This window comes from Rhinatrema bivittatum, chromosome 7, assembly GCF_901001135.1.
Source record: "Rhinatrema bivittatum chromosome 7, aRhiBiv1.1, whole genome shotgun sequence".
Taxonomy (NCBI): Eukaryota; Metazoa; Chordata; class Amphibia; order Gymnophiona; family Rhinatrematidae; genus Rhinatrema; species Rhinatrema bivittatum.
Genome location: NC_042621.1, coordinates 286458477 through 287027954, shown reverse-complemented (window position 1 = coordinate 287027954; position 569478 = coordinate 286458477). Strand labels below are relative to the sequence as shown.

Below are 569478 nucleotides of genomic sequence, written 5' to 3'. Positions count from 1 at the left end.
TTAAGATTCCTCCCGCAGCCGGAGCCATGGGAGGCCTCTTACCTCTGCCTGTGCAGCTGGAGCCACTTTCCTGCCTCTGCTCCACAGCCAGAGGCTGCACCGGGATTCCCCTCCACGACCGGAGGCCGTCATCTTGCCAGCACGACAGGAGCAGTGCCAAGGTTTCCTGCAGCCCGGAGGCTGCCATCTTTGCCGCTCCCGCAGCGGGTCTGGAGCCACTGATGTCATTGCCTTGCGGCCCAGAGGCCGCCATTGATGTCTGCCCTCCACAGCCTGGAGGCCGTGGTCCCCAGACTCACTTGCGGCATGGAGCCGCTTCCGGAGTCCTCTCTGCGGCTGGACGCCGCCATCGCTCCACCTCCCACGTTGGGGCCTGTCCTGCGGCCTATTCAGCTTCCTGCATCAGCGTCTTCACCAGGGCCGCTGTCCATGGTCCTGTGCTTCCCCCTTCCTGCTTCCTAAGGACGGCCCGCGTCTTCTCTCCAGATTTAAAGGGCCAGTAGGGAGTGGTTCCTCTGGTCCCACCTGCAAGCTCCTCCCTGGGCGTCTCCCTGGTTAGCCCTACAAAAGGGCTCCTCGGTCAGTCTAGCTTTGCCTTCGCAAGGAGCAAGTTCATCCTAGGACTTCCTGCCTTCCACTCCTGCTTGGCTTCCTTCTTCATGGGATCCCTCTTCATTTGTTGTTCGTGGTCTCTTGTCTTCATCCTGTTGTCCTGGTGTCTTCATCCAGATGTCTTCATGTCCTGAAGTTCTTCGTCCATGTGCCTGAGGCTCTGTCATTCCATCCCAGTGGTCCATGACCAACCCTGCTGGGGTTTGTAGGGCGCTGGCGGGATTCCTCCACCACACGGGGCCGAAGATCCTCCTCTTCTGTGTCCAGATGTCTTCGGTGTTCCTGACGCCATCATCCTCCATCCTTGATGTCCAGATGTTGCCCTTTCCTAGGGCAGGCCCCGCTCCCCTCATGGTCCACGACCAGCCGGCTGGGTGTGTAGGGTGCGTAGGGGACAGAGTAGTCCGCGACCAGCCCAGCAGGGTTGTGTAGGGCACCTGAGGGACCTTGCTTGCCCCTCCACCTTCCTCCAGTTCCTGGACTTCTGAGGGGCCATTGTCCGTCCTCCTCTCTGAGCTGCTCTTCTTCAAGTGTCCGTGAGTGGCGGAAGACCCAGCACTCTCTTATGAGTTCCAGACTTTTATTCAACTGTTTTTAGTTTGTCTTGTTCTCGGATGTCCTGGTCCAGATCCTTCTCTCCATAGACCGTCCTCAGTCCAACTTCTCTAACCTGTTCTGCCAGGTCTATGAAGCTCAGTCTAAGATGGTGGCTGCACAGAGTTGCCCGGATTTCTCGCCATCCCGAGTTTTAGCCTGCCTGAGTTCCTCATCTTCGTCTCGCCTGTTCTAAGTTCCACGTCTTCATCTCATCGTTCCAAGTTCTGTGTCTGAATCTTCATCTCTTCCTCCTGTGCCAAGATGTCTTCATCCACCCTTGACCTTTGTCTGGCCTGCCGCTTCTTGCCATTACCCAGCGGCAGGTCCAAAAGGGCTTGGAGTGGTCGAAGGACCACTCAGAGACCACCATTGCATTGGTGACCTCACAGAAGAGTGCAGGTCTGGTGGAGGGACAGGGCCTCTAGATTCCCAGATGAGGACCCATCTCTCCACAAGGGCACACACATCTCGTCCCACAATGGGGTGCACCCCCTAGCGCTCCTTTCATCACATTGCAACATATGCGATAGGAAAATTGCATACTTTACCAGCCTGCTCTAAGAGTATAAGTTTTGCAGCTATTCCGTACCTTGTTTTCAATTGCTACAACAACTTGTTTTGTTGTATGGTAAATATTCAGTAATAAAATTGAAATTTTTAAAAAGTTATATCCACTAGCAGATATTTTAAAATGTATTTGCAGCTCCCCCTTTAATAGATTTGCAAACTCCAGCATGTGTGAGTAGAAACAGGGACCCATGGCACTAGTGAGCTCACACAGAATGGCCTCAAAGATTTTTTTCCTCCAGAAGAACCATCTCAATTAAGTACCTATAGTGGGTAGGAAAATTGGTGATTATTTTGCCATAGATTGCACAACACACTTATTTAAAAGTATAGAAGTTTTACTTATAAGTCTGAGAATAAGCAATAAAAGCATATAAGATTAGAGTTTGCATTAAGGAATATACAAAAAATACTTCTCTTCACAGTTCCCAATGTGAATCTGAAATATCTTTGGAAATACGGGAACACAGCACCGGGAAACCAGCAACAACTCATCAGGCATTTCATTAACCACTGGTAATGTCCAAAAGCTTTTCCTTTGAGCTGTTTTTTCTTTGATTTCAAACAGTTAGCTTGAAGTAGGTTGTTTTATGTTGATACTACTGACCTTTGACTTGTTTCAGTTTTTCTCTGGGCTACTCCCATGTGTTCTTGAGGCCCCAACTGTCTGTTCTTATCACATCATCAAGCAGTTAGGTGTGGCCAAGTCAGTACTGTCTTGTTTTCCTCTGATATCTGCACAGTTAGCCTCCTGAGTAACTGCTCTTTAATATATCTGATCTCATAACTTGATTTTTTGTTACAAGCAGGCTAAGAAAAATGGCATATTTATTCTCAGAACTTATAGTACTTATATCAAATAATTACACTAATAATATCGGTGATTCTCTACTTCACCACTTTCTATCGCGGTACAAAATTCTTCACGTAAGCTAACTAGCTGCTTAAAATAATTTCTTACAGTACCTAAAGCCTTCCCTTTGAGCCTTGTTTCTACATGTTTTGAAGCATAATTGCTTTCTTATTTTTATATCTAAAGAATATTAGATTACCTTAGATTTGATTTAATATAAGTCTCTGATTCTTATTGTATTTAATATATTTTTGTTATGTTTGTTTTTGTATTGGTGTTTCATATTTACTATGCCTTATTATCTGATGCATTGAATTGTTGTTTTATAGTTGTCCTGTTTTATAATGGATTATTTTTTAATCTAATGTTGTAATCTGCTTTGAGCATACACCCAATTCATCATCTGTTTATTGTCTGTTTAACATTCTTGTTTACCCATTTATGATACTGTGCCTCTATTTACTTTATCCAAGTTGCAATACCAGGGAGTCCAACTTTCAAGACTATCCATTTTACAGCATTTGAGCGCATAAGTGGATGCACAGAGATTGATGCTATGGGTAAGTTCTTGGAGGAGAAGCCCATTAACTGCATTAATCAAGTTTATTTAGGGAATAGCCACTGCTATTACTGGCATCAGTAGCATGGGATCTTCTTGGTGTTTGGGTACTTGCCAGGTTCTTGTGGTCTGGTTTGGCCTCTGTTGGAAACAGGATACTGGGCTTGATGGACCCTTGGTCTGACCCAGCATGGCAATTTCTTATGTTCTTATCTTCTTACTTATGTCAGGAGGCAAAGGAACTAAGGTGGAATTGGACTTTAATGTTGCCACAAGAGCAAAGCATCCACAGCCTGATCCATCTACTCCAGAGTAGGTCAAGCCCGTGAAGGAGAGGCCGGTGTTGGCTAATTCAGAACTTCAGGGCATTCAGTAGCTAATGGAAGTGCATTTCAACATGAGGCAGGATATTAAACCAGAGCTGGAAAGTCTGGTGGAGCGATTTGGAGCATTGCAGTCTAACATGAGCAAACAAGAAGAGAAACTTGCATTGTTGGAGGGTGTCCTGAAGCAAGTGCGTCATTGTGCTAGAGCTATTTATTTTCCTCAGGCAGCCAAGGAGGACCCTTCCAATTGAAAAAGGAGGGTTAATGTCCACATCCGAAGCATTGCTAAGGGTTCTGAAGGTACTAATATGATAAAATTCTTTGCTGAATTTTATCCACCTCAAGCCTGAGAGACCTTTGGAGGCCCATAGGGTGCAGTCTCGTTCCATTCAGAACTCAAGTTTTCAAGGCCTATTGTAGCGAAAATACTGCAATATACTCAAGCTCTGGAAATTTAGTCGGTTGCCCATCTTAAAGTGCCACTTTTCTATGGAGGGAAAACGGTGTTTTTTGTTTTCGATCTGGCTAAAACCATGGCACAAAAGTGCACACGTTTCATGCGCCTTAGGCTACAGCTTACGGATATGGCATGAAATTTGGATCAGACTATCTAGCTCTCATGAGAGTGACTTTTAGCAGCCACCACACTAAATTATATGATGATCACGAGGCACTAAAGGACTTTATAACTGCAAAACAAGATCATGTCACCAGGATTTGAAGTGTGCCTGACCGTCTCTTTTTCGATTGGAAATTAATTCCTGCTTCATGACTATCGAGCACAGTGACCTGAAGTGGCCAGTGTTCGGTTTGTGGACCTTTCAGCCGGCTTGAGAGCAGTTGGAACTACCAAGGGGAGGTCCCCTCTGAAGGTGCTTGTAGCCAGTAGGCGGTGCAGGACCAGGAGACCAGACTGAACCTTTACTTTTACCATCCCTCGTTCCCCGCAGCTTGAGCCCTTGAGTGCCGGGGCCAGCAGGACCTGAGCAAAGGCTTCTTGGTGGAGGGAGTCCAATAAATAGTCCGAGTCTGGTCTGGCAGAGATCTGGAAGAAAAAGAGTCGAGGCAGGCAGCAGTGTAGCTATTCGATAAACCAGGCCAGGAGTTGGGGCAGGCTGAAGACAAGCAGAAGTCGGGATGAGCAGAGACAGGAGAAACAATATACCCAGCCGGATCAGTACCATGGAGACAATCTGAAGACAAGGGCTGGAAGCAGATCGAGGACCACAGGAGCAGGAACTGGAACGAGCAGGAACTGTAACGGATACACGAACTGGCAACTGGCACTCACAGAAGCTGACCTGTTGCCAAGGCAACGCAGGGAAGCCTGAAGTGGCTTTAAATAAGCCTCTACTGGTGACATCAGATTCCAAGGGGCGGAGCCCCCAGCAGAGTTCAGCGGCATCTCCCTCATGGAGAGAATGCCGCGGCAAGGCCCCAGCGCGGCCTGATCCGGCGTGCCGAAGACAGCGGGGAGCGCCGGCGAGCAGGAGTAAGGGAAGGGAGGCCCGACCGCGGCTGCCCGCAGCCAGGTTTCACAACAGCCAGCTTTTAGCTGGAAAAGTTTGTTTTCTTCTGGACTTGTGATTGTTGGTGTTATTGAGGAATGTTGTATAATATTGAATCTCTCTCTTTGAACTTCCTTTGTTGTTGTGAAAGGGTGTCCTACACCATGTGGGCAAGGGGGATGGATCTGTGGGTTTTCTGCTGTGCTGTTTCCAGGGCCCTCATTATCTTGATTTGAGGTGTGGCTGCAGGTCCTCCTCTTTGTTTTTATGTTGTTTGGGGTCTGCAAAGGTTTCTTTTTCTTGTTTATTTTTAAGCAGGAGGCTTTCTGTACTGTTTGTACATGTTAGAACCCGCAGTCCCCAGCTGCTTCCTCCCAGCTGTTTGACTTTTCAGCATCCCATGCTGTCTTTGTGGCAGAACGTCACCATTGCACGCACACAAATGCGCCTATAGTGGACGCCTTAGGTGCGTGTGCGCCCAAGTATGTGCAAGTATGAGGAGGGAAATGGCAGCTATTTAAACTCATTCAGCCCTGCAATCCTTGCCTTGGCAACAGGTCTCTTGAGTGATCTCAGTGTGTGTTGCTTTTCCCTGCGTTGTCTGCCCATGTTCCTGTTCACTTGTGTTCCTGCTTCCTGCAGTAGTTCTCTATTCTAGTCTGTCTTCTGTGCTTGCTCCTGGCCCTCTCTGTTGTGGTTTGTCCCTGTCCTTGCCCTGTCTCCCCTGGCTTGATTTCCTGGTCAACCCTGGCTTGTTCTTTGACCCTGGACCTGATCTACACCTGTCTGCTGCCTGCCCCAACCTCTGGCCTGTCCACTGGATTTCACTGTCGGCTGCCTGTCCTGATCATTGCCTGCACTACCAATTTCGTTAGCTTCCCTAATTTCTCTTAGCATTTCATTGTCAGTCTTATTTTGGCTAGGTGGACAGTAGTATACTCTTGTTGGTATACTCTTCCCCAACACACATGGGATTTCTACCCATAAAGATTCTTCTATGCATTTAGTCTCTTGTATGATCTTTATCCTGTTGGAGTCTATGCCATCCTGTATGTAAAGTGCCATCCCACCCCACCAAGTTGCTCCTCCCTATCATTGCAATATAATTTGTACCCTGGTATGGCACTATCCCATTGGTTATCCTCCTTCCACCATATCTCTGAGATGCCAATTATTCTTTTTTTTTTATTTTCTATTTTCAAAAATTTTCAAAAAATCACAAGAATACATCTTGTAAAGAAATATCAGTGCAACAAACAGGTAATACGATTAAGGCAATACAGTACAATATACTGCTACAAAGTATACATGCACCAAAAATAAAGGAATGAGGGGAGGGCTCAGTAGTAAGAGCGAATATCAATCAGGAAACAAATTTCAGAAAGAAAACAGGAATGCCGAGTGAGACTCACGACACACTGACCCTTATACAGAACCAACTTAAGGTGCCTTTAGGTGTGTGCATCCAAAAACGCTCTGAGTTGCAGAGGCTCGAAAAAGACATAATTCACGTTTTGGTATTATACAACACTTGCATGGATATCGGAGGATAAATTGTGCTCCTCTTTGGAGTACATCCGAACGCATAGAACATTTTTTCTCCGAGTTTGAGTAATTTTAGTAAAATCTGGATAAATCCATACCTTATGTCCATAAAATAAGGACTGTCTTTTTTGAAAAGAGAGCCTGATGATATTATTCCGGTCCATCAGAAAAGCGAAGGAGACCAGAAGCGCTCTTCTTCTTGTGACCTCAGTTTCTTGAGATATTTCAAAAATCTCTGAAACATCCAACGAAGATAATTGCCTTGATGCATTTTCGCCACTCTCGGCAGCTTGAGGTAGATAGTACGCTTTCGTAATCACTGGCATTGCAGTTTCTGGTATCTTTAACACCTGGGAAACATATGTTTTAAAGAGATCGAGTGGGGAAATCAAATTTATTACTGGAAAATTGAGTATTCTTAGATTATGAGATCTCAAGATATTTTCTATATTTTCCAGTTTTTTATTCTTAATTAACAGACTGAACCAGATTTTGTTATATTTTTTCTGTAGCGGATAAACGCTGCTCTATGGCATCTGCTTTAAAGTTAAAAGAGATCAAATTTGCATTTACTAGTACCTGATTCTTAATATCAAGAGTAACTTCAGATAGTGAAACATTAGAAGACTCTATAGATTTTAAGGCAGTCCATATTCCATCAAGTGTCATTACTGTAGGGCGCTGTAGATTAATTCCAAAATCCGGAGTGTTTGGTTGGGCCCCACCTGCACCCAAAGTTGTGCCTGCACCAGACTCCATACCGTTCGTTGATGGAAAAACTTCCATGGGGCCCACCACTCCAAGGAAGACTCTGCCTGTACCTTCTTCACCTCTCCCGGGCACATCCCCGTCGGCAACTTGAATCCCCAGGATCCTTTCTGTAATCTCTCCCCACAATTCTGCTCCCAAATCTCCCCGATACATCTCAGGGGAGATCTTTGCAGTCAGCGGGTTGACCATATTCTCGTGGTATGGTGGGGTAGGCTTGTTCGGAGCTCCAGGGCTCAACGTGATGTCGGGGTCAAAGGGGACTGTGTTCGCTCTCCTACCAGCCCCCGCTGCGACCAATACTCCCGGCGTGGATGTCGGATTAGTTGTGAGAAAACCCTCAATGCGAGGTTGAGAAGGCTCCAAAGAAGGATAACTTGATGTAGTCCCTCTTAGTCTTGCCTTCCTTTTGGTATGAAGAAACAGATGAAAAATGTAAACGCATCGGGAGCCTTCAGACACCGTTTCTCACTCGGCAGCCCAATTATGTCTATATCATCATTCACTGCTATACATTCTAACTCTCCCTTCTTACTTCTTAGACTTCTGGCATTGGCATACAGACATTTCAAAATGTGTGTTTTGTTTGTATTAACAACCTGCTTTTCAGTTGACAGGAATAATTTGGAATCTTTTACCTCAGATGATTCTTTACTTATAGGCACATGGACTACTTTTGCTTTTATTGCAAACTCTCTGTTAGGATGCCCTATCACTTTCCTTTGCCCTATACTTCATTAGTATCCTTTGAAGATATCTCCCTCTGAACCATGCACTGCTGAGCAACTGTTGGCTTTCCCCTTTGTTCTAGTTTAAAAGCTTCTCTATCTTCTTTTTAAAGGGGCCCGACATTCAGTGACCATATACACAAACCATAAAATCCTAGAGTATTTGTCTCAAGCCCAATGATTGAATCCTCGGCAAGCTCAGTGGCCATTATTTTTCAATCAATTTGACTTCAAATTGAGATACCATCCTGCCAAAAGGAATCTGTGCGCTAATGCCTTGTCATTCTCCTATGAGGCTGAAAGCTGTCCAGACCCACTGTACCATATTATTGACCCTGCAAAAATCCTGATAGCTTCTACCATGATAGTACCACGAGGGAAGATGGTGGTTCCCCCGTCGACTTCAGGAGCAGGTGCTATGCTGGGCCCACGACTCTCGACTGGCCGGACACCAGGAGAGCTCTACTCACCTATCATTGTTGGTCACCTCACTTACTACAGGACGTGAAGTGTTGTGTGGAATCCTGTCCGGTCTGCACCGTGAACAAGAGCTCCTTAGCAAGGCCTTGGGGTTTGCTGTAACTACTACCTTCCCCCAAGGAACCTTGGACATACAGAGGTACAGACTTATATCACCAACCTCCCCCCTCAGGGGTAATACTACCACTGGGTGATAGTTGACAGATTTTCTAAGAGCGCATTTTGTTCCCCTGTCCGGACTACCTTCAGCACCAGAGCTGGCCAAGTTATTTGTACAATATGTCTTCCAGCTGCATGGACTTCCCCACCATATTCTCTCAGACCAAGGAGTCCAGTTTTTTGCATGATTCTGGAAGAGCCCGTGTAAAAAATTCAGGATCATATTGGATTTCTCATCTGCATACCACCCTCAAACTAATAGGCAGACTTTGTGCATGAACCAATCACTTAAGTCCTTCCTGCGATTCTACGTAAACCAGCACCATGACAATTGGGCATCCCTGCTTCCTTGGGCAGAAGCCTGTCACAGCAACCATGTCAGCAAATCCACTGGTTCTTACCCCCCTTCTACCTGGTCTACAGGCATCATCCCCAGATCCCTATGCCTTTGGCTGTCTCAGTAACATGTCAGACCGCCAACTTAAAAGGTCAAGAGCTACATGACCTTTGCCAGTCAATGCACCAAATTTTAAAACAAACCGCCGCACATTCGAAAGAGCCAGCTGACAAGAAACGGCAGCCAGCACCCCAACTTCATTCATGGGACTTGGTCTGCTTGAGCACTCGAAATTTGAGACTCTATGCTATCCTTAAAACGTGCCCTGCAATTTGTGGGGCCCTTCCTGGTGATCCGCCAAATGGGGAATGTAGCCCATAAGCTAAAACTAACCCCCATGCTCCATATCCATTACTTCTTCCATATTTCCCTTCTAAAGCAGACGATCTTGTCCTGGCCCTCAAGACCCCTGTCTCACCCTGCTGACGTCCTCCTGAAAGAGCACAGACAATACAAGGTAGCTGAAATTCTGGATTCTAGGAGAGTGAGAAATAAGCTCCAGTACCTGATAGCGGTCCACAGCTACTTCCTCCCAATCGTCTGACTTACTGGCATCCCACGCTATGTTTGTGGCAGAACACGCCAATACATGCACACAAACATGCCTACAGCATGGACCTGGTGGAGGATTCCTTAGGTGCAAGTGCGCGCCTAAGTACACACAAAATATACAAGTCAAGGTGGGAAATGGCAGGAGTTGCCCTTGGATGATGTCACCCGCCTCTAGCTATTTAAACTCGCTCAACCCTGCAGTCCTTGCCTCGACAGTAGGTGTCCTGAGTGAACTGCTCCTCAATGTGTGTTGCTTCTCCCTGCATTGGCTGCTCATGTTCCGGTTCACTTGTGTTCCTATGCTCCTGGTCCTGTTCGCTTGTGGTTCAGTATTCTGCTCTATCTTCCCTACCTGCTCCTGGCCCTCTCTGTTTTGGTGTGTCCCTGTTTCACCCTTTCTCTCCTAGCTTGACTTTCTGATTGACCTTGGCTTATTCTCTGACCCTCCTAATTGCCTCCTGGACCTGACCCTTTGCTTTGGACCTGACTTACGCCTGTCTGCTGCCTCCCCTGACCTCTGACCTGTCTACTAGATCTTGCTGTCTGCTGCCTGCCCCAACTGTCACCTGGACCTAGACTCACTCTCTTTCTCTCTTGCTATTACCCAAGGGACCCTCCTAAGACCTGCAGGCCATCAGATCCCAAGGGCTCGACCTTCAGGAGAGATGGTTGTTATAAGTGAAGCTTCAGCTAGTCCCACTTAGGATATGTCCACCAAGCTGTCAGTGTGGACTGTACAGGTTTGCTCATCTGGCTGCACCAACCACCCCACAGCCCAAGGGTTCACTTTTCTGACCGTACAGTTCAGTGGGGACCTGTATTTTCTGGGTGATGTGCATTAATGTTTGTGCTTCTGTTTCTTCTTATCTTCCCTTTTCATATTTTTTTTATTTAATACTATGATGTGGTGTTTGAATTCTCTAGGTTCTGAGTCTGTGTTAATGGCCTTAATCATCCTATTAAGCGGAAGAAGATGCTTGGCTGTGTTAAATTGAAAGTTGATGTAATGCTTCAAAACACTCATTTAATTGCTAAGGAAACATTAAAATGGAAAAAGGGATTGGGTGGATGAATGTTTATGAGGCGATTTAAAAAGAAAAATGGAGTGGCTTTCCTCTTCAAAAAGTCTCTTGATGTTCAAATATTGTCTCGGGTATCTGATTTGGAGGATGGATGGGTTTTGACGGCTACTTTGGTGGGGGGCAGCGGCTTTAATTTTTTAAATATCCTTGCCTCGAATGTTGACTCCCCTGTCTTTTTTGAAACTGTGACTAACATTTAGTTGGAACATGGGGATATAGCTATTGCGATGGGAGGAGAATTTAATCAATCTTTGGATTTAATTCTGGACAGGCAATATGTTTATAATCCTAATGCTTCTAGAGCATTGTCTGTTCTTAAAAGTTACACAGGTGGAATTGGGCCTAGTGGACCCATGGCGCTTCTTGCACCCTGCTGGGAAGGAATTTACTTTTTTCTCCTCCCCTCACCAGTCATACCTCAAGGATCGATGTTTTGGGATTTTTTTTTTTATGATTCTAAATTTGTTACGTAGGATAGACAAGGCTGAAGTGTTGCTTATCCTGGTGTCTGATCATTCTGCCATTACCTTTTCAATCTCCTTATTGCAATCTCAGCCACCATCTCCTGTATGGAGGTTTAATTCACCTTTAGTGGATGATCAGGTATTTTAGATAAGACGAATGTTCCCTGAATACTTTTCTAATAATGTTGATTCTGTATTGACATCAACTGTTTGGGATGCTTTAAAGCCATTATGCATGGATAGATTATTAGTTACGTGACGTACTGCAGTAAGGAGCATAATGCTGAGCTTAATCAACTTGAGGAGAAAATTGCCTTTTTGGAGTTAGAATATATTCAGGGAGGTTCGCAAGGGAGTCTTATACAGCTTCATAAATTGAAGTACCAGGGCTGGGAAAACTATTTTTATGAATAAAGCTTTTTAATCTGAAAATAAGTCTGGCAGACTGTTAGCCCAATATTTAGGGAAGCAGAAAAACAGAACCCGGATTCCTGCTATCAGAGTTTGCCTGGTCCTCACTGTTACTTAACACTCTGATATATTACATCATTTTAGGCAATACTACGGTGCTTTATAACCCTCTGACATTACTGATGCGGGTGATGCTAGGGAGGCCTTTTTGGCTCAGTTACAGCATCCAGTTTTGTCAGAGGTGGATGATAAAAGCTTCTTGGAGTCGCCTGTTTCAGAGAAGGAGATTGCTTTTTGCTATCTCCTTCTTACACATAAGGCCTCTGGACCCGACAGGTTTCCAGTGAAATTTTACAAGTCTCTTAGGTCACTGTTGGCTCCAAAATTGTTCAGAGTAGTTAAATCAAAAGCAGATTGTGATAAATTGCAGGAAGACCTTGTGAGACTGGAAAATTGGGCATCGAAATAGCAGATGAAATTTAATGTGGATAAGTGCAAGGTGATGCATATAGGGAAAAATAACCGTTGCTGTAGTTACACGATGTTAGTTTCCATATTAGGTGCTATCACCCAAGAAAGAGATCTAGGTGTCATAGTGGTAACACATTGAAATCATCGGCTCAGTGTGCTGAGGCAGTCAAAAAAGCAAACAGAATGTTAGGAATTATTAGAGAGGGAATGGTGAATAAAACGGAAAATGTCATAATGCCTCTGTATCGCTCCATGGTGAGACCGCACCTTGAATACTGTGTCCAATTCTGGTCGCCGCATCTCAAAAAAGATATAATTGCGATGGAGAAGGTACAGAGAAGGGCGACCAAAATGATAAGGGGAATGGAAAAGCTCCCCTATGAGGAAAGACTGAAGAGGTTAGGGCTTTTCAGCTTGGAGAAGAGACAGCTGAGGGGGGATATGACAGAGGTGTTTAAAATCATGAGAGGTCTTGAACGGGGTAGATGTGAATCGGTTATTTACTCTTTCAGATAATAGAAAGACTAGGGGGCACTCCATGAAGTTAGCATGTGGCACATTTAAAACTAATCGGAGAAAGTTCTTTTTCATTCAACGCACAATTAAACTCCGGAATTTGTTGCCAGAGGATGTGGTTAGTGCAGTTAGTATAGCTGTGTTTAAAAAAAGATTGGATAAGTTTTAATTACGTTGACTTAGAAAATAGCCACTGCTATTATTTGCAAAAGTAACATGTAATAGACTTAGTTTTTGGGTACTTGCCAAGTTCTTATGGTCCGGATTTGCCACTGTTGGAAACAGGATGCTGGGATTGATGGACCCTTGGTCTGACCCAGCTTGGCATGTTCTTATGTTCTTAAACTTAGTGCATTATATCAGTCTTTGTATGAATCTGGGTTAGCTATTAGTAGCTTTTCCAACGCATTGGTTGTGTTATCGGAAAAGCCTAGTAGAGGTCCTCTATGTAAGATCTGTGGACCCTTGCTGCTGTAGGCCATCACTGACATCTAGTGGAGTGAGATAGGAGAGAGACACTGACTAGGAGCTTTACCTATACCAACTCCTTTCCCCTTGGGTTGAGCCCTTGGGTTCCGGGGACCAGCAGGACTTAGGCGAGAGTCTCTGTGGCAGTGACACAGGTGTCAATCCAGGGCAAGGCTAGGGTCAGAGGCAGGTGGCAAACGAGAATGTTCCATGTACAGGCAAGCATCAGAGGCAGGCAGCAAACAAGAATGGTCAGTATCCAGTAAAGGTCAGATCTAAAAGTCAATTCAAGGGGAGACAGGGAGATGAGGCAAGCAGAGCTGAAGAGACAAGGAAAGGCTGGGCTGGAGAGACAAGGACTGGAAACACAGGAACCAGGAACAAAGAAGCAGCAACACACACTACACAGGGTGAGTAGAAGACCTACTGTTAGGGTAGAGTAGTGTTGCAAGACTGAGGCTTATATAGATCTGAGGGCATGATGTCATCAGAGAGCGCCAATCCTGGTTTCCCACCACTGAGCACATATGTGCGCACAGGTGCACGCAGTTATGGGGAAGTAAAGCCTTGGTGGAATGGCAGTTGTAGAGGTTGGAGCCGGCGGTGTTCCCAACGTACTGAGGATGGCCATTGAGGTTGTAGACCTGATGGTGTGGGAAAGGGGCTCCGGCAGCTTCCTGGCATGTGGAGGCTGAGCGGCATCGGTAGGTGAGTGCAGCGATTTGCAAGCTGCCAAGCGTAACACTCTACTGGTACAAAACTAAAGGCTGATTTCGCCTCTTAATATTAATTGTAAAATGTATTCGAAAGTTCTTGCATCTAGACTTAATTTGGTTCTTGGGAGTTTAATTCATCCCAATCAGGCCGGATTTATGAAGGGACAATACATTTTTTATAACTTTAGGCTTTTTCATGATTTAATTTATGTGGCCCATTGTAGGCATAGCCCCACTTTTGTGATGTTTATTGATGTGGCGAAAGCATTTGATCGTATAGAGGGGCTTTATGTTCAAAGTTCTTGTCTGATGTGGTTATGGGAATAATTTCCTTAGATATATTCAGGTTTTGTTTAGCTCCCCCAGGTCCTGTTTATTAGTGAATAATACTCTCTCTGATAGTTTGGATTTATGTAGGATTACTAGGCAGGCTTGCCCTTTCTCCCCTCTACTTTTTAGTCTGTCGTTTGAACCTTTACTATTAGCAATTAGCAATCTCCTGCTATAGTTGGGCTTTCCTTGAATGCAAGGTAGTTGTATGCACAGATATGTTACCTTTTTTGTCTACTCCTGAAGTGTCCATACCTACCCTACTTGTACTGATGAGTTCTTTTAATGAGTCCTGTGTACAGTCTTTGATAAAGGATTTAGACTAAGTGGTCTCCTGGTGGTTTAAAATATTTGGTAATTACTTTTCAATCTGACCTGAAATTTATGTTGGAAACCTTTATGCTTAGGATCACGAAATTGGTGGAAGAAACTGTGGCGAGGTAGTTTCCTCTCTTCCTTTCTTGGTGGGGGAGGCTGCAGTCTCTTAAGATGGTTTTTGGCCTGCAAATTAATAATATTTTGAGTATTGATGCCTGCTTTTCTCCCAAGCTCATTTTCTAAGAAATTGGATATGATGTTGTTGTCTGCTCCTCCTATCGCGTTGAAGTTGAATTTAAGAAAGGAAGATGGAGGGGTCAGGTTTCCCGACTTCTAGAAATATCGTAAATCTTTTCTTATTCGCTATGGTATCTGATGGGCTTCTGAGGAGGAGGATCTGGATTTTGTCTCCCTGGGGAGAGATTTAGCCCTCCCGGTGCCACTAACCTTATTGCCCGGAATAAGTCTTCCTAAGCATTCTTAGTATGGCTGCTACTCATTGGATCCTTTGTGACTTGGATGCTGGATTGAAATATAATTGTAACCTTTAGCTCGAAGGCCCCTATTTGGTATAACCTCTTACTGTTGATTAATAAAACGTTAATTAATTGGCCTTTATGGGTAAGGGATATGGCACTTAGGGCAGATTTTTAAAAGGGGAGGGAGTTGTTTTTGGGTTTTTTTAGTCTCTGCTGCTGCAGAGTAATTTACCTTTATCTCAATATTATAGATATATTCAACTGGAACATTGTATTGATTAGTATACTCTTTGATCGGAACAGTTAATGGTAGTTCCAGAACTTCAAATGTTCTATGTTAAATTGTTTGTTAGATCACGAGGCTTCCTTGGTATACAAGATATTGCATGCTTCGCTGCATAATAGGTGTGTGGTGCTTGGAAGAAGGATTTGTCTTCTTTGCCATTTGAATTGGTCAAGTTTTTGGTTGGATGTGACGTAGATTTCTTTATCTGCTAGTCTCACTCAAACTCTGTTATTTCCTCTCTCAGCGGGTCACCTGGATCCCTTTGAAGTTAGGGCTGGATTAAGGCAAGCGGGGGTCTTGTTGGCGCAGTAGACGAATGGAGGGGTCTCTGGAACATATGCTTTTTAGTTTTGCTAAAGTCTGCAATATTTGGTCTCGAGTGTAGCAGTTCCTCTGTAAGTTCATTCTGTTGGATGTTTCTTTGCCTTTTTAGAACTGTCATTTTGATGTCCCAGGTGTTTAAAGGGCAACTGTCAGCCAATTTTTGTAAGTTATTGGATATTCTGTTGGCTGTTGCTATCAGGTTATTACCAACTGGAAAAGTTGTATTTTTTTTTAAATGGTGGAATACTCTGTGTATGATGTACAAGTTTGAATGTGTTATATGTGGGAAGAATGTTCGCAGGCTTAAGCTCCATGCCATCTGGAATTCTGTTGGGGATTTTTTAGTTATGCAATAACTTGTTTTTGTAATAAGTGGATATTGTATTGCTCTTACATGACTCCTGTTATTTAAGTTTGCTGTAAAAACCTGGGTTGTTCTCTTGCATGATTGCTGTGTTTCTGTTGTGTCAGTTTTCCTTTTGTTTGTTATTATTAATAAAAGATTGAACTGAAAAATAAAATCTCCGGATGTTAACTTAAGCGTAAAGAAAAGCACATTTCTAGTTAGAGAAGCCATAATTTGATATGATCCCTGCATGGGAGTAATGTGTTAAACTATAACACTGTATAGTTTATTTATTACTTGATTAATTGCAAAGCATATAATGGTTTACACCTAAAAGGAAGAATAAGGTACCAAGCTTTCTGGGCCCCTCTGCCGTGTTTCTGTGCCAAGTTAAGAACCAAGGAGAAATTTTGATTTTTGTTAAAACTTGATTTTCTCCTTTTTTGAGGGAGAGGGGGGCACAGCGCTATATGTCAGTTTGGATTTTTTATTTAATAACTCACCTCTCCAATTCTAAGCTGAAAGTGAGTTAACATTTCAGGCACAGTAGGCATTTCCCTACCCTGGAGGACCTGATTTACTAAGTTTTTTTCCCATGGACAGAAAATAGGAGAAAAGCCTTAGTAAATCCGACCCTAACAGGGTAATTTTAAAAGGAACGCGCATGCACCCATAAATGCGCGTATCGGCGTGAGAGCGGAGAGGAGCTGCAATTTTAAATTGTGCTTGCAAGTACACGCATATCATTTCAAGTACCCCTCCAGCGCGTATTTCAGCTAGGGCTTCGGCGTATGCAGGTGGATTTTAAAATATGCTCACACGAAGGGAAAAAGCTTTTCCAAGTAGTCCACCAGTTTGCCCAGTTCACACTGAGGTCTTCAAGATCCTTCTGGTTCTTTATCTTGCAAGCCGTCCTCATGCTGTGCTAAACGCCCTAAAACTTGAGATCCCCAGACTTGCTCCTCATCAGGACCAGAAGTAAAGTTATGCTGATAACAAGCCAACGCGCGTCATGGTCAGATTTTTTTAAAATGCGGACTTGCACACATAAGTATTGGCCCTGTCTCAGAATTGCCCCTTTTCTGCCCCCTTCTTGACGCATGCACGGGTATGTTCTTGCGTTTTTGTGTTTTAAAATCAACCCTTAACCTGAAGCAATGGCAGGTGAAATGACCTGTCCAAGGTCTCAAGGTTACTCGGTGGGGAAAAGCAGGATTTGAACCCTTGTTCTCAGCCAACTAATCTAACAACTTGACTGCTACTCTGCGCAAAGGGGGCAAAGTCAAATCAAGTTAGTCTACCTCTTAGAATGATTGTCTATCGTGTGTCTGAAGTCAAGTCAGGACCACTCAATAGGTCTCCTATGAAACATTACACGTGGAAGCTTCCTGGAAACACACGTTATGAACTTATTTATATGCCTAGTAAATTTGGTTCCAGAGGCCAGCTGAGTCTGAACACTGGATACATGACATTCATCTTCCTTCTGAAACTTATCAGAATAAATATATTTGTTGATACTGGGGCAGACTTTCAAAGGGGTACATGCGTAAGATACGCGCATACCCCCTGAAAACCTGCCCCAAGTTCCCCCTGCGCACGCCAAGCCTATGCTGAATAGGCTCGGCGGCGCGCGCAAGCCCCGGGACGTGCGTAAGTCCCGGGGCTTTCCTGGGGGGGGGGGGGCATGTGGGGGGGGGGGGGGGCGCGTCGTGGTGGCGCATCATCCGGGGGCGGGGTTGCGGGCGTGCCTCAGGCAGGCGTAACTTTTTGAACAAAGGTAGGGGGAGGGTTTAGATAGGGCTGGGGAGGGGTGGGTTAGGAAGGGGAAGGGAGGGGAAGGTGCGGGGAGTGGAAGGAAAGTTCCCTCCGAGGCCGCTCCGAAATCAGAGCGGCCTCGGAGGGAACGGAGGCAGGCTGCGCGGCTCGGCTTGCGCAGGCTGCCGATTTTGCACAGCCTTGCGCGCCCCAACCCCGGATTTTAAAGGATATGCGCGGCTACACGCATATCTACTATAATCCGGCGTACTTTTGTTTGCGCCAGTCGTGCGAACAAAAGTACACGCGGGCGTAGTTTTTTTAAATCTACCCCACTATGTATTATGTATGTACTTATGTGATCCGCCCTGGACAAATTTTAAATTTTGAGGTTGCAGAATATAAATATTTTAAAGTAAATAAATGTTATTTTTTGATAGAAAATGATTCTTTGTAAGCTGTAAAACATTTTATTGGACTAATGTCTAAAGAAGGGTAGTGTGCAATCCCAAATGCTCATGCACTGTGGCATTGTGGATGCTTGGAAATGGCTGCAAGTTGAGAAACCCTGGCTGATTCCACACAAACAGCAGTTTATTTAGAGACAAGGAAAAAGTGCAGCATAAAAGGCTGCTTACCTCAGCAGTTTTTTGTATCAACCAAAACAGTTAGATATAGGTATTGCATAGGCTGGCTTCCTGCCCTCTCCCTGGGGCCTCCCTAACCATTCTGAGTCTTGATTTATCGTGTAATGAGGGGAGCCTTCCTCTACCCAGAATCCCTTGTGGGGTTAGTTTTAAGGAGGACCAGCCCAGGTAGCAATGGCCGGTCTTTTAAGGTATTCTGAGGGAGTTTCCTGTATACTCCCTCACATACCCTCCTCCTCAGCTCACCCTTACTAGGGTGAACTCCTGCCTGCACTAGAGACACTTCTCTAGACAGGAAGCATCCATTGGTGTTTTTCTTCCCCACCCTATGCCAGACCTTGTAGTTGGAGGGCCAGGAACCACCTCATCCCTCTTGCATTGGATTCCTTGTTCCTTTTTATCCAGAGAGGTTAGTAATCTGTCACAAACATGAACTGCCATCCCAGCAGCTAATGTTAGGTTATTTTAGACATGAGAGTGGGAGAGTTTTGGCTTTTCCTGTTTTAATGTTAAGAACACAAGAAATTGCCATGCTGGGTCAGACCAGGAGCCCATCAAGCCCAGCATCCTGTTTCCAACAGAGGCCAATCCAGGCCACAAGAACCTGGCAAGTACCCAAACACCAAGAAGATCCCATGCTACTGATGCAATTAATAGCAGTGGCTATTCCCTAAGGGGCGGATTTTAAAAGGGCTTTTAAACCCGCTCCTGCGTGCGCCAAGCCTATTTTGCATAGGCCCAGTGACGCACGCAAGCCCCGGGACGCGCGTATGTCCTGAGGCTTGAAAAAAGGGGCATGGCAGTCCGGAGGCGTGACCAGAGGCCTCTGCTAGGCCACTGAGCCGGGGGATTGAGTGCTGGCACTTGGCCGGCAGGCGTAACTTCTGCAACAAAGGTAAGGGTTTTATTTATTTTCGGGCTGGGGGGATGGTTAGGTAGGGGCTGGGAGGGGAAGGTGGGGGGGGGGGGGGCCGAAGGAAAGTTCCCTCCGAGGCTGCTTCGATTTTGGAGCGGCCTCAGAGGAACGGGGAAAGCCACTGGGGCTCCCCTAGGGCTTGGCGCTTGCAGGGTGCACTAGTGTGCACCTCCTTGCGCGCACTGACCCCAGATTTTATAACATGCGCGCGGCTGCGTGTACATGTTATAAAATCGGGCATACATTTGTGCACAGATTTAAAAATCCGGCCCTAAGTAAACTTGATTAATAGCAGTTAAGAGATTTCTCCTCCAAGAACAGTTTTTCCTCTGTAATTTATAGTTATATGTTTTAATTATGAATGTATTGTTCCCCGCTGAGATTTGTTGATCAGCGGGTTCTAAATTTTATAAATAAAATAAATAAAAATTTCAAAAAGCCTCTAAGGCCCACTTGACCACCAAGGCCTCCTTCTGGATTGTCGAGTATCATATCTCCCTGGGCTTTAGCTTCTTTTTAATTTATAATTTTATTGTGTTGAAAGAAAACGGAACAAAACACAAAACAGTGCACATATGAAAAACTTAATCTCTCAAGAGTTTCATATCACAGGGAACCCCCACATTCCCCTATAATGCCCCACTCCCCAATCCTCCCCCCCCCCCCCCCCCCAATGAGCTCACCACTCTAACAGACCTAGAAAGGCTCTCAGCTGAACCATCTAAAGAAGGTACAGTACATGAATAAATGTACAATAGCTAAGTAATTAGAATCATAAGCAGTAGTACAGTTTCTAAGAAATAACCGTCTTCTCCCAATCCAAAAAGGGCGTCCAGATTGTCCGAAATGTGGCTGAGGTATTATGTAGTTCCGCAGTGACTGCCGCCATTCTCCAGAAATAATGTACTTTTTGGTGAATAATCCGTAGAGATGAAACATCAGACTGTTTCCAATGGCTAGCAGTTGCCAACCTAGTCGCAATAAAGACCTGTTGACATAATTGAGTCTGTGGTTTGTTCAGTACTCGATGTGGAAGCCCAGTTCGCAACGCTTACCCACAGTCTTTGAACATGGAAGCATGACCACCACATATGCAGGAAGGTCCCAACTTGCCCACACTGACGCCAACATAAATCACTGATGTTCGGATATCTACGATGTAACATATGGGGTGTAATATACCATCGAGTGATCAGCTTATAACATTTCTTCTGTAAGGTGGCAGACACAGAGCACTTCCGTGCAGCTATATACAGCTGGGTCCATTCCTCCACTGAGATAGTGCGCCCCCAAATCCTTCTCTGAAGCCAGGGTATGTGGGAAAGGTTGGGACTCAATACCAAGCAATAAGAGGTATAATTTAGAAACCATATCCCGTTTCTTATCTATGTCTTCACAATAATGTTCCAACAACGTCTTTCCTTTACTCAAGGAAGACAAAACATGAGGCGTATGAATAAAGTGAGATATTTGGTACCCTGCTAAAAAGTCCCCAGATGACAAGTGGTAAGTGTGTTGTAACTGTGGCCATGTCATTATAGAACCCCCCACTGAGAAAATGCTCCAGTTTTGTAAGACCCTTTTTGTGCCACACACGAAAAGACAGGTTAGCATGACCAGCAAGGAAATTGCTCAAATAAGATACATGAGTAGAATAAAAATATATTCGTTCCCCAACCAGGCGTCTTTTCCATTTAAACCATGGTCGTTTCAAGGGAGAGTGACATAGTACTAGTGGGAACCCATGTATTGCTGGGTTGCCATATCATCGCTCTAAGTGGCATACTCCCTATAATCTGCTCTGCAAAGGAGGCCCACTGTTTCGCGGATGCCTTCCTATGAATATCGGGGATAGCTATGAGCTGCACCAGCATATAGCACCACTCTAGATGAGGAACTCCAAGCCCTCCCCGATCCTATGGTAGATACAGCAAGCACCGTGATAGTCTTGGAGGCCGCCTGCGCCAAATGAAATCGAACAACATTTTTTACCATGAGCGTAGGATAGCTGGGCTAAGGTATATTGGCACTGTAATGAATAGATATAAAAATCTGGGTAAAATATTCATTTTCACAATCGCTATGCACCCCAGCCAGGAATGATGTCCCCTGTCCCATGCCTGAATATATTTTTGGATAGCTCTGAGCAACGGGGCATAATTAAGATGAAATAGATCATTAACATCAGATCCAACATGTACCCCAAGGTATTTAAGCGAAACGGGAGCCAGTTTAAAGGGATAATGCTGTCATAAATCGTGAACCATAGCTATGTCAACAGAAACATTAAGTAGCTCAGATTTATCAAGGTTAATTTTAAAACTGGAGACCTCGCTAAAAGCCTGTATCTCAGCGGTGACCCCAAGTAGAGACTCAACCGGGTTGGTAATTGTTAACAAAATATCAGCAAAAAGGGAGATTTTTAGATGTAAGTCACCCAACCGCACCCCTTCAATCCTGTCCGAGGTTCATACTCTATTAGCGAATGGTTCCAGGAAAAGGGCAAATAATAATGGGGATAACGGGCACCCCTATCTGGCCCCGCTTCAGACAGGAAAAGCATCTCCATAACCGCCATTTACCTTTATCCTGGCAGCTGGGTCATGATAAAGAATTTTAATCCATTGAATAAACAAAGGCCCGAAGCTCATCTTACTTAATGTAGCAAAAAGGAACTCCCAATGCACAAGATTGATAGCTAGTAAAAGGAGTGGTATCCTCTTTTTCTTAACCCACCAGAATATGTCTGTAACTTTGCGGATGTTATCTGCAGCCATCCGCTGTGGAATAAATCCGACTTGATCCTTATGAACTAGTTCTGGAAGAACCAAGTTGGAGGGCCAGGAACCACCTCATTACTCTTGCATTGGACCTTCGCTAAGATTTTTAAATCCATGTTAACGAGAGAGATTGGGCGGTATGAACTGCACAGAAATGGGTCCCTCCCTGATTTGGCAAGTTTTGTGATACCAGCCAAGTTGGAATGAATGGGTACTGTGGCTCCATCCCTTAAACTATTAAAAAAATTGTAAGGGGATCTATAAGGTGGGCAATGCATTTTTTATAATAGCTTCCCGTAAAGCTGTCAAGTCCTGGTGACTTGCTTGCTTTCAAATCCTTTATAGCTGCCCGCACTTCTTCATAGCTAATAGGTGCATCGAGAAGCCCTTATTAGTCAACAGATATAGAAGGAGGCATCACAGAATGTAAATACTGATCTCTTGAGGCATTCGTGATCGAGTCATCTCTCTGGTAAAGGCTCATATAAAATTTTGTAAAACAGGCTCTGATGTCCTGGGTAGTAGTTACTAATTGCCCACTAAAATCTTTAATCTTGGCTATGTTGTTCTGGAGAGCACAATGCTTCATTTGTTGAGCCAGTAGTCTACCAGCCTTATTATGACCTTCAAAATACCTTTGCTTCATGCATTCCAGAGCGTGTGCCACCCAGGCAGAGTCCAATAGATTTAATTCCGTACGAGTGGCACGTAATTTCTGCAAGAGGTCAGTATTAAGCGTGAGTGCATGTTGATGCACCAAAAGATTCAGCGTACCAAGTAGTTCAGTCCTATGCCTTTCCCTCCTTTTCTTACCAGCCGACGCCATAACGATGAGTTGACCACGCATAACTATTTTAGAACATTCCCATAGAGAACCTGCCACTGCTACGGACCCTGTATTATACCTAAAATAATCCTGAAGATGATCAGTCACTATCTTGCATTTTGCCTCATCCCCTAACAGGCCGTCACGAAGTTTCCAAAACTTCCAGCCCGAGTCCTGAGGTGCAATCATGAAGGAGGCCCACACAGGGGCATGATCCGTCCACGTAATGTCTCCGATACCCACATCTAGGATTTGACTCTGTAGCCCCTTAGCAACAAGAATAAAACCTATCCTGGAGTAAGTGTTGTGGGGATGTGAGTAAAAGGTATACATCCTGGACAACGGATTATGTGATTGCCATATATCTGTCACCCCCCAGATATGCATGATTGTGGCCAATTCAAACGTAGCTTTCCAGCTACCTGTATTTCTGCGATTAGAGGTATCAATCCTTGGATTACGAACTAAATTGTGATCTCCTCCCCATAATAATTGCCTCTCCACATAGTGGGTTAAAACTTTGTCCAGGGAGTGTAGGAATGTACCCTGCTCTGAGTTAGGCGCATAAACATTTATAATGGTAAATACCTTCTGGTCCATCCGTATTTTCAAAATAATATACCTCCCTAAAGGATCTGCCACATGGGATACATATTCATACATAAATTTCTGTGCAATTAGAATGCCTACGCCCACATATTTAGTGCCACGGGTGCTAGCAGCTAGATAGATGTTAGGATATCCCGGTACCTGCATCACCCCTTCATGGCGCTTGTGCAAGTGAGTCTCCTGAATTAATGCTATGGATACCCACTGCTGCTGTAAGTCTCTCTGCAATAGTTGCCTCTTTTTTATGGAAATTAAGGCCCTTAACATTAAGGGACCACAATTTCAAAGCCATCACATGGCCTCAACACCCTTTTGGAAGCCTATAGGACCTGTACCTGCTATGGATAAGCCTTTGAATAAAATGGAAAAACAACCGTAAACATTATATAACATTCCCCGTGAGCTCATGGGTATTACCCCCACCCTTCCCATCCCCCACAATTATACTGTATCCACTCCCCGGATACCTTCTAACATGGGGGGAGTGCTCTCCAGCAAGTATGTCGCATCCCAGCCTATTGCCTCTGAAATCGCATGCGACTCCTAGAAAAGGAATCAATCTCCATCAAAAAATAATAAAAAAAAAATTGTCACTATGAAGTCACATACTTAGTATCACGCAGTCCTGTGTGAATCATCTTAAAGCTATCCGTCGGACTCTGCCACCCAGGTAGTGTGGCAAATAATTCCCAAAGTATAGAATCACAGCTCAGTCACCTGCTTGTTAGGGGGGTGGTGAGGAGTGAGTTCCTGATGCTCCAAACACATGGTGTTGCCCACAGGTTGTCATCTCGGTATAGAAGCCATTCTATATGGTATTTCCTCTGGGCGTCCTGTGGGCAGTGTAAGTGGTATGTTCGCTTTAGTAAATGCCTCCTTCGCCTCCGCCAGATTTTTAACACTATAGGTAACTCCATCAATGGTAAACAAAAGTCCAAAAGGGAAAGTCCAATGATACCTGACAGCGTGTCCCTGAAGTGCAGTGGTCACAACTCTCAGATCAAATCGTTTGAGGAGGGTAGATGCCACCAGATCAGTGAAAATGCAGATTTTATGGCCTTCCCACAGCCATTCACGCTGCTTCCTAGCTAAATTGTAAAGCTGCTCTTTTTCTCTGAATATTTGCATACATATTAATATGTCTCTAGGTCTCTCCATATTTCAGGTACCCTGTACGCCAGAGCTTTCCAAAGTGTGTGTCGCGACACTTTAGTGTGTTGCCTGCAGTGTGCCGGTGTGTTGCGCAACACACACACCATTTGAGTAAGCTGATGTGTGTGTGTGGGAGTTCTTTGGACTGCAGTGATCCGTGAAGAGGAGGCCCAGAGGTAAGAGAGAGGCTGAGGGCCCGTAGAGTGTCTGTATGAGATGAATTGAGAGATTGTGTGCGTGTATGAATTGAGTTGAGAGATTGTGTGCGTGTATGAGATGAGTTAAGAGATTGTTTGTCTGTGTGTAAGAGTGAGTTGAGAGACTTTGTGTGGGAGTGAGGACCTGAATGTTTGCAGAGACAGCATGTGAGAGCCTGTGTGAGAGAGACAGCATGTGACAGTGAGAGCCTGTGCGTATGAATGATTGTATGAGAGAGAGCATGTGACAGTGAGAGCCTGTGTTTGAGCAAGACAGCATGTGGGAGTGAGAGAGAGCCTGTGTGTATGAGAGTCAGACAGCATGTGCAAGAGAGAGACTGTGTATGAATGATTGTATGAGAGAAAGCATGTGAGAGTGAGAGCCTGTGTGTGTGTGTGTGAGAGAGAGAGAAAGCATGTGAGAATGAGAACCTGACTGTGAGTTTGAGGGAAGAAGATAGATGGAGAGAAAAGAAATAGAAAAAAAGACAATATGAAAGGAATTGGCAAAAACTAAGAAAGGGAAGGTGGAACAAAAAAGCATGTGACCAACCGATTAGAAAACTAAGATCAGACAGCAAAGATTAAAAAAAAAAAAAAAAAAAATTACTTTTTAGTGATTGGCACATGTAATCTTTGGGAGTGTGCAAGAGTAGCACTTTCTCTATGCGGATCTCACAATGTATGAGATCAACATGGAGGAAGTGGAAGCCCACGGGGCCTGCACAGAGGAGGCAGCAGAATGGGCTTCAGTGCCAGGAGCAGCAATCAGCGCCTCCCCAATAGCCACGCGGCAGCAGTGACAGTGGCAGCAGAGGAATGAGAGAGGCTCCGAGGTTGCTGGCAAAAGAAAGAAAGGGGGTCTGCCTTTAGTGTGTGCATGTGTATGAATGGGAGTCTGCCTGGGGGTGTATGTGTGTGAATGCATGGGTGCCTGCCTAAAGGTGTGTCTGTGTATGAGAATGTATGGGTGTCTTCCTGGGGTTTGAATGTGTGAGAATAGGTGCCTGCCTGTGTGTGGTGTATGTGTGTGTGAGAATGAATTGGTGCCTGCCTGGGGTCTGTGTGTGTGAGAATGAATTGGTGCATGCCAGGGGGATGGTGAGGGAGTGGTTTGAAAAAGAATGGGAGCCTGCCTGGGGGTCAGTTTCAGTGTGTGAGAATGACTGGGAGCCTGCCTGGGTGTGTGTATTTGTGTGTATGTGAGGGAGCCAGAGAGAGTAAGAGCATGATTGTGTATGAGAAAATCCAGGGGAGTAAGAGTTTGTGTGGGGGGTGTGTGTGGAGGGGGAGAGAGTGCCTTAGAGCCTGAGAGTGTGTCAGTGTCTGTGAGAGCGAGAAGTTATGGTGGGTATAAGAGCATGAATGTGTATGTATGTGACAGTGTATGTGTGAGAGAGAATGGACATGTGAGTATGTGTGAGAGAGAGGATAACCTCAAAATCCTTGACAATATCAGGGTGACTGGAAATCAAGAGCTCCCACGTATGGACAACAGGGGCTTTTTAAAATCCTTATTAGTTTTAATTATTGGGTGTTATTTGATACATGTGCTGTTTTGAAATATTTTGTTGGTGTTTGGGAAATTGTAAAAAATGTATATGATTTTAATTAATAGAAATTCTATTTCTCAGTAGTTTTAAAATATTCTTTTATTAGTATGGTTTTACTATTATAACTGATGCTTTATGTTTCTTGATTTTATTTGTTTTATGAGGAATGGTGGTTCTGTTTTTCCATTGTTAATACACAGAGTCTGGCTTCTTGGGGTTTCCATTTCAGTTTTTGTCTAATTTGTGCTTCTTTATTTTGTATTCTGTATTTGGTGAGGGTCTGTCTCTGCTCTGTGTGTGTGACCACGATGAGAGATTCTGCTAGCATAGGGATCCTTAGCAATCTGGTTTGTTTTGTTTCCTCAGTAGGTGGTGTATTGGTATTCTAGGACCCAGTGTAATATTTACCCTTGCTTTTTCACAGGCAGGGTTATTGTTGTTTGAGTCCTTGGTGTTATTACTGTTATGTTACGATGGGATTCCAGTATAGATTTTGAGTGTCTTTTTTGCGGGGTTTTGTGTTAGTTCACAATGTGCCTGGCAGTGGAAGGTGTTTGTGTTGCTGTTACTGTGAGGTGACACCAGAATTTGAAAATATCTTTTAGTATGATGAGCTGTAAGGGAAACTTTCAAGCTCCATTGTTTGGGGGAATTTCAGTGGATGCACAGAATTACAGAACTGGAGGGGCAGGATTTATATTGACATTCTGTCCCTTCCTATAAATTCCAGACTTCACTCTCATAGCCATATAGAATTAGTTGAATGAGGCTATCAAATAATTTTATAGTGTGAAACTGGCCAGCTTTTTTTTTAAATTACGCAGAAGACCCTTTGGACTTTTTTATTAACACCAAATATTCAAAAGCTGTGTTCATCCCATCAAGCTCATATATCTCATTAAAGAGGTAAATTGAATAACACAATAACTTTGTTTTATTATTGTTATTCATAAATTATAACAATAACATTAATCTTGGAATATTATGTATTTTTAATATAAATGAAAGGTTTTCACAAGATAGGTTGTGTCGTGAAACATTTTATTATGTATATATTTAAGGAAACATACATAAATTGTCGAAATACATTTCGTTCATTTAACCTTTAACCTCTGGTTTGCTAGTAGACTGAATTACTGTGTCACGAAATTATGTTTGTCTAAAAAGTGTGTCACCAACATGAAAAGTCTGGAAAGCTCTGCTGTACGCGATGTGCCCTCTCAATGCTAAAATTAAGGGAGGCCGCCGCGTCCTTCAGCCCATTAGGTGATGCGGAGGCCATGAGGAAACGGAAGATACAGAGAGCCACCTCCCGACAGTCAAGATATTCTGGCTGATCCAGGACCCCTCGTATGCGCAAGTTGTTCCTAAGGGACCGATTTTCCAGGTCTTTGATTTTTTCTTCAAGCGCCAATTGTTCAGCGCGACTCGCATTATGTGCTTCCCCCGTTTTCTGAAGGAGATCTTCCTGGCGTTCTAGCCGTATGTCAAGTTCATCGACACCTTGTGCCCATGGCAGCCATATCCTCCTTAATTTCAGTGATCAAATGAAGAAGATCCTGTTTATGCTGCTTTAAATTTGACTGGAGCTCTACGAACCATTCCCGGAGCTCTGAACGTGAGGGTAAGTCACTGATAGCCAGCGGTGCCGCATGGTTGAGCTCGGCCTCTTGAGTATTGCCTGAGGCCTGGTCTGTCGGTGGGGCACTTGATTCTCCCTCCGATTTCGAGTACGAAAACTGCTGTAAATCGATATTTTTACACTTCGCCGCCATTGGGAGACCTTTACAGGCTATTTGTGCACAATTGCAGCGCGTGAGAAGGACGAATGCCGACGATAGTAGCAAATATTACAGGTTTGCGCCAGGAGCTCACATTCTAGGCGGCCATACCTGCTGGTGACGTCATCATGCCCGCAGGCATTAGCTTCTGGCTAATATACACTATGGGATGATCTTGGCCATCCTTCTCTTGAGCCAAGACTGCCCCCAAGCCTACCTCCAAGGTGTCGGTTTGCACTATAAAGGGTTTGGTTAAGTCCAGTCTTATCAGGATTAGTGCTTTACATATGACTTCTTTTAGAGCTTGGATCACCTTTCCAGCTTCAGTGGACCACTCTCCAGGGACCTTCTTCCTCAACAGCCACATGAGAGGTTCAGCCTTCTCTGAGTAGTTGGATATAAGTCTTCTGTAATACCCTCTGAGGTCTAAGAAACATTTGGCTGGGCCACACCGCCACTAGGCTCTGTGGACCTCATACTGCTGACGCAGCTAGGACACAGCTGTGCTCCTCTATTGTCAGGTCTTCCTAGGCATATGCAGTGCTACTTAAAGGTTCCAAGGTGCTCTATGACGACGTAATGCGGCTGGAAATTTAAACTCCAGCCACGATATGTGCCAATGCCTCAGCAACAGGTCTTACAGTGCATGTTGCTATCTTCATGCATCTGTGTCTTCTTGCCGTGCCTTGCCTTTTTCTGCTGAGTCTCCTTACCATGCCCTGCCTTGTCTTTTGCCTCTGTGCATCCTTGTCCTGCTCCTACTCTCTCCCATCTATCTTTTGCCTTGCCTGGTCCATCCTGTTTTGTCCTAGTCCGTCTGCCTTGTCCTGACTCCTGGTTCTGACCTCTGCAATGGACCCTGACTACCTTCTTGCCTGCCGCCTGGTACTGACTGCTGCTATGGACTCTGGTTACTCCTTGTATTGTAGCCTGCCCCAACCTTGGCATGGACCCAGACCCTGTGTTCTCACTGCTAGCCCTGACCATTGCTCATATCTGGACTACATCAGACTGCCCCTTAAGGGGCACTCGCCAGGTCCTGCTGGCCCCTGAAATCCAAAGGCTCAACCTGCAAGAAACAGGGCTGGTATAGGTGAAGCTCCAGCTCAGTCCCTGTAGGGCATGTCTATCAGCTGTCGGCATGGGGCTAGTAGGTTTGCCTACTAGGTTGTGTCAATCACACCATAATCCATGGGCTTACACATCCATGACAATTTGTTGAGGCCATGAATGGCTGAACACAGCCCTTCACGTACACATCCCTAATAGAAACTTGAGATCAGCAAACAAAGCCCTACTAACTATTCCCTCAGTAAAAACAGCCAGACTAACGCAAGTAAGGGATAGGGCCCTATCCCTAGCAGGTCCTATAATATGGAACACAATGCCTTTAGAAATCAGAACACAAAGAGACATCAAAGCATTCAAAAAAAGTTTAAAAACATGGCTATTTAAGCAAGCATACCACAAAGGGAATGAAGAGTAGAATCCAGAGAATTGTATGATGCAGTCCAAAGAACTCCCACACACACACATCAGCTTACTCAAATGGTGTGTGTGTATATATTTTATCTTACTTTACCTCTATTAAATTGCAAACAGAGGACCATACTTAAGTGTTAATTTATCTTATAGCCGATATACTTAAAGTTGACATGACTTATCACCACCACTAAGTAATATTTAATGTGAAACTATGTTACAGTATTTTGATGGCACCTGTTAAGTTAATATAATTCAACACATTGAAGTTTGAAATTATGTGCCTTATTGTGAACCGTTGTGACGGCAACTAGCTTAACGACGGTATAGAAAAGATTTTAAATAAAAATAAATAAAACCCTGTGGATTTGTCCCAAACTCAGGCTATCTTCAGGTCCAGCAGCAGCAAGACCAGCTTAACAGCATGATTGGCATCCTTCAAGACCTGGTGGCCCAAATGGAGTCCATGTGGCTTTCCACTCCTGCGTCCACATTGGCATCCCCCTATCACTCCAATGCTCCATGCCGCACCTTCCACCTCTGCCCAAGTATGAAGGCAACCCCAAAGACTGCAGAATGTTCATCAACCAGAACAGAATGTACTTTGAACTTCAGGCAGCCAATTTTCCTTTGGATCATACCAAAATGACCTATATGCTGTCTCTGTTGGGTGGTCCCACCCTAGATTTAGTATCACCCCTCTGGGAGTGAAATGACCCCTGATACAGAACCTAGACAACTTCTTCCACCAGGTTTGATTGATCTTTGAGGTGCTGGGTTGGGTTGCCTTTGCTGCCATGGAGCTGCTCCAGATCCTACAAGGTAATTACACAGTGGGCAATTATGCCATACAGTTTCTCACCTTAGCCTCTGAACTTTGGTGGGGTGAAGACAGCCAGATGGCCATCTTTTGGCATGGCTTGGCGGACAGTATAAAGGATGAGTTGCCAGACCGGGACATACCTCCCACTGAAGGTCTCAATGTCATCCTGGCGTTTCTGCAAAGGATGACATTGAGACCTTCAGTCCGGTTTTCAAGAGGTGATCGCACCGGTGTCAGCTAAGTACTGGCTTTCTTTTCCCACTATATCTAAATGTCAGTGGTTTGTTTCGTTTTATAGATCACACATTAAGAGTTTGGTGACTCCTGAAGAAGCAGCCGGCAGGCTGCGAAACACGGCCGCTGTCGAGTCGGCATTTGATGTACAAGGTTGTACACTGCCTTAATATATGAGTGGAATGGATCAGAATGTGTGAACTGTGAAATTTAAGCTGTCTTACCTTGCTAGAGCTTTCGTATTTCATCGGGATTTTTTGTGAATTTACACAGTCAAAACATTATACTACAGAGTTGTTTGAATACCCACAGGCTGCAAGTGATTGATAAGACCGGACGGCTCAACACTGAGCACGTTGTCAAAAGGCTTGCTGATGCAGTCCTGTTCTCTAAAATAATTCTAAAATAATTTTCGTCCGTTTGCCGAGCACACGGTGTGTACATTTGCACAATTTTTTGGCGATACCTTTTGTATTTTTTTCATTTTTTTCATTTTTTTCTTTACCCACGTAAAAATACATTTTGAAAACTCTTCCCCCACCCCCTGGTTTGCGGGTAAAAGAGAGCGCTGTTTTACAGCATTCACACTTCCACCCACACTGGAAACGGGGTGCAGTTAGGTTAGGCAGAGAAAGTATGCGTGGAGATTTCATTAGCAAATCTCTTTTTGCATCTGCTCCCATGCAGGCATCAAGTAAGTGAATGCAAAAGGCCTAATGGCTCAGAGGCAGTGCACTGCCATGAGGAAGGTCCCCAGTTTGAATCCCAGATTGGGTATTTCCCTCCCTGGATTAGCTAGGGCCGGGGATGCTGCAGTGGCAGTGTTCACAGCCTCTGGGGATGGGGAGGAGAGCAGTGGTGGGCATTGTTTAAGGGTCGACACCAAGTGGCCGGATCTAGGGCCCATGATTACAGGGTTCCTGAGGCCGTCCTGGTGCATGACCTTTGGCCCAGGATCGCCACTACAATGGCCAGGCTAGGTCGGTTGCACTGAGGGCAGGAATGGAGATGGGAATTGAAAATGGGAGAAAAATCCCCAGTAGTTGTGAATGAAGACTCATGGTGCCAAATCCCAGCCCTGGTTCCTATTCAGTTGGAAGTACAAAGGAACAGGAGGAAACGGTTGTGAAAAAGAATAAAAAAACACCCACAGTGTACTTGGGCGGATTTTCATTAGGAAACTCAATGGAGCATTTCCCATTGAAAACTTACTTGCATGCCTACTGGGTTTCAAAATTGCCTTTGCCCTGTGTTCAGGAGAAGAGATCATGTATGCTTTGAAGGAAGGTGCCTGTCCTCACTTACAGAATTGCGTCTCTGAGATCTTGTCCATCACATTGTCCTACTCCTGGTCTGGGATGGGGAGAGAAGGAATGACTGTTTCTTTCAGTTTGGCGAGCGATCACAGTGTTAACGCTTGTACGGTTGGGATAGACAGGTTCTGTGGGTTACTCCGCTCCCATATTCCATAGGATTAATTTTATATAACTCTTCTGATTCTGAGAAATAAAGCCTACAACTGTGGCTTGTGAGATTTATTGCATAATGGGGCACATTTTTAAAAAGTACCCGTGCGCATACTTTTGTTCGCGCAACTGGCGCAAACAAAAGTACGCCGGATTTGAAAAGATAAGCGCGTAGCCACGCGTATCTTTTAAAATCCAGGGTCGGCGCGCAGCCTGCCTCCGTTCCCTCCGAGGCCCCACCGAAATTGGAGCGGCCTCGGAGGGAACTTTTTTTTTTGTCCCCTCCCCCCCACCTTTCCCTCCCTTCCCTATCTAACCCACCCCCCAGCCCTAACTAAATCCTCCTTCCCTACCTTATTTCGTTGAGTTACGCCTGCCAGAGGCAGGCGTAACTTGCGCGCGTCGCTGGCTCCCTGCCCCGGCACAGGCCGCTGTGCTGGAGCACTCGGCCCCGCCCCCGGACCGCCGTCACGCCTCTGGACGCGCCCCCGGACACGCCCTGAACACCGCGCCGCCCCCAACACGCCGCCAAGCAAAGCCTCGGGACTTACACGCGTCCCGTGGCTTTGCGTGCGACGGCGGCCTATGCAAAATAGGCGCGCCGGCGTGCAAGTGCCCTGCGTGCATAAATCTGGCAGGGCTTTTAAAATCTACCCCATTATATTTAGTTTATCTTTTAGTAGACTAAAGGCCTGATTTAAAAAAAAAAAAAGCATTTACAGGCTTAAAATTGGGTTTTACACGTGTAAATGCACTTCACCCGAGTAAGTGGGCTTTTGAAAACTGCTACGATAGCATGATACATTTATGCGTGTAACTCCTTTGAAAACTTCCTCCTAAAATAGCAATTTCCTCCTAAACTGACTCCCGTGCCGGACTCTGAATTACCTTGGATGGTGAAGGAGAGTCACTGATGTAGGCGAGTCACTTCCACGGGAGGTAAAAGAGCGCGACCCGCCAGAAGTGGGAGCAGGAAAGGCCTGAGCACGTACGAGAGCAGCACTGTCTGCACCCTGAAGTTTACAACGATGGGTCGCGGAGACGTGCAGCGTCTCACTTCGCCGGCATCCTGGCCCAAACACAGAAAGCCACAGTGCGGGCATAAAAAGGGGGAAAAATATATATATATCTATATAAACCAGAGATGGGAGATGCATAAGGCCTACTTGGTTCCCTTGCTATTTCCACAATAAAGTTAATGAGGGCTACGGAGGTTTCTTTCATGTTCTTCCATCACTAGAAAATGTCTTCCAATTAAGTGATGTTATCACAGCTCCTGAAAAAAGCTTTTGCTAATTTACATTGTGCGTGTCCGTTCTTTTCATCCACTCAGTGGGGGCCAGTATACATGATTTCGTTGACACTTGTGCAGTCATGAACCTGACATATGGGGCCAGGTGTCCACTGCTTCAATAGGTAGGATACATTTATGGCCAGGAAATCATTCTCCCTTCAGTCATCAGGGGGGAGGGGGGCGTTAGAGTAGAATAGTCCCTCTGTTTAGATAAAAAATGATCAGATTGATAATTGCATGTGTAAGTTCATGTCTCATTATTCCTGGTACTGATGTGTTTCGTTTACATGTGCCAATTCGTGCTTCTTCATACACACTCTGAAGGAGGAGTCCTGAATACTCTGTATGTTTCCATTAAAACCTATTGCAGCTTTCCAGTTGATAGAAGGGGATGGCTGAAGCACCTGCTTCCTTTTTTTTTTTTTTTTTGAGGATAATCTCACTGTAATCCTGTTCAAATTTTGCTTGCCAGTGGAAGTCTGCTACTGCTCTGCTTGCAGGCCAAACCTGTTTTTCAGGAGGTATTTACACTGGCCATCTGCTGGGCGGGCATTTCCTCCTGCACGATGCAGCCATGAATAAGATTGTAAATATTTGGAACTGATTTTATGATATTCATTTATGTGCATATTAATATCAGGGGGGGGGGGAAGAGGAGGGAGAAAGGGATCTTGCAGCTTTATTTTAATATTGCTGTAAATGAAATCTCTGATCGCTGATCAGAGGGAGTGTTATTATGGAAACAGGATTTGTTGTAAAGCTCATGCCTTCTCTATAACATATCTACTTTTTTTTTTTTTTTTTAACAGGGTACTATGATAGCCGAAACATGGAATCTCAACCTATTGCAAGAAAATAGCATTTCCATGATGCCGCTGTGCAGATTTCACCCCAGAAGCCTGGTACTTCCAGTAAAAGCCATTTAGAAACTGAAAGGAGCAGGAGGAAACTATATGAGGACAAAAGAAAATGTAAAAAAAAAAAAAAAAGAGAGAAAAGAAAGCAGATTCCTACTGTCACAAATTTTGCAACGTAAACGGACACTGCAAAATCACAGAAGCCTATGGTTGTTATGACCGTCGATCGCAGACGGCTGCGACCGCGCCTACTCCCATCCTGCACCGTTCTCCTTCCCTCTCCAGGCCTGCTTGTGGCGCAGGCTATTCTCCACCGCCGCGATCCCCAGGTCTCCTCATGGCGGCCTAGACGCCGCTGCCACCCACGTCAATTCTGGGCCTTCCTAGGCGCAGGCACTCGCGCCACTGGACCCTCCTTTGAAGCCTCTTCGGCGGGAACCTCAGGGGAGTCCCTGATTGATGACATCATCGGATCAAGGTACTTAAGCTCCACCTTCGCCCCCAGCTAGCCGACTTGGTAACGATTTCCATACGTCTCTACCAGCTCCTGCCTCCGTGTTCCTGTGGCTACGCTATCAGACTACTTGGACTTTGGACTCAGTCCGGTACCCGCTCCTCGGGGGCCAGTGTGCCCACTTCACTGGGACTTGGTCTCCTGGCCTTCCCCACTCCTCGGGATGGCCCCGCCCTTTCCTGAAGTCCTACCCTGCACGGCTCTCCGCTCCTCGGGGCTGCCCCCTGGAACACCTTTACCTCTCGGGAGTTCTACCTCAGTGCTTCCCCGCTCCTCGGAGTCGTGTCTACGTGCTGTACAAGACCGTCAGCGCTTCCCCGCTCCTCGGAGTCGTGTCTACGTGCTGTACAAGACCGTCAGCGCTTCCCCGCTCCTCAGAGTCGTGTCTACGTGCTGTACAAGACCGTCAGCGCTTCCCCGCTCCTCGGAGTCGTGTCTACGTGCTGTACAAGACCGTCAGCGCTTCCCCGCTCCTCGGAGTCGTGTCTACGTGCTGTACAAGACCGTCAGCGCTTCCCCGCTCCTCGGGGCTATGCCTACGTGCTGTACAAGACCGTCAGCGCTTCCCCGCTCCTCGGAGTCGTGTCTACGTGCTGTACAAGACCGTCAGCGCTTCCCTGCTCCTCGGGGCTATGCCTACGTGCTATACAAGAGACTGTCAGCGCTTCCCCGCTGCTCGCGGTCGTGCTCTCGTGTTATGCAGAGACTGTCAGTGCTTCCCACTCCTCAGGGTTGAGCCCACGTCATCACTAGAGATCTGACTCGGGTTTCCCTGCTCCGCGGGTTGGTCTACGTCATTACATCAGCACCTCCTTCACTGCGCAGCTCCGCCCCTCGGGGTTGCTCTCCAGCGTACCTCCTGCACGGCCAGTCTCGCACCTCCCGCTCCGCGGCCCGCCTAGCACCTTCCCCCTCAGGGGCCTCTGCCCAGGTATTATCACCAGCCTGTCTGTCTACTGTGGGAATCCCTCCTGGCTCCTCGGGACCTCTCCACATCTCACCCAGAGCTCCCTGCTCTGCCTGACCTCGCCTCCCGCTGGTGTGGGCCTGTGGGTTGTTACCTCCCCACAGGTGGTAACAACTCTCACCTCAGGCAAAGGGTCCACATACCCACAAACCTTAACAATGGTCAGTGATCAGAGTGTTCATTTCTATGAAAATCCGGAGGTAATCCTCTAACTAGTCAACAAAACATTCAGCATTTTCTTTTCCCCTACAGTTGGATGCCCCGGACATTTCTGTAGAGGCGCGTAATAAATATTTTTCTAAAAGTGAATTTTCATACCCACGCGCGAGCGTCCACGTGCGCGTGGTTCCCGGCACGCGTGCGCGCGCGCGCGCATGGATGCACAGATTTTATAACGTGTGCGCCAGGAGGAAGGAAGCTTCTGTCTGTGGTGCTGGGTGAAGGATAAGCCAGCAGGGAGGAGGAGAAGGGGAGTGGAGAAAAAGAGGGGGATGCTGTTGAGGAGGAAAGGGGAGAGACATGAAAGGATGTTAGGGGAGAGAGGGGGGGGTGGGGAATGCTGGTGCTCGGTTGAGGGAAGTGTGGTGGTGGTGGGGGGGAGAGATAAGTATACTGTGTTGGATCCGCTGCCACTGCTGAAGGAGGTAGTGCAGGGGGGAGGTGGCAGTTTCTGCTTTTGCATGGGATGCTGGTTACTCTACAGCTGGTCCTGCGTAAGGGTTCACCCCCTTCCCTTCATAACTGTCCCCTCCCCCCCCCCCCCCCCCCCAACCTTCCTCCATGTGGTCCAGGAAAGAAAAATGCTCTGTGAGGCCTCCTGTTAGATGTTGCTGTTTGCATATTTTATTGATGGGATCACATTTGTAAAGCATATTCTAGTCCTGTTTCAATTCAAATTGCTATATAAGTCCCACTTATTGCCTGATTATAATGAAGCAGCACATTAATTGCTCCTCCATGTCATGTGACCCTCCTGAGTTTTATCCACATTCATTGCAAGTACAGTGCAGACAAATCATGAAATTCCTTCCTGTAAAATCCATAAAACTGATCTCTTCCTGAGTTCCCCCAGGTGACTAAACACCAAAGAATCGGTTCCAAAAACTGTCCCTGCTGATTCTTCCTCTTTTTTTTTTTTTTTTTTCATGTATCTGCTGGGGTTTCTGAGCTGGTTTCCTTCCAAGGACTAAAAAGGCCCAGCTTCCAGCCCCAGCTCCCAGAGCTGACCTCATATTGAGCCAGAATCCAATTTCTCGCTCTCCCATGAGTCCTTTCCAATAACTGAGCCATTTTCTTTATCCCAGGGTGAAGGTCAGATGTAATGTGGATCGTCGGTTCGGTCTCTGTGTGATAGTTTTCTCTTCAGGTAAGAGGACCCTGGTTGTGTATTGTGCAGCTGAGGGTGAACCCCACACTCACACCCACATATGATTCTGCTTCTCTTTGTACTGCCTTTCAGCAGTTTCGCCTGGCATCTAATTCTTTCTGCTATGACTCTGCCTCTTCTTAACTCTTCCTGTGTGGCCTGACAATCTGACTAATCAAGATCTTGTCCCATGGACACAGAATGGGGAAAAAAGGCTTAGTGACCCCGGTCTTTGGTAGCTTGCATTAAGGTTTCAGGGGACGATGTAAGAAAACCTCTCTAAAATTGGAGTTAAATTTTAGCGCGAGTTTCAGTTTGCTCACATGGTACTAGAAATCCACAGTGCCACAGTCTGCAATAAGCTAATGTCGTGCAACTGAGACCGGGGTAAAAACAAAAATCACACAAAAAAAAACCCATGAGTAAAATAGAAAATCTGCACAAAAGGGGTAGATTTTCAAAGATTTACGTGCGTGACCGGCCTTACATGCGCTGGGCCAATTTTCAAAGGCCCGATCACGCAGGTGAGGCCCAGAGCCTCGGGGAGGGGGCGGAGCTAGAGGTCCCCGGCCCAGCAGCCATTTGCCGCTGTGCTGGGGGATCAGGTGCCAACGCATGCAACCTGCTCCTGCCCCGAGGCAGGTGCAAAAGGTAAAATAAAGATTGGGGGTGGGGCTAGGTTAGGGCTAGGGGGGGCAGGTAGGTTAGGGAAAGGGATTAGTGTAGGGGATTGGGAAGTTCCCTCCCAGTCTGCTCCGAAATTGGAGCGGACTGGGAGGGAACTGAGGAAGGCCATGGGCATCGGTGCGCAGGATGCACAAGTGTGCACCCCCTTGCGCAGGCCGACACCCGCCTGTTATAAAATCGGGCGTCCATGTATGCGCACCAGGTAGCACGCACACATGGATGCACACGTGCATCTTTGAAAATCTACCCCAAAGTGAGTAATGTAGAAAACCGTGATTAAAAGAAATCCAGTGGTAAACCAGGCCTAAAGCTGGAAAGTGCCACGGTGTTCACTATTGGTTAAAAAATGTGAGCAGAGGTAACCTTGGGTGTGATTGGTGGTATAGTGCTGTCCGTCAGATTTCCTGGACACTCCTCCTTGCAGGCAAATAAAAGGCAATGTCTTCCAGGACCATTTTGACAGTGCCGGGTGGTGTTTAGGTGAGCTCTGGACTAGGTGTTGGAGGTTTTATTAGTTTAGGAGGGGTGGTATTTGTGCTTTTGTTATTGTGGATCTGAATCTTTCATCTTGCTGATTTTACCTTGCTGTTTCCCATCCTTTTAGCTTTTCTTTGTGTTCTTGCCTGAATCTGTTGAGTGAATCGGTTGAGAGACAGTGATTGTCTCTCTTTGGTTTTGTCCACTTTTGCATTTTTAGGTTCCTGAAAGAGTAGAGGGGGGGTTAGAGTAGGGCTAGGGGGGTAAGGTTAGGGGAAGGGGTGGGAAGGTCATGCTAGGGGGAAGGGAACGGGGGAAGGCAGCACGGCTCGGCGCGCGCAAGGTGCACAATTGTGCACCCCCTTGCGTGCGCCAACCCCGGGTTTTATAGCATGGTTTTATTACATTGTTGATTGTAAACCGGTGTGATGTTTTTCTACAAGCATCGGTATAAAAAAGTTCATAAATAAACAAATAAATAAATAAATGTACGCGCGCCTGCGCGTGCATGTTATAAAATCGGGCATACATGTGTGCGCCCCACTTCCAGTATGGATGAGAAGGGAGAACAGATTGCCACACAAATAATTTTCAAGGTTATTGCATTATCGGGCAATTAATAAAATAAATCGTAAATTGTAAAGGACCTTCGTAAAAAGTAGCACTGGGTGAATTATATCGCAAACCCATTGCGCTCTATCATAATCATCGGACCACATCACTTTTTGTTTTTTTAAATATCTTTAACATTTAACATTTAAAATAAAAGTATAAATTCACTTCCCTTCAATTCACATTGCCCAACATTGGCGTCATATTCAAGAATCCATCTTTACAGCAGGGGCCTATTTCAACCGCTGCCATTATTTATTCTGGAGCATTGTTCTCTGCATCCTTATAAAAGAAGGAAACATATATATATGAAATATATATAAAAGAAAAATAAGCACAAGAAGATAAAATTAAAAATATAAAGAATTTATGGTGACTAAAACAGAGAATGTCATAATGCCTCTGTATCGCTCCATGGTGAAACTGCACCTTGAATACTGTGTACATTTCTGGTCACCACATCTCAAAAAGGATGTAGTTGCGATGGAGAAGTACAGAGAAGGGCAAGCAAAATGATAAAGGGAATGGATTGGCGTCCCTATGAGGAAAGGCTAAAGAGGTTAGGGCTGTTCAGCTTGGAGAAGAGACGGCTGAGATGGAATATGATGGAAATCTACAAAACCATGAGAGAACTAAAATGGGTAAATGTGAATCAGTTGTTTACTCTTTTAGATAATAGAATACCTAGGGGGCACTCCGTGAAGATAGCTCGTAGCACATTTAAAGCAAATTAGAGAAAATTCTTTTTCACTCAATATACAATTAAGCTCTGGAATTCTTTGCCAAAGGATGTGGTTAGGGTAGTTAGTGTGGCTGGGTTTAAAAAAGGTTTGGACAAGTTCCTGGAGGAGAAGTCAAGTTGACTTAGGGAACAGCCACTGCTATTACTGGCATTAGTAATAGGGGGATCTACTTGTGTTTGGGTACTTGCCAGGTACTTGTAGCCTGGATTGGCCACTGTTGGAAACAGGATGCTGGGCTTGATGGACTCTCGGTCTGACCCAGTATGGCAACGTTTTTGTTCTTATATATTAAAGGATGACAATCAATGCATAGTCAATCACTGGTCACATGTCATCACACTTTATAATCTCATTGGTTACATTTAAATTCCTGTGCTAAATAATGAAACTCACACAAATTTTCTAACACACATCAAAACATCACAATGACAAATTAAAAAAACTTCAAGTAGGCTTTTCAAAAGAAAACAATCCAATTAATATCTAAATTAAGTCAAGCTTCCTTACAGTCCAAAGGATTTCCACCACACCAGGTTCTATATAGCACCTCCAGAGCAGTCCAGCCAGTGGAAACGGCTTTTCAAAACACCAAATGTTCATTTGATGACCACCGTTGTGCTCCTATGCATCTCATTGTTGCGCTTCTCTGCAGCCATGCATGATGCAAGTAGGGGTATTAGCAGCCATATTTTGTAATCATATCCAGCATTTCCTATGGACAGAAAGAAATATCATTTGAATATAATCCAATATCTCACGTAGATCTGCATGCCTTGCCAAAATGGCATGCACAAGCTAAAAAGTGCATACTATCCTTAATGTAGGTGCCAACATTTTGATTTTTGTCATGGGCACCCAGAGCACAATAATATGCACTTTGGTGCTGAGCATCCCAACTGTGGGCAAAAAAGTGCATACTATTCTGCTGTAGGTGCCTGCCCCGAGAGCTTACACTTTGATTTTACATGTTATGCTTTGGCAAAGAAGTCTCAGAAGCAGATTGTGCCAAGTTAGGATGCACAGCAGCAAAATGCATGCTCATCCATGGTAGGTGTCCATCCCAGAGAGGTTACACTTTGATTTTATTTCCATTTCAAATTTACCCAGCATTCAGCCTTCACCATATTTCCCTTCCGTGAAATTCTGAGCCAGCGCAGACTGTGAGAGGGCATAGGAGTCATGCCTGCATCCAGAAAACTTGGAAACAACACTGAGGATCTCTCCTGTGGGGAGAGTGAGCGGTGGATGAGAGCAACAGGAGAACAATCAATTCCACCCATAAGGTTCAACACGCTGCTTATATTTTTAAAAAGCACCCTTCATCTCCTGCTACTGTGTGTGCTGCTGGGGTAACTGGGGGTAGATTTTAAAAGGTGCGCGCGCACATGGAGGCAACAATTTTATAACATAAGCACGCCTGCGCACGCACGCTATAAAATCCCATGACCGTGCGCACCGCACAGGGGTGTGCCTATTTTTATAAGTTTATGCATGGCGACACAATCGGGAGCGGACTGGGAGGAAACTTCCCACCCCCCTATCCATACTCCCTCCCTCTTTTCCTCTCCTCCCCACCCCCTAAAGCCGTTCTCCTACCTGTTTCATTGCTTACTGCTCCGTTGGAGAAGAAGCAACTTGTGCATGTGCTGGCCAACTGCTGGCGTGCGCTTCCCCGGCACAGCGGGAAATGGCCACTGTACCGCTGCCTCCAGCCCTGCCCCCTTCCCCCGAATCGCCCTGTTCTCTGGGCCCGGCACTTCGGCGTGTAACAGGGGTTACGCACGTGACCAGGCCCCTTTGAAAATGCGCATAACCCCCAGAATTTATGCACTTGGCATTGAAAATCTACCCGTAAATGCATAGAGACCTTCAATTTTAGTTTTTATTTTATTTTTCCTGGGAATTTATCAGTGTCCATTGAAACAAGAACAAAAATTATATTTAACTGGAAAAATGCTGAGTAATTTGTTTCCACTGATTTCTCCTGTTTTGGTTTTTTTAAAATTTTAAAATTTATACATTTTCAATTAACACATCAAGAAAACAATCTTGTGTAGAAAGCAGTTTACAATAATAATTTTAAAAACAATAACTTTTTTCTCCCATACAATACTGCTTAAAGAGTCCTCATCACTAGGGGGAGATTCATTACACAACTTTAGGAATACCATCATTAAACATTAAAGAAAAGACAGGATCTTATACCGGAGTATTTATAATTACATATGAATCCAGCTGTAGGCTCTTAGTACGCTTAACCTTCCAACACTGGAGAAGATGTTATTATCTCAAGGGAGTACATTTTTAGAAACTTCTCTAGCTGTTCAGGTAGGAAGAACATATATGAAATATTTCTATATTTTATGCTACATTTGCAAGGATATTTAAGAATATACATAGCTCCCAACTTTTGAAACTGAAGCTTTAATTTCAAAAACTGCTTCCTTCTAAGTTGAGTACTTCTTGCTAGATCTGGGAATATCCCAACATTTAATCCCAAGAACAGTTCAGCTCTATTAAGGAAATATGATCTTAGAACCCAGTCTCTATCAGATTCGAGAAGAAACGTCACTATTAGTGTAGCGGGCTTCTCTTGCTCCCTTTGGGTAGTTCCTATTAAATTCGTTATATCCAATCCTGGAGTTTCTAATGTTGCTGGCGTCACTGGGGATAACACTTGAAAGTCTTTTTCCCCTTCTTGTTCTTTTCTCTTAAAAAAAAGGTATATAGTACACCCTAGATGTTGGGGGGGGGGGGGGGGGGGGGGAATCGCTGCTTCCGGAATCTTCAGTATCTGTAAAAGATATTGTCTCCACATATCATGTGGAGTCACCATTGGGTATTTACGGAAGTTGATTAAACGTAAATTTCTCCCTTTTATTTAGTTTTCCATACGATTCAACAGTATAGTGTTCTCTTTAATAATTAATAATATTACATTGAAGGTACTCTGACACGGATCACGTGTAACATGTATTATAGAGAAATGCAGGTGAAGTTGCTATATAGGGCCTATATCACCCCGCAAATTGTTCACTATGCCGGGTTGGCGCACACTGCGGTATGCCCAAGATGTCAGCGTACACAGGGGACTTTTGCCCATGCTTTTTGGGTTTATCCGGTGATTCAACAATTTTGGGGGAAAATAGTGGGATATTTGGGGCAGCTGTTGGGAGTCAATTTATCTCTTTCTGCATATATGATTCTATTTGATTGTGTTTCTCGCCCTCCTATTAGAAGTCTGGGTCACCGTTGGTTCCTGCGGAAGGCGTTCGCAGTGGGTAAAAAGGTTATATTGCTGGCCTGGAAGGAGGAAGATGGCCCCTCCTTTTAGGTGTGGAGGTCTCATCTACACCATATGATGCAAATGGACCAAATGGCTTCTAAAACATGTCCCCAACAACATAAGAAGTTTCTTCAGATTTGGCAGGACTACATAAGGCCTTACCTCATCGAGCACAGAGCCTGATTCTTAACTGTTGATTTGACTTGGAAATTGTGTGATCATCTATTCGTGGACTTATAAAGAAATCTCTCAGGACGGGACTGGTAACTTGATGGGATGGGGGGGGGGGGAAGGGGGGGTGGGAGTAAGATGACTGACTGTTGAGAGGATTATTGGTTGGCAGGGGGGATTTAGAAGAGTAACGGATCCCTCTTTCCTATTACCTGGTTATCTATCTTTTGATCTCCAACACTTTCATATCAGTCTCAACCTTTTCATATTTATCCATTTGAGTTCTCAGATCTTCCTCTACCTTTTCCACCCTTGCCATAGTATTATTAATCAAGGAGGCTAAAGGATTTATCTGGTTGAAAAGATTGTCATTAACTGTTTGCACAGCCTCCCAAATCTTTTCTAGAGAAAACACTTCAGGTTTTATTAATTCCTTCTTTTAGGCAAATTTAAAAGTACTTTCCTTTCTGTTGGAGGCTGTTCCGTTCAGCCTACAGCGTCTCCCAGGCTGGTCTCTTCAACTGGGTGTGGTGTCCGTTGAACCTCTCCTCCGCCTTCATCGCCCTCCGATGAATCTCCGGCGGCTTCACTCTCACTCCTCCGGAACAGACCGTTTCCGTTTACCTCTCGCAAGGCCGCGGGATTTCTTGGGGGCATTTGATTAACCGGGGATATGGTTGTCTGGAGCTCCTGTGGGGAGGCGGTTACCTCTTCCACCCACTCTCCCCGCTGCGAGCCATCATCCGGTTTCTCCTCCCGTAAAATGTATGAGTTCATCGGGCCCTGTATTCGACCCTCAGAAACTGCACCCAAATTTTCTCTTTCCTTTGCTCTTTTTTTTCTTGCGGTATGTGGCATTTTCCTTTGAAACTCGCTTTTTCCCTTAGAGCCCAAGTTACACACGTCCGGTCCTGTCGGCCATCTTGGATTCCCCCCCCCCCCGTTTTGTTGTTTTTTTTTTGCAATAAGTTCTGATAAATTCCCGGGAAAAATAAAATAAAAATCTGAAAACCAGACAATCACTGGTCCACTCTACCAGCTGCAGCCGCTGTATTGTGGAATGAGCCAGTGGCAAGAAAATGCAAGGCAGCGAGCCTGGAATGGCACGTCCCTGATTGGTTACAGGATCAATCACTTCCAACTTCTTCATAGAAAGGAAGGATTGCCCTAGAGCTCAGCCTGTACCATCGGACCACATCTGTCTCCGGTAACCCCGCAATGTTGTCCACAGGCAAAAGAGCCACTGCCTGTGTGCCCGACTGCGAACGACTCGAGCCAGGACAGCCTGCTCCTTTCACCGCCCCCCCCCCCCTTTCTCTCTTCTTCATCAAGAAAGCATCTCCTTTCTCTTTCATCCCTCGGTCTTTGGTCGTTTGCTCCTGCCGCTCTGATTCTTGCACTTAGGTGCAAAGTATGCTAAAGAATCAAGAAAAATTGCACGAAAACCATGCAGGCACAAGGAAAGCAGAGCCAGACAGGCAGAAACAAAAAGAATAAAATGACACTAGAAATGCTCGGACCCAGGAATTACATTTCCTGCAGTAGAAAAGTCACGCTAAGCAGTCTCCCCTCTAACACACCTTCCTGCATTGCCTGGTAATAGATGATGTTATGGTTAAGCAGTGTTTGGGTGGATTCTTGGGTACTGTGGCAGATCACCACGCCCATAGGGAAAAGCCCTGTGGGGAGCCACAGTACTGGGTTAGACTCAGGACGCACAAACACAGAGTTAGTTCTTTTATTTTACAGCTTGAAGTATACCACTAGCGATGGCAGTAGTGAGGTAGTCTGGATGTAGCAGTCTCAGGACCCTCGGCAGAGGGGACCCTTCTCACCCCGTTGGTATAGGGAGATTCCGGTGTAGGTTTCCCAGCAAGGCAGAACTGTGGATGAAGTAGACTGAGAGTTAGATTATTCACTAGATGTTTGCTGTAGGTATGCGATTCCACCAGGTTGAAGTAGATGGTACAGGCACCGAGGCAGGGAGAGCAGGCCCTCGAGGAGCGAGTACCTGATCCCTGTAAGGCACCTGAAATAAAGCAGAGGGCCCCCGAGGAGAGGGTACCCAAGTTAGCAATTACCCCCGAAGGGCAGAGAGAGAGCTTCCAGCGGCAGCAAGGAAGCGGCAGAGTAGCTTAGACCAGCCGAGACCAATCCTTGCTAACTCAATGAGCTAGCGAAACAGTACAAGCTAAATACCCGGATGGCATGACGTCAGTAGAGGGGAACGCCCCCGAGGTTCACGCCAATGCTGGAATACAGATGTGGGTGGCGTGCGCGCGTGCACCCTAGTAGGTCCTTGGGAGGAGCATGGCAGGAGGCACCACCATAGCCGTTCCGGGGACACTGGAGAGGGCGGCTTGTAGATGTGGCGGTAACCATTTTTCCAAGGTAAGTGGGAGGAGCCGTGAACAAGGTTAGGCAAACGGGGCCTCCTCCATGCTTCCTACCTGGTCTTGGTTTCTGAGGATGCATTCTGTGAAATTCTTGAAGCATCTCTTTATCCAATATATTAGCCAAAGGTGTCCAAGAATTATCTTCAGGTCCATAACCCTCCCATGACAGGAGGTATTCCCATACTCTGCCTCTTTTTCTTACATCAAGGATAGCATCTACCTTGTATTCAATGTCTTCTTCTGCATCTATTGGTGTAGGTTCAGGTGTCTTGTTAGAGAACTCACTAAGGATCAATGACTTCAATAGTGAGACGTGGAACGCATTATTTTATTTATTTATTTATTTAAAACATTTTATATACCGGCATTCGTTGTGGACATCATGTCGGTTTACAGTCAACAAGTTAAGTTAGGAAAATTACATTTTAACAGGGAGGTTCAAACTGGGAGATGGGGTAACGAAAGGCAGCTAAGAAAGACAGGATCCTCGCGGTGAGGAGATGGAATATAACAAAAACATAGTTCCTCAATATGAGAAAAAAGAGAGTAGACATATTGTGGTCTACTTGGCACGGGTTAATGGCTTTCTATTCTGGGTAAGCTTGGGCGAATAACCATGTTTTCAATTTCTTTTTGAAGTTGTTCATGCAGGGTTCAAGGCGTATGTCAGGCGGTAGTGTGTTCCAGTGGGTGGGGCCTGCAATCGAAAGAGCACGGTCTCGTGTGGAGGAGAGATGGGCTGTTTTCAGGGAGGGCACCAGTAGGGTGCCAGCTTTTACTGTTCTGGTGGGTCGACTGGACTTAGGAGTTGTAAAAGGGAGGTCTAACCAGTTGGAGTTGTGCGTGTGGATTGCTTTGTGGATTATGGTGAGTGTTTTGTAGATAATGCGTGATGTAATGGGGAGCCAGTGTAAGCGTCTGAGGATGGGGGTGATGTGATCATATTTACGGGAGTTTGCAATGAGTCTCGCTGCAGCATGTTGTAGCATTTGTAGGGGTTTAATGGTGGAGTAGGGGAGTCCAATGAGTAGGGCGTTGCAGTAATCCAATTTGGAAGTGATGGTGGCTTGGATAACTGTGCAGAAATCATGGGTGTGTAGGAGAGGTCTCAGTTTTTTGAGCACATTAAGTTTGAAGAAGCAGGCTTTGAGTATAGAGTTTACATAGTTCTTCATGCTTAATTGATGGTCAAGGATGACTCCAAGGTCCCTAACAAAGGGTTGTGTAGAGGGGAGGTTGGGTTTAGTAGTGTAAGGCAGAGAAGAGGAGGTGGATGAATGGGGGGAGATGAGTAGCAGTTCCGTTTTGTTAGTATTGATGGCAAGATGGCCATCAATGGCCATCTTGCCATCAATGGCCATCTTGCCATCAATAATGGCCATAATTGATGGCCATCAATGGCCATCAATTATGAATCTTCAATGTTGGTGGTAGCTTCAGGCTATAAGTGAGATTGCCTAATCATCGGAGAATGGGAAAGGGTCCAACGAAGTGCGGAGCGAAGCAAGCTGAAGGTAGTTTAAGTCTTAAGTGCTTAGTGGATAGCCAGACTTTATCACCAGGCTGGAAATCTGGAGCCTTGCAGTGGTGAGCATCGTATCCTTTCTTAGCTCGTAGTCCTGCTTTGAGAAGCATCTCTTTGGTCTGAGTCCATAGTTGTTGAATATCTTTGGCAGTAGATTGAGCTGCCGGGGACGACACTGACAGTGGAAGTGGCAGTGGTGGCAATGGTAGTCATCCGTAAACCACTTTGAATGGTGTTGATCCAGTGGATGTTGCTGGATGAGAGTTGATGGCGAATTCAGCCCAGGGCAACAGTTCAGCCCAATCATTCTGGCGAGTGTTCATTCTCTCTGTTTGTCCATTAGATTGTGGATAGTATGCTGAGGTGAAGTCGAGAGAAATATCAAACTTCTTGCACAATGCCTTCCAGAACTTAGCTGTGAATTGGGCTCCTCGATCGGAGACTATGTGCTTAGGCATGCTGTGTAGGCGGAAGATGTGCGTGATGAAGGGCTTAGCAAGCTCCATGGTTGTGGGTAAGCCAGGGAAAGCCACGAAGTGATCCATCTTTGAGAACCTATCTACAGTTACCCAAATCGTGTTGTTTCCTCCTGAGAGTGGTAAGTCTACCACGAAGTCCGTAGCAATGTGTGTCCATGGCTCGTCTGGTACTGGCAAGGGTTGGAGTAGACCCCAAGGACGACCGGGTGGCGTCTTCTGTCTGGCACAATTAGCGCAGGAAGCAACATAGGAGAATGTGTCTTCCTTCATGGTGGGCCACCAGTAAAACTTTTGCAGTTTATACAGAGTTCTGCATTGACCAGGATGTCCAGTCAGTTTGGAGTTGTGAGCCCATGCTAGCAGCTTTTTTATGAGGTTCTTGGGTACGATGGTTTTATCCACAGGTACTGAGTGAGTAGCTGCCAAAATAACTCTTTTTGGGTCGATGATATGTTGCGGTTCCTCTGGGATGTCCTCGGAGAGGAATGAGTGAGATAGGGCATCTGCTCTGATGTTCTTATCTCCAGGGTGGTATTTCAGCACAAAGTCGAATCTGTTGAAAAACAGAGACCATCTCACTTGCCTATGGTTTAGGCGCTGTGCGTGGCAGAGGTACTCCAGATTCTTATGATCTGTAAAGACTGTGACCTGATGTTGCGCTCCTTCAAGCCACTCCTCGAATGCCATCTTTATAGCCAGGAGCTCTTTATCTCCTATTCCGTAATTTTTCTCTGCTGATGAAAAACGACGGGAGAAGAATGAGCATGGGTGTAAGGCCTTGGAATCACCGGCCTGGCTTAGCACGGCCCCTACGCAGACTTCTGAAGCATCAACCTCAACGATGAAGGGCTTAGTGGGATCTGGATATTGGAGACACGGCTTGCTCGAAAAGGTATCTTTTAGTTTCTGGAATGCAGTTATTGCCTCCATAGACCAATTAGCAACATTGGCACCTTTCTTCGTCATAGCTGTAAGCGGAACAGTGAGTGAGGAGTAGTTCTTGATGAAAGTTCTGTAATAATTGGTGAAACCTAAGAAACGTCTGAGAGCCTTTAGACCAATGGGTTGTGCCCAATTCTTAATGCTCTCCAGCTTCTGTGGATCCATCTGGAAATCTTGGTTGGAAACAATGTAGCCCAAGAAAGGCACTGATTCCTTGTGAAATACGCACTTGGCGTATAGATGATTCTCACGGAGTCTTTGCAGCACTCTTTTGACATCCTCCAGATGAGTGGTCATGTCTTGGGAGAATATCAAGATGTCATCTAAGTATATAACGACACATTTATAGAGGAGGTCCCGGAAAATGTTGTTCGTTAAATTTTGGAAGACAGCCGGGTTGTTGCACAGGCCAAAGGACATCACTAAATATTCAAAGTGACCGTCCCGGGTTTTGAAGGCCTTCTTCCATTCATCGCCAGAGCGAATGCGAAGTAAGTTGTAGGCTCCCTTAAGATCAAGCTTGGAGAATATCTTGGCTCCCTGTAGTCTGTCAAATAGCTCTGAGATAAGAGGTAAGGGGTAACGATCTTTCAAAGTTATCTCGTTGAGACCCCTGTAATCTATACATGGACGCAACGTTCCGTCCTTCTTCCCCACAAAGAGGAAGCCTGCACTAGCAGGAGACTTGGAGGGTCTTATGAAGCCCTTTTGGAGGTTTTCCTGAATATATTCGGATATGGCTTTATTCTCTGCCATGGAGAGAGGGTACACCCGTCCCTTGGGTGGTTCAGTGTTAGGCTTCAGGTTAATAGTGCAGTCATAGGATCTGTGAGGCAGAAGTACGTTTGCAGCTTCTTTAGAAAAGACATCTTGAAACGATGCATATTGAGGCGGCAACCCCGGCATCACTGGGGTAGTTGGCATGCAGGATATAGGAGCGACCTTCATCAGGCATTTACCATGGCAGTCTGGGCCCCAATGTGAAAGCTCCAAAGTGGCCCAATTGAATTGAGGCATATGCTGCTGCAGCCACGGTAGCCCCAGTACTATAGTGTGCATGGCCTTCTCCAAAATAAAGAAGGAGATAGTTTCAGAATGGAGAGCACCGGTCCGTAGACATACTGGTTTGATGACCTGCGTTACTTCGCCCGGTAAGGGCTCTCCATGAATTGAAGATAGGAGTAGCGGAGACGACATAGTGGTAGTGGGAATCCACAAGTGCTCCACTAATCGTTGTAGAATGAAATTTCCTCCTGCCCCTGAGTCCACTAGGACAAGAGTCTGATACTCTAAGGGTCCGCAGATCAAGGATACAGGAAGAGAGAGTGGAGTGGAGGGAGCAGTAAGACCTAAGAAGAGTCCTCCTGCAGGACTTAGGTCTGCCAGTTTCCCAGACATATAGGGCATGTTTGAACAGCATGGCCAGCTTGTCCACAATACATGCACAACCCCTTCGTGCAAACCTTTGTGTTTCTTTTTAAATTTATTTATTTCCTTTGTTAATTAACCTTTTTTCAAGTTTTGTTTAGCATTCTGCCTTGTTAACAATTGTTTTGTTTTAAATGTTCATTGTATTAGACTAAGGAATCATTTTTCCTGCTTATTCTGTTCAATGTAAACCGGTATGATTTGCATTTTGATGCAAGAATGTCGATATATAAAAATTAAAAATAAATAAATAAATAAACCCCAATTTCTTCCGTGTTCTTCTCTCTTTTGATGTCAGATGGCTGCGGCCTAATTGCACTGGTTCTTCTTCGCCAGCAACTGGACCCGAGGGAACAGGCCTGGGTTTGGACTTAACTCGAGCTTCACCCTAAAAGGGTCTTCTGGGAGTCTTGGTCTCTTGAACCTTGTCATGAAGTTGGCGATCAATCCTTGTTGCCAACTTCACTAGTTCAGCCAAGGTCTCAGGCATTTCACGAGCAGTGAGCTCGTCCTTCAGACGAGAGTTTAGTCCTTCAAAGAAGAGGGTCCTCAGGCATTTAGGGTCCCAGTGTAATTCAGACGCCAGTGTCTTGAATTCAATAGCGAAGTCAGCTAAAGGTTTAGTACCTTGCTTCAGGTGAACCAATGAAGATCCTGCAGCGCTATACTGGGCAGGGTCATCAAAAACTGATTTGAACAGCTCGAGGAATCCTTCAAGGTCATGTAGAATAGGATCCTTGCGCTCCCACAGCAAAGAGGCCCAAGTCAACACTCTTCCGTCCAGATAAGACAAGATAGAGGTGATCTTGGCATAAGCTGTGGGGAAATGGCTAGGTTGTAGGGAAAAGTGCATGCAACACTGGTTAATAAAACCTCTGCATCTCCAAACTTCCCCTGAGAAGCGTGTAGGAGCAGATAGAGGTACAATAGTCTTGACCGTCACTTCTGGCGCTGTAGCTTCTTTACCTGTGGTGGTGGGTAAGTTCTTCTGTGTGTGCAGCAGGTTGAATGGAGCAGTCAAACTCTCCAGCGCATTCTGCTGCTCAGAGATTCGCTGAGCCAGGCCTGGAATGGCCTGCAATGCGGTGAGCTGAGCCAAATCCATGGAGTTAGCAATCTGTTATGGTTAAGAGGTGTTTGGGTGGATTCTTGGGTACTGTGGCAGATGACCACGCCCGTGGGGAGAAGCCCCGTGGGGAGCCACAGTACTGGGCTAGAGTTAGTTCTTTTATTATACAGCTTGAAGTATACCACCAGTGGTGGCAGTAGTGAGGTAGTCTGGATGTAGCAGTCTCAGGACCCTCGGCAGAGGGGACCCTTCTCACCCCGTTGGTATAGGGAGATTCCGGTGTAGGTTTCCCAGCAAGGCAGTACTGTGGATGAGATAGACAGAGTTAGATTACTCACTAGATGGTTGCTGTAGGTATGCGATTCCACCAGGTTGAAGTAGATGGTACAGGCACCGAGGCAGGGAGAGCAGGCCCTCGAGGAGCGAATACCTGATCCGTGTAAGGCACCTGAAATAAAGCAGAGGGCCCCCAAGGAGCGGGTACCCAAGTTAGCAATTACCCCAAAGTGCAGACAGAGAGTTTCCAGCGGCAGCACGGAAGCAGCAGAGTAGCTTAGACCGGCCGAGACCAATCCTTGCTAACTCAACGAGCTAGCAAAACAGTAAAGGCTAAATACCCGGATGGCGTGATGTCAGTAGAGGGGAATGCCCCCGAGGTTCGCGCCAATGCTGGAATAAAGATATAAGAACATAAGAACATGCCATACTGGGTCAGACCAAGGGTCCATCAAGCCCAGCATCCTGTTTCCAACAGTGGCCAATCCAGGCCATAAGAACCTGGCAAGTACCCAAAAACTAAGTCTATTCCATGTTACCGTTGCTAGTAATAGCAGTGGCTATTTTCTAAGTCAACTTAATTAATAGCAGGTAATGGACTTCTCCTTTAAGAACTTATCCAATCCTGTTTTAAACACAGCTATACTAACTGCACTAACCACATCCTCTGGCAACAAATTCCAGAGTTTAATTGTGCATTGAGTAAAAAAGAACTTTCTCTGATTAGTTTTAAATGTGCCACAGGCTAACTTCCTGGAGTGCCCCCTACTCTTTCTATTATCCGAAAGAGTAAATAACCGATTCACATCTACCCTTTCTAGACCTCTCATGATTTTAAACACCTCTATCATATCCCCCCTCAGCCGTCTCTTCTCCAAGCTGAAAAGTCCTAACCTCTTTAGTCTTTCCTCATAGGGGAGCTGTTCCATTCCCCTTATCATTTTGGTAGCCCTTCTCTGTACCTTTTCCATCGCAATTATATCTTTTTTGAGATGTGGCGACCAGAATTGTACACAGTATTCAAGCTGCGGTCTCACCATGGAGCGATACAGAGGCATTATGACATTTTCCGTTTTATTCACCATTCCCTTTCTAATAATTCCTAACTTTCTGTTTGCTTTTTTGACTGCCGCAGCACACTGAACCGACGATTTCAATGTGTTATCCACTATGACGCCTAGATCTCTTTCTTGGGTTGTAGCACCTAATACGGAACCTAACATTGTATAACTATAGCATGGGATATTTTTCCCTATGTGCATCACCTTGCACTTATCCAGATTAAATTTCATCTGCCATTTTGATGCCCAATTTTCCAGTCTCACAAGGTCTTCCTGCAATTTATCACAATCTGCTTGTGATGTAACTACTCTGAACAATTTTGTATCATCTGCAAATTTGATTATCTCACTCGTCGTATTTCTTTCCAGATCATTTATAAATATATTGAAAAGTAAGGGTCCCAATACAGATCCCTGAGGCACTCCACTGCCCACACCCTTCCACTGAGAAAATTGTCCATTTAATCCTACTCTCTGTTTCCTGTCTTTTAGCCAGTTTGCAATCCACGAAAGGACATCGCCACCTATCCCATGACTTTTTACTTTTCCTAGAAGCCTCTCATTAGGAACTTTGTCAAACGCTTTCTGAAAATCCAAGTATACTACATCTACCAGTTCACCTTTATCCACATGTTTATTAACTCCTTCAAAAAAGTGAAGCAGATTTGTGAGGCAAGACTTGCCTTGGGTAAAGCCATGCTGACTTTGTTCCATTAAACCATGTCTTTCTATATGTTCTGTGATTTTGATGTATAGAACACTTTCCACTATTTTTCCTGGCACTGAAGTCAGGCTAACTGGTCTGTAGTTTCCCGGATCGCCCCTGGAGCCCTTTTTAAATATTGGGGTTACATTTGCTATCCTCCAGTCTTCAGGTATAATGGATTATTTAATGATAGGTTACAAATGTTTACTAATAGGTCTGTAATTTCATTTTTTAGTTCTTTCAGAACTCTGGGGTGTATACCATCCGGTCCAGGTGATTTACTACTCTTCAGTTTGTCAATCAAGTCTACCACATCTTCTAGGTTCACCGTGATTTGATTCAGTCCATCTGAATCATTACCCATGAAAACCTTCTCCATTACGGGTACCTCCCCAACATCCTCTTCAGTAAACACTGAAGCAAAGAAATCATTTAATCTTTCCGCGATGGCCTTATCTTCTCTAAGTGCCCCTTTAACCCCTCGATGCGCGCACCCTAGTAGGTCCTTGGGAGGAGCATGGCGGGAGGCAGCACCATAACCGTTCCGGGGACGCCGGAGAGGGTGGCTTGTAGATGCTGTGGTAGCCATTTTCCCAAGGTAAGCGGGAGGAGCCGTGAACAAGGTGAGGCAAACGGGGTGAAGCCATCTAGCACCGACGGACGCAACAGATGATAGGGTCATTTATATGGGATTAGCCTGTTAAATGGGTTTTAACTCCTGTTTTATTGCAGTTTTTCAGTGCTAAAACCCCTATTTACAGACCGGAGTTATGTTGGCGCTGAAAAAGCCATACAGACACAGGAGTTAAAACCGACACTAGGGCAGTGCAGCTTATTGCAAAGGCCCCTCCTCTCCCCTGTTTAAGATAAATAACTGGACCCCTACATTTCCCAGATGTTCTCATATTTCAGCAGAGTTCTCTAACTACAATAAACCATAATTTGCTGGACTGTGACCAGAAAAATATAGTTTTGTTCCTAAAAAATGGCAAGATTGCTAATAAGGGTTAAACAGTAATTATTTTCTCATAAGCTTTTCTTATGAGCCCTTTGAATTAAGGACTTGTATGCAGTAATAATTGTGATTTTTAAATGAGGATTAGCTTCGTAAATAAGTGTTCAACAATTTTGCACAGAATAAGCACATTAGCACCTATTCCCTGCTCATTTGCATGAAAACCATGATGATAATACATGCTTTTACTGTTTCTTTTTAAAAGGACGCGTTTTCTTGAACTTGGAAGCTGTTTTAGAAGTTGTTATTGTGCAGCTGGGTGCTACAAAATAATTATTTCTTAAATCAGATGACAGTGTTATGTTTTAAAAAGTTTAGGACATGTTGCTGAGTGCTCTCCTTAGTCATGCTAGCACCATTTTGAAGAAGCATGCATCAGCTTCCTATTCACTTCTGGATGTGCTATAAGTGCCAGAGGGAAAGAGGAGACTGGGAACAGCCATGATTGACAACTGACAGAGCCTTTCAGATAAGCTCCTTTTACTGGCCCCCCAATAATAACTTCTAAACAGGCTTCCAACTGCTACAAATTCAGAAAGCGGCATTTCAGCATGAAGATTCCCTAACATTTTAGCTTTAAGTCTATGAGAATCTACTCATGGGGTAGATTGTAAAAGATGCGTGCACACGGTTTTCGGCAAGTGCTCACGTGTGCCGGATTTTACAATCTGCGAGCGCATGTGCAGGCAGCGGGTGCAAGCTGGGGGGGGGGTGTTTTAAACTTTTGCAAATTATGCGCAGCGATGCAATCGGGCCTTCCCCAGGAGCAGACTGGGAGGGAACTTCCCTACCCCCCCTACCTAAACTCCCTCCCTCTTCCCCTCTCCTCCCCACCCCCTAAACCCTACCTATCTATCCTTTTTTTTTGTTTTTCAACTTATTTCAGGGCTGGAGCTGAAATAAGTTGGGCGCGAGTCATTGGGACAGCGTACGATGGCGCTGTCCCGGCCCTCCCCGCCCAGACCCTGCCCCTGGCCCACCCCTTTCAAGAGGCCCAGCACTTGTGCGCATACTGGGCTTTATGCGCATGGCTGGGCCTGTTAAAAAATGGGCGCAGCGCGTGCAAGGCCTGGCCACGCGCATAAACCCCGGGTTTTATGCGTGCGGGCCTTTTAAAATTTGGCTGATAGAATCTAAATTTGGCAATATAATGTTTCCTCCAACCAGTGTGGCATGGCAGACCGATGTTCCTTCAGACCTGATCAGGTGCACCACAGAAAAGTCACTACTGCCTGATGCTCAGATCAAGACCAGAACCTCGCACCAACAAGAGACACCAGACAGCTCTTTAAAGATGGCGGAGCTCCTTTCTGAGAACATATGTCATCATGCGAACCTCTTCTTCTGAGCTCCGAAGTGTGAGCTGGACCCTGCTTTGTGCTGCACACACACTACACAAAGTACTCTCTCATCTTCCCCTTCCTGAGCCTCCTCCTCTGAGTTCTTGCAGCCTCTGTCTTATCCCCAGGCTGAGTGAGATGGGGAGAGCGTGCACTGAGCACTGCATGTGACTCGGTCTGAGTGTTGTGAGCAGTACAGTGGAGGAGATCTGGCAGTCAAAATAAGTCACCAAACCAGCTGCCTGCACCACACACCAACTTCTCCCTTTTTCTGCACTTGTATGTATAGGGAGATGGCCCATAGTGAGGGGTTCCTGTGTGTCTCAGCCTCCCCTCTCTCTCACTTGGTTTTAAAATTTGGGACTGATGGAGCTTTCAGTGCTTCTAGGGCTCTTCTTTTGGCCATAAGAGTGCTCTCCATAACCATACTACCTGCCCTGTGGAGGCTGGTGTGCCACACATTTTTGTTAACGTAGGGGGCGCTTCGGGCTTGAAAAGGCTGGGAAACAGTGCGCTAGGGGTTAAGTCTGAGGTTGGGAAAAGGGTGGTGTTTTTCTGAAAAATATTCCGAAACATATTGCCAAAAGCATTATCCCTCTTATCAGGAAACTCTTAAGGACACGTGCAATACCTAACAGATATTATGTTCATTCCCAAACATCCTCCGCTTATTTTCCATCTGAAAAAAAAAAAGGCATTTTTTCCCAAGCCTTTCAAGTCCTCAGATGACAAACATTACTGTTAAAAGAAGAATGACACGCTTAGCCTTTCCTCAGCTGCAGTGGCAGAGTGCACGAATCCTTGCTCTCTGATTTCTTTCCGAAAACTTCAAAGAGAGAGCAACCTTTGTCTGGCTGTTTGAAGTGAGCCTTAGGAAGACTGTCTGCAGACCAGAGTCGGCCACTGTTCCACTGCCTGCGACCTACCAGAAGGGATAACCTTTTGTAAGAACAGGAAGCAGATTTTCCTCCACATTGGGTGAAGCCTGTAAAAACTGGCTGAATGTGCTGAACCCTCGGGTGCATTTCACATTCAAAGGATTCCTATCAGGAAATCTGCTCCCGCAGTTGAAAAATCCCTTTTTTGTAAATTATGTGCAAGAGTCAGCAGGCTGCTATTATTCATCCAAGTTTAGGCGTTCTTTCGGAAAAAGAAGGAAAAGTGTGCCTAATATCCTGGTCATGGCTGGCTATCTGTGACCCTTTGGCTATCACGCTTCGCAGTCTGGCACATGAGCACCACCGACAGAGATGAGCTGCAGCAAGTGGAGTGATGGGGCAGAGGGGTATCCACGGCAGCATGGAGGGGCACTCTGCAGGGAGCGCGTTCAGGCCCGAGGGGTGGAGCTCTTGGCCCACTCCACGCTGCCATGGGATCTTGGAGAGGCAGCAAGAGCCTCGTGGCAAGGAGGAGAAGGCAGTGCAACCTGTGGGTACCATGTCACTGGGGGTCACTTCAGCCAGGCAGGATGATAAGAGCGGCAGGAAGGGGCAATGCAATGTGGTCTGCTGATAAAGACACCACTCGCTGGGGGGAGGGGGGGGGCTTGTGGACAGCCCGGAGAGAACGCCAGAGATTCTCCTTGTATGCCAGTTTGTTTTTCTTCAGAATTAATCTTCACACATTAACTGGTAAAATCCTATTTTATTAGTTACTTTTTAATTTTATGGGTTACTCTCTTCCTGGTTTCCGAACCATGTGGAACCTCCTTCACCGGCGTCCTCTGCTACATAGGGCTGGTTGCAAATTGCTGAAGAAGGGGGAATCTCCTGGGCCTATATTCATAGCCTGCAGGGTTGTCATCCCTGTTTTAAGTTACTGCTACCCGTCAATAGACCATCCAGTGGAGAAGCTATATTAGCCTATAGTAGCAAGAACCACATAGAGGGAGACTGAACAAATTTATCAAGGCAGTGAGCTTTCAGGGAGGAGGAGTCTGCAATAGAGCAAATATTTGCTCAGCTGACAGTAAGGCAGACAATGTCTCCTTGCAGAGAAAGGTGTCATCCTGCAACAATTACTAGGATTCCTTTCAGGAGCTACTTTGCCCTGCTGTCAGCCTGGTCTGGCCCAAGGGGTCTGAGAGCTGAAGCTGGAGTGCTGCGTGTTGCTGCGCGGCCAGCCACCTGGCTGCCTCTATTCACAGACAATAATCAGGCCTATCCTGTAAAGTGCGGCCGCGTTTACCCTGCTCCTAAGCTGTTTTTAACTTCGTTTTCGGCTGCGTTAGCCCTTCCTGCGATCCCGAATCCCCTTTAACCTACTCCTACCGCGTCCTAAATTCCCTGGGCAACCCCTTCCGCCCACGGCATGTATATTGCATGCAAACGAGCGAATTAGCGCGATATTGCATGCAAACGAGCGAATTAGCTATTCACCTGCAATCCCGTAACCCGCGCCCCGACTATCGCTACCTTTCCCTGCCGTTTTGTCGCGCGTTTAACCTGGAAACTTACCGCCTACCCTGACCCAGGCGGTAGAGGCAGGGGTAAGGGTAGGTGGCAAGCTTTCCCCCAGCCCCCGCTCGCCTGCCCCGGCCGCGATCATGGGTGCCGGTCTCCGTGGCAGCCCCAGTCCTCTCCCCTGCTCCCGAAGCCAAAAAAAAAAAGCGTAAAAAACGTTGCAGCCCCCCTCCGATGTCCGGACTGGGGCTGCCACGGAGACTGCAACGGCAAAGCGACATTTCAGTGTCCCCCCTCCTCTCGGAGCAGGGCGCGAAAAACCGCCTTGCTCCGGGAGGAGGGGGGACACTGACAGCGGCGAAGCAACGGCGAAGAAAACGGCAAAGCGACATTTCAGTGTCCCCCCTCCTCTCGGAGCAGGGCGCGAAAAGCCGCCTTGCTCCGAGAGGAGGGGGGACACTGACAGCGGTGAAGCAACGACGAAGAAAGCGGCGAAGCAACGACGAAGACAGCGGCGAAGCGACTTTTCAGTGTCCCCCCTCCTCTCGGAGCAGGGCGCGAAAAGCCGCCTTGCTCCGGGAGGAGGGGGGACACTAGCAACGATGAAGCAACTTACTTTTCTGAAGCCATCATCAGGAACACATGCAATCGTAGCTCCTCCCGATGAAGACAAAGATGGCCGCCTGCACGGGGAAAGCGTGCAATTGGCCACTCAAGACGTGATGTCGTGACGTCACGTCTTCAGCGGCCAATTGTACGCTTTCCCCGTGCAGGCGGCCATCTTGTTGGGAGGAGCTACGGGAGCCAGATCGTGTTCCTGCTGATGGCTGATGGCTGCAAAAAAGATAAGTTTTGCCGGCGTTCAAAAGCGACTTACTTTTGGGATCTTGACAGATCCCAAAAGTAAGTCGCTTTTGAAAAAAAACAAAATTTGCTCCCCTTTTTTTTTTTGCTTCGCCGCTGTCACCTCTTCTCCCCCCTCCCGGAGCAGGGCGCGAAAGCAGCCTTGCTCCGGGAGGAGGGAGAACAGACTGACAGCGGTCAGGTCGGGTCCGGTCGGGTCCGGGTTGGGGGTCCGGGTCGGGGGAAAGCTTCGCCGCTGTCATCTCTCTCCCCTCCTCCCGAAGCAGGCCTTGCTCCGGGAGGGGGGGAGAAGCGCTGTCGGGTCAGATCAGATGGAAAAGTAAGTTGCTTCGCCACTGTCATCTCTCTCTCCACCTCCCGGAGCAAGGCCTGCTTCGGGAGGAGAGGAGAGAGATGACAGCGGCGAAGCAACTTATTTTTGCATCTGATCGGACCAGACTTCCTGGTATCTGTCATTTCAAATGACATTTGAAATGACAGATACCAGCGTGGCGTGAAGCCTTAGGCCCGCGCACCCAGGATCCTGTATAGGCGCTCTATCCAGTATCCTGGGTTGCGCGGGACTAAGGCTTTTCGGACGCGGCTTACATTTACATATAATTAGGCTTCAGGATCGAGCGGTAGGTGAGCTGCACTGTGCGGGCGGTAACCGCGAGTGCCGTAGGCACTAACGCAGCTCTTCCTACCGCTCGGTACTGGATCACCCTGAATGAGAGGGCACGAGCCATCCCAAAAGCGCGTTGCTGTTGGAATGTATCAAAGCTAATGGAAGCTATGAGCAAACCTCCTGCAGATCCTGGGGTAAATTCATAGGCACACTGGTAATTCTTTGTGAATTTATAATCCCACAAAAGATTGCCTTACTTTAGAAATAGTCTCCAAAATTTTTTTATCAGTGTAATTTTCTCCAACACACCTTAGTATTAGAATATAATTTATGTGTATATATATATATTTTTTTTTTTTAAATATATATATAATTCTTTTATTTTAGTTCTTGCTATTTATTTAGACTGCTATTTACATTTAAATGTCCAGTCTTCCAGTCTCGCAGTCTGCCTGTAATTTTTCACAAATGCTTGTGATTTAACAAGTCGGAATAATTTTGTCTGCAAATTAGATAACTTCACTCATTGTTCTTTTTTCCAGATAACTTATATATTATAAAGCACAGGACCCCGTATAAATCCTTGAGGTACTGTTTACCCTTCTCCTCTAAGAAAACTGACCATTTAGTCCCACTCTGCTTCCTATCTTTTAGCCAATTGGCAATCCACAGAACATTGCCTCCTATTCCGTGACTTTTTAACTTTCTCAGGAGTCTTTCAAGGTGCACTTTGTGAAACAGTCTGAAGATCCAAATATATTACATACACTGGCTCACCATTATTCACGTTTATTAACCCCTTTAAAAAACATTTAACAGATTGGTAAGGAAAGATTTTCCTTGTGTAAATCAATGCTGTGTCCCATTAAACCATGTCTGTCTATATGCTCTGATTTTGATCTTTAAAATAGTTTCCATGATTTTTCCCAGTACTGGAGTCAGACTCACAGTCTGGTGTATAGTTTCCTGGATCAACCCTGGAGCCACCCTCCAGTCTTCAGGCATGGTGGATGGTTCCCAACAATAGGTTGCAGATTACCAGTAACCGATCTGCAATTTAATTTTTGAGTTCTTTCAGGACTCTGGGGTGTATACCATCTGGTCCTGGTGATTTGATACTCTTTAATTTGTCAATCTACTTTGTTACATCTTCCAGCTTCACAGTGATTTGTATCCGTTCTTCTGAATCATCATAACTGAAAATAGTTTCTGGCACAGGTATCTCCCCCAAATCCTCTTCTGTAAACAGTACTGAAGCAAAGAACTCATTCAGTCTTTCTGTGATGGCCTTACCTTCCCTAAGTGCCCCTTTAACTGCACAACCAATTACCTCATCAGCTTCCTGCTTTGGATATATTTCAGAAAATGTTTCTTGTGAGTTTTTACCACTAAGGCCAGCTTCTTTTCAAATTCTCTTTTAGCCTGCCTCATAAATGTTTTATGTCTAACTTGCCAATGCTTAGGCTTTTTCCTATTTTCTCCAGTTGGAACCTTTTTTTCAATTTTTGAAAGAAGTTCTTTTGGCTAAGATAGCCCCTTGCACCTCGCGTTTTAACCATGTTGGCAGTTGTCTGGCCTCCCTTCCACTTTTCTTATTGCGTGGAATTAGGGTTTTGAACCGTACGGATGGATTTTCCAGTGATTTGTCAGACCCTGTAAAACCCGGTGAAGGCGGCAAAGAAAGTTTGTTTATTATGGCCTGTGTTCCAGGGGCCAATCAGATTAGGCGTAGCTATGGCGCCTAACGCACCAATCAGCTGCATGCTCTTTCCTTGGGCTGCTGCCGAAGGCTCCCGCCGCTACGGAGGCGTCACGAGCGCGCTCAGCTCGGGGAAAGGTGCGTTCTTCTTAGTGCCTGCTCCAAGCTGGAGCTGCTCGTCCCACCCCTCTCTCTCTCTCTTAACGTCTTTGGCCCGGCCAGCTGCATCCTGCTGCCCTACCTTCACTCCCTCTGAGCCCCTCCAGGCACGGCGGCACCTTCTGCGGTCCCTTGCTTTTCCTCTGGGTGGACGGGGTGGCATGCTGTGCCGGCACCAGCCGCATTCCCTCGCGGCTCATGTTTCAGTCCGGCGGTGGCCCGCCCCGTGTTGTCACCATGGTTGCCCGCTAATCGCTGCAGGCTATGCTTAATGGAATCCATTCATTAGCTGTCACTGTCAAGTCTGAACCTGGCCAGTCGCTTCCCCAGGCTGCTGCCCCCCACCCCCGTTTTCTGTTCTGCTATTTGTTGATGCTACCGGTGCCCCGTCCCGCTGACTGACTGCAGCCTTTTTTTTTTATTTTCTTCTATTGGCTGGTGTTGCTGTAGCTGAGCCAAACAATCCTGGGGGCCTATGCAATACCATGCACTAGCCACTGTGCACGGCTTAACATGCGATTGGACGTGCATCCATAACTCCCAGTCCAATACGGGGATTAGCAAATCCAAAATGCGCTTCCAAATCACCATGTAGCAAATAGCCCTCATGACATGTAAATTCAATGTAGATGAGGCTATTAGCTAATCCCCGCGATCCAATACATTTTCCGCGCGGCCAGTGCGCCCTCGCAACGTGGCAAATTTTACACCAGCCCGGCGCTGGCATAAATGCTCAAGGGTGCATTAAAAAAAATAGTTATGGTCGTGATACTAAGCCGGAGGAAACAAATAAAGCAGTTTTTAGTTAAAAAAAAAAAAAATTGTCAGCGCCCAACATATACACAAGATACATGGTCCAGGCCATGTATCTTGTGCGTGTCTGTGCTGGTAGCGGGAGAAAATGGTCATTCGTAGATTGACCCTCCGTTTTCCCAACCCACTTGACAGCTATATCTCCTGCACGCCTGATGCAGAGACAGCGTTAGGGATGCACATTTGGCCCTAGCGCCTCCTTTTTAGTGCGACCCTTCATTTAAATATTGAATCGCACACCCAGGTGAGGTGGCTGGGCACGCGTTAGGAAAACAGGTACTCAACATTGAGCGCCCGTTTTCTGCGCACTGTTATTGCATCGGCCCCCAGGTCAGTAGTAGTTGTGAGAAAAAGCGAAATCACCCTTAATAAGCTGGAATTACCTGCTATTAAACAAAACCGTGAAGTGTACTGCAGTGAAACCTCAGGCTCTGCCCTTGCCTATACTGGATCCCTTCCCTCTCTCCCTGCCCAGCATACCCTCTATTGCCATTCCCCTGCTCCCTCCTGCCCAGCATCCTTTTCTAATGCCAGACTCCCCCCCCCCCCCCCCCACTTCCCTACCTAGAATTCTCCTGGTCCCCTCAGGCTGTTGCATGGCTGGCCATGGAAATGGGCAGTGTCTCCTGAAATGATGTGACACAGAGAGCATAAGCATGTGTGTGTGTGTGTGTGTGAATGAGAGAGAGAGTGTGTGTGTGTGTGAGGGGGGAGAGTAAGCATGAGCAAGAGAGACAGTGTGTACGTGTGCATATTTGTGAGGGAATAAACATGTATGTATATATTAAAGAGAGAGGAGAAAGTTTATGCATCATCCCCACTATTCCACAACAATTGCAGGGTGATTGGAAATCAAAATCTCCAAGTATGCATGGAGGATTTTTTAAAAACCTTATTCATTTTAAGTATTGTGTATTATTTAATTTGCTTGCTGTTTCAAACATTTTACTGGTGTTTGTGAAATATTTCAAAATGTTTATGAGTTAAATTATTGGATTTATTCTATTCATCAGCTGTTTGAAATATTTATTCTTTTAATAGTAGGATTTGTTATAAATGTTTATATTTCTTGATTTTATTGCTTGATGTTTTATGAGGAATGGTGATGTTTTCATTTTTAATTGTTGCACTGTATACAGAATCTGGCTTGTTGCAGTTTCCAGTTTAATTTTGGTGTACATGTTTCTATTTATGCTTTATGGTTTATTATGTATTTGGTGAGGGTCTGTCTATGTTCTGCATGTACCAAGCTGTGATATTCTGCTATCATGTAATTTCTGAGTAGGGATCTATTGCAGCCTGGCTTATTCTGTTTTCCTAATGGGAATGTATTAGCGTTTTAGAGCTTGGTGTAATATTTGCTGTGTTGCCTTTTCAAAGGAAGTGTTGTTTCTGCTTGAGTGCTGGAAGTTAGTGCTGTTTTTGTATGGGAAGATTACTGTATCATAATTCATGTCTTTCTGAGGGCTAAGCACATGTTAAAATAGGCCTAATGCCTTATGGGTTCCAAGTATCTTTTGTGCAGGGTTTTATGGCTGGCACCACAGCAATGCATGAAAATATTTATATACATATTGTTGTGATATTTTTACCTCAGAAGACTGTACTTTGAATGACCTTTTCATGTAAAATCTGTTATAAATGCATCATTTTTAATTGTGTATGGAGAGGGCTATGTGGTGGAGGGGAGGGCTCACGGCTGTAAGGTTTGCTTGGTATGCCTAATATCCTTGCACATGGTGTTATGGGGCCCATTCACTGCTCGCTACGCTGCTGGCCACCACTGCCGCCCCTTTCTAACTTGAGATTTTGCAGCCTGCCACAGCTGCCTCCTCTTCTATTTCCCATGGCTCCTGTGGCATGGCCAGGCCCACCAGTACTGCAGCCTCTTCTTCCAGTGCCCATGTCACTTGGGGCCTGGGAAAAATTCAAGTAGTAGCTTCTAGGGACAATGCAGTGCTTGGTCAGGTTAAAAGCAAGTTCTAAAAAAAAAACCCAAAACTGCAGGAACTGGAGGGTCCTCAGTGTGGATGCTAGATTAGGTTTAGGGGAAGTGGGAACAAATTTATGCAAGGGGGAACCCTTTTTTCAACGCACCGGCCTCCCCGCCCCTCCAGTGTCCAGTCCAGGTCTGTGCAAAAGTTGGGAACCCTACGTGGAATACATCAGGACTGGGCTTCTAAGATGGTAGTTTTAAACAGTGAATCACACTGTATATAGTCCATATTATGCAGACGAACCCAAAGTATACACCTATCAGACGTAACTGCAGTGTAGTTTAAATCAGTAGTGTTCAGAGAGAAGTAATACTTAAAAAGACTTTAAACGGACCTTCACATCACCCTCTGCGAATATTGGGGCCACTTTTATTGGTTCCCTAATTTTTTCGCATTAGAATCTTTAATCATCAGTCCAATTACTACATTCAATGGCAAGAAAAGTTTTTATGAGAGAATTTTTGAATTTAAAGTAAAATCGAGATACTTCCCCCGTTTGGCCAACGTTATCTCCCTAGCATGTCCTGATGTGACATTTACCCAGACAATACAGGGGTAATTGAAATCTCCCATTATTACTGTACTGCCAAATTTAGTAACTTCCCTGATCACTGTTGGCATTTCATTGCCCGCCTTTTCATTTTGCCAGGTGGACAGTAATATCACACATGGTATTTCCACCCATCACACATGGTATTTCCACCCATAAGGATTTTACTGTGTAAACTTTATTTAAACAAACAACAGACAGCATAATTGAAAACAAAATGAATATCAGTATTACTTAATACAACATCTCTAAACCAAAACACACTTTCTCTGGCATTAAAACAGAAAAAATAGACAATTTCCCTGTCCTACACATACTAAATATACAAGTGCATTATTTATTTTAGATGTGAGAAGCTCCAATAGAGGTTGCCCCATCCCCCTCCCCCTCCCTTCCAAATGCTGCCATTAAGGCCCCCAATACCTTATAATAAAGATGGGATTTCTTAGCAAAACAAATGTCAGTTTTTCAGTGATCGCAATATCTTGTACCTGCTTATACCAATGCAAAAGCACAGGCTGTGTTTTCCAATAAGTAGCAATTATAAATCTAGCAGTGTGAATGAGATGGTTTCCTAATTTACATAAGGAGCTAGAGATCGCCACATCTGTCCAAAGCCCCAAACACACACAACTCTGGAGTGAGACTCACCCGACATCTCATTATATCTATCATTTTGGCTTCTACCCCATTCCAGAATTCCTCCTCTACTGGACAGACACACCACACACGGAAATATGACCCCTCCAACAGTGTCGCGACGCACCCAGGGAAAATACAAAGGATATCTATACGTTCTTCTGAGCAGCTTGTACATCAGCTCCGTCCTACGATTACATATTGATATTGTATGTACTTTTTGCCATATAACCCCCCAATCTCTATCAGTTAAGTGTTCCACTGTTCTATCATTTTGGCATTGGACTCCCTTTCCTCATATATGTCAACAATTGCCCAATACAGAATGGCTATACCCCTCTTTCCCATATCAACTCTTTCTCTACTTTGGAGGGTGTTCGTCTAACCCAGAGCTTTCCAAAGTGTGTGTCGTGACACTTTAATGTGCCAGAGACACACAGCAGGAAGATCGGCAGGGCCGTGGTGGAGCTCACGTCACCACGGCCCGAAGAAAAAGGTCACGTCTAAACGTGCAGGTGCTCCTCCTCCTTCCTGCCCACGCGGCCCCGGAAGAAAAATGTTGCCGGAGCCGCATGGGCAGGAAGGAGGAGGAGCATCAGCCGCGTGCAGAAGAGGAGCAGCGTTGTTGCAGTGGGCTGAGAAGAGGAGGAGGCCCGGTAGCAGGGTCCCCACCGCGGATCGGCCCGAGAAGATCAGGGCCGCCACGGATCGGCCCGAGAGGATCAGGGCCGCTGCAGAGCCCATCCTGCAGCGACCCGTGAAGAGGAGGCCCAGAGGTAAGAGAGAGGCTGAGGGCCCGTAGAGTGCGTGTATGAGATGAGTTGAGAGATTGTGTGTGGGAGTGAGGACCTGAATGTTTGCAGAGGCAGCATGTGAGAGCCTGTGTGTGTGTGAGAGAGACAGCATGTGACAGTGAGAGCCTGTGCTTGAGCAAGACAGCATGTGGGAGTGAGAGAGAGCCTGTGTGTGTGTGAGAGAGAGAGAAAGCATGTGAGAATGAGAACCTGTGTGTTTGAGGGAAGAAGATAGATGGAGAGAAAAGAAATAGAAAAAAAAAGGCAATATGAAAGGAATTTGCAAAAAAATAAGAAAGGGGAACAAAAAAGCCTGTGACCAACCAATTAGAAAACTAAGATCAGACAGCAAAGGTAAAAAAAATAAATTATTTTTTTACTGATTGGCTCATGTAATCTTTGGTAATGTGCAAGAGTAGCACTTTCTCTATGCGGATCTCACATTGTATGAGATCAACATGGAGGAAGTGGAAACCCACGGGGCCTGCACAGAGGAGGCAGCAGAATGGGCTTCAGTGCCAATAGCAGCAATCAGCGCCTCCCCAATAGCCATGCGGCATCAGTGACAGTGGCAGCAGAGGAATGAGAGAGGCTCCGAGGTTGCTGGCAAAAGAAAGAGAGGGGGTCTGCCTTTAGTGTGTGCATGTGTATGAATGGGAGTCTGCCTGGGGTGTATGTGTGTGAATGCATGGGTGCCTGCCTGAGGGTGTGTCTGTGTATGAGAATTTATGGGTGTCTTCCTGGGGTTTGTATGTGTGAGAATAGGTGCCTGCCTGTGTGTGGTTTATGTGTGTGTGAGAATGAATTGGTGCCTGCCTGGGGGTCTGTGTGTGTGAGAATAAATGTGTGCATGCCTGGGGGATAGAGAGGGAGTGGTGTGAAAATGAATGGGAGCCTGCCTGGGGGTCAGTTTCAGTGTGTGAGAATGACTGGGAGCTTGCCTGGGTGTGTGTGTTTGTGTGTATGTGAGGGTGCCAGAGAGAGTGAGAGCATGAGTGTGTATGAGAAAATCCAGGGGAGTAAGAGTTTGTGTGGGGGGGGGGTGTGTGGAGGGGGAGAGAGTGTCTTAGAACCTGAGAGTGTGTCAGTGTCTGTGAGAGCTAGAGGTTATGGTGGGTATAAGAGAATGAATGTGTATGTGACAGTGTATGTGTGAGAGAGAATGGACATGTGAGAATGTGTGAGAGAGAGAGGATAACCTCCTAATCCATGACAATATCAGGGTGACTGGAAATCAAGAGCTCCCATGTATGGACAGCAGGGGCTTTTTAAAATCCTTATTAGTTTTAATTAGTGGGTGTTATTTCATATATGTGTTGTTTTGAAACATTTTATTGGTGTTTGGGAAATTGTAAAAAATGTAAATGAAATTCTATTTATTAGTAGTTTTAAAATATTCTTTTATTAGTATGGTTTTACTATTATAACTGATGCTTTATGTTTCTTGATTTTATTTGTTTTATGAGGAATGGTGGTTCTGTTTTTCCATTGTTAATACACAGAGTCTGGCTTCTTGGGGTTTCCTTGTCAGTTTTTGTCTAATTTGTGCTCCTTTATTCTGTATTTGGTGAGGGTCTGTCTCTGCTCTGAGTGTGTGACCATGATGAGAGATTCTGCTAGCATAGGGATCTATAGCAATCGGGTTTGTTTTGCTTCCTCAGTAGATGGTGTATTGGTATTCTAGGACCCAGTGTAATATTTACCCTTGCTTTTTCACAGGTTGGGTTATTGTTGTTTGAGTCCTTGGTGTTATTACTGTTGTGTTACAATGGGATTGCAGTATAGATTTTGAGTGTCTTTTTTGTGAGGTTTGTGTTAGTTCACAATGTGCCTGGCAGTGGAAGGTGTTTGTGCTGCTGTTACTGTGAGGTGACACCAGAATTTGAAAACATCTTTAGTATGATGAGCTGTAAGGGAAACATTCAAGCTCCATTGTTTGGGGGAATTTCAGTGGATGCACAGAGTTACAGAACTGGAGGTGCAGGATTTATATTGACATTCTGTCCCTTCCTATATATTCCAGACTTCTTCACTCTCATAGCCATATAGAATTAGTTGAATGAGGCTATCAAATAATTATATAGTGTGAAACTGGCCAGCTTTTTAAAATTATGCAGAAGACCCTTTGGACTTTTTTATTAACACCAAATATTCAAAAGCTGTGTTCATCCCATCAAGCTCCTATATCTCATTAAAGAGGTAAATTGAATAACACAATAACTTTGTTTTATTATTGTTACTCATAAATTATAACAATAACATTAATCTTGGAATATTATATATTTTTAATATAAATGAAAGGTTTTCACAAGATAGGTTGTGTCGTGAAACATTTTATTATGTAAATATTTAAGGAAACATACATAAATTGTTGAAATACATTTCGTTCGTTTAACCTTTAACCTCTGGTTTGCTAGTAGACTGAATTACTGTGTCCCGAAATTATGTTTGTCTAAAAAGTGGGTCCCCAACATGAAAAGTTTGGAAAGGCTCTGCCTTAGCCCTAATCTCCACCAGTTATGAAAATCTGCATGGAAAGTATGTATTGAGAGAGATGGGTTTTTCCACAGCACGGCCATCGGTGCATGAACATTCACGACCAATCCAGTCCCTTTACAGACTGCACTCCAAACCCTAAGTGTGTGCGCAATTAAGGGAAGGGAGCATGAAACCCTCTGAACCTGTGCCGAAGTGGCAGGGAAACCCAGCAAGAGTGCTATATTTATTTATTTATTTATTTAAATTCTTTTACTATACCGATACTCAAGACGCAGTCTTATCGTACCGGTTTACAATAGAACAGGGGAAACCAATTAACAACTCTATACAGCCCACCATGCCTGCTTCCAGGGAATACCAGAATTGTGTACTATCCCTGTTGACCCATACTCTGACATTCACAAGACTCGCTGCACGGGAAAGGTTCCAAAAACAATAACAACAACAATGGGGACAGGGGACAACTCTGTTTGGTTCCTCTTTCTATGGAAAAAGTATCTGAGCTTGATTGGTTGGTAACCACGTAGGCCTTTGGATTAAAATAAAACAGTTTTACAGCTTGTCTGAATGGGCCAACCAATCCTATTCTTGTCATAACTTCAAAAACGTAATCCCATTCTACCCTGTCAAACACTTTTTCAGCATCAAAGCTGATCACCAAAAATGGCTCATTAATCTGGCCGCAACATGTCATTGCTGTCATCAGCAGATGGACATTCGTCAGAGCTTATTTGCCCGGCACAAATCCCACTTGCCCACTCATTATCTTAGGCAATAGGACCGCAAGCCTATCAGCTTAAATCTTGGCCAACAATTTCTGATGAAAATTCAGTAGGGATACAGGCTGATAAGAAACCGGTAAGACTTCGTCTTTGTTATGAATAACATCTGGGCCATATTATCCCCCGTAGGGTAAGCCCCTTTTTCTATCAAGGCTTGAAAGACACTCACGAGCAGTTCTGAAATTGTATCCCGCAGTCTTTTATAAAATTCACTGCTGAATCCATCCAGACCAGGGGCTTTTAGTGGTTTAGCTTCGCCAATTTCTATACGTATTTCTTTTTCAGTGATCGGGAGATTTAGCCACTCTAACTGGGCATCTGAGATCTTAGGAAGTTGAATCTTACTTAAAAACTCCCTCCCTTTCTCCATATCACTATGTCCCAATTTATATAAATCTTTGTAGTACTCCATAACGTTTGCTATGGATTTGTTAAAAAAAAAATAATAATAATAAAAAAATAAAGGGAGCATGGTTAGGGTAATTTAGAGAGAGAGAGAGACTCTGTAGAGGCTACTAAAACAGTTAACTATTTATACCACTGTAAGAGGGGGCATTAGTAACTCGGGGTGAGGTTTGTGGGGTGGGGAGGGTTGTGGGGGGCAATTTTACATGCACAGTCATACATACGAACAGCACAGTTACCATCAGTGAAGATTTAATGTGATTTGTGGTGATAAAGGTGAAAGAAGAGTAGATTTGTTCCATGTTCTCTCTACCTAGCTTGATTGCAGCTAGGTAGAGAGTGCATCAAGCTAGATAGAGAGAACATGGTGCATATCTACTCTTCTTTCTCTTTTCATCACTCCAAATCACATTAAATTTTCACTGATGGTAACCGTGCTGTATGTACACATGACTGTGCATGTAAAACTGCCCCTAAACCCCAACTCACCCCAAGTTCATAATTCCCCTTCTTACAGTGGTATAAAGAGTTAAAAAATCAGTGGGACTCCACAGAGGCTCTCTCTCTTTCTCTCTCCTGCCCTCCCCTCTCACAAAATGGGATTTGCGATAAATCCCATTTCGGCCGTAATGCACAGCTATCGCAGGTATAACACTGAGAAGAAAGGTGTAGTTATTTCCAGCACTAAATCACACGATAGCATGTGTTTCATTATCGCATGCAACATTAAACAGCCCTCATTTTCATTTACTCCACCCAAACTCCTCCCACTTGAATACATTTTTCAAATTTGCATACACATTTCGTGATGCAATATTTATCACGTGCATTATGGCGTTATTAAAGGTGTTAGGGCCCTAACACCAGCGATAACGCCCTAATGCGATTTGATGAATGACCCCCTAAGTTAACTAAATATTTCCCAGTTTTATTGCTATATTGATATAATTTATATTTGTAAAAAGCAACACTTTTCTTTGCCCTCTAATGGATTAATGTATTCGGTTGAGATCGTAAGATTAAATAATTCTCTCTATTTTCACATGTTAGCACCTAACAGCCTTTTTTTAGCTCCAGTCTCGATAACTGTTTCTCAGTGTCTCTCCTTTTTGTCACAAAGGAAATAATTTCCCCTCTCAGTACAGCTTTAGCAGTTTGCCAGAATAGAATTGGATTATCCAGATCTGCTTCTTTAAATTTAATGTATTCCTTCCATTTAGCCTTGAGAAAATCATGAAAACTAGGATCTGTTGCTAAAAAATATAGGAATCGTCAATGCCTACTCCTACTGTCTCTATTTCCCCCCACCAATTCCAGCTATAGGGGGGCATGGTCAGATAGTGTAATATTTCCAATGGCAGCATCTTGCACTCCTTCAAAAAGATGTTGAGAAACCAAGATATAGTCAATTCTGGAATGCGAGGAATGTGCTCTAGATAAATGTTATTATTTAGGAGAGTTGTGGGTGGATCCTTGGGCCGGTGGCAGATGACCACGCCCCCGGGGGAAGATCCCGAGATAGACCACTGGTCAGGCTCAGAGTTAGGAGACAGACACACACTAGTTCTTTTATTAGATAGTATAGTGAACCACCAGAGGTGGCAGTAGTGAGCTGGAATGCCCGGATAGACTGAAGCCCCTCAGATACTGGAACAGCGATCCCTGGAGGTTGAGCTGTAGAGAAACTGAAATATGAGTAGGCAGGGTATGCAGAGTTCATGGACAGAACCTGATGGTAACACTCACACAGTCTCATAGAAGCCCAGGAGCTGGAATGAAGTAGGCCCTCGAGGAGCGAGTACCTGGTTCCAGGGAAAGCTCTGAGAGAGCGATGGTAACTCACAGATGTAGTAGGAAGTGATGACTTCCAGGCAGAAGTGAATTCCGAAGAAGTCCGGGAATGAGGACCCTCAAGGAGCAAGTACCGGTTCCAGACTGCATCCTACAAAGTAAGAGAGAGAGCGAGGCCCCCGAGGAGCGGGTACCCCTGGTAAGTCCGAGGAGGCAGAATAGCTTGGAAAGTCGTAGCGAGTCCGTTACCATTCCTTGCTAACTCGACTTGTTAGCAATTTAGAGACCTTTAAATATCTGAAGCGGATGACGTCATCTCAGTGGGACGCCCCTGAGGTTCGCGCCACTTCTGGTACTTGAGGTGGGGCCACGCCGCGCTCCTAGGCATCAGGACAACATGGCGGATTGCAGCGTCGGGCCGGTCCAGGGACGTCGGACGAGGTCGACAGAGAGACACCGCGGCAGTCAGCTTTCCATCAACCCCGGAGGGAGTCGCCAATGCAGTAAGGTGGGCGGAGTGAGTCATTGGGCAGCGACAGTCGCAACAATAAATGCGTACAATCCTTCTCCAGTGGGTGGAGAAGATGCCACATGTCGATCACCTGTATACCTTTCTCCAGAAAACCAATTCCTCTATTTTGACAAGTCTTGTCATTCCCATAAGAACATAAGAACATAAGAAAATGCCATACTGGGTCAGACCAAGGGTCCATCAAGCCCAGCATCCTGTTTCTAACAGTGGCCAATCCAGGCCATAAGAACCTGGCAAGTACCCAAAAACTAAGTCTATTCCATGTAACCATTGCTAATGGCAGTGGCTATTCTCTAAGTGAACTTAATAGCAGGTAATGGACTTCTCCTCCAAGAACTTATCCAATCCTTTTTTAAACACAGCTATACTAACTGCACGAACCACATTCTCTGGCAACAAATTCCAGAGTTTAATTGTGCGTTGAGTAAAAAAGAACTTTCTCCGATTAGTTTTAAATGTGCCCCATGCTAACTTCATGGAGTGTCCCCTAGTCCTTCTACTATCCGAAAGAGTAAATAACCGATTCACATCTACCCGTTCTAGACCTCTCATGATTTTAAACACCTCTATCATATCCCCCCTCAGTCGTCTCTTCTCCAAGCTGAAAAGTCCTAACCTCTTTAGTCTTTCCTCATAGGGGAGTTGTTCCATTCCCCTTATCATTTTGGTAGCCCTTCTCTGTACCTTCTCCATCGCAATTATATCTTTTTTGAGATGCGGCGACCAGAATTGTACACAGTATTCAAGGTGCGGTCTCACCATGGAGCGATACAGAGGCATTATGACATTTTCCGTTTTATTCATCATTCCTTTTCTAATAATTCCCAACATTCTGTTTGCTTTTTTGACTGCTGCAGCACACTGAACCGACGATTTCAATGTGTTATCCACTATGACACCTAGATCTCTTTCTTGGGTTGTAGCACCTAATATGGAACCCAACATCGTGTAATGATGAATTAGATTTATCTACCATGGCATCCTGCATCCAATTAAAATCCCCTCCATTACCAGACTTTTGTCCATGTATGGACAAAGATGTTGATATAGCCCTTCAAAAAAACAACTGTGCTCATAAGTGTTAGGCGCATACAGGTTGCAAAATACCAACCATTTATGATTCAACTCAGCAATCAAAATCACAAAATGCTCCCTGGGATCTCTGACCTCCAGTTTAATTAGAAGTGACGAGTTTTTCCTAATCAATATAGCCACTCCTGCAGATTTAGTATTTGCAGAAGCAAATCTAACCTCTCCTTCCCACCATCGTTTCAACTTCTGATGTTCTAGGGCATTAAAATGTGTTTCCTGGAGAAATGCCACATCCACTCTCTGTTATCCAAGGCAGCCAGAATCTTGAATCTTGAATTGCTTGGTTGACTCCACACACATTCCAAGAAACGATTTTCATCTCACTGATCGACATTTATTACCTCGACATGTTTAAGTCAAACACTAATATCCGCCAAGTAACATCTTGTACGAGAAGGAACCCTCCCAGCATGAGCTCCTACTCAATGATCCAATTCCTTCTGTTAACTACTGACAGAAATACCCAATCCCAGAGAGTGTCATCTGGGCCATAAAAAAGAGCCCCCTGTCCTCCTAATCTCTTCCCCTCCCCATACCCCTCCCCATATCCACCTAAAATAGAGATCACTTTCAATGCTAAGGTCCTTTCTCCCCCCACCACCCGCTCCTTTCCTAGTCAGAATCACCTAGATATCTCATTCTCCTCTTAGAACAGAAACAACATTCATTAACATTAACCACCTATCACACTTCAGGCAATTTTAATTCACATATAATTCAAAGTGACAGTTTCAGACTGTTCTGGAAAAAAAAAAGCACTAGGGTGTAATTATCAATAGCTAAATTGTATTCAATAATCTTCCCATTTACAACTTAATGTATTGATCCATTTGGTTGTCCTCTTCCATTTATTGGCTGAAATAGGAAACAAGAAATTTAACCTTATGTGATTATAGCGCTACTTCCAAGACATCCCCAAATCATGCTCAATTTGCAAATACATTTAGGGCCTTCTATCCTGAGCATAGATTAAGTCGAATAGCTGGATCATTTTATGCATCCTCTTTTTCTGCCTCCAAGGCATCAAGAAATCTTTTTGCTTCCAAAGGAGAATTAAACCATTTTGCACCTTTCTTGCGTGCTACCCTAAGTTTAGCTGGATTCAGCAAGACTTATTGAATTCCCAGCTGAAACAACCTGGAGCAAATTCTTTCCGCTGTGCTGATAATTTTGAGGTGGAATCCTGAAATACCAGGATCTTCTTTCCTTCATAAAATAATTGCTTCTCTGCCTGAAGTGCTTGCTGTATTTCCAACATTTGGGTGAAATTAAAGACCTGAGCTATTACCTCTCTCGGATGGTCAGTGTTCTCCCGTTTAGGGCCCAAACGATACGCTCGTTCGATGCGTAGGTCCCCGTACTTACCAATAATGCTCAGTTCATGGAGCAGCTAGGATTCAAAAAAACCTTGACAATGCTTGCTCTTCCACCGTCTCCAGAATGCCCACCAACCTTAAATTGTTTCAGCGGTCTTCTAGCCACTCCTGCTTTATCAAAGCTGCTTGTATGGTAGTAATATCTGTTTTTGCGCCATGTAGGCTGTCCTGCGCATCTGAAATTTCCTGTTCTGCTTCAGCCATATGCCTCTCAAATCTGGACAATGACGCCGAAACTTCATCGAGTTTATCCGCAATCTTTTTGAACTCCGATTCTAGAGTGCAACCACTACCAATTTTAGTTCACTGACCACCAACATCTTAGCTCCATCCTGATCAATATCCATGTGCACCTTGATCATCTTGGGGGACACCGGCTTTCCCTTCTCTCCCTATCCTTTTTTCCAAGCCTAATTGACATTTCCCAGTGCAGATATCCCGCCAAGGGAATTCAGAGAGTACTCTGGCATACTAACAATTTTGGTTTTGCAAGCAGAAAAACATTGATATCAGTGGATGGTAGGCTGAGGGGCACGAGAGAGCAGTATCCTACATCCTGCTTCTCTCACAGCACCACCAATAATGGAGGAATGTTATAAGGAGTTTGATACAGTGGAATTAAAGATAGCACTGGGATTCATCAATGGAAAATTTGGAGAACATTTATGAAGTCAATATTCAGACATAGCCCGCTAACTTAGCCAGGATGTTCAGTTGTGTGGTCATGCTGCTCATTATACCCAGATAAGTTTAAAGTTAGCTAGATAAGATAACCAGCTAACTTTAGACCTGCTCAATAGCAGGCTTAGCCGGATACCTTACCGAATAAGTTTTAATATCACTACTTATTCGGCTACGTTAGCTGGATAAATTCCTCCTAGTTATGTCCCCGGGATGCCTCTTTTTTTTTTTTTACTGGTTAGATTTTAAATTATCCCTCTATATAATTTTTGAATATCTACTTCTTATAAGTATAAAAATTTGAGGCTGATTAACTTTCCTAAACTGGATTTGATTTCTCCGCAAGAAACGTTCAAGAAACATCTTTTTGAGATACTAAAAATTCCGGCAGAATCCATGTCTCCCACTGCAAGAGCTTTTTTATTTACTTCCTCCTAAGAAGCAGCTTCAAGGTAAGGACCGAGGCGTTTTGCCACCTGTTTTTTTCCAGATAGCCTGGACTTAACAACTTTTCTTGAGAATCCTGGTGAAAGACAAGTAAAGTTAGCAATGCGGATTGCAAACTTGGTACTGGAGCTAGACGAGGAGTGGATTACAAAATTATGTTTCAAACATAGGGACGAGCTTTTCTCTGAAGTGTGGGATATGAATTTTCCCAAACGTGGCACGCGATACTCATAAAATGTTAATTATGTTTTCTTTGAACCAAACCACTTTTCTTGAGTGGAAAGCAAGCCTCCTGGGTTGCTTCTTGATTGCTCCCTCTCTATCTGTCGTCTTCCTTTAGGATTTGCCGGAGTTCTAGAGAATTTCCTCCTAAACTTTCTTCTTAGACAGAATCCATGTCCCCTTCCCCCATTTTGTGTGTTAGGTGAAATTATTTGGAGGTTTGATACCCTTATAATGCATTTGTTATTATGTATACACGCTACCTAACAGGAGAGTTTTTCTTGGAATAAATTTTAAAACCTAATAGATTAAAAAAAAAAAAAAAAAAAAAAAGTCTGAATTCCTCTCTAAATCCAAGCCACGAGGTGCAGGGGGGCCTAGGATTTCTTCTTTAGCAAAACTCAGGAACTCAAGAAAGTAAACCTCCTCCCTCTCTGACTGCTAATTAAAAATCCATACATCCACTAGGGGCCTTGACCTTACAGAGGAACCCGAGAGCAACCACTGCAGCAGCCTCACAAGCGGGTGCAGTGAAACAGACGGCAGGCTTCCCTAGTCCTGCTCTGTCTACCTGATCTCTCTGAACGCTAGGAGGCTCTGTATGGATTTTACTTTCTGGTATTTTTCCCTGGATCCCTTGGTCTTGTCTCGAAGAGGGAACAATCCCCAACCTGTGGTAAGGATTAGGATGAAAGAAGATCTGCTGTCCCTTCTCACACCCAGTGGACGGACAGTGCTGCTTCTATTCTGAGTGACTGAGCATTGTGAAGATTTTTGTCTTTTGTTTGTTTCAGGAGCTTCTCGCCTAAGAGTGGGGGAAAGGAGAGGAGTATTTTCCCTGCTGATCTGGACCTTTTTGCCTGAAAGGTCCCAAGCGTTACCTAGAGAGGAGAACTGCGAGCACAAAGATTTGTTCATCCGGAGACAATCCCTGCCGAGAGGAGAGAAGAGGCTGGAGTATCTGACCCAGGCGTAGAGAAGGGATTTCATTGCATCCACGAGGCCCCTGCCCACCCTGGGATGCTTTGCTCTTCCACGCCCTGGAGACTGAGACAATCTCTGGAGTCCAATACCAAGGGACGCTTCCACAGATAGAGGAGCAGTTTGAGAGTAACTCTGGGGCATGGATGCATGCAGGGGCCGTCCTCAGGGAATGACGAACAGGGGCAACCGCCCTGGACCTAACACTTTGGGGGGAGGGGAGGGAGGGCAGCCTCTGCTCTGCTATGGTTGCTTTGTCCCCAGCACTATACATTCAGTCTTCCAGGGCCTGGGCCCCACACCCACCTAAGGCAGCCCTGCATGCATGTATCCAGATTCAAATGTGTGAGTTGCCAACTAATTACCTTGCAAGGTCCACAGCAAAGTTTCATTTTGGAACACCCAGCCAGAGAGTCCTGTTTGTTTGGCCCCTTGGCCCATCCTCAGCTTACACCTAAGTGAGGTAGCATCCACAGAAACACACCTAGAGGTCTGTTCTCCCTCCCTTTTGCAGAATCCACACCCTGGGGCTGTGGCACTTTGCGAGGACTTAGTCCCAGGACTGAGTGCGACTGCTGTCTAGTTCTCAGGCTGTCTAGGAAAGAGGCTATAAGAAAATACTCTACTAGAGGGAGCAACAGCAGCAAGAAAGGTACCATCATGCTGCAACAGTGACAAACCTCCAAGTGGGCAGCACCACAGACGTGCACAGAGAAGGCACAAAGAAGGTGACCTGTGTGCAGCTGGAAGTGCAAGAGAATTGGGCCGCGGCAAGATAAAAGGACCAAACGGAGAAGCCTGTATAAAAGTCAGTCAGGGAGATCCATGAACTATGGGCTAAGCATCGTGCATAGCTTGACGCCGAGGCAGCCTGGATTGAACACCTGATGGTCTATGGCAGTGGAGCGGCCTTTAAAACTGAGTCAGTATCGGATGTAACGATAATTCCAGGGGCTTAGCCAATGCCCTGCTCTCCAGAGCCCAGAGGCATCTGAGCAGCCCTGGGGATCGATTGGAATGCCCGAGCCCGTTTGTTGTCCACACACCTCAGTCCTGCAGATAAGTAAACTGAAGAGGGAAACTGGGTGACGGGAGTCAGGTAGGGGCTTTTTTGTTTGTTTGTTTGTGTTTTTGTAGGAGGCTTTATCCTTCTATTTTGGCAATGACATTACATATTTGTGAGTCAGTGGGGGCCAGGTGGCAGGGTTTTGACCTCCTCCCACATATTGTACAGGTTCTCAAACTCATTCAGATGGCTCGGAAGCCATCCTCAGCTCATAGCTAAGACTTTACTACCATTAAACATTTATATAAGCCTTACAAGGTGTGTGCAGCACTGTACAGACACACAGAAGAGACCGAGCCTACTTTGTGACATTTACATTCTGGTCAAGACAACGTTGGAGGACAGGGGCCTCTTTAACAGAGTTAGGGTCTCTGTTCTCCGCAGTCTAAAAAAAAAAAAATAACCACACAGTCAGCGGGAGTTGGTCAGAGCTGGGAATACAGGTAGGAACGTTCGTTTCCGAAGACAATTTCACTATTCTCCTAACTGAGATGAGTTGCGTAACTTGATGGACTGTAGTCAAGATGTCTGTCCAGCATCAATTTCTCCTCTTGCCCTGCGTCGCCTTATTAAAACAGATGGCTGGGACATAGTAGAACTGGCGTTTGAATCCCAGCCAAAAAAAGAGGCCACGAGCAATCTGCCAGTACCAAGTGCCAGAAACGACTGTAGCAGAATTTATTTTTTATTTTTACAAAATAAACTTTATTGATAAAAATGTAAAATTTTACAAGGGATCATTAGCTACATTGTAAATACAACAGGCGATTCAGAGGCACTGGAAGCATTCAGGTAACATTAGACACATGGGAAATACAATAAACGGGAAATCAGATACATTGCTGGCATTAAAATGACAACAGTACCTGGCAATCAGAATAAAGGGATGCAACAAATAACTGCTTCACGACCCAAATGGTCCTAGATCCTAGGACCTGGTGCAAGCAGTTACTGTGGTGGGGGCCGCTGACCAGTAGTGATCATAGTGCCATCACATTTCACAAAATCACTGGAGGAAGGACATTAAGTAAAACTACTACAGTAGCATAAGAAGATATGAAAAGCCATACTGGGTCAGACTGAGGGTCCATCAAACCCACCACACTGTCTCTGATAATGGCCCATCCAGGTCACAAGTACTCGGCAGGATCCCAGAGCACAGAGCCAATCCTGCATCCCGATAATCAGGGTAAGCAGTGGCTTTCCCAGTTCTATGTGGCTAATAATGGTTTATGGAGGTTTCCTCCGGGAACTTCTCCAAACTCTTTGTAAACCAAGCTAAGGCTTCCTGCTTTCACCACATCCTCGGGCAACAAATCCCACCGTTTAATAGAACAAAAGAGAAACTATGACAGAATGAGGAAATTAATTAGAATGAAACTAAGAGGAGCTCTTGCTAAGGTTAAAAGTTTGCATAAGTTATGGACATTTTGATGGAGGACCAATAGCAAAAGATCATCCTCCAGACCAGACGACAAGGGGTTAACATTCTCCAGCTGTGACACCCGACCCTGCATGGGAAGAGGTGGGACTGTAAGGGTTACCTGCATAGGATGTAATTCTGTACTCATGAGTTTGAGTTACCATCTTTTCTCTCTGCCTTTTGTGTGTGGGGCAGGCCAGCACAATCCCTACGTACAGTACCGTGTAATTGTGTACAGAATGTTATCTCTCTCTCGGTATCCTTGCGTGCTGCCACAGAAGTGTGCAGGGGTGGATCGCAGGAAAAATTCAGCCCGGGGGATTTTTTTTTCAAAATCGGTCCACGAGGTATTTGACTCCCTCGTGTACTTTTCTATGCAGCACATGCGTCAACAGCTCCCAAAAGCACGGCAAGTCATCTCTGGAACCTGGCAGAATTGAGCCCAAATAGCTTCAAAATAAATATCAGATTTCTCCTAAATAACTAAGAAATAGAGCAGACTCTAGACCAGCAGTAAATAAACAAAGCTATAGACCCATCCCATCCACTCAAATCAGTTAAAATACAAATATGCATATCCTGGACTGGCCAACCAAGCAGCTCTTGAAGTAATGAAACACCCACACTGCCTGCCACACAAACAGATTTATAGATTGCAGAAACTTTGTTGGCACATAAACACTGACACACAATCTTGTTCTTTCTCACAGACGCAACAGATAAACCCAGACATAGAGCGAGAGTGTGTGTGTATGTCAGAGACACCCACACACACACTCTCTTTGACACAAAGCACATGTATAGGTATGTGTCTGTCTCTGTGTGACAGATACACTCTCTCTCTCTAATATACTACTGTAAAACTCTTGCTTGCTGCCAGCCCTTCCTCATTCTGCAGCAGCCTCCTCTCTTTCCAATCCCACTCTGAGATTTGCTGGATCCACAGCTAACTGCTCTCACAGCTCAGTCCAGCCACCTTAGACAGAAGCCTCCCCAACACTGCACAGGCACTTCCTCCTGGCTCACTCTCTCCCTTCCTGTGTCTGTAGCTTGTCACCTCAGTCAGAAGCCTCCCCAACACTGCACAGGCACTTCCTCCTGGCTCACTCTCTCCCTTCCTGTGTCTGTAGCTTGTCACCTCAGTCAGAAGCCTCCCCAACCCTGCACAGGCACTTCCTCCTGGCTCACTCTCTCCCTTCCTGTGTCTGTAGCTTGTCACCTCAGTCAGAAGCCTCCCCAACACTGCACAGGCACTTCCTCCTGGCTCACTCTCTCCCTTCCTGTGTCTGTAGCTTGTCACCTCAGACAGAAGCCTCCCCAACCCTGCACAGGCACTTCCTCCTGGCTCACTCTCTCCCTTCCTGTGTCTGTAGCTTGTCACCTCAGACAGAAGCCTTCCCAACACTGCACAGGCACTTCCTCCTGGCTTACCCCCTTCCTTCCTGTGCCTGTAGTCACCTCAGACAGAAGCCTCCCCAACCCTGCACAGGCACTTCCTCCTGGCTCACTCTCTCCCTTCCTGTGTCTGTAGCTTGTCACCTCAGTCAGAAGCCTCCCCAACCCTGCACAGGCACTTCCTCCTGGCTCACTCTCTCCCTTCCTGTGTCTGTAGCTTGTCACCTCAGTCAGAAGCCTCCCCAACCCTGCACAGGCACTTCCTCCTGGCTCACTCTCTCCCTTCCTGTGCCTGTAGCTTGTCACCTCAGTCAGAAGCCTCCCCAACCCTGCCCAGGCACTTCCTCCTGGCTCACTCTCTCCCTTCCTGTGTCTGTAGCTTGCCTCCACTGCTCCACCACCCTCGCACCACTCCAGCGCATTCCCATTGACTGCATGCTTTTATGGTCCCCCAGGCTCGACTCTGCCTACCTACTCCAGGGGAAAGGGGACCAGAAGTGATCCATACCTTTCCCTGGGCTTATAAAAAGAAAAAACTTAAGCCATGGCCGAGATGAGGGAGAGCCACTAACCCAGCTTCAGATGGGAATCCTGCTTTCTCTTGTGGAGCCAGTGCAGCCAGGGCTGGTGTAAGGATAATTTATAATAACAGACTTTACATGAAAAAGAGCAGTCTTCTAAGGTACAAATATCACATACAACAACATGTATATTATTTACTTGCACTACTATGGTACCAACCAGAAAACTCTTCTGGTTGGTACAAACAACAACAAACAACACAAACAACAACAAAATAAAACATTACTAACATTAAAATAAAATAATTATAACTACATTCCATCATTACCTGCTCCAAACGATTCCCGGAATTATTTTTAGTTAATAAAAACTTATAGCCTTCAAGATTTAACTCCCCACTAACCTGCATATCCCACCCATGGTTTCATGTTGCACTCCTGAAACCTTACAAGTCAAACCCTTTTCTAGGATGTTGACTCCCCCTCCTCCAAAGCATTTACAGTTCAGGGTCATCAAGAGTTTGTTTTCATTCAAATCCTGTATGCAAGGTATATTCAAGGACATATGTGTTAGTTCATAGCTTGGGGAGGCTATGACCCACAGGACAGCAGCTGGGAACCAATGCATGCAAACAATGCATGCAAACAAACTCCTGGCCCACTTCTTGTTACGCTCTGCAGCCGCAGATGGCTGCGACCGCTGCTGCTCACCTCTCTTTTTGCTGCTTTGGCTCCGTTGGGCAAACTCACGGCCTCTGCCAGCCACCACCGGCCTTCCGGCCTCCGTTCCCGGGCATACCCGAGCAGCATGGACGCTGCCAACCGCCATCTTACCCTTGGGGTTCCCTAGGCGTGCGTCCCGACCAGCTTTAACAACGTCATGGCGGGAACCTCGGGGGCGTCCCCATCAGATGACATCACTCTACTCCGATATTTAAGCTCGCCAGCCCAGACAGTTGGCGACTTGGCAACAAGTTCACTTGCAGCATTTACCTACTCTCACTTTCAATGTTGTTCCGGTTCCTGCTTCCGTGGTGTGAGACTATCAGGTACCCGATCCTCAGGGGCCTTCCTCGTCTCTTGGCTATCCGCTCCTCGGAGGGCCTTTCACCTGGACTCCTGCCTGCCTTGCGAGGCTTTCTTCTGAACTTCTACTCATCTTCAGCCGCTGTGAGTACCACACTGTGGATCCCTGCTTGTGTCATCTATGTGGGACCTCTCTCTCAGGTGTACCCCGCTCTGCAGACCATTGCTGTGACTACTTGAGGGACCCTCGACAGTGTACCCCGCTCTGCAGACCACTACCGTGATCTCCCACCGAGGAACCCTCTTGAGTGATCATCCCTATGGACCCAGTGTAACTACGGTGACTGTAACTTCCTCCGGCACCTCCGCTCCTCGGGTAGTGCCGCAGCTATTGCCTGACTCCAGTCTTCCTAGCTGAGTCTGACAACAGTGTCTGCACTGCCGCTCCGTGGCCCGCCTCCTGGGGTCACCCTCTCTTTCTCCATCTATATATCTGCTGTATATCATCCCGCAGCTGAGACTCCACGTCCTGATGATGAGGCTCAGCGGGGCTCCTCCCCCGGGTGGTACCACCTCTTACCTCGGCCAAGTGTTACTAAACCTAACAGTTCTATAAGAATTATCCAGAAAAACCAAGGAGGGGCTAGCTTGATGGAGCTGGGGCGGTATTCTGTTAGGAATAGCAGGCCACGAATCTGTGACCTGCTGTGCTGTGGGAATGGACTCAGTGTTAGCCACAAGTCTGGCTGACTCTTAGTTAATTTGGTGGGTGCAGTCCATGCCGCTGGAAGCTCTCAATTGGACCAGCACTGGGTGTGACCCTAGATTGAGGGCTAAATATATGGAAGCTCTTGCCTGAACAACTTGGCTGGTCCAGGAGGCTCCCAGTGTCTTCTCCTGTAGGAACGCTGATTGGCCTGGATTCCTGAAATATATCAGATTTTCAGTCACACTAAGGCCTCCAGAAGCCTTGGCCTGCCCAGGCCCTTAGATATCCCCCTAGAGTCATCAAGCCCCAGCTGCAGCCTTTACCCTTATACCCAATTCGTGAGGAATGGTCATGGCATCAGATAAAGACACCACCCGGGCGCCTTGAGCCAGTGGACTGCCTTTCATAGACGCAGCCACCATCCCTTACTGCGGTTGGTTGAGCTTTTGATACCTTTTGGACTCCTCCTCTCCCACTGGAGTAGGAGCCCCTGACATGGCCTCACAGGTTGGTAACCTCTGCTTTGCAGCTTCCATCTCAGAGGCAGATGCTGGCATTCTTCTGACATGTGATTGGGAAGTGCATTGAGATCCTAGTTGGATACAAAGAGCAAATGCAAAATTTAGTAACTTATCAGGCAGGTAGCTGCTGCAGTACAAAGTAAGACAATCTTAAAATGGTACCTGAAAAGCTGCACTGAATTTTACAAAAGTCTCTTTCCAATAATTGTAGCCACACAATTACTTATATCAGTGTTCTTGATCTCAGTAGCAGGCTACAGATCTTTACTGGCAGTTGGTCCCTGTTAGAACATAAGAACCAGTCACACTGGGTCAGACCAAGGGTCCATCATGCCCAGTATCCTGTTTCCAATAGTGGCCAATTCAGGTCATACCTGGAAGAACCTCAAATGGAAGTTAGATTCCATGATGCTTTCACCAGGGATAAGCTGTGGCTTTCCCCAAAGTCTGCCTGGTTAATAACAGTTTATGGACTTTTCCTCCAGGAATGTGTTCAAACCCTTTTTAAACTGCCTTTATCACATTCTTTGGCAATGAAAAAAGATGACAGGTGGCTGGTTGATGGCGGCAACATGATTTTCACATCCTCATATATACAGAGAAAGATTTCAAATATTTTTGACTTAGGGTAACCTACACAGAAAAGTGGTAGAAACCTACACAAAAAAGTGGTAGAAAAGTGGTAAAATTGAAATATAAGTTTAATTGAAGCTGGTCACACACATCAAACTTGTGTGTAAATCTACAGCTCTAACACTAAACTTTCAAAATGGAAACGTTGAGAAAATGAAAATAGAAAAAAATCTGAAAGATGCAAAGGTTAAGAAGGTACAACAGGTGTAGACGTTGTTTAAAAATACCATCTTAGAAGCATGGACTAGATGTACTCCACGCATTAAGAAAGGTGGAAGGAAGGCAAAACGATTACCAGCATGGTAAAAAAAAAAAAAAAAAAGAGGTGAAAGAGGCTATTTTATCCAAAAACATTTCCGTCAAAAACTGGAAAAAGGATGCATGTGAAGAAAATAGGAAAAAGTATAAGTATTTTCAAGTTAAATGTAAAACATTGATCAGGCAGGCTAAGAGAGAATCTGAAATGAAGTTGGCCGAAGAGACAAAAACTCATAATAAAAACTTTTTAAAATATTAGAAGCAGGAAACAGTGAGGGAGTTGGTATGACTATTAGATGATTGAGGGGTTAAAGGGGCACTTAGAGAAGATAAGGCCATTGCAGAAAGACGAAATGAATTATTTGCTTCTGTGTTTACAAATGAGGATGTTGGGGAGATACAGGTTCCAGAGACAAATTTTAAGGGTGATGATTTGGAAGAACTGAACTAAATCACGGTGAACCTGGAAGATGTGGTAGGCCAGATTGACAAACCGAAGAGTAGCAAATCACCTGAACCATATGGTATATTCCCCAGACCTATTAGTAAAAATTTGTAACCTATCATTAAAATCATCCATTGTACCTGAAGTTTTCAGTTCTTCCACACCTTGACAGTTAGCTTTTCCATCATCTATTTATTTATTTATTTAAGGCTTTTATATACCAATGTTCCTGTATTAGTACATATCACGTCGGTTTACATAGAACCAAAGTTGGAAATTACATCAAACAAGAGGGTACAGATAACAGGGCTAACCTCGTATGAACTTATAGATAAAGCAGCGAACGACTTAAAATAACATTAAATTATTATAAATATAAGTATAAATATACAAAATATAAATAAACATAAACAATCAACAAACTTGGATTTACAGCAGACTTGAAAATCTTGAATGCATTATAACATACAGCTAGCGGGGAAATAATGAGATTAACTTATAAGATTAAATGGTTACGGCGTCGGACATCTCACATATTGGGTTATGAAATGCGTGAATCTGACCCTGAGGGAGAGACCTTTAAGTGAAGGCTTTTCCTCATCTAGTAATGAGGAAGACAATATGGGGTAGATTTTCAAAGGGATACGTGCGTAACCCCCGAAAACCTACCCCTGCGCGCACCGAGCCTATTTTGCATAGGCTCGGTGGCGCGTGCAAGCCCCGGGACGCGCGTATCTCCCGGGGCTTTAAAAAATGGGTGGTCCAGGGGCGTGGCGACGGTTCGGAGGCAGGGCAGTGGTTCGGGGGCTGTGCAGAGGCGGGCCAGAATCCTCCTGCAAGGTGGCCTGTGCCGGGGGATGGCGAGCCGGCAGGCGTAACTCAACGAAATAAGGTGGGGGGGGGGGGGGTTAGATAGGGGAAGGGAGGGAAAGGTGGGGGGACCAAAAAAAAAAGTTCCCTCCAAGGCCGCTCCGATTTCGGAGCGGCCTTGGAGGGAACGGGGAAAGCCATCGGGCCTCCCCTAGGGCTTGGCGCGCTCAAGGTGCACAAGTGTGCACCCCTTGCGCACACCAACCACGGATTTTGTAACTGGCGCGTGGCAGCGCGTGCATGTTATAAAATCGGGCGTACATTTGTGCGCGCCGGGTAGCGCGCACAAATGTACCCCACGCGTGTAATATTAAAAATCTGCCCCTATATGAACAGCTAGAACGTTCCTCAGCGTGTTCTCTCTGCCTTTGGTCGGTCAGCGAATGCCGCTGGTAAAGCAATCCCATTGTTTCTCCATACATGAACTGTTTGCAGCATGGCAATGAAAAGTCACAACAATGTCATCGGAAAGAGCCGAGCAGACAGAGTCCCCTGAGGGAATACATAGTCTCTGCCCAGTGTTTCCAGAGCCACAGCTGTGGCTTTCATGTTGTGGAGGAGTGGGACTGGAGGTTGTTTTAAACTCTGTTTTACTGGGTGGCAATGTGCTGACGCAGCTTTTCACTCGGGGGGGGGGGGGGGGGAGTGAATGATGGACCCGTGAAGTGCAAAGGAATTTCTTCGCAGTACAAAAGAGAAGGGCGTGTGTGTGTGTGGAATCCAGGGTCATTTGCAAGTTATTTTTCAGTGAAGTGAGTTTCCCATTCCGTTCTCCGTGCCATGCAGGCTGTGCTACTCCTCCAAGTGTTTGGTTGGGAGACCTCCGGAGAACATGGGGTGCTGCAGAAAGCGGGTGCAGAATTCATGCCTGGGGCCTGGGAGATTGGACTGCGCTGCTGGCGGCACCTTCTCAGATGAAACTGTTAACCAAGTCCCGACCTAATTCCGTGGCTGTTAAAGATCCTTTTGTAATAAAGAGACAACGTTAACTCCCATGTCATGGCTGAGTTTCAACCCCGAATAGTACAAGCTGTGCTGCCAATGTTCCCCTGTAGGAACAACCTAATTAGACTCATAAAAGATTGTTCCTTTTTGCTTGATATATGGATTGCTTGTTAAACACTGTACAGCAGCTTGGACAAAATAAAACCCCAACTATACAACTACATTCATAATAATAACATCATTTGCAATGGGAGCAGATGACACAGGACACCCAGTTCCCAAGTATGGTCCAGTTATTAAGATCAGAAACTACTGCATGGCTCCAGCAGAAACACTGTTGAAGCTCTAAACACTACAGATTTGCATTTGTCATTCTTTCTTTTATTTTTTAGACAGAGTAAATATTTCTACTTCTTCTTATTTATTGTTGATGCCAATGGGGGGAATGATATAACGATGCAAGTTCATGCAAAACATTTTCCCTTAGCATGTATCGTGCTTTAGCACTATGAGCTGACATTTTTTTACCCCCTGGAAAACATTCCCTAAATTGTAATCCTCCTGAAACAACTACGTAGACCCCCATTCTCAGAACCCCCCCCAGAGCTTCTCTCCCATTGGTCGCGCCATACTAGGTCAGAAGCAGAACCAGACGGGAAGGATCAGGCCTGCAGAGGTCGCCGGCGTTACTGTGCAGGAGACCCAGGCTCATTCCAATCTCCTGGCTTGTCAAGCAAGGGTGAGATGCATCTTGAGGAATGGACGTTCTTGAACATAGCATGGGATGGAGACATAACCAGATTATCGCATGCCATGGTGCAGGTTTAACTGCTGCTAACGCGAGTGGCAGTAAAAGATGCAGCTTCCCCCTTTCCCAGCCATGCCTTGAATTTGCAGTAAGGCTGTGAGACAGGAAGTGTCGAGAATGTACGATTAGGCAGATAAAATGTCTCTGCCCTTAAAATTGTACTCAGTTTAAATTACTAATGATACATCTGTGTGATGTAAGGGGGTTTCTGATGAAAACATTCTTCAACCTTACCTTACCGTAGCTTGTGATGTATTTTATTGCTTGATTAGTTCCAATGTGTACAAATAACAGAAGGCCAGCTGAATGAAACCAGCAGTCAGGACAGGAGGGGGATTGCCCTTGAGATGAGGGATACTACCAAGAGGTCAGGACTTCAGGGTGGTGTATCTTATTCATAGTAACATACACAGTAACATACGGGCCGATACAGGCCACTCTCCTGTGCGCATGATTCTGTATTGAAATGAGGGCCCGTGGCAAAAAGAGGCGCTAGGGACACTAGCGCGTCCCTAGCGCCTCTTTTTGGACAGGAGAGGCAGCTGTCAGCAGGTTTGACAGCCGACGCTCACTTTTGCTGGCATCGGTTCTCAAACCCGCTGACAGCCACGTGTTCAGAAACCGGACGCTGGCAAAATTGAGCTTATGGTTTTCAACCCGCGATCCGCTGGCCGATTTCAAATTTTTTAAATTTTTTTTTTTTAGAACTTTTTTAACTTTCGGGACCTCAGACTTAATATCGCCATGATATTAAGTCGGAGGGTGCACAGAAAAGCAGTTTTTACTGCTTTTCTGTGCACTTTCCCGGTGCCCGGAGAAATTAGCGCCTACCTTTGGGTAGGCGCTAATTTCTGAAAGTAAAATGTGCGGCTTGGCTGCACATTTTCCTTTCTGAATCGCGTGGGAATACCTAATAGGGCCATCAACATGCATTTGCATGTTGCAGGCACTATTAGTCTCGGGAGGGGGGGGGGGGTGTTTGGACGCACGTACATGTTATAAAATCGAGTGTACAATTGTGCGCGCCGGGTAGCATGCACAAATGTACCCCACGTGTGCTTCTCTTAAAATCTACCCCCATATTGATTAATAGCAGTTAATGTACTTTTCCTCCAAGAACTTATCCAAACCTTTTTTAAACCCAGCTCCACTAACCACATCCTCTGGCAACAAATTCCAGAGCTTAACTGTACATTGAGTGAAATAGAATTTTCTCCAATTAGTTTTAAATGTGCCCCATGCTAACTTCAAACAAGCTTTCCCACTATTAGCAGGATTTGAACCTGCGCAGGGAAACCCCCCCATGGATTGCAAATCCATCCTCTTAACCACTCGGCCATGACTATGTCCATTTGGGGTAGAACTTTGGAAATGAAGTCCTTTTTTGTGGAGGACACCCCAGCCTTGAAGCAAGGGAGCAGGGCGCGAGTTATGTGACACAGATATAGCGTAGGGGAAAGTTCAGAACGAAGGAGAAAAAATCATCTGTGCAAACCTCAAGGTGCGGTTTTTGCAATGTTGGTGTAGGGAAGGACCCTCGAGATGGTCTCCGAGTTAAAAGGAGAGAGCTCAGAAATTGGTGGCCACATCTGTGAAGTGGATCATCAGGTGGAGGCGCGTGAGATGTGGCTCACAGAGGTGAATGCCTCCACTTTTGCAATTAAGTCCTTGCAAAGGGCAATATGGGACAAACTGGAGGCCCTTGAAAATAGGTGCAGAAGAAATAACCTCTGGGATTGAGGGCTCCCAGAGAGCAGCGAACATGAGGCTGTGTTGCTGGTGATGTTGAAAATAAGTGAGGACTTTTAATAGGTTGCACCGAGTCAGATGCTGTTGTGCCTACAACCTTAAACCTTGAAAGGGCCCACAGATCTCTGGGGCCTCAGCGTGGCAATGTTCCCAGAGACGTGGTGGGGTTTGCTTCAGAGACACGAAGATGCGCCGCGAGGGTGGCATCGTTTAAGCTGCGCAGTTTTGGATACTTTCTTCTGCCCTTGGGGTAGAGAGAAGCTGGGCTGGCAGCTCCAGGGTTCTTCTGCCCGCGGGTTGGGGGTGGGATCCCTGCGGGCAAATTCAGTGAAGTTGTGCCTCTGGTGTTGGCCTGAAGGCGGGGTGAGGCTGCCGTGGTAGAAGTATTTTGGGGGCCACTTTTTTGCCGCCTGAGGCCGCCACCTCACCCTGCCTCATGATACAACCGCCCCCCCTGGGGTCTACATCGGTTCTGAGTTTGAGAAGAACAAGTTTTGGATGCGTTTGTTGTCCCCTCTTCGGGGAATGCAGGCGCACACAGTATTTCAGGGCCAGAACTGTCCCTTCCCTTCTCTCTCTCTCTCCCTACAGACTCCGGGGTACCCTGGTTCTTTCCAGCGGAGAGGAGGATGCAGCCCACGGGCAAGTCAGGGGTGGCACGGTCTTTCAGTCAAACTCTCTCTCAATCACCGGTATTCATGTTTGCCTGTTTTAATTGAATTTATATTCCGCCTTTCAGACACTTCAAAGCGGCTTACATTCGGGTATTTCCCTATCCCCCGAGGGCTCACAATCTAACAGGCCGATGGAATATCGTGCGCCCTGGCTAGCGCACAGCTTAACCAGCCATTGTGGATGCAATAAGGGGATTAGCGCCTCCAAAAAGTCTGTCCAAATTCACACGTAGCTAATAGCGCTCATCACAAGTAGATGCCATGTAGATGAGGCTATTAGCTATTACCCCCAATGCAATACATTGCCGTGCGCTCGCCGTGCACTTTTTAACAGGGCAAATTTAACGCCGGCCCCAGAGCTGGCGTTAAGTGGTGCTGTGCGTCCATGGCTCATCTAAAAAAAATTTTTTTTCTGTGGTTCCTCCTACTGAGGTGCTTTACAGGGCTGCCAGGAGCTGATAATGACGCTGCCCCTTCTCTCTTTTTTTAAACTGTAACTCCCTGATGCTGCCTCATCACCACCCCGACCCCCGCTGCTTCCCTGACAGGCCGGCATGAGAAAGAGTCCGTGCACCCGGGGTCTGCTTCCCACCTCTGCCCGCGGCTCTTGCCATCTTGCAGTGTGTCCAACCGCACAGGTTTTTCATGTCCCGAACCACAATCACCGAGAAGGACTCAGTTTGATATAAAAAAATTAACATCTTTTAGGCAGGGAGAAAGAGATGTGGGGAAGAGATGCGAAATATGCATCCAACGTGGGTGCCCGTTTTTTTCAACCCGTGCACAGCCACGGCTCCCCTGGGCGCCCCATGCTTTTTAACACGGCAGCTCATTAAAATCTAGCCTTGCGTGCCCAGAAGAGGTGGATATGTGCGTGTTAAAAACTGGGCCCCCAGTTTGGATGCATGTTTTTAACTTGCCCAGGGCTGTAAGTTTGCACTTGAAACAATGGAGGGTGAAGTGACTTGCCCAAAGGTCACGAAGAGTGGCAGCAAGATTTGAGCCCTGGCTTCCCTGCTTTATAGCCCGCTGCTCTAACACTAGGCTACGTCTCAAATATTCATTGATACAGTTGATGTCAGTAAGGTGTTCAAACAAAATTACTTTACTGCAACCAAAGTCTTAGATAAAAGTCAATATCTCCAAAACAATCTTCCAACAAAATCCTAGTAAAGTGTCCAGATCACTTTACTGGGTTAGAGTCCTTTTTGGTGGCTGGCACTAGGGTCACCCTGCTTCCAGGTAGTGACAGCCAGACTCCTGGGCAAGGCACTGGAATATTCCTGTCTCTCTCTTTTCTTTTTAATAAGATTTATTAATCGTTTCACACAACAATGGCCAAAGCGAGGTACAATGAAACTCATAAAAATAAGTATAGGTACATACCTGTTTCTTCAGGGGCCTCCCAGGGAGAAAGTCCCAACAGCAAACATCCAGCACTTAATGCCCCCATCAGGCTGGGCAGGAGTGGTAGCAGGAAATCTCCCCCCAAACCAAAAACAGCAACATAAAAACCCTCGTCACTCTCAGAGAAGTAAAGTCCTCCCGTTGTGGAGAACCCAGTCCCACCAATTTCTGCCCATTCTGAGGACAGGAAAAGCCCAAAACTCCTCTCCCAAGTAGGAACAAAAAGCACAGCTCCAACGTTTAAGCAAAACTCAATTCTCTCCAGCCTTGAAGCCTTCCTGCCAGACTTAGTTGGTAGAATCAAGTTCTTCTCTCTTTCTCCACTCTCAGTTGTCAGGCTCTGGAGCCTGATGGTGCGAGACCTTCCGGCACTCTCCTCTCCTAACAGACATGAAGCCTACACTGCCAGGCCTTGCTGTTATTCAGGTAGCAGATCCAATCAAGCCAGCCTCAAAGGAGGAGACTCCAAGGGATGGTCTGCAAACTCCTAACCTACAACCTATCCCAAGAACAGGGTTAGGGATCCAAAAATGGACCAGTGGGGACCTGAGGATCCCTACATGTTGAAGAGCCCAGGAAGGTTTACAAGGAGATAAAGAATCCCTTGGTCTATCGGGATATTTTTGGTCTCTCTTGGAAAGCCCACAGATTGGGACAGAGACTTTCGCAAGAGGATGGGAGTTTCCAGTGCTACATATGGGGCCCTACAGGAGTAAGAAGCCTTGAATAGAGTTGGACTAGGGAAGCCACGAAAAAAAGTGACCAACTTTAAAGACTTGTGTGAGATTTTGATAATTGAAAGTGGCAGTGCAAAGTTGATTTTAAGTTGAATTCTAGACTTACGCTACTAAAGTTGTCTATCTTTTTTGCACTATAATTGGACTTTGATTTTTGGACTGTTAAGTAAATTCTGTCTTTTTTAGAACACTTGGAGCGTGGACTATTTTTCTTCTTGTTGGGTATGAGAATTCCCCTTAGGCCTCATAGCTTTTTTGTGCTACTCCCCAGTGGAAGAATCCTGCTTCCAGGGCTGCAGGCAGGCTTGTACCACACCTGCAACTGCTGAAGGAGACTCCGACAAAGGAGGGCTTACTTAAGAACATAAGAAATTGCCATGCTGGGTCAGACCTGTTGGAAACATCAAGCCCAGCATCCTGTTTCCAACAGAGGCCAAACCAGGCCAAAAGAACCAAACACCAAGAAGATCCCATGCTACTGATGCCAGTAATAGCAGTGGCTATTCCCTAAGTAAACTTGATTAATAGCCATTAATGGACTTCTCCAAGAACTTATCCAAACCTTTTTTGAACCCAGCTACACTAACTGCACTAACACATCCTCTGGCAACAAATTTCAGAGCTTAATTGTCCGTTGAGTGAAAAAGAATTTTCTCCGATTAGTCTTAAATGTGCTACTTGCTAACTTCATGGAATGCCCCCTAGTCCTTCTATTATCCGAAAGTATAAATAACCGATTCACATCTACTCGTGCAATCAGTAGACCCCAAAACCAAGGGAAAGTGTGCAATTTGGCAAAAGTCAGAATTTGATGTTGTTGCTGTCTGCTGTGTGGGAAGGCTATATATTGATGTCTTCTCTTGAGAAATGCTGCCACAAACTGGTCTATTCCCAACGAAGTGGCTGAGTAGCTTATTCTTGCCATTACCTGAAGAGGGGTTGGAGAGTACCGATGGCAAAAAAGACTAAGACTGTGGAGAGTTTGAGGTGTACTGGCAAAGATTCAGATCTTTGCCAGGTATAATAAGTTTTCTTGAATCTGCGCATGACTTGCTCTTCTGACAGATCCAAAAAACTTGTCCTGGGCCCTTTTACCCTCTTTAAGGGATACCTCCTCCTCTGACGTCTCTCCCTCCTCGAATGCAGCTCCCTGAGTATCCACATTAATACTAATTTTTTTCCATCACTCCACCATCACCCTACACCCATCAGCAGTCACCCAGACATGCACACACTCCTAAATACAGGGAGACCCGCAGAAAGATACCCCAAGATAGGGAAGAAATACTCAAGGCTGAGACAAACTGAAAAATCAAACACAGAACAAGTGAAAGACAAGGCAATGAAATATAATATAAAAGAAACACAAATTACCATGTAAGCACTGCACACACATTCCAACAAACTGCCCTATTCACTCGCCACCAGAATCCAGCTTACCAAACACAAAGAACAAAAAGGTTTAAAGTTGGCATGTTAAATAGCCGATATAAAAGTGTCCAAGCATTCTTGATGTTCACACGTACATTGGTTATAAATACGGAATTGCGTGTGTACGTGATAAACATGCTCCAAACGTTCCCACTTTGTACATGCTCACTGCTTCATGCAATCACAGGAGCACGTGGTGCACACTCGCATTGTTATAAAAATCCCTTGTTCGTGCACATGTGGAATGTATACAGGTGTAAGGCATTTTAATTCGTGCAACCCCTTTGAGAATTCACTCCTTAATGAGTTTCCCTCCAGGGAGCTACTATAACCGATTTTGTTGAACCTTTATATTGTACATCTAGTCCAACTCTTGAGTTAAAGGTCAGTTCCTTTTGATGCACGCAGACGACGAACAGCTTTGTGTTCCAATGGGAAAAAAACAGAGAGGCAAGGTTAAATAAATTGAATTCCTGTTTATCTTTAATTTCTAGATGAATGTGAGCAAATAAGCTAAAATTAAACCCTTCTAAATTTGAGGTGCTTTGGATGGGGAAGCCATCTTGTCTATTGTTTTTTGAAGACTCAAACTTGATCTCAGTTGATACTTATATGTATTTATATATTTAAAAGATTGATAACATTTTTTCCTTCATTCAAGGTGGGGCACACAAAGATACACAAACTAACAAGCGAAAACATACACAACAACAATATCTAAAAATAAAGCTGAGCTCAATAGAGCCATGAAAGATAAATAACCAAGAGACAGTAAAAAATCATATAAAAAAAGATTATCATCTAATCAAAAAACCTGTTGAATGAAAGATTCTTCAGTTGTTTGTGAAAGGTTTTACTACAAGCTTGCAGACGTACATTTTCCAGTAATGCATTCCAGATAATGGAGTCCAGCTACCGAGAAGGCCCTCTCATGCGCGTCTGTCAGATGGGACAGCCATGGAGAGATGACCTCAAAAAGGCTACGTGCTGAGCATAGTGTGCAAGAAGGATTATAAATGCACAAGGTTGCATAAACCCATAGAGCAACACTATTATTCAGCAAACCTTGAATTTAATTCTCCATGTGACAGGGAGCCATTGAAGTGATGAATTGGTGTAACGTGTTCCCTAAGACAGCAGAGTTTTGCGCAATCTCAAGCACCCCGAATATTTTCACAGGGGCTCTGAATTAGATGGAATTACAGTAGTCCAAAATAGTCAAAACAAGCACTTGGAGTAGTTTGGAAATTACTGCTGTTGAAAAGTGGTCTTAAACGACAAAGCATATGAAGTCTGAAAAATATCGTTTCGACTACAGATTTTACTTGCGTGCACAGGAAAAGATTCAAATACAGCCAAATTCCTAGGGTGTTTTTTTTTTTTTTTTACTTGTTTTACAATAGGAGTCGAATAGCCATCAGATAAGAAGATTGAGGGAATGTCAGTACATGGAAAACAACTATCATTACCTCTGTCTTGGTCACATTCAATGCTAGTTTACTATGGACAAGCCATTCTTTGATTGCTGTTAAATAAATGGAAACAAGACCTAGTGTATGAGTCCAAGACCAAGTTTTTAGAATGAAAAATTGTATGTCATTTGCATACATGCAGTATCCAACACTGAGTCCAGCAAGAAGTTTACATAATTGTGCCATGTATAGATTAAGAAAAGCCACCAAATAAATCCTTCGTGATGAATTTATCAAAAAGTATATAAATTACAAATCTCAAAATAAGTAAAGCAATTAAAAAAATTATTAACTGATATGTTTATCAAAAAATATTTTTAGGAAAGAGAGGAACATTTCATATATAATTATCATGAATCCCCACACGGGTGATAAGATTGTAGTTCTAATCACCAACGGACCTCCATCCAAAATGGTACGTGAACTTGTGATGACACCAAGTGAACAAGTTTGTGATATATTTTTTTATAAAAAAGTTTTCTTTGTTGATGATGGTGAAAAAAATCACTCTATCAATAATAGACTGAACTATGAATGTCCCGGCAAAATAGATATTTAAAGCGCTTGTGAACAACCTCGCTAGGCATTAGAAGTTATTTCTAAAGGGTTAAGAATTAAGCTCATTCAACATCCCGACTTATCTGATGGTCTTAGTGGGTGACCGACGCAGCCACGTTTCAGGTCCGTTCAAGGACCTTTCATCAGGGATATCGTCCTCCTTAGATGTGTAGTCGGTGAGTGTTGAGCCGTTGCCTGCTAGGTCTCAAGCGTGAGTCCATAGACTCTATCCGGATCTGTATAGATTAAGAACATGCCTATACTGGGTCAGACCAAGGGTCCATCAAGCCCAGCATCCTGTTTCCAACAGAGGCCAAACCAGGCCACAAGAACCTGGCAATTACTCAAAAACTAAGTCTATCCCATGTTAAGGTTGCTAGTAATAGCAGTGGCTATTTTCTAAGTCAGCTTACTAGTAGGTAATGGACTTCTCCTCCAAGAACTTATCCAATCCTTTTTTGAACCCAGCTACACCAACTGCACTAACCACATCCTCTGGCAACAAATTCCAGAGTTTAATTGTGCGTTGAGTGAAAAAGAACTTTCTCCGATTAGTTTTAAATAATACCTCCAATAAGGCGGAGTCTTGTGGCACACCTGTAGATATATTTTGCTATGATGATATCTCTGAACCAATGCTGACTTGATGATTGGAAAGATATGAATAAAAACAATCATGTATTCATGACTCCAACATGCTTCAATCGAGGTTAAGATTTGGTGGTTCAGCGTATCAATTGTAGCTAAAACCATGTTTGTTGCTCAGTGGTGTGAACAAAGCTGTTGAGCCTAAGATTGGTGGGGAAAAGGGGGTGGCTCACACACACACACACACACTCTTGCTCTCTCAGAAACTGACACACACACATACTCTCATTCTCTCTGTCTCACACACACCTTCTGAGAGCCACTCAGGCACTGATACACACTCTTGCACTTTCTCAAACACAGATGCACACATTTTCTCAGACAATCTGACATGCACATACACATCCATTCATACGAATATTCTACTACTGCTCATAGGGACGGTAACTTTAAAACAAACCACGTGTGCCCACATATGCAAGAATTTTAAATCGTCCACGCAAGTGTGCGTGAACTATTTAAAATATACTTAGTACATGTATGTGTGCCCCTCATTTTAAGCGGTTACACGAGCAAACGTTATTTGCATATCTTCCTTAGGAATTTTTCGGCTTTAACCCACACAACTAAGCAGATTTTAAAATATGCACGCGTGAAGGAAATAGCCAGTTTGACTACTTAGTCCACCAGTTTGCCCAGTCTATCTCAAGGTCATCCAGACCCCTCTGGTTCTTCAGTCTGCACACCCTCCAGTTTATCCAGACCCCTCAACCAGGCGTTTTAGGCCTAAAATGAGTTTTCTTCTGACTTACGCCTCATTAAACATTAACCACTCTACACAACCGATTCTCTTAATCTTTCTTTCTTTTCACAGACTGCATTAACTATAAGATGGCACTTGACGATCTTGTTATGTTTGATTTGATTAGATTTGATAACTTATTAACTTTGTCCTATTATTTTATTATAAGATTTGTGTAATTTTTAGTTATGTCATTTTATTTTATGATTTATATCTTTGTACACCGTTTTGACTAAACTTTGTAAAAGCGGTATAGAAACATTTTAAAATAAATAAATAAAATAAAGAGCAGAAGGAAATAAGCCTGGGTAACAGCCCGACGCATGTGGGATTTAAAATCCGTATTCACGCACATAAATGATGGCCCTGTCCCAGAATGCCCCCAACACAACCTAACTCTGCCCCCTTTTTCAGTGCATTGGTTTGCTTGCGCATGCGCATATACTCCCATAATATGAGTTGCTTGTGCTTGGCTCAGATACTCGCGTATATGGGCCTTTTAACGTGAGCATCTCTTAAAATTCACCCCTTAGCGAGTATCCCTTCCCCTGGACTGGGTAACCGAGGACAGAAGAGCACTTCCTACTCCCTTTTCAGAACATTCACTGTCTCCATTTGCTCTGTCCATGGCCCACTGCACTGCCCTTCGCTGAGATCAGCGTAGCCAGTTTACACTGAAGCCTAACAGCAGCACAGCAAAAAAAATTACTGATGATAAAACATAGCCCTTTCCTTGTCTTTTGTTCTGCTGCTGCTGTCAGTCTGTCATAAAGTGATAAAGCTTAATCCTGGGGGAATTCTGCACAACTGTGCAGTTAAGAATTTGCACGGAATTCCCCTCCTTTGCAGAGCTTTAATATTTTGCGCAGAAGTGAAGCCCATCCCACGTCTGGCTGAAGCTCAGAGAGGCCTGGCGGGCTGTGAGTGGAGCCCATCTCGCTCATGGCTGAAAACTGGGCCAGAACAGAGAGAGAGAAGAGAAAGGCCTGGGATAGTTGTTGGCTGAGCCCATCTTGCCCGCAGCAGGATGAGAGAGCCTGTAAGCCTATGTGAAAGAGACAGGAAGAGCGAGTGTGAGTGTGTATGAGAGAGAGAGAGAGGACGGATCCTGTGTGCATGAGTGAGGGTGTGCATGACACCATATTAAGAGGTTTCATTAAAGCGGTTATTTACATCTTGGTTCTCTTAGATATATCAGTAGCATTTGAAATGCTTGATCACAACATCTTGTTATCGTGTTTGCAGTCACTTGGGATAACAGGAAATGTTTTGAACTGGTTTTCATCTTATCTATCCGAGCGCCAACAGCAGATCTGATTGGGGAATGCACGAGCAGCAACTTTAACATATATCTTACACCTTTATGCAAGGTACTGGCATGTCTTCGCGTTTATTATAAAGTTTTTGCAGATGACATCCAGTTCTTTGTGCCTTTCACTTCATCTTGGTTGCATACAGTTGGTCTTATCACTCTTTGCTCAAACTCTGTTAAAAGGTGGCTCTTTCATAATAAACTGTTATTGAATGTTGATAAACTGAACTTGTTATGCTTGTTGCCCTTAAAGATTTACCATCTGATGCTCCTATGGGTCCTCATTTTCAATGTTCACATCATCCCAATTGGGCAACATGCAAGGAACCTTGGTGTCATTATTGACACCAAATTACTCATAAAACCACATATTCAGATCATCATCAAATCTTCCTTCTCTAAACTCCGAATGTTGAGGCATCTTCGTCCGCTTTTAAATCCACAAGTTCCACACAGTTTTGATTGGTCTTTACTACTGCAACGCCCTGTACCTCAGACTATCAGCAAATTCTACCATAGCAATGCAGCCGGTCCAAAATGCTGCCACTTGCCTGCTAACTGGCGCGGGGATGTGTGATCATGTAACTCCTATGTTGTTTTCCCTGCACTTGTCGTCTGTCCAGTGGCACATTCATTATAAAGTCTTGTCCTTAATATACAGACTTCTTTAAAACAGTTTTATACCCTAGTTTACTGCAGTACTGTGGGTATATCAGCCGGCCCATCTATCAAGGTCAACTAATAAAAGCCTCCTGGAAATCCCTTTGATTAAATATGTGCATCTCGGTACACTCAGAGAATGGGCATTTTCCGTTACGGGACTCTGCTTATGGAATACATTGCCCAAACAGCTCAAAACAATTCCATGAATTAAATCATTCAAGGAGGCATTAAAAACCTCATTTGTTCATGCAAGCCTTTGGAGATCCAGCTCGGAACTGATCCAGTTCCTTACCATCTGAACCATCTTTGTAAGTTCTTTTGTAACCCTGTTAACCTGTTCACCCTTTTCAGTCTTTCATAATCACTGTTTTAACCATGTTTGTTTTTTATTTGCTATATTTTAGTTAAATATGTCAAAACCTTTGTGAGCCGCCTCAAATGTTCTGCAGGAGTGCGGGTTATGAATCTTATAAATGAATATTTCTCTATTTATTAGGCTTTTCTATACCGATGTTTGGAGCAAGCCGACACAACGGTTTACAGGCAATTTAAAATAATACATGGAAATCAATAAACTGTAAAATAATAACAGGTGATAAAATCACAAGAATCAATTAGAAAAAATACAGGTCTTCAACAATTAATAAAAACTAATAAATAAATAGTAGAGGCAACAGTTTCTACTGAAAACGGCACAGGCTGCTGAGCACAGAATGCCTGAAAAATTCCCATCAAACTCAGAAAATAAAAAGATTGAATACAAAATTGTTATTCTACTCTCCCACCTGGCATAAGATTGCTGTTAGGGCCTGAAAACAACGTAAGATGCGGTAAACACATTGATTAAATTAATTAGAAACCTTTTCACCAGCTTTGAGATTAACATGGAAAACTAGAAGTATTGTAATATCTTTAGGGACCAGCAGTAAACGCTGTAATCCTAAAATCAATCCCTTAATTACCTCTATCTAATCAGCAGCAGGGCCCCTAAAATGGCTGTTACATGAAGCCAAGACAAAGAAAAATGCCGTTAGATCAATCTGGACACACAGAGGTGTGTTGTAATCAGCTGGGACATTTCCATTCCAACCAATAAAAAGCTTGATGCTAGAAAACCATGCATTTAGGTTAAGGAGAAAGCCCATTAACCCCCCCCCCCCCCCCCCGAATTTATAAACATAAAAACGATGGCAGAAAAGGACCAAAACAGTCCATCCACCCTGCCCAGCAAACTTATGGTAGTATCTGGCGCATCGTGCAGGTCACCCCCATGTTTATCAGTTTCCCAGACCGTAAACGTCAGGGCCCTTGTTGGTTGCACTCTGAGTCCAATTCCCCATTACCTCTTGTCATTGAAGCAAAGAGCAATGTTGGAGTCAGTATTAGTACCAAGTGACCCCATTCTGTACTATTCAGGGAGAAAGAGAATCATCATGAAGTACCAAGCAATGCAGAGTCCAAGAAAACGTGGCAAAAAGACACAGAAATAGCCCCAGTTGTATTGGGTCCCACCGGCTTGATTAAAAAGAACGTCCAAACGTGTCTTTGACACAATGCAAGTATTAGGCAGGTCTCGTGTAGTACATTTGAGAGACTGAGATCATCCCCAACAATCCGTGGCCTACGAGTGAGCTTCGTTCCCGCCAAAGTGTGGGCCTGATTTTAAAAAGCATTTACTCGAGTAAAAACCAGGTTTACTGGAGTAAATTCACTTTACTTGAGTAAATGGCTTTTGAAAATTGCTACAATAGTAGCTACATTTACGCATGTAACTCCTTTTGAAAATTATCCCCTATACGCACAAGAAGTCCATTTCAAGACACGAGCCTCCAAGAATATCTGGTAAGTGATAGTTTTCCTTATGGGATGGGGTAGCCAGATTTTGTTACAGACATTGAAGGGGTGTGTCAGCCTGTCTTCAACACTTCTTGTGGGTGCACAGCATTAAAGTAACATTAACGGACAAGCTCCAGGTCATCGGGGTCAGTCCATGCCAGTCCTGGTTTTGCATTTATAGGTCTGTAAGTTCTAGTTTCCCTGAGAAAAACCGTAAATGCCATGGGGCAAAATCAAGTCTTAGGCTGAGTCTGTTGACCTGAAGCTCTCCGGGAGCTTTAAGTAAAGAGATGCCCCTCCCTTACTGCAGGAGGGTACATGGTGTTAAGGTATTGCCAAAAGAAATGTAGGATGGCTAAATGCAGCTCTTGAGTTGGGTTTTTAAGGAAGTCCCCGTGCGCGGTTCTGTGCTCACAGAATCCTACATGGGAAGCCCAAGCCTTGTCAGGGGTGGAGAGGCCTAAAGTAGACAATAACTGTAGAGTCCTTCCGTCAGTATCAGCAGGAGCTCCCGGGGACTGGAAGCGGAGTTATGGAAGGCTGGCTGGGGGGGGGGGGGGGGGGGGGGTGTGAAGTGAAAAAGGCCGTAATGTTACTGTGACTAAGCGTGAAGGCAGGGCATTCATCAAAAGTCAAAACAAAACCTTTCAGACAAGACGTACAAACAAGTCTGTGTTAGCTCGGCAGCACAAATGCAGCAAACAGTCCTTTCTTACCATTCAGCAGAGTTAGGACCCCCAGAGCCAGGAAACCCTTAGCTTCACTTTAGTACTTTTGTATGGCTGGGGGCAAGCAACAGCCGAAAAGCGGCCGACTAAAACCTTCTAATGGATTTTGGATGTGCTGTTTCTCAGTTTCCCCAGAAAAGAAAAGGATTTATGATTAGACCTCGGCGAGCTGCCAGACTAGTCCAGGAAGAAGCCATTCGTGTGCGCGCTGCTGTGGGCCTCAGTGGCAGCACAGAGTGAAGGAGTTCCCAGGGAAGCTCAGCCATGCATGTGCTGGGAGGCCGGCCAGAAGAGAATGGGTGCAGATGGTCAGGGGCTACAGATGTTTCTGGCAGTGCCCGGTGTCTGAATGCTTGCTGGGCTCTCAGCAGGCTCAGCCAAGATTACTTTCATGCAGATTAAAAAGGTGCTGAGCTCCCCCCCCTTTGTGAAACAGACCAGGCGCATTGGCCAAAGTCAGACATCTTTTCTCCGCTTGTGTCTGGGTCTCAAGTTACAAAAATTGGGTTTTTTCCCTCTTTGAGGAGATCCCCAGGCATTCAGAATCGACTCTTGTGAGTGAAGGAGAGCAATTATTCTAGCTCGAGTCACATTTGGCAGAATATATTTGCCTTAAGGATAGAAAATCACATTTTTTACTTTTGTGGGTCCCAATGCTTGTTTCTCCCTGCATCGCATTATCCCAAGTGTCACGAAAATCCTGTCAGAGCACTCAGTCCAGATATCACTGCCGGTGCTCGGATCTCACAGGCAATGGTAAGCACTGTGCAAATATCAGTTATTATCACCTCTGCTACAAGAAGTCTATGGCTGACAAGCCCATGTGATCACCTGTGTTCAAAGATATTAAAAATACTCTTGAACCTTTTTTTTTTTTTTAATTTTAAACCAAAGAAAGGTAAAAGCTGTCAAGCTACACCCATCTCAGAAAACACGCTTCCTCACAGTAGACAATCAGGCCTGGCATACAATGGTCATAGAGACCAAAAAGTAAGGGACAACAGGTGGCATGTGTGTTCCAGCGGGTCACAGGTCAACCAACCAGACTGATCCAGTCCTGGGTTTTTTGGGGGTTTTTTTTTTTTAAAGGGCAATGAGAATTACATCTCCATTCATGGAATGGGGCTAAACCGTGCCTGGGTCAGCCTGTTTGGATTGGCCTGGGCAAGGTGGCGGCCTTAACTATGTCACATTTTTTGGGGGTTTTTTTTTTTTTTCACGCAAGTGACCAGACCCCACAAATGTCAGCTTTCTCTTAACGAGGCACAAACAAGATTGCACCGTGCCCCAGGGTAGCATTTGAAGGCCGGGATGGTTTTAAGAGCAGCAGCAAGATCACAGGTCCGCGGGAGAGGCTGGTGGAAAGCAAGAGCCGACGAAATGTTGGTGCTCTCTCTCTCTTTGGATGGACAAGGAGAGCGCCTCACCCTGGGGGCCTGGCAAGCAGAGGAAATTACGAACAGTCGTGCTGTCTAACCACGTGGCTGTTGCCAGAGGAAGAAATGTTTGTTCACTGCGGTCGCCATTAACACACGACCCGGGTCCTGCACTGGCACAGCAACAGGGCAATAGCAGATGGAAAAGAACTGGCTTAAGTTTTAAAAAGCAAAACGAAAAATGGATCTTGTGATTAATGCTGAGAGTATTAGAGGTAAAACCATTTCAAATACTAAGTGGACCAAGTAGAATTATCATCATCAAACTTTCATTCCGGCCTTAATTCTGAATTAAAGAGTCTTTTGCCGGTCGCTCACATATTGACGACTGAAATATACATAGGCCTTGCCACCTGCATCTAGCTGTCGGCCAGTGGTGAGGAGCTCCCCCCTTCCTCCGCAAGCCCCCAGCGCATTTGTTCAAACAGAATGGCTGCACTTTGTAGGAAAGTTAAGTAGACAGACCAGCCCCGCAGTCATTCAGAGAGATCATGGCAGGCTGCCATCTGCCCTTCCGTACCTTCCCAAGGTCCTCCAGACAGGCTTATAGCCACTGTCAATTAGCTGTGCTCGGTAACCTGAAAAAAAAAAAAAAACAGCTTGCAGCGTATTCCACTCTAGCTGTAATCGCACACAGAAGACATAAAATTAGCAAAAGCAACAAAAGCTGAGGTGGCCACAGTAAACCCAAACATTGCTGCAGAACCTGATTCTCTGGTGATCTTACATGATAAAAGGTAGCCAAATTATTTGTGTCTTTTCTGTTCACTCCCATGTGCTTTGAAAGAGGCCAGTGTGCAGCAGAGGGGCTATGGTCTCATCTATATTGGAGGTCTGGGTGTGGCTAAAACAAAGCCCCCTGCAACTGTGCGGTTAGGAGTGATCTCATCTATTTTGGGGAGTCAAAGAAAGTATTTTCTCGACAGGCACATGGGTGCAACCACAGACAGAAGCACCAGACTGTGGTTACAGGGCTTTTACAGCCGTCTATACAGTGTGCCACGACCTGCTAAGAACAGAAAGAAATGTTGATATCTATAGACTGCAATGCACGGGTACAAGGTCTCCCACTATTGGGTCCTATTCGTGCAGGAAGATTTGCGTCATGATCTCCAAAGTTCCTTCTGTTATAATTGAGAATCTAGATGCATGTTCATTTTAGGGAAGAATCACAGTGAAAAGTCACAGTTTAATACGTTATCTGGATGAAACTCCAAACATATGGAATTGCCCAGTAGGGGTTGGAAACATGGCAAAATATAATAAAAAACAAATATTTAAAATGGAAGAACAATCATGTTAGCCCACCAATATAAAAATTAGTTAAAAGAAAATCCAAGAAAGCAGTTGGGTAGAGAGAATACCTTTTTAAAGCCAACAAATGATCAAAGATGAAAATGTATAGAACTGCTAGAGTGAGTTCCTTAGCATTTCCACATTCCAGCATCGTACACATGGAAGAAATACCACTGAAACCATATCTTAGCCTATAGTCAAATGCAATAGAGGTTAAATGGGGATTCTAGGCCTTCTATTATCTGGAAGAACAGATAGACTTAGAGAGCATGATTCCTATATTATAGTACATGACACATACATTGGTCAGTGGGCCAAGGAGGAGAATGCATACACATTATATGGGACGGACTACACAAGGACCTGGGCATGTCCCTGAGTGCTCGAAAACAGCTTTCAGGCGACCTTAAAAAGGTTCCATTCCTCTTTTGAATTCCTACAAAAAATATAAATATACTGCATATATATTTCTTCATATTAATGGATAAAACACCATCTTAATTAATAACTTGGCAGTCATCACTTTGAGATGTTTATCAGAGAACAGCTTTAAGGATGGAAAAGTTTAATAAAAGAGAATTCTAAAACAATAAAAATCTCAGAACAGCTGAACATGCAAGTTGTGTGACCTTTGGCCTCATGCTGGAAACAGTCGATAATTTTGTCTTCTAATTGTAGAATTATCAATCAAGTGGGGGAAACCCCCCCCCCCAGACTTCTGAAAATACCTACAGTGGAGACAGTTTCTAATTAAAGAAGAGCGTCACATTCCAGCCTGCGGTTTTCTTACTGTGACAGGCTCCTTGCTTCTAAGGCTGACAGAACAAACAGGCATCTTGTCTCCATGGTTCTGGCATTCCACTCTTACCTGACCCGTATGTCTCGGAGTTGTCACAGTGACCTCGTTTACTCAACGCACTATACTCTCCAACCCCATGGTACACAGGGCCGGGAATCCAGCCAAGACAAACGCCCCAGCCCTGTTTTTCATTAGAAAGGGAAGCTTTAATTCAATGTGGGGCATATGTACTTGCTCGGGGATTTTTTTTTTTGCACTCTGCCTGTGTTCTTAAGAAGTCTGGGGATAGGGGAGCACCAGCGAGCTCCCTGCCAGAGCAGGTCACAGATTCCAAAAGATCCCAGCCAATTCTCTCCAACCTCATAGACTTAAACTGATGATGGCAATACTTGTATTTATTTAAAAATCATTTGTTAGTCGCTCCATTGATAAAAATCTCCCTAAGCGGCTGAAGACTGCCATTTGTCATATACTGTGACTGTCTATGGATAGAACAGCACGTTTTTATGACATCTGTATGCTACGACAGGCTTTATGGCTTATGGGGGGAAAATCCAGGCAAGTCAGACTTGTCTGTCGTGATTTTATTCATCTCAGCTCCTACAAGGGAAACCCTCTTGGCTAATTTCATTTGCATTGACTTGGTGGAGTAAGCAGAGCTCTTGAAAGCTGATCACAAACTTACAAGAGGGCTTCACCTACCACTTGTTGGTTGACTTTCACTTCTCTGTGTCCAAGTGAACTGACAAGGGATCCTCACTGCCTGAAGCACTGAAACTCATTTACATACTGTTTATGTCCATAGATTTTCATAACATTGTAATACTGCACATCAGAGGCTATAGTAAACTGTAATGTGACTGTCTGAGTGCTGAAGAATGAGCTATGCAAATATTGTGCTTAATATAAACTCATGTACAGTGCATACTTAAGAACCTCTTTCCATCTGGCACCTAATTTAAAAAAAAAAAAAAAAAAAGGCATTTCAACCAAAATTTATAAAAAGGCTTGGACAAGGCCTTTTATCTTCTCTTCGCCTTGAGAACTTGGCAGAGCAGCAGCAGAAGAGCTCGCTGGCCGGTCGGGGAAGATTTCTCAGAGAAAAAGCTCATCCATGCTTGTGGCTGACTGTGTTTGGTCCCTTGAAGTGGGAGTCATCCTCACTGCCCGCGAGTACCTACCCCACCAGATCCTAAGTGCAGGAACCCAAGTTCTGTGAATTCTGAGGGATTGGAGGACAGGAAACTAGAATATGGGTGTTCTGCAGCCCAAGTTGTCGTTGGAAGCACCAACTTCTAAAAGCATAAAAGAGAGGGAAGGTTCTTAACTTTTGTTTGTGTGTATTCAACTAATGCAAGGTTATGGAAAATAAGTTCATGTTAAACGTGTCCCTCGTTCTCTGTTTCAAACTTACTGCTTGTAGATTGGACAAGGGGGTTGAGCTGATGTCATAAGACGCTCCTCGTTTCTCTCTCTCCCCGCGCCTGCTGCTTGCAGTTGCCTCTTCTGATCTACCCAGCAAATGAGCTGCAGCTGCTAATGGGAGTGGGCTTTCTTGTTTTGCACTGATGTTTTTGTTCCTCAGATAAATACGGAACATGTCTTTTCAGAACTAACTATTAAGTGGCGTGTGCATTTTTTCTTCTGAGCTACTTTGAGCACAGAGGTTAAACCACAGCCTCCACCAGCCATAGGGAATGCAAGGGCCTTCTGGGATGTGAAGTTTACACTCTTCAGACTGCTTTCACTGTAGTAGATTCAGCAGAAAGGAATACTGAACAGTGACAGTCAAAAGAGATCACAACAAAATGTTTAAGGAAGAGGAAAAGAAAGCAGAGGAAGGAAATGCATTTCACTTAAAACAAGGTTTACAGAAAATGGGTCAGAGAAATCCAGGTTCTGAAACTGAAAATTTGAGATTGGAATTGGACTTGAGTCGGGGGGAGCCAGTCGCAAACTGCAGGCTAAACGGGCCACCTCTCAACAGAGGGATGCTACTGGGGTCTTTCACGGGGGGAGAACCAGGAGTGGGACCTTCTCACACATGAGGAGTTTCTGGAAGAGGAGAGTCCCATCCTCCTGTAGCATCTAAAATATCAAAATGAGGACAGCAATGTTCTCCTTGTCCATCTTAGGTCTTCTCACTAATCTCCTTTCTCCTGCACCTCCATCCATGTCAAATATATCCTTCCCAGGGAGGGTAGGATAACTGAAGTTCCAGCATTCACTGGTCTAAACTGGAAAAGTTAACCCCAAGTCCAAACATATTAGAAAATCCAACTGGTACAAAACTCTTCACTATAATCCTAAACTTCAAAATAAAATCAGGTCTCTTGATATCTCTCGGACGAGAGTCCCAAAATACTTCTCACTCTTGCTTCTTTTTGTGCCAGGGTAAAACTCTCTCTGAATTCAGTCCTTCAGGATCCTGGGGGGATGCTCTTCCATCAAAACTCTTTTCTCTACTTCCAATAATGGGAAAGCCCCAACTGTAAATCCTCTCCTCTAGGGATGAGGAATAAAGATCCTTCAGCCAAGCCTTTACTTCTCTCCAACATCTTGCTGAAGATGCAGGGATGATCTCTAGCTTCCCCTTCCTTCCTTCTCATGAGCTCCTAACCCACTGAAGACTGAGCATGCATATGGGGGTTTTTATATCCCACACAAGCCTTCCACCAAAAAGATGGGATTATGGCAAGGGAAGGAATCAGAGACGTCAAAACCCCTCCTACTGCCCATTGGTGGAAAGATTACTTGGGAGCAACATGGGTCACACAGGAAAGGGGATTGGGGTCCAAGGTCAGAGTTACCGGTATTTCCAGAAAGGAAAACGTCTTGCGCTTCAATCTGGAGAACCCCGAGAATCTGAAGAGAAGTAGTCAGAAAGCAGAGGTGTTTGAAAGCCCTCATCTGACGTGGGAGAAGTTTTGGGGAGGTGATAACTGAGAAGGGATTTTGTCGTTGGTGGAACAGGAAACTTCCCAGCTGAGGGAAAAGTCCTTAGGAGTTCTGAGCTGGGAAAGGAGGTAGCCAGAAGCTCACTTGAGCTGGAGAAGCTGCTGAGAGAAAAGCGGAGAGTTGCCTTCAGAGCAGTTAGATAGACCCTAGAGAGGGTCTCGAGAGCTGACCTGTTTGGGAAGGAAGTAGACTGCAGTTTAAAGTGACTAAGATTTATTTTTTGTGCTTTTTGGACTTTGCTTTTCTTGCCATCATTGCCAGTAAGGAACTTTTATTTTTGAACAACTGTTTGGGTGTCTGAGTGATGGTTTTTGTTACTGTACTAAGATGATGAGCAGAAGAGACCCAATGAGAAAAATCCTACGAGCCTTGAAAGAAAAACTTCCCTACCCATCCCCCAGGAAGTCATGAGCATCCCAATGAGCCCCTCTACCTAGCACCAGATTGGGGCAGGGGCTACACAGGGAAGGAGAGATCTTCCAGTGGTGAAATGCTTCTAGTTGCAGGTGGTGATGGTTCACATAGTTGTCCTGAAGAATCATCTATATCCAAGTCTAATTCCATGGTCTGACTCTGATTCAGATTACAGTAAGGTAGGAGAATCATGAGGCATTGTAAAAGGTACCTGTTTCTTTTGAGGTGTGTTCCTAGAAGTAACCTAGTGAAGAACTGGAGATGTCTCTCTTTCAGAAATAGAGAGGTATCTACATTAAATGGTTGACACCATGGAGGTAGATCAATGCTGACTGGACTGCACTGAAGAATTTGAATGAAAGGATTCTAGTATAAGCTCTATCTGCACAGAAGACAGAGTGACAGAAGTCATTGAGGTGGAAGGTACCAAGTCATTTTGCATTGAAGCTATATATAGCTTGGCTAGATGCTGAGCCAGAAGATCTTGTACCATTTTACCTAAGTCTCTCTCATATATTACCAGGAAGAAAATTGAGTCTGAGTTGGTTTGTCAGCGCCATTTGAAATAGTGGCAGTGGCAGGATAGGAGTGATCAGAGATCACTACTATCTGTTGCGTCGGCTGGCCGCGGAGCCTGCGACCGGCCTTCCTTACCCGGCCCATCGCTCTGCTGGGGGCGGGCTCTGGCTTCCCCGCCACGTAGAGGGAGCACCTCCCACGCTGTCCTCCTCTTTTGGTCTTGCTTGCCACCGACAGGCCCGAGATGCGGCTGAGACGCAGCCGCCGTCTGCTCCTCCCATTTGGCTCCCCCAGGCGCGTGCGCCTCTCTGATCTATTTAAATGGCCCTTGGCACGCTAAGATTGCCGGCCCTTCCCTGTGATGTCATCTGCCAGGAACTATATTAGGCGAGCCCTGACAGTCAGGACTCACCTTGGCAACAGGTCTCCACGTTCCTCATGTGCTTGTTGCTAGTTCCTGCTCCTGTATGCGGTCCTCGCTTCTATGTCTAGGATTGACTTCTGGCTTGACCCCTGCTTTGCCTGACCATTCTCGGACTGTCTCCTGGTTTTACCCTTGCTCGCTTGACCACCTATCCTTGTCTGCTGTCTGTCCTGACCACAGCCTGCTCACCAATGCCTCTACTGGTTCTACCCTGGGCTTGGCTTCACAGGCTTCGGCCTACTACTACTCGGGCACTATCTGTCTTGCCTCCCGTACTCCATTGGTGCCCGGGTCTCTGGATCTCTGCCTCGTCTTCCTGCTACCACCGCTGTTCCCTGGCTGAATCCATCCTGGGAGTCCTCGGATGGCCCCGACACCCATGGGCTCAACCTGTGGGGAACGAGGGCTGGCATTGGTGAAGCTCCTGCCGGCCTCTGTCGTTCAGCCAGCTCCGCCTTCCGACGGTGGGGACCCGTAGGGCTTGCCCTGCGGGGAATGTCAAACCCACCCTGGGCCAAGGGTTCACCTCCAGCTTAACACAGTCCTGTGAAGATTTAAATATATTTTAAAGATTTCATAGGGTAAGAGGCTGGGAGCATTACAGAAGGGAGATGGTTTTACTTTATTTGTGACAGCACTGGAATTTAGACAACTTTTTTGTTGTTTCAAATAAACTTAAGAAATGAAAAAAAAAAAATGAAACTAAAACCAAAATGATACAAAAAACAAAAGTCTGAGGTCCATATTCAGTCACTTTCTGGATAGCAAAGTTAGCCAGGTAACTTTAGGACAGCTCTTTGACCTGACAGACTCTGAAAAGCAGTTAGCTGGCTGACAACTCCTCCCAGTTATGCCTCTAACTTATCCAGCTAGATTCTAATTAGGTAGCTGGCTAGTATATAACTGGATAAGTTCCCAAATCTTGACTTAATCAGATAACTTTTGAGTTATTTGGCTAAATGCTTTTGAATATGGACCTCGTCAATTCACACCACTATCAGCCATCAAGAGAAAAAGGGAGTTTGCCAAATAAAAAGCGAAAATGTTTAAAATGTCTAAAAAGACCTCAGACCTCTTTTTGATGAGATCAAGGTGTCAAAAAAAAAGAAAGTGAGAAGGCTGAAGGAGACTTGTGACCAAAGTGAAGCTTTTCTCTGTGAAAAATGTGCCCATTTCATTCTGAGGTGGTCTTGCGGCCTATGGCTTTGTGGTGCTGGCCAGGCCTCAGCAGCTCTAGCTCATAAACATTCTGTTCTCGGCACCATTCAAAGACTGCATCCATGCGTGTAACTGATTTCATCCTGATGTCCATACCCAAATTCTAAAAGTTGGTAGTTGCATATTCCAGGACAAACCTTTATTTTTAGCATGTAAGTTTACTGATGTCGTGTGAACACGGACACTAAGCTGAGCTCTAGCTAACACTTGTTTTATATCCGTGGGAGAAGATGCTGTTAACCTGAAGGCAGCATGTTTCTCAGCTCAGTCCCTCGGACATACCGTGACCTAGCTGGTCCAATTTTCTGGATAGCTATAACAAACTGGTTAGGTGTGTCTCCAGATTCTGGTTGGGAACCACTGTCCCAATATAACCAACTAGTTTAATGTCCTGTGGGAAAAGGCAGAGCCAGATCTGCTTTTACCCCATTGCAGCTATGGCCTTGTAATTCTGCCACAAAATGGAACTACAATTCCTTTGATGGTGTGGGGTAAGACCAGGGCTGGCTTAGTCTGCTCCTTATGACATGGAGCTATCTGCTCAACTCATATTGCCCTTTTCCCACCTCTCATCAACCTTATTTATAGTTTCATTCCTGACTGAACCACTGCTCCAGAAGCCTCATCTTCTTCGTATCACAAGAATTCTCTTCTGGATTGTGATGAGTGTGTTATTCTGGATTTTCAATGACATGAGAATGAACTAGTGCTGAAAAATGCTCTAAGGACCAGGATCCAAAGTTTTGCTTCTCTAGCAGTGAAGACATAAAAACCTGCATCTTTGAGTTGATTGCAATACAAGGAAGACACCACATTAAAAAAAAAAAAAGACACTGTTTAACAGAGGTTTGCAACTTATGTGAAATGCCGGATGCTAGTATGAATACCCTCCCAAACCTTTAATATCATTTGAGATCATTTATCTCCATAATACTTTGTCAGATTGGTCATCATAGTAATCATTTCCTTATATGCCCATTGACAGTAAAATGGTGGATTTCTTTGAGTCTAGGAAGTTGACTTCAGTGTCTTTTGCACCTATAGAGATGGTAGGATAGTCTGTTCAACATTAGCATGTTAATCACGCAAATGTTTATCTTTTTCAGCACTCAAAGATGTCCCAAGGTGGTAAAAAGGGGAACTTTGCACAATTTACGAGAAGAATATGGGGATCGAAAACAAGAACTGCATATTATATTAGCATTTCTTTCCATTGATTGCGACTTTTAAGTTACAAACATAAAATATTTATCCTAAGAAAGGGCACATGGACAGTAAATACTCATCAAACTTGTCCACTTGTTTGACAGCTGGAACAATCAAGTTCTCTTTTGATGATAATATCAAAGCAGATTCCTGCTTCAATACTGCTCAAGACTTGGGACCAGAACTGTAGGAATGCAATATTCTACATCTTCTATAGCTACAGTAAGCCTGGAACCATCAGTTGACTGTGATTTTATCCTAAAAGCCATTAAATGATTTTCTGTTTGCTTCAAAAAGACCTGGTGTTACAAACATAAAACCATTGAGATGAAAGGTTGCGTAGTCGTGAGAAGATGCCCTTCCAAGATCCTGATATTTGTATGTGAATAAAGCTTAGTTCGGACAGAGTTATTGGGCTAGGATTTTCCCTGTTGAGTCATGTCACTTTCTCTATCATAACTATAATCAATGAGCACCAAAACAATTTAAGAAGGATTTCTACAATGCTAATGAAAAACCCCAAAATCAATCCTTCATATTACATGTGTAACTTCACTCTGTTCATTTCCAATACTCAAAAAAGAGTTTAACAATTCACAGCTGTTATCAAACAGCTGTGAATTGTTAAACTCTTTTTTGAGTATTGGAATTGAACAGAGTGAAGTTACACATGTAATATGAAGGACTGATTTTGGGGTTTTTCACTTTCTCTATCATGACAGCATAAAACAAGCCTAATATAGAGATGCATTACAGAAAAGCTGAGAAGTCAGAAATCGACTGAAGTCTATGGCACTGCATCAGAGAGCAACTTGGGCGGACTAGATGGGCTTCAGGTCATCTGCCATCATATTGTGACCCAGCTTCCCCTCATGGGCAGTGAAATCCTCCCCTAACTTTAACCCCACCTTTTTGTGGGAGGTTTAAGTGAGATACATATACCCCTTGAAGCATGCCTACATTTAGAGGGAAGGGGACTGGAGAGTGGGAAGGAGGAGGAGCTTTGCTGATGGTCATAGCCTCATCCTCGGAGGTTGATGATTTTGCTATAGCGTTTTGTTGGATTTTTTTCTCCAGTCTGTAAGGAACGACATCCCCCAGTATCTAGAAGGGCTGGGTTGTTGATCTTTCTGTTCAAGCTGAAAGTCAAAGGCAAGAGTGAAGAGAAGATTGGGATTTTGATCATGTCAATAGGATTTGCTAGATTTTGTTAAATTCAGAAGTTTGTTGTTGATATTGAGGACTATTTTTGAACTTGGAGATTTTTCCATCTTTTTGCCCAGTGGATGCTAGAGTTGCATTCCATCTACCCTACTCTTCAAGGGGAGAGGTTGTTAAGTTTGGATGGTGGTGCAAGAGGAAGACCAACTAGGAGGAAAAAATGGACATGGAAACGAATAATTTCTGGACTAATATTTTATTATGTTTCTGATTTCCACAATACTTGCTTGGATTCTTATTTCAAAATCAAAGTAAATATTTTTATTTTTAACCCCAATTGGACTTTATCTATTTTATCTCCCCCCCCCCCCCCCCCCCCCCCACTGCCCGCTATTCAGTGGTAAACGGATAGTGATTGGAGTGGCTGCTATTAGACGATGTTATTTTCTTTTTCTGGGTCTCCTTGTGGTTCCTCCTGCACATTCTGGTGAATACCCACCACCATACACAGATAGTAAGGGGCCCAGGAAGTTAAGCTTCCCTGCTCATCCCCCCATTGGACCCAAACCCTGGCACTGTAGCACCCCTGGATGATGTCATAGAGGTAAATGGAGACCGACTACAATATTCTAGGTTTCAGAGTATTTGGCATTTTTTTTTTTTAATAATGGATGTCCAGCTTGTAATATTTCATAAGGTAAGTAATATTAGCCTGATCTGTTATGGGACGGGAGACCTCCAGTGCTACAGGAAGTACTACATGGCTCAGTATTTGGACCAGCACTGTGTTGGGGGCTTTTTTATGATATGTTAAACTAAGGTCTTGATTATGGACATTCTTAGATGGTGCTGTGGTTAAATTTCGACAGGAATGTTACAGATCATATAATATTGCCTGCTGATAGCCCCCTTCCAAAAAAATTCAAATCGGAGATAGTAAAATGTTTGTGTATTGGCTAGAAGAAGCGAACTGGCCCTCAAGAAATGAAATCTTTATATGCTGTAATTTTTTTTTAAAGAGCAACAAGTATTCACATTTTGGAGTCATCACAGACCACAGGCATCTGAAGAAGGAGCCAAGAGGTTTCAAAAGCTCATGTCCTATATTATCTCTCTTGCTCTTTTACAGAATATCACAACCTACAAAAAGATTCTATCAAATACCTGACACATTCTACTCTATGTATCTTTTGTTAATTTGTTAGACTGCACTAAAAAAAAAAAGACATAATAAATATATCTCCTTATTGCATGCCTAGGGCAGCTTAGAAATTGTTAAAAGCATTGAATTGGTCCTAACTTTCCCACACTTTGCAAGATTACCCCCTTGCAATCATTGTAGTTATCCACAGAGAAGGACAGAACTGGCTCTTTGGGAAGCTGCCCAGTCGCGAGATATCTGAATTTAATAGCCTGAAGACTATCACATGCCATTAGGATACTACATGGAGTGACTTACCTGGTCATTACAACACATCTCAGGCGCATTCTAAAGCTTAAGGCCAAAAGATGACAAGTACCAGGGACATCCAGAGATAAAGATGACCCGAAGTAGGATGGTGATATGAGATAGGGTTCATTCTTCTTGATTTATAGGCTTGAGATATATGTCAATGCTCGCAGTATATATTACAACATGGCTAAGGCATCGCCAAATGATGTCATCAACATTGCTGTTTTGATTCCGCACCCAGCATCACTGGCATAATGAAAAGAAAACCATTTCCTTCCAGTGCTCCAACCAAGATCCCCTCGTGAGACTGTATGTGCTGCTGCGGTCTGGAACTATGGATCAGTCAAACAGCCAATCTCCAAAAAATCTAGAGCTGTCTTTGCTTACATCATCATACAGATTAGCTATATGGAGACCCTACCCCATGTAGGAGGCCCATTCTCAGACCTGATATACATATCATAGAGGTGACATTGTGGGGGCCTCAAGATGTGGTGGAAAGGATGCTAAGATTATATCCACACTGACTGGCTGCCTAGAGCTCAGTTTCGGAGGAGGTTTTATACTTCTAATTGGTAGCAGAGGAACTAGGTGCATTTAGTGCAGCCTGAGTACACAAGGGGTAAAAGAAATTGGGAAGGGAGAGAAACACAGACATGATGGCAGAAGAAGACCAAACGGTCCATCCAGTCTGCCCAGTAAGCTTTCACACTTATTTATTTATTTTTTTATCTGTTATTCTTGTCCCTTATAACTCATTTTTTGATTCTATTTCCCTTCCACCCCTGCCATCGATGTAGATAGCAGTGCAGGAGCTGCTTCTAAGTGAAGTATCTAGCTTAATTGGTTAGGGGTAGTAACCGTCATAATAAGCAAGCTGCTCCCACGCTTGTTTACCCAACCTGTGCAATTCAGTCCTTGTTGGTAGTTGTCTGAATATAAATAATCTTTTCTTTGTTCCCCCTGCCGTAGAAGCAGAGAGCTATGCTGGATATGTATTCCAAGTGAAGTATCAGGCTTAACTGATTCGGGGTAGTAACCGCCGTAACAAGCAGACTATGTAATTCAGTCCTTGTTGATAGTTGTCTGAATATAAATCATCTTTTCTTCATTCCCCCTGTAGTTGAAGCAGAGAGCTATGCTGGATACGCATTGAAAGTGGAGTATCAGGCTTATTTGGTTTGGGGTTGTAACCGCTGCAACAAGCAAGCTACTCCCCTGCTTTTTTGTGGATGCAAATCCTTTTTTCCACATTTCCTCTAAAAGCCATACAAATGCCTTTTTTTTTTTTTTTTTTTTTAAATCTCACGCAATAAAATATGCAGTACAAATGTGAGTCTAGTAATGCCAAGGGCAACATGACAGCAAATGAAATAAAACTGCATATAAATATTTAGCGCATGGCTTTGATGTCATTCCACTGATATTTACATTTCCTAGGGAAACTCCTTAAGACTTTGCAGCCAAAATACCAAGCCTTATCTGATCCAAACAGGAGGGGAGGAAATTCGAAATATACTCACATGTTAGAGACTTTTAATATGACTAATTATGAATGTATTTGAACGCTGCTCAACCTGTTAAAGCCTTTACACTTGGTGCTGCCGCTCCCAAATTTCTAACTTGTGCTAACACCAGAGCTGTAGCCAGGCAATGTTGCGCCTATGGCCAAGGGAAAATCTGCACCCTCGCCCATTATTTTATTTATTTTTTTATTATTTAAATAATTTATATACCGGAGGTTCCTGTATAATATACATATCACCCGGTTCACAAAGAACAATAACTATCGCTACAAATAGCGGTTTACATAGAACAGAATAAAAAAGAAGTTTTACATTGAACAAGAACCATTACACAATGCATGACGCCACGAGTTGGGAGACTCTGTTCAATATTTGTACAGCAATGCCCGCGGCCAGTGCAAGGGTATTAGATGCCCTAGGAACATTTTATAGCCTTGCAACCCCCACCCCATCACACCCTCCTCATACACAATTAAAAATTATGCATTTACAACAGATTTTACATGAAAAAGAACATTCAAAGCACAGGTAAAAATATCACAATATGTACATTATGGGGCAGATTTTCAAGGGTTTACGTGCGTAGGGGGGTTACGCGTGCTGGGCCTATTTTCAAAAGGCCCGGTGGTGCATGTAAAGCCTCAGGACGCATGTATGTCCTGGGGCTTTTCTGAATGGGCGGGCAGGGGGGCGAGACGGGAAGGGTCAGGTGGTCCTGGGGTGTGGCGTGGCGTTCCGGGGCGTTCCGAGAGGCGCGGCCGAGGACTCTGGCACAAGGGGTTTGTGTGCTGGCAGTCGGCCGGCAGGCGTAACTTCCAAAATAAAGGTACCGGGGGGGGGTGTGGGACAGAGAGGGGAAGGTGGGGAGGGAACGGGGAAAGCCAGCGGGGCTCCCCGAGGGCTCAGCGCGTGCAGTTTGCACTAGTGTGCACCCCCTTGCGTGCGCCGAGCCCTGATTTTATAACCTGCGCGCGGCTGCATACGCATGTTATAAAATCGAGGGTACGTTTGTGTGCGCTGGGTTGTGCACCCAAATGTATGCCCTCGCATATGTTTTAAAATCTGCTCCTATATTTACATGCACTGCTGAGGTGTCAACCAGAAAACCCTGCAAAAATGCAAGAGATACTTGGAACCTATATGATATTAGGCCTACTGTAACGTGTCTTGGGCATGGGCATGACCCTCAGACAGCCACGCGAAAAAAGACTTTCCTTACAAAAACAGCACTAACTGCCAGAACTCAAACAGCAACAACCCTCCCTATGAAAGTTAATACTACAAATATTAACACCAGGCCTAAAATAGTGATACACCCACTGTTAGGAAAACAGAATAAGCCAAGCTGCTATAGTTGCCTACATAGAAACTACACACTAATGGAATAACTCACTTCAGTCACACTTGCAAAACACAGATAGACCCTCAAATACAGAATAAAGAGACCATACAGTATAAATAGAAATGTACAGGCAAAAACTGAACTGGAAACCGCAATAAGCCAAATTCTGTATACACTGCAACAATGTAAAAACAGAAACATTACCATTCCTCATAAAACAAAAGTAGTAAAATCATACCAATAAAAAGAATAATTCAGAACAATTAATGAATAGAATAGCATTCAATAATTAAAAACTCATATAAAAATCTTCCAAACATCAATACAATATTTCAAAACAGACACATCAAATAACACCCAACAGTAAAATAAGGATTTAAAAAAATTCCCCGTTATAAGCATGGTTGTAGCTTGCTTATTGCGGTGGTTACTACCCCTAACTAATTAAACTATTTCACTTAGATGCAGTTCCAACACTGCTCTCTACATTAATGGCGGGGGTGGAAGGGAAATAGAATAAAAAAGGTTACTAAGAGCCAAAAGAAACAGATAAGTATGTGAGAGAAAAAAAAAGTGTGAAAGCTTGCTGGGCAGACTGGATGGGCCGTTTGGTCTTCTTCTGCTGTCATTTCTATATTTCGATTTCCAGAGTCCCTGAAATTGTCATGGATTAGCAGGCAGAGAGTAACTGGGGTAGTTGTGCACACACATGCTCCCCCACATATATACACACATGCTGTCTCTCACTCTCCCACACACATGCTGTCTCCCATACACATGCACACATGCTCTCAACTGTCCCACACACAAGCACACATGCTCTCTCACTCTCCCACACACAGGCTGTCTCCCATACACATGCACACATGCTCTCAACTGTCCCACACACAAGCACACATGCTCTCTCACTCTCCCACACACAGGCTGTCTCCCATACACATGCACACATGCTCTCAACTGTCCCACACACAAGCACACGTGCTCTCTCACTCTCCCACACACATGCTCTCTCACTTTCCCACACACATGCTCTCTCACTCTCCCACACACATGCTGTCTCCCATACACATGCTCTCAACTGTCCCACACACAAACACACATGCTCTCTCACTCTCCCACACACATGCTGTCTCGCATCCATATGCTCTCAACTGTCCCACACACAAGCACACATGCTCTCTCACTCTCCCACACACATGCTCTCTCTCTCACTCACTTCCTCCTTGCTGCTGCCTGCTACGTCAATCTCCTTCTTCAGCTCCCGTGGCCAAGGGAACGACTTCCGGCCACGGGGCTGAGCCAGCTCTAGCTCTGGACTACTTCTGGCAGGGGCGCTCCTCCTTCTCCGAAGCAGTGAGGCCCCGCTGAAATCGTCAGCGTGGTAAGCGCAGCCTTAGTAACTGGAAAAGTAGCGCGGCCCCACCAGAATCAGCAGCGTTGCCAGCAGGGCATCGCTGCTTTCCCACTTACTAAGGCCGCGCTTACCAGGCTGTCAGTTTCCATGGGGCAGCGCCGCTTTTCTTTTGCTGAGGACCTGCCGGTGGCCAGCCCCATTATTTCTCGTTGGCACCTTTTGGTTGTGGCGCCTATGGCCTGCCCATAGGCACACAGCGCCTTTTTGAGTCCAAACAGAAACATTTATGGGGGAGACTGAAAGACCGGGTGGTCTTGGGGTTGTACGTTGCGGTTTTCCTCCTTAAAAAATAAGCAGGAGGAGGCTGTAGAGTAATTTCGCTATCAGGTCACTAGCCCCTCCCCCCCCCGCCTATCTCCTCTCACATCACCGGCTGGGACTTTTATCTTCACTGGGAAGAGCCCCTACTGCGGCTTGGGAGCTCTTTGGGTTTATGAGAGGAGAACTGATTGTTTTATGGGGTAAGGGCAGATATAGTTTAAGGGGAGCATGTGGGAGAAAAGGGAGGGGGACTTATTCCTAGTGATAAGAGATGTTTGGTTAATATCAATTGTGGAAGTAGATTTAATATCGATGTTTTGGACAAATCTGAGTCTGGGGGGGGAGGCCCCTAAGTGCCGCATTGATTAATGCTCTTTCAGCTTGCAAAACCTGGCTTTCAGTTCATGATGTTATTCTAGAGGGTAACATTGATATTTTATTTGTAACATTCTATACAGTCGCTCAGACATGCGATTACAAGGGTTTACATTTAAAAAAAACATACACAAAGTATAAAAAACATATAAAAAATATAACAAGCACTTAATCATAAAATCAAGTAGATAAAAGGTAGAGTAAAAGATACAAGGTCCAGCATAAAAGCATATTACTATAAAAAAAGATGTGAGTAAAAACTAGAGGATTGTTAAAATAGATGAATATGAAATATTAAGAGCTGGAATTGTATGAGCCCGTGATTTTCTCCCTTTGGTATTGTCCCCTAGATTTTCTCGCGGCTCATGGGGAAGAACTTACAGAAAATATACTGGTTTTAGCTGCTAAATATTCGCATTTAGTTATTTTAGGAGATTTTAACTTACATAAAGATCTCTCGTCTGGTTTTAAGTTTTCAGAATTTTTAGATGTTTTGTAAATTGTAGTAGGAGCTACTCATGTTAGGGGACATTTATTAGATTTGATTTTTGGTTCCTCTGAAATTTTACTTAACGGTGCTTTGAGATTCAATAGAAAAAAAGAACTATCTTGGACAGATCACTTTCGGCCCGATTTTTAATGGCCCATGTGCGTAAAACACAGGGGGTTACACGCGCGGCCGGGCGTTACGCCTGCTGCGCGCATTTTAAAAGGGGCCTGGCCGCGCACGTAACCCCTGCTGCGCGCACAAGAGCCGGCCCTTGGCAGAGGGCCGGGGAGGGGGGGCAGGGCTAGAGGCGCCCGGTACAGCGACCATATGCCAGGGTGCGGACGCATGCGACTTGCTACAGCTCCTTTGCAGGAGCAAAAGGTAAAAAAAAAAAATTAGGGGTACCTAGGGTAGGGAGGTTAGGGTATGGGGTAGAGAAGTTCCCTCCCAGTCCGCTCCTTAATTGGATGGACTGGGAGGGAACTGGGGAAGCTCGGATGATGTGCCGCTGCGCGATTTTGGCCTATGTCTACCTCCCCCCTTGCGCATGCCACCCACGATTTTATAACATGCGCGCACTGGCAGGCGCAGGTTATAAAATCGCACGGCCATGTGTGCGCGCCGGGTAGCCTGCACAGATGGACGCGCACACATTCTTTTTTTTAAAACCTACCCTTTCTGTTTAATTTTAATTTCACAGTCTTGAGGAAAGTTGATAGAATAAGACAGGATGTGAATCAGGTCTCCTGTAAATGGGGAAAAATTGATGCTACTACATTTTATACCTCAGTGGATGAATGTTTAGAGGTTTGCTGGGGAGAAGGTGATGATAAAGATGTTGATTCCCTGTATCAGGGGTGGGTTGATCTGTTACAGCAGGCTATGGGTAAGGAAGGAGTGGAAATTAAGAAAGTGAAATCACATGGGAGGTTTGGGACCAATTTATGGTTTGCTACAGATTTAGCTGATTGTAAAAGAAAGTGTCGTCATCTTGAGAGGAAATGGCGTCAACATTTTAGTCTTGAAGATAGGAACATTTGTCAAAATGTTAATTCTATGGGGTGGATTTTAAAAGCCCTGCTCGCGTAAATCCGCCCGGATTTACGCGAGCAGGGCCTTGCACGCCGGCGCGCCTATTTTCCATAGGCCCGCCGGCGCGCGCAGAGCCCCGGGACTCGCGTAAGTCCCGGGGTTTTTCGAGGGGGGCGTGTCGGGGCGGGGCCGATCGGCGCAGCGTTTTGGGGGCGGGGCACGGCATTTCGGGGGCGGGCCCGGGGGTGTGGTTTCGGGCCGGGGCAGTCCGGGGGCGTGGCCGTGCCCTCCGGAACCGCCCCCGGATCGCGTCTCTGCGCGCCAGCAGCCCGCTGGCACGCATGGATTTACGTCTCCCTCCGGGAGGCGTAAATCCAGGGATAAAGGTGGGGGGGGGGTTTAGATAGGGCCGGGGGGGGTGGGTTAGGTAGAGGAAGGGAGGGGAAGGTGAGGGGAGGGCGAAAGGAAGTTCCCTCCGAGGCCGCTCCGATTTCGGAGCGGCCTTGGAGGGAACGGAGACAGGCTGCGCGGCTCGGCGCGCGCCGGCTGCCCAAAATCGGCAGCCTTGCACGCGCCGATCCAGGATTTTAGCGGCTACGCGCGTATCTACTAAAATCCAGCATACTTTTGTTTGCGCCTGGTGTGCCAACAAAAGTACGCGCTCGCGCTGTTTTATAAAATCCACCCCTATGTATTTTAAAGGTACTGGATTAGCGAAAAATAAATTTTATATGAATATCGTTGGCAGTTTATAATTCTAAAGTTATTTACAACACAGTACAAACTTTGGTTGGAACACTAAAAAAAGGCAAAGGGTTGTTTGAGGATACGCCAGATTGTCACCTTTTTGCTAAATTGGATGGAGGTAATTTCTGTTATGAGGATGTTGGGTTGGATACAGCTGGCGATGTTGACATGAGGACTAAATTAGTCAATTTTGAGACTTTCTCTCTTTTAGAGGTTAAGCAATTGGTTTCTCAGATTAACTCATCCAATTTTTTCTTTGATGTTTGTCCAGCTTGGTTGCTTATAGGCCGATCAGACAAAGTTTTGTCTTGTTTGCAGAACTTGATTAATACAACATTTATCTTTGGGCGCAGTACCAATTCAGTTTAAAACAGCATTAGTTTCACCTTTATTGAAGATGAAAAGTTGGACCCGAGATTATGTAGTAATTACAGACGGATCTTGAATTTACCATTTGTGGCTAAAGTTGTGGAAAAGGCAGTAACAAAACAAATCTCTGATTTCTTACAGTCAGCTAACTTTTAGATCCAGCTCAGACTGGTTTTAGATGAGGTTCTAATATGGAAACCTTGTTGGTTTCTTTGTTTGATGATGCTCTTCCATTAATTGATAAAGGAGAAGGGGCTTTATAGGTGTGGATGAACTCTCTTCAGCGTCTGATGTGGTAAACCACCAATGTCTTTTGAGACGCTATGAATTATTAGGTATTGGTGGTTAAAAATTTTTTGATAGCGAGTATTTTTTAAGACAATTTTTCTGTTGCGACTGAAGTGGGTGTTGGAGTTCCACAGGACTCTTCTGTTTCACCGATACTGTTTAACATTTTTATGAGCAGTATTGGTGAGATTATCCGTAAAGCTGGGTATCGATCGTATATATAAGTGGATGATATCCAGATTCTTGTGCCCCTGGGACCAAATAGGGAAGCTGATTATGAACAATTGTTATCCTGTTTGGAATCGGTGAAAAAAATGGATATTTGATAGTAAATAGGTGTTGAATTCCAAGAAAACGGAAATTCTGTTTTTGGGAAACAGCAAATTGATTCTTCCATTAAAATGGATGGGGGAGGAGATTTTCCCAAAAGGGGAGGTTAAATCTCTTGGCATACAACTGCATTCATCTTTTAATTTAGAAAAACATGTTTCTCTTTTGGTGATGAAATGTTATTTGAAAATCAAAATTCTAAAACAAATTAGATCATTTCTGGATGCAATGATATTGAGATCTGTTGTCTTTGCTTTAGTTCTCTCGAACATTGATTACTGCAATGCTTTATTTCTGGGATTGTCCGCTAGAACGAGTTGAAAGCTGTAGATTATTCAAAATATGGCACCTCTCATAGTGGCTGGAAGTTCCAGGAGAACCCCTGCAGAGCCACTACTTTTGGAGTTGCTTTGGTTACCGATAAGATCTAGGTGTAAGTTTAAGAATTTGAGTTTAGCTTTTAAAACCTTGAAAAGAATTGATTCACAGCAATTGAAGAATCGTTTTAGCTGGTATAGACCCAGTAGATGTTTAAGGTCCTTGAACGGATGTTTTCTAAAGGTCCAACATGTTAAAATGTCTCATTATGCCCATTTAAAAGATCATTTGCTGGAATGATTCCTCATTTTTGGAACAACTTACCGATAAGTTGAGAGAAGAGGTAGATCTTTTAAAATTTAGGAAAGCTCTAAAAACTTGTTTGATGTATGAATTTCTTTTTAAATAGAAGGTACCTGATAGAGAGGAACTAAATATAAACTACCCAGAAGGTTTTATGATATCATATATTTTTTATTTTATGTGTTTTGTACTTTTAGAAATAATGTATTGAATTTTGTTGTAAATCGCTTAGGAAGATATTTTCTGTTAGGTGATTAATAAATGAGTTTTAAATAAATAGATGAAATAAAATAAAGAAAGCATTCAGAAACTTTCTGACATAAATGCCAATTTCTTTTTGACAAAATCTCCTGGAGGGAATTTAGCCATGTTTGATACGTCTTCCTTCTATGCTACTCTGGAGTCCTTGTGGGCCAGCTGATGTGGTTCAAGTGCACTACAGCCCTAGGACCATCTCTTAAAAGTCTAGTGCTGCCATCTAGTGCTCAGCTATTTCACCAGAAAACAGTTTGTACTTTGGTTTTCCGAAGCATTTTCTGATTTCTAAGCAGCAGCTCTCACAAAGTGTGTGCACTAATCACAGGTATCAGATTTTGAGAATACTGTAAAAATGTGGAAAAAGATCAATTGCAGAAATATATATATATATATAGTTGTGCCCAGTTGCAGATAGCTGCGACCTCTGCTGCTCAACTCTCTTCTCCCCGCATCAGCGATTCTCAGAGCCATGGCGGCCTCAGCCTGCAGACGCCGCCCTTCCTCAGCGTCCCCAGGATGGCATGGGCAATCCAGGCCGCCATCTTGAATGGGGGATTACTTAGAGCGCACGCCAGGCCCTCTCTTATTCACGTCATGGCGGGAACCTCGGGGGCGTCGCCTTCGCATGATGTCACCTGCCAGTGTATTTAATCCATCCAGCCTATGCTTCCTATGAGTTAGCAAGGACCTACTTCCTGCTTATTCCACTCCTCTTGGAGACGCTTCGCTACTCTGAACTCGTTCCTGAACTCCTGGACTTAGAACACCTTAGGTACCCGCTCCTCGGGAGCCTTGTCACATTCTGGCTATCCGCTCCTCGGAGGACCTTCCTGCCTGGAGAATCCATCTATCCTTGTTCGGGAACCTGCCTAGTTCATCCTTGTGAGTACACTTCTCATCTCTACCACCTTGCTGTTGGAACCGCTGGTGTACCCCGTGCCTCGGGCTACTACCATGCTTATCCCAGCTACCTTCATCCACACTTTGGAGTGAGTACCGTCATCTATCTTGCTCTGCTGACCTCCTGCACTTCTCTGAACTTCTACTTGCTGATCCTCGGCGTACCCTGTGCTGCGGGTCACTACCGGATCTACTCTGAGAAGTGTGTCATTGGGAGAGGAGTTCCTGGCGTACCCCACTCTGCGGGCCACTACCAGGGATATCATCATTGAGCAACCTTACTACTGGACTGTGTCTTCATTCCACTCGGTGGGTATTACCCACGTTCCAGTCTAATAAAGTGTCTTACTTCTGTGTCAGTCTCAGCAGAGGCCACACCCATCGTGTTGAGTCCCCACAGTACTCCTCCCTGTAGGTGGAGTCAGCTCTCAACACGATCCAAGGTCCACAACCACACCAGATTAGGTAATATTTGCTCATCAAATGTGCTTAACGCTTATTATAAGAAAAAAAACACTCAATAGAGTGGGATACAAGCACATATCAATAATTTCAAACATTCACTAAACTACAAATAATTTTATTGTTCATCAAATTCTAATAAATACAAACTACATTAAACTTCATATTCTTTAAATCTGCGGTCATTTCAACAGTCAACATTGGTAAACATCTTCATTAAAAGTTTCAAACACTCACACCCCATACATTCTCATTCACACCAACAACTCATCCATAAAAAACTCACAAATCCACATTACATGAACTGCAATAGGAATACCCTCTTATGATATTTCTTTCAATACAACGCTAAAATAGTGTAGCCACTGTGATTTTGCAAAAATCCTTAATCCCAATATTGCACCCAACATATACAGACTCTGTTTCTAGTCATCTATATAAATCCCTCATCCTGATCAGTTAATACATATTACTGAATCTTTGCTCTCAATAGCTTGTCTTAAACATTAATGAGTCCAGTTCTGAGTCATTTCTATTAAACCCGAATTCTAATCATCTCTAAACGTAACGCTATGTCCCAGATTCCAACAAGGTCCTTGTTTCGCCAATCGGCTTCTTCAGGGGAATATTAAATAAATGGAAATAAGCATCTATTTGAATTTTCCTGAAGAAGCTTGTGTGTTGACTCCCAACAGTTGACAGGATTGCTCACTTTTTTGTGATCAGTGGACCTCACAATTCTCACTTAAACACAGGAACCACTATATAAGCACTTCTCTCATGAACAATACCACTTGCTTCAATCCCTTATATTTGTTTTAACCTATTCCGTTGTCCTATGTCTTCCAATCTCACTTCTTTAGAAGGCTAACATAACCTCTCTTGAGCACCGCTGACAAACAGTTTTCATTCTCCGAGCCCACTACCTTCATTAAACACGACCATCACTCAATATTGCCTCTTTCTGTGTATTCCTTGCAAATTCAGCATAATCCCACGATCGTGTTGGTGAAATAGTGAGAGTCTTTGAATGGGAGTATGTAGAAATAAGTTTCTTCAAGTCAAGGTTTTGTGCAATTTCATTTTCTATTCACAAGGTGGCCAGCCCAACAAGTCTTTCTTGCATCATTGAGGAACGAATATATGTTTCAATCAACTTTAACTTGGAAAAGCTTCGCTCACCACTGGCCACAGAAACAGGAAGGGTTAAGAGGATGCGGAGGGCAATAAATATGTTAGGGAAATTGTCTGTCAGTTTATGTCTGCATATAAAGTTCAATACATCTTGTGGTGATGAGCTCTTCTGAATTTGTCTTGCGATGGCTTGCAATTCACTGCACATATCAGAAGCAACAATATCTTTAGAATCTCCATGTTGTAAAACTTTCTCCAATTTCAGGCACTGTTCCAGAATTTCTTTTGATGTACTAATCTGCAAACTGTGAATATTGTAGAGGAAGCCAAACCCAGAACTAATTTCATGCATCGGTGTGAATCTTTCCTCAACTGATTGTATTGCTGTATCAAGGACTGCAAAATAAAAGTTCACTTTGAAGTTTTGTTCAGCGCTCTGAATAGGATTATCATCAGCTTCATATGTGAACTGCTTCTTTTTTTTCCTAATCCGGACTGGATCTGGTTCAAAGCATACTGGTATCTCCAACTCCTCAGCAAGTTCACGTGCATCTACCATCTACCAGTGTTTTCACAAACCCTTCATCACTCCTGCAGTCTAAAAGAAATTTCTTGGTTCCACTCAGTTGCTCAATGGCAGTGATTGTCAAATCCCTTCATTTGAAGTTGTTTGCTAGTCATATTGATCTAAAAAAGGATGTTATGCCACACAACAAGAGAAACCACAAACTTGAAGCACGAAATACTTTTTGCAAGAGCTTGTGCCTTTACCCACAAGGTATTGCCAGATGATCCTGTTAGGGTAATGTTGACAGCAATTTCAGCTAGTGCATCATAGATATCACCTAGTTGATAGCGAAGAGGTTTCAGTGCATGAATTTGACTTTCCCATCTTGTTTCACTCAATGGTTTCACTGAAAGAGCAGGCACATGGCGCATTAGGACTTCCCAACGATGTGTTGAAGCAGAGATATACACAAATATTTTGTACTAGGTTAAAGAAAGCCATTGCTTCCAAGCAACATTTAGCAGCATCACTAACAACCAAATTCAAAGAATGTGCACTGCAAGGAACAAATAAAGCCTGTGGATTAATGTCCAAAATTCTTTGTTGTACATCATTTTCTTTCCCTTTCATATTGCTTCCATTCTCATAGCCTTGACCACGTAAGTTTTCAATGGGCAATGACATATCTTTTAACTGGCGAAGGACAGTGTCTGCCATTACAGCACCAGTGGTCTCCTGGAATGGCACAAATCCCAAGAAATGTTCCTTTATGCTTACAAGTTGAGAGTTATCAGGGTCTGAGGCAGTGTCCACAAAGCGAAGGATCATGGTCATTTGCTCAACATGGCCTACCATCTGGTGTACAATCTAAAATGATAGAAAAGTACTTGGCAGCATGAGCAAGTTTTAGGCTTTCTTCTTTGATAGCATTGGATAAAAGCTGAATCAGTTCATTTTGTATCTCTTTGCCAAGGTAGTGGACATGTGTCACAGTGTTTCTTATCTTGCAAAGATGTTCATCCATAAGTGGATCAAACAAAGCCAGGTCCCTGGGGTGGCCTCTTCTTCGCAGGCAGTGCCCTGCTGCACTGCTCTGCTCCTCCTCCTCCAGTCGAGTGCGCACGCAGCAGATGGCACGAGCTTCTTGCTGAGTCTGCGCACTGACCGAAGGCGGGCTGAAGCATCAGATCGGGAGTTGGGGGAGGAGGTCGGACGGGTTTGTCACGCTCGGCACTCCTCGCCATGACAACTTATTAAATACCTTGGGGCTGCCGGCAGCGGCTCTCTTTGCTTTTTCCAGCATCTCTGTGGCTTCTGCTGCCACCCCCTGGGAAGCCGGCACCCTATGCCCCCGCCTAGTGCTTCCGCCGGCCCTGTTCCCAGCCCAGGGAGCAAAACACCTGACCCGAGAATTGAACCCAGGGCCTCCTCATAGCTGTGTGCAACACTGCCGCTGGGCCCCCAGGCTGGCCCGGTATAATATTTTAATAAGTTTAGCGTTTTTAGTTTGTTTTTGAAAGTCTGGTTCTTAAAATGAGGTGGAATTTCCTGTAACTGTTGTCACCTTTCCCCTACTTGGTTGTCATGCAGAGCAGGTTAGTAAAAAGATGAAAATGGTGCAGTTTTTTTTTTGTCCCGTTAGGGAACATTCTCAGTCATCCTGCCCTTTTGATTATGCTCTCTGCAATCTTTTTACAAACCTCCTCCCTCATTCTCATCTTTCTGGTACACAGGGCCCCAGCAGGGTGCATAAATTCCATATCAAGCCTTAAGTAGGGATAACACCACATGACTTTCCTCGGCTGTTCATCACCCGACAGAGACTTCCATGCCGCGTCATCTTCTCAGATTCCTGCGCTTACCGATTTTGCAGGTCCTAAAACTTCTCTCTGTTTATAAATTGCCTTTTTACTTCTGTTCCTTGAGCATAACCTTTACACTTGCCTTTGTAAAAAAAAAAATAAATAAAAAAAAAATGCCATCATCACAGTTTCCTCTTCAGGATTTCAACATCATCCCCCCCTTTCAATCAAATTGAGACTAATTCTATCTATGGTTGTACTGTTTGCGTCACTATTTACTTCCCAGAGAATTGGTTGAAATTTATTCTGATTAGCTGATGATGCATCAGGTTGTCCAGGATGATTATTTCTACCTGTGTGCCAAGCCTGTTTCCTGAATTATAATGTCAGCCTAGCCACCCTTGAAACTAAGCAGGGCATAGTGCATGACAGTTTAAAACACTTAGGACCAGATTTTTAAACTTATGCACGGGCATAGATTTGTTCGTGCAACCCGGCGCGAACAAATCTACGCCCGATTTTATAACATGTTATAAAGCCCTAGTTAGCTGGATAAACTTCTCTCTCTAACTTTAGGACTGCTCTCTGGCATGATCAGACTTACACATATAAGTGATCTGGATAACTCTGAGTATCAGACTTAGCCAGACAACTTATCTGGCTAACTTAGCTCTGGTCTGGAACACCTGCAAATAATCCAGAGAAGTTTTAACTTGGAGGTGATTGGAGAGTGGGAATTTTGAAAACCCATAGTTTGTCCAAGTCCATAACTTAGCTGGACAAACCATTAGAATACTGACCAACTCCAAAGTCACCGCTGGAAGCTGTTTGTCCAGTTAAGTCCTGGACTTGGCCAGACAAAATGCAGGATTTAAAATCCCATCGGTCTGATTACTCAGACTTAGCTAATTGTTTATCCAGCTAGCCGTTAAGTCAGGGGTGCTCTTGAGGTGGAGCGCACTTATCTAGCTAACCCCTGGATTCATCGTTCCGCGGAATGATGAGCCATGGGAAAAAGGGGTGGGGGTAATATGGAGCAGATGGCCGCAGTGTGGCGGTGCATTTTTGCCTGCTGTGGTTGTGGGTGCGTTGCACACTTTCGCCCCCTACCAGGCCCTACATTTTTAAGCCCCGCCCCTTTCCCTCATTTAAATTTTAAAGTCACGATGCAGTAGTTACCGCATGCATTAGGGTGTTATCGCCACTCCTACTAATGATGTACCCAGAAATTATTTTTTTTTGGGGGGGCCCCAAGGTTAACATGGGTGGGCAGTTGACATACAAGTCTAGGCCCTACTATTTGTACTCTTAGCAATAAATAATGCCTTAGAGTGCATCTGACAATAAGTAGTTTCATCATGAATGATTCTTTAAAATATTTTAATTCTATTATTTCAAGCACTTACCAGCATTAAAAATACCTTATTAATCTATATTAATTTATTTTATGTTTATTGCAGTTTATAAATACAAATCATGTAAAAAGTATCAGAAATTTAACCGAAACATCAGATCCAATTATGTAATAAAACAAATATAAATGTATTTTTATAAATCCTCTTTCTAAAAATGCAGATATAACTACAATAAAACAGCAATAATCATAATAATCATCATAAGAACTTAAGATGTGCAACAGGTGTAGAATAGAACTAGGCCATGCAAAAAAAATATATTCAAATGCTGGTGCCACCTCAGTGACAGCAAAACAAACTCCCTTCAATGCCAAGCACTTTGTGAAGCAAGCCAAATCCCTACAAAAACAAAAAAACACCACCTAGAACCTTCCCATGCCATACCATAAACAGCAGTAACTCTCAGGACTCAAACAGCAGCAACCTTATCTACAAAAAGGCAGCAAAGGCAAACATTACACCAGGCCCTAGAACACTAATACACCACCTAATAGGCAAAGAGAACAAACAGGACTGCTACAAAGGCAAACATTACACAATGCCCTAGAACATTAAAACACTACCTAGTGAGCAAACAGGACTGCTACAGATCCCTAGAGAGAAACTACACGCTAGCCAAAATACTGCATCTCTGTCACACATGCGCAACACAAACCTAAGACAGAATGAGGGACTACAAATTAGAAACAAACATGCAGACAAAACAGAAATGAAAAACCTGAGAAACCAGCCTCAGCCTCTGTGAACTCTGGAATACTGAAGAAGCAGCAAAATAAAAATATATTAGAAACGCAAAGTCCCAAAGATGGCATATTCCAATCGCTGAAAGGCAAAATACGTTTTTTTTTTACCTTTGTTGCCTGATCTTATTTTTGTAATCAGTTGGTCCCAGTCTCTTTGTTCCCCTTGTCTATCTTTTCCTAATTCCTTTTTCAGGATCTCTTTTATTCTGTTTCTTCTCTCTTCTCTTCTTTCCTTCCTCCTTCATACACACACAGATTCTCTCTCACACAGGCTTCCACTCTTAAGAACATAAGAAGTTGCCATAATGGGTCAAACCAAGAGTCCATCAAGCCCAGCATCCTGTTTCCAACAGTGGCCAATCCAGGCCATAAGAACCTGGCAAGTACCCCAAAATTAAGTCTATCCCTTGCTACTGTTGCTAGTAATAGCAGTGGCTATATTCTAAGTCATCTTAATTAATAGCAGGTAATGGACTTCTCCTCCAAGAACTTATCCAATCCTTTTTTAAACACAGCTATACTAACTGCACTAACCACATCCTCTGGCAACAAATTCCAGAGTTTAATTGTGCGTTGAGTGAAAAATAACTTTCTCTGATTAGTTTTAAATGTGCTATTGCTAACTTCATGGCGTGCCCCCTAGTCTATTATCTGAAAGAGTAAATAACTGATTCACATTAACCCGTTCTAGACCACACCTCTTGCAAGCTCTCTCTCACATACATACAGGCTCCCACTCTCATATGCTCTCTCACACATGCAGGCTCTCACTTGCTGGTTCCCAATCCCACAAGCTCTCGCTCTCACATGCAGGATCCCATTCCCCCTCACAGAAACACACACTTTTACATTCTGTCTCACAGATAGATTCACATGCCCACACAAACACATAGGCTCTCACATGCAGGCTCATACACACACACACACATCTCACTCATATACAAACAGCTTCTCCATTCCCACGTTCTCTCATATACACACACACAGCAGGCTCCCATTCAGACCTCCCCACAGGCAGCCTCCCAGTCACACCAACACCCCCTTCCCCCAGGCAGGCTCCCATTTACACCAACAACCCTGCCCCAGGCAGGCTCCCATTCACAGTAAAACCTCCCCAGGCAGGCTCCCATTCACACACACACACACACACACTCTAGGCAGGCTCGCATTCACACAAACACACATACAGGCAGGTTCCCAGTCAATTGCAAACACAAAACCCAGGCAGTCTCCCCATCGGGAGCCCATTCTGTGGCTGCTGCTGCTGCTCCTCTTCGTGTGCCAGCCCCTGCGCTGTTAGTGCATCATGAGATCGGCATAGAGCCGCGATAGCCACAAGCGCTTCGAATTCAGTGGGGCCAGCACACGAGGAGGAGCAGACGAATGGGCTCTTTCCGGTTGGGTTTCTCATCTTCCAGTGGGATAGGATCCACCGGCGGCCTCCCGGGCCTCATTCAGTTTCTGGCTGCTGGTGAGATTTAATTTATTTATTTATTTATTTATTTATTTAACAACTTTTAATATACCGATGTTCGTGAGGCACATCACGCCGGTTTACAAGTAACTCAGTTAAAGGAGGAAATTACAATGAACAGGGGGCCGGGGGATGGGAGCAGGCCAGAAAGGGGGGGGGGGGGGTAAGGGAGACAGGAAGAAGAGAGGGAAAGATAGGTAGCATGAGTGAGAGTATAAAAAACAACCGTTAACATAAGAAATAAAAGGAACTTATTTACAGAAAAAGGAATATTTACATTAGTGACAATTAGCATAGGATTGATTATATCGGACTAAATTGAACAATTTTGTAAAATTGTAGGAAGATAAAAGGGGAAGGGCGGGCAAAGAGAGGCGGAAGGGAAAGCCTTGGGAGGGGGGGAAAAGCCTAAGGAGGGGGGAAAAAGGGAAAAAAAGGGGAAGCCTTAGGAGGGGGGGGGGAAAAAAGGGCGGGTGGGGTGGGGGGGATGGAGGCTGGGAATCTGAGTGGGGGGGGGGGATTAAGTGGGAAAGTATAGGTTTGGTTGGTTTCGGGGTAGATTATGTGGAAATGTTTAGGTTTGGTTGGTTTCCGGGTAGGCCTTTCTGAAAAGCCACGTTTTTATGCCTTTTTTGAAGGTGGCCAGGCAGGGTTCAAGGCGGAGAAAGGTAGGGAGAGTATTCCAGAGTGAAGGGCCCGCTATGGTAAAGGCCCTTTCTCTCGTGGAGGTGAGATGGGCGATTTTGAGGGAGGGGGTATGTAGGGTACCTGCGTGGGAGGATCTGGTAGGACGGTTGGTTATGCGGAAGTGGGGTGAGTCCTTGAGCCAGGGGTTGGGTTTGTAGAGGAGGTTGTGTAGTATGGTGAGGGTTTTATACTGTATACGGAAAGAAATGGGTAACCAGTGAAGGTCCTTCAGTATGGGGGTGATGTGGTCTCTTTTTCGTGTGTTCGTTAGGATTCTTGCCATAGCGTTCTGCAGGATTTGTAGGGGTTTGATGGTCGACTCTGGAAGGCCAAGGAGGAGGGAATTGCAGTAATCCACTTTGGAAAGGATAGTGGTCTGCAAGACTAGACGGAAATCTTGTGTGTGGAGTAGTGGTTTTAGCTTTTTCATGATGTGAAGCTTGTAAAAGCCTCCCTTAAGAAGGGATTTAATGTGGGCTTTGAAATCGAGGCGCTGGTCAAGTTCGATGCCAAGGTCTCTGACAGTTGGAGATGAGACGTGGGGAGAGGATGTAATATTGGGGAGGGTAAGTTCAGGTTGATTAGATATTATGAGTATCTCAGTTTTAGAAGCATTGAGGGCAAGGTGGAGGTTGGAGAGGAGAGAATTGATGGATGTAAGATAGGAGTCCCATAGTTGAAGGGTTTCATTTAGGGTATTTTGGATAGGAATGAGGATTTGAACGTCGTCGGCATATAAGAAAAAGTTCAATCCTAGGTCAGAGAGCAGGTGGCAGAGGGGCAGTATATAAATATTGAACAGAGTAGAAGAGAGTGAGGACCCCTGAGGAACTCCTTGTGTGAGGGGGATGTGAGAAGACTCAGCTTTGTCAATTTTTACTATATATTCTCTATTGGCTAGGTATGAGGAGAACCAAGATAAGGCAGTGCCTGCGATGCCTATTTCTGCTAGTAGGGAAAGTAGGATTTGGTGATTGACTGTATCGAAGCAGCTGAGAGATGGGAGATGGGAGCCACAGATGGCCTCGCAGGCTGCCCTCTCTCTTCGGTCACCGGTGGGACAGGGTCCACCGGCGCTCTCCCGGGCCATCTTTCCTCTTTGGCCACTGCGTCGTTGGGTGTGCACAGCTGGTAGTGCCGGGCCTGTTCGTGCATGCCCTGCGACAGGGTCTCTTTTCTCAGGCTACCGGGCTGGGGCAATGCTAAGTGAGTGGGCCTGGGTGAGCCACAGCCCACTCAGGCCCATTCTAGCTAAGCTACTGCCTCCAACACTGGTGAAAATGGTAAAACACAGCCTCTGCACTGAGTGTCCCAAATCCTCTCTCCCCAGCGGTTGAAGACTCCAATTGGGTGTCCTCAAAAGGTCTCAAACTTGTTCTTACTTCCAGTTCTTTTCCTTTGTTCTCTCTCTCTCTCCTTCTCAAATCCCTCGATGCAAGGGATCCTCACAGAACGCACTGTTGTCCGTGTTCCTGTCTCCAGGCAGGAAGGGGGGAGGGGGGCCAGAGTCTTCCTCCTGTGTGACCAACCAAAACGTCTCCATTCCCCAAAATAGATCCAAAACACCAGGAGGACGCTGTTGCGGGTCACCACCATTCCTCTGCTCCCTGAGGTGATCCCAGCAGGGTAGGTCTTCCCTACGCAGGGCCCCCCCCCCCAAGACCTCTCCCTGAACAAACACCCTGGGGGGTCTCACAGTCTTCTTACAAAAAAAATGCAAAACTCCCGCAAAACACCCCAGGACAAGCCACTCTGCAGCTACGGAATGGGATCCAGGAGTGGAGTCACTGGACTGGCCCAAGGACCACGGGCAGGATGGAGCCCGAGCACCCAGCTAGGTTTACAAAAACCAAAACAGTAAAAAAATCTCCAGACTTCCTCCAAACCAAACTATACTGTCCCCCCCTCCCCCCGAATTCTCAGGAGAGTGCTGCTTTTATTCCAGCACCCTGAAAGGGAGGGGGCTGTACTGGCGTGGGACCTCCCCTAATTACCACCTCTTCTACGCTAGCTGTCAAGGAGGGCCGTGGCAGAACTTTTCCACAGCTGGGCAGACACGTGTGCCGCCGAATATTCCTGCTAAGTCAGCTGGAAACGTTTATCTGGTTAACTTTGCTGGCCAGCTAGACCCTGAAAATTGACACCCCCCCCCCCCCCCCAAAAGCTGAAAATAAGGTTGAATGGAAAATTCTGCTCAGGGCCTGGAAAAGGTTTGTGCGTCCGGATTTCTGAAAGCACCTTTGCTGGCCTCAACGCTGCACAATCCCCTCTGATATCGCGCACCTCCACACCTGAAAGCTTGCGACCGAGTAAATCTGTTCTATGAGTTGGGTTGTGTCATTTTTGCTACTACAGACTAACATGGCTAGCCCTCTGGAAGCTTTATAATCTCATACTGTCCCCTCAGACAATTAAAAAAAAAAAATCAGCTCAATTTAAATGGGTACTTACTGTTTAATTGCTACCTTTAAAAAATGAAATGATAGAAGCTTGGTCAGATGTTATCATCGTGCTGCCAGCTGCTTCTCCGTCGTGTCTAAAATAAGCTAGAAATTGTGTTTTTAGAAAGTCTGGTGCAGTTTGGCTGAACAGCCCTGTGCAATTCAAGCAGCTGCCAGTCCCACACCTGTGCTCTGGCCTGTAGTGTTATCTTTCCCAAAGTGCTGACAGGATAGAGCTGGAGAGACAGGACCCCCTGTGATGGTGGGATCTGCGCTGCTGTGATTGACAGCCATCCAAGGTCTACTGCGCACTGAAACTTTCCAGTTTATTACTGTGCAGCACCTAGCTGCTCAATAACGAGTTCTACAGTAGCTTAAAAAACTTCAATTGTCAGAACAAATAAAATAAACATGTTTTATTTAATTTCTTTGAGAAATGGGTTTAAGCGTTTATGAAATCTTATCCTGCCTAATTACAACCACCATTATGAAAGTAAATTGTGTAACTCCTGTGCACCCCATGCTGGCAGGCATCACATTGACACATTATTTAGATTTATTGCTTAACTTGTTTTAATAAGAAATTCATTAAAGATGGGGGTACAAGATTTTAGGAAACATACAATAAGAGATCATTAGCAGCAGCTCACAATAGAAGAAGGTGCATATGAAATATTAATAGAGCACAAACAGCTAAAAAGCAGAGTCAATGAAAACAGTATTTTAAAATGCAAGGCGCTCACCTTTTATTCCAAAATATGCAAAATAAATAAATGCAGTTAGAATGAAGAAGAGAGACCAGAGAATACGCCAGGACAGAAAACAAGTTAATACTGCATCATCCTGACAGGACTGTCGCTTTAAAGAATTCATTCTAGAAATCTGCAGCTTCAGACCACTTCGCAAAGGCTATGCTCCATTTTAATTGGTCCTGGTCAGCAATGGTCTTCCAGTTTCCCCACTATGGCAAAGCATGAAGAAGAACCAAGGCGCGATTCCAGAATTCTGCGTGGCTTCACTGCCATGAGCGCTCACGTCTATGATGGGAAGCATGGCTAAGGGCCCTCGGCAGTCCACGAGACAACAAAGGTGTTTGTTCAGTTGGTAAATGCATGCTTTTCCCTCTGATTGGTTCCGCTTATATTAAGCGTGCATGAAAAAAAATGCTCCGGTCTCACCACGGTTTGTTTCATGAAAAGGACTTGACCTCACTTTCAGCCCATGAACCACAGCATCTCTATGGGTAGAGAACAAAGCGAACAGTAACATAGCAGAACTTGTGCACAAACATTAAATTAAGCAAAGAGAGGAGGAGGTAGTGGTGGCCTAGTGGTTAGAACAAAGGGCTGAGACCCAGAGAAACGAGGGTTTAAATCCTGCTTTCCCCACTAACACTCCTTGTGACCTTTATCCCCTGTTGTCTCCAATACCCACTTAACTTGAAAGCTCCTTGGGGAAGGACATCTTGTACCTAATAATGTTGTAAGCCACTTTGAGCATTGTTTGGAAATTCACAGTATGTTGCAATATTCAGGAATATGGTACATTTCACTTGTGTATTTATTTATATTAAGCTTTCAACGCAGCACATGCAAAACACGGTCTGTGTCAGGAGACCACTAGCACCTGTACTTTATATATCGCCACAGCTCTTTTGGGTTTCTTGAAAATGTTTATATTTGAAGCTGTTAATAAGTTAAATTTGCTTCTGGAAAATTTGGCATCCAAATGGCAGATGAAATTTAATGTGGATAAGTGCAAGGTGATGCATATAGGGAAAAATAACCCATGCTATAGTTACACAATGTTAGGTTCCATATTAGATGCTACCACCCAGAAAGAGATCTAGGCATCAGTGGATAACACATTGAAATCATCGGCTCAGTGTGCTGCGGCAGTCAAAAAAGCAAACAGAATATTTGGAATTATTAGAAAGGGAATGGTGAATAAAACGGAAAATATCATAATGCCTCTGTATCGCTCCATGGTGAGACCGCACCTTGAATACTGTGTACAATTCTGGTCGCCGCATATCAAAAAAGATATAATTGCGATGGAGAAGGTACAGAGAAGGGCAACCAAAATGATAAGGGGAATGGAACAACTCCCCTATGAGGAAAGACTAAAGAGGTTAGGACTTTTCAGCTTGGAGAAGAGATGGCTGAGGGGGGGGATATGATAGAGGTGTTTAAAATCATGAGAGGTCTAGAAAGGGTAGATGTGAATCGGTTATTTACTCTTTCGGATAGAGAAAGACTAGGGGGCACTCCATGAAGTTAGCATGTGGCACATTTAAAACTAATTGGAGAAAGTTCTTTTTTACTCAGCGCACAATTAAACTCTGGAATTTGTTGCCAGAGGATGTGGTTAGTGCAGTTAGTATAGCTGTGTTTAAAAAAGGATTGGATAAGTTCTTGGAGGAGAAGTCCATTACCTGCTATTAAGTTCACTTACAGAATAGCCACTGCCATTAGCAATGGTAACATGGAATAGACTTAGTTTTTGGGTACTTGCCAGGTTCTTATGGCCTGGATTGCCACTGTTGGAAACAGGATGCTGGGCTTGATGGACACTTGGTCTGACCCAGTATGGCATGTTCTTATGTTCTCTGTTCCTGATTTGCTGACAAAGTTAAAACACGACATCTTTCTGCAATTTTTAATGCAAAATTACTATGGGGCGGATTTTAAAAGCCCTGCTCACGTAAATCCGCCCGGATTTACGCGAGCAGGGCCTTGCGCGCCGGCGCGCCTATTTTCCATAGGCCTGCCGGCGCGTGCAGAGCCCTGGGACTCGTGTAAGTCCCGGGGTTTTTTGTCGGGGGCGGGGCCGATTGACGCGGCATTTTGGGGGCGGGACGTGGCGTTTCGGGGGCGGGCCTGGAGGCGTGGTTTCGGCCCGGGGCAGTCCAGGGGCGTGGCTGCGCCCTCCGGAACCGCTCCCGGGTTGTGTCTCGGCGCGCGTGGATTTACGTCTCTCTCCGGGAGGCGTAAATCCGTGGACAAAGGTAGGGGGGGGGGGTTTAGATAGGGCCGGGGGGGTGGGTTAGGTAGAGGAAGGGAGGGGAAGGTGAGGGGAGGGCGAAAGAGAGTTCCCTCCGAGGCCGCTCCGATTTCGGAGCAGCCTCGGAGGGAACGGAGGCAGGCTGCGTGGCCGGCTGCCCAAAATCGGCAGCCTTGCGCGCACCGATCCTGGATTTTAGAAGATACGCGCGTATCTACTAAAATCCAGCGTACTTTTGTTTGCGACTGGTGCGCCAACAAAAGTACGCGAACGCGCATTTTTTAAAAAGCTACCCCTATGTATTTGCTGATTTTAGCAGATTGAAAATAATAAAACTGTGTCTATGGCATGTACAAAAGTTTGAACACTTTTACAGCTGATTTGTTTCTACTTTTAAAAATAAAGTAATTGGGAGAACCAAGATGGCTGCCACATAGAGAGGTGGTGTTTGCGGAGCTCCTCTGTAATTTCTTCGTTTTCTATTTCAATCTGCTTCATACTGAACGGAAGGCTAAGATTCAGGAGATATCCCCAGTCACTCCTAAGACTGACCCATTTCAGTCGAAATTTGAAGGATAACTCATCCCAGTGTTCATGTCTGCACTGGAGGGTTCCTTGGTGATTGCATCCACAAAGAGCGCGGCATTATCGCCGGATGCTAATACCACCTTAAGTCCCGGTGAGCCGAATCCTCCTCATCCTCCCTGCTGGATAACATCTACAGGCGATTCCTTACCGTACTGTGGGTCGAAGCTGAATGCTGGATAGGGGACTTCTGGGAAGGACTCCCCTGATGCTGCTGCGAGGCTTATGGCAGCTATGCCGGATACCCCCTCGGTATCTGCGGGGGGTTCGAGCTCCCATGGGTGTACTTGACCTTGTGGTTAGACCCCGGATGTTAACCTCGATGCCGGAGCAGAGTGGAGAGGAACTTGGAGGCTTTTTCTCAGCCACACAACAAAGGTTTGGAGAATGCAGTTTTTGATCCTATACTGGAGAAACCTTCCATGGGTACCATAGATTTGATGTGGTCAGCTTTGGTGGTCCTGGACAACACAATTTCTTCATTAGTCGAGGTAACTTCAAGTTGATTTTCCTGTATTCAATCTTCTGAGACTTTCTTGGCCTCACATTCCAGGAAACTTGGAGTTGGGAAACGAGTGGTTTCAGTTAAAAAGGTTCAGGGTACTTTGGTTCAATCTGATATTTCATTCGAAAAAAATGGAAAACATTGAGACCTCTTTGCAATTTAAGGTAAATATGAAAAGAACTGCGCAGGCGTCCATGTGCGCACAGTTCCCGGCATGCACACATGGATGCTCCGATTTTATATCGTGCGCATGTGTTATAAAATCCGCTACCCGCACGAACATGCGTGCCCAATTTTATAGTGCCGTGTATAATGGGGGTAAATTTTGTAACAAGCACATGGTGACACAATAGGGCCTTTCCCCAGTTCCCTTCTCCAATAAAGGGGTGGACTGGGAGGGAACTTCCTAAACCCCCTATCTACCCTGCCTCCCTTTTCCCCTATCCTCCCCAACACCTAAAACCCCTCTATCTTTTTTTTCGTTGTTGTTTTTATACTTATCTGCTCTCCGGAGCAGTAGGTTGCACGGCCCGGCCATGCCCCTGCCTCACCCCTTTTTGGTTTTCCATTTCTTTGGCATGTATCTCCCAGTTTGTGCATGCACTGGCTTTTAAAAATCAGCCCTTTTAAATCTAAGGGTCTTGAATGTTCCCATTGATTTAATTTCCCTTATTGATTTATTTAAGGAATTTATCTTAGAGGTTCTCACATTCCAGTGGGAACACAGAGGAGAGGATGACCTTGCTGGTGGCTGAAAGGAATCAGTAAGTTTTTGCTTGGGACATTGTCTTTCTTAAAAGTATTGGGGCAAAGTTAACTATTTGGGAATATTATTTAGTGTGTTTGTGCTTTTAATAGTCAGTAAGGCAGCGAATAAACAAGTTAGACTATTTTTAAATGGTCAGTCAGTAAGGCAGCTAGAAAGCAGTAGTTAGTGTGTTTATTTTTAAAAGTCTGTAAGGCAACTAGTAAGCAGAACTGAGTGCTTGTATTAAAAAAAAAAAGAAGTAGCCAGAAGCTAGAAATAAGCTAGGAGCAGTTTATACCTAAGTAAAAAGGTTGAAAAGTTCAGTCCAGTTACTCACCTTGGAAAGGTGTTGAGGTAGTGTGATTTGATTTGATTAGGTACCAACATTTGATAATCAAGAGAGCAGTGAGTCACTCTGGCTGACTAACTGAAGTTAGACTATTATTAGCAACGGTAACATGGAATAGACTTAGTTTTTGGGTACTTGCCAGGTTCTTATGGCCTGGATTGGCCACTGTTGGAAACAGGATGCTGGGCTTGATGGACCCTTGGTCTGACCCAGTATGGCATGTTCTTATGTTCTTATCTTCTGAAGCTACACCTGCATTTGCTAAAGGCTATTACCGGTACTTAAAGTGTCAAGCAAATATTAACCCTGATGTTCAAGATCAAGATCCAAATTTGAATTTGACAGAATTTTTGGAAACATCTGTACATATTTCAACATTTAGACGTGGGACTTTATATGTCTCTTGTTTTCTCTCAGGATCGTGATTTTGTTCTTAAATCATTTCTCCATTACAAAACATCAGTTTTTTTTTTTTATGGCCAGCAAATCTGGATAAACCCAGATATTACTTATGTAACTTACGAACGATGTAAGAGATTTCTAGCTATGCGTAGTGAGGCTGCTGCCTTGGGTGCGACTTTTATACTTTGCATCCTTGCAAACGTATATTTTCCAATTCAGAATCTAAATTTGTTTATTATGGTCCTGTTCATTTGAGATCCTATCTTGATGCTCATGGTAGTTCTGTTTAGTTTTTTGATCAAGCTGATCTTGATTTATTTGAATGCGGTCTCTCTTATTTCCTTTGTTTTCCTTTTTTCTTGTTTCTAACTTGTATTGCTCAATTTCATCTCATCTTCCCCCATTATTTTCTTTAAATAATTGAGTTGTTTGGCTGGAATTTATATTATTGCTTTTGATTATATTTACATATATGTAATGTTGTTAGCCACCTCATGTTTTTCTGTACAAGTATGAACTTGTTTACTGTGAAAATTCTAATAAAGTTAAAAAAAAAAAGTGGCCAACAATATATACTGACTTGTTAGGCCTTCAATTAATCAGGTGAAGACAACTTCATGGTTGAACAGATGTGTTACTGTCCATACTTCAGTGCATGGCCTGAGATGACAAGGGGCAATGTTTCTGATGGTCCCCTCTGTTTGTTGCGACCGGTCTTCGATGGCTCGCCCCGCCTACCTCTCAGTACTTGCGGCTCCTCCTGCTCACCTCAGACTACTGGCTGCCACTGCATCTGTTTGCCGTCCTCTCCGGCGTCCCTGGACCTGCTTTGGTGCTGCCTCTCGCCATGCTCCTCCAAGGTACCTTAGGGTGCGTGCGCGCATGCCACCCTCATTTTTATTTCCACGTTGGCGCAAACCTCAGCGGCGTCCCCCTGATATGATGTCACGCTACCTGGATATTTAAGGCTACAGTATTTGCTAGCTCATCGAGTTATCAACGGTATCTCTACGGATGGGATTCGCTCTCCGTACCGAAGCTGCTCTGCCACTCCAGTGCTATCTGGAACTCACACCCTTCGGGGTTTGCTAACGGGGTACCTGCTCCTTGGGGCCCTCTTCTGCTTCTTTCAGGTGCTATCAGGAAACTGGTACGCGCTCGTCAAGGGCCCATGTTCCCTGAGTCGCTGCCTGCATCTTCAAACCCTTCTACTTGAAGACTTCACTAATAGTTTCCATCTGTCAGTACAACTACCATCTATTCCACAGTACTGCTTCACTGAAACCAGGTACTCACTCCTTGAGGGCCTGCCCTCTGTTCTGGTGCCAGACCTCTCGTCTAGTGGAATCTCTTTTACTGCAAGGTGAGTACAATACAACTGAGTCTCTCTGCTCTAAGGGATCAGGTACTCGCTCCTCGAGGGCCTGCTCTCCCTGTCTTGGTGCTTCTCCTAATTCTACCTGGGACTCTGAATGCTTCTTATTGTGTACTCATAACTCTCAGCCTCTTTCCACTACAGCACAGCCTAGCAGAGGATTCGCAGTTCCAGCATTCTGTGGGAGACCTGCCCAGCCGGGCTCAACATCTACTACTCACTACTGCCACCTCTGGTGGTTTCCAAAACTGTTCAATAAAAGATTGAAATCTGTGTTTGTGTATCCAGAGTCTAGCCTGACACTGTGGTCCCTTCACAGGACTGCCCCCCGTGGGCGTGGTCAGCTGCCACAGTGTCCACGGATCCACCCAAACATCAATATCCATAACAGAGTGCTAACTCCATGTTTCCGGCTCAGCTCAATGCCTTGCAGGCCATTCCAGGCCTGGCCCTGCGCACTGCTGAACAAGACGCATTGGAAAAACTCACTACTGCGTTTCATCAGCTGGACGCACAGAAGAATCAAGGTTCTACTTCCAGTAATGAAGGTCAGTTACCTGAAGTAACTGTAAAGACTACTGTGCTTCTTGCTGCTCCAATACATTTCCTTTGGGGAGATTCAGAGAACTAGAGGCTTCTTAAACCAGTGTTGTATGCATTTTGCATTACAACCTTCTCACTTCCCTACAGCCTATGCCAAGACTACTTACATTCTATCTTATCTTGATGGAAGGGCCTTGTCTTGGGCTTCCTTGCTGTAGGAACGCAAAGACCCTATACTCCAGGATATGACAGATTTATGGACTTGTTCAAATTTGTTTTTGATGATCCTGCTTGAGTGACTGTTGCTGGTTCTGCTTTGGTGGACCTGAAGCAAGGCAACCGACCACTGGCTGATTTTACTACAGAGTTCAAGACTCTTGCAACTGAGCTACTTTGGGACCCTAGATGCCTGAAAACCCTCTTCTTCAGAGGTTTGGATTCCTGCTTGAAGGACGAGCTGGCCACTCGTGAGACACCTGACTCGCTGGATGAGCTAGTAGCCTTAGCCAATAGAATTGATCACCGGCTTCGTGATAAGGTGCAAGAACTCAAGCCTGGTAAAGGACCTGTTCAGAAAGAAGTTCGTGCTAAGCCTGCACTCAGGATGGTTCCTGTAATGCCTGTTGCCAGTGATGAAGAACCGATGCAACTTGGTCACAGTCACCTGACATCCAAAGAGAGAAGACTTCAGAAGAGAAATGGTTTGTGCATGTACTGTGGACAAGTTGGCCATAGACTTAGTTTTTGGGTACTTGCCAGGTTCTTATGGCCTGGATTGGCCACTGTTGGAAACAGGATGCTGGGCTTGATGGACCCTTGGTCTGACCCAGTATGGCATTTTCTTATGTTCTTATGTGGTCCAAACATGCCCCATATGTCTGGGAAATGGACGGGCCTAAGTCCTGCAGGAGAACTTTTCTTAGGCCTTACTACGCTCTCTCCTCCGCTCTCTCTTCCTGTCTCTCTGATCTGTGGACCTTTGGAATTCCAGACCCTTGCCCTGGTGGACTCAGGGGCAGGAAGTAATTTTATTCTACGATGATTAGTGGAACATATGAGGATTCCCCTCACCACTTTGAAGACTCCACTACTCTTATTGTCTATACATGGAGAGCCGTTACCGGGTGATGTTACCTGTTGTACCGAACTGGTATCCCTCCGCACCGGAGCCCTCCATACAGAGTCAATTTCCTTCTTTATGTTAGATAAGGCCATGCACCCTATCGTTCTGGAGTTACCCTGGTTGCAGCTGCACATGCCACAATTCAACTGGGCTACGTTGGAACTCTCCCGTTGGGGCCCAGAATGTCATGGCAAATGCTTAAAGGTCTCTCCTATTCTCCAGTGATGCCAGGACTGCCACCTCAGTATGCATCATTTCATGATGTTTTCTCCAAAGAAGCTGCTGACATCCTTCCGCCACATAGATCTTATGACTGTGTAATACGACTGAAACCTAATGCTGAACCTCCTAAGGGACGTGTCTACCCGCTGTCAGTGGTAGAGAACAAGGCCATGTCCGAGTACATTGAGGAAAACCTGCAAAATGTTTTCATTAGACCATCTAAGTCTCCTGCGGGCGCAGGCTTCTTCTTCATGGGGAAGAAGGACAGCACTCTGCGTCCTTGTATCGACTATCGAGGTCTGAATGAGCTCATGATTAAAGACTGATACCTCTTACCTCTGATCTCAGAGCTGTTTGATCGACTTCAAGGAGCCAAGATATTCTCAAAACTTGACCTAAAGGGAGCCTATAACTTGGTTTGCATCTGCGATGGCGACGAGTGGAAAACAGCTTTCAACACTCGAGATGTCCATTTCGAATATATGGTAATGCCCTTCGGCCTGTGCAACGCTCCCGCTGTGTTTCAGAACATGATTAACGACATTCTGCGGGACTTTCTGTACAAAAGTGTCGTCGTTTACCTAGATGACATCTTGATATTCTCACAGGATATGTCTACTCATCTAACAGATATCAAACAAGTATTACTGAGACTTCGAGAACATCGCCTCTACGCCAAATTGTCAAAGTGTGAATTCCACAAAGAGTCTGTGCCTTTTCTTGGCTATATCATCTCGAAACAAGGCTTCCGGATGGATCCCCAAAAATTAGAGAGTATCAAGAATTGGTCTCAACCTACCAGTCTGAAGGCCCCGAGAAGATTTTTGGGGTTAACAAATTACTTTAGAAGCTTTATAAAGAACTACTCTTCTTTTCAGTGCCCTTAACTGCAATGACCCGGAAAGTGGCCAACTCTTCTAAATGGTCTGCAGAGGCCATTTCTGCATTCGAGAAATTAAAGACTGCCTTTTCCACTGAGCCATGTCTGCGTCATCCGGACCCCAATAGACCCTTCATTGTGGAGGTTGACGCTTCAGATGTTGGAGTAGGGGCCGTGTTAAGCCAAACTGGAGATTCTAAAGCCTTACATCCCTGCTCCTTTTTCTCGTGATGCTTTTTCTCCTGCAGAGAACTATGGTATCGGAGATAAAGAGCTCCTGGCTATTAAACTGGCATTCGAGGAATGGCGGCCTTGGCTCGAAGGTGCCCAACATCAAATTACCATATTCTCGGACCACAAGAATCTAGAGTATCTACGTCATGCGCAACATCTTAACCACAGACAAGCCAGATGGTCCTTGTTTTTTAATCGCTTTGACTTCATGCTCAATTATCGCCCAGGAGACAAGAATACCAGAGCTGATGCCCTGTTACGCTCTTTCCTCTCTATGTTCCTGAAGAACCTCAGCACATCATCGACCCGAAGAAAGTCATCTTGGCGGCTACCCATTCTGTGCCTGCCGGCAAAATAATTGTGCCTAAGAACCTCAGAAAGAAACTTCTATACTGGGCTCATGATTCCAAATTGGCTGGCCATCCTGGTCAATGCCGTACCCTGCTGAAATTACAGAAGTACTATTGGTGGTCTACTATTAAGGAAGACAAATACTCCTATGTAGCGTCGTGCTCCAACTGTGCCAAACATAAACCTACTTCTGGTCAGCCTTGGGGATTGCTACAACCGCTGCCAGTTCTGGAACAGCCATGGACTCACATCGCTACTGACTTTGTAGTTGATCTACCTCTTTCTGGAGGAATGAATACTATCTGGGTGACGGTTGACCATTTCAGCAAGATGGCTCATTTTGTGGTGCTGCCTGGCTTACCCTCAGCCTTGGAGCTTGCGAAGCTCTTCATTGCACACATCTTTCGCCTTCATGGCCTACTGAAGCACAGTCTTGGATAGAGGATCTCAATTCACGGCAAAATTCTGGAAGGCTTTGTGCAAGCTATTTGACATCTCTCTGGATTATACATCTGCCTATCATCCACAATCTAATGGCCAAACTGAAAGGATGAATAGGACCCTATAACAGTTCATTCGGGCCTATGTGAGTTGCTGTCAGAATAACTGGGCCGAACTGTTACCATGGGCTGAATTCGCCATTAATTCACATCCAGCTTCATCCACTGGATCAACACCATTTGAAGTGGTATATGGACATTTACCTTCACTGCCACTTCCTCTGAAGCTCTCAGTGTCGTCCCCAGCAGCTCAGTCCACTGCTGATGATATCCATCAATTATGGACTCAGACTAAAGATATGCTAATCAAAGCGGGTGATCAAGCAAAGAAGTCCTACGACGCTCACCATTCTAAAGCGCCTGTGTTTCAACCTGGTGACAAAGTCTGGCTATCAACTAAGCATCTAAGACTAAAGTTACCCTCCACTCGATTCGCTCCTCGCTACGTTAGACCGTTTCCAATCCTCCAACGTCTTGGCAACATTACATACAGTCTGAAGCTACTGCCTGGATTGAAAATCCACTACGCATTCCACGTTTCACTTCTGAAACCACTCATTCTCAGTGAGTTCTCATCCAAGTCTCCTGAACCAACTTATATCAACACAGAAGATGACCTTGAATATAAGGTTGAAGCTATTCTAGATGTAAGGAGACGTGGCAAAACTTGGGAATACCTTCTGTCTTGGGAAGGTTATGGCCCCGAAGAAAATTCTTGGGAGCCGATGGCTAATATCCTGGATAAAGAGATGCTCCTTCAGTTTTACCAGATGCATCCTCAAAAACCAAGACCTGGTACAAGAGTTGGAGTCCGCCCTTTGAAGGGGGGTACTGATGCGACCGTCGGTCTTCAATGGCTTCACCCCGCCTACCTCTCACTACTTGCAGCTCCTCCCACTCACCTCGGACTACTGGCTGCCACGGCATCTGTTTGCTGTCCTCTCCGGCATCCCCGGACCTGCTTTGGTGCTGCCTCTCGCCATGCTCCTCCAAGGTACCTTAGGGTGCGAGCAAACCGCCCTCATCTTTATTTCCATGTTGGTGCGAACCTCAGCAGCGTCCCCCTGATATGACGTCACGCTACCCGGATATTTAAGCCTACAGTATTTGCTAGCTCATCGAGTTAGCAACGGTATCTCTACGGATGGGATTCGCTCTCCGTACCGAAGCTGCTCTGCCACTCCAGTGCTATCTGGAACTCTTACACCTTTCGGGGTTTGTTAACGGGGTACCCGCTCCTTGGGGGCCTCTTCTGCTTCTTTCAGGTGCTATCAGGAAACTGGTACTCGCTCGTCGAGGGCCCATGTTCCCTGAGTCGCTGCCTGCATCTTCAAATCCTTCTACTTGGAAGACTTCACTAACAGTTTCCATCTGTGAGTACAACTACCATCTATTCCACAGTACTGCTTCACTGGAACCAGGTACTCGCTCCTCGACAGCCTGCCCTCTGTTCCGGTGCCAGACCTCTCGTCTAGTGGAATCTCTGTTACTGCTACGTGAGTACGATACAACTGAGTCTCTCTGCTCTAAGGGATCAGGTACTCGCTCCTCGAGGGCCTGCTCTCCCTGTCTCGGAGCTTCTCCTAATTCTACCTGGGACTCTGAATGCTTCTTATTTCGTACTCATAACTCTCAGCCTCTTTCCACTACAGCACAGCCTAGCAGAGGTTTCGCTGTTCCAGCGTTCTGTGGGAGACCTGCCCAGCTGGGCTCAACATCTACTACTCACTACTGCCACCTCTGGTAGTTTCCAAAACTGTTTAATAAAAGATTCAAATCTGTGTTTGTGTCCAGAGTCTAGCCTGACACTGTGGTCCCTCACGGGACTGCCCCCCATGGGCATGGTCAGCTGCCACAGTGTCCAAGGATCCACCCAAACATCAATATCCATAACACTGTTACAGTAATTCACCTGATGAAGCCTCAATCCAAGGCATTCTCTGTAGTTGCCCCTATCCTCTCGAAAACACTTCTTGTTGCAGAGCTGGGGTCAGGGGGTGGGGTCGATACTGGCCAGGGATAAGTCTCTTTCCCTGGATCAGGCTGTAGAGCCTAAACTGGGAACCACTGCAATCTTTTCCTACTTTCCTAAACATAAGAACATAAGAACATAAGAAAATGCCATACTGGGTCAGACCAAGGGTCCATCAAGCCCAGCATCCTGTTTCCAACAGTGGCCAATCCAGGACATAAGAACCTGGCAAGTACCCAAAAACTAAGTCTATTCCATGTAACCATTGCTAATGGCAGTGGCTATTCTCTAAGTGAACTTAATAGCAGGTAATGGACTTCTCCTCCAAGAACTTATCCAATCCTTTTTTAAACACAGCTATACTAACTGCACGAACCACATTCTCTGGCAACAAATTCCAGAGTTTAATTGTGCGTTGAGTAGTTTTAAATGTGCCCCATGCTAACTTCATGGAGTGTCCCCTAGTCCTTCTACTATCCGAAAGAGTAAATAACCGATTCACATCTACCCGTTCTAGACCTCTCATGATTTTAAACACCTCTATCATATCCCCCCTCAGTCGTCTCTTCTCCAAGCTGAAAAGTCCTAACCTCTTTAGTCTTTCCTCATAGGGGAGTTGTTCCATTCCCCTTATCATTTTGGTAGCCCTTCTCTGTACCTTCTCCATCGCAATTATATCTTTTTTGAGATGCGGCGACCAGAATTGTACACAGTATTCAAGGTGCGGTCTCACCATGGAGCGATACAGAGGCATTATGACATTTTCCGTTTTATTCATCATTCCTTTTCTAATAATTCCCAACATTCTGTTTGCTTTTTTGACTGCCGCAGCACACTGAACCGACGATTTCAATGTGTTATCCACTATGACATCTAGATCTCTTTCTTGGGTTGTAGCACCTAATATGGAACCCAACATCGTGTAATTATAGCATGGGTTATTTTTCCCTATATGCATCACCTTGCACTTATCCACATTAAATTTCATCTGCCATTTGGATGCCCAATTTTCCAGTCTCACAAGGTCTTCCTGCAATTTATCACAATCTGCTTGTGATTTAACTACTCTGCACAATTTTGTGTCATCTGCAAATTTGATTATCTCACTCGTCGTATTTCTTTCCAATTCAAAATGCCACACTGCTGCTCCTTGTGCATTGCTCCTTTTAAAGGTGCTAGTTGATCAATCCAGGAAAGCCTTTCTGGAGCTGCACCTAAGGGATGGCCAGCAAAGTACTACCTCCTACCTAATCCTAGCCTGCTTAAACTAGGCAGTGCGGGACCAAGTAGGTCCTTTACATTAAGAAATTGAAGTTACAGTTTCTTGTGTGGTTGTGGCCGAACAGTTCAAGTTTTGTTGCATTAATCCAAAGCACTTTCTTCCAGTTTCAAGCTCATCAAGGCTTTGTTTTGCATACTTTAGATGATAACTTTTGTAATGAGGTCATAGAAAAGATTCCTTTTTGATAACTCTCCCATATAGATCATGGTCGTGTAAGCAATGCTGTACTATGCACCTATGGACAACTACTCCAGTGTCAGCTAAACCTTTCAACAAATTATTTGCAATAGTCTGTGTTCTGTTTTGCAGATCTGAGCAGTAGTTGAGCAGTTTTTTCAGAGATTTTTCTAGGTCTTTTAGATCTCGCCTTGACTTTAACAGTTCAGTTCCATGTAAATTCCATTTCTTAACAATATTTCTGACAGTAGTATTTAGAGGATTTTATTTATAGCCTTCCTCTGCTTTGGAAGAGTGAATCAACTTTATTTTCAAATGCTCAGACAGCTGTTGAAAGTAGACAGAACAATCATAATCGAGAAGTTAGAAGGGTCAGAGTATTTGCTGAACTGCAAAATTAGGTTCATCTAACAAGTCAATCAACTTTTTAGGCTGTATTAAAAAAAAGTAGAAGAGGACCAGAAGGCTCATCTGCATACTGCTCCCAGCATCCTCCGGGAGAGGAGTCCAGAGGTCACAGCAAGTGATCCAGGGATTAAATTCTACAGCCCCAGCTTCCAGAGGTCCTGCACCCTTTGCAGTAGAAGAGGACCGGAAGCAGCGCGCGAATCTCAAATCCTTCAATTAACCGAGTGAAGATCAATTTAATGGTGGTTAAAGAGGATTGGTAAGTATAGCTTTGGGAAATCTTTGGTCTTATAAAGTTTGGTGAAAAGTGAAATAGAGAGATATATTTAGAGTTTGTGTGTGTCTGAGGTAATAAGCAAGCCAGAGATAGTTAATTCTAGTGTCTGTCTTTCCCACCCACTCAACCCTTGATTTTTAGGCATGAGACACTTTCTCATTAAAAATCAATCAGGGTCTTATCTAAATCATACTATTGTACCAGCCCTTATTGAAAGTATAATCATCCCCTTGTAGGACACTAGCTGATTAATTAGTAAATTCACCTGTAAATTTAAAGTACTCTCATTCCAACTCCCTTAGTATCCTAAACTTAACTAGGAACTCAGTAAAACTAAGATGAAGGCTGTAGTCCAGCAGCAAGAGGGGGCTTTCCAGTCTTTTGCATCGAGTGACACATGTATGATTTTTTACCCACCTCGGGTAAGTGCAAAGAGCTCCTGGCTCTCAGGCAAGAAGTCCGATCTCTGGAGGCTAGAGTCGGAGACTCGGAGGAGCCGAGGGAGACAGAGTACATTGATGAGACTTTCAGGGACATAGTAGCCAAGTCCCAAAGCCAGTCTGGCAGCCCCAGTGCTGCCTTGGATCAGAAAGGTCTCCCAGTAGGAGAACATCACCCTGGTGTAGCAGGGAGTGATCCTGTAGCAAGGACCTGCTCTCCAGGTGATGTATTGTCCTCTCGCACTGAGGACAAGCTGCCCAGGGCTACTGCCCAGGAGGGAAGGATTAGGCCGACCATCATAGTTGGTGATTCAATATTAGAAATGTAGATAGCAGGGTGGCTGGTGGACGTGAGGACCGCCTGGTAATGTGCCTGCCTGGTGCGAAGGTGGCGGACCTCACGCGTCACCTAGATATTATTTTAGACAGTGCTGGGGAGGAGCCGGCTGCCGTGGTACATGTGGGCACCAACAACATAGGAAAATGTGGGAGGGAGGTTCTGGAAGCCAAATTTAGGATTTTAGGTAGAAAGCTGAAATCCAGAACCTCCAGGGTGGAAATCTCTGAAATGCTTCCTGTTCCACGTGCAGGTCCCCAGAGGCAGGCAGAGCTCCAGTTTCAATGCGTGGATGAGACGATGGTGCAGGGAAGAGGGATTCAGTTTTGTAAGGAACTGGGGAAACATTTGGGGAAGGGGGGGGGGAGACTTTTCTGTAAGGATGGGCTCCACCTTAATCAGCGTGGAACCAAGCTGCTGGCACTAACTTTCAAAAAGGAGATAGAGCAGCTTTTAAACGAACAAGGGGGAAAGCCGACAGTTGCTCAGCAGCGCATGGTTAGGAGCAATATATTCTTGAAGGATACTAATGAAACAGGAGAGTTAGGGCATCCCAACAGAGAGGTTCCAATAAAAGCAAACGCAGTCCATGTGCCTATAAGTAAAAAATCACTGAAGCTAATGATTTTCGAATTATCCCTAACAACTAAAAAGCAGGTTGTTAATATAAAAAAAAACCCCACACTTTGAAATGTGGATGCTGGAAAGCCGTTGTCTACTCAGGTTAGGGCTCGTTCCACTAGGGTTCAGGCAGTGTCATGGGCAGAGATTAGTTTGTTGTCTCCCGTTGATATCTGCCAAGCTGCGACGTGGTCATGCTTACAGACTTTTTCCAGATTTTATCATCTGGATGTGCAGGCCCAGGAGGATGCAGACTTTGCACATGCGGTGTTGACTGGACCGTAGGCAGCCTCCCACTGGGGAGTAGCTTTGGTACATCCCACTGGCCCTGAGTCCATTTGTCTACATGCTAGGAAATGGAGAAATTACTTACCTGATTTCGCTTTTCTTAGTGTGGACAGATGGACTCAGCTTGCTGCTCTTGGCTGCCACATGAGTGTGTCAATAGTCCTCCTGTGGGGCTCTGAGTCCCAAGGGTTTACTGGTAAGTGTTCATCCAGTCCCTAGCTTGGGGTACCTAGAATGTTATGAGAGTTCAGTGTTTTTGCTTGGTTGACTACAGTTCTAGTTACCTGTTTTTAATCAAGCTTTTTGCTAGTCTGTCCACAGTTGATTTTCAAGAGAATACCGGCAGGCTGGGGTCACTGCAGGGTTATGTACACTGTGATGTCAGCTTGCTCCATCTCCATCTGCTGGCAGGGGAGCATAAACCCACTGGTCCTGAGTCCATCTGTCTGCACTAAGGAAAACAATTATCAGATAAGTAATTTCTCCATTCTTTGACTTTTGTGAGATCGTGATGTGATCCAGACCTTAAACACCTTCAGATATGCAAGGACAGTTTTCATGTTGAACTTTTACTTTCATCTCCTGAAGTCGTCTACGGACAAAACATTAGCTAAGGTTGGGTCATCGTTTCGAGGCTCTGGGTTTCTCACTGGAACTTTTAGATGTTTGTGACTGCTCTTACTTGCACAGTTTTGATTAACTTAGCATTTCCATGTGGTTTGATGTTCACAGTACACTTCGATATTTTTTCCAGAATTTTTTATATGCAGCAAAAAAATAAAAAAATGTGTGGCACCGCTACTGAGTCTGGCCATTAGATGCCACTATCCCTGCCTCATAATACACTGAGAAAGCGAGCCATGCATACCCTTCAGGCCCTCCCACCAGGAGGCTTTGGATTGGATGGCTCAGTGCTATTTAGCTCGGCCTTTTTAACACTCGGGGGCTCAGTTAGAGAGAGCAGCTGCAGAGTAAACATGGATTTTTTTTTCCACACTCTGGTAAAGTCTCCCAGCCTTGCCCAAAGGAGTTTATTTCAGAAGAGATCCCTCACTGTGCACTCCCTGCCAGAGGGTCCTTCTTATAATTTACAGTGAGATAGACTTTTAAGCCTGATACCCCCTTTGGGGCAGGGAGCTCTCTTCAGGGGACCCTAAGACCTGTGAGCCTACTCTACTCCCTAGGTGGGCGAGCACCGGCCATGGATCCTGCTGCGAGAGGCAGTGAGGGCAGAGAAGATATCCAGATTAGGAGCTAAAGCAATTTTTGGAACTAAAAAAAGTAGTGAGGTTTTTGGATCCCCCTTTCACACTGGGGGCAGATTTTAAAAGCCCTGCGCGCGTAAATCCAGCTGGATTTACACGCGCAGGGGGGTTACACGCACCAAGCCTATTTTGCATAGGCCCGGCAACGCGCTTATGTCCCGGGGTTTTGAAAAAGGGGTGGGGGCATGGCGCCGAGGCGGGATCGAGGCCTCCGGCACAGCAGCTGGCCAGCTCACGCAAGTTACGCCTGCCAGAGGCAGGCGTAAATAACAAAATAAAGGTAGGGGGGATTTAGGTAGGGCTGGGGGGCAGGTTAGATAGGGAAGGTGGGGGGGAGCAGAGGGAATGGGGAAAGCCATTGGGCCTCCCCTAGGGCTTGGTGCACAAGTGTGCACCCCCTTACGTACGCCAACCTCAGATTATATATGCGTGCAGCTGCGTGCGCATGTTATAAAATCGGGCGTAGATTTGTGTGCACCGGGTTGCACAAATCTACACCCGCGCATAGCTATTAAAATCCGGCCCTGGGATTTTGGCACAAGATTAATAGCCTGGTCCTCAGATTTTTCCATAAGAGAAATCACTTGCAATAACAGCTAAGGAAAATGAACAAATGGAAGAAAGGATAGAGAAGGAGATCCCACCCAATTTCCATCCACGGAATCAGGACAGGATGGGTGACCACGGGAAGATCATGACTAAAGGTAGGATCTTTGCAAAGCACAGGGGACCCCCCCTGCACCAGGATTCCCACAGCACAGCCGCTGGGAGAGTCATGCGCATGTAAAATCACCGTGGGCTCTACCCAGAACTCTGTAATAAGGACACCTACCTACGCAGAAAGAAAACCCCTGGAACTACAGTCAGATATACACATCAATTTGGACAAATGGACTTTATTTTAACACCCAGTCCTGGTCCTGTCTAATTATTGCTATCATCTCTCACCTCATGGGAAGCACTTAAAGCACAGCACACACACACTGATGACCTCCTTTCATCATCTGGACCATAAGCGACAGTTTACCCCCATAAATAATCCCCCGCCCCCCCAAGAATATATAAGATTGTGTGCCCTTGAGACTTAAAACTGGGAACAACTGCAATCCTTTCCTACTTTCCTAAACTCCAATTCAAAAAGCCACACTGCTTCTTGTGCATTGCTCCTTTTAAAGGTGCTAGTTGATCAATCCAGGAAAGCCTTTCTGGAGCTGCACCGAAGGGATGGCCAGCAAAGTAGTACCTCCTACCTAATCCTAGCACCAAAGATTACATACGTAAGACTAAGTAGGGTGAATGATTGAGAAGTCCGATGGTGGTCATTTGCCAGACCCCACGACTGGCTTGCTGACATCCGTAGAATACTAATTTGCCTTTGGTATTTTTTTATGCTATTCAAGTTTTGCTGTTCATCCTAACAGCGCTCTCTCTTTGGCTTTCTACGTTGATGTATTGAGAAGGTTGAATTGGCTATATTTTGATCTTTTGAGCTTGTAATAAAGAACAACATTAGAAAAGTGTATCTATTTAAAATACTGTTTATTTGTGATTTAACATTAATCAGCATTACATCTATGAGCAATTTCTGATAACATTTATATATACTTTCCACAGGACACTGAAGTCAGTTGGCTCATTCTTTATGCCAAAGCAAGTAAATAGAGGCATTAGCAAAAAGGTGCAAATAACTCATGGCTGCATTTTAAAAATATTTATGCACATTGCATCCATTTAGATATATTTATATTTATTTTTTTTTTAGAAAAAGTTATGAAAAACATCGTTCACAGGTAACTGTTTCTACATATCCTGTAATACAACATATAATGTAGAACCAAAAAGAAAAAAAAAAAAGAACCCTCCAAAAAGAAGCAACTCAAAAGTCTTCACTGAAATTAAAAACAAAATAAAAATAAAAACACTGATTCCAGTAATGTTGAGATATTTAAAAGATTTTCTTTTCCAGGATCCATTTCAACTTTTGCAATAACACACATGGAAATGCCAGACTTAAACCAGCCCCATGACAACATGCTACATCCACAAAAACAGTTTGCATGCTAAGCCACTCTCCAATGCTACTGATCGAAGTATTGATTTTTTCCCCCAGCTTTTCAATACGGGAATCACCATTACATTTTGCATGTTTGCTACTGCTGCACCTGCTATAAAAAGCCACACTGAAGAGAGTTATGCTACATCTACAATTAGTTTTGTACGTACAAATAAAGTAAAAAAAAAAAAAAAAAAAAAAAGAGCAAATAAACTGAAAAAATTTAAAAATGCCCAAAAATGGCTGTGCCAAGTAAAACATGACAACATACTAAATATTTGTTCTCCAGACGGCCCACAAGCGCACGAGTCTGAGCTTTTTGTGGATTAAAAAAATATCAAGAAAATTTGTACTCGGCGGATCTCCGCCATATTTAGGAAGTACACATGGCAGACAGACATAGTAATACTGCATCGATGAAAATGCCTATGTTTTTAGAATTTGACCTTTTTATTATTCAAAATTCAGTACAAGTAATGTGGTAAAATCAGCCGGCACAGGAGCCAGTTTCTCTTCTCATTCGTTCTTCGGAGTGTTCGTTGTCAATGAGTAACGTCTACTGCATCCTTTGAAAAAACACCACAGGAATTTACGCATGGGGATAAACCGATCAATACCTCTGGGCACCTCAGGCTGTGCAGAAGCTGAGCCTTCAGTGTCTGATAACCCCATATTTGTTATCTCATATGGTCTTGGGACTGTATTGAGTTTCTGTATTGTATTGGGGCCATTTATTCTCTAAATCTTAGTTCTTTTTGAAGATCATTTGTTCCACCCATTTTTTTTTTTTGCTCATAATCGGGCCGATACAGTAAAGTCTGCGGGAGAGCGGACGAACGCCCGCTCTACCGGTGCATGCACCGGCCCTTTGCCGGTGCGCGCGATTCTCTATTTAAATTAGGTGACGCGGTAGATCCGGGTAAAAGGAGGCGCTAGGGACACTAGCGTGTCCCTAGCGCCTACTTTTTGACAGGAGCGGCGGCTGTCAGAGGGTTTGACAGCCGACGCTCAATTTTGCCGGTGTCGGTTCTCGAGCCCACTGACAGCCACAGGCTCGGAAACTGGACGCCGGCAAAATTGAGCGACCGGTTTTTGGCCCGACAGCCGCGGGCCGAATTCAAATTTATTTTTTTTTTTTTACTTTTCGGGACCTCCGACTTAATATCAGTTTTTACTGCTTTTCCGTGCACTTTCCCGGCGCCGGAAGAAATTAGCGCTTGGCTGCACATTTTACTTTCTGTATCCCGCGCGCATACCTAATAGGGCCCTCAACATGCATTTGCATGTTGAGGGCGCTATTAGGTGCCGCGGGTTGGATGCGCGTTTTCATCCCCTTACTGAATAAGGGGTAAGGGAAAATGCACGTCCAAGAGCAGGCTAACAGTGCGCTCCGGAGCGCACTGTACTGTATCGGCCTGTGTGTAATTACACGAGCTGCACGAAGTAATTAATCCAAATTCCTGCCCAAACTAACAGTAGAGAAGGAAGGGTGCCTTGTCAAGTCTTCCTGATATTCCCCCCTGCAGTTCACTGGTTCTGCTGTAAACTGTCGTATTCAGCAGCGCGTCAGAAGGGTCATCACATCCAGGGTCTCCCCAGCAAGTCCACTAATTAGACAACAAAGTTCTCAACTAAGCTGTATAAATGAATAAAGCTTCTACTATTGCACTTGCCAGGTATACTTTCTAAATATTGTACCAGTACACAGAGATATGATTTTATGTCAAGTCAAGATACAATTGTGTTTGAAGAGGTCAAAAATTGAAAAGCCATATTGTAGATTTTAAAAAGAGGAACACTGGTTGGAAAGTTGCCATCCTTGTGGCTGGAAGCTCATGAAAATCTCTTGCTTGTGAAATGTCTGGGGCTTTCAGGGCAAGAGGAAGATGGAGCACCATCATTCCCCAGTAATGCCATTCTCTGTTTGCAGGACTATAGTACTACATGCATTTTAGTGAGGCAAAAAAGGTTATTCTTGTGTACTATAAGTAAAACCTACTTAAAAGGTTGAAGGGCTCCATTTTCAGGGGGTACAGACTAAAACATTTTGAGAATGGGATCCAAACTGCACGTCTAGAATGCAGCGCCAGCGTTTGGTGGCGCTTTTGACTCATTGCAGGCTCCGATGTGAGAGCAGCTGCCAGGTGCTCAGCACCAGTACTTAAAGTTGGGCAGATTCAGGACAAACGCTATTCCGCGTCCTCCGAGACGCACCAAACATCACCCAGGGAGTCTGAGCCGGCAGCTCTGGGAACTTACCCTTCCCGCTGATCAGCTGACCTTCCCCCCCCCCCCCCTATCACTAGACACTGGGACTGAAATCAAGATGTGCGTTCACCATTTTATTCAGGTAATTGAATTAAAAACAGATGACCCCCCTCCCCCCACCATCAGTAGCATAGTGCATAACTGCAATCTTCCATGCTAGCTGAAACAAAGATTTCAGGAAGCATGAACTACCACTGGAAGCAACTCAAACCACAGTCCATACTGTACAATAACCCCCACCCAAGTCAAGACGGTGCACCCTCCCGTCACTGCCACGCTCCTGCTCGGTCATGCAGTTTCCCTTCTGCATAATAATGTTCTCTTTCATTTGGTTCTGCTATGAGGTTGCTATCCTTTTTCTTCCGCATTCATTATAAGAAAATATTGTGAGAAAGTGCAGTAAAAGTTTTAACATGAATCCAGTTGAACTGTATACACTTCAAAACCAAGACCCTGGATTCCTTAATTACATTTTAAGATACTAAGGGCCAAGCATCCCTAGAATCCACTCGGCTCACATGCTTATAATAGTTTTATACTGAACGGTAGATAAATGTTAAACACAGAAACGAATTGGTTGTTTGGAAGAGTTAAACGAAGTTAACAATGTTAGGTATATAAAAATACCCCTTATTAAGTAAAGGGTTTTCCAACCAATACAACAGAGGGAGGAACTTGGAAACACATTAAACTGAAGCATTTGACAAAAACAAGTTTACTATATATGAGTGGCAATTTTACAAATTCTGTAAAATCCCTACTAAAATCTCAAACACAGGTTTCTAAAATTTCATTTACTTGTGTGCCAGTGTATACTTACTATACGTGCGTGCTGTTAATATGCACCCACCGGGGTTATAAAAATATATAACATATATATATATATATATATATATATATAGAGTGAGGAATCTCAATACAAAAATGGATCATCTGAAGGGTCACCGCATGAGGCAACCATGATTTCAACATTAAGAGGTCTTTCCAGTCGCTCTCCCGTGACTATCAGACAGATCTGTAAAAATATATTCAAAGGCAGGTCGATTTTGTTTTTTTTTTACTTTGTTACCTAGGCATTCTGATCTAAAATGTAAAATTAGTAAAATGACTCAAACTCACACAAACTTTTTGTTTCGGAACACAGGAGAAACTAGTTATTTAACACAAAAATGAATTAAAAACCAAATCCCCTCACACCAACATTTTTTTCCAGTTCTATTCTTTAGTTTCAGGTCCAGTTTACTGCACGCTCTACAATTTCTTATGCACAATTTGAAATGCGTGGGTGTTTTTTTTTTTAATATTTTACCGCCACGAGCATTTACACTTCGGCCTTCTCCTTCTTCTTGTTCTTTTTCAGAAAAGACGGCGTGCGGAACTTCTTTTTCTTCTTGGAGGGGGACTTGGAAGGGGAGCTCTCGGGAGAAAGGGGCTCCTCGATCCTCTCGGAAGGCTGGATGGTGATCTCGACGCTCTCCACGGTGCTGGTCGTTAGCCGGCTGACGCGGGTGCTCAGGTCCTCCTCCACGTCGTGCGCGTCGTCCCTGCCGTTCACCACCAGGAAGGGCATTTTCAGGGAGATCAGCTGCACGGTGCAGTCAGCCGGTCCCTCGTTTTCTGGAATGCGATGAAAAAGAAAAGAAAGCAAAATCCACGGTCAGCTGAATGCCTCCATAGTGGAATTCTGAAACAGGGACAAGTTCTGATTAAAAACAGCCCATTGCCACGGGTACGAGCCACAATTCCCAGGCCTTAAAACTGGGCTAGTTGTGATGCTGGGAAAGGGACCATGAATACCAGCACTGTGACTAAGCATCCATGTTAAATCTCCAGCAAAGCAGAGCACATTGTGCAGGGCGAGATTAAGGGGAAGGGCTGGGGTGTTTTTACATTATGCAAGAGAGGAGAGATCACCGAGGCACTCTTCTTGGCATCTTTTCCTTCCCCTCCCGTTCATGCTTTGAACCACACGATACACCCCGTGCCCCGATCACCTTTATTAAGCGAGCAGAAACGGCTTTATTCATTCCAGCGGTTACACCCAATTTTACCACCATCCTTCACTGGCATAAGAAAGGCAGAGTAGACAGGCCAGCTAAAGTTAGCTGAAGCAGACTACCAAGAGCAGAGGAGCAGCCCTAGTGGTTGGAGCGTGAGGGCCGCAAACCAGGGAAGCCAGGGTTCAAATACCACCGATGCTCCTTGTGACCTTGGCCAAGTTCACTTCTCCCTCCATTGCCTCAGGCACACTTTGGAGACAGGGAAATACCTTTGGTATCTGAATACAATCTGCTTTGAAGTGGCTGACTAGTCATGAACGGTGGAATTTAAAAAAAAAAAAAAGCTAAAAATTAACCAAACTAGTGAGGTGGGTGCCCACCAGCATTCTACTCTGTGAATGCCGATGCTAAGGGCATGTGGCAACAGCCACCCCTTGCTGAATGCTTCTGCCTCATTTAACATGGCCTCTTTTTTTTTTGCAGCCATCCCTACCACAGTATAAGTAATTGTACTGAACCTGCAGGTCTATCCAGTAAAGTGCGGCCGCGTTTACCCCGCTCCTAACCCGCGTTCTACTCACTTTCCGGCCGCGTTAGCCCTTCCTGCGATCCACAACCCCCTTTAACCTACTCCTACCGCGTCCTAAAATCCCCGGGCAACCCCTTCCGCACGTGGCATGTATATTGCATGTAAACGAGTGAATTAGCTATTCCCTAGCATCCAGTAACCTGCGCCCCGACTATCGCTTTTTTACCCTGCCGTTTTGCCGCGCGTTTAACCTGCTAACTTACCGCCTACCCTTACCCCTGTGTTAGAGGCAGGGGTAAGGGTAGGCGGCAAGCTTTCCCCCACCCTCCACTCACCTGCCCTGGCCGCGTCCATGGATGCTGGTCTCCGGGGCAGCCCCAGTCCTCTCCCCTCCTCCCGAAGCAAAAAAAAAAGCAAAAAGCAGCCTTGCTCCGGGAGGAGGGAAGAAGGGACTGGCAGTGTAAAGCGGCGAAGCGACTTACTTTTTGCACCCCCCTCCGGACATCGGACGACCTTTTCTGCCTCCAGCTGCTCACGAAGATGGACGCCTGCACTGCCGCTGAAGACGTGACATCACATGCCGTGACGCCAAACGTCGTGACTTCACGTCTTTAGCGGCCGTGCAGGCGTCCATCTTCGCGAGCAGCTGGAGGCAGGAGAGGTCGTCCGATGTCCGGAGGGGGATGCAAAAAGTAAGTCGCTTCGCCGCTTTACACTGCCAGTCCCTTCTTCTCTCCTCCCGGAGCAAGGCTGCTTTTCGCGCCCTGCTTCGGGAGGAGGGAAGAAGGGACTGGCAGTGTAAAGCGACCTCTCCTGCCTCCAGCTGCTCGCGAAGATGGACGCCTGCACGGCCGCTGAAGACGTGACGTCACGGCATGTGACGCCACGTCTTCAGCGGCCGTGCAGGCGTCCATCTTCGCGAGCAGCTGGAGGCAGGAGAGGTCGTCCGATGTCCGGAGGGGGCTTCAAAAAGTAAGTCGCTTCGCCGCTTCGTACTGCCAGTCCCTTCTTCCCTCCTCCTGGAGCAAGGCTGCTTTTCGCGCCCTGCTTCGGGAGGAGGGGAGAGGGGACTGGCAATCCCGACTTCCTGGTATCTGTCATTTCAAATGACATTTGAAATGACAGATACCAGCGTGGCTGTGAAGCGTTAGGCCCGCACACCCAGGATACTGTATAGGCGCTCTATACAGTAAAATGGTTTGCGCGGGCCTAACGCTTCACGGACGCTTCTTAGACGCAGCTTGCATTTGCAAGCTATTTACATACAGGTTCGAGCGGTAGGTGAGCTGCACTGTGTGTTGCGGCAACCGCGGGTGCGCCGGCACTAACGCAGCTCTTCCTACTGCTCGTTACTGGATAGACCTGCTGGTTAGGTATGGCTTTGCCCTCCCACCCCCCAATCCAATGGCACCTGAGCAGCCTCGATTAAGTGCCTGTCCTTTTTTTGTGCCAGTGAGGGGCACAAAAAAAGGACAGGCACTCCTTACCTGGTCCCGACTCCCCCACTATTAGATTGAGAGTCTGTCAGTGTCTCTATGGCTGTTAGCAGTGATAAAATGTGTGTCCTTGCCCACCACTGAAAGGTGAATGCCGTCTGGCCTGGTCTGCGCACTTTAAGGTAATTTAATTGGGTGACCTTGTGAGTCACCCAATGTTTAAGCAATACACCCACTTCCTTGTAAGCTTCTTTCTGATCCTAGGCAAACTCGTCACTATCCTCACTTCTCTCCACAGAATCGCGTAGGACTAGCCTAAAACCCTTACAGACCTGATTATAAAACCACGTCTCTTTTATAACACTAACGAGGCAGCTGCCCTTCACATTCTTCTCTGTGAGGGTCACAATTCCAGGCATGTGGCAACTGCTGCTCCGTGCTGAGTGCCTCTGCTCCACTTTCTGGAGAACTGGAGAAGGGTGGAAGTAAGGAGGCAGCTGGGAGCTACAAGCCAGTTAGTCTGACCTCTGTGGTGAGTAAACTAATGGAATCACTGCTAAACAGAGGATAGGGCTATTTTTGGAATCCAATGGATTGCAAGATCTGAGACAGCTTGGTTTTACTACAGTTAGATCTTGTCAGACGAATCTGATCAATTTCTTTGAATGGGTGACCAGAGTGGGATCAAGGAAGAGCGCTAAATATGGTGTACTTGGATTTCAGCAAGCCCTGTGACACAGATCCGCACAGACGGCTTATAAATAAATTGTGCGCCCTTGGTATGCATCCTAGAGTGACTGACTGAGCTAGAAACTGGCTGAGTGGGAGGCCACAAAGGGTAGTGGTAAATGGGTTTTTCTCTGAGAAGGGGGTTATTAGCAGTATGCCTCAGGGATTGGTCCTTGGACCGGTTATTTTCAACACTTTTGTAAGTGACATAAAGGAAGGGTTGTTAGGAAAGGTTTGTCTTTTTGCAAATGATACCAAAATCTGTAACAGGATGCACAGCCAGGAAGGAATGGAAAACATGAAGACTCATCTAGTAAAGCTCGAGGAATGGTCTAGGGTCTGGCAGCTAAGATTTAATGCTACAAAATGCAGAGTAATGCACTTAGGATGCAAAAACCCAAGGAAAAGGTACAATACTGGAGGTGAAATTCTTCTAAGCACAAAGGAAGAGCTGGATCTGGGGGTGATTGTATGTGATGATCTTAAGGTGACCAAACAGGTAGATAAAACGATCCACGCTGGGAAACGGCTACTGGACCAAGGCACACCTCTGAGGGATCTCGGAAATTGCCTCAGGAATTCTCAACTGGGGGAGGGACCATTAGGTATCACTGCAGGAGAGTGGGCTCGTTCTTTCTCCAATTTAAAGGTAAAATTTCCTCTTCTAAAGAGTACTGTGTTCCCGATAGGGAAGGCACAATCCACATCTGCTAGGAGAAAGAGATACTGAATGGCTGAGGTCACTGCAGGGGTATATCTAGGGTGTCGTCAGCTTTGAAACTTGAGTCAGTCTCCATCTGTTAGCAAAGGAGCACATAACCTATTGGTCCTGAATCCATTTGGCTACACACTAGGAAAGCGATGGTAAAAGCCAGAAAGATGCTTGGCCACACAGAGATCAGCAGAAAAAGGGAGGTGATGTTGCTCCTGTATAATTCCCTGGTGAGACCTCACTGGGAATACTGTGTACAATTCTGGAGACTGCACTTTCAAAAGGATAGAAACAGGATGGAGTCGGTCCAGAGGGTGGCTACTAAAATGATCAATAGTCTTCATTCTAAAGCACACGGGGATATACTTACAGATCTAAACATGTATACCCTGGAGGAAAGTCGAGATAGGGGAGATATGATAGAACGAGAGGTCATGATGAAGGGGTCTGATTCCTTTCCAGAACTGCAAGTCCCAGCAGCCTCTCCTGCAGAACATGGGAGAAGTTTCACGAAAGTTCCAGGGTGTCTAGGGAGGGGGTCAGTAGCCCCCTCAGCCGGAATATGCTTGCTCAGCAATGCTTAGAACGCATGTGTAAAAGATAAGAACTGTAAAGTGCATAAGAGTCTGCTCCTGGAGGGGAGGGGCATGCAGTTGTACTAAGCCTTTGTCTTAGCTGCATCTTGCTGGCAATAAAAGTCTATCTTTACGGATCAGTTGTCTGGACCTCCTTACTGACTAAAAGAGACGGTTACAATGAGATGAGTGTGAAAGGGGAGGTAGACTCAGGAGTAATCTTAGGAAATATTTCTTTACAGAGAGGGAGGTGGAGGTGGTGGATACAAAAACAGTATCTGGATTCAAGAAAACATGGGATAAATGCAAGGGATCTCTGAGGGGGTGAGGGGAATTTTAATGCTAAATTAAATGGATGGATGGGCAGATTGGATGAGCTATATTTTCTTTTTCTGCCATCATGTTTCTATGTTTCACATGGCCATTCTGGTAGCCTTTCCTACTGTGGTCAGAGGAAACATCTTTTACATAAGAACATAAGAAGTTTCCATACTGGGTCAGACAGAGGGTCCATCAAGCCCAGCATCCTGTTTCCAACAGTGGCCAGTCCAGGTTACAGGTATTTGGGAAGTACCCAAATATTAAATAGTTCCCATGCTACTGATGCCGGCAGCAAGCAGTGGTTATTCCCTAAGTCAACTTGATTAATAAGGAGTTTAGGGACTTCTCCTTTAGGAACTTATCGAAACCTTTTTTAAACCCAGATAAGCTAATTGCTTTAAACATAGAAATGACGGCAGAAGACGACCAAACGGCCCATCCAGTCTGCCCAGCAAGTTTTCACACTTTATTTTTTTTTCTCTCAAATACTTATTTGTTTCTCTTGGCTCTTAGTAACCTTTTTTTTAAATTCTATTTCCCTTCCACGCCCGCCATTAATGTAGAGAGCAGTGTTGGAACTGCATCTAAGTGAAATAGCTTAATTTAGTTAGGAGTATTAACCACCGCAATAAGCAAACTACACCCATGCTTATCTGTTTATTCAGACTATGTAATTCAGTCCTTGTTGATTGTTGCCTGAATATAGCTCCACCTTTCTTCATTCCCCCCTGCCGTTGAAGCAGAGAGCCATGCTGGCTATGCATTGAAAGTGAAGTATCAGTCTTGCTCCCCTGTCGTTGAAGCAGAGAGCTATGCTGGCTTTGCATTGAAAGTGAAATATCAGACTTGCTCCCCTGCCGTTGAAGCAGAGAGCTATGCTGGATTTACGTTGAAAGTGAAGTATGAGGTATTTCTGGTTTGGGGTAGTAACCGCCGTAACAAGCAAGCTACTCCCCTGCTTTTATGTGGTGGCAAATCCTTTTTTCCACAGTTCCTCTTGCCGTTGAAGCATAGAGCAATGTTGGAGTTGCATTATTGAATAAGGATATTCATCTCCAGGTAGTAGCCATCATTCCCTCAAGCCACACCCTTGCCTCTTCTCTTCATTCACATCCTCTAGACTTTATGGATCCACAGTATTTATCCCACGCCCCTTTGAAATCCTTCACAGTTTTGGTCTTCACCACTTCAACTGGAAGGGCGTTCCAGGTATCCACCACCCTCTCCGTGAAGAAATGCTTCCTGACATTGGTTCTGAGTCTTCCTCCCTGGAGTTTTAAATTGTGACCCCTGGTTCTGCTGATTTTTTTGCAACGGAAAAGGTTTGTCGTTGTCTTTGGATCATTAAAACCTTTCAAGTATCTGAAAGTCTGTATCATATCACCCCTACTCCTCCTTTCCTCCAGGGTGTACATATTTAGATTCTTCAATCTCTCCTCATAAGTCATTCGATGAAGACCCTCCACCTTTTTGGTCGCCCTTCTCTGGACCGCCTCCATCCTGTCTCTGTCCTTTTGGAGATATGGTCTCCAGAACTGAACAGAACTGAACACAGTACTCTAGGTGAGGCCTCACCAAGGACCTGTACAAGGGGATAATCACTTCCCTTTTCTTACTCGATATTCCTCTCTCTATGCAGCCCAGCATTCTTCTTGCTTTAGCTATCGCCTTGTCACATTGTTTCGCCGACTTCAGATCATTAGACACTATCACCCCAAGGTCTCTCTCCTGCTCCGTGCACATCAGCTCTTCACCCCCCATCGAATACAGTTCTTCCGGATTTCCACACCCCATATGCATGACTCTGCACTTCTTGGCATTGAATCTCAGCTGCCATATCTTCGACCACTCTTCCAGTTTCCTTAAATCCCGTCTCATTCTCTCCACTCCTTTCGGCGTGTCCACTCTGTTGCAGATCTTAGTGTCATCTGCAAAAAGACAAACCTTACCTTCTATCCCGTCCGCAATGTCGCTCACAAAGATATTGAACAGGACCGGTCCCAACACCGACCCTTGCGGCACTCCGCTTATCACCGCTCTCTCTTCAGAGAGAGTTCCATTTACCATCACACATTGTCTTCTGTCCGTCAACCAGTTTACAATCCAGGTCACCACCTTGGCACTCACTCCTAAGCTTATTTTATTCACCAAGTCTCCTGTGCGGAACCGTATCAAAAGCTTTGCTGAAGTCCAAGTAGATGACATCGAGCGCTTTTCCTTGATCCAATTCCTTAGTTACCCAGTCAAAAAATTCTATCAGATTTGTCTGACAGGATCTTCCCCTGGTGAACCAATGCTGCCTCTGGTCCAGCAATTCTTCCGACTGTAGATAGCTCACGCAGATGACGTACAAATTTTGATTCCCATTCGAAAATCCCTCAACGAAACCCTGCAGTACTGGGAAACTTGTCTGACCTCCATCAACTCACTCCTCTCCAATCTCCACCTTGCACTCAACACCTCCAAAACTGAAATCCTTATCCTAACAAATCAATCTTCCGACTCGATCCACCATACGATCCAAAACGCCTCACAAGCTCAATCACTACCACATAGCGTCAGAGACTTAGGAGTTTACCTAGACAACCAACTAAATTTGAAATCCCACATTAAATCACTGCTAAAAGGAGGCTTCTTTAAACTCCAAACCCTCAAAAAACTGAAGCCCCTCCTTCACGCCCATGATTTCCGCACCGTCATGCAAACCACCATGTTATCCAAACTCGATTATTGCAACGCCCTTTTCCCAGGCCTCCCAGCCTCTACTACTAAACCTCTTCAAATCCTCCAAAATGCCATGGCACGTATCCTAACAAACACAAGAAAATCCGATCATATCACTCCCATACTACAAAATCTCCACTGGCTCCCCATTGCATTCCGTTCCCAATACAAAACACTTACCATCCTACATAACACTCTATGCAAAAACAGCTCCCCCTGGCTTGAAGATATGCCTCAATTCCGACAATCGAACCGCCCCACCAGAAACGCCCTCGCCGGCACCCTCCAAACCCCCTCACTCAAAATTGGGCACCTCACCGCCACCAGGGAAAGAGCCTTCTCTATCGCAGGCCCCTCCCTCTGGAACTCCCTCCCGGCCAAACTCCGACTAGAACCATCCCTGAGCCACTTCAAAAAAGGAATAAAAACATGGCTGTTTAAACGGGCCTACCCCAACTCCTCTCAACCCTAGGCCTCCCACGCATGCAGGAACCTGCATTCTATATACAGCCCTTCCCACCTTTCCCACCCTGGTAACCCTTCCAGCACACCCCATGCTCCCCCCAACCCCCCCCCCCCCCCCCCCCCCCCCCCCCCCCCCCGCCTCTTAGCCTCTTCAGCCTCCCCCCCCCCCGCCTTCTTTACCATATCAATCTCTCCTTTACCTTTACCTCCCCTCTCGCATATTTTCTCCCCCCCTTTCCCTCTCCCCTCACCCCTCCCCCCAACGTTGTAAATAAGTTCACATATGTAATATGTAATTTTAAACCCATATCTTTCCAATTAAGTTATCCATGCTTGCTTTCTCTTTTCTCTCGTTCTTCGCTTTTTACCTTGTTCCTTTTATCCAATTATTATCCAATTCTCCCAGTTAAACCCCCCTTGTTCAATGTAATTTCCTTTCTCAGTTAATTGTGAACCGACACGATGTGTCCTACGAATGCCGGTATATAAAAATGTTAAATAAATAAATAAATAAATAAATAAATAAATATTCCTTCTTTTAACAGCGACTCCATTACTTTTCCCACCACCGAGGTGAGGCTAACCGGACTGTAATTACAAGCCTCTTCTCTGTTTCCACTCTTGTGAAGCGGGATCACCACCGCTCTTCTCCAGTCACTCGGCACCACTCCCGTTTCTAGGGATCTATTGAACAGGTCACACAGCGGACTCGCCAGCACATCTCTGAGCTCCCTCAGTATCCTGGGATGAATCTCATCAGGCCCCATGGCTTTGTCCACTTTCAGTTTCCTCAGCTCTTCCCATACATTCTCTACTGTAAATGGAGTTATATCTACTCCATTCCCCTTTAGTTTGTTAACTAGCGATAGTCCTTCTCCAGGGTCTTCTTTAGTGAACACAGAAGTGAAGTATTTGTTTAATATTTCTGCCATTTCTTCGTCTCTCTCCACACATTGATCCTTTTCACCTTTCAATTTCACTATACCACTTTGAACTTTTCTCCTTTCACTGATGTATCTGAAAAATGTTTTGTCACCTCTCTTAATCTCTTTGGCAATGCTTTCTTCCACTTGACTTTTTGCCTTCTTGATTACTTTCTTTGTCTCCCTCAGTGCTACCAGATATTCTTCTTTGTGCTCCTTCTTTTGGGATCCTTTATATTTCTTGAACGCTGTTCTTTTAGCCTTTATTTTGTCAGCCACCTCCTTGGAGAACCAGATCGGTTTCATTTTTCTCTTGCTTTTCTTTACTTTTCCAACATATAGATTAGTTGCCTTGGTAATTGCTCCTTTTAGTTTGGTCCACTGTTGTTCCACATCTCTCTCGTTCTCCCAGCCTACTAGTTCTACACCCTCTGGCAACAAATTCCAGAGCTTAATTGTGTACTGAGTGAAAAAGAATTTTCTCTGATTTGCTTTAAATGTGCTACTTGTTAACTTCATAGAGAGCCCACTAGTCTGATTCACATTTACCTGTTCAAGTCCTTTCATGATTTTATAGACCTCTATCATATCTCCCCTCATCCGGCCCCTTTTCATGGCGTTCCCCAGACCAACCCTAACATGGTCTGAGTAAACACATTTTATCTAACACGGCCCTTTTGATTGTCTTCCTCAGACCACCCATACTATGATCTGAGTAAACATATAGTTAGCATGGCCCATTCTGTGGCTTTCCCGAGACCACCACCTACCATGGTGGTCTCGGGAAATCCATTTGGTTTTAATAGTCTTGGGGAAGCTCATTTGGTTTTAATAATCTACTATAGCCTCTCTGTTTTAAAAACTTTGGTCCCCAGTTTCCAAAATGCTGTGGTAGATGGTCTGGTAGCAGATTTTAAATACAAGGACTACATGAAGGCTTGAAAGCGGAGAGGACAGAATAGCATTATTACTACACAAATACAATTGGGTAAACTGACTCAAGGATAAGAGGGGGGCAGTAAACAGCATATTTGAATTAATGACTCAGTCTAACTCTTCCTTCTGTGCTTTAAGCTCTCTGAAGAACCACACATGGCACCAGAACCTCAAGTTAAATATCCACGAGATACAGTTTGTCTGAATAGGCTCCTGAGGCAGGACTCTATATCACGTAAACATTAGCTCTTGTACTGGAGAAATTACTTACCTGATAATTTCATTTTCCTTAGTGAAAACAGATGGATTCAGGACCAGTGGGTTATGCTCCCCCTGCCAGGAGATGGAGATGGAGCAAGCTGACGTCACAGTATATATATTCCTGCAGTGACCCCAGCTTGGCAGTATTCTCTTCAAAAGCAACTGTGGACAGACTAGCAAAAAACTTGATTAAAAACAGTCAACCTTAACTGTTCTCAACCAACAAGAAACTCTGAACTCTTGTAAGAATTTAGGTACTCTAATCTAGGGACTGAATGAACACTTACCAGTAATCTGTTGGGATTCAGAGCCCCACAGGACGACTCTGACACACCCATTCAGCAGCCAAGGGCGGGAAGCTGAGACCACCTGTCTACACTAAGGAAAACAAAATTATCAGTTAAGTAATTTCTCCATTTCCTAGTGTGTAGACAGATGATCTCATGACCAATGGGATGTATCAAAGTTACTCCTGAACAGGCACGTGCAAAGGCTGCTTCCTTCCGGGCCCGCACATCCAGACGATAAAACCTGGAAAACGTATGTAAGGAGGGCCACATCGCAGCTCAGCACATGTCGACGGGAGACAGCAATCTAACCTTTGCCCATGACACTGCCTGAGCCCAGTGCAATGAGCCTTAACCTGAGTAGGCAACAGCTTTTCAGCATCCACATACACAATCCAGCGAACTATGGTAGCTATGGTAGCCCGTGAAGCTGGAGCACCCTGCTTACTCCCACTATAGAGGACAAACAGGTGATCCGTCCTCCGGAAAGGCTCAGAAACATCAAGATACTGCACGACAAGTCTCTTGCCATCCAAGAAGCGCAGGAGATGATACTCCTCCGCATCCCGGACCTTATCCAGGGATGGCAAGGAAATGGACTGATTCAAATAAAAGTCCGACACCACTTTGGGCATGAAAGATGGAACAGTACACAGCTGAAACACCCCTGGAGTCACTGAAGGAATGGCTCCCAGCAAGACAAGGCCTGCAACTCAGAAATTTGACGCACAGAACATACAGCCACTAGGAACACAGTCTTCAAGGTCAATAACCGCAAGAAAAGGCTATGTAGTGGTTGGAACATAGGGCCCACCAAGAAATGCAGCACCAAACCACAGCAGGATGAGACGGCAAGGAACCACCATTCACCGAACTCCTGAAACAGGCAAGAGCCTCAACCTGCACCTTCAAGGAATTAAGGGCCAATCCTTTATTTAACCCAATCTGCAAAAAATCTGCAATGAGCGGGATCTTAACTGAATGAGGAAGAACACCACATTCCTCACACCAGGCCTCAAATACTCCCCAAACTTGCACATAGGCTAAGGAAGTGGAGAACGTTTGAGCACGGAGTAAGGTGAAAATCATGTGTGGAAGAATACCCACACTTCAACAGGCGAGCACTCTCAAGGGCCAAACTGTAAGACAGAACAGAGTCAGATCCTCATGAAGAATCAGATCCTGTTATAATAGATCCAGGTGCGGTGGAAGAGGTCTCCACCAGGAGTCTTCGCATATCTGTATACCATGGACCCCATGGCCAGTCTGGCGCCACCAGGAGTACTAGCCCTCTGTGGCCTTCGATTTTGCGAATCATCCTGCTCAGCAATGGCTATGGAGGAAAGGCATAAGGCAATCCGGCCAGACCCGTATGAGAGCATCTATGCTCAGGGACCACGGATCTCTCCTGCAACTGTAGAATCGAGGAACTTTCACATTGTGAGAAGTTGCCAGCAGGTCTAGGAATGGAAGGTCCCAGCGATCCGCAATCAGCTGAAACACCTCAGCAGACAACACTCATTCTCCTGGGTCCAGATTCTCTCTGCTGAGAAAGTCTGCTCTTACGTTGTCTTTTCCTGCAATCTGAGAGGCAGAGATCATCTGCAGATGTCTTTCCGCCCATTACATAGGTTGGTCTACTTCCAGCAACACCTGCTGGCTCTTGGTTCCTCCCTGGCGACTGATGTAGTCTGCCGTCATAGCGTTAGCAGACATCACGCGGACTGCTTAACCCTGCCGCCTGTGGCTGACCTGCAAGCATGCCAATCGGACTGCCTGGGCTTCCAGGCGATTGATGTTCCAGCGGGACTCTTCAGCATTTCAACACCCTTGGGCCGTCAGCTCCTGACAGCAAGCTCCTCAACACTGGAGACTTGCATCTGTCGTAAGTACCAACCAGGTTGAGGAGGACAAGAAAACTCAGTTTCTCAGACAAGCCTCCTACAACCACCACTGGCGGTGAGAGCAGACTTCCATTGGCAAGTGGAGCTGAATTGAATAGCTCTGTGACTGCGGGTTTCAATGAGACAGTAGCGAGTGCTGAAGAGGACACATATGTGCTCTCGCCCATGGTACCACTTCCAGGGTTGCCACCATCAAGCCGAGCCCTCGTAGATAGGACCACATTGTCGTGTGTATAGTGTTCACCAACTGACACACCTGAGACATCAATTTCTGAATTTGAACTTCCGGCAGGAAAACCTTGTCTGGTCCCATCTCAAACCGAACTCCCAGATACTCCAATGACTGAGATAGCTGAAGATTGCTCTTGTCCAGGTTCATCACCCAACCGAGCTCCTGCAACAAGGAGATCACCTTGTGCATCACCAGGCAGATCTCTTCCTGAGACTTGGCTCAAATCAACCAGTTGTCCAAGTATGGGTGCACCAGAATCCCTTCTCTTCTCAAAGCCACCGCTACTACCACCATAACCTTGGAAAACGTTCTGGGGGTGGTGGCTACAACAAAGGGCAGCGCTGGAAACTGATAATGGCGCCCCAACACCGCAAAATGGAGAAAACGTTGGTGTTTCAAACGGATGGGAATATGAAGGTAGGCTTTGGACAGACCCAGGGAGATCAGAAATTTCTCCGACTGCACTACTATCATCACAGAGCGTAAGGTTTCCATGTGAAAATGAGTCACCTTCAAATGATGGTTGACCCTTTTGAAATCCAGGTTAGGACGAAAAGAGCCCTCCTTTTTTGGGCACAACAAAAGAAATGGAATAGCGCCCCATACTTTCTTGAGATATGGGCATTGGAACCACAGCCCTCAGCCTGAGGAGCCTTTGAAGCACAGACTCCACTGCCTGCTTCTTCTGCGGGGAGTGGCAAGGAGTCACCATGAACACTGTGAAATTCCAGCGCATATCCTTCTCATATCACCTCCAGGACCCACTGGTCAGATGTGATCTCGACCAAATTCTGATAAAAGAGAAACATCCTCCAATTTCTTGTTCCCGAAGATCCACCACCCGAGCCCACTGTTCTCCTGGGCTGTCTGGAATGAAAGGACTGAGACCTACTGAAAGGCCGAGTCCTCTGTAGGGATGAAACCACTGGGAGCCCCGGAAATGAACCCTCATAGCAGAGGAGTGCTGCAACTACTTCCCATCCTCCGGCAATCAGGAAACTGGACACTCGTCCCACTTACTGGCCAGCTTCTCCAACTCACTCCCAGACAAGAGCGAGCCTTTAAAAGGCAGTGTCGTAAGATTAGCTTTGGAGGCCGCGTCAGCTTACTAATTTTGCAACCATAGTTGACGCCTGGCTGCTACCACTGAAGCCACTCCGCTGGCTGAGGTAAAGACCAAATCACAGCCCGTATCCACCAAAAAGGCAGCAGCGGGTTCCATAACTGCTCTGGAATTCACCCCAAAATCATCAATTTTCTGAGAGAGAGAAACAGACAAGAATGGGCCACAAGAGCGCAACAGAAGGCAATCTGTAAAGTTATCACCACTGCTTCAAAGGCTTCTTTAAGGATACACTCAATCTGTCTATCATGTACATCCTTCAAGGCTGCTCCTTTGCTCCACGAAGATAGTCTTCCGCTTAGAGACAGCACAGACCAGCGCATTTACGTTGGGAAAATGCAACGTTCTCTCACAGTTGGATCCAGGAGTACAGGCTTACTAATGTCTGACCCCCTTTGAAATTTGCCTCCGGGGCGTCCCATTCAAGATCAATCAATTCCTGAATGGTATCCATAACTGGGGAAAAACAAGAGGCTTTATATGCAAGTAAAAAAAAATGGGATTTTTATTTTGTTCTGACATGGAATCTTTACCAGGAACACATAGCTTCTGCAAGGTCTGGAAAATCAGAGCTGACAGTTCATCTCTATGAAAGAACCGTAACATGGTCTGATGTGGTTACAAGTCCTGGAGGAATTTTCCCATCCTCCAGGGAATCAGGATGAGCCTCATCATCAGTGCCATCTGGGTTCCTGTCGGGATTACCTGCAGAGAACAGAGGTGCACACTAGTGTTGAAGCACAGGATTGGAAGAGGGAGGGGGCTACCGGCTGAGGGTCTGACCTGACCGGGCAAAGCGGAGGACTGCACCTAAAGAAAGGCTTGTAAACCCTGAAAAAATTCCTCCCCAGAAAAAGCAGCCGGTTCCAGGCCAAACCCAGAAGGAACTGGAGTGGGGCCCATGGAACTGCCATCTCCTAAGGAGGAGCCAGTCAAGGGAGCACCAAGGTCTGGCGAACCTCCGGACAAAGCCGTAACCAAACCACCTTCAGGATGGGGGGACCCTGGCTTCACAAAATTAGAGGAAGTCCAAACAGCAGTGACACAGATTAGAAGCCACTTCAGGCTGAGAAGCCTGGATATGACAGGCAACTCAGAGAGAAAGGCGCTTAGGCTTCTTGTTCACTGGCACCATAGCGGCAGAGTATGTGCGTCCAAACGGCTCGTGCTCAAAAATTTATGTGCATAAAATTTAGGCGCCCCCAAAAAATAAGCGCTGCTCAATCCACACGCACAACTTGTGTGTGAAGGCTTCGGTGTATCACCAGTTTAAAAAGTTTTATGCGCAAAAGGCGCGCCCAAAACTGAGCGCACACCGCCGTCCTGTAAAGGGCAGACAACATGCACAGAAGCACCTGAAAAGCACTGCTATGGCCTACCGAGTGGCGTGTAGGTAAGAAGACTAACTGCAGAGCCTAGCCGACCGGGAGCCACTCAACCCGCCAGGCTGCCCAGTTCCCCTAACCCCAACGGGAGCAGGAACAATTTTGGAATGGCACGCCAAGCCCGGAGACCAGAGGAAATCCCTCCAACTGTCTCTGTTTCGGAAGGTAAAATCTTCTTCCTTTTTTTTTTTTTTTTTTAAAACTTACCAGAGCTCAGCACTTACCGGCTGAGCACAGAGATGGTCTCCAGCTGCAGGGGGAGAGGGCATATGCAGTCACTGCCACGCTCGGCCTCCTGCACCCGCTGCCTTTCAGCTGTACAATCAGCTAAGTCCACGCCAGGAAACCCAGCTACCGGACCAAGGCACACATCTGAGGGACCATGGAAATCACCTCAGGAATTCTCAACTGGGGGAGGGACCACTTGGTATCACCTCAGGACAGTGAGGCTTTTCCTCATGTAGCTAAAATTCTCCTTCCAAAATCTGAAGCATTCCCCACAGGGAGATGCACGCCCACCATCTCCTGGAGAGAGAGAATACTGGCAGGCTGGAGTCTCTGCAGGAGTATATATACTGTGATGTCAGCTTGCTTTGTCTCCATCTACTGGCAGGGGAGCATAATCCACTGGTCATGAGTCCATCTGCCTACACGCTAGAAAACAGGAGATTACGCAATACGACATTGCAGATCTGCCACTCAATGTTATTAGCTCATGTACTGAGCGGGAGGGCACATCTACTGAGTGCGGCACAATCGCTAAAGTAGCTGACCCCATGGCTACTGGAGAATTGTAGGAGAACTGCTTAAAAAACTCTCCCAAAATATGCAGCAGTAAAATTATAAATTGATAGAGGACGAGTATCCATTCTTGTCAAGGGCACACTGAAATGCCGCCCGGTACACAGAGTGCACTTTCTTCTCTTTTTAGAAATTTGGGTCATGAATATTCCAACAATTATTTACCAACCTCCCTCCCCCACCCCATCAAATCCGGGTTCCCAGATAGTTCAAAGCTTACAATTAAAGTTAGTTTGCATGTCAAGTCTGCCCTCGTGCAGCAGCTCTGACCGGGAGGTTGCTTGTGGAGCGCTTCCAGAGTACGGACAGCTGGACCCTGGCCTGGTCCCCCCTAAGAGTCAGTGCGATGTGGTGGTCACAGCACGGTAACGATTGCCTGTGCCACTTTATCATATCATCATGGCTCCATTCCTGCCATACTGTCCTCAGCAGAAGGAAATGCAGTTTCCAGTATTCTGTGCTGTCCTGACCATCCACGAATGCATGTTTCTGATACACTCAGATGTAAAGAGTGTTGGGCTTCAGTTTAGAGAGATAAGTTTAAGTTGTTATTGGAGGGGGAATTCACATTTTTGGTTATACGTCTGTCTATATGCCGCTCGTGCAGTTATCTAACCACATTTTAGTTTTCAAAATAGCACTGCCCACCAAGCCTTCTAAAAGGAACTGCTGTACGTTGCTGCTATTGTTAGTTCTACTCATAATGAAGATGATCAGAGCTGGTAAGGTAGGCACCGCTGAAACTGACATCCACCTAAAACCCTGCAGAAGTAGCAGACACAAGCAAAAAATAACTGTACCAGAGACCACGGCATCTAGTCAAAACTGGTTCAGCAGGATGCACCTATCTCTTGGACAGTAACTATTGCTGCATTACTACTATGGAAATGACAGTGAAAAAGAAAGGCCACCAGAAAAAAAACAACCCACCCCCGGTCAAATACGGTACTTTCGTTTCTCAGAATATGCACAAAATCTATTTTGTACAGATATTTAGTGGAATGTCATTTATATTAAAAAAATCATGTTTTTCCTTACATTTTCCTTCGCAGGGCAGAAATGAAGACAGTAAGATGAGAAGTTAAGGCAGAAGGATTGGTCAATCCTGTTGAACCACCGCTAACACATTAAAACCATAACAAAACATCAGCCATTGCAGGGAGGTACTTCAAGGCTTTAACCAAGACTATCAACTTCATAGCAAAGGGAAAAAAACCAAAAACCAGTCAAAAAAGAACAGCTCCCTCCACCAACAGTCCCAAGATATTATATATATATATAAATAACAAAAAAATTAGGCTACCAAGATACTTCTTTATAAACTCTTTCCCAACATAACTGACTGTGTCTGCTTAAATCAATACTGAAAAGCAGACTGACAACAACTTGAAGAAAAAAGTGAGGGAAACACATATGTATAGGTCATGGAAAAGCACCTTGTAAATTTCATTCTAGGCAACAAGAAGATGAAAATCCACACACGGGAAGCGTTCCTTCCACATTACGATTACTCTGACAGCATTTTTGTACCATGCTTCCTTAGACAGAGTGACTATGCCATCAGCTTTGTAACTGTCCCCTTCTGACCTGCTCCAGCTCACCTCCAAGAGATGGCTTTTATCTGATGAAAGAAAACCCTCCAGCAGCTCACTACGATGGCTCTTAGGAAGGCAAGGCATTCAGTCTCTCTCTCATCACAATGGAGTGAAGATATCTTATGAGCCTTCGAGCAAAGCAAAGTTGGTTACCTGTAACAGGTCTTCTCCATAGACAGAAAGACAATTCAGCCATACAAATGAGTGATGCCATACAATGGCACCAATGTGGATGTGCTAGATCTAGAGTGGCTGAATTATCCTACTGTCCTCAAGAGCACACCTGTTACAGGTATGCAACTCTGCTTTCTCTGTGGACAAACAAGACAATTCAGCCTCATAAGTGGCGATTCCCGAGTGAAGGGTTGCAATGTATAATTGTACTACTTGAGGTGGCTGGTGCATGGCAACCCAGTATTAAGAGGAAGGAGGATCTAGTTAAATAGGCTTATAAGTACTGCTTGACCAAAGACACTATCATTATAAGATTCCTCAAAACAGTAACGTTTAATGAAGGTATGCCTAGAGGACCATGTAGCTGCCTTGCAGATTTCTTGAACATAAGTTGAACGAGGAGGTGCTAGGGAAGACAAAGTTGATAGTACTTGGTGCACCTTTACGTTGCCATAATGTTGATGACCAGATTTAGTATAGCAAAAGAAATGCAGTCTGATATCCAGGCAGAAAGCATTTGTCTCTTACAACTCAAATAACCAAGCATTCCAAAACAAACATTTGATGAATTTTTCTATAAGATTTTGATCTTTCCAAATAAAACACAGCTCTTCTACAGTCCAAGGTGTGAAGGGCTTGTTCCCCTTGTTAGAATAAGGTTTCAGAAAGAATGTTGGCAACACCTACTGGCCACCAGATGGCACAGTTATATCAGAAGTTGGTAGATGGTTTGGTTAACACAAGGAACTAGTTTTCAGAAGGGTTCATCTGGAGTGCAAAGGGAGGTGTGTGCTGCTTGAGTGCCAGTGTGGCCCTTCCCCTGAGGGCTATGTACACTGGGGAGTATAAAAAGGAGTGTTCCACGTAGAACAAAGGCTGGTTGCTGCGGAAGGGGTCTCTGGAGGGAGTCCCTGGAGGGATCTGAGCCATTGAGAAAGGAAGGGGTGATGCTTTCTGTGGTGCTACAGGTTCTGGAAGAAGTGGACAAACAGGGGACTTCAATAAGCCACCCCCAGAGAGGAGAACCGGAGATTAAAAAGAAAGTTTTGGTGTGACGAGGCCCAGGACCTGAGAAGAGGAGAGAAGGGAAAAGTGGAGTTTTGGAGTATAGGAGTGGAGCTGCAGTGGAATCCAGTGAGACTCAAGGGAGAGTAGTGTCTGTGAGGAGCTTCAGTGTGGGGGTGAGTTGCCTGGGAGCCATTCCATGTATGTGGGAGTAATGGGACTGAGAGATAATTTGGAGAAAAATTATTGGGAAGAGAAATTGATGAAGAGACTTTATCTGGGGACCACAGAGGACCTGGGAAAAATCAAAGGAAGAGTAACTAGGAAGGAGGGAAAAAACATAAGAGTATGAACTATGATTTTTTTTATATTGATCTGCATTTTTCTTGAGTTTCTAATATTTTTCTGAACTGTATTTTTTATTTGATTTACATTCTACTTTTCAGTACTTCAAAACGGATTACATTTAGGTACTGTAGGTATTTCCCTATCCCCAGAGGGCTTACAATCTAACGGGCCGATACAGTAAAAACGCGGGAGAGTGGGCGAACGCCCACTCTCCTGTGTGCGCGATTCAATATCTTTATTTAAATTAGGCCCGGCGGTAAAAAGAGGCACTAGGGACACTAGCGCATTCCTAGAACCTCTTTTTTGACGGAAGCAGCGGCTGTCAGCGGGTTTGACAGCCGACGCTCAATTTTGCCATCGGTTCTCGAGCCTGCTAACAGCCACGGACTCGTAAACCGGATGCCGGCAAAATTGAGAGTCCGGTTTTCGACCCAACAGCTGCGGGCCCATTTTAAATATTTTTTACTTTTTTAAACTTTCGGGACCTCCAACTTAATATCGCCATGATATTAAGTTGGAGGGTGCACAGAAAAGCAGTTTTTACTACTTTTCTGTGTACTTTCCCGGTGCCCGGAGAAATTAGCGCCTACCTTTGGGTAGGCGCTAATTTCTGAAAGCAAAATGTGCGGCTTGGATGCACATTTTACTTACTGAATCACGCGGGAATACCTAATAGGGCCATCAACATGCATTTGCATGTTGCGGGCGCTATTAGGTTCGGGGGGTTGGACACGCGTTTTGGACGCACTATTACCCCTTACTGAATAAGGGGTAAAGCTAGCAAGTCCAAAATGAGCGTCCAAATGCCGGTTAACAGTGCGTTCCGTCGGAGCGCACTGTACTGTTATTGGCCTGTAAGTTTGTAGTTGAGGTAATGGAGGACAAGTGACTTGCTCAAGGTCATAAGGAGTGGCGCTGGGATTTGAACCTTGGCTTCCCTGGTTGCTAGCCTGCTACTCTAACCACTAGATTACTTCTCCATTGTACTTTCACTGTGTGGTTTGTGTTGCTGAACTGTGTGGTTTTTAAGTAAAATGTATTTATCTTGGAGAACAATTACGGACTAGACATTATTTTTTTTTCAAGATAGTGTTCTCAGTCCAGTTTGGTCCTTGCAAGTAGTCCTGCCCCTCAGCCCATGGTACCTGAAAATTCTGAAAGTTCCCCCAATCTGGAAGAGCCAATCCAATGCTCCCCAGGGCTGGGAAGTTGACCATTGCGGAAGGTGGGTTACAAGTGATTCTGGTAAAACAGACACTACCTCAGATAAAACTTAGGATTGATTCATGGAACTACCCTATTTTTGAATATCTGGGTGTAGGTTGTATGCATTACTAAGGCTTGGTGTTCTTTAACTCTATGTGCCAAGGTAGCTATTATTAAAAATAATACCTTCCAAGAAAGAAAACTTGGGATCCATGGATATAAGGGTTCAAAAAGAGATTTCATTAGTTGAGAAAGTACTATATTTAGATCTCACTGAGCAGATGAAAATGCTAAAGGCCTTTAATGAATCTGGTTATCAGATGTTGAGAAATACATTTGTCCTCTATTCCACGGAATGTAAAACATATTTGGCGAGAGTGAGCTGGGTGCTGGTCTTTTCCAGCAAGAGAGGAAGTTTGTGGTTGAACCGAGATGCAAAGAGGTCCACTTGCAGAGTTCCCCAAAGTTTAAAGTGAAACTGCGCTGTTTAGGTGGAGTGACTATTTGTGGGGTTGCAGATGACGACTCAAAAGAATCTACCAAGATGTTGTCTTTACCTGGCAGGTGAATAGCTTTAAGGAATATTTTTCTTAGAACTGCTTCTTTGCATGCTTCTTTGCAAAGATTCAAAAACCCTGTCCCTCTCCATTTAGTTATGAAATACATAGCTACTTGATTGTCTGTTTGAACTTTACTGTTTCCTTCAGATGTGGTTCGAATGCTAACAGAGCTTTGAAAATGGCTCAGTGATCCAGATAATTTGTGTGTAGTCTTTGTTCGTGTGTGCTCCAAGATCCTTGAGCTCAGATGGTGGGGGAAAAGAGGAACTGTATGCAGAAGACAACTGAGGGCTCCAACTTCCATGGTCTGGGATTCTGATATGCAGAAATAAGGGAAAAAGCATAGGACTGCTTCTATGGCCAAGTCCTAAAGGAAATGAAGAAAGAGTGCATGGGGACTTGCTAGTGCGGAGGTTACTACTGTTAATGGCGATAGATACTTTTGAACCAACTCCAACATTTGCTCTCTGCTTCAACGGCAGGAGAAAATGGGAATTGGATTTAGACAGCAACCAATGAGAGCCCCGACTTTTACAATTTGGGAAACTGATAAGCATGGGAGTTACCTGAACAAAGCAACAGTTACTACACTTAACAGAAAATGGATTACTACCCTTGATGCTTCTGATGCAACTGCAACATCGCTCTCTGCTTCAAAGGAGGTGGGTGAGGGGTGGAGGGAAAGAGAAATTTGGATTCAGGGATAACCAACATGAGCCTCGACTTTTTTATAGTCTGGAGTATTAATGTGCAGATATTAAGGAAAAAAAACCCACAGGACTGCTTCTATGGCCAAGTCCATAAGCATTGCACATCAAGCAGCACTGACTGATACATGGGGGTAACCTGCACGGCAGATATTACCATGGAAAGCTTGCTAGGCAGACTGGATGGACCATTGGTCTTTTACTGCCATCATTTCTATGTTTAAGAGTTTCGATATGCTCCCCAGCCTTGATTTGGAGGCATTGTAGTAAGGGCCTGCTGAATTTGCTGAGGATAAAAGGTTGAACATGAAGAATACCGGTAGGCTGGTGAACTAGTGAGGATTTTGGATAGAAAGATTCTGAGACATTGGTTACAAATGCTGGATCCGTCAGAGTTTTAAGTCAACTGAGCTGGTCTCACATGGACGCATGCAAAGGGGGTCACATGAACTGTAGCTGCCATGTGGCTTAACATTTCCATGAAGAATCTAGATGAACCTGAAGTTTGGCTGGACAGGAAGTGAATTATGCAAGTTAGTGTGCTCACTCTTTGAAATGGAAGAAAAGCCTCTCTCTTCACAGTGTCTAAATATGCTCCTATGAATTTCAATTGTCACGTCAGAGTGCAATTGAACTTCTGGAAACTGACAGTAAACTCCCAAGAATATGAGCATATGAAGAGTGTAGAAGTTTTCAGGTTGGCCTCCTGATAGGATCTGCTCAATATCAGACAGTCATCTAAGTATGGAAAAACCAAAACGTTGTTTTTTCTGACATGGGCTACCACTACTTCTAGGCACTTTGCAAAACCTCTTGGGGCCTCCGCTAGACCAAAGGGGAGTACACAGTACTGATAATGATTGTGTGCTACTGTAAAAGAGGATACTTCCTGTGATCGGCATGAGTACTTCCTGTGAACAGCATGAATTACAACTTGTGTATGCATTCTTGAGATCTAGGTCATCAGCCATTCGTTATATTCAGGTAAGGATGGATGATGCCTAGGAAATTCATTTTGAATCTCTCTCTTTTGAGGTATCTATGTTTCTTTGATCCAGAATAGGATGCATACCTTCTGACTTCTTTGCAAGAAGGAAATATCAAGTTAAAATTCTTTGTTCCCCATTGTTGTGACTGGCTCTGTTACACTGGCTGTTAATAATGAGGCTAGTTCCTGTTGCAGGATCTGAAGATACTCTGGGGGATTGAATAAGGGGCCGACGGAGTCAGGGCAAGTACAGTTTGAAAGCTTAGGCGATAATCTTTCTGGATTTTTTTGAGCACCCATTTGTCGGTGGTAATAAGGGACCACTGAAGGTGAAAGCACTGAAGCTTCCCCCCACTAGAAGGGCTTTGAGGGGTGAGGAAGGCTAATTTGTTTTATAGTCACTAAATGGGCCCTGACTTTTGTGTGGCTTTATAAGCAGACCCAGAGCTGCAGCTAGGCAATTTGGCACCTATGGCCAAGTGAGTGTGTGTTTTTTTTTTGGGGGGGGGGGGGGGGGGAGGAGGTTTATTTAAAACACAACGCTATAATTATTTATAACCTATTAGATGACAAAAATGTGACACTTGGTCTGTATGGATGTGCTCCTTAATCTGTATCAGAACTGACCCTTAACCTCTACCCAACTGATTAGTAATTTCTACCTTTGACCTTGTCACACAGAAGGGGTTGAAAATGGAGGTTATGCCTTTGAACTACCCACAAACAGCAAGCAGTCTTTTGCAAATTGCCGCAGTACAAAAACCCAATAAGAGGTTTATTATTAAGGCATTCTTACTGGGCAGAAAGAGCAGACAGCATGTTATCTATGTTTTGAAACAAGTACTTTAGACATTATTATTTTCAAATTGTTTCCCGATTAGACATCAAGCCTGTAAAAATGTTGTTGTTTGAAGAAATTGGTAGATTTGACAACCAGTGAGTGTGCTTTTCTAATTCCTGTTTGAAGCCCACTGTGGGCAGGAGATAGGGGATTTGCCTCAGAGCACACTTTTGTTTCTGATACCTTTTCTTCAATTGGTCTAATTTATTGTTATCTTTAAATAATTTCCTTAATAAGTCTCTTACTGGCTTTTTGTATTGTGTATGCCTTTAAATCGCAACGCCTATGTCCTTTTTTCCTTCTATTGGAATTAAACGATTTTTAATTATTTTAAACTAATTAGATTTTTTATCTCATTAGCAACAAAGCAAACTCCCTCAGTTACCAGCTCATTGTAATGCAGCACAACATCCTGCCAAAAACACACGCAGAACCTTTATAGCAAACCTAGCGTAACAGCACTAACACCCAGGATTCACAAACTTTCTGCAGGGCCTATGGTTCCTCTCCTCACACATCTGGCTGACCCACTTGCTCACTTTCTAAACACGGTTTACTGCTTCGTCTCTCACTAGATTTCTCTGTTTTGCCACAAGTTCAACATATGTCTCATCAGCTGTGCACTTTTCTTTCATGGCTGGTTTTCTAACCCAATCCTTTTTTTCTTCTTCTTATGAACAGGATCAGCACTTACTCCACTTCGGAGGACACTGCTAGACCTGGATACATTTTCATTGCATGTTTCCATGAAACTCTAAAACCCTCCCTCAGTCCCTTTCCTCATTTAGTCACCACTATGCAGATTCTGTACGTGGGGAGGAGTTTGGAGTCGTGATCACCCTGAGATTTGGTGTGGAATGGGAGAGGTGGTGTGTGCATCAACTCTCTCTCTCTCTCATTGCCTAACCCATACTCTATCTTCTCTCCTTGTAGGGGTGACTTCAGCACTCTCCTCTCTATTCCCATGTCATACCCCAGCACTCTTCTCCTTCCCAAGCTCAACACTTATTCCTTCCCTAGCCACAGGGCTTATGTAAGGGATCTCACGAAGCAATTAATAGCCCTCTTCTTCCTGCTCCAGCCTCTCCTCTGCCAGGCAGCCTACAAGTAGGGAAGGTGAAGCAGAGACTGAAGAAGACAGAGCAGAAGAGAGCCACTTTCTCCCGTGGGACAGAACCTCCGCTCCTGGCTTGCAGGAAACAGGAAGAGAGAGGAAAATGTGAAGTGGAGAGAGCAGAAACCAAAGAAGAGGTCCTCTGTTCCTAATCCTACCCTTCCCTTTTGGTTGTTTTGCTTCTTCTGGGCTGCAAGAATGAGGGCTCTTTTCTGGCTGTGATACCTATGGCTCAGGCCAGGTTGGCCATGGGCTATCTACAGCTCTGAGCAGATCTTTTTTGAGTCCTCTCTCTAGGACCTGGCCTTTCCAGCTGTTGAGGTTGTCTCTGGAAAGGGTACAGTTAGTATTCTCTATGGGGGTAACAGAATTGCCTTCTGAAAGTTTGCAAAGCATATTCCTATGAGTAGGTTGTTCAGAAGTGGCTGCTGCTAACATTTGGAGGGTTGAGCAATGTTCTTTTATAAGGTCAACTATACCCTCAACTTTGTTCCCAAATTATCTTCCATATACAGGGCATCCACAAGTCTGTCATGTACTTTATGTCTTCTCCGAGGCCTGAGATGTTCCAGCCAGGCCAGTCTTCTCGTTCCTACAGCTATGGCAGCAGTCCTGTATAAAAAATGGTGTATGAAGCTCTTCTGAGATGTCCTGCACAATCTTCTGTTTCATTCAAGTAAGGCATAAAACAGATCTTGCATGTCTGAAAGAAGCTGAGATGCAACTTCTCTTATTTATTTATTTTTGAGAGTTTCATGTAGAGACACTGAATCATTTGAATCTGATTGGCTAAGATTCTACTTTGCAACATTGCTGACTGCAACACGCTCTTCCCTATATTGTCAAGTAATTTGACATCCTTACCTGGAGAAGTACTGGAATATGGTTTTGATCTTTTTGCCTTTTTAAAGGCAGATTCATGAGGTAGCTATAATTTATGATGGTCTGGACAACATTGAAATTTACACATAAGGTCTAGTTTCCTGGCAAGTGGAAAGTGGGGGGGTTTGTGTGTGTGTCACAGTTTAAATTAAAGTTCCTGAAGGGTTGTCTGGATTGGAAAAGCACTTACCTGTTTAGGTGTTTGAATATTCTAGAATTCCAAGAAGGTCTTCCTTTCAGTTTATTTTTTTCATTCAGTTTAAAGACAATTGCATTTGCCATTTTCTGGAGGAAGGATACTCATGTATCGGGGCAGAGTACTACTTTTAGGCAGCTCTAGCAGAGGATGAGAAGGCTCTCTTACTGATTCCTCCATGGAATAAAAGAAAGATGAAGTCATAAGTCAAATGATCATTTTCTTCAGAGTCAGAAAGCAGAATGGGAGGAGCCTCACCTCTTTGGGAGGTGGAGTTGAGAGATTTCTCATGATGATGTTCTTCAGCCTTCTAGAAAAGAGGACTGGGAGTCTAATTGGTCAGAGAGCTTTTCCAAACGGGTTCCACTAGTGGAGGAGGTGGAGGATTGGCCGGAATGCTCATCATGAAGTTATGGACAAACTATGATCAACGTTTCTGCATGACTGGATGACATTCAGGTAGTGGAGAAAGAAGTGTCACAGAAGAAGCTTCCGATTCTGATATCATGATTAGAGGAGTGGATTTTCCCTCAGGAGGCTTCAGCTCAGAATCTTTGTGCCAAGAAGTTGCTGGTTCGGTGCCAAAATCTTTGTTGCTGATACAGCTGAAGTGGATGGCTTCAAGGCTTCAGCGCTATAAGTTGATGACGCTGATGGCATGTCTGCAACATGACGTTTTTGGGAATGCTTCAAAGCCTTCACCACCAATGGGTGTGATCTCCTTTCTTTCTTGCGCCCAGAGCTTGAAGCAAAGGGGTCTCTGACCTTCATTTCCTAGGTACTGATCTCTCTGAACTCCTTCTTACTTCCAATGGGGAGGATAAGTGGAATTTGAGCTTACGATCTCTGCACGAGATTGCTCGCAGGGACATTAGTCCACAGGTTGTGCAGTTAGTCACATCATATGAAGGTCCCAAACAAAGGAGGCAGAGATAGTTGAGGTTCGACTTTATGCTTATATTTGGTGCAAGGTTTGAAGGACTTTTTTTCCCCAGCATTGCAAAAATGAAGAAAAATAAGACAGAAAGAAAAGAACTACTTTATTATTTTGTAAAGACGACTCACTAAATGAAATTAGGGAAAAATAGAGAGGTCTATATTCAGAGACAGTCTGAATAGCAAAGTTAGCCAGATAACTGAATATTAGAGTTAGCTGGATGACTAGCTAACAACTCCTCCCAGTTATGCCCCTGAACCGCCCCTAACTTATTAGCCATCTAGAATTTAGCTGGATAAAGGTTGAATATAGCTGGGTAAGTCATTTAGACAGATACAAGCCTAGTCTTGATTCACCACCTTCTACTTTGGTCACTCTTTACGGTTACCCGATTGCAATACCCCATGTTTTCCAATTTCTTACCAGATGCTATCCTCTTCAAATGTTATACTATTATTACATTTAGGCAACCTGTCAACTAGTTTTGTTCACCAATATTCTCCTCCCCTCCTTACTGTCCAATTGTATGTTATCGAAATGTTACTTCAATTATGCCTTTTCCACCTAATTATCACTTAGCTTTATTTAGCCAACGCTTTGTACATTCCTCGCTTTAAATCCCTAATCTCAATTCCCTGTATTTATACAATTTTCACACCTCTAAGTTATTTTCCAAATTGTTATACAAGTGTTATATTTAACAACCTAGTTTTCTTCTAGCTGTGTTTATCAATCTCTTTGTTCTTTATTTTTTGACAATTGCAAAGCTCTGTTGCTAAGTTATGTTAAATGGAAACCGATGTGATGTTTTTCTAAATGAATGTCGGTATACAAACTACGTAAATAAATAAATAAATAAATAAAACAACTTAAGTTATCCGTCTAAATGAGTTCTGAATATGGGCCTCATGATGAACAGTGAAAGAGCACGTGCAAATGTCCATATGCTTCAGCAGAAGAACGATGACTAAGACGACCTGCATGGTAACTCAGAGCACTTTCGCATTGGTGGATGATGTCACTCATTTGTGTAGCTGAATTAAGCTCTACTTGGCCATAGAGAAAATTTGTAGATTATTAGGAATCTTTTCTCATATTTTCCAATGTACTACTAGCTGCTATTTGTTACTTGACTAACAAAGAACATATAATTGTAAATGCCAGAAAACATTAGCAGGAAACCAAGAAGCTACAACTTACTATTCAAATTAATTTGTACAGCAAATACCTTGTCTATTTTGTACATCTTTTCAAGCCTCTTACTACAATAATTATAGAGAAAACAGTAACCAAGGCTACGCTCCAATATTCAAAAGCACGCACTGAGAGTAGTACTGCACTTTAAACTGTTATTTTTCAATTTGGTGAGCCGTTCTCTCTGGTTCCTCTATATCCCATGAACTGCCATGTCTGGAAGGGATCAGAGATAAGACAGATGAGCGATGTGATGTGCAATCCCAATACAGACCAGTCAGATGCTGCATGCGAGGTAATTTGTAATTCGTGCTAATTTGAGGAAATAGGGAATTTCAGAGCACCAAAGTATACAAAACACAAAGTACTGACTTAACAGGACATTATTAATTAGTAAGTTGGGGGTGGGCGGCAGGACTATTTGTGCATGTCTGAAAGAGTGATCGGTATGCAGAGGACACATTCTTTTAAGAACCGCAAATGTAGGGGAAGTGAGAATATGCAGGACCACTGACTGGCTGGGATCTAATGCAAATCTAATTTCTACAAGCTAAGGAGGAAATCATTTCAGATTTTTCAAAAAGGATTAGCCTTCATTGGTAGATATTGACCAATTGCTAGAGGTTCTGGAGGAAATATTAAATACCTTCTAGTTTTTCTGGAATATTTTGCGGTGACTGACTTTGAGACGGAATTAGTGAAACAGATGAACCTTCATCTGAGATTAATTCGTGTTCGGCATCTGCAGGACAAGAGTTTAGTCAGAGTTTAGTCAGAGTGAGACGGGAAACCAAACCATGCAGAAGAATCAGTGTATGTTAGTGGTCATCACATTCACATTTGTTAAATTCTCTCTTAACAATGAACTTTTCACACTAAAGCAATTACACAGTTTGCATGGTACAAGTGGATATCAAAGCAGCAGTATTACAGAAATAATTCGAATTCCAGATAGCTAAGACACTCAACAATCAAAAACTGCTAAAAAATTCACTACTTTCCATTATGTATTTCCAAATTCAAGACCAAAAAGGTTGTGTCTCCAATGCCAGACCCAGCCAAAGCAATTTTGTATGCCTTTCTAGCCTATACAGTCCATCTTGGGCAGAGGCTAGAATAGGGCTTGGAGCTCAGTACATTACTTTACATATTTTTACTTTCTAAAACTCAGCCACCCTTCTTCTTTTGGGCTCAAAATATATTTGTAAAGCACATGAAGGAGAATAAAAAATATAGTTAGCGGGCTGGCCCGGTGACAGAGGAAACTGGGTTCCATTCCTGGCTCAGGTTGGCCAGAATGTCAGGCTGTAGAAGTCACGTCCTACAAGCCACTGAGGAGGGCAGAGTGACAGTCGTTATGCAATGGTGGCATCTAGAGTCCCTGATTCCGGAAGATGCAAGGACCCCCTCGGCCAGGGACTGTACTGCAATGACTGGACAAAGTTGGTTGGGAGGGGATTTCAAAAGGAGGAAAAAATATCCCTAGGTGGTTTCACAAAGGAAGGCTCCTGGCACCTTATTCCAGCCCTGGTTCTGACTGAGCTGGAAGCCCAAAGGAGCAGGTGGAAACTGCTGAGTCAGAAAGAAGAATGGAGTCAAGGACTTGCTAAGTTTATATACTGAGGACTGTAGGTAATACTGTTGCTTTGAGTAGGCATATAGAGGAAGTTACAAATTAGGCACTAATTAATAAGCTTAATAGTTGAACCCAATTCATAATAAAGGTGGAGGTTAGCTGCAATACAAGTCAGTGAACAAAGCATGCACATATTTTAGATAATTAATCAGCCTCATACATTTTAAAGAAAGCCATAGCCATCAAGTAGCGTGCAAGTTTTCACAGGTACACATAGGATGAATACTTACCATACCAATTACATATTTGCTAGCTTGAAACATTTGAAACTGCTCACATGCAATTCCCGAGTCCTCCGAGAGCAGTCATTGACTGACTGTGCTACAAGAGAAATTCTTACCCGTCTATTTTCTTTCCATTAACTTAAAACCGGCAAGATCAATTGGGCTACCTCTGCATACAGACCAGGGACACCATTAGAGATCTCTTTCTTGTTTGGTGCGCATGCCAGACAAGGACTAAGCACAGTGATTTAAGTATACACTTCCTCAGCTCTGCTCATAGCTACACTAATGGAGGTGTTAGCCATGGGTGATGAACGCTTCCAATTTCAGGTTGCTCAGCTCTTACTGGTCTGTATCACATCTGAAAAGTCTATAGGTTAGGACACACAGGGTATGAGTGTCCTGACCATTGTTCAGAGAAAACGGACATGCAAGACATTTTTTTTCCTGCTACACTCCTCTAACATCAGGGCTAAAAGTTCTCTGGTGGGTCCTGAACTGGAGTCTGCCTTGCATGTAGAGCCAGAGTGACTTAAGATCTCCATGCACCCTTTCCCCCCACCTGTTAATCACTTGATATATCGGACATTCTGGCACTTAACTCTTAATCTCCCCCTCTCAATATAAATTCTCTGGTAGTACCCTCGCCTGTTAGTTCACCCTGTATGCCTATCCGTTAAAGCATTTCCATTAACTCAATTTTGATCTGTACTTTTTTTTGTACTCATTTCCATTATGCAGTTCCTGTTAACTTATGAATTTGTAATGTAAAGCCTGTTGCTTTTTGTTCGTTCTTTCACGTGTTTCTTGTAAAGCCCGTTGCTGCATTATGTTTTATTGTAAACCGAGGTGATGTTCCAAACGTGCCGCGGCTTATAAAAACTCTCAAATAAATAAATAAATAAAGAAGAGGCAGGCTCAGACAGCTGTTAGCCTGATTACACGGCCCAGTCCCTGAGGATCCGGACTAGTCCTTAGGGGTTTAAAAGAAACTGATGGGGATGCCAGTGTTCTGGCAGCTTGAGGGCTAGAGGCCGACATGAGTTGAGCTGTTGGACCTCGGGAGCCTTGCGAGTGCTCATACCCATGCATCTGTTCCTGTAAACAGAAGAGTATTGTGGAAGCCTTCTTAAAGTATTGTGAAGCTCATCTAACTGTGTCAAGTACATCGAAATTAATATAATAAATAACTGACCCAGTCTGGATCTTGGACTGCGTGTTTGCATTATCCCTAGGTTGTATAGTTTCCAACTCACGTTGCTATTTTGGTTCTATTTAAATGCTTTTGAATAAACCTCTGCATAATACTCTGAACTGGAATTGACTCATACAGGGAAGTCTTCAAGTTAACAAGATGGTATCAAATGGGATTTACCTCAGGAGTATCTTACTGAGCACACAGCATGGAAAACTCATCTGCCAAAAGCGGAATCTGCTTAGATCTATCTGCTCAGCCTGCACTGTTATGTGACAGCGCTGACGGACTTCAAGGAGCTGTCATGCAGGTTTCTTCAATGCAGGCATAAGCTTTTTCAGTAAGTAAAATTCTCTATTTGCAAGTGCACTAATGAAATCAGGGGTATCTGTGATCTCTCCTGTAAGTTTCAGAGATACAATAACGAATCCATCTAGCAACTGAGTCACGAAGGCTGAAAAATCTTATAACCCCTTCCCCCCCCCCCAAAATAAAATACTAGAATAGCTTTTTTTTTCCTCCCAAAGTCTTTTCTTTTCTAAGCAAAACTTTAAGAATCTTTGAAAAGCAGAAGCGTTAAGATTTCCTTTCCTAGAACTAGAAAACTTCAGTACAACCTCCTTATTGATGAGAAGACCAGAATTAAGCTATGGAACGAAACTTGAAACAGGCCTTAGTGCTAACCTGTCTTTAAACACAATCAGTTAGGTTTATTTATTTACCCAATAAGGGATGACAAGTGCTCCACACACTATTCCAGGTCTGAAACGTCAATGGTGCAACTGGGATGAACACGGTGCACTGATTGTGAGTTGTATTCTGGCGGGTCAAGAAGCTATTTTGGGCAAGTGGAAGTATATGCTGTTCCCTGTACGTACCTGGATCAGTCCAGACCGTGGGTTATGTCCCCAATCCAGCAGATGGAGTCAGCCAAAGCTTTGAGGGGGCGTCACCATAAGTAGAACTACCCCCTCTGCAGGAGTTCAGTATCCAGTATTTTCTGACTCCAGCAGATGCGAGTAGGGAATTTGGAGTGCTCCCAATTCAGCCTCTGCTTCTGACTTTATCTTTGTCTTGTTTTCTTGGGCGACTGCCTATTGCTTTGAATCAAGTTTGTTAAAAAAAAAAAAAAAAAAAAAAAAAGGTAATTAAGGGATTCAATTTTGGGGAGGCGTGGCTTACCCTCTGTGTGTGTCCTTTCCCTCGCTGTTCGGACGGGGTAAGTCCTATCGCTTGAAGTATTATTGTGGTTCTTTCTTCTTTTCTTCTTTGCAGATCCCCAAACACCTCTGGTTGCCTCGCGGATGCCGGTAGTGCCGGCCTCTCCGCGCTTACGACCCTGACCGCGGCCATCTTGGGCGCCTCGTGGGCTGCTCGGGAAGGCAGGCAGGCAGGCATTTTTTTCCGGCGGGTAGTGCGGCCGGGAGGGCCCCCCCGCGGCATTTTTTGTTCGTCAGCGGGCAGTGCAGGCCATCGGGCCCCCCCGCGGCGGCGGCGTTTCGGCTCGCGGGACCCCGAGGGCTCATTTTTGAATTTTGTTTCGCGGCTCATTTTTTCGCGGTTTTCACGTCGTCCCGATGCCGCGGCCGACTCGCTGCGCGGCCTGCGGCGAACCGGGGTCCCGCATTTCTCGTGAGGGCATCTGTGCCCGGTGCCTTCCCGGGGGGGAAGGCACCTCACAGCCCGTCGCCGATTTTTCCTTCCTAGCTCCTCTGCCCGGACGCCGTGGGCGGGCCCCTCCCCCAGTCCTGGCGGGAACGGCGGCCATCTTGAACGCTCGGCGCCCCGATGAACCTCAGGAGAGGCTGAATGACAGAGTCGGATTCGGATTCGCCCCCAGCCTTGCTGCCGGAGCAAGGTCCGCAGGGGCAGGAGGCCACGGATGTGCCTCCCACCAGGGCCCCCTCGGCGAGACCGGGGTTTTCCCCGGAGTTTGTCCTGCTTATGCACACGGCATACCTGCAGGGTCTGGATACGCCGGTGGAACCCCCCCCTGCCAAGCTATGTCGGGCCTCGCCTTCGGCTCAGGCCCCCCCCGTTGTGGCGGGGAGCGGGGGCCCCTCGTGTCCCCGCCCGGGCCCGGACTTCGCCAGGGGCGGCGGGAGCGGCGCCGGACCCATTGGACCTTGACCCTGACTTTACAGATCTGGGACAGGGGGACGCCGCGACGGAGGGGGACGATCCGCGGACGCTGCGCCTCTTCCAGAGGGAAGAGTTGGACGAGCTCATACCACGCATCATTCAGGAACTGGATCTGGATCCACCGCCGGACCCACCCGCTCCAGTTGCGCCTGCGGTGGTCACATCCTCGAAGAAAGGAGACCCGGTCCTGGCAGCCCTGCGCCCGAGAGCGCGGGCTTTTCCCATTCACGAATCGTTCCTGCAACTCCTCACGAGAGAATGGGATACCCCTGAAGCTTCGCTGAAGGTGGGTCGTGCCATGGAACGGCTGTACCCGCTACCTCAAGATTTCCTGGATCTCATTAAGGTCCCGAGAGTTGACTCCGCAGTCTCGGCGGTTACGAAGAGGACGACAATCCCGGTGACAGGAGGCACGGCCTTGCGGGATACGCAAGATCGCAAATTGGAGATCTTCCTGAAGAGAGTCTTCGAGGTCTCCGCGCTGGGTATGAGAGCAGCGATGTGCAGTTCCCTCGCCCAGCGGGCAAGCCTCTTGTGGGTTCAACAACTTCTCACCTCCCAGGATCTGCCTGCGACGGAGGCTGCCCAGGCGGACAGATTGGAGGCTGCGGTGGCGTACGGGGCGGATGCCTCGTATGACCTGTTTCGCGTCCTGGCGCGGTCTATGGTCTCGGTGGTGGCGGCCAGACGGCTGCTGTGGCTTCGCAACTGGGCGGCAGATACGTCTTCCAAATCGAGTCTTGGCTCCCTGCCTTTCAGGGGTAAGTTCCTCTTTGGGGAGGATCTGGATCAGCTCATCAAGTCGCTGGGGGAAAATGCGGTTCACCGTCTTCCGGAGGATAGATATCGCCCTTCCCGGGCGTTTGCCTCGTCCCGGACTAGAGCCAGAGCGCACCGGCGTTACAGGACCTACAGGCCGGGGGGCTCCAGGCCGGCCGCTTCCAGGCCCCAGCCCTGGTCGCGCTCCTTTCGCGGCCGCAGACCCGCGCGCACCGCCCTCGGGGCAGGAAACCCCTCCCCCAAGCTCTCGCAATGATGCCAGGTTCGCCCACTCCGCCGTCCCCAGGATCGGGGGACGGCTGAAGTTCTTCTACAAGGAGTGGGCGCGGATTACCTCAGACCAGTGGGTCTTGGACACCGTACGGCACGGTTACGCATTGGAACTTGTTCGACCACCAAAGAGTCGTTTCATATTTTCCCCCTGCGGCTCGAATCTCAAGCGGCGAGCAGTGCAGTCAACGCTGGACAGGCTTCAGGAGATAGGCGCAATTGCGCCCGTGCCCTTCGGAGAGGTGGGCTTGGGCCACTATTCCATCTACTTCGTTGTGCCAAAGAAGGACGGATCGTTTCGGCCCATTCTGGACCTCAAGGAGGTCAACAAGTCCCTCCGAGTGCTCCGCTTCCTCATGGAAACGCTGCGGTCGGTGATCGCAGCGGTGCATCGGGGGGAGTTCCTTGCCTCCCTGGACCTCACGGAGGCCTACTTACACATCCCCATCCGCCCGGATCATCATCGTCTCCTTCGATTCAAGATCCTGGACCAGCACTTCCAGTTCATAGCCCTGCCGTTCGGGCTAGCGACGGCACCACGCACCTTCACCAAGATCATGATAGTCGTGGCTGCGGCTCTCCGGAGGGAGGGCATCCTGGTCCATCCCTATCTAGACGATTGGCTTATTCGCGCGAAGTCGTTCGCCCAAGGCCAAGCAGCGGTGTCCAGAGTGTTACAGTTCCTGCGTTCCCTGGGATGGGTAGTGAATTTTTCCAAGAGCTCCCTCGTGCCCTCACAGCGTTTGGACTTCTTGGGGGCGACCTTCGACACCCGATTGGGCAAGGTCTTCCTGCGGCAGGACAAGGCGCTCTCCTTGCGGGATCACATACTACGGTTCTCTGCGTTACCGGAGCCTACCTCCTGGGACTACCTGCAGCTCCTGGGGGTGATGGGTTCCACCATCGACATGGTCCCCTGGGCGTTTGCGCACTTCCGGCCCTTACAGTGGGCGCTCCTCTCCCGTTGGAAGCCGGTCTCGCAGGACTACCAGATGATCCTTCCGCTCCCTCAGAAGGCCAGGGACAGTCTGGGCTGGTGGCTGGATCCGGCGAATCTAGCCCGAGGCGTGTCCCTCGACGTACCGGATTGGGTGGTGGTAACCACCGACGCCAGTCTAGCGGGCTGGGGCGCGGTCTGCGATCGCAGCGCCACGCAAGGAACGTGGTCGGCGGTGGAGGCGACATGGTCCATCAACCGTCTGGAGACCAGGGCGGTCAGGCTTGCCCTGCGGCACTTTCTCCCGCTCCTTCGAAACCGGGAAGTCAGAGTGCTATCGGACAATGCGACCACCGTGGCCTACATCAATCGCCAAGGAGGCACGCGCAGTCCCTCAGGTCGCGCTGGAAGCAGCGCTGCTCATGCAATGGGCGGAGCTTCATCTCGTCCGGCTGGCAGCGTCACACATCGCAGGAGTGGACAATGTTCAAGCGGACTTCCTCAGTCGTCAGCTGCTGGACCCCGGGGAGTGGTCTCTGTCCGACGAGGCGATGCAACTCCTCGTCCATCGGTGGGGAGCCCCCCACCTAGATCTGATGGCATCCACTCTAAACGCCAAGGCTCCTCGCTTCTTCAGTCGGCGAAGAGAACACGGTGCGGAGGGGGTGGACGCCCTGGCGCTCCCCTGGCCAACACATCTTCTGCTCTACGCCTTTCCACCGTGGCCCTTAGTGGGACGGATGCTCCGCAGAATAGAAGAACATCAGGGGACTGTGATTTTCGTCGCGCCGGAATGGCCCAGGCGACCCTGGTTCGCGGACCTGCTGCAGCTGGTGGTCGACGGCCCGATCAGGCTGGGGCACCTCCCCTTCCTCCTACACCAGGGCCCGGTATTTTTCGAGCAGGCAGAACTCTTCTGTCTTGCGGCCTGGCTTTTGAGAGGCGACGTCTCCGGCGCAGGGGATACCCGGAGGCAGTAATATCCACGCTGCTGCGGGCGCGCAAGACGTCCACGTCGGTGGCCTACGTTCGAGTCTGGAAGGTGTTCGAACTGTGGTGTGCCAGCCAGGACACCAGCCCCACAACGGCTTCGATCCCTCAAATCCTTCAGTTTCTTCAAGCCGGGGTGGACAAGGGGCTAGCCTATAACTCGTTGAGGGTTCAAGTGGCCGCCCTCGGTTCGCTGCTGCGTGATGGGGGATCTCTCCTGCGGCACACGGACGTTGCTCGGTTCCTTAAGGGTGTCAAACATCTACGGCCTCCGCTACGGGATCCTTGTCCCTCCTGGAGTCTCAACTTGGTGCTCCGCGCCCTGTCGGGGCCTCCGTTCGAGCCTTTGCGTAGCTCGACGCTTAAGGATCTCACCCTCAAGGCGGTATTCCTGGTGGCAATCTGTTCCGCTCGTCGCATATCGGAGCTACAGGCCCTGTCGTGCAGGGAGCCCTACCTTCGCTTCTCCGACTCTGGAGTGTCGATCCGCACCGTCCCTGCCTTCCTACCGAAGGTGGTGTCAGCTTTCCATGTGAACCAGACGGTGGAGTTGCCGTCCTTCTCCTCCTCCGAGCCGAAGTCTCTCCGACTCTTGGATGTACAACGCACGCTACGTTTCTATCTGGAGGCTACCAACGAGTTCCGGACGTCCGACCATCTGTTTGTCCTTTGGTCCGGGCCGAAGAAAGGTTCCCAGGCCTCCAAGACGACCATTGCGAGATGGCTGAAGGCGAGTATTGCCGCTTCCTACGTTGGGGCGGGGCGGACGCCTCCGCCCGGCATTGTAGCGCATTCTACACGCTCTCAGGCGGCCTCCTGGGCGGAGGTTCGCTCGGTCTCTCCCCAGGAGATCTGTAGGGCGGCTACCTGGAAGTCGTTGCACACGTTCGCTAGGCATTATCGCCTACACCTCGCTTCTCCAGCCACGGGACATTTTGGTGAGCAGGTTCTCCGAGCAGGTCTCGCAGGACCCCCACCCGATTTAGGGAAGCTTGGGTACATCCCACGGTCTGGACTGATCCAGGTACGTACAGGGAAAAGAAAATTATTACTTACCTGCTAATTTTCGTTCCTGTAGTACCATGGATCAGTCCAGACGCCCTCCACATTTGGGTTCTAATCCTGCTCCACCTTACTCAAGGGAACGGTAATGGTATCTGTCTTTCACCACTTTCAGTTTTTCACTGTTGTCCCAGCTCCTCACAAGTTGACTTACTGTCTTTGTAGCCTCCTACACGTTGTAGGACGCTCACTGTTCGTTTGTTACTACGGTTACACGGCTGTTTGTTGCCAATTTCCATAAACTTGATTCAATGAGGGGGTTCGGTTTTTCTACTCGGGCTTTGATATACTCGATACTGAACTCCTGCAGAGGGGGTAGTTCTACTTATGGTGACGCCCCCTCAAAGCTTTGGCTGACTCCATCTGCTGGATTGGGGACATAACCCACGGTCTGGACTGATCCATGGTACTACAGGAACGAAAATTAGCAGGTAAGTAATAATTTTCTTATCTCTACTACAGCTGCGTGGCTGGGCAGAATATGCATAATTTTGTAAAATAGATAATTGTATGCAAAAGCTTGAAGGGCAAATCACAAAAAGCCCAGCTCAAATTAGATCTTCGTTTGAAATTCTTTCATCCTATATGAGAGGTCCTTGATTTCTTGCACAGTAAGGCTGATCACTGTGTTGTAGGGAGGCAAGTAAGGGCTTGAGTAGTCAGGTTGGAGAAGAAGGAAAGAGTCAGGGGAATACTAATTTTTCATGGACTTTATTTGGTTCATTATACTGATGTATTCCTAGACATTTAAGGGTATACATCTTTTCACTGTACAACACTACAAGATAGACATGGTTTAATGGCACACAGCAAGCATGGATTAACCCAAGGGAAGGCTTGAATCAGAAATCTACTACATTTTTTTAAAATAGTAAATAAATATTTGGATAAAGGTGAGCTGGTAGACTTAGGGGTAGATATTCAAATGCTACTTAGCCTGATAACTTGGACTTATCCAGCTAAGTGGCTGCCGCTGAATATGGACAGTTTTCTCAGTGGAGAAAAGTAAACAGTGGAGTGTCTTGGGGATCTATACTCGGATCGGTGCTTTCTAATATATTTACAAGTGATCTGGAAAGGGGGACGATGAGTGAGGTAATCAAATTTGCAGATGATACAAAATTATTCAGAGCGGTTAAATCACAAGCAGATTACGACAAATTGCAGGAAGATCTTGTGAGACTGGAAGATTGGGCATCCAAATGGCAGATGAAATTTAATGTGGACAAGTTGATGTGTATAGGAAAAAATAACCCTTACTTTAGTTGCACGATGTTAGGTTCCATATTAGGAGCTACCACCCAGGAAAAAGATCTAGGCATCATAGGGGACAATACATTGAAGTCATCGGCTCAGTGTGCTATGGTTATCAAAAAAAAAAAAAAGCAAATAATGTTAGGAATGGCGAATAAGACAGAGAATGTCATATCATCTCTGAATCGCTCCATGGTGAGACCACACCTTGAATACTGTGTACAATTCTGGTTGCCGCATCTCAAAAAAGATGTAGTTGTGATGGAGAAGGTACAGAGAAGGGCAACTAAAATGATAAAGGGGATGGAACAGCTCCCCTATGAGGAAAGGCTAAAGAGGTTAGGGCTGTTCAGCTTGGAGAAGAGATGGCTTGAGGCAGGAAATGATAGAGGTTTATAAAATCATGACGGCATATGTGAATCAGTTATTTACTTTTTCAGATAATACAAGGCCTAGGGGGCACTCTATGAAGTTAGCAAGTAGTTCATTTAAAACAAATGAGGGAAAATTATTTTTCACTCAACGCACAATTAAGCTCTGAAATTCATTGCCAGAGGATTTGGTTAAAGCAGCTAGTTTAGCTGAATTTAAAAAAGGTTTGGACAAGTTCCTGGAGGAGAAGTACATAAACTGCTATTAATCAATTTGACTTAGGGAATAGCCACTACTTATGACTGGCATTAATAGCATGGGATCTATTTATTGTTTGGGATCTTGCCAGGTGCTTGTGACCTGAATTGGCCACTGGACGTAAGGCTTGATGGACTCTCGGTCTGACCCAATATAGCAATTTCTTATTTTCTTATGTTTATAAGAAAGAGTTATGCTGCAGAAAATTCAGTGAAAATCAAGTAAAAAAACCAAACCGAAACATAACCTACTGAAGGAAAGCCAAAACCACAAATGGAGTATTCAACTAAAGATAGGTTCCACTGAATATTCAGCCAAAGTTATCCGGTTACCTTACTCCCTTTGCCACTCGCTGGCTTACTGAATTCTTTTTACTTTTTATTATACCATCAACAACTACAATTGCATATTTCCATTTCTATAACACAACCATTATAATTGCCAACAATGCAAACTTTCCAAAATATTTTGATTTTAAATCCCCCCTCCTCCCGCTTCCCCTTCCCTATCCGCCCATGTCCTACCCAAACAGGTGGTAATGTTCAACTGGAGTTACAGTACCATATTAAAAAAGGTTCCCAAGTCGCTATGAGGTAACTTAGGTAACGTACCATCCAAATTCTACATACAAGCATTTCGTGAGATGGAGCTTTGACAGACTTCCAACTATTTCACATCTTGCTGCATTCAACAGAAGCATTATCAGTCTCCTCTTCTTAGCTGGCCAGCTACTTGGATGCTTTGAAAGAAGGAACATTTTTTGGGTTCCAAGGTGTTTGTACAGAAAGGATGTCCTTTAATAGTCTTGATACTAGAGTCCAACAATCTGCAAATTTCTGGCAAGATCACCAAATGTGATAGAATGCTTCCACATCTCCACATTTTCTCCAGCATAGTTCGTCTGTACCCAGATAGATCTTATGAAGCTTTTCTGGTGCGAGGTACCATCCGTACAGAATTTTATAGTTGGTTTCTACAATCTCAGCAGCCAACCTCTTCCTGGCTATAGTCATATATTTCTCCTATGTTTTGTCAGATAATTTTCCCAATATCCTGTTCCCATTGACTAATATGTTTAAGTTTACTTTCCTGAGCACGGAATAACATACATTTTTATTTTAATAATAACTCCTTCATTCTTTAACCCTTAAAGCATAGGAAGTTAAATTCCGCAGTAGCTGACCTCTTAATGGGCTCTCGATGTACACAGTGCCTGATCTGGAGGTAGCCAAATCTCTCCACTTTGGGCAACTGAAATCATAGTTTTAACTCATCAAATTCCAATTTTTTTCATTATAGAATAATTGCCCACAACACCATATCCCAAATCTTTTCCATCTAAAGAAATATGACATCAAATCTACCTACCCGGTAAGTTCCTCAATTAACTCAAAAGTCATGATTGGGGAATACATGTCATGTCCTGTTAATAATGTCCTTTATTTTCTCCATAGTTTCACAATCTGGGCAGTGAAGGGATTGTCCACCCGCTTAGCCACATCCAGTTTAGTTGGACTGCAGATTTTTGAGTCCAATCATAATTCCCCACTGCTTGGGTGCACTCTTTGGTATCCAGTGATAGATAACTAAGCTGCTACATAATATTGCCAGAAGTTGGCGACTGGCTTCCCCTTTTTGTTTTTTTTATAAACATAAGACCTTTCTCGCTACCCAAGGTCGTCTCTTCCAAATGTAATTACAGACTTTTTTTTACAATAGCTGCATACATTTACCCAGAATGTCAATAGGTAAGACCTGAAACAATTTCATCTGAGTAATATAGCCATCTTTATCATAGCAATGCACCTTTCCAAGAGCAGCTGTACGTTGACAATGTTTCCAACTTTCAAAATATTTTTTTTTCCCCATCGGGGCATATAGTTTAGTGAAAATAATTGTTGCCAATCAGCTGCTACTTATACCCCAAGGTACTTAATACTCCCTTTCGCCCATTTAAAGGGGGAAGCTATTTTGTATTTAGTACACCTGGACTTCATCCAAATTAAGATTTAAAAATTCTGGTTTTCCCATGTTAACTTTAAAACCAGATACCCTCCCAAATATTTACATTTACCTAATCAACACAGATAATGAAAAAATGGCTGTTACTATAAAAAGAATATCATTTGCAAATCATGATATCTTGAATAGTGAAGCAGTCTGATGACTCATATGTCTTCATTTCTCTGCACCCTCTCTGTGAAGGGTTCCATAGTTAACATGAACAACAATGGTAACAGAGGACACCCTTGCCTTGTTCCCCCTCAGAGGAAGTTCCATAGCGCACTTTAAACAGTGTGGATCCCTAAAGGATGCAAATGAAGAAACGAGTGCATGGAGTAACTTGATGGTGCGGCGGTTACTACCCTTAACCAATAAGCCTTGATACTGTTGATGGAACTCCATCATTGCTCTCTGCTTCAATGGCAAGGGAAAAAGGAGAACTGGATTCGTTCAGGAACAGAGGACCCTGACTTTTACGGTCTGGGGAAACAAGTATGGGGGTAACTTGCTGATGCGGTGGTTACGACCCTTAACCAATAAAACTGTTACTGTGATGCAACTTAAACATTGCTCTCTGCTTCAACAGCAGGGCATAACAGGGAATTGGATTCAACAGCAATCAATGAGGGTTAGTGTGGGAAACTGATAAGCATGGGGGAGGGGGTAACGGGGAACTGGATTCAAACAGGCAACCAACCAGGGCCCTGACTTTTATGGTCTGGGAAACAGATAAGCATGGGGTAACCTACACGGCACAGGCTTCCTGGGCAGATTGGATGGACCATTTGGTCCTTTTTATGTTTCCATTCACCTCGATACATGCTTTGGGAGAAGAATATAAAACCTTCGTCCATGACAGAAAATTCGGCCCCAGACTCACTTTTGTAACACCTTAAACATAACCCCCCAGTGAACGCGGCCAAAAGCTTTTTCCGTGTCGATTGTTAATAGTACCGCCAGTGTCTTTTCTTTCTTTGCTCTCCAGATTAAGTTATTCTTTTTCCTAATATCTGCCACCTGTCATCCCGGTATAAAACCAGCCTGATCAGCATGTACTACCGATGGCATGATCCGACTTAGCTGCATCGTTACAATGTTAGTGCTGTGCGCGTTCGACCCCGCTTACCTTCACGGCAGGGTTACGAGTCTCCTGCTTCATTTTTGCCTCTGGGGTTGGGTTGCTGCCGGGATCTTGCTGCGTGTGTGGCTGGAGCAGCTCAGACGGTCGGGACTCCGCCACCTTCGCCGGGGTTTCTGGGTCCTCCTGTCATTGAGGCTAGGTTAGGCGCGCGCGTTGTTTACTTTTGTTTTTAAAGGGCCAGTAGCGTTTTCCTCACAGCCCTATTCTTTGACATCACAGTGCAGGGACTATTCAAGGAAAGTCCCTGCACTGCACTAGTGCCTTGGCAACGATTTTTCCAGCATCTTCTTCTTTTCTTTTTCCTGTGCATCCTGGGTTTATTTTTATTCCAGATATTCCTGTGGTTCCTGGCTTCCTGAGAATCCTGATTTTCCCTTTGCTTCTTAAGCTCTTTGTTGGGTGGTTCTCAACCCTGTCCTGGGGATCCCCCCAGCCAGTCGGGTTTTCAGGATATCTACAATGAATATGCATGAGAGAAAATTTGCATGTTATGGAGGCAGTGTATGCAAATTTTATCTCATGCATATTCATTGTGGATATCATGAAAACCCGACTGGCTGGGGGGTCCCCAGGACAAGGTTGAGAACCACTGGGTGGTATCGGTGGTTGTCTGAATTTCTGATCCCTCTGACTCTTCGGACTGACATCCGTTTGATCTTTGCTGACTGACCAAAATACCATCGCCTGCTTTGATCTGTGCCCGGACGTCTATCAGAGACCCCACGTTAAGTCCAGCCGGCCCCCGTACCCAAGGGCTCAACCTAAGGGGAACGTGGGTTGGTATTGGTGAAGCTCCAGCGGGGTTTCTGATTCTCCTCCCCCTCCTGAAGGAAGGGATTAGCGGGGATTCCCCTCACGGGTTGAATCACTCCTCCTTCAGTCAAAGGGTCCACTTTCGGAACATTTCGCTAATAATTTCAGATCTGGGTTAAGGAGTGAAATCCTTCCCTGGTTTTGGTAGAACTAAAATTCCCACTACTTCCATCGATCTAGGCAGAAAAGGATCTCTCAATAAGGTATTATACATCTGCAACAGTGGTGAGATAGACGGGTCTTTAAATTCTTTATAAAACTGTGCTGAGAATATATATCCAGCCCAGGTTCTTTACTTAATTTAAGAGAGGCTCTGGCTGCTAAGATTTCACTGATATTTCACTTTCTAATCTTCGGCTAATTTCCTGTGCAATAATTGGTAGAGGGGAATTTTCTAAATATTGGTCCACCACCTCCTCTAGTATGGTGCCATCCACTGCATACAGTTCTTGACAGAATTGTGCAAAGCACTGCCAAATCTGATCATCATCATAAATAAAGCAGCATTCTTACGTCTTTTATTTGTAGATTTGACCCTGTGCTTGTTGCCTTTTTAATTGCCATGCGAGAAGCTTACTCACTTTATTTCCCCATTCAAAATGTTTGTTTACTAGTATCAAATTTATACTGAGTTTCCTCATACAATATTACCCGCAGCTGCTCTCTACAGGTATCCAATTTTCTTAATTTAGGTTGTCCAAACCTTTTATGCATGGTTTCTGATTGTTTAATTTTCCCTATTAAATTTAACTTTTCTTTTTCATCTCTCTTTTTTTCAGGGCTGCTGCTTGGGCTATCATTTTACCATGGATAACTGCCTTAAGACAGTCCCATACATTCTGCGCAGAGACATCTCCTCTATCGGTGAAGTGTATATATTCTATGATGTCATTTATAATATTTTCACAAATCTGTTCGTTTTTCAATAAAGTCTTATTCAATCACCAATACTGTCATCCATATTCCTTATACAACAACACTAACTCACACTCCACTGGCACATGATCTGACCACGTAACAGACCCGATATTAATATATATATATATATATATATATATTTTTTTTTTACAAGCAGACATTGTCGCTTTATTCATCAATGCCAGGCCAATTCAGGAGTACGACCCAGAGACTCTGGAGGAATATGTATAATCTTGCCCCATTGGATTCATTATTCGCCAGCTATCGAGTCTCCATGCCGCCAATAACTAATTTAGCTCTTGTGACCTGCTAGGCATGTGCCACGCCAGTGCTATTATCCAATGCTGGATTAATAGTGAGGCTGAGGTCTCCTCCTACCACTAGATAGCTTTCCACCAGTTTGCTCATCTGTTCTCCCAGAGTGTTATAAAGTTTCCCCTGCCGCACATTAGGAGCACATATATTCACCAATGTCAGCTTTTCCGTACCCATTTTTAATTTTACTGCTACGTATCCACTTCTCTGTCCCTCCGACAGTCTAACATCTCTTATCGTAATGCTGCTGACAACATAACACCCATGTTCAGAAACAATTTACTTCATAGCAAATGCTCCTCCTCTCTCAGTAGGTGAGTCTCCAGAATAAAAATAGATAGAAGCTCTACTAACCTGAGTCTCCTTCAGTACCAGCTTCCTGTTTCTCAGGGAGTTAAGGCCCTTCACATTCATTGTTACAATTTTAACATCTGCCATTGTACCCAAATATAATAATCACCCATACGTACCAGCTTTCCTTTGTCCACCTGTGCCTATTTGCCTCACCCTGTCCCCATCCCTTCCATGACCTCATGCTTTACTCCTCCATCATGCCAACTCTTGGGTGCCAACCCCATAGCACACCTCCATAACATGGCTCAATCATCCAACTGGTAAACATAATAAGCCAATATACTCAATCCCTTTCACATATATACAGTAGGTATCTATTAGTACAAATATCATAAGAAAACACAGAAGAACTCAAGAGAAAAAATTTGCCCCTTATAAATGAATTACAAGAGTAGCCATAGGAGATTTATATAGTTTACTGGGTTACCCTCCATCTTGGCAGATGTGTCCCTGCACTTGTACTCAAATATACCCCTTACTAAGTGCCAGAGTCTTGTGTTAGTAGATCTCCATCAAGGTTTCTTCTGAGTCTTTTTCCTCCCTTGCCTACTCTTTGCCATCACGGTGTTTCTCGCTGTGGTAGTGGCTTCCCTTCTTTAACTCTTTCTTCCAAAGCTATTCATGCTTTTATCGGTATAGGTATTGCTTCATCCAGGGTCCACACCTTAGTCGTTGCACCACTGATCGTGAATGTTAGGCCGAAGGGATCCAGCCATCGGTAGTATATATTTCAGTCCGTAGAGTATCTGTTAATGGCTTTAGCCCCTTGTGCCTCTGCAATGTAATAGCTGATACAACATTAGACAACTGAATGGGATTTTCCTTCCATGTAATGAACTCCATTTCTCTCACTGACAGCATTACCGCATCTTTAATTTGAAAATGGTGGGGGCACGCCACTATATCTCTGGGTTGATTGTGCAGCAGTTTCCACAATGACCGGTGTGCTCAAGCTATTTTCACCTGCGATGCAGCCTTATCTGCACGAGAGATTTCCAGCAGCACCCCGAATATCTCTTGTACAGTCAAGATATTCCTCTCCCTCAGGGAAACCATGGACCCTGATGTTACCTCTACAAGATCTGTTTTCCAGGTCTTCTACTTTGTCAAGCAAGTCTCTAGGCCCTTTGTTCAAGTTTTGCAGTTTTTTTTTGAATTTTGCCAGTTCATGTGTGCTTTTCCACTTTGTTCTGTATCATTCACTTTCTGGCCCAGCTCCTCCACCTCTCGTCACAATTCATTCATCACATGCTTTATCTCAGACTTTACTGCAGCAATATTGTTTTACAAGTCTCAGAAGCTCAGCTTGAGTAAGGCCTTCCTTTTCAGCGGGCTCCTTCAACACGCATGTGCTCTAATGTGCCCCTCTCACTAGCCTCCTATCCGTCCTTCTGCCCTCCTCTGGAGCCACATATGACAATTCGGGGAGATCTATTGTTTTCTTATGGGCAGTCATTTCTGATCTCTTCTCCCTGCTGCGGTTTGTAATTGGGATTCTGCACGGATTGAAAATGCTATTTTATAGCTATGTCACTTGGGGTTGTCACTTGAGGCAGCCATCTCTTTTGGATGATGTCGCTTTCTCCCCCTGGCTTTCTGCATTCTGACCGGTTAGCAAGTGGTGTGAAAATATTTACCTGTAATGAGTGACCTTCAAAAGGTATTTTTCATGGGTTCACACTTACAGTTATGTGATCTGGTCAGATGCCCCCTCAAAAGAAGTCTCCTGAGTTCTAAAGCTTTGGTGTCCTGTTGCCAGGAACCCATCAACTGCCAGCAGTTCACTCCAAGGGTCAGCTCTTCTGCCAAAGAAGAAAACTGAGTGTGTATTCCACACATTAAGAAAGATGGAAGGAAGGCAAAACGATTACCGGCATGGTTAAAAGGTGAGGTGAAAGAAGCTATTTTAGCCAAAAGATCTTCATTCAAAAATTGGAAGAAGGATCCAACAGAAGAAAATAGGATAATGCATAAGCATTGGCAAGTTAAATGTAAGACATTGATAAGACAGGCTAAGAGAGAATTTGAAATGAAGTTGGCCGTAGAGGCAAAAACTCACAGTAAAAACTTTAAAAAATATATCCAAAGCAGAAAGCCTGTGAGGGAGTCAGTTGGACCATTAGATGATCGAGGGATTAAAGGAGCACTTAGAGAAGATAAGGCCATCGAGGAAAGATTATATGATTTCTTTGCTTCGGTGTTTACTGAAGAGGATGTTGGGGAGATACCGGTACCGGAGAAGGTTTTCATGGGTAATGATTCAGATGGACTGAACCAAATCACTGTGAACCTAGAAGATGTGGTAGACCTGATTGACAAACTGAAGAGTAGTAAGTCACCTGGGCCAGATGGTATACACCCCAGGGCTCTGAAGGAACTCAAAAATGAAATTTTAGACCTATTAGTAAAAATTTGTAACCCATTATTAAAATCATCCATTGTACCTGAAGACTAGATGATGGCTAATGTAACCCCATATATTTAAAAAGGGCTCCAGGGGCGATCTGGGAAACTACAGACCAGATAGCCTGACTTCAGTGCCAGGAAAAATAGTGGAAAGTGTTCTAAATATCAAAATCACAGAACATATAGAAAGATATGGTTTAATGGAACAAAGTCAGCATGGCTTTACCCAAGGCAAGTCTTGCCTCACAAATCTGCTTCACTTTTTTGAAGGAGTTAATAAACATGTAGAAAAAGATGAACAGGTAGACGTAGTGTATTTGGATTTTCAGAAGGCGCTTGACAAAGTTCCTCATGAGAGGCTTCTAGGAAAAGTAAAAAGTCATGGGATAGGTGGCGATATCCTTTCGTGGATTACAAACTGGCTAAAACACAGGAAACAGAGAGTAGGATTAAATGGACAATTTTCTCAGTGGAAGGGAGTGGGCAGTGGAGTACCTCAGGGATCTGTATTGGGACCCATACTTTTCAATATATTTATAAATGATCTGGAAAGAAATACGAGTGAGGTAATCACATTTGCAGATGATACAAAATTATTCAGAGTAGTTAAATCAGAAGCAGATTGTGATAAATTGCAGGAAGACCTTGTGAGACTGGAAAATTGGGCATCCAAATGGCAGATGAAATTTAATGTGGATAAATGCAAGGTGATGCATATAGGGAAAAATAACCCATGCTATAGTTACACAATGTTAGGTTCCATATTAGGAGCTACCACCCAAGAAAGATCTAGGCATCATAATGGATAACACATTGAAATTGTTGGTTCAATATGCTGCGGCAGTCAAAAAAGCAAACAGAATGTTAAGAATTATTAGAAAGGGAATGGTGAATAAAACAGAAAATGTCATAATGCCTCTGTATCGCTCCATGGTGAGACCGCACCTTGAATATTGTGTACAATTCTGGTTGCTTCATCTCAAAAAAGATATTGTTGCAATGGAGAAGGTACAGACAAGGGCGACCAAAATGATAAGGGGAATGGAACAGCTCCCCTATGAGGAAAGACTAAAGAGGTTAGGACTTTTCAGCTTGGAGAAGAGACGACTGAGGGGGGATATGATAGAGGTGTTTAAAATCATGAGAGTTCTAGAATGGGTAAATGTGAATCGGTTATTTCATCTTTCGGATAATAGAAGGACTAGGGGGCACTCCATGAAGTTAGCATGGGGCACATTTAAAACTAATCGGAGAAAGTTCTTTTTTACTCAACGCACAATTAAACTCTGGAATTTGTTGCCAGGGGATGTGGTTAGTGCAGTTAGTGTAGCTGGGTTTAAAAAAGGATTGGATAAGTTCTTGGAGGAGAAGTCCATTACCTGCTATTAAGTTGACTTAGAAAATAGCCACTGCTATTACTAGCAACAGTAACATGGAATAGACAGTTTTTAGGAACCTGTCAGGTTCTTATGGCCTGGATTGGCCACTGTTGGGAACAGGATGCTGGGCTTGATGGACCCTTGGTCTGACCCAGTATGGCATGTTCTTATGCTCTTAACTCCGCAGGGAGTGGCAGGTTGGCTTGGGTAAATCCATGCAAATATGCTACCCTTGCAGAAACACCATTAAAGTTAAATCATTTTTCTTTCTCCAAAGACAAGTATTTTGCATGGATTCACACTTATGGGGATTAGCAAGCTTTGTGTCTGCCAGAACATCAGGCCAATGGAAATCTGAAGTTAAAGAAAAGGCAAGACGTGAAAATAACTATGCTCAGTGAACTAGAATAAAAGATACTTCAGATGCAGCCAAACTAAATTAGAGTCAGGGTGAGTTTAACAACTTCATTTAGACAAAAATTCAGGAACCTCTTCAGCATGTCAAGTAACGAACCTAGCAGATCAACTGTATTCTCTTTTTCTGAAACCCAACACTGGAGTCAAGGATAAACCCCATGAAGCCCAGAGGAATGAGATATATGTAAGTATCTATGGCCATAAAAATATACATAAAGGGATCACAAGGCAATCTCAAATGATACATTCTGAGCATCATCAAATCAATTATCCTTATAAGAAGTAAGGATGGCAAAGAAAATCAGATGCATAAGCACTATACATATTGGCCACCAGTCAAAAGACATAAAACATTCAAAATATTGTTTTGTAGATTTTTTTTTAAATGGAAAATATATAAACTAAAGATTACAAATCTTGATCTTACTCCAGATGAATTCTGGCATGCTAAAGGACAAGCAGAGCCAGAAAGTTTACATGATCTAGCTCTAGGGATTAAGTTATTAATTCATACAAAAGACATTAGTTGTAAACCACAAGAGCCTCGTTGCCCAGGCCCTAAAAGTCAAGGTACAAGTTGAGACAAACTCCTGCTGTTCAGAAACAAATACAAGCAGATAGCCAGAAGCCCTAGATAAATTAATATTCAAAACAATTCTTTGCGGCTTCTGAAGCACATTGACGTAAAAAAGAAACCCTTCCCAAAGTAGAGGTGCACTGAAAGGTCAACACCACGAATATTCTGAAATACAGGTTACCTTTACAGCAGGGAAGCGAAAGGTTTTTGGATGTACAGAAGCACAGACAGCTTTTGCATTGTTAGAGCATACATTTTTTGCCCTTAAAAGTTTTACTTGTAAACCGGAGTGAAGGCGTGTACCAAACTTCGATGTATAAAAACACACAAATAAGTAAATAAAAGAACTCAGTGCATTCGTTAAGAATGCTGGGATACATGAAGGCACTACAGTAGAGACAATAAGAGACAAGACAATGCCCAGGCTTCAAGGCAACAGATGACCAGATCACATGACCATTAAAAGGGTCAATTTTCAAAAGGTTTTCGATGCGTAAAAACGGAAGTTGCACAGGCAAGTAGCGTGTATGCAGTATTTTGCGAACGCCTGAAGTACGCACGTATTAGCAGTGTCATGTGTAAATGTTAAAGGGAAAAAACTGGAGGTTTTGAGGTGTTCCAGGGTGGGGTTCGGAATTTTGTGCACAAGTTGGTATTTTGCAAATAGTATTCGTGCATACATTATCACAGTTACATGCATGTTTTTACAAGTGCTGAGTCACAGAACTTAAATCGCACTGGTTTCGTCTGCAGTTTTTAGGTGGAAGGCCAGGGTTAAGTGGTGGGAGATCAGGGTGAAGTGCTGGGGTGCGTAAGTAAACTGGTGGAAGCGGGGGTGAACCGGTAGAGGAGTCATTGAACCTGCACGTGAAAGTACACATACAAGTATTTTCACAAGTGGAGTACGTGCAAACATAAAATAGCTGCCTCCATGCATAAACTGAGATTATGCACACATCACAATCATTTTGATGTGTAGGAATAGAAAGTAGGTGGCTCCCTGCATTTAAAAAGTCTGTGTGACTGAAACATATGCGTGTACTTTCTGGACAGAGATACATAGTGTTTACTGTGGCTCCTGCCACACAGTTTATAAAATACCGCCATAATTTTAGATGTACAGACTGATGTACACACTGTTGAAAATTACTCTCCCTAGGAGAACCCAAGCAGAAATGGGAGTTGATTGGAAGCTTCCTTTAAAACCTTTTTATTATAATATTATAATGTTTAACTTGGTTCATCTAGACAGTGACACCCCTTAAAGACTTAAGATTTAGGGCACCAACCTTCTATTCCTTGCTGCCTGCGCTCAACTGCTCTTTTGTACGCCTCCATCTCTTTCTCGGTGTCGTAACTGAATGGGTTTGGGGGTGCTGGTGGGGCATCCGGATCTTCTTCAAACTGCATGGGCTACAAAAGGGAAAACACAAATTTTAAGGCGATTAAGCACAACCAAAACAAAAGAAAGATAAAACATATTTCCTCTTTTCAGGCCTAAAGACACCAGCGAATTCTCGCAGAGAATGGTGAATACAGCAGTAATGGGGGGCGGGCCTGCGATAGCCGGCAGCCATCGCACCACCACGGTGTTATCGTTGCCGGCTTTCGCACCCAATAACACCACTGTGAAAGGTGGCGCTATTGGGCGTGCTACTGGCGACGATAATGGTCCTTACCTTATCGCCGCCAGTGAAGATAATGTTGTGTCCGCCTCCTCGCCGCCCCGACTCCTCCCGGGCAAGCTATCGCACGCGAAAAGTCCCTTTTCGCGTGCGATAGGCTTAGAAAATGACTTCCTTAGATTGTAAGCCCTCTGGGGGATAGGGAAATACCTACAGTGCCTGAATGTAATCCACTTTGAAGCGCTGAAAAAAGTGTGAAAAGCGGAATTTAAATCTAAATAAATAAATAAAATAAATAGCACGGGATAAAAGGCTCTCAAGGGCAAGTTCTGGAACATTCTGCACAACACAACTTTGGGGGAAGGGGGCAAACACCATTTCTAGAAAATAAAGTGTGAATAACAAACGCCTGTATTTCCCCTCTTCAGACCGTTCCCGCCAACTTCTCTTAGGGTGAGAAGTTCTCCAGTTAAAAAAAAAAAAAAAATACCGGGGAGGAAGAGAAACTTGCAAGGGGACAAAGGAACATGCAATTCAATCCACAACAGATTTTTCGGTAACTTTTTTCCCCTTCTGTCAAAAGTAACTCTATACGCCTGCAACATTACGGTTTACCGCAACAAGAAATAAAATCAATGGAGAATGTAGTTACTGGGCTAGGCTTCTTATCAATGATGATACCAGCCAACAGTTGAGACTGGGGTCCAGCTGTCTTCAAGTCGTATCGATTTTGGTCTCGAATCTATAAAGGAAGGAATACAAAAATCATGTCAATTGTTATTCTGTCCCTTCACCCGAATCGCCTGTCAAAACACGGTAAAAATGACACTGGACAGGAATCTTGCATCCATCCACTTAGCGAGCCAGCCAACCGGCTAGAAGTGAGAGGTGGAAAAAGAAAATTATTACTTACCTGCTAATTTTCGTTCCTGTAGTACCATGGATCAGTCCAGACCGTGGGTTATGTCCCCATTCCAGCAGATGGAGTCAGCCCAAAGCTTCGAGGGGGCGTCACCATAAGTACTACTACCCCCTCTGCAGGAGTTCAGTATCGAGAATATCAAAGCCCGAGGAAACAGAAACCCCTGAATTGGATCAAGTTTAAACAAGACGGCAACAATAAGCCGCTGAATTTGTAACTAGAGGAACTGTACCGTCCCACCAACAGATGGGAGGTCACGTCGCGTGTTGACCCCTAAGAAAACAGGCACAAAACAGTGAAAACAGGGAACACGTGAGAGAAAAACAGTAGAAAAGACACTACCATATAACAGCTGAGTCGAATCAGCCACCAAAAACAGCTGAGCAGGATGAAGACCCAAGTGCGGTGGGCGTCTGGACTGATCCATGGTACTACAGGAACGAAAATTAGCAGGTAAGTAATAATTTTCTTTTCCCTGTACGTACCTGGATCAGTCCAGACCGTGGGATGTACCCAAGCTTCCCTAGACCGGGTGGGGTCCTGCGAGGCCCGCTCGTAGAACCTGTTCGCCAAAATGTCCATGGACGGAAGAGGCGAGGTGTAGGCGATAGTGTCTTGAGAACGTGTGCAAGGATTTCCAGGTGGCCGCCCTACAGATTTCTTGCGAAGAGACCAAGCGGGTCTCCACCCAGGAGGCTGCCTGCGACCGGATAGAATGCGCTACAATGCCGGGCGGCGGGGACCGCCCCGCCCCAATGTAGGAAGCGGCAATACCGGCCTTCAGCCATCTGGCAATGGTCGTCTTCGAGGCCTGAGAACCCTTCCGGGGCCCGGACCAAAGGACGAAGAGATGATCCGAAGTCCGGAAATCATTCGTAGCCTCCAGGTAGATGCGCAGAGTGTGCTTGACATCAAGGAGACGGAGAGACCTCGGCTCAGATGAAGGGAAAGATGGCAGTTCCACCGTCTGATTCACATGGAACGCAGAAACCACCTTCGGAAGGAAGGAGGGCACAGTACGAAGAGACACTCCCGAATCGGAGAATCGGAGATAGGGCTCTCTACACGACAGAGCCTGGAGCTCCGAAATCCGCCGAGCCGAGCAGATGGCCACCAGGAACACAGTCTTGAGAGTGATATCCTTGATCGTCGCATTCCTCAGCGGTTCAAATGGAGGTCCCGACATGGAACGTAGTACCAGATTGAGACTCCAGGAGGGACAAGGGTCCCGCAATGGAGGTCGCAAATGTTTGACCCCCTTGAGAAAACGGACGATGTCTGGATGTTGTAACAGAGAACCTCCGTCACGCAGAAGGGAGCCAAGGGCGGCCACTTGAACCCGGAGGGAGTTGTAAGCGAGCCCCTTGTCCACTCCCGCTTGTAGGAACTGGAGGATCTGGGGAACCGACGCCTCCGTGGGTCTTGTGTTCAGGCCGGTACACCACAGCTCGAACACCTTCCAGACCCGCACATAGGCCACTGACGTGGAAGCCTTCCGAGAACGTAGCAGCGTTGACACTACCGCCTCCGGGTAGCCCCGTCGCCGGAGGCGGCGCCTCTCAAAAGCCAGGCCGCAAGACAGAAGAGTTCTGCCTGGTCGAAAAATACCGGTCCCTGGTGGAGGAGGCGGGGAAGATGGCCCAGCCGGATGGGTCCGTCGATTACCAGGAGGAGGAGGTCCGCGAACCAAGGACGTCTTGGCCACTCTGGCGCGACGAAGATTACAGTCCCCTGATGAGCCTCTATCCGGCGGAGTAGTCTTCCCACCAGCGGCCACGGGGGGAACGCGTAGAGGAGCAGATCGGCCGGCCACGGGAGCGCGAGAGCATCGACGCCCTCCGCCCCCCGCTCTCTCCGGCGACTGAAGAAACGAGGGGCCTTGGCATTTTGTGCAGTCGCCATGAGATCCAGGTGGGGGGATCCCCACCTCCGTACGAGCAACTGCATGGCCTCGTCGGAGAGGGACCACTCTCTGGGGTCCAGCAGCTGACGGCTGAGGAAATCCGCCTGGACGTTGTCCACGCCCGCAATGTGCGAGGCCGCCAGACGGGCCAGATGCCTCTCCGCCCACTGCATCAGCATTGCGGCCTCGATCGCGACCTGCGAGCTTCGAGTGCCGCCATGTCGATTGATGTAGGCCACCGTCGTCGCGTTGTCCGATAAGATTCTGACTTCCCGATTCCGAAGGAGTGGAAGGAAGTGGAGGAGCGCCAGCCTGACCGCTCTGGTCTCCAGACGATTGATGGACCACTTCGCCTCTTCCGCGGACCACGTCCCTTGTGTGGCGCTGCGGTCGCAGACTGCTCCCCAGCCTATGAGACTGGCGTCGGTGGTTACCACTACCCAATTTGGCAGATCGAGAGAGACGCCGCGAGCAAGATGCTCCGGGACCATCCACCAGGCCAGACTGCTCCTGGCCAACTGGGGCAGTGGAAGGACCACCTGGTAGTCCTGCGAAAGAGGTTTCCAACGGGAGAGGAGCGCTCGTTGCAGAGGTCGGAGGTGCGCAAAAGCCCAAGGGACCATGTCGATGGTGGAACCCATGACCCCCAGGAGCTGCAGATAGTCCCAGGAGGTGGGGGCTGGTAAAGCAGAAAACCGCTGTATGTGCTCCCGCAGGGCTTGCGCCTTGTCCTGGCGTAGGAAGACCGCTCCCAGACGGGTGTCGAAGGTCGCCCCCAAGAAGTCCAAGCGCTGCGAGGGCACGAGGGAGCTCTTGGAGAAGTTGACCACCCATCCCAGGGACTGCAGAAACTCTATCACCCTGGCCACAGCAGCCTGTCCATGCCGAAAAGACTTCGCTCTGATGAGCCAATCGTCCAGATAGGGGTGGACTAGAATACCCTCCTTCCGAAGGGCAGCCGCCACGACAACCATTATCTTGGTGAAGGTGCGCGGGGCCGTCGCCAATCCGAACGGAAGCGTCACAAACTGGAAATGCTGGTCCAGGATCTTGAAACGTAGAAGCCGATGATGCTCCCGCCGGATGGGGATGTGCAGATAGGCCTCCGTCAGGTCCAGAGAGGCCAGGAACTCCCCTCGATGCACCGCCGCGATCACCGAACGCAGCGTTTCCATGCGGAACCGGGTCACTCGAAGGGATTTGTTGACTTCCTTCAAGTCCAGTATGGGGCGGAAGGAACCGTCTTTCTTCGGTACGACGAAGTAGATGGAATAGTGGCCCAAGCCCACCTCTCCGGAGGGCACGGACACAATGGCGCCTATCTCCCACAGCCTGTCCAGCGTCAGCTGGACCGCCCTTCGCTTGATGGCCGAGCCGCAAGGGGAGAAAATGAACCGTCCCTTGGGAGCGCGGACAAACTCCAACTCGTAGCCGTGTCCTATGGTGTCCAAGACCCACTGATCCGAGGTGATCCGCGCCCACTCCTCGTAGAAGAACGCTAGCCGCCTCCCAATTTTGGGGACGGCGGAGTGGGCGAGCTGAACATCATTGCGAGGACTTGGGAGAAGGTTGTCCCGCCGAGGAAGCGGGATGCGCGGGGCGGCGCCCGCGAAAGGAGTGCAACCAGGGCTGAGACCTGGAGGGGGGGGGGGGGTCGGGCTGTCGCCGGTCTGTAACTCCTGTAGCGTCTTTGCGCCCTGGCTCTGGTCCGGGAGGACGAGAAAGCCCGGGTGGAGCGATATCTGTCTTCCGGCAGGCGATGGACCGCGTTTTCCCCCAGCGACTTGATGATCTGGTCCAGATCCTCCCCAAATAGGAACTTACCCCTGAATGGCAGGGAACCCAGGCTCGACTTGGAGGACGTGTCCGCCGCCCAGTTGCGTAGCCATAGGAGCCGATGCGCCGCCACCACCGAGGCCATGGAGCGGGCGAGGACCCTGAAGAGATCATAGGAGGCGTCAGCTCCGTATGCCACCGCAGCTTCCAGCCTATCAGCTTGCGCGGCCTCCTCGGGTGGCAACACCTGAGAAGTGAGCAGTAGCTGCACCCAGAGAAGACTAGCCCGCTGGGCAAGCGAGCTGCACATCGCCGCCCGCAGCCCCACTGCGGAGACCTCGAAGACCCGCTTGAGGAAGACTTCCAACTTGCGATCCTGCGTGTCCCTTAACGCCGCTCCACCCGTCACCGGAATGGTGGTCCTCTTCATGACCGCCGTCACCGCGGAGTCCACCCTGGGTACCTTGATGAGATCCAGAAAATCTTCCGGCAGCGGGTACAGCCACTCCATGGCGCGGCTGCCCTTTAGAGCAGCCTCCGGGGAATCCCATTCCCTAGTGAGGAGTTGCAGGAACGACTCGTGAATGGGAAATGCCTGCGCCCGTGGACGAAGTGCTGCCAGTACTGGATCTCCCTTCTTCGAAGAAGTGACTACAGCCGGCGCGACGGGAGCTGGCGGGTCCGGCGGGGGATCGAGGTCCAACCCCTGAATGATTTGCGGGATTAAGTCATCCAGCTCATCCCGCTGGAAAAGGCGCAGCGTGCGTGGATCCTCTCCCTCTGACGTAGAATCCCCTTGCCCCGTAGCGGCAGGGTCTGATCCTGGGGAAACCGGGTCCGACCCAGTCCCCCCCGAACCCACAGGGAGCCGGACGTGGGCGGGGAGCTGCGGGGCCCCCACGCCCACCGGAGGGGGAGGGGCCGGAGAGAGGGATGAAGGCCGCGGTAGCTTGGGTGGTGGAGGCCCCACGGGAGCCGCCAGTTCCTGCAGGTACGCTGTATGCATCAGCCGAATAAACTCTGGAGAAAACCCCGGCCTACTCGGGGTGACCTCCGCGGGTGGGGGCCCCGGGGGACCCTGTCCCTGTGAGTCCACCTCCGTAGCTGCCTCCGGTAATAAGATCGGGGGGGGAGGGCCCTCCGAGGCATCCCCATCCTCCAGCACCGTCTGATCCCCTTCGGGGCGCAGCGCATGTAAAATGGCCGCCGTTCCCGCCAGGAATGGGGGAGGGGCCGGCCCACGCCGCCCGGGCAAGGCTGCGAACGCTGAAAAATAAGTGCGGGGCCCGGACGTGCCTTCCCCCCCTGGGAGGCACCTAGCACAGATGCCCTCCCTAGAAATGCGCGATCCTGGCTCGCTGCAGGCCGAGCAACGCGACGGCCGCGGCATAGCAAGCGCGCCGAAAGACAGCCCCGACGGTGAAAAACACTCGGCAGCCTCGGGGGGGGGGGGGGGGGGGGCCGCGAGACGGCGCGCCGCTGCGGGGGGGCCCAGACGGCCCGCACTACCCGCCGATAAAACCCAAGCGGCGCCGCGGGGGGGCCTTCCTGGCCTCACAGCCCGCCGAAATAGCTCTGCCTGCTCCCTGCTGCCCACGAGGAGCCGGCAAAATGGCCGCGGGAGCAAGCGAAGGAGGCCGGTCTCCCCGGCAGTCGCAGTCAACCTAGCTGCAAAGAAAAAGTACAGCCAAGAAAACAACAGAAAAGCGACTTACCCCGGGAAAGACACAGACCAGCGCTGAGAGCGAAGAAAAGGGAGGCAGAGAGCCAGCACAACAAAGAAGACATGCCTCCCCAATTAACCAATTAACCCTTTTTTTTTTTTTTTTTTTTTTTAAACTAAAGTACAACTTGATCCAAGACCAAAGCTAACAACACAGAGAAAAAACCCTAAAGAAGGGGAAACAAGAGAGTTTCTAGGAAATCGGGAGCAAGCCCAGATTCCACTACTCGCATCTGCTGGAGTCAGAAGATACTGAACTCCTGCAGAGGGGGTAGTAGTACTTATGGTGACGCCCCCTCGAAGCTTTGGGCTGACTCCATCTGCTGGAATGGGGACATAACCCACGGTCTGGACTGATCCAGGTACGTACAGGGAACCTGAGGCCTTGCAGAAGAGGAGAGAGAAAAATGCTTATTGGCGGGGGGCTGGTAGTGTCCCCTTTTGCTTCCAGTTTCATTGGAGCCAGCGATGGACTCCTGGTGCCGTGAGCCTTCATTAACATCTACGCGGGAGGTTTTCCCCTTATTTTAACGGACTCTTCTGTGAGACTAGCTGTGCTGCTATCAAGGCAATGACTCCAGGCTCAGTACAGTTGTACCACAGCCCCGGCAGACATCGCCATTTGGGCGTGTGCTGGCTGAGGAGGGAGGAATGGGGTTGGTTTTGTGTGTGTGTGTGTGTGTGTGGGGGGGGGGGGGGTGGTGAGTGGCAGAAGGGGGACCAAATATGAAAAAAATAAAAAAATAGTGAATTGCTGAAGTGCAGCAGGGGAGCGGGTGGGAAGCACAGGCCCACTGCAGATTTGGAAAACCACTTGGGGCGGGCGGGGGAGAGGGGTGGCAGCGCCGGGTCACTGGCAGGGATGGATTTAGGAGTTTACTTTTGGTGCTTTCATACCTCTCCCTGGGGTAAAGGGCTGTGACAGGGTAGCAGAGGGTAGCAAATCTTAGCCAACCCTGCTGCCCCAGGCACAGACATAATGGGTGCTACTGACAAATCCAGGGCTGGTCTCTTTGGCCTGGACTTGTTTTTGATTTTTAATCTCTGTAGGTACTTATGTGGTTATATTCTTTGAATATAGCCACATAAGCTTAAAATTATCTGTGTACATGTACCCAGATAACGTAAACCTAACTAGCGATATTCAAAGATAGCCAGTTAGGTATGAAGTTATTCAGCTAAAGGTAACCAGATAACTTTATCTGTGAGATGCGGTGGGATGTTTATCCTGCTGAATATCCCCAAATAAAGTCATCTGGCTAACTTGAGCCAGGCAAGCTATCAGTTTGACTTTTTTTTAATTGGCCTTCAGGTGCTGTCCATGGATGATCACAACTCTCTCTCTACCTAGGGGTTGTGAATGCCATCTCCGCAGCATCATCATCTCCTGGAAGTGCACAGCACTTGCCACTAATACAAATGGTTCAAGACTGACTCCCTAGACTGGTAAGTGTATGGATGCCAACAACAATAGGTCAGCTCTGTTTACAAGACTAACAAACTCAGCAATATAATGTATCACGATGTAAAAGTGGCAGAGGGTTATTTTTTTTTTCAAATAAATTCAAAAAAGTCTCTCTCAAATATTCTCAATAAAATATTTTGAGAATAAAATATATTCAATACCTGCATGTGAGTCAAGGTCTTATGGTAATGGTAATATTTATTTTACTATACTGATTTTCAACACTCAAAACAGTTTACGATAAAAAAAAATACACATAATACAATAAAAAGGGTAAATAAATAAAAAAAACAAAACAAAAAATGGACAGTATCAAAATTAAAATGAACAAAAGATTTCTAAAAAAACAAACAAACCAAAAAACATACAACATATACACAAAACATCCAAGGCATCCTTTCAGTCAGTCAGAAACCTGCTTAAACAGCCAGGACTTAACGGGCTTCCTGATCTTTATAAAACCGCATTTCAGCTTGAATATCAAGGGGCGAGGAATTCCAAACCAACGGAGCCTGGTAATGGAATGTGGATTGCCTGGTTTCTTCTAAAATAATTTCTCGTGGCGAAGATATTCTCAATAGCTCCACTTAAGCTGATTTATAAGGCAATAACAGGTTTGCCAAATAACCAGGCTGTCCCTTTAAATGTCAGGCAAAGAAGTTTAAAAGGAAGTTACAGCAAACAGGCAACCAAGGAAAATCATGAAACAATGGAGAAACGATCGAATTAAGGCCCCAAACAATGTCTGCTATTGCATTTTACAGTAATTGAATACGTTTCACGTTAAACTCAATACAACAAATTAAAGTAGTCGATTATGAAAGCACAGGATAATGCCACTAAATCTGGAACCAGTTTACAAATCAGCGGGAGAATATAAAAACAGATTTTGATAGAAAAGTCACTTGCTTGGAAATGGATGAGGTATCCTTTAAGTACATCCCGAGAATTTTAAGCACCTTAACCAGAGGAACGGCAGTTTTTAGCGTACTGGGAGAAATCTTGATATTAGTTTTACATCTGCCAAGACCGCTTCAGGTTTGTTAGGATTCATTTGAGTTTATGATCACACAGCCAATTAGCGATTTGGTCCAAGCAATAATTAAACTTCTCCATCTCAGAAAATGAGTCCGAATTAAAAGCCGCAAGCACTTGTAAGTTATTGGCATATAAATAGCGACAAAAACCAAGCTCTTGAATTAAATCAGTCGTCCGTGCGTTTTACCTTATTTCTGTTTGCCAATACGTCAGTGGGGTTTGTATTCAGTGGGACAAACTGGTTTGGATCTTCAATTCTGATTGGTGTTTCGCTACAAGTCCTGATGGAGTCGTCAGCTTTCATCCACTTAAAAAGAAAAGGAATACAAATTTGAAAGAGTCAAAATTATGGAATTAGAGAATACAAATGCAATACATTTGTTTTATTTCATCCCTGCACTGCCTCGCTACTGTCGTTTGCCCCCAAACTTGTAGGTAATATGCTATTCCTGCATAAAGAGTGAGGCCCATATTCAAACAGGTTTGTCCAGCTAAGTCAGCAGCACTTAGGAGGCAGAACACTAGGGTCTCACCGCCCCGAGTTATCCAGCTAAGTCATTAGCAGCTACCCATTTAGCCGAATAAATCGGGAACAGTCCAGAACGTGCCAAACTCATCTGGATGTTAGCTTGCTAATGCCAATATTTAGCACTATCTGGCTAGGTTTAAAAGCAGTCCTAAAGCTATCCCAGTACCTGCTTAACGTTTCTTACCCCCGCTGTATTCCAAATAGAGCCATGAGGCCTGATTCCCCTCTCACCCAAAATAACTAAAAATGATATTGGGGAATAGTATCCAACAGACCCCTGTCCCAAAATTATTAAAGAAAGTTGCAAACCACAGTGGCCTGAGAATCCACCCCCCAAGATATTGAAATTGCCACACAAACTATGGACCCCCTCCTAACCCCCATCCACCGACAACTACTCCCCAACCCTCCCACCACACCCATAATCCCCCAAAACTCTTAGGGCCATTCACACTGCTCAGCTGGCATCCAGCATTCCTGTCAGAGTACTACAGAGCGGAACAGGTGCTCTTGTACTGCTTTTAGTCAGAGAGGACCAAGCAGGATTTGTGAAGGGACGTAATTCAACCAACAACTGAATGAGGCTCATGGTATCCATTCATACCACAATAAGAACAATGACAATACACTTAGATGCTGGCAAGGATTTGGATAGGATTAAATAAAAGTATTTATTCTGCATCATTGGGCAATTCGGTTTAGGAGAAAATTTCTCAAAAGAGGTTAATTATATATGATACCAAGGGCCAGTGTTTTAGTCAATAATTTAACTGAAGAGGGACAAGGCAGGGATGTCCATTCCCTGTACGTACCAGGACCAGTCCAGGCTGTGGGTTATGTCCCCCTGACTGATCCATGGTACTACAGGAACGAAAATTAGCAGGTAAGGAATAATCTTCTTGTATGGCATATCTTATGTTACATAAGAATATAAGATATGCCATACTGGGTCAGACAAGGGTCCATCAAACCCAGTATCCTGACTCCAACAGTAGCCAATCACAGGTACATGGCAAGTCCCCAAACATTAAATAAATCCCATGCAACCAAGTGCCAGCAACAAGCAGTGGCTATTCCCTATTGATTAACAGCAGTTTATGACCTTCTCCAGGAACTTATCTAACCCTTTTTTAAACCCAGCTACACTGGCTGCCTTATCCACATCCTCTGGCAACAAATTCCAGAGCTTAATTGTGCGTTGAGTGAAAAATGTTTTCTCTAACTTGTTTTAAATGTGCTACTTGCTAACTTCATGGAGTGCCCCCAGTCCCTATATTATTTGAAAGAGTAAATAACCATTTCACATCTACCCGTTCAAGTACTTTCATGATTTTGTAGACCTCTATCGTATCCCCCCACCTCAGCTGTCTTTTTTCCAAGTTGAAGAGCCCTAACTTCTTTAGCCTTTCCTAATAAGGGAGCCATTCTATGTCCTTTATCATTTTGGTCTCCCTTCTCTATATTTTCTCCAGTGCAATTATATCTTTTTTATTTATTTTAGATTTATATTCTGCTTTTCACACTTTTTTCAGCACTTCAAAGTGGATTACATTCAGGTACTGTAAGTTTTTCCCTATCTCCAGAGGGCTTAAAATCTAAGTTTGTACCTGAGGCAATGGAGGGTAAAGTGACTTGCCCAGGGTCACAAGGAGTGACAGCGGGACTTGAACCCTGGGTCTCCTGGTTCATAGCCCCACTGCTCTAACCACTAGGCTACTCTTCCACAAGGTGCAGTCCCACCATGCAGCGATACAGAGGCATTATGACATCCTCCATTTTATTTGCCATTCGCTTCCTAATAATTCCTAACATTGTTTGCTTTTTTGACTGCCGCAGCACACTGAGCTGAAGATTTCACTGTAATATCAACTATGATGCCCAGATCTCTTTCCTGGGTGGCAACTCCTAAAATGGAATCTAACATCAGGTAGCTACTGCATGGGTTATTTTTCCCAATATGCATCACCTTGCACTTAACGTTAGATTTCATCTGCCATATGGACACCCAATCTTCCAGCCTCGCAATTTATCACAATCCGCTTATGATTTAACTACTTTGAATAATTTTGTATCATCTGCAAATCTGATCACCTTTCTCGTCATATGTCTTTCCAGATCATTTATAAATATCTTAAAACGCACCGGTAAACATCCAGATCCCTGAGGTGCTCCACTCTTTACGTTTTTCCACTGTGAAAACAGACCATTTAATCCTACTCTGTTTCTTGTTTTTCAACCAGTTTGCAATTCACAAGAGGCATTACCTCCTATCCCATGACATTTTAGTTTTCTTAGAAACCCTCTCATGAAGGATTTTGTCAACCGTCTTCTAAAAATCCAAATATACATAAAAAAAATTGGTTCTTACCTGCTAATTTTCATTCCTGTAGTACCACAGATCAGTCCAGACTCCAGGGTTTTGTCTCCCTGCCAGCAGATGGAGACAGAGAAAGTTGTAAATGACACTACAACATAATTCCATGTGCCACCTGCAGTTCCTCAGTATTGACCTGTACCCAAGCCTAAAAATCAGCCAATAAACCAAATTATTTTTTTTTAAACAAGTTTGCCTTTCCTTAACCAAGAAAATAGAATGAGTAGATGAATCTCCCCTTCAACAGATCGGATGGGTTCTGGACTGATCCAAAGCTCCCTACTCTGGGTGGGATCTGGAGAGTCTCACTCGCAAAACACTCTTGCCAAAAGATTGGAACCCTGCATTTCCCACATCTAAACGATAATGTCTTGCAAAGGTATGCAGCGACTTCCAAGTCGCTGCCCTGCATATCTCTTGCAGAGAAACTAACTGAGCCTCTGCCTATGAGGCTGCCTGAGAGCAGGTAGAATGAGTACGCAAGCCTCCCGGAACCGGACGACCCTTAGACATGTAAGTCGACCCAATGACCTCTGAGAGCCACCGCGTTATAGTAGCCTTAGATGCCTGAAAACCTCTTCTTGGATAGCTCAACAAAACAAAGAGATGATCCAACCTAAAGTCATTAGTAATCTTGAGACATCTCAACACCACCCTGCGAACATCCAATAGTTTAAGCTCCCTCATGGGTGGAGTGGAGGCATCCAACTTCAGAAAAGCTGGAAGCTCCACCATCTGATTCACGTGAAACACTGAAACCACCTTCGGTAAAAAGGAAGGTACCATACGCAAAGAAACCCCCAAGTCAGAAACCTGAAGGAATGGATCTCAGCAAGACAAAGCCTGCAATTCAGATACTCTCCTAGCCAAACATATCGCCACCAGAAAAACCACCGTAAGAGTCAAATCCTTGAGTTGCTTTTCTGATTGGTCAGTGGTTCTCAACCCTGTCCTGGGGACCCCCCCAGCCAGTCGGGTTTTCAGGATACCCACAATGAATATACATGAGAGAAAATTTGCATGTTATGGAGGCAGTGCATGCAAATGTTCTCTCATGCATATTCATTGTGGGTATCTTGAAAACCCGACTGGCTAGGGGGGTCCCCAGGACAGGGTTGAGAACCACTGGTTCAAAGGGAGCCTCACACAAACCCCTGAGAACAAGATTGAGATTCCAAGGTGGACAAATTCTCCATTACAGAGGATGCAAATTCTTAGCCCCCTGGAGAAACCAGACCACATCCGGATGAGATCAGGTACAACCCTCAACCTTGCCTCAAAGACAACCGAGAGCCATCACCTGGACCTTCAGAGAACTTAAAGCCAGACCCTTAGCCAAACCTTCCTGCAGAAAGGATAAAATATTCAATGAGAAAGATTTCAAAATCTGGACCCTATGTGTGGCACACCAGGACTCATAAACCTTCCAGACCCTCATACAGGAAAGACAGGCTGACTTTCTTCTAGCCTGCAAAAGTGTAGCAAGCACCGCCTCGAGATAACCCTTGCGTCTGAAACGCCGCCTCTCAAAAGCCATGCCGCTAGATAAAAGTGAGCAGCCTGGTCTGAAAATATGGGCCCCTGAAGACGACATTTCCTTGAGCCTGCAGCCGCCTTAGTGGCCTCATTAAGATACTTTATCTGGACCACCAGATTTACACCCCACGGACGCAAGGACCAAGCATACTAAAAAGGTCACCAACTCCCAGCTTGTCTACCTCAACCAGACAGGGAAGGACCCACCAGGACCCAAAAGCCCACAGGAGGTAGGCTCCAAAACTCAAGAACCGTATCCACACTGTGGAACTGCAGGTTCTGCACAATCTACCATCTGCTGGAGGCAGAGAAATACTGAGGAGCTGCAGGTGGCACACGGGGTTATGTTGCAGTGTCAGTAATACTTCCTGTCTCCACCTGCTGGCAAGGAGGCAAAACCCAGGAGTCTGGACTGATCTGGGTATGTACAGGGAACTACTGGTTTACCTTTAATCACATGCTTATTCACCCCTTCAAAAAAAATGTAGTAGATTTGTGAGGCAAGACTTCCCTTGGGTAAATCCATGCTGGCTGTATCCCACTAAATCATGTCTATCTACATGTTCTGTGATTTTATTCTTTATAATATTATCCAAGATTTTTCCAGGCACTGAGGTCAGGCTCACCGGTTTATAGTTTCCCAGCTCGTCCTTGGAGCCCTTTTTAAATATTGGGATTATATTGGCCACTTTCCAGTCTTCAGGTACAATGGATAATTTTAATGACAGATTCCTTCTAAATTAGAGGCTTTAGAAATTAAACTGAGAATTAAGGCCTTTGAAGGGAAGTAGTGGGGAAGAGTGAATTGTTCGCAAGTGATTTGTTTACAGGCAATTTGGTCATAGTATTATCTATTACCATATCTTTCTTACTTTTAGAAAATTTTCAAGACTGAAAGTCAATTTTGAGAATTCTGAAATTTTGCCTATGGACTCCATCCTATTATTGAGATGACAAGATGATTTGCCACTGAAATGGACTAACAGTATAATTAAATAAGTAAGTCTTCAACTTCCGAATAATACGAAGTTTATAAGAGAGTTATAAACTTAACATTATAAGTTTATAAGAGAGTTATAAACTTAACATTTCCAAAGATTCTGGAGAACACTGAGTGACGGTTAGAAAGATGGAGAAACCTACCGAGATCATTATTTGGGAATTGTGCTTTAGTTACCACGGTACGGCTGACTTAAATATCCAGTGCGAATGCTTCCACTGTACTTAACTAAGAAAGGTGCAAAGGACTTCATATCAATGGTTTCCAGGTTTATTTGGAGAGCTAAAAGACCGAAATAAGCTTTATCACATTAACAAGAGAACATATGAGAGGAGGGTCTGCATTACTTGATGCTAAATTATGTAACTTAGCTTGTCATACGAGATTGATTTATGACAGGATTAATAATACCTGCAAATATACTGTGTGTAACCTAATGGAAGGTCTACCTGAACCATATCTACCAAGCAATATCCTTCATATAAAAGAACGCAAAATGTCCCAGGAACTGAAAAGTAATGTTATGATCCAGAATAACCAATTAGCATGGAGGTAGTGGAGGAAGGATGGGGGAAAAAACCCCACCCAGTCATCTCGGCATTTGTTGCATTGGCTGATAATGTGGATTTTCCAGCAGTTACATAGATCTCATTTTTCTGACTGGCATGAGTTAAGAATGTATATTTTGGGATGTTTGATGGATTAAATCACTGGTGAGCTTTTGTCCTTGGATAAAAATGGGGACTACCAAATTCATTTCCTAGCGTTTTTACAAACTAAACATTATTTCACTCTCTTTAGCTCATCAGATTTGGAAAGAATTAAAAGAACAGGGATAGATGAAATAAAATGCAATACCACGAAGACAAAAACAGACTCTTCCTGGCATTTAATAGGAAGCAATGAGTGCAGACAATGAAATTATCTAGCTTGTTAATAGTGAGCAGGCTTCATAATAAGTTAGTCTTCCACAAATATTCTAAAACTTGAGCCGGGTGTTATTTGCGCAAGCTGACAAACATGGTATTGTCACAGGTTTGCTGACATTTGCCAGACCAGATCGTCCTGCCACGTGGGTATTTTTACCATGCAAAAGCAGCTACGATGTAAAGCAATCTACCCGCCACTAGGAGGAACCACAGTTTCTCCCAACTGCAGACATAACTCCAGTTTTGTGTTTGTTTTACAACCAAACAACATCGTGGCTTAAAAAAAACAAACAAAAAACGCAACTAATTTTTATCCATAAATTCCTTGCAAAATTTGAATGATAGAAAATACCCATAAGAATTAACTATCGTTTATGCTGAGAATAATTCAGTATTAGGTGAGATTTTAAAAGCCAGACGCACCAAAAACCAGGAGATACACAAACATGTTGGGTCGGCGTGCGCATTTTAAAAGCCGGCTGGTTACGTGCATATCTGCCGCTTGCAAGCACAAAAATATCTTTCCAAAAAAAGGGGTAGGGTGTGGGCGTAGTCTGGATGGGGCATGGGCGTTCCTGGATTTCACATGGAAACCAGCGCGTAAATACTTAGGCGCACAAAAAACAAACAAAAAAAAATTACAAAGTTCAGCAGGGTTTTAAGGGGGAGGGATAACAGGGGAGGAGGGGGGAGGCTATTTAACTAGGGGGTTAGGAAGTCCTATCCCTTACTTGGGTGAATTGGGAATGAACTGGGAAAACTGGTAATTACGTTGGCGTGCGTCTATTAACCCCTCCCCCACGCTTACGCGGTAGAAGCGGCATTCCCACGCATAGGCGCACGCCTACATAAAACTGCGTGCACACGTGCAGCCTATTTTATAACGAGCGCGTATACGTGCGTATGTTATAAAATGGCCGCGACCCTGGGTGCGAGCCAGCGCTCCTGCTCCAAAGTTACAGTCCCTATGTTTAAATTAAAAACTTAAAAATTACGATGTACTGATGCTGGGGGAATACCCTGCTCACTAGCGGAGTGAGCGAGATGGGTAGGTTTAATTACTGGTGCGAGTTTGCTCAGTTTACCGACTGTGAAAGTGTCACATGTGCAAAATTAAATTGTGCTGACCCTGACGTGCACCCCGGCTTCCCACACAAAGGCGTACTCTGGCCTTACAAAAGCCTGTTTCAACGGGGAAAACAATGCAAGCTTGGACTGTGTGTCACGTGACCAGGGCACTGGGGAGAACATGAAAGCAGCTGTGCGGCGTCAGCGCGAACCTCCCGGCTACCCAGGAGCTGAGAGTTTGCAATTACCACAGCACGGAGCTGAAATCTGCACATCGGTCTCAGTCAGGCTGAGATTCTCTTTTTAATGGTGGTTCTTATTATGCTGGGCAGTGTAAAGCATTTGTGCTTCTCAGCGGGGCAATTTTACAGCTTGCCATGTATAAAATGATTTTACCATTTACTTTACTTCCAATTCCATTTTTGTGGAGTAGCCTCATGGTTAGAGCGTCAGGCTGCAAATCCTGCTGCTCCTCCTCCTCGAGACCCTGGGCAGGTCACTTCCACCTCCACTGCCCTCAGCTAAAAGTTAAAGGTGAATTTTACAAGCCCGGCGCGCATAGGGACGGTAACTTTCATACGGGCGCGCGGGAGCACATGTACGTGCGTATGCCAGCTCGTGCCCAGAGACGCGGACATTTTATTAAATTAAGCTGGCTAGTGCTGAATTATCAGTGCTGCCTAGTGACGTTTTGCCAGGTAAATCTGGCTGTGCTGGGGAGCAGGTCTGAAGTTATTCGGGTAAGTTTATCTGGATAACTTTAAACCTAACTGGAAATATCCAGCATAGAGCCGGTTAAAAAAAAACAACCCCAAAACAAACAAAAAACCACCCCACAACCTCACAGGCAAGAAGGCCTGGATCCTCCATCTCTTAAAATAATTTTACAAAGTTACAGTGCATGGCAGCCCATAGACACCCCCCTCTACAGATGTGTAAATGAAAGCTCTGGCTCCAAGCCCCGTCCCATCCCTATCCTCCCCCTCCCGACCCAATCAGAACCCCTCCATGCCAAAAAACAAGCTGGGAGGTGAGCGGGTCTTACTGCTCTCCTGGCCCCATCTTACCAGGTAGCAACGCTGGTAGCGAATATTACAATCGCTGCCGTCAGAGCCATGCTGGACGCCTCCGGGAACACAATAAAACTCTACCCCCTTCGCCTGACTTGGCCTTGGGGAGGTGCCGGTTGGGTTGGGAGGACTGGGGTGGGAGGCAGGATTGGGCCTGGCGCCAGGCCTTTTATTTATGGGGGGGAAAAAAAAAAAGCTTTTATATTGAAGGAAATAAAACAAGAATATAGATGATGGACAGGGGAGAGGAGGCGACCTCAAGACTGCTATGGCGGGAGACTTATCCCACTTAATATTCTGCTAACTTTACCTGGGGAACTTTACTGCTCGCTTGGCTATTGGATACGAAAACTATTCGGGCCTAATACTTCTCCCTCCTACCTCAGTCGCATAACTGGAGTTACTTACTGTGACTTTGGTTCGGGGACTGGTCTCCCCATTGAAGGACTCCTCGGGGACATTCACTTTCATGTAGGTGTTTGGGCGACGTGAGCCATCTGGTCTTTTCGCGCTGCTGCCTCTGGGCGAGATACTTGAGGGGCGAATGCGCCACGGCGTCATCTTCGAACGTGAAGGCAGTCACAGTGGCTGGAATCTCCACGTCGCTCTTGTGACGCGGTTTCTCTCGGGTTAACGGGTGTCTGTAAGCGTAACCTGTTCGGTATCCCTGGTGAAGAGGCAAGGAAACCGATGAGCTTTACGGGGCGTGGGCGAGCGTGCGTTTAATTTTGTAACAGCCCGCATAAGACAGCTGGCAAATACAGGCCCAGGTTATACTCATTTTTCAGGGCAAACCTACTGGCATATTTTCATTTTGAGAACTATCTGGCCAAAATCAGCGGCACATTATTACGTCTGCTAATTTGTACACAGAAACGTGCCGGGAAAATTTATGCACAAGCTTTTGAAAATGGGAAAAGTACGCACTTAAGTCCTAACCCCTCCCCCCCCAACTCTGCCCCCCTACCCTCCGCCCTCCAAGAATGCCGCCACTCAATCCGGGTAAACATACGAACATACAGGACATACACTCGTTAGTTTACCCGCGTATCGGGTGGGCAATTTTACAACGAGCCATTTCTGTGGGTAAAGCACTGTTTAGCCTGTGGAAACGCCTTTGAAAAAAAAAAAAAAGATCCTCCCTGTATCTTAAAAGGTAGGAATATTGATGACTACTTCTGCCCTGCCGTATCTTTAAAAGGATCTCATCTGCACAGGACAGAGCTGTGCCTTGAATAAAACGTGAAACGCGGTTTATAATACAGTAAAGAGCCTCGTGGTTTGGCACTCAACCAACCGGAAAGCTCAACTAACTGGAATCTCGCAGCACTTTTTTTTAAATTTTACGCGAGGGACTGCACAAGGGTAGGGTCTGCTCATGCGCACGCCCCTTCACGGCCTCGCACCGAGCTGGGACTGCTGCCTTATGTCAACATTTATAGGTAAGGAGGAAGGGAGAGCACTGGGGTACGAAAAGTGCTGTGAAGGCTGGCAAACAGGACCGCAACTCTACCTCCCAATACTGTCACTTCCCCCCCCCCCCCCCCCCCCCCCAGGAAAGAAAACCACCAATCTTGCCTATCCTGCAACTATGGCTACCAGTACTCCATCAACTAGTGGAGGTCAGAAGCAAAAGCAGGCTGTGTTGACGATTACAAAGAAACCAGACATAATTAATCCCCTGAAGAAAAGGAGAAACAGAAGTGGGTTGATACAGAAATTCAATGTTGGCTCATTTGCAGTTGACGACATCAAAGCACAGAAGACAGAGTTGCTACAGTTTGCGTTAAATTCGGAGACAAGCACTGCAATTGATCAACGCTGTCCACCGCACAAACTACAACTGGAGCATTTAGATAAGGTGTCGTATGAATGGTTTGCCTTCAAATGTTCAGCGGGAGCTACAATTTGAGGCCCGGTGCTCATCGGACGCACAAAAGACTTCTATCAACAAATGGAAATTAGTGAGGCCTGCAATTTTTCAGATGGATGGCTGTCTCGCTTTTCACAAAAGGCTTGATGTGTCAGGAGGAAAAAAAAAAAAAATCTGCCCAACACAAGGCTGCTGAAATATAGTGTGCATTTTTCAGAAGGTTTGCTCAGGAGCATGGTTTAACCCCAGAAAAGATCGATGATGCTGATGAAACTGGTCTTTTGTCGGCACTGTTTGTTAACGTCTACCTTGGCTGGTGCAGGGGCCGATTGGTGAAGCTGCCTTTAAGCAGAACAAGGACTGCCCGACTGTGCTTGCATGCACAGAATCAAACTGGTAGCAAACAGGCAGTCATGAGTGTCATTCATTTACCTGTTGAATACAAGGTGCAACCTAAAGCATGGATGGACCAGGAGATATTTTTTGTATGGGTTTTCACCATGTCTTTGGACCCACAATGAAACTCAGAAAGCCAGAATACACAAAAGTTACTCTGAATTTTAGACAACTGTCGCGTTCACCCTCCCGAATCACTTAGTATCTGGAAATATTTTTACCATCTTACTTCCTGCAAATGTAACCTCACTCATCCAGCAAATGGATCAGGGAACTATAGAAAGCAGGAAATCTATCTGCAGAAAGGATTTTATGAGGAAGCTGGTCAGCTGTGAAGATGCTCCCAGAATTTCAGTCACAGAGCTTCATTAAGGAAGCAGTTTTCAATGGGCCATGTGCCTGGTCTCTAAGAAGTAAAACTTTATACAGAAGGCTTGGAGACAATTATGGACAGTGGCGAGTTTTGATGAAGACGAATTTGAAGGTTTCAGAGTACGAAAAGTTTTGTCCTATAAAACACTGACCCCACAAAACCCTGCTACTAAAATTAATGAGCCTGAAATTGAAGAGTGGAGTGGGCTAATAATGATCAAAACCTTGATATTGCACCAACCCATATAAATGCTGAAATTATAGAAAAGGCCACGCATGCAGAGAGATCCACTGCACTTGAAGACGGCAAACACAGTCAAAGTACTAATGTGGCCTGGGCCGCTCTCATACGATGCCTTGAAACAGTCTTAAAAACTGCTGAGCAGAAGCCATCACTATCCTGCTCAGGAGATAAACTTTATGCAGTCCACAACTATTTCCTGACAAAACATGCAACTGATTTGCAGGCAGGCAGAGGGACATCCTCAAAGAGCATCTCACGCTTGTGCGAAGGATCAAGTTATTTTCAACATCAGATACTATTGATATTGATGCTGGAAAAAAATACAAGGGTGTGAGCAGTGTTGGGAGGTAGTGGGGAGGGGAAGGGTGTGATCAGCGTTGAGGGATAGTGGGGATAAGTAGTGTGGGGGGAGGGTGTGAGCAGGGTTGGGAGGTAGTGGGGAGGGGAAGGGTGTGAGCAGCGTTGAGGGATAGTGGGGATAAGTAGTGTGGGGAGAGGGTGTGAGCAGTGTTGGGGGGTAGTGGGGATAAGCAGTGTGGGGGAAGGGTGTGAGCAGTGTTGGGGGGTAGTGGGGATGTAGAGTGTGGGGTCCGGGAGGGAGTAAGGGTAGGCTGTGTGTGTGTGGGGGCTGGGGAGGATTAGGGATAAGCAGTATGTGGGTGTGACTAGTGAGTGATCGCTGTGTTCCTATACCATTAATTATAGGATTTCATTAAATACTGTATGAAGTTGTAAAACGTGTTGATTTTAGATGTTCATGAAAGAGAAATTTTGAGTAAAGAATTCTCAGATAACCGGCATATTGGAAGTTGGATTTTAGATTTAAATTAATCATCTTTCCAAACTTCGAGCTCAAGGCAAGTTACAATTCAGGTACTGTAGTTATTTATAATCAATTAACCAACATGGCCTATTCCCCATGCACGCCAGTTAATGGGGCTTTTACTGTAATTTCATCCAGCATTGCTAATTAAATACAAAATTATAGAATTTGACTGATTGTAAAACAAATTAAATCAGTATTTTGGCCTTTTGTTCTTCAGTATATTTTGTCAGAATACAAGACCCCCTGCGATCGCTCCAGAGTATTTTCCCCAACACTTGGTAATGTATTGGTTGGGATAAGGAAGCCTGGAATTCTTGAAAAATCCAGGGACTGGAAACAAGAGCACATCAGTGCTAATCCCTGAATGTCAAATCTTTACAGCAGAGCCGGAGTCTTAGTTTCATGCAATAGCTAATCTACCGTTCATCGCAAAAATCTTGGAACGAGTTGCAAATAAACAACTAACAGAATACCTAAATGACCACAACATTCTTTCCCCATCGCAGTTCGGCTTCCGCCAATCTCGAAGCACTGAAACTCTACTAATCTCACTAACGGACTCTATTTTACTGAATCTTGAAAACAGACATCCCTGTCTCCTCATCCTCCTAGATCTAACAGCAGCATTTGACACGGTCAATCATAACACATTAATAGATCGTCTGTCAGACATAGGTATTAGAGATGAGGCCCTCAACTGGTTCAAATCATTCCTACAGAACAGACAGTATAAGGTCAAGGTCAACAAGGAAGAATCTCAACCAGTCACCTGCAACTTAGGAGTCCCACAAGGATCGTCACTCTCTCCAACATTATTCAATATTTACCTCCTACCACTCTGCCAGCTCCTCATCAACCTAAATCTCATCCACTACTTATACGCAGACGATGTTCAGATACTGATTCCAATTACGGAATCTCTCCAAAAAACTCTGGACTTCTGGAACTCTTGCCAACAAGCCATCAACAACTTACTCACTAGCCTCAACCTGATCCTTAATCAAAACAAAACAGAATATCTCCTCATCTCCCAAAATGGAACCAACACACTTCCAAGTACCATCATGTCTACCCAATTAACAATGACCCCACAAGTCAGAAATCTAGGAATTATACTGGACAATCAAATGAATTACAGATCACTCATAAATAACATCGTAAAGGACGGATTCTTCAAATTACAAGTCCTAAAAAGACTGAGACCTCTCCTACATTTTAAAGACTTCCGATTAGTTCTACAAGCAATCATTCTCACGAAAATAGACTACTGCAACTCACTTCTACTGGGTCTACCTGCAAACGCCATAAAACCGCTACAGATGCTGCAAAACGCTGCAGCAAGGATCTTAACCAAGTCCAACAAAAGAGACCACATCTCACCCATCTTAAAAAGCCTACACTGGCTTCCCGTCAAATTCAGAATACTTTTCAAAGTGCTCTCAGTAACCCACAAGGCACTACACAACCTGGCACCACTCAAGCTCAAATTCCCTCTCCAACTCCACACCTCTACCAGACCAGTGAGACAAGCCTACAAAAACAACCTTCAAATCCCACCGATGAAGTCAGCATTAAGCAAAAGAGCTTTCTCCACAGCAGGTCCTAAAATCTGGAACACTCTCCCGTCAGATCTCAGATCAGTGCAATGCTCCACTACATTTAAAAAAAGACTCAAGACTTGGTTATTCAACCAAGCTTTCCCTTAACATCAACTTGCGGAATATCCCTGCCAATGATCCCCTCCGTGGGAACACGCTAGAGAACTATATAGACCTTCTCTAGAAATCACATATTCTTTGGCAGTCTAATTATCTAACAACATTATAATACCACCTGTTTAGCTAGACTACATTAGGCACCGTACCTTTTAATTATGTTATTAACCCCATATATCTTAACCCAAGTTAATTTGACCTGTTCATTGTAAGACATTTACTTGTCATTGTTATTGTTGAGAATGTAAACCGAATTGATCAATAATTCTGTTATTGGAAAGTCGGTATAGAAAAATGCTAAATAAATAAATAAATAAATCACTGCTGCAGGTCTGACACGCATACTAACAGAGCGTGAATAATTGCACATTTAACTAGAATGTAAAAAAAAAAAAAAGACTATTTTCATTCTAGCAATATCATTGTATGCAAACTTTTGTTTTCAAGACAGAAGAAATATATACTTATCCTGAACTGCATTTTGTTCTAAAAATAATGCATTCATTTTCTCTCTCATTTCAAAGTCTCTTTCTTGAACAGAGAAATCTGCTTCGGTAAGCTATAGTATACGATTGGAGTTAAGAGACCTACAAGATTGTCCAGCATCCTCATGAGGGCCTCAAACTCCTGCTCCCCAACTTTCCATTTCTGCTGGGAAGCCATATTAATGCCTCCTCCTCCGCTCGCCACTAAATCGTGGGTGTAAGGCTTGTATTTCTCCAGGTCAAGCACAAGCAGGTTATCCATCCCACCTGTACATGCATGAACCTAGAGGTGGGTAAAGGTAAAAATATACATTAACAGAATGCTTAACCTTCAGAGAAAACGGCAAGGTCAAACAAGCAGTGTTCGTATTCTTAAAAAGCCTTAGACTATTTTTCCCCTCCTCCTTCCCCAACTCCCACCCACCCCAGGCACATTTTTTGATTTATAGAGAATAAGAGGGATTTTTTTTCCACAAGATTTAGGAATTTCAATAAACAGATTCTCTTGTAAATCACTGACTAATCAACAAATAGATTCTCTTTCAAATCATTGACTAATACAAACAATAAATTTGAAGGACTTTACATTAGATTAGACATCCTTACTCCCTTATCAACTTTAACTATCTAACAATTCAATACCAGAACACAGACAGCAGTCCAGCAGAGAGATGGGGCTATCCACTCTTTTGCACTGAGAGGCACACTTTACTAATTTATTTATTTATAAATTTCTATTTCACCTATCTACCATTCTAGGCAGCTTACAAAGGAACATACAAAATAGATAAGCAATATACAATCCAATCAAGAAAAAAAACTTAAATAAAATTGACATACATGGTAAAAACATCAGAATGTCAGTGCTACAGTACCTCTTTTGCTCAAGAGACACAGTACAGTGATAGATATGCATCAAAACCACATAATTTGCTGCTCCAAAAAATAGAAAGTGGTGAACTTTCTAGATAGATAATAGATAAAATTTCCATCCAGTTTTTATAACAGATAAAAATGAGTCACATAGCATCAGTAACAATGTTAAATAACATCAGAAATTGTTGAGTGCACACATATACTTCATTACATTACACCAATGGTGCCTGAAAAAGTACATCTCAAAATGCTTGCTGGTATAAATAGGTTTTTAAAAGTTTTATGAAACATTAAAAAAAAAAACAAGCTGCATTTTTCATTGTCTCAGAGAATTTCAAAGACAGGGACCTGCGACATAAAGGGTTTTCTCTAGTTTCATCTAGGTGAACTTGTCGCATACATGTCTAGATGCCTAGAAATGTGACAGCAGAAAAACACCAGCCTATCTGATATATCTATCCCATACCAACTAATTCAGCTTAACAATCTCTACCACTCCTTCAGAGATCCTCTGTGTTTATCCCATGCTTTCTTAAATTCATACACTGTTGTCTCCACCACCTCCATGGGGAAGCTGTTCCATGCATAAACTACCCTCTCTGTAAAGAAATGTTTCCTTAGATTACTACTGAGTCTAGCCCCTTTCACCTTCATCCCATAAACCCTCATTCTAGAGCCTCCTTGCCTCTGAAAGACGTTCACCTCTTGTGCATGAAAACCTTGGAGAAATTAAATGTCTATATTGTATCTCTCCATCTCACCTTTCATCTAAGCTATACATGTTTAGATCTTTAAGTCTGTCCCCATATGCTACAGAACGAAGACCACTGACCATTTTAGTAGTCATCCTTTGGACCAACTCCAACCTGTTTGTCTCCAGAATTGTACACAGTATTGCAACTGAGGTCTCACCAGGGACCTATACAGGGGAAATATCACCTCCCTTTTTTTTTTTTGCTGACCATTCCTCTCCCTATACTTATGATTACCTATCGTCCCATATCCAATCTGCTCTCTCTCTCAAAAATACTTGAAAAAATTGTTATCCCAACTTGTAAATCATTTGGAAGATCAAGATTTTCTTTTCCCAAATCAATCTGAATTTAGGAAACATCATTCAGCTGAAACATTAGTCCTCTCCTTAATGGACTGTTTTACGAGGATTTGATAATGATGAATCTTACTATCTGGTGCTGATCCATTTAACACCATATCCTTTTATGCCATCAGCTGAGCAACATTTTGATAGACGGTAGTGTTCTCAGATGGTTCTCCTACTTTCTATCTAATATGTCAATCCAAGTCAAATTGGGCAATCATATATCAGGTACGTTCCATATTGATACAGATGTCCCTCAAGATTCAGCACTCTCGGTAACACTATTCAATATTTATACGCTCCCACTGTGCAAATTACTGGCGTATTTAGGAATTTCCTTCTTGTATGCCGATGATTTACAGTTTTACATTCCATTCTCTAAATTATTTGAAATTACAGTATCGACACTTTCAACCTATATGAAAGCAATATAGCAAGAACTTTCTCTACTTAAACTAATATTAAATCCTAAAAAGACAGAAATCATTTGGTTAAGTAGAAATCCCTCTACAGTTAAACCTCCGGTCCTAGACTTGGGTATTTTTCATATTACTTCCTCAAATCAAGTACGGGATTTAGGTATCCAGTTAGATGAAAACCTTACTATGAAAAAGCACATCAATAAATTAATTACCACAGGTTATACCAAGTTACATGTAATATAATGGTTGAAACCATTATTAACTTTTGAAGACTTCCGAACTATACTGCAAACCATGATTTTCTCAAACCTAGACTACTGGAATTCTCTATTTCTTGGTCTTTCCGCATGTCTCTTAAAACCACTACAATTATTACAAAATGCCTCAGCAAGAATTTTAGTAGGAAACAGGAAATTTGACATTACACCCTTGCTGATTTCACTGCACTAGCTGCCAGTACAATCACAAACCTGCTACAAAGTATTAACATTAATATTCAGTATCATCCATTCCAGTAATACCAGTCTGATTGGCGTGACACTACAACCATACACACCTCAGCGAACACTAAAATCGCAAAATAAAGTACTATTGACTGTTCTTACAACACGGAGTACACATCCGACTCAGGTAAGAGATTGTGTCTTTTCCACAGTGGACCCAAATCTTTGGAATTCTCTACCTGAGATGTTGTGCTTGATACCAGATAGAGATTTAAACGTGAACTAAAAATATTGGCTTTCCAAAAATTCATATAACCTAACTTAAAAGCATCAAAAAATAAGGAAACTACAAAAACAAGAAGGACGTGAGATATTAACTGAAGCAAAAGGAATAAAATTTAATGAGAGAAGATAATCTCAATACAATGAGATATTTGTTAAGAGTAATTTCCTGAACAACTCACCATATGTCATAGATCTTTAGAAAAGTGGTTAAGATGTATTGGAACATTTCATTTGATTTATGTTAATTCCTTCTAAGAACATAAGAAATTGCCATGCTGCGTCAGACCAAGGGTCCATCAAGCCCAGCATTCTGTTTCCAACAGAGGCCAAACCAGGCCACAAGAACCTGGCAAGTACCCAAACACTAAGAAGATCCCATGCTACTGATGCAATTAATAGCAGTGGCTATTCCCTAAGTAAACTTGATTAATAGCAGTTAATGGACTTCTCCAAGAACTTCTCCAAACCTTTTTTGAACCCAGCTACACTAACTGCTCTAATCACATCCTCTGGCAACAAATTCCAGAGCTTAATTGTGCACTGAGTGAAAAAGAATTTTCTCTGATTAGTCTTAAATGTGCTACTTGCTAACTTCACGGAATGCCCCCTAGTCTTTCTATTATCCTTCTATTAGTCCTTCTTCTGAACATTACCTCTGTAAAATGTCAATATTTGATTTATAGTTACGAATGTTACTTTTGTAAACCGTTGTGATCTTTATTTGGAACGATGGTATATAAATGCGCTAAATAAATAAATCAAATAAAGATTTGGGAGGGGGTGGGGGCTGCTTGGCCCAGCACGGCCAGTTACAACATACTGGGGAGGGGGAGAACCGGTCTTCTAAGCACGATTAAAAAAAAATTGTTTTTTTTTTTTAATACAGTGCTACTTAGCCTTAAAACCTAAGCAGTTATAATCAGGCATAGCTGGTTAGGTTTTTATTTATTCGGCCACATGTAGCTGGATAACCTCAGGCGAGCAGGGCCACGGCTCCTGGATAAGCAGAATGTTCTCCCGGGCAGTGCTAAGGAACCACCTGGAAGGAATCGTGGATTTCAATTGTGCCCAGGGAAGAAGAGGTAAATGGATTCGTTGAGGACTGAAAGCTGTCTTTTCCTGGAAAGGATGCACTGTAAGGGTTAGTCCCTGTTCAAAAGGGGGAGAATGTCACGTTGGTTATTCTTATGAGATGGATCCTTGGCAGAAGTGTGTTTCGCTGCTGTTGCTGCTACTATTGCTGTAAGAAACCTGTGCGCCTTGAGAAATCGGTGATTTTTATGAGTTTTAACTTTGACTGCTGGTAACCCCAGACGTGTAAAATAAAACATTCTTTAAAAAAGGTACCTTGGAGCGACACCCTCCTTTATTCCAAGGGACGGTGGGCAGGCAGAGGGGGAGAGAGGCATTTTGCAAAGCTTTCCCTATCGGGCATGGTAAATAAAGCCCTGTGCCTCTGAGCCGGGTCCAGCGCACCATCTGCTCGACCGTGTCGTTTCGGAACCCACACGGAGATGAGTGCTCAGCTCACAAACAAGCATCAGACCCCCTCTATCATTCTGTGTGCCCCGACAGGGGGTTACAAAAGCAAAGAGAAAGAACTGGCCCTGTAAACTGCTCATTGGTAAGGTGGTTTTTGGAACTAAGAAGTCCGATTATGTTTCATTTAAACAGATGTTTTGCAGAACGCTCTCTCTTTGAAGCATGAGCCAGAATTAAAACCACACAAACATACTGGACAGCTGGATTCTCTTATCAGTTGGCTAAAGTCCTATTTATTTGCTTCACCTCTGCATTTTATCCATAAATTCTGCATTCTCCTTTATCTGTATTCATATTAATATTTGATAAATCTTGACCTGCCATAACATATCATAACCAACAACAGGCATTGGCTATAATCTAGTTTAGTACTAAAATATCCACTATGCAGATTTAACATATTTTGTGTGCTGCGTTTACTATTTGTTATAACGCTTCAATATTGTTTCAAGACCAACAGCAAATAATATATTTACAAACTTATCTTTATTATAAAACCAGTCACAGAATCCATAAAACAAACCAAAACTAGACAGCATGCCCTCGAGCTCTCTCTGTACATAACATACAAGCCAGCTGGATGAGATTAAATACAGTCATTTACTGCCTATTTTACAAACTGTTTTTAAATCTCTCAACTTCAAAGCTTTTCTTTTTTTTTTTTGCTCCTCAAGTGTCACCTAGTTTAACAAAAGCAGTAACACACGTCAAACTGTGATCACACAGTAAATATGGATTTCTCAGGGACTCACCCATTCTTTGCAGGCTGTAATACCTTTTTAATCAGGGCCAAGTTGATCATCACACAAAAGCAGCTGGTCTTGAAAACTCATGTAGCGCATCAGTTTTGTATAATTTTCATGTTTGTTCAAGAAACAATATCAGTCTGCAACTAATTCACGTCTTCTCCAGCAGCGGTAATGTTGATAGAACTTGGCACTTGGGAGATTGACATAATTCCACATGGCACTGCCCCCATTCACTGTTTTTGCATGTTTATAACTATGGGGGACAATAATTAAAGTACCCAAACAGGCCCAGATGAGGTCTGCGAGCTCATTTTCAAAGGTTTCCCTTTGAAAATCCAGGCCAGCGTGCACACTGCAGGTACAAAGTATGCAAAGGAAAAATATGCGGTGAATTAAAAATGAAACTGCGTGAATTTTTTTATCTGCATTGGGCGGGATGGCAATATTCACCCACGTAAACCCTTCTCATTTCTTTTAAAAAACAAAACAAAAAACCTTACGAAAAAGGGATTATAAATGCATTCCCTTCTGTCTTACAGAACCCCGAAGGTGTCTCCTGTCTGCAGACCTGCTAAGTCACCCACACTGGGGCGGGAGTCTCCTGCTTCCAAAGCAGGAAACTCCCGCCCAACGCTTCGGCCGCCGCTGTCTTCGTTCAGCGCGGGGCGGGGGGAACATGGAACAAGAAGCAGTCAGACAGGGGATTCGGCTGACCCCGTTCTCGCCTCAGCCTGCGACTCCCTTACACACTCCTGGGGGGGGGGGGGCGCGGAGGAAACAGCAGGAGCCTGTCCCCCGCTGCCACTCTCTCTGTGCCGTCTCAAACCTCACTGACCGTCACTTCCCGCCGCTGATGTGGCGATGCACGAGATCAGCAGCAGGAAGTGATGCCCGCCCTTAAGGTTTAAACCTGCAACTTCACTGTGCCCACACACTGCAGGTCCCCAGCCAGCAGTGAGGGAGAGCTGCCACAGAGTAACCTGAGGTACGGGAGTGAAAACAGGCAGGGGAAGGGGGGAGGGGCACAGGCAGGCAGGGGTAGATAGTGGTGAAGGATAGGGGAGGGGGAGCAGGTGCTGGGGGAGGATGAAGGTAAGCGGTTGGTCAGGTGGGGAGAGGAACGTGTTGGTCAGGGGGGGGGGGTGTGCACGAGATACCTGGAGGGGAGGGAGGGTGTGTCAGTCACTCCAGGTGGGTGGTGTCTGTATGTGTGCGGGAGAGTTGCTCTTGTGCGGATGGGGGAAAGGTGGCGTTGTCACTTGTTCCTTCCACTACCTCACCCTCCACTGTCAAACTTAGCGGCCTATTTACTACAGATTTCTTCACATTCTGCGTCAATGGGGAAAATGCTTCGTAAACGATTTGATTCTAATCTCTTCCTGGCAGGGACCTGCCAACTTTATCTGAATTCCTAACTCACCTAGAACTCAGGCCGTATTGTAAATTGGTGTTAAGGTTTAAAAGCAGCCTCAAGGAGGTGAGCATTCAGGCTGGATTTGAACACGGGGAGGCATAACACACTGAAGTCTCTTCCAAGCGTAGGGGTGCAAGTTGGAAAGAGTTGGAACATGTGCTGAAAACCTCCCTCTTAGAAATTTCTCTCTCTCTCTCTCGACAGCTCTGTTCCTGCTTCATGGAACTCTGTTTTACTTCTAACGCAACTACTCAGAAAATGCTGGTGTGGTAAGCAGATGTGACTCATAAGTACGAATGTATTTTGTATTCATTCGAGAATAGAACCTGGCACCTTTACTGACTTGTAATACAAAAACACATCACCTCCTACGAGCTCCCAAATCCCACCTACACAACATATATCCAGTTGCAGCCTGTAAATAATACACTGCAGTCATTTTGTATAGTTTGATGTGGTGCCTTATTCCTGGCCACGAGATGCACAACCCTTTACTCTTTCACTGATGAAGTACTTGGGCATTTGATTGGCTAAAGTCAGTAGTTCTTCTACTTAACTTTGCTCACCAATGCGCCGGTGCACGCATGTTATAAAATCGGCGGGCCGTGCGCATATGCGCGTGCAACGGGGGGTGTAGTAAAATTGTGCAAATTCGCGCGGCGACGCATCGTGGGCTTCCCCAGTTCCTTCCCAGTCTGCTCCAATTAAGAAGGGGACTGGGAGGGAACTTCACTACCCCCTACCCTAACCTCCCTTCCCCCTACCTGTGGATGTTTTTATTTTGTTGCTTACTGCTCCAACAGAGCAGTAAGCAACTTGCGCGCGCCAGGATGCCCTTCCTCAGTACAGCGGCAAATGGCCGCAGTACCAGCAGCCTCCAGCCCCACCCGTACCAGCGGCCTCCAGCCCCACCCATCCCAGCCCCCCTCCCGAACAGCCCCTTTAATTGGGCCCAGCACTTCAGCAGGGGTTATACGCGTGGCCAGGCCCCTTTGAAGATGCATGCAGCGCGTGCAAAGCCCGGCCACGTGCATAACCCCCGTTTTTTTGCGCGTGCACGTGTGTGTGTGTGTGTTTAAAATCAGGCCTAAAATGAATTCTTAATTTTCCCACTATAAGTGGGGAAAAAAAAAAAAAAAAGTAGAGGTTAGTATTCAAAAGGATTTGTTTGACTTTAATTCTGGACTTAGGTGAACAAAAAAAAACCTGGGGTTTTAATAAATGTGTTCCCCCCCCCCCCCCCCCCCCCCCCCAGTCTGGATTTTAACTGGATACATCATTAGCTGGCTAAAAACAAGAGGTGAATGATTGCGAGAGCATTCAGGAGCAGGGCTGAAACAGAGAAACATGACAGGGCCTACCTAATCTGCCCAACTGATCTAGCCCCTACAATCCCCTTCACTTCCTCAGGGATCTCCTGTATTTATCCCATGCTTTCTTGAATTCAGATACCATGTCTTGCCTCCACGGGGAGGCCGTTCCATGCATCCACTACCCCCTCTGTAAAGAACCATTTCCTAAGATTATCCCTTTTTCACTCATCTCATGACCCTTTGGTTCTTTCCCTTGAAAGAGACTCGCCTACTGTGCATGGAAACCTTTGAGATATTTAAATGTCTCTGTCATATCTCCCCTATCTCACCTTCCCTCTCTAGGGTATAACTGTTGAGTCTGTCCCCTTACGTTTTAGAACGAAGATCACTGACCATTTTAGTAGCCACCTTCTGGACCGGACTCCATCCTGTGTATGTCCTTTTGAAGGTGCGGTCTTTCCAAGTGAGGTCTCACCAGGGATCTATGCAGTGGTATTTAGCTAATAATAATTTTTAAATTTATATTCCATCTTTCTGTGACACTTCAAAGCAGATTACATTCAGGTACTGCAGGTGTTTCCCTGTCCCCAGGGGGCTCACAATATAAGTTTTCACCTGAGGCAATGGAGGGTGAAGTGACTTGCCCAAGGTCACATGAACAGCACTGGGATTTGAACCCTGCTCTAGCCACTTGGCTATTCATCCACTCTGCTATTTTTTGGCCTGGCAGCTTCCTCCTGATCTTTTGAGCTTCCAGCTCAATCGAAACCAGCCTCAGCTGGGTTACAGTACCACGAGTCCTTCCCCCCCCCCCCCCCCCCCCCCCCCCCCATTTCACCCAGCCACTGCAGTGCCAGTCCTTGGCCCCTCTCCAGAATCCCTGCAGCGCGGACCCCGAGCCTCGCCCCCGAGTGACAGCTGAAGCTGCCTCCTTCCCAGAGGCTCCCAATCCCACCTCTGCTGAATTTCCAAGCCCTGGCGAGCTTTTGTTTAGTGCAATTTATTGAGACATTGTCCACCCTACCCGAAAAAGGATCAAAGTGGATAATAACAATTTTAAATGCACAAAACATAGAGAGAGGTCCATATTCAGTCAGGTCCAGGTAGCAAAGTCAGCCGCACTATTCAATACAGCCGGCTATCTTAAAAAGATGGTCGGGTAACTTTATGTCTAACTTTGAGGCAGCTCTTTGTCCCGACCCGACTTAGCTGGATAACTTATCCAGCTAGCTCTGAATTAACTTATTAATTGGCCAGAACTTAGCCGGATACGTGCCCAAACCTTCATTGAGCCAGAAAACTTCTGAATTATCTGGCTAAATGCTTTTGAATATGGACCTCAGAAAATGCATTTCTAATTATAGCAAATAACAGAATAAATTATAAGGCAAGCATACGTTAAAACAATATAAAATTAATAGATGAAGCCATGACTAATAATATATCCTATGAAACCTACTGATCTAAAAATATAAAATATTTACAATATTATACATGGCACCAGTACAGACAATAAATATTTCATTTCTGGCTAAGCAGGTAAAAAAAAAAAAAGTTATTCTTAGCCTTCTCTCTAAATTCCCCACAAACCAAAACTCCCTTAGCAATTTGGGAGAAATACAGGAAAAAAAATAAATATTTTTTTCCAGAAGACTTGAGGAACAGACACCTGGCCTAGGAATTAAACCCAGGCCCTCTGCGTGGCAGCGCTTGCCAGTGAGCCACCAGGCCAGCCTCCAAAATTCAACTTTTCGTCTTGTCAACTTGACATTTCATAGTTCTTGCTGGCTGAAGCTCAGTACCCCGAAACCTACAGAATGATGGGGAAACTCCCCTCCCACCACCACCACCACCACATTAGATGATAGAAGAATGGTGGAAAGAAGCCTTATTGGGAAGAATAAATAATATGAATGGAAACAAGAAAAACATTAAATCAAATAAGGGTGCCTCTTACCTGTATTTCACAGGCCCACTGCACATTGAAAATGTAATGGAAGGCCTCCTCCAGTGATTCTCCCAGTGCAACAATCCCATGGTTTCTTAACACCAGCACCTAGCCAAGAAATACACTGGTAAATAGGGGTCATTTGGGGGAATTTGAGGGGGTAAGATTCGCATTCTGGTGGCACTATGGTGTTTTCTGATGGAATGAGGAGATCTGTACGCCACGGTGATGCAGTCAGGCACGTATGTGACAATGGAAAAGTAGCACATGGGCTTGGTTATCATAACATGTGTTAAAATGGACAATACAATGGGACCATTAAATCACCACAAGCGTGGAGTAGAGACATGTTTATGGGCAAGGAACAATAGTAGATTTCTGCATTAGTAGATGGAAATTAAATTAAAAATCAAATATACATTATATATAATATACTACTTTCGCTTAGGCTCCTTCAGTCTCATTGAGACCATGGATGTGTGCCCTTTATGGCAGGCAGCTCCTTTTGTGGCTATGAAGACCCATGTGAGATTGGCAGTCTCGGTTGCAGTGACTGCAGCAGAAATCAGACATAGCTACGTCTCAGCTCTGATTTTGCTTCCTGCGAGATCTTGTTTTCTTGAATCCATGTTGGATCTTTTCTCATTTTTTTTGAAGGCCTTTGTGAAGTTCCTGTTTCCAGTGACCATGATCTTGAGCAGATGTTTCCCAGGTGTTTATGTCAAGGTTAAGGGCTTTAACGTCTCACTTGCACACACACTTGAACTGCAGGTGTAGACAGCCAATTGGTCTTTTACCAGAGACTAGCTTTTCATATAGGATAGCTTTGGAAATTTTGCTGTCACCCTTATGATGGACATGTCTGAGTCTTCAGAGGCATCTGTTCCAGCAGACTGATAGTGGAAATCTGAACTCGGTCCAGGTTTGGAGTTTGGGATTTCATCCGTCCAGATGTTAAGGATGAGCTGCAGGCAGTGCATGTGGAACTGTTCTGCCTTTTTTCTTGATGCGAGTGCAATGTGTGTCTCATTGCCAAAGAGGACAGTACGTACAACGCAGGCTTTGAAGATGCTGATTTTGGTGTATTGTGTGTTTGCTGTTCTTTCAGACTTTTGTAAGCCTAGACAGAGTAGTGTCAGTTTTTCCAATTCACAGATTTAACTATATGCCAAGTGAGAGATTATTTGTGATGGTGAATCCCAAGTATGTGAACTTATTGATGACTTCTAGTGATAGAGATATATAGATATACAGTATCTCTATCTATAGCTCCATCCTAATTGTCAAATGAGTATATAAAGCTAAGTTGCTCACCTGTAATTGGTGTTCTCCATAGACAACAGGATAAATTCAGCCACACAAGTGAGCAACATTATCCTGATGGTGTCGGACGGAAAAAGCACTCTCAGAGAAAATCTTCGTGGTTTTTCAGAGCATGAACAGGCTTTTCCACAGATAAACCAGCCATGCAAGTCTCCTCAGTTTTTATAGCAAGCTATTCTTCAATGCTAAGTAGAAGTGGCAGGATACGTAGCTGATTTACCTTGCTGTCTACAGAGAACCCCTGTTACAGGTGAGCAACTTAGCTTTCTCCACTGACACGGATAAAGTCAGCCACTCGAGTGGGGACGCCCAAGGTGAGGGCTGCACTTGATTAGTTTGTTATCTGAGCATTGTAGCTGTATTATTGCAATTCATAATTATTGCTTGAGACTGGAAGGCAGAGTTGAAGAAACTTGTCCAAAACTGATGTCCTTATGGGAAGCATACTAGACAATAATGAGCTGTAAAGGTAGGTGTGCAAGACCAAGCATCAGCCTTGCAGATACTTTCTCTAGAAGTGGAACAAAAATTCCAAGGAAGCTGCAGTAGCCTTAACTTGATAGGCTTTTACCTTATTTTGAGGATGTAGTCCTGAGTGATTGCAGTCAAATATCCAAGAGTTCTCTCTTTGTAACTGATAGACCTTGTTTGAAAGAAATGAGTTCTGAAAATTTTCTGTAAGACTTTGTTCTGCCTAAATAGATTAATAAAGCTCTTCAGCAGTCAGTTGTATAAAAAGCTGGTTTGCACATGATCTGGGAAAGAATGCTGGTAATACAATGGATCAATCTAAATAGAACTGAGAGACCACTTTTGTTTGAAATTAGGATGCATCTTCAAAAGTACTTTGTCAAGACGCAGAGCATTTTCATATGCAGTTCCAGTCTTAGAAATCTTTTGCCATTAGTGCTAAGAGAGCAGAGGGATATTCATTTTAGAAGGGGTTTAAAGATCCTACTTTTTATGGATGCTTTTACTATGTGATTGTATTATACTGTATGTACATTGAACTATTTGTTTTTATTTCATTACGTTAATGTACTGTTATCAATTATGTTTTTAAAAATATCTATTATGATTGCTTAGTTTGTTATTCGCGTTGAACAATTGTTTTGGAAGAGTACGGAATAGAAGTTTTTAAATAAATAAATAAATATAGGGATCGTAAGAAGTGAACTCTTAGGGAGATGGTTATCAAGCCTTAGTCAGATAGGTTAGCAGATACTGAACTGGACACTTTTGATTGAAAATACATACCAAAAAGAAAATGTCTTCCATTGAAAATTGTATGAGCTTCTAGTGGCATGCTTCCTTGAAGTAAGAAAAACTTTTAGCAGGTATCATTCAGAAGACATTAGCAGACTTTCAATATCCAAGCAGTAAGTGCCGAAGAACGAAGGTTAGGATATAGGAGATTCTCTTTGCACAGAGTGATAAGGATTGGGAACATCCTCAATATTATTAGTTGATGAAAAGCTGGGTGTTGCATCCATGGAAACCAAGTCTGATGAGGCCAGAAAAGGACTATCAAAACCACTTGCTCTCTGTTTTTGTATTGTCCTAGATATCAATGGAACTGGGAGAAATGCATAAAGGTGTTCTTCATTCCATGAATGGGGAAAGCATCCGCTGCCAATCTGTCTCTTGCTGGTCTCTTGGAGCAGAATGTGCCACAAAGCTGAAAAAGCTCCTGCACTATAACGACCATTTGTATGATTGACGCTGTTGACTTAAGCTGTTATCTGATTTTGATCCCCGGGAAAGAGGCAGCTAGAAGAAACATTCCCTGAGAGACTGCCCATTTCCAAACCTTTGCAATTTCCAAGAAAAGTTTGAAAGAACCCATTTCCCCGCCATCTTGTCGATGTACAACATTGCCACTTGGTTGTCTGTCTGGATCAATACCGCCTTTTTATTCAGTATTTCCAAATGAAGAGGCTCCTTGGTAGCAGAGGCCACTCAGGTAAACTCCCAAACTGTGACCAGAAGGTTCTGCGGTATGATTTTCTTGAAATTATGGTTGTTGAAAAAAAAATATTGACCTTTTAACAAGGTGGAATGTTCTAAACACCAACTCAGACAGGAAAAGGCTGATGGATGTTTTTACTTTGACAGTGGCTGAAGATAATTGTTCCACTGAAACTTTAGCTGACATCGAGCTCGTCCCTTGTGAAGACAAGCAAATGGTGTGACATGAACTCTTGCCACCATATGGCTTAATATTTTCATGAAGAACTGGGCAGGAACTTGATGTCACTTTACGATGTTTAGGATTATCCCGGACAATTCATTTGCATTCTGCTGTAGCAGAAACCTTTCCCTTTAATGTGTCTGTGTGTGCTCATATGAAGACTATTACAGGAGAAGGTGCTCTATTGGATTTTGGGAAACTGATGATAAAACCCTGGGTCTGAAGAGTGTTCATAGCATGGGGGGGGGGGTAGAAGAATGGGACAACTGAAGGGAATGACCTGATATGAGCCAATTGCCTACGTTAAACAAAAACATTGTTCAGTCTTACTCAGTGTTAAGTGAGCAACAATTGCTAGGCACTTAAAATCTTTGGATGCTGCTGAGAGCCCAAGGGAGAACACAATATTGGTAAGGATTGCCTGCTACAGGGAAGCGAAAAAATTGTCTGTGGGCATTGTGAATCAGATGTGTGTGTAAGTATAGTTGAGATTCAAGTAAGAAGACTATTATTTTCTAATGGGGGAAGTAAGTCCCCAGAGAGCTTACCCTGATGTTTTCTCTCTTTAGGAATTTGTTGAATTTTTTTGGAATCAGGAAATAAATGGAATACAACGTAGAGTTCCTTTCTCGTAGCGGAACTGGTTCCACTGCATTGGCTATTAGGAGTGAAACTTGTTCCCTCCTGAAGGAATAATTGCTATTCACTCGCCAAGGAGTACTTCTTTGGAGAGCTGTTCGGGGTAAATATTTGAGATTTAATCTATACCCTTTGATAATTTTCAATACCCAGCAATCTGCTGCTATCAAGGATTGTGCTGGACTTAAGTACTGTGATCTTTCTCCCACCCACTAGAAGAAAATCCAAGTTTTATTCAGAAGTTTTGTCTAGACTGTTGTCAAAAACTTTGATTAGATTTTGTTTGAAACTGTTGCAGAGGTTTTGGCTGTGTTCTTTCTCTGTCCTTTGGCCTGGTCTGATGCTGAAGATGATGGCATTGGTATGGATACTGATAACATCTTCTAGAGAAAAAGTGTTGCTGACTTTTTCTGGAAACAGAAGACTGTCACTAAAAGAATGAGCAGAGTAGCAGTTTAACTTTCTCTATGAAGATTTTTGCTGGTGCACAGGCATCTGCTAGCCTGTCATGCACATCTTCCTGTAATTTTGAAGTACAGAGCCAAGCTAGTCTTGTGGCTCCAATAGCCACTGGTGATTTTCTGGAGGAAGTGTCATAGGACTGACCTGATAAGTGCTTGTCACAGTCCTCAGCTTCTTGAATTGTTTCATCTTATCCATCGGAAGGCTTTTGCTAAAGTTTGTAACTTCTGTAGTGAAAAGAGCATATATTGAGGATGCAACTGATGAGTGGCCAGCCATGAATTTAATAGCCAAGTGAAAAATCTTCTTGGTCACACTATCCAGCATGCTGCCATCTTCAGTAGGAGGGGTACTGGAATGTGTTTTTGAATGGTTTGCTCTTTTTAACTCTGACACCACTACTACTGATTGGTTTGGTAGCTGGACCTTGAGATGACCTGGAGCTGGCTGCACCCTGTACTTTGGGGTAGATATTCAGACCCTGGCTGGCTAAGTAACTTAGCCGGGTAACACTTATCTGGCATGGCTATTCCTCTGAATATCTGTGAACAAAGCAATACTTAACCATATAAATGTTATCTGGCTAAATCTAGACCTGCTCAATAGCAGGTCTAGACTTAGCCGGTTAACTTATCCGGCTAAGTATCAATATTGCTACTTAGCCGGATAAGTTATCTGGCTACAAAGTGCCGTCCCAATCCTCCCATTGCCCGTCCACTTTTCCTCCAGCTAAAAGGCAGCTGGATAAGTGACTTACCCAGCTATCTAGTGGCTGCTGAGTTTACCCGAATGTTCAGCAGCTGCAATCCGGCTATCTCCTGTTTGAGTATCAGGCCCTGTGTGTCTAATTTTCTTGCTACCATAAGGGTAGATAACTGTGTGAGTTCTTTCAGAAGTCTGAAACTGCTACCGTTTGCTTGGATATCTAAATATATTTAAGCAGACCAAACCTTCTCCCCTTGCCATTTTCGGAACAAAAGTGGGATATGATATATCTTCAGGAGATGTGCTCCTGGGATGGTAAGGTGAAGGATCTGATGGAAGACCTGGGGATTGGTCCTCATTCAAATGATAAGAGAAAGAATCATAAGACAAAGCTGATCCATTCTGAGTTTTCAGACAATATAATAGGAGGATCTTCTGTGTTTGGAAAAGATTGATTCATGAGTGAGAATATTTGTACCATTTCGCCCCTAGTCTGAGAAGAAAGGAGAGTGAATTGAGAGCCTAGCCTGAAAGCCATTGTGTCTAAAATGGAAGACATCGCTTCCAAAGGAGGAGTAGACTAATTTAGGCATATCTGACAAATATGTTTTTGCAAATTCCAACCACATTTTTTCCACAAAGGAATAATGATCCTTTTTTTGGAACTGCTGGTGAGGAAAAATTTGATTCTGGCACTAGAACTGGCATGACTAATGGAATCTTTTGCATTTAAGGTGATGCTTGATGTGAAATATTCTGTTTCTCTGTGCCAAAGGCATCCTCTCGGCACCAAGAAAATTTCTGCACCAACAGGTTTGCCATCAACTTGCTAATGGATGGTGCCAAGATATTGTCTGTGCCAAAAATTGATTCTGATGATGGTGTCATTGCTCATGCCAACCTGTTTTCCTTATTCTTCTACTTCTAAACATTTCTGTGCCAATGATGACCCCTTTTGCTTTTCTACCCAGAGTCCTTGAGATGTTACGGTGCCAGTGTCCCCCTGCGCCAAAGAGCGTGCCGTACTTCCCTCCCTGTTGGAGGGAGAATGATGCCTGTGCCAAGAGTGCATTGACTCATGGTGCCGAACATGAAAGGATGGCCATTTTATTTTATTAGTTTAGATGAAGGTGTTTCATTTTTTGAAGGTTTCCTCTTGTTTCCTGAGGTGCGTGGATGAGGCGACTTGATGAAATCCTTCAGGGTGAGACTCCTATAACTTTTGGCTCTTGGGGACATATGGGCTGCAGGAAGTGTAGTTTAGTGTATTGTGAGAAAGGCCTGAACACCTTGCACCGTAGTCATGACTGTGTGTGAGCTACATCTTCACGTTCTAGAAAAGGTCAGCTTTTGACGCCCAGGATGGCAAAAATGAGAAAAGCTAAATCACTCAATTTTCACAAAAACAAAACAAAACAAAAAAACAGAAAAATTCTGAAAGCAGCTATAGGGAGATAGCAAAATGTTGTTCATTTGTCTGAGTGGACATAAAACGATGAGGCAGCCCGTGACTGCTCAGAAAATCCTCCTTGGTTTTTCTTAACTCTGGGAGAGCTTTTTCCATCCCAGCGCCATATGGAAAACATCACCTACTTATGTGGCTGACTTTATCCTGCTTGTCCATGGAGAAACATTTGTGTGTGCTGAAACCCATTTATTAATAGAAGAAAACCAAACAGAAATACGAACACTTTAGAAATACCTGTGGGGAGGGGGGGGGGGGAACAAATATAAAAAAGTAACTACCTTGCAAGTTGGTCCCAGAACTTTCTGTAGCTGAATTCTCTCCTCCTGCTCATCGAGACACCCTTGGTAGTTGTAATAGGCAACATCGCCCACAATAAGAGCCTCCTGAGAGATTGGAAGGATGCCGCACTTCATGGAAGAAACCTGTTTCCGAGATTGCAAACAAAAACCATGCTCAGCTGCAAGAAGTGTCACAGACCTTTATCACATTTTCCTGTCCTCTTGGAAATAAAACCTCTGGTGGGAACGCTGGCAACGGGTTTGTCTCATTTTGTGAAATTCAGGTGTGTTAAAAAAAAAAATTAAAAGGAGCAAAATCTTCTTGGGACAGAGCCAAATATCTTTCTCCTACCTCAAGCTGACTCAAATATATCACAAGCTAGATACCTCCGAATCTCTCTGAATTTGCAGAATTGAGGCCACAGGGTGTAACTTTTTATCTCAAACTATTTACGCATAAAAATATTAACAGAGAGGTTGATATTCAAAGGGTTGGTTAGTCTGAGTTACCAGGGAAAAAACCCCCTGAGATTGTAATATTTTCCTTGCTATCCAGCTAAACTTCGCCCTGGTAACTCATTAACTGCATAAAACAGCAGGATAAAGACAAGGCGGGGCTGGAGAGATTTCGGGGGCGTGGTTACATTTTAGCCACTGAGCACTGGCATTCAGTGTTACCTGGACAAGTTTGGTTGCAAACACCTGTCCTAAATTTACCCAGATAACTTTCTTGCTCACTTGTTTGACAAGTTTCTCTTTCCTATAGCTAACGCCCAGCCACCAGTGCTCTCTTGCGAGGCAGAGGCGGAGTCTGTAGTGCACTTACACGAATTTGCATTATTTTGAATATTAAATATACATTTTTTTTTACACTCTTATCAAATGCTTCTCAATAATGTCAGGACTGGGAGGGTAATTTTCAAACATCTCATAGACTATGGCCTATATTTTCAAAAGGGTCGACAATGGATAAGTCCACTTTCAAAATTCACAGGTTGTCCTGGTACGCATGTACACACACAGGAAGTTACCCCTGCTCCATATACATTTACATGCTTACTTGGAAAGTATGTACGTAAATGCTTTCCCTGTCCCTACTCTGCCCCCTCCAACGCCTACCAGAAGTGCAGGGAAATGGACACGTGTAATTGAGTTACAGGCATATTTTAACCCACAAAACTCCTGGGTAATTTGCAAAAGCTGATTCTCACATACAAACTTGGGTTTATGTGCATATACCTTTTTAAAGGCTACCTCCAACAATTCAGGTGTATCTTCATAACTCTGGGGGCTCAATGGCACTTATTCCACCTTGCCGCCTTCACCACTGACCTGGCTGTTCACCACTGAGCAGCCTCTTGGATTGGCAAAGCATCACAGCAGCCCATCAGCAGGGGATGGGAGGTGAGGGGAAAGGAAGCGCTGCAGGCATGATTTTCTGCTGCTCTACATAGGCAGCTAACTGTTTTCCAGCAGAGCGGTGACACACCCTTCCAGCGGCTCTTCAACTCCTCTTACCCACCATCGCCCACTACCAGGCAGCTGTGATGGTTGGCCTGGCCTGGTGAGCAGCCGGGTCGGCGGTGAGGGCAGTGAGCAGCGAAGGAGTGAGTATTGTTGAACCTCCAAGGCTGTCAAGATGTATTTGAACTGTTAAGGGGTAGCACTATCCACTATCAATCAGCAACTCGTGGGGTAGGTTAGGCGCATGCATCTCCTACTAGCCCATCAGCAGCTCCTGAAATGAGCATCATGCTCCTTTTATGAGAGTTTGACAGAGAATGAATTACAATTATGTATTCATAATTATTTTGGGGACAGGATCTCAGGTATTCGTGCAGGAGAAAGAGGATCGCAGGGATGGGCAGAGGAGAGGAAGATAGGGAAGGGAAGAAGAGAGCTTGTGGAGGTGAACGGGAAGATCAGAGAAAGACAGATGAAGAAGGGAGTATTGGAAATAGAGTAGGAATTGGGGATGGAGACAGAAGCAAGACAGGAGGGAATTTAAGGGACTTATAGGGGAGAGAGAAGGAAGAAGACAAAAGAAGGAAGGATGAAGAGGAGGTGGTTCTGGGCTGGGGAGAGAAGAGAGAGAGGGGGGTTCTGGGATCTTGGAGAGGGGGCAGTGTGGAAGAAGTGTCCCTCTCCTGGGTATGATCCTGCATCCCCCCTTCCATTTCTCCATCCTTGGTCTTCTCGCCCAAATCATCCTCCATTCCATTCCATTCCTCTGGCTCCATTCCATTCCATCATCCTCCATTCCATTCCATCCCATTCTCACACCTCTGGCTCCATTCCATTCCTCTGGCTCCATTCCATTCCATCATCCTCCAATCCATTCCATCCCATTCTCACACCTCTGGCTCCATTCCATTCCTCTGGCTCCATTCCATTCCATCATCCTCCATTCCATTCCATCCCATTCTCACACCTCTGGCTCCATTCCATTCCATCATCCTCCATTCCATTCCATTCTCACACCTCTGGTTCCACCCCCCCCCTCTCCCTTTCATCCCAGATGTCCTCTTTCACATCCCCACTGCCTCCCAAGCCCTCCAAGCTGATCCCCTATGTCATCCCCCAGCTGACCCTCTTTTTTCTTCCTTACATGTCCCCTAGCTCCTCTCTCACCTCCCAGTAGCGATGAGCGTGCCTGAGAACTCTGAATTTGGCCTGAAGTCTCTGGAATTTTAAAGAAACTCTGGGTACAGCAGGGAAGCACCTGCTTACGGTCTGGAAGAGGAAGTCACCAGGGCCCGCACAGGCAGAAAAGAGAAGAGCATTGGCTGCATGAGTGGGAAGAAATAATAAGTATCCCGTTGCTCCATGCGGCTGGAACGAGGAGCAGACACAGCGTCAGCCGTGTGAGTAGAAAGAAGCAAGTAAAATCATGTCCGGTCACGTGGCCAGAAGAAGGAGCAGAGATAGAATCGACCTGCATGGCCCAAGAAGGGGGAGGAGAAGTACTGTCCACCTTGTGAGCCGCTGCTGTTGGAGGGTTCCTGGCGGGTGAGACTGAATGAGGAAACGTGCGTGAACGGGAATGGAGGATGATTTGGGCGAGAAGACCAAGGATGGAGAAATGGAAGGGGGGATGCAGGATCATACCCAGGAGAGGGAGCTCAGAGATGTTCTGGCGGGTCCGCTGTGTGACCTGTTCAATAGATCCCTTGAAACGGGAGTGGTGCCGAGTGATTGGAGAAGAGCGGTGGTGGTCCCGCTTCACAAGAGTGGGAACAGGGAGGAGGCTGGCAACTACAGACCGGTTAGCCTCACTTCGGTGGTGGGAAAAGTAATGGAGTCACTGCTGAAAGAGAGAATAGTGAACTATCTACAGTCTGGAGAATTGATGGACCAGAGGCAACATGGATTCACCAGGGGAAGATCCTGTCAAACAAATCTGATTGACTTTTTTGACTGGGTAACCAAGGAATTGGATCGAGGAAGAGCACTCAATATCATATACTTGGATTTCAGCAAAGCTTTTGATACGGTTCCGCACAGGAGACTGGTCAATAAAACGAGAAGCTTGGGAGTGAGTGCCGAGGTGGTGATCTGGATTGCAAATTGGTTGACGGACAGAAGACAATGTGTGATGGTAAATGGAACCTTCTCTGAAGAAAGAGCGGTTTTAAGTGGTGTACCGCAAGGATCGGTATTGGGACCGGTCCTGTTCAATATCTTTGTGAGCGACATTGCGGACGGGATAGAAGGTAAGGTTTGTCTTTTTGCGGATGACACTAAGATCTGCAACAGAGTGGACACGCCGGAAGGAGTGCAGAGAATGAGACGGGATCTAAGGAAACTGGAAGAGTGGTCGAAGATATGGCAGCTGAGATTCAATGCCAAGAAGTGCAAAGTCATGCCTATGGGGAGTGGAAATCCGAATGAACTGTATTCGATGGGGGGGGAAAGGCTGATGTGCACGGAGCAGGAGAGGGACCTTGGGGTGATAGTGTCTAATGATATGAAGTCTGCGAAACAATGCGACAGCAAAAGCCAGAAGAATGCTGGGCTGCATAGAGAGAGGAATATCAAGTAAGAAAAGGGAAGTGATTATTCCCTTGTACAGGTCCTTGGTGAGGCCTCACCTGGAGTACTGTGTTCAGTTCTGGAGACCGTATCTACAAAAAGACAAAGACAAGATGGAAGCGGTACAGAGAAGGGCGACCAGGAAGGTGGAGGATCTTCATCGGATGACGTACGAGGAGAGATTGAAGAATCTAAATATGTACACCTGGAGGAAAGGAGGAGCAGAGGAGATATGATACAGACTTTCAGATACTTGAAAGGTTTTAATGATCCAAAGGCAACGACAAACCTTTACCATAAGAAAAAAATCAGCAGAACCAGGGGTCACGATTTGAAGCTCCAGGGAGGAAGATTCAGAACCAATGTCAGGAAGTATTTCTTCACGGAGAGGGTGGTGGATGCCTGGAATGCCCTTCCGGAGGAAGTGGTGAAGACCAGAACTGTGAAGGACTTCAAAGGTGCGTGGGATAAACACTGTGGATCCATAAAGTCAAGAGGCCGCCAATGAAGAGTGGGTGACTCGCCAGAATGATGGCTACTGCCTGGACACAATACCCTTATTCAATAAACATACACATGGTTACTGTGACTCCAACATCACTCTAAGCTTCAACAGCAAGAGGAAATGTGGAAAAAAGGATTTGCACTCACAAAGCTGGGAGTAGCTGGCTTGTTACGGCGGTTACTACCCCAAACCAAATGTGCCTGATACTTCACTTTCGATGCACATCCAGCATAGCTCTCTGCTCCAACGGCAGGGGAGAAGAAAAAAGGATTCACACTCACAAAGCGGGGAGTAGCTGGCTTGTTACGGCGGTTACTACCCCAAACCAAATGTGCCTGATACTTCACTTTAGATGCATATCCAGCATAGCTCTCTGCTTCAACGGCAGGGGAGAAGAAAAACAACCAATAAGGGCTGTATAACATAGTCTGGGTTAAAACAAATAAGCATGGGTGTAGCTTGCTTATTGCGGCGGTTACTACCCCTACTACCCCCTAACTAATCAAGCTTGATATTTCACTTGGATGCAGCTCCATCACTGCTCTCTACATTAATGGTGGGGGAGGAAGGGAAATAGAACCAAGAGCTAAAAGAAACAGATAAGTATGAGAGAAAAAATGTGTGAAGCTTGCTGGGCAGACTGGATGGGCCGTTTGGTCTTCTTCTGCCGTCATTTCTATGTTTCTATGTTTCTATATGAGTGGCCATATGTATGTGAAGGGAATGTGAGCGAGCATGTGTTTGTGAGGAAGTGTATGTCAGTGGGTGCGTGTGACAGAATGAGTGTGGAAGAATGAGTGTGGAAGAATGAGCATGTATGAGTGTGTTACAGTGCGTGTGAATGAGAGGAGAAAGTTTGTGCGTATAATGCCCTCCCCCCAAACTAAAGGTAGACAAACTCAGGGTGACTCCACATCTAAAGTTCTGGGTTATGGTGATTGGCCTGGTAGTAGTAGGAGAGCGATGGTGCCCTGGACTGCATCCTTCTGTGTCCTGCCGCCTGGGGCCCAACCTGCAGCTTGAACCACACTGGATATGGTGCTGCTGCATGGCTCAAACCTTGAGTTGAGTCCCAGGCAACACAGGCAGCTGCGGGGGCCTGGGACATGGTCACTCTCCTCCTACTTCTGGCCCAATCAGTGCCAAAGAGCAGAAAAGTAAAATGTCAATGGAGGTACACACCGGTATGCATGGGCAGCTACCGGCCTCTGGTCTCCTACAGTTCGGCAGAGACTGGCCAATTCTGCAGCAAGGGCTGCAGTGTCCACGGAGACTAGGGGCTGCTACCTTAAAGCGCCTTCTACTAAGCCTAGAGCACACGATTTCTATAGCGTTTGAGGTACTTGATTCATCTCTTCCTACCAAACTGGTTACCGTTATATCAAGGAATATTTTGCAGCTGCTTTCATCTCAAATTCACTCGTCTGGATGCCCATCTTGAGATTGTGGTTGAGGAGGTTGCTTAGCTTGCACCTTTGATCTCTGAAAACTGCTGCCTGTGTGGATAATTTTGATGACTTAGGTGCTTACTGTGGTGGCACAGAAGATTGAAAAGCTTGAATGCTCCGTGTAATACCTGCTTGAAAAGCAAGATAGCCTGGAAAACCGTACTTGCTACAATAATATTTGTATTGGCCTATCTGAGCAGGTGGAGGAATTATTTTCAGAGTGGCTGCCCCGACTGCTGCAGGTTGCTCAATCTAATGACAAGCTTATTATCGACTTGAGTCCATTGCGCTCTCTGCCCCATTCCAGAGGAGGATAAACAGCCAAGGGCGTTGATCATTAGAATTCATTTTTTGGAGACAAAACTAAAATCAGGTCTGCCTTTTGCAAAGCTGGAGCATTATTTTACCAAGCTTGCAATTCTATATATTCCAGGATTTTTCTACTGAGGCACAGCATCCGAGGCAGGGGTTCTCTGAAGTCAAACAAGAACTGTGCAAGAGAAGCAATGTATGTGCTATGTTTTATCCTGCTAAATTTAAAATAATCTCTAACGGCAACGCAAAAATCTTTAATATTTATTTATTTATTTATTTATTTATTTATTTATTTATTTAAAAGCTTTTACTATACCGACATTCGTAGGTCACATCACGCCGGTTTACAAAAAACTGAAGCAGGCAGAAATACTCTAAGGGATTTTGAAAACTTTCTCAATAAGAACACGAGAGCAAAATTGTAAACACCATAATTCAAATTCATGAATGATGCAAGAAGGGACTTCTAAAAATAGAGACAATAATTAATGGTATTGTATAATGTGCCAAATATTTGAGAATCCAATATGACAACTTAACTGTTAAAATCATTTACCTCAAACTAGCTGTTTTTGTTTTCATTAAAGTGTACTTAGCTTTAATATTCAGAAGAATATGGTTGGAATGCTAGAGCAATCTTAGAACAATCCACAAATAAAATTACTATTGAACTTCCAAAGACAGACCCAAAATTGACATTAAGAACAGAAGATTTGCCATGCTGGGTCAGACCAAAGGTTCATGAAGCCCCATATCCCGTTTCCAACAGACGCCAATCCAGATCACAAGTACCTGGCAGGATGCCAAAAGGTTAACAGATTCCATGCTGCTTACCCCAGGGATAAGCAGTGGATTTCCCAAAGTTCACCTTAATAATGGTTTATGGACTTCTTCTCCAGGAACGTATTCAAATCTTTCTTAAACCAACTACACTAACAGCTTTTACCACATCTTTCAGAAAACAATTTCAGAGCTTAATTATGTGATCAGTTAAAAAAAAAAAAAAGATATTCTCTCTTATTTGTTTTAAATGTATTACTTAGTAACTTTACTGCATATTCCCTAGTCTTTGTACTTTTTGAAAGAGTAAACTGATTCCCATTTACTGGTTCCACTCCACTCATTTTATAAACCTCTATCATATCCCCCCTCAGCTGTCTCTTCTCCAAGCTAAAGAGTCCCAACCTTTTTAGCCTTTCCTCATAAGAGAATCGTTCCATACCCTTTAACATTTTGGACACCTTTGTCTGTACCTTTTCTAATTCTTCTATATCTTTTTTGAGATGTGGTGGCCAGAACTGCACACAATACTCATGATGAGATTGCACTATGGAGCGATACAGAGCATTATGATATTCTCTGTTTTATTCTCCATTCCTTTCCTAATAATCGCTAGCAATATGTTTGCTTTCTTGGCTGCCGCCGCACACTGAGCAGAAGATTTCAACATATCCATGACGACACCTATATCCTGGGTGGTGACTTCCAATGTGGAACCTTGCATTCTAGAGCTATAATTTGAGTTACTCTTCCCTAAGTGCATCACTTTGCACTTGTCCGCATTAAATTTCATTTGCCCGTTGCACACCCAGTCTCCCAGTTTTGCAAGGTCTTCTTGCAATTTCTCACAATCCTTTTGTGATTTAACAACTTCGAATAAGTGTGTCATCAGCAAATTTGACCACCTCACTCGTTCCCATTTCTAGGTAATTTAAAATGTTAAAAAGCACTGATCCCCAAACAGGTCCCTGGGGCACTCCTCTATTCACCTTTCTCCATTGAGAAAACTGACCATTTAGCCCTATTCTCTGTTTTCCATCTTTTAACTGGTTCTCAATCAACAGAATGTCTGCCTCAGGGGGCTCAAGGCTGCTCACTGAAGTTACACTGGACAGTAACATCAGTGCCCAGTGTCCAACTGGAAATGGGTCATAAAATTAGCCCTCCTCGAACTGTAACACAAAAGATTGGGTTATAGCAAAGTCTACAGGACACTGAGTGGAGGAGCTCATGACCTTAGAGAGAGACAGGACTGAGCAATTTTTCCAATTTTCTGAACAGAAGTTTTATCAGCATGGTGATAAGCCAAGGAGGTTTTTGACTAGGCTTATACAAAAAAGGTAGCAGTCTACAAATGTACATAAAATCAGGGACCCTCATGGCAGAGTTACAGACCTTCTGAAGATTTCTGTTGCTTTAAAGCATTATTACTGCAAATTATGTTCCATTGAGCGTCTTATTTCTTCTACACTCATTAGCATCTTTTTGGATAAAGTCCATCTACTGCAACTGACTGAGGAATATCAGAAGTACTTGGTAACTCCCATTCAGTGGCTGAAATTTATGGGTCTATAATGCAACTCCCTGCTGGCAAGTGACCTGGTCCCAAATGCTTCCATAATAAAATGGTATAAACATTTCTTTTCCTTATCTCCACTATTGCAAAAGCTATTTATATTCAATTTTCTGGGTCTTCAGGTAATTTGTTGGCAATTAATGTCATCGTTTTGCATAAAAAAGAGAAATTGATTTTTACTGTGGCTCTTAATAAGACCTCTCTTGCTGATCAATATAGACATCAAAGTTTCAGCAAAAGTCTTACAGCTCCATCTGAAGCAGTTCTTGCCAGTTTTGGTCAACCCTGATCAATCTGGATTCATTAAGGGCAGGACACTAGATGCCATTTAGTTGGACTGAGAAAAGAAAAAAAACTTCTGGTTTCACTTTGTACCTGGATGCTGATAAGATGATTTACTGAGCTACCTTCAGCTAACTATGCATGATTGGTATATATGTAGCAGTCCCTCTGCCTTAATGAGAAGACTTCCTCACTGTTCTTGTACATACCTGCTGTTTTTTCAGAAGTTCAATCTGCAGTCAAGATTATGCTGAAAGTGTGGGCTTTGCGGGTCTCATGTCCTTGTTTGTTGGACTTGCTCACTGGTACAGTTTCTGGGCCCAGGGTTTCTCTGAAATTTCTGGGGTTTGATTTACATCCCTCTCCAGAGCTGGGGCTTTAGGGCTAATGGGGTGACTTACAAGTGTCATTTAAAATGAAGAGCTTAATTCTTCCGATATTACTGGCAACTAAATTTACAGTTGCTACGTTCTGGAAATGTTTGCCTTCTATTGCTCAAACCTGCCCCCTTCCAGCAGGAAGTTAGGGATCTTGGTGCTATAGTCGATAGTGAACTTAATTTAAAGGCTTTTATAAAAGCCACAGTTAAAGATGGCTTTTACAAACTGCAAATTTAAAGAAATTGAAACCTCTGTGTTATAGTAACGACTTCCGAACAGTTCTCCAAGCTCTTTTACTATCCAAGATGGATTACTGTAATGCTCTTTCTTTCGGGCCTTCTGTCATCATCTATCCGTCCTCTGCAGCTTTTGCAGAATGCGGCCGCACGTCTGTTGACTAATTCTAAGAAATTTGACCATATCACTCCCATATTGATGGACCTACATTGGTTGCCTATACACGCTCGAATCCAGTACAAATGTCAGACTCTCATTCACAAAAACATTTAAGGTGACAATATAGAATGGTTAAATGCATCCCTCCATATTCACACTCCTTCACGTAACCTAAGATCTTTGGGCAAGGCATTACTCACAGTCCCATCACCCAAATTAGCACTTCTAAACGCAGACAGGGAAAGGGCTCTATCTTTGGCTGAGCCAAAATTGGAACTCTCTCCCACTTAACATTCGATTAGAGGCTAGTATACAACCATTTAAGAAACAGCTAAAAACATGGTTGTTTGAGCAGGCTTACAAGTCAGATTAATATCTTTTTAGCGACTCCCCCCATGGAATTCTGATTTAGACAATTTTTTTAGTATTTTATAATCTTAGTTTCTTAAATGATATTACCATTAGTCATGGTATTTTATTAATAATAATGTATTTTATTATTTTGTAATTTAAAGCATAGAACGTTCTTATGAGATTACAGCAATTCCAAAGGGCTTTACTCGGTGCTTTAATTTCTATGTTTCATTATTTTTAACTCCATTTTAATTTTATTTATAAATAGTTTTATGGTTTTTTTTGGGACAAATTATTAATGGCTCGTCCCCCAATCTTTATGTAAACCGACGTGAAGTGCACACAATATGTTCGGTATATAAAAATGCTTAAATAAATATACGCCTTGCAGAGTTGTTTAAAAGTTATCCTCAAGGTGTATAAACAGCAACAACAGGAAAAAAAAAAAAGAGCATGCAAATCTGGTCAGGAGCATAAGGAAAAAAATGAGAGCGAGGAAGGAAGGGCATGTAGTCAGATGGTAATTTTTTTTGCTCTCAATTAAAAGTGAACCGTGGTTCTTTCTAAATAAGGGACAACTGGGCACACCCCTTAAGTACAAACAGAGGAAAAAAAGGCAGTCATAACACCAAAGCTTTTGTTTATTCACCTTTAGGTCTGATGAAGATGTTACAAGGATCTTTTTCCTGTCTTTATTCTTAATTTAAGTGGGGTGCCTAGTGTCACTTACTGCTTGTACGGTTGTTTTTTTTGTTTTTTGTTTTTTTGAACCATGAACGCCCAATGAGTGTTGTTCCTTATCTAAAAAGGAGACAATATTAGCAAAAGTATACCCTGTGAGTTTCTGTGTTCACTCTCTTACCTGCATCACAAAAATATAGAAGGTAGAACTCTTTTATCATCAAACAACTTGAACTCACAGATGACAGAAAATTTCCCCACTCCAAGCCTGGGATAACATTAATAGACTCACGGCTGCAGTGGCAGGAGTGTGTATGTGTATCACGCAGCGAACATCAGGGCGCATGGAATAGATGGCAGCATGAGGACTGAATCCCGAGTGGTCGATTCTCAGATTGGTAGTTCCCTGCTCCACCACTTCTCCAATGATGTTAACTTTTACCTGGAAAGGCAAAGCAAAGAACAGATAGAGTATGCAAACTGAGAAACTATCCCCCCCCCCCCCCAACACACACAGGGTAACAAAAGATAAATCTCAGATCTAGAGCTGTACTGCAAACAGAAAAACTAGTACATAAGACTTTGTCCTTAACTGAACAGGGTTCATGCACGATGGTACAAAAAACATTTTCAAAAAAAATGAAGAGCGCAGAGGACCTGGGGTGCTGCATCTCTCCATCATCATGCTCATTCAACAGTGCCGCCTAATGTCAAGGTGACTGCATACTAAGCCCCCGAGGGATCAGTGATCTGTATCTGCTGGCTGAGCACTGCGCCACTGTTGGTGGCGTGGAGAGAAAAGCACAAATGGAAAAATGGAGAATGGGCGAGCCCTAGGATAGGCTGGTTTCCACTGAGCTGGAACTCCAAAACAGCAGGTAGCAACAGCTGGATCAAAAAAAGTAAACAAACAAAAAAAAACCCCACAAAAAAATATAGCATAAGGACACCTGGTTGTCGGGCAGAAGAAAGGGTAGCGTGAAGGCAGACATGCAAAAGATCTACAGAAAGAAGAACATTAACCAGCTTGCAAAAGGAGGTGATAAAGCAGAGTTACTTACCTGTGACAGGTGTTCTAGGTCAGCACATATGGGATGGAGCCCGGCACGGAACTTTGATCTCAAAGATTCTAGAGCTTTCAGCATGCCCCACTGAGCATGTGCAGCCGTAGTCATCACCCTGCCCCCTAGGCAAAGTCCCTCAGTCCATGATATAGCTCATACATGGCGAAACCAACTCCCAGGGGAGGCGGGAGGGTTTCATGAGGACTGATATCCTGCTGTCCTAGGAAAACATCTGTTACAGGAGACGGGAAGCCAGGGAGTCGCAAGCGCAAACCCCGGTAGAACCTGATTGTATTACCAGCCCGGAAACCCAACGGGCATCAGGGCAGGCCCAGGGCGATCTCGGGACAGAGTCACCCAGCTACGGTATCACTACCCCAGCCATGAGTGCATATACGTCCCCTCCTAAGGGAGCACGTGGCCCAGTAATGGACAAAGCTGCATGACCCAGGATTGCTCTGCCCACAGACAGGGTGATCCTGAAAATGGGAGAAGAGTAGCTGGCACACTACCGCGAGCAGAGGACAGTGCCCCTCATGCGGGATACTCAGTCCCCCCCCCAGCTCCCTCTGCCTTGGAAATGGAAAAAGGTGAAAGGCACGATCACCTAGCTGATGGAACGAAACAATTTTTTTATTTTATTTTTATGCATTTTCAACAACATTTAAGTAAACATTCTTACTTCCAGAAAGATTGAGATTCACATAGTATATATCTTTTAACAAATTACAGAAAGAAAAAAGGATAAAATATAATATCAAGAATTAAGTCAAAATTTCATTATTCCATACGAATTCTTAATCTATGTGTCTCGGCTATAAAGGTAATTAGGAATAAGGTGAGACAAAGGAAAACAAAATGGGAGTACTTATTGCGAAAGTAATTTCAGTATGCTGCGTGTCCGAACTTTACTAAATCATGCGCCTTCGGGATTAGATGTTAATTACAGAGGGTATAGTTATATTCCTAGCATTGATAAAGGATTTTAACTGCTCAGGAATGAAAAAGATGAAAGATTCATCCTTCGATCTAACCATGCACTTGCATGGGTATCTTAATTGAAAAACATAACCCAATGTTGTTACTTGTACTTTCAACTTTAAGAATTCTCTCCGTCTCTCCTGAGTAACCCGAGTAAAGTCAGGATAAATCCTGACTTGTTGGGACAGGAAATTAATTGAGATATTTTTGAAGTATCTCTGCATAATCTGGCTTAAATCAGCCTCATTGAAGTAAGTTACTACTAAGGTTCCACGTTCGAGAATTTCTTCAGTTGAATTTTCAAGAAACTGTGTTAAGTTTTCTAAGGCCTCTGACTGAATTTGGTTATTTCTAGAGTTAATCATTACTGGTAGGAAATTCAATTTATTTACTACAGGAATATTTCGTTCATCAAATTTTAAAACTTCCATCATATATTTTTTTTAAGTCACAAGAAAATCCTGTCCTAAGACATTGGGGAAATTAAGCATTCGTAAATTCAGTCTCCTATTATAATTTTCAAGATATTCTATCCTCCTATTCATATAATTATAGTCTTTAATAATTTTCAAAACACAGTCCGAGTTCTTAGCCACCGAAGTTTCCACTTTCTCAATCTGTTGTTTCATTTCGATAGGTTGTCTTTCCACCTTTTCTTCCAAGAGATAAACTTTTTCTTTTAGGCGTTTTAACTCAGCCCCCTGTTTCTTATGGCACTGACCAAGGTCCCCCATTAAGTCCCACAATGCCTCAAGCGTTACCACTTCAGGTTTTGAAGGTATGTGATAAGACTCACCCAGTTCCATTTGGGCACTGTCTTCTCTCTCCGTTGCTGTCCCTAGGGTTCCAGCAGCCCCCGCCTGCGCTTCATAATCGCCGTCTGGTGTCGAAGTCAGGAAACCAGTCCCTGCTCTTTCTCCGTTCAGCTCCTCTGAGCACGGCTGTACGCTGCTTGACCCGGGCAAGTCCTCTCTCTGGCCCCCACCATCCGGGATCGCACGTCCGACGTCATCTTTCGGCGTCCCGGGCAAGGGAGAGGAGCCAGGCAATCCCGGGGCCTGATGTGGTTGAAGGCACGGAGGGCTCAGAGTAACCTCCCCTGGTAATTCCCCTCGCTCCCTCGGGGGAAATTACAGCGGGGATTTCGCTCTCCTCTTGGCTCGGAGTCGATCGGTAAGCTGTTATCAGTTTCTGATTTGAGGGCATGGCGGCTTCGGAGGGGTATAGGCGCACCCTGCCCTTCCTTTTTGCAGGCATCTTGAAGAAATTTTCCGTCAGTACTGAGAGCGTTCCTCCGATCGACCTCACGCAGCAGCCATCTTGCTCACCCTATTTACGTTCTTGTCACGAAACAATCTTTACAAAGCAGTGTCCTGCCAGCAAGGACGACTGACAATAGCGATCCTTAAAGAAGATGCCCCTCAGATACCAAGGTAACTCCCGAACCAGGGGGAAACCTGGAGACTCACCGGGGAGCAACACTGGACAGGATCCCTCGAGGTTAGACATGCTGCGCCTCAAAGCATCCAAGGGAGAGTGCTACTCTTGACTATTCTTGGGACTGGCACTAGTCAGAGCAGTGACATCCCTTGTCTGGGAACGGAACGAGGGACACCCTTCGAAGGAGTGCACCCACATAAGGGAACCCAGTCAAATCTCCCCTCCAGAGGGGAGATGGAAGCAGCAGGATTGGGGCCTCCCAATCCCGAAAGACCTAGCAACTCCTCGAAGGAGAGCTGAGGTACAATCACTAAGGCGCCGACACGACCAACTCTCCACAGGCAGCCAGCCTTGGATAGGGGAGGTTGCCACTGCAATCCCCAGAGGGGCCCCAGCTGAAGACAGTCCAACAACCACTGCTGCTGCTCCCTGGCCCCAGCCTCCAAGGAGACGCGCAGATTTAGAGGATCGGGGCTAAGGATCAGAGAAAATAATTGCTCAGGGCAGAGCCCCAGGGATTGTTCCACAAGAACATAGTAGAGGGCAAAAGATATATTCCTCTGCTGAGAAAGAAGAGGATGTTCGAGTCACTCTTGCGATGCTATTCACCTCAGGATCAGACTAGGAGTGCAGTCTTAGGTCAGTCCTGTGGCTGCAGAACACAACCTGTTGTGACCACCCAGAGGGAACAATCCACACATCACACACACACACGAATGCCCAGGTGACAGAGAGCAACTGGAAGTCCTCTGCTGCGAAAGCACGCTAGGAAGACTCATACAGTGGTAACCCATCCACAGATGGTGCCACACCCCTGATCCGGTGCCTTGCTTGTGGGAGAAATCCCACGCCCCAGCGAGGAGAGAGAGCCACGTGCTAGAGTCGGTGGTTACACGCCGCCCCACGACTAAGCACAAAGTGTGTAATGACAGTGCTCCTCAGCGCAATGCAGTACGGACTGACGCGGATGCTGAGACTATGCTGAAAGATGGCAGAACTCTAATGTGGCTGAGGACTGCACAGCCAGTGACAATTCCGCCTGCCAGCATCCAAGGCCTTTGGAACAGATGCCTTTGCCCCAACTGTGCAAACTGTGCGTCAACGCCACAGTAACTGCAGTGGAGGGGACAGCGTGATGACAGCATCCCCAGCACCACTGGTACTCTGGGTAAGGCATGGTGGAGGGTGGCATCAGTACCTGAGAACGCTCCAAGAGGCGGGCCATCGAAACTGTCGGAACCGGCTCACTGGCAAGTCCCACAGGGAACAACTGCAGCGAAGTCCCTGGCGATCACAGGTGTTAATGGAAGACTGCGGACATGTCCTGCGATCTATAAGCAGTTTGCTGGTAATTAGTGCTATTCCTGGTGCCACAGGTGCCCACAGAAGTCAATCACCCATGGGCTCCAACGTCCAAAGATATGGACCAAAGGAGACATGGGCTCTGCAGGGAGAGGCCCCACAGTTCCCCAACAGGTCATCAATATCAAAAAGGCACCGATGAACGCCAGTGCCGATGGCAATTCCCCTCAGCTCCCCGATTTATCCAATGGTGTCGATGTTGTGAGCTAGACAGCCTCGCAAGCATTACGGCTGTCAAGAGTTTCGCTAGTGCCCATTAATATTGATGGTGTGCACATCTTGGCGAGGCCCCCAACACTGGGATCATCATAAGGGACAGCTCTGAGCTTCCCAGTGCTCTGTAGGGAATACCATCCGGGAGCCCTGAGGGCACCGAGCCACTGCATACAGATGCAGCAGTGCACCAGGGTGCCTCGAATAGATGGCTACCCCTGTGCTTGATCCGTAAGAGGCCAAGAACCCTTGCGCCCCCCCCCCCCCCCCCCCCACCCGAGGGCTGCAGGGTCACACGGGGGCTTCAGAAAGACCCAGCGGTTGACGGCCACAGGGGTGAGAAGAGCGCTTAATGGTGAGTCTGGTGCCTGGTTGGTGGGGCTCGATGTAGTTGAGGTGGTAATGAGAGGCATCAGTTGTTTGAAGGCCTCTTCGGTAGCCCCTCCCCCCACCTCAATGGTATTGGGGGCAGCACCACATTGCGATGGCACTGAGGTCATGCTGGCACAGAGGCGGCGCACCTCAGCAACCTACGGCATAAAAGGTATGTGCCTCGACAATATTGAGGGCTGCTGCAGCATAGATGCTACCCACCTCGACAACATCAAAGGCCTGCCCCCGCTTTAACCTCAACAGCCCTGAGGGTGGCCATGCAGCACCTTAATGGATCAAGGGTGTTGATGGCATTGAGAGCACAGTGGTATCGATAGTACCAGTCACCACAGCAATGAGTGCAGCGAGGGTACCGAGGCATCGAGTACATCAAAGGCACTGTGGCATTGAGTGCATCTAGGGCACAGAGTGCACTAGACAAATGCACCAAGGGCACCGTGCCATCGAGGACACAGAGGCATTGAGTGCATAGAATGTATTGAGGGCACCTTGACATCGATACACCATGTCATCGAGCGTGCCGCATGAGGGCACTGCGGCCTCGATGCCCAAACTGCAGCGAGACTCCAGTTTCACAGACACCGAAAGCACTGAAGGCCACTATGGCAGATCACGCACCTCGATGGCAACGAGGGTGACCCTGAACCTTGACAGCATCAAGGGGACCATGGTACAGAGGATGGGCCCTATCCCAGATACAGTCGCAACATTGATGTGTCGGATGAACCGTGCGCTGGTCATAGCTGTGCACAGGCAACTGTTCATGGGCATGGCACTGAGGTGTGGCAGCAAGCTGCTAGCCCAGGCTCTGCTCACCCTCTCTCCCAAGGAGATTGCATTGCCAAGGTTAGCAAGCAGGAGGGGAGGCAACATCATCCAGGGCTCCCGCCCGTGGAGATTAGTTCCTTGAGACCTGGGGAGGATGAGCTCTCCCCCTCACTGAGCATGTGCAGCTGTAGTCATCACCCTGCCCCCTAGGTAAAATCCCTCAGTCTCTTTTTTTTTTCTAAAGAGCATGAGCTCCACAACTGCGAGATGACAGCTCAGCTCTAGAATCTTTGAGATCAAAGTTCCTTGCCGGGCTCCATCTGATGACGTCACCCATATGTGAGGGCTAACATTCTGCTATCCTAGGAGAAAACTTTCTAAAGATACACGAAAGGAAATAAGTAAAGATTAAGAGGGTAATTTTCTAAGTCCTTTCCACAGGAAAAGCAGTGCTTTACTTGCCCAATATGTGGATAAAAGTTACAAATATTTGTACCTTTGGAGACTAGGTTTGCCCTTGCGTGCATACTTTTGCATTTTCAAATATATGCATGGATTTTGCTCCACAAAACTATCTGTGCATGCATTAGCAGGTATAAATATGTGCGGGGAGTTTTGGTGGGATAATGTTCCCGCCACTTCCCTTTGAACACTGGCATAGACTGTGGGTAAAAAGTACCTGCAGACTTTATACCATTGTGGGAGAAATTTGGGTGAGCAAGGAGGGGGAAGAGCAAGAGGCAGTGATCTTAAGACAAATCAATTTTACTCTTATGTATATGAAGGGTGCACAAGGTTTGTTTGTTTTTAATTAAAATTTCATGTCAGGATTTTCGTTTTGCGTTTCCCTTTAACTTTTGTTTTATTCTTTTTTAGTGCACACTTTCAGTGCCGTCTGTCAAACTAAACCATCTTCCTGGGCTCTCTCGCTCACTACCCTTTCCATTTACCAACAACTCCCAGGGTCCAAGAGGAGAAGAAGTAAATCCCCAGTCACTCCTGCCCCACTAGTGACATATTTCAAAATGGCACCCGCTGACTGAACTCAGCACCATTTTGGAGTCTGTTCCATACAGCTGGGGAACCCTAGGGGTGGTTTTTTTCTTAATCAGGCATGTTTAATTGTTACAGATGTAAAAACCACCCCCCCCACAAACGGGCTGATTCAGTAAAGTACGCAGGAGAGCGAACGAACACCCGCTCTCCCGGCGCGCGCACAGGCCACTCGCCTGCGCGCGCGATTCTGTATTTAAATTAGGTGGTGCGGTAGAAACGGGCAAAAGGAGGCGCTAGGGACACTAGCGCATCCCTAGCGCCTCCTTTTGACCCGGGGCGGCGGCTGTCAGCGGGTTTGACAGCCGACGCTCAATTTTGCTGGCATCTGTTCTCGAGCCCGCTGACAGCCACGGGCTCGGAAACCGGATGCCGGCAAAATTGAGTGTCCGATTTTCGGCCCGACAGCCGCCAGCCCATTTAAAATTTTTTTTCTTTTTTTACTCTTCGGGACCTCCGACTTAATATCGCCATGATATTAAGTCGGAGGGTGCAAAGAAAAGCAGTTTTTACTGCTTTTCTGTGCACTTTCCCGGTGCCGGCAGAAACTAGCACCTACCTTTGGGTAGGCGCTAATTTCTTAAAGTAAAATGTGCGGCTTGGCTGCACATTTTACTTTCTGTATCGTGCGGGAATACCTAATAGGGCCATCAACATGCATTTGTATGTGGAGGGCGCTATTAGGTGCTGCGGGTTGGACGCGTGTTTTCCACCCCTTACTGAATAAGGGGTAAGGGAAAACACGCGTCCAAGGGCAGGTTAACAGTGCGCTCCGTCAGAGCGCACTGTACTGTATCGGCCTGAAAGTTATTTGTTTTTGTTTCAAAAATAGAAAAAAAGAAGGCCCATCTCTAGTGTATACCAAAGAGGAAGGAGATATGCCTAAGGCAGGACAAAAGGCAAAAATAATTGTGAAGTGGTCACAAAGCTACTCTCTCTCAGATGACCCGAGGGTTACCAGTCAGCATGATAAAGCAGCAGAGAAAGCTAAGTCTGCTCGGGGGCATAATTCCAGGTTATTATCCTGTAGGAGTAGAGAGAAACGTTTATCCTTGCACAGATCACCAGTAAGGCTCACCGGTTCAGTTCTGGAGGCCCCATTTTAAGAACATTGAAAAGATGGAGGCAGTTAAGAGGAGGGGGCTACAAAAATGGTACACATGGCCTACAACACAAGCCTCATATAGAGGGGGCTCAAACGCAAAATATTGCCTCTGGGAAAAGGAATGGAAAGAGGAGTTATAACAGAAATTTTTAGTAGGCTTCCATAAAGTACAAGAAAGTAAAATTTTTCTACACAGACAAGGACCATAAGGCCCATCCAGTCTGTCCAATTTACTTTCTGGTGCAATACTTTTTTGCAGCTAAGCAATTTCTGTGCTTAACCCAAGAATTCTTGAATTCTTTTATTATTCTTTTTGCCTTTAGTAAAAGTGGAAAGAGATAAAAGGCAATCCAACCACAAAACAGAAGTCATGAAGGGAAATTTTCTTTTTGGCCAGAAACAGATTTTATTAATGAAAAATACAATTTGTTACTGCTAAAATGAAGTTGCTTAACTATAGCAGGTGTTCTCAGAAGACAGCACTACAGTCAATAGTGTCACTTGACAGGATCACCACTGAATGGACAATTGCCTCTGGAAATGAGCTTTTTACTGTAGATATGCTGTAGTTCCCACCCTGCAGCACTCCTGTGGGCTCCCCCTCACTTGTATTAAAAAACCCTAAGGGGGTACACAACTCCTCCAAACGTAAGGTGAGTAGGTTTGTGAGACTAATGAACTGCTGTTTTCAGACACCTGTTACAGGCAGGGCTGACTTCAGCACTGGGCACATAGGACCTAGTCATCAGCATTCCTACTATTTTTTTCTCAATCCCTGTTTATCCTGTCAGTAGGCTGCCATTGCAGGCAGCGCTGCTCCATTGAGGACTGCTGAGCTGCTCTGGGATCAGGGCGGTCAGAGGGAGTCAAGGCTGCCAGTGCTCCACTGGGTCCCCACTACTGCACACAGAAAAGAGGCGGTTGTTGAGTCGGCCAGGCCCGTGGCCAAGCTTAAGGAAAGACTGCCATGTCAGGGTTGGGCCGCACGGCCTAAGAGAGAAGGCTGCCGCTTCAGGCTGGGCCGCACGGCCTAAGAGAGAAGGCTGCTGCATCAGGTTGGGCCACATGGCCTAAGAGAGAAAGCTGCCGCTTCAGGCTGGGCAGCCTGAGAGAGAAGGTCATTGCTTCAGGCTGGGCTGCACGGCTAAGCGAGAAGGGCTGTTGCTTCTAGTCCACGTGGTGGAAGAGAGGAAGCTGCCATGTTGCTGGCCTGCCCAGCCGAAGAGAGCACGCTCTGCTGCTGCCTGTATCCTGCGCATTCCAGGGATAAAGAGGGAGTGTGGGAGCTTGTGTATGTGTGAGCAATAGCATGTGTGAGAGAGAGAGAGAGAACGAGAGAAATAGCATGTGCGAGAACTTGTATGTGTGTGTGAGAGAATGACGCTGTGTGGGCCCAAGGAGGAGGCTGCTGCCAGCTTGTTCCAGGAGAGAGAGCATGTGTGTGCAAAATAGAGAGAGAGAGAATGTGAGAACATGTGAAACAAAATTCATTGGAAGTCCCATCTTTTCGGCAAATGAGATTGGATGAATCTCAGGAGCGATTATTTTACATTCAAGGCCCAGAATTGTGGAACTCCTTACCTCACCCACTGAAAGAAGTGAATTATTATCTTAAGTTCTGAAAGACGGTAAAGATTTCTTTTTCAAAAGGCTTACCAGCATTATAGCTAAAATGTATTGGCAGCTGATAATATATCGAGAGTAAAATGGTGGTACAGGGCATGTTAGTGGTTTTATGTTTCGTCTTATGTCGTTTTGTTTCTAACGATATGTTTTATGTTTTTGACTCTTGATTTTATGAATGTTCAAGTGGAAACTGTCATAATCAACAATCAAGTACAAACACACATTACAAACATTGGTTCCCATAAGAACTAAAGCTGCTGATTTTCCCTAAATTTCATTCCTACTCTCTATACAAAGAAATGAATTCAGTTTATGATACTTTAGACAGAACAAGCCATTTCTTTTCCCATTTTCCCTCTGCTAGTATAGCATGTATTGATTCCTTTAGTCCCTGTGGTAATCATTCAATAAACTCTACCCATACTGCTATATAAAAAACGTAATTGGAAAGAATCCAGTATTCCACATGTCAATGAACTACATCTCCAGCATTCTTGTCATTAATAGATATTCAAAGTGTCAGATCAGGTATGCATTTATCAATCTAACCTACTAAGAGCGCCTTTCAGCTGCCAACAAACGTTAAGGCTTAAATCGCCTCAGCTTTTTCCAGATCTTTTCGCACTTTACTTTCCAGTAAAAATAAGATTCTATTAGATACTGATCTGGTCTAGAATAGTTATAATCTGTTCTTACAATTCTTTTATCTTGATGCAGTCCAAAAAATTACATCTCAAAGGACCTGGGCACTGTTCAAATTTAACACACAATGGTGAGAATAACCAACTCATTTTGAACCCTTGATACTGATCAGTATGAGCTCCATGCAAAATTTTAAACTGCATTCCCTGTACGATACTACCAGTATGCAAAGGATATACATTATTCGTTCAATATCTTCATACTGTAGTCCCTGTCCCAATCTGATCCTGGGCAAGAAGGATAATGGGGAGAGTCACGGACTAGGGCAGGCCCCATGACCTCCTGGGGGTTCCTGCTCAGAGGATTTCTTCTCACTGAGGCTCTCTGCTCATCAGCCCGGTCAAGGTGAAAACTCACCACATGACAAACAAGTCCACAAACGGTACAAAAAAAACCAAACCAAAACCCACACCCAAAACTCTCTTTCAGCAAAATCCACCCGTTTTCACAGAGGTCTGCTCCCCGGGACAGGGATCCCTTCTCACCTAGGCCTTTCCCCAGTATCTGTTAGGGCAGATATCTTCCTCTTTTACCAGTTTCTGTCATTCAGTGGGGCTTCTGGATGACCTCTACTCTGGAGAGCAGATTCCTTCCCTCCAAGTACTCCCACTCTGTGTAACCATTTATCAAAGAATTAGTGAGGTTTCCTCCTTCCCCTCCCCGATCAGGGCTTCTGATTTGTACAAGCTCTCTTCTCCTGGACTCAAACTCTGTCCTCCCTGCAAGGCCTGACAACCCTGTCCCTGGGTCCCAGCCACCTTTCCTGGGCAGTAGTTTCTCTCTCTCTCTCTCTCTCTCGTTTCTCCTGAAATCTCCCATGTGAAGGGATCAGTCACATGGTTGGGGCAAGGTCATGTCACTGCCATTTTGGAAAATGGCATTGATCAGGCCAGGTGTGAGGGTGTGTCCTGGCCCCATTGTGGGAGCCCTGTCTTAAATTTAAGGTTCGGGGGTGCGGGGGGGGGGGGGGGTCAGGACCTTAATTTTGACTTGGGGGTGGGGACCAGGCACTTTATTTATGGTCTTTGGAGAGGGGAGGCAGTCGCTGAACACAGCTGACTATTCAAATGGCACCACTTAGCCAGATAAGTCCAAACTTATCCAGCTAAATGGTGCTGAATTTCAACCTCACGGAATCTACTCCTACAGAAATAATTTATTATCTTTCACATTTTCAGGCACATCAATTATCCTACTGTTTTTGCAACACAGCTCTCCAGATCATCTAGCTTTTCTTCTAGCATTTGGTTTTGTTTCATCAGTTCTTTAGTCTGTCTTTGCAATTCTTCTGTTATCTCCAATCTGAATTATGTGTTGAGAAATCTCAGATCATACGAACGGAGCTGATTCTAGCCTATTCAAATGCTCATCCAAAACCATAGCCATCCCTTTTGATGTTGCTTGAATAAGGTGTTCTTTCTTTATGTCCATGGTAATCTTAGATACAATCTCTTTTTCCATTGCCATCTTGGTTTCACTGGACCGTTTTTTTTCCTCATATAGGGCTCACTGATTTAATGGATATTTGCTTTCCAAGTCTCACCACAAGATTGTTCATTTAATCCTATCCCAGATAGGGGTAATTTTTTTCACAAATCACAGTGGTTTTAAAGCATTCTGCATCTCCACTCCAGAGCTCTCTCAAGCTAGTTTGTGCTCCCTCCCTAGCATTATGTGACCCTTTTTTTTTTTTTTTTTTTTTAAAATAGGGATGACAACCCGAAAATCATAAAAATGGGTCTTAGGAATGGATGGAGTTGGGCTCCATCCTTTAGAGCAGGGGTGGGAAACCCTCTGGTCCTTGAAAGCCACAAACCAGTCAAGTTTTCAGAATATCCTTAAAAAACATGCATATGATAGATTGGCAAGCATACTGCCCCACGTGTAGGCAAATATCTCTCTCCTCACCTCTTCTTAAAGAAATCATGGGGAATGAGTGGGCCAAAGTTATCAGCTCATCCTAGTGTCATGTCCAGATGTGAATGTGTAGACCGAACTCCAAGTTGCAACCTTGCAAATCTTTGAAATGGAGATAGACCTTAAATAGGCGACTAATGCCACCATGGACCTAATATTATGGGCCTTGACATGCTGAACTAAGATTAGGCCTGTCTGGGCATAACAGAAGGAGATGCAGTCTTCTACCAGATTTGAAGTGGTGTGCTTTGTCACGGAATTCATAGGTCTATTGTGCAGTTTAAGGAAACAAAATCTGGATGGCCATTTTATGAGTTTGAATCTGCTCCAGGTAGAAGGCAACAGTTCTCTTGCAATCTAGGGAATGAAGGACTTTTTTTATCTTCATGGACATGTGACACAGAATAAAGTGTTGGCAGGATAATTGAGTAATTAAGGAGTAAGCACAATACTACCGTGTGTTTCTGCTGTCTACCGTTTGCTCCAACCCCTCGTCTGGACTCAGACTCTCTGTTTTTCTGGATGGCCTTAGGGACCCACCTAAGACTTGCTGGCTGCCAGAAACCAAGGGCTCAACCTGTGGGGGAGGCCGCTGGTATAGGCGAGTTACAGCTGGTCCCGTCCAAGGGCTTCTTTGCCAGCTGTCTGTGCGAGCCAAGTACATTCGCCCATTTGGCAGCACCAATGCACTACAGCACTAAGGGTCCATTCTCTAGTCAGCGTCACAATCTTGCCCCATCTGCAAGTTGTTAACCGGCCTCTGCGAGGGTTTCCACCTGTTTTATCTTCCACTGGCTTCCTCTTGGACCGAAACTGCAGCATCAATATCTGTCTGGCTGCCATAGGAAGATGGCTATCAGATAATAAGATAGCACTGAATCGAGCTAAAATCAAAGTTGTCATTATTTAAAACAGAGAAACTGTGCCAGTCCCTCTGAGTTTTGAGATAGAAAAGAATACATTGAAAGTGATATGTCACTGACTCGAAGTTCTCAATGGTTCCTCAGGTGAAATCAGTGGTTAAGTCAGATTTTTACAAATTAAAACTATTATGAAATTTAAAAAAACATTTTGGAACCAGCAGATTTTTGGACTGGATTGCTGCAGCTCCCTTTATTTGGGATTATCTGCCTGTACAGTCAATGCTCTGAGGTTGCTCCAGAATGCAGCAGCCCGCTTGATTTCAGGGCGTAGCATCAGAGATCATCTCTTTCCTGTACTCGTGGACCTGCATTGGCTCCCTATACAATTCAGGATAAAGTATAAAGTTGTCATGCTGGTCCATAAATTATCATGGGATTCTATCCCTTGAACCAATGCGATGCTTAGGGTTTATAGCCCGGACCAGAGCACTGTGGTCCTCATAACCTGGACTGCTGGATGTGTCGCCAACTCATCAAACATGCTTGGTTAATACTAGAGATTGTGATTTTCGATGGCAGCGCCAGTGCACTGGAATTCTCTTCCATCAGTCTGACAGAATGCACAAAGTCATTAAAGAGCATGCTAAAAATTTGTATTCCGGCAGCTTTTCCTTTGAAATGACTAATTGAACAGTACTTCTATTCTTACTGTTATAAGAAACTGATTTCCCCTATCCTCATTTTATGATTTATTGTTTGTCTATAATTTTATGAGTGTTTGATCTGTACTCCACTTAGGACTTTATGCGTAAGCAGGCTATAAATAAATAAATAAGAAACTTGGCTGTTTAGGCTTCAGGATCAAGAGAGGTTGAAGGGCAGAAGAGTCTTCTTGCTCTGAACTCATTTGATTGAGATCCAGTTGGGATGGCGCCAAAACAGGTATAGGATAAAGATTTGTGCTGGCACCAACTTGCATGATGCCATAACGTGGATCTCTCAATGCACCAAGGGCAGTAGAAATACATATGAGGACCTTGATGCACCTGATACATCATGCAAACAGTTTAGCAATCCTCATTTCTAACCACTTCAAAAAGTGCTGATGCAAATATGGCAGGAGTGGACCTTATAGGGAAATACACATCCTCCATAGCTCTCTGACGGTCGATCTCAAATGTTCAAAACTAGACCTTTAGATGAAGTAGTGTAGTCTGTGCCTGAGAGGCAGAGTTCACCTCCTGACTCTCTGAGCCATGCATTGAAATGATGTGGCACAGACTCCGTTCAGCTCCTTAATCAAGTCCTTGGAGTTTGGCTTGAGCATGAGATCTCTTTCCACACTTGGTCAATTTCTCTGACTGACGAGCCGAAGAGGTTGAGGACTTCTTTGGCATGGCACGACTACCATCAGCAGGAGCAACTGGGTTGTTCTCAGGTCAAGTCTTCAATACTTGCTTTTAGGAGTTGGTCTTTAGCTCACCGGTAAGGAATCTCACAGCTCATCTTTCCAGATCTGAACCACTCTGGGTGACATTTTCACACAGAGGTCACAGTCACAGACATTATAGCCTTACCTCACTATTGCCAAAGAACTTGAAGCCACTGACTGGCTTCTCTCATGTGAGAAAGGAAATCATGGCGACAAAAATCAGGCATTTTCTTCATCAGAAATAACAGTCTGAAAAGCTGGAAAAAAACTATGGTTGACGGCCCTGTTAGCAACTGCCCTGAAAAAAGATCATGAACTGACTCAGGTGGGGCTGATGAAAACAAATATAAACCCCCCCCCCCCCCCCCAAGAAACCTAACTAGGGCAAATTAGGATAAAATATGGCAGAAAGTCAGATCTCTTCAGAAGTGGAGGCTGTTGCAGAAAGGCTTCTGCCCTTCAAGAGAAATCCGGAAGATATTAGGTATTTGACAAATGCGATCATTTTCTTTTTTAAATATCTATCACTTTGATCACACACGTGGGTTATGTTACCCATTTGTGGGACAAAGATGAACTACTTATCTTCAGAAAATAGCAGGCATACAGAGCACATCATTAAAAGTCAGCCCCCAACTAAACTAGCCTTAACATGGCAATGTTTCAGCAATTATGCCTGTCTCACGAGGATAACATTTATAGAAAAATGCCAAGCAGTGATACATTTCTTCACGTGAACAAAACAGACTACCCTGATTACTACTCACACAACTATCTGGGACCACAACGTATCAGAGATTCTGTCTCGACATATAACATTTTTATAAAAGAAATGCACCAATCGAGTTTATGAGCAGAGAAATAAGTAAAATGTCAATTAGGCAGGATATTATGGGAATTTATAAGCAAGCATTCATAGCATGAGAAGCAAGGACGTTAACAGAGAAATAGCATTCTGCAATAGGCATCTGATAAGGTCCCACCTCTTACACTAAGACTTATTCTGGACTGCATAAAAACAGCATTATTTCTTTCCTCAGAAGAAAGCTGCTAGCAGAATCTCCTGCATTTCCTGGTGTGTCTGCAGGGGATTCTGCCATGTGCAATGTGCTGCAGCAAGAAACAATGCTCTCAGGAAGTATGCTATTTATTTTATTATTTTTTTATTGAGTGGGTAGTGGATGCCTGGAATAGCTTATCTGCATAGGTGGTGGTAACACAAATCACAACATAATTCAACCATGCTTGTAACAGAAACAGAGGATGGTAAAAAGAGCAAAGGAGGTGTAGGGGGACCTTGGCCTTGAATTGGGTAAATCGAAAAATGCATATGCCAATCGACCAACAATGGTGGGCCAAAAGAGGGAGATGATATAACAGACTTTCACAAAACAGCAGTACAAGTATGGCTGTATTAAGCTCTCATGGAGAAATAGCAAATTCGGTCAACAGCAGTAGAGCTGTGGTATAGTCTCAGGTATAATGAGGGCAGATGGCAGGTCATCTGGCATAGATGATAGCTTGGAACTGTGTAGCCATGCTGTCCTAACGGCTGGATTTTAAAAGGGTTACGCGCATAAGTTATGCACGTAACCCTTAAAAAAGCCCCTTGCGTGCGCCGAGCCCATTTTGCATAGGCTCGGCGGCGCGCGCAAGCCCATTTTGCATAGGCTCGGCGGCGTGCGCAAGCCCATTTTGCATAGGCTCGGCAGCTCGCGTAAGTCCCGGGGCTTCGCAAAGGGGGTGTGTTGGGGGCGTGACACTGGCCCGGGGGCGTGGTCGAGGCCTCCGGACCAGCCCCCCGGTCGGGTGATGGCACGCCAGCAGCCTGCTGGCGCGCGCAAAGTTACGTCTGCCTCCAGCGTAACTTTGCCAATAAAGGTAGGGGGAAGGGTTAGATAGGACTGGGGGGGGGGGCAAGGAGGGAACGGGCAGCGCAAGCAGGGCTCGGCGTGCGCAAGTTGCACAAATGTGCACCCCCTTGCGCCCGCCGACCCCGGATTTTATAAGATACACGCGGCTACGCGCGTATCTTATAAAATCCGGCGTACTTTTGTTCGCGCCTGGTGCGCGAACAAAAGTACGCGCGTGCGTAAGTTTATAAAATCTACCCCTAAAAGGATAAGAAAACTATGTGCAGACAGTCAACCTGGTATGACTGACAGCTGGGAGATCTCTCCTTAATGTAAAAGTGTGACGATAAGGAAAAGGATAAAGTGGTACAATACCCAGAGCTAGAGCAGTTTTGGTAGATGGAACTGGGTAGGTTGGGTAGGCCATAGATTCCTCTTAGACCAACTTTACTGCGTTGCCGTGTTTCAAGTAACGGTAAAAACCTACCAGGTTGGATGCTGCAGCTTCACAAAAGGACAAGCCTCTTGGCATAATAAGAATATGGTCTTGTTCTTTGCTTACTCTGACCTAGAAATGATAAATAGTGCAGTCCTGTTACACAGTTTGAAAAGCTTTACTACAGCAATTAAACATCTAGCTTAGAAATTCACATCATTTAACATCTGTTTGAGGATAAACAAATCTGTGCGGTCAGCTGACTTCTCAGCTCTGCCTCTCTCTCTCCCAGCTGCGGGTAACATTCTTTCCCTCTCACTGACAGCGACCCGCAGGCGCCCTATCCAGCAGCCTCTCCTGTTTAAAGTCATCCCGCCACCACCTCGTTCTGCACGTAGGCATTCTGAGGCGGCTCCCTTGGGCACGTCACCAAAGAGAAGGCGGTTTATTTACAGGAATTATGTTATTTCTCACTGGCATGGGAAGGAAACAGGACAGACGTTTCAATTTATTAAGTAAAGGCTAACATGGGAGACACAAGAAAGCGACTGAGTATGCATATTGAGCAATCGTTTGAACAAGGCAAGTGTTAAAGAGAGCATTGCAAGTGAAATAAGACTAATATTTGAACTGCCATTTTAAAGAGTCAACTAAAAATGTTAAATTTAAAAAATACAGTAGACTTTTTTTTTGTATTCCCTAGTGGCTATGGACCAGAATGCAATCACAGGCTTCATTTATATCCAACCAGAGTGCTGGTATTACGTCTAAATGTATCCCTAAGGAAGGCAAATCAGCAAGTCACTGTGTGCCCTGGCAGGTTTCATCTAAAAAAAAAAAAAAAAAAAAGAAATTGGGCAAAACACAAAGATACTCACTGTGATGTAAGAATTTGTTAAGTGTGCCCATCCGAATAGGTCAGCCAGCCTGTACATGCTGGCCAGTTTACAACGAGCAAGTTTCTCACCCTTGGCAAAGGAGGCCTCACCTAAAACATGCAGGTCATTGATGGGTGTAACCATTCCCAAACCTAGAGCGGGAGAGAAGAGAAAAATACTGCTGCATTATAGACCACAACCATTCAAAAGATGCTAGAATGAAGTATTGTAAAGCTTCCCACAAGCACATTCCTGAGGAGCCAAGCATCCTGTGCATTATGCAAAAACGTATACCGTAAAAAGTACCGACGGGGCTCAGCATGGGGAGAGAGGACGAGCCATCAAGGTAATAATCAAATAGAACACAATCTCTTTAAACTTCCATCTTAGGCTAGAAAAAAACCCAACTAATTTCTGGCTTCTATTTCATATACATTCATAATTAATTACAAAATAAATGCCCAACTCTATTTTGACTTGGTGTTTCCTTGAAGACAATGATCTGCAAATTCCGGACCACTTTTCACTTTATGCTACTGTGCAGAAAAGGGGGAATGACTAAGCTACCATTGGTCAAATGCTTGCGAATTTGGCTCTTGAAGCTCAATAGTTCAGAGGTTTATTGCTGTCCCAGTCTTTCCAAGCCTTGAAGCATTTTGAACAAACATCACTGTAAGGAAGTGACACCTTACGGGTTACACACAAGTCTGTTTTGTTATTTTCAGTTCATATTTTCTTATTATACATGGAAAAGGTAAACACTAAGTGGAAACTGTTTCTGAAACTCAGGCTATATTTTCTTCTCAAAATATCATAGTGTATCCTCATGAGGGGGCGAAAATAAGATGCTGAGCAGTCACTTCCATATTGACCTAAGCATATTACACACGCCATAAACCAAACAAATACTTGAATGCTCTACAAAATGACCTGATTTTGAGCAGGATGAAAGAACAATTGTTTCTTTCCAACAGACAATGGCTCCCTGGTCTCCATGCCTGCTCTCTGAATAGATTCAAAGATATACTTGTCTGAGACTAGGACAAGAAAATTCATGCCTAACTGTGATGATAAAAAAACCCCAAAATGCTTGCCAGCTCTGCTTTCCCTCAGAGTGGGAAAGGATGAGAGGTGAGGCTGTAGGAAATGCAATCAGCTTTTCCTAGCACACATAAAATCGCCATCTGGGTACCGATGCAACACCTCTCACGCAGATAGATGCCACCAACTTGGTAAGGTGAAGGAAACAGGAGTAGATCCACCTTGCTGGTGGCACCTACCTGTCTGCAATGTTAAACAATGTTGTTTTTACCCATAGTATGTGTTCTCTGAAGACAGCAATTCACCAGTCACACAAATGGGTGAGATCACGCAACAGCGCCAACATAGAACGCTTTTTCCCCGATCTTTCCAGTGAAGACTGATTGTGCATAGTAAGTGCCTCAGTTCTGAAATCAAGCTAAGGAGCTCCACCCCAGAAGGCAAAGAGGGAGGCGGTGTGTTATAGGTAAACTGCTGTCTTCACTCATTACAGGTGAGTAACTATTTTCTTTGAAGACAAGCAGGTCACCCTAGTTACACAGATCGGCCTCCCTAGCTAAGAGCTGTCTTCAAACAAAAAATAACTACTTGCCAACCAACCAGAAAAAAATGGAAAATACTCTAAATAATAAAAATGGGCCTTAGGTGAGGGGCTGAAGTTGGGCTCTGACTTTCAAAGGAGACCCTAGTGAAGACACTGCTCAACTTGCTGTGTTTCTGTGGTTGTTGTGGAGTTTGTTTCTAAACATTAATGTGATGTAAATGAGTGACCAGATGTTCACATCACACCTGTGCATTCAGAGACCTTGCTAGGCATGAGAAGGTTCCAAGGCACAGGCTCAGAAGCGCTCTCCCCTGCCCTCATCCTCTCGAGATTCTGATAATTAAACTCAACAATCGCAATCAACAGCCTCCACACACACACCCCCACCCCTCTAAGAACAATTCTGTAAAATCATAATTAGATAACGCACATTTCAAGCATTCAACTATAAATGATCTCTGCCCTAATGTTCCCATGCAGCTGTCATCAGGGAGACTTCCCTCGTGACCAGTGGAGGATCTGCCCCGTTAAGTTTTGTCCTGGTGGGGATCCCATGGTTTCCTCTACACTTGCCTCCTGCCAAGCACCATCCACGTGAGAGAGGACATCCCTGCTCATAAATCAGGAGACACTGATACAAATGTCCTGCACCGTCGTCACGAGGTGCTAGGCAAGCACCTCAGCGACGTCTCTATACAACAAAGAAACCCCCAGCCAGTTTTTCGACCATTCAACCACCTAGTAAAACTACCATCCAAATTACCTGCCAGTATCAATCAATTCTTCTATATGGGAGTGAAGTGTGGGAGGTCTATACATGACTGGATAAAACCCCAATATTAACCATATGCTGTGGTCCACAGCAACTCCCAACAATCAGTGCAGAGAACTAGGATGTTTCCCCTTATTACTCATCATACAAAATAACATTCAAATGCTGGTGTCACAGTAACATAGGGGCTGATGCAATAAAAATGCACCAAAAGCGGGCGCTGTGTTGAGCGCCTGCTCTCCTAACACGCAACCAAGCACCTCTCCTGGGGGCACCATGCAATATTTAAACTTGGGGTTGCGCTGTCAAGGAGCAGCTAGAGTTGATTGCACACCCCTAGCACCTCCTTGGCAGCAGGCGCACAGGTGAGGTCTGCTGTCCGCAGGTTAAGAAAACGGACGCTGAATTTACCGGCACCCATTTCCCTAACCAGTGCACAGCCACAGGTTCGGGAAACGGACATTGGTTAACTGAGCGTCCATTTCTCTAACCTGACCACCAGCACTCTTTTTTTTTTAAATTTAAAAGAATTTTTTTTTTAAACTTTCCATTCCTCCGATTTAATATCGCCACGATATTAAGTTGGAGGATGTATGGAAAAGCAGTATTTTCTGCTTTTCTGTACAACCTTTTGGGTGCTCAGAAATGAATGCCTGCTCTGGGCAGGTGTTAAATTTCCGAGCATAAAAATGTACAGATTGGATGCACATTTTTTTTGTATGTGGAGTGAATAACTAATGGCCTCATTGACATGCATTTGCATGTGATGAGCGCTATTAGTTTTGTGGCACTAATCCCCTATAGCATAAGGGGCTTTGGGTAAGCCTACAAAACGTGTATCCAACTGCAGGTTAAACAGTGCGTTTGGCTGAGCGATATGGGGCAGATTTTAAAAGTTAGGCGCGCGGGGTACATTTGTGCGCGTGCATGTTATAAAATCAGGGGTCGTCAGCGTGCGCAAGGAAGGGGGTGCACACTAGTGCACCTTGTGCGCACTGAGCCCTCGGGGAGACCAGCTGGCTTTCCCCGTTCCCTCCCCCCCACCTTCCCCCTCCCTTCCCCTACCTGTCCTGTCCCCCAGCCTGAAAAAAAAACCAACCCTGTACCAGACAACACAGGAGGGGACTGAAAAATCTCATGAGGGACTGGAATTTAATTGACGTCTGGAGATTATACCACCCAGCAGAACATAACTATACGTTCTACTCAAAAGCTCATAAAACATATTCAAGAATTGATTACTTTCTAGTAGATAAAGACATCGCCAATGAGGTTAAAAACTCAGATATCACCGATTACATGGTCAGACCATGCCCCAATCACAATCACACTACAGAAATTGGGTCTTCATACAGGGGAAAGATTCTGGCGGCTAAACGATAGCTTACTCAATGATCTTGAATACCGAAATATACTGAGCCAGAGATGGGGCAATTTCTAGTGGAGAACAACAATGGAGAGGTATCTGCCAATACACTGTGGGACTGCTTCAAAGCAGTTGCCAGGGGCAAATTAATAGCTCGGGCCTCCTTTGTAAAGAAAACAAAAAATAAACGGCAAATGGAAATTCTGCAACAGTTGGGTAAGTTAGAACTGAGGCATAAAAGGGGAGCTGAGCTGGGACTGGCAATGCAGTTGGATAGACTCTGGGAGGAATTAAAAGCTTTATCCATCGGAGAGATTGTTTTCCAAATGGATGGAGCAAGACAGCTACACAGCTAGCTTTTATAAGCACTTAAGCTCTCTGATTAGCTGCCCTTTGGCTGCAGCGTAAAAACAACCTATTAGCAGAAGGAATCTTGGCTGACGATGCTAATAATACGGCAGGCATTACCATACTAGCGAAACCAGGTAGGGACGTAACACAGTGTGGCTTATATAGGCCCATATCATTAATCAAACTGGACCTCAAGATATTGGCAAAGATACTGGCCACTCGATTGAGTAGCATAGCACCTGAGTTAATCCATCCGGATCAGACAGGGTTTGTACCAGGTAGGCTAGCTGCTGATAACGTTAGGAGAGTGCTAGATTTAATTTGGTTTGCGCAGAAAACTAAGCAAGCAATGGTTCTGCTCATCACAGATGCAGAAAAAGTGTTCGATCTGGTCCACTGGGAATACCTTTTCTCTGTATTAAAGAAAATGGGCTTGGGAAGAAACTTCTTGATTTGGATTATGAATTTAATCTCTAATCCAAGTGCTTGTATCAAGGTCAATGGAGGATACTCAAAACCCTGCCCAATTGAGCGTGGAACAAGGCAAGGTTGCCCTCTTTCCCCACTCCTATTTGCACTATATTTAGAACCTTTAGCTATGAATATTAGACACTCACGAGAAATAAACGGAGTATGGGTGGGAGAACACGATTACACTGTCATTATTTGCAGATGATGTATTATTCACAATCATCAACCCGCGAGACTCATTACCATATTTAGTGGGAGAATTGGAGCGATTCAGTGCAATATCGGGTTACCAACTAAATATTGAAAAATCAGAATTATTGACTATAACTCTGACAGGGAATGAGGTAAAAGAGCTGAGAAAGAAATTTCCCTTTAAGATAGTCCCCAAGACAATCAAATATTTAGGCGTAAAGATAGGACCGGATTTAGAGACACTTTTTAAATATAATTATGAACCAACATGGAAACAGATTGGGGATGACTTACAAAAGTGGGAGCGGATCACTCTCTCCTGGCTGGGCAGAATTTCCACAATCAAAATGAATGTGTTACCCAGATTGGGATATTTATTCCAAACCTTACCGCTAGCTATTAAAGAAAGTGAACTCAAAGCATGGCAGAAACAGCTTTTCCGATTTATCTGGAAACGACGCCGCCCGAGGGTAAGTGGTAAGGTAATGTGTCTCACAAAAGACAAGGGGGGACTAGGTGTGCCGTGCCTACTACGATATTACATAGTGTCGCAACTGCGCTCTATCATCGACTGGCACTGGGTCGGCAGCAATAAGAGGTGGGTGCAATTAGAAATAGATCTTTTAGCAGGAAGGCAGCCATCGTTCTTAGTGTGGCTATCCAGCAACAGTAGGAGAATGCCTGAGAAAATATAGCTCCCACTATTGCACACGCTCTAAAAATCTGGGATTACTGGAAAAAAGAGGGAGTGGGAGACAGAATTATATATCTAAAATCACCAATTTTCTTTAACAAAGGGTTCATCCCAGGAAATTCACAGAGATTATCGAAAAGGTGGTCCCTCCAGGGCTGTACAAGTATTGAACATGTATGGCAAAGGGGAAAACTTAAAGAGTTCACAGAGGTAGTGGAGCAATATCAGATACCGCTAACAGATAAAAATAACTATCTGCAACTACGACACTATCGCAAACTAAAGTGAAGGATGATCTATGTAAAGGAAAATCACTATTTGAGGGCTACTGTGATCAAGCAGGGAAAATTACAAAAGCAATATCAAAGATTTATGCAATGTTAAACCAAGTTGTATAAATTTATAGAGGAATGGCTCCCTAATCACCTAGGCCTGACTTCCCTAATAGGCCAGGACTGAAAACCAAATCTGCCTCAGCTAAGGGGAAGCTATGAGATGCAGTCTCTTGATCTCTGAGTTGCGTGTCCAACCCCCCCCCCCTGCCCCCCCAAGACTAATAGCGCCCACAACATGCAAATGCATGTTGATGGCCCTATTAGTTATTCCCACGCGATACAGAAAGTAAAATGTGCAGCCAAGCCGCACATTTTACTTTCAGAAATTAGCGCCTACCCAAAGGTAGGCGCTAATTTCTGCCAGCACCAGGAAAGTGACCGCCCACCTGACCGCCACCTGACTGCCCACCTGACACTCGCACTTTCTATTTCTCTCCCTACCCCAACTGACCCTCGCCCATTCTATTCTCTCTCCCTACCCACACCCACCTTGGGTTTGTTCCTCTTCTTCCCCCCTTCTATTACATTCCACTGCTAATTATCCTTTATTGCTTTATTTAACCCCTTGTTAAAATCAACTTGTACATTTGTATATATTTATCGTATTATCATCTCCTGCCTTTGTTAACCCCCTCCTGTTAATGTTATTATTGTAAAGCTTGTTGCTAAGTTATGTTACATTGTGAACCGAGGTGATGTTTTGCAAACGTGCCTCGGTATATAAGAAACCCTTAAATAAAATAAAATAAATAAATAAATAAAGTGCACAGAAAAGCGGTAAAAACTGCTTTTCTGTGCACCCTCCGACTTAATATCATGGCGATATTAAGTTGGAGGTCCCGAAAGTTAGAACAAAGTTTTAAAAAAAAAAGTTGAAATCAGCCCGCGGCTTGAAAACCGGATGCTCAATTTTGCCGGCGTCCGGTTTCTGAACCCGTGGCTGTCAGCAGGCTCAAGAATAGACACCAGCAAAATTGAGTGTCGGCTGTCAAACCCTCTGACAGCTGCCTCTTTTTACCGCCGGCCCTAATTTAAATATTTTAGTTTACTGAATCGTGCACACAGGACACTGGCCTGTCTGCGTGCCGGGAGAGCGGGCACTCGCCCGCTCTTCTGCGAACTTTACTGTAAGTTAAGATGCTTGTCATCATATTCTGATTCGGGAGCCAGTCTTGAGGCTCTAAGCAGCAACTCAGCCTGTTTGCCAGAATATTTTCCTAGCCCACCAGATAAGTGGTTCTTTGTCTGGTTCCGTGCCAGATGGCCCAACCCCACAACCTGACTAATTCCAGACACAAGATGAGGGATCCTATTGTTCCCATCTTTGATCAGGAAAACATGGTTACCTGTTTGTCTGTCTGGACAAGTGAAGTGATCAAATTTGCAGACACAAAAATATTCAAAATAGTTAAAACAGGCGGATTGTAAGGAACCGCAGTCTTGCGAGACTGGGGAGCTGGGAATCGAAATAACAGACGAAATTTAGTGTAGACAAGGGCAAAGTGATGCACAAAGGGAAAAATAACCCTAACTTTAGATACACACCGCTACATTCTTCATTAGGAATAATCTCCCAGGAAAAGGATCTTGGCATCACTGTGAATAGTTGAAATCCTCAGCTTAGTGTGTGGCGGCAGGCAAAAAATGCAATACTAGGAATTATTAAAAAGGGAATGGATAATAAAATGAAGAACACCATGATTCTTTTGTCTATACCTATTGTGCGACCATATCTTGAGAACTGTGCGCAGTTCTGGTTGCCCTCTCTTAAAAAAAAACAAAAAAAAAAACACCACATAGCAGAACTAGAAAAGGTACAGCAAAGGGCAAACAAAGCTGCAGTGGATCTAGATCCCCTTGAAACCAGTGTATGGATAAAAATAGAATTGATTAAGAAGTAAGCTGCAAGTTATCATTCATTCCTGCAAGTCTCCTTTTCTCAAAGAAGACTGATGGCACTATTTGTACGGTATAGAACACTGATGGCACTATTTGTACGGTATAACGCATAAACAGCTTCCCTTCTTAGGCCAGAGCTTGGTCTGATATTAAAATAAGAGGATTAGTATATTAAGGATAGGGTAAGATAAGAAATAAAATATTCTAGCCTTTCTTGGCCTTGAACCTGAAACAAACATAGGCCTCAGGAAAAATACTAAAGGACTTTGCTGAAGGACCTTTTCCACAACACTCTGCGACAACTGAAATTGACCTCACTGGCCACAAGGAGCCCTTGATAATCAACTAAAATTACTGTTCACCACCATCACTACCACCCTGAAGCCTAGCATATAAACAAGGTGGACGCTGCACGAGTACTTGCCTTGCGTAATGGATGCAGATGCAAAGGCGTAGATAACTGGCGCATCACCCGTTACCTAGGATCCACCAATCATAATAGGGTCAACAAGGCCCCACACCTTTGGCCACCTGCCAATAGACTCCGACATTCTGGCCTATGGACTAAACTTCTATAAAACAAGGAATAAGTGGGAACCCAGCCAGATCTCCAGCTTCCATTTGCAGATCCAGAAGATGATGTTAAGGTGACAATGACGACCCTGGTCCACAAAGGCATCCTAAAGGACTTTGCCTCTGGCCAAGGTGCAAGGAATTCAAAGCCAAGAGGGTGAGAGAGAGAGAGAGAGAGATGCATAAGGAGGTGATAAGTATAATTGGGTGCTACGCTGCATCCTTTATAGTAAGAATTTAGTAATGCAGTCCTCCTTGTCTGGCGTGCACTTCAGTGTCTGTAGTGTTCTTATTTCTCCTTTCCTGGCATGTGCGTGAGCCTGTTCAACCTGTGCCAGCTAAATAGCTCCCTGCTGACAATCTTCCTTTAACACACTCATTGGTGCAAAATAAAAAATCCCTCTGAAATGTAGACCATGTAGAATTCCCAATGGGGTTAATTCTAGTAGCACTAAGGAAGAGATTTCTGGTTTTGGCAGGTGCGCCGTTACTCATGTTTAGATATTTACCTGCTGCTGGTGCACATGGAAGTGTGAACGCAGCCGCACCAAGCCTGCATCACACAACATTAACTTATTGAAACAGGAAAACACAAGATATTAAAATGAGTCATAAAGATACTATTTAAAAACCTTGTCTCTCATTGCCACAGAAGAAAATATCGACTCCCCCAGTAACGTATCTAAGTTGGCAGGGGATATAAAGAAAAACTAGAAAAGATGCATTTAGTTATTTGCAGCACCTTTCAGGCACTCTTATGAATTTTTAATAAATAGATAATGGTTTCCTCAAAACACTTTAATGATTTAAGACCTTGGCAACAAGCTTCTCTAAGGCTAAATTCTTTATTCTTGAGGTTTCACAGATGATATTCTAGTTTTTAAGAACAGCATGCTGCTGCTTTTGCTGTACACGGCTGCATACTGAGCTGCGACGTGAAATGGTTTTTCTTGGCATTTAAGGAACAAAGCAGGTCCGCAGCCAGACTATTTCTATTGCTATGCTTCACTTCTGCAGTTAAAACAGTGCTTTATCCACAGACTCGGCCCTTTTCAAACGTGTCTGGCCAATACATGCATAAAGCTATGCACATACACCTTTGTATGTACAAAATTTTAAGTGCACTGGGGCGAGGGGTGCATTTTTGGGCATCATTTTCAAACTTTTTTTTTTTTTTTTAACGCATACACAAATTTTCGCAAAAAAAAACGTACCCTGCACAAAGCATTAAGTGTAATTTTGTGCAGGCAGTTTTCATGGGATAGTTTTCAAAGACGTTACACACGTTGACACTGGCTTATAGTAACAGGAAATGATGGCAGATAAAGGCCAAACTGGCCCCCCCAGTCTGCCCAGCAAAGTGTTTAGGGCTGTATCTGCTGCTCCATGGGGATTACCCCCTTGCCTTCTTTTTAGTGTGGAGTAGATTATTGCGTTTCAGATTTCTGGACCAGGGATTTCAAAATCAAGAGATGCATGGGGGTAGTTTGCAGGAATTACGGCTACTACCTGAAGATTAATATACCCTTATTCAACAAACATACTCACTGTCAACGCAACTCCAGCATTGCTCTATGCTTCAACGGCAAGAGGAAATGTGGAAAAAAAGGATTTGCATTCACAAAAAAAACAGGGAGTAGCTTGCTTGTTGCGGCGGTTACTACCCCAAACCAAGTAAGTGATACTTCACTTCAATGCATGGTAGGTGAAAGAGCAGGGGGGGGGAGATGCTCGAGTGTGGGTGCCAGAGAGAGGGAGCCTATGAGGAGATTGTGAAGGAGTGTGTATGTGTGTGAGAGATTGGGAGCTGGTGGGTATGATAAAAGCCCAGATCTCGAAGAAACTGAGATAATGGTAAGAGATAGAAGTTAAACAGAAACAGGTGAAAGAAGGGCCCCCTGAGAGACTGCACAAGTAAGAGATACAGATGGCTAGGGAGCTTCACTTTCAGGTTTTATTTTATTTTTCCTGGGAAATGATTTTTCCATCGATTTTTCTCCTGTGTGTTATAAACAGTCACTTTTCTACCGATTTGTTCTAACATTGAAATTCCCAGGAAAAAAAAAAGAACAAAAAACAATGGTCCCTACAGATGAAGTGCAGCCTTTCAAATATGAAGTGAATCAACGCAAAACAGAAACCCTAAGAGAGAGAGATTGGTTAACCAGAATCCGATGATCAATCGTATCAAATATGACCATAAGGTCCAACAGGACCATCGCAACATCCACCCCCTGGATCCAGATTTTGATGAAGAGAATCAAGCATTATTACTAGAGTACGCTCAGTACTACGGGAGTCTCTCAAAACCCAAACTGGCATTTATCCAAAACCAAATTTTGATCCAGGAAAAACAATTGAGTGGTTTAACAGCAGCCTCTTTCAGGACTTTTGGAAAACATAACTCGCACAATAATGAATTAAGAGAATAATGAGAGGGGAACAGGTAAATCGTTTCTGGCTCATTTTACCAGCCGAGATGGATATGGGTCAGACACACAAAAATTCACTCTAATTTGGGATTAAAAAAAAAAAAAAAAAAGCTCCCAGTTCCAATCAGCTAAAAGCAAAAATACGCACCAACATATACATGCCAAGTTAAAAGTAAGACATTGATAAGACAGGCTAAGAGAGAATTTGAAAAGAAGTTGGCCGTAGAGGCAAAAACTCACAGTAAAAACTTTTTAAAATATATCTGAAGCAGAAAGCCTGTGAGGGAGTCAGTTGGATAAGTGCAAGGTGATACATTTAGGGAAAAATAACCCATGCTCTAATTACACAATGTTAGGTTCCATATTAGGTGCTACAACCCAAGAAAGAGATCTAGGCGTCATAGTGGATAACACATTGAAATCGTCGGTTCAGTGTGCTGTGGCAGTCAAAAAAGCAAACAGAATGTTGGGAATTATTAAAAAGGCAATGGTGAATAAAACTGAAAATGTCAAAATGCCTCTGTATCGCTCCATGGTGAGACCGCACCTTGAATACTATGTACAATTCTGGTCGCCGCATATATAATTGCGATGGAGAAGGTACAGAGAAGGGCTACCAAAATGATAAGGGGAATGGAACAACTCCCCTATGAGGAAAGACTAAAGAGGTTAGGACTTTAAAGCTTGGAGAAGAGACGGCTGAGTGGGGGATTTGATAGAGGTGTTTAAAATCATGAGAGGTCTAGAATGGGTAGATGTGAATCGGTTATTTACTCTTTCGGATAACAGAAAGACTAGGGGGCACTCCATGAAGTTAGCATGGGGCACATTTAAAACTAATCAGAGAAAGTTCTTTTTTACTCAACGCTCAATTAAACTCTGGAATTTGTTGCCAGAGGATGTGGTTAGTGCAGTTAGTATAGCTGTGTTTAAAAAAGGATTGGATAAGTTCTTGGAGGAGAAGTCCATTACCTGCTATTAATTAAGTTGACTTAGAAAACAGCCACTGCTATTACTAGCAACGGTAACATGGATTAGACTTAGTTTTTGGGTAATTGCCAGGTTCTTATGGCCTGGATTGGCCACTGTTGGAAACAGGATGCTGGGCTTGATGGACCCTTGGTCTGACCCAGTATGGCATGTTCTTATGTTCTTATGTCCATAATATGGAAAGCCGGGACATCATCCAGGTCTTCTCCTATCAGGGCAATTTTCTTTGTAAAAAGCTGAACAAAACTCACAGCAGGCAGTGGAAGCCGGATTAGCTCCTGCCAATGGCGCCTTAAGAAGATCCCTAGACTTACGGAAGAAAATCCAGCACAGAATACCCAGCTTGGCACTCAGAATCTCCTCGTATTTTCTTGATGATTTTTTTTTACAACTAATCTCAACGCTATTCAAGAGAGATTAGTTTCCCAAACTCTTTCCAGCCTATGCCCATCTTTTTTTTCATAGATCTTAGACTCTCCGTAAACTAGTGAGCTCTGTTTGCCTCTCTCTTCGCACGTTCTTTCACAGGTGCAACGGAATCTAAAGCTCTGACTCAGAATTTCAGATCCCAGCAGTCACATCGGCCGACTTGTTGTTCTGTTTAGAAGAAAAGTCGCACACGGCCACAATTAGATTTAAAGGTCTCAATCTTCTCAATCTTAGGTCCAAGGAACCCTCTAAAACAAAATCAAATAGTGATCTGACCAACACATCAAAGTAATTGTATTTATTCAAACATTTATATTTCGCCAATCTAATACAGAAGACTGTAAAGTACAAGCGGGGGAATTATAAACTAAAGCAGATAAAAAAAATAACCTGGAGTCCAGAACCCCCTGTAGCCCCCAAGTCCTCTATACCTCCACCTTCTGTGGAATATAGATCACCATTGTGAGTTATAACCACATCTCCTTGAGTTAGAATTGGTTGGGGGGGGGGGGGGCGGCAAGCATTTCCAGTCGTGGTTGAGATTCTAGCTGCTGGCTGGGACTTCCTGATGCTCCAGATGAAAAGGAAATTATCTGGTATCGAATTACGGGCAGTCTGACTTACCTGCCTTGTTAGTCTCAGATCCCATAGATCCCCATAATATAACATTGGTTGATGTATGGAGGGCAATTAATGAGTTGCAAAAGGCCATGTTGGGTTTTATGACTCAGAGTAATAGTTCATCTACTGAAACTAAAAATGTATTAGATTCTCATGATACTAGGTTGAAATAAATAGAGGAAGTGAGTAGAACCGGTACTGTACAGATAACAACCTTACAATCTGCTAATAATTCTTTTGTTAAAGATGGCCTAGTTATTCATGGGCAGATGGAAAGCCTGGAGAATGAAAACAGAGCGAGGAATTTAAGGTTCTTAAATTTTCCTATTACCAGATTTTTATCACCTCGTGAATTGTTAAAAAAAATATTTAGTAGAAAATTTACCTATATCAACTATAGATGATAAATCTGTGTAAAAAATGTATTATGTATCAAACACCAGAATTAAGAGACAGGAGGGAGAGGAAGGAATGGACGTTGTCCAGCAAGAGTCTCCAAATTTAACTTCTTTCTTGGAATCTTCATTGGATGAAATACCACAAAGAGGAACATTATTAGTCACTTTTTGTAGAGAAAGTGATAACATTTCAATTTTACAGAAATATTTCAAAAATAAGGAGTTCTTGTTTTGCGGACAAAGACTCCAACTCTTTCCGGATGTATCGTGTGCTACGCAGCTTAGGAGAAAGCAATTCCTGAGTTTAAAACCCAGAGTTTTAACCTTAGGGGCAACATATTTCCTTAAATTTCCTTGTAAGTGTTTTGGGAGTGTTTCAGAAGAATAAACTTGTGTTTCAGGATCCCTCCCGCCTGGAATCGTTTCTGGTGGATAAAGAAAGGGGTTGAGGTAAATACTGCAAGAAGTAGTTTTTTCCAGATAAATGTAAATTAAAATTACATTTTTTCCTTGGTTTAATTATATGATGTTTCCTCCCATGAAGTGGACTAGAAATTTTGATGTGGATTGTTATTTGTTAAAAGTATGAATGTATAATTTCCTGACAAACAAAATTAGTTCTTTGATTTTTTACATTGTAATTATGTTTAAAAATCTTAATAAACTGGGGGGCGCTGTTCGCATCTCATGTGAGAGGACGCACGTTGGCTCGGCTCCGCTCCTCCCGGGCTTTCCAACCCCTATATTTGGCAGCAAACCTTGATTTTTGTGACCAAAAAACGATATTCTGACTCAGGACAATTACCTCGATCCTGCAATATGACTAGCAAGAGGCGCACCACGGACCTCCGCCAATTTTCCTACAGGAAATCTGCTGCAGATTCCGGCCAAGATGGCGCTGAGGGCCGAGATCTGGAACCGTCCGAGCCGGATGAGGTGGGAGAGGCTCTGCCCGACACTGGGGACACCGAGCATGGAGGGCCACCTTCACCGCTCTCACGGGAGGAGGCCCGTCGCTGGTTTATTGAACTACGAGCGGATATGAAGAGGTACAAATCCGATATCATGGCGTCGGTTGCCGATCTTAAAGAGGACATGGCTGCTATGGGGAACCGCGTTTACGAAGTCGAAAACCGTGTGGACGGGCACGGGGACGCGATCAACACACTGGTGACCCAGCACAGTGCAGTCATGGCGGAAGTGCAAGCCCTCCAAGATAAAATAGAAGACCTAGATAATCGCGGGCGGCGCAACAACATAAGGATTCGGGGAGTGCCGGAGACCCCCGATTTTGTGGACGCTAGACAGGTTGCGGCCAGCATATGTAGCTACATTTTGCGGAAGGGAACAGACGACTCTTCGAACCCCGAGGGGATTAATGAAACAGTGAGCTTCGAGCGCGCCCATAGAGCTTTGGGGCCCCGCAGAGACCAACAACCGAGGGACATCGTCCTTTGTTTTACTAGCTTCCCCCTTAAGGAGCGGGTGTTGATGGAAGCGAGGAAACAGAAGGCCATTACCTGGCAAAACTGTTCTATCTCCCTCTTTCAAGATCTGGCGCCCATCACACTTAAAAAAAGGTTCGAGCTCCGCGAAGTTACTGCTGCTCTGCGGGAGCGCGACATTCGTTATCGCTGGACTTACCCGTTCGGGTTATCCTTTCAGCATCAGGGAGTTTCATATCGCCTAACCAATGTAGAGGAAGCGAAAGCCGTTTTTATAAAGGCTCAGCTGCCTGTGACCTTTTCTACCCCTAAAATGGCGGCTCCCGCGCCTCCATGAGACACGGCCCCAAGATGGCAGAGGGCACGGAAAGACGGCAAACGGCTCCGCCGTCAGCCAGAGGGTCTGCAATCCCAGGAGCCTGAACAGGGATGACCAGCTACAGTTTGGTACTTTTTGCACGCCTGGTGCTCCCTGTTGGGGCCGCATAATAGTAGTGACTGCACTGCCACAGTTCTCTACTTTCTCAGGGATGGTCCTGCGACTTGCTGAGCAATGTTTGATTATAGTTGTTTTGTTTGCTACACAGTTCAGGTTCAACTATGGTCTCTTTGTTTGCGTTTTTATTAGGGGGGGTTTGCTAATATTCTGCCTATGTACCCGGTGGGGGGGGGGGGGGTTTGCACGTTTTTGCCTCGGCAGGGGAGATTTCAGGCCCTCTCGAGGTTGGTATCCCACTGTCTGGTTTGGGATGCTTCAGGATATACTAAACTCAGGATCAGCCATACTTTACTTGTATGCATGGGGGAACATGGGGATGTTTGGGATGGATAATGGTGGATGTGAACGGGCTCTGCCAGGTATGAGGTCAGCATGGTTGGTATTGTTGTGGGGGATGAGGAGTACGAGGAGGTGGTTTGTGAGACCCTATGGCGACTAAATTGGTATCCCTTAACGTGAAGGGTTTAAATTCACCCCAGAAACGGCAGCTCCTTAAACGGGAACTCCAGCGCCAAGCAGCGGGAGTAGTTTTCATCCAGGAAACTCACATTCGCCAGAAGCATGAGCGGCTGCTAGCTTTCTCAGGCTTCCCTGTATCCATATGGGCTGCAAGCACTCATACCCAACGCTACGTGGGGGTGGGTATTCTGTACTCCTCATCCTTTGTTCATGAGCAGATATCCACAGTCCTTGACCCTGAGGGACGCTTTATTCTAAATAAGATTAAGGTGGATAAACAAACATTTACCCTCCTCAATGTCTATTTCCCCAATCAGCGCCAAGTTTCTTTTATTACTCGTTTGTATAATTTGCTGCTGCGGCACGCTGAGGGGGAGATAGTAGTGGGCGGGGATTTTAATTTTGTTATGGACCCGGATAGGGATTCTAGCTCAGGCAACCCACTGCACAAGGAAGCTAGGGACGCATGGCGCAAGGTCCTGGATAAATGGGGTCTGATTGATATCTGGCGGGCTAGGCATGAGCATTCTCGCTCTTATTCCTTTTATTCCTGCCCCCACTCTACCTATACCCGCATAGATTATTTTTTTGTCTCTGCTACCATCCAACCTCGTATAACCAAAACTGATATAGACAATATCACATGGTCAGACCACGCTCCGGTCTGGGTGGTCTGTCAATTGGGTGATTCGGGGGGCGGCACGCGAATGTGGAGGCTCAATGACCACCTTCTTAAGGATCCCTCATTTTTGGCCACTTTAAATCAATGTACTAGTGATTATTTTTCCGATAATCAAACTGACGGTATGTCACCTGTTACTGTCTGGGAGTGTTACAAGGCTGTCATGCGGGGAGTGTGTATTTCGCGGGCAGCCCATTGTAATAAGGAGAGAGAGGCAAACAGGGTGATACTATTGCGGGATCTTGCAGATTTGACGAGGCGCCACAGTAGTACAAAATCAGATAGGATCTATCAGAAAATTGTGGCAGTGCGCGCCCAGCTCCGATCGCTAGAGGATGCAGCTATCAGTCATTCCCTTCCTCTCCTTAAAAGGCACTACTTTGAAGGGAGCAACAAAGCAGGCAAACTCCTAGCTAGACAGTTGAGGGTTGCGCAGGCGCAAACAGTAGTGGCCAAGATTTCAAATGCTCAGGGGACGCTGGTCACTTCTGCAGAAGAAGTGCGCCAGTCTTTTACAGATTTTTATTCCCAACTGTACTCCAGGGATGACTCTATTTCCACTTCTGCCATTTATGAGTATTTGGCGGACATTGATCTACCTAAGATTACCCCCTTGCAACAGGCAATGCTGGACAAGCCAATTACGCAGCAGGAGGTATTGTTAGCCATCAAAAAGTTGAAGGTGGGGAAGGCGCCTGGGATGGACGGCTTTACGGGATCTTATTACCGTAAACTTGCTCTTCACCTGGCGGGTCCACTCACCCGTGCCTTCAACGCATTGTTGGAAGGTTCCTGTATCTCCGATGACGCTAACACTGCAGGCATAACTGTACTAGCTAAGCCGGGACGTGATCCTGTGCTTTGTAGCTCCTATCGCCCGATCTCATTGATCAACATCGATCTTAAGCTGTTTGCTAGAATACTGGCTGCCCGATTAAACGGGATTCTCCCGGAAATTATACATAATGATCAAGTGGGATTTGTGCCAGGCCGTCTGGCAGCAGACAATGTCCGCCGCATAGTGGACATTATTGATGTGGTGCATAGGGAAGGCTCCCCAGCTGTGCTTCTTGCCTTGGATGCTGAAAAGGCATTTGATTTAGTGCACTGGGACTTCCTCTTTCACACTCTCTCTGCCATGGGGTTCGGGAGCTCCTTTATAGAGTGGATTCGGCAGCTTTATACACACCCCTCAGCCAGGGTTAAGGTTAATGGGCGATATGGGTCTCCGTTCCCTATCCAACGGGGCACGAGGCAGGGGTGCCCACTCTCTCCTCTCCTTTTTGCGATATTTTTGGAGCCTTTTGCGATCCGGGTGCGAAGGACGGACGCTATTACAGGCATTCCCCTGGGGAAGTCTCGCTTTAAAATTTCCCTGTTCGCAGATGATATTATGTTTACTCTCACCGATCCGGTCTCTTCAGGGGGTCATGGATGAATTGAGTGCATTTGCATCCCGCTCCGGCTTAAAAGTCAATTATGACAAGTCAGAAATCCTTAATCTTACTCTGCCCCCTGACCAGGTTCTGGCTCTGCAGAGTCGATTTCCTTTTAAGTGGGCAGATACCTCTTTGAAGTATCTGGGTGTCCGTATAGGACCGCGCAATGAGTCCTTGTACGATTTGAATTATAAACCTCTCCTAGATAAGATTCGGGGTAATTTAGATCAATGGTTGGATCTCTCTCACTCTTGGATGGGGCGTTTAGCTATTGTTAAGATGAACATCCTGCCCCGCTTTCTTTATTTCTTTACCACCATTCCTATTTACCTTTCTCCAAACCTTCTCCGCAACTGGCAACAAATTTTAGGTCACTTTATCTGGAGACGCAGGCCTCCTAGGGTGGCTCGCTCCACCCTCTATCAACCCAAATCCCATGGGGGTTTGCAGCTACCTAATTTGTTATGGTATTTTGGGGCGGCCCAGTTGAGGGCGCTGGTAGCACTTCACGGCAGCAGGGATGTTCCCCAGTGGGTTCGGTTGGAACAGGCACTGCTGGGCAGATTTCCTATCGATGCTGTACCATGGCAACCACTCCCTACTGGGGGGGACACGCTGAATCTGGCATTTGCCCTTCAAACCACATTGAGAGTCTGGTCCCTCTGGAAGGGGATGCTGGTTGGGCGTGAGCGTTTCTCGTTGATGACCCATTTATTTTTTGATGTGGTGACCCCTCTCCACGAGCGACCGCTGTCCCACTTGCACTGGCTTCAAGCAGGCGTATATAAAGTGGGCCATATCTGTCATCAAGGTGTTATGGTTTCTAGGGAACAATTGGGTACACTGCTACATGTGGATAATGTTGATTTTCTACTATATGCTCAGGTTTGCCATTTTATGCATCGGGGATTGCGGGACGGGACCATACGAGTGAAGGGTACATTGTTTGAATCGTTTTGTCAACATGCCTCCTCACTACGAGGGGTGATATCTAAGATTTATGCTCTTCTGAATGGTCGCAAGTTAGCCTGCTTAAAGCACCGGACACTATGGGAAACGGACTTTCACACACCATTGGATGATAAAGACTGGGAGCAGATTTACTCGGCTGCTCATAAGTGCTCTATCTCGACGGGTCTCCAGGAGAACTGTTATAAACTGATATATCGGTGGCATTATACCCCGGAGACTCTTCACAGGATTGCACCCACTATTCCTGATGTGTGTTGGAGAGGTTGCTCGCTTAAGGGCTCGTATTACCACATATGGTGGCAATGCCCTAAAGTCTCCGCATGTTGGCAGCAGGTCTTTGAGTGGGCTTCTCGTATTCTGCATTACCCGCTTACAGTTGAACCATGGAATGCTCTGCTGGGACTGCCTATCCCAGATCTCTCGAAGTCCAACCAGCGATTGTTGCTGCAGATTTTTATTGCCACGCGGTCAGAGATAGCACTTCACTGGAAACGAATCGATGCTCCCCCGTTAGCTAACATTTTACAACGCATACACTCCTATTTCCACGTGAATAAACTTACGGCTTTGCATCAGGACCGTCTGCCAGCTTTTCAAAAGATCTGGGAGCCTTACAGCAATTGGGTGGACACTCAGAACTCCACTTTGTTATAGCCGTTTGGAGACGGTTGACACGGGTGTTGCTATGTATGCTTGCCACCTTGAGGGAGTGAGGGGGTTGCTAACATCCATTGCTTGTTTTGGGTATGATGCATCTTCTGGTCGCTCTGGCTGTACCCATCTCGGGCGCTCTGTGTTACTTACCTAATGCCTTATCCTTGGTTACCCTTTGACTGTCTATTTGGCTGATCCTGGGGGGGAGGGAGGGCGTGGGGGGGGGGGGGGGGATAGGGACTTTGTTACTATGAATATACATCTTGGTACCAGTTGCTGTGATGTTTTGCTTTTGTGAGCACTGCTGTTGGATTGAATGCTTGTTTCTTTTATTCCACCCTTTGACATGTTTTCTGATGTATCTTGCATGTGTCGTGGAATTGTGTATTTTTTCTGGTTACCAATAAAAAATTGTTTATACAAAAAAAAAAAAAATAAAGTTTACAAAAAGCCACAACCTCTTTTTAAAATACTATTAAAAAACTTTTAACCTAAAAAAAAAAAAAAAAAAAAAATCTTAATAAACTATATAAAAAAAAAATTAACCTGGAGCCATACCTGCAAGAGACTTAAAATCCAGGGACATGATCTGAAATGGAGATCTCTGCAGCACCCGTATCCAGTGCAATGACTGCAGTGCTAGAGAGAGATGATCAAACTGTTTTGTTTTTGCTATTTCAGCAAACAGACAAGGGGCGGCATTTTGAACTAAGACTTGAGGAAGTGATAATGGAAGGTCCAGGTACTTGTGACCAGGATTTGCCACTGCTGGAAACAGAATGCTGGGCCTGATGGATCTTTGGTCTGATCCAGCATGGCAAGTCTTATGTTCAGGTAAAGAGAATTACTATAATCAAGATGCAACAGAGCTAATAGTAATAGTTAGGGCCATAAATATTAAACATGATGCTAAAAGATCATTAAAAAACAAACAAAAAACAAAGCCTAAAATCACCCAAGATAACTTGCACAGCCTCAGCAACAAGCTGGTTAAATCCAAAATCACTTGAACATCTAATGGAATCATTTGACAAGCCATTAGATTAGGTCAGACAGTCAGGTTTTCAGGATACCCACAATGAATATCCATGAAATGCAGTATATGGTAGCAACACCGAATGGTTAAACGCATCTCTTCGTATCCATACTCCAGCCCGCAATTTAAGATCCTCGGGGAAAGCATTGCTTACAATACCATCACCAAAAATAGTGCATTTGAGTTCAGTCAGAGAAAGGACCCTGTCCCTGGCTGGCCCAAAATCTGGAATGCGCTGCCTCAAGACATTAGAACAGAACCAAGCATTCAGAAGTTTAAAAAACTGATAAAGACCTGGCTATTTGAGCAGGCGTTCAATGAAGCAAGTAGTTGATTATTTCCATAGCCTATTAAGATACTAAATTTTATTAACTTTTAGTCTATAGTTTTATTATTAAGAGGATTAGTTTTATTATATGGAGGTCAGGGTAGAATCCTAAGAGCTGAGGAATTTTGCTGAATGTCTGAAGTATTAATGATAGAACTCGTTGAAGAAATAATGCGTAAAATTGCGTAGAATTGCGATAAGGAATTAATTTTATTGTATGTTTTATCTTATTTTAATGTACGTATAGTTTTATGTCTATTTTATTGTGAGTTAACTGAGATGTATTTGCTGTACTGTTAACCGACTTGATATCTTTTGAGGAAGGTCGGTATATAAAAATGCACAAATAAAAAAATAAATAAATTTATTTATTTATTTATTTATAGTTTTTATATACCGGGAGTTCCTGTATACAATACATATCACTCCGGTTCACAGTTAACAGAAGAACTACTGCCGGGGGGCAGTTTACATAGAACAGTTTACATGGAACAGTTTACATTGAACAAGACTTGAAACAAGAAAAAAACACTTGATCTAAATAAATAGGTAAAACCAAAAACTAAGCTCAACTTTAAGTAAATAAATAAGGCAATTAATAGACTAGATTAAATAAAGGCAGAGAAATAAATAAATTAAATAATTAAATTAAAGAATTAAATAAATGCAAAAGTACATCCAGTGTGGACATCCTGAAAACCTGACCAGCATGCGGCACTCGAGAACTGGAGTTGCCTCTCCCGCCACAGGATAATGGCTTGGGATGTAAATAAACATTACCCAAAATAATTAAGCGAGGGGAAAAAAGACAGTTTAACAAGTTTATCAAATAACACTTGTGAAGATGACTAACTCACATGGTGCAAGAAAAAAGCAAAAAAACCCAAAAAACTTTATTAATATTTTTTACATTGACAAGCATAAAGTCTGAGCCAAAAGGCTGAGTAAACAATTTGTGAAGATATTAACTCAAACTATTACCGTTACTATACCTCTCTTATCGTTCCCGACACACGAAAAGAAACTATAATCAGAAGGACGCAGTTGAGGGATAATACGAGTCAGGCTCTGCTAATCCGGTCTCAGGCAAACAAAGGACAAAAGCAAATTTCACAATTTAGTATCTCCACTTCTCAATGATAGCGCCCTTAGCAATTCAGGTCCCTTTGCTTATCAAAATGTTCAGCGTCACTTCTGTATCAGCTGCACCTTCGTTCTCCCTCCTTCCCTTGTTATCTGTAATGTGCAGAGCCCTGCTGTATGTGGAAGGCCAGCTCTCTACGTACAGGTGCACAAGTGCTGCTGCCAGCCAACCCATGGAGCGCTCTCTGTCAAAGATCTTAAGGATAGAAATATGAACTCCTAGATGTGTACGTAAGTATCTCTAGCCCTCTCTCTCTATATATATATATGTACACACATATGTGGCATGTCAAGTTTTAGCAGACAGTTATTAACACACTTTCCATAGCTTCTTTGCGGCAGTACCACAATCTTTGCTACTGTCTAGCAAAGATTATTCTAATTCTCTGTATCTGGGACTTCCTAAGTCTTCATTGTGGGCTCTGCAGCTGCTGCAAAACTCAGCTGCTATGCCACTCACTAATGGTAGAAAATGTGAACATATTTCTCCAATGCTGGCTCTCTGTCCAAGCACAGACTGAGTACAAACATTCCCTGGTCAGGGGTGGCTTTGAGTGTATGTATTCCATCTAGATCTCTTCGCTACAAATTCCCTCCATCAGACAGGCACTTATCGGCGAGATAAGAGGCTGCACTCTCTCAGTGGCTGCTCCAATCACTTAGAACAACACGTCCCAAGATCTGAGAATCCAGACGGAGACCAACACATTTAAAAAATTCTTAAAAATGTGATTGTTCCAGTGTGAATTTGGAAACGAAAATCTTTAGAGGTCCCAGAGAAAGAGTTAAAAATTGCGTGAGTATGCGCTATAAAAATAATTTTAAGTAAGATATACATTGAATACATTTGAATACAAAAGTCCCATATTAACACATGATTAAGAAATTGTAGCCATTTAAATGTTACTTACTGAGTGGAGATGAATTAAAGCCTGCAAAGGAATTTGCCATGACATAGTCAGCAATCTGCTGCAAAGCCAGCAAACCAGTTGGGTTTTTGCCCTTCTTCATCTGATCTTGAATAAGAGTTTCTAGGTCCTCACGAAAAGTCTGCAGAGAGGATCACAAGGTAACATCAAGGTATCTATTGGCAACAAGCACCTGCAGAAAGCATGTTTTCTATATCTCATATATAACCTGCTTCCTACCAAAACCCATTTACATTCTAACATAGAAACATAGAAATGACGGCAGAAGAAGACCAAATGGCCCATCCAGTCTGCCCAGCAAGCTTCCCTCATTTCTTCTCCCATACTTATCTGTTTCTCTTAGCTCTTGGTTCTAATTCCCTTCCACCCCCGCCATTAATGTAGAGAGCGGTGATGGAGCTGCATCCAAGTGAAATATCTAGCTTGATTAGTTAGAGGTAGTAGGGGTAGTAACCGCCGCAATAAGCAACAGATATAGATATATAGTTTCCAAAATGTCAGACAGTATTATTATATTCATATGAAATCCTCCCACACTATTAATATACCGTCTATATAGGAGGATACATTTTCTTTTCCCAAAAATATTTTATTCATCAAATTCAACTGCACATCCACATCCCATCCCAAATACAAAATATCAAAAGAGGCTCTTACACCTCACTTTTCCCCCACAAATGTTCATATCTTCAAAGATAACTACATTCCTTTTCATTAACATGCATTTGCACGTTGCGGGTGCTATTACCCCATACTGTATAAGGGGTAAAAATAGCGCGTCGAAAACGCGCGGCCAAACAGGGGCTAAACGCATGCAGGATTCTGCATTCTATACACAGCCCTGCCCACCTTTACCACCCTGGTAACCCTTCCAGTACTCCCCATGCTCTCCCTCCACTCCCCCCCCCCTCTCCCCACCATTAGCCTCTACAGCCTTCCCCTTCCCCGCTTTCCTTACCTTTTAAATCCCTCCCTTATCCTTACCTCCTCTTTCGCATATATTCTCCCCCCTTTCCCTCTCCCCTCACCTCTCCCCCCAACTTTGTAAATAAGTTCACATATGTAATTTTAAATCCATATCTTTCCAATTTAAGTTATCCATGCTTGCTTTCTCTTTCTCTCGTACTTCGCTATTTACCTTGTTCTTTTTATCCAATTATTATCCAATATCTCCCAGTTAAAACCCCCCTGTTCAATGTAATTTCCTTTCTCAGTTAACTGTGAACCGACATGATGTGTCCTACGAATGCCGGTATATAAAAAATGTTAAATAAATAAAATAATAAATAAATAAACGTGCGCTCGGCCGAGCGCACCATACTGGATCGGCCCGTGAATTATCAAAACAACATATAAAGTAGAATCAACCATGAGAGATCGCGGCCTCTTCTCTAAATACTGCCCATGGTATCAACGCAAGAATAGTTATGAACAATATTTTCCCCTGAGGAAGCCTGGACAGCGAAACAGAGGCCTCTGCAGGGACAAAGCGAACACAGGATATAGCAGACGTAGAACACAGACCACAGAAACATCATTGGAACAACAGAAACGATTACAAAGCATCCTTTCTTGCGGACGGAATTCAACTGCAACCCCTTTTTAATGAAGGTATCTTCCATGTGACTCGTTTGAAATTCACAGAGTATCTTTCTTGAAGTTCAGCTCCATTGCAAGTGTGTCATTGTTTCATTCCAAGCACATTTATTTTGACAATGTTTTACGTCGATATCCATGCATGCTATAAATGCATGACACTACAGAGAGTTTAGAAGCGGTGTGAATGAGGAATGATTGACTAGGGCAGTTGAGAAATAGGAGTGTTATTGTGCCAATTTTATATTTTTAATTATTTTTTTTGAATAGTTTTTTTTTGCTATTCTTTGTCATTGTGTAATAAAGCTTGTAACATTAAGCATCTTCCAAATCATTTAAAAACATTAGTGGTGTTACTTACCCTATTGTTAGGGTTCTCTGACGGATATACCATTTTAGGTACCCACACATTTTTATTTTATTTAAAGCTTAGATCCAATAACTATACTGTAGTTATTAAGTATATTTATTTATTTAACAGTTTTTTATTCCGACCTTCATAGTAAATAACCATATCGGATCGGTTTACATTTAACAAGGGTCTAACTAGAGTAACAATTCAAATGAAACGAAAGATAACAATAGGTAGGAATAGGTCAAAGTTACAATCAACAGGGAAAGAGAACTTGGAAGCTTGCAACAAGCAGGAAGGAAGATAAGGCAGGAAATAAATATAAAGTGTTAATTAACAGCTTGCTAAATGCTGCATAATCATCTGTGACTTTCCAATGACTTCGTGTTGGAAACCTTTTCAAGTCACTTTGCTGGAACTGTATTTGGAGTACAGACGCTGGGATATTGGTGTCAAATAGGGCAGAAGTCCAGCTCTCTCTATATAAACATATGATACAATTCTGATTTGCAGTTCATCATAATCAGTTACTTGTAAGGATCAGGATCATTTTACTTTTATCAATTCGCTTTCCTTTAGCAACAACATATTGATTTGTTACCACTTTTTTATTATTACATTGCCTCTGTGCAATGAAGCCAGGGGGTTTGAAAAAGTTTGGAAAGTTCCTGGCAGAAAAGTCCATAAAAAGTTATTAACCAGGTGTAGCAAAAGCTACTATACACCAGGTTCCTGCCCCCACTAGCTTATAAGAACATAAGAAGAACATAAGAAATTGCCATGCTGGGTCAGACCAAGGGTCCATCAAGCCCAGCATCCTGTTTCCAGTAGTGGCCAATCCAGGCTACAGGTACCTGGCAATTACCCAAACACCAAGAAGATCCCATACTACTGATGCAATTAATAGCAGTGGCTATTCCCTAAGTAAACTTGATTAATAGCCATTAATGGACTTCGCCTCCAAGAACTTATCCAAACATTTTTTGAACCCAGCTACACTAACTGCACTAACATATCCTCTGGCAACAAATTCCAGAGCTTAATTGTGCGTTGAGTGAAAAAGAATTTTCTCCGATTAGTCTTAAATGTGCCCCATGCTAACTTCATGGAATGCCCCCCTAGTCCTTCTATTATTCGAAAGTGTAAATAACCGATTCACATCTACCCGTTCCAAGACCTCTCATGATCTTAAAGACCTCTATCATATCCCCCCTCAGCCGTCTCTTCTCCAAGCTGAACAGCCCTAACCTCTTCAGCCTTTCCTCATAGGGGAGCTGTTCCAACCCCTTTATCATTTTAGTTGCCCTTCTCTGTACCTTCTCCATCGCAGCAGTGACCAGAATTGTACACAGTATTCAAAGTGCAGTCTCACCATGGAGCGATATATCATGTGCTGGAGCCTTAGAATAATGACTGAGCTGTGTCTGGATGCAAGTGATGTGTTTTGGACCTGTTGGAGACAGGACACTGAGCTCAACAGGCCCTTTGGTCTGACCCAGCACGGTACACTTATGTCCCATCGTAATCTGGAGAACACTTAAGTCCCGTTGTACATCAACACATGGATGTTTTTGTACCATAACCTCTTTATGTTGAGGACCCTTGCAAACTAAGCCAGGAGATCCCGTTTATTTATTGGTTTAGCGATTTCTATTGCAGTAGTTCCCAACCGGTAGAAGTACAGATGTGCTGCTGCTGCTGGCAGATAAGACGCAGGGGCAGGGCCAGAGTTGCTGTTACTCACCTTCAATTGGTGCTCTCTTGGTCACTCTCCACTAAGCAGCTGTCAGTGAGAAGAAAAGTGGGTGGATGGGTCACTGCTACAGCTAGCAGGAAAAAACAAAACGGAGGCGAGCGAGTGCTGCTGCCCATGACAAAAGTCCCTTCCTTTCTGTCATTTCACGCCCACTGCTTTATCTTCTCCGATCAGCAGGAGGCAGGGGACAAGCAGAGCCACCACTTACTTGCTTCTACTGCCTCCTCCATTCTGCAGGCTTCCCTCTGCATTTGGTGCCTCACAAGACCCACCTGGGATTTATGCAGAAAGAAGCCCGCAAAGGAGGCACAGCCCACGGCAAGTCAGAAGAGCTGCTGGTGCCGCTCCTGCCAACTGCACACTGGAGGCAATCGCACAAGGAGCAACCAAAGAAAAAGCGGCAGTTAAAATAATTCTGCCTGGGGGGGGGGGGGCGGGTAGAGAAGAGATTATTGCACCAAGAGGTTGAGGGGGCAAATGATTGGAGGAAATTTGGCAGAGAGATTCAGCCAAAGGAGAACAGGAGTCAGAGGGAGGGAAGCTGCTCAAAGGGTTGAGGAGAGAAGATGAGGTCATCGGAGGGTTTGGCGGGTGCAGGGGGGGGGGGGGAGAGAGAAAATGATTGCACCAAAGGAGTGGGGGTGGGCAGGTGGTAGGAGATTAGGGCTGGAAAAACGTGGGCGTCCGTCTCTAGGTGCGCCAGGAGGAGAGAGAAACAAGTGGTGCCTGGAGGGAGGGGAAGTAAGTGAAGGAGGAGAGAGAGTGCCTGGCCCCTGGAAGGGAGAGCAAGATGAAAGGAATGGAGGAGAGAAAAAAGAAAAAAGGAAATATGAAGGAAAAGGAGCCAAAAGGAAAAAAAAAAAAAAAAAAAAAGATTACAGACAAAATTAAAGAGCAACAAAAAAATCCCACAAAACTAACCGGGGTGCCCTATGAAAAAGGTTGGAAACCCCTGCCCTGGAGATTCAAGATCTAAGAGCTGCAGAGTCAGTCTGCCGGAGGGAAGCTGAACAAACAACTTCTCCGCAGGCCCAGCTATTCATCTGCAAAGGCGTTTACTATCGCAGGAATTTTCAAAAGCCCCCTTACTCGAGTAAATGCTTTTTAGAATCAGGCCCTCGGGTTGCACCCATCCAGCAGAACTGCCTCCTTGCAGGGACTCAAGATTTCTGACGCCAGCATCTGAGGACCGGGAGCCCTTACTCTCTGCCTAACACTGCTGGGCCTCCAAATCCTCCTGGGATGCCCCAGTAACCTGCACCAAATGAGTCAGGTCAGGGAGGAAGTGCTACAAGTGACCCCTGACGTGCCTAAAAGCCTGGACTTCTTTTTGGTGTAGTTCTACCCACAAACGCACGCTTTTTAAGGAGCAAAGAGTCTGCTTACTGCTATTTCAACAGTTTCAAACTACAAATGTCAGATGTTTGCTGTGTTGGATTGGACTGGACTTGGAAACACTATTCCTGTAAATAAAACAGGCCTGCTCTGAAACCACAACTTGGGTACTCTGGGCTTTATTACACAGCCCCGGCTTCCCTAGAGTTTTCTTTCATGTACATAGAAACATAGAAATGACAGCAGAAGACGACCAAATGGCCCACCCAGATTGCCCAGCAAGCTTTTGCACTTTTTTTTCTCATACTTACCTGTTAATCTTGACCCTTAGTAACCTTTTGGTTCTATTTCCCTTCCACCCCCGCCATTAATGTAGAGAGCAGTGTTGGAACTGCATCTAAGTGAAGTATTTAGCTTAATTAGTTAAGGGTAGTAACCGCTGCAATAAGCAAGCTACACCCATGCTTATTTGTTTACCCAGACTATGTAATTCAGTCCTTGTTGGTTGTTGTCTATATATAGATCCACTTTTCTTCATTCCCCCTGCCATTGAAGCAGAGAGCTATGCTGGATATGCGTGAAGTATCGTCTTTCTCCCCTGCCGTTGAAGCAGAGAGCTACATCCAAGAGAGTGTTAACTATCCTCAGAAAGATACGGTCAGCCTTAAAGGAAATGATTCACCCCCTCCTACATGTAGTATTCTGTATTTTGAAACTCTTGTTTTCAAGAAAAATTTGGTAAAGCTAGATTGAAGCTTTTTTTTTTTTTTTTTTTTAATATCCTGGAACTGAATGGGAACTGGCTCCTACTGGGGCTACAGCATCACAAGTCCCCCCTGCCTTCATTTTAACTCCCTTTCGCCAAACCCAACCACTGCACGACAGTAACATGGCTGAGAGACTAGCTAAAATATGATAAAAGTGCATCTGTGAAGTCAGCCGGCTGGCGATGCTCCTTTAAGGAACATGAACGTTGCCTCAGCAGAAGTCAGGTTCAGGAATCAAACCGGGGTCTTCAGCACAGCACCGTCGCCGAGCCATCAAAGTCATTTCTTCCTTTTTTCGGACAAATGAACCAAACTTTGTGTCACTTAAGCGTCTTTCATCTAGGCTTTTTTCACCAATCAAAAAAAAAAAAAAGCTTGAAAGACAAGTCTGTGCAAGGAGGTGTTTCAAAAGATTAAGAGTCCAATGTTATTTATTTCAACATTTTTATAAACCGCCTTCCCAGTCAAAGTGGCGTACAATAAACATTTTACAATATTAACACAGATACTGTATAACCAACAAAAACAACAGAAATTAACAACCACACCATATAATCAAACATATGTAATAGAAACAGGAAACAGCCCATGACCATCAGATCCCACAATTAAAACCTTCAATTCACTTTCAACATTTGTAGAGCTAAGAGCAATAAAGGTCTGCCTGACAAGACAATGGGATCACAGACATAACATGCAGTAAAAACACTGAACTCTAACCTTATGTACAGACCCCTCTGCTCTTTAGACCACAACAAGTTGCTCTTTGCTGGCCTCCTACTGAACTGTTTTTCTCCACTGCAATGTATTCAAAATTCAACTGCATGACTTATTTATCTTCAGCATCACTTATGACTGTGTAACCTCTCTTCTCAAGTCGCTGCATTAGGTCCTTGTTTGCTTCTGCGTACATTTCAGGCTTCTCTTACTCTCCCTACAAATGCATGCACACTGCAGATCCTCATGACCTGTCTTCTCTTCTCTCATCATTCCTAGTGAATTCCATTCACTGTGGAAGTTAAATTCTTATTTGTACTCTATTCCTCCGTCACAACCACCTCCCCACGCTGTGCTTTCCACCTTGCTGTGCCTTACGCCTGGAACACAATTCCTAACAGTGCCCCCATGCTCCTCCTCGATACAAATTCAAATCAATTAAAAAAATTAGCATTTTGAATCTGCTTTTAAGTCCTAAGTACTTCCCTATAATAAACACACAAGTCGCAGACTCCTGTTTGTCATGTACGTTTCTCTTGACTAGACCGTAAGATCCTTGAGCAGGGACTGTCTCTTACGTACAGCACCGTGTATATCTAAGAATGATAAATGGGAGTAGTAAAAGACCCCGAGGGGATGTCCATTAGGGATTCCACCTATTCTTGGGCCCTTTCGGTGTAGCTTAGAGGAGCATATATCAATTTTTCTACAGCAACCCCACTGGACACTGCTGTAGCTCCTGCACGATCAGGAGCAGGTGACCCCTGGGGTTTGGTGGGGCATTATCGATGGGGGGGGGTGGGGGGCCTTTTCCAGTATATTTCCATCCGTAAGAAAATGGGAGAGGGGGGGGGGGTTTGCATTTTGGAATTCTCCCCACAGCAGTATCCCCACCTTTTTAGGGGATGGGCAACTGCGGGTTTATAATCCCTGTGAGCATGCTCAGAAGGTTAGGTGGGGCTGTAAGAGCCAGAAGGAAGGAGAGACACCCACAGAGGGTTGGAGATAGAGATTCCCGCAGAACCTCAAGCAAGGGAGCAGTTGGAGAAGTGGAATTTGGGGACAGAAGCTGGAGATCCCCTCAACATCTCAAAACCAGGGATTTGTTTGTTTGGTTTTTTTTGAATTTTTGGACCCTGAGAAGATTTTGATGTTTTTGGGGTCTTGGGTCCAGGACTCAGAGATTTGAAGATTTTTGGAAAATGTTGATCAATCCAGATGGAAGGGCAACCCCCCCCCCTGTAGCCCAAAGGGTCTGCTGGATCAGAAATTTATTTTTGCCCAAGCGACCAGGAAAGATGGGGGTGAAGGGAAGTGTGAGCTTTTGCACTTTCTGCCCAGGCTGAACGAGAAAGGCTGCCGTGAAGAGAAGCTGAAAAAAGTGAAGAGAAGTGTAAAGTTTTTGGATTACAAGTTGAGAGTTGACCCACGGTTCAGGATTTTTGCTACGGATAACGGGTGCATGGAACATGGGCAAGGAAGCCATTTTTCAGCTGTATTAATTTGCTTTGTGTTACTGGACTGGATGCTGTTTTTAAAAGTTGGTGACAGGGCCCTGGAGATTAACTTCTCCCCCTCCGGACTCCATACCACCCTGAAGTAAAGGATAAAGCACCCAACTTGGGGTCAGGTTACATTTTGTTTTGGAGTTTGGAAAAGGTCCAAACTCACCACAAGCCTTCATCTGCTTGTGGTAAGTTTGGATTTGCTGGGAAGATGCCCTTAAATCTTGAGACATAAAAAAGATTCTGGAAGGGTTAAAACCATTACTGGCTGTTTATATAGTTTGCTAGTTTTAAAGCTAGTATTTGTTTGCCAGTGTTAAAATTTCTGACGGGACGGAGCGCACTGTTAACCCTCGATTGGATGCGCGTTTGACGCGCTAGCATTACCCCTTATTCAGTAAGGGGCCAAAAACGCGCGTCCAACCCCCCCGAACCTAATAGCACCCGCAACATGCAAATGCATGTTGATGGCCCTATTAGGTATTCCCGCACAATTCAGAAAGGAAAATGTGCAGCCAAGCCGCACATTTTACTTTCAGAAATTAGCGCCTACCCAAAGGTAGGCGCTAATTTCTCCAGGCACCGGGAAAGTGCACAGAAAAGCAGTAAAAACTGCTTTTCTGTGCACCCTCCAACTTAATATCATAGCGATATTAAGTCGGAGGTCCTGAAGAGTAAAAAAAAAAGGTTAAAATAAATAAATAAATAAAAATTTGAATTCGGCCCGCGGCTGTCGGGCCGAAAACCGGACGCTCAATTTTGCCGGCGTCCGGTTTCCGAACCCGTGGCTGTCAGCAGGCTTGAGAACCGACGCCGGCAAAATTGAGCGTCGGCTGTCAAACCCGCCGACAGCTGCCGCTCCGGTCCAAAAGGAGGCGCTAGGGATGCACTAGTGTCCCTAGCGCCTCCTTTTACCTGTTTTTACCGCCAGGCCTAATTTGCATACTGAATCGCGCGCACAGGAGAGTGGCCTGTTCGCCCGCTCTCCCGTGGAATTTACTGTATCGGCCTGTGAGTTTGCAAAGATCACGTAGTTGATTTGAGAAGGTGGGAGTAGTGAATCCTGGGCAAATAAGTTACGAGTTTGATTTCCACCCTGTCTCATTTTTTTGGATACATATATTATCACATCAACTAGGCGGCCGATATTCAAAAGCCATTTAGACGGATAACTGAAACGTTATCTGTCTAAATAGCTTAGCCACGATATTTAATGACTTATCTGGCTAAATTCTAACCAAATAATGAGTCATCGGGCTACGATTTAGCTGGATAAGTTGGGGGCGTTCCCCGGGCGGGCAGTAGGCATTCCGGGAGGGACTGAGTTAGATATTCAGAGTTGGAAGATTAACGGTTAACGTATCCAGCTAACTCTAGTCATGTCGTAGGGCTGTGCTAAAGTTAGCTGGATATACTAATCTGGTTAGTTTTAAAGATAGCCAGTTATATTAACAGACACTGATGCGCCGCTGCATAGCCAGATAAGTGTATCCGACTAACTTACCGAGCCGCTCCATGGCTGAATATCAAACCCTAGGAGTATAGTCTTCAAAGTCAGTCAATTAGTCAACTAAAATAGAATTCAATTATCCCTGATTTTAGTAACTGACTAATTTTAGTCCTGTCTCTGGTCATTCACTAACTTTAATCACCTAGTTATCAAATTTAAAAACCTTAGATTTAAAGACACCTAATAAATTAAAAAACCCTCATCACATTTAACAACCCTTAGAGGTAGATCTTCAAAACATACACGCGCGCGAACAAAATTACACCAGATTTTATAAGATACGCGTGTAGCCGCGCGTATCTTATAAAATCCAGGGTCGGCGCACGCAAGGCTGCGCAAAATCGGTAGCCTGCGCACGCCGAGCCACGCAGCCTGCCTCCATTCCCTCCGAGGCCGCTCCGAAATCGGAGCGGCCTCAGAGGGAACTTTCCTTCCGCATCCCCCCACCTTCCCCCCAACCCTACCTAAATCCCCCCACTACCTTTGTTAGGCAAGTTACGCCTGCTTAAAACAGGCGTAACTTGCGAGCGCCGCCCCGGCATTCCCCGGCACAGACCACAGTGCTGGGGGACTCGGGACCGCCCTCCCGGCCCGCCCCCAAACCGTCGCCACGCCCCAGGATCCGCCCCAGACCACCCCTGCCGCCGGACACGCCCCCTCCCGCCCCTTTTACGAAGCCCCGGGACTTACACGTGTCCCGGGGCTTTGCGCGCGCCGGCGGCTATGCAAAATAGGTGCGCCGGCGCGCAAGTGCCCTGCGCGCGTAAATCCTCCCGGATTTACGCGCGCACATGGCTATGCAAGCTCTGCACATGGATGCAGAGCTTGCATAGCCTGATCCCCTTCTGACTTTTCCTCAAGAGAAGTCCTCAGTAACAACAAATAAGAATGAAGGAACAAAACCGGGAGACCTCAATGGGATCGCCACACTCATAGGACCAGGACGGGCCGGGCGTCCAGGAAGAAAATGGAGTCAGGTAGGAGTGTTTTGTTGTGAAGTGGGGACCCAGCCAATCAGAATCCTGGTTAGCCGCTGGGCGAGCTTGGTGCAATTTAAAATCATCTTGGGAGCTCTACCCAGATGCCTGAAACAAAGGACACTTGCCTACAGAGAAATGCAGATATGTACCAGCAGTCAGATGTAACTTCAACATTATGGACAAATGGACTTTAATTTATCTGTTATCTAATCAGTAAACTTTATTTTGAACACCAAGAACCTGGTCCTGTCTGATTTGTCTCAGCATCTCACCCTAAGGAATGTACCTACTATCTTCACACACAAAGCAAGGCAACATGGTCCGGGCCATAAGTGAAAGCTTCCCCCCATAAAGAGTGTCCCCCCAGGATAAAGAGTTAAGCATGGGAGTAAAATGCTAGCTGGAGCAGTCCTGAAGAGAAAAATTTGTTTGTGTGCCTTTGGAACCAATTTCCTCTAGCGAGGGTTACATATGATTATCTACCTGTCGGTGAGCGCCCAGTGCAAAGAGCTCCTGGTACTCAGAGAAAGAGTTCAAACTCTTGAGGCCAGAGAGTCAGATCTGAAGGAAGTGAGTCAGACAAATAGAGATTTTCAGGGACATGGTACAGCGGTCCCAGCTCCAGTCAAGCAACCCTTGTGCTGCAATGGAAGACTAAGGTCTCCTGGCAGGAGCTCATCACCTTGTGTGTGGCAGGAAGTGATGCTAAGATAGGACCTGCCCTCCAGGTGATGCTTTATCTTCTCCCACAGAGGATGGCTCTCCAAGGGTCTGTGACCAGAAAGGAAGGGTTTGTACAGAAGTTTTAGTGGGCATTTTGATCATTAGGAAAGTAGTTAGCTAAATGTCTGGTGAGCACGAGGATCATTTGGTTAATGTGCCTGCCTGGTGCCACCTAGATAAGATTTCACAGAATGCTGGGGAAGAGCCAGCTGTCGTAGTATATGTGAGTACCAATGACATAGGGAGGTAAAGGAAGGAGTTTCTGGAGGCTGAATTTAGGATCTTAAGTAGGAAATTTAAACCTAGAATCTCCAGGATTTCATTCTCAGAAATGCTCCCAGTTCTACATGCAGGACATCAGAGGCAGGCTGAGCTACAGAGGGGACGAGACAATGGTGCAGAAAAGAGGGCTTTAGCTTTGTTAGGAACTGGGGGATATTTTGGGGAAGGATGAGCTCCAACTTAACTCGAGAGCAACCAGCCTGCTGGCGTTAACATTTAAAAAGGAACTAGAGTAGCTTTTAAACTAGACCATGGGGGAAAGCAGACAGTTGCTCAGAAGCACATGGTTCAGAGGGAAGTATCTTCAAAGGATACTGGAAAACCAGGTAAGTTAAAATGTCCTGTAAAGGCTGAAAAACCCAGATGTATTTAAATAAAGAACTCCTGTTATAAAAAGGACTCCAAATTGCTTGTACCATCTGATTAGCAGGTTGTGGGTACATATAAACAAACATAGAAATACAAATAAAACTATTTTAAAACATCTGTATTCAAATGCAAGAAGTCTGAAAAATAAAACTGGAGAATTAGAATGTATGGCTCTAAAGCAGGGGTCAGGAACCTTTTTGGCTGAGAGAGCCATAAACGCCACATATTTTAAAATGTAATTCCATGAGAGCCATACAATATGTTTAAAACTAAATACAAGTAAATGTGTGCATTTTATGTAAGATCACACTTTTAAAGTACAATAAGTCTCTGAAAATATTACACCAGGCCTTAAGACACCAATACATCTCCTATTAGGAAAACGGACCAAGCCAGGCTGCTATAGAGTCCTACACAGAAACTACTAGAGATGTGAATCGGAACTGATATCGGATCCGATTCTGGTTCCGATTCACATCTATAGAGATGTGAATCGGAACTGATATCGGATCCGATTCTGGTTCCGATTCACATCTCTAGAAACTACACGCCAGCAGAAAACCTCACCTGAATCACATGTGCTGACCCTCACCTAACATAGAATAAAGAGACCAAAACGCATAACTAGAAGCATGCAGAAAAAACTGAATTGGAAACTGCAACAAGCCAGAGTCTCTGTATGCAGTGTAACAAAGAAAAAAAGAAACATCACCCATCCTTATAAAACAAATCAAGAAATATAAAATCATCAGCAGTAAAACTGTACTAACAAAAAGAACATATTTCGAAACAGCTGATGAGTGGAATATCCAATAATTAAAAACTCATATAAAACATTTCCAGATACCAACAAAATATTTCAAAATAGCAGACACAAAGACCCAGTAATGAAAAATAATAAGGATACAAAAATCTTTTTGCTCTGCATACCTGGGAACGTTTGATATCCAGGTGTCCTGAGATTGTTCTGAATTAGCAGGAGGTGGGGTGGTTTGCTTGGAACTTTCTCCTCTCTCAGTCACATACCAGCGCTCTCTCTCACACTGGCTCTCAATGACGCACCTATACACACATGCTCTCAGTGCTCACATATACACATGTTTTTTCTCTCTCACTTATATAGGCTCTTAATTACACATTTACACACATGCTGTCTATCTTTTCACGCTTACACACACACACAGGCTTTCACTCACATAAATACATGCTGTCTTTTTCTCTCACACACAGACTCTCATTCACATGCTTACAAACATGTCCTCTCTTTCTCTCATTTACACACAGGCTCTCAATCACATACTCACATGCTCCCTCACCTAAATCAGCTCTCAATCACACACAGACACACATGGTCTCTCTCTCTCATTTAAACACAGGCTCTCAATCACATACTCACATGCTCCATCACCTAAACCAGCTCTCAATCACACACAGACACACATGATCTCTCTCTTACTTATACACACAGGCTCTTAATCATACATACACATGATTTCTCTCACACACAAAGGATCTCAATCATACACACATACTCTTTCACACAAACAGGTTTTCAATCACAAACTTACACATACAGGTTCCCAATGGTAAACTTACATTCATGCTCTCTCTCTCTCACAGGCAGGCTCTCAATCACAGACATACTCTCTTTCACATGTACAGGCTCTCAATCATTCATATACATGCAATCTCTCACTCACTCACACACACAGGCCCCACCCCCCCCCCCCCCCGCGGCCCGGAAGAGGAAGTGGAGAGTATCGGGTGCGTGCGCGGCATGAAGAGGCCACGCTAGTGCGCTCGGCATCGGCCCGAAGAAAAGAAGACTGCAGCGCGGCTCGGAGGAACATGAAGAGCTTCAACCGCGGCCGATGGGACTCCGCCTCCGCGAGGGCTGAAAATGAAGAGGTTAGCGTTGGGAGGAGGCTGCCGCGAGTTCCCGGGGTGGGGGAGAGAGAGAGTGAATGAGCTCATTCACTCTCTCTCTCCCCCACCCCGGGAACTCGCGGCAGCCTCCTCCCAACGCTAACCTCTTCATTTTCAGCCCTCGCGGAGGCGGAGTCCCATCGGCCGCGGTTGAAGCTCTTCATGTTCCTCCGAGCCGCGCTGCAGTCTTCTTTTCTTCGGGCCGATGCCGAGCGCACTAGCGTGGCCTCTTCATGCCGCGCACGCACCCGATACTCTCCACTTCCTCTTCCGGGCCGCGGGGAGTGGGAAGAAGAGAGCACGCCAGTGCCGCTGACTCCAGCTGTCCTGCTGCGTTCCGCCCGGGCGGAGGAGGACCGGGGAGCAGCTGGGTCGGCGGGAAAGTGTGGTGACACTTGTCTGCGAGCCAGATGCAGCCCTCAAAAGAGCCATATCTGGCTCGCGAGCCATGGGTTCCCGACCCCTGCTCTAAAGGGAGATATAGACGTAAGACAACTCAGAGACCTGGTGGAAGGAGGATAAGCAATGGGACACTGCGATACCAGGGTACAAATTAAGTTTGGCAAAGAGTCAAGCAGGATAAAAGTTTTGCAGGAAGCAAACTTCACTCTCAAATCTTTATAGACAGAAATTCCAAGGGTAAAAGGGAAGAGTATAGTAGTGGGAATATATCACTGCCCACCTGGCCAGGATGAGGAAACAGACTGCAAAATACTAACAGAAATTAGGCTTGCTAATACAATGGGTAACACAATAATATTAATGGGAGACTTCAATTACCAAGGTATTGATTGGGACAAGCAAGAGAGCTATAGCTCCTAGATGCCATCAATGATTGCTTAGTGCAGCAGTAGTTCATGGATCCAACGATAACGGAGAACTATATTAGATCTAATTCTCTATGGAATGCAGGACCTAGTGCAAAATATAAAAGGTGATGGATCTTCTTGGCAACAGCGATTGTAATGAAATACAATTTTACATAATCACTGGCAGGTAAATACTAAGGAAAACTACTGAAGTAGCAATTAACCACAAAAAGGGAGACTATAATAAAATGAAATTTTTTAGAAAAAAACGAAAAGGCGCAATACACATGGTTAAAAACTTGCAGGAAGTATGGACACTGTTTCAAATTTCCATCCATGAGGCTCAGACAAAATGTATTCCACACATTAAAAAAGATTGATGGAAAACCAACGACTGCCAGCAGTTTAATAATGAGGTAAAAGCAGCAATTAAAGTCAAAAGGGCATCATTTAAAAAAGGAAAGCAGACCCAAATGAGGAAAATAAGGAAGAGCCTAAGCACTGGCAAGAAAGATGTAAAAAAGTAATTAAGGAGACTAAAAGAATTTGAAAAGAAGCTTTCCATATAGGCAAAAACAAGTAATAAAATCTTTTTCATGTATATTTGAAGCAAAAATGTACTGTGAGGAAGTTAGCTTGGCTGCTAGATGACTGAGGGGTAAAAGAGGTGGTGAGGGATGACAAGGAAACAGCAGAAAAACTACGAAGGTAACTTTAAAACGAGCGGACATGCGCCCATATATACGGGAATCTTATATCCCGCACAGAAATACGCGCACATGTTCTAAAATAATCCTAGCGCATTTATGTGCACTCCCAATTTTAAGCATGGACATGCCCAGCTGCGATTTGTCAGCATTTACATGTACAAGTGAGGATATTTTATAACACGTGCGCATGCCAAAAGTGACCAGTTTTACCAATTTGTCAACCAGTTTGCCCAGTCTAAATCTAGGTCATCAAGACCCTCCCCCCCCCCCGGTTCTTTAGCGTGTAGTCCCCCCAGTTTACAGAGACCCTTCAAGCACTCCATATGTGACTAGAAATATTTTATTCAGCTTTGCACCTGATCTATAGCAGAAGCAAATTTACGCAGAAATGCACTGGACACGTGCTGCATCAGCTTAGTTAGATATCTTTTGGCCCTGTCCCGGAACGTCCATGACCTGCCCCCATTCTGCTGCACGTGAGATATTTTCGCATCGGTACTTGTGCACATACGTGGCAGGTTTATAAAATCACTCAGAGATGCTCATGTGCTAGATGTGTGCGCATCTGTGCTTTTTGGCGTGCACATCTTTTTTAAAATTCCCCTTTAAATTAATTCTTTGCCTCTGTCTTTACTGAAGAGGATGTCAGGGTCATACACACACTGGAAACCTTTTTGTTTTGATGGTCATGACTGAACGACTAAATGAAATCACTGTGAAACTGGAGGACTTAACTTAGATTAACCAACTAAAGAATAACAAATAACCAGAACTGAATGGTATTCACCCCAGAGTTCTGAAGGAAATCGAAAATGAAAATGCAGACCTGTTTCTGGTGATTTACAATCTATCGCTTAAATTAGCCATGGTACCAGAAGACTGGAGAGTAGCCAATGTGACTCCAATTTAAAAAAAAAAAAAAAAAAAAAGCTCCAGGAGTGATTCAGGACACTACAGACCGGTGAGCCTGCTGTCTGTACTGGGCAAAATGGTCAAAGTTATTCTTAAAATCAAAATTACTGACCACATAGATATGGATTAATGGCGGAGAGTCAACATGGATTTTGGAAAGAGAAGTCTTGCCTTACCAATTTACTAGATATTTTTTATGGTATAAACAAACATGTGAACAAACGTGAGCCAGTTGATGTATCATATTTGGATTTTCAGAAGGCATTTGACAAAGTCCATCATGAAAGACACCTCATGGGAATCAAAGGATCAGTAACTGGATAAAGACAGGAAATAGAGGGTAAGACTCAAAGGTCAATTTTCCAAATGAAGAAAGGTCATTAGTGGAGTGCTTCAAGGTTCTGGACTGGGATCTGGGAGAGGAGTAGGGGGGGCAGGGAAGGAATTTTTCCTGTTGTGGTTTTTTTTTGATCCTTCAGTTCAAAAGATCCCAGTGACATCTGAAAGGAGTTTGGAAGAGTGAAAAGATTCCATCTAGAGGAAGGAGATTTTGGATTCAAGCAATGGACTGCATATTTGGAAAGGGAGATCCCTCAGGGATAGGAGATCTACTCCATCCTAGGCAGTCTAATATTCCACTTACAGGAAGAAAAGTGACCCCCTACGGGAAAATATCAAGGAATGATAGATTTCTTTTTGGACTTTTACAGGACACTGTATCTGATGCTTATTGTGATTATGGTTCAGAGCACTTGGCCTCAAGTCTAATGTTACCCAAGACATGCAATACCACCAGGTGAAGTACATGGCCTATTGTGACTTATTGCTAAATTAATATTTCCCATGGGGATAAGTGCAGCAAAACTGGAAATCCACAGCTGCTCAGACTATTTAATGGCTCATCATTTTTAACCACCACATATTTCAAAATGAACACAGTGTGATATCTTTTGGCAAAAACATAACTGGAGATGTTAGCTTTTCTGTATTTACAACAGCTTTCTTTTCTTCTAGCAGGGGCAACTGTGTTTTTTGAGCAGTGAAAAAAAATGGTTAATAGCTAAGGCAGTGGGAGGAGGAAATACGTCGTTTCGTCTTGTTTTCTGTGGTGTATTGGTTTTAATATATTGTAATTGTTTATTTTATTGTATATTGCTTTACAAGCGATATATAAATGCTGTTAAACAAACAGTTAATGGTGATACAGAGGGGATGAGCAACAGGTCCAGTTATGCCCATGTCGGGTGATTTGGATAATTTAATCTACTTCTCAGAATGTTTGCCAAAATTTTATGAGCTGATGGTTACATGTAGGCTATTGTTGAACATCTTATATATAAACAAGGGCATTTTTGTGAATTACTTTTTATTATTTGTAATTTGTTTCTAATACGCTGAGAATTTGGAATAACTATAAAGTTTAGCATGCTGAAGGGGAAGGATGTATTATGATGTTGATATAGTATGAACTATTTTGTATTGACAGTTTATTAGTGTGCAGCTAGTGATGAGGTTTGTCTGATATTTGTGAGGAATAGTTTACAGTTTCTTTTTTTTTTTAATGATATAGTTACAATTAAGAGAGTAAATAAATATTTAGTTTTTGCAAATCTGAATAATATCTGAGCTTTTTTTCAGCATTGAAAGAGAATGGTAATGTTGACCCAGCAACTGTAGGCTGATATTGTAAACTGTTGCGATCTGATGTTGGAACGATGGTATATAAAACGGCTAAATAAATAAACTTTATATTTAAAGATTGAATACGTAATGCTTTCTTAGCATTTGGGGAAGACAACCCTGCACCTCTTCCAGCAGATGGAGACGGAGCAAAAGCTTACATCACGGACATATAGTCCCGTCCCCACATCAGCCCACCAGTAATCTCAGTCTCCAGCAGATGGTGGACATAAATTTCCCTTTGGAGGATTGCCTGGGAGGAAAAAAAAAAAAAAAAAAAGAAAGAAATAATAAAAAGAAAGAAGAAAAGAAGTTGGGAAGGAGATATCGGAAAGACGAGATGTCTATGTAGCACCGCTTGCCTCCTGAAGTGATACCCTGTGGTCCCTCCCTCTGTAGACTGCCTCCAGTCCAGTAGCCTTGATTGACATGGACCTAAATTCAAATTAGCATTTGCAGGCCTAGAGATGCTTGGCAGTGAAGGCTTTAGCTTCTTCTCCCCCTGTAGCTGGGACTCTTTCCTGCTTTCAGCCATGGAGGGCTTAGCTCAGATAAAAAAAAAAAGGAAAGCAGCAGGAGAAGGATCTGTTTCCTCGGTGTTTGGCTGTCCTGCTCACATCTCTGGGGAGGTCTGTGAGGTGAGGAGATATTGCAGCCACGGCGGGTTAAGCAGCTGTCTGGCTAGGCCCCGCTCCCAAGCTTCTCCCATTTTGGTGCGTGGTAGGCTGCAGGGTCGTTTCACGCGTTTTTTTGCTGCAGGCCGTCGGCGCACACCTGTGCATCCTTATGCGCATCCAGTCTGAGCATTCTTCCTTCCAAACACGTCTCTTGTGCGTCCAGCTCAGGTGTCGGTACTGGCCATCCAATTTAGGCATCCAGGTGCCATTTTTTGCAGGGTGTGAAGCATCTTTGCCCCCCCCCCCCCCCCATTGTAGCTTCCGATGCCTCTGTGGGACCTTAACTTGGTTCTGGAGTTTTTGGCAGGTCCGACATTTCAACCGCTGCATACTTTTTCCTTGTGGCTGCTTATCGTGAAGACAGTTTTTCTGGTAGCAATCTGTTCGGCACATCATGTCTCTGAGCTGCTGGCTCTTCCGGCTGTAAGCCTTTTCTCCCTAGGACTCCAGGTGCAGTTCAACTTCGGACTGTGCCCTCCTTTCTCTGCCCAAAATGATTTTGGACTTTCATTTGAAACAGTCCATTTCTCTGCCTGCTTTGGACAGAGACAGAGATGAAGCCGAGTACTGCCTTTTGCGTTCCTTGGATGTCAAGCGTCATTTACTGCGGTACTTGGAGATGACAGAGTCTGTTCGGAAGTCTGATCGCCTGTTTGTGCTCCATAGAGAAGATAAGCAGGGAGCACCGGTGACCATGGGCAACGACTGCCCGCTGGGTTAAGGAAGTCATTACGGCAGCCTACGTGGCTGCTGAGGTTGCCTTACTGAAACATATAAGACTGCATACCATGAGGGCTCGGGCGGTATCGTGGGCGGAACTTTGCTGTCGCCTGCTGAAATTTGCCGAGCAGTGACACGGTCATCTATGCACATCTTCTCCAAGCATTACCACTTGGATGTTAGGGCTAGGGAGGTTGCCGGGTTTACGCGGGTGTTATTGACTGAACTGCTGGTAGCTTCCCCCGCCCCTTTTTGAGATTAACGGGCCGATACAGTACAGTGCGCTCCGTTGGAGCGCACTGTTAACCCTTGATTGGACGCGCATTTGACGCGCTAGTGTTACCCCTTATTCAGTAAGGGGTCGAAAACGCGTGTCCAACCCCCCCGAACCTAATAGCGCCTGAAACATGCAAATGCAGCCAAGCCACACATTTTTCTTTAAGAAAATAGCGCCTACCCAAAGGTAGGCGCTAATTTCTGCCGGCGCCGGGGAAGTGCACAGAAAAGCAGTAAAAACTGCTTTTCTGTGCAATCTACGACTTAATATCATGGCGATATTAAGTCGGAGGTCCCGAAGGGTAAAAAAAGTAAAAAAAAAAATTTCGAAGTAGGTCTGCGGCTCGTGGGTTGAAAACTGGACGCTCAATTTTGCCGGCGTCCGCTTTCCGAACCCATGGCTGTCCGCAGGCTCAAGAACCGACGCCAGCAAAATTGAGCGTCGGCTGTCAAACCCGCTGACAGCCGCCGCTCCTGTCCCTAAAGAGGCGCTAGGGACGCGCTAGTGTCCCTAACGCCTCTTTTTTTCCTGTTTCTACCACCGGACCTAATTTGCATACTGTATCGCGTGCACAGGAGAGTGTCCTGTGCGCTCGCTCTCCCGCGGACTTTACTGTATTGGCCCGATACTTTGGTATTTACCACTTGTGGGGATTCACCTGCCCTAACAATGAGGAAGGAGAAATTACTACTTACCTGATAATTTCCTTTCCTCTAGAAAAGGCAAGTCAACCCCAGACCCACCCTCGGCTGCCGATTTTTAAGTTTGTGGTTAGCTTTCTTCGGATGTGCTATGCATACTATGATTCCTGCTCTTCATTGAAAACTGGTAAGTAGCTTCTCTAGCCTTAGTTTACTAGATATGTTCCTTCTTTTGGCTAAGCTCAGAGTTCCTGATGGATGGAAGCATGAATGTTTGATTGTTATTATTAAGGTTCCAGTATAATCAGTTTTGTCCACATTTGGCTTTTCCAGAGAATACTGGAGGGGTAATGTCAGGGTGGGACCATATAGCGTTGACATCAGCTTTTTTCTCCGTCTCCATCTGCTGGCAGAGATGCATAACCCACTCGTGAGGACTGACCTGCCCTTACTAGAGGAAAGGAAATTATCAGGTAAGTAGTAATTTTTCATTTTGCTTTTAATAACTTCATATTTTATTTATTATATTTATTTAGTGTTTTTCTATACCGGCAGGAATTGATTCTACTTAGACCAAAGTCCTTGAGCAAACTTATTTGCTAAAGTTGTTTCCCCATCCTTCTGGCTTGCATCAGTTATGAAGTATACCCAATGAGTAGTAGATTCACAAATGTTTCACCTTGTTTGCCTCCAACAGTAACTGTAATTGCAAGTGTATTTCTGTCTGGTTTTGTAGAATTCTAGAAATCAATTGAGCTGAAGTAATCATGCTAGACAGAGATTCCATGTAAAGAACAATTTGACGACACTAGATCTTTGGTCTGTTTTGTAAGAGCACAGATTTCGTCACTTGGTAACGATTATGCCAGTGTGTATACAAAGTCTGGTTCCTTGGCAAGTTATATCTTAAGATGGCTTGAAATAAATATTTTCCCAAATTACTGTTCAATCAAGTCAAGCCATCATTTATTTATGGCACGTCTTTCCAACAAAAGAGTTTAAAGCATATTATAGGCATATAGCAGCTAGTTCAGCTACAATATGCATGAAGAACTGAGTACAGTAGAGGTACAATTCAGCATATAGGTAATTTTAGTGCAAACAGCTGTAGTGAATACATACAGAAACACAGCAGATAGATACAATATAAACGATTGAGGCACAGCAGAGGTAGAATTTAGAGACTGGATAATTATAGACTCATCAGTAAACTGCAAAACCATGAGATAAGGTTGTCTCAGTGTGGAGCAGTAACTGATTGGAAGACATGAAACAAAGAGGTAGGACTTAAAAGATCAATTTTCCCAGTGGAGAAAGCTGAACAGTTCAGTACCCCCTGGATCTGTCCTGGGAGCGATGCTGTTCAACTTATTCATTAATGATCTAGAAAGGGGAGTGATGAGTGAAGTGATCAAATCTGCATAATGACACAAAAATATTCAGGGTAGTTAAAACACAGGCAGATGGTAAGGAACTACAGAAGGACCTTGCAAGGCTAGAGAACTGGAATCTAAATGGCACACAAAATTTAATGTGGACAATTGTAAAGTGATGCACCTAAGAGAAAAATATGTTGGGTTCTGCATTAAGAATGATCACCCAGGAAAAGGATCCAAGATTCATTGAGGCCAAAATCCTCAGCTCAGTATGCCTGCGAAGAATTATTTGAAAAGTAATGGAGAAAAGAACAGATCTGTATAGATCAATGATGCGGCTACATTTTGAGTATTGTGCGCAATTCTGGTCACCCATCTCAAAAAGAATATAGTAGCGTTAGAAAGATACAGGGAAAGGCAGCAAAAATGGTTAAGGGGATGGAACATATCCTTTATGAAGAAAGGGTAAACATATTGGAGAAGAGACAATTGAGGGGGGGGGGGGGAGGGAGGGGGATGATCGAGGTCTACAAAATCATGAGTGGAGTAAAACACGTAAACAGGGAATGGGTATTTACCCTTTCAAAGAGAACACACTAGAACTGGGGTCACTCCTTTAGGCTAACAGGGAGCAGATTTAAAAAGCTTGGAGAAAGTATTTTTTTTCACTCAACACACAATCCAGCTGTGGAATTGCCAGTGGATGTGGTCAAGGCCGCTAGCTTAGCTGAGTTAAAAAAGGGCTTGGACAGGTTCATGGAAGAAAAGCCCATAAATAGTTATTAAACCAGGTGACTCAGGGAGACCCACCCTGTGACATAGGGAGTGAGCAGCAAACAATTGAATCTACTTTTGAGTTTTGAGATACTGGTCAGCGTCGGAAGCAGGCTGCTGGGCTTGATGGACCTTTGGACTGATTCAACATGGCACTTTATTTATTTATTTTATTTATTTAACACTTTTTTATACCGACCTTCATAGTAAATAAACCATATCGGATCGGTTTACATAAAACAAGGGTATAACAGAAGCAATAAATAAAAGTAATTAACAAGAAAAGAGAATAAGATAAAGTTACATTTAACAAGGAGTAAAAAAACTTGGGAAGCTTAAGAGCTGGAAGGAAGTTAAAGGCCAAAAATAATTAAAGAAGCATATTTTATATTCTTATGTACTGCAAAAAGCTATAGTGGTTAGGTACAGATTTTATAAAGTGTTCATTTTACTGGTTAGGGTCAAACACTACATCAAAGATGGATGGGCAGACTAGACAGGCCATGAAGTCTTTCTGCTCTCATGTTTCTATGATTTAACCAGTTTTCTGAAGAATGGGAAATCTGGAGAAAGCCTGATAGAAGGATCTAGATTAATAACATACATAGTAAGGAAATCTCTCTTTCATTTGCAATTTGTGTTCTTTACTTTCATGGAAGTCATGATTATACTTTAATGCTAACAAGATTAGATTATTGTAATTCTTTGTATGTTGGGCTTCCTGTGGCTCAGTTATTCTGACTTAAGTTACTTCAAAACACTGCCGCCCATCTGTTACTGGGCCTTAAATATTATGACACATAACTCCTGCAATGAAATTGCTTCACTGGCTCCCTGTTGTATTTCATATTGTTTAAGATTTTATTTATCATATGATTTAGCTCCAGACCATCTATTTTAAAATGTTACTATTTGTCCAGTGAGACAATTGTGTTCAGCCGATAAATTTCTTGTACACTTTGGGGTAGATTTTCAAATACCGCGAATAGGCGTACTTTTGTTGGCGCTCCAGGCGCCAACAAAAGTACGCTGGATTTTAGTAGATACGCGCGTAGCCGCGCGTATCCGCTAAAATCCGGGATCGGCGCGCGCAAGGCTATCGATTCCGTATAGCCGGCACGCGCCGAGCCGCCTACCTCCGTTCCCTCCGAGGCCGCTCCGAAATCGGAGCGGCCTCGAAGGGAACTTTCCTTTGCCCTCCCCTCACCTTCCCCTACCTAACCCACCTGCCCGGCCCTGTCTAAACCCCTCACTTACCTTTGTCGGGGGATTTACGCCTCCCGGAGGGAGAAGTAAATCCCCGCGCGCCAGCGGGCCGCTAGCGCGTCGGGACGCGACCTGGGGGCAGGTCCGGAGGGCGCGGCCACGCCCCGGACCGTAGCCATGCCCCCGGGCCCGCCCCCAGAACGCTCCCGACACGCCCCGAAAACGCCGCTGTGCTCGGTCCCGCCCCAGACACGCCCCCGACACGCCCCCCCTCCGAAAACCCCGGGACTTACGCGAGTCCCGGGGCTCTGCGCGCGCCGGTAGGCCTATGTAAAATAGGGCCTACCGGCGCGCAGGGCCCTGCTCGCCTAAATCCGCCCGGTTTTGGGCGGATTTAGGCGAGCAGGGCTCTTAAAATCCGCCCCTTTATAAAATGGACACTATAAAAAAAAAAAAAAAAATCTTTTTCATCTTGCGGATCCACTAGGTGGAACTCTTTACATCTTTGAATCTCAGGGAGTCGGGTTTAGTGACCCAGTTCAGAAACTTATGTAAAATGTGTTTGCCTGAGTCTGTGTGCATCATTTGATTCAGTTTCATGGTTTTTATGCTTATGTTTTGTTATACTACATTTGGCTTTTTTTTTTTTTTTTTTTTTAATGTTGATAACTATACATCACCTTTAGTCTTAGAATGGGGTGGTTTATATTACACAAGGTTGGGGCTGATCCTGCGAAGATCCTCTTTCTACTATCGGTGAGGTGCATTATTTTTGGAGATGGAACTACTAGGTGAGTCTGATATAGTGAGTGGGACAACAAACAGGGGGGTAAGAGAGCTGTTGAAATGTGCTGGAGCTAGACCTTTGAGGGTCTGTAGTTAGGATCAGGATTTTAAGTTGGGTGCAGTGGAGGACTCAGAACCAGTGTAGAGATCTCAGGATTGGCGTTTTTTGATCACTTCTGTTGGCATCCTTAATCATGCGGGCTACTGTGTTCTGTATGAACTGCAGCTGATGATTTAGGATTTTGGGGGAGTCTGATGTGGAGTGAATTGTGGTAGTCCAGATGGGAGATTATAAGGATCTGAGTTGCAGTTTCAAAGGCAGTACATCTTCAAGGAGGGGGTTGGAGGGGAAAAACAAGAGCAAACCAATGGTCTCTTTTGCGATGGATTTAGTCCTCTTTTGGGGTGAACTGGTTAGACATATCCTGATTTATCTAGGAGTTTGCAGGGTATTAGGAAGAGATTTATCACTTTGCATCAACAAGTTCTCGATGTTGGAGCTACATTTTTTCCTTAAATTTCCATGGGTTATCAAGAGAATTCTTTTGTGTTTGTTGAGTCTGATTATCTTACTTTCCTTTTTAAGAAGTAAGCTTAAGATCATTTTGATGCCTTCCTATCTGGTTGGATGGGTGCATGTACTGCTCTGTTTTGTTTAACTCCCAGTTTGTTTGTTTTTTTGTGGTTTTCTTATGATTTTTTCCTTTGTTTGCATACTATCTGGGTCCTCCATTATTAGTGGACTTGAATTTACATAAATACATAATCTTTTTTTCTTCTGGATGTATATATGCGATAGATTTCTTTGGCATGTGGTTAATGATATATAAATTTAAAATCATATATAAAAATAACCCCTTCATCTCTTTACTGGTGCCAGGTACAGAGATATTAGGCTTGTTAAAGACACTGCCCTGGCTCTCAATCTAAGGTGTTAAAGGGTGAATTCAGGCATTTAAATCCTTGTATAATACGGCTCCTAGTTATTGGGCAGAAGGTCTAGTGAGATATACTTCTGGGACCGCCTTGCTATTCAGCTCACAATGCTCTCCTGATGGTTCCATCTTTGACAGACGCTAGGCTGTAAGGACTAGACAAAGAGCTTTTTCCTTTGTGGTTCCTATTATTTGAAACAAATCACTGAAGAAGATACATTTATTATTGGATTATCCATCCTTCCACAACATGCAGTGAAAATATGTCTCTTTATTCTGGACTGAAATAGCCATAGTTTTTAAACAGGAGCTGAAATTGGGTTTTAAAATTAGGTTATTTGCCCGAATTTGCACTGCAGAGGTTTCAGCTAGTTTAAACAGAAACCCGGGATGCTCTTTTTGTAAGTTGCATTTAGTGATTATTATATTTTATTCTGTTATATTATTTATATTTTATTTTTACAAGCTTATATTCCGCAGCTTCCTTACACTGTGCTCAGTGCAGATAACAGTACAAAACACACATAACACATTTAAGTCAAATCACATCAAAACACGTATTAAAATATACAAAATAAATTAATGCATATACCTTCAGAAAAAGCCTCGTCCTAAACAATTTGATCTCCCTCTCTCTCCGTATGCAATTCAGTAGGAAGGTTGGGCAATAACTTTGGGGCTATTTATGAAAACGCCCTGTCTCGAGTTCTTTGTAACCTATAACCCTGGGAAGCTGATAAGGCCAAAAAGTGCATTCCCAAGGACTCAAACCAGGTTAAAGAATTTGCTACAAAACATTTAATATCTAAGTATACAAGCTTGTGCACAGTAATTAATATTCTAAACAGCTATCTCCACTTAACCAGCAACCAGTGCAAGGAGTATAGAATAGGCGTAATGCGTATTGGCTCCTATAATAAGCCTTGCAGTAGCATGCTGGATCAGTTGTATGGATCGCATTAAAGCACCTGGCAATCCAGCAAAGAGTACCGCAATAATCCACGTTAGATAAAATTAATGCTTGCACAACCGTTTTAAATGACGTCTCAAAATCCAAAAAGTGCAGGAGGGGCTTCAGCATTTTTAAATTTATAAAAATACATTTTCATTAAAGGCTGAATGCGAGCTTTAAGTGATAAAGAGGAATACAAATACATTCCCAGATTCCAGCGTAACTCACTTCAGAGACTCCATTTAACGGAGAGGCTTTTCCAACAACAATACCTTGGACTTGGCTGCATTTAACAAGCCATTTTTACAAAGCCAACTACACTCATGGTTTATTTTGCATGCCTGGGCCAAACCATTAACCCCACCTGGAATATATATTTGTGTATCGTCAGCATACAAATAGTGATATACATCCAAAGATTTAATCACAGCTCCCAATGGAGCTAAATATAAGTTAAAAAGAGCTGACGACAAGGAAGACCCCTGTAGCACCCCCTACCATAATCTCTCTCCACGTGGAGGCAAACGAACCAGCTTGCACACTCGGCATCCTATTACGTAAAAATGAGATAAGCCATCTGAGCACTACTCCCCCCACCCACCAAAGCCTTGCAACCGGACAATTAATTTCTCAAGTGATATGCTATCAAAGGCCGCGCTGCTCTACCTGTTTCTTACATGCCTTTTTATCATCCCTGTTCAACATTGCAATACACCTTGGGATGCCCTGGCAGGAGGGCATGAAACAAGATTAAAAAAAGTTATTATAAACCTATTTTGGTGTAATTAAATCAGCTTTGCTGTGTGCTGTTGTGCACCGAATCCAGCTCAGTCATTAACGTGACATCACGGGGTGAGATAAAGCTGCAGCTGCTGCACGTCACTGCTCTTCTGCTGGCTGTAAAGCTGCAAGGAGAACCTGGGACTCACATCCGTTTTAAACAAACAAGCAAAACAAGCCCCCAACACAGGAATGCTACTTTCATGAGCTGTGCTGGTGGGCCACGCTGGAACAGAGGAAAGCTTTAAAGAGCACGCTGAATCATTTTACAAGCCTCTTCCACTCTCCGTATTTTATGGATTTTATCACATTATATTACTTGCTTGAGATCCTGGCAATCTTTTGTCAAACTATCTCAACTTCCATGAAAGAAAATAAATGTAAGGATCTTCGTTTATGTATAATCTCTCTCCAACTTTAGAAAAAACTCGGGCAGCCGTTAAAGTCAATTTCCAAACCACTGTTTTATTTCTGAGAATTCACATTGAAAGATCTGCACATCGCACAGTGCTAAAATCAGGAGTTCAAGTGAAAAGGGCAGAGGAATAATTTGAGGGTTGAGCGTTCGGCGAAGAAAATGCCATTTGTGAAAAGCAGTGGTTGCCATAGTAATAAGAAGCGTTCCTATTTAAACTGGGTGCAAAGTTCCTAGAAAAAGGGACTGCTGTGGAGCGGCATTAAGCAGTTTGTCTGTAATGGAGAGGATCCGCTGCCGCATCGTTATGGATTTCTTGGCTATTTTGGAAACAGAAGGACACTGCTGTCAATCTGTGCTCGGCGACATGCAGCAACTGCTTAGAAGAGGTAACTGGCTGAACAGATCATCTGTATGAATTGACTGAAATGGTTAATCACAGATCTCTGAAAACAGCCTCTCTCTCTCTCCACCCTGCCCACAAAAAGTCCCTCTGGTGTTTGAACTAGGCTGCTGCTTAGCCAGAGACCACTAGCCCTTTTGTTAATGGTAGAAGAGGAGGAGCAGGGCTTTTCACTTTTTTTTTTTTTTTTTGAAGAAAGCTTTTTTTTTCCCCTTGAAAACCTTCAAATAACATCTTCTGGCAGAGAGAGGTGGCATGCGGGAGGCGAGGCTGCAAAGTGAGACTAGCATCCCTTAACCTTGGTCAAGGTTTCGTAGACTACGTCTAAAGAGATTTTCTCGAGCTCACAGGAAATGACGGAGGTGCCCTGAACCTCGTGCAGAAAGTCACATTATATGAATAACGCACGCGTGCCGGGCCACCGCTGTCGGTCACGGTGCTTCCAGTGACAGAGCCACATGTATCAGGAGATGCTTTACTAGGCCGCACTATCAGAGATTTAGGAGAGAATTCCCTTACATCTTTTCTGGTACCTGAACTTGCAATCCTGGTAATCTGCATTGGAAACAAAGCACATTCGAAAGAGCAGAATAGTAGACCCCTGCTATAGTTGAAGCCTACTTTTTAAATGTAGCTGGTCCCCTGTTTCAGTGCTTTACCCTAGACCAGGGGTGCTACGGGAACGAGTTCAGGTCCGGACGGGAAGGCGCTGTTGATTACTATCCTCCCTGTACACTGGATGTGGAAGAGGCAGAATATAAAATTGTTTAAATAAATAAATCTCAGTGACTACTTCACACTCTAGATCAGATATCTCCGGGAAGTCTCAGAGTAAGAGTAAGAAAACCAAAATTACCACCACAGGGAGAAACCAGGAATCACAAAGGGGGTCCATCCATGTCCGGTAGGGTAACACTTAATGAAAACACTGGAGTCTGTAGTTGGTGTTCAAATAAAAGATACTCTTCACTGGATCTTAAAAAGAACATCCAGGTCAAGATGACAAAAATAAGAATCAACAATTAAAAAAACAAAAAACAAAAACACAACAAAATGTCCATCCTTACCCTGCTCACTTCCATTCTTGATTTTGCACCTTCATCCTGACTGAAAATATCCTCACCAGTGAGCGTGGGATAACTACAGTGTAGCTCCAGTTCAGGCATGAACTGGTCTGGAAAAACATCCCCAAGCAAAGATATCCAAATTGGGTTCCAGTAAGTCAAAACCTTCCAACCGTTAGTCAACTATTAAAAATAAGTCTCTTGAGTTAGCAGCTCAAAAGCCTACATCCTTCTATTCATCCAATCTGTTAACTGGTCGAATGGGTCAAAAGATCTCCGATTCCAGCCCTTCCCTCAGACACCGGTCAGTTAAAATCCAAAAATCTTCTCAAAGCCTTTCCTCCAAAAAGGTGGGGTCATGGCACTGGAAGGAATCAAAATCAAAACACCCTCCCTACTGCCCCTAGATAGAAAAATCACATACTGTCTCCAGATTGCGCCAGGATTCACCCACCGTCAGCTTTCTTACATGGAGCCTGGGATAGTGAGCCTTCCAGCACGCTCCTTCTAAGAGCGTACCTTAGCCCAGATATCTAGCTGATGGGGTTAAGCCAGTTACTATTATCATCCCCGGGGGTGCAGATGGACAAACTAGCAAACTCAAGTTTGCTCCCCCCTTGTTAGATATTTCATTAAAAACAGTGTTCGGTCAATACAGAAATACCAGCATAAGCTAATATGTTAGTCTTATTTGAAGCCTGTTCACAGCAATGCACATTTTTGGTGTTGTTAGTATCTTTTACAAAATTGCTTGCTAGCCCTCAGAGTGAGAAAAAAAAAATGTAATTTGGCCCTTCACATGCAAAGGCTAACCCTGCTCTAATCATTAGATCACACATCTTCCCAAAAGGCGACAGAGCTGCTAGTCTAAAAGAGCTTTCAAATCTAAGCAGGCAGTAAGTAGTTCATAAAATCTTTGACAGGTCTGCCAAAATTGTCACTATTAGATAAAATAGGTCAAATGTTTTGGTGACAGATTAGGAGAAGAGTTTGAAAAGCCATATCTATCCCGGAGAAAACTGGTTTCTCTGCAAGGAGAGGCTCACAGCAAGAAGCTTCCACCCTTGAAATATTTTCTCCCAATAACTAAGCACTACTGCATATCTATTACAGGTTTCCTTACTGGCAAGGTCATCTTGGCTGAGATCCGAACACTGAAAGTCATCTCTTGCTCAAAGTGACTGATTCTCTCACGATGCTATGGAAGGAAAGAGGGGGCAGGGAACTTAATGCATGCAAGCCTGCTCCAGCTGCAGAGGTGGCGGCAGGACCCTATGCTCTACTCGGGAACACAATACTAGGGTTACCAAAAATTCCACAGAACTGAAGATTGAATGTATTTAAAAGGTTGCCAGTTCAGACATTTACTATATTTCCTTCCACAGATAATCAGAAAAAAAAAGTTCTGATCTTCAATGGCAAAGTATTATCTGCGAGTTTATAATGATAGGCTGATCACTGTATCTGCAACATAATCATTCCTAGAGGGATTCATCCATTCAGAATCAGTAGATAGTTTCAGCTTTCAGAACATGTAATACAAGATAATGCTTTCATAAGAATATTTACAACATCCGATCCTTGCTTTGCTGAAATCACCAATCTTTGTAACACACTACGGGAATGGAGAAGCCTAAAAAAAACATTTTCGGATGAAAAAAAAAAAAAAAGGAATCAGATGAGAAACAACATGAACATAAAAATAAACCAAGATTGATAACCTGACAACATGCTGCTTCCTTTTGTAGCCAGCACCATAGTCCAGTGTTGACTATGGGAAGGAAAGGAAACGAGAAGGGTTGCAGGAAATGGTCAAACGTGTCAACAGAATGCAGGAAACCAGGCATCCCATACAGTAATTTATTAAAGCTCAAGATAAATCTCAAGAAGTTGGTTCCATCAGCAGAATATTCATTTGGAATCAAAATCTTGTCTCTATGCTTGAATAGCTTTGCTATGAATTACTGAATGGAGGGTCTGCTACTGACTGCACGGAGAATCTTTACATGCTTGAAATTAATCATATAGACAATTTTCAAAACAAATTTATTTTGTCTAAAATCTTTAAATAAGGCTTTCCAAGGTTCAAAGCAGTGAACATGTGTAATCATCCTGTATCCAACACAATATGTACACGTGACCCCTGCCTATGAGTTACTAGAAAGGAGTGACTGTTAAAATGTGGAACTTTCCAGCAATAGAGGTTCAGGGGAAGTTCAGGAGGTGTGGGTGAAGGAGTGATGGATTTTGGGTGCCTCCCCCAAAGGGAATGGGCTGGGAGTGACAAAGGTGCTTACCATGAGGCACAGAGCAAAGAAAGAGAGAGAAAGAGAGAGAGAGACTAAGGATGTCTGCCTTCAGCTCAAGGAGTTAAGGGCTGAACGGTAAAAGTTGTGGATTTGCTGGAGGAGCAAACATGAACTCCCTTCAGTGCAGACTGGAGAAACAATCAAGAGAATAAGGACTCTCAGAGCAAAAGGACACCATTCTGCCTGGGGAAGCATAGTCTAAGTGGTAAAAGGAGAAGTTTCCTGATCTTCACTGGGGCTTAAAGAAAGAAAAAGTCTTAGTGGAGACGTAAGAAGGAAGAGCCTTCTATGGGATAGTACCAAAATGTCTGGCTGGGCTAGTTAGCTGGATAAACATATCTGGCTAACTAGCAGGGTATATTCAGTGGCGCAGTTACACTACTGAATATATCCAGCTACCTTAAAGTCAGTCAGTTATGTCTAACCGGCTAGCTTTAGGACAGCCCTCCGGCCCAACCAGAATTAGCTGCATAGGTTAAGAGGCTAACTCCAAATTTAGCCGCATATGGCTTTCAATATCGCCAGGTAGCCATTCAGAGGGATAACTTCTCAGTTATCTGTCTAAACAGCTTCTGAATATCGACCTCTTTGAAACTAAAAAGCTGGGATTTCTTTTCCTGTGGTTTGGTATTTTTCTAGACTGCAGATTTTTCTGACATTTTCTAGATTGCGCTTAATTTTTGGACTATGAATACAATTCCTTTTCTCTGCTTTGGGACACACCTTGTGTCCTGCCTTTGCAGTATGTTTAAATATATTTTATTAACTTCAAGAATGGAACCAAATCCAGGAGAAGGAATATATCTTAATTTGTCACGTACAATAGTAGTCATATTAATCCATTATGCTAACAAACCAGTGCCAGAACTAGATTGGTCATGCAAGTGTGAATATAAACTTCCTGGCTCCCTCTTGGTACCCTCCATCCCAACTAACCACCTCCACCTACCAATTAGAATTAATAATTTTACCAAACCAGACACCTACCTTTGTTCTTGCATGTCTGACCCTACTCACAAACCCCAGCCCCTCCTACTCCTCCAGTCCCCACCTTCCTCTTCCCAATGTTGTCTACAAAGTATTCAAAATTAAACTCCTAGCTCTACTTGAAAGATTTTGGATATACAGATCCCATAGTCTCAAAAATCTGGTCTTGGATCTAAAAGACGAGTGAGCCGCCAAGGACTCCATTTCTGTCATGGAATGTACTGCACTGCGCCACTGCCAGTAAGAAGGAGAGATGTTTTCCCTCCAAACCAACAAGACCGGGTGCTTCCCCTGAGCCAACAATTTCCTCACAAGAATCCTCTCATCTGTCTTCCTAATATATGTGCATGAACGCATTTCAAACAGTAATATTTCGGGCTGCAAAGGCAAATCACATCCCAGCAGGTGAATTCTATAAGACAATATTTTCTTCCACAAATGAGAAATAATAGGGCAAAGCTAAATTAACTAGCAATATCAGTGAAAACAGAGCCAAAGCCAATCCCTAACCACCCACAATAAACTGTCCAAATTATAACCCTCCATATCGAGGAGACACATCCCTCCTTGTCCCAGTTCTTCTTCAATCTGGCAAGTGCTATTTTAGGTTCTTCACTGCCCAAAGAAAGGTAGTAAACATCTTATCTAAGGCCTTTAGGTCAGTCCTCACGAGATGGATGTTACAGTTTTGGCTGCAGTGCAACCGCCTCACCACCAGGGGTCCTTCTAGTGCTGGCTTTCCGGACAGGCCCAGTCCATCTTATCTGTCCACTCTGTGCTCTGGGTGTGTCCTTATAACCCTGCCTGACAGTTGCCTCGGTGCTTCGGCATCGAGCTCACCTGGGCTCCCTGCTCTAGCCTTGCGCGGCCTTCGGGCCTTTCCTTGCCTGGCCCTGCGCGGCCTTCGGGCCTTTCCTTTCCTTGCCTTGCGCGGCCTTCGGGCCTCCTTCCTCGTTGTTCTCACCTGGCCTACGGGCCTTCTGACCTGCTTGCTCTGCTTACGGTGTGTGGCCTACGGGCCTTCTGTGTGTGTGTGGCCTACGGGCCTTCTGACCTGCCCTGCTCTGCTTATGGTGTGTGGCCTACGGGCCTTCTGTCTGTGTGTTTGGAGCCTACGGGCCTTCTGACCTGCCTTGCCCCGCTTATGGTGTGTGGCCTACGGGCCTTCTGTGTGTGTGTGGCCTACGGGCCTTCTGACCTGCCCTGCTCTGCTTATGGTGTGTGGCCTACGGGCCTTCTGTCTGTGTGTGTGGAGCCTACGGGCCTTCTGACCTGCCTTGCCCCGCTTATGGTGTGTGGCCTACGGGCCTTCTGTGTGTGTGTGGCCTACGGGCCTTCTGACCTGCCTTGCCCCGCTTATGGTGTGTGGCCTACGGGCCTTCTGTGTGTGTGTGGCCTACGGGCCTTCTGACCTGCCTTGCCCTGCTTACTGTGCCCTGACCCAGCCTGAACTTAGACTCTGCTCATTGCCGCCTGCCCTGACCCAGCCTGAACTTGGACTCTGCTCATTGCCGCCTGCCCTGACCCAGCCTGAACTTAGACTCTGCTCATTGCCGCCTGCCCTGACCCAGCCTGAACTTAGACTCTGCTCCTTGCCGCCTGCTCTGACCCAGCCTGAACTAGACACTGCTTATTGCTGCCTGCCTTGACCCAGCCTGGAACCAGACACTGTTTCTAGCTTCCTATCTCTCTCCACCTGGAGCCACCCTGCTGGGTGGTGTTCACGCCTCCTGACCGGAGCCCAAGCGTAACAATGGATGGGCAAAATCTGAAGGACATATAACCATTTTGGGAATATGACCATCTTAAAGAAGCTCACCCAGTCTCCCAGAGATAAAGGAAGATTCTGCCATATAGCTAATCTATCCTTGGTACCAGTAAGCAGGGGTTGGAGGTTAAGAACACATAACTGGTCCAAATTCAAAGGGATGAGAATCCCCAGGTACTGAAAAGAGCCTTCCACCCATTTCAATGGGAAGTCTCCAACCCAGTCTCCTTTAAGATTGTCAGGATATATCATGGCCTCCGATTTATCCATGTTGAGTTTAAATCCAGAAAATTCCCCATATTCTTGAATGAGAGATAGGAAATGTATGAGCGAGGTGAAGGGGTCCCGAAGGAACACCAACACATCAATAACGAATGCAGCATACTTAAAAGCTGAAGGATCCATTGCCAAACCCTGAATGTGAGCATGCTGTTGTATGGCCATCAATAAGGGTTCTAGAGACAAAAGCAAACAAAGGAGAGAGAGGGCAACCTTGTCTCATGCCTCTATGAACCGAGAAGCCCATGGAAGTTTCCCCATTAACCATCACCGCAGCTAGAGGGTTATTATAACAACCGTATCCCATTCAAAAATAAGCCCTCCCTACCCATAATATGAAAAACTGAAAACAAATACTGCCATGCCACCCTGTCAAAGGCTTTCTTGACCACCATAAAAGACATAGATTTATTAGTGCAGGAGGAAATGGCGGTCAATAGTCTATGGACATTCACCGTAGCATATCAGCCTCTAACACAACCAGTTTGACAAGGCCCAAACTAGTCTGACAGGATCATAGCCAGTCTATTAGCCAGACTTTTCACTAATAACTTTTGATCAAAGTTCAACAAAGATATAGGTCTATAAGACGTGACCCAAAATAGGATCCTTGCTAGGTTTGGAAAGCACTGTAATAAGAACACATGAACATGCCATACTGGGTCAGACCAAGGGTCCATCAAGCCCAGCATCCTGTTTCCAACAGTGGCCAATCCAGGCCATAAGAACCTGGCAAGTACCCAAAAACTAAGTCTATTCCATGTTAACGTTGCTAGTAATAGCGGTGGTTATTATCTAAGTCAACTTAATTAACAGCAGGTAATGGACTTCTCCTCCAAGAACTTATCCAATCCTTTTTTAAACACAGCTATACTAACTGCAAAAACCACATTTTCTGGCAACAAATTCCAGAGTTTAATTGTGCGTTGAGTGAAAAAGAACTTTCTCTGATTAGTTTTTAAATGTGCCACATGCTAACTTCATGGAGTGCCCCCTAGTCTTTCTATTATCAGAAAGAGTAAAAAACAGATTCACATCTACCCATTCTAGACCTCTCATGATTTTAAACACCTCTATCATATCCCCCCTCAGCAGTCTCTTCTCCAAGCTGAAAAGTCCTAACCTCTTTAGTCTTTCCTCATAGGGGAGCTGTTCCATTCCCCTTATTTTGGTATTATCATTTTGGTTTATTAGCTCCTTCAGGATAACTGCTCCACTCTATAAGAGCCGCAAATGTCTTACTGAGTAAAGAGGGAATGTGGTCAATTAATATTTTATGGAAATATGCCCTAAACCCATCAGGACCTGGGGCCTTCAATAATTTAGCTGATTGAATCCCTACTATTACCTCTCTGGCACTAATGAACCATTCAACTTCTGCAAGTGCGCCACTGTGATAGACTTCAAGCCTAACATCCCCAAGAATCTTTGGCATTTATCCAAATCTACTCCCTCAGACATATATAATTGAGAATAATAATCTACAAAGGAATGCATATTTATTTATTTATACATTTTTCTATGCCGATATTCGTAGCAACATCATATTGGTTTATAGTATAATAGGTGGACTTTACATTGAACAGATCAAGGGTTAGGATACATAGGAACAGTAAGATTAGGAGGAAAAGTTACAGGATTAGGAGAGGGCTACCAAAATGATAAGGGGAATGGAACAACTCCCTTATGAGGAAAGACTAAAGACTAAAAAGGTTAGGAATTTTCAGCTTGGAGAAGAGACGACTGAGGGGGGATATGATAGAGGTGTTTAAAATCATGAGAGGTCTAGAACGGGTAGATGTGAATCGGTTATTTACTCTTTCGGATAGTAGAAAGACTAGGGGGCACTCCATGAAGTTAGCATGGGGCACATTTAAAACTAATCGGAGAAAGTTCTTTTTTACTCAACGCACAATTAAACTCTGAAATTTGTTGCCAGAGGATGTGGTTAGTGCAGTTAGTATAGCTGTGTTTAAAAAAGGATTGGATAAGTTCTTGGAGGAGAAGTCCATTACCTGCTATTAAGTTCATTTAGAGAATAGCCACTGCCATTAGCAATGGCAACATGGAATAGACTTAGTTTTTGGGTACTTGCCAGGTTCTTATGGCCTGGATTGGCCACTGTTGGAAGTGATACCCCCCCTTAAAACGGCTTTAGTGGTATACCAGAAGAAATATTGGGGAGTCTTCAAAATGATTGTCATTATTCGACACATTCTAAGCACCTTTGCCTCAGGTAATCCTGAAAAGTAGTATCCGTATATAAATAAGGAAACCTCCACCCCAATCTAGAGGCCGTACCCCCCCTCCCAACCCGCACAATGTAAGCCCAATACCAGCCTCCTCAATCTAGGCAAAGCTAGATTTGGATATTAAAAAAATAATCTAGCCTAGAACAGGTAGCATGGGCCCAGGATAAATGAGTAACACCTCTCTCAAAGGGTGTAAAGTATGCCAAGAATAAAAATTGTAGTTCATAGAGTAAAAAGGGAATACCCTTTTGAGCTCCTAACCTCACACCCCCTCTGGGGTTGTGAGTTATCTAATATGGGGTCCACAGTGAGATTAAAATCTCCACCCACTACTACTATCTCATCCATAATAGGCAACAGCTTCTGGACAATGTGACAAAAAAAAAGAACAATCATATTGATTAGGAGCGTAAATATTGCAGAGCATGACCCGATGACCAGCTATGGCTCCTTGTAGAATAATATACCTTCCCCGAGGAGTGACCTGTAAAGGAACATTTTTATTGGTCAAAATGGCAACTCCTGCAGACCTAGTAGTAGCGGATGCGAAATGCAGGTGCCCAACCCAGTCCCTCTGGAGCTTCAGATGCTCTATATCATTTAAATGCGTTTCCTGAAGAAACACATTATCAGCAGAGTGTTTAAGTGCATCAAGAATCTTTCTGTTTTATGGGAGTATGAATACCGCAAATATTCCAAGAAATCAATTTTAAAGTGGATTTACCCAGTATTGAGATCCAAATTTAGAGAATACAAAAGAAAAAAAAAAACCAACATCCTAGGATGGTCACCTCCCCAGCTAGAGCGACCCCCCCCCCCCCCCCCCGGGGCTATATTAACCAGTCAGAGCCTTATCCAGGAGTAACCCACACACACTAAACTGTTCTTTTTTTTTGAAAGTTTTTATTTATGCATTTATATCAACCAAATACAAACAAGGAGCTGACTAGCATTCCCGCCATAATACATAATGAAAAGTACAATCCTGTTACAACTATATGAGAGATCACACCTATGGCACACAAATAGCCCGTGGAGTACATGTTGAAGGAAAACTGCGCTCAAATACCCAACATGGATAATTAAAGCTGGCTTGCAAGGAAACCGTATAACAGTATGTTGAACAATAAATGCAAACAATTTTGTTTTAATTCCCCCCCCCCAGCCCCCCAATTCCCCCCTCCCCCCCCACCGGGACCCCTATTATGATATCTGCTGCTCCGGATAACATCAGACCCTATTTACCTTTCCACGTACAATATGGGTCCCAAATCTCATGAAACTTACGAACACGGTCATGCTTCACTGCTGTGAGATAGCCCATGTGATACACTAAACTGTTCTGAACAAACCAAATACAACCCACCCACCCAGCCCCCCTCAAACCCACTCCCAGTCCTATAACCAACACCATAAGTTGTGAGATCACCATTTATGCCATAATCCTCCCAACCCGCCAACATTCATCCCCAAACACCCCTCTCCTGCCCCTCCCCCCCCGGTTATATAAGAAACAGAGAAATCATATGACCAGTCCATGAGTGGCAAAAAATCCTCCCAAAACAACTCATCTAAAGTCCTCAGAGTTCCCTGAAACTCCAGGGTACAGAAGAAAGATGTGTTCCTGGTATAGAGCCTGGTAAGTCCAATTAACTCCGGTAGTGTTGAACAGAAAATCAGCACCAGTCCTACCCCCCCAAAAATATGTAAATTATGATTAGCCAAAGCATAATTAAAGGCAAAGGATCCTGTGTTCCCGGTGCAGAGCCTGACAAGTCCAGCAAGCTCTTGGCACACTGATCAGGGGAGACTGACATCATCCCCCAAAACAAATGAATAGAAAAAGATTACCAAGGGGAACAAAGGAGGAATGCTATGAGTCAGCTTGAGAATTCAAATTTGCCTTTTCCTATCGAGTGGCTAAATCGGCTGCCTCTGACACAGACTGACACCACTGTACTCCTTCTGGCAGATGAGCATGAAGCGTAGCCGGGTAGATCAAGGCAAACTGTAGGCCCAGAGCAACGAGAAATCCTTCCGAAGTGCAGAGAGCTTGGAGGAATAGTCTTGGAAGACTAATATGTTCTTATTTTCATAGGTGAGTTTCTTTCCCGAACGCGTGGCTTGCAAGATCTCCGTTTTGTGTACAAAGTCCAAAGATTTGTCTGAGCCATCCCACCGTGCTCCCAGCTGATGTGCCCATTTAATCGCAGGGGTCCCCGCGTCACTTCTAGGCCCAGCGTACTCACCAGCCATGATTCCAGGAAGGGCGTGAGACCCGCTTCAGGCAAGGATTCAGAGAAGCCGACAAATCTCAAGTTATTCTGCCTTGAGCAGTTTTCCAGCTCCTTAATCCGCTCCTCATGTTTACTGAGAGCTGTTTTTAGGCTATTCACCTCCATCTCCAAGGCCGCAGCAATGTCCTGATTCGCAGAAATGCGATGTTCCAGCTCCTCGAATCGGGTGTCAAAAGATATCATTCGATCATTGATTTCAGTCAATTTATCAAATATTTTCTGGAACTCCAGCTCTAGAGCATCGACCATTGTTGCTTTCAACTCATCAATCATTGCTCTGGACGTAGTCAAGGCCTCCTGCAAGTGAGTCGCATCCGCCATTTTGTTCGTGCCGGGCTTGATTTTGTCTCTCTCTTTATCTCGCTGGGTCAGACAAGCCGACATGCCCAGAACAGACGCACAAAGTAAAAACGAAGCGATCTTCTCTTCCACCAAGTTATAATTATGTTCAGGGAGAGCAATGGAGGCGGATGTGGCAGGAAGGAAAGCGGAGCAAAAGAAATCAAATCTTACCCCGTTCAAGGCATCACGTGATCTCCTTTGCAGTATGTTTAAATGTGTATGTAAATATACTTTCTTACTAGGCTTCCACCAGGTGTCATTTGTAAGGTTATTCAACTCAAGTTATCTGCATGTGGTAGGTAGAGTTTCTCTTTCTTACTGGATATTTTTTAATGTTGCTAAGCTTCTGATTGAATCTGTTCCTGTTTGCTCCCCCTCTGATTTTGTTCTCTTGCTTCTTTCCTATTGGTCTGTTTCCTCTTGGAACCTTGGGGAGACCTTACTTCCTGATTAAAAGTTCAGTTTGGAACTGGCTCTTGGCTTGCAGCTCCCCTCTACAGACTCTAGAAGCAGCGCTCTTTTCACCTTACTTCCTTGCCTTCCTTTGTATTTATTCCTCCACCGCTGATGTCTTCGGAGGGACTCAGCTTCCTCTACGCCTGCAGACCGAGCTCTCAGATTTTCTGATCACAACTGCATGAGTTCTGCTGTTTGAGCATAGTATTGTCTTTAATACCATGCCATCTGCACCGAGCGCCAAACTGTTTATCATGCAATAAATGTTTTGGTATTATGATCTGAGTTTTCTCTGACTTTGGAAGCTTAAAGCAAGGAAGAGGTTTAAACTCTCTGTATAGGCTCCCAACCTCGGGAAGCTGAGGACAGAATAGTGAAAAGAGCGTGAAATTAAAGAAGTTCTTAATCAAAGATTACTCTAGGTCTGGCCTTATAGACTTGTCTTCAAAGTAAAATAAAGCGTAGCCTGCATGTAACTGCTCATCTGTATCTAAAAGACGCTTCCACTGTGCAAGTCTGTTGCTCAGCCTGGGAGCACGATCATATCCCCCCTTCCATCTGTGGTTACATCAGCAGCTGGAAGAGCAGAGTGAATCTGTGAGCTGCAACCTGATACAGCATGGACGGGGCTGATCCAACAGAAAGCCCACTCAGGGAAAAAACGCAAATGAGTCCACCCTGTCAGTGGTCACTGCTCCTGTTGCTGCTTGTAAAGGGAAGCACCTATTGGGGAGAAATTCAAAATTGACGAATGTGGGGGAGAGTCCCCTCTCTGATACTCAAATGTGTTTGCGCTTCCAGGTTAGAAGACTTTCAACAAGCTATTAACCAACTCAAGTATAGTTATAAATGTTATTGACTCCAATCAGAAAAATCCTTGCACTCCGGATGAACATCAATACTGAAGACAGCACGGAAGGGAGAGATCTGCACAGGGTCATTGATCTAGAACGTGACAATCTAGTGCAAAGTGCTATTGCAGAAGCACAGCAAGGGACTGAGAGTTTAAAGGAAACAGCATCCCAGGATTCTAACCTTTCCAAATGCTCCTCGTGGACCTCAAGGTCACGGAAGACAGTCTGCTCAAACATGTCCTCAGCAAGTGCAGCCGCCACCAGGGCACGCAGAGAGGCAGAAGCGCACGGGGACACACTTCCTTCAGTAAACAAGAGACCGCTGTAAAATTAGCCAGAGCTAGAACTCAGGAGGAGGAAACTAAGAAGAAAGCGGAGTTTGAGGCAGAGGAACAGAAAACCACCATAGCCGCTGTGGGCAGGACAGCCAAGGTAGATGCTGACCTGAGGGAATCTGCTGCCTGAGGTGAGGGATAAGGTGGCATCCCCCACCCCAAGGCATGGCACAGGTCAAATCATTGAGAGGGGTCCCTTTGTAGTCTGGCCCGTTCGGTTATTTGAAATACTGCAGAAGGGGGAAAGCAGGGGGTCAGAGTTCTCAGAGGAGAGGCAGAGTGCATCAGTGCTAATACTTCTAGGAAGCTGGCAACCCTGCCACCTGCCTCCCACCTTTCTCCAGCATTTGCCCCCTGGAGAAATGGGAAATAGGGGCATGGTGGGGTCTGTGTGTGGTGCACTCTCTCCAGGTCAGTGCAAGGCTATTAGGTGCACTAGGTGAACCTTAGAACCCTGCACCCCTCCCTCCAAGCTTTCACCACACATAATTAACAATTATGCATGAAAAAGGACATTCACAGTCTTCTGAGTTAAAAATAGCACAACATGTATATTATTTTTACATGGTGCCAACTTGAAAACCCTGCCTAAAGACACTTAGGACCTATTGTAAAGTGCGTTTCACATGGGCTTGAGCCTCAGAAAGCCATGAATAAACTGAATTACAGTTACAATATAGTAAACTTCCCATACTAAAAAAGCATTAACTGCTAGCACTCAAACAGTAACAATCCTATCTACGAAAAGGCAACACTGCAAATATTACGCCAAGCTCTAAAACCAATATACCTCCTATTAGGAGAACAGCACAAGCCCGGCTGCTACAGATCAATAAATAGAAATTACATGCTACGGTAGCAGAATATCTCACCTCAGTCACACATGCAGAACACAGACGGACCCTCATGAAATACAGAAAAAAAAGATACCATAAAATAGAAATAGAAATGTGCAGACAAAAACTGAACTGGAAACCACAGGAAGTCAGACTCTGTATGCAGTGCAACAGAAACACTATCACTGCACATAAAGCAATAATAAAATCAAGAAATATAACATCTATTATAAGAGCAAAACTATATTAATAGACAGAATAAATATTACAAAACAGCTGGCAAACAGATCATTCAATAAATAATCTCAAATAGGTCTTAAAAAAACAATAAAATATTTCTAAATAAACAAACATCATCCAAATTAAAATTTATACGAATAAAAAAAGAATTCCCTGCTTTGCCTCTCTGAAATCTTTTGATTTGCAGTCATCCTGAAATTGCTGTGTGGAAGAAGGCTACACAAACTTTATCCTCTCTCTTACACACACACACACACATACATACACACACCAATACACTCTCACCCTCTCTCTCAAATATAGATGCTTTCTCCCCCTCACACACAGATGCATACAAGCTCTCATGCACGCTCTCACATATACACATACACACCCATGCATACAGGCTCTCACACACCCCTTCTCCCTCACACATGCATGCATACAGACTCATACACGTGCTCTCTCAAACATCAACACAGACTCACTCTTACTCTAACACACCCATGCACACAGGTTCTCACTCTCACGCGCACTCAGGCTTCCCGGGTCTATTCTTCCAGTTGTGGCCATGCTCCTCTTTAAAGCACCAGCAGGCCTAGACTTCTGGCTGCGGGGCTCTGCCATAGCCATCCCAGTCCTGAGGCTCCACCAGGCCTGGTCTTCCAGCCTCAGCGGGATGGGCCCTGCTGGATGTCTCAGCTGCAGCCCCGCTGGCCTCACATCCCAGCTATGGGCACTTAGGCAAAGTGAGGCGGCTGCTGTAGGAGAATTTTTAGGGGACACTTTTTGCCACCTGAGGCGGGCACCTCACCTTGTTTCATTATACAGCCGTCCCTGTGCACAGCCTTTGCCCCAATGTGTCAGACAAGAGAGCAGATCAACTAGCCTGGTACTGAATCAAACTGTTCTCTTTTTCTACATTTCATTAACTAAAATAAGAAAAACATTTTCCATATATTCTTAAGGATAGTTATTCCTCTAGGTAAGTGACAGTCTCCACCAGACTCAGGGCAGATTTGTGAATCTCCTCTCAGTTGTTCAGCAGCTTTTTTTTTTTTTTTTCATGCTCCGGTGGTTTTAAAGAAGAGAGGATAGACACAGAAAGGAATCTGAGACCCATCGAGACAAAATTTGATAATTTTTCATAATATTTAAGTAAGGAAAACATTGTCAGATTGCACCAAATTCCATTTGCCTGTATTGCAAAAATCACTTGGATTCCAAATTAAACATACAAGCTCCATCAGCTCATTCCAAAAAGGAAGAAATATTAAACTTTGTCCAAAGTTTCTGTCATAATTCCTTGATAATGTTTAGCTACTTTCTGATTATTTCTTTCTACACCAACCAACCACAAGAAAAGAAAACCTGACCTGCAGGCAAACGGAGAGTGATTCCTTCTTTCCGTTCCCTCTTCAGCCCTTCCAAGGTTTTGCTTAAGTGCTTCTCTTGCAGGCTTAGCTACTTTTCTACTGCTTTTACGAAGCCGATTTGTCAGCAGGAAAACAAAATCAGGGGAAAAAAAGCAAGCCCCACAATAAAAAGCGTTGCCTGCAGCCCTTCCAGGAACCTGCGGCCAAACGTTTTGCAAATTACACCGCCTATCAGCAAAAGCTGAGCCACCCTGAATTCCTTCTGCCTCCCATCGTGGAGTCGCTAGGAATTTCCTGCATCCCCTTTGTTCCTCCTACAATTAAGCATACTCACGGGGCACTGCAGCATCTGAGTGACTCGCTTCTTTTGCTCCATCATGTTGAAGTCCTGCCTCAGATCAGGAGACATGTTCCTCTCACGGAGGTAGTTGGGGTCATTCTCATCGATGCGGTCAAAGTATCTCTCTTTGTGAGGCATGCTGGGAGGAGGAGCGGTGGTAATCACGCCTTGACTGGTGTCGGCACTCATGGCTCAGTGCTGCAGATTACCCTTGCCACCTGGAAACAACAGAATCAATCATGGCTATTGGAAGCAAGGCATCGATGTGCACTACTTGTGCGTCTAGAGACAAATCAAGGGTGGGACGGGGACGGACCCACCACCACCATGCTCCCACCCTGCTGAGGAGTTTTAATATTTAAAAAAAAAAAAAATTGAGACCATGCAAAAAAATTCCTAAAATATTTCAAGAGCAAAAATCATTTCCTAGGTAGTATTTATAGTGAAAGTCACTATAAATCATCTAATTCACAACTACAGTATACAAAAAAAAAAAAAAGATGAATTCCAAGGACATCACATGGATTCAAGAGATTTGAACCGGTATGACTGATCACAGAATATCAGTATACAAAATAATATAAATAAATACATTTTATGATCAATGTAGAAGGAAATATTGGAAGTCACCATTCTGAAATAATATTCAGTTGTTCAGAATTACCAACTGTTCATTACGGGCCAGCGGTACTAAAGGTTCTCTCTCTCTCTCTCATTTTGTTATACAGAGGCAATTCCTAACGCACATGGCTCTGTATCTGTACAATGATTTGGATCAAAAAATATGAAAAAGAAATACTAGATTTTTAATATTTAACGGTGTTAGATAAAAGCTTTGACATTTACATTTTTACTAGATAAAGCTCAGATAAATCAAAGCCTTCCAAAGAGTTAACCACGGCCAGCTTGCTGCCTGCGACAGCTGGGGAATGCACTGCACAACTATTTTCCAAGTTGTTTAATCACTGTGGGGAGAATTATGTCTTGGCAGCCTTAAGGATTGTCGGTGGATCCCCACAGACCACCAGATGGTGCCTGGTCTCTCCAAAAGTGCTTTAATCATGTTGTGAAACTGAAGAAGGTCCACGTGATGGGAATTTTCAATGGAACAGAGTTCCACTGCAGCTAAAGGTCTCTCCAGCCCCTCTACAAATTCCCCATATCCTGAAAACACGCAGAATGTTCTTCCATTTCTGGACTTGATAAAAACTCTCTCTCTCTGATTTCATAGTCACAAGCATGCAAATACGTACATACGACGTAATGAGCTCCCATTAAACTAAAGCAGTAACTGGCGGCTTTTATAAAAAAAACAATTATATATATATATATATATATATATAATTTTTTATAAGAACATAAGAAAATGCCATACTGGGTCAGACCAAGGGTCCATCAAGCCCAGCAACCTGTTTCCAACAGTGGCCAATCCAGGCCACAAGAACCTGGCAAGTACCCAAAAACTAAGTCTATTCCATGTAACCATATATATAGTGCAGGCCTGTGCCGCGTATTAATTTTTAAATTCTTAAAAGCATTCCGGGGTCAGAGTAGTTGCAGCCCCGGCTTCTAGTTTTGCAGGGGTACTTGCCCTAGTATGGGACAACAGAAACTAGATGCCCAGCGCTGGAAGTGGTTTTATTGTGTGCGAGGTCATTTATTGACCCTGTTCTGAATTCAGAACAGGGTCAATAAATGTTCAGAACAGAACAGGGCCTAAGAATTCCCTTTTCCTCCAGGGGCAGGGAGGCAGTGCAGAGTTGGATAAGGGGGACAGATGTGAGCAACCAGGCTGAAGCAGGCAGAGCTCCCCCGACCAAGACTGATGCAGTAACACAATAAGTGATGGCAGATAAGGACCCAAATGGTCCGTCGAGTCTGCCCAGCAAAACACTTTGATGCTAATAGGTTTGCAGCTTCAAATGCTGAAGTCCCAGTTTGAAAAACATAGGCTATGGTGCTGTACTGCACATCCGTCTATGTCCCATTACCACATCTAGCTTAGAAAAATTGCTCATAGGGCAGTCCATACTTAATGGCCCATTGATTTCTGTGGAAGAAAAAAAAACATGTCATCTTTGAAATATAAAAACACAAAGCCAGCCCAGTGACAAATGCTGGGGCAATGCTGTGCGGAGAAGGACCCTGGGGGCCTGATTCCCAGGCCTACCTTTCATTCTGATTAGGGCTGGGGGGGCTGCTGCAGAGGCGGCATTCACAGTCCTAGGGGCCATTGCTCAATGACGCCGCCTACTGGCCAGACTTATAGGTCCACGCCAGCTGGGTTTCAGGGGGAAGAGTAAGTTTGGAGCCCCGGCCGAGGACTATCACTAGGATGAGATGGGAGGGGGGAAAGGCTCAGGTGACTGCGAATGAAGACTTTCGGGGTGGCAGTCCAAATAAATCATTTAGGTGTATTAACAACTGGGGGTGGGGTGGGGTTTGTAGACGCTGCCTTGTGCTTATCGGGGTCGGGCGGCTTGGATTTAAATAGAAGCCAGTTCTGACCGAGGAGGGGGGAGGGGACGACAAACTGCTGGAAAACACAAAAAAACAAACAAACCAACCCAAAACCTGTTTAAAAAAATGAAAATTTCTTATACTTGTGTAACCCTTAGTGGGGTGTGAAGTCCCAAGGGCTGCTCCAGCTAACCAGTCACTCCCAGGCTGCCTCTTAATCCCGGGGGGGGAGGCTCTAGTTTATAGGTCGCCAGTGTCTGTGTGATGTACTTTAGGTGCTTCTCGTGCGGTGAGAGGCTGTGATAACTCAGACTGGACCATGACTGCTTGTTAAAATAAAGTTTACTAATTCCTAAAAGTTAAATAAAGTCCATTTGTCCAAAACGATGAGTGTACATCTGACTGCACAGTTCCAGGGGTTTTCTCTCTGCGTAGGTAGGTGTCCTTATTACAGAGTTCTGGGTAGAGCCCATGGTGGTTTTACATGCGCATGACTCTCCCAGCGGCTGTGCTGTGGGAATCCTGGTGCAGGGGGGGGGGTCCCCCTGTGCTTTGCAGAGATCCTACCTTTAGTCGTGATCTTCCCGTGGACACCCAAGCCTGTCCTCATTCCTGGGGGAGGGGAAATCCGGATGGGAGCTCCTTCTCTTGCTCTTCCCTTCCTTTTGTTCAGTTGTTCATTTTCCTTAGCTGATACTGCAAGTGATTTCTCTGGTGGAAAAATCCGGGGACCCCAGGCTATTAATCCTGCGCTGAAATCTCAGTGGGGAAGGGGGATCCAAAAACCTCCTCACTACTTTTTTTTTTTTTTTTTAATTAGTTCCAAAAATTGCTTTTAAATCCTAATCTGGATATCTTCTCTGCCCTCGCCGCCTTCTCGCAGCAGGATCCATGGCCGCTGCTCGCCCACCTAGGGAGTAGAGTAGGCTCACAGGTCTTAGGGTCCCCTGAAGAGAGCTCCCTGCCCCAAAGGGGGTATCAGGCTTAAAAGTCTATCTCACTGTAAATTATAAGAAGGACCCTCTGGCAGGGAGTGCACAGTGAGGGATCTCTTCTGAAATAAACTCCTTTGGGCAAGGCTGGGAGACCTTACCAGAGTGTGGGAAAAAAAATCCATGTTTACTCTGCAGCTGCTCTCTCTAACTGAGCCCCCGAGTGTTAAAAAGGCCGAGCTAAATAGCACTGAGCCATCCAATCCAAAGCCTCCTGGTGGGAGGGCCTGAAGGGTACGCATAAGGCAGGGATAGCGACATCTAGTGGCCAGACTGGGTAGCGGTGCCACAGTTTTTCCTTCTCTGGTGATTGACACATCCATGAATCGACAGGGGGTAGAGAAACAGTGAGAGAAAATCTTTTTTTCCTTGCAACCTTTTTGTCTTATTTTGGATCTCTCCTTCCTCCGCTTCTTTTCCTCTCCAGCCACTCACCCCATTCGCCGCCCTCCAACTCCTTTCATCTAATCGTTCTTCCCCTTCCAACCCGCTCGGCCTCTCAGGGCTGGGTGGCAGCCCCGCATCACAGCAGCTTCCCATCGGGACCGACCCGGACATGGGTCCTCTCCTCAGGCCAGACAGCTTCTCTCAGGACAAGGGCGGAACAGGACGCAGGTTTTACCAAGACGACAGCAGGGAAGAGTCTGTTCCCCCCCCCCCCTCCCCCTCCAAATGCTATCCCCAGGCTGGAGGGTTCAGCAAAGCCTGCCATGTGGGGGCAGGTCTCAACATGGCCTGACGTCGTTGACATCACTGCCCCCCCTTACAAGTGGGGGGGGGGGGGGCACAGAGAGCGCCAAAGAGGGACGCCCGCTGGGGATCCAGGACTTGTTTTGATTCCTGGGTTTTCATTTTGGGTTCATTCATCGTGAGGCGAGGGGGAGCCACCAATAGCAGGGTTTGGACAAGGTACGACAAGGCCTGGATCCCCTCTCCGATTCTCCCCAATCCCCCCAAATTTACAAAGAAAAAAGTGGGACCATGTGACCCAAGGCCTGCCCCCCCCCCTCGAAACCAAAATGTATATATATTTATTACGTAATGTATATATTATTAATTGGGATTCATTACCCACCTTTCTGAATACGACGTTTGCCCCAAATGGTTTAACATTACATTAGAACAGCAGCAGATAAGCGAAAGCACCAAGCGCCCTCCTGCTCCCCAGCCCACCCACCCACAACCTCAGCTGCACCTTCCTGAAGCCCATCCCCCCCCCCCCCCCCCTGCTGGAAGCCCACGATCACAGTCTTATGGAAATGACCGGAAGCTTGCTCCCGGCTGGGTTTTCAGGAGGGGGGGTCCAGGTGGGGTGGGGTGGGGAGCGCAGTTAAAAGATTGCAGGTGGGAGGGGGATATAAAAGGAAGACTTTTAGTCTCAATGTCGTAGGGGGGGAGGGGGCGGGCCTGAATTTCGGCCTAGGCGACTGCCCATGTTGCCAGATACCCAGGTCCGGGAGCCCTGCTGCTTCTGCTTGCTTCGTGACCACGGGCCGGCTGCACGGGACTTTCCCAGGAGCCCTGGGAGGAGACGGTGGGGGGCAGCCCCCACAGCCCCCACACTGGAAGTGCCCAATTCTTTTTTTTTTTTTTTTTTTTTAATTGGAGGATTAGGAGGGTTTGGTGGAAAAATCCGGCATTAGTCTGCCGCTGCTTTGAAGTATTTTGGGGAGCAGGGGGTTCGAGTCTAAAGGCCCAGAAGGTCCGTCCTCACCTGGTTACCTGGCTGTGTTCTGAATAAGCCGGACTGGGTTAAACATAGCCAAGAAACCTCCCGGGCTATGTCCAAAATATATCCAGTTAGGTTTAAAGTTATTCAGGTGATGCCACCCGGATTAAAATTACTTGAGTAGGTTCGGTGGGAGACTTGTCCCGCTGAATGCCCCTCACAAATGATCTAACTTTATCCGGATACCTTGTCTGCTCGCCGCTTTTCTGAATATTGACCTTGAAGAAATATAGGTAAAGCCCCTGCCCCGTCCGTCCGATCACTAGGAGGTCAATTTCAGAAGATTTAAACAGCTAACATCAGTTTTTACCTGCATAAAGCTGCCTTTTAAGAAATAACCACCCTTTGTCCGGGCAACTTTTTTTTTTGTTTTGGGTATTTTTTGTTTTGTTTTTTTTTTTTACACAAAATTTTTTTGAGTGAGCAACGTTAATGGGACACAAAGTGGGTGGGGTTTAGAGGCAAGGTAAGAGTAGGCAAGCATATTTATCCAGATAGCACCGTATTGAGCACTATCAGGCTAAATCTACCCCGACAAGTCAATCCGTAGAATTAGCAGGTCTCAAGAGCAAAGCTCGCAGATCGGCACTTCCTGCCGTGTACAAAATCGGGAAACAGGAAGTGCCATCCCGACAGCTTTGAACCTGCTCACAGTGCCAGCACAGATGCTAAGGAGCAGATGGCAGTGGTGGGACAGGCCTCTGGTTTTCATTTTAACTGGGGCAGACATGGTGACTTTTGTAGGAAAAAAGAGGCTTGGTACCGCAGTCACCCACTACATACTGGGACTGGCGAAGCATTGCCATCCATACGTCTCCAAGCCTTCCCCCCTCCAGTGCCTGTACCGTGTACCCGCAGTAACGCTAAATAGAGAGCACGAAGGAAAACCAGCAAGTGTGAGAGAGCGAGAGCATGAGTCTGCGAGACAGAGGGAGTGTTTGTGAGACACGGAGACTGTGTGTGTGGGAGAGAGTGCATGAATTAGAGAGTATGTATGTATTATGCGAGTGCATGTGTATGAGTGTGAGAGAGTGATCTGAAAAACCTGGATAATTTCAAGCATGCGTCAAACGTACCGTTCCTACCTAAAGTAACCGAGCGAGTAGAGGTTTTACGAATTCAAAGTTAATGGACAACTCTAAATTTCTAAACCTGATGCAGTCAGTTTTAGATCAGGACACAATACAGAAACATTGCTGGTGGCTCTGTTGGACAACCTGCATCAGATACGAACATTATACACCCCTACTAGTTTTACTCGGCTGAACTATTGATTCTGACATTATTAACCAGGGTATTTTGTTGGCAGGACTTGGTTTGCGAGTCACTGTCCTAGGCTGGTTCTGATCTTTTTTTTGAAGAGGAGATCTCAACAGGTGGTGTCAGGGGAATCTTGTTCTTTCCCACAGCCTTTGATATGTGGGGTTCCCCAAGGTTCAGTTTTCTCCCCATTTTCATTTAACATCTATTTAAAACCATTAGCTAAGGTGATTAGACAATGTGGCTTACAATTCCACCTCTATGCAGATATGTTCAGCTTAGGGTTTCATTGGGGTCACATGCTACAGATATAAATTCCATGTAGATGAGGCTATTAACTAATAACCCGCGATGCCAAAAAATTCCCGCACAGCCTACGTGCCCATTGAAACGCAGCACATTTTACGCCAGCCCAGTGCTGGCATAAAGGTCTGCCACGCTCAAGGACTCATTGATAAAAAAAAAAATTCCTGCTTTCTGTGATTCCTCCTATTAGTATCATCACGATACCAAGTAGGAGGAAGCACAGAAAGCAGATTCAGGTGAAAAAAAAGAAAAGTGTCGGGGGGGGGGGGGGGGGGGGAAAAAAGAATTCCGGGGCCCCAATATACACGTGAAACCTAACCGGTCCAGGCCGTGTATCTTGTGCCAGTAGCAGGATTAAAGAGACGCTCGGACTGAGCGTCTGTTTTCCCAACCCACCGCTGACAGCCAAGGAAGCGCTAGGGCCGCACAATTTTCCCTAGCCCCTCCTTTCTAGCGCGACCCTCCCCCCCCCTCTCATTTAAATATTGCGTCGCGCGCCCGGGAGAGGCGGCTGAGCGCGCGTTTTCTGCGCCCAAGCATTGCATCGGCCCGTACGAGCTTATCTGAAGTCAGATTTGGCTACATCAGTCACGCTCGTTCTTCTTTAGTTTATCGCGATGCTTTGCACGTGGGCCTCTCTCTGAAGACTGTACAGAGACTTTCAGATTTCAGCTGCTCGTGTGCCGACAGGCTGTGAGTACAGAGAGAGAGTATAAACCCTGAAGAGTTTACATTGGCTGCCTGTCCATTTTCATGCCCAGATTTAAAGCATTAGCTTTTACAACTTTGAATGGGGAGAATGCATTTTATCTCCAGGATCGCCTGCTTGTTTACCCACCTGGTCCATTAAGATCAGCCCAGGAGGCTTTCCTTCTGGTTAAATTTGTTAGGACTCGGGGGGGCCGGGCCTTTTCCTCCTCCATTCCATTCTTATGGAATTCCCTTTCTAGAGAAGCTTGCCTTGCAGATAGTTCTTTGACAGATGTCCGGCGAAAACGTGGCTGTTCCACCAGGATTCTGATGTTAAAGATATATTTCTGTTGTTTCTTTAGAGTCTATAGATTCTGATATTTTATTTAGGAATATTAATTATGTTTTAACACATGAATTTTACATTTTTATTTACGCCACTTTTAAAATGCGTTTACTATTTTATTATTTGTAAGTGACTGTGGCACCTCTTCCTCTGGGCACTTTTTAGTGGAAAGGCATGTCAGATTTAAATGCTATACCAGGGGTGGCCAGCTCTGGTCCTCAAGAGCCACCAATAGGGCTTTGTTTTCAACATGTCCCTAACGAATATGCAGAAGAGCTGCATGCATTGCCTCCACTGTATGTAAATCTCTCACATTCATATTTCACTGTGGATATTCTGAAAAGCAAACCAAACCAGTTTGTGGCTTTTGGGGACCAGAGTTGGCCACCCCTGAACTACGCTGCATCATGCCACTTAGATGACCTGGTACCTGGGACCTTCTACCTATGTGCACATGGTATAATTTGTAAGATATTCCATATCTACTACAGTTGGCAACATATAGTGTTCTACAGGATGAATACTATCATCCATCCTTAAGATGTTATGTGCAATTCTAACAAATTCAGAAAAAACACAAATCATTACTGTAGAACAAAAAAAGATACCATCAAAGTGGCAAATTATTTAAAAACTTTAAATGTAACTAATGATCTTAAGATGACTGGCATGTTACTGTGCAGCTTTCAAATTAATGTTCAGATCAACTGCACTAAAATCAACAATATTCTCTGCTGCAGGACCTATCCTTTGGAACTCTATTCCCAAGGAACTTCGATTGACAGCCAATAAGAAAGGTTTTTAGTTATTTTTTTAAATTCTATCTTTTTACCTCGGCTTATAAAATTAGTTGAATCTTAAAAGAAACATTTCTGCTCCCTCAATGGACTTCTTTTGTAAAATTAGTCAGCATTGTAAATGTAACATGTGTTATGTTTTTATTTGTATTGTTATTTTAATTATGTATGTTTATTTGTAAACCGCTTAGACGGTCAGAGTTCTGCCCAATTTGCCCTCACTGCCGTTTAAGCTGTATGAATTCCTCAGCTGTCTTTAAGCTTTCGTTAACTTCACAGACTGTCCCTCCCGACGCAGCCTTCGGGCGAAACACGGGGTCCGTGTCGGGGGACCCTGAAGCAGTCTATCACTTGTATATGTTTTGATAATTGGAGTGGCCTTCTTGAACTTTTAAAAATTAAAATAAATACATTTTGGATTAGAAAGTATTGGACCTATATTGCTTCTTGCACTCTTTTCGGGACTGTATACTATTTGCTGAGTGCAGATTGCTCCCTTCTTATAATTAAATAAACAATAAGAACATGATTCAAAACTGAATTAATCAACTGTTGTGTCTCCTGCTGTGGACTTCAACCTATAGTATGTAGCAATGCAACATTAATCAACAAAGTCATTTTTCTCTTTTGGCTAAAAACTCCACCGAAAAAGTTCAATCTGTAATCATATTTGGTGTGGAAAGCACATCTAAGGCACCTTTAAAATGAATTAACTCCATCTAGATGTCTGCTGATCCAGAGTATCAAACTAGAATGCTCACAATAATTTTCCCAGTTCATATATTATCCCTTGCCAAAAGCAAAATACCTGATCTAAAGCAGCATTTATTTTTATTTCTTTTTTATTTTGACATTTTATATACTGTTGTTTACAAAGTGACATTCATAGTTATAACCTCCAAAGGAAATAACTCTTGAAATGGTCAGTGATTTATTCATTAATATTGGAGGATGCAAGGTGACCTGCGTTATAGGGATCACCCTCAGTATAAAAGGGTCCATACCGACAACAATGGATTATTCCCAACAGTCATACTTTTGCTTTTTTCTACTGCTGCAAACGTCACAAAATAAACAAAATAAATCTTTTTTTTTTTTTAAGGCAATCATTTAATGTTTTCTAGCAGTACATTTTTTTCTGCAGAGCTGCTGATATCAAGAGTTTCACAGACCTCACAACATGTTGCGACCCTAGCCACGTCGCCATAGTTTGCCTCCTGAGTGCTTGGGCACACTGGCAGGCTCCTTAATTAGGATCTTCCGACTCATGGTCCCTTATGTGGCAGCCCCTCCCGGCCTGGCCACCAGATGTCACTGTCACTCTAGTAAGGAGCCATCCATATCCCTCCCACCTGGGAAGGCTGGACTGGATGCCTGAAGACTAGTTAGCCCGGCCATTTTAAGACACCGTGGGAGTCAGTATGAGGAAGCAAGGGAAGAATAAGGATATCTGATTTTTACATGCTGGTGAGGCCTCCCAGCTTCACCCAAAGGAGTTTATTTTAGAAGTGACACATTACCCGTGCACTCCCTGCCAGAGGACCGTCGTCTTAATTTGCAGAGAGTTATATTTGTAAGCCTGATACCCTTTAGGGGCAAAAGGGCTCTCACCAGGGGACCAAGGAACTCTGAGCCTATTCTAAATCCTAGACAGAAGTTTGTTTGTTTGTTTGTTTGTTTATTTATTTATTTATTGGCTTTTATATACCGATAGCCGTTTACACATCGCATCGGTTTACATGGAACAGGGTGATTATATAATATAGAATAATGTTTACAGAGAACAGTTTGTAACATAAGTTAAATTAAGGTAAATGTAGCTATAAACATAAGAATAAATATAAAATAGGGTAACGTGAAAGATATCAGGATTTCAATTGAGGAACATAACAATTAACATGTGGAAAACTCTATGAGGTTTACAGTTAAAGAGGTTTAAAGATTGAGAGCGCATGTAAAGGCAGGATAGGGGGATCATCAATGTATAGTTGGAAGGGTTGGACAGAGAGAAGGATCATGTAAATAGGGGTGTGAAAAAGGAGGTTTATGGGAGGAAGAATGAGATGGATAAGGGGCATTAGGTGAAAGCCTGTTTGACGAGCCATGTTTTTAATTTTTTTTTTTTTAATTTCTGTGTACAAGGTTCCCTGCGGAGGTCAGGAGGCATTGAGTTCCAGTTTGAGGGTCCTGCTATTGATAATGCTCGATCCCTCATGGAGGAGAGATGTGTGAGTTTAGGAGAAGGTATGTGAAGGGTTCCTTTATAGGCGTATCTGGTGGGTCTATTGGAAGTACGGACGTGGAGGGAGTCATTTAGCCAGTGCATGTTCTGGTTGTGTAGGGTCTTGTGTATAAGGGAGAGGCTCTTGTAGAGAATTCTGAAGGAGATAGGGAGCCAGTGGAGGTCTCGTAAGATGTGTACTGTGGTCCTTCCTGCGTGTATTAGTGAAGGACCACATTACACCTACACTTAAGATGTATCCAGCTTAAGCTTTAAAGTATTTTTTGGAATTTAGAAGTGTGGGGAGGTTTTTGGATCCTCCTTCCCCACTGGGATTGTAGAGCTGAGAACTTGCCTGATCCTCCTGACTTTCCCTAAGACAAGTCCCCCCAGAAATATCAGTAAATACAGGATGAAAAAACTGCTAAGGAAGAAAGAGCAAGAGCTGGAGACCCCAATCAGATCTCCATACACCAAGGGACCAGGACAGACTGGGTGCCTGAGAAGAAGACGGTAAAGGAAGGATTTTTGCTGTAAAGTTGGGGACCCTTCCATTAGGATCCCTCACAGCTGCTGGGTACACTGAGTGCATTAAACACACCATGGGGCTGCCCAAATGCCTGAAAAAAGGACACCTACCTACCTAGAACCACACATATACCAACATTCAGATGTACTTCAATATAACGGATGGATGGATTTTAATTTATGAGTATTAATCAGTAAACTTTTATGTAACACCCAAACCTGGTCCTATCTGAATTCTTACAGTTTCTCACCTCATGGTAAGCACCACTACAGCAATACACACAGACAACCTTTTAACATCATCTGGACCATAAGTGAGAGCTTCACCCATAAAAAGAATTCCCCCCCCCAAAGACTGAGAGTCAAGTGTGGGATGGAATCACTAGCCAGAGCAGCCCCTGAAGATGTGGTTAGTACAGTTAGTATAGCTGTGTTTAAAAAAGGATTGGATAAGTTCTTGGAGGTGAAGTCCATTACCTGCTATTAAGTTCACCTAGAGAATAGCCACTGCCATTAGCAATGGTAACATGGAATAGACTTAGTTTTTGGGAACTTGCCAGGTTCTTATGGCCTGGATTGGCCACTGTTGGAAACAGGATGCTGGGCTTGATGGACCCTTGGTCTGACCCAGTATGGCATATTCAAAATAAATAAGATATAAATTAGTTATGTGCCCTAAAGTGCCACAATCCTCCAGAAAAGGGGTTACAATTACTCTCCCCTTGTCTTGGATGACGTCCGCGATTTTGTATTCAGTCAAAGCATCATACACTGCTTCTTCCTCCAACAGCGACCCCTTATTCCAGGATGCTGACTGCCAGTTCTGGCTCCTCAAGCACATTTCTGAGTTGTGTAAGATCACTATCAGTAGGCACAATTTCTGCAGGTTCTCTTTTTAATCTCTTCCTCTATTGCAAAAATACAACATTTTTCCAAATGCCACTTTCTTCAAAGTTAATTGTTAGAAAACCCAAACCTCTGCATTCTGTAGACAGCAAATTTAATAGCAGCTCCTGCCTGTAGTTTACCTTGAAAGCAGCAACGCCTTGGGTTTCAGAAGTTTGGTTTTCAAGTGCTCGTGCACCAATGAAAAAACTATCAAGAAAGCAGGTCAGAAATATGCTGAGAGCCATCCAGGTGACTCAGCTGCTCTTGTACTCTACAGGAAGTTCTTTTATATTTACAAATTTGAGGCATCACAGACTCGTACCTTTCCTGACACGCAGAGACAGCAGCTTATGTGTTACTGATTTAAATCAAAATAGTACCATGACTGTCCTTGCTTAGCTTGATGTCTGCTTTCTTTGGAGCTGATTTTAGGTTCAAAGTTTTGTTAGGTAGTGTTCTGTAGAACAGGGCCGACTCATAACAACCATACAACTATTTCTAACGTAGTAAATGATGGCAGAAAAAGACAAAACTGGCCCCTCTAGTCTATCCACTGGTGATTCTTCCAGTTTGGGTAGATGAGCACAAATTCCCATACTCAACCCAACACTGGCTCCTCCCACCCCCCAATGTCTTACTTGAACTGTCAACCTAGCCAAAACTGAAGTCCTGTGGTCAAGTAGATCACCGCCTCCCTCTGATCTACTGGAAATAATGGTAGACAGTTCACCTCTTGCATTTGGCACTGTTATGTGAGACCTGGGCATCCTATTAGACCCTACGTGTTTTTGCTTTAAGCCCCAACTTAAAGCCATCATCAGGTCAGCTTTCTTCAAGCTCTGAGTTCTCTATCCACTAAAATACCTCTTATCTATGGCTGATTTTAGAAAAGTAGTTCAGGCACTCATTTTGACCACTTTGGACCACTGTAACTCCCTCTACACTGGGTTGCCTCATTATATGCTAGGAGCACTCCACTTATAACAAAAACGCTGTAGCGTGCGTGATTGTCTCTCATCCTATCAGAGAGCACATCTCCCCTGGATTTAAGTAACTCCACTGGCTTTCTGTAAAGTACTGGATCCAGTGCCATGGTGGTGATTTTGGTTTCCAAAGCTCTTCGAGATAAGGGTCCAGGTTATCTGGCTAATTAGTTAATACAGTATTTTCCCCAATCTGCAGATAAAGGTCCATCAAGGTCCCCACTATTAAATCTTTTTCTATTGTGGGCCCCATTCTGTGGAATGCTTTATCCCTGTCCCTCAGAAATATTGCTGATTATCAAACATTCAGGAAACAGCTAAAAGCCCACTACTTCAAACTGGCCTTCTCTGAAATTTCTGCCTAATCGCCGTGCCTAATTTGTATTGCCAGTTTTGTATATTTTTTGCTCAACCCTCCTGTTTTTATTCTTTGTATGCTGCCTGCTGCCATGTTACTGCCTATTGCTGTATTTGGGTACTGCTCATCATTATGACGTTGTAAACCGCCCAACATGGCACGCCAGTATCGGCCGTATACAAGAGCCTGTAAATAAATAAATAAAATAGCCCTTTTCCTACCACTGCCCTCCATATCAATCCCAAGCATGGCCAGAATCTGTTAAAAACACTGGTCTCTGCCACCTCCACTGGTAAACCATTTCCTCTGTGATTCTTACAAGATCAACACGAAATCCAAGACCCAGGTCTCCTCCATGTCTTATTACCAGATTTCTAATAATCCATGGCCTCTCTGACCCTTCCCGAAATTCACAGCGTGGTTGCACTGAGGGTCTGCTCACTTTTCTAGCCCCAGTCTCCGTGTATGAATCTGCCATGTGCTTCTCTAGGATTTATGGGAAAGAAGTAGTCCCAGGCAGCTGATCATGATTTATCTAATACCATGCAATAAAAGACAGTTATAACAGAAGCTCATTAAAGAATCTCTTTCCCTACTTTGTCTACCCTTAACATTTATCATCAAACCCCCTGGTCTCCTGTGGCTCCTCAGGGGAAAATTCAGCAGTCATTCAGATGTATATTTGCATAACTTAAGCAAAATAGGCAATTTTATTAAAAGTTTTCAATTTCAATATTTGAAAAATATTTTCCAGTCTTTTGTGAGCGGCACCAGTGGCCCTGTGGGAGTTGCCAGAGGTGGCTGAGCGTCTTGCCAGCTGAGAGAGGAGATGCTGCCCAGGCTGGTGGTGCTCTATGCCGGCTGCGAGGAAAGGTAGCACAACAGCTGTCAGTGGTCTTGCAGAGTTAGGCCCACTTCCTGCGGGGGTCTGGTGGCAAATTTTGTGACTATTACTACAGCATCGTGAGAAACTGGGTTGAGGGGAGGAGAGTTGGAAATGATACATTCTTAATCGTAACAATTTCTAACTTCAAGTCTTCTGCTGAAAACATATCATGTAGAAAGAAGCCTTTCCTAACAAAGGCACATTTTTGTGAAGCTGCTGTGTGCTGCAAAGTCCACAGCTTAAAATTAAACCATTTCTCTTTGCTAGACTACTGTTGTCTTTTCCTTCATAGGAGCATGCCAGTCCCAAATGTGAGGAATATAATCCTGAAAATCTGTCAGACAAAAAGACAGCACTCCATGTACAGGACATTCATGTGCAGAGATCTGTCTCCTGAAGTCCAAAGCTTCTAGCGTAGACTGATGCAAGAAAATAGCTCCATACCACATCTATGATGATCTGCCCAAACTGGAGCACAACTCAAGCTCTTAGGTCTGTATAGATTCAACCTGGTCACCCACCAAAGCAAGGAATGTCTGATTTCCCTCATGAGCTCAGTTGAAACTGCAGGGCTGACCCTGCCTCCTCTATAAAGCAGAAGGCACTGGTAGGGAAGAGCATTGCATGGATAATGACACAGTGCTAGCCTGATGCTGCACTGCAAAAAAATAAGCTTTGATGTTGCTGGAAGCTTGCTCCCTGGTGATCATCCAAACACAATACTGAGGGAGCTCAGAGATATTCTGGCAGGTCCGCTGAAAGACCTGTTCAATAGATCCCTAGAAACGGGAGTGGTGCCATATGACTGGAGAAGAGCTGTGGTGGTCCTGCTTCATATGAGTGGTAGCAGAAAGGAAGCTAGAAACTACAGGCCGATTAGCCTCACCTCGGTGGTGGGAAAATTAATGGAGACTCTGCTGAGACAATGAATGATGAACTATCTACAATCAGTAAGTTGCTGGATCCAAGGCAGCATGGATTCACCAGGGGGGAAAATTCCTGAGGGAAAAATCTGATTGTTTTGATTAGATGACTACAGAATTGAATCAATTAAGAGCACTTGATGTGATTTACTCAGATTTCAGCAAAGCTTTTGATATGGTCCCAAATAAAATGAGATGCTTGGAACTTGGCGCCAAGGTGGTGAAATGGACTATAAACTGGTTGACTGATAGGAGACAAGAATAAACTACTCTGAAAAGTGAAACACATTTAGTGGAGTGCCACAGGGATCAGTTTTTGGACTGGTTCTGTTCAACATCTTTGTGAGCGACACTGCGGAAGGCATAGAAGGTAAAGTTTGTCTATTTGCCGATGATACTAAGATCTGCAGCAGAGTTCTCACGCCAGAAGGAGTAGAGAGAATGAAAAGTGATTTAAGAAAGCTTAAAGAGTGGTTGAAGACTTGGCAGCTGGGATTCAATGCCAAGAAGTGCAGAGTCCAGCATCTGGGGTGCAGTAATCCAAAAGAGCAGTAAATGATGGGGGTGAAAGACTAATGAGCACGGACTGGGAGAGGGACATTGCGGTGATAGAGTCTAGTAATCTGAAGGCGGCGAAGAAATGTGGCAAGGCGATAGCTGAAGCCAGAAGAAGAAGAATCAGTAAGATAAGAGGTGATAATGCCTTTGTACAGGTCCTTGGTGAGGCCTCACCTGGAATACTGTGTTCAGTTCTGGAGATCGTATCTCAAAAAGGATGGAGACAGGATGGAGGTGGTCCAGAGAAAGGCAACGAAAATGTTGGGGAGTCAGTATCAGAAGACTTATGAGGAGAAACTGAAGATCTAAATATGTTTGCTCTGGAGGAGAGGAGGTTCAGGGGAGATATGATACAGACCTTCAGATACCTGAAAGGTTTTAATGATGCATAAACCTCAAAACTTAAGCAAACAGTAGAACATGGGGTCGCAATATGAAATTTCAGGAAAGTGACTCAGAACTGCCAGGAAATATTTACTCACAAAGAGGGTGGTGGATGCCTAGAATGCTCTTCCGGAAGAAGTGGTGAAGACAAAAACAATAAACAAATTAAAAAAGGCATGGGATAAACACTGTGGACCCCTGAAGGCTAGAGTTGGAAATGAAGAAAGAGCTGCATGGGGGGTAAACAGCATGGAGCGGGAGCTGCTACCCCTAACAGAAGGCATGGAGATTACTACCCTTATCCAATTAGCTTAGATGATTTTGATGCAACTGCAGCATTGATCTCCATTATGACAGCGGGGGAGGGGGAAGAGGAATTGGATTCAGATGACAGTCAAAACTGTTGACTGTTACTGATGCGCAGGTACTAGGGAAAAAGTGCAGGACTGCTTCTACAGTCAGGTCCAAAAGCAAAGCACGTTCAAGCAGCACCATTGTATGAATTATCAGGAAGGCTGCTCACCCTGTAAAAATGTTGCTAACAGGAATTTTATTAAGGGATTGACAATTGCTTCGTTGTGATTGTTAATATTACCACCCTTAACAGAAACATGGGGGTAACCTGCACAGAGCAGCAGCGAGGATGAGGCGATGGTACAGGGAAGAGGGACTCAGTTTTGTAAGGAATTGGGGAAACTTTTGGGGAAGGGGGAGACTTTTCTGAAAGGATGGGCTCCATCTTAACCAGAGTGGAACCAAACTGCAGGCACTAACTTTCAAAAAGGAGAAAGTGCAGCTTTTAAATTAAAACAAGGGGGAAAGCAGACAGTCACTTAGCAGTGCATGGTTTGGAGAAATGTATCCTTGAAGGATACTAATGAAACAGGAGGTCTAGAAAAAGTAAATGTGAATCGGTTATTTACTCTTTCGGATAATAGAAAGACTAGGGGGCACTCCATGAAGTTAGCATGTAGCACATTTAAAACTAATTGGAGAAAGTTCATTTTCACTCAATGCACAATTAAACTCTGGAATTTGTTGCCAGAGGATGTGGTTAGTGCACTTAGTGTAGCTGTGTTTAAAAAAGGATTGGATAAGTTCTTGGAGGAGAAGTCCATTATCTGCTATTAAGTTGGCTTAGAAAATAGCCACTGCTACTGGGGAAAGACTTAGTTTTTGGGTACTTGCCAGGTTCGTATGGTCTGGATTGGCCACTGTTGAACACAGGATGCTGGGGCTTGATGGACCCTTGGTCTGACCCAGTATAGCATGTTCTTATGTAGCAGAGTTAGGGCATCCCAACAGAGAGGTTCCAATAAAAGCAAACTTAGTCCATGTGCCTATAAGTAAAAAACCACCGAAGCTAATGATTTCCAAATTATCCCTAACAACTGAAAAGCAGGTTGTTAATACAAACAAAAAAAAAAACACTTTGAAATGTCTGTATGCCAATGCCAGAAGTCTAAGAAGTAAGATGGGAGAGTTAGTGTATAGCAGCAAATGATGAGATTGACATAATTGGCACCACAGAGACTTGGTGGAAGGAGGATAACCAATGGGACAGTGCTATATCAGGGTACAAATTATATCGCAATGGTGGGGGTGTGGCACTTTATGTCCGGGAGGGTATAGAGTCCAACAGGATAAAGATCATACAAGAGACTAAATGATCAGTAGAATCTATATGGGTAGAAATCCCATGTGTGTTGGGTAAGAGTATAGTGATAGGAGTATACTACCACCCACCTGGTCAAAATGGTCAGACAGATGTAATGTTAAGAGAAATCAGGGCAGCTAACCAATTTGGCAGTGGCATAATAATGGGAGATTTCAATTACCCCAATATTGACTGGGTAAATGTAACATCAGGACTTGCTAGAGAAAGTTCCTGGATGTAATAAATGACTGCTTCATGGAGCAACTGGTTCAGGAAACAACAAGAGAGAGAGCTATTTTAGATTGAATTCTTAGTGGAATGCAGGATTTGGTGAGAGAGGTAACGGTGGTGGGGCCACTTGGCAACAGTGATCATAACATGATCAAATTTAAACTAATAACTGGAAGGGGGAAAATAAGTAAATCTACAACTCTAACACTAAACTTTCAAAACGGAAACTGATAAAATGTGGAGAATAGTTAGAAAAAAACTGAAAGGTGTAGCTGCAAAGGTTAAAAGTGTTCAACAGGCATGGACATTGTTTAAAAATACAATCCTAGAGGCACAGTCCATATGTATTCCACGCATTAAGAAAGGTGGAAGGAAGGCAAAACGATTACCGTCATGGATAAAAGGTGAGGTGAAAGAGGCTATTTTAGCCAAAAAAAAAATCCTTCAAAAATTGGAAGGATCCATCTGAAGAAAATAGGATAAAACATAAGCATTGTCAAGTTAAGTGCAAAACATTGATAAGACAGGCAAAGAGAGAATTACAATAAAAACTTTTAAAATATATCCGAAGCAAGAAACCAGTGAGGGAGTCTGTTGGACCATTAGATGACCGAGGGGTTAATGGGGCTCTTAGGGAAGATAAGGCCATTGCAGAAAGACTAAATGAATTCTTTGCTTCCGTGTTTACTAATGAGGATGTTGGGGAGATATCAGTTCCGGAGATGGTTTTCAGGGGTAATGAGTCAGACGAACTGAACCAAATCACTGTGAACCTGGAAGATATAGTAGGCCAGACTGACAAACTAAAGAGTAGCAAATCACCTGGACCAGATGGTGTGCATCCTAGGGTACTGAAGGAACTAAAAAATGAAATGTCTGCTCTATTAGTTAAAAATTGTAATGTATATTAAAATCATCCATTGTACCTGAAGACTGAAGGATGGCCAATGTAACACAAATATTTAAAAAGGGCTCCAGGGGCGATCAGGGTAACTATAGACCAGTGAGCTTGACTTCACTTCCGAGAAAAATAGTGGAAACTATTCTAAAGATCAAAATCGTAGAGCATATAGAAAGACATGGTTTAATGGAATACAGTCAACATGGATTTACTCAAGGGAAGTCTTGCCTAACAAATCTGCTTCATTTTTTTGAAGGAGTTAATAAACATGTGGATAAAGGTGAACTGGTAGATGTAGTGCATTTGGATTTTCAGAAGGCATTTGACAAAATCCCTCATGAGAGGCTTCTAAGAAGGCTAAAAACTCATGGGATAGGAGGCGATGTCCTTTCGTGGATTAAAACTGGTTAAAAGACAGTAAACAGAGTAGAATTAAATGGTCCATTTTCTCAGTGGAAAAGGGTAAACAGTGGAGTGCCTCAGGGATCTGTACTTGGACCAGTGCTTTTCAATATATATATATAAATGATCTGGAAAGGAATATGACGAGTGAGGTTACCAAATTTGCAGATGATACAAAATTATTCAGAGTATTTAAATCACAAGCGGATTGTGATACATTACAGGAGGACCTTGTAAGACTGGAAGATTGGGCATCCAAATGGCAGATGAAATTTAATGTGGACAAGTGCAAGGTGTTGCATATAAGGAAAAATAACCCTTGCTGTAGTTACACGATGTTAGGTTCCATATTAGGAGATACCACCCAGGAAAAAGATCTAGGCATCAAAGTGGATAATACTTTAAAATCGTCAGCTCAGTGTGCTGCAGCAGTCAAAAAAGCAAATAGAATGTTAGGAATTATTAGGAAGGGAATGGTTAATAAAACGGAAAATGTCATAATGCCTCTATATCGCTCCATGGTGAGACCGCACCTTGAATACTGTGTACAATTCTGGTCGCCGCATCTCAAAAAAGATATAGTTGCACTGGAGAAGGTATAGAGAAGTGCGACCAAAATGATAAAGCTCCCCTATGAGGAAAGGCTGAAGAGGTTAAGGCTGTTCAGCCTGGAGAAGAGACGGGTGAGGGGGGGATATGACAGAGGTCTTTAAGATCATGAGAGGTCTTGAACGAGTAGAGTTATTTACAATTTCGAATAATAGAAGGACTAGGGGGCATTCCATGAAGTTAGCAAGTAGCACATGTAAGACTAATTGGAGAAAATTCTTTTTCTCTCAATGCATAATTAAGCTCTGGATTTGTTGCCAGGGGATGTGGTTAGTGCAGTTAGTGTAGCTGGGTTCAAAAAAGGTTTGGATATGTTCTTAGAGGAGAAGTCCATTAACTTCTATTAATGATGTTTACTTAGGTAATAGCCACTGCTATTAATTTGAGGAGTAGCATGGGATCTTCTTAGTGTTTGGGTAATTGCCAGGTTCTTGTGGCCTGGATTGGCCTCTGTTGGAAACAGGATGCTGGGCTTGATGGACCCTTGGTCTGACCCAGCATGGCAATTTCTTATGTTCTTACTGCTCTTAACAAAAACATGAGGGTATCCTGCACGGAGCGGCAGTTTCTACCCCTTAACAGGAATCTAGGGTAACCTGCACGGAGCGGCAGTTACTACCATAAGAAGCTTGCTAGGCAGACTGGATGAACCATTTGGACTTTTTTTGTCAACATTTCTATGTTATTTAGATTTCCAGAAAAGAAAGTTATGCAAACTTCTCAGTGCTTTTGAAGCCAGAACCAAGGGAAACTTGCAATGAATTCCCCTTCAGGCACTTGCCTGCTTTGCCAGCAGAAAGCCTTAAGAATACTAGGATCCTTCTGCTTCAGACTGAGTGACTGCCATCACCTCCTGTGCTGGGGGTGTCAGTGTAAGCAGGGTGAAGGTTTCAAAACCTCAGGCTCTCATGCTCCCTTCCCCAGGGTCTGGACAAGCTATCTTGCCACCTGTCCCCACCAATATTTCGTTACTGGATGTGTAGAAGATGGTCATTAAAACTGAAAATATACTCGAGGATACATTTGTCAACTTTAATAAAGGCACTGAATCTAAACCAAGTGAGCATGATGGGAGACTGGGAGTGAGGGAAGAACAAGTGTCCTTAAGTAGGGGTCAAGTACCTATTTATTTATTTATTTGGTGATTTTTATATACCGCGGCACGTATGGATATACATCACCTCTGTTTACAGTAAAACAATAAATTAGCAAAAGGCTTTACATATAACAGGATTTACAGAGTGTAAACAAATGAAAGCAACATGCTTTACATAAATAACTGTTTTCAGAATAACATAATATAACTCCTTAACTATAAATAACAAATGTATATTCAAGTTCAATAACGAAGCAGGAGAAAGGCCTATTCCAATGTCGAGTTAATGTCAAATTAACTGACCTCAAATGCTGCCCACATACAGGACAATGTAACTCTCCATAATAAATTAAGAGTGGGTGGCAAACAGGACGAGAGCAAAGAACCGTTGGATTTTGAATTTGTCGTCGGCGTAGGACTTATTTAATAGATACCTGCGGGAAGGCCTGGTTTCCCAGGATAATGAATTGCCGTTCTAAAATCTAATATATTCTAACGATGAAGAGGAGGAAAAACGGGGAGGAAGGCGACAGTGACATGACAACGTTGGATAATTTGGGTCCTAGCTGCCTTTTCAGAGACTTCTCAAGATATTACATCACTGCGGGCCACACTCCTGGTTATATTCTGCTGTGAGAGAAAGATTTCACGCTGAAACAAACAGTGTTTTAAATACAGAAGCAGCTCCTTTTGTGAGCAGAGAATTCAAATGTTTCCTGACGTTTCTCGAGGGACCCAGCTGAGACGAGAAGCTTTCCTTCAGATGAGACAGCAAGTGGTGTCATTCGGAGCCTCCTATTTCTTAAAAGTTTCCCTGTAAACGTATTGTATGTTGTCAAGGGAACAAGTTTTTCTTCTTTGTTCCTCTCCTGCTGGCTAGATTCCTTTTGGATAAAAATATTAAGTTTTTTTCTCTTTTTTTCTTTTCTGTACAAGTCAAGCCTGAGCAGTACTTCGTGTTGGGGCAATGTTCTCCAGGCACTGTGTGGTAACTAGGCCACTTTTCCTTCTTCTGTTTGAGGAGAGGGTATTGCTCTTTCGTTTCTGAGCCTCCCAATGTGGGCTTACCATTAGTAATGTGTTTACCATCCGTTTTTGATTCATTCGTGTTTCGCTGCTGAATTATTTTCTTTGACACACAAGGGGGACACATTTTCAAAAAGGATTTGCACGTGTAAACAGGCTTTTGAAAATTGCTACGATACACGCTTTTACACGCGCAACTCCTTTAAACATTATCTCCTTGATGTTTTCTTTGCATTACTTCACTGTTATAATGATTCAAATACTAATAAAAAGTAAATAATATAAATTTAAAAATTTAAAAAAAAAAAAAAGATGTTTTCTATATGTTGGGTCTATAGGAAACTTCTTAGTACATCCGGTCTACGGGGCAGAAAAAGGATCCAGTTTCAGAAACCGGAAGCCTGGTCCCACAATTACCACCACATCCATCTCGGGTGCATTTGCTCTTAAGAGTACGGAACACAGCAGGTGAAAATGATGGGGAAAAAAGTCAGGGAAGGGAATGCATTTCTGACGCATATGTACCAATCTAAGGAAACAATGAGAGAGAGGATACTTCAAGAATCTTCTGCTAACATGAGACAGAATGTGTCACTGATATCACTGAAAAATAAATGGCAAGTCTCCTTTAGTTTAGGATTTCAACTTTAACATGGATGAGTATCCTAGTGGTTAGAGCAGTGGGCTGTGAGCTAGGGAGACCAGGGTTCAAATCCCACTGCTGCTACTTGTGACCTTGGGCAAGTCACATTACCTTCTGTTACCTCAGGAATAAACTTGGATTGTGAGCTCTCTGGGCATCTTTGAAGTACAGGAAAGCAGAATATAAAAATAAGATAAATAGATCCATACACTCCATTGTCTCCGAGTGCAGCAATTTATTTTCCCTTCTATAGCAGTTAAAAAAAAAAAACCATGCCCACATACAAGTTCAGAAAAAAGTAATGCCTCAGCATCCCAATTCTCCATCTCCTCTTGTATCCTCTCCAGCTGGTTTGGACTGACTAGCATTACGTGTGTTTGCATAATAGGACGCCAGTTTACCGTATTTTAAAACTAGTAGTAAGCAACCGTCCAAGGACGGGGGAATACTGTGATGTGTGAGAAGTACATAACGGAGAGGTGAGGTAATAGAATCATATCCCTGCCCCCTCTTTCCCTTATCCCCCCCCTTCCAAAGCCCCTCACAATCTCCCTTTTACTTCCTCCCCAACCTTATCCTCTCCCTCACTCTGTGCCCTCCCCCCACAACCTCTGTTCCCATAAATCCCTCTCACCCAGGTTTACTCCCCCCTCCCAAACTGCTCACTCACCCCGTGTCACTAACCCCCCCCTCATAAACCCCTCATTCACCCTGGTTATCTCCCTCCCCATCCCTTGAACCCCTTATCACGGTTCATTCACTCCTCATCCTCAGTTCACTCACTCACTCACTTCACCAATCTCCCTCTTTCACTTCCTCCCCACCCAATCCTCTCACGCACGCTGGTTCCCTACCCCCTATGAATCCCTCAGTAATCTGTTTACTCCCTCTCCCCACCTCATGAACCCCTCCCACTTACCCCAATTCACCCCCATCCCCAGTTCACTCACTCCCCCCCCCCCCCGATCCCTGGTCAGTTTGTTACTAGAAGAATGGCTGTTATAAACAGATTCTCAGAGTTTGCAAATTTCTTGGTACAGAGCATATTACAGGCTAATTAATTTTTTGTAATAATGTCAACAGCACACATTCCCTCTCCAGACTGAAAAGGTGTTCTCCATAGAGTACAGTAAGTTTCCAAAGGTGTCCTTCCTCCCCTCTGTGTCCTCTGCCCAGCATCAAAACGTCCCCCCCTTAGTATCTCTCCCGCCACCTTAATTCTCCCCTTTCCCCACCCAGAGTCAAACTCCTTCCCTGAGCAGAACAAGTCCACAGCAACCACAGTCTCAATTTCCTCCCTTAATATCCCCCCCCCCCACAGCCTTAATATTCTCTTCAACCTCAGCTTTAATTCCCCATGCACGTAGCTACTTTCACCGACCTGAAGACAAGCAAAACATGGAGCTGCGACGCCCCTTACTTCTTCAGCGGTGCCTTCTGGTCACAGGCTCCTGGGACTCAGCTCCCGGCACCGGGCTGCATCCAGAGACCCAGCTCCCGAGCATTTTAGAGGGGCCCTGCGCATCCGGGACTTCCTGTGGCGCTGGCTGATGACATCACTGCCTGACCATATAAGGAAGCTCAGTGCACCCAGCCCCAGCACCTTAGGAACAGGTCCTTCAGAGACTGTCGCTCTCGTTGCCGACTCCAGTCCCTGCCTTTGCTCCAGGTCCTAGCCTTTTCCCTGCCTGGCTCTGTGTCTGTCCTGGTTCCCGCCTACCCTGCGCCTTCCCTTCGCCTCTGGACTGACTTCTCTGCACTGACCAGGCCTGGCTTCACCCGCTGCCTGCCCTGACCTCGGTCTGTCTCACTGCATCTGTCTGAGCTCTGCCAGCCTTGACCTTCGCCTGCTTCACCATTTCTGCCTGGACTCTGGTCGCTCAGACCGTAGCTTGCTACACATCAGCCGCTGCCTGTCGGGGGCCTAGGTCCCTGCTTGCACGAACTAGGCTGCATCAACCAGACAGCTCCCAAGCTCCTGCAGTGTGACAGGAGCTTTGATCTGCTGGCTGGCAATATGGTTGCCTGTTTCTTGTCAACTGGCTCAAAAGCTGATTGGTCAGCGAGAGACTTTTTAATATCAGAGTCCTTTCGTGGGAGGGTGCATGACCAAAACTGCCTTCTCTAGTTCCTTTTTTTTTTTTATGGCTTACTAAAGACTTCAAATCTCTTCCCTTCACTGCACAAATACAAATGCAGCCAAACGAGTTAAAAGAATGTTTTATTTGTGTTCAGCACTGCTCACAATATAAAGCCAAAGAGCATTCACTCAAGTACGCCTAAAAACAATCAACAATGCTTCCTTTTTTTTATTCAAGCATGCAAGAACAGAAAGCAGGCTCATGGCTCACTGTACTCCAGCAATTTTGCCATTCTGTTAGCAAGGGTCAAGCAAAATTACTCCAACAGCTGAGCCAAAAAAAAAAAAAACATTTAAAACAAAATCTAGAGGAATCGTCTTCCATGTAAGATGATCACCGATACACGGCTGGAACACGTATGGAACATGGTATGAAAGTGAGCTTTCTGGAGAGAAGCTTTACAAAGAACGAGACCACTCTGTTTCCTGGGTACAGCGACTTTAAAGACTACCATAGTATTTTCTCCTCACACATTAAAAATCGCTTTCACACATTCAGCTGCTGCACTTTGGATGACCCTTTCAAGAGCTGCCGACAGACAAGGACTTTCAGTTGCCCAATGACATCTGCTGGTGGGACAATGTTGGCAGCTTCTTTATTCTCCAGCACTTTTTCACTTTATGACTGTTATATACATTTTGCTAAAAAAATATATTACCATAGGTTAGGTGTAACGTGTAATATTTTGATCTACTAAGTACAGATAACCTAATCTGAATATATTATCTATTTCATGACATAACCAGTCTGCACGGACCTCCAACACAACAGCAGGGCTACCAATCCCCCATGCCTCAGGCAGAGGGAGATATCCTTGCTATCCTGCCATCTTGCCCAATACTGTCAGTCAAAGAAGCTCCTAGACACCTCCCTGCATCGTCCACATGCAGGCAGTGATGTAGACAGAACTGATTTTTTTGGGTGGGTACAAGGTTAACACTGGGGGGCTGTAGGCATGCAGGCCTGAGTTCTACTAGTTGTATACTTATTGAATAAATTATGTCATATACTGCACCCTACAAAGGCTTTCTAAGTAGTTTGCAACAGCCATTATGCATCATGCGTGAAATGTTAAAACATTTTATCTCAATAATTTCAAGCACTTACCAACATTAAAAATTCCTTATTAATTTATATTTTTTGCACTTTTTACATGCACAAGTATACAATGTAAAAAGCAAAAGAAAACAAACAGATCCAACCAATCGTGTAATAAAACAAAAATCAGTGTATTCTTTCATGAATCCTTTTTACAGAAAGCCAGAAATCATCATAACTACAATAAAATATCATTAATCATCAGAACAAGTGTAGAGCAGAGCTAGGACAAGTAACATTACAACCAACATGGAAAAAAAATTCAAATTCTGGTGTCACCTCAGCAAAAAATATCCCTCCAATGCTAAACATTTTGTGAAATAACACAAACTCCTGCAAAAAAAACAAAACAAAAAAAAACCCAAAAACCCCGACATCTAGAATCTTGCCATACCTTACAGTCACAGCACTGACTCTCAGGACTCAAATAACAGCAACCTTATGAAAAAGCAGCAATGCAATTACTACACCAGGCTCTCAACATTAATAGCAGATTTTGGTATCATCCTCAAAAGACCAAACTTTTCTCAATAGCCCTTCCAGAATATCGCTGAAGAAAATCGAGAACCGGACTGAGGACCAGTCTCTGCAGCATACCACTGGCAATTCCCTTTTCCTTCAAGTAAACTCCCTTTGCCACTACCCTTTGTTGTTTCCCACTCAACCAGCTTCTAACCCAGTCAAAAACTACAGCACATAGGCTTTGTTTATAAATCGCCTAGGAAGAACTGCATCAAAGGCCTTGCTGAATTCCAATTATCCTAAATCTAGCACTATCTGCTAGATCTAACTCTCTGCTTACCCAAAGAAATTGATTAAACTTGTCTTACACCTACCTCTGGTGAAACCATGCTGCTTTGAATCATGTAATCCATTGGATTCCAGAAGTTGCACTATCCTCAGTTTTAGCAGCGATTCTTTTAATCTACCACCCACTAACCACCCTGTAGTTCTCAGACTCCTCCTTACTTCAGTTTTAGTGAAACGAAAACACATCTGCCTATCTTCAGTCCCTTGGAACCACTCCCTACTCTAAAGAAATATTTTAAAAAGTCAGTCAGTGGAGCTGCCAGAACATCCCAAACTACCCTTAATACCCTTCCAGCCTCACTGCTTTATCTACTTCTAGCTTGGCTAGCTCCTTGTCAACAGAGTCTTCTGAAAACCGAGGTCTACCTTACTTCCATTGCTATTTGTAGCAATTATCTGTGGTCCTATTTCAAGCTTAGCCTCAGTGAACAGTGAACAGAAAAATTAAGCAATTCTACTTTGATCAGCCCCTACATACTCTCCCCTTCATCATTGAGTCTAACAGTCCTATTTACACACTTCCTCACGTCACTAATACATCTAAAAAAAAAAAAGTCATTGCCCTCTTTTACCATATTATCTTTTTCTTTTATTTGCATCATAGCTTTCCTACTTTCCCAGTTTTTCTTAGCTTCTCCAGCTATTTTTGCCAGTCTTCCTCTTTCTGCAATCTCTTGCAGTTTAGGAAATCTAACCATTTATCCCTTATCTTTTCAGCCACTTCTTACCTTTATCTTCCTAAGTAAAAGATTTGTTGCCCATACAATATTTCTTTTCAATTTGGCTGTTTCCGAGCATCACACAAAAGAATTTGTTTCTGAGGTCGTCTTCACTGGTAGATCTCCTCTTCTGTTATCCCCAAGGTGTGGGTCCTTTCTATAGGGTGAAGGCTAACCTTCTTGGCCCAAGCAGCAGTGACTTCCCATGTGTGTGTGTGTCACCATAGCACCTCAGGACAGCACACTTACAAACCAGACTGGAATTACTGGATGAGTGTTCAAATTAAAGTTTACTGTGATTTCTCTCAAAAGAATCAATAGGTGCAATAAATAAAATACAGGGTCCTCAGAGTTACGTAAACCAGGATTTATATGATCTCTATCTCTGTGGATGTGTCCCTTCAAGCAGGGGCTTGGAACTTGCTTATCCTCCATGGTGCGGATTGATAATTATCCCAAGTGGGCTAAGGGTGCTACCCAGGTCCTGAGGTCCACGTTGAATCCCAAACTCCAACCTGGTAGTGTCCTGTTTCCCAGGGGTTGGAAACTCCGTCGGGGGTCTCCAGATGTCTTTCGCTTCCTTTGACTCCTCTTCAAAAGATAGCTTCAGACCTTCCTGGAGAAAAGACCAACTACTGAAAGCAGTCCTCACCGCTTCCAGCTCTGGGCAAGGAAGGGTGACAAAAATGCTTTCTTCCCTTTGTGGTGGAAAAACTAAATCTCTGATTAATACACTTCTCTTTTCTCTGCAAGACCACTGCAGTCTCCTCTAAATGAGTGAAGACGTGCACAGCTCCCTAGCCAACTGGGCAGGGGATTCTGCCTACCAGAAGGTTTATGTCAAAAGTGTAAAAACTTCAGAAAAGCTGTAAAATCCTTCCACCTCTCTTCCCTTCAGTCCTATCAGAGTAACTGGCAGTGCAGTGTCCCTCCCTATCAAATCTACTCTGCCACACACTAACTAGGGCTAGCCTCCCCTTGTGCCTAGAAGGACTTCTGGTTCCAGACAACCTCTGGGGGAGGTTGTTGTACTGAATGGCAAGTCCCTTTACTGCTGTATAATCAAGGGCTGGGAACTAGGGTCATTTAGTGGAGACCTCAGTCTCTATACTTAGAAATGTACAAATTCATCACATCTGGAGCCATGGCTGCTCATAAGAACATAGCAAAAGAAATGCCATGTTGGGTCAGACCAAGGGCTTTTAACAATGGCCTATCCAGAACACAAGTACCTGGTAGGATCCCAAACAGTAGACAGATCCCATGTTGCCTCACCATGGACCTGTTGATAAAAAGTGCGTTCAAAACAAAAATAGTTCAGGAACAAAGCAATCCTGGCTAAATATACTATAAATGTTGTGTATATCCTCTGCAGCATAAGACGTTGTTCAACAGCTGACTGCACAGTCTGTAAAGCCCATTCCTGGAGTACGCTGGTGCAGAGTAATTCCACATCCAGCACGACTAGCAAGCCATCAGATGGAATATTTTGTACTTCCTGTAACAGTCTGATCATATGTGAGGTGTCTTTGTACATACAATCTCGCTGACACAAAAGGTTTTAAAAAAAATGATCAGTACCAATATAGGTTCCAAAACCGAGCCACATCCAGATACGATAGGACGTCCTGAAGTTGCTGTATTTTAGGAACTGTATTAGCCCAGGTATCTGAGGCTGTTCAAGGCTGGATGGGCCACATGGTCTTTTTCTGCTGTCTATCAGTTAAAAGTCCTCACTTGGACCTTCTTGATACTTTAGCTAGAATGTGTTCCATCCAATGGATTGCTATTTATGCTGGATGTGGGATCACTTTACACCAACCTACCACTAGAGGGAACTTTACGGATTGCGCAATTGGCTCTTAAGCAGCGACCTATACCACAGAGGATACACACATTTATAGTAGTTTTAGCCAGAGCTGCTTTGTTCCAGAACTTTTTCTTCTGAACACGCTTATCACAAAGTCTATGATGTGACCATGGGATCAGCCATAGCTCCAGTTGTGGCAAGTTTGTTCATCTCTTTTAAGTCTGAAAATCTGTAAGGATCAAAATGGTTTCATTTGGTGTCACTATGTAGATTATGTTTTTTCTTATTTAGAGTTCTTCAATTACAGAATTATATGCATTCATGGGTTGGTTAAATTCTTTGGACTCCAATTTAAAATTTACTATGTGCAGTATGATCAGGAACTTCTTCCATTTCAAGATATTCTTATAATTAAACAGAATAAATTAAATTACAGATGTCTCTTTTTCGAAAGCCTACTGATTGCAATAACTTTTAAAAAATTGATAGTCATCTTCCTTGTAGGTTAAAAATGGGGTCGCCCATTAGTCAATTCCTACGGCTATGTCGGATATGTTCAGATACTATGGAGTTCAAGAAGCAATTGTATATTTTGGCTAGAAGATTTTTGGAACATGATTAGCCTGTTTCAGCAGTGAAGGCTGCTTATTGCCAAGCTTTATATGCCAATCAGCAGTTGGTATAAACATATCAACAATCAAAAACTGAGCCATCCTTGACACGTATTCTACGGTTTTCTAATAAAGTATCAGAGATTGATTGCATCTATTATTCATCAACATTAGCAAGCTCTTTTGCTGCATCTGGATTTTGCTGGTGGCTATTATCAGTTCTAAAAGGAGGCGACACTAGCATTTTCTCGGGGTTGGGACATACGAGACCTTATAGTAAAGTCATGGCTTTCTCCAGCTGAGGAAGTAGATGCAGATGACAGGACTTTAGGACATCAATCATGTGGATTGTGCTCTTTTTGTGAGCAAACAGAGGGAAGGAATGGGGACACCCCCAGCACAGAAGCGAGGGTTAAGAAGTGAGGTAGCGTGAACTTAATTAAATAAACTGCTCAAGTGGAGCTGCGTCCCTATCAAGTATTAAATATTGGCCAGACAAGGATGATTAAAATCTGCTTGATGGAACACTGCAGTTGTATTAATACCTGCAAGGTACAAGCACCATTACTGTCACACTGCATTGGAATACAACAGTTCAGTGATTTGGAGGTGGATAGTTTTGGAGTAAGTCCCAGGCAATGCTGAACTTATGTGATTATTATTAGATATTCACATTCAACACTTAAACTATCAGGATTAAATGAAGAACTTTAATAGTATACTATCATTTACATTTTGCTGTGCTTTTAGATTCAAACATTTTCAGCTTAGTATTGTCTAACAGTGAAATGACGTAACACACGTGACTTTCTAGCTGGCTTTAAGCCTCACGAATGGTTCTTTGTTGAGAGGACCTATTGGTCCATTTGTTCATCCAATGGTGAACTGTGTTAAAGTGGATCTTTTTTTTTTTTCTAGGATGAAAATCTCAAGTGTCTCCTCCTTTTAGCGCTGATAACAGTCACCAGCAACAAAAGAATGCTTAAAGGATTATAAAGACCCATATATTTTAAATAAGGATGATGAGTTCCCCCTGAAGCAGATGCCATTAAAACACCACACTGCGTCAGGGTAGTTTTCACCAATGCTCTTGGATCACAGGTAAGTGGAGTTTTTAAATGCAAGCTTAGAAATATTAGAGAGAGAATATTTGAGAACAGCATAAGTTATTATTAATAAGAAGATTTAAGGACTGATGATTATAACTGATCTGCTGAGGCATTTGTTACAAGCACCTTTACATATGATGGTGTTTTTTGTTTTTTTTTTAATAATTATCATTGTTAGATCAGGAAGATTGCGGTAAGTTCCTTCAGAATTGTTCTTGGGATTTTTAAATTTTGGAAATGTCCATAAACTATTATTAGCCAGGTAGATTTGAGAAAATCACCACTTATCCTTGGGAGTAAGCCACAAGAAATGGACCTACTCTTTGGGATTTGCCTGGTACTTATGAGTCCGATTGGCTACTATCAGAGACAGGATCCTGGGCTCCATGGATCTTTGGGCTTGACTTAGCATGGCATATCATATGTGCTGTGTGTAAAACATAGAACGAGGCTAATAAAGAAAGCCTACGAGTTCTCAGAGCACATCTTGTTAAACAATAGTATTCTCCGATTTTTATGAGGATGCCAGCTTCATGGCTCCTACACAATTTTTGAGACAGAGCTATTAATCAGCAAGCATGAGATATCCCTGATGACAACCATGTGAAGCAGATATAAAAATATTCAAAACATGCTTCTTATTGATTGCATTCTGCTGGAAGGTTCCCTTAGTTCTAATTGAGTGAATTTTATTTGGACGTATTCTTGTTCTGCTTTCCATGCATGGTCAGTGAGCGGCTGCTGAATCCTTCCAATGTGCAGCCTTTAGGGGAGTGAGGCTGTTGTGACTGATTATTTCTATGAACAAGCAAGAGCTTTCCTTACGCCTTTTACAGTTCCCTTCACACTATAGTGCATATTGGAAATGCGTAACATACTGTAAATGCACTCAAACAACATTTTAAAAAATGCTGGTTAAGTCAATTTTGAGCATGAATAATTTGTCAGGGAATTTCCTTCTCCACCCTGTGCCTCCCATTTTCTCAGACTATCTGGGTCAGAGGTCATTAAGTTAGTTTCTCTTCTGACCAGCTAAGACGTCTTAATTAACTTTGTTTTCTTAAGGACAAAGAATTCTAGAAATGGAGTTATTTTCCAACCTTACCTAGGCTGGCTTATATTTGGTTCTAGCTGGATGGCAAATTAGGTTGGATAGGGAATTAACTTAGGCGGCTCAGGAAGCGACAGTATTTTAGCAGGCTACGTGGGTCATGGGTTGATTAGAAGGGTGAATGTACTGCACTTTGTTTCCCTTTTGAGGGCTTGGTTACTTTATATGTTTAAAAAGTCCACTACACACTTGCTGTATTTTCATGCGTAACAAAAGTTGACGCCAATCATGAAATATTTTTTTCCTGACTTCTGAGCTGCTAATAAAATTCTGCTGACTGCTAGCGAATGCCTGGACTGGGGTTTGAGAAGGTGAAGAGTGCTGCTGGCTGAGCTGCATGACGCGATCTGTTATGTATGGGATTATGAACAGAAAATCTGAAGTGCGGTCACCCTGGTGGTTGTAATGACCGGTGCACATCACTTACGTGTTTAACGGGAACGCTAAGTAGGATTCCCTATCGGAGCGCAAAATGCTGTTGGAGAAAATCCAGTCATGTTATTGAAACAGGTGAAAAAAATATCAAGATGTAATTTCCTTCTGTTGATCTGACAAACCTTGCCATAAACTGCCTCGAGTTCACACTGTTGTACTACAGCAAGCCGTCCAAGTCTGAGTCATACTGGGCTGCAAAAACATATAACGTTCAAGGTAATACCAATGCCATTTAGATAGTAAATAAATATGCAAAGTGATTTCATGCGTGGTATGAAATTAGAGGTAGAAAAATGTTTTAAACATGCAACTATTTAAGGGGAATTTTAAAAGCCCAATGCACACCGAAATTAAGGGATGCGCGAATGCGTCAGGCTGGTGTGTACCGAGCAGACTGTAAAAGCCGGACGGATACGCGCGTACTCGCCGCTGTGCACACAAATGAAAAGGGTTTTTTTTGTTTTTTTTTTAATGGGGCGTGGGCATTCCTAGATTTAGACTCGAAATTTGCGCATAAATACTTACAGGCACTGGCGCGTGCTGGGGTCCCCCTGCCGCGTAACTTTACGCCTACTATGGATAACGTGTAAGTTGTAAAACAAAAAATTCTACGCAGGTCAGCGAGATTTTAAAGATCGGGGCTAACGAGGGGGGGGGGGAGGATATTAAACTAACAGGGTTTGGAAGTCCTATCCCTTACCTGGGTGAACTGGGAACGAACTGGCGAATGTGGCGCACGTCTCTTTTAAAACCCACCACTTATGGGGTAGAAGCGGCATTTGTGCGCACAGGCGTGCATCCACTTAAAACTGTGAGCAGTCAGGCTATTTTATAGGTTGCGCATATACTCATGTATATTATGTATATTATAAAATGGTTGTGTCCCCGGATGCAGGCTGACGAATGCACGCACTTGTGCGCTCGCGCTCTGGTTTAAAAGTTGCTGTCTTTGGTTCTGGCAATAAAGCTGTTATAATATATAAAAATACTGAAAATTTTGCAGACAATGAACACATTTGTGTTGTTTTTCCTGTCCTCCTATCAATTTCGGGGTGTCAAGGGTTAGGTAATCAATACCCAGGGGTGTACTAAGGGGAGAGGGGGGCGAGGGGCAGTCCACCTAGGGTGACAAGGGGAGGGTGTGCCAATATCACCAGCAGTTAGGTCCCACAGCGGTGCGGAGAACTGACGTGCTGGTGGGGTTCCCACTCCCCGCCAGCAAAAGTGAGGTCCTGCAAAAGAAGAGGCCCCGCGATGTCGCTGGCAGTTCCCGGGAGCCGGCGACAGAAGACAAGGCTTGCTGTGCAGCCAGCGGCCGAAGAAGAGCTCCAAAACGTGTGTGAGAGAGTTAGAGACTGGCCCTGTGAGAGTAAGTGCCAGTGTATTAGAGGGTGCGTGTGTGTATGAGAGGATGAGTGTATATAAGTGTGAGTGCCTGTGGGTGAGAGAGAGGAAGCATGTGTGCGTGTGAGAGGATCATGTGAGATACAGAGGAAGTGGGTGTGTTTGTGAGACAGAGAGAGAAAAAGAGATATGGAGGAAACGTATGTCTCACATACACAAGCTCCCTCAGTCTCTCACCAAGCATATGTGTGTGTGTGTATGAGAGAGAGGGAACATAGTGTGTGTGTGTGTGTGAGAGAGAGAGAGGGAGCATAGTGTGTGTGTGTGTGTGTATGAGAGAGAGGGAGCATAGTGTGTGTGTGTGTGTGTGTGAGAGAGAGAGGGAGCATAGTGTGTGTGTGTGTGAAAGAGGGAGCATAGTGTGTGTGTGTGTGTGTGTGTGTGTGTATTGCCAGATTTCTTATGGCCTGGATTGGCCACTGTTGGAAACAGGATGCTGGGCTTTATGGTCTGATCCAGTATGGCATGTTCTTATGCTAGCCTACAACAATCTTAGGATGACAGATATGGAGAGCGGGAGATTTTTGAAATCCTTATTAGTTTTAATTATTGGGTGCTATTTGATGTGTCCGCTGTTTTGAAATATTTTATCGATGTTTAGGAAATTTTAAAATTCTATATGGGGGGGGGGTGCTAAAGAAGTATTTCCCCGGGTGCTACAAACCTTCGGTACGCCACTGTCAGTGCCCCACCATGGTGCATAAATCAAAAGTTTCCCCTACTCTACTGTTGGAGGGAATACGTTTTTGTATTTCTTTAAAATGACATTTTATTTTTCTCTATACTCAAAATGTATTTGCAAAAACAGAAATACTGTTAGCAATTTAAATAGCATTTGAATTTCTACAAAAAAACGCTGCCTACTTAAAAAGCTTTCCAGTAATAGAAGACTCACTACCCTCCCCTTAACTGGTACAGGATGTCCTTTCCCTAGTGATTATGGAAGCCCCAATGAAAATGGAAGAAAACACAAATTACCGGTAGTTGCTAGAAGAGAAACTAAGTTTGATGGGAACTCTTGCTACATCTACCCTGGTACATATAAATGTTTGCACTGAGATTGGAGACTCTCTCTTTGAGTCAAAGCCAAACGATCACTTTAACAGTGATGCCAAGGTGCCTCAGTGTTTCAGTGCTAATGTGCCTTGACTCAGGGAACAGGGAAACTCCTGCCCAAGGCAGAGATGCTCAAACCGATCTTTTGGGGGCCTCCCACCCAGCAACTTTCTAATGAACATGCATGAAACTTATTTGCATGCACCGTCTCCAATGGATGCAAACACTTCTCATATTATTAAGGAGATCCTGAAAACCTGATTGGCTGGGGGGGGGGGGGGAGGGGAGGGGGGACGAGGACCAGTTTGAGCAACCCTGGCCTAGCAGGTTAATTTTAAAAAGGCCTACATACGCTGAAGTTGGGAGATACGCGCACAAGTCCGGCCGGCACGAGCCACTTTGGATTTTAAAAAGCACGCGAGTACGTGTTTATCTCCCGGTATGCGCGCAAGAAATTTTTTACAAAAAAGGGGCGAGGCATGGGCGGAGTCTGGGCAGGGCATGGGCATTCCGGGTCTGTAACCCGAAGTATGCACGTAAGTATTTATGTGCGCAAGGTGTGCCGGGGTCCCCAACCGCATAACTTTACTTCTGCTATGGATGGCGTGTTAAGTTTTAAATTAAAAATAATCAGGGCTAATCAGTGGGGTTTGAAGGGTCGGGGCTAATAGGGTAAAAGGGAGGAAGGTTAATTAAGGGGGTTAGGAAGTTGGGAACCTTTACCTAGGCAAACTGGGAACGGACTGGGAAACTGGTAACTGTGTCAGCTTGTGTATCTAATAAAATCCCCCCACTTATGCAGTAGAGCGGGCATTTGTACACATCCATATAAAATTGCACGCACATACAGCTGATTTTATAACATAAGTGTATAATAACGTTATTCAAGAATATTCAGTGTGACGTTTATTCTGCTTAATATCGCTAAGTTATCTGTTTTAAGTTTTAAATATTGACCTCAATATACAGCCAGAACAAAAGTGAACAAAGGCAACCATGAACACAAGTTTCCGCAAATCTGTACCATTAGACAGGCTGTATGACATGGTGATGTCAAAAGGCCTATATCCAGAAAGACACAAAGGTGACACGGCTTATCTGCTGTCAACTGTGAAAAAAGGATAACATTGCTATACCAGAAAAAAAACCAAAAACATTTTGGCCTTGAGAGAAGTACAAAGAATAAATAAGTTGCAAATATGTAGAACATTTCCATTCCAACCAATAAAAAGCTCAATACAAGAAAACCAGACATTGTGCTAAAGGAGGAAAACACAAGCAGCACATTGCTAACAGAAGTGTCGGTACAGAGTGGCTGCTCCGTATAACGCATGGAGAAAGAAAACATCCCCAGGCACTTAAGGGATGCAGTCAGAGACCAAGAAAGTGTGTCAAAGATACAGAAAACGGTCCCAACTGTACTGGGCACCGCTGGTCCAATTAAAAAACTTCTCAGCTCATCTTGATGTGTTACCTGCACACATTACACCTTACAAAGCCCAAGAGCCGGCTCTCCTTAGCACAGTGCAAGCATTAAGAGAGGCACGGGCAGTAAATCTGAATGACTTAGACCCAACAGAAGAGCGAGGTTCATTCCCGTCAGAGTACGTGCAAAAACAAACTCATCTGGAGGCACTACGCCGAAAATAAAGTGAAGACGACAAACTCCGAGTCCACAGGTTTGTTTATTTTAGATTCAAGATCTCCTTGCAAGGCATCTCAACTGCGACAGATATGCGGATTATCAGACCCACCAGTGCCATACTTTATGATATAAAGTACTTGCCAGGCAATACCTCTTTTACTCAATACCAATAAAAAAGTCTCGCCTATATATATATATATATATATTTTATTTGTTCTAAATCTGTTGCTCTTCATTTCTGTTATCAATCACAACCCTTACCCCAAATTCCACTGTACTCCAGTTCACCTTAATATGTGTCCACAACTCAAAAATTAGTGGTTCAACTGGTAAATCTTAATCTAATATAGTTTAATACTTTAGCCAAGTATCTATGTGGGCCCCTTACTCTAAGGGTCTGTGTTTCAATGCAGACTCTTTTATGGTACAGGGTCACCTTAATTTTATTACAACTCCTTTTTTGTTTAGTTTTTGTTCATTGACTTATTAAGTCAATGCCTTATTGAGACCATAGAGATAAGAATTTTAATATATGAACAAAAACTAAACAAAAAAGGAGTTGTAATAAAATTAAGGTGACCCTGTACCATAAAAGAGTCTGCGTTGAAACACAGACCCTTAGAGTAAGGGGCCCACATAGATACTTGGCTAAAGTATTAAACTATATTAGATTAAGATTTACCAGTTGAACCACTAATTTTTGAGTTGTGGGCCCTTCATTTCTGTCCATTCAAGTGGACTAACACAGCCGCACACTACTTCCTTTATGACAGCGTTGAGGACAAAGCCGATGTTGGTTTAGTGGCTGTCCTAATACCACAATAACCTACGGTTCACTCAAGGATACCTCTACAAGATAACGGACTGAAGGAAAAAAAGAAAGGGGGGCATTTCCTGAGGGGAAGTCCATTCCCACCGTGCGGCATAGAAATTCCAGCCGAGATTTCTGCTGGCAGCTGAGGGAGTGGCGGTTGCTCTTTCGGCGAGTGCACAGAAAGCCACCATCCTATTTCACAAAAATAAAGAGGCTTTTTTTTTTTCCTACAGCGGCGGACACTACACGAGTTCTCGATTCCCAACATCTTATTCTGACTGAATGAACACTGACGCACGGTTTGACATAATACAAATAAAAGTCTGAAGGAGTTTGTTAGTACACTCCCCCCTTGGTTACCTTACCCCCTACTGATGATTTTATTTGTAAATTATTATGAGCTCCTGTGGCATTTTCCTAGCTAGAAGTCTTCTTCCCGTACTGCCCATTTTATCTCCTCACAGGCTGCTTCAAATCTAAACCTAGTCGGTGTATGTGAGGGGTCCTCCTCATATTATTTTCTTCCACTCACGGTGACAAGAAATTCAGTGTAAGACAGCCCTCTGACGTAGACGTAAAACATGGTGGAAGATAAAGGATCACAGCGCAATACATGCACGTGACACCTGAATGTGGATATTGCTTTACACTTTGTTTAATTAACAGGTACTTGAGCTCTTTATGCATTTGAACAAAGAAAAACCAGATGTAAGGGCTTGGCTAAAATTATACCCGTTCAAATGCCTGCTTCTATCCCATCACCAGAGAGGTTTTGCTCACTGAACGATAAACGGGAGCCTTCGGAATGTGGTGAATGCATAAAATAATTTACAATTAAAGGTTGCACACACTTACTTTTGCTTCTACAAATCTGCAGTAGCAGCAGCTAAACCAGATCTGCCCACAAATTTATAAGCTTGATAGTAAACTATTACCGTAACAACTTTTTTTTTTTTTTATAGAGTTGCTGCAAATTACCTAAACATATGAGTTCTGACTGGATCCTTCCAATCTAACCAGAAGCATGCTAGTGATATTTACACCAGGCTAGGAGAGAAAATATATTTTGTCAGCTAACAAGAACTAATTAGGTTTCCATCAACTGTGCTAAAATGAAATCTTAATTACAGAGCCAACTAATAAAGCATGACCTTGTCACCAGACACCTACGGCAAAAGAACATATTTTATTATGTACTCTCGTCAACCCTACTCTCCCCACCCCCTACAGAACATGACTAATTACTACCATCCTACCAGGAATGATTTTCCATGCACCCCTTGCAGCTCTTTATTTTGCATTGACAGACAATCAAAGCAAACTGTGAAGCGTCTTCACAGTATCTTGTTCCGGGGCAGCCTTTTTTTTCTGGCAGAATTTCAAGCAAGAGTTAGAAATGAAATCTGAATCAGCCAGCTTCAAGCGTCCTGTTCTGGCCCATGCTGAACTCCTGTTCAACAGGATGGAGGGTGAAAGTTCATCTCTCAGGCTGCTTCCTCTGCACCAATCAGAGACCACTACTTAACTCCATTGATGCCAGTTTCAAGACTCAATGAATTGAGGAAATGAGTTAAAAGTGCTAGAATGTGGAAACATTACCAAACAATTATGCTAGTGCCGAGTTAAAAAAAAAAAAAAAAAGAATTCCCAGGCTTAAGTTGTTTGCCTGGAAAAAAAGGACTATTGGGAAAAAAAAAAAAAAAAGACAGGGATGGATGAAGGCAGTGAATAATGACATGGAAGCTAGAAGATTTTAGTTATTCACTTTGCAAAAAGAAACTAGATAAATAGATCAGAACAAGCTGGATATCTCCTAGAATCAACCTGACTTTCTTGACCACACTGTTTTGACACTTATTTTCAATCCTAATATCTGTGGCCACGTCCCTTTTTTGCAAAAAGAGTCTGAGGACATTCTTTAGATGTATAACACATAAAGATGCATGCACACCTTAATAAAACAGACTTTATAAATGCAACTTTGGGAAAAAGACCAAAGAAATGAAAAGGAAAGTATTTCTAGGGTAAAGATACACTTTATCGCAAACTCCCATGGGGAAAGGAGATCCAACTCCACAAAATAAGAAAAGACAGTTACTTATCTGTAAAACCTAGCGCCCTCTGAGGTCACTGGTTCACCAGTCACACAACCGGCTGACGCCGACCTAACGGTGCCAACGTGGACAAGCTAACTTCCAGAGCTTTTTTGGGACTTCTTCGGCTGCTCTGCGCATGCCCAGTGATTCCCGCGCCAGCTTCGCACGCACAGTGTGCCCGAGTCTTGCCCTTAACCTAAGGAGCTCAAAGCCAGGAGGGTGGGGTTGGGTGACTTTAGTGAATTACTGTCCTCCAAGAACACCTACAGGTCACTAACTCTGTTTTCTCCGGGGATAATCCATTTGCCCACCACACAGCTGGGACACACTTGCTAAACGTTGTCCTCAGAATAAAATGGGGAAAAGATACAAGAACAACTCACCAGGTGAGAACTCCCTTTTATACATTTTTTTTTTTTTTAAGACAACAGAAGGACAACTTGAAATATAAATGGGTCCCTAAAGGAACCAGAAATGGGCTGTTAACCCTCAAAGAAAAGCAGACTGCCCAAACCTGCTCTCATGTTCATGGGAAGTGGAAGGGTGGTCCAAACTGCTAAAGCTGCAAGATGCAACATTTTTTATTTATTTAGCTTTTCTTATAATCCACAACCTCCATTATGGAGGCTCCATAGTGTGTTCAATGTGGTGTACAAGACGCCACTTATAGCTCAGTATCACCCAATAAACAAATGCTTTCTGGGAAAAATGCATTTTCAAGCGCCAGTTTAAAGGCAGCAGCTGCATGAGCCTTTGCACACACATCCCTGCCCACACTTGGCACAATCAGCCGGGCAACAGGAACAGCGGCGTTTTTTGCAAGATGGACATGCACGTTTTTTGCAATTGCAGGAACCTGCGTAGGTACAAGAGGCACTAGTAACTCGGTTACCATCCTGAGGATCCATTTCTGGTCTCTGGAACTGAATCTTACAGCTGACTCTGTTGACTTCTGTTACTTCTGCTTGACTCTGTTGGCAGGGAGGAAAGCTATGGCCTTGAGTTGAGTTTAGCAGAGCACTTATGAATTCCAATTGCAGTATCAGGCTGAGGTTCATCTGGGGTAATTTATTACTAACCCTAGTAACTCTAGCACCCTGATGGGAACTGACACTGCTGAGATGTGCCTTGACCAGTCAATCATCCAGGTAAGGAAACATATGCACTCCAGTTTGCGCAGATATACAGCCACTACTACTAGATGTTTTATATAAACTCCATGAGCGGACGCTGGGACAAAGGGAAGAATGCAATAAGGTAGGTGGTGGTCCCCTATTTGAAAGGTGAAATGCCTCCTGTGACCGGGATCTGTTGGTGGGTACAAGCTTCCTTTAATTCCAAAAAACATAAGAAATTGCCATGCTGGGTCAGACCAAGGGTCCATCAAGCCCAGCATCCTGTTTCCAACAGAGGCCAAACCAGGCCACAAGAACCTGGCAAGTACCCAAACACCAAGAAGATCCCATGCTACTGCTGCAATTAATAGCCGTGGCTATTCCCTAAGTAAACTTGATTAATAGCAGGTAATGGACTTCTCCTCCAAGAACTTATCCAATCCTTTTTTGAACCCAGCTACACTAACTTCACTAACCACATCCTCTGGCAACAAATTCCAGAGCTTACTTTGCATTGAGTGAAAAAGAATTTTCTGATTAGTCTTAAGTGTGCTACTTGCTAACTTCATGGAGTGCCCACTTGTCCTTCTATTATCTGAAAGTGTAAATAATGCTGTTACTTCCCTTTCCTCACCCCAAACCCATTCCTTGTACAGATGCTTACCAAGTGCTGCTTCTTCCTCATTCCCAGCTTCCCTCTGCAATCTTAAGTGCATGGAGCCAGCAGGTTTCATAAGACTACAGGAGATTGTTGTGGCAGTTTCTGTTGCAGAGGAGAGAGCCAGCAGAATGAAGCAGGAGCAGCTGCTCTCCCACACCCCCTGCTGGTGGCAGGATAGTCTGCAGGCCAGAAGGCAAACAGCAGCGACATATCTACACGCCAGCCACGGCACACCAGTTGGGAGACACTGGCAATGACCTACCTAGGGAAAGGCATCATGAACTTTTGCTTCATGAGAAACTTGTGCAAGGTCCTTAAGTCTAATATGGGACGGTATAATCCTGCCTTCTTGGGAACCTGCAGTGATACAGGTTCGACTGCTCCGGCCTCTAAGAGAGAGGAGATTTCTAACCGTACTAGGTCCTGCAGTTGGCCAGAAGGTAAGAATCTCCTTTGTGGGTGATTTGGTGGTAAAGCCAATAGACAGAGTTTGTAGCCCTGCAAGATTATCTGAAGCACCCAAATGTTGAATGTTCGATGGGCCAAAGGTTCATGAAGTATCTTAGTCCCCCTTCCAACAGGCAGCGATGCCAGAACACGGACTAGGATACTGGCTATACACTCTGAATTCAGTCAAAATTTCATCCTGGTTTTTGGATGTTTAGCAATATGGGGTTTAGGAACCTCTGCCTTTATGGTGGCAAGATCTGAAGCTAGGTTGATGAGGGCAAATCAAACTGAAATAGTTTCTTCTGCTGGTAGAAATGTTTCTTGGGTTCATGACTCTGCTACCTCTTGAAGGAGGAGGTAGGCTTGGAGGCTGCAGTAGAGGAGAGTGCCTGAAAATGTGGTGGTGGTGGTCTTTGAAGATATTCACGGCCTCCTTGACCTTTTCTGATTCCCTTCTGTACATGGCATGTCGGCAGACCTCTCCCGCAGATCTTCACATAGGCCTGATGCATGCGGTCACGAGAGTCTATACTCATAAATAGCTACTGGAGAGATTCTTAATGCCATAACAGAAGCAGATTGGATATACTGAAAAATCAGATCTGGATGAATTCCCAGAGTTAAAAAGCTGTCGTTCTGGTGCTTTAAGATATGTAAGCATATAGAATGACAGCTTTTCAACTCTTTGGGGTTCTTTTTTTAGATAAAAGGTAAGTGAAATGAATTACAACACTCAGTACAAATGTACCATGAAGAGCTTCAATCTTAGCTGCCCTCCAAATTGATACTTATAACAAGAAGCGGGATTAAATACACAATGCTTCCAAAAACATTTCATTTCTTGCGGTAATAGGTTCACAAAAGGGAGAACAAAGAAGCCGCAGAGTTCTAAAGCTTCAAATAATCATTTCGCCTGAGAAATGAAGTCAAAATCAGATTTAAGAAGATAAGAACTGTTTTAAGTCTCAGTAAATCTAAACCATTGCCTTTCCCAGTACTGCTGCAGCTGATCAAATGCTTCCTGTACTCAAATATACTATCACACTGAAATGTATGAATGCGTTAATCCCGATGTGGCACCTTCAGTGGTATTTCTACAAATTTTGAACCACAAAAATAAGTGTTACTTTTATTCTTAAAAGCTGAAGTCTGAAGATTAGGATCATTTGGCCCACCCAATGAACCCAATGGTGCCTCCTGCCTGTTTTGGTATCGCAGGTCTTAATCTGAGCTGTGGGCATCCTCCTCCCTTCTCCCAGCACTACAGTACCCGTGTGTCTTGCTTGAACTCTGCCAGTTTCAGCTCCTACCATCTACGTCTGACACCACAGTTCACGATTACTCCGGCAGAATTTCTGGCAGTGCCTCTGTTCCTCTCCATACACGGCCAACTCTGCTGCTCAAGAGCTGAAGTTGGTAATTTTTTTTTAAACAAACCTACACAGATATTCATGCTAAATTTGCACAGAGGGAATAGGAGCTAAGTAGGCTTACGTACTATTTAATCCTCTTAAGGGTAATAACTGGTAGATCAGTTTAACAAACGGCATGGGGGTAACCTGCATAGAGTAGCAGTTAGTACCTTAAGCAACTTGCTGGGCAGACTGGAGGGTCTTTATCTGCCATCATATGCTATGTCACTATAAGACCAATGTAATAAGCCATCTGTGTGTTTTTACTTCAATTTTTGCACTTTTTTTTTTTTGTGCTAGCCTTACTCATGTATGTTCTTGAGAGTCGAAGAAGGTTCTCTCTAACAGTAGAAAGTCAATACTTAATGTTGCCACTGCACTGAAAACGAAGAATTTATTAAAATCAGTAAACATACATCAGGAAGGAGTCCGATATGCAAGTGGCGAAAACAGAATTGTACGCTATCAGTACAAATCAATAAAACTATTTTACACTTGAGTGATGCCATCAACATTGATTTTTTTTTTAAATTGGCTCACTCTATTCTGCAGGAATGGCCATGTTAAGACTTCTTCTGAAAAAGACGTCACACCAAGTGCTGCTCCACATCACAACTGTTATCTTCATAGGGTAAAACTATACTCCATATCAGCAAAAAAAAAAAGAATCTGAACTTTACAATACTTAGTAAGAAACAGTACAACTGCAGTTTTGAAAATACTGAATATTTGCATAATGAACAAATGATGATTCACCTTATGTTAGTAAATTTAGGAGGGAAAGAAATAAAAATGCACCAAACTTTCCATAGGGTTTTTCACGCTTCTGTGTACAATTAGTAGCAACACAATGGGGCAGATTTTTAAAAAGTACGCGCACGTGTATTTTTGTTCGCGCAACCGGTGCAAACAAAATTACGCCGGAAATTAAAAGATCTGTGCGTAGCCGTGCGTATCTTTTAAAATCCGGGGGTCGGCACGCGCAAGGCTGTGCAAACTCGGCAGCCTGCGCGCGCACCGAGCCGCGCAGCCTGCCTCCGTTCCCTCCGAGGCCGTTCTGAAATCGGAGCGGCCTCGGAGAGAACTTTCTTCCCGGCGCCCCCCCACCTTCCCTTTCCTTCCCCTAACTAACCCGGCCCTAACTAATTCCCCCCCTACCTTTATTTCAAAAGTTACGCCTGCCCCCGGAACGCCCCTGGGCTGCAACCATGCCCGCGGCCCTGCCCCCGATGATGTGCAGGCCGTGACACGCCCCCCCCCCCCCCCCAGGAAAGCCCCAGGACTTACGCGCGTCCCGGGGCTTGCGCGCACCGCCAAGCCTATGCAACATAGGCTCGGCGCGCGCAGGGGATGGAAGGGGCAGCTTTTCGGGGGTTACGCGCGTACCCCTTTGAAAATATGCCCCAATATGTCTTTATGATCCAAATAAAAGTCTCTTAACGCTTCTTTGAACTTTATTAAATGAACTCACTCCAGATACGTTTCACATCTTCTTATCTTGAGCTCCAATATAGTCAGCTCAAGGCCTTAGCTGAGCAAATGACATGCTAAATAATATAAAATATCAAAACATAACCATTCCATTACAATATAAACAGACGTGCTAGAAAAATGTATAGCACGTAAGGCAAATATGTTTAACCATATTTATTGGTTTATGAGGTTTACAAGGTTCTTATGATCAGGAAAACTGTGAGCAAGCGCTTAAACATGACTACAAAAAGAGTTATTACACACAGGCTTCCCCATTTCAAAGGCGCTTTCTTGTACAGTAAAACCAGGGTGCTAAAGCCACAGGCTCCTCCCAGCAGGAACAATGTCTTATGTGGCTCACTGATGGTATGGGGTTACTAATCTAAGTTTGCTTTTTCTCTCCAAGTCAGAAGAATATTACAACAGACTTCCTATCCGGTTACAAAACAAGTCGCTCTGAAGTACATTTCTTAAGTTATTACTATGTGGAAATCCACATGAAAACGTTTTAAGGAAGCCATGCTGGCAACAAAAAGTTTATTTAGGTAATTCGGCTGGCAGTTAAAATAAGCAGAATCAACAGAATTCCTGTTTTTGTTACAGATATTAAACTTTTTAAAGCCTTTCCTCCACAAACCACAATCCCCCCCGTCAAAGTCCGTGAAAAAAAAAAAAGTAATGTTCCTGCACTCATCTGTATCACACTGATACTGAAAACATGCGTAAGCCGGGCACTTCTCTGGTTACCAGTAAGCCCTGGGTTAGTGCAGTGTGGATCAGCGAGAGCAGGATGAAGGGAGGAGCCATGCAAAATGCAGCCCCTCCTTCTGCGGGGTCTGGAATGGCCGGCCCACTTGTAACGGTATAAAAGCGTGCCCTCGCTACAGCTCGGGAGGCAGCCCGCCAACCTGGTACTAACTACAGGAAGCAGAGGGGAGCTTAGATTTTATCGTTTTACAGGCCCAGCCAGTGTCAGCCAAGCCAGCCCTGTTTGGTGGTCCTGGCCAGGGTCGGGGGAGGGTTTCTGCCCAGCCAGTACACAAGCTGTCTGGTGCGAGTTATCCCTCTGAGCGTTAAGTGTAGGGGCCTTGCTGGAGCCTGTTCTGCTCCTGAGCTCAGGGAACCCTGGGTATGGGCCCCCCCATTGCCTCGGTGAGGAAGGGGGTACCAGTGACCCGCTGAGAGCCACCCCGGAGTTATCTTCTGTTTTGTAAGAATGATTTCAAGATCCAGGTTGGAAGTTCTGACTGCCCGCCCTTCCTTCCTGCTGGGAGCATAAGAACATAAGAAAATGCCATACTGGGTCAGACCAAGGGTCCATCAAGCCCAGCATCCTGTCTCCAACAGTGGCCAATCCAGGCCACAAGAACCTGGCAAGTACCCAAAAACGAAGTCTATTCCATGTAACCATTGCTAATGGCAGTGGCTATTCTCTAAGTGAACCTAATAGCAGGTAATGGACTTCTCCTCCAAGAACCTATCCAATCCTTTTTTAAACACAGCTATACTAACTGCACTAACCACATCCTCTGGCAACAAATTCCAGAGCACCGAGAATCCCACTCCAAGGGATCCCTCCCATCAGGATTCAAAGAACAAGAACAAGGACTGCATAACGGCAAAGAAGGCTTGAATCATCTAACAGTGAGAAAAGGCAAAGCCTAATCATTCAAAAGGGTCGCCCATCCGGTGATTTTTCAGACTCTGGGGAGAGAAAGATTTATCTTTCTGTGCAGAGACAGAAATAAGAGTATTTCTGCCAGTTTTAAGGGGAGCTTCTGCCCATTCAAAGGACACCCCGACTACACGGGGAACATTCGCCCCCACGTTCTGGATGGTGGGAACTCCCCTGGCCGGCCTGAGATACTCTTGCACAGATTTGGGAGAACACTGACAGATTATTTCATCGGGCTGCTGTGGATCAAAGAGTTGTGCCATTTCCCAACAATTGTCCTCAGTAAAGAATTATTTCTTAGACACGAATACGGTGACTCTGGCACCGGGAAGTCTCCTTTCATCCCTCAGTCGAAAGAGCTTCCACCTTGGGAAGGAAGGGAGGCTGGAGCGCTAGCCTGGGTTTCTACCCCAAAGAGTACAAATACGTTTATGTGCCTATCCGTACCGAATCTGTACAATAAAGGAAGGGTTCCATATAACTAACAGAAATAGATTAACACTGAACACAGGAGAAGTCTCCTTTCTCTTCAGAGGCAACAGAACAGAATTACCATGCGTGAACCCTGCTTGTGGCATATCTGGTTTGCTACTCCCCTGCCCAGCGACCATTTCTGAGGTTTCAGGGTTCGACAACCTGTCTGCCAGCACGTTCTCCTTGCCCGCCAGGAACATGGCCCTTAGGGCAATTCCCTGAGAAATGGCCCAGTCCCACATCTCAACAGTTTCCTGACACAAGAGGTATTTATTTATTTTATTTTTATTTAACACTTTTTTATACCGACCTTCATAGTCATAACCATATCGGATCGGTTTACATTTAACAAGGGTATAACTGTAGCGTAACTAAAGAGAATTAAACAAAAGAAATGAATAAGGCAAAGTTACATTCAACAAGGATAAGGAACTTGGAAGCTTATGTAGCTGGAAGGAAGTAAAGGTAGAAATAATTAAGAAATACAATAGCGGATACGGGTTAAAGAATAGAAGTAGGCTCATACCTCTAGGTATGAGCCTACTTCAATTCCTCTGCTTGTTCACGTGGAACAGTGGTCCCCAACCCTGTCCTGGGGGCCCACCAGCCAGTTGGGTTTTCAGGATATCCACAATGAATATGCATGAGAGAAAATTTGCATGCACTGCCTCCATAACCTGGAAATTTTCTCTCATGCATATTCATTGTATACCACTTTCTCTGTGACCCCAAGTATTTGTGTGTATTTTGTGTCTGTGTTTCTGGTCAGAAAATGTACTGTCTTTGCAACAGGTGTGAAGAAATAGCTCACAGTTCTACAGTCCTTGCTGGTGCTGCTGGAGTACATAGGCATGCTTTTTTCTTCCTGAAATCCAACCACACCACCTATCTGCTTTACCACTATCAAAAAGAAAGACTATTTGCTGTTCATGTGAGTTATCTTCTGGCAGAATCTAGGTAAGTTTATGCCTCATTTGCTGGAACCACTGAACTGGATTGTGAACTAGCTAATAAAAATATACAATTAAGAACATGTGTCCTTATCTATTTTTTTGCCAGCTACTCAAATCTACTGCTCTCTCTCTGATTATATGTCTGTCAGTCTTACTGGCCCACAGCTCTAGTACAGAAGGACTTATGTTAGAGAAATCTTCCTTAGATTTTCTCTCGCCAAGTATTACCTAGGAGATTTACTTCCCATCAAACCCTGTACAGGTCTCAAAGAAAAACTACCCTTTTACAAACAGCAATTCACTCTGCCAGGGTACTTATGCTTCAATCAGGGGTTACAGCTTCAGGTTTTAATACTAGTCTCCGACCGAATAATTTCTGGATTTAGTGTGCAAATTCACAATTAAACAGATTCCATTCGAGCTTGTCTTCACTCAAAACTTAATTACAGCAGATTACTGTTTCTGCGTGTCTCTGCTGGTAAACTAACTTTAAACTAAAATTTCCTTTCACACAGATTTCTCTTTTTGCTTCCCCTCTCTTCAATGGTTCTTTTTATCTAGCACAGCTGTACCAATGGGTTGAAATGCAACCCGCATCTGTCACAATTAAGGACTTTTCTTTGCTAAACAATTTCTTCTGCTCTCTGACCAAAATACTTTTCTTTCTCACTGCCTGCAGCTACACAGGCATACTTCTGGTCCTCTCCAAATTTTGTTGTAATCTGGCTCCAAATTGTTCCTTTTCCATGAGCAGAAGCAATAAACACCAGCATTGCTCAACTCAACTGCTTGTTTACTTTTATTTCCTGTCCAAGTGCTCTCTCTCTCTTTACCATTCCTTCCTGGAAAAGGCTCTACAGGTTGATAAGCAATTCACTCAAAAAAACAGGCTCTGTTAGAACTAATGCAGCTCTGCTTCTCTCTTCTAGGACCAATCGTTAGGGACTCTAGCATTAAATAATTTTTCTACTCTGTTACATTATGAAACATTGATGTAGTAGTACCCAATGCCCATCCAGGGACCAGCATCTCTTCGCCAGATGCTTTTAGAGTTTCCAACAGAGGTTGGTCTTCAGTTTACAAGGCCACCGATGCTGGTGCACAGAAGCCTGCTGTCTTTTGGTTCAACTCCTCAAAAACTGATGCCAGACGAGCATGGCAAGCAGGAGTGGTTACCTCTTCCTAGGTTACATGAGGAAGATTGGTGGCCATTTATGATGGCGATTTGTGATAATGAGATGATGCATTCGCCCCAGCAGCATCTGTTGAAGCTGCTTGCCTTCTTCACCTTCTGGAACATCAGCCAAAACATAACTAAGGTGAAATCAAGCAGCTCAGTTCTACCAAAAACCTAACCAATCCTGCTTGGTGCCAGTGGACACAGCGGCTGACCAAAAAATTAAGAAAACTTGAAACTTGCAAAATCCTACCTTGTGAAACTAAGAGCGGTGAGATCATAAGAATAGAGGCCCTGTGCGGAAAAATATGAAAAAAAATCTCTCAAGAGAAAAGGATAACTGCAATCGTTAGGCTCATGGAAAAACAAGGAATGAAGAGTCCTGCATGACATGGATCATGTGGCATATGGTCAACAGAGTATGCCAAAATATTCTAAAAGCTTGTATGCAATCTTCCTGCATCAGGCTTCATTGGATGATGTCACCTAACATGTGAGAACATCACATCCTGCTCATAAGCAAAGAAATATTTGGTTTTAAAAATAAGTTCCCCACTTAGAACTGGGCTATAAGCTTTAAAAATAAATAAAAATAAAATAAGAGAAATACAGCTCTGCAAAACAAAAGGCAGAACATTTTTTTTGGCTGAAGCCGTGAATGTGAACAAAAAAAACCTGTATTTAAAAAAACAATTCTTAAATGTCTTCAGAGTATTTGATTGAAATTCCATTTTTTGTCCTAACAGGCAAAAAAAAAATCGGAACACATCACCCCTGTTTTAAGAAGTCTTCACTGGCTCCCAATCGAACAGAGAATCGAATTCAAAACCCTTACTATAGTGCACAACGCCTTATACAAAACAGAGAACACCACACTCAAAAACATGATCCATCAACACAAACCTCAACGATACACCAGAACTACCAGCAAATTACTCCTGGACATACCCTCACTTCCATCGGCGAAGCTCACGAGCACGAGAAACAGAGCCTTCTCAATTGCAGGTCCAATCATATGGAACTCCTTACCACAATACCTAAGCTCAATAATCAACAGCAAATCCTTCAAAAAAGAACTGAAAACTTGGTTATTTAGCCAAACATTCAGAGATGGCGTAGGCTAAACGTCATAACCCCTCCACCAGCAACTCCCATACAGGATGAACACACTAAGAGTTCCTAATGCCCTCCCCCCTTCACCGCGCTTCTCCTCTCGATCCCCTTAACATGCCACCCGTATAATGCAGCGATCCATTTCTCCCGCCATCCGATCCTCCCCTACCCCACCCCACCCCCTTCTTACCCCCTCCGTCCTCCCACCTTAACTTGCATATTGCTTTGCTCTAAAGCCTTGTTTTTTTGAGAAACCCGTTTCCCAGTTCTTTGTTGCCGTTAAAGTTTAGTTAATCACGTTACGACCTTGTTCAAGCGTTTTCAGATTTGTTCTATGATATACTTCTAACAGTTCGATGTAATCTCTGCCACTCTATGTTCCATGTCCTGTTCGATGTAATAATTTGTTCCACTGTAAACCGGGGTGAAGGCTAATTGCTAAACCTCGGTATATAAAAGCTCCGAAATAAATAAATAAATAAATTCAAACTATCATGACTGCCATGCATCCCTCATAAAGAAGGTAGGTTGATTTTGGAAAAAAGCTGGATCAACTAAGTGGACAGTATGTATGTGGCAGACATGCAGTAGACAATTTTAATTGAAAAAGCATTTAAAAAGTGTGGCAGACATGAAAATAAAGGATTAAGAAAAAACTCAATGCTCTTGTAACCTGGGTTTTTTTTCCCTTTGGCAGGAATATTTTAAACGCATCTAAAATTCAGAGGAACACCGTCAACATCTGAGGACATGCCTAACAAGAACTATCAAGCACTATTCTAACGTAGGGAGAAAATTATTGCAGAGGATCTGCCCATGATTTCCCAGCACCACTCCCTTCTCAAAATAAACAAATGCTCAAATACTGCAAAAGAATTTTTATTGTTTCCATAATTTGCCCAAAAAGAAAGTACTCAAAACAAGATGCTCAGGATATAACAAATTAAGTGCTGAGAGTCACCAGAAAATTTATTACATGGCTCTTCTGTTTCAAATGTTAAAGATTTTCATAAAATAATGAGTTAAGAATACCCAAATAAGTTTAAACATCTGTTAAGCAGCACACTCCATAACCACAAAGAAAACTGCTGCTTATAGAGAGACATCGTCTGAATTAGAAGGAATCACAGAATTGCTTATGGGATTTTTTTATTTTTTTTTTAGAAATGTGTTGCAGCACAAAGACATGCAAAATTAAAGGAAGATGCTTGGCCCATCCTGCTAGGGTTTTTCTGTTGAGCTGTTGTAAAGCCTCTTCTTTAGCTTGTACATTTGCATCACTGCAACGTGGGTGAAAACAAAAGAATAATTAATTTAGCATGGCATAGCATGGTCGGGCAATTCCGGTCCTCAAGATATCCCTAATGAATATGCATGAAACAGATTTGCCTACAGCTGAGCAGAGTGCATGCAAATCTCTCATATGCACATTTGTTAGGAATATCCTGAAAGCCCGAACGGTTTTCGGCCCTAGAGTACCAGAGTTGCCCACCCCCTATCCTAAAGCCTTCATGCTTTCATTTAACAGTCAGGAAAGATAAGACATGCAAGGCAGAGCTAAAGAAGTAGCAACCACAATACTGGGAGATACAGGATCTTTAGATATATGCAAATCCCCACTTCATTAATTGTGACAACAAGCCTTCAAATCACTATTTTACAATGTCGGCCAGTTTGGGCATCCTAAATGTTACTAACATTCCCAGCATCTTAAAGTATAGGAAACCTTGTGTATCCAAACTTAGGGGCCCTAAGGGACTTGAACTACCAGCTGTGCTTAAAAAAACAGAAACTGAACATAGAAAGGCTTTTGTAAACAACAGAAATAAGAAGCTTTGGGCGACTCCAGTGTAAAACCCGAGGAAGCACTATGCACAATATGCATCTGATTCTTAAAGATTCTTACTAGTTTTAAACGTGCATGCTTGTCAGTGACCCACTCTGATGCCTTATGCACTGACCCATCACAGTTCAAGAATAAAACTAGCAGGGTTTAAACCCCTTTCCTGTATGATAAGTAATCGTATTGTCAATGTAGATTATCAGGAAGGCCGTACCACAGCTTAGGAGCAGCCCTCCTGCCTTCTTTCCCCATGAATTTCAGGAATCTGTTGTTTCTTGAGCCTCACGCCAGCACCACATGCAGGTGATGTTACAGGCCCTACATAAAGGAAGCAGGCTCTTATTTTACAGCTCACACTGCTGGTTTGACCAAGAAAAGTCTTGCAATAATGCATGCGGTGTTTATATAAAGAGGCCAGGGGTTAGGGGAAGTCAAGTGGAAATGATAATGGTGAAAAAAAGAGAGAGCTAAAAAATGATTAAATATACCCAAAACCTTAAAAATTTCCACCTCCATAAGCTTGAGAGAACAATATGTACCCAGGTCAGGCCTACTCTCTACTATGGTTTGGGGCCCCCTTCTATGGCAGGAAAAACTCAACTGCAGCAGAGGAGACTGCGTAGATTAGGGGGACGAAGGCTGCAGCACTGCTGGTGATCATTAAAGATTAAAAAACGGGCAGACTAGATAGGCCATATGGTTTTTTTCTGCCATCACGTTTCTAAAATAAATATAAAAAAAAAAAAGTACTGGCCAGCAGTGAAATAGTTTAAAATAAATGATATCCAGTCATGCTAGGAGATCAGGCTCACTCAAGCTGTTTCCAGCTCCCTTCCTGGTTCTGTGTACAATTATCACTTCAACCCCATTACACAAGAAATTCAGAAGAGCGGCGGGCAGATACAATGCCTGCCTAGTTAAGCTCTCCCAATGAAGTTTGCTAAGACAATTGTATTTTCAATAAAAACAGATGTGATCCTGGCTTTTGTCATTCCTATTCAATCAAACATCATTTACAATAGTGATCCTTCTCTCCCCACCTGGGTGTTCTAATATAGGAGAAACCTCATTAAGACTCTGCTGCTTTAAAAAAGCAGGCAAAGGCTATTAAATTTTGTGGCAATGAGAAAAAAAAAAAATCTTCCAAGTTTACATGCATGCTGCTGAAATGGTCTGTGTTGTTTTCGAGTCTAAAGCTTTCTGGCCCTCACAGCTGCAAAGGAAATTACAACAGTACAAAAACACAGCCAGTGTATAACAGCGATTAATTCCATCCACAACTGCCCAGATGTCTATGCATAGAGGAATCAGCCTGTTTCCTTTGGAGGCTTTTGCCCCTGCAAACTGATCCTGCACTGTCAAGACACTAGATGCTTGTAATATATCAGGAATGTGTTCAGGATCATACAGAGTTGAAGAAATGAAATCCAGATCCAATGTAATTGGAGTTTCCCCATTGCATTTCATATACCAGTACAATACAGAATAGTCACATTCCCTCTTATAAATGCAAAAAGCTGCCAGCAAGCAGCGTCAGACACCGCCGAGACTTTACTGGCTTGGACATGGTGTGAAATTCCCCTGGCATCCATACGCCATGACGTATTCAACAAAGACGAGAGATCTGATGACAGTCTGAAATATAGTTCAGGCAGAAAATATGAGAAGAGACATTTCTTCTGACTGCTTTCCATTAGCAAGAGACCCAAATTAAGGAACTCGGCTAACAGCAATACTGAACTTCTCTCCAATGAGGAAGGAGCAGTTAAAAGTTTTATGTAGGTTTGAATTTTTAATTTCTGAATCTGGCTTCAGTTCTTTGGACCATCTGAGGCTAGGGATATTGTGCAGAGGGAGTGTTCACAGACCCTTGAGAGGAGCCGGGGATTACCACGATCACAAAACAGCAGCACGCCCGGGGGGTCAGACTGGTGTGCCAGGTTTTGTAAAGAGTCGCATTCCATAGCCCCTCGCCAAGGACTGCCGCGGCAATGGGCGGGGCTAAAAAGGCAAGGGGAAGGTTTTCCAAACTAGGAGAAATCCTCAAGTTCGTGATGAAGGCTAATAACGCTGTAGACCAGTAGAAGCCAAATTCCATTGGACGTGGAGGCCCAAGGAAGCTACCAGGCAAAACATAAATATAGCTGTGTCTTAGCTATTTACTTGCAAGAAAATTGCAGACAGCTAGACAGAAAGACAGTCTGGGCCCGTTTCAAAAAATAAGCCCTTGATATCAAATTGGCTTACTGCCCACAAAAAAAGTAACTATGTTGTATGTATTTCTTACTGGTTTGTGTATTCTGGCACAGATTATATAAATAAGAAGTGGGAAGTAAGTCAAAATATAGAAAAAAAAACCCAACACAAAATATAGTATTAACGGTTCGAGGAAATGGAAGCATCACTAAAAGTGGATCGGTCATCATACTCACCCCAACAACAAAACAAAAAGCATCACCTCGACATAATTTGTACAGATTTTACAGACCGTTCCAATGTAACAGTAGTAAAGAGAACAAAATCCCTACACGTAAAGAATCCATAGCAAAGCTCAGGAATCTTTGCAGACGGAGCCACATCACTAAACCATTACAGGCAAGGTAGACCGGATTAGGACAATAGAAGGTTGATGGTGGAACTCTACCACCAGCTGTTCAGACAGAAAGGATAAGGCTCATCGCACCAAATAACTTTGTTTTGTTTTGCAACAGGATGTGCCAGGAAGCAGTTGCTTCTCTGAGAACAGGCAGGATACAAGAGTCCTCACACATGGGAATCCCTAGCTAACTAAACTTAAAATAGATAAGGCGATGCGGCAGGATGGGATACATCAAGGGTATTATGAGAACTTAGAGAAATCCTGGCAGCTCTGCTGGCTGACATTTTAAATGCTTCTTTAGAGTCGGGGGTACGGGAGTTTCGGAGGACTGGAGATGGGCGGATGTGGCTCCTATTGATCAAAGTGGATGTGAGGAGGAGGCGGCTGGGAACTACAAGCTAGTTAGTCTGACCACTGTGGTGAGAAAATTAGTGAAACTGCTGCTAAAACTGAGGATAGTGCAGTTTCTGGAATCCACTGGCTTGCAAGATCCAGGGCAGCATGTTTTTGTTTTTTTAAATTAGAGGTTGATCTGATCAGACAAATGTGATCAATTTCTTTGATTGCGTGACCAGCGAGTTGGATCAGAAAAAACGCCCTTCGATTTCAGTAAGGCCTTTGACACGGTTCCGAATAGGCAACTTATAAATAAATTGAGCGCCCTTGGTATGGTATATCTAGAGTGACTGACGGGGTTAGAAACTGGCTATGGAAGGCAACGAAGGGTAGTGGTAAACGGAGTTTACTCTGAAGAGTGTTGCGTTACTACTGGTCTGCCTCAGGGATCGGTCCTTGGACCAGTTCTTTTTAACATTTTCATGAGCAACATAGCAGAAGTATAGTCAGGAAAGGTTTGTCCTTTTGCAGATGATACAATCTGAACGGTGTGGAAAACATGAGGAGGGATCTAGCGAAGCTTGAAGAATGGTCTAGGGTCTGGCAACTAAGATTTAATGCTAAAAAATGCAGAGTAATGCATTTAGGCTGCAAAAATCCAAGAGAGCGTTACAGTATTGGAGGCGAAATTCTTCTAAGTACAAAAGAAGAGCGGAATCTGAGGATCATTGTATCTGATAATCTTAAGGTAACCAAACAAATGGCTAAAGCAACAGAATAAGACAGGAAGATGCTTGTCTGCATAGGGAGAGGAATGGTCAGCAGAAAAAAGGAGGCAATATTGCTCCTATATAGGTCCCTGGTGAGACCTCATTTGGAACGCTGTGCACAATTCTGGAGACCGCACCTTCAAAAGGATAGAAATCATTTTGCACATCGCTGAATTTTTTTCCTCCCAATAATTTTTAAACTACAGTCCAAAGAGTTTATACATTATTTGGTGAGACCGTTTGGATCTTTGCACCTATCTTGAAAACCCAACAGGATTGCGGCACTCAAGGCCCAGAGTTGCCTACCCCTTCCCTATCCAAACAATAATGAGATGCGAATGTATGGAGAGAACTCCACTTCACAGCTTTGCATATCTCAAACGGGGTCACCGATGCTGCTATGGCTCTGATTCCATGAGTCCTGACATGCCTGGGAATAAGAGAGATGCAATCTGTTACCCAATTAGAAAATCTACATTTGGCTACAGCAATTACAGGTCTAATGGGATCAAAAGAAACAAAAAGCTGGGTGGACTTTCTAAAAGCTTCCACTGCTCCAGAATGAAGGTGAAGGTTCTTTTGTAATCCACACTGTGCAAGGTTTGTTCAAGTTTGTGGATAAGTGGCTTAGGGAAAAGTACTGGCCAGATGATGAAGGTGGACATCTGAGACTATTTTAAGTAGGAAACTTAGGATGCATGCACAGAACCACCCTAGTGTGAAAAACTTGAAGAGTGGATAAGTCACTAAGGACTGGAGCTCACCGACTGTGCCAAAGTGACAGCCACCACAATATGACCTTCCAAGGTCAGGTGCACCAGCTGACAGGAACCTAATGGTTCAAAGAGAGCTTTCATTAGCTGGGTCAGTACAATGCTGAGGTGCCATGATGCTGTGGGAAACTTGATGTGAGGTTTCAATAGAGGCAAGACCTACATAAATCAAACAACTAAATGCTATATGGAGATGGGTTTACCTTCTGCATGATTATGGTAAGTGCTAATTGCACTAAAGTGAACATTCAAAAGATGTAAAAGGTAGTCAAGAAGTTTTTGTGTAGAACAAAGAAAGGATCTAGGAAATCTCCCTCATACCATAGGACAAGCCTCCTCCATTTAAAACCATAAGACCTTCTGGAAGCCTTTCTAGAAGCCAGACCACCACAAGAGGTTTAGGGATGTCAATATTATGTTCTCAACATCCAGAGTGCAAGGGCTAGTGACCTGACATTGGGGTGTAACCATGTTCCCTAGTTCTGGTTGACAAGGGTTGGACAATTCTCAATCTGGTTGGTTTCCTGCTAGACAACTCCCAAAGGAGCAGGAACCAAATTGGTCTCAACCAATGATGTAAATTTAGTATCTCTTAGGGATTCTTTTGTATTGTGGAAAAATTACAATCCTAAAGTTGGCTGGATGATAAAACGATGAGCTGTGGCCAAGCCCCTCCCTCCTGCCCCCCCAATCTCTTGAAAAATCTGGCAGCCCAAATAAGCTGGCCCTAACCCCTTCCCCCTAACTTCACCATAATACTTGCGAAAATGCCGGAACGTCTGAATTAAATTTATTCACTGTACTCCATCGATTGGCCCTCCACTGACAGCTGAGCTCTGAAAAGGGAAGGGTCCATCGGTAAAGGACTACAGTGAATGAATGAATAAATAAATAAATACACAAATGTCAGGAGCTGCCAGAGCTACTGGGATGAGGTGGGTAAAAGGCTACCTTCTCCCGCTCTACTTTGGGGAGGCTTTTGAGGGTTCTAGGGTTGTGCTGGGTATTACGCTGAAGTTAAAGTTGAGAGGATGGTGGGATCAGTCCTGCTTGGGCCACTAATGTTTTCAAACTATAGGAGCGGGAGTGGGAGCAATATTGTTTTGTATATTCAAGTAAGCCGGTGAGCAGCAAAGTTACCCAGATAACTTTATGTGGATCACTTTAGCTGAGTCCCACTGAATGTGACATCTAAAGGGACCTTGGTTAACTTTAACCAGGGAACTTGCCGCTCGCTGGCCTACTGAATATGGACCTCATGCTTCCTAGCAGCTTGTCTTGTTTGTGCTGTCTGCATGTCTTAAGTAGACTGTAAGCTCCACGGTGCAAGGACAGTCTGAGGAAATCAAAGTTAGGTCCCGACTCTCCAACCAGCGAAATACAATTGAAGAGAAGTTTCCAAAGTTATGTTAAACATAACAAGTCAGTTTGGAATGAAACATAGTTCATTCTTGCTGACATTTTGTTGTTCCAGCCTACATGATTCATGGAAACTACTCTGCTCACATAAATCTGTTTTTATTTCCCCTAAATTGTTTGGAATAGCCTGCTGCTCTGTAACCCACACCCAGAAGTGCCTTTCTGTTTGTAAAGTCAGAACATGTAAATACTTTGTGAGGAAGTGAAGCCTTCACGGGCATTTCCTTCCAAATATTTCACATCACATTGCAATCACCTGTGCATTATCAATCCTATGCACTCTGCTCCGATTCATGGTGGGGGGAGGAAGAGAGGGGAGTCACATCAGTTACACAGGCATGAGTATCAACAATGTATAGGAACAATTATTAAAAACGACTGAGGCATCAAGTCCTGAATCCAGAGTGTTACAATTATAAGCTTTTTCCTTATGGTCGTCTTCTTTTAAAGCAGCAAAGCCTACTACAAAACATCAAATTTGCAATAAAAACAGTGGTTGGGTGATACAACATTAACCTATTTCCCAAGTTTGCGGGGTTTTTTTCCTTTTTTGCCTGGCAATTTTCTTATGATCTTTATGACTTTCAGCTCAACTGAAAGTATCCTCTATTGGGGTTACTGAATAACAAACCTCTCTTTCCAGCATTCATGGTTACCTAAGAACATAAGAAGTTGCCATACTGGGTCAGACCGAGGGTCCATTAAGCCCAGCACCTTGTTTCCAACAGTGGTCAATCCAGATTTCAAGTACCCAGCAAGTACTCAAACATTAAACAGATCCCACTATACTAATGCCAGTAATAGCTATAGCTATTCCCTAAGTCAATTTGATTAATAGCAGCTTATGGACTTTCTCCTCCAAAAACTTATCCAAACCTTTCTTAAACCCAGCTACACTAACTGCCCTAACCATATCCTCCGGCAGCAAATTCCAGCGCTTAATTGTGCACTGAAAAATAATTTTCAGGTTTGTTTAAATGTGCTACTTGCTAACTTCACAAAGTACTCCCTAGTCCTTCTATTATCTGAAAGAGTAAATAACCGAAGCTACATTTGAAATTGTGTATTCAGGATGGGTAAGAAACATTGTGAACATCAGTCGGCCAGATGCTGACCATGACAGCCTGGCTGACCATTAAAAAGTAAGATCCAGAGGTGTATTCGTTTGTTACACTGCTACAGTACAGATGTAAGCCCGAAGGAAATGAAGTAAAAAATTTTAAATGCTGCCTACAATGACGATGTCATATAAAGTTGTCAAGTACACCGTTATGCTCTCGCTGCAGTTTGGAACATGATACTCCAATACATAAACTACTGACTCGCACAGAGTTAACTTTTTTGGGAGGACATATTATTTATTTATTATTTATTTATTTATTGGTTTTTATATACCGCCGCTCATCAAAGATATCACGTCGGTGTACATAGAACAAAAATACGCAGTTGCGTGTACATAACAGAATAATAATAGCTGAATTCAACAATAAATTAAAACAGTAAAATACAATATAAAGAAAGAACAACTTATTTAACGGAATATTAGATAGTAATATAGAGTAAAATTAATGTGATTGCATAAATGAATCTAGTATTAAGGCTAAAAAACTAGGGGTATGGGAGGGGTGGGGAGCAAAATGGAACAGGAGCAAAAAAGGGGAGCAAAATGGAACAGGAAGGGAAGAGAAAGGGTAAGGAAGGAAAGGGTTATATACATATGTACAAAGGGCAAAATCAATGGTTATGAGGGAGTAACAATAGTACTAGAATGACTAGAAGAGGAGGGCATAGTTAAATTAAAGGTGAGAGAAAAAGTGTAGAGATAAGATGAAAGATTGGCAGACTAAGAAAAAGGAGTAATAGGAGTTAAGAGAGATCATGAAAGTTAGAAACATATTAGAAACAGGAGAGTTAAGGGGAACACGGAAAAATCAAGTGTAGGCTTTAGTAAAAAGCCATGTCTTGAGCTTTTGCTTGAATGTCTTGGAGGACAGTTCAAGGCGTAGGTCAGTGGGCATAGTATTCCATAGTGTAGGGCCAGCTATGGAAATGGCACGAGCTTTGGTGGATGCATATTTAAATAGTTTAGGTAATGGGGTTTGTAGAGTAGCAATATAGGGATTTCTAATAGGCCTATTAGAATTATTGAATTGAAAGGTGTTGGAGGGCCAATTCATTTCTGGGTTGTGGAGGGCTTTGTGAATGAGTGATAATATCTTGTATTGTATACGGTAGTGGACAGGGAGCCAGTGTAATTTCTTAAGTATGGGAGTAATGTGTTCCCTTGTAGGTGTATTCGTGAGAATGCGAGCTGTCGTATTTTGTAGGATTTGTAGTGGGTTTATGGAATTTTTAGGCAGACCTAATAGTAACGCGTTACAATAGTCAATTTTCGAAAAGACCATAGATTGTAACACAGTACGAAAGTCAGAGAAGTGAAGTAGTGGTTTAATTTTTTTGAGTGTGTGGATCTTAAAGAAACACTCCTTAAGAGTGGAATTAATGAATTTTTTGAGGGACATTTGATCATCTAATAGTACTCCAAGATCTCGGACTTGTTGAGAAAATTGTGTGTGTGGTGGAATAGTATGTAGTAGGGGAGTAGCATGTAGGGGGGTAGGAGGTGAGATAACCATGAGTTCCGTTTTTGTGGAGTTAAGGGCAAGCTGGATGGAGTTTAAGAGGTTGTTAATTGAAGTGAGTGTTAATTGAAGTGAGTGTTAATTGAAGTGAGTGAATATTAGCTTTGCTGGTACAATGTGTGGGAGTTAATATTCCCAAGAAACAGACTGTACTTATTCCAGGAGACGAAGCAGAAGTTTTGAAACTGGAAAAAGGTATGGATTTATCGCTACAACTAGCCTGTAGATACATGCCACATAAATGGATAGATGAAGCATCCCCAGAGGCTACCATGTGGTGAACAAAAGTGACTGAGCTGAGGTTGGTAGAGAGAACTGATGTCCCGTGTCATCATCGAACAGCGTCAAACGAATACGTTCAGGTGTGGGCGACATTCTATGATTCGTTACCTACATAAGAAAAGCAAAGACTAGACTCCCTATACTATATGACTTTTTTGGGACAATAAATAAATAAAACAAGAGAGCTAGGTAGTGTAGCTGCCCTTTCACCTATTGACGTGTCAGACAATGCTACGAACTTTTGGGCCTGAAGTGGCAAGAGGTAAAAAAAACAGAAGCCATTTTACTATGTATTAAGGACATTTGCATTTAGCATGGAGTGTGGATGAGGGAAGTGTGAAGAGTGATGTGAGGAAGGTAAGGATGGCGGGATGTGTGTTATGATAATGGGCAATGGTACGGGGAAACGGTTGAGAAGTGTATAGATTGGGGATGGAAAGTAGGGGGTGGTTTGGGGGATGCTAACCCTACCTGTTCATTTTAATCCTTAAGATAGCAAAAGACAAAAGGGCAGAAATTGGGCATGAGTTTTTGCTGTTTGATTACATCGTAATTTACGATGTTTATTTGATGTTCTGTTAATACACATTCGTTATGTGATGCTGAACTTCCCAATTCTGCTGAAATTTAAAAAAAAGTAAATGGAATTGTTTCAAAGCAGAGCTATCTGCAGGGATATCAAAGAGCATGCAGAAATTTAAAAAGAAAATACTATTTCATAAATAATCGACACCAGAGCCAAGATCATTATCCTAACTGAAGAATTTACTGCTGTTGGCTTGAAAATCAACTCGGTTTTCCAAAGCTGGGGTTCACCATGTTCTGAATCTTAGGTTTGACTGCACTATAGGAAATTGCAGCCCCCAGTTTTCTACGGCGGCACAGGGGTAGATTTAGAAACTTATGCAGCAAAGTTTCTGAAATTATGCAGCAATTCTGCATATGAAATGCTAATTTAGCATAATAAAAATCACTTTCCAACCTTGTTTTGCGTCCAAATAATTTTATTCTTTTGGGAGTTTTATGAGTTGATAACTCCAGGTATCAATGTGGGGGAGGAGAGGAAGGAAGGAAAGAGAAGAAAAGAGGGAGGCAGAGGGGGAAAGGATCATGGATATGGGGGGGGGGGGGGGGGGTGAGAGGGAAAGATTGGGATGGGCAGCCTCTGCTGATACTGTCTCCTTTACTCCTCTCTCCTCCTAGGTGAGGGAGGTTCTGAGATCTGGGAATGGGGGGAAGGAATTCAGAGAAAGGAGAGGGAAGTTCCCTACTCTCCCTGCCACATGCCCAACCCCCTCTTGCTCCCCAGCAGCAATCTCACCCCATTTTCATTCCCTTTCCCAACCCGTCCTCTTTCTCTCCTTCCACTCCCTGTCCCAGGCGCCCTTACTCGCATCCCGTGCCATTATACACACACACAATCCCCCAGTCCATCTCTCGCACACCTCCTTCAACCAATATTCCCTCTCTCAAGTCACTCATCCCTCCAGTCCAACTTCAACACAATCCTCCCCCACCCATCCTTGCAATTCACAAACCTCCCCCCCTGCATCCCTTCATAACCTCTTGTACTGCTGTTCCAGTTCCCTACCTCTCCCCTCTTATGCCAACACATCAGACCACATCCTCCTCACAACTGGGCACAGGAGGTGGAGAATCGTTCGGAAAGGCTGGGAGGGAGTTAGAATGCAACATGGGACCAGCCTCCGCTTCCCCCAATTCAAGTTGAGCCCCAGTCTCCATGGCAATTCCACAGAGACCAGCACATGCCACAGAGGTAGGGCCAGATCCTGCGGCCTTTCCGACAGCCGCAGAAACATGGGAGACCAGGGGGTGCAAATTATTTCAGGGCATTTCTAAAAAGCTTGTCACCAGAAGAAGACACCTGTCAGCTCAGTGTGCATGCATGTCATACTTACTAAAACAAAACTGGCAAAGCTTTGGATATACAATGGATAGCTTCAGCTTGGAAAGTTAACACAGTCTGGCAGACTTACCCAACATTGACTAAACGGTCTGAGACAAAAGGGAACCAACGAACAAAATTCCAGGTCTCCTTTCCAAACTGTGGAGTAAACTTTGTGAAAAATCAGTCATCAACGTTAGATATCCTAACCAAGCTCAAGAATGTGCCTCAACGCTTACAAGATAGATAACTGACCATCCCTAACGCAGACCACCTGCTGATAACATATTTTACAGAAAAAAGGAAAAAAAGAGAGAGAATCTGGGAGTGCACAACGAGCAGAAGGCTATGATGTTCAAGAAGATAAAATGGACGGACAATTGGAAAAGTCCCATAATTAATTCAGGTCACGTTTACAACACAAGGTGCAAACTATTCGCCAGCACTGCTAACAAGGCTAATCAAAGCACAGCTAAGAGCAGTAAAGCTGCTTAACACGACCCACATAAGAAGGCATCTATTCTGAAACATGAAATGTACCACTACATAGAAAATTCATGGTTTGGAGAAGCTGAGGAGAAATTGCTACTTAGCTGATAAATTTCCTTTTCTTTATAATGGGTAGGTCAATCCCAACGAGTGAGTTATGTATTTCTGCCAGCAGATGGAGACAGAGCAAAAGCTGATGTCACAGCATCAGCCCGTCAGTATTATCTGGAAAAGCCAAACTGTGGACAAACATGATTAAACTTGAACATTATTAGCAACAGGCAACCATTTGTGTTTCTAAACCAACCGGAACACTGAGCTCAACCAAAAGAAGGAACATATCTAGAAAACTAAGTGCTAGAGAAGCCACTTACCAGTTATCAACGAACAACAGGAATCATACTCTGCATTGCTCATCCTAAGAAGACTAACCACAAACTCCAAATCCGGCAGCAGAGGATGGATCTGAGATTGACCTACCCACCATTAAAGGAAAAGAAATTATCAGGTAAGTAGCAATTTCTCCTTCCTTAGCATTCGGGTAGGTCAATCCCAATGAGTGGGATGCATAAAAGCTAATCCCGAAAAGGGCAAGAGGCTGCCAGCAGCAAGGCCGGTGCAAGGGGATCTAGCGCCCTAGGCGAGCCTTCTCCCTTGTGCCACCCTCCCGGTTGCACCGCCACCCCCTGGTCTCGGCCAGACTCCTACCTCATTCTCAATCACGCCCGCCAACTGTGTGGTTTTCTGGGTCGTGAGCAGGTTGGGCACTGCTTGCGGCCCGCCAAATCTCCACTCCTCTTTGCCACCGCGTGCGGCCCCCAATTGGCTCGCACCCAGTGGCGCACCAAGGGTCTCCAGCGCCCGGGGGCCAATGCATTTGTGTGCCTCTCCAGCAGCCCCCCCATAATCCTTCTTGTACTAATGCTTAAGGTCACAGAAAATCAGTGGCATCTCTAGACAGAAGAATTTGGGGGGGGGGGGGGGGAAACAAAATGACATTTCTTCATCACATCCACCTCTATAGCATGGATCCTGCTTTAAAATTGGTTATAAAAAAAAAAGTATTAATAAAAAAGTCCAAAGGGTCTTCTGCGTAATTTTAAAAAGCAGGCCAGCTTCACACTATAAAATTATTTGATAGCCTCATTCAACTAATTCTATATAGCTATGAGAGTGGAATATATAGGAAGGGACAGAATGTCATTACAAATCCCTCACCTCCAGTTCTGTAACTCTGTGCATCCACTGAAATTCCCCCAAACAATGGAGCTTGGATGTTTCCCTTACAGCTCATCATACTAAAAATATTTTCAAATTCTGGTGTCACCTCACAGTAACAGCAGCACAAACACCTTCCACTGCCAGGCACAGTGTGAACTAACACAAAACCCCGCAAAAAAAGACACTCAAAATCTATACTGCAATCCCATCGTAACATAACAGTAATAACACCAAGGAATCAAACAACAATAACCCTACCTGTGAAAAAGCAAGGATAAATATTACACTGGGTCCTAGAATACCAATACACCACCTACTGAGGAAACAAAACAAACCAGATTGCTATAGATCCCTATGCTAGCAGAATCTCTCATTATGGTCACACACACAGAGCAGAGACAGACTCTCACCAAATACAGAATACAAAATAAAGGAGCACAAATTAGAAAAAACTGAAATAGAAACCGCAAGAAGCCAGACTCTGTGTATTAACAATGGAAAAACAGAACAACCATTCCTCATAAAACAATAAAATCAGGAAACATAAAGCATCAGTTATAATAGTAAAACCATACTAATAAAAGAATATTTTAAAACAACTGATAAATAGAATTTCTATTCATTAAAATCATATACATTTTTTACAATTTCCCAAACACCAATAAAATATTTCAAAACAGCACATATATCAAATAATACCCAATAATTAAAACTAATAAGGATTTAAAAAGCCCCTGCTGTCCATACGTGGGAGCTCTTGATTTCCAGTCACCCTGATATTGTCCAGGATTAGGAGGTTATCCTCTCTCTCTCACACATACTCACATGTCCATTCTCTCTCACACATACACTGTCACATACATACATATTCATGCTCTTATACCCACCATAACTTCTCGCTCTCACAGACACTGACACACTCTCCCCCTCCACACACACCCCCCCCACACACACACTCTTACTCCCCTGGATTTTCTCATACACACTCATGCTCTCACTCTCACTGGCTCCCTCACATACACACAAACACACACACCCAGGCAAGCGCCCAATCATTCTCACACACACACACACATTGACCCCCAGGCAGGCTCCCATTCATTTTCAGACCACTCCCTCACCATCCCCCAGGCATGCACACATTCATTCTCACACACACAGACCCCAGGAAGACACCCATTCATTCTCATACACAGACACACCCTCAGTTAGGTACCCATGCATTCACACACATACACCCCAGGCAGAGTCCCATTCATACACATGCACATCCTAAAGGCAGATCCCCCTCTCTTTCTTTTGCCAGCAACCTCAGAGCCTCTCTCATTCCTCTGCCTCTGTCACTGATTAGAAACTAGTCACCAAGAATTCAAAAAAAGACTTAAGACCTTTCTTTTCAAACAAGCCTTCCCAGACGCTTAATTCTACTCTGACGGACAGACATCCTATATATTAGGTATCTCCTAATCATGGACACCACACCAAGTCCTTTTTTAAGACTCTGCAACGGAACAACTATCTTTGAGTTCAAAAAATGCATTTCTATATATATATTTGGCACTGTTAATACGCCTTTATTCTACATTAAATAGTTATACTGCTTATATTAAATAATATAATTTTTATGTATTACCAGTTAAACTATAATTTATTTTATCACTATGTTAAATTGTCATCTAGTTAAATTGTCATCTAGTATTACCAGTTAAACTATAATATTTATTTATCACTATGTTAAATTGTCATCTAGTTATATTGTTCCATATGTTCTACTGTTCTATGTAAAGCTCCGCTCTCTGTTGGGCAGTTCATTGTTTTATGTAAACCGGAGTGATTTGTAGTCCCTACAAGAACTTCGGTATATAAAAATTAAAAATAAATAAATAAAATAAACTGATGCCGCATGGCTATTGGGGCGGTGCCGATTGCTGCTACTGGCACTGAAGCCCATTCTGCTGCCTCCTCTGTGCAGGCCCCGTGGGTTTCCACTTCCTCCATGCTGATCTCGTACATTGTGAGATCCGCATAGAGAAAGTGCTACTCTTGCACATTACCAAAGATTACATGTGCCAATCAGTAAAAAGTAAATTTATTTTTTTTTACCTTTGCTGTCTGATCTTAGTTTTCTAATCAATTGGTCACAGGCTTTTTTGTTCCACCTTCCCTTTCTTATTTTTTTGCCAATTCCTTTTATATTGCCTTTTTTTTCTATTTCTTTACTCTCCATCTATCTTCTTCCCTCAAACAGGTTCTCCTTCTCCCATGCTTTCTCTCTCACACACACAAAGGCTCTCTCTCACTCTCACATGCTGTCTTGCTCAAGCACAGGCTCTCACTGTCACATGCTCTCTCTCATACAATCATTCATACACACAGTCTCTCACTGTCACATGCTGTCTCTCTCACACACACAGAGGCTCTCTCATGCTGTCTCTGCAAACATTCAGGTCCTCACTCCCACACACAGTCTCTCAATTCATCTCATACACAATTTCTCAACTCATCTCATACACACACACACACCCTCTACAGGCCCTCAACCTCTCTCTCACCTCTGGGCTGCCTCTTCACAGGTCGCCGCAGGATGGGCTCTGCAGTGGCCCTGATCTTCTCGGGGCCGCCCGCAATGTGGGATCCGCGGTGGCGGCCCTGCTACCGGGCCTCCTCTTCTCAGCCCGCTGCGATTTAGGATTTGTGGCGGCCCGTAAGCGCTGCTCCTCTTCTGCACGCGGCTGATGCTCCTCCTCCTTCCTGCCGTGTGGCTCCGGCAACATTTTTCTTCCAGGGCAGCGCAGGTAGGAAGGAGGAGCAGCACCTGCAGCTTTCGACTCGACTTTTTCTTCAGGCCATGTTGACATGAGCTCCACCACGGCCCTGCCGACATTCCTGCTGTGTGTGTCCGGCGCACAGCACAGCATAGCACAGTCATAGTTCACTGCAAACTACGACCATATGGGACAGACATTCATCGTAAGGGGACCCTAGTCAAGCTCCTTCCTTTAATGGAGTATACATTATTCTCCATAGAAAATGAATAAAGGGATGCTGCACTGGCGAAACAGGCTGGAAGTTAAAGACAAGTATAAATCTACAGACACACGCGAAGAGCAAAGTAACACTTCTTTTTATTTTAAAAGACTGCTAACTGTTCCAACAATTAGATCAGCCCGATTAAGCCAAGTACTCAAACGAGCAAGTTCTATAGCCGGTAGAAAACTGTGGAACACTCTCCCCACTGATATAAGACTGCAAGCTGATACAAAAAAATGTAAAGCAGACCTCAAGACCTGGCTATTTAAATGTGCGTATGCAGAATCGCAAAGACAGAATAAAGTATAGCCCTAACCAAGCGCCGAAGGCACTTATCTATTTTATTTGTCTTATTTCAATTTTATTTTTAAGCTATTGATTGTAATTATATTGTAATTATGTTTTATTATGTATAACAATTGCTATAATGCTTCTATTATACTCAGTTTGTTTTTGATTGCGTTTTTTGATTAACTAAATATTGTTTTTCATGTTTTGAACACATTGTACACCGTTATGATGGTTTTACCGAGATGACAGTATAAAAAATGAATAAACATTAAAAGAACACACCATTTCATCAGCAATTTTATGATCCGGTTGCTGAAAGGGAAATTACGAGCAATTCAAGAGCTTAAAACCTTCAAAATGCATATGATCAAACACGTTGAATCCTAAAATGATTTAAGAGGAGGCGTGGGTTTTCTGCTTGGCTTAGACCTAATTCAGCAGCCTCCCTGTCAGCACTTTATCCAGGTCCTAAACAATCCCCACCTCCCCTCTCTTCCCCTTCACACCAAGCAGAGGGCACAGTTTTACCTGCAGTCAGTGGTACATTTTTCTGTGCAGAACTGTTACTCCTGATGTAGAAAGGAGTTTTGCACACAAAACAAAAAAACGTGCAAGTCAAACCATACCTCCCCGCTTGGCGCACACACATGGAAATCCCATGCAAATGAAGGCACTTGCTATTCACACCCCCCCTCCCCCCTACTTTTCACCGATGCACAGAGAAACCTGGACTTAGCTCACGTTTTCCTAGCACTGGCAATTTGACTCCCGGGCAGAGGTGGCATAAAGTTTCAGTGCTTGTGTCACTCTATGGGCAGAAGCTGAAGTTTCGACGCCGGGGCCTATAATCAGGATTTATGTGCAGAAAGCATACCTTGCACCCACAAAGCATGTTTTCTGCGCATAAATATGATTTGTGCGCACAAAAAATGTTTTCTGCACTGAAAGCGTAGTGTGCGCGCATAAATCATGTTTTCTGTGCATAAAAGTGCTTGAAAAGCGGGATATAGATTAGCTTACTGCATCTGGAGTTAAAAAAAAAAAAAAAAAAGTGTTAACCTGTGTGTTAAGAAACCGTGCCCCAAATTTTACTGCACAGTTTTAAACTAGGTTATTGCATCGTTTCTTGTGTATGGACCTAAGGAACTGCAACTCCTAAAAAAAAAAAAAAAAGTCAAGAAATGCACAAAGAATTCCAATGGAAATGTAACCCCTGTTTTGGAGGACTTGTTACTCCTACGGGGACACGACTTATTTCTTAGGGGCTAGCTTGTCACATCCCACTCTGACTCTCAACCTCCAGGGGGGAAAGCTCTTGCTTATGGCCCAGACAATGAAAAAAGGTGGCCAGTGCGGGTCTTTAAAAATCGTGTTTCCCACGATGTGAGATGCAATAAAAATTAGACAGGTCCAGGACTGGGTGTAACACAATAGTTTACTGATTCATAAAGTTAAATAAAGTCCACTTGTCCCAAAAACAAAATTTGGGTGTCCATCCGACTACTGGTACAGGATTTTCTTATGGATAGGTAGGTGTCCTTATTGCAGACATCTGGATAGAGCCCACGGTGATGTCGATTTTGCATACTCTCCCAGCAGCTGTGCAGCAATCCTATTGCAGGGGTCCCATCTGCTTTGCAAAAATCCTTTTAGACATCATCTTCCCCCAACCTGTCCTGGTCCCTTGATGTGCAGAAATCCGGATGGGGGGGTCTCCTTCTCTGGTTCAGCTGTTCCTTGATCCTTAGCTGTTACTTCAGGGATTTCTCTTGTGGAAAAATCAAGGGATCAGGGCTAGTTCTCAGCATTGCAATCCCAGTGGGGAAGGGGAATCCAAAAACCCTCGCCACTTAACTCAAAGACCAAATGTACATTAAAGTTTAACTGGGTACTTCTTCCTAAACTGGCGTTCATGCTGTCACATGTGCTTGCCACATTCGGGGTGTGAAGGAGCTCGCTGATCTTCACCCCTCTGTCCTTTGAGTACAGCCAGCAAGGATGACTTTCCCCAAAGAATCAAGGTGAAGATAGTTCCTTCCAAAAATAGGACTTTTCTAGCCTTCAAAATCTCTCTGGCAGCAGGATCCATCACTGGTGCTTGCCCACCTAGGGTTTACAGTAGGCTCACAGGTCTTTTGTCCCTGGTGAGAGCCTTTTTGCCTCTAAAGAGTATCAGGCTCAACAATCTCTCTCTCTGTAACTTATAAACAGGCCGATACAGTACACTGTTAACCCAGGTTTGGACGCGCGTTTGAAGCGCTAGCTTTACCCCTTATACAGTACCCCCTGAAACTAATAGCGCCCGCAACATGCAAATGCACGCTGATGGCCCATTTAGTTATTCCCGCGCGATACAGAAAGTAAAATGTGCAGCCAAGCCGCACATTTTACTTTCAGAAATTAACGCCTGCCCAAAGGCTGGTGTTAATTTCTGCCGGCGCCGGGGAAGTGCACAGAAAAGCAGAAAAAAAACTGCTTTTCTGTGCACCCTCCGACTTAATATCATAGCGATATTAAGTCGGAGGCCCCAAAAGTAAAAAAAAAGTAAAAAATAAAAAATCAGCACGCGGCCCGGAAGACAGATGCTCAATTTTGACGGCGTCCGTTTTCCGAACCCGTGGCTGTCAGCAGGTTTGAGAACTGACACCGGAAAAATTGAGCATCGGCTGTCAAACCCGTTGACAGCCACCGCTCCTGTGGGCCCTAATTTGCATAGGCCACCCTCCTGAATCGCGCACCCAGGACAGTGGCCTGGGCGTTCACTCGCTATCCCAAGTGTTTTTCTGTATCGGCCTGAAAGAGAAGGAGCCTCTGGTAGGGAGTGCACGATGAGGTATCCCCTCTCAAAGAAAACTCCTTAGAGCGAGGCTGGGAGGCACCGCCAGAGTGTGGGAAAAATACATCCTTAATCTCTGACTGCTTCCTCAAACTGAACCCACGGTGTCTGAAAAAGTATGGGCTAAATAGCAGTGAAGCCCCCAATCCAGAGCCTCCAGGTGGGAGGGACTGATGGGTATGGATGGCTTCTTATAAAGAGTGTTCTAATGCAGAGGCAGTGACATCTGCTGGCCAAACCCGGTATGGCTGCCACAGAAAGGTGCCACCGTGTATTTTCTCCATCCTCCTTTGGGACAGAAATTTGCATCACGGGATAGAGGCGATTTCTCCCTATAGGAAGAGTGTCAAAAAAAGTGGAGAGCGCTGCAGATCGCTAGCACCAATAGCAAGGCAGCGTCAACATGCTCCCTGACATATCAGAACTCAGATAACTTTATTGGCAAGACAGCCTTACACGGGCTTCTCCGACCTCCCAGACATTTCAACTGAACTGGCTCGTTTTCCTATAGGAAATAAAAAGGAGGGATCTAAGCACAGGGTACCAGCTCTGTGGGAGCTTGAGCACCTCAGTACTGCATAAACGCCTTCACTGTGTCCAGGGTGGGGCGATTTTTATTCAGTTTAACATGCTACCTCCCCCTCCCCCCAATCATTTTAAAAAGTTGACTCCTATGATTGTATTTCGGGCTGATACAGTACAGTGCACGTTTTTCCTTACCCCTTATTCAGTAAGGGGCGGAAAACGCGCGTCCAACCCGCCGAACCTAATAGCGCCCTCAACATGCAAATGCATGTTGATGGCCCTATTAGGTATTAGGTAAAAACTGCTTTTCTGTGCTCCCTCCGACTTAATATTATGGCGATATTAAGTCGGAGGTCCCAAAGGGTAAAAAAAGTAAAAAAAAGAAAATAAAATTTGTCGGCTGGTTAAATCCAAATAGACAGATAAATAAATAATTCTCATCTGTAACTTTGAACTGCCTTGTGCATAGCAGCAGAGTTTGCGCTCCCTAATCTATAAACACGCACATTTTAATCCCTTCTCGTCTCAGTCTAAAGCCATTCACAAATAGTAATATTATGATACAAACTTTAAAAAAAAACAACCAAAAAACTGAATATTTGCGATGCTAGAAGGAAACGTAAGCTTCTTATTCATTATTTAGGTCACTCCAAGCATAGGCAATTTCACCAAATACATTAGGAAAATACAAACCTACTTTTATTCCAGAAAGACCTATTTTTGCAGGAGAGGGTGTGGCTCTTTTTACAGAATGCCTCTTGCTATAGATTACATATTTCTTTCTGCAGCTCAGCTCTATCTTGTTGCAAGGTTTCCTGACGGATGGTAACTGAATTTGACAATGTAGTATTTAGAAGGGATACATGATAGGCACTTCCATTTCTTCTCTTGGCTGGAAGAGAAGCTATAGGGCAAATCAGCAGAGGATGTTTCTACAACACTGCACACCATTTTCTCCTGTCAGCAGGCTCTTACAGTCCTCCACTTTATTTTAGGTTTATATATTAGCATTTATATGGCCTCTAAATCCGGGAGGCATAATTCAAATTCTGCAAATTTTCCCTGGCCTGAGGAGCCTACAGATTAAGGCTCCCTCATGCAGTAAGATGCGCTCGTGCATACAACTGTACTCTCGAGTAACAAGGAGTTTTGTACACAAAAGAAATGCGCAAACAAAAGGTGAGGACAACTGTGCCTACACAAATTAGCGCACTTCCATGCAAATCCCCTGCTAATGCAGAGGTGCATGAGCTTAAACCGTGCTTTTAGTGCTGGACAGAGGTGGAGTGAGGTTTCTGGTGCTGAACTTGGAGTTCCTGGTGCGGGGCTCCTGTGCTCGGCCTTTGTGCACATACAATATAATTTCTGTACATAGAACATGATTTTATACAGAGAGGGCATGCTTTGTGCATGTAACCCTTTTCTTGGGAGCGGCGTATTCTCCAAGGGCACACAAAAGCATTTATAACTGGGGCTGTGGTCACACTTCTCATTCCCTTTTCCTGTATCCACAAGCTGTGGGTCCTTTCTGCGGGGTTGAAGGCTTAACCACTAAAACGCTACCTTTTCACATGAGCTTTCCCAGACTTGTGTGAATTATCTGCTTCTTAAGTTCAGTTTTTTTATACTTTTATTCTTACACAGTTTATTATTTTATGTCATTTTAATTTTTTTCTCTATTGTATCTCTGACTTTTATTTTATTTTTATGATTGTTTACCAATTATGTATGTTTTATTTGTAACCCACCCTGAACTTTGGAGGGCATGGGCAATAAATACTTTAAATAAAAATACATACATTTCTTGGCCCAGGAACTAGTGCTCTCCTATGTGTGTGTGTTACCTTAGCTCTTCCGGACAGGTACAATTACAAACCAGGGAGGACTCACTGGATGGGTGTTCAAATTACAGTTTACTGTCATTCCTTGTAGAAGAATCAATAGATGCAAAACAATGCATCCAGATACTCCCAGTGTGCTTTGATTTACATGATTCAGGATGTGAAGGGCAGGGCTTGGAACCCACTTATTTTATTTATTTAGAGCTTTTTTATACCGACATTCATGATCCCAATCATATCACATCGGTTTACAATAAACGATGGTGCAATAACATTAACATCAACCTCAACAATAGACGAGAAGTTATAAAAGTTACAATAAAACAGGGGCACTCGAACTGGGAAGAGGAAGAGCCGAAGATATGGGTAACTCAGAGATAAATAATATCCGGTTACAGACTTATCCTCCACAATAGGGAAAGAATTGTACCAAGGTGGCTGGGGAAGCCTAACAGTGACCGGATCCCTTCCCACAGCACCCGAGGTCCACGTCAAATCCCGAACTTCCACCTGGCAGCGGCCTGTGTCCTGGGGTGGTAACTCCGTGGGGCGTCTCCAGATGTTTCTTCCTCAATGATTCCTCTTCCAAATATAGAGGCTGGCCTCCCAGGAGGAAGAGCCTGTACTGGAAACAGTTACCAAGAGTCTCCAGCTCAGGGGAAAAGAAAGGGGCAGAAAAAAAACAAAAACAAAAACCTCCCCTTTCCCCAAAGGTGAAAAAAAATATACAACTTGCAAGACTCGAGTCAGGCTCTCTGCTCACAGCCGGGTGCTGCAATCTCTTCTTATGCCGGTCGAAGAGGTGTCCAGTCCCTCCTGAGCAGGGGATACAGCCTGCCAGGAATGGAACAGGTCAAGAGTGTAGAAACCAGAAAAACCTGTAAAACTTCTTAATATCCCTCTTCCTTCCAGCTCTATTAAAGCAGCTGGCAAGGCATGAGCCTCTCTGCGCCTATGTCAGTGGGCCTAACTCAGGAAGCAGACGATACACATCCTTCCCTTCGGTAAGCAAACTGCGTCTTCCCTAACCTCACAGAGACGAGACTAGGCAACCCCCCCCCCCCCCGCCCTAAGGGATTTCCAATTCCCAACAATCTCTGGGGGAGGTGTGGATCATAAGGGTATGTCCCTCTGCCACTGTCTAACCAAGGGCTGGGACTAGGGACATCCAGAGGAGACCTCCCCAAGGTGTCTCTCTACATGCACAAATGGTATTACGTCCATGAATCATGGTTTATGTGCGCTAAGCATGTCTAAGCACACATTTTCAGGTTAGTGCACTTTTTTATTTTTATTTAATAATACCTAATGCAATACTGTACCATGGAACTTACTGCATGGGGAATTCTTTCTTTCTTCTTTTTTTTTTTTTTTAATAGCATGCGAGTATGAAAAAACATGTGCTGAAATTTCATCTTTTTTTTTTTTTTTTATTCGCAGTGAGTGCCTGAGGCAATGGTGCATAGAGGATCTGTCAAACATCAAGTTAGTGCCAGGGACAGAAGCACGCTTTCGAACTCAGGAATTCTGCCTCTTCTGAGCACAGGATAAGGCACCTCCTACTTCCAGTTTGGGTAACTGTTCCCCCTGCAACTCAACAGTGTATGTAAAATGGTGATTGCTAGATGTGTGAGATCTCTCCCCTGACTACCACATCATGTGGACACAAACCTTTTTAAGGCCTTTTAAATCCTGGTGTGGATGATGCCAGAGTGTTACTACATCGTCTCTCCTTCAGTGCCCGACATTTATGTAAGCTTCTTCCAGTGCTCATGGAAGTTATAGCATAAGAACATAAGAAGTTGCCATACTGGATCAGACCGAGGGTCCATCAAGCCCAGCATCCTGTTTCCAACAGTGGCCAATCCAGGTCACAAGTATCTGGCAGGATCCCAAGGGGGTAGACAGATTCCAAGCTGCCTATCCCAAGCCCTCTTGCCTCTATTTCACTGCTTTCTAAATTGTACAGATTTTTAAGAAAGGCAGCACAAAAACTGTACTCTTTTTCATGTCTCAAAGGGGTTTTTTTGTTTTGTTTTGTACTTTTTCGTTTTGAAGTTAGAGACCTTTCCTTAAACAGAAAGCTCCTTTGTGCTTGGGATCTGCAGTGCTCGCAGAAAAGCAAAATTCCAAGAAGACTGTAAAACCTAAATGTGACTTACAAAACCTTTTCTATACTTGTGAAGTTAAATTTCTGGACATCTTTCCGAAATTAAATAATGACGTAGCCAGTAGTGGATGGGGGGCCCCCCCCCCCCCAAACATGCAGAGTTTCTCAGGTCGGAATCGCCACCGCCGGCCCAGGAGCCTCTGCCTATTGAAGGAAGCAGACGGAAGGGGGGACGGGCGCTGTGGACATCAGCAGCGCCAGGTGGCCGCAGCAGCCAGCGCCGTCCCTTAGATAAGGAGCTGTAAAAGCCGGGGGTCCTCCGGCTGTGTAGTATCGCTTTGACAGCGCGGCCACCGACAGCGCACATAAACAACGTGGGACTCTTAGCCGGGAGGAGCAGAGCTAGGGCTTTTGTGGTTCCTTTTCGGGTGGGACTCCTTGAGGGTTAGGAGGAGGGAAAATCGGGAAGTAGAGCGTGGGCAAGGATTTTCCCTTGGGGGGGGTCAGCTCACGTGCAATTGTGGCTGCTGGAAGGAATGAGGGGGGAGGGGGCACAGGGCCCTTAATTTTTAAAGGCACGAGGTGCAAGGAGGGATGCTGGGAGGCTCACACCCCCCCCCCCCCATATAATACCACAGTCGCAGCGTAGAAGTCGTGCACCTTGTCCTCTCGTTAGGATGGTGGGAGGCTTTGGGGCAGGGGCGTCAGGCACTGGTGCCCCTATATTTTTATGCAGAGATGTTGGGCTGTTACTGACCTATAAGAGCTCCCCCCCAAAAAAAATATCGAGTCAGCGAGTAAGTGCCGAAGTTACCTATAGCCAAGTTCACGCAATGGCAGAGCGTCCCTTGTTCAGCTGAACATACCCAGCTATAAGTTATCCGGGTAACTTTACCAGAATAACTTGCTGCTCACCGGCCTGCTGAATACTAATCTCGCAATTTTTTTTAAGAGACTTAATTCATCCACATTTAGCAAAGGAAAGAAGGCCGCAACTTTACCTTTCATTGTCCTGCACGGCACGGCTAAGATCTGCACGGGAACGATCAGATTTCTATTTGGATAAAGCCGAGAAGCTCTCAGCCCAGCGCAGAGAGTCCTCTCCGGCGGCCGCCGTTGTTGTTGTTCGGCCTGAACACACAAACAGCAGACAAGTCCCGTCCCCCCTACCCCTGCCTCCGAACTGCAATCAAGGATCTCAGTGAAGGTTATCGCCCTCCCTTCCCCCAGCCGAGCAGGGACTGCTTTATCTCACTGTGAAGGGCCCTGACAGGGACTGCCATATCTGCCGCCCAGCTCGCTGCCTTCAGGCCAGACTCGGGGGGGGGGGGGGGGGGGGGGTGGGGGGAGTCGGGACACTCTCCGGGCACAATAGGGCAGGAACCGTTTAGTGCCGCTCTATCAAACAATGAACGGTGCAATGCAAAGCCAGAAAAGAAATTGCTGCATGTCTGTCTGTCATTGTGCCACCTGATGCTGTCAGGCTGTCTGCCCTGCATGAAGAGAGGTTGTTTGTTTTTTTTTTGTAACAATAGAAAAAAAGTAATGCGATATCGGTAAGGTCTTGCCAAAGGGATAGCAAGAGAGTGCAGGTGCTTAAAACAGAAAGCAGCTTGTTCTCGGCTTTTCTTTTTGTCTTTTCTTGCTAGGGACTTTAGGCCAGCTGATGCGCTGCTTTGAAACAAAAAAGGTGGCTAGGACGAAACCGAATTGCCACGCTCGAGGACTTTCAGAAAGCAAACGCACCCTTCACGACAGGAAGATTAATGCGCCACGTCTTCCTCCGCCGCAGTCTAATCCCCGAGCAGGGCCAGTGCTGCTCCAGCTTTTTCTTCCATACCCTCACCGATAACTTAGCAAGATGCTGGTACGAACTCTAAAATGTAAAAAGCTACTTTTCATGCAGAGGGTGAAACACTACTGGCTTTTGTTGTTTTATCCACACCACCTAACGATCTTGCTCTTTGGCGGGCAAGCTTGAAATGCTGCTTTGACCTAGGGTTACCAACAAGCTTCTTGGAGTAAGGGATAGGCTACCAGACATGTTTTTTCCTTACTGCTCTTACAAATTGTGCACCTGCTTTCCTAACAAAACAAGGCCAGAGTTTCAATGAAGTGAAATCTAGCACCAGCTAAACCTCTCCGTGTGACAGAGTTTATTGGAAGCCCTATTTCAACCAACACTGGAAGCCGCATATACCGCCAAGGACGGCAGGAGGGGAGCCCTCACAGGTGGAGCCCAGGCACTGAAGATGACTCCAAAGCTTCTAGAAGCTTCTGGCATACACAGTGGAGCGTGTGCTCGTCGTCTTCCCTCACAGAATTTGCTTGGGGTTTTTTATAATAGCTAAGGATACATAGGGGAGGCAGGCAGGTTGCGAGAGGACTCTGAAAATCACTTGTTACAAGAAAGCAAAGTTCATATTCTCAAGAGGACAAGCAGGATGGATGGCCCTCATCGTAGGGATGCCAACTGGCTCCAGAGTTTCAGGATAGCTTGATTCAGAGTCCTGCTTTTATGCCCCTGCATGCACTTATCGCCTTGCTTTTCTTAGGGAATGCAATTGGGAAATCAGAATAAATCCCAGCATGCAATGGGGTAAAACCAGGACTGGATCAACCTGTTCTGAAAATCTAGAGTCAGTTGGCAACTCTACCTCACAGGTGGGAGATCGCTTGTTACAAGCAAACTTTAACAGAGGAAATACATTCAGGAAAAAAAAAGAGAGAGAGAACCAAGAGACAAAGGGGCGGATTTTCAGAGCCCTGCTCGCGTAAATCCGCCCAAAACCGGGCGGATTTACGCGAGCAGGGCCCTGCGCGCCGGGAAGCCTATTTTACATAGGCCTCCCGGCGCGCGCAGAGCCCCGGGACTCGCGTAAGTCCCGGGGTTCTCGGAGGGGGGCGTGTCGGGGGGCGGGCCCGGTCGTCGCGGCGTTCCGGGGGCGTGTCGGCAGCGTTTTGGGGGCGGGTATGGGGGCGTGGCTACGGCCCGGGGGCGTGGCCGCACCCTCCGTACCCACCCCCAGGTCGCGGCCCAGCGCGCAGCAGGCCCGCTGGCGCGCGGGGATTTACGTCTCCCTCCGGGAGGCGTAAATCCCCCGACAAAGGTAAGGGGGGGGTGTAGACAGGGCCGGGTGGGTGGGTTAGGTAGGGGAAGGGAGGGTAAGGTGAGGGGAGGGCAAAGGAAAGTTCCCTCCGAGGCCGCTCCGATTTCGGAGCGGCCTCGGAGGGAACGGGGGGAGGCAGCGCGGCTCGGCGCGCGCAGGCTATACAAAATCGATAGCCTTGCGCGCGCCGATCCAGGATTTTAGTGGATACGCGCGGCTCCGCGCGTATCTACTAAAATCCAGCGTACTTTTGCTTGAGTCTGATGCGCAAGCAAAAGTAGGCTGATCGCGCTTCTTTTAAAATCTACCCCAAAGTGTTTTACCTGGCAGCAAGTATTTCATTATTTTATTTAAGGGGCAGCCTGAGAACAACAGGTGGCCCTAGGGTGAGGGAGGAATGAAGCTGGATTCCAAACCTCAAACAGAATTCACAGGACAGACCAACCAAACCCTCAATAATAGGATGTGAATGCGTGCAATGAACTCTATGCCACAGCCCTGCAGATCTCTTCCCTGGAGATTCATCGCAGCTGGCTCAGAGGAAGCCATGGCTCTAACACCATCATACAAACATGATGGCAGAAGACGACCGTGATAGCTAGTTTACCCATCCACACACCACCTATTCAGCTTTACAATCCCTACCACTCTCTCAGAGATACCCTGTGTTTATCCCATACTTTATTGTATTCAGATACTGTTCTAGTCTCCATCACCTCCACAGAGAGGCTGCTCCCTGCATATTCTCTCTAAAGAAATATTTCCTTAGAATACTGAGTCTACCCCCTTTCATCCTCATCCCATAAATCTCTCATTCCAAAGCCTCCTTTCCACTGAAAGTGGCCCTCTTCCTGTGAATGGAAGCCTTGGCGGTATTTAAACATCTCTATTATCTCTCTCCCTCACTCACCTTTCCTCTAGCTATAGATTGCCATATGCTTTAGAATGAAGGCCACTGGTCATTTTAGTAGCCACCATCTGGACCAACCTCAACCGGTTTAAATCCTTTAGAAGGCACAGTCTCCAGCACTGTATACAGAATGCCAAATGAGGTCTCAGCAGTTATCTATACAGGAGCAATATCAGCTTCCTTGTTCTGCTGACTATTCCTCTCCCTATGCAGCCAAGCATCTTTCCAGGAACGTATCCACATCTTTTTAACTGCCCTCACCATGTCCTCCAGCAACAAAATCCAGAGCTTAACTATGCTTTGCACTGCAGTGCTCATCTGTTTGGTTTGTCATCTTGCCAGCTCCACCAGCAAGGCTTAATTTTTTTGCTTGTTTCTTTTTCCTCAACAATTTTGTGTTTGGGACAAGGTGCACCATTTACAAACTGGTGACACTGGAGTGATCTGTCCCCCCCCCCTGAGTATTCAGAGATAAAGTAGTTTTGAAAACTATGTAGTCTACTGCTTGTCCCCCAAACCTTTTTTTTTTTTTAAACTATCCTTGAGTATGCTGGTTACCTCAGCTAACAGGCCAAACCCAATGTTATTTCTGCATTGCTTGATCTAAAATAAGAAAACTGCAAGTTTATATTATACTTCACTCCTGTACTTTTCCCCATTTAATGTTCTGGTTGGATTTACTGTCTACTTACACAATACTAGAAAAAGGCTTAATTACTGTTTTTATTCTGATGCGATAATTTTCTCTGATGCGTGTTGCCACAAGTGAGAGGATGTTTGGGAAAGGCATAGAATTGTATCGGGGTGACCAGGACCCTGTCTCATCCCTCACTCAGGTTACAACCCCAGTAAATATAGTTTCTCATGGGGCACTCCCCACCCCAAGCCTAGGGGTAATTCATAGTCTGGATCGGGGGGGGGGGGGGGGGGGGAATACCAGTAACAGAGAAGCATTTAGTTTGATAATGGAACAGGTTACCAAGAGACAAGAGCAGCTACATTAACAGCTAATAGAGGCTTAACCATGTCCAAGAGATTACTGGTATTTCAGCATATTCAAATATATCAATTTTCTATTTCATAGGTGCAGATCTTGGGTTGACTGGAACATTTTTCTGCTTGTGGGACAATTAACTTCAGTTCTTTAGCCTTCTTTACTCACTACAATAAAGTTGGTAAACTGGGTTAAAAACTGATTACAATACAGGCAACAAATCCTCAGTATAGTTCTAACGCCAGCAGATTGAGCAGGGGACACGGTGGTCCCCCAGCACTTTTCTAGTTTTATTTTCTCTTTGAGGGATCAATTAAATAATATTAGATAAAGGTTTTCTTCTAAGGGATAGGTTCTGTAGTGTTCTGACAGGACCACTCCGTTCAAAGGGAGACACTGTTTTCCAGTCAGGAACTTGCTGACCGGCTGTGTTTTTTGCCAGTCACTTTATTTTTCTCTTCCTATCTCTGTTTTTTCCTCTTCCTTGCCCGGCTACAGTGTGATAAGTGTTTTTATTTTATTTACAGTCGTTGGTAGGAACAGGAATTTGTGAGGGGTGAAGTTGGTAGTGCCGACCGCTCCCCCCTAGCCCCGGAGTTTTTACTTTTCCCCTCCTCCCTTTCGGGGAGTGAGTGGAGTCCCGCCCTGCAGCTCTGAGACGACACATTCCCCGGAGCTGCTTACCTTCGGGACGGCGCTTTCCCCCGACGGTCTCCTGGGGACTGTGAGGAGTCCGGAGGCCGGATAGCTCTATTGCTTCGCCGCTTCAGTTGTTGCCGCGCGCCGCAGCCACCCCTCCCCCTCCCGCCGCGATACAGAGATTGCCTAACGGCTCCGGAGCTCGGCAAGGGGTTCAGCAGCCCTCGGAGGGATTTTCTTCGGCTTTTCCTGAGGGGGAGTATAGCTTACCTGGTGGGCAGCTTGGAGGAGAGTCGGACCGCGCCGGCAGGAAACGGCATGCCCCGTTTCCCCTCAGCGCGGGAACGGCGGCCATTTTGTTAGCTGACTCTGAGGCAGCTCTCTCTGAGGCGGACGTCGACGCTCCGCTCCAGGTTTCCTCTCACAGTATGGGGTTTCTGAGCGCAATGGACCAGAGCAGGCAAGGGGACGACACCTCGGGGGGCCCTTCATCAGCACTTCCTGCTTTTTCACCAGAATTCGTCATTTTAATGCATAAGGCATTTTTACAGAGCAGGGATCCGAATCTTGGAAATTGGGGTCCCCCTCCTCCCAAACTGACCTGCTTGACCCAGCTTTCGACGGCAGACCCTCCCTTAGGGAAGGCTTCTTTGCCCACAGGGGGTGCGGGGTCCGCTCAGCCCCCTCCCGTGGTCCCTACACCGCTGCAGCAACCGTCAGGGATTCATGGCAGGACCCAGATGCAGATGATCCCTCCCTGGCAGCCCAGGTAAAGGGTGACGACCCGAGGGTTCTCCGCATTTTTCAAGCAGCGGAGTTGGATGATCTCATTCCCCACATCCTGCAGGCAATGGACATCGACCCTCCTCCGGATCCTGTAGCTCAGGATCCGAAGATTAAGAAAGGGGATCCTCTGCTAGCGGGCTTGCGACCCCTAGCGAAAGTTTTTCCCACGCATCACAATATTTTGCAATTAATTTCAAGGGAATGAGATACTAAGGCCGCCCGTTTCTTCAGCCGCAGGCGAGAGCACGGCGCGGAAGGAGTCGACGCACTAGTTCTTCCCTGACCTCGACAGTGGCTTCTGTATGTCTTTCCTCCGTGGCCTCTAGTGGGCAAGGTCATCTGACGGATAGAGACGCATCAAGGTCCGGTGATCTTAGTTGCGCCAGAGTGGCCTCGACGTCCATGGTTTGCAGATCTTCTCAATCTGGCAGTGGAAGGCCCGCTTCAGCTCAGTCTCCTACCACGTCTCCTTCGCCAAGGGCCAATATTTTTCAAGGAGGCAGATCGCTTCCTTCTTGCGGCCTGGCTTTTGAGAGGCGTCAATTAAGAAGGCACGGATATCCAGAGTCTGTCATCTCGACACTCCTGAAAGCTAGGAAGACTTCCACGTCCGTTACCTATGTCAGAGTATGGAAGGTTTTTGAGGAATGGTGTGAGTCAGACGATTCTGCCAACGCAGGCCTCAGTAGCGCATGTGCTTTCCTTCCTACAGGCGGGTCTGGATTTGGGCCTGGCCTATAATTCTCTTCGTGTTCAGGTGGCGGCTTTGGGAGCTTTCCTACGGAGTAATGACAGGGAGCTCCTAGCCTCACATCCGGATTTTCTACGTTTTCTACAGGGGGTAAAACACTTGAAGCCTCCCATTAGACCGCCTTGTCCTTCATGGAATCTCAATTTGGTACTCCGGGCTCTATGTGCACCGCCTTTTGAGCCTCTGAGTTCGGCCACACTCAAGGATGTCACCCTTAAGACCAACTTCCTGGTGGCGATCAGCTCAGCACGTCAGATCTCTGAACTACAAGCTCTATCATGTCGGGAGCCATACCTTCGTTTCACACCAGGGGGAGTATCCCTGCGGACAGTTCCATCTTTTCTGCCGAAGGTGGTCTCGACTTTCCATCTCAACCAATCGATAGAGCTTCCGTCATTTTTATCCTCTGATTCTTCTGACCTGCGTCGGTTGGATGTCAGACGTTCTTTGATACATTATTTGGAGGTCACTAATGAATTTCGACTCTCCGATCATTTATTTGTCCTTTGGTCGGGACCCAGGAAGGGTTGCATGGCATCCAAACAATCAATCGCTCGCTGGCTGAAAGGAGCGATTATAGCCACATACATCGGAGTTTATTTATTTATTTTTAGTTTTTAGATACCGATGTTCCTGTATAATATACATATCACACCGGAGTTGGTAAGTCTCCACCTTTAGCTGTAAAGGCGCATTCTCTACGCGCTCAAGCGACGTCGTGGGCGGAAAGTTCTGCAGTTTCTTCTCAAGAAATCTGTAGAGCGGCCACATGGAAGTCTCTCCACACTTTCGCAAGACATTATCGTCTAGACATTCGCGCGCCGTCTCACAGTCAGCTTGGAGACAGGGTCATACGGGCAGGGCTGTCCGCGACCCACACATGATGGGGAAGCTTTAGTACATCCCACCGTCTGGAATGATCCTGGTACGTACAGGGAAAAGAAAATTATTCCTTACCTGCTAATTTTCGTTCCTGTAGTACCATGGATCATTCCAGACCCCTCCCTGGTTTTGGGGGTTCTTTGTGGGCCATCCCTGCTTTCCTGTCTTCACAATTTTTTCACTCTGTATCTCTAGTTATTGCGAGTTGTGTCTTTGAACACAGTGCTGTTTGCAAGTTCTCAGTTACAGTTTTTTGATTACAAGTTACTTGCTGTCACTTACAGCTGTTTTTTTCTCTATATTTTTTAGATTAATTGATCCCTCTGGTTCTGTCTCTTCTCGTCTTGGCTTTGCTAGTCCAGTTACGGAGGATTGAGGCGAGGGAGGCATGGCTATATAGGTCCTCCCCTGGGAATTTTTGGTTCTAACTCCATCTGCTGGACAGGGAACATAACCCACCGTCTGGAATGATCCATGGTACTACAGGAACGAAAATTAGCAGGTAAGGAATAATTTTCTTATTTTTTTATAAGTGATACTGAAAAGGGTTAAATTGCAGAAGAAACTAAAAACGCTCCTGGTGCATTAAAAAATAAGGCACAATCGAAGAAACTGAGTGGTGATCATGAGTTTGTTCACTCACATTTAATGCAAAAAAATGTACAGGAATGCATTTAGGATACAGAAAACCAAGACAGCTCTACATGACAGAGGGTAAAATACTGATGCACACTGAACATGAGTGATCTCAGGGTATTCATATCTGATCTCACAGTTGAAAAACAATGAACAAGGCAGCAACAATCATCCAATAGCCAAGAGATGCACACATACATTGAAAAATTTATAGAAACTTATGTCTCCTTGTATCTTCAAGTATTGAAAAATAATTCATAACACTTCACACCACCCATATATTCCAAATACAAAAATACAAATAATCAGTATTGTCAGTCTGTATTTTTGTTCTTTGTTTTTCTGTCTTGTATGTCTGGTGGGCCCCATTTAGTATTTTATATTTTGTATCATGTGTATTATGATTTATATTTTAAATATGATTTGGGTGATCTGAATAGTGTTATGAATTATTTTTCATTTCTTGAAGATACAAGGAGATATTATTAAAAGTTTATATACGTTTTCCAATGTATGTATGCATCTCTCTTGGCAATGAGAGCCGGGTAAGCCAGGATTCAAATCCCATTCTCCCACCAACACGCCTCGTGACCCTGAGCAAGTTTCTTCACTCTCCACCGCCTCAGGCACACATTTTTAGACTGTAAGCCCTCTGCGAAGGGGTTTGGTCCTCTGGCTTTTAAGAAGTCACTGACTTTTTTTTTTTTTTTTTTTTTTTTTTAAGTGGAAGGAAACTGGTACTGCTGTCTAAAGTTGGAAAGATGTCTAAAGATGGAAAGATTCGTCAACAAGCAACTGTCTGAATACCTAGAGGAGAACAATATACTCTCCCCTTTCCAGTTCGGCTTCAGGAAATCGCAAAACACAGAAGCACTACTGGCATCGCTGTCGGACACCGTCCTCCTCAATCTTGAAAAAAAACAACCATACCTTCTCGCTCTTCTTGACCTATCTGCCGCATTCGACACAGTCAATCATGCCATCCTTCTCGAGCGGCTATCCGATATAGGAATTCAAGGAGAGGCTCTTAGCTGGTTTCAATAGTTTCTAGAGAATAGATTCTATAAAGTCAAGATTAATAATGAAGAATCACCTCCCATTAAATCAATCCGAGGAGTACCACAAGGATCGTCTCTCTCCCCTACTCTTCTTAATATCTACCTGCTTCCACTCTGCCACCTACTCTCCAACCTTAAGCTAAAGCATTATATTTTCGCGGATGACATTCAGATACTCCTTCCCATCACAGAATCACTACAAAAAACTTGGGCACATTGGAACAATTGCTTACAATCTATCAACACTCTGCTATCCAGCCTGAACCTCATACTCAACTCAAATAAAACAGAAATCCTCATCATCTCACCAGACGAAAACCATTCCCTCATCAACTCTCAAAGCGCATCACAATTCGCAAAATCATCCATAAACCACTCTCCTTCCGTCAGAGACTTAGGGGTACGTCTCGACAATCAATTCAACCTTAAATCCTTCGTTTCCAACACAACTAAAGAATGTTATTTTAAACTTCAAGTGCTCAAAAACCTGAAACCTCTCCTCCACTTCAGTGACTTCCGTCTAGTAGTTCAGTCTATAATTCTATCCAAATTAGACTACTGCAACTCGCTCCTGTTAGGTCTACCGATCACAGCTACAAAACCCTTACAGATGGTGCAGAACGCTGCCGCGAGGTTACTCACCAACACAAATAAAAGAGCCCACATAACACCAATTCTCCACAGCCTGCACTGGCTACCCATAAAAGCCAGAATCACATTCAAGACATTATCGATGATCCACAAGGATATTACGGGCATCGCACACCTAAACCTAAACTCGCAACTCCGTCCTCACACATCACAAAGACCTATCAGATTCAACTACAAAGGCTCCTTATATGCTCCCCCGATCAAAACTTCACGAACCAAACGAGCACTCTCCTCAGCTGGACCCACACTCTGGAACTCATTACCACCGGACCTACGCCAAGAAACCTGTCATATAACTTTTAAGAAAAATTTGAAAACGTGGCTCTTCCGGCAAGCCTTTCCAGAATCGCAGGAACACTCTGACACGTGCCAAAGAACAAAATAGTTCGCTACAAGCTCATTCTTTAGCCCATGCACTACGTATAACCAGGCCCACAAACATTGGCCTCTGTTACCGGTATTTCTCAAATTAGCACACCATTTATTTTTAATTATTTTCTACATATATAGCACATCATTTATTTTAATTATTTTCTACATATATTTCACGTATTTTGACGAGTTACAGTCTATATATTTATATATTTATACCATTCTATTTTAGTTTATTATTTATTTTATTACATGTTAGTTAATTACACTATTTATTTTATTACATGTTATTTATCATATTTTCACGTTATTTGATCAGTCACTGTTGTCTATTTAATATTTAGATTCTTATGTTCTGATACTCCGTTTATTGTAACGCCTAATGTTCTGATACTCCGTTTATTGTAACGCCTAATGTTCTGATACTCCGTTTATTGTAACGCCTCACCGCGATAGTTTTGTTTTATGTAAACCGACCTGATTTGATATTTGTATCGAGAATGTCGGTATATAAAAATGCTAAATAAATAAATAAATAAATACCTACCTACAGTACCTGAAATGTAACTTGCCTTGAGCATGGGTTTGGAAAATCAAAACTGCTAGTGTGGACAGGGAGAAGTGATGATGCCGCTGTACAAATAAATACTGAGAGATCACCTATGGAGTATTGCATGCATTTCTGAAGGCCACATTTCATAAAAGAAATAGCCAGATTAGAGGCAGTTCACAGAAGGGCTACCAAAATGGTACAGTTTCTGCATAAGCAGCCTTATAAAATTTAAACTTAAGAATCTACTACAGTACATATACCGTGGATGTAAACATGGCAGACGTATTCAAATATTTCAAAGGCATAAATAATACACAAAGAGCAAGCAGATTTACCGGTTGAAAAAAAAAAAAGACATAGCATAAGATGCTCAAAAGTATATTGGAGAGCACCAATGGAAATATTTCTTCACAGAAAAGGTGATGGATACATGGGAAAAAGAAGTCTCTCAGTGGGGAAAACAGAGGTAAAAATTATTAACAAATCAAGGGATAAGGAGGGGAATCTTTAGCTTAAGAGGATGAGAAGGTAAAGCCCAAGATCAAGTATTGCATTGGGAATGGAAAATGTGCTTTGTGGTTCTCATCTGCCACAATATTTTACATAACTAACCAACCAAGCATGGCTACGTTTTGTGAAAAATATCACCACAATCGTGAAGGGGGGGTGGTCCTTGTAATATGAACGTGGTTGGTAAAACAAGCTTTACACCTCAGTTAATTTTCTTCTCATGTAAGACGTAATTCACCGAACCAGAGCTATAATGACAAAAGGTCATGCTTCATTAGGAGGTTCTATAACAGAGGACAGTTTGGTGATGACAGCACAATAACTTTGGTGTCTTGCTCATTCAGCAAAGGCAGAAAATCATACTTTGAATCTTACAACAAAAGTGAGATGGAACTGAAAAACTGTAAAATTGAGTCCATGCCTAAATTCAGTTTCTTACTCTTTTTAAATAATCATTTCTTGGTCAACTCTATACATCAGAGTGCTCTTTGTCCTTTTCCAACAATGAATAAAATGATGAATGGCTCAGTACTTCTGTTACTGCTTGGCCACAATTCTAAATGCACGTAGCAAATAGGTTTTTTTTGTTTTGTTCTGTTTTTTTAATAGCAAGTGACCTGCATTTATTTTCAGCTGGATCTGGAAACCAATTTTTAACTACTGCGGCGCATCATTTTTGCAGCTGGGCAGAATCCCAGCATTTATACCTTTACAGTTTGTGTTTAAAGGCACTAGGTATGTAGAATAGATTTAAAAAGTGTCACAGTGCACTGCAGGATGTGGTTGCATACCATACAGGCATGCAGTGAGCTATGGTACAGAACAGTTTCCCTAGCTGAACAGGAAACAGTAATCTAAATAAGTGAAAATGCCACTGCCCCACCCAAACCAGAGAAGACCACAGTAAAAACATTGCTCTTTGCAAAACTACATTTATCCAAAAATGTCCTGTTTCACTAGTGTCTATGCTTCACAAATCTCATTTTGTGTTGCTAAAACTACATTTATACCGTTTATTGAAAGAAGGATATTGTGGAAGGTCTATTTGTTCCTATATAGCACAGTAGATGTTTAGTTCACCTTCGTCATACTCAACCTAAGGACCCAGGAGTTAAAATGTAGAGCATTAGGTTCTTAAATAAAGCTATTCTATATGACAGCATTTTTAAACACACTTGGATGAAAACAGAGGCTAAGTTAAAATTATGAGGTAAAAATAAAGGTGACTGATGAATGTGGCTGAAACTTGTCTTGTGGCTAAGTAGCTAGCTGAATGGTAAAATCCAAGTACCACAGGAAGATCACATTCCCCTCCATATCATGAGGTGCTAGCAATACAATTATACTCTCAAAGAATAAAACATTTGATTGTAGTTCAGTCAAACGTGGTTTTGCAGGAGACAAAGATGACTCTACATGAAATCTCTTCATCTCCGTACACAATCGCTTCCTCTGAGCTCCGGATATCACATTCTGCTTCAGCTTTCCCATCCATGCCCATGATATGCAATGGGAAGCATGACAGTTTATGAAAAAGAAAAGGCATTTTAAGAAGATCATGAGGAAAGAACTGCCACACTGAGAGACAGTCAGAGGTCCATTGAGCCCAGCATCCTGTCTAGGTCACAGGTACCCGGCAGATCCCCAGTAGTTGATCTGTTTCTTGTATCTCGCTCCCAGGGATGAGCGCTGGCCTTCCCAAGTCTAACCTGGCCAATAACTGCTTTGGACTTTTCCTTCAGGAACTTGTCCTGTCCTCTTTTGAACTCCACTATGTTAGTTGCCTTGACCACATCCTCTCGCAACAGATTCCATAGCTTGATTGTGTGCTAAGTGAAAAAAATACTTCCTATGGATTTATTTTAAAAATCTCCCAGTTGCTAGTTTCATGGACTGACCCCTATTCCTAGTGTTTGAAAGGTAAATAACTGTTCCCTATTTATATATCTCAAACATATCACCTCTAGGTTGTCTTCTCCAAGCTAAAGAGGCCTATCTGTTTAGCCTTTCACCATAAAGGAACTTTTCCCATCCCCTTTATAATTTGTGTCACCTTCTCTCTATCGTTTTCATGTCCACTGTGTCTTTGAGATGGGGGTGACAAGAACGGCACACAATACTCAAGGTACGGTCACATCATGCTCTTTTCATTATGATAATAGAGAACAGAACAGGAATTATTTGGAAAGGAGTCTAACATATTTTGCCTTTTTTGACCTCTGCTGCACACGAAGCCAAAGATTTCAAGGTACTGTCCCACAAGGACTCCTGCCATAGAGCCCAGCATTGTGTACTTGTAGTTGGGATATTTTTTCCCTGCGAGCATTACTTTGCACTTGTCCACATTACATTGCATCTGCTATTTAGATGTCCAGTCTCCTAGTCTCACAAGGTCCTTCGGCAGTTCTTCACAATCCACTGCTGTTTTAGCGACTCAAAACAATTTTGTGACATCCGCAAATCTGGTCACCTCACTTGTTCACTTTTCCAGATCATTTATGAATATGCCAAATAGCACAAGTCCCAGTATCCCTGGGGCACTCCAACAACCACCTTTCTCCATCTGGAAAACTGACCATTTAGTTCTACCCTCTGGTTTCCTGTATTTTATCCAGTTACCAATCCACAACAGGACACTGCCTCTGATCACATGACTTCCCTATTTCCTAAGAAGTCACTCATAAGGGGACTTATCAAATTTCTTTTGAAAAGCCCAATACCTCAACTAACTCACCTTTATTCACGTTTATTTATACATACAAAAAATAATTTAGTAAATTGCTGAGGCACGACTTCACTTTGCAAATCCCATGTCCATGCACCCCAATTAAATCATGTCTATCTGTGGTCAGTAATTTTGTTTTTAAGGCTAGCTTCTATCATTTTGTAGGCACAAACATCAGGCTTACCAGTCTACAGTTTCCTAGATCACCCCTGGAGCCCTTTCTACAAACTGGCATCACAATGGCCACCCTCCAGTTAAATGACTGCTCTGCAATCTGTCACCAGAATCCTGCCTGCAATTTCCAGATCTCTAGTATTATTGTAGTGCAATTATCTCTTATTTTTAGCACAAACTGAAATCAGAACAGCAGTTATGATTTGAAGGGAAGAGGGGCTAAAAAAATAGTGCAATGTTATGATAAACATCTACAGTAACATACATGCAAGTCAACTCAGGCCTACAAACTATCTTACTGAGGGGTTCACTCATCTGTGGAAGAAATTCCCATATAAGAATCAATGTTAAAAGATCTCTGAACACTAATACAAATAAAATACAACTTGTGTGAAATTCATGAAATTCAAGTTCCAGGATGCCCCACTAATAGATGTTATACATAGACCACCTATTCTGCTAAGGTACCACACATTACTCATTTGACTTCAGCAAGAATGTTTCAAATGATATAGGGTGCAATTTGCTGCTGCTACTATTACTAACCATGTCTATAGCACTACTCGACATACGCAACACTGTACAAAAACACAAAGACAGTCCCTACACAGTAGAGCTTACAGTTTAATCAAGACAAATATACAGGGCAGCAGACACTTTGGGAATTTAATTTATTAAGGAAATGGTTAAACACAATGAGGATTTGCTGATGGACGCTTTCTTCTGAGCTCCTGCTTCCTCCGATCTTCATCCAACACTTAAGTTCTGCATCGGTGGGAGGTGTAGCCTCTAAATCAAGAGCAACCCTGTCCTGTAAAAACTGAGGATGGCTTCAAAAAAGAAAATCTATTCTAAAACACTTCTTGTACGTTAAATCTTGGCTTGATGTTGAAGATGGCATTGCAGGCCCTACTATCATGGAGGCTGAGACAGAACAAGAAGGGCGGAAAGACAACAATGTCACGACCCGAATTTGGAGAATGGTTTTGCGATCTGAGGCAGGACACGAAAGAAAACAAATTCTTGCACTGATGTCCGACCTTCAGGAGATGTCAGATAATGGATGGCGAGTCATTAAGTGCAACAATCAGTTGGAAGCCCAAGACGACAAAATTGTGAATTTGCAGAATTATTCTGACAAACTTTCTAAAGAGAACTCTGAGATCAGTGAAAAACTGGAAGATCTGGAAAACAGATTTCAAAGGTTTTTGGGGCGTGCTGGAGACACCCGAATTTAGTAATTGCAACACAGTGATTCAAAGCATCCGATATTGAAGGACAGTGTACAAACCAGTGAGAGTTACAAGGATCAGGAGATCCAGATCAAATATGCTCACCATGCACTTGGCCAAAAATTCCAGAATCGTCCTAGGGCTATAATTACCTGTTTTCATAAGTTTACCCCAAGGATAAGATTTTTTTTTTGCCAGCCAGAAAGCAGGCAACTTGGTCTTGGGAAGGCCATTCTATCTTCATTTTTGCAGACCTTTTGCCGAAGACATTGCATAAGAGTGTGGCGTTTTAAAAAGTTACTGCAGAGCTTCGTAAGGAAGGACTCAGATACCACTGACTCTGTGTGGCTTGGATTTAACAATCAGTGGAGCGGCCTCACAAGTGAGACGTGCGGCAGATGTGGCAGCCATTTTGAGAGAAGCTGGCATTGCAATCAGCCATGTCCCACTAAAGCGAAACATGCACCAGCATTAAAAGATGATTTTCCCCCCCGATGGCGCGTGAGAAAGGGAGGTAGAAGATTGCGGCAGCACTCCGGAGAATCTACTTCCTTGAAGGCTGCAGGCAGTTGAGGACTTGTGAGGGAGGGGAGTCATTTTTGCATTTCACTACTGCTTTTTCAGCTTTCATGTTCTTGTTTAATTCTGTGTATTAGTGTTGGCCAAAATGGCTGTTTCTTTCATAAAGACAGAGGTCTCAATATATTTTGCTTTGTAATACCCACTTTACAGACAAAATGAGAAGGGCAAAGAGGATTTGCTATATTTAACATAGTGTTGTTGGGCGAGGGGTGGGTGAACACCCGGGCTAATGGCTTCCCCCTCTATTAGGGAACAGTATATAGTATTGAGGATTAAAAGAGGATCCTCTATTGGGTTAGGGGGGATTGAGGGATTCAAGGGGATTGGGTTTGGTTAATGGTTGCAGTACTTACGGTAAAGAGGTTTTTGTTTTTTTTTACATTTGCAATTCTGTGCAAGAATATGGAGAAAGGGGAGACATATTTTAGTTACATGGCTACATTTTCAGTTTTGATCATGGTTAAAATTGGAATTTTGTCTCTGAATGTCAAGGGGCTTTAATTCTTTTCATAAGAGGCAACTGCTTAAAGAGCTATTACCTTCTAAAGCTTCTATAGTATTTTTTTTTTTTTTTTAACCCAAGAGGTGACCTGAAAATAAAGCAATTATACACATAGGGGTAGATTTTCAAAGGGTTACGTGCGTAACCCCGAAAACCTGCCCCTGCGCACGCCGAGCCTATTTTGCATAGGCTTGGTGGCGCGTGCAAGCCCCAGGATGCGCGTATGTCCCGGGACTTTGAAAAAGGGGCGAGACCGAGGCCTCCGGCATAGCGGCTGTGCCGGGGGTTGGCGCACCGGCAGCTGGCCGGCGCGCGCAAGATACACCTCACAGAGGCAGGCATAAAAAGTTAAACAAGGTAGGGGGGTGGACTAAGGTAGGGCTGGGGGGTGGGTTAGATAGGGGAAGGAAGGGGAAGTTGGGGGGGGGAGTGGAAGAAAAGTTCCCTCCGAGGCCACTCCGAAATCGGAGCGGCCTTGGAGGGAACAGGGAAAGCCATCGGGCCTCCCCTATGGCTCGGCGCATACAAGGTGCACAAGTGTACACCCCTTGTGCGCTGACCCTGGATTTTATAACATGCACGCGGCAGCTCGCGCATGTTATAAAATCGGGTGTACATTTGTGCGCACCAGGTCGTGCGCACAAATGTATCCTGCACGCTTCTCTTAAAATCTACCCCATAGTTTCTTTTCTGCTGCTTCAAAAAAAGAGAAACATATAGGTGTTTGAATTCTCATAGCTAAGGATCTGACTTTTCAAATTACTGTAAGTTGATTAGGGCGGATGTTGCAGGCAGATTATTATAGTCCAACTTGAGCTAGAGGGGAAATTATACACTTTGGTAAATCTTTATGCCTCTAATTCCAATCAGGGCTATTTTCTTTCATGCTCTGGGGTTAATTCTGACCTCATTACCAGTGGGTTATCTGATAGTGGCTGTTGATAATTCTGGGGGTAGTGGTGTGATGTCATGTAAACATAGAATGCAATTAAAATCTTTTATGACTCAATGGGATCTTATTGATGTTTGGCTGCAGATATCCTGTCTCGTAATTATACTTTTTATTCACATCCTCATAATTCCTATTCCTGTACTGGTTTTTTTCTAGTCTGGATTGACCTGACTATAACCTACTTGGATTTCGATTTTATGTGCCTATTTGTAAACCGTTGTGATGGTGTATCACTAAACGACAGTATAGAAAAGTTTTTAAATAAAATAAAAATAAATTATGGGAAGAGGTACTGGAAACCTGATGATGAATTGCCGTCAGATGAATCCTTTTGTGCCCAACTCTCTAAGGATATTCTTGAATATTTGGAGCATAATGACAGTTGCAATCTCTCTCCCTCATTTCCTTGGGATTGTTTGAAAGCGGTGATAAGAGGGAAGATAATTTCCAGAGTGCCACATAAGGAGAAAGAAAAAGAACAGAGAGTGCTTATGAATAAGCTAGCTTTACTAGAAGCTATCCATAAAAGAACTCAACATCTTTCTGAAAAAATTTTGAAAGTTAGAGAGGAACTCAGTCTTTAGATTTAGATAAGATAGCTTTTCAGCTGGAATTGGTTATGCAAAAACATTTTGAATGGGGCAATAAATATGCTAGAGTTTTAGCACGCAAACTAAAAGAAAACTGACCTCCCAGAATCAAATATCCAAAATTAAGCATCAAAAGGGGGATATTTTGACCTCTTCCGCAAAAATTAGATCACAGTTCCAGCAATTTTATAGCAATCTGTATAGTAGGGATCCATTTACCATTTAGAAATTGGGGAATATCTCCATAATACAAACCTCCCAATTTTGTCAGAGGAGCACAAACAAATGTTGGATAGAGAAATCTCAGCCTTTGCGATTTTACAGGTTATTGAGGATCTCAAAGTCAATAAGACCCCGGGACTTGATGGTTTTTTGAGAAGATTTTACAAGTGGTTTTCTGCAGAATTGGTTACTCCTCTAAGTTACATTCAGTATTGTATAATGTATAATTTTTTCTTATGTATATTGTCATAAATTTCATCTGTCCCCTGCAGGAGGCAAAATGCAATGTGGAATCTCTATGGATAGAAATTCTATGCATAATGGGGAGAACAGAGCTTTCTGTCTAGAAAAGAAAATGGTACCAGTACTCAGGGCTGTCTTTTTTTTGGGGGGGGGGGGGGGGGGGGCGAGGGGGGGGGGGAAGGAGGAGATGGAGGGGAAATCAGGATAACCGCCCAGGGCTCTCCCCTCCACTCTAGCTCCCATCTGCTGTAACTGACTGCAGAGCCTATGAAAAGGCAGCAATGCAAAAATACCTTAACTAGACCCTAGAATACCAATACACCTCCTCATTGGAACACAGAACAAGCTGGTCTACTACAGATCCTTATAGAGGAATTCTATGCTAGTATAATTCTATACATTGGTTGTGCCCTGGCAAGTTTTGTTTTTTTTGGTTTTTTTTTTTAAAGGATACTACAGAAGCACTTTGTGGTTTGTCAACTGAAAAGGCAACAGAGAACTGTAAAAGATTACCATGACCAAGTATGATGATTTCTCTGGTCCCAAAGCCAGCCATATGATCCCTTATTGAACTATTGTACATAATCTTTATTACCCCCAGCAGCCATACGTTGTCATATTACTGTTTTTATTTTTACTTTTGATGTTAATGACAGTATATCATTTGTCACTGTACACGCTTGTATTATTATTACCTCATGTTGTTAATGACTATTCTGCAGTTTAATCCTTCCTTCTCCTCTCTATCCTTTCATTCCTCATTACCCCCCGCCCCTGTTTGATGTATTTCCTGTCCTTTCTCCAGTTACAATGTGAACCGGCATGATGTACCCACTAATGCCGGTATAAAAAAGTTCTTAAATAAATAAATAAATATGAACAATGTTTGGTTAGTCAGTACCCGTGTAAAGAAATTCCCATTGCTTGCAGCAGGCGTGTTGGGAATAGTCTTCCTCTTCCCAGTAAGGTTCCCCTTATTAGTGTACCTCCGAATTCCATAGTGAACGTGGGAGGAATATTATATCATCTTGAGCAAGACCCTGCCTCTTCTGGATGTGTTTAGGGGACACGCCCTTGACCTTACCAGAGAGATGAGTTATTTGGTAGACCATAAAGACCTCCATGCTGTTGGATTTCTCCAAGATCCTGATGTCCTGCGGATTGTGGACTACAATTATGATTCCTGAGATAAGAACATTCTGAAAACTGATAATATTTTTGACAGGTGCTTTTCCTCTCATTTTCATCATCCTGCTTAAGACCATGCATCCTTTTCTTTTACCTTGGCAGGAGGGTTGGGTCCATGACCCTGACTAAACCCTGTCACTCCGCTATGGTTTCTTGGTGCTTGCAAGATTTACTGGAGGCCACAGTCATGGAGATTTAATACCACATGATGTCTTAAATACTCTTACATTTCAAATACTTAAAGAACATAAGCTTGTTCATGGCATAACACACTTTGACAGCTCTACCGTTATCTTAGATATGTTTTTCAAGTATTGATTTTAATATATTAGCACACGATATCCAAGATTACAATCAATAATCATTGCCAGCAGTTAGTCATGAATTGTTTTATGATCATGATGTGAGCGTGCCCAATATTACAATAGACGTATCTAACATAGTTACATAGCAAGGACGGCAAATAAAGATCAAATGATCCATCCAGTCTGCCAACAAATGGCTTATGGTAGTATTTTAGAAATGCCTTTTTAGATAAGTGTCGGATGACTGTGTGTGGGAGTGGTAAGAATGTGTGTATGAGTATGATGGTTGATGGGGTTAAGCATTAGTATGATGTGTTCATGGCCTTGATATGTGCAATATTTTGAGCAGATAATGGTCTGCCATAATTGATGTATCCACTCTGTAAAAATAATGTGTGGCATTTATGTATGTATTTGTAAACACTTTTGTACAAGGTTATTTGCGTATGCAAAAGTGTGTTTGAAGAATTTGTACAAGTTTAAGAATCTGTTTGACCTTGAAGAATTTTCTAATAAATATGTATTTTATATGATTGAAGCGAGTGATCAAATTTATGTGATTCCCATATCTGATGTATTATTGAAGCGAGTGATCAAATTTATGTGATTCCCATATCTGATGTATTATGGTAGGATACTCCCATGCAGAACTGTAAACTTAAAGATTACTCCTTTACCAAGATTACCGTCATTACCAACCTCAAGCCTTTAGGGATCCACAATATTTATCCCATGCCCTTTTATATTCATGTACTGTTCTCATCCCTACCACATCTATTTATTGTGCTTATGTGCCTTATCTAGTTTTGCACTGATTTTATTATATCATTGCTTATTTTTTACACCTGGTGTCACAACTGGGTTCAACCAGCGTATCAGCCTAGTTAGGCTTACGGGGAAATGTGCTCCTTTGTAACACATTCTCTTAAAAGGGAGGAAATGGAGGGCCTAGCCCAGATCATCTTTGAACCAGAGATGACATTACAGCAGTGTATGGGACAAAGAATTGCTCGTTTCATAAACAGGACATTGTTAAACTAGCTGACATAGCTCGCTGAATATGAACTTGAGGCTACACTGGTCTTCTAAGACACAGTAATCCAGTTAAGCAGTGTACACTGAGCAACAGGCTGTTTCCCAGCATGTCCACCATCATGTAAATCTGCTGCTAGAAAGAGAATCAGTTTTAATCACCTACCAACAGTGTACCTATGGATGGCGAGGTACCCAATCAATGGTTACCTCTGGGATACAGAGGGCATTCATGACTGGTAAAGGCAAAAAATGGAAAATAAAACAAAGGATATAATAAAGCCTCTGTATTGATCCAGAGGTCTATAAACTCTTGAGTAGGGTGGAACAGGCAAACGGGGAATGGTTATTTACCCTTTCATATAGTACTAGGAGACACTCCATGAAGCTGATAGGTAGCACATTTAAAACAAATCAGAGAAAGTATTTTTTCCTCTGAGAGCATGTACAGCAGTGGGCTATGAACCACGGAAACCAGGGTTCAAATCCCACTGCCATTGCTTGTGACCTTGGGCAAATCACTACTCTCTGTTGCCTCAGGTACAAACTTAGAATGTAAGTCCCTCTGGGGATAGAGAAATACCCACAGTACCTGAATATAATGCTGAAAAGCATAATATAGAAAAATAAATTAAACCATGGAATTTGTTGCCAAACAATATAGTTAAAGAAGTTTGCATAGTTTGTTTCAATTCAAGTTTATACACTTATCCTTCAGGAACTTATCTAAACTATTAGCCATGTAGACTTGAAAAAAACCCCCACTGCTTATCCCTGGTTATAGCATGAAAGATTGGGACAATTCTTTGGGATCCTGGATACCTGTGACCTAGATTGGTCACAGTCAGAGAGAGGATGCTGGGCTTGATGAATCTCTGGTCTGACCCAGTGTGGCATTTCTTGTTTCCCTATTTCAGGAAAATGTAAGACTGTTGTAAAAATAATTGTGCTCAGTCTTCTTAAAAATGTTTGTTGTCCAGCAGGTCACTCAAATAATCATTGTTCCCCTAAATTTATAAAGGAGGGAATGTATATTTCTTCTTAATTTGTTTTAATGAATATTATAAAGTAGTTTTCTAGCAAAACATTTAGGGGTCATTTTTATTTACTTATTTGGGCATCATGCAAAAATTTCATCATTTTTCAAAGTGGACTTATACACATACGTGCACTTTGAAAAATATCCCACTAAATCTACCAGCACACCCTAACACCTGCTAAAATGTGCACACAATTTTTATCATCATCAAGTGGTGCGTATGTTAATGAGACTTTCCATACGAGGGAGAAAAGCAGAAAGCCCAAAACGAGAATGGAGTGGAAGTTGGGGGGGATTGAGTAAGTACGACAGTCAGCTGTGGGGTACCAGGAGCATAACGTTTTGGGCAAGGTAAGAATAAGGGTATATTACTTCAGCCTACAGAGCTCGTATATTTAGACAAGGCTTGAATCTTGCTTTTCCTTCCCCAAACAGAAGAAATACAAAGCGACTGAACAGATCAGTAAAGTTGCGCATCAGATAACATTATGAGCAGGCACACAAATGAAAAACTATGGGTGAAACCATAGCTTGCATGACGATTTGCTATATCTTGGAGAAAACAAAATGGTTAGGAATATGTAAGGCGCCATAAACCCGACCAGAACGATGAGTAACTCCATTTTACCCAGAATGACTCTCTACATTACAGTTGAGCACTGCACTTATTCTATGGCTTAGTGCTCAAATGGAATATGGTTACTTCTGCCCAAAACATAGAAGATGGAAGCAGTCGTGCTTCTAACGTGTACTTACATTAAGTGTAAGTGAGATGGCTCAGCTCTGAGGAAATGTCGTGTCCCGACTAAACACAACCGTCATGCCGGATGCATGGAAACACAGCAAGATTAATTTCTAAAGGAATGATCCCACGAGAAACACGAGAGAACCCGAACAGCTCTTAAGGACTGCAAGCAACAGAGAACTTAAGTGAAGGGGAAGTTAGAAGCTAGCCTGCTAACACCCTGCATCACCATGCCAACTGGATTTCACAAGTCTCAGTATGCAAATACATAGCATGTGTAAATATTTTCTGATTGATGGAAGAACACCACAGCAGCAGTTTGAATAGCCTTTCAAAGAGCAAGCTGAACAGCTGAAAATTAATTTGGGGCTGTGATCGTCATGAAGACAGGGCAACCTTTGTATGCTCTTTGTAGAACTACCTCAACATGACATATCAACACTGAAATCCAAAAGTTGCAAGCTGTGCCATACCTGAATTTAACGCTCACAGTACTCCACCTTCAGAACTTCTTGCCGTCACCTATTTAGAATGGGATAAAAAAAAAAAAGACGTCATTCAAAACTAGGATTATTAAACTGGACTAAGATCATAATCAGTCTTGTAACTTAAAGCAGTCAGTGATCTTCAGCAGAAATACAGAGCTCCAATCAGCGTGTGCAACATTGTCCTTTAATCACTGCTTTAAAATACCATAAATTGACTACAGACAGAAAGAAGTCATTCAGGAAGCAAAATTGGCCTAAATTAATACTCGCAATATCAAGGATTGCTTTTATTATGTACCACGTAGCCAGAGGAATAGAATATACTGCATGAAAATGCATTAACCCCTGACAGAGTAATACTGAGTATTTGGGATAGGAGCCGAGGGAACAACGCTCTGTTCGTAACATTGCACGCCACAGCAATGAAGCTGAAGCTATTCTTTCAAATTTTCTAAGGCAACAAAATCTCTAAACAAGTTTGTGAATTTCCTGGTTGGCTCTGCTCAGAGATTTTTCTTTTTTTATGTTTACTCAGATGTTTTGATGTTCCCATTCTCCAGGGTGGACAGGAGTTCAGTCATTCCAGTTACCGCCAGTTAAAAGTACATGAAAAGAAAGCTTTCACCAAGCTCTGCAAAAGCTGACAGACGTTTATGCCTGTATTCATACTTTAAACTCCAATATAAAGAAATTAGAAAGAGAAATTCTGTGCTCTGAGATTTTTAATTAAGCAATATATTTATTCTTTTAAGTCATTCTACCAATAGGAAAGGAGGCTAAATTCAACTGCAACAGTATCTCATGTTTGCTTTAAAGAGTCTTATAAATGAACAGTTAACTTTACATCAAGCAGCTACAATGCACCGTGTGCACTAATTACTGTTTATTTTCTCAAAATCCTTATTCGGTAAGTAAGCAGACATGGGGTTAAATCTCTACTAGTGAATTAACAGGCAAGGTGGAAACATCTTTTGAAAGCTTGGACACCAGATGCAATTTTTAGGAGTCAGGGGAAAATGTGTTTTCCATATAAAGTTTACTAATTTTCCTTTTTTTTTTTTGTTTACTCTACTTTTCTGCCCTCTCGCCTTCCAGTTTCTACCGAAGTTCCCGGATTGGCCAGTGCTGGCGGCGTCTGCTCTCTGTAGGCCAATTGTAGAACGCTGCACAAGCATGTCCTCTCCGAGTCTGGTGGCTCACAGCCATGAGAGTCCGCAGGCTCCAATAATCATGGCAGATGCTCCGAGTGCCATATGAAAAGCATAAGAAATAAACCAATTGCTTTCCACACTCCTCTCCTTGTTTCACTAAGTAAACAAAGCCTTCTCGATTCTCTGGAGGGAAAACCTCAGTGAACTTCTAACACCCCTTCCAGAATGCTATGCATGAAAAATCTGCTAGAATGCTACATGGGAACTAAGCATAGACTTTCTGAAAAATTCTCTCCGGTAAAAGATCTAAGGCAGGGGGCGCCCAAACTATGACCCACGGGACACATCCAACCCACAGCCAACTTTTTACGGCCTGCCAAACTATCCCTGCCCGAGACCTTATTGACACACTGAGCAAGGTTCACTCTTTTTTTGCTCGTGTGTGGCGCTAGCAGTAGAAGCTTCAACACTGGCAGGAGTCTCCACTCCCACCAGCAGAAGATAAAATTTGGTGCTGCAACAATGCAAGGGGTCAGAAGGCTGGCGGGGTTCATACTCCCCACCGGCAGAAGAGGAAAGACTAAAGAGGTTAGGACTTTTCAGCTTGGAGAAGAGACGGCTGAGGGGGGATATGATAGAGGTGTTTAAAATCATGAGAGGTCTAGAACGGGTAGATGTGAATCAGTTATTTACTCTTTCGGATAACAGAAAGACTAGGGGGCACTCCATGAAGTTAGCATGGGGCACATTTAAAACTAATCGGAGAAAGTTCTTTTTTACTCAACGCACAATTAAACTCTGGAATTTGTTGCCAGAGAATGTGGTTAGTGCAGTTAGTATAGCTGTGTTTAAAAAAGAATTGGATAAGTTCTTGGAGGAGAAGTCCATTACCTGCTATTAAGTTCACTTAGAGAATAGCCACTGCCATTAGCAATGGTAACATGGGATAGACTTAGTTTTTGGGTGCTTGCCAGGTTCTTATGGCCTGGATTGGCCACTGTTGGAAACAGGATGCTGGGCTTGATGGACCCTTGGTCTGACCCAGTATGGCATTTTCTTATGTGGGGAAAGGATAAGGGAGTGAGAAAATACAGAAGGAAAGGTCGCTGGAAAGGAATGAGTGTGAAGTGGGGAGAAGAGGGGGGAGTATTTGTGAGGAAGGGAGGACAGAGGAAGGGAGGAGGAATTTGAGAGAGAGTTGGAGGGTGAGTGAGGAGAGAAAGGGAGTGAGAGAGGAAGGATGGGGGGTAGTCTATCTGCCCTCTTCCACAACATTTCAAAGCAGTGAAAGGTTCAGACTTCAAGACAGAACCTCCTTATCCCCCCCCCCATCAATATTCCAAGAGCTTCCCCCGCCCTGGCACTTTGAAGTGTCACATGTGGCACTTCACTTAAAAAGTTTGGGGACGCTGTTCTAAGGTCTTCACCCCATGCCCCACAGGCACCAAAGAATGAAGCCCATTTCAGGATGGATTCAACACCCACTGATGGGCAACTGGATTTTGCTGAATCCAGGAGCCTCCTGGAAGCAGTGTCTGCCTTCTTTCTAACAGGAAGCACAGTGAGCAGGGATTCCCACACAGAGCTATACAACTCCTGCCTGAGATGACCACAGATTCTAGTTTTCAGGACAGGTACATTTTTTAATACAGTTGGTCTAAAAATCAGGTTAGTAACTGGTCTCTTAACCTCTACTAGGGTTGTGAAGTGCTGCACTAACCTGAATCAATTTATGCCGCAGTAGGTATGCATGCTCTAAGAAATTTTGAAAAATAAGACTACGATTTTAAAACATGTGCGCGCACCCATATACGTGTATATGGGCACATACAAAACTGTTCCGGTATTTTATAATCTGTGCATATACAATGTACACGGATTATAAAATACTTGTAAATGTAAAAAAAAAAAAAAAAAAGCATGAGTACATTTTTGCACTTACCTGGATAAATTCCAAGTTATCCAGCTAAGTAGCAGCACTTATCCAGATAGGTACTGATTTATCCAGCTAAGTCAGATAGCTGGATACGTCTAAAACAAGCTACTTATCCAGCTAATCTTATAGCTGGATAAACTGCACTGTTTAGAATTACCCACCTATCTGAATTAGTTGGATATGTAGCGTTTTAAGACTTATCCGGCTAAATAGCAGCTTTGCTGCTACTTAGATAAATTAAAACTTTTATCCAGATAAATATCACTACTTAGCTAATTAATTTGGATCTTATCTGGCTAAGTACAGCAAAGTCGCTTAGCTGGATAAATTGAAATTTAACCGGATAAGTGGGCGCAACTGATATACTCATACATTGTCTAATTTTAAAGTGATATGCAAGTAGATTTCATACATTATTTTAGCTGCATTTACCCCCTTTATGTAGGCTTTTACGTACGTAAGTCAGGAGATTTTCTAACATGCATGCAGCAATGAAATTACCAGTTTTACCAATTAGTCTACCAGTCCATTTGCAGGTCATCAAGATCCTCCTGGCTCCTCAGCCACCCAGTCACTATTTTCACTTATAAGATGTTTACAATCCTTAACTCCAGACACTGAGGAGTAAATATGAGTAACCTGCCAAATTTATGAGTGTAAATTGCTTATAAAATAGCAGCTTACTCATATAGATATTGGCCCCCATCACAGAACGCCCCTGGCATGCCTCCACCTATTTTTTTTTTTTTTTTTAAACACATGCAGAAATTACTCACGGACCCTGATTAACGAGTGTATGTTGAAGTTTCTAAAATAGCAGATACTCGTGTATATGCTATTTTACATGCACAACTGCTAATCTGTATGCGAACAACTTCTGAAAATTCAACTTTAAATGTTCAAAATGGCCCATAGCTGCCAGACTGCTCAGAACAGGTCATGGAAGAAGTAAAGCACATGAGCTGAGAGAGGATGATGACTGCTCCCATGAGCACTAAGAGGTGATCCCCCTACCGAAGAAGGAGTGAAGGTCCTTCCAAAACAGACTGGCAAACCTACAGAGGGCGGCTTTAAACTAGAATCAGAAGGGATAGGTGGACAAGCCTCCCCCCCTTTATCACCTGCAAAGAAATGGGGAAAAATTTCAAACATCTGGAAATCTATGCACAACGATGCTTAGTATGGGAAATCAAATCCTAAATCTAGAGGCAGTCAGGGAAGAGGCTGGCTTGGAGTCAGAGAGAATCGTGTCTTGGATGTGTTTATAGTCAATTCAGGAAGGACAGAGTAGGAAGAAGGTGGGGGGGGAATGCCACCATTTATTAAAAAAAATATTAAAGCAACAGAACTACAGGGCTTATAAAATAAAGATGCAGCACTTTGGGTTAATCTGGAAAGAGGGAATGGAACACACATTTATAGTGGTATGATGTACAGAAATCCTTCGCAGGCAGAAGAAACGGATCGATTTTGTTTGCCGAGTTTTATATACCGTAATTCGGTTTCACCATAACGGTTTACAAGATTCGATAACAAAATGTTAAAAAAAAACAGTTAGTAGAAACATTAAACATATTCCAGTTATCGGATTATCCAGTTTTTCCAGTTATTTCAGTTATGCACAAGATTCAAAAAATATAAAAACCTGTTAAAAAAAAAAAAAAGGTTGGTAGAGGCATTGTAAACAGATTTCAGTTATCAAATTGGAAAGGATAGCAATATGCTTTCAATGGTTGCACAAGGTTACATAGAGCAGGTGGGTATAACGTTTAACAGGATGGGAGGGAAGGAATATAATGAGAGCCTCATTGTGCTGTGAGGAAGAGAAGAGAGTCATTGGGTGTTGTGGTAGGCTTTGGTGAACATCCAGGTTTTCAGTTCTTTCTTGAAGGTTTTTAAGTTTGGTTGTGTTCTAAGTTCTCTTCGTAGAGTGTTCCAGAGTTTGGAGCTTCCGAGGGATATGGCTCTTTCACGAATTAATATTAGTTGTTTGGGTCATACAGGTGGAATTATCAGAAGTCCTTTGTTTGTTGAGTGGAGGTTTCAGTGTGGTGAGTGGAGTTTTATTGATATACTTAACCAGTTAGTTTGTTTTTCGTATATTATTTTGTGTAGTATGGATAATATTTTGTAGTCTATTCGGAATTTTATTGGTAGCCAATGTAGTGATATAAGGATTAGGGTAATATGTTCGTGTTTTTTTGTTTCTGTGAGGAATCTGGCAACTGTATTTTGTAAAATTTGGAGTGGGCAGATGGTGGAGAGTGGTAAGTTGAGAAGGGAGTTGCGGAAGTCCAGGTTGGAGAAGATGAGTAGTTGTAGGACTGTTCTGAAGTTGTCTGGGGTTAGGAAAGGTTTTAATCGTCTTAGTAATTTGTGGTATCCCTCTTTGATTTTGGTAGTGATGTGGTTCTTGAAGGAAAGTTGATTGTCAATTATGACCTCTAAGTTGCAGGCATGAGTGACAGGAGAAATTGCTGCCTTATGGTTTAATATGTTGAGCGGTGGTAGGTGTTATGTTGTTTTTTCTATCCAGAATAATTATTTCTGTCTTATCGATATTTAATACGAGTTTCAAGTTAATTAGTAGTTGCTTTATTTTGGTGAGATACGTGGCTGTTTTTTTGTAGGTTTCTTCCAGTGTATTGTGACTAGGGACTAGTATTTGGATATCGTCCGCATATATGAAGTGGGTAATGACAAGATTAGTTAGAAAATGATATAAAGGAAGACAGTAAATGTTAAAGAATGTCGCAGATAGTGCTGAACCTTGGGGAACTCCAGTGTTGTTTATTTTCTTTGAGAGGGTGTTTATTGTAACCTGGTAGCTTCTGTGTGATAGATAAGACGAGAACCATTGTAGAGTTTTTCCAGGTAAGCCTGTTTCAGTGAGACGGTCAATAAGGATTGTGTGGTTTACAGTATCAAAGGTGGCTGATAGGTCTAGTAGGACCAGTAGGTAACTTTGGGCCTTGTCAAAGCCTTTGAGCACGGTGTCACTTAATGACAGCCGACGCTTAATTTTACCGGCGTCGGTTGTTGAACCCGCTGACAACCAGGGGTTCGGAAAACAGACACCGGCAAAATTGAGCATCCGTCTTTCAATCCACGGGCAGATTTTTAATTTTTTTTTTTTAGAATTTTAATTTTTTTTTTATTTTTGGGACCTCTGACTTAATATCGCTACGATATTAAGTCGGAGGGTGTACAGAAAAGCAGTTTTTTCTGCTTTTCTGTACACTTTCCCGTGCTGGCCGAAATTAACTCCTTCCTTCGGGCAGGCGTTAATTTCTGAAAGTAAAATGTGCGGCTTGGCTGCACATTTTACTTTCTGTATCATGCAGGACTAACTAATAGGCTCATCAACATGCATTTGCATATTGCGGGCACTATTAGTTTCGGGGGGGGGGGGGGGTTGGACACGTTTTCCTCCCGCTATTACCCCTTACTGTATAAGGGGTAATATTAGCGTGTGGAAAACGAGTGTCTAGACAGAGGCTAACGGTGCGTTCAGCCTCAGCGCACCGTACTGAACCGGCCTGAATATCATTAACTGGGCAGGGAAAACGATAGGAAGCAGAAGAGCAGTGGGGAAAACTAAAAGGAGATATTGTAAGGTTAACAAACCTTTTTGTTAGAAAAGTAAATGAAAGAGAGGGAGAGAAGCCACTGAGGTTTCCTAAGTAAGTGCCTGAAAATCTAAAGGAATAAAGGTTAACATTCATAAATCAGAAGAAATCGCAAAAAGAGTAAGACTAGCAAAAATACCTGGAGAAGCTAAGAGAAGCTGGGAAGAGTAGTCGGGACAGTGAAGGCATAAATGGATGAAAAAAATAGCTTGTACACTAAAAGAGGACAAGAGTTTTGTTGTTTTTTTTTAAAGATATGTTAGTGACAGGCTGACATGCAAAAGAGGTCCTGGACAATTCAAAAGTGAAGGGGAGGAGATCTGTAGAGTCTGATAAAAAGAGGAAGTGGAATTGCTGAAATATTTTGGTTCAGTATTCACGGAGGAAGGGCTTGGAATAGGGACCACACAGAGCTGACACACATAGGAACAGAAGTGAGACAGACCTCAATTGTCAGAAACTGGTATTCTGAAGAAGCTAGCAAAATCAGAAGTACATAAAAGCAATGGAGTTTGATAGGACACACATTTGAGGGTATTAAGGGAACAAAGTTCTAGCAGCTCCGCTGTCTGACCCCCCCCCCACCTTTTTTTTTTTTTTTTTTAAACAGTTCTTTAGCTCAATAAAAACTACTTAAAAAAAACAAAAAAAAACAAAACAGTTCTTTAGAATTGGGAGTGGTTCCAAAGGACCTGGGAGACAGCAGATGTGGTTCCTCACAAGTGGAAGTGAGGAAGAGAATTCTAAAACAGTGGTTCTCAATCTTTGTTTGGCCGGGACACACCTGACAGATGGTTCTCACATGCGTGACACACTGAACATGTGACCATCATGCCTAATCTACACCCCTTCCGGACTCCTTGAAAGTAACGCCTCCACCCTCATTGAATTTTTTGTAGAAAACCTAGACCTCAACATACCTACCATCCTACTAGGTGACTTCAATCTCCATGTAGACACACACCCCCAATCTTCCTCTTGTGAAGCTTTTATCTCCTCTCGACACCATGGATTTAAACAAATTATCAATCTTCCCACCCACAAAGCAGGCCACACACTAGATCTTATATTCACAAACTCTAGCATCCACAACACCGACCCCCCCCCCCCCCCCCCCCCCCATTGCTCACGTGTCACCTGGTCTGACCACTCCCTCAAACACCACCCTAACTATTAAAATAAACTTCTCACACTCACCCCCTCACAAACACACCTTCAAATACCGAAAAACCTGCTCCAGAGATGACCTCATCACCGCATGCACCAATATTCCCAACAAAATGGATTTATCAAGCACCGAATCTGCCCTTTCCTCATGATACAATATCACCCAAGACATTGCTGACCAATGCTGCCCGCTCACCACAAAAAACCATAAACCTAGCTCACAATAACAAAAAACCATGGTACTCTCTTGAATTAAAGAAACTAAAAAATGACCTAAGAAACAAAGAAAGACAATGGCGTAAACACCCCTCATCCTTACTACGTGCCTCTTATTGCGCCTCCATGCATACCTACAGGAACTCCATCCAAAAAACAAAATGGGATTTCTACGCCCGTAAAATTCACATCCTCCAGTACAATGCCAAAGCCCTCTTCTCCATTATATCTGACCTCACCAAAACCTCATCCACACATGCATCAGACCTCGGCTCCAAAAATAAATGCAATGACCTAGCCCTCTTCTTCCAAAACAAAATCTCCTCCCTCACAGTAAAATTTTCCCCCTGACACCTCCAACTCCCTCCCCACAAAAACAACCACATCCCTTGACTCCTTTGAATCAACCTCTTCAACTGAAATAGAAACCCTCTTAAAGAAAACTAAACCCTTCTCTCATCCCTCTGAAACCATCCCCACCAAACTACTATCCATTCCCAAAATAATAGCTAAACCCATCTCAGAAATCATCAACTGTTCTCTAACACAAGGTAGCATCCCCTCCATTCTAAAACAGGCAGTCGTCAAACCCATTTTTCAAGAAACCCAACCTTGACCCCACAGATCTCTCTAACTTTAGATCCATCTCTAATCTGCCCTTTCTAGCTAAAATCACTGAAAAAATAGTCAACCTCCATCTCTCTGAATACCTCAACAATCACAAGATTCTCTCCACATCCCAATTTGGCTTTCGTAAACACCTCAGTACAGAAACGCTCCTAATATCATTAACTGATAACTTACTTAAAGGAATGGATAGTGGTCACTCCTATCTCCTGGCTATGCTCGACATGTCATCTACATTTGATACTATCAGCCACAATATTCTCCTAAGTCTGCTCTCTGACATTGGCATTACAGGAACAGCACTACTTTGGCTAAAATCCTACCTGGAAAACAGACATAAGAACATAAGAAAATGCCATACTGGGTCAGACCAAGGGTCCATCAAGTCCAGCATCCTGCTTCCAACAAGGCCACAAGAACCTGGCAAGTACCCAAAAACTAAGTCTATTACAAGGTCATGCTAGGTAACCATGAATCAGATCCCATCAACCTTAAACCATGGTGTTCCCCAAGGCTCCTCTTTATTCTCCACACTCTTCAATATCGATATGTTACCCCTATCCAAACTCCTCTCAAACATAGGCATCACCCACTACATATATGCGGATGAAGTCCAAATCATCATCATCCCCCTTCACTGACTCTTTACATAAAGACACACAGACATGGGACAACTGGCTTTACCACCATCAACCAACTCCTCACAAAGATGAACCTAGCACTCAACCCCTACAAAACTGAACTACTTGTCATTTCTCCCCCAATGCCCATACTTACTCAAAACCACCCTCCTCTTCCCAAACCCATTTCCCTACACGTACGAAACCTAGGTATCACAATCGACAACCAACTATCGTTAAAACCATTCATCAAATCCACTCTAAAAAGATTGCTATTTCAAGCTCCATGTTTTAAAGAAATTAAGACCCCTCCTTACATCTTGCTGATTTCCACACTGTGCTACAGACCATCATTTTCTCCAAATTGATTATTGTAACTCTCCCCTCCTAGGCTTCCCTGCCTCCACCAAACCCCTACAACTCTTACAGAATGCCACAGCTCGAGTCCTAACCAACACACGCAAGAACGACCATATTACTCCCATACTGAGAGATCTCCATTGGCTACCTATTACCTCGAGAATACAATACAAAAGCTTATCCCTTATACATAAGTCCCTATTCAACGAAAGCATGCAATGGCTACATGACTCCCTCCACTTCCATTCTTCCAGCAGACCTATGAGAACAGCATACCAAGGAGCCCTTCACATACCTTCCCCTAAACTAACTCAACTCGCCTCCACATAGAATAGAGCATTCTCGATAGCAGGTCCCACAATTTGGAACTCCATGCCCCCTGACCTCCGCATAGAATCATGCACAATGAAATTTAAAAAAAAAAACCCACTAAAAAAACATGGCTTTTCCCAACAGGCCTTCCTCTATCTCTGCATCGAATCCTCTCTAGTTTCCCGCAAACATGACTGTCCAATCTGTACATAGTTTGTTTCATCTCCTGTTAACCCTGTTCTCCTAACATACTTAAAACTGGTTCCTGTTATTTATCTGCTACCTTGTTTGCACTCGTTCCATGTAATTGTTATGCCACTTTTTATAGGCGCAATGTTTCTTGTAAACAGATACGATGTGCAAACAGCTATCTGTATATAAAAGCTCATAAATAAATACATCATGGAGCTAAATGTAAATATACATTCTGCATCCACAGGAATCCCCTCAACCCCCAGCAATGAGTGCAGAGCAGATCTAGAGCATTACCCTGTACAACTCGCCATACAAAAAATGATATTCTGATTCTGATGACATCTCAGTAAAAGCAAAACAAACTCCCTTTACTTCCAGGCACAATAGCCTTCCTTATGAAAAGACAGTAATTTACCACTAATGCATATCCTATTGAGAAAACACAAATAAGATTGATACAAATGCCTACTTGCTAGTAAAATACCTCACTTCTGTCATACACCCAGAACTGACCTTCACCAAGTACAGTAAAACCACAAATTATAAATATGGAGACAAACTGGAATGGAAAACTAAAAAAGCCACTCTGCATGCAGTGAGAACCTGGGGAAATGGAAAGAGAAATATAGCACCTAACAGACTCTCAGGATTTGCAATAATGCACACAAACTAATCCGCACAAAGTTACACCTGCGCGTTTCTCCCATGATCGTAAATTGCACTGGGCAGCAACCGCAATGTTTTGTCAGAGAAGCAAAATATACCACTGGCCCCCCACGATAAGACATCGTGGCTTGATAAATCTCCCCCTTAGCCAGATTATAGTTTAAAAATCAGCTAAGTTAGCTGGAAAATGTAATTCCTCCCCAAAATGCCCTCAGAACACTTTTTTTTTATCCAGAATGATTTTCGGACGATGACTTATCTGGCTAAAGTCTACCTGGAAAGTGGCTCAGTATTCAATACCTTGCCATTTAGACAGATAGCTTACTAGTTATCCATGTTCATAAATGGCTTTGAATACTGACTTATGTTTCAGTGTTTTTAAACTAAGTTAAAACAAACACACAGTGAACTATAAACAAATCTTTATCACCCCCGCAAACTAAAACAAATGACTAACGCCATATGACTCAAAGTACTGCCCAAAAAATAACTGAACATGTTTAAACATTTTAAGAAAAACACTAACCACAAGAATGCAAACAACTGCACTAAACTTGCAGATTGTTTCAGAAGAAAAACTGAAAGTAACCTATCCAGAGATCTTTCTGTGGGAAATACGCACTTGCCAGCAAGCCATTTCATCAGGGTTAAACACTAACTTCCCTTCTCCCTGACATTTGCCTGAATAAAAGCATCACTTGTGCTTAAGTCTCTGCCTGGGAAAGGATACCTGTTGGCCCTGAATTCCTGGGGGAGGGGCTGGGTTTTCCCTAGTCAGAGGCAGGACAAAGTCAGGAGGTATAGATTTCAGCAGCCAATGAAATGATCCGTGCACACCCCCTGAGCCAAAGCCAATGGTGTAATGACTCTTCTGTTGCTATGGGAAAGTAGCCAATCATGTAATGACACATCATCTGCCTTTGTATGAATGTACAATAAAAGGAAGAGGCTCGGGAGGACAAACCCTCTTTGCCTTCTCCCTCTTCCTGCCTGCCATGAAAGCTGTATGATGCCTCTTCATTACTCCTATATCTTTCTTCTCCCCTGTAAACAAAAAATGGAGCTTTGTTATTTTTACCTGTAGGTGGTATAGATCAAATCACACTTCTCACATGCATGTATACTTGGTAACCAAAAATACACTTAGTAAAACAAGGAATGATTTTGGATTGTCTGAACCGAGAAAACTCATTTTTAAAGGGCTATACATCCTTTTCTAGTGCGCACAATTCTTAATAGAATATTTGTTGGCAACTTAAGAGTTGCAGAAATGCGATGGCAGAAAAAGGCCATACACTGTTTCCTTCAACCAAGAACTGTTCTGTATATATTAAAATAGTAAACGACAGCCCAAATGGACCATCTTGGCTGACTACCCAGGATGATGGAAAACCAGAGGAAGAATTTCAGTTAGATTACAAATTTCCATACACAGATCGAGACCTGCTCCTCCATCCCCCACGTCTTCCACCCAAGCCCTCGACCCTTCTTCCCACCGCCACCACCACCCTCTATAATCCGATTCAAGCATGTCCAAAATCTGCCACAGAACTGGCCTCCACTTGCAGGCCTTCTCGGACCTTGTCATCTCTCCGATTTTAACAAGACTTATTCTTAAGCCAATACCCAGGTTCTTTTCGTGTCTTCCAAGTTTTTCTAATAATCCACCCAGCCAGGGGTGGTTCTATCAATAGGCAGATGCCTATGGTGGCAAAATTCCAGGGCGGCAACAACAGCCACTCAAAAACACCCCTGCTGAAGAAGAAAGGCCTGTTAGGGCTATAGGTGAATCCCACCCTGCCAGTGGCCAAAGGAAAGGCTTGGCAGGGCTACAGGCATATCCCTCCCCATCAACAGCCAAAGGAAAAGCCAGTAGGGCCTGCGGTAGACCCACCCCACCGGCAGCTGAAGAAACAAAAGGCCCAGTGGGGCTGCCAGGGGATACCATCTTGCTAGCAGCCAAAATGGTAACAGACTTGGCAGATCCCACTCTGCTTGTGGCTAAAAAAGCAAAGAAAGATCCCACTCTGCCAGCGGCCAAAGCAGCAACAGAGGTCCAACAGGGCCACCGGCAGAACTCAACCTACCAGCAGAAAAGAAGTGAGAAAATCCCAGTTTGTAAGTAGAGAACGATAATGTGGTGTATGTGAGTATGGGGGTGAGTGTGTAAGAGACTGAGTGAAAAACAGTGAGTGAGTTTGCATGTGTGAGTGTACGAGGGGGGAGGGGGTGGATGTGTGAGAGAATGAATGTGTGTGTGAGAGTGTGTGTGCGCGCATCAGAGAAAAAGGTTTGTGCAACACCCCCTTTCCCCAACCTAATTCACAACAATCTCTGGGTGACTGGAAATCAAAAGTTCCCAGGTAGGGAGAGGATATATTTTTCATCTTTATTAGTTTTTATTATTGGGTGTTATTTGCTGTTTTGAAATATTTTCCTTTTTATTAGTATGATTTTACTATTATTTGTTTTGTTCTTTTCTATTCCGTGTTTAGTATATCGATAAATCTAATGTTTACACATGGGCCGATTCAGTAAATTCCGCGGGAGAGCGGACGAACGCCCGCTCTCCCGGCGCTATGCGTATTCAAATTAGGTGGTGCGGTAGAAAAGGGGAAAAGGAGGCGCTAGGGACACTCAATTTTGCTGGCGTCCCTAGCGCCTCCTTTTGACCCGGAGCGGCGGCTGTCAGTGGGTTTGACAGCCGATGCTCAATTTTGCCAGCGACGGGCTCAGAAACTGGATGCCGGCAAAATTGAGCGTCCGGTTTTCGGCCCGACAGCTGCCGGCTGAATTAAAAAAAAAAATTAAAAAAAAAAAATCATCTGGGACATTTCTATTCCCATCAACAGTAAGATCGATATTAGAAAGTCAGATATTGTGGTGAAGGAGAAAAAAACACGAGAATGGCATTGCTGATAAGAGGGATCAGAACCCAGTGACTGTTCTGTGAATCGTATGGAGAAAGCAAAGATCCTCAAGTACCAAGGGATGCAATCCAGAGAAAAAAAAAACCACGTGGCAGAAAGATACAGAAATAGCCTCAATTATATTGGGTGCCACTGACCCAACTAAGAAGAATTTCCCAGGGCACCTTGATATGTTGCCTAAACAGATTATATCCTCTGAACCCAGAAAGAGGCTCTCTTTGGCACAGTGCGAATTCTAAGAAGTGCATTGCTTGAGATTATGCCCAATATTACCCTGGTTATGAATGAGGTTCACTCCTGTCAAGGCATGGACATTTGGAAAAACTGCCCTTGGGGAACCCCTCTCTCTCTCGTCCCCCAATGGTATGAGATTAAGGGTCAAACAAGCTGCAAGAGATACCTTTTTATTGGACTAACAATACATCTGTGGCTTAGCTTTCACGTTGCCCTCACTTCATCAGGTCAGCGTAACTGGAGGAAGGGAAGACGATTATTTTATTTGAATTTGTGTCAGACTACAGGTCTTTGTTTGGATGAATGGATAAAATGTGATGGACTACAGTATCAATGGAAAAATGGTCTTCCTGGGCTTTTTTTTTTTTTTTTTTTTTTTTTACACACAAACTTTATGAAAGTTATTTAATATTGAAATAAAATTCTAATGATAGCCTTGAGAAAAGGTGTGTGAGGCTACACAGCAGGGAAAGCACAAACGTACCAAGAACCTCCTGGTAAATCTGCCCAGTCTCCTCATTTTCACACAGCACTTAAGTGCTCCTAGTAGTTTGCTCTCATTGAAGCAAAGCTGTAATTAAAAAGCATCATTTTCTGCAATTAGAATTACGTTAAGGGTCAAAAGGCTAAGTGAATCTGATGTCTACTTAGAAGTCATTTAAATGGGTGCATTAGAGCTCTACAGGATGCTTTCTGCAGACCCAGCATGATCATATTTTTGTCAAACATACCAAGTATTTTTGGAATGAAATAAGGGAGGACGATTCTCGAATGTCTGCGTCATTAAAAAACAGATGTTTTATTTAAAGCTCTTTTCAACTTGCTTTCATTTCTTGACTATTTCTCTGCTGTTCTCGGTTCTTACATTTTCTTTTCACCAAAATATTTATATATTTTTGCAACTTGGAGGTGGGGAGAAAGAGGGAGGAAAGGGTAAATACTTATATGAAAAGCAGCACTGTGTCTGCAGGCCAATTTTATTTAACACAACTACAGACCGCTTCCCTTATTTATGCAAACCATCCAAAGCGATGTACAAGACAGTAATAAAATATAAAACAATAAATATATATTACATCATTATACATTACCCATGGTACCATACAACCCAGGCCAATCACTTGCTATTTTCTCTTCTGACCACGATGTAACTAGTAAAAGTCATGACACAGCACAACGACTGAAAAATCAGTCTGGTAATACACATGGTAAACACACAAAAATATTTTAAGACCGGGGTTATCAGGCCATTCTGGTGGCTCAGTGGTGAATACTGCGCCCTGCTGTGCAGATGACCTGGATTTGACTCCTGGGTCAGGTCCCTTGTTCACTGGGGGATGGTCATGGATGATGCAGGGATACTATTCACAGAACCTCGGGGCGAAGGAATCTTAGTGTGGTGACACCTAGTGGCCAGACTCAGAGTCCGCATTAACTTTGCTTTTGGAGTGCGTCGGGTTTGTGGCCCCTGCCTGAGAACTGTCATTTCAATGACTGGGCTAGGTTTGCAGGGGAATAATAAAAACAGGTGAGAAACCTGAGTAGTTGTTAATGAAGGCTCATGGTGGGTTGGTGCAACTGAACTGGACGCAAAGAGGAGCAGCTTAAAAAGAAAACCTGTCAAGCAAAAAAATGATAAAAGACCATTGTTCTCAAAACTGTCCTCTGGCACCCCCAATCAAGTCTGGGTTTCAGAATTTTGCTAATATATTTCCATGGCATACAAATCTCTCATGCAAATTTGTTACAGAAATTCTTAAAATCACCTCCTCTCCTCCAGGACCTTCTACCTCTCCTCATAAGTCATTTTGGTCGCCCTTCTCTGGACCGCCTCCATCCTGCCTCTGTCCCTTTTGAGATACGGTCTCCAGAACTGAACACAGTATTCCAGGTGAGGCCTCACCAAGGGCCTGTACAAGGGAGGGGGGGGGGGGGATCACCACCTCCTTTTTATTACTGTTATTCCTCTCTCAATGCAGCCGAGCATTCTTCTGGCTTTAGCTATCACCTTGTCACGTTGCTTTGCATTCTTCATATTGCTAGATACCATCACCCCAAGGTCCTTCTTGTCCAGTGCACAACAGCCCTTCATCCCCTATCACATACAGCTCTACTGGATACCACACCCCAGATACATGAATCTGCACTTCTTGGCATTACATTCCAGGCCAACGATCAAGCTTCCTTAAATCACATCTCATTCTCTACTCCTTCCGGCGTGTCCACTCTGTTGCAGATCTTAGTATCATCTGTAAATAGACAAACTTTACCTTCTATCCCCTTCCACAATATTGCTCACAAATATACTAAACAGAACCGGTCCCAACACCGATCCCTGTGGCACTCCACTTAACACTTTTTTCTCTTTACAGCAGGTTCCATTTACCATCACACGCTGTCTTCTATACGTCAATCAGTATGTAATCCACGCCTCCACTTTGACGCTTACTCCCAAGCTTCTCATTTTATTTATAAAAGTCTGTGGGACCATATCAAAAGCTTTATTAAAATCCAAGTAAATCACACCAACACTTCCAGATTTTTGGAACCTCCAAAGAACCCCTAATTAGCTGGAAAATAAACACCTAAATTACAATTTATAAAATCAGAAGCCCTAATTATGGGAATATGAAATATATAATCTATGTCACTGATAAGTTAATGTTTTCTCTTGATACTAAGAAAATGAACAGAGTCAGTCTAATTTTGGAGGGGGCCGTTAGTGAACGTTAGGTGAACTGTACTGAGAAGCTTTTAGGTTAAAACTTGGTAAGCTTTTTCGGTTCTTTTTTTCTTTATATGTCTTCCTTGACTATTCATATTCCTCCCCTCTCCCTTTTTGTATACCAGCATCTAATGGAGATAGGTCTGTCAACTGATCTTTTGTGCTTAGCCTTTGTATAGTTATATTGATGAGCTGTCTATTTGTTATGAGATTTTTCTTACAATTGGTAAATGTTGAAATTTCTATATATTAAAAAAAAAAAAAAAAAAAATGAAATCCAACCAGCCCGCTTGTCCAAAGAATATGAAAATGACCTCTGAAACAATGCATTCTGTTTTGTGGTTTTACACAATGAAGTGCCATGAAGAATTTCTGTTCACAATTTGATGAAAATGCACAATGCAAGGTACATGCCATGCACTCACTACTAGACTATACTGAAATCAGGCTTCATGCTTCTGGAATGAACACAGAGTCCTAGCAGAAGTTACTTTAGTAGTTACAAATCATTTCAAGACTTTTCTTTTTCAAGGTTGCAGATGACTAACAGAAGAAAGTTATCAGTATATAACTCAATGTTCCTTTATAAATCTTGTTTCAGAAAGACCAAACCATCTTCTTGGTTTAAAAAAAAAAAAAAGTAACATTTTTAATAAATTCATGATAACTGATCCAAGAAAGGGAACAACGAGTGAGGTGATCAAGTCTGCAGATAACACAAAGTGATTCAAAGTTGTTAAAACAGGAGAGCAGATTGTGAAGAACTGCAGAAGGACCTTCTGAGACTGGGGGATGGGACATCTAAGTGGCAGATGAAATTGAACGTGGATAAGGGCAAAGTGATGGGCATGGGGGGGAAAAGTCCTAACCAGAGGTACAAGAAGTTAGGTTCTGTGTTAGGAATCACTGCCCAGCAAAAGGATTTTAAATTGGTTATAGGACTAGGGGGCACTCCATGAAGTTAGCAAGTAGCTCATTTAAAACAAATCAAAAAATTATTTTTCACTCAGCGCATAGTTAAGCTCTGGAATTAAATGTCAGAGGATGTGGTTACAGCAGTTAGTGTAACTGGGTTTAAAAAAGGTTTGGATAAGCTCCTAGAGGATAAATCTATAAACTGCTATGACGGCAATGAATAAGCAAAAGTAGCTTGTGATCTGTTTGGGTACTTGCCAGGTGCTTGTGACTTGGATTGACCACTGTTGGAAACAGGATACTGGACTTTATGGCCCTTTGGTCTGACCCAGTATGGCAAGTCTTATGTTCTTATGAGTACCCCCCTTCTTCACAACACCAAAGTTCTTCCTACCTTCACTTTCCTCAATAGTATCGCCAATGTTTTATAATCTGAGTACATCCCTTCTCAACTGCAAATATAAAAAGTCTGAATGTCTAGGTACCCCAAACTCCACCACCAAATCTGAAAAGGGTTTAATGTGTTGTGACAGGAAGTGCTGACCCAAAACACAGACCTCTTTCCGCCATCCCATCATTTTGGGAGAGAAGATAAGCATTGAAATCCTAAAATTCTTATCCAAAAGAGGACATGTAAGAGAAATCTGCACTATTAATTCCCAACTTCCTATTAACTTCCCACCATACACAAAGTGTATGGACCAGAATAGGGTTACTTTCAGGCTGATGCAGTAAAGTGCGCTCCAGCAGAGCGCATTGTTAGCCCGTGTTTGGCCGCGCGTTTGACGAGCTATTTTTACCCCTTATACAGTATGGGGTAATAGCGAGTCGAAAACGTGCAGCCAACCCCCCCGAAACTAACAGCGCCCGCAGCATGCAAATGCACGTTGATGGCCGTATTACCGGTAGTTATTCCCGCGCGATACAGTAAGTAAAACTGCAGCCAAGCCGCACATTTTACTTTCAGAAAGTAACGCCTACCCAAAGGCAGGAGTTAATTTCTGCCAGCACCATGAAAGTGTACAGAAAAGCAGTAAAAACTTAATATCATAGCGATATTAAGTCAGAGGCCCCAAAAGTAAAAAAAAAAAAAAAATTAAAATCAGCCCGCGGCTCGCGGGTTGGGAGACGGGTGCTCAATTTTGCCGGTGTCCGTTTTCCAAACCCGTGGCTGTCAGCGGGTTCGACAACCGATGCCAGTAAAATTGAGCGTTGTCTGTCAAACCCACTCACAGCCGCCGCTTCTGTCAAAAAGGAGGCGCTAGGGACGCACTAGTGTCCCTAGCGCTTCCTTTTACTGCGGGCCCATACAGAATCGCGCGCCCAGGACACTGGCCTGTGCGCTCGCCAGCTCTCCCGCGTTTCTTTCTGTATCGGCCTGTTTGGCAGGAACCTCTACTCCGAGAAGAAGTCAGAGGCAAGTGCAGCAATGCTGCCAAACTGTTACAACCCTCCTCCAGCAAATGCTACTGTTTTTGCAGAATACTATAAATACATAAATCCAAAATGCAAGGAAACCACGAATAGCACAATAAATACACCCTGCTGAAGTAGGTGTGTGGGTCAATAAATTTGTAATTTCAAAGTGACCTCATACAACGTGCCCACAACAGCTTCGGACTCATAAAGCTCTGGGGAGCGTTAGGCCTTTTTAATCATTGGTCACTATGAAAGATTTGACGATGCTTCCAATAGAAGCTAGACAGTACTTAAGAGATTCTTCTTGGCGAACGATGCCATCCATGTAGAAAAATAAGCGTGTTGGTGACCAGCGGAGGGTGGGTGGGTGTGTGTGTGTGTCCCACTGAGGTATGTATCCTTGTAGCTTCAGTGGGTCAGAAGCAGGAAGGTAGAGAGAGAGAGAGAGATATTGCATCACTGAAGAGAGAGGCAAAGGGATATCCTGAGAGGATGCCAGTGCAAGATTCCTGCAAATCTGTGGGACCGCAGAGGAGACTGCAGTCAGTCCTCAGCACTCCCTTCTCCTCTTCTCAGCCCAGCCCATGTCTTCCCATTCTCTCCCCAAAGCAACCCTACCACACTCCCACCCCTAAACTCTCCAGACTGGATCCAACCTTCCTGTCCCCCATCCTCCCTGGACCTATCACGCTCGAGCCCAATCCCAGCTCTCCAGTCCCACCTCTACTCTCCCCAGCCCAAACCCTGTATATACTGACCCCCCCCCCCTTCCAGAGTGACCCCAGCAAACCCGATACCCTCCCTCATCCCAGCACATTCTGAACACCCCCAGCCTACTCCTAACCTGACCAGCGAGTCCTTCGCGATGCTACTTGCCTTCTTGTGCTGCCGCCCTCCCACCTCCGCAGCTCAGAAGACAAGAGAGCCATCAGCAAAAAAAAAAGCAGAGGCACGAGCGGGTGAACGAAGAGGCAGCAACAGGAGGCGCTGTGGTCTGCCTCTCACCACCATAGCGATCAATCAGCTGCCACTGCAAGGGACTGGAAAGAGTAGTGGGAGGATGAGGAGGGAGCTCCAGCTGCTACTGCAAGAGGCAGAGGGGCTGGAAAGTAGCAGGAGCTGGCACTCATCCTCCCACTGCCGTTACTGAGGCTAGGTAGGGGGGTAAACAGTCTGAGAGGTGTGCGTATGTGCTGGCGCGTACCCCTCCAGCCACCACCTAGGGCCGGTCAGTGGCTATAGTGTGAATGCATGCACGCCCCACCAGACACCTTCCAGTGTGTTTAAGCACATTATATACATAGATATTTTAACACCATCTAGAATGCATGCAATAAGATTAAACCAACTACATCAGGATGGTACAATTATAGACGTTAAAAAGTCATTAAGATTTTGTCAAGCGTTTGCAATTCAAAACTCCTGCAATAATTCTTATACATTTAATTACATAAAAGAAAATGACTTTAATCGCTTAAGTAGTATTAAAAACAAACAAACAAATAACTCATTTTCAATTCATTCAACAAACCAAAATTGGTAAAAATCTGTTCCTATTAAAAAAAAAAAAAGTGCCACTTTAAAACAACCTTGGAAATGTAGATTTCTTTTTCACTAATTAACTCATTTCAGAGCACACTTGTGAACTTGGTTTTTTCCTTTGTGCCAGGAACCTTTCGGCTCTGCAAACCATCTGGATTATATTTGTCATGTGGGGAAGTTCAGATTGCTCACTGACAAAGCAAGAGGGGAAAAAAAAAAAAAAGGTCTTCCTGCCCCGCTTATGCAACTATTCCCATCAGTTCATTTATTTTCCCAAACGGAAATTATGTCCCGCAGGCTACGGTTTTAAAGGCTTCATTATTATCTCTATCTGGGTCAAGCTCAGCTTCTTCCATCGTTTTACAATATAAAACTTCCTATTGCAACGCTGCTTTTCCCTCTTCCCCGTAGCCTAACTGCTGTTTTAAACTTAGCATCATCTCAATTTCCTGGCAATATTGAGCAAATGAAAACTTCACTTGTACTTTTGATATTTCTGTTTGCATCTTTTAAAAAAAAAAAAAAGTTAATTATGAATGCTTATCCAGTGCAAAAATTAAATGGTAGCTAATGTCGAAACCTTTGCTACTGCTGGCCTATTTCAGACTTGAACGGTCAAATAACAACACTGAAGGTGCAACTGAGTGACCCCGTGTTTCCCCCCCTTGTTGCATGTACAGGGCCAGGCTGGAAGCCTGGTCCACCTTATATACCGCAGAGGGAGAGAGCTCTGTGGGTGGGACCCTGTTGAGGCCTGAGAGCGGGGCCAGCTGGGAGCAGGGAGGCCCACCCCAAGTCTCCGGGAGAGGCAGCTCTTGTAAATCTATGCTGAGCCAAACCCCGGGGAGTGTACTGCAAATGTAGGCAGTCGTTTTGTCCTAGGACTGTTCATGTGAATAGACTGAAGGTGCTTTTGAAAAAGGCTGGAGTCTCTCTGTGTGGCTTTGTGCCTCCAGCCTGGGAAACGCCACTTGGTTTCCCCACAGAAGGTAAGTACCGAAAGCTCCCTAAAATCCATACAACTAAATTACTAAACCATAAAGAGATATTAGCGTTTCCGTTGCCTGTAATTTATCAATTTTTATTACCACTTCAAATAAAAATATTTAAAAAAGTGTTGGCATTAATCCCAAAATTTCAAATACAGCAAATCCCTACTGCATAGATCTCATTAGATATGTACAAACTATTTTATTAAAATTAAAAATTGATATAATTACAAGCAAAAGAAATATGGTTTCATTATTAATATTTCAGACTTATGCCAATTCAACCTCTATACATAGTTGACAAGTACATAGACAAAATGTTCAAACATTCCCAAGTGTCTTACACCTGCTCCAAGCATTTTTAACCCAAACTTAAAATAATTTTTAGGATGGAAGGTGGTACTTTCATGTTATTGGCTCATGACCATTCCAGGTACAGGATTTAAGCAGCACCACCAGGCACCTACCCACTCAAAGTTCAAGAGGGAAAAAGTTCAAGTTAGCAATGTTGAAAAAAAGTTTTGAAAATTTTTTATTTTAAATATTTAAAAAAATAATAATAATAATAAATCAATTCTCTGCCGACGACTTAGACACATGATGACAGCACTTAGCTTGAAAAAACCAATCAAATCAGCAAACCTGGTGTTGTCCTTCTAAAAATCAAGCATAGTTTATAAAGGACCACACCAGGTTTGCTGATTTGAGTGGTGGCTTTTTTCAAGCTAAGTACTGTCATTATGCGCCCAACTGTTCAGCGGAGATTGATAGATATAAGAGGTAGATCTTTAAAAAGTACGCACGCGCGAACAAAAGTACACCGGATTTTATAAAAGATACGCGCGTAGCCGCGCGTATCTTATAAAATCCGGGGTCGGCGCGCGCAAGGCTGCGCAAAAATCAGCCTGCGCGTGCCGAGCCATGCAGCCTGCCTCTGTTCCCTCCGAGGCCGCTCCAAAATCGGAGCGGCCTAGGAGGGAACTTTCCTTCCGCGTCCCCCCACTTTCCCCTCCCTTCCCCTACCTTTGTTGTACAAGTTACGCCTGCTTCAAGCAGGCGTAACTTGCACGCACCACCTCGGCATCCCCCGGCACAGGCCGCAGTGCCGGGGGACTCAGGACTGCCCTCCCGGCCCGCCCCGTCACCTCACCCCTGGACCCACCCCCTGTCCCCGGACACGCCCCCTTCACGAAGCCCCTGGACTTGCGCGTGAGTGCCCTGCGCGCGTAAATCCGGCGGGATTTATGCGCGCAAGGCTTTTAAAATCTAACCCATAATGTTTTTATATGCAATTAAAAAATTTCAAAAAAAAAAAAAAGTTTTTCAACATAGCTAAATAACCGTTTCACACCTACTGGGTGGGTGTTGATTAAATCTGTGGCACATGTACCTGGAATGATCGTGAGCCAACTCTGGTCACGTATGGAATTTCTGTCCTTCGAGATTCCAGCATGCACTTTATTTCTTGCAGAATCCTTTTTATTTTAAAAGTTTTTGTTTGGTAAGCTTAGTTAAGGGTTGAGAGGCATGGGACTGCTCTGTTTCTGAATTGATATTTTGTATACAGTTGCAGTAAGAGTTCAACTAATGACCTGGTTTTTTTTGTTAATTTTCCAAATGAATGTTTCATAGCCTAACTGACTAATAGACGTTTTAATGTTCTTGCTGGCCCCTTGTTTTTCACCCTTATTTTTACATATTTAAGTGGGCTAATAAGATGACCATAATACTCTGCTCGAAGCACTTGTCATGTAGTAAACAACTTGCCACACAGGAAATATACAGAAATCTACAAAAAATTCAACACACTGCCTACGTGTGTCTTGCACCTGCTCCAAAAATTAACCCAATTTGAATACAAATTTTTAGGATGTAAGGTGGTACTTTCATCTGTATAACAACAACCGTGGCCCCTACCTGCCTTCCACCATACCAAGATGGCGAAACGAGGTTAAACAGGATATCTCCTCTTCCCCCAACTATGTTGGGGGAAGAGGAGAGCCATAAGCGGGCCTGGAGTACATCCTCTGCAGGCTGCCTTCTAGCACCTCTCCAATACAGAGGAGCTTTTCCTTGCACAGCCTCTGGTAGGTTGGCTTCTGCATCTATATCCCATGGGTAGAAGGCACTGTGATTAATGGCACTCTGGAGGGCCAGTCAAGCTTTTCTGGTTGCACGTGACTCCATCGATGCAGACCAGCTTGCTGTCATTGGTGACAATGAGGCGGGTTTGAAGTAGAGACTCATTTTTTGAGGTATCCACTGTAAGCGGCGAGGGTGACTAATAGATCGTGATTCACAGAGATAGCTTACTGCATTATCATGTGTCAACAAGCATTCTAACAATGTATGTGCGTTACAGTATTCTAATAAAGCTATTTCTCACACATTACACAAACACTGGCGAGGTCAATATTCAAATCTCATTCAGAGCTAAGTAGTGGCCGCTGAATATGAGCCCGTGTTCAGCGGCTGCCATTTAGCCGTATTAAGTCCCTTATACTGCTAAAACGTATGTGCATAAAAAGTAAGCATGTACTAGGCAGCTTGGGGGCGAAGTGAATTGGACTATTACATACACCTAACTACAGATATTTGGAGTTAGTCATATAAGCGTACATCTGAGTTTAGATACCATATAGAGGTCTCAACTTAGCCAGGCTGCCTTAACCAGCTAAGTGTGCACAAATATGCGTACATTCAGAGGCTTTGCCGTACTGCTGAATATACATCATAACTTAGTCGGATAAGTTATATCCGGCTAAGTTAACTCAACGGCCAGCTTTGAATACTGACCTCAGCATGGTTTTGACTACATCTGATTTTTAAAGAACACTGCATGATTGCATATTCCTGGGCCAGAACATTAAGGAAATAGTGATGAAATCATCCTTAGCAGTGATGGATTTAAATGAGGGTACTTTGAGCCATTTCCATGTGGTGATTGTAACTTGTGCATATAAGACTTTGGAAGGGCATATATGTATTCACCCCGAGTCTCTATATCAGGTATATTGGAAATATCACACTAATTACAATGTCAGATTTTGTGATTTATTCAATTCAGTGTCTTTGTTCTCAGATATGTTAAATGGACTAAAGGACCAATGCAATATATGTGTGCAGAAGACAAGTGGCTCAGTGTTGAGCGCCCTTTTTCCAAACACGTGTGATGCACGATTTAAATTAGGGGTCACACAAAAAAAGGAAGCACTAGGGAAGTTCTGTGCATCCCTAGCGCCTCCTCGGCATCCGGTGCACAGGAAAGGTGGCTGTCATGCAGGTCGGGAAAACGGACGCTCAATCTACGAGCGTCCAGTTTCTCCCGCTATTGGCATAGATGTGCACAAGATACACGGCCTGGACCATGTATCTTGTGTGTGTATTTTGGGTGCCCAGAATTCCACCCCCCCCCCCCAATTATTTATTTATTTTTTTTTAACTAAATCTGCTTTACTTGGTTCCTCTTACTTAGGATCGCTTTAATACTATTAGGAGGAATCACAGAAAGCAGGAATTTTTTTTCCCCCCAATGCTGACGTAACATTTGCCACATTGCACTGGGCACATTGGCCGCACAGGATTTTTTTTGCATCGCGGGGATTAGCTAATAGCCACATCTACATAGAATTTATATGTGATGAGCGCTATTAGCTACGCGGTGATCTGGACATGTGTTTTGGATGCGTTAATCCCCGTAGTGCGTTGGGAGTTATGGACGTACGTCCAAAACTTACTCCTGGGGGAATTCTGCGCAAAACAATTTAAAATTCTGCGCACAAAAATGTAAAATTCTGCATACTTTATATTGGTCAAAACAACACAATAGTCTTTAAGCAATTACATTTTAAATACATACAGAAAAATGTTATTACTTAAAGATGCAGAATTGTAAATATTTTGAGCAGAATTTCCCTAGACATTCACTGTAAGATTGTCCCTTCCACTCACTCTCCCTACTACCCTGGCCATTTTGCCCTCTCGGGCCCAAACTACTCCACCTGCCAGTATCTCTCCCCTCCACCTCTAGACTCAACCCCTTCCACTCTATCACCAGACCCAGAGTTTGACCCCGTTCTCAGTACTGCCCCTCAAACAGGTTCTCTCTCTTCCTCCCTCTCTCTAAGTGCACATACAGACCCTCATCAGGGCCCTCTCTCTTATATACACACCCACACAAGCTCCCTTTCTCTCTCACACACACATCCTCACACAGGCTACCTATGTCTCTCTCTCACGCAGCCCTTCACACAGGTTCTGTCTCAGATACACAAATCCCTTCACACAGGCTAGCACCCTCACATACACACGATCCCCCAATCTCTCACACATACACACTCCTTCACAATCTCCTCATATAGGCTCCCTCTCTGAAACCCACACTCAAGCATCCCCCCCCCCCCACTCTTACCTCCCATGCTCCCCCCTCCCCTCTCTCACACACACACACACACACTCTCTCTCTTCTCTCTCACCGGGGCCTTCCATCTTCGCCGTGAACGGCATGCCTGGGCCTTCGTCTTCGCGCGCTCCATTTGCGGCATGCCGGGGTCTCCTGCTATTTTCTGGGCAGAAAATGGCAATTCTGAACGGGGGGGAATTCTGCACAAATTCTGCGCTCTGCAGTAGCACAGAATTCCCCCAGGACTAAAAGCTCACGTCAGATCAAGTCTTAAACCGTGCGCTAGCTGCTGGGCACAGTATTACATCAGCCCCTAAGGGAATACATACCAGACTGACAACATTGGAGTTGGATTAACACAAGTAAGATGCAAGATTCTATAATCTCCCACTGTTGGGCAGCACAACATGCATTTAATGATTTGCAGTGGACTGTGCTGGATTACATAGCAGCACGATGGAGAGAGGAAGCAGGGAAGTAATACTGAGTAAGCGTGAGCCGTTCTAGATTTTCACTTTAAACACAGTGGGAGCCATACGGTATGAAGATATTCAGTGAAATGGTGTACAATTTTTAATTTGTCAATATGACTGCTGTTTACCATTGGACATTTGATGGAGCAGATTTTTGAATTGTTCTCTTATGCAAGCATTTTTTTTTAAATGTTTTGCCCATATAGGTTTCCTTCTGATGAAAAGTTTCTTATGTACACCGGAGGCAGACTGATGTATGAAACACGGATGTTATTTCAGGTCATAGTATTAGCAGGACATTGGGAATCTCTTACTTAACAGTCCATTTTTACTCCTATAAGAACTTATTTTATTGCATATAAACATACATATGTAGAGTAAGAAAATATATGCTCAGCAGTATATTTAATAGTGTTCATAGAACAGAGTAAATATAAGAATGGAAATGCTATGCAAAATGAATTAACCATTCACAATCTTGTTAAATAATCTAATGAAATAAAAGATCATAATGAAAATAACTAGCTGTGTTGAAAAGATAATTAAGTAGCTATGTGGGAAATTATTAATGAAAAAAAAAGTCTTTATAAAGATCCTTTGAAAAGGAAGATGCCTGCTTCACAATACAGGGAAAACAATTACTTAAAGGTGAATCCAATGAGACTATTCCATAGGCAGGCTGCTCCAACAGGAGTCTGTGCAGACTGAAATGTTCACATTACAACGAAAGTCTGCAGAACGGTGGAGAAATAACAGCCAAACACATGCCGAATGTCCGCCGCTCAGCGCACACCGACAAACAGGCCTTAAGATGTTTCACCAATACTGGCTTCCTCAGGGGGAAATATGGTGAAACGTGGAATAGATATGCTGCATTAATGACGTAAAAAGCTTAAGTCTGTGCAGGCACTGCGTTACAAGTCACATCAAAGCAGCGCTTTGTTTCGGACCTGAGAGACTGAGTTAAGTAACCTTGCACAGCGCATCTTAGCAGAGGAGGGAGAAGATTTATTTCCTTGCCTTTTGTCACAATTAGATGAGAGATGACTTTAGAAGAATCCCTCGGTCCCTTTTACTGTTACACATTTGTTCATTGTGGTTATATAAACTTTCTTCATATGTTCAGGATGATTAGCAACCAAGTGGTGTGCTAGTTTTGTTGGTTTCACACTGTCATTGGCCAAAACATCAGTACAAAGAACACAATTTGGTCCCTGCTCATTACTGACCAATATCCAAGGTGAATCCCAGTTTAATATATTCTTCTTTATATATTCTTTTGTGACACCCTTGTGCCTGGTGCCATTTCAGAATGGTCATCCCTTTCACATTTATTTTGTATCTTCATGGGCAGTGTATTTCTACCAGATGACAGTACAGCAACAGCACCCACATCGTACACCAGCTTTTTTCACCCACTTATCCATTTTTATGGCTGACTGGCACTCTCTCTCTCTAGTCTGATTCTCTACAGTCGGCTGGCTGGCTCTCGAGCACTCAGGATGGCATTTTTATTTTCAGCTGGCTACCTGGCTGGCTCTCGTTTACTTCCTCTGGACTGTCTTTGCAGTCCAGAGGAAGTAAACTTAGACTAGCTCTGTCTGGATGTGGTGTCTTTTCTGTAACATAGCTGGCTGGCTCTCTCTCCCTGAACGGGTTGGGCTGGCTGATCTTGCCCGGTTGGACCACCCGAAAGGTTGCCGATTGGATGAGCTGGCTTAATTGAGCTGGCTAAGTTAATTGGCATGGCTGGGATAGCTGAATCATCTCTCCCTTCTTTCTCAAATACAGGATCACACACTGTTGATTTTAAAGTGAGATTACCAATATTATATTGCGAGAAGGCAAGGATCATTTCATAAAAACATCTCTGTGACTGCAGGAGTGCGAGAAAAATGTAATAGCAATTAAGCAAAATCCAAAGGAACTACAGCATTCAAATTCAATTTCCACTGCTCAGTTTTCTCCTGTGTAAGTAACAAACATAACATCTAAGCTCCTAAGGGACTTTTAACAACTCAGGACTCAGCCTAATTATAACAAGAATGTGTATATGTATGCACATTTATTTATCTGTCTTCTGATTATAATTAGTCTGGATCCTGAATTATGTCTGTAGATACTTAAAATATTAAAATAGGATATTAAGTATATAATTATATATACAGATCCCAGTTTCCTGCTAGAAGCACAAGGATACTTTCTGTGGCAAGAATTATAAAATTCTGTGGCAATTATACGGCACACTTGTATAAATTGATAGTTTACATAATGTACATTTATTTTGCAGAAAACAATACAGTAGCTTTCCAACCCCACTTTGTCTGATTAATTTATTTCGACCTTTTGGTACTTTTATGGGTGTCCGACTTCAGGTATTAACGTGGAGTTGGAGAGGAAGACGTTTAAAGAACCGCCTTGAGCCGTGCTCCCTAAAATTCCGAAAAATGCTAAAAAAAACAAAACACACCATGGCTTTTTCACCAGGCCTTCCCAGACTAATCTTCCCACCGTCTCCTGCCCACTCGCGCTCTACAGATGTAACCTTCCATTGATCCAAAGAATTTTTGGCTGATTACTGTAATTATGTAATTTTTATGCTTTCGCTGCTTTTTGTAAAATATTCTTGCTCCGTTAGTTTTCTCTCTCATTTCTACTACACTGTTAAACTCGCCTCTGCCTTACTTACACTTTCTATTTATTGGTTGTCCTGTTTCCCCTTCCCCTGTTCATTGTAACTTTCCCGTTTCCATTACTTCATTGTTATAATGTTAACCGATATGATGTGCATTTTAATGTCGGTATTGGAAAACTGTTAAATAAAGGGATGAAGGCAGGAAGAGGGGGAGGATTTGAGATAAGGGGGAGAAGCAGAAGGATGGGGGAAATAGGGGTGGGGGGAGAAGGCTCTGGGATCTTAAGCAGCAGGGGGGGGGTGGTTGCATACAGTGCTCTCTTTCTTCCTCTCACAATCATTAATCCTTTTTTCTGTGCTTTCATATCCCCATCCCACACATCCATCCTCCCCAGCCCCTCGTTCACTCAGCCTTAAACCTCACCACCACCACCACCCCCCCCCCCACGCCAAATCTGAGTACAGTAGGAGCAGCAGAATGACCCGAGACCCTCACTCCTCTGTCACCCCAGGCCCACCTGCCGCTTTGAACCGTGCAGAATAATGTACTGCCGCTCTTATCCTCCCCCCCAGCCAGCGTGGGGGGGGGCTGGACAGGGGGAGGAGCTAAAATGCGCAGCTACACAGCTTCTGCCCCCCCCCTCCGTGCCAGCTCAGCCCCTAAAGTCTTGTGCGTGGATATTCTGTGGGGACCAGCAAGTTCCTCAGGAAGGGGCAGATTTTTGTGGCCCTTCACACAGCGTGGCAGGTGCCCCGATTACGTGCGCATTTACAGAAAACATTACATCCGCTGGATTCTTCTTATTCATGACAAAAGTTTACAAGAGAGGGCTGTACCAGCTTTTAATCCACAACTGCTGCGCTTATCCGGCTGATCACAAGAATCAAGGGTCTGCAGCCTCACAAATGAGATCCTACAGATGGGATTATTGCTACTAAAGGTTTGTGCAGAGATGCTAAGGATAGTCCAGCCCAAAGAACGACTGAAGGCCAAACAAAAAAAACACAGTGCAATTTTCCAGGCAGTGCATCCAGGGTATAAATCTGAAAAGATGAGCATTGCACTGCTTTGCAAATAAAAAGGAGCAGCACAAAATGTTTAGCTCTTTGAAGAGATTTTTCGTTTAAGTTTCATGCCGCTGCTACCCGCAGGTCCCTTCCAGCATCCCCTGCATTCACCGTGGGGGCGAGGGTGCGAAGAGCTGGTTTGTAGCACCAGCACAAGCCCTGAAAAGGCTGCAGCCCTCGAAGGCCTTCTAATTTCACGATTTTTGTCTGCACCTCAAAAATTCCTTTCAGAGTCGTCGTCCCCCCCCCCCCCCCGGTGACCCTCACACATGTTCTAGACAGGAACAAGGGGGGGCTGAACTTGTAGATAAACCCTCCACACTCACCCACCCACCCTCGCTCCAATGCTCTCCTTCCGCCCCCCACCCCCCCTCAGGGCAGGCTGAGCAGTGAGAAAAATCACAACAGCATGCTTATCTCTTGCTGAGAATTTGCATGAAACAGAGCAAGAGAACCAAAGAAAAGAAAAACTGAATGACTGGCCAAGCATGCAGGATGCTTAAGTTTGCCCCCTCTCTCAATCTCCTGCCTTTCAGAGAGGCTCTGGGCTCCCTTCCCCACAGTCACACTGATCCCCTCCCCTCACGCCTGCTTGTCTCAACACAGAGTCTCAAATGAGATTCTCCGTGAGGGCACCGTGTCCTGCTCCTTAAGGATGCCACCGTCCTCTGTGCCTTGCGCAGCTTCGCAGGACCTCAGGAATCTCTCCAGAGTGCTGGAAAGTGCACGCAGCTAGCAAAAAGAAACAAAACAAAAAAACCCACAGTATTTCTGGCTCCCCTCCCTCTAACTTGCTAAGAGAAAGCAGGAAGGAAAGCTTCTGCCAGCGGCTTTTTCACAATCTGATAGCCCCTTCCCAGCTCAGCACGACAACTTTTTACATCTTTTAAATGATGAAAGACCCACAGCAGCCAGGACCCCTGGAGGCTTCTTCATGCTCCCCCATCCCCCCACACCTTCCCATCTGTGCACTCCTGGCTTATGGAAAGGGCAGAATAAACAATCCCGTGCCTTATACAAAAGGATCAAATGAGACTAGACTTGGTGGGCAGACAGCGGTTGCAGAGTGGACTGGTGTTCCTTGATCAGTGCGCAGCCTCCTCCTGTCCCCAGGCAGGTTCTTCCTCATGTACAGGGATTCTGCCAGGTAGTCACGAATGCCTTCTCAAAAGCTAGGTGAGCCTCTTGGCTCCAATAGCTGCGGTGCTGAAGGCCTCATAAGTGGATCTACCCAGCCGCTTGCCGCACTCCTCCTCATCTGCCAAAGCAACTCTGCAACTCAGCCTGCTGAGAATCCTCCCCCCCCCCCCCCGAGTCCGCCAGAGTTTTTTAAGTGTCTGTACGTACCTGTGTGGGTACTGCACCTTGAAAAGCTGGTGGGCTGCAATCTTTCCGCTGAGCACCGACCCTTGAAAGAGCTTCCTTCCAAACACACACACAGGATTTTCTGGTCCTTCGTGGCAGGCATGTAAGAGAGCGCTCCCTCAAGCGTTTCACACACTTCAAAGCTAATTCCACCACCACCACCCACCACCGAGTAAGTAATGCAGAAGCTGAACTACTCCAAATCCTGGGCAGGCTTGGACTCCTATACTTCAAAAGTCAACCTTGCACGCCATGAGCAGGCAAGACATGGGATTTGCCAGATCCTCAGCTGGAAGTCCCTTAAAGAGCATGGGGGCTGGATGAACTGCAGCAGCTGAAAACATTCGTTTTTGGAGCTCTCTCCTTCCTGGGATTAATTTTTAGCCAATGTGTTCATCATCCTGCAGGTAGTAACTCAGGTCTAAGATTTCGCTGCACTCCTCCAAAAACTGGGAGTAACTCTGTTCCTAGAGCAGCATGGGATGCTTTGGTAGTTCCATAGTAATGGGAAGGCATCAACGAGAGCTCTTCCTCATCCAGCCAATGCAAGACGGACAAGGAGGAAGGGTGGCCAAGAGAAAGAACTCCGACGTGCCTAGGGAGAGGATCATCAGGAATTCAGATCAAAACAGACTCTTTCCCTTCCCCCTCTGAATCCTTAGGAAGGGATGCTCTCAGGAGAGAGAAACTGGCTGTGATGGCAAACACATGTGCTACAGCTGGCAAAGCTCCTCAAGAACATCCTGGGGATCCTTCTGGAGCCCACGCTGCAGGAAAACCTCCTCCATCCTGAAGCAAGGAGATAAAAAATTCTTTACCAGCTCAGACAGTTGGGCCACTATTTATGGAGTAGGCAGGGAAACATCCCCCTCCCTCAGACACCCCCCATGGGCTCATCCTCGCACTGGCCCATGGAAGCTGGAGGAGCCGAAGAGTAATTCAATGGAACAGAAACTTGGCCGTGGGAAACACTTGGCATCTGGTGTGAAAAGTTGGTGCCAACACATTCCGCTAGCTAGAATCAAGTCGAACTATCAGAGCCAGCAGGGAGTCCCCTCAGCACCAAGGCTCTACTTTCCACAGTCAATGGACAGAGATACGGTGCAGACAATGCCACCTGTGCCAAAATGCTCCTCACTGAGGAAATCAAAAGCACACTTCTTGGCATCAAGGTGGCACCTGCTCCAGTGGAGCCTTGTGCCAATAACGCTATTGTCTTCAGTGCTGAGGGAGCCAGCCTTAGAATGGATCCCTTATGTGACAAAGTGCTCTTCTTGGTGCTATATCCTGCGCCTTAGGTTTCCATGTCATCCTGTGGCAGATCCATGAGGAAGAACCAACAGGGGAGAGCTTAATCAAAAAGCCTGAGGGAACAAGGGAAGCTTAGCCCCTGACAGTTTGCTGAATTTCTTGCAGTGTCAGGAATCCAACAAGGCCTCACTCCCAGAGGCAGAGAGACTGCATTGTCCACCATCACACTGGGGCTTTGGGGCCTTACCAAATGCTGCATCCTGCAGAACCTCCATCTTCCAGCTATGAAACCAAAGCACCTGTGCAGACATCCCACTGCAGCACGCGTAGCTTGAGATATTATGATCTGGGCCCAGGAAACAGTAGCAGACAGCATGTGTGGCCGTGATAGACATACAACACCCACACTCGCAGGCCTTAAACTTATTAACTGAGGCATTCTTCAACTTGTACTTTTCCCTTTCTAAAATTCTGCCCCGCCCCCCCCCACCCCCAAATGAAGGTAGGATTTAATAGTGCTTAGAGGGGCTGCCATGGGAGTGGCAGAAAGAAAAATGTAGCAAAGAAATGACCAAAAGTTTTCAAATATAGCAAAAATACCAAGAATTGGAAAGTAATCCATCTGTATGATAGCTCAGATGAAGACTGGAGGCTCATGAGGCAGCAGTCATGTGCAGGAATTTCTGCACATGCTCAGAAACACTCCCGAGCTCAGAGAGCTGGGTTCATGTCCGTGCCGAATGACGTCACCCCACTGATTATGGCTGATTTAATCTTGTTTGTTGATGTAGAACAGAGAATAAAACTGAGAATATCATAATACTTCTATATGAAACCATGGTATGACCATAGCTTGAGAACTCTGGGCAGGTCTATTCACCCCATTTCTAAAAGACATAGTGGAACCAGAAAAATTAGAGAAGGGCAAAAATATTGTAAAAGAGTATGAAGAAAACCTAAAAAGGTTAGGGCTCTTCAGATTGGAGAAGAGGATTGAATGTGTTGCCAGAGGGTGTGGTCAAGATTAACAACTTTGACTACCTGATTTGCATTTCTAGTTGAGGTTCCAGGAAGGCATTTAACTGTTATGTCCCACATTTCTTCTATTGGGAGACTCATCGGAAGAACCAATTTGGGATCTCATTTTGATGGGGGCACAACAGTTAAATGCCTAGCAGGATCCTCAGCTAGTAGAAATGCAAACCAGTAGTCAAAGCAGTTATAGAAGAAAGTAGGGACTCGTATCAATGTTATTATCTGGGGACCAATGACCTCGATAGAAATGGTGTCCATGCACTACAGGAAGACTTCCAAAATCTATGGAAGAAGATTAGACACATGGCAAAGACTACTGCCTTTTCGGAAGAATTACCTGTTGATACTAAGGGAAAGGAAAGGCTATGTCAAATAGATAATTTCAATTCCTGGCTCAAAACCTGGTGTATAGAAAGTGGTTTTGGATACATTGGAGGCTGAGGCCATGTATGGAACTGTAAAAGGTTACATGGTAAGGCTGGCCTACATTTGTCTGTGGCAGGAAAGTGGATGCCAATTGAAAATTTCAGATCATACATTATCAGGCATTTAAACCAGAGGGCTGGGATGGCAGGAGGTGGCTAATGAAACCGGCATGTGAGACCAAGTGGAGGAATAGTCTAATAATTAGAGCAGCGTGCTATGAACCAGGGAAACTAGGGTTCAAATCCCACTGCTGCTCCCTGTGACTCGGGCAAGTCACTTTACTATCTATTGCCTCAGGTACAAACAGATAACTGCAATACCTGAATGATCTGTTTTGAAGCGCTGAAAAGTGGAATATAAGAAAAAAAAGCAAGAAAAAAAAACAAAGTGGGAAGAAAGCAAATGTTGCTTACCTGATGTAACAGGTGTTCTCACAGGACAGCAGGATGTTAGTCCTCACAAATGGGTGACATCGAGGATGGAGCCCAACCACAGAAAACTTCTGTCAAAGTTTCTGGAACTTTGACTGGCCCCTACTGGGCATGCCCAGCTCGGCACCAACCCTGCAGCCAGCAGGGGTCCCCCTTCAGTCTTGTTTCAAAGCTACAGGCAGTGCCGAAAAATAAAATAAGAAAACGAACCCAACACCGCGGGGAGGCGGGCGGGTTTCGTGAGGACTAACATCCTGCTGTCCTGTGAGAACACCTGTTACAGGTAAGCAACATTTGCTTTCTCACAGGACAAGCAGGATGGTTGTCCTCACAAATGGGTGAGTACCGAGCTGAGGATGTCCGAACGTGCACCAAATGCACCCAATGACGTGCAATAGGCACAACAACTGGGGTGGAATTTGGTAGAGGACATCCGCACCCCACCGGGTAGGCGGAAGGGTGTTGGTACGTCATGTTGGCAAAAGGTTATGCAAGACAGATTGGCCGAAGATGGAATCCTGTCTTCCAGCTTTGTCCAAACAGTAGTGGGCTGCAAATGTATGGAGAGAACTCCAGGTAGCAGCCTTGCAGATGTCAGGAAGCGGCACCGATCGAAGGTGAGCTACTGAAGTCGCCATGGCCCTCACAGAGTGTGCCTTAACACGGTCTTGAAAGGGAATGCCTGCTTGCTGATAGCAGAAAGAGATGCAGTCCGCCAACCAGGAGGAAAGAGCCTGCTCACCCACAGGTTGCCCTAACTTGTTAGGATGGAAAGAGACAAATAATTGAGTGCTCTTTCTGTGGGCAACTGTACGGTCTAGATAGAAAGCTAGAGCACGTTTACAGTCGAGGGTGTGCAGAGTCTGTTCCCCGGAGTTGGAGTGGGGCCTGGGAAAGAAAATAGGTAGTATGATGGATTGATTAATATGAAACTCCGAAACTACCTTAGGTAAGAATTTAGGGTGAGTGCGGAGTACCGCCCGGTCCTGCAGAGTTTAGTGTAAGGCGAGTAGGTAACTAGGGCCTGTAACTCACTAACCCTGCGAGCTGAAGTGATAGCCAAAAGGAAAATCACTTTCCATGTGAGATATTTAAGGTCACAGGAGTGAAGAGGTTCGAAGGGTGGTTTCATAAGGCGACCAAGAACCAGATTAAGGTCCCAAGATGGGACCGGAGGACGTAAAGGTGGCTTCAAATGGAGCAAGCCTTTAAGAAAGCGTGTTACAAGGGGTTGTACTGAAATAGGGACACCCCCGATACCTTTATGGAAGGCGGCTACCGCACTGACATGCATTCTAATGGAAGAGGTCTTTAGACCTGATTCTGACAAATGCCAAAGATAGTCCAAAAATTTAGGAATTGGACAGGAAAGGGGATCAAGGGACTGAGAAGTGCACCATGATGTGTACCTTTTCCATTTATAGGAGTAAGATTTTCTTGTGGAAGGCTTTCGTGAAGCGATGAGGACACGAGAAACGGAATCAGATAGGTTAAGTGGTTGAAGGACTAACCTTTCAACATCCATGCCGTCAGGGACAAGGCTTGGAGATTGGGATGGAGGAGGCATCCGTCGTTTCGAGTGATCAGATGCGGGTCCTTTCCCAAGGGAATGTGTCTGCGGATGGAGAGATCCTGGAGTATGGGAAACCACACTTGGCGTGGCCAGTGAGGTGCGATCAGGATCATGGTTCCCTTGTCCTGACGTAGCTTCACAAGAGTCTTCGATAGAAGAGGAAGTGGAGGGAATGCATAAAGTAGACCATTTGACCACGGGAGGGAGAATGCATCCCTGGGCTGAGAGTGCTGAATCCGAATGAGAGAGCAGTAATTGGCCACTTTGTGGTTCTGAGGGAATGCAAAGAGGTCTATGTGGGGATAACCCCATTTCTGGAAGAGAGAGATCGCTACCAAGGGATTGAGTGACCACTCGTGTGGTTGGAAGACACAGCTCAGCCGGTCTGCCAAGACATTTTCTACCCCCGGCAAGTAGGTGGCCCTGAGGTACATCGAACGGGAGAGGGCTTCTGCCCAAATCTGCGCAGTTTCCTGACAGAGAAGGAAGGAGCCTGTGCCTCCCTGCTTGTTAATGTACCACATGGCCACCTGATTGTCCGTCTGAATCAAGATTATGTGATTTGATAAGCAATCTTGAAAAGCTCGGAGAGCGTATCGGATTGCCCGAAGCTCCAGGAAATTTATCTGGTGTTTGGCTTCCTCTAGAGCAGCGCTTCTCAACCGGTGTGTCGCAACACACTAGTGTGTCGCCAAACACCGCCAGGTGTGTTGCGTCTCCCGGTGTCCCACTGCCCCATTGTACTTTCCTTCTCCCTTTTTCCAGCCCCCGCGGTCCAATTGAAAACTTCCTTTCTTCCTACCCCCACTGCCCAATGGGAAGCCTCCTTCATTTTGCCTTCCCCCGCGCAGGCCAATCGGAAGCCTCCTCCCTGCCACCTGCCAGTGGTAGTAGGAAGAAGGGAGGAAGCCTTTGATTGGCCGGTGAGGCAGGCATGGCACTGTCCGGGAGTGGGGTGGGAGGAATAGCAGTGTAGGACCCCGACGAAGCAAGGCCGCTACGGGAGTCCATCCCCGTAGCGGTGAAGAGGAAACCCGACCGCGACGGTGCAAGGCCGCTACGGGAGCCCATCCCCATAGCGGTGAAGAGGAAACCCGACCGCGACGGTGCAAGGCCGCTACGGGAGCCCATCCCCGTAGCGGTGAAGAGAAAACCCGACCCCGACGGTGCAAGGCCGCTACGGGAGCCCATCCCCGTAGCGGTGAAGAGAAAACCCGACCCCGACGGTGCAAGGCCGCTACGGGAGCCCATCCCCGTAGCGGTGAAGAGAAAACCCAACCCCGATGGTGCAAGGCCGCTACGGGAGCCCAGCCCCGTAGCGACGAAGAGGAAACCCGACCTCTGACTGAGGCGCCCATCCCAGTGGCGCCGAAAAAAGAAGGCCCGCCGGATTAAAGCCACGGCGGAACCGGAGCCTATCCCTGTAATGAAGGAAGAAGTTATTTTTGGTGAGAGCTGGTGTGTCTGTGTGTGAATGGGGGCCTGGGTGAGAGCTTGTGTCTGAGGGTGTGAATGAATGCCTGGGTCAGAGCTTGTGTCTGAGGGTGTGAATGAATGCCTGGGTGAGAGCTTGTGTCTGAGGGTGTGATTGAATGCCTGGGTGAGAGCTTGTGTCTGAGGGTGTGAATGGATGTCTGGGTGAGAGCTTGTGTCTGTGGGTGTGAATGGGTGCCTGGGTGAAAGCTTGTGTCTGTGGGTGTGAATGGGTGCCTGGGTGAGAGCTTGTGTCTGAGGGTGTGAATGGATGCCTGGGTGAGAGCTTGTGTCTGAGGGTGTGAATGGATGCCTGGGTGAGAGCTTGTGTCTGTGGGTGTGAATGGATGCCTGGGTGAGAGCTTGTGTCTGTGGGTGTGAATGGGTGAGAGCTTGTGTCTGAGGGTGTGAATGGGTGCCTGGGTGAGAGCTTGTGTCTGAGGGTGTGAATGGATGCCTGGGTGAAAGCTTGTGTCTGAGGGTGTGAATGAATGCCTGGGTGAAAGCTTGTGTCTGTGGGTGTGAATGGATGTCTGGGTGAGAGCTTGTATCTGTGGGTGTGAATGGATGTCTGGGTGAGAGCTTGTGTCTGTGGGTGTGAATGGATATCTGGGTGAGAGCTTGTGTCTGTGGGTGTGAATGGGTGCCTGGGTGAGAGCTTGTGTCTGTGGGTGTGAATGGGTGCCTGGGTGAGAGCTTGTGTCTGTGGGTGTGAATGGGTGCCTGGGTGAGAGCTTGTGTCTGAGGGTGTGAATGGGTGCCTGGGGGAGAGCTTGTGTCGGAGGGTGTGAATGGGTACTTGGGTGAGAGCTTGTGTCTGTGGGTGTGAATGGGTACCTGGGTGAGAGCTTGTGTCATTGGGTGTGAATGGGTGCTTGGGTGAGAGCTTGTGTGTAGGGGTGTGAATGGAAGCCTGGGTGAGAGCTGGTGTGAATGGGTGTAAGAGCTTTTGTGTGTGATTGAGAGCTTGTATATAAGAGAACATGAGTGTGATTGAGAGAGCGAGACTGGTCAGGGAGGTGATGTGTTTCTGTGTGAGAGAGAGAAACTGGTCAGGAAGATGACTGGTGTGAAAGAGACAGAGACTGGTCGTGGGGTCTATTTGGGGGTGTGTGTGTTGTGAGTGACTGGTTGTGGGTGCTAAGGAAGAAGATTGAGGACAGAGCTTCAGCAGCCCTTGCTGCTTCTGGTTAGTGCTATTGGCCTGGAAGGGAAAGGAGTAGGAGAGTTGCTGGAGAAGGTAAGTAAAGGTGGCTTTTTAAATTTATTTTTCTTGATTGACTGCCATTTTAATTATTGGGTATTATGCGATGTCTGCTGTTTTGAAATATTTTATTGATATTTGGACATGTTTTAATAATTTTTATGAGTATTTAATTGAATATTATTCTGTTCAGCAGCTGCTTTGTAACATTTTTGTTATAACTTTACAATGATTTCTGTGTGGGGCTCTGTAGCAGCTTGGCTTATTCTGTTTTCCCAATAGGAAATGTTTTAGTGTTTAGGGCCTGGTTTAATAGTTGTATTTCTTAGATAGGGTTGTTACTGTTTGCGTGTGTTCCGTAATACAGGTGTAACTTTGTGCAGGTTAGTTTGTGTGCATTATTGCAAATCCTGAGTCTGTTAGGTGCTATATTTCTCTTTCCATTTCTCCAGGTTCGCACTGTATGCAGAGTGGCTTTTTTGGTTTTCCGTTCCAGTTTCTGTCTCCATATTTATAATTTGTGTTTTTTTCTGTACTTGGTGAAGGTCAGTTCTGGGTGTGTGACCAAAGTGAGGTGTTTTACTAGCATGTAGGCATTTGTATCAATCTTATTTGAAGTGTTTTCTCAATAGGATATGCATTAGTGGTAAATTACTGTCTTTTCATAAGGAAGGCTATTGTGCCTGGTAGTAAAGGGAGTTTGTTTTGCTTTTACTGAGATGTCATCAGAACCAGAATATCTTTTTTTTGTATGGTGAGTTGTACGGGTTATGCCCTAGATCTGCTCTGCACTCATTGCTGAGGGTTGAGGGGAGTCCTGTGGATGCAGAGTGCATGTTTACACTTAGCCCCGTGATGGTCACATGTTCAGTGTGTCACGCATATGAGAACCATTTGTCAGGTGTGTCCCGGCCAAAAAAAGGTTGAGAACCACTGCTCTAGAGACCAGAATCCTTGAGTTTGTAAATTGTTTACGTGGGCTCCCCAGCCGACATTGGAAGCGCCGGTGGTGAGGATTATTTGAGGATCTGGTGGATGAAAGGGTAAGCCTTGGAGGAGGTTGGATTGATTTGTCCACCAGGCAAGAGACAGAGAGCATTGGTGATGCGAACAATGGTCGATAGAAGCTGTGTGGCTTGAATCCATTGTGATTTCAGAGTCCACTGCATGACTCTCATGGCTAGACGGGCCATTGGAGTCACATAAACTGAAGAGGCCATGTGTCCCAGTAGAATGAGGAATTGGCGAGCTGTTGCTGTGGGTTGAGACTGCAACTGGCAAGCTAGGGACACCAGGGTTTGGATACGTTGATGAGGAAGGAAGGCTTTTGCCTGTAAGGTGTCCAAGTCTGCTCCAATGAAGGATAAGATGGGAGTAAGTAGGATTTCTCGTAGTTGACAAATCCCAGAGAAATTAGAGTTTGAATTGTCAGGGTCAGGGAGGACCAAGCAATTTGCTGGGTTGGGGCCCTGATCAACCAATCGTCCAAGTAGGGGTAGACATGGACGCCTTCCTTCCTGAGGAATGCTGCAACCACTACGAGACATTTGGTGAAAAACTCGCGGTGCGGATGCTACACCAAATGGGAGCACTCGGTATTGATAGTGGTTTTGGCCTACTAGAAATCGGAGGTATTTGCGATGAGATTGAGTTATCGCAATGTGGGTATAAGCATCCTTGAGGTCTAGAGAGCAGAGCCAGTCCTCTCTTTGCAGCAGAGGGAGAAGCGAGCCCAGGGTTACCATCTTGAACTTTTCTTTGTGAAGGTACTTGTTGAGGGCCTGTAGATCCAGGATTGGTCGAAGTCCTCCTGACTTTTTTGGGATCAGAAAGTACCTGGAATAGAACCCTAGGCCTTGTTGGGACAGAGGAACGGGTTCTATAGCGTTGGCCTGGAGGAGAAGAGAAACTTCCTGCTCTAGAAGAGCAGAGTGGTCGGTAAGTCTCCACGCTTGCAGAGGTGGAGAGTCCGCAGGAAGAGTTAGAAAGTTTAGATGGTAACCCTGTGCAATTATCGCTAGCACCCAATGATCTGTGGTGATGTGATGCCATTTTTCTGTAAAGTGGCTTAGTCGACCTCCTACTGGTATGTTTGGTAGAGGGATTAGGCTTCTGCTCTCTAACTGAAAGTCAAAGCCCCGACGCAGGGCCTGGTTGCGGAGCTGGTGTGGGTTTTTGCTTTCGAGGTTGACGAGGCTGAGGCTTTTGATACGGCCTCGTTGACCTGGACTTGATGTGTGGGGGATAATACTTCCGTGGACGGAAGAATGACTTTTTAGGTTCCTTCTTAAATGGTTGTTTAGAAGGGAAGTCAGAAGGAATCGATGAGAGCTGTTTAAGGGTCTCATGATGATCCTTTAATTCAGCAACTATTTGTTGAATTTGCTCACCAAACAAATTATCCCCTAAACAGGGCAGGTCGGAGAGCCTGTCCTGAACCTCTGGGCGAAGGTCAGAAGACTTTAGCCAAGCCCAGCGTCTTGCCGAGATGGCTGTAGCAGACAGTCTAGTGGAAGCATCGAAGATGTCATAAGATGTTCATATCTCATGCTTTCCAGCTTCAAAACCTTTAAGTACAAGGGTTTGAAGGTGTTGTTGGAATTGTTCTGGTAAAGTATCTGAAAATTCTTGTATCTGCTTAAAAATGACCCTGTTGTATTGGGTCATATACAGCTGATAAGAAGCTATTTTAGAAATAAGCATGGCCCCTTGGTAAACTTTTCTGCCTATACTAGCTAAGAACTTGTTCTCCTTAGTAGGAGGTATGGATGAGTATGGCTTCATTCTTTTAGCTTTCTTTTGTGCTGACTACCACAACAGAGTGCTGGTCTAGCTGAGGTTTTTGAAAACCAGGTGCTGACTGTACGAGGTAAGTAGAGTCAGCTTTTTTGTTCACTGGAGCAACAGATCCAGGAGTTTCCCAATTCTTTTTTAGAAGGTCCAGAAAAACCTGATGAATTGGAATGGAAGTGATGACTTTTGGGGCATCTATAAATTGGAGTAACTCCATCATTTGGTGCCTGTCATCTTGCTCTGACTGAAGCTGAAAAGGGACCAAGTCTGACATTTCCTTCACAAAATTGGTGAAAGAGAGGTCCTCGGGAGGAGAACGCTTTCTGCTTTCAGCAGGAGAGGGTGGTGAAGGTAAATCATCGGTATCCATAGAAGAATCATCACCCCAGGAGTCATAAGGATCAGGTTGCTGACCTGTAGGACCTCGAGGGGGTTGGATACCTGAAGGCCCCAGCTGAGGCTCCGAGAAACCCGAAGGAACCACCGGGGGCATCGAAAATACCCTTGGAGGCATCGGTGCCGGCATCGAAGGTATCAATGGAGCCGATGTGCGTATCGCCCCGGAGGAATGTATCGGTGGCGAGGGACGACACGACACCGATGGAACTACTCCCGAAGGAGGAATTCGATACGGTGTTTCTGCACCCGATGAAGATGGCATCGGGGAGCGCACCGGTGCTGTCGGTGACCCGCGTATCACCGGTGGAAGGGCGGTCATGAGCGCTTCCATCCGGGCGAGCAGCGGTGCCAGCGCTGCTGGAATCGGGTCGATGACTGGTTCCACTCTCGGTGGCGGAGTCGAAGGAGTCTGGAACCGTTGCATCGCCTTGTCGATGGCCTCCTGGACCAGCCGGTCCAGTTCTTCCCGGAGACCTGGGGTAACAATACCCGGCTCCGTGGAAGAGGGAGGCTGAGGAGGAGGGACCACCGTCACCGGTGGAATCGCGGCTCCCAAACCCCGATGGGGTGAGGGTTGCCTCAATGTCTCAGAAACAGAAGTGGACGGTGCCGCTTCTGATCGAGACTTCTTCGGTGGAGGCTCGGATGGTACCGAGGTCGATGACTTCGATTCCTCGACGGTCCGAGACTTGCGATGTCGATGACGATGCTTCTCCCTCCGATCCCCACGATCCTCGGGGGAAGGGACGGGAGTCTATGGCCGTGGAGACATCGATGGCAGACGGTCACCGGGAGGTTGCCGACGATGGAAGGACTTCGACGGTGCCGGTTCAGAGGACGTCGATGCGATGGACGGCGGAGTGTGAGCATGGAAAAGGAGTCCCATCTTCTCCATTCTGGCTTTGCGACCTTTTGGTGTCATAAGGGCACATTTGGTGCAAGTCAGGACATCATGCTCACTTCCTAAGCACAATACACAGACTCTGTGAGGGTCTGTGATAGACATGGTGCGCGTACAATCTGGGCACCGACGGAACCCCGACGCCATGGCCATTGAACAAAAATTTATCCGCGGGACAGTCGACGGCCAGCAGGCCGCGAAGGCGAAACTCGACGGTAATCGGCGAAAAACTTACCGAAACACCGCGGGCTAAATTTAGATAGAGGGGGGACCCATGTGGGGCATATTTTACTTCAAAGAAGTTTAAGAAGAATTTCCTGTCAGGAATGTGGTAAGAGCTCCTTAACCGCGTGGCTACTGCTGCGCGGAAAAAAGAAGACTGAAGGGGGACCCCTGCTGGCTGCAGGGTTGGTGCCATGCTGGGCATGCCCAGTAGGGGCCAGTCAAAGTTCCAGAAACTTTGACAGAAGTTTTCCGTGGTTGGGCTCCATCCTCGATGTCACCCATTTGTGAGGACAACCATCCTGCTTGTCCTGTGAGAAAAAATAAAATCACTGATAAAAAAAAAAAAAAAGCAGAAAAGGTGGCTAGGAAGAGCAGCAAAGCAAGATGAGAAATCAAATCCACCAACTCCAAAGGTTGAGAAGGGGGGTTTCATGAGTTGAACTAGGACTATACTGAGGTTGCAAGTCACTGGAGATTTACTGACCAAAGATTTGGAGTGAGAGTACTTTCATACCAAAGAAATCAGACCCTTCCACCTGCTGGCAATACACTGCTTTGAAGAGATGCTAACGCCCAAGGGTGAGAGACAGAACAGATGCTGAAAGTTCGTGGAGCCACAGGAGAAGGGATCCAGCTGGCTGGTTCTACAAGTCGAGAACCTCTTCCATTTGAAACAGTATGATCTTTTGGATGAAGGTTTCCTGGCAGAAAAAGAAAATCCTCCACTCCTCTGGGAAGGAGCAAGGAGGAGACTACTACATACTCAACATCCACACCATGACAAAGGCTCAGATGACAAAGCCTGAACTGATAGATGGAAGAGACATGGATAGCACACTTGCCGTGACCAAGCCGATACTGAGGATTATCCTCACCTTGTCCTGAAAAACTTTCTGGACAGTCCTTGCAATAACAGGAATCGGTGGGCACGGAGAGTAGTCCGACATTCCCAGTCCAGCACAAAAGCATCAGGAGCTGATCTGCAGCTGCTTGGATGCATGAAGAACTTTGACCTTCCTGCTGTCTTCCGAAACGAACAGGTCGATCGCTGGTCTTCCCCAGCGATTTAACAAGTTGTCCATAATTCTTTGATCCAAGAACAATTCATGCAGTTCTAACACTAAGGCAGTCTGCCAAAATGCTCTTTTGTAGAGCTTTAAACAGTGACCTTAAGTTGATTCAGTCAATTGAAACCTTGACTTACTTTAAGCTCAATTAGGGCCAGGTAAGCTTTTTTTTTTTTTTAATCTGGTATACTTAAACCAGTCAATGAGAGAAAACCCATTAGATAAAATCATATTACTGGTTAAATAGTACATCTTCTGCCTTTTGTTTGCAATATTATTGTTTAAAAGTGTGGTGGTAATTTTGCCATATCCATGAGCTCTTCTTTCTCAACATATATGTATAACTCCTCTACTCTGTGCAAGTCACTCCATATTGGGGACCAGCTCCAACTCAGTCCTGCATCACTAGCATGGATTCCCTGAAAGAGAGTGAGGGGGAGGATTAACATTCAGAGCTCAAGGTAAAATCTTGATTTTGGTATGTAACCCTACATTGAGCAGCAATTACTACCCAAATAACTTGCTGGACACACTAGATGGACCACTTGGGTCTTTATCTACTGTTATCTACTATGTTACCCACAGTCTCCATTACAAACACACACACACACACAGAATCCTCCTTCCACAGTCTCCCTTATATGTACACACCATAGAATCTCCCTTATGCACACAGAATTTCTTTTACTCGTATACACACATGGATACAGACCACAGAGTTTCCTCTTTACACACAATCTCCCTTACATGCACTGTATACACACACACAAACACAGTGTCTCCCTTATGCACACCAATTGGCCTTACATGCGCGCGCGCACACACAGGTCCATATTCAGAGGCATTTACTCAAATAACTCACTAATTATCCAGCTAAATGAATACTTGGGAACTTATCCAGCTAGATTTTAGCCCGATAACATAGGAGCCTTCTGGGGGTATTTCGGGAGGGAGTTACATTGGCTGGATAAGTTAACCGGCTAACTGCATTATTCAGAGTTGACCAGATGATTTAGCTGGATAAGTGATTGCACCAAAGAGAAGTCCTAAAGTTAGCTGAATAAAGTTAGCCAGCTACAGGGAACAGCCACTGCTTATTACCAGCATCAGTAGCATGGGATCTATCTAATGTTGGTGTATTTACCAGGTACTTGTAACATGGGATTGGTCACTGTTGGAAACAGGATGCTGGGCTTGGATGGACCCTCTGTCTGATCCAGGATGGCAACTTATGTTCTTATCTGATCCTATTTCAATTAGGGGGAGGGAGCTGGATTAGTGGGGCTATGTCTGGAACAAGTTTATTGATATCAAAAAATCAGTTTAGTTATCTGGAGTTGGTGGGGGTGGCTACGAGGGGTAGGAGGTGAAATGTTAATGGTTTATTAAAGATGGGTTGGTGTTAAAGGATTGATTGTTGGGGTTGATTTGGATTGTTTTGTACTCTTTATCTTTATTGTACTTGCTTTGAGCTATGTAACAAAAGTGGATAATAAAGTTGAATGAATAAATAAAAACAGAAAATGCATTACTATTTATATGATTTTTAGTGGACAAACTTGAAAAAAAATACAAAATGGGATCTTTGTGAAATAAAGTGAACATGTACTGAACTGCTTAAGACTTTTCACTTCTACATTTTTTTTTTTAATTCCAATTCCTTTTCCATTTTAAAAATTTAAGTCCAGGTAAAAATTAACCTACATTTTCAACATTTTTCACAATAAAAATGCACATTAATGGTCTGAAATAAAAGGAAAAATCTAGACTTTATGATCCACTAATGAAGTAATACCTTACAAGTTAAAGGGTACACAAACTGAAGCTGCCAATTGTAGACACACACGGGTCGATACAGTAAGGCCGCGTTAGAAAGAGTGCGGCAGTGCCGGGCGCACTCTCGTTTGCCCCACGCACTGTTCTGATCACATACCGCTCGATACTCTATTTAAATTGCTTGCAAATGCAAGCCGAGTATGCAAAGCGTTAGGCGAAGCGTTAGGCCCGCGCAACCCATTTTACTGTATAGGTGCTTAATACAGCGCCTATACAGTATCCTGGGTGCGCAGGTACCTGTCATTTCAAATGACATTTGAAATGACAGGCACCAGGAAGTGGATCCCAACTTTAACCCAACTTAGTGGGGGGGGGGGGGGGTTGATCCTCCCTATCATTGCGATATAATTTGTACCCTGATATAGCACTGTCCCATTGGTTATCCTCCTTCCACCAAGTCTCTGTGATGCCAATTATGTCACTCATTATTTGCTGCTATACACTAACGCTCCCATCTTACTTAAACTTCTGGCATTGGCATACAGACATTTCAAAGTGTGTTTTTTGTTAGTTTTAACAACCTGCTTTTCAGTTGTTTGGGATAATTCGGAAATCATTAGCTTCGGTGATTTTTTACTTATAGGCATATGGACTATGTTTGCCATTAATGGAACCTCTCTGTTGCGATGCCCTAACTCTCCCGCATTGGGCATTGATGGAGACAGACACCAATGATTCTTTGGTTTTCCCTCGATGCTTGGCATGAGATCTCCTTGATACTGGAGTCAAAGAGGCAGAACCCGATGCCTTCTTCAACTGGGAAAGAGTCAGATGATGGCATATCTCTGGTTCTCACTTGGCTAGCAGCATTGTTGGAACCAATGGTTCCCCCAATAGATGTCTTTCACTTCACTCATACAGCTCCAAAATCCTTCAATGTCGATGCCTCTTATGCAGACGTATGGGTTTTTTGGTGCTCAAAAATTATATTCATAAGTTCCAGTCTGAACCAGCATCCTTTCAGGATCATGGTCATACATTTGCAACATACCTGGATATCATGCTATGCCCCCAAACAAAGGACACATCTATCATGGTCCTTTTGCACTAAGGGAAATCGCTGGAACCCAGTAGACATGTCCAAAAAACATAAAAGATGCAAAAATTGAACTTATTGGTGGCAGCTGGTCAATGGGCAGTAGGTACAGATGGCATGCCGCCACGGAGGGAAGAATGACGTGAAAGGAATATTAAGAGAAAACAACTAAAGTATCTTACCTAAGGTAAGCTACAAGGCACAGACTGCGTGCGCCCATGACAAACAATCTTGTTTTCTGGAAAAAGAAAAATATCCTAAATAGGCCCAGAAACAGAAGAGTAAGCCACCATACCTCGACTGAAGGACCCACACAAAAAGTAAGACTTAAGGGACCCTGCGAGGACATGTGGTATAAATGGCATGCATGAAAGTCCCAGTGAGAGACAGTCAAAGTTCTAGAAAATTCTGGCAAATTTTCTGTTCCAGGCTCCATCAGATATCACTCGTGTGAGAACTCTATCCTGCTTGTCCTCTGAGAAACTAAAGTATTTAAGTGGACAGATTTTACTGGAACATGAGGAATATAAGATTTAAACAAGTTTTCCTGAACTTGAGAAGTAGGTCGATTAATGCCTTAACAGGTATCAGCATAAACCCGAATGAACTGTTCTTGTACCTATTTATATTATTTACTGGGTACAAAACTTGAGTATTCATATTTCACCAGATGAAAATGCCTCTGCTGCCCAAAATGTCAGTGCTAAGATTCCATTACCAGCAGCATACATTGAAGTCATGCTTAGTAGTGAAAGTGATCCATGGCCTTGAATGCAACATCTTACATTTGTTACCAAATGCCAAGAACTTTATTTTTGGATACTATTCCACTTGAAGAGTACACATAACCCTCCTTGCCTATAACATCAATAGCAAGAAATACTGTGAACATTAATGTATCAGTATCATGCCCCACAGTGTATTAAAACAGGCTGTAGTTTCAATCTAACACCATTTCTTTAAGGAAAAAATAAATAGAAAATTAAAGCTGAAATTAGCCAGTAACTGGATAACACTTGGTATTCAAATGGCATATTAAAAATATTTAGAAAAATAGGGCGATATCTTCTCTACAAAGACATTTTGTGCCACAGGCAAAAACATTAATTCTTTATATTTACATGGCTTTTCAGATTTAGAAAAACATAGCTTATCATATTTTTTGCATTAATAGCATTTGGTTTAGCCTTGAGAAAATCACTCAACATCCTTGTGATCTTGGCAGGGTAACTTCTGAAGTATTTTATTTTATAGATGTTTCTCATCTAAAGATAAAATAAATGAAAATATAAAAATTCACTTTTTTTTTTTTTGCTATAAGTAGGTAAACTAATGAGTTAAATAGCACAGCACATCTTTATAACAATGTGCCTAACACATGACATGTCAAACATGACACCAGAAGAATTGACAATAGAAGGGAATGGTGAATAGAACGGAATGTCATAATGCCTCTGTATTGCTCCATCTCAAAAAAGATATAGTTTCAGTGGAGAAGGTACAGAGAAGGGTGAGCAAAATGATAAAGGGGATGGAACAGCTCCCCTATGAGGAAAGCCTAAAGAGGTTAGGACTGTTCAGCTTAGAGAAGAGACAGCTAGGGGGGATATGATAGAGGTCTTTAAAATCATGAGAGGTCTACAATGGGTAAATGTGAATCGGTTATTTACTCTTTCAGATAATAGAAGGACTACGGGGCACTCCATGAAGTTAGCAAGTAGCACATTTAAGACTAATCGGAGAAAATTATTTCACTCAATGCACAATTAAGCTCTGGAATTTGTTGCCAGAGGATGTGGTTAGTGCAGTTAGTGTAGCTGGGTTTAAAAAGGTTTGGATAAGTTCTTGGAGAAGTCCATTACCTGCTATTAATCAAGCTGACTTAGAAAATAGCCACTGCTATTACTAGCATCAGTAGCGTGGGATATACTTAGTTTTTGGGTACTTGTAGCCTGGTTTTGGCCTCTGTTGGAGACAGGATGCTGGGCTTGATGGACCCTTGGTCTTAGCCAGTATGGCAATTTCTTATGCTCTTACTTTTCTTTCCAAGGTGGGAAAGAAATGAGAAATGCCTTCACTCTAGTCTGTTACCACTGCATTTCCATGTGAAACTCAAACTGTAATTAATCATTTTTCCAGAAGACTGATTTACTTACAAACTGATATGTTAAACTTTGCTTCCTGATTATAGAGCCTAATGCTACGAAGACATTTTATAATCAAGAACTTGTTTGTAATTCTAATTTGAGCATATTTCAAAATCATTTTGGCAAAGCAGCTTCACAAGGGAAACCATATGCATGGACAGAAACCCATAAATGTAGAATATAATGGCAGATAAGGACACTTGGGTTCATCTGATCTGACCAATTTAGTTCCAGGTGCAATTATGGCACCCAGTTGATCTCTTGCTTTCTCCTTACATCTTCACAACTAGGAATCCACTGTACCTATCCACCAAATTCACTGGGAGGCTGTTCCATGTATCTATCTGCCCCAAAGTATTTTCAGATGTTGCTCCCAAGTCTACCCAACAGAATTTGATGCCGAGACCTTGTTCTGGAGCAGTGGTTCTCAACCCAGTCCCTGAGATGCATCCTGCCAGTCAGGTTTTCAGGATACAAGGTACAAGATTGATTTGCATATAAAGGAAGCGGTGTATGCAAAAATTTCTCTCATGCATTTTCACTGAAAACCAGACTGGCTGTGTGTTCTCCTAGGACTGGGTTAAGAACCACTGTTCTGAAGCACATTTTCCTCTGACAAAGGTTTGCTTCCTATGTCCGATTTATACCTTGGTGGTATTTGTATGTCTACCATATCCCAATCTTCCTTCTCCTCTACAGTATAGGTATTTTGTTCCTTCAGTCATATTTTGGGACTTTCAGCTATTGGTGTGTTGCCCCAAGGAATAAGCAGCCAAAATCCAGAGAGGCAAGTGCAGGGAGATACTGGTAAAGGCAAAAAGGAGCACACTGAAGAGAAGGCCAGGCACGTAACGGCGTCTTCCACCTACGCTGGTCACCTCCCCCCTTCAGGGGGAGCTCTCAGGTGCTGGTGGCCAGAAAGGCTTGAGAAGCAAAAAGCAGGTACCTGGGGACACCACAGGAGACTGAGGCATACCAGGAACATGGGGAGAAAAAAAAATGTACTAAGCAGGAACAGTGGCATCAAGAATAATAAGCAACTAAGTCTTCTAGGTTCCAACAACAGGAACTGAGTCAGAGTATGAGAAATCACAGTGAAAAAATAAAAAGGCCAAATTCTAGTCCACTAGGCCTCAAGCAGAGCCAACTTGAAAAAAGAAAACCAAAACTTAAAACCAATGGCTAAACCCTTGACTGAGCTCTAAAGGAAAGACTGAAGAGAGAGAGAGACACCTGCAACTGAAAAAAAAAATCAGGAGAAAATTGGAAACAAATGTTTTCCTCCATGAAGCTGAACAAAAAGCAATCATTGGCTCAGTGTAAAAATGGAACTGAGGGGGGACCTGCATGTTTTTCACTGATATAGGAAGTCCCGCACATGCTCAGTAGAGCATTTTAAAAAGTACAGGGCTTGAAAAAGCAGCTCCAGTCTGGACTCCATCGGCTGAGTCACCCAGCTACAATAGTCTCAGAGGAAGGCAAGTTACCATTATTCCTCACAGAAGGGGAAATTATGTGGCAGTTACAGCAAACGAGGAACCTTGGCTATAGGTGTTCTGTGTAAATGCGTACTGCTCGCTAATGTATTTGTGCTGCATGCTAGCAGTCTATTTGCAGTCTGATCTTCCAGTTGTCACGAAGAGTGATGGCAATTTGTGTGCTGAGTGTTAGGTAAAATGAAAAGTATATGCGCAAAGTGGGGATGGAATATTTACATATAAAATGTGTGACCTGCAAGCATACATGTGACTGAAGGAGAATAAGGTGGTGAGGATTTGATTAGAATAAAAGAAGGGGTGCAACTGTTGCATAAGCTAATTTAGAAGCTGGAGGTCAAATCATATTTTGAAAGAGGACCACCACAATCCCTGGTGAAAAAAAAAAAAAGTCATATTGGCTCTTTTTTTTCTGTCTTTGCATTTAAATTTTTACACCAAGGGCTTCCTGATAAAGAAAACAGGCAAATATCTTCAATATATAACATTCTCGATGCTGGGGGGGGGGGGGGAATGGAGTCAGATTCCAAACGCAACAAAGAAGATATCCAAGAAGATCCAAGGCAGGAACAAGGAAACAGAGAAAAATAAGACTTAATTAATGCTAAGGAGGGGAAACCCAGCCTATTCTAATCATTCGAGCTCCACATATTGAATTCACAGAACAAGTGATTTCCATCAAACAACCTCAATAGTGGGTTCTCAAATACACATGGAGGTATCTGACAGTTTGTTTAAATATTTATAAGGAAAGCTGAATATACAATTAATGGCAAAAGAAATGAACTCTTGGCGCATTGACAAAAATATCTTCCTTTGCTCCTGTGAAACTTAGGATTTTTGCCCTGGGGGGGGGGGGGGGGGGGAAAAGAGAGACACAGAGACAGAGAGACCTGCCAACTGCAGAAGTAACAGTGCATGATGCTGCTCCAGCCTCAGCTCTACTCTGTTCCTCCAGAGGATCAGGGCCGGCGGAAGCACTAGGCGAACTAGGCGATCGCTTAGGGCGCTGAGCATTAGGGGGCGCCGAGCCGCTGATGGCCAATGGCCGCCGGTGGACGTCATCCCAATGGCGGCTGAGCGGTGAACTACTGCTATGCTGTGTGCCGGATACACACAGCAAGAAGATCGGCAGGACCGTGGTACAGTCGCGTCTAAACATGCTGGTGCTCCTCCTCCTTCCTGCCCGCATGGCTCCGGCAACATTTTTCTTCCGGGGCCGCGCGGGCAGGAAGGAGGAGCAGCATCAGCCAATGCAGGAACTTCTCCTCCTTCCTGCCCGCGCGGCCCCGGAAGAAAATTGTTGCCGGAGCCGCGCGGGCAGGAAAGAGGAGGAGCATCAGCCGCGTGCCGGAAGGAGGAGGAGCATCAGCCACGTGCAGAAGAGGATCAGCGCGGCTGGAGAAGACCGGGGCCGCTGCAGAGCCCATCCTGCAGTGGCCCGTGAAGAGGAGGCCCAGAGATGAGAGAGAGACTGAGGGTTTGTACAGTGTGTATGTATGAGATGAGTTGAGAGACTGTGTGTGTGTGTGGGAGTGAAGACCTGAATGTTTGCAGAGACAGCATGGGAGAGCCTCTGTGTGTGTGAGACAGCATGTGACAGTGAGAGCCTGTGCTTGAGCAAGACAGCATGTAGGAGTGAGAGAGAGTGCCTGTGTGTGTGAGTCAGCATGTGACAGTGAGAGCCTGTGTGTAGGAATGATTGTATGAGAGAGAGCATGTGACAGTGAGAGCCTGTGCTTGAGCAGGACAGCATGTGGGAGTGAGAGAGAGCCTGTGTGTGTGAGTCAGCATGTGACAGTGAGAGCCTGTGTGTAGGAATGATTGTATGAGAGAGAGCATGTGACAGTGAGAACCTGTGCTTGAGCAAGACAGCATGTGCAAGAGAGAGACTGTGTATAAATGATTGTATGAGGGACAGCATGTGAGAATGAGTGCCTGTGTATGTGAGAGAGAGAAAGCATGTGAGAATGAGAACCTGACTGTGTGTTTGAGGGAAGCAGACAGATGGAGAGAAAAGAAATGTTATAAAAGGAACTGGCAAAAAAATAAGAAAGGGAAGGTGGAAAAAAAAAAAAGCCTGTGACCAACCGATTAGAAAACTAAGATCAGACAGCAAATGTAAAAATAAATAAATTACTTTTTACTGATTGGCACATGTAATCTTTGGGAATGTGCAAGAGTAGCACTTTCTCTATGCGGATCTCACAATGTAGGAGATCAGCATAGAGGATCTGGAAGCCCATGGGGCCTGCACAGAGGAGGCAGCAGAATGGGCTTCAGTGCCAATAGCAGCAATCAGCACCTCCGCAATAGCCATACAGCAGCAGTGACAGTGGCAGCAGAAGAATGAGAGAGGCTCTGAGGTTGCTGGCAAAAGAAAGAGAGGGGGTCTCTGCCTTTAGTGTGTGCATGTGTATGAATGGGAGTCTGCCTGGCGGTGTATGTGTGTGAATGCATGGGTGCCTGCCTGAGGGTGTGTCTGTGAATGAGAATGTATTGGTGTCTTCCTGGGGTTTGTATGTGTGAGAATAGGTGCCTGCCTGTTTGTGGTGTGTGTGTGTGTGAGAATAAATTGGTGCCTGCCTGGGGGTCTGTGTGTGTGAGAATGAATGTGTGCATGCCTGGGGGATGGGGAGGGAGTGGTGTGAAAATGAATGGGAGCCTGCCTGGGGTTCAGTGTGAGAATGACTAGGAGCTTGCCTGTGTGTGTGTGTGTCTGTGTGAGAACGAGTGGGAGCTTGCCTGGGAGTGTGTGTTTGTGTGTATGTGAGGGAGCCAGTGAGAGTGAGAGCATGAGTGTGTATGAGAAAATCCAGGGGAGTAAGAGTTTGTGTGGGGGTGTGTGTGGAGGGGGAGAGAGTGCCTGAGTGTGTCAGTGTCTGTGAGAGCGAGAGGTTATGGTTGGGTATAAGAGCATGAATGTGTATGTATGTGACAGTGTATGTGTGAGAGAGAATGGACATGTGAGTATGTGTGAGAGAGAGAGGATAACCTCCTAATCCTCGACAATATCAGGGTGACTGGAAATCAAGAGCTCCCATGTATGGACAGCAGGGGCTTTTTAAAATCCTTATTAGTTTTAATTATTGTGTGTTATTTGATATATGTACTGTTTTGAAATATTGTATTGGTGTTTGGGAAATTGTAAAAAATATATATGATTTTAATTAATAGAAATTCTATTTATCAGTAGTTTTAAAATATTTTATTAGTATGGTTTTACTATTATAACTGATGCTTTGTTTCTTGATTTTATTTGTTTTATGAGGAATGGTTGTTCTGTTTTTCCATTGCTAATACACAGAGTCTGGCTTCTTGGGGTTTCCATTTCAGTTTTTTCTAATTTGTGCTCCTTTATTTTGTATTCTGTATTTGGTGAGGGTCTGTCTCTGCTCTGTGTGTGTGACCATGATGAGAGATTCTGCTATCATATAGTGTCTGTATAGAGATCTATAGCAATCGGGTTTGTTTTGTTTCCTCAGTAGGTGGTGTATTGGTATTCTAGGATCCAGTGTAATATTTACCCTTGCTTATTCACAGGTAGGGTTATTGTTGTTTGAGTCCTTGGTGTTATTACTGTTATGTTATGATGGGATTGCAGTATAGATTTTGGGTGTCTTTTTTGCGGTGCTTTGTGTTAGTTCACAATGTGTCTGGCAGTGGAAGGTGTTTGTGCTGCTGTTACTGTGAGGTGACACCAGAATTTGAAAATATATTTTAGTATGATGAGCTGTAAGGGAAACATCCAAGCTCCATTGTTTGGGGGAATTTCAGTGGATGCACAGAGATACAGAACTGGAGGTGCAGGATTTGTATTGACATTCTGTCCCTTCCTATATATTCCAGACTTCACTCTCATAATCCATATAGAATTAGTTGAATGAGGCTATCAAATAATTTTATAGTGTGAAACTGGCCAGCTTTTTAAAATAATGCAGAGGACCCTTTGGACTTTTTTTTAACAACACTTTTTTTTATAACCAATTTTAAAGCAGGATCCATGCTATAGAGGTGGGTGTGATGAAGAAATGTCATTTTGGCTCCCCCCCCCCCCACCCAAAACAAATTCTTCTGTCTAGAGATGCCACTGATTTTCTGTGGCACACAAATGCATTAGCCCTCGGGTGCTGGAGACCCTTGGTGCGCCACTGGGTGCGAGCCATATGGGGCCGCAAGTGGTGGCAAAGAGGAGTGGAGATTTGGCGGGCCGCAAGCAGTGCCCAATCTGCTCGCGACCCAGAAAACCCCAGTCAGCGGGCGTGATTGAGAATGAGGTAGAAGTCGGGGCCGAGACCGGGGGGGGCGCAAGGAAGAAGGCTCGCCTAGGGCGCCAAATCCCCTTGCACCGGCCCTGCAGAGGATCCTTCAACCCACATGGATTTTCTTTTTTTTAATTCCTTTTTATGCACAGAAGAGTTATTAAAACAGGCACTTCTTGTAACATGCTTTTGGGGGGGGGGGGGGGAATGTGTGAAATGGTTAGAGAGCTTAAGCAATAAAAGGCTAGCATGCATGTTAAGGCTGTTTTGCACAAGCTAAAAACAGCATGCTATGCAGTTAATGCCTCGATGTGCATGTCGGAACGGTCCCCCACCACATTGAGAGAGTACATGCTAAAAATAGAGCATGCCCAAATGCAAAGAGCATCCTATGCAAATGTCATTTTATTAGGCAACAGATTCCGTAGTTTGATCGTGAGCAGAGCGAAAACAAAAAAAAAATGCTTCCTACAATTTGTTTTAAACTTGCTAAGTACTGGTTTCAATGTTTCTCCCCTAGTCCTAGTGTTATTTGAAAAGATAGATTCCCTTTTTAATCGTTCACCCCCCTCATGATTCTATAAACTAGCCCTAACCTATAGGAGAGAATCTGATTAAAAATGAGAAAGTTGTTAGGTAAAATTTAAAAAAATGCCTAGATGGAGAAATTGACTTGAATTCTCATACTGCCTTAACACATGAGTAGGAAAAGTTGCATGGCTCCTAAATGGAAGAAATAGTTATATTGTACAATTGAAGTTCATGCTTTATTTATTGGAATTTAAAAGCAAGACACAGCAGCTGCGGGAACTGAAATGGAAACCCCGATAATAAAATCCGTGCACTCTTTGTTATTTCACCATAAATAGGACATGGATTCCCTGAGTGTAAAAGTTCATTGAATGTTTCTTTTGTGCCTCCCGATGGTTACCAAATACACACTGAGTATTATCAAGGGGGCTGTAATTTACCCAAGGGAAGTGCTGCCTCACCAGTCTGCTACAGTATTTTGAAGGGGTTAATAAACATGTGGATAACGGCCAGCCGGTGGGTGTAGCCTGTATGGATTTTCAGAAGGCGTCTGACAAACTCCTGCAGGAGAGACTCCTGAAAGGATTCAAAAGCCATGAGATAGGAGGCAATGTCCTGTTGTGGACTGCAAGCTGGTTAAAAAGATAGGAAACAGAGACTAAACGTTCAGTTTTCTCAGTGGAGAAAGGTAAAGAGCGGAGTGCCTCACGGATCTGAACTGGGACCCAAGGCTTTTTAATATATTTACAAATGATCTGGAAAGAGATGATCACATTTGCAGGTGACACAAAATTATTTCAAATTATTAAATCGCAAGTGATCTGTGAGAAATAGCAGGACCACCTTGCGAGACTGGGCATCCAAATAACAGCTGAAATTTAATGTGGACAAGCTCCACATTTTTCCCAAGGGGAAAAGTGACCCACATGTAGTTGCACGATGTTAGCTACCACCCAGGAAAAAGATCTAGGCATCATAGTGGATAATACTTTGAAATCATCGGCTCAGTGTGCTGCAGCAGTCAAACAGAATGTTAGGAATTATTAGGAAGGGAATGGTTAATAATATGGAAAATGTCATAATGCCTCTGTATCGCTCCATGGTGAGACCGCACCTTGAATACTGTGTACAATTCTGGTCACCGCATCTCAAAAAAGATATAGTTGCAATGGAGAAGGAACAGACAAGAGCGAAAAAAATTGAAGGGGATGGAACAGCTCCCCTATGAGGAAAGACTAAAAAGGTTAGGGCTCTTCAGCTTGCACAAGAGACGGCTGAGGGGGGGGATATGAGAGAGGTCTTTAAAATATTTTGGTGTTCGGTAGGCATACGGAAGAATAAAAGGAAATTCCTTGAAATAAAACAGACACTGAAAAAAACTTCTGCTGATAAACAATTCAGAAACCTAAATGACACTATTAGATTTAAGAATAGCCATTCTGATTTACTGATTATTTATAGCTGCAGGGATTATTTTGCTCTTTACAGTCACCTAGTGAATGGCAGCAGGGAAAGGCCATCCAACCCATCCTGCCAACACTGCTAAGGATCCATCCCAGCCACCGAGCGTGACCCCCCTGCAAGATTTCTCCTGACCCAGGACAGTCTTCTTTGTACACCACCATCTTCTTGGGCAGGGTGGCATCCAAGATCCCCATTTGGCTCCCTTCCGTACTTACCCTGCCCATAACCCAGCAGTTTAACGAGCCGATACAGAAAACTTCGTGGGCAAGCGCCCGCTCCGCCGGAACACGCCCAGGCCACTCTCCTGGGCACGCGATCCAGTAAATAAATTTATGTAAATGAGGGCCCGCGGTAAAAGGAGACTCTAGGGACACTAACGCGTCCCTAGCGCCTCCTTTTTTGACAGAAGCGGCAGCTGTCAGCGGGTTTGACAGCAGACGCTCAATTTTACCAGCTTCGGTTCTTGAACCCGCTGACAGCCACGGGTTCGGAAAATGAAGGTCCGTCTTCCAACCCGCGGGCAGATTTTTAATATATTGTTTTTAATTTATTTATTTATTTTTTGTAATTTTGGAGCCTCTGACTTAATATCGCTATGATATTAAGTCGGAGGGTGTACAGAAAAGCATTTTTTTCTGCTTTTCTGTACACTTTCCCGGTGCTGGCAGGCATTAATTTCTGAAAGTAAAATGTGCGGCTTCGCTGCACATTTTACTTTCTGTATCGCGCAGGAACAACTAATAGGCCCATCAACATGCATTTGCTCTTTCAACCCTCAAGGATTGTCCAGAGTGGTTGGTACATGACAGGATTAAAGATAAATGCATAATACACAAAATATAACACAATACACAAGTTATAAATATCGTAAAGAAGCAATGAAAGACAATTGAAAATAATTCAAATAAAACAACCACCCTAACATGCCACTACTAAGAAATGAAAATAAAGCAGTACTTGACAAAAGCTTTTAGTGCCTGCTGGATTTATCTTAACTGCTGGAAATGAGATTCTGTAGCGACCCTCGTGAATAATCAAAGTAAGCAAAAAACACAGGTATCACTATTCTCTGCTAGCATGTGCCTTCTCACTATGACGTCATCCCATCTTCTTACGGATAATCATATTAAGACTTCTTAGCCTCATCTCATAGGTTTTCTGATGTAGACCCCACATCATTCCCATAGCCCTTCTTTGGACTGTTTCAATTCTATAAGTATCTTCCCAGAGCAAAGGCCTCCAGAATTGGATACAATACTACTCCAAGTGAGGTCTCATTGATAAGACTCCCCACTATTTTGATTGCAAATTAGCAATTTAACAAAGAATTTTCAAAAGAATGTAACTGGGTAGAGTTACTTAGTTGTAACAAGAGTTCTCCGAGGACAGCAGGTGGTCAGGCCTCACACATGGGGGGGACATCAGATGGAGCCTGGCATGGGATTTTGAGCAATCCTCACCGGGCATATGTAGCCCTGGCCACTCCCTCACTTGATGAGGGATCTAAGATTTGCTTTCTTCAAGGGGAGACGGGAGGGTTTTATGAGAACAAAAAATGCTGTCCTTGGGAAAACCCCTGTTATAGATAAGTAACTTTTTCCCCCCCAAGGACAAGCAGGATAGCAGTCACACACGCATGGAGAATCCCATGCAACAGATTGCCCGAACAAAAAAAGACAGAGGGGCGGGGGAGAGGGAAAAAAAAAAAAAAAAAAAGAAGAGACAACCCTCAGCCCAGTGCCAAATCGGCAAGACTGATTTTGGTGGTAACCGGCCATCCTAAGACTTTTTTTTAGGGGGGGGGGTGTCATTCTGGAACCAAAGTAACAGGCCCTAGGAGGGATGGAATAGAGTTCTACACCTTAAAAAAAAAAAAAAACAAAAAACAAGCCAAAAAAAAAAAAAAAAAACCAGCCACTCCATAGCATAGACTGCCCAAAATTGTCACATCAGGAGCCCCTGTCAAAATAGTAATGAGATGAGAAGAGCTGGAAAGAGCTCCATTTTGCAGCTCTCCATCAAGGCGGATTTTAGGAGGGCTATCAATGCTGCCATGGCTCTGCATTGTGAGCCCTGCCCGGGAATAACAGGGCATGTAATCTGCTAACCAACTAGAACTAGAACGTTTGGCTACAGCTATTCCAGGCTTGTTCGTGTCAAAACGAAAAAAAAAAAAAAAAGCACAAAGACATTATTTACCTTTATGATCTCCAACACAAGATGTGGGCATACTTAGGAGGGTGAGCAGAACCTCCGTATTGTGAAAACGTTTGCATAAAAAGGTGGCCACCCCTGTTCTAGAAGCTTAGATGTCAAAGTTCCGTGCTGGGCTCCATCTGATGTCACCCATGTGTGAGAAGTGGCAGACTGCTTGCCCTGGTAGAACAAGGAATTACCTAGCTAAAATGTCTGGGATGGCTATATTTACCCACAGGAGAAAACAGGTGTTCTGAGGAGGCGGGGCTAGAAAGACGTACATTAATTTTCAAATCAATACCGGCATTTCCGGCATGCAGTCAAACCAGAGAAAGCAGCAGATGAAAGGTAGTGCGGGAAAATTTAGCACCCTTTGAAAATTAGCTACAATCTTCATAGGCACAAAAATACCCAGGTATGTTGCACCTAGGCAGGCTAATGAACATTGATCCCCTTAAGAACCTAACGAAGGATCACAAGTTCTACTGAAGTTTGTTTGGGACTAAATAAAAGCATCTCAGCCAGTATTAGTGGATCAGAGCACTAATGAGCACATGGATACATAAAGGTGAATTTTAAAAGCCCGACATGCCAAAATTAGGGTTTGCATATATGTTGGGCCGGTGCACATCGAGCAGATTTTAAAAGCCACCCGGATATACGTGTACATGCCGCTGCATATACAAATAAAAGGTTTCCCAAAAGGGGCGTGGCATGGATGTTCCGGGATTTTAACATGAAATTTGCACATATATACTTACGCGCACAGGCGCACGCTGGAATCCCCCGCCATGCACTTTTATTTCTGCTATGGAGGATGTGTAAGTTATAAAACAAAATCTAGGCAGGTCAGCCAGGTTTTAAAGGTTGGAGCTAACAGGAGGGAAGAGAGGCTATTAAACTAGGGGGCTTTGGAAGTCCTATCCCTTAACTGGGAACTTTGGGAAGACTAGCAATGGGGTTGGCGCATGTCCCTTTTAAACCACCTGGCTTTATAGGATCAGATTGGTTCCCGCCTGATTGGGTAGTTGGGGAGTGGGAGGAGTCTGGGTGGTCTCCCTGGCGCACTGCCGTGCAAGCCTCACTTGCCCGCTGCTACATCATCATCTTGGTGATCTGCCGGCTTACAGTGGTTTGGGTCTGCATCGATGGAGTCCAAGGAAGCGGCGATGCCGGCCAGGGAGCTGACTGTGGTGGCGGAGGTTCGCAGCGGTGCGGGTATCGAGGTTGCTCCGGTAGCGATGAGTTTGAAGGGCTCGGCAGTAGTGGCGGCAGGTGGTCAGGTCGACAGGTTTTTCCCATACTCTCCTGGTGCGGTCGAAGGTGGTGGTTCCAGGGGGTAGGCTTCGCGGGCCCGGGTGTGCCGCGGCAAGGCCGCAGCAATTAGGAGGAGGGCGGGTGCTTTGGCTGCCTCTCTGGTCCCCGACACGCAGTCTCGCAGCAGCTCTCCCCCTCCATCTCGCGAGACTCTTGGGCCTTTGCTAGCGGCTGCGACTGCTGTAGCCTCACACACTGATCTGTCCAGTGCTGAAGCTGGGGGTAGTGCAGCTCCTGGAGAAATGTCTCTCAATACTCAGTTGGGGCTGGTTCCCGGGGCAGATCCGGAGCCCAGGAGGTGTACTGGGTTGGGATTGTGGTGGCCCCAGCGGTCAGTATGAGTGGTGTGGGTCTGCTGGTGGGGGCCTTCCTCGTCCCAGGAGGGAGTCTTCTCTGGGAATGGATAGTTCCCATTTCTGCTCCAGGTCCCGACTTTGCGAATGACTGGGGTGGTGCCAGTGGGGTAACGGGGTACTTCTGGGGTCCATATTTTCCAGCTTGGGGAGAGGGCCCTCCGGCCCCTTGGTCCAGTTATCCTCAGGGGAGGTTTCTTCTTACTCCTGTGTCCTCTTGGGATTTCACTTCCGACCCTTGGCACAGGGCCCCAGCTCCAGCCTCATTTGGTATGGGTCCTTGTCGTTGGCCCTTTTTCTCTGATGGTTCTTCTAGGGGAGCTGCGGTTGCTACTGTTCCTTCTTTCGTAGAAATGACCAGCTGGGGAGTTGGTCGATGGCCCCGGACCTTTGCAACGGGAAGGTTGGCGCAATTATCCAGTATTCATGGCGGCAACTACATCTGGTTCAGTGGTTCCAGATTCCAGTGAGGTCGGTCCGGCCAGCGTGGCGAGTCAACCACTATTCCCAGTACTGGGGTCTCGGGTTCTTCCCAGGTCGGGATACCAGCTTGCCCCAGCGATGGGGTTGCCAACTCAAGCAAACATACTTCAGCTTCCCAGGTGGGGGTTTCGGAGCCATCTGCGTCTAATTCTTCTGCCTCTAAGAAGTGGGAGAAGTCTGAGTAAAAAGAAACGCTCCTGGTCTAGTTCTTTGGATTCTTCTTCGTCCTCTTCTGCCTCTTCGGGCTCTCCGATTGTGGACTCCATTGATAAGGGTAGGTCCAGCAGGAAAGGACATGATAGGGGGACGCCTGTGATAGGAACATCCTCCCACTATTCAGACAGGCTAAGTCCCTGTGAAAGAAGATCAGACAACGTAAGTTTATCGATACTTTCCAGCTGTTGGAGGGTTGCAGGGGGAGATAAGAAAGAAGAAAAAGGTGGTGTTGATAGATTTCCGGGTACTCAAAAGGAGGGTTGCTTGCAATGTCCTCAATTGGATCTGTTCCTTCCTTCAGCTGCCAGCGTGATAGGTCGTTACCCTGCCCACTATGGGCCTCTGCTCGCACATGCTAACGCCATTCTGGTCACTAGTCGTGTGTACGAAGGGTGGTCGTGGCTCAATTATGATTAGCACTCCAGGGATCAGATGGAGGAGAACAAATTCATGACCTGGGGGTACCAGGGACATCTGGTTGTGGTTGACCCAGATGAACGCTAAGACGGGGTCTTCTGTCGGGGCTAATGCTTTCTGAGTTACCAGCAAGTCCAGCAGTCTGTCCTTTCAGGCTGGAGCAGGTCTGGTGAGCGGCAGTCGAGTAGGGGCCAGTTTAAATCGGATGTGTGCTGGAGATACAATCGCTCGGCCTGCAACTTCCCCAACTGCAAATTCAAGCATGCGTATTCCAGCTGTGGGTCAGGTCACCCCACCTCTAAATGTCTGAAGCAATCCGATGATGGGAGTGGAGGCAGAGTTGCTGCCAAAAGCACCCCAAAATGAAATAGTTGAGAGGGTTCCTACCCCCATCCATTTGGCAGCCATGTTGCCGTGGTTGGAGGAAGTACCCAAAAGAAGAGCCTGCACTTCTCGTTTCGCGGTTTTGAATATGGTTTCTCTACATTCCCTTTGCGGGACCAGGGGGGTGGGGGGGCAGAACCGTCCGGCTGTTCGGAAATTGGCTCATGTGGTGGCTGCAAAGTGAGATAGACACGGGTAGAATTGCGGGTCCTTTCCTGGTTCCCTCATTCGTGGATATGGTTTTATCACCTTTATTGATGGTGCTGAAGAAGGAACCAGGAAAGTTTAGTTTAATTCATAATTTTTCGTTTCCAGAAAGCACATTTAAGACTAATCGGAGAAAATTCTTTTTCACTCAACGAACAATAAAGCTCTGGAATTTGTTGCCAGAGGATGTGATTAGAGCAGTTAGTGTAGCTGGGTTCAAAAAAGGTTTGGATAAGTTCTTGGAGGTGAAGTCCATTAATAGCTATTAATCAATTATACTTAGGGAATAGCCACTGCTATTAATTTCATCAGTAGCATGGGTTCTTCTTAGTGTTTGGGTAATTGCCAGGTTCTTGTGGCCTGGTTTTGGCCTCTGTTGGAAACAGGATGCTGGGCTTGATGGACCCTTGGTCTGACCCAGCATGGCAATTTCTTATGCAATTCTATCAACAATTACATTCCCAGAGATTTTTGCACTGTACAGTTTGCTTCTTTTGAATCAACAGTGGCTGTGGTCCGTCATTGTAGCATTGATGACAAAGATGGACATCGAGTCTGCCTTCTGGCTGCTCCCTATACACCCCGAGTGTTTTTCCTTGTTGGGTTTTCGTTTTCAAGATGCATTCTATTTTGATAGATGTTTGCCCATGGGGTATTCAATCGCGTGCTCTTACTTTCACGTCTTTAGTTCGTTCATTCACTGGGTGGTTGCTGAAAGGGCTGGTGAAGCCAACATAGAGCACTATTTGGATAACTTTCTGTTTGTGGGCCACTCGTCTTTGTCGACTTGCTTGCACTTGCTGCGTTGTTTTCAGAGAACTGTCTCTGATTTTGGTATCCCTATATATCCAGCATGGCTCTCTGCTTCAACGGCAGGGGAGAAAAAAAGAAAACTGATACTTCCCGCATATCCAGCATAGCTCCCTGCTTCAACGGCAGGGGAGAAGAAAAACAACCAATAAGGGCTGTATAACATAGTCTGGGTAAAACAAATAAGCATGGGTGTAGCTTGCTTATTGGCAGGGGAGAAGCTTGCTTATTGGCAGGGGAGAAGAAAAACAACCGATAAGGGCTGTATAACATAGTCTGGGTAAAACAAATAAGCATGGGTGTAGCTTGCTTATTGCGGCGGCTACTACCCCTAACTAATCAAGCTAGATATTTCACTTGGATGCAGCTCCATCACTGCTCTCTACATTAAAGGTGAGGGTGGAAGGGAAATAGAACCAAGAGCTAAGAGAAACAGATAAGTATGAGAGAAAAAATGTGTGAAGCTTGCTGGGCAGACTGGATGGGCCATTTGGTCTTCTTCTGCCGTCATTTCTATGTTTCTATAGCTAAGGGTAAGACAGATGGACCCTGACTTGTCTGGCTTTCCTAGGTATTGAGTTGGATTCCGTCAAAATGATTTCACGGTTGCCGGCAGAAAAAGTGGCAATTATGAGGGATCTTGTATCCAGGGCACTGCTTGCTAAAAAGCTAACTTTAAGTCAGATGCAATCTTTAGTGGGCAGCCTGAACTTTGCTTGCCGAGTAATTCCTATGGCCAGGGTTTTTCCGCGCAGGTTGAGTTTTGGAATGACAGACGTACAGAAGAGTGGTGGTCATATTCGTATAACTCAGCAGATGCGTGAAGATTGCGGATCTTAGACCGATTTTTGTCTGACTTTAATGGTTGTTTGTTGTGGCAAAATGAGTGTTTTGGAATTGTTCACAGACGCTGAAGGATTGGTTGGCTTTGGTGCCTATTTCCAGGGTGCCTGGTGTGCAGCACCTTGGCCAGAGGAATGGAAGGATACTGGTTTTCCAAGAACATTACTTTCTTAGAATTGTTCCCCATTGTTGTTTCTGTTTTCCTGTGGGGTGCGCGTCTCCAGGACAGGAGGGTAGTGTTCTGGTGTGACAACCTTAGCATGGTGGAAGTAATCAATAAGCGGTCTGTGAAGTGTATACTAGTCTGACTTGTTGCACAATTTTGTGCTGCGCTGTATGGGGTTGAATATTACTGTATGGGCTCGTCACATTCCTGGGGTATCTAAGTCTGTGGCTGATTCTCTCTCTCGTTGCAAGTGGGTCTTGTTTTGGGAGCTCGCACCAGAAGCAGATCAGCCTGGATTGCCAGTGCCGCCTTTCCTATGGAGTTTTGGTTTCTGGAAGCATGGAAGCTGCTGTGGGCATCCTTAGCTCCGTCCACCTGGAACAGTTACATGAAGTCAGCAAACAAGGTTGTCTCCTTCCTTGCAAGTTTGGGTTGGCATTGGGGTCCTGTTTTGGATGGACACATCGTGCAATTTATTGAAAGTGCTAGAGCGAGTGGGGCTTCGAGGGCATCGGTCTCTAGACAGCTTTCTGTGTTTTCCTTCTTCATGGGGGCTCATGGTTGGGGGTTTTCCCATGGGGAGGTTCTTGATTTGTCACTTAATGTTGGAGTGGGCCCATGGGTCCGCTCCTGAGCCAGATAAACATTTACCTGATACCCAGGAGATTTTGAACAAATTATGGGAGGCGTTACCTAGTTATTTGTGACTGTGATTAGGAGTGTTTGTTCTGTCTTGCCTTAGTCTTTGCTTTTTTTGGTGCCTTTTGCATTAGCGAGTTGGTTGCGAGAGCTACTAAAGGGTCTGAAGCTTCCGGCCTCTTACTTCAGCACATGAGCATCAGAGCAGATTCGGTTGTTCTTTTTACCCACAGATCCAGAATGGATCAAGCGGGCAGAGGGTCATCTGGGGTGCTTTGGTTCAAGGTTTGTAGACCTGCCCCTGCGTCTGTGGCGGGTAGCCTGAGGCAATTGGGGGGTTAAGCCTTGGTTAACAGTTGTCTGACTTGACAGGGGTCATGTCAGGGATTCCTAGCAGAACCACTGGGTGCAGTTGTTGCTGATATGACTCCTTGCTGGACAGTGGCGGGAGTTGTGGGATGCGCTCTATTGATGTCACTTCATACAGGCTGGGTTAGCTTGCGGGTGCCCGCCTTGCTGGTCAGTGGTGGGAGACTTGTTATGGTTACCTGGCTCGGGCTCTTGGGTGTTTGGTAATAAAGCTGCGGCCTATTTGATCCCCAATTCTGTTGTGTGAGTGTTTATTATCTGTTGTGAAGGGCCGGATGCGGGCAGAAGCATCAGTCCTGGCTACCCATATTAAGGAGAACAGCTGAATAAACGAGGCCCCAAGTTTGAACCTCAGGTAATGGAGAGTGAAGTGACTTTACCCAAGGGGACATGGGGCCTCAGCTTCCCCAGTTCTCAGTCTGCTGCACTGACCATTAACTAGACGATTCCTCCACTCAAAAGAAGCAGTTTGCTTGTTTCTTGGTTTAGTTTCTTCCTTTGGTCCCTCTACTATGTTTCCCCTTCTATGGTATTTCTGCCCTAATTCATTTTATTTCTCATAATTTCATCCATCTGAAATAAGCATGTGACCCTCTAACTATATCCCGAACCAGTCTTAGAAAGAGTCCTTCCCTGAATCTGTAGAACGCATGAAGGAAAAAGCACTCCCAAGGTCAGGACCCAAAATGGAGAGAGCGCGCATACAACCAGCAGTAAGTGGAAATCCCAACCTCAGCAAACCAGAGACGGGACAGGTATTCAAAACCACAGTAAGCCAGAGAACAACCTCATTATCTATAACCATGGTTAATGTTAAAAAAAAACAAACAAAAAAAACCCCGGCATTAATCCACTATTTAAATTTGCAGTGGCTGGCCCTTCCCTGAATGTGCTCAGCAGCCTCTCTCTACTATAATTAATTCCTCCATGTATCGGAGGATACCTGATTTACGTTCTGATACGGATCACTATAGCAACATCCATACTGGCCTGACTAAACAGGAGCTTTTCAAAACAAAATTTCACTCTCTCCTCCACGTATAAAATTAATTCCAAAAAAAAGGGACACAGATTGTTGTTTTAAGTTGCCAGTGTTGTAGGACAGCGGGTTCTCCACCCATTCCTCGTGACACAGCTATCCAGTCGCGCCATCAGGCTTATCTACCACGAATGCACGCGAGCGAGGATTTACATGCACCGCTTCCGCTGCGTGCAAAATCCCTCTCGTACGTGTTCCACCGTGGATATCCCGAAAGCCCGATCGCCTGGGTAGGAACCGAGGAACGGGCCGAGAACCCTTCCCTCCTAGGAGAGCGACGACTGCGCCTTACCGATAAAGCTCTCACTTTCCACAGCCTCAGGACCCTTCGAGTTAGCTGTGTCGCAACTTGCAGCAGAGCAGATTAACGCAACGTTTTATATTTTAAACTTCTGCCCTCGTTTTCCCGACTGCGAGACGGAAGTGTTGCTGGACTGTCAATATAGCAAAGATACACATCTGTAGGCCAATAAGGAAGGAGGGCTACTCCTGTACCAGTGCACTGCAGGATGGTGATGAATTACAAAGTAAAAACACACACACACATATTTATTTATATATATATATATATATATATATATATATATATATATCACCACTTTCAAAAAAAGCAAGACCACACAAGGAACGAGGAAAGGCAGCTACAGGACAAAACATATTTAAGGGGTTAAAACCTTAGATCTAGCAGTGGCATTAACTCCTTTGTTTACAAAGGGGGAAAAAACCCTTTAATAAAACATTTCAATTGTGCAGATTTCTGCCTCTCTACTGGGGTCGAATCAAAGTGCCAGCTCCTGACTCACAGAGGTCAGAGAAGCTGGGGGCGGACAGTCACTTATTGTGTATTCCTAATATGACCTCCTCAGAAAAGCACTGCTTAATTACTCTGCATTTCCGAAAGCAAAGCTCAAAGCCAAACAAATTCTGTTCTCTGTACTTCAGGCTTCTACATGAGCTCATCTATTCCAATCACATTTATTTAAAAAAACCCACACTAGCGATTACCTCCTCACTGCAAAAACAATGTTTAAGGGCTGCGCAATAGACATCTGGTTCACATTTAACCACTTTTGAAAATATATTTTCATAATCATGACAAGCATTTTTTTTTTTCAGGTCAAGCAAAAGAAACAAAACAAAAAAAAAAAAATTGAGCTTTGATTGAAGTGGAAAATACTTCTCTACTGCAAACCGATGAGAGTGGAGAACACAAGGGATGCTCGCCTAAAGTTGCAAATTTTACATTTTTATGTAATGAATTTGGTTTACCAGTTTTAGCTGAAGGCCGGATTTTATTCTTTAAAAAAATTAAATAAAAATCTACAAAACCTCTACCTATGATCTCATCAAAAAAGCAACTTTTACATATCTGCTGCTCCAAATTCAGAAGATTGACCGGCAAGTTTGTGTTTAAAATCTCTCATTTCGTGAAGGCGATTTTTACACACTTTGAACTGTCACCACGAGATGCCTTTTTGGAATAAAATGTAAGTGTAAAACGTAATGCTTACGGGTTTTGCAGCTTTACCTTGCACCAAGTTTTACAGAATTGCTGCTCCCAGTGCTTTCAGCACTGGCTCATCTGAATACAAACTGGCTGAAGGCTTTGCTTTCACTTCCTGCCCCTCCCCTCCCCCCCTCTAATAGGATTATACCAGGTTAAGGGGCCTTATCTATGTACTAAACATTTTCCTCCTTTAGGACACAAAATGGGAGAAAACCTTTAGTAAACCGATCCCTAAAATGTATAAGGATCCTCCATAAACGGTAACTGTATGAGACGAACTGCTGGACTCATGAGCAGGTGATAAGTAGGACTGCCTGGTACTGCTGAAAAGCCAGGGTAAGGTCTTATTCACTGTACAACATGCTATTGTATATATTGATAAAAATGTTTGTTTCGCCTGATATTCTGCAGGTCTTTGCTTGCAGGCAAGGTTACAGGTTAGTTAAAAATAAATACAAACACACACACACACACACACACACACACACAGCTTAAACCATAGTCATTCACATCCTAGTAGGCAGTCTTAGTTACAGGTGGCGCCATCCAGGGCAGCCTAGGAGGCCTGAACTGCAGACTGCTTTGTACCTTGCGAGGTGAGGAAACACAGGGCATCAGTCTTTCAGTGCTGCAAATCCAGCCACATTCAGTTTTACCTCTCAGCCTCTCCGCACGTAAGATCAAAAGTCAAGTCCCAGTCGTGACATCAGCACGGTCCTTTCTTGGCCTTTCAGCAAATACCGAGGATCTCCACAATGGCAGTAGAGGGAGAGGGGGTGTTAAAACACCCTGCAACCTATCCCTATTGGAGATGCAAAATTATTTGGACCCTGGCCAAACCATGGGGATTAAATCTCTCATTTAGAAAAACTAAAGGGAAAAAAAAAAACAAAAAAACTTTGCGCAAACCATATGACAATAAAATATTCCGTAATTTAAGAAGTGTGTTTACATATAAAATAATATCTATGGTTTGAATACAGGAAACAAGACTGAGCCAAGGGGCACATCTGCCAGCTGGATGCAGCCCCAAATGTAAAAAAGGGTTTCAGCTCCCCAGGAAAGCTGGTACTTGGTGGATATGGTATCCGGCAAAGCAGGTTACAAGGAAAAGTAACACTAGCCGCATTGAAGAAAAAAAACAAAACAAACTTTAACACATGAACTGCAGCCATCTGGTCTTTGGCGCTTGTTTTTACAAGGCCCGGACCTCGGCTTCGTCCGACTACACCACTGCCTATCTCCAGGCCCGGACCTCTGCCTTGCCTGACTAGGCTTTTGATCATCTCCGTGATCTGAAAATAGTTTTCTTTGAAAAGGAAAAAAAAAAAAAAGAATATTGATTAGATTAGGTACAATTTGACTTTTTGTGGATGGCACTAAGATCTGCAACAGAGTGGACACCCCTGAAAGAGTAGAGAGAATGAGAAGTCACCTAGGAAAGCTGGAGAAGTGGTCGAAGGTTTTGGCCATTGGGATTCGATGCCAAGACGTGCAGCGTCATGCATTCGGGGTTCGGCACTCCAGAGGAGCCGTACGTGCCGGGGGGGCCGAAAGACTGACGTGCGCGGACTGGATGAGAGACCTCGGGATGATCGGGTCTGCTGATCTGCACTGTGACGAGTCGGTGGGGCGGAGGCCAGGGGGATGCCGGGCTGCTTAGAGAAGAGGCCTTAACCAGCAGAGCCCTACCGGAAGAGCCTCTGCGAGTGCCCACCGGCACTCGCAGAGGCTCCCCCTGAAGTAGAAGGAGGTTTCGAAACACTGCGGCCATGCTGGGACGTTTCAAAATTCAAGGACCTGAAGAATTGTGAAAGATAAGCAGTTCGTTTGGTGGCAGAAAGTTTTAGTGCAAGTTTTGAAAACTAAGAAAAAGTACAGAGACCTATGATTACAAGTTTCTGATGCTAAGACGCCGTTCATAGTGATTCTAATAACGACGCTGAGACACGCACAGTTTATGAAGGCCTCTGATAAACATAACACTGAGTTATTGCTTGAATGATTTAAATTCAGGGTTATAGGAGTGAGTCTATTTATTATAGATATATTATCGACCTACAGTACTTTATGTAGTTTATTATACCATCATTTATATACCCTCTCTTTTTGATGATCAGTAAAGAAAAATGCTATTCAATTGATACAAATTCATCTCTCAAAACCACTCTAAACTCCCAATGGTCATCAGTAGTGCACTGTACCATTACAGCTTCTTCTCCATTCCCATATGCTGTCTGAGCCACAGCAGAATTCATCCAGAAAGTAGTAGTGGAGGAAGCCTGCTGAACCATATAGTAACATGGTATTAGGGGGGAAAAAGCATACATCAAAAGCACAGAAAGCTATTAACAGTAGAGAGATGATGTTTACCAATAGCAAACAATGCTACAACACAAGCACACAGCTGGAAGATATCTATCTAGTGCCCTTAACTGTTGCTTCAAAGACAAAAAAAACAAAACATATTTAACAGCAGCATATTTAACAGCCTTTGCCCTGCATGCAAACAGAATCAGCTTATACATTTAAAATGTAAGAATGAGACCCAAGATGGCAGTGAGCCATACACACCTGGCACCGGTGCTCTCAACTCCATAGCATTGTGCAGTATTCCTCTTATTTATTGAGCAGTGAACCATAGATCTGCAATGAACGGGGTTTCCCCAGAGATTTGTAAAATTCAGAGAGACATCCTCTCAAATTCTTCAATTCTAAAAAAAAATTCTTCTACCTGATTGCAAGAAGTATCCATGAGATGAGAGGGGCCTAAAGCATTTACATAATGCCATAGCTGTTAAGAATGCAAAATAATCATTTGACGATAGGGCGAAAGATTGTTTCAATTCTTGGAATGACAACAATGCACCATCAGGGGTAAACACTTGGCAAAGCTGAACAATCCCTTTTCGCTTCCATGAAGCAGAGAACCAGGCAAAAAGTTCAGATTACCCTGAATCTGTAAGTAAGGTGAAACTTCCCATTGTCAATATTCCATAAAGTCATAAAGAGATCACCAAAGGTGGTAACACTGCACATTTTGCATGAAGGAGAAAGTTTAAACTAAGTGCTTTTCAACTTCCACTGGAGTGTATTGGGAAGTATCCCAAAGCCAGTCTTGGATATGACATAATTGACACGCCTAATTATATTTTTCCAGGCCTGGATATCCATGAGCACTACAGTTCCAAGCCCCCATTAATTGATTAATACCAACTCTTTGTTTGTTATCGTGCCACAGAAATTTAGAGATGTCCCTACATAATCATTTAAGTTCCCTAGAGAGGATCCACAGAAGAGGCATCTGGATTACGTAGAGCCATATAGGGAAAAGGACGATTTTAAATAAAATGAAGTCTCCCTACCAGAGGTAAAGGAAGTGATGGTCAAGCTAGTAATTTACTCTTCGCCTGGGAAAGCAAAGGTTTACTATTAGGTTGATATAACTTGCCTATTTCAGCTGGGCAGGCAATCCCCAAGTACTGAAATGTTACGCATGCCGCCCGCGGCAGACCCGCGGCACGGCCCCCTCACCTTTCTACAGTGACTCCAGCTCCGTCCTTGGGCCTCCCCTGGTGCCTCCAGCCCTGCCACAGTCCCCGGCCTTCCCAGTCCTACTACCACTTCTCATCTGGCCTCTCCGCGTGGCCCGCAGAGAGACCCTGCTACTCGCGCCGTGCCCCTCCCTAGGCATGAGCACACCATTGATCCTTAAGTAGGGACCATGGCGGGAACCTAGCCGCGGTCCTGGATAATGGCATCAACTTAGCTACAGTATTTAAGCTCAGGCTCCGCTCCCTAGCGTTGCCATCGCAACAGGTCTCCTCGCTGGTCGAGTACTCATTGCCTCAGAGATTCGTCTCATCCCTGCATTCCTGTTCCTCGTTCCTACCTTGCTTCATACCTCTGATTAACTACACGGACTTTGACTTGGCTTCGTCCAACTACGCCACTGCCTATCACCAGACCCGTACCTCTGCTTTGCCTGACTAGGCTTTTGATTGTCTCCGTGATCAGACCTGTACCTTGCCCGACTACGCTCTTGACTATCTCCGTGATCCGATCTCAGCCTTGCTTGCCGCCATCCCTGACTCAAACCTGCCCTTGGACGCCTCTCCAGCTTACTCCCTGGACGTGGTTTCTTCAGGCTTCGGCCTGCTTTTGCTCGAGCACCCTCTGTCTGCCTCCCGTTCCATTGGCACCCAAGTTTCCAGGACATTACCTAGTCCAGAGTAAGACTGTACCATCTCTCACCTGCTGTCTCTGGGCTGAACCAACTCTTACTCTGACTATAAACAGAGGCCCACCTAAGTCCTGCCAGCCCCGGCACCCAAAGGCTCAACCCGCGGGGAACAAGGGTGGTATAGGTGAAGCTCCAGCGGCCTCTGTCTATCAGCCCACTCCGCCTGCCAACAGTGAGGACCCCTAGGTCCTTTCCTACGGGTTGCGTCAACCCCACCTTGGCCCAAGAGTCCACCTTAGAAGCAACAGGAAACAAACCATCTGCCCACTGTAAAGGGAAGCCCTGGCTCCATAAAGTTTGTAGTTCCCCATACAGGGGAAGTTCCAAGTGCTTCCAACTTATCGTAGTCTAATTTGAGACCTGAAAAAGAACCAAACAAAAAACTCAGCCAACAGTGCCAGGGATCTAACCGGATAAGTACCGTAGACCAATGTGTCATCTGTAAAAGTAGCAATTCTGAATTCAGAACGCCCCATAGCTATCCCTCGAACTGCATCCAAGGTTTAAATCCATCTCAGTAAGGGATCTAAAGGACAACCCTGCTGGGTTCCAAGATGTAGGCCAAATTCTTCTGTCCATCCTCCATTAATTAAAAGAAGCGTTCTACAATCTGAATAAAACTAACATGTCAAGGATATTTACTCTCTCTAGAACTGTAAAAAGATATCTCCAATTAACCTGACTGAACACCTTCTCTGCATCGAAGCTAACAAGTAAAGACTCCACAGAGAAAGATATAGACAGAGAGGCTAATATTTTCCTCAGATTAGTCACAGAGGGGTCCATTTTCAGTTGCTGTGAGGCTTGGCTAGTTAGCCAGATAAACATATCTAGCAAACTAGGAGGATACATATCAAAGTTAGCTGGTTATGTCCAACCAGCTAACTTTAGGACATCCTTATGGCAAGATAGGAGTTAGCCACTTGAGTTAACCATCTAACTCCTCCTCTGAGCAGCTCTTGCCTCCTCATGGAATGCCCCCTTATCCTCCTAAATCCTAGCCAGGTAACTAACTAGTTTCTCGGACAGAATTTAGCCAGATAAGGGCTAAATATAGCCGGTAAGCCATTTAGACAAATTACTACTACATTATCTAAATGGCTTTTGAATATGGACCTCTGAGAACCTATAATGTACAAAAGCAAGAACCAAATCAGGGAGCATAGGAGCCTCTCTCTCTGCCATTATCTTGGCAAGCAAATTCAAATCAAAGTTGATGAGTGATACAGGCCTGTAGAATTCTGGTTCTCGCAAGTCTTTACCGGCCTTGGGTATTAAAGTAATTCTGACTTTGTTATAATGGAATGGCCCAGTGTCTACGGAGTGTGCCTATATTGCCACCAACGGGGCAGCAGCTTGGCCTTGGAGTAATTTATAAAATTCTCTTCCAAAGCCATCTGGGCCTGGAGCTTTGTAAAGTTCCTATACAGTTATTGGAGCATTGTTTGTCTATCAGAGAGTCAGTTAAATACATCATATGAATATCTAAACACTGCTGAATGAGAACTACATTCACTGCTCCCCTAGAATAGAGATCTTTAAACAATTTTAAAAACACCTCATGTGTTTGTTTAGAGTTGACTATAGTTCCCGTGCTTTCACTGCTGCTATGAATTCTTAATCAAAGCAGCTAACATTTTACCGAATTTTTCTATATTGGAACAGTTTAAATTTGTAGTAAAATAGAGAATTTTTGTCCTTTGGAGGATTGCAGGAGTTCAGGGCCGCCTGTGAGATTAAAAAAAACAAAAAACTAGCCTTCACTACTACTGTTTGTTTAGTAAGTAAAATCAATTTCAATTGCTGAACATCCTTTTCCAACTTATTTGGTTATCTAAGCCTCTTCTATATTTTATCATATAAGCAATGATCTCCCCCTATATAACTAGTTTAGCCTTTTACGAAAAGAGATCTAGGGTGGACCTATGCTCAAAGTTATTTACCTGCAATTCTTTACATTTTTTCATCAGAAAATCTTGAAAGAGTATTCTCGTCCATAAAAGCAGGGAATTTCCAAATTCTGGTACCTTCCTACTGTTAGTTCCAGTTCAGATCTAACCAATTCATAGCATGGTCTGAAATTTCTAAAGATGAATTAGAGAAATGGAGTAAGGAATGGTTAAAAAAGAAAAAAAAAAGTATGTCAGATGAACGTAATGTTCTCTTTGGCACACATTGCAATAACTTATTAGCTAAATTGCAAGGAGCATCTAAAGTAAAGCAGCTTATGTATCACCACTAACAATTTAAACTATAGCTACCATCTAAATTAGTAGCCAATGGAGAAAAGATTTGCCACAAATTTGCAAGCTCAAACCAAAGTCAGATGTGACACTGGGTGCAGCGGGAACGCTCCAAGAAATTGGCCTGCTCTGAACAGGTTACTTCACTACAATCCTCTAGTCATGCTTTCATGCAAGATAGCCAAACACTGTAAAACTGAAACCAAGCTAAGTAAGCATTTGAACTTGAAATTTTAAAATTTTTCCAAATCTCCCTTTCAGGTCTCCAGCCAAGTGCTCAGAAGTATTTTGTGGAAGAATTAAAGATATGGACAGACATAATTCCCCCCATGCACCCCATCATCAGGGGACACTATCTGCCCCTTATGGGAAAGTAGTGTCCACCAGGGAGCAGTGTCTGCGCAGGGACAACTCTCCATGGATTGTCCTAACCTGACAAGAACTGGGGTGTGACCTTAGAGCAGCTGCCAGAGACTCAATCACCTTCACGTTCGAACCGGACCAGAATTAGATTTTAAAGCTGCATTTCTAGCACAAAAAAATGTTTCGTTTCCGGGGCATATCACCTGGGATCCCCTCTAATTTATGTGCAGCCACACAAGAACAAAGGAAGCCATTCCTTGCAATGCACCAGGTGGCTAGTGCTGTTGGCACTCAGTTTTTGCTGTATCATCCCCGTTTCTGCTTACATTTGAAACTGGCACTACATATTTTATGCCTGCCACTCAACTGCAGAACTTCCTGCATTCTAGAGCTAAAGCCGAGGCTGCTTTCACAAGCTCTAATTAGTCTGGCTTCTGGTCTATTGTTTGGAGTTTGATCTACACAAGAAGGTTATTTTGGTCTCAAAATGAGTATAAACACAGCTTTTTCACATTAAAACAAATTATATATTTTCCATAGCATTAACATTTTCCATTGGTTTCCCTCTCAGTATTGTGGGTTAATGAAATACATACATTTTGCTGTTAACAGGTGTTGATTTTATTTTTCGTTATAATGTGTATTTTTATGGTATTTCTTTTTTTTTTTTATTTGTACTATAAAAACTTCATAAATAAAAAAAGATACAAAATGTTAAAACCATAACACTTAAGCATTCTGAGTTATGCTCAACATCTTCTATCAGATAAGAATAAAATTATTTCTTTAGTGCTGTATCACCATTGAAATCCCTTTTGAAGTGGCTGTCCAGTCATGACAGGCAGAAATAGGAATAAAATATTTGGATTATGAACCCGAGTTTCCTACACAAGGAAAATTCACAGAACGTATTCTGTCTTACCATACAGCAAGTAGTTTTCGCACATGACACCTGCTTATCTCCTACAACATTCTTTGGCTGCATTAGCAGTTCATTTCCCCACCCCACCCCTCTCAAATTGCATATTTGCTTAAGGAGCAGATACCCAGTTAGCTGAAGGTCTGGGGATCCTTGTGTGCTGTTAACAATTAGTATATTCCATGCTTTCCATGAAACATTCTGGATGTTTTATCCCTCGTCTCCCCCTTCCATGCTCCAGCCCAGAATAAGAGCACAAAACAGAACAGCACAGTGCTACTCAACTACAGATCAAGGAAAAGAAGAAGTTGACATGAGCAAGTGCATTTGTAAAATAAATCGAAAAAGTGGAGCCTGCAGGATCCAAATCGTAAAAAAAAAAAAAAACGTATGTTTCTGTAACATCCAAAAACGTGCATGGGTAATTGAAATCACATATACCAATACAACAGCAGAGCAAATATTTGCAACCTCTTTCCAAAAAGAGTATTTTAGTGCGTGAATAGCACAAACAGTTTCTGCAAAAGCAATGCCAGTAATCACCAAACAGTGCAGCCTCCTAGACCGGCCACCATTGCAATACAGCAGAGCTTTCCAAACTTTTCATGTTGGTGACACACTTTTTAGACAAACATAATTTCACGACACGGTAATTCAGTCTACTAGTAAACCAGAGGTTAAAGGTTAAACGAACGAAACATATTTCGACAATTTATGTATGTTTCCTTAAATATATACATAAATAAAATGTTTCACAACACAACCTATCTCATGAAAACCTTAAATTTATATTAAAAATATATATTCCAAGATTCATGTTATTGTTATAATTTATGAGAAACAATAATAAAACAAATTGTCTGTCCCCCACACACTCATCTCTCTCCTCCCCCCAGCACATGTCTGGCCCCCACACACTCATATCTCTCCCCCTCAAGCACATGTCTGGCCCCCACACTCATGTACCTCGTCTTTTTGATTGTTGCCAGTTAAGTGCTTCACTCCCTTCCATGATCACCAGACACTGCTGCTTGCAGTCAGTACTCCTCATGGCCAGGCCTCATCGGCAGCAACAGCCAATGCAAGGATGGCTGGGCTCGTTCCACCCACCAAGCCCCCCAAAAAAACACGATTGACAGCAAAAATCACCCAATAATAAGCAACCCATAAACTGAAAAAAAAAAGTGAATCTCTAGAAAAAAAAAAAGCCCAAACTCGCATCAGAGTTGACCGGGCTTGCGCGACACACCTGCACACTGCAGGCGACACACTAACATGTCCCGACACACAGTTTGGAAAGCTCTGCAATACAGACTTCAAAGAGATGGCGCTCGGATGTACCACACAAGAATGCATCGCACAGATGCTCTGTTACTATGCCTGGCACCTTCAAGCATCGTACCCCCTTTGACTGTCCTATCGTTTCTAACTGCACGAGAAACGCACTCTAATAAAGGTTTCCTGGTCGCCGAGTCCAAGCCATCTCCCATGCCACATCTCATTACATAATAGCAGGCACTTCAGCCTCCTCTAATCTTTACCTCTGTTGTTCCTCAGAAAACCGCCAATGTGCAATGCTACACAAACACAAAATGTAATCAGAGGGGCAGAAACTCCTCTAAAGTTTGGTAGTCATTTAGCCACCCATTAATGACAAACTGGGACGCACTGGAGGTCTGCACACTAGGGATGTGAATCGGATCCGATATCGGATCCGATTCTGGTTCCGATTCACATCTCTATAGATGTGAATCGGATCCGATATCGGATGTGAATCGGATCCGATATCGGATCCGATTCACATCCCTACTGCACACAGATTAAATCTTTGCAAGCCTAACATCATCAAAACGCGTTATGGTATTAATGCCCACGATAACGCATGTATTAATGCCATATCGCATGCGATATTAATGGTATCGAGTTGCATGAATGCAAATTTTTCAAAGGGGTGGGATCAGGAGGGGTTTGGACAGGATTAATGAAAATGAAGAGCATTTTTACACCGTGTGATAGCATATCACTCGCTATCACACGCTTTTAATGCTGGAAATAACCACCTTTTTTCCTGGCGTTCAGCTGCATTAGAGCCATTTCGCGATAAAGAGAGGAGAGGGAGAGAGCCTCTGGGGAGGCCTTCACAGTATTCAACTATTTATATCACTACAGGACGGCCAGCTAAAAACTCAACGTGAGGCTGTGGTGTGGTTTGGGGCCAGTTTGACATGCAGAGTGAGACGTACGAACAGCACAGTACACCCTCAGTGAAGATTTGACATCATTTGGAGCGAGGAAAGTCCCACAAAGATGAGATTTCTACAATGTTCTCTCACCCTAGCTTGATATAGTACTCTGGTATAGAGGCCATCATGCTAGGGTGAGAGAACATTGTAGAAATCTCATCTCTGTGAGACTTTCCTCGCTCCAAATGTTGTCAAATCTTCACTGAGGTGTACTGTGCTGTTCGTACGTCTCACTCTGCATGTCAAACTGGCCCCAAAACCCTAAACCACCACCAAAGCTTCACCTCAAGTTATTAGCTGGCCCTCCTACTGTGATATAAATACTTGAATACTATGAAGGCCTTATAAAGAGTCTCTCTCACTAGTAATAGCCTGTCTGGGTACTTTGAGAGTAGTGAAGTATTGCAGGGTGCGAAAACTAACGCACCTCGCGATACACTATCTATGCGAAGCGGTAACATAGCGCATGGTGCAGTAATTCTAAAATCATCATAAACATGCCCTTTTTTCTTATCTTGGGCGTTATCCATGCGAAATTATAGCATTTTGATGAATCTAGGGTACAGTCTTTTGTAAAATATTTCCTATTCTAGTCATTTTTTAACAATTCAATCAGCAGAGACGGGGATAGTTTTGGATTATTTTAATTTATCGCTTATGAAAACCTAAGCAATTTTCAATGGGAACATACATAATAAAATCACAAAAGGCAAGATACAATACAAAGAAAACACATAACCCTTAAGACAAAAAAAAAAAAAAAAAAAAGAGCAAAAATCTGAAAACATGGTCCTGCTTAAAGCATTTTAAGCAGGGACTTGAAAGTCACTGTGCACTCCATCGAGCACAACGCCTCAGGACGTGAATTCCAAATATTAGGGGGCTGCCACCAAGAAAGCAGTGTCTCTCCAGTTTCGGATAGTCAGGCATCGCCTCCCAGATGAGACATCTAGGGGGCATCTCTGATTGCGTCGGGTTAGAAACCTTCAGCAACGCATCGTCCCAAGGCAAGGAGTCCAGCCTGAAGAGTTTGTGAACGGTAATGGCGATTTGGAAATTCGCATGAAAGTTAACGAGCAGACAATGTAATTCCAATAGGACTGGGGGCAGGGGGGATATGCACATGGGGTTCTTTCCCGATGTTAGTCTAGCAGTGGCACTTTCCAGGTGCAATAATCCAAGAGAGGCAACAAGAGGCCGGGACAACGGTCCTAAGATCACATGTATTTATGAGCTTCATGCTGTGTAATTTTGATTTTGTCCTCTCTTTGTATTTTTTTTTTTTTTAGTCCTATGTCCAGACCTTATAACTTAAGCCCTGCTCAAAGAGTGATTTGTTTTTTTTTGGGGGGGGGGGGGGGGGGGGGGGGGGCAGGGAAGGGGCAGTATTGCCTGGCAATTATTCCTGGTATTGAGTTTCAAATAAAAAAATCAGACCAGTCCAAGTCTACCGTAATTTAGTGAATAAAAACAAAAATTTGCAGCGTCATTTGCCAAAACTCCATCCAGAGACAAATATCCAGATACAGGGCAGGACCTATGATTTGAATTCAGATTTCCAATTTTCAGGCCCATCTCTAAGTAAAGAAATGCACTAGAAAATCAGAGGACAGCTCTGCCACCAGGTGCAACGTACACACCCATCCTTAAAATGATCCCGACGGCATGAAATAACTGCTTTAAAGCATTCTGTACCTGGAACATAAAATTATCCACCATAAATAGATGAAAGCACAGTGGTTATGAAGCTTAATTGCTAAAAACTGAAGTCTTTCATCGTAACATTATATTTAATCTTGAGGCACTTAAATTTTAACCTTAGCTGAAACCAGGGCATTCAAAAATAAAAAAATAAAAAATTCCATCAAAATACTCCTTTACTACCTGAAGCTATTGTCTTGATCTGGCTTTTTTTATTTCTATTAAACCGATTAAGATAATTGTAGCTGAGGTCAGCAAATTAACCTCATTATATTGTATAAGCTAGAAGTTTAATCAAAAGCAATTATGTATTATTTAGGTTTCAAACAAGAAAGTACTTAACCTTTAAAAACATAATCGTTCTGTTAGGGCAGACCCTGAAGACCGCCTGCCTTTATTTGAATGATCAAGGTAATCTTTTGTATTATTTCATGTTGACAAAATGACATTAAGAGACTCTAAAAATGTAGAATTAGAATAATTAGATTTAATCTTAGATTTGGAAGAACATTTCTCAGTGTTAACCCCTTTCCTGACTCTTCCTATGGATGAGTACTCAGTACCAGGGTTGCACCCTTCATTTCAAAACCTGGTCTCAATTCTCTGTTTGTGGGATTTGGGGAGAGGGGACGTAACCTCCAAGGTGCTCACTGTAAGGGACATTTTAAAAGCCCTACGTGCACCAAAGGCGGGATTATGCGTACAGAGGTAGGGCCGGCACGCGCCCCTCAGATTTAAAAAGCGCCGAGTATGCGTACTTTTTTTTTAACAAAATAAGGAGGGAGGGCGGGGCGTGGGCATTCCAGGAAATATGAATTAAACCAGCATGTATTTAAGCTCACTAGCAGTATCTCTACCCGGGTAACTTTACTTCGTTTATGGATGGCGTGTAACTAATAAAACAAAAAAGAAAAACAAAACAAGGCTAGAGCAAGGTTTAAGGGTTGGGGATAAAAGGGAGATTTATTAACTAGGGGGGTTAGGAAGCCCTATCCTTTAACTGGGTGAACTGGGAACAGACCGGGGAAACTGGTAATTATGTTGGTGCGTGTTTCTACCAAAATCCCCCACTTACGTGGTAAAGGTGGCATTTGTGCGCGTCCATATAAAACAGCACAATGTATGCATGTCGTGCGCACATACATACGTATGTTATAAAATGACCACATCCATTAACGCAAGCCAGCATACGCGCCTACATGTGCCCATGTGCCGGTATAAAAAAAGATATCCCCCCTGTCTATCTGGGGTATGGCAGTAAATAGTCAGGACTGTGTTACAACACAAACATTTTTACTGGGGACAAGATGGCCACTTACTGAGATCCACACAAGAGAGTCTCTCTCCTCTGTTTTCTTTCAAATTTCCTCAAGCGAAATAACCCACACCAAGCAGAAAGCCAGATTAAAGGAGAATACAAACAACTCTCCCTTACCTAGCCCGGCTCAACCGCGGATTGAAGAGTTCTTTGTGGTGATGGCAGCTTTGACTCCCATAGTGATGGCCGCCGCAACGGTAGATGCGGAGCAGAAATCTCCATTGCTGGCTAACGAGATCTAAGTCCAGAAGCGCCGGCCACATCATCTCCTCCCCGGTATAGCCCCGCAATCGCGTTGGATCAACCGGAGGAACTGCATGAAGACCCAAGCACTTCAGGTATTCGACTGGAAGAGGCAGAGCTCCTTATTCCGTGTAATACGAGAAAGGAGGGTCGCAGTTGGGGCACATACGGTACCCGTAATGGAAGACTCTGCTGCTGTTACTTTTTCCCCGGCCTTAGTAAAGGCCGTCCCTGATGGCTTGGGTGGAGTAGTGCCTGGAGGAGAGGTCATCAAGGCCCAGGTTGGTAAATTCCATCTTTTAAGACCTCCCACCCCCAATGATAATGCTGGATACTCTTTGGAACGCATTGGTTAACATGGAAGCATCAATCATACCTTAGTAGTTATGAACACTAATAAATGCCTCCAGGATAGTTCTAATAAAATATTGGTGCAAGAGTCAAGAGTCTCATTTAGATACAATGGAAAAAGATACAGCAACAATTAGGACAATCTGAAATAATTTCTTCTAAGAAGATCGAAAATATTGAGAATGGAATGCGTTCACTTAATCTGAGAGTTCTTAATTTTCCCATTGTAATGAAAATTGCTCTGATAGAATTATTGCGGAATTCCATCTCTCAGACTCTTAAGGTTCCAAGTTCATTAATGCCTGTACTAACTAAGCATACTTTTTGCCTTAAGTTCAAACTGAGGATGCTCCTAGAGATGATATACTCCTGGAATAGTCACTAGACTTAACTAATTTCCTTCAAGATTCTTTAACAATGGAGATTAAACATCAGGGAACCTTATTGGTGACTTTCACTTTTTCTGCAGATTGGATATTGCCTTGCGTTTTTTCCTGCGTAATCTATCATTGCTGTTTATGGTCAGAAGCTGTGGATGTACCCTGATTTAACCAGAGTCGCACAACTTAGCCGTAAGACGTTTCTTGCCTTGCGTCCAGAGGTTATAACTAAAGGGTTTCCATAATGTCATCTTTAAGGAGAAGCCGGCGTCAAGTGAACAACAGAGTACAGTCACAGGTTCCTAAAGGACAGGCAAGCATCAAATTCAGTGTTTACTTCAAGCTATGCCAGGTGAGCTTTAATCTCTGTCTGCCTCAGCTCCTCCAGGTCTGCCACTCTAGCCTCCAGAGAATGGACTCTTTCTCTGAAAGACAGGAGCTCTTTGCATGGGATGCATACGTACAACTTCTCACCAGCGGGTAAAAAATCATACATGTGACACGATGCAAAAGACTGGGATGGTGCCCTCTTGCTGCTGGACTGCTGCCTATTCTCAAATTTGTTCAGTTCCTAGTTAAGTTTTAGGTTGCTATGGGAGTAGGAATGTGTCTAATTAGCATCCTTTAAAATGTACTGGTGTATTCACTATATGCCTGGTAATGGCCTACTGGGGAATGGTCAAACTCTCAATAAGGTGTGGGGAGTTCATGAAGTGACGTTAAAAGGCTGATTTTTTTTTTTTTTTATTGTGAAAGTGGCACCTGCCTATAAATGAAAGGATGAGTTAGGGGTGGGTTGGGAAATAAACAGAAGTTAGTGTTTGTAACTACCTTATCGACTATTAAAAGCACAAACAATAGTTTACTTCTCCCCAATAATTAAAAAAAATAATAAATTTCCCAAGCAAAAGCTTACTGATTATTTTCAGCCACCAGCAAGGTGATCCTCTCCTCTCAGTGCTCCCACTGGATTGTGGGTTACTGAGCTCTTTCAGGAGGGTTCACTAGTTAATACACCAGTAAGGGTATCCATTCTCTGAACGAAGCCCTCCCTACTTCAAATCCCAACGCAACTAGATCTTCTAGTGAGTTTAACGCCAATTCTTGTTGCATCCCACCCGACTGGATCCTACTGACCAACACCACTACTCAGTCCTGCTGTTTAACCAACCTCTTATCCAGGTCACGTCATCTTTCCTTTGCTAGTGTTTGTCCATTTCTGATGACAGACTAATAGGGCCATAGCTCTTCACGACCTCTTTGTTCCCACGCTCGTACAGCATCAGCACAGATTCTTCTCTTCTCCAGTCTCCTGGAACCTCCCCTCTTTCCAGTGAGGACACGAGGAGCTATAGGGCCTGATTTACTACAGACCTTTCTTCTAATCAATGTCTATGGGGAGTAACACTTAGTAAACCAGACCCAGAGTGCATGCCTGCTGGAGCGCCTTCCTTATCCTAGGATGTATCCCATCAGATCCCGCTGCCTTGTCTACTTTTAATACTGATCTTCTCCACAAACGGTTGCAACCACCCAACAGACTTTTATATCCTTGCCTTTGGCCCTTCACTCTCTTTCTAAACATAAAAACCATGCAGAAGTATTTCTTCAAGATACCTGCTTTCTTCTGAGCTTCCTCTTTCCTAAACCATTTTTTGTTTAATTCTTGCTCATTACAGTTCTATATCTAAAGAAAGGTTCTTCCTTTGTCTTTGCCGATTAGGGAATAAAATCCTCCTTTTGAGCTTTTGTCTCTTTATTGTGAAAAAAAAAAAAGTGTCTACAGTTTTATCTGCAATTGTAGAATACTGACCTTTCACTTTCTAATATCAACTCAGTTACAAAACTGAAAGCTTCAACTTGTGTTTCTAGGGTCTTTTTGCTAACCCATTCCATCCATGGTTTGGGCAAGAGTCTTCACCACGGCTATCATTTTGCCCATCTCCATTTGTACAAATACAAATCAAGGTTTTATGTTTAAAATGCTACACAATCATCAATAGCATTTCCCTCTTATTTGGAGTTATTTAAGATATCTTATAGTAAGGATAATGTATACATAATATAAATACACCACATTAAGCACAGTTAAATCAAACACATAAAACAGAATATAAGAAAGCAAACTGTACAATGATCAGCACATTCAAAGATATTACAGCTATTTAAAAAAAAATTTAATCTGAATAAGCTTGAGCATATAGATAAGCTTTTAATTTCTTTCGAAATCTCCAATATTCTATTTCCATTCACAACCCTAAAGGCAATTTATCTGACTGAAAAGGACCAAAAAATGGAAAAGCTTTATATCGCGTGAACTGCAATGGAATTCCTGAGTAGATGGGGGTACACTAACTTCTGCGACTCATAGTAAGGAGGGAGCAGGGAGATACTACAAAACTATGGTACAGAAAGAAGATTGAATTGGGATCTCTGCACAATAGGTAGCCAATGAAGAACTATCATTAGGGATTTACGGTTTCATTCCAGGATAAGCTAAATATTACTTGTACCACAGCATTTTGTACTAATTGCAATGCATGCAAATATTTTGGTACCCTTACATACGAAGAGCTATAATAAAAATCAAATTCAACACTAATGCTTGTGCTACTTGTCGAAAATCCATAGGAGACAAAGTTTCATAACAGGTGGACTAAATGAAGTTTATAAAATACATTCATAATAGGACTTTTTAAAGATACTAGAGTATAGATTACAGCTCCAAGATTATAAATGTCATGAGACAATTGAAAAGTTGAACAGTACAAGAGAAATATTGTCCCGAGTACAATTAATTCAGCCTAACCAAAGAATTGTAGTTTTGTTTTCATTTAATAAAAAATGATTAGCTATAAACCAGTTTTTGATCAACATTTTTTAAAGTGTTTTCTAGGAATTCACCTGACTCTGAACTAAGGATAAAAAAACAACAAAACAAAAAAAAACTGATCCTCATCAGCATAAACTTTAAATACTAACCCCAAGGATGCCAACAATGTACCAAGAGGTTGTAAAAAAACACATTAAACAGGATGGAACAAAGTCCCACCAATTTAGACTGATTCCCAAAACACCACTTTCTGTTTTCTGCCATAAAAATAAGGATTTAAACCATTCAAGAACCACTCCACTAATTCCTGTAAAACGGAACCGTGTAATAAATAATAAATGACTAATGGTATCAAAGGCAGAGGTCCTGTCTAACTGGACTAAAATTCCAGTCTTAAATTTGTCCAGATTATAGAGTATATCAAACAAGAATATCAACAGAGTTTCTGTTCCATGCTCCAAACTGAATAAAAAATTTTTTTAAAAAAAACACCTGATGTTCCTCTAGGAAATGTTGCAATAGCACCCACTTTTCTAATATTTTCGTCATTGTGCACGGATTCAAAATAGGTCTATAATTATACATAAGTGCAGCCAATTGTGTTATATCTTTGTATACTGGACGAATGATAGCTTGTTTTATCTGAGTAGGTACAACACCCTCAGTTAAGGGCATGTTAATCATACAGACCATCTGCTCTGCAAACAAATCTAATGAATTCCTTATAAAATAAAAAGGACAAGGGTCTAACACACCCTTGGCAGATTTAATTGATGACAAAACAGAAGTAAAGTTCTCTGAAGTTAACATACAAAACGTCAACCAACATGTAGGGTAACAGCTTGGAGAGACAACAGAAGCAAAACTCCTATTCTTACTCTGTGATATCAATTGCTCTTTTACATCTTCAGTTTTAGTTGGGAAATAAAAAAGTGCCAGATCAACAGAATTTGGAACTGCAACTTGATTACTCATAGGTTTTTGCATTAAACCTTTATGAAAAAATTCTAGTGGCTCATTAACAAATCACTGAGCTCTTTGGAAAAGAATTCTTTTAGTTCAAACTAACGTTGACCTATATAGAGTTGAAACTGTTAAAGAGGCTTCCTTGCATTCTGCAGTTTGATATTTTCTTTCCTTCTTATACAAAGCTATTATGCAACGACAACAACTCTTTATTATTAAAAAAAATAAAGACTGCATAAACTTTTCTGGAGAGTGCTCAGTGCGCATGACCTAATACCACCAAAGGCATCTTCAGACACAAAATCAAAGATTTTTCCTTTTCACTGGGTCTCACTTAACACAAAAATCATCAAGATCAACAGGACGCTGTTCTGCTTTTTGTACCACTTTTTGACTCATATCACTTTTGCGAATTAAATTAAACAAGAAACTACAGTCAGACCTAGGTAAAAATAGATTTTTGGTATGCGAGACATTATCCAGTGTCGCTTGCTCTGGTACTAAAATAAATGTCTTAAGATATGTGTAGCATGCTGTGTCAATTGCTTTTGTCCTAAACACACTCACTATAGCTTCAGCTGCAGCAGATTTAAAATCCACATGCATATTAAAATCTCCAAGTATGATTAAATTTTGATATTGTAAGGACAATGAGGTAATAAAATCAATTACCACGGGTAATTACAAAAGATTTTTGGGCAGGTGACAGATATATTACAAAAAAGGTCCATACATGAACATGAATAAAATCACTACTTTGCAACTGTCACAAATTTTAGTATTGATCTTAACCACGTGGGATGACTTTTAAAAAAAAATAACCAAACACGCCTCCTCCTATTCTTTCTTTATTCTGTAATTAAAAAAAAAAACCCACTAAATCAAACTAGAGTAGCAGATTAGTGATATCAATCTTTCTCCTGCACGGACCTCATACTGAGATATGATAAAAACACACACACCCAATATTCTGAGTTTCTTCTACCGATAGTCTTGGGATAAGTTAAAAAAAAAAGCTGCCATTAGCTAACCTACTATTCTAAAAAAATGTTTTACTAAAAACGTCTTTACCCTTCCATCTCCTTACCAAGAAGGAACATCATAATCAGAGTCTTCTAACATTATTCTAATGCCAAATAATAAAAAAGCAGCAATTCTAAAAATTAAAAAAAAACAAAAGTCACTGCCCCTCTCTCAGTCCCACACAGGTATGGTAGCAACGTCAGAATAAGCGACTCGCGCGAGGCTGGCCCACTGCTTTCATTGGTTTCTTTTGGGGAAAAGTAAGGAAAATTGTCTCTCTCTGTATAGGTACAAAAACTCCCAGTAAAAGCTGGAATGGCAAACATCTGCAGAACAGGAATCTTAAAACTTGCCATAGTAAACAATGCTGTAATGTGGGTTTTTTGGGGGGTTTTTTTGTTTACCCATTTACGTATGACGGGTGTATCTTCCTTTCATGAGTGGGAAAATATGAACTCCAATATTTTTCTCGCCTTGAGCGGTCAGAGGAAGACATGCAGAAACTGAAAGTGGCCGAAAAGGGATGAATAAAGATACGCAGACATCTGCTCAAAAAAAACACATCCAAACGCGATGGACTGATGCGGTACCCAGCCCCGCACCTGTAGCAGAGGATCTGAAGGGAATTGCCTCATCCCTCCCCCGCCAGGGGAGGCCGATCCGTAGCCGACGGACTGGTGTGACTTTGGGCTGCAGGTCGCCGAAAGAATGAGTTTTGAACCGCGGCAAAGGACTGGTTGGGATTCTCAGCTCAGGTCTTTTACTGCCCAGCTGGGTGGCAGATGTGGCTGCTACAAGGAAGCAGCCCTGGGGGCAGGAAGTCTCGGTCGCCGCACAGTGGCGACACCTGGTGGCCAGATTTCAGGCCTACGCCCGCAGGATTTTGGAAGGGGCCCTGCTGCACCGTCATCTCCCGGCCAAGGACTCTCTCTCTCTCTCTCTGCAGGGACTGGACTAAAGGTTGAGAGGACGAATAGAAATAAGGGGGGAGGGGGGGAGTGGGGGCTGGAAATCCCTGAGTAGCTGTGAACGAAAGCTCATGGTGCCGACTGAGCTGGGTCAAAAAAAAAAAAAAAGAGAGAGAGAATTAGCTAAAGGAAGCATTGATTTACCAAAGGCCTCTCAGAAGTTGACTGGGTGAGTATAGCAAACAATGCTAACTTCTCCCAGTAAGCAAAAGGATCAGTTGTCTTCTGACAAGTTCTTTACCACTGCAAACAAAAAAAAAAAAAACAACCCTCCATTTAAGGGTCCTGCAGTTCTGTGCTGCTCCAGGCCTGGAGGCCAAAAACTAAAAATAAGGCTTCACAGAGCAATATGGGAAAAAAAAAATAAGAGTACAAGAAAGATTTAAGGAAGTGAAAAAGTAATGAATCAATATTGTGATATCTGTTTTAAATAAAGAGAGTCCACCTTGCAAAGGCAAAACAAAGAAATTCTTCAATGTCACCCAAATACCACAGGGTTCGGAAAATGAGCAGTTAGGGACGCTAAGAAATGAAAGGTTTTCTGAATTAATGGCTAAAAATTCTGAGAGGTGCTCCAGCATTTGAGAATACATAAAAAGCCTATAGAATCGAGGTCCCTGTCAGGACATTCTCAAAATCTGATTCAAACAAACAGAAAAAAGTTACTTACAGGTAGCTTCGGCGCTTTGAGGATAAAGGTGCATTTTGGTATGAAGCAACCTTGGTCTTTTCTTTTAGTGCTGACCCCCAATAAAGGTTCTGTTCTGAAGTTAATGAAAAATTAATGTCTCTAAACTGGTTACCCAAGCTCCAAAAAAAAAGGTGGTGATCCACTGTGAAGAAGAACCTGAGAGGCAGAATATGAGAACCTGAGAGGCAGAATGACTTATTCCTGCTTTGGTTATCTTTCGTTTACGTGAATTTGTTACTCTAGTTTTTTCCCTCTGTTAAACTGTAAACCGATCCGATATGGTAATCTACTATGAAGGTCGGTATATAAAATTGTTAAATAAATAAATAAAATAATATAAATCAAGCACACGCAAATCAAGAACGGGAGGCACAAAGACCTGCCGGAGCTGTCAATGATTTTCCGTGCAGAGGCAGAAATTTAAGGCTATACGAAATCATTTTAAAATATAATCCGGCATGATTATACCACTGCAAAAGCTTTGAAGACGACCGTAAAGTGGCAATTCCATAGCCCTAAATGATTCTTCCCATCAATGCGCTGAAAGGGAACATTTTTCTCCTGTTGCTCTTCCATCTGTCAAATGCTTACCATGCTTAAACAAAAGTTTAGTAGGGTTTTGTTTTCTCTGAAAACTATATTATTCCTCCAGTAAACTGTTCAAGCCAAAGAATTAAGAACACAGATGAAAGAGATATACCGCATGGTTGAAAATAATGTGTTTTGTGCTGCTTTTATGGTTTGCCTTTCCAACACGGTTGTGTGAATTGTCTCTATAAGCTGGATGCATGATCTTGGGATAAGGTCAGGGTAACGATTCTTCTTTTATGGATCTGTGGCAACATCAGAAGGCTCCAGGCAGCAGAAGCACCACACAAATCTCCTGGACCTCTGCCCCTTTAATTCATTGTTATATAAGCCAAAACGGCTTGTGGCGACTGCTAGAGAGAAACCAGTCAAGACTCCAATATCTTCTCCTGGGGGAATTCTGCGCACAAAAACTTAAAATTCTGCAAACTTTATATTGGTCAAAATAACACAATTTACATGACAGTCTTTAAGTAATTACATTTTAAATTAATACACAAAAAAGTTATTACAGTACTTCTAGATGCAGAATTGTAAATATTTTGAGCAGAATTTCCCTAGAAATTCACTGCAAGAGTGTCCCTTCCACTCACTCTCCCTACTCCCCTGGCCACTTTGCCCTCTCAGGCCCCAACTCCTCCACCTGCCAGTATCTCTCCCCTCCAACTCTAGGCTCAACCCCTTCCACTCTATTGCCAGTCCCAAATTTAGACCCTTTTCTCAGTACTGCCCCTCACACAGGCTCCCTCTGTCCCTCCCTCTCTCACATACATATACACACTCTCATACAGGCTCCCTCACTCTCGCACACACACATCCACTCATACAGGGCCCTCTCTCTTGCATACACACCCACACAAGCTCCCTTTCTCTCTCACACACATCCTCACACAGGCTACCTATGTCTCTCTCACACACATCCTCACACAGGCTACCTATGTCTCTCACACACACATCCTCACACAGGCTCTGTGACACATACACAATCCCGTCACACAGGCTAGCACCCTCACATACACTCAATCACTTTTTCGTACACACGAGCTCCCAATCTTTCACACACACTCCTTCACAATCTCCTCATATAGGCTCCTTCTCTTGCACCCACACAAGCATCTCTCCCCCCTCCCCCCCCCCCGCTCTCTCACCTCCCATGCTCTCTCTCCTCTCACACACACACATTCACTCTCACTGGGGCCTTCATTTTCGCCGTGAGCAGCGCATGTCCTACAGCGGCCTTCATCTTCGCATGCTCCGTTCGCAGCATGCCGGGGTCTCCTCTGCCATTTTCTGTGCAGAATTTGGCCGTTCTTCGCAGAAAATGGAAATTCTGCACTCCTCAGTAGCGCAGAATTCCCCCAGGACTAAATATCATTGCTAAGCTGACCAACAGGATTCAGCAATGACTTGCAGTAATCCTCTGAACATAAGAACTGCCACACTCATTCAGAATCTTCCGGAAGCGATGGCGAGGAGAAAGAACAGTAAACAAATTCAACGAGGCACAGGATAAACAACTAAAGGCTGGCGCATGGAAAAGGAGAAAAGGGTGCATGGAGCGGCAGCTACTACCCTCAGCAGAGGGCATGGGGATTACCATCTTTAAACCAATTAACCTCCATTCTTTTGACGCAACTGCAACATGGCAGAAGGAAAAAGGGGAATTGGATTCAGATGACACAACCAACACACTGGGCCCTGGACTTTTACAGTCCAGGATACTGATACGCAAACACAGGGCTGCTTCTACGGCCACGTCCAAAAGTAAAGCACGTTCAAGCACCATTGTCTGAATCATCGAGAAGGCCGCAACACCCCGTAAAAATGTTGCTGGCAGTAAATTTGTTACGGGTTCGACAGTTGCTTGGTTTTGAATGTAAATGTTACTACCCTTAATATAAAACTTTGGGGGTAACCCGCACGGAGCGGCAGTCACTACCATAAGAAACTTGCTGAGCAGACCGGATGGACCGTCTGGCCATTTTCCTGCCGTCATTGCTATGTCATCCTATCTCCAGCAATGGCAAACAGTTGCTTTAAGGAGGGGGCACACGTGTGGAGAGTAGTGTCCTTCCAGTCCTCAGCAGTCATCGTTTGCGAATGCACCGCAGTAGCGGGGGTAGCATTCCTGTTTACCTTTAATAACTTTCAACTTTATTGTTCGTGTTGAAAGGGAGAGAGTAAACGCCTTTAGGAAAAATAAGTTCGAGGGTTAGTTAGGTCTTGCATGAAGGACTGTTTGATCCCTGCTGTCAAACACCGTCACTGAGAACCCCCCGTAGTTCTTACATCTTTTCACCTCTCATGCTTCCGTCTCACCCCTCGGTTATCTTTTTTTCCCCCAAGCAGAAGAGTCCTAGAATGGAAACCGTTCCCTACCTCTAAATCGGTTTTATGCCCCTTCATTTATTATTTTTTCTCCGGCAGATCTGCGGCCACCACCGCACTCTGGGCCGACGCTTTTAAGAGAACGGATCCGCGACGACTCCAATTTCTCTGTCCCGCGAGGTAACAGCCAAACCGGAAGCCCGTCGTGGTGTATGAAACGCTACAGCTGGAAGGACAGCCTGGTAAGCTCACCGGCAGCCCTCGGTTTGATTTCCAGCTCATGTCGGCCGCTCACCAGGTCGGGCGTGGCTAAGGATGGCTTGGAAGTGGTGCTCACAGCCCCTGGTGGGAGGAGGAGAAGGGGGGGGGTCATGATACAACGGAAACACCTAGTGGTTGGATTTCGGGGCCCATGAGCACAGGGGTTCTGGAAGGGGCCCTGGCGCATGGCCCCCAGTTAAGGGCGGTCGCTGGAACGACTGCGCCAATTGAGTTGGGAGGGAATATAAAATGGCGGGGAGGGGGGGAACCAGAACTCAGCTAGGGGTCCCATTGAGCTCAGAAGTTCTCTGGACCAGAAGTAACCTGCAGAATCCAAACACCCCCACCCCTCACCCCAACACTTAGGTCTGTTTTTCCCGACACGTGCATTACTTGGCGCTTATCAATAACAAAACTCATCAGCAACTCTGCATCATCTTCCCACTAGGAAGTGCTAGTGCTAACCTCGCCCAACTCCCCTAGGCACAAGGAGGTGCAGAACAAGGAAGCCAGACTCTGGGAACAAAAAACTGTTAATCCTAGCACGGAGTGAATTAAAAAATATATGATTGTCCTTCATACATAGCACACAAAAACTTTACAAATATCAACATCTGTTCACCAGATTCTGCCACCCTCATCAGATTTATTTATAAACGTTTAGATTCCACAGTCCTAAAATAACCTTCAGTGGATTACAATAAATGCAAGCTACCCAGACAGGCTCCATATAGAAAATATGGAAATATAAGTACTCGTGTACATTTATAACTTTAAAAATAACAGAATATTTTACATAACAAAACAGTTTTTAACTACTCTTCTCAGGTTAGAGCATGGAAAAGGCCTGAGAAAAATAAAATGCTTTCACCTTTTTGCAAGACATCAAATAACTATTTTGAATTGCAAGCAGAAAAGAATTAACACAGATGTACCTTTCGGGCTCATGCAAGGACCGCACTCAGCCCAATGTACTGCTTGCGTGGACAGCGTGAGCCGGCACCACACTGGCTGCCCCCCCATCAGCAGTGCAGGAGCGCTCTGGCATTGCCCCTGGTAGGAATACCAGGCACCAAAGGGGGGGGGGGGGGGCACACACACAGAAGAGAATCCCCGGGCCTTGGGGAGGGTCATGCAACAGCGCAAGGTCACTTTCTCCTGTCATTTGTGACAGGCTTTCATACCAGTAATTATTACATATCACTTTCTTTACACTATAAGTGCCATACGCCATGAGCTAGACAGATAAAGCCTGGAATCCACCACAGAAATGAGCACCACCAGGTTCTGGCAGAACACCCACTTGCCTCAAGTGCGGCTTATCTAGTCTTCCACTGAGCCTGAGAAACGACTCTTGGCAATAAATCATTGGAAAGAGCAGAGACCTCACAGGGACACAAGTGAAATCTTTAAAAGCAGCAATTACAGGAGTTAGAAAAAAAAAAACACACACACACACACTTGTAATTCTGCCCACAATATTCGTTCTCTGCCCAACAACAGATGAAACACAGCCTCAGGCATCAGCTTCAAAACCAGCAAAGGAGGAAGAAGCAGTATCAGTAACTTGGAGCGAGGACTTGTTAAACACTGAGTCTGTTGTATTTGAGCCACATGACCATTACAGTTCTGTGCATTCCCATCTTCTTTACAGCTAAATTAGAGAAACTACAAGTAAACCATTGCGCCACTTGGTGGCACCAACTTTGTTTTAATCACCACATCTCAATGCATTTGTACTTGTACTGGCACCGAAGAACTTGTGTTTAGATACAGAAAGAGAGAGAGACACAGACACGAGTTCTCCGTTTTCTTGTAAATCACTGCAAGCCAGGAACGAAGAAGGAGAAAGCGTTAAATTACCTTCCACCGATTTCCCCCCCCCCTGACAACAAACGAGCTCGCCACAGAGCCAAGGCAGACAATCAAAAGCGCCACCCTCAGCACAGTAAGGAGCTGCCGACAGCAAATTGAGAGATCCCCCACGACCCCGGGAAAATAGTCATAAATAAATGCCGTCTGCTTCTCGGGAGCCAACAGAAGATAAAAAGGGCATCGGCTAAAAACAAACAAAAAAAAAGGAAGCGGTTCGCTCCCAGCAGCCCTACCTGGGTTACAGAGAGAGAGAGAGAGATGCTTCTGCTTTCTCCCCGCTTCTAAACCGAGCAAAAAAATACGCCGCCCCTTCAGAGAGATGCAATAGTAATCAGGTCGCACGTTCGGCTGCTTCTCCCCTTTCCCGCCCCCCTGCAACAAAAGGACGGGAGGGGGGGGGGTCCCACACACGCTATGCCCTCCTTTAATAACAGCAGTGCGGCCGGCAGAGTCCGCCGACTCACGCTTTGAGGTGCTTCGGTTCTCCGTGCTGCAGCCCCGGGGTGGGGGGGGGGAGCCCGGCTCTGGGGTGAGACACCGCCGCTGCCGCCCCTCTTACGGGCCGCCCGGCCCCTCCCGCCGGCCGCTACTCGCGAACAGACACCGCCCCCCTAACAATGCAGCAACTCGGCCGCCGCCACCGCCGCGCGCACTCACGCTTCCATGTCTTTCCCCCTCGGCTTCTCGGGTTCCTGTGCGTCCTCCTGAAATTCCCCCGCTGCCCACACCCTCTCGGCGGGCCCTCCTCGCCTCCCATTGGCTGCCTGCCCTGTCCTGTGCCTGCGTACGCCCACAGGCAGGGAGCCGGAGGGCGGGCTGGAGGAGCCGGGGGGTGGGGGGGAGCTCGCTCCGGGCTCGCGGCATGGGAAGCAACAGGAAGCGGGAGGCTGCAAAGTGCCAGGGGCGCGCGTGCCCAGGTTTACAGCCATAGTCACTCACTCACTCGCCCCCTACCTTAACAGCGGACTTCTATCCCACGAAAAAAAAAAATATATATATATATATATATATATATATATATATATTTAAAAAAAACACACAAACCATTTTCATGTTCGATTCTCTAGCAACGCTGCACAACCTCACCCGCAAAAAAATATTTTTCTTTCTTCTCTCATTTCTCCTCAGAGCATTTGCAAATTATGTACAGTTATGTTGTCCACACCCCTTTTCCAAGTTCCCCAGAGGATCCAACAAAAAAGATGACATCAGCCTGCACACCTCTCCTCTTCCTTCTCTCTCTCTCTCATGCATGCACACACAATCTGACCCTGCCCCCACCTCCAAATACCGATGCAAAGTTTATAAACAGACAACAACGCATAGCAAGGTGCCCTCCTTCCTCTTACATTCCACTACAAAAACATCCACAAATACATATCACCCTCCTAAACTCCCTCTCCCAGCCCTAACTCGTGCCAAAATGAGAAATATCAGCCCAGCCTGACACAACCGGTCCTCCACCAGGGGCTCAATCTATGATGATTGAGCATTCTGATTAAAAAACATTCTTGCATTAAAAGATATTCCTGAAAGAATTGAAGACCCGTTTGAGAATGTGCAACCACGTTAAATTTTAAGCAGTCCACATTTGGGTTTTGTTTTCACCGATCGGCATGTGTTTGTGGTATTAGCTGTCACCCCCTATGTGGAGAGGTGCAGTTGCTTACCTCATGGTTTTGTTTTTTTTAGTGCTGGAAATTTCACTCCTGGTCAGAGGTGGAGTAAAGTTTCCGATGTTAGGCATAAGCAGGAATGCGGGCGCTGGGATTGTAGTTGGGATTTATGCGCCAAAACGATGCTTTCTGCACGTTTGTGGGCTTGTGCATGTTTAACGCATGATGCATTAACATAGTTTTCTTAAAGCATGCACTAAAAAAAAAAATGCTGTCTTAATGTAGGGTTTATTACATCAGGCCCCCCACCCCCGCAAGTTTCTTGTTTTCCCATTGCCATTTGGTGGCTACTGACCATTGGTTGGGAGCATGACGGACTGAAGAGGAAGCCCATGCAATGCCAGAGCCACCTGCTGCTTGGCTCCGCAACAAAAGCAGCTGTCTCTCCTGATTAGCTTTCCAGATGCGACATGCAAAAACAAAATGTGCCAAAATATTTGTATTATGTGGGCTTGTTCACATGCACTTGCACACCTAGCGGGGCTGCAAGCAAGAAAAGCCAGGGTTCAAATCCCACTACTGCTCCTTATCACCTTGGAGAAGTCTCGGTTGCCTCAGGTACAAGCTTGGCCTCATTTACTAAGCATTTTCCCATGGACAGAGAATAGGAGAAAAGACTTAGTAAGGCAGAAAAAGCTACAGTAATCCACTTTGAAGTGATTGAAAGGTGGAATATAAAGCAAAGAAATAACATGCCTCTTATGCCCTAAGGGACTGAAGTTTAAAGGGTGTAGTCTTAGTTGCTGCTGCTTTAAGTACAAGCAGGATAGAAACAAACCTACTACCCAAAAGAGCCATTGGCAGCAGGATGCACTAGTCCAATGAGGAGGGGGGATATGATAGAGGTCTTTAAAATCATGAGAGGTCTAGAACGGGTAGATGTGAATCGGTTATTTCCTCTTTCGGATAATAGAAAGACTAGGGGGCACTCCATGAAGTTAGCATGGGGCACATTTAAAACTAATCGGAGAAAGTTCTTTTTTACTCAACGCACAATTAAACTCTGGAATTTGTTGCCAGAGGATGTGGTTAGTGCAGTTAGTATAGCTGTGTTTAAAAAAGGATTGGATAAGTTCTTGGAGGAGAAGTCCATTACCTATTAATTAAGTTGATTTAGAAAATAGCCACTGCTATTACTAGCAACGGTAACATGGAATAGACTTAGTTTTTGGGTACTTGCCAGGTTCTTATGGCCTGGATTGGCCACTGTTGGAAACAGGATGCTGGGTGTGATGGACCCTTGATCTGACCCACTATGGCATGTTCTTATTGATATTTGCAAACAAGGAATACTGAAATTCTCTTCTACTTGGTCTCCCATTGTCGTCAATTCGCCCTTTACAAATCTTAAAAAAAAAACAGCAGCCAGAATCCTAACAAGTATGAAGAAATGCGATCACATAACAACAATATTAATATCTCTACATTGGCTCCCAATCAAATACTGGATCAATTATAGAATTCTATGCATATTACATAATATTATTTATGGGGAACAAACCGATTGGCTAAATGCCTCCATCCATCTCCATGCTCCACAATGAAACCTAAGATCCGTGAACAAAGGTCTGCAAACCATTCCCTCAGTCCAATCAGCCCACCTCAGTCAGGTTAGAGCTAGAGCTGGCAGATCCTAAGATATGGAATTCCCTCCCAATTGAACTACGTTTGCAATCAGATCTAAAGTCTTTCAGAAAAGACCTAAAGACATGGTTATTCAACAAGGCCTATCAGGACATCAGAAATGTGATGCAGTAGCCTGTCCTTTATCACGGCCCCACTTCCTTTTATTTATTTTTATTATCTTCTTTTTAATAACATTTTATTGTATGCTTAGGGGTAGATCTTTAAAAAATACGTGATCGCGTACTTTTGTTCGCGCACCAGGCGCGAACAAAAGTACGCTGGGTTTTATAAGATACGCGCGTAGCCGCGCGTATCTTATAAAATCCGGGGTCGGCGCGCACAAGGGGGTGCACAGAAAATGATTTAAAAATCAGGCTTCCACACTGATACTACTTCACATATCTCTTAAATAATGGTGCAAATCTGATCACCAGTGCAGGTTAGGGATTTGCACGTGTTAAATCACTTACACTAAAACACACAGAAAGGGTCTTGAAGAATAATCCACTGCAATGTGAATTCTTCAATTTACTAAACTATTAATCCACATCATTTTCTCCCACCAAGAAGTTTTCATTATGATTTTGTTCATGCATTTCCTTGTTGCACTGCCTAAACTGGACACATTTTCCTTTACCCAGGGAAGGAACGTCTTCCAAATATTCCCAGACAGCATTTTTTTATGCTCAGAAGCCATGACAGATTTCCATGGCAAAGTGTGAGGGAACATGGGAAGCTGTGCCTATATGGGATCATGATTTTACCAGGCCATGTCAGTCTTCCTTTCTGTGCTCCAGAACCACAAACTGGCCTGGTTTCCAGGATATCCTGAATGAATATGCATGGAATATATTTGCATACAATGGAGGTAGCGCATTCAAATCTCCCTCATGTATATTCACTGTGGATAATCAAAACCAGGTGCATTTGTGGCTCTTGAGGACCAGAGTTGGTCACCCCTGCCATATTTGTCTCTGTCTTAACTTCTCTGCCTTGCTTGACACAACTCCAGCACCACATAAATATATTGCTGCAGTTCTCTGTTTAATAAAAATATTTTAAAATATATCTGAAGCAGTTGGACCATTAGGTGACTGAATGGTTGAACGGGCACTTAAGGAAGACAAGGCCATAGTGGAAAGACTAAATGAATTCTTTGCTTTGGTATTTACTGCAGAGGATGTTGGGGGAGATATCCATTCTGGAAACGCCATTTAATGATGATGATGATTCAGAAGAACTAAAACTGGAACTGGTGAACCTGGAAGAGGGCAGACTGACAAAATAAAGAGAAGGAACTTGCCAGGACCAGATGGTTTACACCCCAGAGATCTGAAAGAACTAAAAAATGAAATTGTAGATCTAGAATTAGTAATTTGTAGGCCATTGTTAAAATTGTCTATTGTACCTGAAGACTGAAGGGTGGCCAGTATAACACCAATCTTTAAAAAGGTGTCCAGGGGTAATCCAGGAAACTATAGACCATCGAGTCTGACTTTGGTGATGACAAACATTGTACAAACCATTCTCTGTTACGGTTGGCAGCTTGTGGACCATCCCCGCAGGCTGCCAAACTCACCCCCAATGCTGCAGCAGTTGAGCCTCCTCCCACGGAGGGATGCCACCAAGCCTCGCACATGTGGCAGGATGCTGCCAGACCACTCCCTCCAGCCAACTCCCATAGGTGCGCATGCACTCGATGGTATCTTCTTTAAAGAGCCCATGGCAGGAAAAGGCCACGGCGCCCATGGATGAAGTCAGCGGCCTTAGCTCTTAGGACTTTCATCTCCTCCCCAATGGGTTTCCTGAATTCCTTGAAGTGTATGTTGCCAACATTTCTGTGCCTCATCTTGTCTTCCAGTCCAATCCAGCCTTGCCTTATCTCGCCTTCCAGTCGAGCCTCATCCAGCCTTGCCTTGTCTTGCATTGCAGCCCAGCCTCGTCCAGCCTTGCTGCACCTTGCCTTCCAGCCTAGCCTGTCCAGCCTGTCTTTCTTGTTCATGCCATCAGTGTTTCCTGAGTCTCTATGTCTCCCTCGGATTGTCTCTTCGGATCTTGACCTCCTGCCTGGACTACGATTGCCTGCTGCCCGGACCTGACTAGTCTTGCTCACTGCCTACCTCGACCTTGACTCTTATCTGACTTCCGTAAGCTTGGTGTGTCTGGCGGACTCTAACTACCATCTCTGCCCTAGAGACCCGCCTAAGTCCTGCCGGCCATCAGAATCCAAGGGCTCAACCTGCGGAGGTGGCGGCTGGTAAAGGTGATGCTCAGAAGGCGGCTGGTAAAGGTGATGCTCAGAAGGCGTTTTCAGAAGGCATTTGACAAAGTCCCTCATGAGAGGCTTCTAAGAAAACTAAAAAGTCATTGGATAGGTGGTGATGTCCTTTCATGGATTACAAACTAGTTAAAAGACAGGAAACAGAGAGTAGGATTAAATGGTCAGTTTTCTCAGTGGAAAAGGGTAAACAGTGGAGTGCCTCAGGGATCTGTACTTGGACCGGTGCTTTTCAATATATTTATAAATGATCTGGAAAGGAATACGACAAGTGAGGTTATCAAATTTGCGGATGATACAAAATTATTTAGGGTAGTTAAATCACAAGCGGATTGTGATACATTACAGGAGGACCATGCAAGACTGGAAGATTGGGCATCCAAATGGCAGATGAAATTTAAAGTGGACAAGTGCAAGGTGTTGCATATAGGGAGAAATATCGGTAACCCTTGCTGTAGTTACACGATGTTAGGTTCCATATTAGGAGCTACCACCCAGGAAAAAGATCTAGGCATCATAGTGGATAATACTTTAAAATCATCGGCTCAGTGTGCTGCAGCAGTCAAAAAAGCAAACAGTTAGGAATTATTAGGAAGGGAATGGTTAATAGAACGGAAAATGTCATAATGCCTCTGTATCGCTCCATGGTGAGACCGCACCTTGAATACTGTGTACAATTCTGGTCGCCACATCTCAAAAAAGATATAATTGCGATGGAGAAGGTACAGAGAAGGACAACCAAAATGATAAAGGGGATGGAACAGCTCCCCTATAAGGAAAGGCTGAAGAGGTTAGGGCTGTTCAGCTTGGAGAAGAGACAGCTGAGGGGGGATATGATAGAGGTCTTTAAGATCATGAGAGGTCTTGAACAAGTAGATGTGACTCGGTTATTTAAACTTTTGAATATTAGAAGGACTAGGGGGCATTCCATGAAGTTAGCAAGTAGCACATTTAAGACTAATCGGAGAAAAGTCTTTTTCACTCAACATACAATAAAGCTCTGGAATTTGTTGCCAGGGGATGTGGTTAGTGCAGTTAGTGTAGTTGGTTTCAAAAAAGGTTTGAATAAGTTCTTGTAGGAAAAGTCCATTAACGGCTATTAATCAAGTTTACTTAGGGAATAGCCACTGCTATTAATTGCATCAGTAGCATGGCATCTTCTTAGTGTTTGGGTAATTGCCAGGTTCGGCCTCTGTTGGAAACAGGATGCTGGGCTTGATGAACCCTTGGACCGACCCGGCATGGCAATTTCTTATGTTCTTATGTTCCAGCCTGTCCTGTTTCAGGGCACATTCAGCAGTTGCCTGCATAGCCCTCAGGGGCTCACCCTCGAGACTGTGTCAACTACGCCACACCACTAAGGGCTCACACACCCCATATCCGTTACAGTATAAAGAATAAAATCACAGAACACATAGAAAGGCACGGTTTAATGGGATACAGTCCGTGGATTTACACAAGGAAGTCTTGCCTCACCAATCTGTTACTTTTTTTTTTTTTTAAGGAGTTTGTGATGGAGTGGCCCTATTTTTCCCCCTTTAAACCTGTGCGGGCCCAGGCATGTCGCCTGGTCCACCTTAAATCCCATAGAAGGAGAAAGCTCTATGGATGGGACCCTACTATGCAGGGCCATTAAAAGTGGGAGCCCAGCTGGGATGGGCAGACTAGGCCCAAGTCTCCAGAGGGAAGCAGCTCCTGTGAATTACTGCTGTCCTAAAACCGAAACTGTGGAGGCAACAAGTTGAAAATTAGAAGCCAAAATGTCCACTCTTGGTATACTTTTATTATAAAATTGAGTTCCTTTAAAAAGCCCGACTCTGGCCGAGTTTCGCCCTCTAATGGTGGGGCTGCGTCAGGGGCTTGATTTCATCAAGTAGCAATACTGAATACACAGATGAAGTGTAAAGGAAAAGCATCTGATGGTCTATATTGTACTAGTGATTAATTTATTTAGCCAAACGTTATTGTGCAGGATTCAGCTTGAATCAAAGTACATTGCCGCGGTTAGCAGGCAAAGCAGCCGCGGTTATCCAGCAGTGTAGACAACAGTTTGTATTATTTAAATCGCTCTGAAACACACCGCGAATGTGACATCAATGACTTCCGTCTTTCTGTAACTCCTTTGTGCCTCCGGCCGGGGAAATCCCGCGCGGTTCCCCACATTATGGTGTCAGAAATGGGATTTTTTTTCCCCCCTCTCTAAGCAGTGCACGAGGAAAACGTAGCCTTCAAAGAAGAGATTGCTGGGGGAGATATAGCCATTCTGAAACGGCATTTAATGATTACGTGTGTCTGTAGCCTGTCAAAAGTTTGGGGCAAACAGAGACTGAGGAGAAGTATAAAACGGGTTTGGCTCGTTGAGCACACTGAAACAGAGGGAAAAAAAAGAGAGGAAACTGCTTAATGGGTCTGTTTGCAGGGACAGCCAGAAAGTGGCAGGAATTAAAGAGGCCAAGGAGATCAGCTCCTCCTGAGACAGTGGAAGAAAAAGTGATTAAGTTATTATTACTAGAGGCAGGATTTTTGTTTTATTTTTTTATCTATACAAGAGAAAAAAAGCTTTTAAAAAAAGCAGAGAACCCGTGGCTGGAACAGCAGGTCGTGGCCCAGCAGAAAGTGAAACTGCTTAGGAGTTGCACAGCGGTAAAGCCCAGAATGCAGCAGCGGGCAAGCGTGACTGAAGGAACTTGGCAAGCATTGGCTCGGAGCCTCCTAGAGGAGTAGCATCCGGCTGCACGAGACGCTCCCGAAGTGCCAGAGACCCTGGACAAACACCTGCGGGAAAAACCGGAAGCAGACAGGGCCAGCGTAACTACCAGTCTGGCTAAAGTAAGAGCAGGACTGGATTCGGTACAGCCGATAGCAGAGACAGCACCAAAGTTAACTGAGTCTGCTGTCTGCTTGACACTGCTTTGGAAGAAGCTGAAATTAGCAAGGTAGCTCGCTACCAAGAGTCCTTACAGAAGCATGCAGTGGGAGAAAAGACTGCCATGAGGAACCAGATGATCCGGGAACCACAGTGGGCTCGGGTTACACGCTCTGCCTGACAGAGTTAAAGAAAGAAGCAGAGGGAGCACAGCAGCTCGCTAAGTCCCATGATTGCAGCACTGCCCTCCAGAAAGACTCCCTTCCATGCAGGCCAATACAGTTAGCCCTTACTGTATAAGGGGTAAAAATAGCGCGGCCAACCCTCCTGAAACTAATAGCACCCGCAACATGCAAATGCATGTTGATGAGCCTATTAGTTATTCCCGCGCAATACATAAAGTAAAATGTGCAGCCAAGCCGCACATTTTACTTTCAGAAATTAAAGCCTGCCCAAAAGCTGGCGTTAATTTCTGCCGGCACCGGGAAAGTGAACAGAAAAGCAGAAAAAACTGCTTTTCTGTACACCCTCCGACTTAATATCATAGCGATATTAAGTCGGAGGCCCCAAAATTTAAAAAAAAAAATGTTTTTAATCGGTCCGCGGGTTGAAAGACGGACGCTCAATTATGCCGGCATCCGTTTTCTGAACCTGTGGCTGTCAGCGGGTTCAAGAACAGACGCCGGTAAAATTGAGCGTCGGCTGTCAAACCCGCTGACAGTCGCCGCTTCTGTCAAAAAAGAGGCGCTAGGGACGCGCTAGTGTCCCTATCGCCTCCTTTTACCGCGGGCCCTCATTTGCATACTGGATCGCGTGCCCAGGAGAGTGGCCTGGGCGCGCGTTGGGAGAGCGGGCGCTCGCCTCGGAAAGCCGGCTCTCCCGTGAACTTTACTGAATCGGCCCGAGAGAGAGTTAAAAGCAGCAATGGGGCTGAAGCCAAAAGAGACCCCGAGTGGCAAGAGCTCGCTGAGGAGAGCGGCGCAACAGAACAGGAAGGGGCCGAGACCATTGATCCTCTAATTAATAAGTTGGAGAAACTGGAAAGCTCATGGTGGGGCTTCATTGCCTTGCTAGGAAGGGGCAATGCAGAGTGTCCAGAAGGGGGCAATACTGTACGGCCTGCTGGACGCAGCACCGATTGGCCTGTGGAAGGCAGTCTGGAGGAGCCAGAGAGCGGTGCAGCAGAGAGACCCGAGAGAGACGCTGCAGGCTGCCAAGATGGAAGTACCACAGAAAAACGGGATGGAGGCACTGCGGTGGAGAGCTCAGCGGGAGATGCTGGGGAGAGCCCAGTGTGAGGAATCATGGAGACTCCAGAGAATGGGGCTTCAGAGGAACCAATGCCTGGCACTGCAGAGGAGCCGAGACATGGGTGTACAGACGGGCCAGAGGATCTGAAAGGAGCGCCGGAGAAGAGTCACCAGATGCTGCAGAAAACCCACAATTCCTACCAAAAGAACCACATTGTGAGCTCCCTCACCAGTCCAAAGAGACTGTCTGAGGCAGGATTGGAACCCGGAGCCTACAAGGGACTCGTTCAAAGGACTGGGGGTACACACTGGGTGGAGAGCAAAGACTAGGGTAGCCCTGATATGAATGATCTTAGAGCCCTGGAGCCAAGCATAGCTGATGGGAGGCCAGATGAACGGGACTGTGAAAGTGAACGCTGGATCAATGGGTCCAAGCTGGGAGGGGGGGGGGGGGAAGGTTTTATTTATTCATTCATTCTTATTGACCGCTCATTCAGGAAAAATAACTGGTCCGTGTGGTGTACAACAATTCAAGCAACCACATCCATTAAAATCAGAATGCAAGTAGATCTACGTTCAAGAGCATAACATAAAAACAAAAAGTCATATAATCAAAATAAAATACTATAACAGCATTGACAAATAAATTATAAAGACCTAAAAACAAGCTATATTCTGAACTATCATGGAAGGAGCCACAGTTTCACCTTTTTCCGGAAGAGCAAATAGTTGAACTCCATCCGTAATTCTTTTGGTGCTGAATTCCTCAGTTCGAGTCCCCAAACGGAAAAGAGACGCTTCCTAACGCCACTTCTTGACGCCTCCTTTACGGATGAAATTCTAAATAAAATTTCTGATGCGAAAAAAGGCATCTCCTTGGTGTATAACGCTCTACCAACTGCTGTAAATACTTCGCCCCCTGTCCTCTAGATACTTTATACATCAAGCACACGATTTTAAATTGAACTTCCGAGGACAACCATAAATCAACCTTGCTGCCATATTTTGCATAACCTGTAACCTGTGAATACTTTTATCCGGCAACCCCACCAACAACCTCTTTCAATAATCAGTCTGAGGCAAGACAAAAAAGTGTTGTGCTTCTGCTGGTGAAGCTTCACGCACCACTGTCGTCCGGATTCCGTCTCTGCTCCTTTTGAGGCCTAGTTATGCCGCCGCTCTCCACGGCTGGAGTCGCCGCAGATGCCGCCTATTCTGTGTGGCGGTGAGATGTCCCCGATCCCGCTCCTGCTTCCTGTGTGGCCTGAAATGCCACCGACATTCTCGAACGCAGCACACCGCCTCACTAGGCACACGCACCAGCCTCTGCTCACAATTTAAAGGGACCGTGGCAGGAAAAGCCCCATGGCCCCACCTGATGAGGTCATTGCTTTGGGCCTTTAGAAGGCCACTACTTTTGTTGCTCCAAGCCTTTGCAAGGTTACTGGTGCTTGCTTGTGGTTGTCTATTGCTGGTCCCTGCGTCCAAGTCTTTGTTCCTGTATCTAAGTCTTCAGTTCAAGTCTTCAGAGTCTTGTTTAAGTCTTCACCGCTGGTTCAAGTCTTCAGAGTATCTTCCTGAGTCTGAGTTCCTGAATCTGAGTCCCAAGTCCAGGTTCCAAATTCCAAGTTCCTGAGTCTTATCCCTGGTCTTGTTCTAGCCACCGGCTTGTTCCCAGTCCTGAGCTCTCATCTTGTTCCATCCAGCCATGTTCCTGTCTCAAGCCTTGTGTCCATCTTCAAGCCATGCTTCAGTTTCAAGTCCGGCTTAGCCCTGTCACGTCCAAGTCTTCAGTGTTATCTCCAAGTATCCAGCGCCTTGACCATGTCTCCAGAGTCATCTTCAGTCCTCTACCTCCATCTGTCCTCACACTCAAACTGCTTCCAAGCAGCAGTCCGAAAGAGCTTTCGGAGTGGCTGGAAGGCTACCCCAGAGATCAGCATGGGTTGCTGGTTCTCAGTTCCTGGAGCATGTTGGACGTCCAAGTGTTCCTGTTCCAAGTCAAGAGTTTTCCTGTTCCAAGTCAAAAGTGTTCCTGTTTCAGCCAGCCTGTGCCCAGATGTGCTCGCCTGCCAGCGGCGTGGACCATGGCCAGCCTCGGGGTTGTGTCGGTCGCGTCATGGCACAGAGGCTCACGCTCTCAAGCGCCCATCCGCTCACAGCAAAAAGCCTGTACAACCACCCGAAATGCAACCAGGGAGAGGAAGACCCAAAGTCTTCTCAACAGCCTAAGCTTAAAAAAAACAGCTGTTGAACTACCATCGAAATGAGACTCAAAATCCCACTCACCCCCAAGTTCTTTATTTTAGGGCTAGTTTCCAACTCCACCTCTTCTAGCCTCAATATCAATGATCTTTGTACCATATCCTCTTTCCCAATATACAACCCCTCAGTTTTCCCAATATTCAACACTATGTGGTTTTTATAAAACCACTTAGAAAGCAAACCCACGTTCTCATTAATCCTCCTCATAGCCTCCTTGAGATTACATCCCGTTGGGATATCAATTGCACATCATCCACATAGAGAAATCCCCTAAACCCCAACTCTCTAACCAGATTCCCCAGTGGCTGCATAAAAAGATTAAATGATAATGGGGATAAAGGGGAACCATGTGGAACCCCATACTAATAAGCCATACTGCTTGGAATGATCCCCTCTTATCTGAACCACTGCAGTTCTCTGCCTTAAAATCTGCTCCTTTAGCCCCTGTTCCTCACACCTCTCTAAAAGCAGAGAGTGATCCACCAGATCAAAGGCACTGGACGAATCAAAAAAAAAAATAAAAATTCAAAGACACTGATTCTGATTTCTCCCTACAACACAATACCTCGTCCTGAACTGCTAAAAGAACCTTCTCTGTGCTGTAACCCCATCTAAAACCCAAATGACACACATCTATCCCACTAGTTTCCTCCAAATGCAAGGACAACTGAAAACATATAGCACGTGCAATAACCTTAGGCAACAAAGGGCTGTTTGCCACCGGACAATAATTAGCATAACACTTCTTATCTAAAGTAGTCTTTTGCAACACGGAGTCACCACTGATGGAGTGCCCTTACATTTGCCCTTTAAACCTGTATGGTGCCAGGCATCTAGCCTGGTCTAGATGCCTGACGCCATACAGGCAGAAACCTCCATGGGCAGGACCCTGCTGGGCAGGAAGAGCTCTGTGTGACAGACCCAATGGGGATTTTAAGAGTGTGAGCCCAGCTGGGATGGGCAGACCAGGCCCAGGTCTCCATGAGGAGGCAGCTGTCCTAACATTGAAGCTGTATTGAGAGTACACTGTCTTGAGGTAAGGCAGTCTACTGATGAATATATGTTAAAGCTGCAAAATGTACATGTACGTGGGGAGAGGGCTGAGGCTTACAACCCGGATTGCGGGATGCCGCATGGTTCCCCCAGTATCTACGCTTCTTTTTAATCTGTACATGCAACCGTTGGGACGACTGATTCACACCTTAGGTTTTAGGGGGTATATTTATGCGGATGACGTACAGATGGTAGGTCCATTAGGAATAGACCCGGGGCATCTATAGGTAAGTTAATGGAGGGATTACAATGCCTAGGGAATTGGTTACGGGAGAATAAATTGGTCCTGAATGAGAGAAAAACAGAATGGATGTTTTTTTCCCAATGCTGCACCGGAGAGAATATTGCAATTGAAGGTTGGTAAGATGACCTGTCCTGAATCCAGAAGCACAGAATTTGGGGGTTCAATGTGATGATAAATTAACCTTCAAACCTCATATTTCTTTGGTGGTGAGGAGGATTTTCTTAAAGTTAAGGCAATTGGGGAAGAGTGAACTTTGGAATATGTAGAACAATAGTACAGGCATTGGTAATGCCAATTTTCAATTACTGCAATGGGGTTCTGTTGGGGTTAACTATGAAGAATTTACACAGTTTCCAGGTGATGCAAAATATGGCAACCAGGCTGGTGTTTGGCTGTCCAAGAAGAACTAGTGCTAAACCACTCTTGGTGGAGTTACACTGGTTGCCTATTAAGGAAAGATTATATTTAAGATCATGACTCTGAGGTTCAAGATCAATCTAGCTAAGGGTGCAAAGTCCAAAGACATGGACCAAAACGAATATTGCATTCATCAGGACCATTGTTTATGGTTCCTGGAGTAAGAAAGGTGAAAAGGGTGTGTTCAAGGAAAAGGATGTTTTCAGTGCTTGGGCCAAAGTGTTGGAACTCAGCGCCGGTAGGTATTAGATTGGAGTCAAATTATTTAACGTTTAGAAAGAAAGTGAAGGCATGGTTATTTCCATGCCTTACTTAGTTTTATATATTTTATTTTTATTAAATTAAATAAACACAATAAAGATTAAGTGTTTTGAAAAGGCTGGCGTCAGTGTGGCTCTGTGCCTCCAGCCCAGGAAATCCTACTCGGATAAACATAAACATGAAGATAATGGTGAGCTGGTGGATGTAGTGTATTTGGATTTTCAGAAGATGCTCGACGAAGACCCCCATGTGAGACTCCTGAGAAAATTAAAAAGTCACCGGACAGGCGGCAACAGCCTAGTGTGAATTATAAACTGGTTAAAAGATAGGAAGCGGAGAGCAGGGCTAAACGGTCAGTTTTCTCAGTGGAGAAAGGTGAGCTACAGGGAGCCTCAGTGATCTGTACCGGGACCATTTTAATTCATTTATAAATTATCTGGAAAAGAAGATGAGTGAGGTGATCACATTTGCAGACAAAACAACATTTTTCTGAATTGTTACATCATAAGGGGATTGTGAGAAATTGCAGGACCTTGAGAGAATGGAAATCCAAATGGCTGTTGAAATTTAATGCGGACAAGTGCAAAGTGATGCAACACGGGGAAAAGTGACCCACACTGTAGTTCTACAATGTTAGGTGCCACATTAGGAGCTACCACCCAGAAAAAGGATCTGGGCGTCATCGGGGTCAATACTTTGAAATCCCCAGCTCAGTGTACCGTGCCGGTCCAACAAGCAAATGGGATGTTAGGAATTACTAGGAAAGGAATGGAGAATTAAAAACGGAGAATGTCATAATGCCTCTGTATCGCTCCATAGTCAGACCGCATCTCAAAAAAGGATATAGTTTAACTGAGACTGAACAAGTCCTTTACGAGGAAAGGCTGAAGAGGTTAGGGTTATTCAGCTTGGAGAAGAGATGGCTGAGGGGGGATATGATAGAGTTCTATAAAATGAGTGGAGCAGTACAGGTAAATGTGAATCTGTTATTTACTCTTTCAAAAAAAAAAATACAAAGACTAGGGGACACTCCATAAAATTACTAAGTAATATATTTAAGACAAAATCGGAGAGAATTATTTTTCAAACAACACACAGTTAGGCTCTGGAATTCATTGCCAGGCAATGTGGTTAAGACAGTTAGCATAGCTGAATTAAAAAAAAAAAAAAAAAAAAAAAAAAAAAGATTTGGACAAGTTCCTGGAGGAGAAGTCCATAAACTGTCATTAACCAGGTCAACTTGGGGGAAACCACTGCTTATCCCTGGGCGTTAGCAGCATGGTATTTATATACCCTTTGGGATCTTGCCAGGTAACTGTGGCCTGAATTGGCCACTACTGGAAACAGGATACTGGTCTTGATGGGCTCTCAGTCTGGCCCGTTATGCCAATTCTTAGCTTCCTAACCAGTGATAAATCTTTTCCTCCCCCCAGGGTTACCCATACTCTGCACTATTCATCTTTTGCTTGCAGTGTTGTAGCCTCAGTTTGAAGTGGGGGGGGGGGGGGAGTAGACTTCATCTGGCCAGTCTCCCACTACGGGGCTGAGAACACAGAATTTATCAAACGGAGCAGTGCACAGGAAACCGTGCAAAGGGAGACAGAACTCCAAGTTTCTCCTAATTCCCTGTCCAGCGAAGACAAAAAAACTCAGCCATTCTAGAACCAGCCCAGCAAGCCGGTCCTATATTCACCGCCCAGTTCATTTGCTGCTTCGTGTGTGTGTGCTCTGAATCAGGATACAAAGTGTTTTAGTCCGTGGCGTTTTTGCGATAACATTATCCTCTGAGAAATATCAGACTTGCTTCTCCTGCATACGGCTGACTAACCTTGGAAAAGAACACAAGCTTTCCTCATTTTTCAGGAATGCATAACGTGGAAGAACGGGAAGGGAGTGGAAGATTTTGCTACGAGAGAAAATGGAGAGAGGTGAACTGCAACTTAATGGCAAGTGGACCTCCACCCTGGACCAGAATATTCTTCTATTAGCAAATCACCAACGAAGGCCTTTGACATTAGCCACTGCCAGGGACTGTCGGGCACGTTCTGTACGTGAGCTAGTGCAGCACACCCGCCTGCATTTTCACACAGGATACACTAAGGAGCTTGAGAGCTGTCTCCAGTGACTGCCCTGTGGGGGAACAGCGGCCCAGGAGGCCCTGCTGGAGCCGTGACCGCTCCGACGTCCTCCGAGCTGGGCGCAGAAAGAGGCCAACAAAATATACGACCGGCTACCGAAGCAGCTTTCAACGGGCGTAGAGGAAGTGGGAGAGCTTTACGGACGGCCCTTAACCATACTCACAAAAAGACTGCACACGCCACTTGTTAACCAATTAAGGAGAGAGAGAGAGAGAGAGGACTCTGGAGAGGGCCAGGTGTCTCTGGAGAACTGCTTTCCAACTGCAGTGATGAGGTGACAAAGCTCCTGCTATGCTAACCTATCATCTGCCTAAACTGCCACTTCCAAAAGTGAGAGAAAGCAGGCAAGGCAGAAGAAGCTCACCATTGTACTATCAAGGCCAGATGTTTACACTACCCCCCCTTTTTTTTTTTAAACTAGCTTGCCTGAATAGGCTCCCTTATAACGTAACAATAAGAGTCATGGAAGTGCCCTCGTGGCTCGCTGCTGAAGACACGCTGGAGATTGGGGAAGGGCCTTAGTGCAAAGCACAAAACGGGGCAGAGTTTTGCGGCAACCTAAGCAACCCTCCCCACGGGATAGTGTTCGCCGCTTTATAGCGCAGCCCCTTTCTCCGACCAAAATCCTGCCACCGCAGGTCGAATTTCCATTATTTGCAGCTACCTTTTTTTCCTTACAATTTACAACATAAAAGAAAAAAAAATTAGGTAACGGCAACAAAATAAAAACACATCAAAGCTACAACACATAAAATAAAGGTCATTCTGGCAATTAGTACTTGTGTTTTCTAACATATTGTACATTTATATCGACATAATGCAGGAGGAGTAAAATATCCTCAAAGAAGTCCTTCTGAAGGAAGCACATATTCTCTTCCCACAGCAATAAGGTCTTCCTTAAAAATCAGGGAACTGGGACTGGCCTGGTGGCTCAAACCTCCCCCCCCCAGCCAGCCAGCCAGGGCTAGGAACAAGCTGCAAAGTCAGAGTTTCTACTTTATTTTATTTAAAACACGTTTATTCCGCTTTTCCGATCACCTTGTACAAAGCAGATAACAAGATAAAAACATAAAAACAAACTACACATCCTATAACAAACTGTAGACTACCCACAAACACAGAGAGAGAGAGAGAGAGACAACTCAGTATCAACCATTCCCTTAATCAATAGTTATGATTGGAAAATATCATAACCCCCCACCCCATCAAGGCCCAAATCCATCTGAAACGGAGAAAAATGCGTCACGAAACACACGTTTCGAGCCTCCTCCTGAAATTCACCAAATCTGTTTCTTGCCTAACAGCTGGCAGCCAACTATTCCACAAAAGGGGCTCCTGTACACAAAAAAACGCCCTGGATGGGGGCTATTTCACTGCCAAGACAACCAATTTACCGTATGTTGGTCAGGCGACCGCAAAGCCCAACTTGGAGTAGAGATTGTTAACGCCGTCTCTAAAACGGGCGGGAGGGAAGAGCTCCCTCCCCGCCAGTGTCGTGCCACAGCAATGCCCGGCGGCTGGATTTAGGAACCGCGATGATAGGTTTCTGATACATAAGCTAATCGCCGAGAGCTGCTGCAATGATTGGGGCTTAAGTGACTCGAAAGGACACCTAAAAAGAAAGTGAGGGGAAGGAATCCCTGAGTGGCTGCAAATAAAGGCTCGAGGCGCCACCGGTTCATGGTTCAGAGGAGTCCCACGTTTTACAGAAAAACCCGATCACAGATGTATTTTTGGCGCTACAGAAATCGATGGTGTGGGCTGGAAGCCTGTCCTATAGTTCTCGTCTAGATTGAAAAACCGAGGTTGCATCTCAGGCTTATTACATGGAATTCTGCAAGATGAACACTAAAGTTATTCCACGGTCCCACGACGTCTCCGCCAGTGCAGCACAAACTGCATAGGGGAACAGTTTTAACAGCCTTATTTGTCAGTGAGATCAACATCCGGGGATACATTTCTCCGCCTCCCGTGGGCAGGATATGTTTTCTTTCGACTGCAGATTATGGCTCTGAAGACCCCATTGATACTGTCATGCCCGCAGAAGTTATAGCACTACAGACATTTTCTTTAAACACATCTGTTTCAGGGCATTATACGCACTTAACATAGTAAATGACTGCAGATGATGACCAAAATGGTCTCATTCAGTCTTCCCAGGATGATGCTTAGGGTAAGTAAATGCCACTCCTTGCAGGTTACCCCCAATATCTTCTGTTAGTAACTGGGATTGTTTCAAACATAAAAATAGTATTTAGACACACAGAAACATGATGGCAGATAAAGAACATGTGGCCCATCTAATCTGCCCAGCAGTCTAAATTATCCAGCCCTTACAATTCCCATCCCTCCCTCACATGCTTTCTGGAATTCAAATACCATTTTTGTCCCCACCACCTCCAGTGGGAGGCTGTTCCATGCATCCATTACCTTCTCTGTAAAAAAAAAATATTTCCTAAGATTACTCCTGAGCTTACCCCCCTTTCCTCTCATCCCATGACCTTTTGGTTTAGAGTCTCCTTTCCGTTGAAAGAGGTTCACCTCCTGTGCATGGAAACTCTGGAGATATTTGAATGTCTCTATCATATCTCCCCCATCTCACCTTTCCACTAGAGAGTTCATGTTTAGATCTTTTAAATCTATCCCCATATGCTTTAGAACGAAGACCACTGGACCATCTTTATCCTGTTTACATCCTTTTGAAGGTGCGGTCACCAGGAACCTATACAGGGGCAATATCACCTCCCTTTTCCTGCTGACCATTCCTCTCCCTATGCAGCCAAGCATCTTTCTGGCTTTTTTTCTGCTTTATCCACCTGTTTGGCCACTTTAAGATCAGATACAATTGTCCCCAAATTCCACTCTTCCTTTGTGGTTAGAAGAATGTCACCTCCAATGCTGTATCTTTCCCTTGGGATTCTGCATCCTAAATGCATTACTCTGCATTTGTTTTAAGCATTAAATCTTAGCTGCCATTCTCTAGACCATTCCTCAAGCTTCACTAGATCCTTCTTCATGTTTTCCACATCTTCCTGTCTACCCTGTTGCAAATGTTGATATCATTGGCAAAAAGGCAAACCTTTCCCGTTAATTCTTCCGTTATGTTGCTCACAAAAATGTTGGAAAGAACCGGACCCAGGACAGATCCCTATGCAAACGACTAGTAACAACCCTCTCCACAGAGAAAACTCCGTTTACCACTACCCTTTATTGCCTCCCTACTCAGCCAGTTTCTAACCCCGTCAAACACTCTAGATCCCATACCAAGGGCATTCAATGTATTTATAAGTCTCCTGTGCGGAACCGTGGTAAAGGCCTTGCCGAAATCCGAGTACACTATGTTTAGCGCTCTCTCTTGATCCAAGTCTCTGGTCACCCAATCAAAGAAATTGATCAGTCTCGACTGAGAAGATCTGCCTCTGGTAAAGCCACGCTGCTTCAGATCTTGTCATCCATTGGATTCTAGAAACTGCACTACCCTCGGTTTTAGCAAAGGATTCCATTCATTTGCTCACCACAGATGTCAGACCAACCAGCCTGTGGTTCCCAGCCTCCTCCTTATTTCTAGTTTTATGAATAGGCGCCACGGCCGCCCGTCTCCAGTCCTCCGGAGCTCCTACTCTAAAGAAACACCAAAAAGGTCAGTTAGCGGAGGTGCTGGGGCTTCTCCAAGTTCCCTTAATACCTTTGGCTGTGTCCTGTCTGGCCCCCATCATCCTATCTACTTTTAAATGTGAGTTTTAAAAGAAAATCAGGCGATGCACGCGCATGCGTTGCTTAAGTGCGCCCGGTTGATTCTATAAAGCTGCCACACATGCACACGAGTACCGATGCACAAATCTGGCGCATCGGGGGGGGGGGGGGGGGTGGACTGTGGGTGGGGCCAAGAGATACGCAATAATGCAGGTGCATGCGTGGGCACATTTCCAGGTCCATTTCAGCACAAAGTTACTCCTGCTATTGATGCGGTGTAAACGTCTGAATAAAACTATTTCTAGCCATAAATGAACTGCCCGAGGGGTCTGGCTCAACTGGAGGAGGGGATGCAGGCTAAATACTAGGGGGGGGGTCTTGAGGACATAGCTATAGTCTGGGAAACTGGTGGGCGAACTGGGGAAACTGGTCATTTCATGGACGCACGCATGTTCTGAAATTCCCTCACTTGTGCGTCTAAATGCCATTTCCCTGCGGTGCGCGTACACATACATGTGCCAGGCCTCCTATTTTATAAAGTGCGCGCAGGATATAAAATGTCAGCGCATCTTGCCGCAGGTCCATATACACTTATATCCAGGCGCCCGCGTGCATGTTTTAAAGTTACCGTCTAAGTGAAGTTAGTTCCTCACGAACGCACCAGAAGATCGATTGAGTTTTACCTCATTTCTGATCTTATTTGTGTTCGTTTAATGTGGTCCTGCTCCGGGCCCTTCCACAGTGAACACAATTTCGCTTTTTCCTCATCATCTTCTGCCCTTCACCTCTGAGCCTCACAATGCCATTTTTTGCACTTCCTTCTATCACTAACAGATCTTAAAAAAAAAAAAGTTATAGTGATTAAATCTTTTCCAGATTATGCCATTACTTCTACAGTAAGCCCTGAAATAAAATTTACATTAGCAGTCTTATCTCTAGTTAATATGCGTCTGTTGTAAGAGATAAAGCTGCCAATTAAAACCAAAAAGGTTTTAATTGGCAGCTTTATGTACAGGCAGCTTTATGTACATGGCAGCTCCATGTACAGGATTATATACGTACAAAAAAAAAAAAAGTGACCATCATCATAAAATTACTATTACTCGCTAAATTATTTTGTATCGCAAAGATTAAAATCTTTCCTTCTCCTGTTTTTGCCTTCTCCATTGCTTTGAGTTTCTTACTGCTCTGCACGTGTTTTGGACAACTTTACTTGTAAAAAAAAACACTGCAAACTATTCAGCCATGCCCAAAAGTTGAATTCTATTTAGCAGGCCAAAACATCTGCAGTGCACCTTCCCGTGTGCTTCTCCCTTCTCTGGGATTCCAGTGCAGCGATACCGCAGCCTGCCCAGAGGAGCTGATTACATGCACGAGACGTAGCATTGCTGCAGAAAAGGGAGGGGGGGAGAAATAAGTAAAAGAAGCTGCAGTACCACTTTTCGGCAGCGCATCCCTCGTCCAGATAGTGCTAAAATGTTAAGATGGTTTTCTCTCCCGGCCACTGACACAGGGAATTCTAAAAGAGGAGGGGGGGGGGGGGGTGTTCCCCCTAGGATACAAAATGAAAATGAAAAAAAAAAAACACTATAGGTACAGTATCAATTTTCATATTTCTAAACTGCTCCTTCCAATGAGGTTACAAAGCGGTGTACAGCACACAATCATCTACAGTTATAGCGATTTCAAACGTTACAGTAGTAATGGCTCTGAAGTATTAATGTTAAAATGCGTTTCTGCAGACCTTATTGCTCTCAGGTGTGATGTGCTGACTGTGCTCCTCCAGCGTCAGCTATTTAGCATCTGCTGTACGTGATTTCTTGGTGTCCCTCTCTTGAGCAATCTTTGATGCTTTAGAAGTAGTTTACGACAGTCTCCACAGATGCCCTCAACCAAACCTTTCGGTAGCACAAGAGGACTGATGTAATGAGCTGCGCTGGGCCTGCTGCGGGTTTTTCGGCGCTAACCTTACCCGGGCATGCAATAAGGCTTTTAGCGCTGAAAAAACCCAAGCTACAAAAAAAAAAAAACCAACCCCAAAAACCTGTGGAACGATTAGAGCGGCTCCTGCTAATTGCAGGGTAATAAGCTATTGCTCTACCATGCAAGAAGGTGCGTGCTAGTGGGGGCGAGGCTGCCCAGTGCGCTTCCTTTTCCCGTGAGAAATGTAAGGCCTGGTGAGAGGCAGGGCTTCAAAGTTCCTGTGGTGATAAGGAGTCCAACCATATAAGGTTGTCCTATCAGAATATTGAAAGAGGATTGGTCCTTTCACTGACGTGATAATGGAGGACCAATCGGTTGCCAGCCGGAGGAAGTGAGGTCTTTTCTGGCTGGGGTTCTTGGGTAGGGGGGGAGATTTGGGTGAGTAGTTAAAAAAATATATAGCTGGGGCAAGGTCCAAGTCAGGTGGGCTCCAATCCAGTAGGTCCTCCTTTCACTCCCAGCCCCCCTCCCTCTCCCTTAAAAATAAATCCAGTCCAGCAAAACTTTCACTCATCCAAATCTCCCCCCTAGCCAGAAAAAAACCTCACTTCCTCCGGCTGGCAACCGATTGGTCCTCCATTATCACGTCAGTGAAAGGACCAATCCTCTTTCAATATTCTGATAGGACAACCTCCTAAAAGGGGATTGGTCTTTTTTACTGACATGTGACAGTGGAGGGACCAATCGGTTGCTAGCGAGGGATCAGTCCTGCCTGAGCAGGCGAGGTCTTCTCCAGTTGGGGTTTCGGGGTGGGCAGTGATGGGGGAGGGGAGGGGAGGGGGGGGGTGTGGATTTGAAGAGGTGGCAGTTCTTCTGGGTTAGGTTTTTTTTTTTTTTTTTTTGGTTAGAGGGCAGGGGCTGCGAGGGGAAGGAGGACCTAATGGACTGGTCCCAGACCCTGCCCACTCCGATTTCATAGCAGGTGAGAGGGTGGAGGAGTTTGATATGGTTGAAGGAGAGGGAGAGGGAGGACTTGCCGGGCTGACCCACTCTGCTTGACCCAGCCACATTGGGAAGTTGGGGAAAATGCAAATGGACCGGGAATTAAAAAAAAAAGGCATGTTTTTTTAATTCCTGTTTTATTTGCACGTCATTAGCTTACTGCATCCCATAGGGACCACGTTTAACGCCCGCTTTAAATGAAACCTGCACTAAAATCTAACTCCGATTTTAGCACAGGGCTTTATTACATCAGCTTCAATGTTATTAAAAACGGGTGCTGTCTTAAGAAGCAGCCTGCTTCATTGATGGGTTTGCTTTCAGGTTTGCCTTCATAGTCATTTTGTCAGCATGTTTTCCCACAACAGAAAAACACAGATGTGACCCCAAAAAAAGCAAAACATCAGTTGTCTTCAAGAATGTGGCGTGCCTCTTCAAATGGATCTCTTTCAGCCTCGTATTTCTAGTGCTGAAAAACATTTATGTCTTCATGGAACAAGGCACTCTGGCCCCGAGTCAGGCCAATCCCTTGTGACACAGCCAGTGCTGCGTTTGGGAACTGTAGAATCAGTAGGCGTGTGTCTGATACAAGTAGACGAGCGACTGAAGCCCCGAGGTTAGGGACGTTCATGCCCCTCTTCTCTTTTAAACAGAATGGGTCTGTTTCCTGAACAGTCTTTTGGTTTTTGACCCACCAACTTAAGTCTCCCCTAAAGCACCCTCGTGATGGGAAACAAACATCCAATTATATTCCGAGACAAGAGCTGATAAATCTTTTGAGTGGTAATGATTAAAGTAAAAGCCTTTTATTGGCTACTTAAAACTGTGCATGCAAATCACATATTCCCTAACACTTTTATTGCACCTGTACATACAATGGCCGGTTCAACTGTTTGAATGAACATATCAGTTGTATGGAGGCCCATATTCAGACAGTCCGGATAGCAAAGTTTGCTGGATAAACTTATCCGGCTAACTTTGAAGGTATAGTCAATACTGCAGCTACACTACTGAATATAGCCGGCTATCAAAGTTTGCCGGCTTTCAAAGATTGCCAGCTAACTTTAGGTCAGCTCTTTGGCCTGACCAGAATTAGCCGGTTAAATCAATATTGGACTGAGCTGGTTAATTCATCTCCTCCTAGTTATTCCCCAGGAACGTCCCTAACCTACCAGGTCATTCATCAAAATACCTTATGGCGTTATCGCGAGTGTTAGGGCCCTAACGCCTGCGATAACATCATAACACGTGTTATTTATCACATAGTGAGATGTAAATGCAAATTTTTACATTTTATTCAAAGGAGAGGAGATTATGAAAATGTTGATTTAACTGGCTAATTCTGGTCAGGCCAAAGAGCTGACCTAAAGTTAGCTGGCAATAGCGGCAAAGATGAAGGCCCCGGTGAGAGTGAATGTGTGTGTGAGAGGAGAGGAAGAGCAGTGTGAGAAAGGGGAGGAGGTGTGGGAGAGGGGAGGGGGACAGAGCAAGGGGGAGAGCAGGAGGGTGTTAGAGAGAGCAGGGGAGGTGAAAGAGCAGGGGGGAGCCTATATGAAGAGATTATGAAGGAGTGTATATATATATATATATATATATATATATATATATATATATATATATATATATATATATGTGTGTGTGTGTGTGTGTGTGAGAGAGACTGGGAGCTGGTGTGTATGAAAAAGAGATACTGTGTATGTGTCAGGGTGCTAGCCTGTGTGAAGGGATTGTGTATATGTGAGAGAGAGCCTGTGTGAGGATGTATGTGTGTGAGAGAGAAAGGGAGCTTGTGTAGGTGTGTATGCAAGAGAGTGGGCCCTGTATGAGGGATGAGTGTGAGGGAGCCTGTATGTGTATTAAAAAGAGGGAGGGACAGAGGGAGCCTTTGTGAGGGGCAGTACTGAGAACGGGGTCAAAATCTGGGACTGGCGATAGAGTGGAAGGGGGTTGAGCCTAGAGATGGAGGGGGGAAGATACTGGCAGGTGGAGGAGTTAAGGCCTGAGAAGGCAAAGTGGCAAGGGGAGTAGGGAGAACAAGTGGAAGGGACACTTACAGTGAATTTCTAGGAAAATTCTGCTCAAAATATTTTCAATTCTGCATCTCTAATAACTTTTTTCTGTACTAATTTAAAATGTAATTACTTAAAGCCTGTCATGTAAATTGTGTTATTTTGACCAATATAAAGTTTGCAGAATTTTAAGTTTTTGTGCGCAGAATTCCCCAAGGAGTAGTATTCTTTCCTAGCAGATTCAAAGGACCTTTTATACCCCAGGCGCAGAGATTCATACAGACAGATTGGTTCTCAACTGAAGGGGGGTCTTCTGATCAGCTCCTTTCCACACTCTGCAGCATTTCCGGATCCATGTGATTTATTATTAAGGGAAAAAATAGGCGCAGATCTCTGGGAACTTGTTCCCAGAGCAATTAATGAAACGCAAAACCCCACACGTAAAACGTACACATGGCGTTGGCACCGACGAAGGCAGTTTGATTACTGCCTCCACAGAAGGCCATTTTTTAAGTCTTTTATGCTCATGAAAAGCGGTTTTACATGTGCAAATGGGGGTGTCTGAAAATTGCCCACCCTGAGTAAAAGTGCAGGTGTACTTTTACATACAGAGAGAGGAGCTGCTCCCGGGAGTGGGAGTTTGGCCAGGGCTAGCACTTGTGTGCACGCTTCAGCTGCAATAATTACCTGTACCAATAGCACTGGCTGGTCTGGGTGCCGACTTTTTCCCACTCCTCTTGCAAAGGGAATTTTTCCCTTTGAAAACCGACAGCCTGCAGATAAAAAGTACCTGCAGACTTAACCCTTCAGCACACAGGTTTGAAAGTTGCCTCCTCAAACAGGAGTAGTTACAAATAATGCATAGAGCCAATGACCCGTCCCCGCTGCCCGAAATCAAATAATCCTGTTTTGTTAATCACAACCCAGCAACTCCTGGCTGGGTTCCTCAGTGAGGGCCACATTTATGGATTTCAGGAAAAAGTATTAAAAAAAAAAAAAAAAAGCCTGCAAGCCAGTTTGCTTGCACAATTTTGAAACAGCACTTAGTTTCCTGCAAACTCAGGAAGGGGGAAAAAATCCACAGAAAAAAAATATTGCAAAAGCTTTGGCAAAAATAGTAGTGTTCTTGCCCAAAATGCTTTATTTAGGAATCTGGCAAAAATGCCCAGTGTTTTCTTCAATATTTTGCTCATGCGATATTTTTTTCCAGTTGGGAGTGGCAGAAGCAGTAAAAGATGTGCATTTTTTTGTACTCGAATGGGAAAACTGTCACAGACGAGGGGTGGACTCGCAGCAGCTGCTGGTCAGAACCAAGGCACCAAAATAGAATCAGGAGGCAGAAGCGAGGCCAGACAGGCAGGGTCGAAGAGGGCAGAATTCATGCAGTGTCAGGAGGCAGGTCAAGGTCAGGGCCTGCAGACCTCAATCACAGACAAAGAGACAGGCAACAGGTCGGGACAGGCAGAGTTCGTATAAAGTCAAAAGGCAAGCAACAAGTCAGGGCAGGCAGCAAAAGCACAGGAACACATGGTACCAAACCTGTTGCTCAGGCATCGGCTCCAAGCACTAAGCTTCCTTTTATTGGAAAGCAGTGATGATGTCATCAGCATGTGCCCACAGGAAATTCTGTGCCCTGGGCCTATAAACATGCCAAGTTTGGTGAAGTAGCTGAGACAGAACTGCAGGATACATCAGACAATTAAGACGCCAGGAACCATGCTGGATCAGGACCTTGAGGTACAGAATGCTGACCACTGTGCAGCACCCTATGGTCGGCAGCATATTGCAAAAACCCCACAAATGAGTTGATTTTCAGTTTGGTTTATTAAAACCGAACCAAAATAATGGGGCACCCGGAAAAAAAAAAACCTAAATCATTTTTGGTTCATTCAGGTCTCCATCCACAATTAGGTATGAATTAGCCATAATATGCGAACTGGAAAGGATGAAGATTCCATGGGGATTCCTTCAGACCCCCCTTTCTGGGCTTGCCCCAGTATACCTCTCCGCTGATCTCTACTACTGCAGGATTTTGGATGAGCTGGCACAGATGCTGTCTATCAGTGTCAGAAAGGGAAAGATGTCGTCCAGCTTCTTCAGTTCCTTCAACCTCCAGCAGATTCCAGGTCTATCCCAGATCACAAACTCCTCAACCTGACCCCATCAACTCAATAGCATAATATATTTACAAGCTTCCTTACTAAATTATCCATTATTTTGCCTCCTCGGATGTATGAAATTCAAAGATCTGAAACTGGATGGAGGAAACAGACAAACCAATGAAATTCCCAGGCTCCTTTGTCCAGGATGCCTGTCTGAGACTGTAAGCTCTACAGAGCAGGCACTGTCTTTTATATGTTCCCGCACTGTGCTGCGTACATCAAGTAGCACTAAAGAAGTGATGAGCGGTGAGAGTGAACGCTCTCCCACCAACGATAATGCATGAAGTAAGAGCAAGAAACCAGAAGTGCCCTCCCCTTCGTCACTGCGCTGGCACTGCCTTACTGAAACGTGCTCGGAAGCACTTATGCAGGGTAACTTCAGTGGCATCAACAGGGAAAAAAAATTGAAATCTCTCATTCCTGATGGGGGGAAAAAAAGCAAATCCCAGTTTAAAGGGAAGGTTATGCAGAGGTTAGAGGAGGCTCACATAGGCAGAAATCCAAAAAGTTTTATTTATTTATTTATTTAAGGTTTTTTTATACCGGCATTCATGAACTCGTTCACATCATGTCGGTTTACAGAAAACAGGGGTGCGAAGAATACAACCAAAAAACATAATAAAACGTGATGAAAAGAAGCAGTTACAATTAACAAGGGCTAATGAACTGGGATTGTAAGAAATAAAGAGAGATAGAGAGGGTTAATTATATACAAATGTACAATGTAAATATGGAGTCCAATATATACAGCTTCTGAGCAGAGAAATTATTGGTGGTGCATGTTAGGTGGAGTTTGGGAAGGCTTGCCTTCCCAAACTCAATAATAACAAATAATAACAAATAATAATAACAAAAATAATAACAAAAATAATAAAATAATAAAAATAAATAAAAATAATAAAAATAATAACAAAAATAATAACAAAAATAAAAAATAAAAAATAACAAAAATAAAAGGAACTTTTCTAAAGCCATTTACCCAGGTGGGATAAAAACTGTCTTGTCTAAAAAAAAAACTGCTCGCCCGCCCCAAGAGTAAAATTACCTATGGGAAGCAACACACATACTTTTATCTGCAGAGAGAAAAAAAAGTAGGCAGGCTTGGAGGCGAGGTTAGGTCAGGGCAGGAAGTAACACGCGCAGTTTTGCCCTTTCAAGAACTATACGCATTGTTTTGAAGGGAAAAATTACCCGCAGAAGAGGCAGGTGCAAGTCTCTCTGCGTACTGTTTCCCTGAGCAATTTTCAAAGGGCATGTTCCACGCGTACCTTTGAGAACCGTTGCAAAGTCTGCCACTAGAAGCACCTGTGCACTTTACAGCTCTGCGGGCTGTGTTGGAAATCACCCCCAAAATGTCACGCCCCCTTTGTAAAAAAAATAAAATAAAAGTCACCCATCCCTCCTTGCCTTATGAGCAGCACTGCACTTACAAGGAGAAACAGCTCCTTCACGAAAGGAAGTGCCTGCGTTTTCTTTTTCTGCTTCATTCTCAGCGTCACTACTCCTAGGACAGGATCCTGGGGTTGGCCTGATAGATCAAACGCCTGGGAGTCCCAGACCTCCTCAAGCATGCTGGGGAAGCTGCCAGAGGCAGCATTTACAGTGCCCAGGGGGGGAAGGAAGCAGAGTCCTGCATATCCTACAACAGCGTCACCTACTAACTGGTTTAAGGCGGCACCGTGCCTCTCAGCCAGAAGGCCGTTGTTGCATTGTCTGTCTAGATTAGACTGGATGGTTTAAAAATGGAAAAACCCTGGGTAGCTGTAAATGAAGGTTCATGTAGCCCAGCCTCAGAGTAAGCTGCAATTGAATTGGAAGCCCAGACAAACAAGAGGAGGCAGTCGGGTCCAACAATTAGCCCAACAGTTTCCTGCCTCTCCAGTCAACAAGATCTTCAATGAACATTGCTTTACTCCGTCCATTCCTCCTAAAGGTTAGGCACAACCAAACCCAATATTGAGGCCAATGTACTAACACAGGTGTTGTTACCAGGTGGCAACTGCCACACCCCAAAAAATGGCTTGCCATTACACTGTTCCCTCTGAGGTGCCCGTGGTGCATGGCTGCATATAGCTCCTCATGCCGCTACGCACGCTGCAACTCAGCCCCCTGACCATTCGGATCCAAATCGGATATGCGGCAGAAGTGGGAGCCGTTCCGCCGCACCTCCTCGTTTGCCGTCTGCGAGTGTATTCAGAACTTGCAGGGTTGGCCTGACCTATATGCTGATCTCACGATGAAGGAGAATCAGCAAAGAGGATGTGCCAGCCCAGAGAACAATGAAATAAATCGCGGAGCTGGCAAACAAGGAGGAGCGATGGAAGAGGCTCCCACCCTCCTCCCTCAACGCAGTAGCAATGAAGATGGAGACCCGGTAACTCGTCAACAGGACGTGGGTATTCTATTTGGCAAGGGTCCATCTGTGTTCTGCATGTGCAACTGAAGAGTGAGATATTCTGCTAGAGTGTGGTTTCTGTGTAGGGATCTATTTCCCTAATATAGTAGATGTATTGGTGTTTTAGAACCTGGTGTAATATTTCCAGGGCTGCCTCTTCATAGGTAGGGTTGTTACTGTTTGAATCCTTGGCATTAGTGCTGTCATGGTATGACAGGTTTGCTATATAGGTTCTGAGTTTTTTTTTCAGTGTTCTGTGTTACTTCACAAAGTGGCTGACAGTGGAAGGTGATTGTGCTGCTGTTTCTGAATTTGAAAAGGTTTTTTTGTGTAGTGAATTATAAGGCTCATTGTCCTAGATCCATTGTTGGGGGACTTTCTATAGATGCAGAATGTGGTATAGAACTGGAGGGTGCAGGATTTATATTAAAATTCTGTCCCTAGTATAGGCTTTAGACTTCACTCTCATATACACATAGAAGAATTTGTTGAAGGAGGCTATCAAATAATTTTAATGGTTGTTTTATTGTATGGGGATTTTTTTTTTTTAATTGCACTGAAGGACCTTCAACTTTTTCTTATTAAATTTTTATAGCCAATTTTTATTTTGTATTTATTTTCTTGATTTATATTCCACTTTTCAGGTACTTCAAACTTAATGGCATGATTTGTCTTGTTCCCTTCTATCCTTGGCTTGCACCCTCCTTGTCACCACCCCCAAATACTTCTGTCTAGAGACGCCACTGTGTACTAAACTGAACTCAGTTTTGCAAAAAAGGCAAACAGCATGCAACATTTTCCCTTTTAGCTTGCCAAGTGAGCTTTACAAACTTTTTCAGCTTCACAAATAGTTTCACACGTTATTTTCACTTGTGAAAATTTAAAATGGTTAATGAGTTGCTGCCATGCAAAATAGCTCATTAACTATTCATACATAGTAAAACTATGCATGAAACTGATTTTGCAAACATTTATACCTTGTCGAGCCTGTAGTTAAAAGTTTTTGTGACATTTTCAGCAGGGAAAACTGTGTATGCTATTTTTCTACTGGCAAAAAAAAGAGAAGGAAATTGTAAATAGTTTGTGAAATTCAGAAACATGATGACAGAAAGACCTTATGGCCCTCCAGTCTACCCATCCGTCCAATTAATTTAGCATTATAATTCTCATGACTTCCTTACAGATCTCCTGTATTTATCCCATGCTTTCTTGGGGGCAAGAACAGTGTCTGAATTCATCACTTCCACTGAGAGGCTGTTACACACCCACCACATGTTGTGTTTGTGGACCCTTGGGCTGAGGCAAGATTGGCTCTATCTGCAGGTTCTCACCGTCAGCAGGCGGACCCAGATGAAGTAGAGACCGGTCAGGAACTTCATCTATACCTGCCCACGCTCCCCTCGGGTTGAGCCTTTGGGTCCCGGAGGCCAGCAGGACGTAGGCAAGGATCTCTGCTGATGACTGGAGATATGGTTTGAGGCAAGACGAAAGTCGTAGGCAAGCAGTGAATAGATGACCAAGGTCTGGGCAAAGGTCAGAGACAGGCAGCGATCAGGCACATCCGGAGTCCAGGCTAGGGTCAAGGCAGGTGGCAGTCAGGCATATCCAGAGTCTAGGCATGGGTCAAACCTAGTTCCATGAAGTTAGCAAGTAGCACATTTAAGGCTAATCGGAGAAAATTCTTTTTCACTCAATGCACAATAAAGCTCTGGAATTTGTTGCCAGAGGATGTGGTTAGTGCAGTTATTGTAGCTGGGTTTAAAAAAGGTTTGGATAAGTTCTTGGAGAAGTCCATTAACGGCTATTAATCAAGTTTACTTAGGGAATAGGCACTGCTATTAATTGCATCAGTTCTCCAACACCCACTGATTCAAGGGAAACCTTGCTTGGTGGTCTTTTTTTTTGTACGGTGGCTCTGTGCAAGGATAACCAATTTTTAGTTATCCCTCTCATTTGCCCCGTGTATTACTCTTTATTATTCATGCTTTAATTTTTCTTTTTTTCTTATTTTCTCCTTTTACTTTTTACTTATAAAATCCCTTCTCCCTGGCTGCTTGTCTGAGCCACTTGTCTGTTTTTATTGTCATATACTTATCAAGGCTGCCGCCCTTGTCTCTTCTTATGGGTTCGGATCTGCCTGCGGCAGCCTTGATAAGTATATGACAATAAAAACAGACAAGTGGGTCGGACAAGCAGCCAGGGAGAAGGGATTTTATAAGTAAAAAGTAAAAGGAGAAAATAAGAAAAAAAGAAAAATTAAAGCATGAATAATAAAGAGTAATACACGGGGCAAATAAGAGGGATAACTAAAAATTGGTTATCCTTGCACAGAGCCACCGTACAAAAAAAAAGACCGCCGAGCAAGGTTTCCCTTGAATCAGTGGGTGTTGGAGAATTGTTTGTGAAGGGAAAGAGGTTAGTTGGTGTATAATTAATTGCATCAGTAGCACGGGATCTTCTTAGTGTTTGCGTAATTGCCAGGTTCTTGTGGCCTGGTTTGGCCTCTGTTGGAAACAGGATGCTGGGCTTGATGGACCCTTGGTCTGACCCAGCGTGGCAATTTCTTATGTTCAAGTATCCGTACGAGAGAGAGGAAGTGGGATGGATAGGGCAGAGGCAGTAAGACAAAACAGGAACAGGTTGGGCACAAGAGGAATGGAATATGCTGCCACAAAGGCAGGAAGAGGCTGAGATGAAGCCTGGAACCAGGCTGGGATGAAGGCAGAAACAACTGGGAAGCAACACTCACAACACACGGTAGTTGGACCTGTTTGCTGAGGCGAGTTGCATCTGGGGAGCTGCCCTTATATAGGGCAGCTCTGGTGATGTCATCACTAGGGGCCGGGGGGACTTTCCCGCTGCAGTCTCTTTAAATGGTGAAGCGCCATGTGTGCGCATACGCCTAAGGAGAGGCACAGCATGCTGAGGCCAGCAGAGACCTGCCAAATAGTGTGCTGGTGGCGTCTTACTGCGTCCTGGAAGCAGCTTGGCCATCCCGGGCCC

General features: G+C 44.4%; 2 protein-coding genes across 2 annotated transcripts; both read right to left on the bottom strand.

Annotated features, from left to right (window-relative positions):
• Window positions 1-157901: 157901 nt before the first annotated feature.
• ADD3 (adducin 3) lies at window positions 157902-537703 on the bottom strand. The gene is given in 17 exon segments (XM_029610347.1): window positions 157902-158534; window positions 186654-186749; window positions 208741-208864; window positions 209729-209818; window positions 218091-218210; window positions 226818-226892; window positions 226894-227076; window positions 232427-232603; window positions 242421-242519; window positions 249478-249621; window positions 260519-260668; window positions 277486-277566; window positions 278313-278464; window positions 300989-301127; window positions 344586-344809; window positions 443597-443645; window positions 537685-537703. Coding segments are annotated over 15 exon segments (2121 nt in total). The 5' UTR covers window positions 344781-344809; window positions 443597-443645; window positions 537685-537703; the 3' UTR covers window positions 157902-158238.
• Window positions 385053-385232, bottom strand: LOC115096233 (metallothionein-like). The gene has a single exon (XM_029610743.1). The coding sequence runs from the start codon at window positions 385230-385232 to the stop codon at window positions 385053-385055; it is 180 nt and encodes a 59-aa protein (XP_029466603.1).
• Window positions 537704-569478: the final 31775 nt, after the last annotated feature.

Excerpts from the sequence above, each read along its gene's own strand:
- LOC115096233 (XM_029610743.1), bottom strand. The coding sequence starts at position 385,232 with ATGGATCCTCAGGATGGTAACCGAGTTACTAGTGCCTCTTGTACCTAC.